The sequence below is a fragment of the Saimiri boliviensis genome, chromosome 5, assembly GCF_048565385.1.
Source record: "Saimiri boliviensis isolate mSaiBol1 chromosome 5, mSaiBol1.pri, whole genome shotgun sequence".
NCBI classification, from domain to species: domain Eukaryota; kingdom Metazoa; phylum Chordata; class Mammalia; order Primates; family Cebidae; genus Saimiri; species Saimiri boliviensis.
The window spans coordinates 60096606-60673321 of NC_133453.1; the positions used below are offsets into that span (position 1 = coordinate 60096606).

The following is a 576716-nucleotide window of genomic DNA, read 5'->3' on the forward strand; positions in this document are numbered from 1 at the left end:
CTATTTGCTATGGGTAAATAAGCTAAGCATTTCAATGGAAGCAAAAGCAAAAAAAAATTTTTTTCAATCCCAGTCAAAGTACATGTTAAATACATTGGAAAGGAGAAAATAGTATCAAACAAATCTATGGCTTGGAAACTGGATTGGCATCAACATAGCTGGAAAATTCAGGCCAAGTTTGAGATATGCTAAAAACCAAATTTCCTAAAGGGCTGGGAGACTTTGGCATGCAGTATTAAGCAGTTAAATTCTGGAGCTGTTTCATTTGTGCCAGGGACTTACCATCAGCGGCATCAAACATGCATAACTATATTGCAGTTTTACTACTCAAAATAAACTTTTCTTGGCCTGAAAATATGCAGAAGGTAAATGGCAAGAAGATGTCAAAACTACTGTGAAAAAAGCTTAAGGGAAACATTCATAGGATGAAGGCTGAGCATAAAGAACGCCTCAAAGACATCTGGCAGAACAATTTTCCTGTAAGAGGTAGCCATTACCTGGTTTGAAACCACAAACCAAGCAAACTTCATGTGAGGCCTTCCAAAATGACAACTAGCAAGAAGGATTTCCCAGAGATCATAAAGTAAAAAATGATGGTCATCAATAGCAAACAGGGAGACATTTAATTCCTGTTGTCTGATATGAAAAGACTGCTTTAAATACAATGCTTGGAGTAGGTGCTTTTATGCTCCATGTATACACCCTGTTCTGGGCAAAGGTGCTCTTTCTCTCAGCTATCTAGGTCACGGGCTGCTGACAACTCAGAGCTAATTCCCTCACCCTCTATTGAAAAGGGCTGCCTTGTCCATGGTTATGTCCCCTCCACAGCCCATATCCAGTGACTGGTACAAAGGCTTCCTCTCTCCTTGTCTTGATTCAGGACAACTCTCAAGGGCCATCCCACCTTCATATTTTCCCTGCAATACTGTGGAGGCCTCTGTTGCAACTGCTTGGAACTTGGATAATAATCCTGCTTTTCTCATGCTCAAAAGGTGTTGTTGCTGAGAGCTAACATTATAAACCACTCGCAGGCAAATCTCTGTCTCAGCATCTCTTTCCCCAGAACTTGATCTAAGACAATGTTAATTGGATACTAACACTGTGTGATGGGACAGAAATGGTCAATGTACCATTGTTTCCAGCCTTCCTTTTCTCTACTCCTCTAAAGAGGAGTCATTCTTTGCCTGTTTCATTTCTTCCCCTGAGCCACCTTCTAGGAGCAGCATACTGCATTGCAGAGTTTTTATAAAAGGGGAAAGGTGGTAGGGAGAAAGATTAAAGTGCTGCTGGGATGAGATGTAGGAGAAGTTTTGGCGAATAATAAACGTATTTGGGATTAAAAGAAGATTTTATAAGAAATATCATTGTGCACAACATGATGAATTTTTGGGGAAATTAATTTTTGTGGCTTGACTGCTATTCCATTCTGAGGTTGGATTACATGGGTCACAATTTTTAAGCTGTATATTTTAATATAAGTAACTTCAGCTTTGGGTGTGAATAATTACACCAGCAAAGGCATTATTTTAGGTGTTTAAAAATAGGGCAGAATTGTATATAGTCTGATCTATATTCTTTTTATTCTATGGATTTAAATCAACAAAAAATAGATTTATAGGGTCCAGGATTTTAATCAACAGGGTTCATAATAAGATAAAAATAATTAAATAATGTTTTCAACCCTAATAATGACAGACATCTAAACCACTATTAAAACATCCAAGTGTCAGCCATACACATATGGGAGCTTGAATGCTAGTATAATGGTCTATGGGAATTTAGGGACAGGAGGGTAAAGACACTCTAGAAATCAGCACTTTAGATACTCAGTAAGTTACAGTTATTCTAATGTCCAATACCAATGGCACATAAGTATAATTGATCAGAAATCTGTTCAGGATGGAGTAAAATGCAAGAGCATGCAAAGCTAAGTAGAAGTCCCTTTTCTATTAGACTCACAGCCCAGGGACCACGTCCTTATCGGACTCTCTTGAATTGGTTTTGAGTTGGTTGTGAGTCATAGAATCCTGAGTTACGAGATGGATCTTTTTTTTTTTCTATTAAAATAGGGGTAGTTAAGAATTATTAGCCAATTTTTCTCAAGATTAAACATTTCTCAAGAGTATTTCTTAAAAATATACATGAGTATCTTTGGTGTTACACATAGGACAAGTATTCTAAGTATTTCTAATTTCAGGGAACTGATAATCATCATGAGCTTTGAGTAAATCTACCAGATGCTTCAATTTGTCATCCTTCAACTTGTTCTTTCAAGGCCTAATAGACAAGCTTTCGTCTTAAAGATCTCTGGCTCTTTGATTCAGTTGCAAAGACTCCAAATTCAGGGTTGCAGAGCTTACTGGAGAAACTTAGAACAAGAAAATTAAACATCTTTTCCAGAGGAAAGGATAGAGAGTGGTGGGTTGCTTATGTCCCATGTATCTTTAAACCCACACAGACATCTATTAGACTATTCTTGAAACTGGTCCCATTTATGTCCTATGCTCATGCCCCTGGCCACCTGTGAAGTTGACCTCAGAAATCAATATCTGTAACTTTTAATTTTATCTAAAAAATTTATTTTGGAATCCAAAATTTTAAAAATTGTATCAGAAACATTGACATATACTTTTTATAACATTATTTAGTACATAATATGTGTTTATGATTCAGAACAGAAATATATAGAGGGTTAATCCTTTGAATCTTACCATTCTTTTAAAAAAGTTTATGGTGAGGTACAGCATATGTAACCACAAATAAGTACTTTATAAGTGTATAATGCAAGGAATCTTCGCACAAGAAACACACCTGGTTAAAGAAGCAGAACATTATCAGCACCCGGAGGCCTCTGTCCCTCCTTCTAGTCACTGCCCTGCACCAAAGATACTGCTATCCTGGCTTTCACTCCTTAGGTTGGTTTCGAGTGTTTTTTTGTTTTTGTTTTTCTTCTTGCATTGCATATAATTGGATGCAAAAAAGATGTGTGCCTGGTTTCTTTTTTCACTACATATTACTGTATTTTTAAGACTTATTCTTATTGCTGCATGTTGCTATAGATCATTCATTCTTATTGCAAGTATTCCATTGTATGAGAATGCAACATATTGATACCTTCTTCTAGAAACATTGTCCCTATAACCAGCCACAAAAATCTAATTTCCTACGTATAGATATAGAGTGGACTAATAGATATGGAAGGGTGAGACAGTGGGAGTGAGAGAATGAGAAATTAATTAATGGGTACAATGTACATTATTTGGATGATGACTTCACTAAAAGCCCAGACTCCACCACTAGGCAATATATCCACATAACAAACCTGCGCTTGTATCCTTTAAATTTATGCAAAGTTTTAAAAAATCTAATTCTCATTGTTTTGTCTGAATCTCTGGAGCTACTCAATGCTCTGGGATGGGGTGGGGGCATGAATCTTCCTCAGGCTTTTTACCCCTTTATGACCAAAAGCCATTTCAGCCCACTTTGTAAACCTAGAGTTGCATTTTCAAAACAGTAGTCCCTACTCATATGTGACTATTGAGCACTTAAAGGCGGGGGCTATCATTATACTACAATTTCAGATGTGCTGCATATGTAAAATACACACTGGATTTCAAAGATGTGCTATGAAAAATAGTCAATATAGTCAATAATTTTTATATTGATTACTTGTTGAAATAATGATTTGGCTATGTTAGAATAAATAAAATATATTCTAGCATTAATTTCACATGTTTTTAATTTTAAAATGTGGCTACTTGAAAATTTAAAATGAGATAGATGATACTCATTATTTTTTGTGGAGGATTGTGTTGATCTACATCACTATCTTACATAGGTGGCTTAGTTATTATTATTACTATTATTTTGCTAAAGCTAGAATGTTAGACCAGATGATCTCCCAAGTTTTTTGTTCAAAAATTATCTGAAGGTCCACGTGTCACTAGAGCAAATGCACATAATGCTCAATTACCACTTGGCGCAATTTGAAGTTGATCCAAGTGAGAGCCAATACATACCTGCGTAGGATGTGGGTGCTGCACATATGCCTCAGGTTGCCAATGAGCATGGGTAATTACATTAAGCACTCATAGCACTTTAATTAAAACTCTGAAAAGAGATGTTGATTACAAAAGTATATGAGGCTAAAATTCATGAGAGACTTCACATTTTGAGCATCCATAGGGAAACCAGTTTTCGCTTCACTTAGCACTGTTTATAGCTGCTGTTGGTTTATATGGAACACGTAGCAGCTAAAGTTCAAACAATTTACATATAGCAATATAATTTATATGGAGTCATTTTGCAGGCCAGCTGAATAATGAAAGTGTCAATTAATTTTAAAGTTTTTAGACACGTGTTTAGGTTTTATCATTCACAGTCTGCATCTCAGATCAATTCCAAACATTCAAATTAAGGTAGTCTCACAAGTCCTACTGCCATAAAGAAATTAAGATAATCCTAGTGAAATAGGAATATATATGTAAGAATTTTTTAAAGTGAAGATATGATTCCTAACAATGTGGCTGAATTCCATATTCCACTCGTAGGAGAGGTTTTCTTCTGTTATATTGCTTTTAATCTGGTAGAATTGAGGACTGTTGAGAGTTTCACCAAGCAAGTGAATTTTTTAATCTTCGGGTACATCTGAGTTTTTATATTTTTTAGTCACATTCACATTCTTCTCTAGTGTCGTTACTTATTGCTGACAAATACATACATATGCCTCTTATCTTTAAAGTCAAAAGGCCTTTAAATTATTAACAGCCTATAGAAATATGGCTTCTTCATTGTGCATTATATTATGTTTCAGATCCCCCATTGCCCTAGTCCTTTAATTAAAACTGGTGCAATTTAAGTAATTGCAATGATGTTCTCATGATTCTATATTCTAATTGCATTTAAATGATGAATATTTGATGCCATATATTTGTCAGACAAATAGGAATTAGTATCCTAGTTCCCCAAACACAGTTACCACAAGTTAAACTAGGGAGGCGCTGATTAAAAGAATTGGGAAATTAGGCAAAACATGTTAATGTGTCCAAGGGGCAAATTCAAGGACTTCATTATAAATACCTTTGTGGGAAAAAGGAAAAACATGCTGATTTCAGAAAGGATTAAAAATTGAACAGGCCTTGTGTTTTCATCAGGAAATGATCTGGTTTTAGAATCTCCATTATTTTTTAAGCTACTTTGGGGACTGTTTTAGAGACAGCCTCAGCTTCTGGAGAATGAACCTCTAAGTAAAGCACTGACTAGAATTTGTTTTTCTATCATTAGATCTTCACATAAAATCAGCCCATTAAAGTCCTTCTTGTCATCTTGAGGAGGAATAGAAAGCATTACTTTAAAGCAAGAATGGAATCAGAGAAATGGATGCCCTGGGTACTCCTTTGTCCCTGTCCTTGACACACACAGAGCAGCCTGCCATACCAGTGAGGTTCTCACAAGGCCACTGAAGACAGGAAGCAGAGGACGCAGTCATTTGGCATTCTTCTGCAGGCACCAAATGATTGTCTACACAGAATCCAGAAGTGGTACAGTGGGAAAGACCCTAGAAGTCATCGGATCCAACTCCTCTCCTTATGAGGATGCTGAGGTAACACTCTCATTACTGGCAAAGCATGATCTGCTTGTAAAGTACACAAAGTCACAGGCAGTGAAATGCACAAACACACTCCACACACACATGTGAGCACTTCCACCCCCCTCACTCCCACCCCTGTCCCCTGTTGTCAGTAAATTCTCCCAGGGTGGTATGTAGAGAAGAGGAGAGGGAACTCCTTACATGGACCTGGGCCTGTCCTTTGAAAAATAACATCTGTGAAATCCTGAGGAAATTTTTCAGACCCAGTGCTGCAGTCTTGAGGGGCGGGAGACAGCTCATCTATCTCAAGCCCATAGTTGTCGATAATGTGTTTTATGAAAAAGGATGTGTAACTTTTTTTATCAGCGTTGTCTGCGACACAAAGGACCCACGTTTTATTCATTTGTAATTTATATACTGCCTACTTCCAGACAGGTCACGTGTTTGGGTTTGTGCTGCCCTTCTATTTGGTACCCACATAGGCACGGGAAAGACTCACCTGGAGAGCGCAGTCGTTAACTTTCAGCAGCCCTAGGAGACGACTCCAATTTTCAGCAGCAAATTGATACTATCGTCTGTTTCAGGAATGAAATTTTCAATCAAAAATATCCCCACCCTATTTTGAGATCACTTGAGCCTTTGAGGTTTGATTGAAAAGGCCAAACGTTTGGGCCACCCCTACAGCACTCTGCTGTATATTGCTCTCCCACTTCTGTTTTTCTCATTTCCCAAGTCTACACCCCCTCGTTCCCTCTAACACAGGATTTCTCAGCCTCTGTGCTGTTGGGGCTGGATAATTCTTTTTTTGTGGGAGATGTCCCCTGCAATGCGGGATGTTTAGCCACAACCCTAGCCTCTACCCACCGGATTTCAGTAGCACCCCCGCCTCCGGTCATAATAACAAAAAATGTCGTAGTGGCACATGCCTGCAATCCCAGCACTTTGGGAGGCCGATGCGCGCGGATCACGAGGTCAAGAGATTGAGACCAGCCTGACCAACATGGTGAAACCCTGTCTGCTTTAGCCAGGTGTGGTGGCACATGCCTGTAGCCCCCGCTACTCAGGAGGCTGAGGCTCAGGAGAATTTCTTGAACCCGGGAGACGGAGGTTGCAGTGAGCCGAGAGGGCGCCATGGCACTTCACTCTGGTGACAGAGCGAGACTCCGTCTCAAAAAAAAAAAAAAAAAAAAGTCTCCAAGCATTGCTCTCACTCAGAGCCACTGCTCACTGTGTGGGGAGGGGCTGACTGTGTGGGGAGGGGCTGACTGCTCCATAGGTATAACCTGTGCAGTACCTGCACCACACCTCACAGACTCTCTAGGGATGTCCAGTAAGAAATTTACCGGCCGGGCGCGGTGGCTCAAGCCTGTAATCCCAGCACTTTGGGAGGCCGAGGCGGGTGGATCACGAGGTCGAGAGATCGAGACCATCCTGGTCAACATGGTGAAACCCCGTCTCTACTAAAAATACAAAAAAATAGCTGGGCATGGTGGCACGTGCCTGTAATCCCAGCTACTCAGGAGGCTGAGGCAGGAGGATTGCCTGAACCCAGGAGGCGGAGGTTTCGGTGAGCCGAGATCGCGCCATTGCACTCCAGCCTGGGTAACAAGAGCAAAACTCCGTCTCAAAAAAAAAAAAAAAAAAAAAAAAGAAAGAAATTTACCAAGTTCCTTTCCTGGTCTCTATGGCAGTGGTGCTTTTGTGTAGCATGCTAAGAATTTCTCTGATGAGGCTGTCCTCATTAAGAACAAGAAGGATCTCCAGAGAGCTGTAGATTATTAAAGAAACTGGAGCATGGGTACCTTTATCAGAGGATTCCCCCTCCTTTCTGCCAGTGACGGAGCACATCTTAAGCCAGCTGAGCCCTGAGTTGCATCAGAGAAGAGGAAGACTGCTTAGTACCTAGGGGCCTAGTTCTTGGTTCCAGGGGCTGACCCACTTCCCTGATGGTAACTCAGCTCACTCTTAAAGGCATTGGGGATATATTTGTTGGGGGAAAAAAACTGTTCACCCTCTAATACCATGGATTGCAAATATTTCACATGCCAATGAGTAGAAGCTACGAGTTGCTTTTGTCAAACCAACTGTTGATTTCTATCATCCTAAACAAATTGTCATTTCCTTCCTAGCTAACTCCTTTGGTGAGAACAAGGAGTTCACAAACCAGTGCAGCTAGAGAAGAGGGTGTGTGGAACAGGAAAAGCGTGGGAGAAGCATTTTGCAGTTTATTAAAATATCAGCACTTGTTTTTTTTTTTTGATACAAAAACAAAAAACAATGCATATATGCATATTTAAACTCTTCTGTCTTCTGGACCATTTCCCAGTAGTGAAGATTTATATTTTATGAGCATTTATATATATGTAAATCTATATTATATATAAAAATATATGTAAATATATATATATTTCAGTGTTTAAGCTCAAATTCAAAGGGCTCTTGGTAGATTAGCTGGTACACAGATGAGAAAAATATTAGCAGGCAGAATCATTTTCTTCCTACTCCCCTTAATTTTCTCCTTTACGTGCTGGAACAGAGCGTCAGTGCTTACAAAGCGATTTTAGAGGCCATTCCAGGTGAGTGCAATGAATAAATGGTAGGACAGAAGAACACCCACTGATACAAGGAGGGGGAAAAAAGCACCTTTTTTAAAATGGCTAGATCTGTTTGCATAACTTAGCGTTTCTCCTCCTGGGGCCAGGGCTCCTAGCAGGGTCACAGAGCTGCTGGCGAAGGGTCATGGAGACTGTGCCCAAGGGGGACCTCCTGCAGCTGTTTGATGGTAACATCTCCAAAGGCAGAGAGTCTGAACTGAATTCTGTCACGAGTTCCTTTCCCCAGCTCTAGCCTTCCGCTTACTCTGATGTCAGGAGGGATATTAGAGTCTGATTATTGAATTGTAAACTATAGTATGTTTATAGTAAATGGAGACAGTAAAGCTGTACCTCTGAAGTCTGAAAAGATGTTAACAAATCTAAATATGAGAAGTTTTTAGCCCTTTTGAAAAAGAAGGAAATTTTTCTTTTAAAGTAGATATTATGAATCCCAACTCCATGGAGCCATCCAGTTTCATGGGATTATATAACCCCCTTGAAATTCAAAACATGCGCTTTCCTGAACCAGGTACTGTATCTTTTATTCAGTTTTCTAAAGGGTCTGTAATTGTTGAAAGGTTGAGAACCACTGCCTCAGAGGCAGCTATGATGTTGCTGTGTTTTGTCTAGGATTTTGGCTTGTTTCTTATCGTGTGTGTGTGTGTGTGTGTGTGTCCGTGTGTGCACATATGTGTGTTTGGTTTTGTTTTCTTAGAGTTTCACTGGTGTTTCTCTATGAGATGTTTTCTTTTTTTGTTGTTGGTTTTTGGCTTTTCTTTTTTTTATTGCATTTTAGGTTTGGGGGTACATGTAAAGAACATGCAAGATTGTTGCATAGGTACACACGTGGCAGTGTGATTTGCGGCCTTCCTTCCCCTCACCTATATCTGTCATTTCTCCCCATGCTATCTCTTCCCACCTCCCCACCCCCCGTCCCTCCCATTTCCCCCCAATGGACCCCAGTGTGTAGTGCTCCCCTCCCCGTGTCCATGTGTTCTCATTGTTCAACACCCACCTATGAGTGAGAACATGCGGTGTTTGATTTTCTGTTCTTGTGTCAGTTTGCTGAGAATGATGGTTTCCAGGTTCATCCATGTCCCTACAAAGGACACAAACTCATCGTTTTTGATGGCTGCGTAATATTCCATGTTGTATATGTACCACATTTTTCCTGTCCAGTCTATCATCGATGGGCATTTGGGTTGGTTCCAGGTCTTTGCTATTATAAACAGTGCTGCAATGAACATTTGTGTACATGTGTCCTTATAGTAGAATGATGTACAATCCTTTGGATATATACCCAGTAATGGGATTGCTGGGTCAAATGGGATTTCTATTTTTAGGTCATTGAGGAATCGCCACACTGTCTTCCACAATGGTTGAACTAATTTACACTCCCACCAACAGTGTAAAAGTGTTCCTATTTCTCCACATCCTCTCCAGCATCTGTTGTCTCCAGATTTTTTAGTGATCGCCATTCTAACTGATGTGAGATGGTATCCTCTATGAGATGTTTTCTAAGATGATGAGCCAATTTGATGTTAAAGGTCCCTGGGGACTGAATTCTTAACTTTTATTGTTTTAGGTCTTGTAGAAAGTTTTTCCTTTGAAATTCAACTGTGACTTCCTGTGCAAGACAATGTTGGACTGAGAAAGAATCTTGGGTGGTGGGGAAAGAGCTGGAAAACTAAATATACAGGGTGTGCGATCACTTTTGTATCTTTCTTTATATGTGCCTGAGATAACTGATTTTCATCTGGTTTTCTGTTAAGATTGCTGCCTTCATGGAAGAGGTATGTACATTAAATGTGATACCCAGAGTAAGGAATTGAGACTGAAGATGACCAACTGAGGCCAGGCCTGTGAAACAGGGCTTTGCCTTCCCACACTGCTGTCCTTGATCACAGCATCTCTACTCCCTTGGATGTTGAAGTACTGAAACTGAATAGGGAAAGGAATCAATCTCCTCTTCTTTAAGAGGAGATTGATTTTTCACCAGCTCATTCTCTGAAGCCAAAGGCCTCACTCTGTTTTTACACCCTGGGCACTGGTTTGCTATGGGGCCTCTTGCACTTGTTCCCTTTGTCTGGAACACTTTTCCCTCAGAAAGTGGCACAGCTCATTCACATCTTTCAAATTATGACACGGAAGTCACTTGCTGAGGGAGTTCTTTCCTGGATGTCTTAGTATGTTGAAGTTTCTCTTCTATTTTATATTTCTCTTCCCTGATTTATTTTTTCTTTAGCACATATCATTATTTTCTCTATTTTATATTTTACTTATTCATGTGTCATCTAGTAGAACTTTGGCTCCACTAGAATGTAAACTCCATGAAAGCATGAATGTTTTGTTCAATCCTAAAATAATGGCACATAGAACACTGTCTGGTTCATTGTAGGTAATCAATTGATAGTCTTTGAATGACTAATACCAAGAGATCTGGGGATAAAACTTGCTTGTAAAAAGAGTACTATATGACCTTTAAATCCTATGATTCTGTGATCAGGGAATCAGATTAATCAGGCAGACTGGTGTAAATGGTCCCATAGCCCCTCTGTCTATATTTATCAAAGCACCTGTTACCCACGTACCATAATCTTTAGGCTGGCTGTTTGCTTTACCAAGTTAAATTCTGCCAAAGAATGAGGATTATGTCTTTAACTCTGAGAAGAAGCCCTCAGCATACAGTTATATAGCAGATTCTCAGTAAATATGAAAAAGATGAGTGAATGAAAAAAATACAAAACACGCTAAGAACAGCCATTGAGGCAGATGTGAATATTCCATCAAAGGATAGAGAAATCCTTGGTAAAATACATCCTCATTTGTTTTGATTTAAGAAATTCCTTGGAGAGATGCTATTCAGAGTAGGGACAAAACTGTGATCTCTGAAGAAATATCTGGAAGCGAAATTAGGCAGGACAGACAAATAACCTTGGTTCAGGCTCAGAAGGAAGTGCTCAGGGTGCAGAATGAAGTTGGCGGCCATGAGAGGAGCCAGAGTGAGAGGTGGAAATAAAAGTTCAGGTGATTTGATGGGTGTAAACCATCTTGGAGCAGTTTTCTGAGCAGTGGTAAGTAAGAAGGGTTAGAATATTAAGAAAAACAGTGGGGGTGATTCCAGGGTGGTTTCCCGGCAGGTCCTGGTTTCCACAGTGGCTTTAACCTTTAACATAAAGGTTTCAATATTCCATCTTTCACATCCACAAAGTGCTCATAACCCTGGTGGTATATAACTCCCAGATCTGAATCCACTGCTTTGGGCTAAGAAGACATACAGACAAGAGACCTGTGAAGGTGAATTTTTCAGATTTTTCAGTCTCATCTCCATTAGACCTTGAGCCCTGATACATCATGGTTGGTACATTTACTCAAACTTGTGGATTCTGAAGCCTTAGCCATCATGTAACCCAGCATTACAAACAGTCTTGCAAAAGTGGTATATTTAACCAAAATTTCATGGTGATTTTATTATAAAAGTACACCCACAATTAGCACATCTACTTTCCCCCAGTCTCTCTGGCATTATTATTTATATCTTTGCAAATGGCATTTCCTTTAGAAAATATGAAGCTATCCATCACTTTCCTTCTCTAAAATTGTCACTTGTGTTTAAAAAACCTAACACCTTTTATCCTGCTCTCTTGGAAAGAAAATATTCACATAACCAGAGCGATCAAGATTTAGAAATCAGAAGCGAGGCACATCAATCAAGAAGTTTCTGACCCAATGCAGAAGGGTTTGTGTTTCTTTTCCTTCATTGTTTTCTTCTAAGCATTCTCTTTTCATTAAATCACAATGCGAGACAAAGTCAGGGGCATGCTGTGCCTGTTTTTGTGGCTTACAGATCAAACGAAAGCTAGTACTAATCATCTTGCTTGATTTTGGAACCTATTAATTTCTAAGAACAGAATCCCAGTGACACAAGTCTTTTATTCTGTGATCTTATGCAGTGTCATTTCCCTTTCTTCTCTTAGAGTAGACCTTAGAAAATGTTAGTTACGTAAAACCATTTTAAAGTCAACCATTATATTTTCACTGGCCAATTAGATGTAAGTTTGGTTTAAGAAAACTGTACCTTGCTTCTATTTTCATCAGGAATCCTTAAAAAACACTTGTTACTCCAGGTCTAGGCCTACACCGAGAGGTAAACATCAGTCCATTTTTTCCTTTTTATAAAGGATTTTATGAAGAATAAACAAAGATCTGTTCTCAAGTCTGGAGTTAACAATCTTCTGGTAAGATTTTTTTTTTCAAAGTTCTTCATGATCTTCATGATCTTGAAGTTATGAAAAGAAAGTGATACAGAACATAAAATCCCTGAGATACTAAAGTTCTTAGGAGAACTTCTATACATAGTAGACCCTCAATAAATAGTGTTCAGTGAATCAGTGAAGCTGAGAATGGGGCATACTCTACATCCTTGGGCTTTTCCTGGAGTAAAGAGGATGGTGTAGGAACTGGGGAATGCTACCTGATATGGCCTCACTATCTTCTGATTGGAACCACTGTGTAGGTAGATTAATACTGGGTCCTTCAGTTAAAGCTTTATTTCTGGGTAGCATATTGTCAGTGTATTCTTCAGTAATGAAATCTGTACCCTTTTACTTGGTTCCAGATAACATTGTTAAATTAAATATCGAATCACTCTGGGACACATTTAAAGTAGTGTCTGGAGGAAAATATATAGCAATAAATGCCCACATGAGAAGCAAGGAAAGATCTAAAATTGACACCCTATTGTCAAAACTGAAAGAGCTAGAGGAGCAAGATCAGAAAAACTCAAAACCTAGCAGAAGACAAGAAATAACTAAGATTAGAGCAGAACTGAAGGCGATAGAGACACAAAAACACTTCAAAAATCAATAAATCCAGGAGCTGGTTTTTTGAAAAGATCAACAAAATAGACAGACCACTAGCCAGATTAATAAAAAAGAAAAGAGAGAATAATCAAATAGATGCAATAAAAACGATAAAGGGGATATCACCACAGATTCCACAAAAATTCAAACCATCATCAGAGATTATTACAAACAGCTCTATGCACATAAACTACTAAACCTGGAAGAAATGGATAAATTCCTGGACACTTGCATCCTCCCAAGCTTAAACCAGGAAGAAGTCAAAACCCTGAATAGACCAATAATAAGGGCAGAAGTTGAGGCAGCAATTACGAGCCTACCACCCAAAAAAAGCCCAGGTCCAGATGGGTTCATAGTCAAATTCTACCAGACATACAAAGAGGAGCTGGTACCACTCCTTCTGAAACTATTCCAGACAATTCAAAAAGAGGAAATCCTTCCCAAATCATTTTATGAAACCAACATCATCCTGATACGAAAACCTGGCAGATTCAGCAAAAAAAGAAAACTTCAGGCCAATATCCATGATAAACATAGATGCACAAATCTTCAATAAAATACTGGGAAACCGATTGCAACAGCACATCAAAAAGCTTATCTGCCGTGTTCAAGAAGGCTTCATCCCAGGGATGCAAGGCTGGTTCAACATACACAAGTCCATAAACATAATTCACCACATAAACAGAACCAAAGACAAAAACCACATGATTATCTCAATTGATGCAGAGAAGGCCTTTGACAAAATTCAACAGCCCTTTATGCTAAACACCCTCAATAAACTAGGTATTGATGGAATGTATCTCAAAACAATAAAAGCTATTTACAACAAACCCACAGCAAATATCATACTGAATGGGCAAAAACTGGAAGCATTCCCTTTGAAATCTGGCACTAGACAAGGATGCCCTCTCTCACCACTTCTATTCAATATAATATTGGGAGTTCTAGCCGGAGCAATCAGGCAAGAAAAAGAAATAAAGGGTATTCAAATAGGAAAGGAGGAAGTCAAATTGTCTCTATTTGCAGATGACATGATTGTATATCTAGAAGACCCCATCGTCTCAGCCCAAAATCTCCTGAAACTGATAAGGAACTTCAGCAAAGTCTCAGGATACAAAATCAATGTGCAAAAATCACAAGCATTCCTATACACCAATAACAGACTTAAAGAGAGCCAAATCAAGAACAAACTGCCATTCACAATTGCTACAAAGAGGGTAAAATACCTAGGAATACAACAAACAAGGAATGTAAAGGACCTCTTCAAGGAGAACAAACTACTGCTCAATGAAATAAGAGAGGACACAAACAGATGGAGAAACATTCCATGTTCATGGTTAGGAAGAATTAATATCGTGAAAATGGCCATACTGCCCAAAGTAATTTACAGATTCAGTGCTATCCCCATCAAGCTACCAATGACCTTCTTCACAGAACTGGAAAAAACCACCTTAAACTTTATATGGAACCAAAAGAGAGCCCGCAGAGCCAAGTTATTTCTAAGCAAAAAGAACAAAGTGGGAGGCATCACACTACCTGACCTCAAACTATACTACAAGACTACAGTAATCAAAACAGCATGGTACTGGTACCAAAACAGAGATATAGATCAATGGAACAGAACAGAGGCCTCAAAGGCAACACCACACATCTACAACCACCTGATCTTTGACAAACCTGACAAAAACAAGCAATGGGGAAAGGAGTCCCTGTTTAATAAATGGTGTTGGGAAAACTGGCTAGCCATGTGCAGAAAGCAGAAACTAGACCCCTTCCTGACATCTTACACTAAAATTAACTACAGATGGATTAAAGACTTAAATATAAGACCTAACACCGTAAAAACCCTAGAAGAAAACCTAGACAAAACCATTCAAAACATAGGCGTAGACAAGGACTTCATGACCAAAACACCAAAAGCTTTGGCAACAAAAGCCAAAATAGGTAAATGAGACCTAATCAAACTCCACAGCTTCTGCACACAAAAGAATCAGTCATTAGAGTGAATTAGCAACCAACAGAATGGGAAAAACATTTTGCAATCTACCCATCTGACAAAGGGCTGATATCCAGAATGTACAAAGAACTAAAACAGACTTACAAGAAAAAAAACAAACAAGCCCATTCAAAAGTGGGCAAAGGATATGAACAGACACTTTACAAAAGAAGACATACATGAGTCCAACAAACATATGAAAAAATGCTCATCATCACTGGTCATTAGAGAAATGCAAATCAAAACTACATTGAGATACCATCTCATACCAGTTAGAATGGCAATCATTAAAAAATCTGGAGACAACAGATGTTGGAGAGGATGTGGAGAAATAGGAACACTATTACTCTGTTGGTGGGAATGTAAATTAGTTCAACTATTGTGGAAGACAGTGTAGAGATTCCTCAAGGACCTAGAAATAGAAATTCCATTTGACCCAGCAATCCCATTACTGAATATACATCCAAAGGATTAGAAATCATTCTACTATAAGGACACATGCACATGAATGTTCATTGCCGCACTGTTTACAATAGCAAAGACCTGGAAGCAACCAAAATGCCCACTGATGATAGACTGGGCAGGGAAAATGTGGCACATATACACCATGGAATATTATGCAGCCATCAAAAACAATGAGTTCGTGTCCTTTGTAGGGACATGGATGAACCTGGAAACCATCATTCTCAGCAAACTGACACAAGAGCAGAAAATCAAACACCGCATGTTCTCACTCATAGGTGGGTGGTGAACAATGAGAACACATGGACACAGGGAGGGGAGCATCACACACTGGAGTCTATTGGGGGGAAATAGGGGAGGGACAGCAAGGAGTGGGGAGTTGGGGAGAGATAGCATGGGGAGAAATGCCAGATATAGGTGAAGGGGAGAAAGGCAGCAAATCACACTGCCATGTGTGTACCTATGCAACGATCTTGCATGTTCTTCACATGTACCCCAAAACCTAAAATGCAATTTAAAAAAGTAAAAAAGAAAATATGACTCAATTTTTTTTATTATGAGGTTAATAGAAATCTTAGGTTATAACCAAAACTAAATAAGGACTGAAAAAGAGATCAGATGTTTTCAACTAGGGTTTTAAGCCTAAGAGCAATCTCTGTGCATATGATATGTAAATTCCAATTTATGAAAGAGTTAATTTCTCTTTCAGAGTTATCTCTGAAAAAAAAATAGCTTTGACTTCACTGCAAGTTTATTGTTTGTTGAGGTAAGCAAGTGGTAGAAGGACAACATTAATCTTACTATGCAGTTGGTTTTCACTTCAACTTTTCTCTGCCTCTTCGTTTACTGTTATGTTTAATACTAGGTTCTGTTTTTAGCCTGTGGGAGGGGGGAGAAGTATAAAAGATACTTATAACATCTGTAGCAATGGACAGAAGAATGAATAATAATAGGAAATGTCTACAACATACCGTCTGGTTTAAACACAGATGTGTATTTTCTTTAAATATAAGAATTGTGTGCCCGAAAAAGAGAAGATTTACAATTCTCTACAGAAAGTCAAAAGCCCATTCTTGAGTGGTTCTTAATTAACAAGAAGCAATTCTCCCTGTTAGTTGCCTATTTATTTATAGAACTACAGTGGTAGGTATTTCTCATTTCTCCTATAATTTATGAATGTAGAGGTCAAAGTGCTCTCCAAGAACAAAGGAGATACTGGAAGAATTCTTTCATATCAAGTATTACATATTTTATACCTAGTACAGTAAATTCAAAATTAGGATATTCTGTGTTTCCTCCAAAATCTTGTCATGGCATTTGAAATCTTCAAAGAAAGTTTAATAAAGAATAAATGATGGACATTAGGCACATTTTATAAAGTCATAGTTTTAATCCTTAACTACACAATAATCTCTACATAATAAGAGAAGACTATCTGTAAAACCAACAAATAACTCCTAGAGAAAAATTATCTTTTTTGTAAGCATTTATATATTTAGCCCCAATAATGAATTTACCAAACTTGCTTAGTTTGTGAAGAATAATTCAATTCATGTTTTCTTATTAGGCAACCCACACTTCTTAAATTCAGAGAGATCCATCGTGCATCTTACCACATCTTTTTTTTTTTAAATTGCATTTTAGGTTTTGGGGTACATGTGAAGAACATGCAAGATTGTTGCATAGGTACACACATGGCAGTGTGATGTGCTGCCTTCCTACCCTTCACCTATATCTGGCATTTCTCCCCATGCTATCTCTCCCCCAACCTACCACATCTTTGAAAGGAGATTGCAATCCAAATTAAATTATTGCAGAGATGAAAATGGAGATATTATTGTGAATATTGGTATGTTGAGACTATCTCAAGGACAATCTGGAGGACATTCATGGGCCACTCTGAAAATCACAGTATGATGAAATATTTCACGAGCATGGAAAACAATAAAAAAAGAATTATGAACTACCTTCTGTTATGACTGTTCATAAGCTCTACTTAGAAAAGGAAAGAAAAGGCTTGATATTTTATTAATAGAATATAGGCTTAGGAAGATGCCTATTTTTTAATCACCTCAAAACTTTACCTTTCAGTATAATACGATGCATTTGGCTTGTTTGTCCAGAATAAATTTAATGTTATTTTCAGGGTCTCCTTATTTTCTACTTCTCTTTCTATAAAAATAAATAATAAAATTGCAAAGCACCTTCTAATTACTCAAGTATATTAGCTTTTCTTAGGAGCCGTTATCCCATGTACTGTTTGCTTCTGCCACTCTCCCCTGTAACTGACAACAGCCGTAATTGGTGATTCATGTTCTGCTCCCCACCTACAGGAGCAGTTTCCTGCTCCCATGGGCACACATGACGTCTGGTGGTTCAGAGAGTTCTCACTGAAGTTAGAGATACCCAGCAATGTAACCATCAGGCACTAGGCCTCTAACTTATTGGCTTCCTGCTTTTTGTTGGCTCTGTGTTCCAACTCTGTCTTGAAGGTTGTGCCTCATTTGACAGATACCCGCTAACTATGTGCTCATTTGAAAGATTCAGGATTGATCTGTAAAACTGACTTTATGTAGGTTCTTGAATTGTCTTGTTTTGCTCGCAGTAATAGTTTTTAAAAGATGCTGAAAAAAAAAAAAAAAAATCCAGCACAGTTGGGCTTCATACATAGAATCCATTTCTCCTGTTTCTGCAAAGATTTGTTTTTCATTCTTCCAATAACTTTTGACAAGCACTGGAGTAAAAGTGCTGACAATTTCAACTTTATTAGTTCAAATGTTTTCTCAATTTTGAAAACTTACAAAGCTTATCTAGAAAAGAAATGATGCAAGACAGTTGTTACAGAATAATTACAGATTTACTCTTAAAGGATAGCAAAATTGCTTATGCACTAGGTTTAATGAATATAAGCTCCTTCTACATAATATAGTTTAAATAAACCATACACTTCCTGGAAATGACAGGATGAGATACACTGTTGCCTATAGGGCTCATCATGACACTGCTCTGCTAGAGGAAATGACAGAACAGGCAGGGATAACAGGATCCCCACATTGTTGCCGAAGAGGGTTGTTCTAACTTGAGTAGGCAGAATACAGACTTAAAAGGATGGGACAACAACTTTTGAACGGATGGAGGAGCTATAAATATTTGGGAAGCCACAAGCAGAAACTCCCAGCTTTGCAAATAGCTATAAGAAATGGGGGAAGTTGTTTTAAACAAAGATTGTTGGCTGACTGCAAATCTGAAATGGCAAGGCAACAGAATATAAGCCTATCAGAGAGTGACTACAGCCTGGCCTTCGGGCCTTATCACTGTGCGTGTACAGCACAGAAAGGAGGGGAGGTTCCTGTTCCAGCCTCCTCTTGGGCTGGCCATGCAGACCCTTTTGTTTCTTAGTTTACTGTGGCTTTCAAACATGTGGGACCAATTGACAGTAAGAAATACAGTTTCTATTACAGTCCAGCACACACCTGCAAATATGAAACCATAAAAGTAACCACAATTAAAGTTTAATAAACTGGCACTTATTTCTTATTTTTAGTATATGCCAGGCAGGCACCTTATTTTCTACTCTGTAAAACTATCTTCAATTTCTATAACAATAGGTAATAATTAAATCTGTAATATATATGTCTATACATTTCAGGTAAAATTAAATAAATACACATATTATATATTTATCTATATAGACGCATACAGATAATATGATATTATCTATTTAAATCAGTGTTAATCATGACTTTCCAATGGGCTGTGACCACAGTTTGATGAAGAAAATTAGAAGCCATGAGGACTCCTTCACCAGGATGAGAAAGCTCTCACAGGAGCTCCATTGCCCTTCACCTTCCAGAGGGGCACCTGGTGCCTTGCCCACATTCTCTCAGTACCCATATGTGCAGTTTGTGCTGGCTTAATTTACACTTACTACTCTAAGTGTTCTGACATTTTCTCTTTTGTTCATTCTGTATTCTCAGCTTGAGTGAAAATTAGAACAACAGCGGCCATTCCGGTTTGACTCGTGTATCTTCTTTTATAGCTTCTCCCAGGATCTAGCACAGTGTGTCCCTTCCACTGGACTGTTGATAAATGCCATTGACCATTAATGAAATTGCATGGCAATGCATAAGAAGTATAATTTGATTAACTGCAAGGACTTATAAATGCAGACTTTTTTTTCTTAACTAAAAACTTTTTTTTTTCTTTTTTTTTAAGATGGAGTCTCACTCTGTCACCCAGGCTGGAGTGCAGTGCTGCAATCTCGGCTCACTGCAACCTCCACCTCCCAGGTTCAAGCAATTCTGCTGCCTTAGCCTCCCTAGTAGCTGGGATTATAGGAGTGCACCAACATGCCTGGCTAGTTTTTGTATTTTTAGTAGAGACAGGGTTTCACCATGCTGGCCAGGTTGATCTCCAACTCCTGACCTCAGTTGATCCACCCGCCTTGGCCTCCCAAAGTGCTGGGATTAGAGGCATGAACCACCATGCCTGTCCAAGAATTTTTACTCTGTCCACGATACTTTCTGCTATTTCATTGTTCATTTATTTATTCATTTGTGCCTCAAATATTTATTTAGTGGTTAGGATTTGCTAGACATTGCTTTAGAAAGTAGGTATACATAGTCCATGCTCTCAAGTAATGTGGGCTATAAGACAGGCAATAGGTTTTTCTCAGAATTACGGTTTATTCAAATGAATTGTCGATGTGTCTAATTTTGATTTGGCTGGTGCAGATTTCTTGTGTTTACTTTGTTTCCCTTATTGCCATTATATAATGTAAAATATGACCTGGCTTTTTAAAAAATGCTTAGCTGACCAAAGATGCACTCAGTAAATCCCCTTTACTCCCCATCCACTGTAGTCTTTGCACCTCAAGTATATAGAATTAGATTTATTATAATCATGAGTTTATGAATATTATCATCATACATTCATTCAAAAGTCATCCATCTACCTACCTATCATATCCAAATTGATCTATAAATTTAATATTGTACCAAACATAACAATATATTATAAAGCTATTATAATTAAGGTGGTACTTAATAGTGTCAATGGTCAGGGACATTACTTTATAAACTGACCAGTGGAACAGAACAGAGGACCTGAGGTAAATTTGTGGGACCATTTTCTTTACATCAGATGGGGTATTGTAGATCACTAAGGCAAGGAGAGACCATTGAGTAAGCTGAGCTAGGAAAAACTGTGGATCACCAACATTGACTACAGATGGATTAAGAACTTAAATGTTGAAAGATAAAATGTTTAGAAGACTACAGGTGAATACCTTTCTAAGCTTAGGTACAGAAGGATTTCTTAAACATAATACAAAATTACCAATTTTAAGATTAATAAATTTGACTACTCTAAAATTAAAAACTTGTGCTCATCAAGTCCTGTTAAAAAAACAAAAAGACAAGCCAGAAACTTGGGGAAAATGTTTGCATCACACCTAACTGACAAGAATCAGAACTGAACTACATAAAGAATTGCCACAAATTAGAAATGATAAATACCGGTTTTTTCTTCTATTCTCACCTATTTTCCCCTGCTCTTTTATTTTTGACTCTGATTCTCTTATCCAGCCAGCAACAAATTGGATATTGTCCAAACAAGTTACTTTCTGCTACATCTGTGCCATTTCCTTTAGTTAGAATACTTCTGCCACCACCAGCTGGACCACTGACATTCCATATACTTCTCTTATCATTCCCAAGAACTGTCCTTGATGAATTCAACTCATCACTGCTTATTCCTTCAGAGTTCATAGAGCATCAATTTAAATTTGGTTGCTATGTTCTCCTCTTCCTCCTTCTTCTCCTCCTCTTCCCTCTCCTCCTCCTCCTCCTGCTCCTCCTCCTCCTCCTCCTCCTCCTCCTCCTCCTCCTCCTCCTCCTCCTTCTCCTCTTCCTCTTTGTACAGGTTGGTCTTGAATGCCTGGGCTCAAGCCATCCTCCTGCCTCAGCCTCCTGAGTAGCTGGGACTATAAGCTTTCACCACCATGCCTGGCTTTACATATTCTTCTTGAACTGATTTTTTTAGACATCCTGTATATTCTGCTACATTTCAATTTTTCCTAAATATAAGAACTCTTGTGTTACATTCTGTTTTCATGATTTTCCTTCTGCCTGGATTTTTTATCCCATAGCTTAGCACAATGTTGTGCACGTGTTGGGTATGTAGTCAGTGAAAGTTTCTTTTATGGACTAACTGATTGCAAACATAAAGATTTTACTGAGTTTAATCATAAACTCTTTAAAAGTAGAACAAAATGAAGGTGAATTTATCCAAGGAAGTAAAAAGAAAGAAAAAGGCAGCAGTTCACACAAATAAATACTTAACAGAGATCTCAGACAAGTTATGTAGACATATGGAAGAAATTTAAATATATCCATTTACGAAGAAATTGTGAAGTAGAAAGAAAGCTATGTAAATAAGCCAAATTAAGGAAAAATTACATATTAGAGTAGAGAAAGACAATAAGCAATGTTTCTGAAAACATTTCAAATGGCAGTAAAATGTTCAAATAGGCTGGCAACAAATGAAAGTAAATGACTGGACTAATTAGGGTTATAAGCAAGAGATTGTTTGAAGATAAAAACCCAGATGTGCATATGCCTTTTTAGCAAAAGCAGGTGGAGAGCTACCTTTTTAAGACAACAATTTTCCTGAAACAACAGATGTAGACAGTTAAAAAAAAAAAGTTACCTGCAAGTAAGTTAGACAAGGCAGCAATTTCAGATAACCTGAGTTCATGATTTTTACAGGAAAGGAAGAAGCATCACTGATTTAGACATTTAGATGATACAAGTCATAAGGGTTTCAAAAAGATGAGACTATAACATGATAGGAATTGATCCATCAATTAAAGGTTATGTAAGTTGAGCAGTGAATTTAGTCTGGGCATTTAAGGCTCTCCAGTTTCTTTGGTTACTCAAAAGATATTTGAATGAAGGTAACTATCTGTAAATTAGTACTTCACTGAAACATTACCCTTTAATAGTGAAATACAATAAAATAAGGTTTTATCTGTTCTTCATATTAAAGCTGTTGAGTTACTCAGGCACCAAATGATCTAATTATAAAGCTGGTTCACATGGAAGGTATGTTCATGACAGGAATCCTGAGGACAGGATTTCAGCACAAGGTTCCATCAGCACCACTCAGGTGCCTAACATCAGCCATGTATTATGTTGCAACCTCAGCAGCAACATTTGCTAGATAGCAAAGCCATACCTAGGGTTGCATGAAGTTCTGTCAGATTAGGTCATAGAAAGAATAATGTTTTCAAAGATTCTGCATTCTGTATGCATGCATGATGGATATAGATGCATCCAGTCATTCGTTTGGTCAGCCATGGAAGGCGCCTGGGGTAAAGTAAGAAGTGTGGTGGCTTTGGAGTCTGAAAATATGGGAACAAGTCCAGGCTCTGCTATGCACTTGCTGGGTGACCTTGGGCAAATTGAGAGTCTCTCTGAGCCTCATCAATAAATGAAGTTGGGGAATTCGGGTTGTGGTGGAATATCTCTTCTACAGGGTTATTATGAGGATTAATTTCCATCATACCTATGAAAACACTTTTTCAATCGTTGGCAATCTCTAAAGGAAGAAAGGCCAAAAAGGATGAGAACTGAGAAGTCTTGGGTTTTAGAATCAATATATCCTTGATGGTGTTGGAAGTGGAAATTTGATTGAGGATATGATGGATTTGATTGAAGAGAAGGTGAGAAAGTGCAGACAGCAAGTGGAGGCAGTTTTTTCCCCCCAGGAAGTTTCTTGTTTCTAAAAATAGGTTAAACTTTTAAACCAGAGATTATGTCTTACATATTTTATATATGTCTTGTTCCACTCTAGCTACATAGAAGAGTATTATGTGCACACAGGCTCTTAAAATATTGCTGAAATAAGTGTTGATGACAAAGGAAAGAGCAAAAGAAGACAACAGCTTTAGGTGAAGAAAATTTAAGGACGTTTTTGTTTCATGGCTTTTCTCATTTTAAGAATAGGCTGCTGAACGTATTAATTGTAGGAGGTCAGAGTGAATAATGTAAGGAAGATGGAAGGTTTGCAGAGATGCAGTCATTATCTCAAATGATGGAGCCAGGCAAGAGGAAGTAGGATCAAGAATACTATGGAGGAATGCTGTACTGAATGCAGCAAAAGAAATTGGCATTAAGACCACATAGAGGAGGTCTTACCTTGGACAGCAAAAGAAATTCTGAGGTGTTTCTTGTCATGAGGAAGAAAGTTGATGATGCTCCAGTCAGATGGGTTCTACCTTCCAGGAATGCAAGAGTTAAGTTTTTCCTGCTGCATAGGAGCATGGGTTGGGGGTTCTGACGTGTTTGAATGTTCCATAAGAAGTTAATACGAGATAAGAAATAGATAGTTGAAAAGGACCTGGGGTAGGGATATCAGGATATCAGGAGTGATGAAAAGAGGAGACTGATTGAGAAGAGGAGACAGGTTAAGAATGGTGGAGTGGGAGGGCTTATGGGCTAGATACTTATTTATTTTTAAGTGAGTGCAGGGCAAGAAAGGTATGCTGATGCTCGGCCAAATTTTCACCTCAGACCACCTGACCTTATGGTATACTTTTTCTTCTTTCAATGGAAGAAGATAAGCCGGGAACCTGGCTTACAACTTGAAAATTGTTTACAAGAAATAAACTTTTGAAATAGAGGTGAAGAAAACCATTATGGAAAATTTGGAATTACTGTGAAAAAGAAACATTTGTAATTGAAATTGTCCAGAGGTGGCACAGGTTGTCTTGAGAAACACAAATTCCCAGTAATAGGGAAGCTCATCTAGGCCAGGGTATATAATAATTGATTGCAATGAAAACAAATGAAATTTAATTCCATGATTTTTTGGATAAGCTTAAGTGGCATTTTACCACTAACCTAGCTAGGATGTGCCTCTTTCTGTGTCCAAATGTGTTTTAATATTTATTAGTTTTTATTAAATAAAATAAATACATAGATAAGAACAGAAGAAATTTAGGTTTCAAAAACCCTAGGGTTTCAGCAGGTATTTGAACTAGCTTGAGCATCACAAGTCTGCTAAAGCCAATAGTGCATACTACTCATCTCTGCCAATGGCTTTTTGAAAAATCCTTAATACTTTGATAACAAAAGTTAATACGTGAATATATTCTGCTTATAAAAAGTTTAGTGAATGTACAGTAGGATAATTTATTTGTATTATTCCTTTGTTGGGCACTTAATTGGTTCCATTGTTCTTATTCAAGCAATGATATAATAAACAGCTTTGTACATTCTGCTTTGCTTAGGTCTGTTACTGTGTCTCTAGAATAGTGGGATTGCTGTGTTAAAGCACATCCTCATCAATAAGGTAACTTCCTGAGAGGCTGTATCAATTTACAGACCCATCAACAATGCATGAGAGAATCCCGGATTGTTTAATAGTCTCGTATAACATATAATTACATCCTTAATATGATGAAGAAAATAAAATGTAAACTCCTGTCTTTCTAGATTTTTAAATCAGGAAAACCTAACATATGTGAAAGAAATAGCTGATGGTATATGCCACAAAATACAATCGTGTTCATGTACATACCATGTGAGTTATGCAGTGTGCTTGAAATGTTGTTAGTCAAAATGTTTTTAAATTGATTTATATGGATATGTTTCACATTTCTTTCAGTCTTTTCAGGCATTAATTTATTTTGCTTTGTTGTGATCATGCCATGTTCCAGTTACCTTCTTCTTTTCTTTATACATTATCAGTAATAATTTTTCATGTTACTACAGAGGTCTAACGAACATCATGTATGAGAATAGCTACATAACATTTTTTTTAATGAGACGTGTCGAACTCTTCCCTTTAAAGTGTGTTCAGTTTTTACTATTATTAGTAAAGCTATGATAAATCTTTTTGGTGGGCCCTTTTCCCCCACATTTAACATTAATTCTAGAACATATAGTCTTAGATTGAAATTGCCAGCTGAGTCAACAGGAATAATTATTATAAGAGTTTGATAAATAGGGTAAACTGCTGTTAGGAAAAGCAGTTGAGCCAATGAATATCAATTCTGCTAGAATTGTTACCTTAATAACTTTTTTAAAGTGTGCTAATTTGATGCTATCTCATTCTATTTTAAATCAATGTTTATTTTTAGCAGGCATGAACACTGCATATATCTGTCCTTTGTCTATAGAAAATTATCCTTTTAATTCATTTCTCAACCTTGGCTATTAATGGACAATTATTTGCTGTGGGAAGCTGTTCTGTGTGTTCACATTATTTGGCAGCATTCTGCCCTTTACAGCATCCCTGACTTGCAACAACCAAAAAATGTCTTCACATACTTTGCCAGTTATCCCACAGGGGACAAATCAGACCTTCCGAAGAATTTTTTTAAGCAAATACGTTTTTAAAATGTAGTAAACTATCTATTTGGTTGTTCTATTTAGAAAGTTTAGATGTTTGTATCAAAAGTGAGAAACCTTCATTCATGAAATAGCTGCAAGTGAAGACAGGCCAAAATGTGAAGAGGCTCATAGAGGTAAACTCAGAAAGTGTCATGATAGTGCCAAAGCTAAACAATAGGGAAACAGAGGCTCAGGAAATTTAGTTCAAATGCCCAAGATCACTGTCCAAGAAGATGAGACTAGCACTTTTGTCCTCCAGGCTTCAGATTTTTTCATAACCCCATCCTATGACTCATGCCACCCCAGTTCCCCATTATAATTCAGCTGGGTCTATCTCCTTTAAGAAACCTTTTGCAGAAAATCCACCTGAGCTACAATGATTTCTACCAGTCCCATAGACCATGCTTATATTAGCATGGAGTTGTTCAAGTAATGTTTGATGTTTAAACAATTGATACTTATACTATAAGCTTGATCCTAATGGCTTGAAAACTCTTGGAAGGTGCTTGGATAAAGGGCTCTGACCACCAAGGACATTCATAAAATGCTATCAATTAGGTCAGCTTCAATAACATTTTGAGGTTTTTGTTGTTGTTGTTGTTGTTGTTAGGATTTTGATGGCTCCTTAAATTGGCCAAGTAATGCTAGCCCCTTATGAAAAGGGGGAAATGAATTTTGACCTGTAGTTAAAAACTGGGAAATATCAGCAAAAACTATTTTCAAATTGAAAGGGTTCTTAGTATATTATCTTTAATAAAAATGAGAGATGGGAAAAGGGATTGCTGGATTAGAAAATGAAGGAAGGCGCAGGGACCTGACAAGCAAAGTGAAAATGTAACATACTAAAGGGAAGACAACAGGGAGATAAGTACTGGATAATAGGAAAAGCAGCAACCATTGTTTGGTCGATAGTAAAACCATTATTATTTCTACTGCTTGTAAATTATAAACTCCATGTTGTTTACCATTGTATCCTTGGTGCTTAGTGGAAAGACTTGTATATTAAATACAGAATAATTATTAAAATGATTGAATTATTGCCTGGACCTGGCTTCTTGAAAGTCACTTCTTTTGTCGCAGCAGGGAATCAGGTCCTGTCCTTTACTTGAGTGTGCATAAGAATGGAAAATTTGGCCTGGCGCATTGGCTTACACCTGTAATCTCGCACTTTGGGAGGCTGAGGTGGGTGGATTATGAGGTCAAGAGATCAAGACCATCCTGGCCAATAGGGTGAAACCCTGTCTCTACTAAAAATACAAAAATTAGCTGGACGTGGTGGCACGTGCCTGTAGTCCCAGCTACTTGGGAGGCTGAGGCAGGAGAGTCACTTGAACCCAGGAGACGGAAGTTGCAGTGAGCCAAGATCACACCACTACACTCCAGCCTGGCCTCAGAGCAAGACTCTGTCAAAAAAAAAAAAAAAAAAAAAAAAAAAAAAGAGAGAGAGAGAGAGAGAGAAGGAAAAGTTCCTAGGGGCATTTAAGCTTGCATTGAAAATCTACAGCTGGTTTAGTAATCCTAGGCACTGAAGGAAGTACATGAATGCAAACAAAATATAAGAAATAGTTCCTAGCTTTAAGGATCTGACAATCTTATTGAAAAGATGAAATAGGAAGCAGCTACTATCTTTAAGGAGTTGTTTAAGGAGGTCATCTGGTCAATAATCAAAAAAATATAAGAGGCCAAAAGTTACAATGTATTCATAATTTGTCAATAAATAGGGATCTTTCTCCTCAGTCTTCTCAGCTCCTTTCAGGCAGCCCTGCACTAAGGAAACTAGGTTGAGAATGGCTTCAAAAGCTATGGTGACAGTAGTTGTACACGGGACAAACAGAAAATGTAAAATCACTTACTATGCAAATGGATACTGAGCTGCTCTTTTGCACTATATATGAAGTTTTATAAAAGACAAAAGAACAAATAGGATATAATTTCTACCTTCAGTGGAACTTATATTCTAATCAATCCTTTAACCTCAAGAAGTAGCATACAAAGAGCTTTTCACAGCTGAGATAAACCTAGGTTAGAATTGCGGCTCTGCCAGTTTGTGACCTTGAGTATATCACAAACTTACAGATTCTCACTTTCCCCATCTGTAAAATGATATTAACAATTTATCCTTCATAGGCTCCTCATAACAATAAAATGAGACAATGCACGTATACAGTGTCTGGACACAGCATTTTTAAATAAGGGCTAAGTGTTGGCTATTTAGACACTAAAGCTTTTTGAAAGTTATTCAACATGGTAAATTCAACATTAGTAGTTTATCTGAAACTATGGTATTGGTTAAAATGGAAAACTATTTAAAAATACAATTTGAAATCAAAAGATGCTAGTCATCAGGGAGCTTCCACTGCTACTAGGCAGTTATGAGTTATCTGCCCAAGGGAAAGAATTGAAAAACTGAGCCTAGAAAATAATGCAGCATTTTTGAAAGGAGTGTTACTATGTTCAGATTTATAAAAGGTAGAGGAAAAATCAAAATTGTAAATGCAGTTAAAAGAAGATTAATTGTTTTGTATTTATCTTAGAGCAAAGAGCCAAACTGGGGAGTGTTAACCACGGTAATCACCTTGCAATCTAATCAGGAAAGGATTTGGGGTATTGTAAAATCAGTGCAGTGTTCATCTTGGGGCCCAAGGCAGTGCTGGATTAGGTTTCAAAGGGACAGATGCCTAACAAGAAGCAGTGTTATTACTGCAAAGCCATGGTTAGAGTCTAGAAGGAATACTTTTACAATATTAATCACCTCTGGACACAAAAGGTATTACTGCCCCAGAGAAGGGCACGATGTCACAGCAAAGCACCAATTCGACTAGATCTCAAGAAAATAAATTTATAGGAGGAAAGAGTGAAAACAAACAGCTCAGTCACACTTGGGAAAATATTTAAATAATTAATCTAAAAATATCGAGATAAATCATAATGTATTCAATATAAAAAAGGAAGACACATTAGTGAGCAAGGAATTTAAATACATGGCCCTTCTCTGCTAAGAGTATTCAAATAAAAAAGGAAGATGAAAGGGAACCCAATTTCCAGTTAAAAAATAATTATAGGCCAAGATGACAATTCCTTTTCAAAGAATACTAATGATTCACATAAAAACAATCTCCCAAGACAGAGACAGAAAAAAATAATAGCATAGTTACTCGAGTAAGCTTGAGATGTAAGGAGTTTTGTATCCTTTCACCTTCCAAATACATAAGCTATGGTTAGATTTAAAACAGATTTAAATATGAGACAAATGTAAAACACAAATTGACAACTCAGAAACAACTTTAAGATTTATTGTTAAAATAAACTATACTTTTTCATACATTTTTAGAGATACAGGTCTAGGTCAAATTTGAAACTTCTACCTAAAATCATCTCATTAGCCTCAAAGATCTATCAATTCCATTATTTTTTTCAAACATAGAAGGAAATGATACTGAAAATTAACTGATCAATAAAACCCCAATTTTTTGTTACAATTCATTTTTATTTATCTTGAGAGGGCAGATCTCCTTAAGACAATTACTATAAGTGCCTTTGAAGAAATACTTTTTGTTTTTAACTGAGCCTGAGTTAGGACTGCTAAGAACAAATGTGATAAAGCATCTATCCCATTAATTTCTCACAACATGTGAAAGTTGAAATAAAATAGAGAATTTTCTGACATACGCAAGATATTCATGCACCGTTGTAAACAAATATAATTTAGTAGCCTATTATGAAATGTCAATATTATCTTTCTTCCAGTTGTATGTTGCTTTACAAGTCTCAGACTTTTTAAAAAATTTTTAACCTTATTGCCAAATATTGGCGATAAACCGCCTATTTGCTTCCAAGTAGTTGTTAACTAAATTCTAATTGGCATTTGTTAGGTGTTTTACAGTTTGCAAAATAATCCCCATTTGCTTTGGTCCAAGGGATAATCCTATGAAGAAGGATTATTTCTTTTTCGATATCAAAGGAGAAAAACTGAAGTTTAGAAGGAATGAAAAGTATCAGGTAGCTAGTAAGTAAATGCAAAGTCAGAACTCAAGCCCTGCTCACCCAGCACAGGAATTGTATTTCCCATTACTTGACACTGGAGCCATCCAAAAGTAGAGTTGTCAGAAAGGGTTTCCAGTGAAGATGACTGAAAAACCAAATAAGATTAATAAGACACTTTTAATGAATGTTTGCAGAAAACTGCAAAAGCAACGGAGGAAAAGATAAATATTAGAAAGACAACCATAACCACTGGTATTGTGTGTTCCTGTACAGTCTCCAAAGTGTTTTCTATACATTATGTCTCCTGAATATTACTGTATTCTATGGAGACAAGGCTGATTTAGTCTTGTCTTACAGGACTGAATTCTAGGCTTGAAAGCGACAGCTGAAGTTTAACTTTGGGTTTTCTGCAGTCAAATGCTCTACCACTGTGCTATAGTCCCAGACTTTGGGTTTTCTAATCCTATCTAGTCTAGTTTTCTTCCATTGCAGGAGCGTTTTCAAAATATGGCCCCTGCCTGGTGACCAAAGTCTCACTGATGGCTGCAAAGGGATTCAAAATGTCTGTAGGCCCCTGTTTTACAATATGACGTCTTTAAAAAAAAATTCCATAGGTTTTTGGGGGACAGGTAGTATTTGGTTATGTAAGTTTTTTAGTGGTGATCTGTAAGGTTTTGCTGCACCCATCACTCAAGTAGTATACATCTTATGTATGAACTCATTTCCATTTCTCATACAGTAAAACTAAGGGAAATATGAGGGCTCCAAATTTGTTGGTGTTCCTTGTTATCACCAAGTTATTTATCCACTGGAAAGTGTAAACTTGTGAATGCAGTTAAAAGGAGTTTGTCTAGCTAAGGTCTTCAATATTTAGGAATCAATGCACCACATACTTCACAAACACAAAAAGTAGGAAAAACAAACTTAAATTAGTCCTTTTCTGTTATGTTCCTTCTTGATACTTGGGATCTTTTCTTAATGAGCTAGCCTTCCAGTGTTGCTGCTATCCTGACCACTCTCCTAATGCCCCAAGCCTAGGGCTATAGTTCTCTAAGTTGGTTTACTCCATTATTGCCAGGAATGAACCATAATGGTTCCAGGAAAGCTGTGCTTGGAGGCTTTGAGGACAGGAGAATCCCCTATGTCAGGTAACACTGGAAAGGCATGGTCAATGACAAGTTATACAATAATAATACATTTGCAATCAGAAAATCTAGACAGAAGCTGTTTTTTCTCTATGTATTTAAATATTGTGTTTTTAAATTTAACATTGTTTCCATATTGAAGCGCATTTAGAAAGGAGGCACTGCAATTGTTTCAATGCTTGCGGCTCGCTCCAGAGGCCTTAATCCTGTCTTGGCTAGGGACCTGAAGGACAGGATTCTTAGTCAGTTATGTCACAGGTGAAAAACTGGGAGCTGTCTGCATGTATTTTATGCTTCTTTCAGCTGTTAGGAAATGCAACCCTCAAATTATTCGCTGCCTAAGTCTTAGCTATAGGTGATTAAAAATAGACAGGGAGGAGGGAAGGATATAGTTGCAGTTTGCAGGACGTAAAAAATGCACATGCTGCTAAATTGTGCAAGCCACGGAGAACACTTCTCACAGGTGTTCCACTCTGCAGAGGTTACTCCTTTGCCTCCAAGTGCAATCCAAGGTGTTGACTGGAGACTTTAAGGGGCCCTCACCCTTTCTCTGATTCTTAGATTTCTGGAGACACCAATACTTACCTGAGCTCAGAGGCAACCCTGACACATCACACTGTTCCCAACTCTGAAGTGCAGGGCACTGAAAGCTGGGTGTTTTTCTCAAGGAAGGTTTTTGCCTCTGGAATTTCCTGCTTTTCGAAGCCTGCCAGAGCTCTGCCTTACTGACCTTCAGGGACTTATGAAAGACTTGTTTTCAACATACCCTTTACTGATGAGAAGAGATCTTAAGATCATAATTTTGTGAAAAAGATTTTAAGCAATTATCATAGCTCATGTTCTTTTGGGTTAAAATGATTGAATTTTGGTGCTGTCGTTCTGTAGCAACTTTAAATAAGGTACAGTTTTAAGAATAAACACACCAAAAAGCGTCTGTCCTTAGTATTGAGACTGCCGACCTAGATGTGAAGATATTTGGATTCTAAAAATAGAGAAACTATAAGTCAGATTTATGTCCTTTCTCACGCTGGTACCTCAGATGTGCTGGTGCTTGCATTAACCCTACATTCCAAGGTGGGTTATAAACACAACCTGCTCCTTTAGAAAGCTCTAGGATGTTGTGTCTGTGTGTTTGTCACATCTCAAGCCCACCCTGGGAGAACAACATTGGCTTTGGCTGGACGTTAAGATATTTATTCTAGACGATTACGCCAAGGCATTAACAGCTGCAGGATTAATTATTTACGGAGTGAGTGTCAACCATCTGAGAGAAGAACCAAAGAAAAATATTTTAAGATCATCTGGTTAAAAAAAAAAATCTCTGCTATACAATACAGTTCTCTGGTCATTTATGACTCTTGAACTTCTTCCTAAAGAAGTAATCTCAGAAAACTGCTCTTTAAAATTATTTCCCCTTTCTTAAGTGTTCTAAGTGCTTTCCCTTTCAGAACCAAGTACGTTGGCCATGTTTGCACCAATTTTCAGACGATGCCCTCCTCAGGGTAACCGATGACAGGTTTTAGTTTTGAAAACTTAAACACGGAAAAGAAATCCGGAGGAAAATGAGCCCCCCGCCCACCAGACTTTCAAATCCGCGGCGAGGCGGCGATGCCTTCTGCGCCGCGGGCCTCCCCGGCTCCGCCAAATATGCCGAGGCTGCTCGCCGTGGTCTGCGAGCCAAGGGCTGGTCAAAGAGGAAAAACAAATAGTTGGTCTGAGGATCTGCAAAAAGAGAGTTTCACTCTGGCTTGACTAATATCGGAAGCAACTGCCCCACCGCGCGGCTTGGCATCTCGGCTTTAGGACCCCTACCGTTGCCAAGGACCTCTTCAGGACGCGAGCCCCGGGGCTGAGGACCGCGGGGACCCCTGGTCGGGACGGAGCCTCCTCTGGCTCGCGGTGCGCGCACGCCTGGAAAGGCGGGATTTAAGGCAGCGATGCTGCGGGAGGCTCTGCAGTGTCAACGAGCCCCCGAGCGGTCCCGCCTCATTCCCTTTCGTGTGTGTGCCTCGCAAGTCTCTGCTTGGTAAACCGTCACAGCTTCGGCGCGCGAGAGTGGCGTTGGCACGGCCAAACCCCGGGGTCCTCGGCCAGGCCAGGGGGGCTGGCGGGCGGCGGCGCCGGGCCGGGCGCGCCCCGCGGGCTCCAGGCACACGCCCCTCACCTGGGCGAGGCCGGGCGCGCAGGCGCTCAGCGCGGGGACAGCGGCCGGGCGCCTGAGCCCCGCGCCGGCCAGAGTTGGACAGTTCCGGGGCCGCGCCGAGCCGAACTGTCGCCGGCGCCACCTCCACCTCCGCCGCCGCCGCCGCCCGGGCTGCAGCAGACCGCGGGAGAACGTCTGCGCGAAGCCCGGGTGCAGCCGTGGCGGGACCGCAGCCGCTACCGGAGCGTGAGCAACAGCTTCCCGGCTGGAGGAGCCACTGCCCCACGCGCCCGCGGCCCGCGCGCCGAGGTAAGCTCCGGGCGCCCAGCCCAGCCCGGCACCCCCGGAATAGGCGCCCTCTGCTTGCCCGGCCCCCGCCCGCCTCCGCGCAGCGAGCCTGCACCTGGGCGCGCCGCCCGAGGTAACGGCCGGGAGGCCCCCTCCGGATAGAGTTTGCACTTTGTCCTGCAGTCCCACTTGTAGAAGAGGGCGCCCAGGCGCCTGTGGCTTCCACGACCTAATCCTAACTCCTGCGAGTCCCTGGAGTTAGGATTAGGTCGTGGAAGCCACAGGAGCAGACTCGGCTGTTCCCCAGGGTAGGCTCCAATTCCCAAGGACGGATGGAGAGGGGAGAGGACGAGGAGAGTGCTCCGCTGTGGTTAGCCGCAGCCCCAGGTCACCTGGGCTGGAAGTTTGGGGCTTTGCTTTCTCTCTGGAAACGGGTCGTTAATTAGGGGACGGAGGTGTGGCAGGAGGGTAGCAGTCGAAGCTTGGGGTCGCGGGTGAGCTCCGCAGCAGAACCCAGATGAGATGGGGCGGAGGGGCACCTAGAAGGTCCCCAAAGTTTGCACTTGTTGGGAGCCCTGAGGGGCGGCCTCGGCCACTAATCTCTGGTGAAGGTGTCCGCGCAGGGTGGGAGGACACTGTGGGACTGCGGAAGGGACTAGGAGAAGGGAAGGGGGAGGACCATCTGTTTCGCTACTGTTTTGTGCGGGGGCCCGTGGGGAGAAGGGAGAGCTGGCAGGACGATGCTTCCCTAGACTCTGGAGGACAAACAGTTTTTATGGTGAACCTGAATAGGGAGTGCTGTTCTTCAGGGGAAATAAATTGCCAAGAAGTATCCCCCGTTTCCCCACGCCCAAGAATACAAAATATACGCGGCTTTGGAATGCTCTGAAAAGTTCTTGGGTTGGGAAACGTCTTCTTTCATTGTCATACAGAGATGAGGTTTGCAGTTCTCTTTGGTTTTTGCTTTGCTGAGGTATACACACCAAGGGGAATGTAAACTTTGTCAAGATGTAGTAGCAAAAAGACCTTCCTATAGAAGGAACAAAACATTTGTGTTATAGGGCCCAGCCTAAAGCGTGGAAACTGGCACCTTCCACACAGTTCATGAAACTGTGGGAAATGCATTTATCTAATTAAAAGAAGGCTTTTCATAAAGTCAATAAGCTACGTCTTAGATAAGTTAAAGGCTTTGGCTTGAAAGAACTCCCTTAAATGTTCCAGGGCCTGATTTCACCGGTTTTCAGCATCCTTTAGTCTTATTTTGATGTCATATGTGCATTGAGTATGTGCTGCCCCCTTCCCTGTAATAGATAAATGCCTTTAGAATGGAAAATACAACATTGAAAGTTCTGTTACTTGAGGTTTTTAAGATTAAAAAAAAATGGTTATTTGATCAAAGTGTTGGTTGTTTTTCAGATTCTATATTCCCAGAAATTAAATATTTGTGGCGTTATAATTTACACTCTTACCTATTTCCAAAAGTGATTTGAGGAAGCTTGGGATGAAAACCACAAATCAAATAGCTATTCTTGTAGATCTCCTTGACCTCTCTTGAATGCATTTGTAGTAAAATGCTTTGGGGAAGGTGAATTCTCCTAATAAAGGAAAAATTACCGTCCATTCTGGAATCATCCTGGGGATTTTAATGTTTTGCAGCATAATTTCTTATGTGCTTTGTTTGCAGTATATTATTTTACATTACATAAGTAATTATCTCTTTATAGAAGTTTAATAACCACTAAGTATCATCTATATTGAAAAAAATGATGTTGATATCTCACAGCATTTTAACAGTATACAGATTCACAAAGCAAAAATAAAACAATAAATTTAATGTATTTTTCTTCAACGGAGGTAGACAGGAAAACAATGGAGGTGTCTCCTTTACAGTCTAACCAGAGAAGGAACTGTCATTAGTATTTGTCACCCAAATGTGGCCAATTAGTGAGACCTGTCAACAGTTGGAGGATAACTTTAAAAAGTGTAGCTATTAAATGAGGATCGATCAAAGTATATCAGGTGCTTTCAGCATTCTTTTTCTCAGGTAAGTGACCTGATTCAAAAAAAAAAAAAAATCTTTCAAAACAATTCTGAAAGGTGAAATGTCTATACAGACTAATGCCATGTGGAGTTGGGCACCATGAAAAAGACAAGGATCTTAAGTCTTTGGACTGGCCACCCTGCCTCCCCTGTCCCTAGACTTTTTCTCCCAGTTGAATTTGAAGATATCATTGCTTGATTTTTAACAGCAAGAATTTATATTTAAAAAATGAGCAATTAGCTAACTTCTTACAGGAGTGAGTCTTTGTTCCCAGAAATAAAGAGCAAAATTGCTTTCTGCTGTTCCCGTAATACCCTATCCTATATGTCTTCAAAGACCTAGAGAACAGGGAGTGTGTGTCTGTCCCAGTTTCCCATTGCTTTTTATGTGCCTCTGGTTTTTATTATAACCCCTCCATACCATTTCACTATTTCTATTTTGCCACCCCCAACCCCCAATTCCTGTCTCTGTCCCCACTGTGTCTCAATGCTATTTTTTTTTTTTTTACCTTTTTCTTTCTTTCTTGTTTTTAAAAAAATTCTGGGGATTTCTCTTGAACTCTATTGCTTTATAGATTATAGGTTGTCTCCTTTTTGCTCTTTTGTATGTTACTTTTTATTCAGTTGTTTCTTTTTATTAGTGCTAGATTATTTCTTCCTGAAGTGACATCCTAGCTCTACTCTCCCTCCTAAATTTTGCATTTACATTTTGAACCACCTAAGAGATAACTTTATATTGCTCTCAGGTGCCTCAACTCTACCAGGTCTAAGTAAGCTCTAATTAACATCTTTCTCCTAAGTGAACAAGGATGACTTTGTGTCAATTTTAATATTTCTCCTAGTCACTGATGACCCTCCCAGTATCTTTGCCTTTCACATAAAATTCACAAACAAGTCCGACAGAGTTCATCTCCATGATGTTTTATGATGCCTGCTTCTTCATCTTTCTATTCCCATGGTGGCTATTTTTTTCAACCTTCTTATCTCTTTCTAGAGACTACCATAATGGCTTCCTGACTCATTTCCCATTTCCATTCTCTCCCAATTTATTTCACACTTGGTTTTGCAGAATAAGCTTCCCAAAGAGAACCAAGCTTAATCACTGGCTAGTAAACTTTTCCTTAGTGTCCTACCAAGTGACATATGAAGCCCTCCTCAAACAGTGAAGAACTTCTGTGGTCCAGCCCCAAAATAGCTCTGCATTTTTTACTTTGATCTCATTGGTTGATAGATCCAGTCATTAATTTATTAATTTCTCCAGTGAATATTTGAGTGCCTACTACATGACCAGCGTGGCACTAGGTAATAATTTTAAAAGCACCATGTGTATTGGCTCCATGAATACATTTAAAATATTATTTTTCAATGTTGAACTCTATTAAAATATAATCTTAAGTGGTTAGAATGGAGTCCCGGAGATCCTACTAACTTCCCCTCCCTGCTTTTACTAGTCTTGAGACATCATCATAGAGTCCCAAGTCTCCTTGATGCAATTTGAGACTTCTCTAGGCTGAAGGTAGTATCTCCTTAACACAGCAGGTTGTCTAACTCTGTGTCATTGCTTATGCTGTTCCCTCTGCTAGGAAGGGGCCCTCTTACTCCCTACAATCATTGACACTTGTCAGAGAGTCAGTGCAATTGCTACATGCTTCCTGATCTCCCTCTGCACTCCAGCTTTTGCTCCAGCAAACCCGGTTATATTTTGCCTAACCTCTTCCCTGTGGTCTACGAGTCAGAGTCTTCCTAATATATACGTGCTCTGTGTATTCTCCCCTAAGGGCACTGCACCAACCTTGCTTAACATGGGACCTTCATTTCCTGAAATACCCAGCCCAGAGCCTGCCATATCATAGGACATCCACAAAAAATTTAACTAGTTGGACTGAATTCTACGTAGTTCTGTAGTCCTAATTTATGTAATAACTATTTTATTAACACCTCAACAGGGTTCTTATAGTAGAACGAGTGCTTCTTAAACTTTAGTGTGCATATAAATCATTACAAAAATCTTACTAAAATGCAGATTCTGGTTGAACAGGTCTAGGATGAAGCCCAAGATTATGCCTTTCTCACAAGCTCCCAGGTAATTTTGAAATAGGTGATCCTTGAACCGTGTTTTGAGAAGCAAAGCAGTAGATGATGCGTGACAAATTTGGGGTTTTCTAGCAGTCCGCACCTCTCTGCCTGGAGATTTTCCTACAGTTTTTTTCTGTTTCAATATTTTCTATTCTGACAGTACGGTGGGCTTGGATGTGCTTTCTGAAACTGAGTGGAAGGTTTGTTTATTCCCTGGTATTTTTACCTCATTTTACTGATACATGATTGCAGTTGCTAGTTCTCCTGACCACATTTTTCTCTGGCCAGTTGCATTGCTTTGTTAAATATTCCTTCTCATTTCCCTATCTTATGCAGATCGCAGATTGTGAGATTGTGGCTGTTCTCCTTTCCCACTCTGGTTTGACTTTTTCTTTTTGTCTCTGCTCTCTTGGTTTCTTAAAATTCTCTTCAGGTGTCTTGGCTGACTTTATGCCCCACCTGTTTTCTTACCGCTTCCAAAATTTTTAAGTGAAAGGAGCACTGAAATAGGGCACAGGAGACTCAAGCTCTCTTTATTGCTAGGGTGAGATGTTGGGCACAGCTGTTTCTTTTCTGGGCTCCTGTATCACTTGTAGATGAAGGGCGTGGGTTACTTCCTGGGTCTACTTTAGCACTAAAATACCATGTGGGATCTGCACGTGGGGCAGAAGGAGCAGGTTGAGGAAAGGAAACAAAAATCTTCTGATGATGCTGGTGCTGATGTATGCCCCCGTCTGGTGTTCCTGTTTCAGGTTCCTGTTCTAGATAAACAACTTGAACTTTAGTTGTTATTCTAGCTCTAATTGAAGAAATATTCCTATTTCTTAAGAAAATGAATATTCCTTGGTATCTTTGAATCCGGTTGTTCTCACCCCAGGATTCACACTGTAATCGCTTTGGGAGCTTTAGAAAAACAGTGATGCTCTTAGCCATCTCTATGGGGTGCTTTCATATGCCAGTATTTTTAAAAATCTCCTTTCCAGACAGGATGGAGAACTACAGTACCTGGTCTGTAAAGGCAGTGTAGTGTGGTATTTAGGAACACAGCATTTTGTTAAATCATGGCTTGGCCACCCACCACCAGCTTTGATAGCTTGCAGGTATGGGGGTTACTTAACTTCTTTGGCCCTCAATTTCTTCATCTGTGAAATGGGCTGACTTGGTTGTAAGATAGTATCTTTGGAGCCAGCAGTAGATACCGTGCACACTGTGGTTGTTCAAGAAATGGTAGTAGCTGTTTATCACCATATTATTAAAGCTTACACTCAGTAATTGGTTAAGGGTTATCTTGCCTTTGCCAAGTTAACACTTTTCTTGACCCCTGGTCAGTTTCAGGATATTCAGCACCATGTGATCAGTCTGAAAAGAAATTTATGAGCATATTTTTTGGAAGTCAGAAAAATACGGAAGAAAGCATCTATACTAACATGAAACAGTCGCCCTTTTTTGATCTATTTGGTGCCACATCAACTCTATGATCTCATAAATAGCAAAGATGGATGAAAATACATGTAAACTGATACAAAAGATGACCAGGCTTTCATACCTACTTTATGAAAAATGACTTAGTCTTTTAATAAAGACAGTTCTATCATCAACAAATAAAGATTGAAATTCATGGACCTAAGAGAGCATTTTATTTTGGAAATAAATATGAATGTACAAAGCAGACCTAAGAGAGCATTTTATTTTGGAAATAAATATGAATGTACAAAGCATTTACATTTCTGAGTTTAAAATGGGAAATGGAATTTAAAAATAAAGAAGAAAAGCACACACAGAGAGATATCCTGTGCTATGCAGGCTAAAGCTAATCAACTTTTTCTTTTCTTTTTGGCTGAGATTCTGAAATAGCCATTATGTTATTATGTTATCATTATATCAGCAAAACGAAGATTAGATAAATGGACATAAACAATATTAACCCAGGGCCCATATTCCCATTTTCTGTTTTTTCTGTACACATCTGAAAATAAATAACAGAGGTGCTCTGTGATTCCAGAGGGCTTGGCAGAGCTGCTCAATCATGATTATCGGGGATTGTTATGCTGATACCCTTCATATGTGAAAGAACTGTAGATGAGTACTGTTTTTCATTGTTTTCTCTTGGAATAAAAAGTTTTATTTCTGTATTATTTACTTTAGGATCAAGGAGAATATTTTCTGTTAAATCTTCACTAACAGCCTACTGTTTATTTTCCATACTGTGATGCAATGTGTACTTTTTTATAACACAATTAAGAAGATGTGATGAAATTTTTAAAAGTACTTTAAGCTACCCTAAGAAAATACCCATTGTGAGAGATAATGAGTGAATTCTTCTAAATCTTTGCTTCAGTATACCAGTGTTAAAACTGTGTAAAATTCTACAGAGAGCTGTGATTTTTGGTGTGTGTTAGTTAAAGAGGCTCATCTGACAGATAGTGTAGTAAATAAGGTTTTCATCGTCTAGAGGCCTGGACGCCTAGCGGTTAGCTTATAATGATTTCAAGCCAGGGTTCAGTTTCAGATTCCTCTTAGGCTTAACAGATTCTTATTCCAGTGAAATAGGTTGGTGCAAAAGTAATTACAGTTTTTGCCTTTATTTTTTAAATGGAGACCTAGTAATAGGTAAAGATAAGGAAATGACTACCATTCATTCAAAGGCAGTCATTAAATCAGTGTCGGTGTATGTTTAGAGTTAAAAGAGATCTTTGTACAAAATCCTCACTGATAAATTAGAAAAATGGGACTCCGAGAATTTAGAATATTTAAAATTTGAGCCTAGGGAAATTAAACATTATGAGTAAGGGTAGAAAACTTCTGGCATTAACACTAGCATTTAAACTTCACAGAGAAATTGTGTGGACCCTGTGATTTCCTTAGATTTGTTACTTTGGAGGTGAAAGCACTTTTTCTCACAGGCTGAGGGAGAAGTTTTACCTTGCATGGTATGAAAACTCTAATTCTTAAATACAAGCACAAAAATGTCATTGTTTGCCTACAAATACACATACTTCAGACATTTCAATTTTATACACATGGAATTTTCTGTTTTTAAATAAGTTAGCCATTGCACATATTCTTAGACATCTGGAAACGATGATGACAAAACACATCTCATTTCCTCCATGTGATGCACTATTGAAGATGGGAAATAGCAAAGCCTAATGTCGAGTTTGGCTCTGGAGTCATACTTTGTATATGCAAATTTCAGTTCTTCCGATTATTAGCTTTGTGACTTTCACTAAGTTACTTAACCTCTCTGTGCTTTAGTTTACCAAGTCTGAAAGAAATTTTCTTGGGATTTTCGTCAGATAAAATTACATAATGCACATAGCATACTTCACAAAGTCCTTGGCACCTACCATACTCATATATGGGATATACTGCTTCCCTAGGTGTCACCCCCCTCACCACCCCGAAGTTCTGCCACAGCATTGAGGGTGCTCCAAAGATACAGACTATTATATGTACTAACCTTAGAAAATTCATCTCTCTCTTCCATTCTTTCATATCTTCCTGCTTACCTTCCCAAAGGTCTCTGCTGCTCCTACCTCCCAGGATAGTATCCCCTCAAGGGGCCTCTAGCACACCAAAGCCATTTTTCTTTTAGAATGGACAATTTCTCCTTCCTCTCTGCAACACAACTCTCCCCTGATGCAAAGGGAGCACATAATTGTAGCCATAATTGTACATTATATAATTATTAATATTAAATACCTATAGGTACACTGATTTCTTTGCCAAGCTAACTTCTGCTACTCTGACTTTTAAACCTTCAGTTTGAAACTTACTAGGTATTTTTCAGTTAAATATTTTGTTTTCTCATCTGCCTTTCCTTGTTTAAAAGAACCATGAAATGAAGGAGAGAATAGTGGTGTGGAAGTCTAAGCATTACGAGGACTTTTGAATATTTATAACCATGTGAAACACAGGTAGACTTGGGTTCTGGGACTTTTGGAGGACCAAGTAGCTGAACACATAGCTTCTACATGAATATGCTTTCTGAACTTGGTATACCTGTATAATCCTGGAATGTTTGGAAATGACCCAAGTGAGGGAGTGATCCAGGTAGAGAAGCCAACTTATGTAAACAGGGTCTATATAACTAGGACTCATTTATAGGATGGTCTTTTTTTTTTTCAGGTACTAGAATCGTATTAATTGTTGGATAGTCACCTCTCCTGGGTTTATAGGCATTTGTTTTCACATCCAAATTTGATTTTCTAAATTGGAATATAGAAAGAAAAATAATTTGTTAAGAGAAAGGTATCATTGTCAAACTGTGTGCAGGATTACCAAAGAGCTGAAGTCCATATGTACCTCATCACTACATGTGTGGTTCTTGAGTCAAACTCACTTTCATAGGAATAAAATCTTGGACTCAGAATGAGGAAGGCTGAGATCTTAGTCTTGTTCCTCTTTTGCATAGTTGTCTTTTTCCCATGCTTGTGTTCATCAAGCTTGTTCAAAGCCATCTCTAATGCAGTCATTATTGGACTTTAGCATGCGAAAGAAGACCTGGAAGTTGGCTAAAGATACAGAGCCATGGAATTAACCCTTGAAATCTCTGACTCACCAGGTCTGAGGTAGGACCCAGTAATCTAAGTAATTTACAAGTATTCCAGGTGATTGACAGACCACACTTGGAGATTAGCACTAGTTCTCAACTGGGGATATATATCAAAATTACCAGTGGTTCTTAGTAAAAGTCCAGCAAACTATGCCAAGCTCAATTCTCTATGCTCAGTACCACAGAACACTCCTACCTTAAGTTGCTTTGAGAAATCATCCACATGGAGCCTGTCATGTATGAATTCTGGAGAACAAGTCTGTGCTCTCTCATTGGGTATTCACTGACTTTTATCTACAGGTTTTAGTCCACCATGGTTTTCCATCCCAGCATGAACCTCTGGACACCTGCCACAGTATCCATGTGAACTCACGTACATTATATGGATTCCAAGGCCCAAACCCTACAAAATCTAAAAGAGGTGATAGGAAGTGAGGTCCTAGAGCTGGCATTTTTGGCTTCCAATATAATAATTATGACTACATAGAGTTTCACCTTTGCCTCCATGACTCACAGTTTTTCTGTAACCACACTGATGGCAGTGACCAGATGGATAGTATTGAGATTACTATGACTATTGAATGTCTACAGGCTGCTTTTGCCTTCTCTGCATCCTGGAAAAAGCCATGTCTCCTGTCCTTGTGGTTTCATGGTGAGAAATAGGCTCCTTTCTCTATGGTCCCTTCCTGCCTTCCCTTCTCCATAGCTGCCAAGTGGAGACTCAGATGACTGTGCCAAATGTACAGATGTGATGGTGCACATTCTAACTGCTGTTGTCCTGGCAGAGATGTCCTCTTTCAGCCCTTGCAAATCCTTGAAGTCTTTCTTTTCTCACTGTGCATAGCTTACATAAGCAAGGTTTAAATTTGTCGAGAATTTCACAGGTTCTCAGATCTGTTTTCTCTCTTTTATATTGCATTGGAAAATGAACAGCATAATGTACTCTTAGCTGGCATGGGTCAAAGGTAGTCTGAGCTTTAGGAAAATTTGATTGTTGAAATCACATTTCTGAATTATTAAGAAATTATCAAGAATTATAGAAAGAAAAACTGTTTACTATATATGCATGACAATGTTTCTGAGTATTCTGTGTGTACTTCTATAGATCCATTTACAGTTGTAAACTGTAGAATTTTTTAATGTTGCTATATGTAATGAACAAAAATGACATTAAACATTTTGAAGCACTTTGTCATGAGTAGCTCTAACTCTGATTATTGATTATTTTGAAATCCAGCAATAGAATTCTATCCTGTGAAGGAATGCTTTGTTATCTATAAAACCTCAGAGAGTGATTGAGAGGAGGGTGGCATAAAGCGACAGTTTAGCATCTTCTTGTTGTAGGGCCATGTTATGATTGAACCCTACGTTTAGTCTGATTCAGTCCTCATAGATGTCAACTTCCTTTTCTTTTTATTTTTTAAAAGACAGGGTCTTGCTCTGTCACCCAGACTGGAGCGCAGTGTTGCACTCCTATTTCACTGTAGCCTCCAACTCCTGGACTCAAGTGACCCTCCCACCTCAGCCTACAAATTAGCTAGGACTACAGGTGTGTACCACTATGGCCAGCTAATTAAAAAAGTATTTTATAAGTGATGTCTTGCTGTGTTTCACAGGCTGGTCTTGAGTTCCTGGCCTCAAGCAGTCCTCCCGCCTTGTCCTCCGAAAGTATTGGGATTTCAGGTTTAAGCCACTGTGTCTGGCCTCAACTTCTTTCTTTAGCTATAAGGAAGGGCTTGATGGTGTTGGAAGACATTGGTGAAGGGGGTGATTGGCAAAAAGGTTGACCTACTCAGAAAATGATAAAACCAACCAAATTAAATGTGAGAAGGGACAGGGGACTTTGCAAACAGGAGATGTCAGAATTTACAGATCTTCTCAAGAGACAAATTGCTGGGTCACATGGCAAGTTTTATCTTCTAACATTAAGAAAAAAATGCAAAAGGCAACATCTGAACTGATGCATAAGGCTAATTCTGGTGGTAATTTGAGGAGCCCTCCATGGGATGGATTTTTAATAGTCCGCAGGGTTTGTGTTTAATTGGAAAGGTCATACCACACTAAGAATCTCTCGGTCAAGCCCACTTTTTCTTCTCTCTCAAGCCTTATTATAACCACAAGAAAGTATGCATTAGGATTATAATTTCAGCACTGGTTGAAGCCACTCTAAGCAACCTAACATGATGGAAGACACAAAGCAGAATCTGTGTGAGTCTCCCCCACCTCCCTGGCTGTTGTTTCTTAACCTCCTTTAGCAAGAGGATAGACAAAGCATGTGCCTCCCCATCTGGTTCTGAATAAGAAGGCTTTGAACAGATATGGTAGTTGCCTGCAAACACTTGAAGGGATGACATGTGGACAAGGAAGTAGATTCATTTTCTGAAGTTCCAGCAGGCACAACCAGATTCAGTGGGTGGGATGCAGGTTTCAACTCAGTATAAGAAAGAACTTTCTAATGATTCATGCTGTCCAGTAATGGTAGTTACTTGAAGTTTCATGTTCTTTCTAACTGAAATTATGTGATAGATGAGAGGATCAGCCACCAGACATAGCATAGAAGAAATTCCTGCATTGAGTGGAAGCCCAATTGAGCTGATTGCTATAATCTGTCTCATTATTGGCATTATTGATAAAATAATTTGAGGAGTGACTATAGGGGAAGGGGTTATGTAAAAAGAAAGGAAGTGGGAGAAGTGTTCCTGAACTCCTTAAAAGATGATAGAACAATTACTTCATTTCTTTCTCCCAGCTTTTTATTATTTTTCCAGCTTTTGAGCACACTGCACTTATTGAACACCTACTATATGCTACAGCATTATCTCATTTAACAGCAAAAAGCACAGATTCCAATGTCTTCCCTCTTAGCCAGAATTCTGCAATTGTTTGCTGCCCTTCACCCAAGGGTCAGGCTTGGTGACTTCTCACAGGTTGTGCTGCATACCCATCACAGCTGAGCTAAACTCCTTGGTAATCTTTTCATGTTTCCATATCACTTTTTCTGTGTTTCTGGTATGGTGCTTGCAATATTAGATTGTAATAATATGTTTGTGTTGATTTTTCTCACTAGACTGTAAGCTACTTGAGGGTAGACCCCCTTGACTTACTTATCAGGTTAATGACTATACAAGTGTCTAACAAATAGTAAATGCTAATGTTCATTGACTCAATATTTTATTGCTTCTCTCATCACATGCTTCCCTCAAAAGAAATACCCATGATGACTTTTATCTTCAATATTTGAAACTAAAAGAAAAAACACTGGAATATTCTTTCTCTTCTGCACCCCACCTTCCTGATACTAATCACATCCTAGTTACTTATCCCATCCATTCCATTTCAGGGATGGAGGGAAAGAATGATGCCAAAAATAAATCCCCAAAATTAGGGAAGGGAAAACCAGTTATTATGCAACTCCTTCATCTCCCCAAATAGGTGTGTTAGCTTTGGTATCACTAGTGAAGGATGAGGAGGAAATCCTTCTCCCACTTCTAACTAGCTGTGTGACCTGGAACTAGTCCTGTGACCACCTAATTGTTTCATTCATGATGACTTGGGGGCTCATTCAGTCTTAAATTCTGTAATTCATAATCTCGTTTCCCTTCAAAGGTTTTCTGAAGTCCCGTTGTCCTTTTCCTCTGCATGGTATTCTCCTGAATAACCACGAAGCCAGAATCATGCTGGCAAGGGAAGAAGTGTTGGGCTTAGAATCCTGTTTGGAAGACGGCATTGGGATAAGACTATATTCTTTGTGATCGGACCCCTCCAGATTGAGTTCCTACCATATGACCTTAGGCAAATTATAAACATATTTAAACTGAGGATTCTTTTCATAATGGGCATAATATATATCTCATAGGATTGCAAGGACTCAATGAGATAATGTATATGAAGTGTTTTTCCTGTGCTGGAAACATGATAAGCCCTTAGAAATGATAGCTGCTGTTATTTGGAAATAGTCCCCTCTCTTTTTTTTTCTTTCTCTTTTCTGTAACACCTGAAAGAGACCAGCACCCAAGTCCTGAAGAAGTTTCCTTGGCACGGGTTTTGTTGTGCTCTTGAACATCATTTCTTCACGTTGCAGACTTAGTAGAGGACGGTCAAGGTTCCTTCCTGCTGAGGCATTCTGCTCCCCCATGTTCAGTGGCCAAAAGAGCAGCCCATTCACAGTGGTTGAGATTATATTTATTTTAACATTTGCATAGAAGACACAAATGTTACTGAGGAGACGCTAGAAATGGACGTAGGGTCGTATATCTTAATATCACATAATGTATCTTACCCAAATCAAAATTCTTTCATTTGAAAAGGCTTTGACTGAGCAGTGGTGGCACAACAGCTCCTGAGCCTGGCAATAAATAGACACCTTATAAAAATTTATGAACTTCAGGTTGTAAAGAACAAACTGCACATACCGAGTAGTAGCATTCTTATTAAAATAATTTCATCTTTAAGTCCATTGTCTCTGTATCACCTGTAATAGAAGCTTGTGCTATGGCTAGACACCTCAACAGCCTGTAAACTTTTATATGGGCTTCTGGAAAGGGATGATTGGTTTACAATATATGATTTTCTCATCTCACCATATTAGATTATTAGAGATAGCGTCCCTGGATGTAAAATTTCAATCCTGTGTAAACCTATACCTCTGAGACTGTGCAGCCTGCTAGCAGAGTGGAAATGGAGCATAATAAATCTGCCCTGAGCCCATTTCTTTCCACACAGCTCCATAACTCATTCTTTGCTTGGTACCCATGACTGTTTTTTTACAGCAAATCAGTCTTCATCCGGACTGGCTCCTCTCATGTGCAGCACCACCTCCTCGCTCCAGACCTCACCTCTTGGCATGCTAGACTCCTCTAGGGCTTCTTTCTAGAGCTGTGTGCCACCATGGACCCTCTATCCAAGCTATGTATCATATGGCAAGCAGTTATCCTAGTTATAGGCTTCTTTGTTGAAGTAGACTTTTAAAAAGATACTCTGTTTAAAGTGGATTTAAACAAACAATGGCATCTGTGGAGCACATCGATATGTGCAATGAATATTTCACTTATTCTTTCCTGAGGCTCCTCTGAGGGGGCAGAGAAGGGGTAACCTGATACTAGTACCACACACTTCTTTATTCCAGTCCCTTCCACAGTGTCCATCTGTGCTGCCCTGCAGCTCCCATGGCTTCTGTCCCTCTCCTCTGGTTCATTGTTGCTTTGGTCCAATGGCATTGCCACTATCTGCTACTACTAAACCAAAAGTGTCTGCAGGGAACTTAGGAAAAAAGAAGCGTTTAGGAAAACTTTCTCCAAGGAGGAGTGGAGACAGCCATATGAAATTGGGAATTAAATACATGGTTTCTGGCCCTGTATCCACTCTTAATTATTGTGGTGAGATTGAGCGGGGAATTTATCTTTAGTGGACCTCAGTTTTGACATGTGTGAAACAAGTAAGTAGGAATAGGTAAATTTTAAGAAAAAAATTTGTTAAGTACGAACTTGGAAAATTGACCTCTCTTTTTTCTTATAATTCAATAATTAGGTGTCTTGAGAATAAGCTGGTAGAATCTGGGGCTTTGGAAGAAGAGGTATCAAGATTATTGTGCTACCCTGCAGGGTATAGTGTGGGGACTGCTCAATAGTAATTTTGTGTAGAAGGTTATCAGCTATACTCTGGTAAGAGGGCAGGCACCTAGCACAGCAGTTTGATGAAGAATATAAGAATGGGGTCCTTAGCAGACAAGAAGCAGTGGCACCCAACTTGTCAGTTTTAGGGGAAGAATATATTAGTGTTCTCCAGTGATTTTAAACACTGTTAACTAAGTAGTTTGTTACACTCTTAAAGAGTGTTTTCACCTGCATTTATTCATTCACATTTTCTTCAACTCCTTGAATTTGGTAAAAGCTTTTGTTTCTTACCACCCTGTGTCTGCAAATTTCCATTTGAAAATATGCAAATGTAGCAGAACAAGCCAGTAACATACCTGATTAAACATCTGAGTTATTAGAACAATTTAAATTAAATCTTGTACCTGTGTGTCTAAAATGACTTCAGATCTTGAGACTGTTGAACCACATTCTGTTGGTTTGTGGTTTCAAATTCTGAAAATAGCCATTATAGATGTTTTATAAGACTGTGAGTCTGAAATATAAGTGTAAAAATAACTGAATAGCACCAAATTTGGTACATAAAAATGCTGTAATTACTATTTTGATAGCAGAAGTCTCTGCCAAGGAGATGACTTTCTATAGCCAATCAAAAGTATGTATTCAGTCACTATCATGTGTAAGTATGCCAGTGAAGAGAATGTAGTCTAAGAATCTCTGAAACTTCCCCTTTATCTTTCATCATCTTGCAAAAAAATAAGTTGGCTTTGAAAGTCTTGCTAGCCACATGACATGACAACTCTTAATAGTGTCCAGATAATTAAATGGGATGGACAATAGCGACACGTTCTGTCCTACCCTTAAACATACTTTGGATTCTAGGGCATCTAATATATCAAGTTGTAAATATGGGATAATGGATGATTGAGTTCTTGAATTCCTTAGGAGGTCTCTAGATCTCCCAAATAGTGAAACTCTTGCCAGTTTCCCACTGTGACCATCTGAAAGGATCATGTGTGCACATGTTGCATTGCACATACAAGCCCAGAAAATGGAACAAGGGCTGCAAATCTTCACAAATGAGTTTTGAATAATATGATGTATGTGATCCATATATTTCTTTTGTATGAGATGCAAGTGTGACATCCCCTTTGGATGATGACTTTATCCTTGATCCTTGTCCCCATCAATTTTGGTGGTACTTGCTCTCAGATTTACAGGTAGAATGACATTTCTGTACTGGCTGAGTACCCTGGGTCAAACTGCCTCCACTAACCACAGCCCATCTACTGTCGAGATTTTTCATCTTTTTAGACGGGCATTATTTTATACCACATTGTACATCACTGGTTCTTTAATATTTTCTCTTACCTGTCTTTATATCCCCTCACCCTTCTTCAATTTATTGTATTGTGCCCAATCAGATCATATGACTCACTAAATAATTGAACTGGGAAAAGGCTGAATATTTGAGTAAATCTGTGGCAATAATTTCCTGGCAGAACATATATTTATATGGAGAAAATATTCTATGATGGACATCTAGTTTGTTCTTCTGATTATCTTAAAGCATTTCTACCTTCAGGGCTATTTAGAGTGGTTTCTGAATTGAGATAATCAATTAGATTGGAGCATCAGTCTTGTATGGTGTTTGGGTAGTAATCATTATGTTCCTGACATATGGAAGAAAATAATATCCCTGGTATATGGATACTGTACATGTCACCAAGACAAAGTTACAAAGAAAGACAATGGGATAAGTAAGTCTTGAACATGGTTCTTCAAGTTTAGTAGTTTATAGATATTATCACAAATGAGAGAGTTAAGATTTTACCCAATGCTGTTTGTATTTGGAGGACCCTTTGTTATTGGATTTTTAAGTTCTGAGAGTGATAGAGCTTGATATGAATAGCGTTACCTTCTTTTATAAGACTACAATTAAACATCCTGCACATTTTTACATGCCTGGAGAGTCATATTGATTATATCTTCTCTCTCCTGAACATTTAGTAGTATCAATGAATCAAATGGTTTAATTTTTTAATTCAGATCATTTTTTTTTTTTGCTGAACAATTATGATGTTTTTACCTTGGTTTCCTTTTCTTTTCTTCTTTCCTTCTTTTTCTTTAATTTTATATCTTGCTGAAATAGAAATAACACTAGTGATGGCAACAAGAGACTCTGGGGTCTTGACTGTGTGTGATAGTGTTTTAAGCCCAGAACATGTATTATATCTCTTAACAACAAGGTAGACACTATCATAGTCCCCATTTTGAAACTGATGCTTAGAAAGCTGAGAAATCTTTTTAAGTCATAAGACCATAGTAACTGATGGTTATGATTGTGAACCCAGGCGTCATTGACTCTAGAACCCACTTTTATTGTGAAAACCATACTGCAAGAGCAGAAAGGAAATGTAAAAATTATTTATTCCAAACGATTCTTTTTACAGATGAAGAAATAGTCAAGAGAGGTTAAATACTTTACCCAAACAAGAAAATAGAGGAGGCAGTTTCAACTAATGTTCATTTTCAAAGAGGTTATGCAGGCATTTTCTGCTCTATCTAATTGGCCAACCTAGATCGCATATCATCTCTGGACCAATCTGCTAATACAAGGAGTTTGGGTTCATTGTACAGAATTGTTCAAAATGGCTGCTACCTCACTCCTTTCTTTCTCTGGGTTAAGAGGAAGGAATTCTTGTAGCTGGGCAGACAGTACAAAAGCTGTCCACTGAAGAGGGTTGCTATCTCCCAGGGCTGAAGGCCCAGTTCTAGGCAGACTCCTGCAAAGGAAATTTTCCATGTTATTAGAATGCCTTTTCCCCTCAAAGTTTTTGAAATTCAGGGTGAAACCAACCTGACTTCATTGTTCTTTACTCAGTCCACTCTCCAGGCCCTGCCTCTATGTTGAAGGTAGATTGAGTTTGACAGATGGAAAAACAGCAGCAGTCCTGACACTGGCTGCCAAATGGGACAGAGGAGGAGGTGATCTGATGGGTTGTGGCATTGAACTGAAAGGGCATAGATACCAGTGCACAAATGAAGACAATGAATGGTGACCCTCCTGAGGAAGTAGCATTTTCCATCACTGATTTAACTGCATTGAAGGTTTGGAAAAGAGAGAGGCAGTTACTGTGCAAGGTACTGCTTTTTGTATATATCTATGTCACAAGTATATGGATAATATATAACTCAGTTAATATTTACCTTGCATAGTAATGCTTTGATATAGATGTGTGTCTTGATTGGAGTTAAAAAGCATTGTTTTTCTGTTTACAAAATGAATATCTGAACTTATTCAGAGAAAGTACGAATAAAGAAGTTGCAATTCACTGAGATACATAAGCAGATGGAAGGGTGATTTGGTTGTGTTTTTTACTCTAGATGTTCACTTCTTTTCCCTTTCCAAATAGGTAGTCTGTTCCCCTGTGCTCCCTTTGCATCAGGGGAGAGTTGTGTTGCAGAGAGGAAGGAGAAATTGTCCATTCTAAAAGAAAAATAGCTTTGGTGTGCTAGAGGCCCCTTGAGGGGATACTATCCTGGGAGGTAGGAGCAGCAGAGACCTTTGGGAAGGTAAGCAGGAAGATATGAAAGAATGGAAGAGAGAGATGAATTTTCTAAGGTTAGTACATATAATAGTCTGCATCTTTGGAGCACCCTCAATGATGTGGCAGAACTTTGGGGTGGTGAGGGGCGTGACACCTAGGGAAGCAGTATATCCCTCACTTTGGCAAAGAATCCCGCAGCACCTGAGGGAGGCCCACTCCACACCAAAGTCTGGAGAGGCCTTTAGTCCATCAGTTTCCTATTAAAATGCAAATCCAAGCATGATTCCCATGACTTCTTATATGCAGAAATAGAGAAAGGTATTTTAAGCAGAAGAAATAGCGTGTGCAAAACTATGAGGCTGACAGCACATGGACTCTACCGGTGACTCTTCATCTGGATCACAGGGGCTGTGTTGAACAGCTGGAGGGAGGGGTGAGGGCTGCTCATGGTGGCCTCGACTGCCATCTGGTGGGGTCTCTGTGGGCCAGTGACATTTTGTTGGAACACATGTAATTTTTCAAATAAAATCTTAACAAGGAAACTCAATCTATGAAGGAGTTAATCATGGAGAAGCACACCAGAGACTCTCATGCCATGCCTTCCCCATACACCCTGAGTTCTTGAGACATCTCTGTGGGACCATGGCTGTGTATAATGGGAAACTCATATCGGATCTAATTTGAAATTTTATAAGATGACCACAATGATGGTATGAAGATATATTAAGGGACAAAGACAGGAATTTTTTTTTATTGCATTTTAGGTTTGGGGGTACATGTGAAGAACATGCAAGATTGTTGCATAGGTACACACATGGCAGTGTGATTTGCTGCCTTCCTACCCTTCACCTATATCTGGCATTTCTCCCCATGCTATCTCTCCCCACCTCCCCACCCCCCATCCCTCCCCCATTTCCCCCCAACAGACCCCAGTGTGCAGTGCTCCCCTCCCTGTGTCCATGTGTTCTCATTGTTCAACACCCGCCTATGAGTGAGAACATGCGGTGTTCAATTTTCTGCTCTTCTGAAAGACAGGGAATTTTAGACTGTAGGTGAAGAAACCAATGAATGAGGAGAAATTATGAACACAAACTGGTTATATAAAAAGAACTTTATTTTTCTGTGAGTTTCAGTTTCATAGAATAGTGTGAAGCTATTTGATTTGATGGCAGAAGTTTAGTTACATTAATAATTCAGGGTCACATTCTCCTTCTCTGACTTGGAACTAATCCCAGGGATATTTATATACATAGTAAAAACCACCATTTACTCAAAATGTAATTAAATAAAGAGCAGGTACTTCACCAAAGTTAACTCATTTAATTACCATTGTAACCCTATGTGGTATATACTGTCATTATCTCCATCTCACAGATATGAAGAAACAGAGGCCTAGAAAGTTGAGTGATTCCTGGGATTTAAAGGTAGGCAGCCTGGCTTCCAGTATGCTCTAGTATCTAGGTTCTTAACTAATTTAGCTGCGATATGGAGGTATTTGTGGGAGTGTGACAGTTGGTTCTTGAGAGTGATCAATCCTTTCTGGCATCCATTGCCATTGGGGTTTTTTGCTTTTAATCTCATCTGGTTCTAGGACATCATCCAAGTATGTTGCTCTGGATCTTCCCAAATGATTCTTTCTGCTACTCATGACCTGCATTAGGTTAGGAAGAAACTCTTTGTAGGGCTTGACCTAAACGAGTGGCTCTCAATAGAGATTTTGCACCCAGGAGACATTTGGTAATGTCTAGAAGCATTTTTAGTAGTGACAACTAGGAATGCAGAGTATGTTACCAGCATTTAGAGGGCAGAGGACAGGGATGCTGCTAAATATCCTACAGTCCACATGAGGATCCCACAGCAAAGAATTATCCAGACCAAAATATCAGTAGTGCTGAGGTTGAGAATCCCCAACACAGACATGAATTACATTTCAGCAATTTTATTTGCAAAGTCTTGCTTTCTTCCCACAGCTCTGTCTTGCTGGGTAGGCACAGGTTCCCTTTGTTCTTAGATCTCACCAAACCATCCTGAGGTTTCTGATTCCTTTTCCTCCATCAGGGCTCAGTGCAGGGCTGGTGAGTGTGTTGGGACCTGGGCCTTCTTAAACTGTTGTATCAAAACTCTGCAGTTAATCTCAACTATTTTTCCTTTTTCTTCCTTTTATCTAGTTTGAATATAGAAAGCTTTGCTCTTGCTGATCTTAGTCTTTCAAATCTATGGCCCATGAATTATTGTTCTCTTAACTTTTAAAATCCAAACTTTAAGAATGGATTACCTTTTTCTCTGCCTTATACTATGTGATCCCTTTTCTGCAGGAAAGTCAGCAGACTGACTGGAAGACACACAGAAGTCAGTAGACTGAAAGAAGTTTTGTAGAAATGTAGGGAAAACTTATTTGTCCATGTCAGCAATTTACAGTCTATATTCTGAGGACCACTGGAGATGTCAGTAGGGTTTCTATGAAAGGGGAATGTCTCTCTAGGAATTCCCAAGTCATAAAAGCATTCCTTAAAGCTCAGAAAAGCCAACTATTTAAGTGTGTTTATTCCAGGACTTTGCAAAAGTTTTTGAACAGAAAACTTTCCTTTTTTTAATGGAATCCCCAAGAACAGTTTGTGCATAGTTGAGAAATGTTAGTCTATGTGATAAATGTGGCCTTTATCAACACATTGGCAGAGAGAAGAGAACAGATTCTCGAGATATTAACAGTTAGACTTAGTAGTACTTGATGAATGATTGGTTATGAGAGGTAAGAAAGCAACAGAAATCAATGGAAAATAAATATAGAAACTTCAAAATTGAAGGAACAAATTTTGTATCATTCCTTATATATCACCAAGTGTTAGGCACCAGGGGTTTTTAAAAGTGTAAACCACAAATGATGGTACTGAATTTATCTTTCTCCTGGATTATTGTAATAGCCTTCTAAATGGTCTCCTAGCTTTCATTCACTTCCTCTTCTAATTTCAACTGCACAAGGTCACCGAGAAAATATTTCTAAACAAAGACATATGACATTGCTCTTATCACAGAACTTTGATGGTTAAATTTTGCACAGACAATCCAAGCTCCTTTGCATAGTGCCCAGAGGTCCTTGTCAATGCCTTCTTGAATATGGATATTTACAACTTAGCATAGCAAGAAATGAGTGACTCTTACTCAGCAAGGCCTCACTGTGTACTGCCAGTGCTTATGTGCCTTTACGGGACTTTGGTGGACAAGGCAGGCTGTGCTGGGGATCACGCGTCTGTTCCTGCCCTGTCTGAATGCCTTGATTCCATATACTTTACAAGTATATCTGTCATGTGACCTAATCATAGAATGGAGGTGTGTGTGGTCTGTCTCTGCCTGTGCGGGATCTTCCATTTGTCCTTCCAGATCCACTCTCACCCTTGTCTACTCTGTGCTCTGGAAAGCTGACTTCTTTGTATTCCTCTGCCCTCTGTCTTAAAATGGGTTTTGCTAATGAGAAATGTTGGCAGGAGATGGGAGAGAGGGAAGAGATTGAGATCAGGGCGTTTATTCCCCAGATCCCTCCCTGGAAGGGCACAACATCATGGCTGTGTCCTGTGATGGCCTCTGCTCCTCTCAAGGTGGCCTCTCCCACCATCTTTTCTCTTCTTCAGGTTTGGGTAACTACCTTCTCTTCTTCTCCCCTTGGGAGTAGGGGTTATAACACACCCCTTCCTCAGCCCTTGGTTCCTGCAGTCTCCTTGTGGTTCCTCTACGTTCTGACTGTATGCTTGTAAGTAATTCTTTAAAAATAACCCTTCTTCAAACTGCCCCAACTTGAATGTTCTATTTCCTTCCCATTGGGACCCTAACTTATGCAGGTGGCCATCTGAAACACTGAGGTTTTCGAGTGCCTATGAGTGGTAAAGATTTAAATGATAAAGAACTGGACTAAACAGATATATCATGAAATGTCCATTGTAATGTTTATCTCATTTCAAATATCATAAAATTATGACATGAAATAGTAAGTTTGAAAATGACTTTGAATAAGGATAATTTGCTTTTTCTGGCCCAGAAAGACCATTTCTTTTGTGATCCACTGACTAATACAAATTAATGGAAGAGAGCTCCAAGTTGGTGTGAGTGGTAGGGAAGACTCCAACTGCTCACAGTTCTTCTCTCTGGTAGGGTCCTCAAGGTTAGTTATGGTGGGAGGTTAATTGGAATGTGAAGACCCAGGAATCATTGAACGGCTCATTGGCTACAGCTTTTGCAGCCAGTTTTTAATGAATGACAAATAAGCTTTCAAGGATAGGTGAGAGACTGTCAGCTGACTACAGCTGAGCAGTTCTCTTCTGGATTCAGGTGTCAATCTTCTTCAGAAGAATTCTCCAGAAAGAATTCAGGTTGAAAGCCAACTCTAGATATTTTCCCTCATTCAGACTGTTTATAGGATTCCTTGTTTTTTTAATTAGGACAGAATATATAGCACCAGGGCTAAAAGGACGACACTTTTGTAAGGAGCAGCAAATGCGCACCCCGCCTCCCCCCCCGCCACCAACTTTTTTTGGTTTACAATAACAACTGATATTTAGCTTTTAGTTTAATTATTATTGGTTCCTACTTTTAAGCAAAACTTGTATTTCAAAAGTAATTTTGTATGAATTAATTTCACCTTTCATGATTCTAGTCATGAAAAAATTACAAATTGCTGATGATTTTTCAGAGAAGAGTCAATAGTGCTTGAATATGACAGACTAGAGATATCATGAAGCTTCCAGTATTCCTGTTAACTATTTTTTGCTTATGGATCTAGCCATATAGATATTTATATATCTATGTATATATAGCTTTACATCCCATAGAAGCATGTGCTTTCCTTTCCCGAGGAATCTTGTTTTGGAAATGGCAACATAACAAGCATTTCCTTTGGAGCTGCAGTAGGGAAGGAGCTGTATGTATTATAAGAACGATACTGGATGATGTGGAGCAAAGGGTAACCCTGCTTTCCATGGTTTTAGAAGTCAGGCACTCCACGTGCATGAAGATTGTTGTGTGAGGGGTAAAAAGACAAATCTATTGTATAAGCAGCATTTGCTATGCAGACTTTCTTGTTTTGTACAAATTGAAGTACTGGCATTGTAATCAGTGGTTCGTGCTTGGGACATGTGATTAGGGAAGATCCAAGTAATCTTTTGAATATGTAGTTCTCAGGCTGTGGTTTCTCTTAGCCTCCCATAGTTATTTGATCATGGAGAGAAATGTTTATCATTTTATTTGAAAAAACAGGCACAGCATTGGAACCTTGATCTGTATAACTCAATAATTCTTATTTTATTCACCTCCGTATTCTAGAGTGAAAGGCTTTTTTTCTACGTTCGACCTTGAATAGGAAATATCAGAGATTTATGTTTTTAAAGATGTAACAAATGAATTGTACGTATATTGTGCACTTAAAATTTTAGTTTCTTTGAGCTATGATTCTGAAGTAGTATTGAAGTTAATAAGAGATAAAATTTCAATTGTAATGCAACAGCTCTGAAAAGGCACCTTATTTTTTGGTTATTAAATTATAGTGATGACAGAATATTATAACCTTTCTTCTTTTAAATAACCTAACTCAGTGTTTATATCTAACTCTACTGTTCTCTGTGTGTCAGATTACAAGCCGCCTTTTTTAGCTGTAAAGAGCTTTAAAAGGAAAATAGTCTCAATATTTATTATTGTATCTAAATAAGATAATGAATGTTTTTTTAAAAACCACGCAAGCTCTTTGTTGTGAGGAGTGCAAATGTAAAATGCGTAAACTCGAATACCCTGAAAATACCTTTTAGATGAAGCAGTGTGTTTAGAGGGGAAACCACGGTGAGTCAGCTGTCTCTTCAGGCTTTGCTTTCTGAACAGTTACTGACTTGTTTAGTGACCTTGGCCATGTTGGTCTTATTCCATTTTCATTTTCCTCTTGACAAGTGAATTTCTTTCTACTAACGTGCTTTTCCTGAATTTGCTTTAGAAATGAGATGCCATATAAATACTAATTAACAATAATACCTTCTATATCAGGAACGAATTTCAATCTGAAATGAGGACACAATTTGTCCATATTTCTTTTGACCTTGTAATCCTTACTGAACATAAAAAAAAAATAAAATCCAAGCACATCTTCATGAAATATGCTAGGGCAAATGACTGAAAGTTCATTGTCATGTAAATGCTATATTCCACATAGTTTCCTTTAAATATTGTCAGCTGGAAATCTGGCTTAGCAAGTTGGCAGCTTGAAGAAACCTGCTTTATTAGTTAGCAAATGATTCTGAGTTTTATCACATTCTATTGTCAATTTCAGTTTTTAGGTGCCTAGGAATTAAAAATTATAGGCTCAGCTGACCCTTTAATTAGCTTTCATTCTGTCTTACATGATTTATAGTCTGGTGGCTTACATGTAAAAATGATATATGATTTAATGAACTGGAAAGGCAGGATAGGTTCCCACCTCCAATTGTTTAATGCTTTTCTCTGGCTGGTGACTGGAGGGCTGGGGGCAAGTGAAGCAGCAATTGGACCCCCTCCTTCATTTATTGTTACAAGGACAGGAAGGTCCAGTTTGCTGAGATTTTGCAAATATACTTTTGTTTTACTAGAAAACACAAGCGCTTTGATTCAGATATCTTTAAAAATGATTCAGAAATCTCTTTTTAAAAGAAATAGGAGAGAGGCTATTGACTCAAATTCTCTTATTTTGCATTTTTATTTTATTGCTCTAAATGCAAATATTGCAGGGAAAGCAATACAGAGTTTAAACTGCAGAGTCTGGCAGTATTTTAACACTGTGGGGTTTATGAAGTCCATAGGTGTTTATGAAATACATTAGACACTGATTGAGGTTTGGGTTTAGAGCAGTGGATAAGAGAGGCAAGATTCCTTTATCAGAGGACAGACAACAAATGATATGTAAATGCATAGACATGAAAATTTCCCACAGTATCATGTACTGAGTATGACAAAAAACAACTTTATGAAATGATTATTTTGGAAACCTCACATAGATGGAATCATGCAGTATTTGTCTTTTGGTGACTGACTCATTTTACTTAGCTTAATGTCCTCAAAGTTCATCCATATTGTTGAGTATTGCACATTTCCTTCTTTTTTAAGGCGAAATAGTATTCCATTGTATGTAGGTATCACATTTTATTTATCCATTCACTTATAGTCAGTAGTATGTATTATACATTTAACGATTTGTGAAGAGGGCAGAGCTCATGTGAAGTATTCTTACTATAATAACAATAATAATATTTATAACAACAACTTTAAACCAGGTGCTCTGAGACATATGCCAAAAGTGAGGAGCTACGTAGAATTGGTGTCAGAGAAGGCCTACCAAGGGAGTGACACCCCAGCCAGAACCCACATGATATGAAGGGTCTGGAGGCAGAAATTCCCAAGCACAGGGCACAGAGAACACCAGCTCCATGGAAGAACAAGCTTAACAATAATGACAAACAGAGGAAAGCGGGTATGGGGACTAATGCATAAGGGTGAGGAGAGGCAGGACTTGAGAACTGACAGGGGCAGATAGTTTAGTGCTTGGATGGCCACAGTAAGGAAGTGTCAGCAAGCGTCGTATTCCTTAGACCTTTGCCGCAGCTCTCCTCGTCCCCACCCCGCCAACAAACACGTGGTAAGCGTGTTTTTAGCTTATGAGTATTCCATTAAGTCTAGGCCCCACCTGAATAATATGGACTAGAGAGTTCTAGGGCAGAACGTACAAAAAGTGACCCATTACCTCAAGGATTCCACCTTCCCTCCTGCCCAATGTTTTGTTTTGAAAAATTACAAATAGATGGAAAAGTTGCTTAAAACCCTTCACATAGGTTCACCAGCTGGAAACACTGCCACTTTCGCTTTATCTCTTTTCTTTCGGTATACACATTTGGTTTTGGTTTTGTTTTGTTTTGCTAAGGCATTTCAAAGTTAGTTGTAGACATCACGACATTTCACCCTTAAATACTTCAGTGTGTATCTGGTCATTTCCAGGAAAATTAACAATATAATACTTTTATCTACTATACAGCCTATATTTACATTTTCCAAATTGTCCTAATTTTGTTCTTTATAGCTCATTGTTCTATTGTCGTATTTCTTTAGTCTCCACTAATTCAGAATAGTCCCCCAGCCCTTCTTTGTTCCTTATGACATTGACATTTTTGAAGAGACAAGCCAACTGTTCTGCAGAATATCTCTCAATTTGGACATGCCTGATGTTTTCTTCTGAGTAGATTTTGCCTAAATGTATTTGGCAGGCATGCTTCATGGGTGATGTTGTGTCCTTCATAGTGATAATATCAGGAGGCTTATAATGGTAGTTTGTTGATGATATTAAACTTGATTATTTGGTAAAGGTGTATTTGCCAGATTTCCCCATTGTAAAGATATCTTTTTCTCTTTTGCAACCCATAACTAATCTGTGGGAAGATACTATAAGATTCTGAATATCTTGTTTCATAATAGCCTTTCACCTAATGACATTAGCACCCAGAGGTGCATCTTTCTAGAATCAGTTGTTACCATGGAGGTTGTAAAAATGATGACTCTCCATTTCTCTTGTTCCCTTTGCACTCATTAGTTGACTTACCTTTGTAAAGAAAAACTTTCCTCCCTGTCTTTCCTTTTAAAATATCAATATGGACTCAGTAATTTAAAAAAATTCATTATCTTATCATCCATTCCTGTTATAGTACATTCTGATGTTGTAATTGTCTCAAATTTGACTAGCAAGAACCCCTCCAGGCTGACATTTTTAATTAGTTACTGAGCACTCCTCCTACTCCCACCTTTTTTTGGTCTAGCTTAGAAGGAGGTTCAGGCTCACTTTGCACTTTTTCTGCTCAAGACCAGCAATCATTGATTTCTCCAAAAGATTCTGGCTTCTTCTAGTGGGGATTGGTATTTAGAAACCAAAATCTGGGAACTAGCTATGTTTATTACTACTGGGATGTTATTGCTTCAAGGATGGGGGTATCATTGCTTTTAGTACTATTCAGCACATACACATACATATATGGGTATGAGTACTTACTGATACCTCTTAATTCTAATCCCATACCATAGCATTCTTTTTCTCTTTCTCTCATTCTATAGCTGTATCTCCTCCCACAGAGAAAAACCATGATTCCAATAACATGAATATATTAATATTTACTTGTTTGTGGCTACAATAACTCTCTCCCTAATTTTAGAATTTCTACACCAATATCCAGTACCAACAGCAAACTCACTGAGTTCAAGATCTCTGTAGTTTTTTTTAATCCTCAGAATGTATTTTCTTGATATAAAGTCAAACGCTGTGTTCAAAAGTTACCTGTATTCTTTTTCCATTTTATCTGTATGGTTATATTATTTATTGGATATAGAATTAGGTTTATTTGTTTCTGAATGAGTTCAATTTTAGTTTCTCCCATACTTTCTTCTTTAAATTTAATTTTATAATATGTAAAACATTAACCTAACTCAAAAGTCAAAAATGTGTAAAAAGACATATTCAGTACTGCCAAGTGTTTAAAAAAATTAGTCATTTTTAGCTTTAAAATCTAATAAGGCAACAGTGTGTATAGTAACCACCAGTGAATAGGGCAATTTTATTAACTGACATAAGGGGTATCAGTATATTTTTAGAACTCTAAAGGGCCATGTAAATAATAATTCTTCTTGGTTTGAGTCTGTATTATTAATTTCTTCTTTAATTGTAAATCTTTTAAATTTATACCTGAGAGTTGTATACTAATTTTTAGCAGAATACTGTGTGTATGTTTTCATTGTTTTTTTTAGGTATACATCATCTATAGAGCAGTGTTTTTCTATGTATCACATGTTATTTGTGAGATCTGAAATAGTTTCAAGGAAAATTAAAAGAACATTTTATTTGTACTTTTTTTGTGTGTATTTTCCTGGAATAGTCAAAATATGGGCACATTTAGGGGGGAATAACTGAAAATTGTGAAAATTGGAAAATGTAGTCAAATATTCAATTGTGTCTAAATAAAATTACACCAAGTATTTGTTTTAATATATATACACATACATACATATGCATACATTTATACATATATACACACACATGTACATACACACACGTTTTCTCTGGATGTTTTGTCTCTGTATAATAAAGGCTATATTAAAAAGTGATATACTTAGAGAAATGTGAAATAATGAGTTGTGCCGATTTTAAAGGAGCTATAAATTTAGTCTGAAAAATATTTTATGTAACATTGTTATTTTCACCCCAAAGCAGAGGAATTTCAAATGAATATAACATTTCTTGCTGAAGGTAATGTCAGCAAAATCACTTCAATTCAGCATAGTTCATTTACTCATGTAAGAAAAATTAATTCCATAATGTGTATTTGGTTAGGTCTTGAATATTTTTTCTAAGCATGTCTTATTTTAATTCTAGGATGCTTTGATTTAGTGTAGAATATGATGATTATTATAAAATGTATACTTGGACTTTTAAGTAGTCTATTTAAATCATTAGCCTGAAGATCATGCATACCCTTGAAACTCGAAGGGTGGCTACAGTGTGGATTTGTAAGCTTTTAGAAATGTGGTAGTGGTTGTTTGACATCTGGTTTTGCTTTCTGTCTTGGTAGGCTAATGCAAGATGCCTAGAATAGTGCCCTTTCCTTTACTAAACCTAATAATTTTTTTTTGAAAAGTCCACAAAACTTGCTTTTATCTAAATTCTACTTTTGAAAGGTTTATATATTAACATTTTTACATGCAAATACTGACCCTGGAAGTGTTAAGCTCCTTTCAGTCATTTATACTGTAGTTTGATGCATTTTAATCTGATAACTTTCCTTCTAAATCCTAGAAGAGCTGTAGTGAGACTGCATTTTTAAAGGGAGAGGTGAATCTTTTGTAGCACATGGGGAACTTCAAGGATCATCCTGAAATGGATGCCTAATGTAACAGGAGACTGAAGTGGGAGGAGGGAGAGAGGGTGTGGTAGGAGAAGGAAGATTCCTTTGTAAATATAGCAAAAGGCCAGATTTTTCCAATTTTTTAGTTTTGCAGAGCAACTTGGTTATCCAGAATCACCTGAGACACCAAATTCCTGGATCCTTCTTAGGATCTTCCTTCCTCCAGAGCTCATCTTCCTAATCCTAACACAGTTTAATTAATCTGACTGCAGTTCTTGGTACTCTGAGACTCGTCTACAGAAGGAGGCTCTGTCACAGATCCTTGGATCCACAGCTGGATGTTATATGAGGGCAGTCTTGCCTAAATGGAAATGAAATTCCACACCCTATCATAATTTGTTTATGCCTTATGCCTGAACTATTTCTTTATGTCACAAGAATTAATAATCTTCAAGGTTCCAAATGCATGAATCAGAGAAACAGCAGGGAGTCAGAGATTTTCTCTGTCAGTCTCTTTATGAGTCCATGAATTGAGATCTCAAGAGACAGATGTGCTTAGCACAGGAGTGGCAGAGCTTTGACTACAGTAATTGTCTTCCCATTTCTGATCCAGGGCTTGGACCCTTTGCCCAAATACCCAGTACTTGCTACTACTAAACTGACTTTCCTTTTTTCTCTTGGAAGGAGCATTTAAGCAAACTTCTGGGCCCATGAGAGCATTGGTATCTGCTTGCAAGAAAGTTTACTTCTGGAAAATTAGAGATTATATTTTCATGTGATGCAAGTATTTCCAAGTATATGCACTTCTAAAGAAATTTTAATTTAGATGATAAGCTCATTTTTGTCTTTTTTTTTTTTTTTTTTTTTCAAAGCAGCCTGATCCGGTAAGTTTTGGCATCTTAAATGGAAATGTTTATATAGTTTTGCTGGATCTTCGCTATGGCAGTAAAATGCAATACAGCAATACGGCGCTGCAGTTAAATAAAAGTCTCAGAATTTTATTCATAGCTATTATAGTAGCTATGTAGTGTTATCTCTTTGTTGTTTTCATTTGCATTTCCCCACTGACATGACACTGAGTCTTTCAATATGCCTGTCATCTGTATATCTTCTTTGGTGAAGTGTCTATGCAGATCATTTTGCTCTTTTTCAGTTGAGCTCCTTTGTTGAATGTTTAAGAGTTTTTGTGTATTTTGGATACAAGTTCTTTATCAGATATATGTTTTGCAGATATTTTCTCCCAATCTGTGGCTTATCTATGCATTCTCTTAACAATATCTTCTCAGAGCCAAAGTTTTTAATCTCACTAGTTTCATCTATCATTATTTTTCTTTCATGGATTGTGCTTTTGGTGTTGCATCTAAAAAGTCATCTCCAAACCCAAGGTTACCTAGATTTTCCCCCATGTTATCTTCTAGAAGTTTTATGGTTTCTTGATTTACATTTAGTTCTATTATCAATTTTGAGTTATTTTTTGTTAAAGGTACAAGGTCAATGTCCAGATTATTAATATGTGTGCATGTGTTTGTACAGTTCATTTAGTTTTCACTCTGGTGAGTGAATTAACATTATTCTTGGATATATTTATAGGAAGATATTTTAATCACTGAATACCTAGGAGAATATTGTTTTTCAGCTAACAGTCTCTAACTATGAAGAGAAATATTATCAGAACATAAAATTGTTTTCTCAGTGAAGTATTTTGACATTTGGTCTTTCACCATATTTTAGAATGATTTGGAAAGACTAGAACTGTGTGTATGATTTGGAGCTGGTTGTATTCCTTCATTAAATGTTTGGTACTGCTCTTGTTTAAGTAGTTGTGTTCTTTTAAAACTTTTTTTTTTTAACCCATTTCATCCTCCGAGTTACTGGTTTGGAAGATTGTTACAATGCACTTGGCTGGCTTCCTTTCTTTTCTTTTTCTCTTTTCTTTCTTTCTTTCTTTCTTTCTTTCTTTCTTTCTTTCTTTCTTTCTTCTTCTCTCTCTCTTCCTTTCTTTCCTTCTTTCTTTCTTTCTTTCTTTCTTTCCTTTCTTTCTTTCTTTCTTTTTCTTTCTTTCTTTCTTTCTTTCTTCTTTTCTTTCTTTCTTTCCCACTGTACTTGGCTAACAAACCTTAACATCTGCTGACATTGTTGATCCTAGGAATAAAAACATGAGATGATCTCTGGAAATATTTCTAGGCACAGAACCCAGACAATCCATAAAACCCATATATTTCAAATTATACCAGTTTTGTGAAATATTTTCAGAAATACATTTGCCAGTGAATTTGTTACATAGGCCTGTTTAAAGAAAAGATTTTAAAGTTCTTGAGGTGATTTGTAATTTTCATGAAAACTAGGAGACTTTTCATATCCAAATCTTTCCTTTTAGATTGTCTTGGTATTCTTTTTTGCAATAATGTAGCCACTCACATTATAATGGTTTGCTTAGTGTTGAACCAAATAATCTGAAACAAAAAGTGAATAAAGGATTTATTTTTTAAAACAATATTTTACTTAAGCTACAAAGCAGAAATGAGGTAATATTTTACTTTTAATAAGGAGTTTTCAAATACAGGTCATTATTGCTAAATGTTGTGTGTAATATGGTGGGATCGTGGTGAAGGAATTAATGGACAATTTAATACTTGCCATTTGGATTTTGTTTAGCTGTCCTTTGTATGATATATTTTTACCTCCTATCCTATATCGTTATCTCACACTTGCTATCTGTTTAAAACGATTGGCATGACAAAAAATAAATAATGTAGATCTAGCAATTCTACGGCATATGTACCCATGTTTCACCAAACACAAGAATGTTCATAGCACCATCATTTATAACACCCTCAACTGAAAAATACTCAAATATCAGTTGATAGTAGTCTAGATAAATAAATGATATATTCATAAAATATTCATGAAATAATATATGCATAAAATATAATACTTTTTACATACATGAAAACAAATAGTTTACAGTTATATCCAACAACGTGGATGAAACTCACAAAAGAATAAATTCTACTTAATTGCATTTATAGGAACTTTATAAACAGGCAAATGTAACCCATGGTATCAAAAGTCAGGGTAGTGGTTACCTTTGAGTCACATAGTGATTATAAGGGGGCATGAGAAGGCATCTGAGGTTTTGGTAATCTTCTTGATCTTGATGTTGGTTACATGGGACGTGTTCACTTTGTTACAATTCATAGGCTCTATGATGTTTGCTTGTATGCACACATGTAATATTTTAACAGCATGCTGTAAGAAAGGCAATGTTTGCAACAACGTAGGCCCCAGTGAAGGCAGTATTTAATAGGGAGCAGTTAATAAGAGGAAGCTAGGAAATGTGGGCAGTTCTGGTTGTAAGAGATGTGTGAGGTTTATTTTTTAAAGATTATTTAACATTTAAATTATTATTTACATTTAAATTATTGTACACATTTTGCATTTGAGAATTATATTTTTTAAAATAAATAATTAAGTCTATTTACATAAATATAAAACAGATTTCTCACTGCAGGAAATACATAATCATTTTCTTAAAATGGCATTTGTGTTGTTATGAAATCAGATATTGGAATTAATGGAAGAGAGATCCTTGCTTAAACGTCTTTCATGTCTTATCATTGCTCACAGGACAGAATTCTGATTTCCTGGGGAAGCATAGAAGGGCCCATGTGATCTAGACTCTCTCCAAGTCTGTTTACCCCTTCTTCCCCAAACCTCCCTATCACACTGTCTCCAAAATTCCCAGCTTCTTGCAGCTCCTTGGGCACTGGTTTTTCCACACTGACTAGACTTTGCTTTGGCTACTCCTTCTCCTCTGCATGCCTATTATATTTACATATTTCTGACTACTGTATTTCTAGGGCTTAACGCAGTATCTGACCCTTGATGGGATGTCAGTTAATTAAAGACAGCTTGAAGACTTTATAAAGTATACTGTATCATCATCTTAAATTCTTAGATAATTTTGTGTCTCTTTTTTAGATTTTAGGACATTCAGTGTAGTGTGAGTTTCTTGTTTATCTTTATTCTACTGTAGTATTTAGACCATGCCAAGAACTTAAGTGTGGAATGGACAAAAGATTTGAAGTTTTGAATTGATACAGAAACCAAAGTCAACTAGATTTGTCTTTGATGTATGCTTTATAAATTTTTTAGCTTCAAATTTACCTTTTCTTATTGCATGATTTATAGATGCAAAAGCTGTTGGTATTTATTTTTAGTATATGTTTTGTGGGTAGGTGCGAGGCAGTGAGAGAAATCCAAGCAAGTAAAAGAATTTTTTTCTGAATAATTTATAAAACAAATAAAAAATAAATAAAACAAAACCTACCTGTTCATTTTAGGTTCATTTAGATCTATTGTGTTTATTATGGAGAAGCATCTTGCTGCTGAACCCCTGCTTTAAGGGAGAGTGGGGCATACTTTAAAGGTACCTATCAGGAATATTTTTCCTTCTCTGCAGGGCTATCAATAGCGCTCTTTGCTTCATAGAGATGGATGGGGCTGGGGTAAGTGGTGTCTGAGTATCCTAAAAGGAATGAAATCAGTCATCAAGTGAGAGTTAAAAATGGTGTCTTTTTATTGTTAATAAGCCAGCCTTCTACCTCTGTCCCTGAAGAAAACCCATGAGTGATCAAAGCTCTTGCACGTTTTGTTGTTGTTTTATTTGGGGCTTTATAGAGTTGTACCAAGAAACAGAGCCGATCAGTCTTTTTTAAAATACTCTTTCCCTTCCTGATACCTTTTGAAAAATTTCTTCCTTATCTATTTAAACATTGAACTCCATTCTTGTTTGACAATTCCAAACTCTAAACTCTATTGCATGTGAGGTGGGTAGCTGCATTTTGGACAGCTGTTTTTCATACTTCGGTAACTTGTTTATGTATCTATTCTCTTCAAATTTAAGGCTCTCATTTGCTGGTCAGGTGGCTCACAGAGGTGATGTGAAAAGGAGGATAAAGACGTGTTAAAAAGTAGGATACTCAAAATTTAGTGTCAATAAAGCTGCCGAGCTGAGGGAGGGGATGGCATCAGAATACTGACAGTGAATCCTAGAGTCATGGGAGGACAGAGATGGTGGGGCAATCCTGAGGTGGTAAACAGGAAGAAAGTTGGGGTTCACAGATAGTGGAAGCCATGAGTTAAGGAAGGGAGGGATCATTGTCATCAATGGTATTTTACTCCCTCACTTCCTTGAAAATGGCATCTTATTTCAGACTCATAGTGAAGCAGGACTTGACAACAGTGTAATGAAATCGCAAGGGGCAGAAAGGTCCATTCCCAAATGGCTTGATGAGTCATCTTGCGGGGACTTCTGCTTTAAAACCTCATTACTCCTTAACTGATAAAGCCTAGGCTCAGCTAACTAATCTGAGCTTCCAGATAGCCTCTCAAGTAATTTAGAAAAGAGGAAATGAGATGCTTTCTTTTAAAGCTCATCTTTAAACTGTTAGAATAGTAGGGGGTGGTTATTTTGTTAATCTTTATACTTTGGAAGAAGAAGAATTGTGTTTTTGTAGTAATACATTTTAGACTATCAAAAAAGAAGTACTTTGACCACAGCTCAAAACCACCAAATATTTATTTTTAGACAAAGTTTAGACTGAGTGAATTTAAAATTTATTTTGATATCTATCACTTGAAAATTAAACAAAACAAAACAGGAAAGGGTGAATAGATAGCCACTGGGAACTGGACTGGTTTTGCTTTTGTAAATGGGGGATTAGGATTGTCTGTCCTATAAAGGACACACAGCATTTAGATTAGACATAATCTGATTGCATTGTAATGCAAAGGCCATTCAAGTCAGTTCAGCGTCCAGGGTCTATAAACACCATATGACCACTTATTGGTCCAGGGAAGAGTATTAACAGAAAGATAATAATGAGTTTTAATCCAAATCCTTAAAGCACAACAGCTGTGGCTTCAAATGAATTTTCTTTCAGATGTTAGAAGCAGTGCTGTGTTTCTTACAACATGATAAATTGAACTATTTCTTTCTTTACTCGCATAAAGAGTATGCCTATTTAACTTCACTTTTATTTGATTAAGTATTTCCCTTGTCTCACATTTCTTTTAGTATATAATATACATGTTGTCAAAATGTTTGTATATTTTTTAAAAAATCAGACTACCTATATAAGAGCAGAGCATACACCAGGCATTTCCTCGGCAAACTAGCATATACGGCCACCCTATTTACAAGTTGTGTTTTTAACTTTAAAAAAATTATCCAATAAAATGATGAAGACACACTTAAGATATTAGGGAACCATATGTCCTTTCCATATGTGTTCAAAATATATGGTGCTTTGGAAATGAAAAAACAAAAACAAAATTAACAAACACAGACCTATGTTCACAATGAGTATGTAAAATGCCAAGTTTATTTAAATATGATTCAAAAATTTTTTCTTCTTTTCATTTTGAAATTATTTGAATTTAGCAAGCATTTGTTCTCTATGTTTTTATGTTTTACTAATGTCATTATTCATATTGAATCTACTGTATAGTGAATGCCATGCTGTTCTGTGTAGGATATAATAAAACATAAAAAGTACAGAAGAGTCACAATCTGATAAATGTAAAGGATTGACTTTTGTAGTTAACATTTATTGGCTGACTCTCAAGCATCCTTTCCCTTTCCAAAATACAGTGCCCCTAATTTTCTGACCAATTTGGGTAACCTAGACTTACCTTTCAGCTCCAAAAGGGCTCTCATTGGTTTGTGCATCAGTGCTTTCCCTCTCTTTAGCCACAGTGACATCTTTTAAGTGATGGTCACATGGACCAGACATGCACAAGTGGACTAGATACTAGCATTTTTATAGAGCTGCTATAGAAACAGACTCTGACTTTCCTACTGGAAGTAGTTGAACTCGTACCCTTGGGAAGTAGGGCAGACCATCTAAAGATTTTTAAAAAGCCTTATATTAAATACAACATCTAAGATCTTCATACTAAAGTATGAAGATAGTCTTGGTGACACTGCTCAGCTGGATCAAGCCAAACCCTGTCACTGGAGTTTTTCATTTCATAAACTAGTAAACTCCTTTTATTGCTCAAGCCTTTTGAGTTTCAGTTACTTGCAACCAAAAAAAAAAAAAAAAAAAAAACGAACTGAAACAGACTGAAAAATAACTGCATACCATTGTGTTTGCAAATATTTGGAAACTATTATATTTGAAAAGAGGAATGACATGCTATTTCAATGACTGAGAGAGGAAGCTCTTAGAGTTGGATGTTGGGTCATGGAGGTAGAAAAGGATGAACAGTAAAATATAAGTAAAGTTGCTAAGAATGCTTCTGTACTAAGAGAAACAATGGGAACAAGTAAAAATGTGTATGAAGGAAAATGTTACTTGGTAGTGAACCAAATTTTGACAAAAGGCATAGGAGGATTTAAAAGTGAGCTCAGCTTTGTGGTCTTGGATAGCCCAGAAAGGAAAACTATGTCTAAAATTAAACTTGTCTAGACATAGCAAGCATCTTCATCTTTTTATCTAGAATTAAACTCACCTGCTTGTGAAACTTGTGCTGCAGCTTTGTAGTACAGCATAGCAGTTTCATGTGGTATTTTATGGTAACTGAAGAATTTGATATGTGGGGATAAGACCCAGGCAGAAGAGTAGGTCTTACTTCTGTCACCTCAACGACTTTATCTCACTCATGGAATAAAGGTTAGTGAATTGGAATATTTCTTCGGCTAGAACTTTATGACCAGTGCAAAGTTATCTTTGATTTAGCATGAATTTTAAGCTCTTGAACACTGTATTGTTTTTCTCCCCTCCCAAAAGAAGAGAACACATCTTTAGATAAAAATTTTCAAACAAATCCTGAAACCTTTGTATGCTTCACAACTGTCAAAGTTATATAACCACTAACAGAACTTTGACATCTTCATAGATGTTTTTATAGAAACTCTCTACAAAAAGTCCAGGACTGGTATGCCTTGTATGTAATGGATGGCTCCCATAAGCATAGAATTGCTATTGTTATGTGTTTATTTTTGTGTGCAAAGAATAATTCTTTAGACTGGAAAAAAGATATTCCAATTACTTCATTTTTTAAGGCTTAATGACCTGGGCTCTTTGTCCTTTCACTTACAGGGGAGATGTGTAGGTTTGCTACCTCTATACCCAAATGGTAATCACATGCCAGTCTCAGTTATAAATTAAAATTCAGAAGTCTAGGGAAGGGTCTTTAGGTTCATGATGTGGGGATGACATTCACAGTGCAAATGCCCTCCATAGCTTAGGAGTGGCACTTTCTGTGAGTATAGGACTCCATCAGACTCTCTTGACCACCAAGGTCTATATTGCTGCTGTTGCTGCAGATAATTAGGAATATGTTGAATTAGAGAGAATATGATAATTTTCATCATTATTACCACCATTAAATTATAGTATTTATTTTTGAATGTTAAAATTCTTTAGCAAAACAAATTGTTTTTACACATTAGTATATTGCCTTTTATAGCAGCTAGTTTTGGGTGAAGTAATATATTAAGCTCCACTAATTTGAGAACCTAAATGGTGAAATGACCTCGCACTTGGGAAATGTGTGGTTAGTAGGATGACAGGCAATATTCCTTTAAGGGAAGGCTAAGAAACGTGGAAAAGGACAAAAGCTTGTGCTCAGTGGACTTTTATGTAACTTATTGCCTTAATAAAATTTATATTTTAGGAATCCATTGTGTAGGAATTTTCTTTTTCTGTGGAGAAACAATAATACAAACTATTTAAATAAAAGTTCTGTTGCCTTCTTTCAAGGTGATTGTTTTCTTCAAAAAGAGGAACATAGCGTGTTTCTTGCTGTTACTTTTTTACAGAAAACCTTGCACTATGCAGCAGAACATAGTGAATTTTAAGCATATGCTCTTGCTAATGAATTATCTCAGCTTTGTCTCTTTGGACACTAGGAGTACTTTTTTTCTTGCATCCTATTTTTGTCACTGCAGTCAGATTAATGAATTATGAACTGTACCATTTCATTCGGATAATCAGAATTAAGAGATGGTGTTTTCCTTGGGGACTTCTGCTTGGATATATCATTAATCATGTTTTGCAAACTATAGTCAAGGCAGAACTGAGAATGCTAGTTTATGTGACATGTACTAAGGGGGGAAACAGGTTGTCATTTATTCTATCTTGGGTAAAGCACATCTTGGTAAAATGGCTAGATAAGGAATGACATCTTAAAATTGCTTCTTATTTTGATCTCTGTCATAGGCCTGAAGAATCTCCTGGGAAACTGTGAAGTGTTCTCACCAAAAGTAAAAGTCATTACTCAAGAGTATTGTTTTTAGTTTCATGTATGGCTTTTAAACCAAGGGGTATGGCATAAAATGTAAAATAACTGAACTCTCATTTGGAGGCTTTATTTTCTCTGCAGCTCCTACCCTGTTCTCAGCCTAGTGAACTCCCCACTGTATCCTTTGTTGGAAGAAATCCAAGTCTCTGAGAGGACATTTTTAATGGGTAATATAAGCATTTCTGATATTAAATGACTTTAAAGAAATTTACTCACGAAGATCTTTTAATTGCCCCCAAATGACTCCATTTATCATGACTACTTAAAAAGTGGTATAGATAGTTGGAAAGAGAGGAGGACATGGCAACGGGAGAGAGAACACCCTGTGCCCTGACACTTGGGAGTTTGTGCCCATTGGTCAGCTGTAGGAAGATTCGAGAACTACCTGTAGAGATCGGCAGTTTTTCTTTAATATGTACTATACGTAGAAAAAAGAAAAAAAGTATTCATTGAAAACTTTTGCTAGAAGTTCCATTCAAATTCTATTAGTTTTGGTAGGTTGTTCTGAAGTGCACAAATAGGAAATTTTGCCCTTATTTCTAGAATAGGAATATGAAAAATAAATGCAGCCTAGTCAGTGTAGACTTATCAATAGCTAGTAATATCATTAAGGTTTTAACTTCTTAGCTAGAATCTCCATTCACAAAAGTCCTTTTTCAGACTTAGAATATTTACAAGAAAAAGCAAACATCCACCATCCATGCTGTCTTGTAAAACCCTGAAAATATATTACTATAACAAAATTCCTTATAGACAGTGAGGAAATAAAAAAACACAATTACAGCCTTTTAAGAAAATAACCAAAGAGATAAGTTTCATGTCAAAGTTATGCTTGGCAGACAAATCCATATTTATAGAAAAGTTCACAACCCTAAGATATTTTATTATTTAAAAATAAAATTTGAAAATGAGTGAAACATTAAATTCTAGACAACTGGGAGAAAAAAAATCCTGAAAAAAAGTAACATCAATAAATAAAACTTAGGCACATAAGAATATATTAAGAGTAAGACAAAACACAGAATTTAATGTTAGAAGATGGACCAACAGTAGAATTGATTAAGACTGGTTTAAAATCAAACAATGAAATAAATGTTTGGTAAACTAAATTTTAAAAAGAGGAGAAAGAGAAAATAAAAATAAACAAATTTAGAAATGAGAAAAGGGCTATAGTCAGAGTTAAAGAAGATTATAAATTATGCAAATACCTATGTAACTTTATGCAAATATACTGAAAAATGAAGTAATGAAAATTTCTGCATGTTGTTCCTCATTAACAAAACCAAACGTACATAGTAAACTGGAAAAGAGATTTTGAGGTAGATGTTATAAAAATTATCAAACTTTTATTTTAAAAAGGTCTTACCACTTAAGAAAACACATCAATGAAAAAATTTGAGCAATACACACACACACACACACACACACAGAGAGACATAGACACACATACATGTATGTGTATATACACACACATACACATATTCACATACATATATACATGTACATATATACACATTCTAAGGGTGCTTGAAAGTCTGGAAACATAAGGTAAACTTATTTTTGACAGTGTGCTAGTGACATTTTCAAAAAATGTGCTGTGATTTCTATCAACCTCCAGATACCTTGTTAGGGGAAGTACCTGGTAAAATATGTCTAATTGTTAATATGAAGAATGTATAATACAATCATATGCTACAGTGTGTCCAGAAAGTCTGTAAACCAAGGCAAAAATAGTGTAAGAATGGAATTTAACAACATGGCTGCTGCTGACAAAAATGTACCTTTCCCCTATCCTCCCAGAAAGGAGAGGGCAAAAGACCTTTGAGCTGTCCTTGAGGTTTGGATACCATCATCTCAATGGTGACTATGGCAAACTGAAAGCCAAAGCCCATCCTCAAGTTTCTGAGACCCTGAGCACCTCACAGTGTTCTACTCACCTTTCCTAAGGGGAAAAGTAAAAGTGTCTGTGTTTATCCTCTGGGAGAGCATTAAATTAGATTGGACAAGAAGGAATGAAGTTTCAAGGCTTGGAAGGGATGGAAAGGTCCCACCCAGAGTTATGGGTTATGAAGCACAGTGCCGGGTGGCAGGTCGACTCTGAGTCCTGGGGGGCATCTCAGGAATTGATAGGGCCTGTGGGTGGTAGATGGATGATGTGGTGGAGTGGGTGGTGATGTCATGAGGGAGGCCACTGTGTTCCAGGCATTTAAAGATTCCAAGGTCTGCACTGGCTTGGAAGTAGAGCCACCCACCTGTCCTTGGGGTTTGAACACCAGCATCTCAATGGTGACCATAACAGCCTGAAAACCATAAGCCCCTTTTTGCTGAATTTCCTGGTGATCGCACAGGGCCAGAGCAGGAAAGGGTATGAAATACTGAATAATACTGTTGGCATATGGATACTCGGAGCCCTGCTTTATTTGAATTAGAAAAATAAAGCAAAGTGACATTAAGTTCTGTTTTGTGGAGTAAATTGTTTGTGTGTTTATTTATAAACATACACATATTTATACATATGTATCTATGAAGTATTGGTAAAAACACCAAAATAATAGCTGAATTCCATTAAGAAAGCCTACCTTAGTTACTTTGTACCCAGTGAAGAGGCCATTAGAACCGGCACTCTGGGGAAGAGCACTTCTTCTGGACTAGTTTGATGTTTTTCCAGGTTTATCGTGGGGTTTATAAAATCTGATGAGCATTAGGGCCAACACTGAGGATGAGAACCTTTCTATCCTTTCCACTGAGTAGAGAGTGAGTCACCGGTTTGATGTGTCTCCGGCCGAACGAACTGACCAGAAGCGTGTCTTGGGAATCAAAAATGAAATTATAGTCTGGCATACTGTGTCAGCGCTTTGTGGTACTTAGTTTTGAAATCTGAAACGTTTCTGGCAAGGTTGTATTTTATGTTTATGTGTAATATTAACACACTAGCAAGGGATTAATCATGATTGTTCAGAAATTATCTTTTAAATCTTAATTTAAAATAAAGTGATGTTTAATCAAGAGCCATCAATTGTAATACTGATTTAAAGAGCCATTTAGTGAAGGAAAAGTCAGTTAATTATATCAGGTTATTTTAAACTGAAAGAAAAATAGCATTCTGCTAACTTATAAAGGGGTAATGTTTAAATTGACTGAATTCTGCATGCTCTGCTGATAGATCATTTTAGGGTATTTTTCACACCTAATATCTACTGAGGTTAATTAACACACTTGGAGGGACCTGTCATTATGTAGGAAAGGCAAATTTTAATAAACTGCACTTTTAAGATTGTTTAGAACTCTCTGCTACCACATAGCATGCAGGGAAATCGTCTCTCTAGTTCTTTCTCCCAGAAATATGCTGACATACACTCCCCCACACACGCACACACTCACTTGGGCTGACACACACAACATACTACACATACACTCACACACATTCAGTCTGCCACAAACAGTCTTCTCCCTTCTCCCTACACGTGCTTGCTTATTCAAGCTGACACATACACAAACACACACACTCTTGCTCAGGCTGACACACATACACAACATAAAAACTGTATAGCCAACAATGTTCTACCCACTTTTCCAAGGAGAAAAGTGCATATGCGCATGAACTTCCTGTTTCTCGGATTGACTCTTATAAACCCACACTGTCTCCTGCAGGGCAACACACACACACACACACACACACACACACACACACGCTCCAGCTGACATGCACGCATACCTATGCAGACACACAGCCAGTCATGTGAACATAACCACATAGACCCATTCAGATTGACACATGCACCCAAACAGAGGGTTACACACACAGTAATGCCTACTCACACACAGTTGAGCATTGGCTTTCTTTTATTCCCCAGTGTTTGTTGCTGATCTCTGACTTTTCTGCCTTTGGTTTACATTCTCTGGGTCTTTGACTTAGAGGTGGTGACAAAGACCAATTATTTCATGTGATTACATTTGGAGTGAAATTAGTGGTTTTGATACTCGCTCACACATTGCTCACTTTTATTATTTGCGTGTAGTTTAAGAAAACTTCATGGGCTTATTCTACTTTAATATGTGAAAGTGAAAGTTGAGAGATTATATAAGTAGATAAGAAAATGGCATTTTAATATATACTTGTTGAGTCTACAGGATCAGATGAGAAATTGGTAAGGATTATATCATGAAATTCAAAAAACAATTCTCTATTTTGCCAAATTAAAGATCAATGTTCTTATGTCACTTTGTGCTACTTTCTGTTACTTGCTTTTGCTGATTATAATAATAAACACTATGCAAAAGAACTAAGAATGTTACAACTTAGTATTTCGATAGGAGACAATAAAAAGGTGGGCAGTTGAGTTGCCTTTCTGAAATTGAGAGCTTTCTGTTTGTGAATATATAAGGACAGATATTTGTCATTCCTCCATTTTCAACAGAACATCAAAAATGTCCAGTGTTCACAACGAAGCTTTCACACAATGTATAAAAGATTGGAAAGCAGCATTTGGGACACACCAGATGTTTGTTTCTTGAAGAGAATCTGGAAATCACAAATCTGGGATTTTGTTACTAATGAAGAAGAAAAAGGGAAAAAAAATCTTTCATAAACCACATTCGTCCATTGGTGCATTTCTTTTGAAAAATGAAATAAAAGAATGGCAATTAGAGTATATACATTATATTTGGAAAGGAACCACTAATATTTCTGAGATTTCATGTTGAAAAATATGAGCTTTTATTTAAATATTTATTTATTATTTTATTCACTCAATTTCTTAGTCTTGCTAGTTGGATAAGAAAACTTTAGAAAACTGTACCAAGGACAAACATTGAACTTCTATTTGAGGAAGCCCCACTAGCTATAATGTTCAGAGAAATTGTCTCCCATGTGGAATCCTAGGTGGAAAATCCTCTTGCTCTCTGCCCTCCTCCCAGGAAGCCTGATCAGGTAAGGCCTTAAGGCCTTCATAAGGACTTTGACTTTGACTATAAGTGAAATAGGAAGTCATTAGAGACTTGTGAGCAAAAGAGTGACATAATCTAACTTGTGTTTGGTTTTAAGCAATGATTTCCATTACAATGGGAGACTGCTGGGGGATAAGAGATAAAGAGGGTCCCTTCAAGGCATTCCAGAGGAAAAATGACTGTGGCTTAAACTAGAGTAAAAGTAGAGAGAAGTGGTTAGATTCCGGTATATTTTAAGAATAGAGTAATTAGAATTTGCAGCTTTATTTGAAGTGGGCAAAAAGAAATGGAGACCTGTTGATGATTCTAAGGTTTTTAGCTTGAACAACTTGATGAAAGAAGTTTCTGTTTGGTTAAATGTATAATTTGGGGATGAGGGGAAGTTGGGGTGGGGATTGCTTCTTGGCGGTTTGATAGACATTCAAGTAGGGTAGGAAGTTCTGTCTGAGTTTGAAGTTTAGGTAAGAGATTGAATCTGGAGGAGTGTGTGTGTGTGTGTGTGTGTGTGATATGTAAGTTGTCAATGTACAAACATATTTAAAGATAGGAGCCTGAATGAGATGACCTTATGAATAAATAGATGTAAGAGGCACAAAGTTTGAGCCTTGGAGCATTTTAACATTTATCATCAAATAGATGAAGGGGTACCAGCAAAGGCATCTAAGAAGAGTTAATAGTACAGTGTGGTGGTGTCTTAGAGACCAATACATTACAATTTTCAAGAAGGAAGGATTCCTAAATGTGTCCCGTAATACATAACAAATGTCAAATAACATGAGGACCGTGAATTGACCACTGAATTTGCAAATGTGGAGGGCATTAGCGACCTGGTTAAACACTAGAGTATTGTTGAATGAATAAAAGAATCTGAATCAATGAATCAAAGAATCAACCAAGATATGGCATAGATACGTTAAAAGAATTGTTCCCTGGTAAAGAGGATAGTAACTGCATTTGGTTCCTGAAACAAAATGATTTCATGATCCTGACACGTATTTAGGTAAATAGAAATACCAGTATAGTTCTTTTCCCTATTTTTGGTTAGCTCCCTCTCCCATTCAGTTTTCATAATCTTTATCATTCTTCTCAAGTTCTATTTCAGTCTCAGCCGATGAGCTTGCTGCATGCTTGACTTAGGTAATAAAAGTGAACATCTGTGAATTGAGTGAATGTTCTGCTCCCATTACCTGCATATACATCTATCTGTATTTGTACCTCTCCAGTACTTCCTTCTCAAAGATGTCAAAGGAAAGATGTCCCTCCCAGGCAAGTCTCTCCACCTATTCTCTTGATGCCTCTTTTCTTCAGGATCCTGGTAACACTCATGGCTCCTTTCTTTTAAGCCTTTGTCCTCTCCCTCTCTATATGGCTTCTCCCAGCTCATAGATTTGTTTGCTTATAGCTTTTCTCATCTTGAAAACACAGGCCTTTCCCCAATTTGTATTCCCATCTAACTAGACAAAAACAGTAGAGACATATTGTGAAGTATTTTAGAAATAAGGAAATGAAGAATGAGGAAAATCGTAATCACCCATAATCCCATTCTCAGAGATCATTATGTGTTTACTTAAGTTTTTCCTATATGCATTTTTACCAACTGTGATGCAACTATATACATACACTTTAAAAATCTTCCTTTCAGGCCGGGCGCGGTGGCTCAAGCCTGTAATCCCAGCACTTTGGGAGGCCGAGGCGGGTGGATCACGAGGTCAAGAGATCGAGACCATCCTGGTCAACACGGTGAAACCCCGTCTCTACTAAAAATACAAAAAATTAGCTGGGCATGGTGGCGCATGCCTGTAATCCCAGCTACTCAGGAGGCTGAGGCAGGAGAATTGCCTGAACCCAGGAGGCGGAGGTTGCGGTGAGCCGAGATCGCGCCATTGCACTCCAGCCTGGGTAACAAGAGCGAAACTCCATCTCAAAAAAGAAAAAAAAAAAAAAAATCTTCCTTTCAGGTAACATCATTAATACTATTTTTCTTCATGTGTTTGTTTATTTCAGCTAGTTAAGGCCATGTAATAAATTGTATCTCAGAAGTCCTCCAGCCCTGGAGCTTCATGTACTTTTCTAAAGGTTTGAAATAGTTGAAAAGGTTTCCACATGAAAAGGCCTCCACATTTATCCATACAGCCTGAGGGCACCTCAGTATCTGTACTTCATGGAGTAGTTTTTGAGGGCATGACCAGGTTGCCTCCATTGAAGGCCCTACGGTCCATGATCCCTCTAATGTCCCCCATCTCCTGCTTGTCCTCCATTGCCCAGTTAATCTTGTTGCCAGTCCCCAAGACAATCATGATGTGCTTGTTCCTGAAGAAAGACATGATAGTGCATGGATCATATAACTCATACATTTTGTTGAAGTCAGATACTTTGGTGATATACATAAGAAAAATAACTGCAGAATATTTAACCTTCTCAATGATGCTGTACAAGACCTTGTCCATTTTCATGCATGCGGGGTCCCAGTCATTGCAGAAGCAAATGACAACCATGTGGTCCTCCTCTGAGAGGATGGCCTGGTCCACCTGCCAACTGCTGTGGAGGTGCAGGAGTGTGCGTGACATAGTGGCCCACACACTCACCGCTGCCCGAGGCCGAGTGCCAAAGAGGGCCCCGTGTGGTGAGCACAGTCCCTCACTCTCAGCCCCTGTAATCCCCAAAGACCCTCAGGGCCTGCCCACAACCCCCCCCCCCATCAACATTGGGCCTGCTCCATTCATATAACATTGTAACACTTTCCACATGCTGTTAAACAGGTTTGTAAATAACTATTATAGTAGCCAGAGTATTTGATACTGTGTTTATGCTATGATTTATACATTCATTATTTTACTGGATTTTTCAAACCTACTATTTTTGATTTAAATAAAACTAAGGTGAATATCTTTGTATACAAATCTTTTACTACATGTCTTTACACATTATTTTCTAGGCTGGAGTCTGAACGAAATTGCTGAGTCAAAGGATGTATACTGTTTTATGACTCTTGTTAGCTACTGCCAGATTGTTTTAAAATATCAGTCTGCCAATTTATATGCCTACTGGGAAGTGTAAGAATGGCTTTCTCCCCAGATTCTTAACTTTGAAGGCTTTTTAAAAGTTACTTTATGAGACAGTTCTTGCTAATTGGACAGTTTAATAAGTGTTGTCTGATACTGAAACATATTCATTCGACTACTACAGAGTGAATATCACTTTACCATGCTTACAGTAGTCATTTATTTTTCTTTTATGATTTTTCTCCACTTATCCTTTGCCCATCTTCCACATTCTCCCGTGATGTTTTGGTAGTTTTTTGTTGACTTGTATGATTTATCATACTGACGTTGTCAGCCATTTGTCTGTGATAGTGGCTCTAATAATTTTTTTCCAGTTTTCTGCCTTTTACTTTCATGCATTTATTAACTTAAAAGTTTTAGTTAATCAAATGACTAATTTATAATTAAATTGAGCATAGAATTGGAAGCCCCAGAACAGACCCAAGTAAATGTAATAAATTGGCATATGTTTAAGGTATCCAAATTCTGGGGCAAATGCTGTTAGAATTCTTTCTCATATGTCATACCAAAATAAATTTGAAGTAAACTAAAGATTCAAATGTTAAAATACCAAAAAGATATACGAGCATGTGAAAGAATGTAAGTAGATATTTATATAATCATGAGATAGTGATGATCTTTCCCAGCATGTCAATAAGGGTAGAAACCATTAAAGTAAATATTTTTAAATGTGACTAATTTGAAACCTTCCACACAATAAAAATTAGCAAAGATAAAATACAAATGACAAGCAGGAAAAATTATTTATAAAAAGATGGAAACTAGACCGGGTGTGGTGGCTCACGCCTATAATCCCAGCACTTTGGGAGGCCGAGACGGGTGGATCACGAGGTCAAGAGATCAAGACCATTGTGGTCAACATGGTGAAACCCTTTCTCTACTAAAAATACAAAAATTAGCTGGGTGTGGTGGAACAGCCTGTAGTCTCAGCTACTCAGGAGGGTGAAGTAGAAGAATTGCTTGAACCCAGGAGGTGGAGGTTGCGGTGAGCCGAGATCGTGCCATTGCACTCCAGCCTGGGTAATAAGAGTGAAACTCCATCTCAAAAAAAAAAAAAAAAAAAGATGGAAACTATTAATTTTATAACTATTATATGAGAGCTCTCTTACAAATCAATTTTTAAAATTCCAGTAGAACATTGATCAAAGAACATGATGGAATAACTTAGAAAACCAGAAATACCAATGACTAAGAAACATTAAAAAAATCAAACTTTACTAACTTTCAAAGAAAGTAAGATACATACATAGAGATCATCTTTGGAAATATATAAATGTGCTTTCTTTTTGATACTTTCTACTACGTGAATGACCTTACTGAGTCATTCAGTACTGGAGTCATTCAGTAAGGTCATTAGGTACCAAGCATGGTACCCAATAATTAGTCAACCCTTTTCCCTTTCTCTCCCTCTGCTCTGGTGGGTGCCAGTTTTTATTGTTGCTATCTTTATTTCCATGAGTACCTAATGTTTAACTCCCACTTAGAAGTGAGGACATGCAATATTTGGTTTTCAGTTCCTCTGTTACTTCACTTAGATTAATGATCTCCAGCCGCATCTGTATTGTGGCAAAGCACATGATTTCATTCCTTTTTTGTGGCCACATAGTATTCCATGATGTTTGTGTACCACATTTCTTTATCCAATCCACCATTGAAGGGCACATAGTTTGATTTCACATCTTTGCTATTGTGAATAGTGCTACAATGAACATGTGAGTACATCAGTGTTTTTGGTAGAAAAATTTATTTTCTTCTGGCTAGATACCCAGTAATGGGATTGCTGGGTTAAATGGTAGTTTTGTTTTAGGTTCTTTGCAAAACCTCCAAACTGCTTTCCACAACTGCTGAATGAATTTATGTTCCTTCCAATAGTGTATAAGCATTCCCTTTTCTCTGAAACCTTGCCTGTAGCTGTTGGTTTTTTAACTTTATTTAATAATAGCCATTCTGATTGGTGTGACATTGTGTCTCATTGTGTTTTTAATTTGCACTTATCTGTTGATTAGGGATATTGAGCATTTTTCATATGTTTATTGGCCACTTGTATGTCTTCTTTTGAAAAATGTCCATTCATGTCTTTTGCCCATTTTTAAATGGGTTGTTATTGGCTCGTTCAGTTAAGTTCCCTATAGACTGGATATTAGACATTTGTCAGATACACAGTTTATAAATAATTTCCTCCCTTCTGTAGGTCGTCTATTTACTCTTTTGATAGTTTCTTTTGCTGTACGGAAGGTCTTTATTTTAATTAGGTCCCACTTGTCAATTTTTGTTGTTGTTGTCGCAATTGCTTTTGAGGATTTAGTCATAAATTATTTCCCAAGGCCAATGTCCAGAATGGTATTTCCTAGGTTTTTTTCTAGGATTCTTATAGTTTGAGATCTTATATTTAAATTTCTAATCCATGTTGTGTTAATTTTTGTATATGTTAAAATGTAGAGGTCCAGTTTTATTCTTCTTCCTATGGCTAACCAGCTATCCCAGCACCGTTTACTGAATAGGGAGTCCTTTCTCCATTGCTTATTTTTGTCAACTTTATCAAAGATTAAAAGGCTGTAGGTGTGCAGCTTTATTTCTGGGTTTTCTATTCTGTTACATTGATCTGTGTATCTGTTTTTGTACAATACTATTTTGGTTATTGCAGCCTTATAGTTTAATTTGAAGTTAGGTAATGCAATATCTATGGCTTTGTTCTTTTTGCTTAGGATTGCTTTCAATATTTGGGTTCTTTTTTGTTCCATATGAATCTTATAATAGTTCTTTTTAGTTCTGTAAAAAATGGTGCTGGTAGTGGAATAGAAATAATCTTGAACCTATAGATTGCCTTGGGTGGTATGGCTATTTTAACAATATTAATTCTTCTAATCCATCATCATGGAATATTTTTCCATTTGTGCCATCTCTGATTTCTTTCTGCAGTGTTTTGAAGTTATCCCTATGAAAATCTTTTGCATCCGTGGTTAGATGTATTACTGGGTATTTTATTGTTTTTGTGTGTATGTGGCTATTGTAAATGAGATTGCATTCTTGATTTGCCTCTCAGCTTGAACATTATTGGTGTATAGAAATGCTACTGATTTTTGTACATTGATTTTGTGTCTGAAACTTTACTGAAGCCATTTATCAGTTCTGGAAATCTTTTGGTGGAGTCTGTAGGGTTTTCTAGGTGTAAAATCCTATCTTCAGTGAGGAGAGACAGTTTGACTTCTTATTTTAAAGCTAACACAGTTAATCTTTATGCACTATCTTGCTATTTCCAAAATGCTGAGGCATGCTAAAAGCCTCTATTCCACCATCTTGGAAAAGAAAACAACCGAAATGGACTTTTACACCAGTGGATGAAAGAGAAGATTGGTTTTATTTGTGTTTACTTCCAGGAGTTTTCTTTTATAGAATAAGATATTTTGTTGCCATTGGAAATGATAATGTCAATGTATATCCATATTTATTTACATGGAAAGATCTCCTTAATTTAGAAATTAAAAACTTTAAATTACAAGGCAACTACAATTCCATTCACAAATAAGAAAAATAAAACCATATATATGTGTATAAATATATATACACACATACTAAAAAATAAAGAATATATTCTGAAATATAGCAATATTTTCTCTTGTGGGGAAAATCAATAGTTTTTTGTTTATTTTTTCATGCATTTTAAGATTTCAGAATTTCTCACAAATTACTTTTATAATTATAAAAGTAAATGTGTTTGCATTTTGAAATTGTCTGTTTTTCTTTTCTTCTTTTTTAAAGTCATTTTTTTCTCTATGCTTAACGTCCTTTCATTGTAAAATAGCCACTTTTTAAAAAAAGTTCTTTCTGTCTGCAATTTATTTGATATATAGTTTCAGGTGAGATTATAAATACCCCTAAAAAGACAATATTCAAAATAGTTGACCAAGTGTTTTAGTAACATTTATTAGATAATAAATGGCTGTTTTGTGGTATTACCTCACTCCTTTCATTATTATCTCATAACACTATGTCTTAAAACTGATAAGACAAATGTTATTTTTTTCAGAATATGCTTAAATATTTGTTTTTCTGGATGAATATTAGAATCAGTGGCTTAAAGTCATTTCCTCACACTTTTTAAGGTATACTGAATAAATATAATTTATTTTTTTCTAGATAATTCAGTGTCATGATTAATTATGAATCATAAGTACTATAGCATTTTTGTGAGTTATTTAGGTATGATGGCTTTTTTGCCAATGTTTCACATGACTCTTGATCATTAGGTTTTTCAAAATTTCTGAAATAAATTTGTATTTTTCCCATGTTTCTTTAGTGATACTTCCAGATGTCATACTTATCCCTTTTTAAACAACTTTCATTTGTAGTTGAATCTATGATTCAAAATTTTTAGCACTGTCTACAACATAAGACTCAACAATAGAACTCTGTGCCTTGTATTTTGATTGTTCTTGGGCTTTATATGTGTATTTCTTTGGCCATGTTTCATGTAATTTAGATTGCCGTTTTAATGACTGGCTAAGTGTGGCGTTACTATGTTTGCATGTGAGTATGAAGATATACAAGTTAGAATAAGCTATAAAGGTAATAGAGCATAACTCAATGGCAAGAAATGCAAAGATAGAAGAGAGAGAGTTTAACTGAAACTCTTCATAAGCTCTCTTCATGATGCAAAGTTGTTTACATGCCATACTCTTGATCTTTTCTTCCATATAACTGAATCTCAAATTAGATTACTTTTTTCTGAAACTTAGATGGTGTAATATAAATGAACAGAGTAAGGGGCCAGTAAACTAATATGTGGATACTAAGTGATTTTTTTCTTTGTCCCTGAGCTTTTACATTTTTGTGTTCTAGAGGCAGTAATCATAGCTTGACTGTTATCAACCTGATTCAAAATTATTAATCCTCAGTGTTTTCTCTTCTGCATGGTGGAGAAACTACCAATTCTCTATTCAATGGTAGTTAAAGAATATTTCATTTATCTATTTCACCTGTTGTTATCTGTCTGTCCTATGGCATATTTTTCCAGGACAAAGACATTGGTGATATTTTTATAAACATATTGCCACTGACTTTATTTTCCTGTTAATCATATGTGTTTGTTGATTTCTGCAAAACTATAATGTTATTGCTGTAGTAGAAACAATTTATTTTGTTAAAGCTCTAAAGGGAGGTGTGACCCATCAAACTTAAGGGCCTAGACACAGTAACAGATGCTCCTGTAAAGCAATGTTTCTCAAAAAAGGTCTAAGTTGAAATATATGTAAATCTCCTCTTTGTCATTTATTTTTGGAATGTTCTCTGTTTTACCACACTTCATTTGATTTTATATTTTTATTATGAAATACTTTAAATATAGAGACAAGTATACACACTAGCTTACCACCATGCACCTGCCACCCAATTTTATTCAACCTCAACATATTTGCCTTAGTTATTTTTTGTAGGCCAGCACTACATTGTAGCTACAGCTGAGGTTCCTGTGTGCCTTTGCCTTATCCCTTTCTCTCCACAGGTAATCATAGCATTGGATTTACTGTTTCTCTTCTCCACTCTTGAATGTGCACTTTACTTTGCATACATGTGTCGTTTAAGAATTATATACAGTATTATTAATGGTATTTGTCATATTGTCTAACTTCATATAAATGGTAGCCTGCTGTATGCTTTCTTTCTTTCTTTTTTTCTTTTTTTTTTTTTTTTTTGAGATGAAGTCACTCTGTCACCCAGGCTGGAGTGCAGTGGCAAGATTTCGGGTCACTGCAGCCTCTGCTTCCTGGGTTCAAGTGATTCTCCAGCCTCACCCTCCTCAGTAGCTGGGATTATAGGCACACGGCACTGTGCCTGGCTGATTTTTGTATTTTTAGTAGAAACAGGGTTTCATCATGTTGGCCAGGCTGGCCTCGAACTCCTGACCTCAGGTGATCTGCCCACCTCGGCCTTCCAAAGTGCTGGAATTATAGGCGTGAGCCACCACATCTGGCCGTATTCTTTAATTTACTTTTTAATTTGACATAATTTTAAAATTTATTTATGATAAAGTTAGTAGTTTCGATTTATTTGATTCAGCTGTTGAATAGCCTTCCATTGTGTGACTATGCCAAATTTATCTAGTCTTTCACTTATATACATATATATATATATATATATATAATATTTATATATTTCATACATATTTATCTATACAAACATGGTGGAAACAGACATTTCTCTCCTTATTTCCTTGGCAAGTATTTTCTTAACCATATACTTAGAAGTGAAACTGCTTCGTGATTAAGAATACACATCTTCCTAATGCCTCCAGATAATATTTGTACCAATTTATACGCCCTCTAGAAAATGTATGGATTGCCGTTGCTCACAGAACTCATTGTTAGACTTTTAAATGTTCTGTCATTCTATATGTGGTGTGAAATGGAATTTTGCAATTTTGTATTTCCCTGATTACTAGTGAGATTGAGCCTCTTCTCATATGTCCTATGTTTGGAGGCAATAATAGTACAGGGTTAAGAGCTGGATGTTAAAGCCAGATAATTTGGTTTAAAATCCTGACTTTTCTGGGTGACCTTGGGCTTGCCACCACTTTGTGGCTTATTGGCAAATTAGGAAAAATAATCACACCTACATTATGGGTATTTTCTGAGTTAATATTTAGGAATGTCTTAGAACTGCGTTGAGCCTTAAGTAAGATGTCCTCGTTATAAAACATTACCAAAATGTGATAAGTTGGGTGCAAAAATTTAATGATATAAAATATCAGATTACATTATTGAAAGGTTAATGGCTCTAATCAGCCTTATCTAGAAAGACTGGGATGGAAAAATTCTGGGGACTGGGGGAGCTTAGGCTTCGCTTCAGTACCTCCCTGCCTCACCAACCTCTCCCTCTTGTTATTCAAAAGATAACTTTAGCTGAGCGTCCAGGCAGAAGACAAGAAGCCAATTAAGAAGCATGAAATACCCTCTTATTTAAAATTAAGGGGCATGTTATCTTAGGATTTTATTATGTTATTAACTGGTTTTTCATTATGCAAATAGCTCGTTTAACATCTTGTGCATTTTGTATTGGGTTATTTGCTTTCTGTTAGTGATTTGAATTAGTTCTTTATATATTTTGGACACGAATCTTGATAAATTTATTTTCCCAGTTTCTGGCTTATCTTTTAACATTGTTTATGGCATTTTTTGTCTGTTTGTTGGCACAAAATTTAAAATTTTTAGTATGGTTAAATTTAACGATCTTCCTTAATGACTTCTGCTTTTACATCAGGTTTAAGATTTTTTTCCCCTGTAAGCCAAGCTATTAAAGACACTCTCCCATATTTTCCTCTAAATGTTATGAAGTTTTTCCTCTAAATGTCATAAAGCAAAATTCTCTCTGGAATTTATTTTTTATATCTAGCATAATACATTAGAGAGCTAATTGTCCAAGCCCTATTTACTGCCTGGTTCCAGTGTCCTCTTTGTCTGTCCATGATATAAAATGATGCTGCATTTGTTACTATGTCTTTATAATAGCAGGAGGAGGAGGAACAGCCACAGTAACAGCAACCCTTATATAGGTCTTACTGAATGCCAGGCACCATTCTATGTGTTTTACATATTCATTTAATCCTTAACTGGATCCTGTGAAGTAGGAACTCTCATTATTTCCATTTTATAAATAAGGAAGCTGAGGCACAGACCAGTTAGATAATTTGCCACATAAAGCTATAGCTAGGATTCAAACCCACGCTGTGAAGGTGAGTAGAAATCCAGACTGTCTGGCTTCAGAGTCCACATTTAAAACTACTCTGTTACTAGCCTCCCCAAAGCCATACTGGCTAGTAAACCAAGTCCCCTCTCCTTCTTCTTAAAAACAAAACAAAACAAAAAACAAAAACAAAAAAAGCATCAACAATATGGGTTAACCCTGGCAATCTTTTCTCTTTCATTTGTTTTTATCCTCTCTTTCTCATCAGAAAAGGGCTCTGGTATTATAGTAAACAGGGTGCTAAATATAGATATTAAGTCATTTAATCATCATTTTGGGGTGACAAGCCTTACCGTTTCTATAACTTAATTAAAATCTTCAAAGAATTAGTTTGTCAAAATGATAGGCTGGGAGTAACTTCAGAATTTTTCTACTTTATTATACCTTTATTCTAGCCATTGTATATTCTGTTACTTCTCCTAGGATTAATTCTAAAAAGCTTTTTTTCCCCTGAAGTTCATGGTTACTAGCCTTGAAATTCTCAGGAGAAGACACAGACATAAAAAGAAATAATTAGAATAATATAGTTTGTTAAGTTGCAGATTAGAATTATGAGAGCTTAATTTAAGAAATACTTACCCTGTCCAGGAGTTTCATGACTGATGTTTTGGTTTCATATTGGTATAACAACCTAAAACATAGTGGCTTGAAACCACAATCATTTTATTATGCTGTATACTTCTATGGGCTAAAATCTACTGAGTATGTGATGGTGCCTAGGGTTGCATTCATTTGCGGCTGGGCTGGACTGGACCGTCCAAGATGTTTCATTCACATGCCTGGGGGTTGGCCCTGGCATAGGCTGGGAGTTAATCTGGAGTGTTTAACCAGTACGCCTTGGTTCCCCCCATATAAACTCTCCATATGGCATGGTTTTTTCCTAGTATGGTGGCCGGGTTCCAAGAACAGAAAGTGAAGACTGAATCCTCTCATGGCGTAGGCTTGAGAGTCCCAGAATGTCCCTTTCACCTCATTCTATAGTCCAAACCAGTCCCAAGGCAAGATTCAACATGAGGAAATGGAATTGCCCACCTCTTGATGAGAAGGGTTTCATGAGCATATTGCACTGGAGGAATTGTCAGAAGCCCTTCTGGAAATTAACAATCACTGAGGGCGTTGCTCGAAAAGGAAATTGGTTCTGAACTTTGAGCAATGAGAAGGGCTTCATTAGAAAGTACTAGGGGAAGAAGATCCAGGCGGCAGGTAAGAACAGAAGCGCAAAGGAGCATAATATGTTTGGATACTTTTTTACTGTGGAGTCACAGGGATGGAATTGATAAGGTGTGTTTGAAATAGTAAGAAAATAATAGCTGAAATTCATCATGTGCTCATTGTGTGCCCCGCACATCTTGCCCTTTGAATGATTTATTTCTTTTATCCTCATAACAATCCTGTGAAGGAGATTACTGTTACCTAAATTGTCTAGACAAAGAAACTGAGGTACAGCTAGGTTGAATAACTTGCACATGGTCACATACCTTGTAAGCATCAGAGTTAAATTTGAACACAGGCAATATGCCTTTAGAGTACCTTCTCCCACACTGCTCCATTCAGGCTCCTGTAGATAATAAAAACGTGTATGCCATATTATATCTTGCATCCCACAGACTGTGTATGTCATGTTATGGAAATCGGGCTCTGAGTAAGAAACTGGAGCAATCCCACTGGCATTCTAATTGCTGTATTCTTAACACTGGTCCAGATTTCTTTGGAGCAATTGAATCTTTGAGTTCCTCAGATATTGCTAGTGACTCCATGGTTTCAGGAAGTCTAGGTCAAGTGAAGTCTTCCCTCTGCATGAATACATCTTCTGGTAATGCTGAAGGTGGTATTTGTGAGAAACCTCAGCCCAGCAAAAATGGTAGTAGCTAACTTGACAATAAGATCCCTTCTCTGAGCATCTTTGAATGGGATACACAGAGAGAGGGAAGCAGTTGAAAACAAAAACAGAGACCCAGTATTGGAGAGAAGCAAAGATGATGATAAGCAGAGCAGGAATAAGCAGAGTTGTGTTGGTGACATAGTTGCCAGGGCTGCTTTGGATCCCAAATGACCTTCCAATCTTGAACCCGTTTCTGTCTCTCTAAGCTTGAGTGGAATCCTTGGGTACTCTGTAAACTCCTGTCTTTCTTCTTTCCAGATGCAGACTTATCATCAGTCTCCATTATGTGGCATAACCTGAGTGAATTTGTACTCTTATAATCCAAAGATCCCAAATAAGTTGGAATTTAGCTCTTATCAGATGCTCTCTCTCTCTCTCTCTCTCTCTCTCTCTCTCTCTATATATATATATATATATATATATATATATATATTTTTTTTTTTTTTTAAGAAAGAGGCTGAGCCTCTGTACATGAGAATTATCTTTCTTTGATCCTTTATAGAATCTAGTCCAGAGCTTTGCACTCAGTAAATGCTACTGATTTTTGCTGATTGATTGTTCTGTCCATTGAGATTTATAACATGTATGTTGGTCATAGTCAAATAATGATAATATGCAAAATGTCATGCACAGTTTATAAATCTTATTTTATAAGATTGTGCTTCTACCTCTGAGCTGTTCCATTAATTAGACAAGAGAATTTGTCTAAACATTATTTGAGTGTTTAAAATAATTTTAAATAAACAGCTGATGTTTATATGAAGATTTTTTTTTAGATTTAAAAACATTTTTGTTCCAAGTCAGACATATATAGTCATGCACTAGTAAAAATTGCTCTCAGCAGTTTATTGCTTCCCATGAATGCCACATTAATACCATGTTGATTATTTTTTCTGTTTTTTGTTAAGTATAATGAAACATTATTGTGGAAATGTTTATATTTACTAAAAATGTGTTACCTTAGAAGACATATGCCGTGTGTCACAAAGATGAATCTCCTGAACTATCTGTAGTATAATAAAGGTCATGATGAACAACACTGACTCTGAAACCAGACTCTCTGTGGGCAAGCTACTTAAACTCTCTGGCCTCAGTTTCTTCATGGTAATGTGAAAATGATAAAAATGTTTCTCTCACAGCAGTATTCTAAAGATTGAATGCATCAACTGTTGATGAGTTAATTTACTGTTAAAGTATGTGACATGTAGTCAGTGTTATATAAATAAGGCTTAGCTATTTCATTTTTGTTATTTACTCTTAGTTTCTAAGGCTAGCAAAGACATTTTATTTTAAGTTCCATTTTACTGGTAGTTTTATCTGCCAAACCTTTTGGGTAGCTGTAAAAGAAAGCAGAACAGCAAACCTTATAACAAGCAGCATAGTATCATGGAGAACACTCCTTCCCTGGGACCAGTCACTTCACCTCCCAGTAATTTCCCCCAGTTTTATAAGTTGTAAGCATGGTTGTTTGAATCGCTGTCATTCAGCCTCAAAACAGCTGTACCATTCTAAAGTATCTGAGAGTGACATAATGGTAGAACATGGAACACTTGTAGAAATACTTGAGGAATGAGTCTGTGAGGTTTAATTTGTGCTAAAAATTCATCAACACATCTAGAGCAAGGCAAATCTTCCCAAGACAGATGGAGACTGTTTTAAGGTTGGTTTCATGATTCTGATTGGGACTGTTTTAATTTTATCATTGGATACTTCAAACGAAGGGATGAAATGTAGGGTAAATTATTATCTAAAATAGCCTTCTGTTAAGATGTAGAGAGCAGAATGTGAATTTAATGTAGTAAATGGAACTGGAGACATTAACAGAAAGGACTTAGAAAGAGGTGAAGCTAAGGAATGTAGCATTTTAAATGGATGATTTAAAATGATGAATTACATAAAGGAATATTACCAACAGGATGCATAAGGAAGAGTGTGAAGAGCGCTGTCTATTTTAAAGATTGGAAGAAGCAGTACATATTTGGAGGGTCTCAGAGTATATAAAGAGATCTGGTTAGCGTGGCAGCCAGCTGCTCACCTCTCATGATGGAATAAGAAGAAATGTGCTTATGCTGAAGTGTAAAGGATTTGGGGTAGGCTTTTTAAACAATAAAGATTGTTAAGCATTGATTGAAATGCATTATTTCAGCCCTGGTAATACTGAGAAATAGCTAATTAACTTAACTGCTAATCAACCAGTGATGTTCCCATGCAAAGATGAAGTGATGGATCCATGACATTTTAACTACAATGTGGTTTGCTTTATATTTGAGTATTTCATAGCAATTTCTTACTTGAAAGTATAAATTTTTCTCAGACTCTTTCCTTCTGCCACCCTTTGTTTCTGTCAGATGTTCTGAAATTTTGTATATAGCCACTTTCCATTTCTTAGTTCCTCCAGAGTGCTATGATTTTGTGTAAATGCATTAGAAGACCTCCTTTCACATAAATTGCCTGCCTCTTAAAACATACCCTAAAAGTATGATGTGTAATTGTTCCATTTCATTTTATTTTTTATTATACAAATTTTTATATGGCAGATGTCGGAATAAGTCCTAGAGGTTCAAAATTGAATTTGATATAATTTCTCTACTGTTGGGATTTACTGTGTAATGGGTTGAAGATAGACATGACTACAATAAAATGCCAGAAGTGATGTCATTGAAATGTGACATGGCATCTTAGCACAGAGAAGAGTAGGAACTTTGTCTTGGGAGGATGTGTATAGCAACAAATATGACCACAGACCACTTTTCAGGGATTACATCTACGTAAGGGGAAGTTACTGGGGACATTTGTCATTGGAGCCTATCTCTAGCCTAGGACAGGAGAAACTTGGTCTAAAGTACTGGAAAATGCTTTAGATCAACCTTGATTGTTGTGGTTCATATAACCACTCCTTGGCAAGACCTTGGTGAGCAGCTACTTTCTAGCAACAACTCCATATCATGAAGGAGAAAACAAAAGTTTTGGTAGAAAAGTGCCTGTATTTGCCACATTACCTTCTGATCATATTTTGAGATTAGGTAATAAATTCAAAAGCACCTAGCAAGAAATAGACATTGAAGAAATATGTATTGAAAGAAAGGAAGGGCTACCAAATGGAACGTGTAGGCTTTGTTTGGATTCTAACTTGAACATAACTCTGAGGTGACTATTTTGAAGAAATTAGAAAACTTTGCTAATGAATTGGGTAACAGATGAAATCAAGGAACCACTGGCAGCTTTAGAATGGTTGAAATAACATTGCAGTTATGTAAGAAATCATCTATCCTTTTAAGAGATATGTGCTGAAGTGTGTCTGAAGTCTGAGCTTTGCTTTAAAAGGCTTCAGCAAAACAGCGAAGAAGAGATGATGTAAATGCGGCAAATTCTTTATATTGTTAAATCTGAGTGATGGATATGTGGAGGCTCACTGACCTATTCTCTCTGCTTCTGAATGTGTTTGAAAATTTTCATAGCTAAACTCCTCTGCTCTTCCTCCCCCAGTGAGTGTTCATAACTAGATTGGTAGCATAGACATGTAACTATTGGCAGCATGCAAGATTTAATTGGAAAGAAGAAAATAATAGGCAACTGCAAAATTCAGAACTAAAAAATCTATATACAGTGTATATTTTTATTTTTACATGTGAGCTTAGATCTACTCCTTCAATGTGCAGTCCCTAAAGCAGATATCAATTTAAAAGCAGAAAGGCAGATTTTCTCAGCTTTGATTTCAAACAGAGATCATGTTCAGAGTTCATAGTCAAGAAGGAACAATTTTAATGGGTATGATTTGTAGTGTCCAAAAAAAGCAACTATAAATGAATCTCTTATTTATTCCCATTGCTTTATTATTTGCAGAATCACATTCTAAGTTTATGTCATGTATAATTCTTTCTTTAAAAAAGTTTATGCTTGTGTAAAATATTTTTTAAGTGATTAATTTTAGAGTTTTATTTTCCCTTAACATAAAATATAGATAAATTTTATCTCCAACTTGGACTGTGTAAAAAGCTTTCTGGATGAATTTTCAGAAATGGATTTTTATCTGAAGATTTATTTTCTATATTGAATAATCAGAGTTGGAATTAAAAGTCACTTGAGATTAGCAGGTTGCTTTTTTTTTGAAAATGTTTTATCTGCTTTCAGAGTTTCAGCTCTTGGATGTCAGATTAAAATTCTGAAGCATGTTCGATTCATTTCAGAATTGAATGTCAAATCCAAAGACAGATATTTATAACTGAGTTCTGTTCAGGCAAAAACTCAGTTTCTGGACTGCAGTTTGGATGATTGCAAAGCTCTCATTCACAGTTGATGTTGCTATCATTTTAAACAAACAAATTAAAACTTTGAGATTGGATTTTAGCAAACTAGCCATTTAATTCCCTGCTTATTATGCTTTATGTTTGCAGAATGCTTTGGGGTCTATATATTGCTTTCAAATAATTTTTTTCCCCACAATAGTACTCTGGCATTAGTAGTATTATTTTCACTTGACTATAAGAAACCTGAAGTTCTAAGAAGTGAAATGACTTGCCTAATGTCATTCAGCTACTTAGCAGTTTAGCTAAGATTTCCATCCAGTTCTTCTATGAATTTTTCCATTTTAATATTTCTCTATTATAAATTTCTACAAGAAACTGGTAAAAAGAAAAATAACTTATATGTTTTTTATATACCAGTATTTCAAATTTTAATTAATGGGATATTTGTTCCTGCAGATGCCTGAAGAGGAGATGACAATTCATATACTAATTTTCAGTAGATTTTAATATAAATGAATACAACACTGACTAGCAGAAATAGTCGGCTTTTAAAAGGAATAGATTATGATTATTACCTTTTAATACTGACACCTTAAATGAAAGTCTGAGGTATGCTTTTAAAACTAATCATTGATAGCTATTTCACCATGAAGCAGGGCACCTTTTTCATTAGACTACATTGCTGAATCAGTATAATAATTATATAGTTATATATAATTATGTAATTGTATAATTAACAATAGAATTCAATATAAATGAGAAAAGTTGTACAATGCAGGAACTATTGAGTAAAATAAGCATGACAAATAAATGTATGTGTAGTGTACTACTCTCACCGATCATCTGATATGGGAATGTGTTGATTAGATTAAAATCAAATATCTAAATATCACCAAATGACTAAAATAGGATGGATAAACAGTTAATATAAAATATTATTCTTATAGGGAAAAAGAGACAAGTAGCCAGGTTAGAATTCCCTGAATAAAACCTTTTATGTAGATAAAATTTTGGAACAACATAAATGTTTTAAATAATTATAAAACGATATTAAATGTACAAAGCCATCCCTAAAAGTCAAAAGTAAAGTGAAACAAGCAGCCTAACTATGTAACAAGTACGTGGTATACCACATGGAAAAGAGCTTTTTAAAGCTTTAAACCACAGTAATTTGACTGTAGTTACCAAAGAGTAGATACCATAAGAACAAAATAAAAGGTAAAAAGAATTTAAATTATTTACAATGAGTGTATTATTGGGGTTAGTAATCATTCTGTGATCCTGACACTAGTATTGTGAGATAAGGCAGATGAGTAATTATGTTGGTGTCCTTGTGTACTGGAATTTTGAACATTAGAGAAGGAAGATAAAGATGAAGATCAGTGAAGATGAATGAGGTTAATAGAAAACTTGTAGTCTTGAATTTGAATTACAGTATCAGTATTAACTTGTGATGTATTTTATTTAAAAACATATTTTGTAGCTCTGTCCACTAAATGACCTGTAAACAATGATTGTATAACAATGAGCACTCCTAGCCACCAGACTTGTGGTATCTAAAAGACATGCCCCACTATGAGGAATGGGTGGGGGGCTTGGAGAAATGGTTGATTCTAGGTCTAGGGCAGGAAATAAAGAAGAGAAAGAAGGCAAGGAGACTATAAAGGCTACTAGGTTTGTGACAGAAGCAGTCAGTCCATTTGAACAGGCTCTTACTAACCAAAGAACAGTTTGATTCTAAATTCAAATAATATCAGTAATAGATTGAAACATATGAAGTATGTTAGAATCCACAAGTTTGTAATGATATGTACAAAAAGATCCCTCCATAGCCACCTGTGGAAGATTCTAGTGGCTCAACTCAGTATTTTGAAATAAACACAGGGAAAAATATGAAGCAATATTCCTCTTTTCTATATGAACTGTATCTCAGGATAAGCAAGAATTGATGAAGGGGTTTTCTTTTTGCAGGAGTATATTAGCTAATAAATGAAGTATGAATGGTGAATTAGAGTATTACTGTTATACAAAAACAGATTGAGGTAATGACCACTAAGCAGCTGGTCATGTCACAAAAAGAGAGACGTGAAGGCATCATGTGCCTCCTGAAGTCCTATAACTTAATGGTGACAAAGATTAGATTTCAATTTGATCAAGCCTTTAGATCTATCAGTTTTCAGAAAGAAAAGAAAAGTGAAAGAATGCATTACAAGATACCTTAGGGATACAATCAGCAAAATCTAACCCACGGAAAACTCTGATGTACCAATAATCTGGTTTCTTCCACAAATAAATTGCAAGAAGAAAAATGTGAAGAGAAACTATAGGCTAAAATAATCTTAAAAGACATATCAACCAATTGACTATTGGACCTTATTCAGATCCTGATTCAGTAAATAGCTGGGGAAAAACATGCAGATGAAAATTGGGGAAACTTAAACACTGACTGGATATTTAATACTGTGATGGAATTTTTATTAATTTTAAAAGTGTGATGACATATGATTTTTTAAAAATTCACAACTTTGAGAAACATACTAAAATATTTATAGGTAAAATGATGTCATTCTGGGTTTGCTTCAAAATAATATAGGGAGAGGAAAAGTGGCAGGGAGTATATATGAAACACAAGATGTTAATTTGTCAAAACTGGGAGTGAACTATGCTATTTTTACTACTTTTGTGTATGCTTTAAATTTTCTACAGTAAGGTTTTAAATAGGAGTGTACTTAAGACGGACCTCTGAGGTCATGTATGGGGATAAGTAATTGTTTCTGTGAAGCAGTTATTATATTAAGAAGAATCTCTGGTTAGGGTTTTTTTTTAACGCCATTCCCAAAAGTACGTTTGTAATAAGATATAGTTAACATTTCTTAAATATCAAGTATGTGCCAGACAGTTGCTCTAGTCACTTTACATGTATTATCTTGCTTAAAATTTACCAGAATCCTGTGAAGAAATTCTACTGTCTTCACTTTTCAGATAATTCTGAGAGATTAAATATCTTGAATCAAGACACAGCTAGTAGAGGGTACAGTCTCACAATGCTGCCCTTGGCTTTCAGTGCTGGGGTGCTCAAGCCTACTCTCTTCGGCCTGAACAGTCCACAGGAGTAGAGACTTTGAGTGACCGTGTCTGCTGTTACACCTTTTACATTTTCTTCAACAGCACCCTTTGCCCAGACTCAAGACTTTTTGGAGAGATCATAATTCGCATTTCGGCTAAATAAAAGACTCCAAAACTAGTCAGCCTGCTGCAAGGCAGTACTAGCCACTATCTGAATCTTTAATGAAGCAAGCTGTTTCCCTTCCCCACAGGATGGCGGGGGGTAGGAGGGATAGCAGGGGGAAGAAAGCACAATTTTAGTTTTCACGTTCTTCCTGATCAATTGTTCCAAGGTTGTTTTCCTTAGCATAGTGTATTCAAATGGAGTGCTGTCTTTAGGCAGTGCTAGGATGGTGCATTGGAATATGCGAACTTCTCCTTATGCACGTGCACACAGGATGGGGGAAATCTAGTAAGAAACAGCATTTTCAGTACAAAGAAATGAAAACAGCCCTTGGGTAAAACTCTGATGTTGCCCCAGGGGGATAGCTCCCTCATCTCAGATCTAGGGGAACTTATAATATCTCTCGAAAGGTGAATATTCAAGTTGTCTGTGGACTGTCAGAACATTTTGCGTAAGTCATCTCAAGCTGAGTAAATTAAAAACCTTAATCTAGTAAAATCTTCTGTAAAGTGATCCTCTCTTGTGAAGTTGTTGCTTCTTGCTACAAATTTTCTTAAGACTGGTATAAGAGTGTATATTTTTCAATCTTAAAATTAGTTATTTTCTGCCCTTTTTTGTGGGTGGATTTTTCTATACTCTAAGCAAGGATAATCAACTTAAACCCTCCATAGTTTCTGTTTCATGGAAAAAAGAGGGAAGTAAATTGACATGGTTTAGAATAGTCCATTTTTTGGTTTCAATAGAAAAATTACCTTTATGACTAGAGATACTTCTCACTGTGTGTAAGTGTTGAATGGCTTCCAGATATATGGATGTTCAAAAGAGATTCAATTAAACTGGAGATTACTTTGTAATTTAAAATATGATTGCTTCTAACAAGAATTTAATGTCAGCTCACTGATATTAATTATTGTAAAATTTGTGTCTTACTGAAGTCAGCCAACCCAAGTCACTGAGACCACTGCTTATTTCAAAACACTGTGCAATAACAACTGAAATTAGCAAAAGTAAATTCTTAATTGTTGGTTAACATAGAAAAAAAATGTAAGAGAATGAAAACTGACATTTCTTTCTCAATTGTTAAATATATCTAGACTTTATATTATTTACACTTTATGAGGGAGAAGCTTATGATTATCTTTGTATCAAATTTATAATCTCATTATATAAAAGTGATTTGTAATGCACATCCACAGTACACCTATAGATGTTGAAGATAGAACTGACAACCTATAAAACTCCCCACCATGGTTAACCAGGTTATTTTCATATACCTCCACCCGGTTTTTGCCTTCAAGGGATGATATCACCTCCACAAAATGAAAATGATAAAATCCTTCTAGGGTGAGTTCCTTTCAATAACTCTAACTTTTCCCAACAGTTACCTGCATCCATATTTCTCCCCCCCTTTTTTTCCTGAAAGCTTTTTCTTCTCTCTAAAGCTTTCTTACCTACTATGTTTGACATCCCTTGCCTACCTCCTCCTTCTGGGAACTTGCTACCATAGTTACCCCTCTTTTGTTTTTAGCTTCCTTAATTTCATTATTAAGATATAATGCTCTTTGCATTATATCTTCGAAATCACTCAAGTTTCTTTTCTCTAGAAAACATTTTTCAGTAGCTCCCACTGGCCTCTTCATTTCTTAGCCAGAATTCTTTGATGCAAGACCTATTACTGTTCTCTCCTCTTCCTTATTTTCTCATTCATTTTATTAAATTCCCCTCCACACATACTCTTCCCGTTATACACTGACTTCAGATCCTATCTTCAGGCTGATAACACCCCCAGATGTATCTCCGCCCATAACCCCTCTCTGTGTTTAAGGACCAATTTATTCTCTTTTATACCAAATCAGACCCTGCTCCGCTGTGTCCCCATCTCATCCAAGATGACTCCTGAAGTCACACTGATCCCTCTTTTCTCTGTTATGATTGCAGATTCAAGGTAACTGGGCCTAAAGTTACAGAACAGTGTCTGCTGGTTCCTATTTCCCCAGTGAGATTTTAAGTTTCTCAAGACCATATATTTTGTTTATCTTCCCTATCCTGACTCCAAATCAGATCTAGAGAAATAGCAAGAATCAAACAGTTATTAATATTATGAGGCAATAAATGTATTCATTCTTTGGGGAAAGAAACCCCCACTTACATGACAAGTGATAGAATTTCAGAGTCATTGACCTATAAAATTGTGACTAAACTGTTTACAAATTTAGCTGCAATATAGATGCTCTTGTAAACCAAACAAGACAGGTATAGGTGCATAAATAATAAATATTCTCTATGTACACACATGGAGGTTGGGTGGGCATAATGGTAAGGTGTCAAGTAGAAGCTGATATTGAGTTAACCAGAGTGATTTCCCAGAGGCACATGGATTTCTGCAGATTCTGGTTTAAGATTGTAAAAGTAGAAGACTGGCCTCATAAGAACAGCTTGAGTTAAGGATCAAAGATAGAACGCAGTCATTGGAGTCAACACAGAAAGGCAGAATGGAGAGATGTGGGTTTAAACTAGAAAACAGGCTCACTCCAAAATGTTGTTCTTTCCTCTTCAAACTAAATTATTGCCAAAACTAAAAATATGTCATTTGTTCATGTAAAAGCTAATATTGGCATAATGGTTGCACATCTCATTTTGAATCTTAAACTGTAAAGTAAAACCATTGCATGTGCAAAACATTACTTTCCTACTACCTCCTGAATTGTTCTGCTTCCTCTCCTCCCCACCAACTCCAGCACTTCTTTTATCTTTTCTTTTTACCTGTACATACCACTAACATCTGCCCCCAGCCACCTGGCATGGCAGCTGTTGCTCACTGTATTAGTCCATTTTCATACTACTATAAAGAACTCCCAGAGACTGGGTGATTTATAAAGAAGAGATGTTTGATTGACTCACAGTTTCTCATGGCTGAAGAGGCCTCAGGAAGCTTACAGTTATGGTAGAAGTGAAAGCAGGCATGTCTTACATGACAGTAAGTGAGAGAGAATATGTGTGTGAAGCTAAAGGGGAAGAGCCCCTTATAAAACCGTCAGATGTCATGAGAACTCACTATCAGGAGAATAGCATGGGGGAAACTACCCCCATAATCCAATCACCTACCACCAGGTCTCTCCCTCACGACCTGGGGATTACAACTTTATAGATTTCGATGGGGAGAAAAAGCCTAATCGTATCACCCACTAACACTTTAGCCACAGCTCGATTCCTTGAGACAGTCTTGTGTCCCTGCTGAGTGGTAGTGCTCACTGAACAAATACATCTCTTTCTTATGCAAGTCACAGAGTACAGTGGGAAGAGCCTGAGATTTGGAGTCAGACAGATCTGGGTTCGTGTCTGATTTTTCTAATTATTCAACATGTGAGTTTGCAATTTCCTTATTGTCTTGGAATTTTTCTCCTCATGTGTAAAGAAAGGAGCCATCAATTCTTACTTTAAGGTTATTGAGGGGGATTAGGAGAGTGTGTTTCAGTTGATAGCACAGTCTCTGCCAGAATGAATGCTTTCCCTCAAAGTTTCTCAGTGTGTGATCCCTAGATACTTGCATCAGAATCACTTAAAATGAAGACATTGGCTATTACCCTCAGCTTGTTTAATTTAAAAATGCAGGTGTCTGTATTTTAAGCAAATTTACCAGTTAAGTCTTATGCAAACAAAGTTCAAAAATCTCTAGGATATGTACTCATGTTCCTCCCTGTCTTTCTCCTTTCTTTCTCTCTTTTCTTTTTCTCTTTGCCTTCAACAACAAGAAAATATACACAAAGTATAAGAATTTTAAGGTGCTAACTGCATTGTTTTTCATCAAGTTATTGTCACATTTCGAAGTTTCATTTTTCTCTTATGTAAAAAGGAAATGGGCTGGGCACGGTGGCTACACCTGCAATTCCAGCACTTTGGGAGGCTGAGGTGAGCGGATCACCTGAAGCCAAGAGTTCAAGACCAGCCCAGTCAACATGGTGAAACCCTGTCACTACTAAAATTACAAAAAATTAGCCAGGTGTGGTGTCACATGGCTGTGATCCCAGCTACTCAGGAGGCTGAGACAGGAGAATCACTTGAACCGAGGATGTGGAGGTTGCAGTAAATCAGTGAGTTGAGATGGTGCCACTGCACTCCAGCCTAGGCCACAAGAGCAAAACTCTGTCTCAAAAAAAGAAAAAAAGAAAGAAAAAGAAAATGGCCTACTTCTTCAGTCCCTGCTTGGAATAAATTATTAAAGTGGTATCAATCACTCAGAAAAGGCATACACACAAAAGATAACTATAACAAAAATAATTAGAGTTGTAGGGGTCCCTCTTTATTCAGAATAAGCATCAGTAAGGTTCATATATGGCTTATAACAGAATATAGTGTTATCCTAGTGCTGCGATGAAGGTGAGTTGAAAAAGGCACCTGTCTTGAGTGCAGACTTTAGGGGATGTGAAAAACTCAGTAATCAGGATAAATAATTTTTTTTGATATTTTAGAAAATAAAAAGTGAAGCCAGGCATGGTGGCTCATGCCTGTAATCCCAGCACTTTGGAAGGCCGTGACTGGTGAATCTCTAAAGGATAATAAATCATTCTACTATAAGGACACATGCACACAAATGTTCATTGTAGCACTGTTTACAATAACAAAGACCTGGAAGCAACCCAAATGTCCATCGATGATAGACTGGATAGGGAAAATGTGGTACATATGCACCATGGAATATTACGCAGCCATCAAAAACGATGAGTTTACATCCTTTGTAGGGACATGGATGAACCTGGAAACCATCATTCTCAGCAAACTGACACAAGAGCAGAAAATCAAACACCACATGTTCTCACTCATAGGCGGGTGTTGAACAATGAGAACACATGGACACAGGGAGGGGAGCACTACACACTGGGGTCCGTTGGGGGGAAATCGGGGAGGGATGGGGGGGTGGGGAGGTGGGAAGAGATAGCATGGGGAGAAATGACAGATACAGGTGAGGGGAAGGAAGGCAGCAAACCACACTGCCATATGTGTACCTATGCAACAATCTTGCATGTTCTTCACATATACCCCAAAGCCTAAAATGCAATTAAAAAAAAAAAAGAAATAAAAAAAAAAGAGTTTGAGACCAGCTTGACCAACATGGTGAAATCCTGTCTCTATTAAAAATACAAAAAAATAAAATAAAATTATCTGGGCATGGTGGTGGGTACTGTATTTCTAGCTACTCAGGAGGCTGAGGCAGGAGAATTGCTTGAACCTGGAAGGTGGAAGCTGCAGTGAGGTGAGATCACACCATTACACTCCAGCCTGGGAGACAGAGCAAAGACTCTGTCTCCAAAAAAGAAAAAGAAAAAGTAATGCGAAAAACTCATTATGAACAAAAAAATCAAATTTTTTTTAAAAGGCAGGCTCAGTATTATTTTTCATTTTTTCAGTTCTCCAATGGCTTGCCATGGCACTGTTAGTTTCAAAATGCTGCATTAAAATATTGCTTATCTTGGTAGCTAAGATTTTAAAATTTCATACCTAAGACAAGTGCCTCACCTGTCTTACTAGCCTGGCTTTGGTTTATCTTCATGCTGAATCATTTCATGTTTAATTAGCTAAAACCAAGTGGTTCATTTTCATGCACTTTCTGGGAGAATCTCCACTTAAACTTTCAAGTGACATTTGTAAAAATATTCTACTTTTGATACAAATATTGGAAAATATCCACATTTTGAGAATGTCAGTATGGCTATCAGGGATTCAGATAGGCTCCAAAAGATACATGATTTTTCAAATGACAGTGTCACTAAAAGACTGTATTAGGTAGAGAAGTAGCAAGACTGTAAATCTAAGGGCTTGCTACTGTTTGTTTGTTTGGGGTTCGTTTCTGATTGTTTGCAATAAAAACTGGAAAACTGGGAGTCAACAAAAAAGGAAAAAATGTTCATGTAGATTAGAATCATCCTGGCAAGAGAAGTGATCACGGAAGGAGATTTTTGTATAATTAAATGTCAGTTTGCATTTTGAAATATTGCCTGCTGCCTCCCACTCAATCCCAAGTGAGATGAGAAGGACTATTCTCTATGCAAACCCAGAACTGACAGCAGCACTTGTTGGGTTCGCTGTGAAGGATGAGCCATAGATCAGAAGGATCAGAGCAAATCATTTTCCCAAAGCAATAAAATGCAGCTGATAAATTATAGCATAAATAGGGGGACATTATAATTTTCCCCTATAAGAAAAGCAAATAGCAAACAAAGCTGTGTAAACTTTTGGAATTTTACAACAGGAAGGGATTTTAGAGGTCATCTGGTTCATTCTCCTCCCTTTACAGAAGAGGAATTTGATGCCCAGACAGATGCCTGGTTTCTCAAGATTACTCCACTGTCAAGTGACTGACAGAGCTGTCACTTTCTTCCACATGGTCATGGGAGTATTTGTTAGGTTGTGGAGCAGGTGAGTGGTACCATAGGGAATGGTACTGGTCTCCTGTTCCAACTAGGAGAATGACTTAGAAGTCTTTACATTGGATGTAGTGGGACTGGGAAGTAGGGAGACACTATTGGATAACTACTCAGAAGCATCTGAACACACAAGTTTCTTGGCATTTCAATAAGTACTTTTATTTCTTTCTGCCCCATTCCATCAACTACACAAATGCCAAATTTACTGAATCAAAGACTGTAGGCCTGGACATACGGATTTTGGTAAAAGTTCCCTGAGTGTTTCTGATGTGTATTTGCATTAAACATAGCTGCACTGGAGAGTCATTTCTTTCCAACAAATATGTCTCTGTCAGTCAATAACAACAATGTGAATTAATTCAGAGGTGAGCTTGAGTGGGAATGCAGGGTGAAGCATAAGAGCATTAGGGAAGAAATATATGAAAAGGCAAAAGAGGAAAAATCTTTCAAAGCAAATATTTCTCTTTTCAATTTTGTTTTGTCAGTGTAAGAATGGAAGGAACTGAGATCCATAGTTAGCAACCTCTTAGGGAGTTTCCTTCCTTGGTCATCTCATAACCAGACCAAGCTCCTTAATGCCCTGCTCGGAGCTAACCGAGAATCATACATGGGCCAGTTGTCATGGAATATAATACTACAATATCCGTCATAAAGGAATGATTTCAAAGGAAAAGTTGTTTTTAATCTTTTTTTTTCTAACCTCCAATGTAGAGAACTGAGTTAATTACGCTCCTCAAATCATCACATTATTACTCATTACTGGTTCATGAGAGGCTCCTTTCTTGTATTTATTTATTTCCTTATATTTCCATTTTCCCCCTCCCATCCCCAAGTAGGCAAACTTCTGTTATGTTTGGCATGAGTCCTTTTAAACTTATCCCAACATGCTATAAGTGCATTTAGTATTTTAGTGTGTTTTATGCTTCTCATCTGGGTCATTGAGGTAGGAAGAGAGAGGAAAGAAGGAGCTTCACAGATGCTTAAGTCTGCGTTCAGGCAGGCATTCGGATGCTCCGTTTCAAAATGCTTTACAGTCCTCTCAATTTTTCTTGGTGGTATAATACTATATAAAGTTTGCTTGTTGATATGAACATGGTATCCCCAGAATTCAAAATAATAAATTCAGTCCAGCTCATTCTTGCCTGTCATCTTCTCCATGGTCTCTAAGCAATTTGATGGCTGATTGCCAGCTGCCTGTATATTGGAAATAACTTGTACCCATTTATACATTTGAAAATCACGAAATTGATCTACAGTCTAACATAGTCACCAGTACATATTAATATTTGTTTCAGAGCTTAACAAATTTTATACATGCCGTTCTTCCTCAAAGTTTTTTCTGAGTGTAAGTCACAGTGATTATAACAACTTCAAAACTTTGAATTTAAGAACCTATCTAAAAATAGTGGGGAATGTGCTTTATAAACATTTTAGAGTAAATTTAACAATTGCACTTACGGGCAACAAGTAAGTTTGTTTTTCACTATTTTCCAGGTTTTTTTTTATTTTATTTTTTTATTTTATTTTTTATTTTTTCTGTAATAGAATTAAGTCAAAGTCGACCACTTCTTTTATGGGAAAAGTGAGAACATAAAGATCTTAAATGTCATCAAATGTAACATTAGAGGCAGTGAAGATATTTGCAAGGAAACCCTTTAAAGATCAATTATGAAAGGACAAAAGACTAAAAGAAAATCAATATGGAAAGAATAGGTAACAGGAGGGACAATAAATTAAAAGTTCAAGCAAAATCAGCTTGTCATCAGGCTCTTGTCCCACACATCCTCTTTCTGGGCAGCCTTCTCTATTTCACATCAACTCCAACTTGCAGTGGGGTGATGACAAAATGAACAGGTCACAGGAACATCCTCTTTTGTTTGCAGCCTGGAGAGTTGCTCATGCCCCAGCGCTATCATAACACTGATGTTCAACAAGGCATTTTCTTCTTTTCTCTTCTGAACGGTTTCTGATTTTGATTCTTACAATCAAATGTCTGACTATCTCCATTGCTCTGATATTGAGTCTTTGTGGCCTGTTCTCATCATTGTCTTTCATATACCTGACCTTCTTCTCAGTAATTGGGTCATCTTCTGACTGTAGTGCCTTTGAGAATAATTTCTCCAGCAAAGTTTGCGGAGTCATTTCCTGACAGCCATATCATACCCACCGAAGCTGCTCACTTTGAATCTTGACCTGGTGTTCTGAACTCTCAAGGGAGCCTCAGGAATTGCTATTTTCTTCTCATGTTACTCTTGAGTATGTTACATTTACTATGTGTTTTGACCCAATAGAACAAAGTCCCTTGTCTAAATCTATCTTCGTTTCTCATTAGTCGCTGTAGCTTTTAATAAGGTAACTATAAGGGGAAGATAAGAACCTGCAAAAGGACCAGAAAAAATTGCTCACGGGAGGTACTAACTTCAAACTCACTGATGTTTCCATATTAACTGTTACCTAATTGTGTGTGTGTGTGTGTGTATGTGTGTGTGTGTGTGTGTGTGTGTGTGTATGTATGTATATCCAACATTGTATTTTCAATTCTTCCAGACCATGTTTTAAAATATAAGAGAGGAAAAGAATGAAAATCACATTAGTGTCAAAAGTTATACTTTTTGACCTGAAAAAGCTGATCAGAAAACTTATATTCTCTTTGTGTTTAACTACAGATAAAACCTTGCATCTACTGCACAATTAATATAACTTCTGGGACTTTCTTTAAGAGAACAAGTGATAAATGATACCTAAGATTTGTTTCAGTGAATTAATTATAGAGCCAGTCCTTTACCTGAAAGTTGCTGTGTTTCACAATTTATCTTTTAGCTTTCAGAGCAGTGAAATAGGCAAACCCCTAGTGTCCAGAGCTTGCAGGTGAAGTAAGGAGAGAAGTATATTGGGAAAGTTGGACAGATGGTACTTATTGAACATACGTTCAACTCCTTTAGAGTCAGAGCCCTAGAATGGAAACTGAGTAGCCCTGTTCTGCGTCTGGTAAGATTACACTGGAATGGTCTCCAACATACAGCCTAGTCCCTTTCAAGGCGTTAAAGAGGAGAACAGTTTATCACCACATCCTTTAGAAAGAAATATTTTCCTGGTGTCTAACAAGAAGCTTTCCTGCTATTATCTTTCCCCTTCCTGATTGGCTTTCAATGTAAATGCCCAATAGTGGCCACAGCCATTTACACAGTAGTCCAAGATGCCGTATGTCCTTACCAATATTAAGAGATATTGTATTGGTTTTCAGGCTTCTATACTTCTATACGTTTTCTACTATGTATCATATTTAAAACTATAATGACAAATACAAAATTATTTTAAATATTAAGAATTTCTATAACAGAGCAGGGAACAATATTTCTAAGCTAACGACATTTTCAAAAATGAAAAGGTGAATAGATTTGATTACATTGAAATAAAAAGTTAAGTACATCCAAAAATCATTATGAACAAAATTAAAGATAAGCTAAATGGGAAAATATTTGTAAGTATTTGAGAGACAGAGTTTATGTGTTAAATATACCAAAAAAAATCCCTTATAATAATCAAACATAAGTTCCAATGGGAAAAAAAACAAAGGTCATAAACAGGAAATTCACAAATAAAAGCTATAATACATGGTTAATATGCATATGAAAAACTGCTCAATTATCCTAGTAAATAAATACATTTGAAAATACACTGTGCTTTTCAGATTGAGTTCTTTAACCAGCTTTCTCAGTGCTGTGAGTGTAGAAAATAAACATTCTCCTACACTGCTGATAAAAGTATAAATTGGTATAGCTAATCTAGAGATCAAATTGGCAATAAAGTGGACCTAGTAATTCTACTTCCAAAAATGTAACCTAAAGGAATAATCATGGATATACATGAAGACACAAATGCAAAACAAAACAAAACAAAAAGCAACAACAACCAAAGAAAAAACTTTTCTAAATATCTTTAAACTAGTCAAAAATGAAAATAAAAAGAAAAAAAGCAAAGAAAAGGGCCAGGTGCTGTGGCTCACACCTGTAATCCCAGCACTTTGGGAAGCTGACGTGGATGGATCATGAGGGCAGTAGTTCGAGACCAGCCTGGCCAAGATGGTGAAACCCCATTTCTAATGAAAAATACAAAAATTAACCGGGCGTGGTGGCATGTGCCTGTAATCCTAGCTACTCGGGAGGTTGAGGCAGGAGAATCGATGGACCCAAAAGGTGAAGGTTGCAGTGAACTGAGATCGCGCCATTGCACTCTAGCCTGGGTCACAGAGTGAGATGCTATGGAAAAGTGAAGAAAAGAGAAAAGGGAAGGGGAGGGGGGAGGAGGGCACAGGAGGGGAAAGGAGGGGAGAGGAAGGGAGAGGAGAGGAACCTTCCTGTCATATCACTGTCTTCAGGCTCCAGGGACAATGAAGTGGTTTTTAGGCAGTCCCTAAGCCTCTTACATCTGAAGGTATTTGGAGCAAGTGGCTACCAATGCCTTAGGGGGGTTTCCTAAGATTCTCTAGCCTTGCCCATGTTCTCTCCCTCTAGGTTCCCCATAACCCATGAATGAGACCTCAGTTTGGCTCAATTATCTCTATATGTGGATATTTTGCTGTTATTAGGAGTGATGTTGAAGATGAATGTTTAATGCATGGAAAGATATTCATAATTGAAAAAGCAGAAAACAAAATCACATACAGAGCAATCAGATTTTTGTAAATATATAATTACACTTTTAAAACTAGAAAAATTGTACTCTAAAAATATAGGCCTACCTCAGACATATCATGGGTTGGATTCTAGAGCCCACAATAGAACAACTATCCCAATAAAGCAAGCCATATTAAGTTTTTGATTTCTCAGCACATGTCAAAGTTATGTTTATACTGTAATTTAATGAGTATATAATATCATATCTAAAAAATGTACATACCTTGACTAATGATCATCTGAGCCTTCAGAGTGTCATAACGTTTTTGCTGGTGGGGAGTTTTGCTTCAGTGTTGATGGCTGCTGACTTATCAGAGTGGTGATTGCTGAAGGTTGGGGTGGCAGAGGCAGTTTCTTAAACCACAGCAGTGAAGTTTTACACATCGATGTAGTCTTTCTTTCACAAAAGATTTCTCTGTAGCATGCAGCACTGTTTGATAACAATTTATCCACATTAGAACTTCTTTCAAAATTGCAATCAATTTTCTCAAAACCTGCTGCTGCTTTATCAACTGTTTATGAAATATTCTAAATTATTTGATGTCATTTCAACAATGTTCACAGCATCTCTACCAAGACTCCATCTCAAGAAACCACTTTCTTTATTCATGCATAAGAAGCAACTCCTCATTCATTAAAGTTTTGTCATGAGATTATAGCAGTTCAGTCACATTTTCAGCCTCCACTTACAATTCTAGTTCTCTTGCTACTTCCATCACATCTGCAGTTACATCCTCCACTTAAGTGTTTCTTGAATCCCTTAAAGTCGTCCATGAGGGTTAGAATTAACTTCTAAATTCCTGTGAATGTTGATATTTTGAGCTCCTCCTATGAATCACAAATGTTCTTAATGGCATCAAAATGGCAAATCCTTTCCAGAATATTTATTTTGTTCGGATTCACCAGAGGACTCACTGTTGACGGCAGCTATAACCTTTCAAAATGCATTTCTTAAATAATAAATTTTCTTTGTGAACATAGAACTTTAAAAAATTTCATTGAATTATAGTATACATTCAGAAATGTATACCTATTATAAATGTAAAGATCAATGGATTTCTCCAAATTGAGTACACCTCAATTTGAACATTTATCAGTCTGCTTAGTGCTTACTTTAAGTCATTACCCATCCCTTAGTATCTTCACCTTTTCCAAGCTAATGGCTAGCCTGACTTCTAAGAGCATTGACTTGCTTTACATGTTTTCGTGCTCTATGTAAATAGATGAAATTGTATAATTTGTAAACTTCTGGAGTGGCTTCTTTTGCTTAATATTAATCTTGAGATTCTGTGAATGGGTAAATACATTAGATTATATCTGGGTACTTTTGAGTTTGGAATTATTGTGAGTAGTGCTTCTATGAACATTATAGTGAATATATATCCATTTGGTGAACATATATACATATTTCTGTTAGATATAGTATATGTAAGAATAGAATTGCTGGGTCTTAGATGATGCATATGCTTAGCTTAGTAGACATTGCCAATTTCCAAAATGGCTGTCCCACTTTATACTTCCACTGGCGTTTACAAGTTTTAGTTGCATGTCTTCATGAAACACATATTTTCTGTCATTTTAATTTTAACCATTCTGGTGAAGATAATGATATTACAATGTGACTTTAATTTACATTTCTCTAATGACAAATGAAGTTGAGTTCCTTTTCATATGTTTATTTGCCATTGGGATGTCTTTTCTGAATTCAAAGTTTTTGTTCATTTTTTCTACTGAGTTTTCTGCTTGTTGATTTAAAGGAGTTTTCATATGAGAGTAATTTGTTGTATATATGTATTGCAAATATCTTTTTCCACTCTGGGAGTTGCCTCTTAAATATCTTAATGGTGTATTTAGATGAAGCAACATTTTTTTTTCTTTTTTTTATCTTGTATTTTGGGTTCGGGGATACATGTGAAGGTGTGTTACACAGGTAAACACGTGAACAGGGCTTTGTTGTACAGATTATTTCACCTCCCAAGTATTAAGCCCAGTACCCAATAGTTGTCTTTTCTGCTGCTCTCTCTCTTCCCATTCTCACCCCAAAGTAGGCCCCATTGTCTGTTATTTCCTTCTTTGTGTTCACAAGTTCTTATCTCACTTATAAGTGAGAACATGCAATATTCAGTTTCTGTTCTTGCAATACTTTGCTAAGGATTATAGCCTCCAGCTCCATCCATATTCCCACAAAAGACATGACCTCATCCTTTTTTATGGCTGCATAATATTCCATGGTGTACATGTACTACATTTTCTTTATCCAATCTGTCATTAATGGGCATTTAGGTTCATTCCATGTCTTTACTATTGTGAACAGTGCTGCAGTGAATATTCATGTGCATTTATCTCTATGATAGAGTGATTTATATTCCTTTTGGTATATCCCCAGTAATGGGATTGCTGGGTCAAATGGTAGTCCTGCTTTTAGCTCTTTCTAAAATTCCCAAACTGCTTTCCACAATGGTTGAACTAATTTGCACTCCCAGCAACAGTGTATAAGTGTTCCCCTTTCTCTGAAACCTCACCAGTATCTGTTATTTCTTGACATTTAAATAATTGCCATTCTGACCGGTATGGGATGGTATCTTAGAGTAGTTTTGATTTGCATTTCTCTAATGATCAGTAATATTGAGTTTTTTCTCATATACTTACTGGCCGCATGTATGTCTTCTTTTGAGAAATGTCTTTCATGGTCTTTGCCCATTTTTTAATAAAGTTGTTTTTCTCCTGTAATTTTTTTTAAAATTCCTTAAAGATTCTGGATATTAGACCTTTGCCAGATGCATAGTTTGCAGATATTTTCTCCCGTACTGTAGGTTGTCTGTTTATTCTGTTGATAGTTTCTCTTGCTGTGCAGAAGCTCTTCAGCTTAATTATATTCCACTTGGCAATTTTTGCTTTTGTTGTAATTGCTTTGGGTGTCTTTGCCATGAAATCTTTGCCAGTTCCTGTGTCCAGGATCTTATCCCCTAGGTTGTCTTCCAGGGTTTTTATAGACTTGGGTTTTATATTCATGCCTTTAATCCACCTTGAGTTGATTTTTGTATATGGTATAGGGAAGGGGTCCAGCTTCAATCTTCCGCACATGGCTAGCCAGTTATCACAGCACATTTTGTCAAATAGGGAGTCTATTCCCCATTGCTTGTTTTTGTCAGCTTTGTCAAAGATTAGATGGTTGTAGATGTATGTCCTTATTTCTGGGCTCTCTCTTCTGTTCCATTGGTATAAACACCTGTTTTTGTACCAGTATTATGCTGTGTTGGTTACTAGTCCTGTAGTATAATTTGAAATTGGGTAAAATGATGCTTCCAGCTTTGTTCTTTTTACTTAAGATTGCCTCAGCTATTTGGGCTATTTTTTGGTTCCATATGAATTTTAAAAGAGTTTTTCCTCGTTCTGTGAAAAATGTCCTTGGTAGTTTGATAGGAATCGCAACGAATCTTAAATTGCTTTGGGTGGTGTAGCCATTTTAATAGTATTGATTCTTCCTATCCACGAGCATGGGATGTGTTTCCATTAGTTTGTGTCTTCTCTGATTTCTTTGAGCAGTGTTTTGTAATTCTCATCACAGAGATCTTTCACCTTCTTGGTTAGTGGCATTCCTAGGTATTTTCATTGTTTTTGTGGCAATTGTAAATGGGACTGCCTGTCTGATTTGGCTCTCAGTATGGCTATTATTGATGTATAAGAATGCTAGTGATTTTTGTACATTGATTTTTATATTCTGAAACTTTGCAAAGTTGTTTATCAACTGAAGCAGCTTTTGGGCTGAGACTATGGGGTTTTCTAGATATAGAACATGTCATCTGCAAACAGATAGTTTGACTTACTCTCTTCCTATTTGGATCTTCTTAATTTTGTTCCCCTGTCTGATTGCTCTGGCTAGGACTTCCAATATTATGTTGAATAGAAATGGTGATGGCGGGCATCCTTGTCTTGAGCTGGTTTTTAAGGAGAATCCTTCCAGCTCTTGCACACTCAGTATAATGTTTGCTGTGGGTTTATCATAGATGGTTCTTATTATTTGGAGATATATTCCTTCAATACCTAGTTTATTGCAGGTTTTTAACATGAAGGGGTGTTGAAGTATATCAAAAGCCTTTTCTGTGTCTATTGAGATAATCATGTGTTTTTGTCTTTAGTTCTGTTTATGTGATGAATACCATTTATTGATTTCCATATGTTGTACCAACCTTACATCCCAGGGATAAAGCCTACTTTATCATGGTGGTTTTACTCTTTGCTGTGTTACTGGATTCAGTTTGCAAGCCTCTTGTTGAGGATGTTTGCATAAATGTTCACCAAGGATATTGTCCTGAAGGTTTCCGGGTGCGTGTGTGTGTGTGTGTGTGTGTGTGTCTTCATGTGCCTGTGCCAGGTTTTGGTATAAAGATGATTCTGGCCTCATAGAATGAGTTGGGGAGGAGTGCCTCTCCTCAATTTTTTGGAATAGTTTTTATAGGAATGGTACCAGCTCTTCTTTATACATCTGGTAGAATTTGGCTATGAATCCATCAGGTCCTGGGCTTCTTTTTTGATTGATATGCTATTTATAACTGATTCAATTTCAGAGCTTGTATTGGTCTGTTCAGGGAATCAATATCTTGGCTCAGTATTGGCAGGGTGAATGTGTCCATGAATTTATCCATCCCTTCTAGGCTTTCTACTTTGTGTGTATAGAGGTGTTTATAGTAGTTTCTGATGGTGGTTTTTCTTTGAAGAAACCATTTTAATTTTAGTGTATCCTAATTTATAGTTTTTCTCTTATAGTTAATACTTTCTATGTCCTTGCCTACTCCAAAGGCATGATGATGTTCTCTTTTCCTTTAAAGACCTTATTATTTTTTCTTTAACATCTAGATTTGCAATCCTCTGGGATTTCTTTTCCAATATGTATACTCAAGCAACTTACTCCATTCATTGAAATTATTATCTTTTTATCACTATGTCATAAGTTACCTGTGTCAGTATTGTCATGAATCAGTGAATATATGTATATGTGGGTGCATGTATGTGTCTGAACTCTTCCTTCTGTTCCATTGGTCAGCTTGTTTTTCGTTGGGCCAAAACCAGACTGTCTTAGCTAATAGAGCCTTATAGTACACTGTGACATCTCTTAGTGTAAGTCCTGCATCTTCATTGTTCTTCAGAATTGCCATAGCTATTCTTGGTTCCTTTACCTTTTATATACATTTCAGAATCATGTTGTCAGTTTCCAAAAAGTAAACCTTCTGGGATTTTGGTTAAGACTACACTGAATTTATAGATTAATTGGGGAGAATAAATAAATTAGTTTTGTAATAAGAAAATGTAAAGTAATTTTAAGCATAGGGTGACCACATGCTCCATTTTACATGGGCCAGTCCCAGTTTAATCTGTTGATTGGACGTTTTGTTCAATTTGCCATTTCCCTGGGCAGAAGTGCTCTTACGTGTCTGATTAGTCATTTAACTGTATATATGTTTGATTATTTTTATTAGAAATAGAGTATCAATTTATTGCCTAAGAAAGCAGTCATCTTTGGGAATAAGTTATCCTAATTTAAAATTTCTCAAATATTTCTAAATGTTATTTTAGAAAAATTAGCTTTACGTAAATTGATTTTCCAAATACATATTGTCAACAAACCTTTCAGGATGAGTTAGGAAGAATATCCTATTGTGATGTTTGGAATAAAAAGTTTTCTTGAATGGGAGAGAAGAGAGTTAGTAGGGAAGTTGCCTGTAGTTAACGATTAGATCCAAACAAGGTCATGGCACATTTAATTCAGTTCCAGGTATGTGTTGGGAGCCAAGTGAAAATTACTCCAAGGAGGCAGAATGCAAGTGTGGGAACCAGAATATTGAAGGAAGCAGAGAGGCGGTGTAATATTTACTCAAAAAAATTCAGCAAATTAGAGAATCAGAGCTGGGCTCAGCTCCTGAGAGTTTTATATGGAATTCTAGCTTTCCAGCCATGATGTGGGTCAGGAGGCCCCATCCTGCTAGTCCTCCGGGACACCTGTGCCTTAGAGATGAGAAGGAAGCATCCATGATCTGAGAAGAAGGTTCTGGGACAAACAGCCTGGAGCTTGAGTCTTTTCTAGGGGCAAACGAGACCCTGGAAGTATTGCTGTTTATTCTCTAACGTGAATCAATCAAATTTTCTTTCCACATATCGCTGGTGGCAGGGTAAAGTCTGCTGGTGACTGCCCAGTAGGGTCTCAGACTAGGGAAGAACCTACTTGCAAATAGTGGCAATCTTTAGAGCAGTGGTTCTCAATATTGGCTGTCTATTAGAATCACCTGGGGAGGTTTATACTACTAGGCCCAGCCACCCCACCCACTTACCCCCTCTCTTCCCGCCCCAGCAGTAAAACAAAATTAATGAAAATCTCTAGAGATGGCACTCTGACATCAATCATTTAAAAAACAATACTAGGGACTTAATTATTTCTTTAATGAATAAAAATATATATACACGTCATGTTTTAATATATGGGTACAGTGTGGAATGGCTAAATTAAGGTAAGTAATATGTTCATTACCTCACATACTCATCATTTTTTTGTGCCCAGGTACTTTCAAGACCCAGTCAGGGTTTAGAACCGTGGAGTCATTCTTGACACTAGTCTCCCCTTCTGGCCCCAGGCACACTTACTTAATCCACCACCAAGACATGTGGATGGGATGTTTCTTCTCCAAGTGTTTGGAATCCATATACTTTATCCATTGCTGTCACCATCACCCTGCAGGTCCAGGTGCCACCTTCTCTTGCCTGAAAAATTGTAATATTCTTGCAGTCGTCCACATTCACATGACACCCTCTCTACTCTGCACCCTATTTTTAATCCAGTTGTGATTTTTTTTTCACAGCTCAAATATAATCATATCAGGCCCCCACTTTAAGGCATTTCTTCACCTTCCCTAGACTGACAGCTCACGTTGGCCTGCAAAGGCCTGCATGACTGGCCAGGCCCTGCTCTGCTATGCAGCTTTATTTCATATCTCGTTCTGCCCTGCTCTCTCCACTCTAGATGGATTAGGCTGCTTTCAGTTTGTCACACCTGCCATCTTTCATCTCACTTCTGGACCTTTGCACACAGGATCTCCTTTGCCTGCAGTGTTCTGCCCTCTACTGCTCTTCACCCTTTAACTCTTAGTTTCCCCATCATCACATCCTGTCTGACTCTCTTGACCGAGACAGCCCCTGTCACAGCACTGTGTCTTCTAGAATACTGGTTACAGTTGCATTTGATCCATATCAGAGGAAAAAAATAATCAACTTCTTGTTAATGAAATTCTAGGTAAATATAATCAATTTAAGAGCTCGACCCTAATACATTTATATATATGAACTCTTAGCAAGTACATGTTGCCTAACCAGAACTCTGTGAAAGTAATATGCACATTTAAAAGGCTATAAATAAATATGAATAATTATCGTGTATCAATTATAAATGAAAAAGACTGGAAGTAAACATGTATTTTTTGTGGTTCACTTTTTTTGTTATCCACATGTAACAAACTGTGGTTCACTTTGGTAGGAATATGGAAGATTTTTCTCCAATATTTTTTCTGTTCTTTGTATTTTCAAAATTTCTCGAATGATACGAATTACTTTTATAATGAATAAAAATGCAGTAACTGTAAAATGTATCTAGATGGACTATATAGCAATTATGACTGGAAATAAAGCTAGTCTATATAATGTGTTCTCTTTAATGGACTATACATATACTTTCCTATACAGCAAAATCCAGAGAATACCATTCTTGTTTGTAAACTTGTAAAGATGACCTGAGAATTCAATGAACTGAAAATATTACTTCCTTGATGGATGGGTCTGTCTTGTGGGGAGCCATCCGTTCAATTGCCTGTATTCCCTTCCACCCCTAGAAGGTTCCGTAGCAGGTAGGAGAGCTCAGTCCCGCCTCCCAGGAAGACTCAGCTGGCTCAGTCCCACCTCCCAGGAAGACTCAGCTGTTGACTTGCTGGAGTGCTTCCAAGACCCGCTTAGGAAAGTGTTTATAGTTGTACTCCAGCCCTGGCAATCATGGTGGAAAGAACAGAGCTGTGAGATGTGCCCTTTCTCAGGTTTTATGTTGGTTGTGTTTTGCAGTTTGCTGTCCTGTGCTCTGCTGCTGTTTCATACTGCACAGCAGTGCCATGCAGGGCAGAGAGAGAACAGAATCTAGGCTTCCTCATATGAAGAAGACTAGGGAGCCCAGTCAATAAGGATTGTTCTTTCTCATAGCTAGATATATACTGTATACACATTTTGGTTGAATACCAAAAGCTAAGTGTTAAAATCAATATTTGACTACGAATAAAGCCCAATTCTATGATTAAAAATAACTCTTTACTCTTAGGGAGACTGAGGCAGGTGGATCACTTGAGGTCAGATGTTTTAGACAAGCCCAGCCAACATGGTGAAACCCCATCTCTACTAAAAATACAAAAATTAGCCAAACATGTTGGCCCATTCCTGTAATTCCAGCTACTTGGGAGGCTGAAGCGGGAGAATTGCTTGAACCTGGGAGGCAGAGGTTGCTGTATGCCGAGATTGTGCCCCTGCCCACCATCCTGGGCAATGGAACAAGCATCCATCTCAAAAAGAAAAAAAAAACCTCTTGATAAAAGGAAGTAAAAATTGTATTATGAGTTATGTATTAATTATCTCCTGGAAGTAATACTCTATTTAGAAGTAGCAAAGCTGGTCTTTTGCGTTTAATTCATCCTGAAAAGATGAGAATAGTTCTCAAATGGATTTCTTTTTCCTAGAAAGGTTCATACCCTCATGAAATTAAATAAATAAAAATATAGTGCTTAAGTATTTATCTAATATCATTACAAAGATTAGAATTATAGTATAATCTAATTTCCATCCTAATAATATTTGTTTGTAGATATGTGTATTTCAAAGTAAGTATAAATTTTATTCATAGTTATTTAGCTAGTGCTAGATTTGGCTGTCAATTTATTTTTCTATTTAACTAATTGAGAATTATTGTCATTGTTTTTCATGAAATTAATAGCTTTCATGTTAATTACTGTGACTTTTATGCTTATGAGAAATATTTTTCCTTCTACTCATAGAGTATCAATGTCATAAGCATAAAATACTTTCAATTCCAGTTTTATCAGAAATACACATACACAATTGATATCTTGTGTTAAAAATAAAATACCTTTATTGTTCTCATTATTGACATCATGATGTTATTTGTACATGACTGACCATAACTCAAAATACTTAGAAGATCAAGTACACCAGAAAAGATACTGATTTACGTAGTCATTGAACAGTTGGGCCTTCTGAAGGCCAGAAACAAATTAACTATCAGCTTTTGGCTGAAGCTGAACTGTAGCTGAATTTATCATAACACTTATTTATTTTGTTAAAGATTTACAGAGAATCTTACAAGTGCTAGATATCTGATTGGCTTTGGATCTATAATAATAAAAGAGAATAAAGTAACCTTATTTTCTTTACATTTAGGTAACATATATATCCCAGCCTATTTGCCTATCATATTACCTAATTTAAAAAATAGTTCAAATGTCTCTCCTACTAGTTGCAAGAATTCCAGTTAGTTAGTTTTGTTAGTTTTCCCATCCTGCACATTTTTTGAGCCCCTGACATATCCCAAGCCAGTTGTTGTTCAACATCTTAACCAGCTGCGTGGTTTCGGGCCACTGCCCTCCTTGTCATTGGTCACCAGCATCCCTCAGACTATTGCTCCTACTCTTCCACATATGGCTTTCACCCCAGGTTCCATCCCAGACTCTTGCACAGTTCCCCACAGTAATAGGAATATCAACTGTGCTTTTTGCATGACTTCACTGATGGTTTGGAGATTGTTTAAAAGGTGTGGGACGTTATACAAGAAGATAATTCAACAATTGTAACTAGATATATGAGTTCCCTGAGTTCATGGACCAAAACCCTCCTTGAGTGTTTTGTATTGTGCAAAGCCTTCTCTGCCCGGTCTCAGGCCTGTCACCCCATTTCAGGGCTCAGCTTACCTTTCCGCAGCAGGAATACCTGAAACAAGATTCCCATGTCTAGATCCTAAGCCTCCTGTTCCCCCAGGCCCAGAGACAGTCATAAGCTCACACTCAGTGTCCATTTCCTGTCCCCTATCAATCTTCTGGCATGACTGAGGGTGAAGACCTTTCTTCCTTCTCGCACCCATCCACGGAGGTGTGATCTTTCTCTTTACTTCTCAGGATAATTCAGAGCAACATCAGTGCTTTCTCCAAAGTTGTGTTTTTTTCAATCAGGAATGATCCCAAATATGGGGTTTATGCAATATAGTCCAGTTTGCGCTTCAGTAATTCTAGGCTGTTCTTTTGGAGGTAAAATATGTTCATGTTCTTCTTGCAGCTTCCTGTCTTCACTGATCTCCTACTTGAACATATTCATTTCCCAGTATATAACAAAAACTTTCAGGGACAATACAATTATTACTATTTTGAGATGGAGTCTTGCTCTGTCACCCAGGCTGGAATGCAGTGGTGCAATCTTGGCTCACTGCAACCTCTGTCTCCTGGGTTCAAGCAATTCTCTGCCTCAGCCTCCTGAATAGCTGGGATTGCAGGCACCTTCCAGCACTCCTGGCTAATTTCTTTTGTATTTTTTTCATAGAGATGGGGTTTCATCATCTTGACCAGGCTGGTCTTGAAATACTGACCTCGTGATCCACCCAGCTTAGCCTCCCAAAGTGCTGGAACTACAGGCGTAAGCCACCAGGCCTGGCCAATAATACAATTTAAAACTACTTACAAGAAAGAAGTATTTTATGAAAGAAAAGATAATGTGCAGAGATGCAGCTGTGTCACAGTGAAGACAACCTTTTATATTACTGTGGAAAGCAGATCAAGTTCCTTGAAGCCATATTATCTCCAGAGTCTCCATTACAGAAGCATCTGTGCTTTACCTTCACATACTAGGAAGATCTTCTAAGATGTTTTTCCCAAAATAAAGAAGTAGTGTGCCTCCAAAGCTGAGTTGAAAATTTTTCCCCAAGGGAAGCAAACTGCTAGAAACATTTAAATGTCAGTTTTTCTGACTCAGCCATTGATGTTAAATAATCGCAATTTCTTGGGATTCACACTAGATCAGAGCACCCCAGTAAAGTCTATTTCACTAGTACTCAAGCAAGTGCCAGTAAGTACTTGGGGAAAAAATTGAGACAGATGAACTGTCTAGTGAAATCAATTGCTAAGCAATAATTTCATTTCAATGCAGTAAGTTCAAAGTATTTTGGGGACTGTTACACAAAGAGTTCTCTGCAGTCACTCTCCTAAACAATGAGAAGCAGAATGATTTCCTCTTCTAGTTTATTATAAGCATTTTATTTTTTAAGTTTCTTAATTATATACATTTATTTAGCTACCATAGGGCCAAGTACAGCATATTGTCTATAATCAGTGTTTAGTAAATGATTGGTTGAATTTGATCAAATATAGCCTCTGATATCTGAATCCTACTATGAAATAAATACTGAAACATTCAATAAAATGAACATTCTCTACTGACCTCTTAATTTTCTCCAAAATTCTATTTTGGGGAAAAGAATTGTTTGTAATCTGGTACTCAGAACTCAACTTTTTGCCTCCCTTTGCAGTAGAAGTTCAGGAGGCAGTACCAGCCATTTTCAACATAAATGGGTAAAAATCAATGCCAGAGCGCCTAGCTTCTCTATCTTTGTGTTTTAATCTTCACAAAGTATTGCCCAAACTTTCCCATGATACCCAGTGTTCCGGTGCCTGAGTAAGGTGGTTACAGGAAAGAGCTATTGTCATATGGATGCTGACATAATATACCCATGTTCTATCAGAATTTGAACTTTAATTACAGGATGAAAGACTTTGTCCTAAACAGTTAGTTTACAGATGAGTTATTGTATTTTTCCTTGGGGAGCACACCGTTATTACCATTCCTAATCTCAAAATCCGAACAGCTGTCTGCTTAGCCCATATACAAGCTAAAATAATTAGAAAACATTGACCTTGGTTACTGTGTTCACAACCAATGCTACACACACATACACCCCAGACCCACACCACACACAGCACATATACCACATGCACACTCTCCACCATACCCTCATACCCCCTATACTCCCCATACATCCCACACACATACCACATATGCTACATACCACACACACACCACACACATACACATCACACACCCACATATACCATACACAATCCACACACATATCACACACACACTCCACACCTTTACACTCCCACACGTACCACACACACAAACCCCACACACACTACACATCACATATACCACAGACCACAAACATAAAACACATATGCACACCATCACACTTATCTCCCACCCTGCTAACTTCACACCATCCCACACAAATACAGTGCTTTCAGTCAATATTTGTTAAGTGCCTATTTTATAAAAAACACAATCTTAGATGCTAAGGATACAAAGATTAATAAAACATAGTTTTTATACTCAAGGAGCTTGAAATCTAGCAAGGGAGGAAAATGTAGATCTTTTCAAAGTTTTGATGGTACTTTGTTATAACTTCTTGTTTTCTCCTCTGTATTTCTCATTGGATTGTTGGGTCCCCTCAGACATCTTGACCTTGCTCACTCTTTTCTTCCTGGTATCCTGCCCTCTGCCTACCTAGTTTTTATCAATATCCTGAAATGAGTCAATGAATAAGTAAAACATGTATGCCATAAAACTATATGAATAATTAAACCAGTAATATAAGAATTGTGTATTGTGCTAACTTTATGAACACAACGCCTCAGGAGTGCAGAGGTGGGAAGAGACCCTGGCGAGGGAGCATCACGAGGACATCAGGAAAAGTGGTAAGCAAGGAAACGGCCATCTTGGATTTGGCAATTAGCAGTGTTGATAGTCAGTTTGCAAAGACAAACACTACTGTGGAAAGGAGTTACAAGCCAAGTTAGGGGTTAAGGAATGAACAGGAAGTGGGGAAGTGGATAAAACTGATTGACTTGAGTTGAGGGATGAGCCTTTTGACACTTACATAGAAGGAAGGCTGTCTCTTAACTTATTCTCCATCTGATGTGACCACTCTGAGTCAAATAATGTATTGCTGTACATGTGCAACAGAGATGTCTTTACTTCCGGATCAGTTTCCTGTCTTTTTTTTTTTTTTCAAATTATTATAAAAAACAATTGGATAACATGGGGAGAAATGCCAGATGTAGGTAACGGGGGATGGAGGCAGCAAACCACATTGCCATGTGCGTACCTATGCAACAATCCTGCATGATCTGCACATGTACTCCAGAACCTAAAGTACAATAAAAAATAAATAAATTATGATGAATTCAACAAAAAAAAAGAAAAGAAAACAATTGGATAACAACGCAGTTCAGTGCCAGTCCTAGGGAATGTTGTAACACTGGAAAAGTTTCCTGATGGATTTCTTCCTGGTGATTTAAAGTCACTCCTTAGGCTATTCCCTGACTGTCCAGTTTGAATTCATAAGCTCTTTTCTCCAAAAGCAACTCAAGGACCAACCTTTTCTCATTCTTTCACCTGTACTAAAATATCTTATTCTCTTATGAATGTTAAGTTATCGGTCATCTAATTTTGTAAAATAATACAAAAATAAAAGCATAGAGTATTTGGTTCAGTTGTCCTGACTTTTCTTACACTAATTCCTGGCAATCCAAAGTACAGTGCTGCCCACTACTCTGTTTAAAATCAGACACCCCCAAAGGTCCTTCTCTTCCATGCAAGTGAAACATGTAATTAAGATAATCTGATGAAAAACTTTAAAATAGACAGTGAGATTTTTCTCTCTTCTTCCTTTTAAACTCAATGTTACTTTCCCCTTAGTGAGAAAGCTGACATTATAAATGTTGTCACATTCACACATATTATAAGCCTAGAAATTATATCATCTCAGGCCAAAAGTGGATGCTGAGACTCTGATATCTTGCCTCTCTGCCACCTCTAGGTCTTTTTCCCAAGACTTCTGCAGCTAAATATACTTTGGTTGCAAGTGGCTGTTAACAGAAGCTGGCCTTATTTTTCCCCTGAGAGGAAGGAAAGTGTGAAGCCAAAACTAGGACTAATAAATTGGGATTTGGTGAGCAGAGTGCACACCCCACTCCCAGGCATTTGATCTTTTCTAGAGTGGCCCATGAATGTGGTGTTGGAGGTTTGGGCAATCACTTGTGAGAGTAACCTTAGAGAAGATAAAATAGGGTTGATACTGGTACTCTGAAGAGATTACAGAATTCTGGAAGAGTCGTTTATTTTATGTGAAAGATTTCTTTCTTCCTACTTAAAATATGTATGTTTAAATAAATCAAAAGTAGAATAATTTCCAGGATAAATGGCAATCATGAAAGCACAGGGAATGTGGCTTTTTTATAAGATAATGCAAACAAAAAAGTCACAGGAACATTATGATATATGTCTTGTGTCTGTGAAATACCATGTGTTAATTTGCAATATGGACAAGCCTGAGTACCTCCAAAGGTTAAATTTTCAGATGAAAGTGTCAACAGTTCTCAGCTGAGTCAAGGATCTTGCTGGCTTGAGTTGAAATATAAACTTAGGTTTCAATGATTGAGTACGATGGTGCGTGGCCTCATTCTGCGAGGTTAAACATTATTGGCTTTTCTTACGTTTCACAGTGGATGAGTTTTCTAGAAAGGGCAAACTGTTAGTAATGAGCTCATTTTAAAAATCATTTACTTATTTCAACCAATTCTTATGTTTTAATATTTTAAGAGAAGATATAGATATTTGAACATAACTAATATGGCACTGATATTTCCTTAAGTTTCGTGAGAAAAGTGGCTTTGTGATAACCTAAGATAATATCTTAGGTTTAAGGAATAAAAGCAAACATATTTATGTGCAGTTCAAATCCCATTTCAATTATAGCTGAATTATTTGCTGTAGCTTAGCTACAGGAACTGCTTAAACCTCGTTTCTGCATAGTTTGAGCAGACTTTAAGGCAGGAGCTGAAAGGAATAGATTGACTTGAAAAATCTGTGTAAGAGGGTGCCTTAAAATGGCATCATCAGGGTAAAGTATTAAAAGGGACAAGTAAGTTTTGCACATCAAAATTAATAATGTCTAAACAACCTTCACAATTGGGTGTATGGGTATAAACAAGGAGATTTTTGGGGGGCCTAGTATACATTAGAATGATTATCTGGTTTTCTGGTCAAACCTTTTCTGAGTTTTAAACATCCAGCTTGTGAACACTCCAAATATGGACTTGTCTCTAGTAGCACCTTTGCTTAGAGCTCTGAGCCAACTTGGATCAAAAGAACTGTTGAAAGCCAATACCTCACATCCCCTGAGTTTGTTCTATAAGCAGAAGTCCCTTATAAGCCATAATCCTTCCTTCATATAAACTCTTCATCTCTTATGGCACAACACTGCCACCTCAGACATTCTTTCTAACGTGCACCTTTTTCTCTAAATTTTCGCCAAATTGCCCTCTCCTTTCTTTTTGGGAAGCATCTTTTTATTTATTCAAATTGTAAACCAAAACATTGTTATAATCCCACTGATAATTTTGAAAATTCTCATATTCCTGGTATCAACTAAAATGAAAAATTACATGAAATGGCACCAGACAAAATAAAATGTCAAGGCAATCTTCATCAATCAAAAGTCTCAAGGTTCAGAAAATCCCTTTAGAATCTTTCCTTAGTTTATAATCTACCTCTGTACTCTTATCTAAACAAATGATGAAAGCATCAACACTTTAAAATATGCAAAATCATGTCTTATTCTATTTTACTCCTTTTGAATTAGCAGTTTACTAAAATATTATTTTGTGTTTCAGATGTTCTACATTTCAATTCCATCAAATATTAAATCGACGTTTATGGGCTAAACTGGAAACTTAAAAACAATTTGTTTCACTACAAGGATAAGAAAATATGTCCAAATTCCTGTCGGCTGACTTATAAAGAGACTTTTAGAACACAACCCAATGTAAGTTCCAGACATACAGTGTTTTGCTCTTCATTACCTCCCCTTTGGTTAAGGCATGTATCTGTTTGTACGGGCCCAGGTGTATGCAGATTGTATATACATTTGTGTCTATACATGAACATTTTCACAATTCTGGGTTCATAACATCATTTATTCCTTCCTTCAATAAAATTTGAATGCCTATTATGTAAAATGTGTGGTTGTAGGCCTAAGGGATATCCAGAGTTGAAGTGACTGTCCTCATAGAGCTCATACTTTAATGTGGAGACAGACATAAGCCAAGTAATTGCACAAATACCTAAGAAATGCACACTCTAGCCGGGCGCAGTGGCTCAAGCCTCTAATCCCAGCACTTTGGGAGGCCGAGGCGGGTGGATCACGAGGTCAAGAGATCGAGACCAACCTGGTCAACATGGTGAAACCCTGTCTCTACTAAAAATACAAAAAATTAGCTGGACATGGTGGTGCGTGCCTGTAATCCCAGCTACTCAGGAGGCTGAGGCAGGAGAATTGCCTGAACCCGGGAGGCAGAGTTTGCGGTGAGCCGAGATCGCGCCATTGCACTCCAGCCTGGGTAACAAGAGCGAAACTCCGTCTCAAAAAAAAAAAAAATGCACACTCTGATAGGTGCTGTGAAGATAGGTCACATAACACAATATCTGAGCATATAACCACATCTTGTGTTCACGGTCAAAAAGAGTTTCATGAAGAAGGTGATTTGGCAGCTGAGATCTCATGGGCAGGCAGAAGTTAAGAGAGTAAAGAGGGTAGAAGGTGATGGGAAGAGGGGAAAGGATGGATGTAAGGTGCTCCAGGCAAAAGGAACTTCTGTTCAAAAACCCCAAGGCACAGGGAACTCATGTTCAAAGACTGTACTTGCTTATTTAGGTACTTTTGATGATTTTTTTCTAGGAGTAACCACTGAGTAGCTGGGCAACTTTTAGCTTAAACAAACCATTAAAGATTCATTGTAATGATACTAGGAAATAAGAAGACACATATAATTTCAGGAGCACTTGTACGTGTTTTGTTTTTCAGGCATGAGGTACTCCTTAAGCCCTGACAACCATCTTGAAGATGGAATCATGAATATGGCAAATTTTCTACGGGGCTTTGAAGAAAAGGGGATAAAGAGTGACAGGCCTGAGGACCAGTTGAGCAAAGAGAAAAAGAAAATTCTGTTCTCCTTCTGTGAAGTGTGCAACATCCAGCTGAACTCCGCAGCCCAGGCTCAGGTGCATTCCAATGGCAAATCCCACCGCAAACGAGTGAAGCAACTGAGTGATGGGCAGCCCCCACCACCCACACAGGCCAGCCCCAGCAGCAACAGCAGCACAGGTAGGAGGCAGTGTCCTGGGCTCCATGGACACGTGCTATGGGGAGAGATGGTCCTGGTCTAGAAAATGAAGGATTTAGAACAAGACTTAATATTTACCTTAAAACTGGGCCGCCCTGATAACATGTACTCTTTCTCCTACAGGTAAAACCCATGAGCTGTTTGTCACCTCTCGAAATATTTGTTACATCCACTGACATATGCACTGGCACACACATGTGTACACACACACGCACAATTTGTATATTGGGCCAGAGACTTCCTGTATCCCTACAATGTATGAACACTTCTGAATGTATTTTGAAATGTGCTTTAAAATGGATCAGTGATGTCATTTCTCCCCTCTCTCAAAATTAGCTTTCTTGGGTTTCCTTTATCTAGTTTCTATTGGGTGGCATACCATTTGATAGTATATAAAAAGCTACAGCTTTATTTATAACATCCTATGATGCAGGAGAGGAGCATTAATCTTGCATGTTAAATTTGTCATATTCTTTTAGAGAGTTGCCAGCAGTGTGCTGGGTGTTCTAACAATAGGAACAGGCACTGCCAAAACCAACAAGGCTTCCCTCTGATCCAGCACCATCATCCATTGCTTTCACTTGCCTCTCACCATTTCCTTGTGGGCTGGATAGTGGCAGAAGCTCAGGAATTTTTGCATTTCTGCCTCTGCCCTGAATTCTAAACAATCTTTCAAATCCTTTATCTTATCCTTGGGCAGCACCTCTTCCTCCGCATTGCTGGTTATTGAGTGTCTTCGCTGTGACAGAATTAAAGAAAAATGTGATATTTATCGTTATCTGTGGTGAAGATTTCTACAAAAGGCAGGCTTCTTCCCAAGGTTTGAGGTGGGAGGCCAAGAGAAGCCTCCTCCCAAATGTGGGGGAAGAGCTCCAAATTCTCCTCTAGCAAGGGTTTGCTCTGTAATGAGGCCTCAGCTTGAAGTGAGAGGATGCCGAGAAAACATGTGTTGGAATTTCACTCAGTGCCGTTACATGGTTCTTGGTGTGTTGTAAATAAATAATTTTTATATTTCAAGCCAAACCTAACTACTTTTTACTCAGTTGATGGTTTAATTTCATTAAACTGTTTTTTTCAGTCAGTACTTAACATGCTGTGAAAGAAAGTAAAGGAGCTTACAGGATATAAGATATATACTTATAATGGTAGAAAAATTATTTTTCCATTTTCTATTATGATAATTTTAGTAATTATTTCAAGGTGTATTAATTTACCTATAGTTACGTATTAAAAATATAGTTAGTGTTACAGCCGGGCCCACTGGCTCACACCTGTAATCTCAGTACTTTGGGAGGCTGAGGCAGGCAGATTGCTTGAGGCCAGGAGTTCAAGACCAGCCTGGGCAACATGGTGAAACCCTGTATCTACTAAAATTAGAAAAATTAGACGGGTGTGATGGCACACACCCGTAATCCAAGCTACTCAGGAAGCTGAGGCAGGAGAATCGATTGAACCCAGGAGGTGGAGGTTGCAGTGAGTCAAGATTGCACAATTGCATTCCAGCCTGGGCAACAGAGTGAAACTCTTTCTCAACAAAAAGTATATATATGTATATGTGTGTGTGTGTGTGTGTGTGTGTGTGTGTGTGTGTGTGTGTATGTATATGTGTATATATGTATATGTATGTGTGTGTATATGTATGTGTATGTGTATATATATATATATGTGTGTGTTGGGTTCAAAATGATACCTAAGTTAGAGCACAAATAGCCTGAGTAAAGGTTTAAATTACATCTGTTAGAATGTAAATGTCTATAAATACCATATTCATTAAAATTATATTAATGACTATATATATTATATAAAAAAATTATATTTCTGAAGAATACCTTATGATAAGGGAAATTGTCCATGATATAATGCTAAGTGAAACAGCAGATGGAATAGACCTAGTGCTATTATGTGTCCATGTGGAGACTATTTAGAGTCTCCCCTTAATGAGGTTCAAGCCTCACATCATTTCATTTTTATTTTGGTCACTTTCCTCAGTTTTGATCTATCAAATTTGTATTTCCTGCTGGGTACCAGCTCCCTTAACACCATCTCAATTCTTAACTTCTCACTTTCGTATATTCAGAAAGATTCTTTGATTTAGTAGATTCAGTTCTATTTATAAAAACAATTATATTGCCTAATTAAGATTTGTCTACATGGACTCTAGAAGTTAGAGTGGAGGGCTGGGCACCCCGCCCCTGCCTCAGCCTGCTTTTCAGCCTAGTGGTGGGAAACCATAGAAGGATGGAAAGGTGGAGGTTAGCCTTACCTTATAGCCTCCAAAGGTGGCAATGCCGTTGTTCTTCATTGATGCTTACTATTTGGGCTGTCTCTGTGGGTCATACATGCTCCTAACAGACACTGTGGATGAAAGGAATCCCCCCAGGTGGTTTCTTAGGCATTGAGAGTCCTTTGTGAGATAGCTGCATCTTCCAGCTTACTCATAGTTATTAGCAAAAGGCTTAATTCCTTGACTGTATGTGCCTCTTCCACACTGTGGCAGTCCTGGTAAGATTGTGTCCTCTGTTTTCATATACATCAATGCCTGGGGCTTGAGGTCATGTGCAGAATGCATCTGAGAATGAACATTCCTCTTGAAAACCTGGAACTGCTGGGGCCCAGGCAGGTACAGGTGGAGTGGACTGTGGGGGGCTTTTCTTTCCTGCTCAGGTAGTACTGGGGAGGCTGGAAAGCCCACTGACAAAGCAGGCACCTAAACAAGAAACAAAATGCCAGTCTTCCTTTTTTACTGTCACTTGGCTTCAGTGAATATTATGGGTTGAATTGTGTTTCTCCACCAAAAAAGAAGATGTATTGGAGTTCTAGTCTCTATTACCTCAGAATAAGACCTTATTTAGAGCTAGGTTCTTTACAGAGGTACTTAAGTTAAAATGAAGTCATTAGGGTGAGCTCTAATCCAATATGACTGATATCCTTACAAAAAATAAAAGGAAATTCAGACACAGAAACAGATACACACACAGAGGGAAGATGATATGAGAAGAGCTATGGGGAATAGGCAGCCATCTACAAGCCAACGAGAGAGTCCTGGAACAGATCCTTCCCTTACAGCCCTCAGAAGGAACCAACCCAACTAACACATTGATTTTTGACTACTATCCTCCAGAACTATAAGATCGTAAATTTCTGTTGTGTAAGCCACTTAGTTTGTGGTACTTTTTTCACAACAGCCCCAGAAAACAAACACTGGGAAGAAAATCAAAGCCATTTCACTCCCATAGGGAAAAAAAAATGTCGTAGATATTCTTTCCAAGAAACCGTTGTTTTAAGAGGTGACTTCTCCTCTTCTGGGTCAGCTTTATAGTGTTGGAGGTGACATGGATGGGAATTGGGTCCGCAGGGTGATGATTGAGACTTGTTTCTGGGAATAAAAGGTAGGTGACCCCCTAACCACTGGAAGTTCCTCTGCCAAACTTAGTATTCAGGGTATTTATACAACTTTTACATCTGAGCTTTAGAACAATAGAAATATCCTTTTTTTTTTTTTTTTTTTTTTTTTTTTTTTTAGAGAGAGAAAGAGAGAAACAGGAGAAGGAGAGAGAAAAAAACAGCTAACTCTCACACAGAGTGAGAGAAAGAAAAGACGGAATCTAGGAGGGGGAAGTAGCTTCCACACTGAATGGAAGGGAATGGGGGGGATGGAGTTTAGGAGGGGAAGACAGGCTTCCATGAAGGGAGTGTTTGTGGAAGGGGACCCAAATATGGAATTCTGAAATATTCGTAGAGTGTACCTGAAACTAGTCTGCTCTGTGTGTGTGTGTGTGTGTGTGTTTGTGTGTGTGTGTAATCAGTGTACCAAAGTGACTTATGATAGGTAGCAGCAAAATCCTTTTTCCAGCACTATCTCCCTAGCCACATGTTTTATGAATACTCTGGGCTATGAAGGAGAGAATCAAATGGGAAAGCAAAGAGAGCTGAGGTAACTTAGTCTGCATGTAGAAGATCCCTAATGCTTTCCCCATCCAGTTCCAAGGGGTAAGTGGAAATAACAGAAACTGCAGATGGGTCTTGGCTTCTGGACAAAGTAGTTGCATGTTTCTGTTCCTCATAAGGTCCACAAATACAGTTCGACCTTGGTATTCCTGGCCCCTAGTAAGGATGGGCTGAAGGACCTGAGGCAGTCTCATAATTCCTGTGGGCTTAGTAAGTGCAGAAGCTGCTGGTTGACCCTGAGAACCACAGGGAAGTAGTCTTCTGTTGGACTGGGACAGTGGCAGGATAATGTTTCCCATGTACCACAGCAAAGAAATAGCTCACAGTTCCTGCATGAACTAATGACTAAATATCAGACAGAAATAAAAATGCCTCAGCAGATATCCATGTGCAGAAGTGACACCGAGGTCATAAACACTCTTGCTTGAGTCCTGGCACCATGTAAGCCTATAACTATCCTCCTCAACCCACCCCAAATCTAGATGCAACTTGGATAAGTCACAATTGCCTGAAATTAAATAACCATCATCACATGAGATGGAACTTGTACTAGGCAGCACAATTTTTCATTGGCAGGTTTGTCCTTAAATATTGGCTAAAGGAAATTTTTCGACTAGAAAGGAAATGATGAAAGAATGAATCTTGGGCCTTTGAGAAGGAGAGAAGAAAGAACAATGGAAAGAATAGACATATGGTACATAGTAAACTACCTGTAGTAAGGTTCTCCAGAGAAGCAGAACCAGTAGGAGAAAGGAATTAGCTCACACAATTATGGAGATCTCCAGTTCTCAAGATCAGTAGGAAATCTGGAGACCCAGGAGGGCCAATGGTGTCATTCTTATCCAAGTCCAAAAAACTTGAGAATCAGAAGATTTGATGTGTAGCTCTAATCTGGGGACTGGCTAATTCAGGACCCAAGAAGAGCTGATGTTTCAATTTGAGTCTGAAGGCAGGAAAAAAAACTAATGTCACAGGTAGAAGGCAGTCAGGCAGGAAGAAATACCGAAAGTCATGTGTTACCAAATATCTGAACATCCAGTGACCCAGTCAAGTTGACAAATAAAATTAATCATTATGTTATCATTTACTTCATAAATTTTATAAATCATATTTGATGACTGAAATAAATTATAATCATCCGATGCTAAAAACAATGATATTTAAAAGTAGGGAAGTTAAATGCTGATACCAGTAAATTGTCTGCCATAAGTCACATATGTATATCATTATAATATTAGTGGCAACCACTATGAAAACTATACAAAGAGATACAACCAAAAATAATGTAAATAAATCAAGATGGAGTCCTAAAAAGTATTTAAGTAAGCCACAGAACAGAAAGAAAAGAGAAACAGAGGACAAAGAACCAAAGGAAAAAACAGAAAGCAAATAATGAAATATTAAACTTCAATGCTAACATCAATAATTAGTTTAAATGTAAATAGCCTAAATAATCAAAAGAAAGAGTGCATTTAAAAAAAATGGCCCACCTATATGCTGCTTACAAGAAACTCACTTCGAAATCAATAAGAGATACATTGAAAGTAAAAGAATGGAAAAGAAATATGCAAACAGCAATTTAAAAAATAAAAGCAGGGGTAACTATATTAATAGCTGATGAAGTAGAAAGCAAAGAAATTTACTAGAGACAGACTATGTACTGATAAAATGGTCAACTCACCAGGAAGACATAATGTTACCAAATGTTCATGCCTCAGACAACAGAGCCTCAAAATACATGAAGCAAAAACTCATAGAGCAGAAAAAAGAAATGGATAAATGTACACTTGCATTTGGGGACCCACTCTCAGCAACTGATGGAATTAGTAAACAGAAAATCAGGAAGAATATAAAAGATCTGAACAATATAATCAGCTAACAAGATCTAATTAATTTATATAGAACTCTACTCAATAATAGTAGAACACTTTTTTCTAAATGTCAATACAACTATTCACAAAGGTAGCATATATTGGACCATAACACAAATCTTAATGCATTTGAAAGAACTGTAATCATACACAGCATTTTCTTTGACCATAATAAAATCGAGTAGAAATTAATAGTAGAAAAACAACAGGAAAATTAAACAATATGTCTCTTAAATAATCTATGAACCAAAGAAGTCTCAAAGGAAAAACTAGATGGCAATGAAAGCACAACATAGTAAAATATGTGGGATGAAGCTAAAGCAGTACTGAGCTAGAAATTTATAGCCTTAAATGCTTATATTTGAAATGAGAAAAGTTCTCAAAGAAATAAGTTTCCAATCAAGAAGCTAGAAAAAAATAGAAAAACCAAGCCACAAGCAAACAGAAGGAAGAAAGTAATAAAGACCTAGACCAAAAATATATGAACTTGAAAATAGGAAAGCAATAGAGGAAAAGTCAATAAAACAAAAATCTCATTCTTTAAAAAACAATCAATCAAATGTATAAGCTATTAGCAAGACTGATGAGGACAAGAAGAAAGAAGATACCAATGAGATACATGATATTATGAGAGAACTTGCAGCAATTAAAAATATAATAAATTTGAAAAACTTGTATTTATAAATTTGACAAGTTAGAAGGATGAACCAGTCCTTCAGAAACCATAAATAACTAAAATTCAACTAAAATCAAAATAGACCATCTGGGCCAGGTGCAGTGGCTCATGCCTGTAATCCCAACACTTTGGGAGGCTGAGGTGGGTGGACCACCTGAGGTCAGGTGCTCAGAACACCCTGGACAACATGGTGAAACCTCATATCTACTAAAAATACAAAAATTAGCTGGGTATGGTGACACATGCCTGTAATTCTAGCTACTCTGGAGGATGAAAGAGGAGAATCACTTAAACCCAGGGGGCATAGCTTGCAGTGAGCTGAGATTGTGCCATTGAACTCCAGCCTGGGAGACAGAGCAAGACTCTGTCTCAAAAATAAAAATAAGTTCAAAAGTAGATGATCTGAATAGGCCTAGCCATCAAATAAGCTGAATTTATAATTACAAAGCACTTAAAAAACAACTTCTGGATTCACAGGGTTTCAGTGGAGAATTCCACCAAGGATTTTTAAAATTGACACCAATTTTAAACAATTGCTTTCAGAAAACAGAGGAAGAGGAAATACTTCCCAACTTATTTTATTAGGCTAGTGTTATCCTAATACCAAAATCAGACAAAGATGATATTTTTAAAAACCCACAGAATAGTATCTCATAAACTTAGACTAAAAAATTCTCAGTAAAATATAAGCAAATTGAATCCAGCAATTTATGAAAAGAATTATATACCATAACTAAGTGAGATTTATTCCAGGTATGCAAAACTGGCTCATCATTTAAAAATTAATAATCTACCAAGTGGGCACAGTGGCTCACACCTGTAATTCCAGCACTTTGGGAGGCTGAGGCAGGCAGATCACCTGAGGTCAGCCATTCAAGACTAGCCTGGCCAACATGGTGAAACCCCATCTTTACTAAAAACACAAAAAAATTAACCAGGCATGGTGGTGTGTGCCTGTAATCACAGCTACCCAGGAGGCTGAGGCAGGAGAATCACTTGAACCTGGAAGGTAGAGGTTGCAGTGAGCTGAGATCATGCCACTGCACTCCAGCCTGGGTAACAGATTGGGACTCCATCTCAAATAATAACAATTATAATAATCTACCATATCAACAAGCTAAAGAAAAGAATTCATATGATCATATCCATTAATGCAGTAAAAGCATTTGAGAAAACCCAATACACATTTTCAGCAAGCTAGGAATAGAGGGAAATTACCTTAATTTAATAGAAGCATCTAAACAAAGCTTACAGGCAACATCATACTTAATGGTGAAAGACTTAATGTTTTTCTCCTAAGACCAAAAAGAGGGGAGGGATGTCCACTCTCAATTGTCTTATTCAACATGGTTCTGGAAGTTCTAGCCCTATAATAAGGCAAGAAAAACAAAATAAGTAAAAGCCTGTAATCTCAGTACTTTGGGAGACTGAGGAAGGAGGATCACTTGAGCCTAGGAGTTCAAGACCAGCCTGGGTAACACAGTGAGATCCTGTCTCGCTGCCCCCCCTCCCCCGCTCCAAAAAATAGAAAAAGTTAGCCGGGCATGGTGGCGCACACCTGTAATCCCAGCTACTCAGGAGGCTGTGGTGGGAGGATTGCTTGGGCACAGGAGGTTGAGGCTGCAGTGAGCTGCAGTCACACCACTGTGCTCCAGACTGGGTGACAGAGTGAGACCCTGTCTCAAAAAAAAAAAAAAAAAAAAAAATCACATATTATATTTTATACTAAAAATGAACATATGGAAATCAAAATTTTAAAATGCAATACTATTTGTAATCACTTCCAATAAAGTGAAATACTTAGATATATACTTAAAAAAATATGTGTAGGATCTGTGTGCTGAAAATTAGAAAATGCTGAGAAAAGAAATCGGAGATCTAAATAAATGGGGAGACATACCATGTGTTTGGAAATCAGGACTGGAAAACCCAACAAGATTAAGATGGAAATTCTCCTTAAACTGATCTATAGTTTTCATGAAATTTCTGTCAAAATCCCAGCAAGGTGTTTTTGTAGACATAGACAAGCTTATGCTAAAATTTATATGAAAAAGCACAGACCAGTTAGCTAGTTTAGCTACTAAGACTTGACAAAGAAGAAAAAAGGAGGGAATCTCTCTACCCAATATTGAGGCTTACTATATATTAAAGTATTCAAGACAGTGGCTTTATTGTAAAGAGAGAAAGGGGGTGGGGGAAGATTAGAGAACCCAGACATAGACCCACACACATATACTCAATTAATTTTTTGATAAAGTACAAAAGCAAGTCAGTGGAGGAAGAATACCTTTTCAACAAATGGTCCTGGACTAATTGAACAGCTATAGGCAAACAAACAAACGAATGACTTAGGCTTAAATCTCACACCATATGAAAAGATTAACTCAAAATGAATTATAGATTTAAATGTAACAACATAAAAATTGAAAACTTTTCATGGCTGCCCCTGAATTCCTGGGCTGTGGGGACATCACTCCAGTTTCTGCTTCCGTTTTCAGAGCATTTTCTGCTCTGTATGTCTGTGTCTTGTCTTCTGTCTCAAGTCTCCTTTCTCCTTATTTCATAAGGATGCTAGCCATTGGGTTTAGAGCTCACCTGTATGATCTTGGGTTATTTCCTAATCTCTATTTTAAGTATCAAGAGAAGATAAATATTTACATAAGTGAATTGCAATATGCTATGCTAAGAACAATGACAGATCTCCATGTAAGGTAAATACAGCACAGAAAAAGGAATGATTAACTTTATGGAGGTCAGAAGGCTTTCCAGAGGAGGTGATCTTTGAGATGAGTATTCGAAGATGAGTTTCAAATTATTTAGGAAAAAAACATTCCAGGTTTAGGGAGCAGCAATGCAGATGCATATAGGAACAAACTATAAATAGTTTCTTATTATTGGAGTGAAGTATAATTTGGGGAAAAAGGAATATCCCTTTGTAAAGGTATAAAGGAATTAGAACAGGAAGAAGGGTCTTCTGGTCCTGTGGAAACAGAGGTATAGGAAAAAGAGCTGCAAATACATAGATAAGAAAGTCAGAGGCAGCTGCTGGAATTCAGGGCTAAGTTGTCCTGAGTTCTCTCTCTCTTTCAATCTGGTTTATGTCAACTTGGAGCCTCTGCATCAATTCCAGACATCTCACTTAGGTATTGCTTCCCCAGCATACCACACGATTGCAAGCTTATTTTCTATGATCTATTTACAGCATCCCAAGTCCAGATAAAACTGACCATATTAGTTCTCTATGTAGGGTGGCTAGTGACTAACATCCTGCCCTATGGTATCCATTCTCATTTAAGACTGAAATTTTAAAACTAAAAAAAGAAAGAAAGAAAGAAAGAAAAAAGTCAAGCAAAGAGAATGGAGAAAAGTGACCCAAAGGGAATGAGGAGAATGCTCAAAATCTCAACCTGAGGAAAAACTTGGTGTGTCTACAAAGCTGAGATGTGGCTGAACTGAGTAAGACAATTATTAATAGAAGGAAACACAAGAGAAGTGTGGAAAGGTATGCAGAAGCTTTCAGAAAAAAAAAATTTAAAACAATGTTTTATTTTAATCATGATTCTGTGGGTCTGAAATGTGGGCTGTGGTCAGCAATGTGGCTCTTGTGTTGGACTCACTGCAGGACACCCATGCTGGCTGTAGTCTGGATAATTCTCTCCGGTAGATTAGACCAGGCTCTGCTCTGGTACCCAGCAGTCACAGAGCAGTTCTGCAAGTCAGCAAGAACAGAAGCTGCAACTTACTGTCTTCTTTTGGTCAGAGCTAGCCACAAGGTGCTACGGTTTGAATGTTTGTGTCTGTCTGAAATTTATACATTAGAACTTAAACCCCAATGGATGATAGTATTAAGAGGTGGTACCTTTGAGAGGTGATTAGGCCATGAGGACTCTACCATTATGAAGAGACTAGTGCTCTTATAAAAGAGGCTTCAAGAGCTGCCTGCTCCTTCTGCTTTTCCACCAAGTGAGGATACAGCATTGGTTTCTCCTAGAGGATTCCACAGCAAGGCATTATCTTGGAAGGAGAGAGCAAGTACTCACCAGACACCAAATCTGCTGATACCTTGATCTTGAACTTCTTAGCCTTCAGAATGGTGAGAAATAAATTTCTGTTATTTAAAAATCACCTCAGTCTGTGGTATTCTGTTATAGCAGCAGGAATGGCCTGAGACACAATGCCAGTTCAAATTCAGGGGGTGAAAAAATAGGATCTGCCTCTTGATTCAGCAAGTGGCATATTTTATTTTGCCTTAGAAATTTTAAACTGAGCTTGAGTAGATTTTAAAGTGAGGACATTTGGAGTGGGGGAGAAGATAGGGATGATAAAACCTGGGTATTTTACAGCAGGAAGCAGAGTAGTAGTTTGGATGTGGGAATGGAGCACAGGATTGGAAAATGGGTTGTCAGTTGGAGTGTTATATATAATTTTACTTATTTTTTGCTGGTATAGTCTGTGGTGTTCTTTTATGCCCCAGGATCTTCAGGGATCCCTTAATATTTCTTAATTTCATTCCTATTCTGCATTCAAGAAACAGTTGTTGGTATTAAATGACTTCTGGGGTCAGGACACTAATGATAGATATTATGACTCCCAAAATATCTGGGGATGGTTTTAAGTACATAGGCCAGATTTATAATATTGCATCTCATGCATATTTAGAACGTTAACTTTATCCTCAAATGTGTTTTCCCAGACATTTTTGGAGAACTTTAAAAATTAAACTTGAAAAACGCAATACCATAGAATTACCACAAGATGGTGCCATGAGTATATTGAAAGTATGATAGTTTCCTCATTCCCTTGCCCACATCAACATTCTGATGGAACCTATTAATGAGTATGGAAAGAAAAGAAATAGCACACCAAGCATGTGCGTACATGCCTGTGTGGGTAGGAGCATGCTCATCTGATAGACTTTCTGAGCACCTTGTACGTGTTAGGCAGAATCTATAGGGAAGACCTGGCAGGGGTTGGGGAGGCTGGATGTTTTGGAATTGCAGGAGAGATCTTTCTCTAGTTTTCAGGAATAAAAATCACTACTTAAATATATTAATATTGCTCCATGTCTGGAAAAATCTCCATTTTAAGAGATATTAGAAAGGAACATAAATGTTGAATGATGCATCCTTAGGTTTGTATGACAGATTTAGAGATAAGGCTAGAATTCATCAGTATGATAATGTATTTTACCTTTTCAGTGGAAACACATAGTTTTAAATGCTTGCTTTGACTTAATTTTGATTAATCAACTTGACATTTGTTATTCAACCAAGAAATATGACTTTTGCAAAATACAATCACCATGGTGAATGTATAACAAATCATTGAGTTTCTACCAGTAAATGCACTATGTAAGTAAATCATTTCAGTGTGAGGCAGGTAGATTAAATTATTTATAATATACTTATTTATTTAAACCTCTTAATTAATAAGTTCAGAAAACTCCTTTCATAGAATAATTATACAATCCATGTATTGGATAGAGCCCATATTACTTATGGTTTTTAATGATTGGACAGGCTTAGCAGGGGAAAAGGCCTTGGTCAAAATATGTCAAATTACACCTTTGAAAAGAGGGCATCTGCTTTTCTTTGTATAAACCCCAAGTCCTTTTAAGAGCACTCGGAATTGTCTCTTACTTGTAGTTCTTCAGACCCAATGATGATACATATAGCAGAAGGAATATTGATATAGTTTTCTGATTCATTGTCTTACTCAGAATTGAGCACTTTTTAGTGTCTAAGTATTTTACAAAATCCTGACTCTATTCTTCAAGGATAAGAGTTGGTTCCCTTTATCTGTTCTCCCCAGATAAATTTAATTGAGACTGATACTATAGGGATTATTGAGATTGAAGTTCCTTGGGAATGAGAGTAGAGAAATTTGGAAATAGGGTGAAGTCTCAAGTTACAACTCTATCCACCCCCTGCCACACAAATGCTTTCAATTTGAGACAGAGCTCCAGCCGTCTTCAGTGGTGTCAGAAATCTAAAACCACACCTGACAACGACTTGAAAAAGTCATTGTAGAACAACTCCCTACTCGGTACCTGTGGTTAAAAACTGTGCAAAGGGCCGGGCGTGGTGGCTCAAGCCTGTAATCCCAGCACTTTGGGAGGCCGAGGTGGGTGGATCACAAGGTCAAGAGATCGAGACCATCCTAGTCAACATGGTGAAACCCTGTCTCTACTAAAAATACAAAAAATTAGCTGGGCACGGTGGCGCGTGCCTGTAATCCCAGCTACTCAGGAGGCTGAGACAGGAGAATTGCCTGAACCCAGGAGGCGGAGGTTGCAGTGAGCCGAGATCGTACCATTGCACTCCAGCCTGGGTAACAAGAGCGAAACTCCGTCTCAAACAAACAAACAAACAAACAAACAAACAAAAAAACTGTGCAAAGGATGTGGATTATACAAGGGTGTAGATTAAGTACAGAACTGTAAGGGATTGATACATGAAAGAGTTTGAATGGAACATTGATAAAATGATTACAAGGAGTGGCTGGCCCTCTTTTTAGTGAAGGATGGATTGTCTTTTTCTTTAAGAATGCTTTGGAATATAAACTTTTACATATTATATGTATTAAAAGATCAGAATTGCTTAACATCAAGTCTTGGGTTTTAGATTTTGAAAACCAAATACTGGTACCTTTCAATGTGGAAACTGAGTCTCAGATGATCATAGCAAGTGTTTGTGTGACTGAGTGATTTAAATTATCAAAGGCATATTTGAAATCCTCTTGTCTGTCTGGAATAAAAGTGTTACCCATTTTAAACTAATCTAGGGAGAAGGATTTTCAGTAGTGGGTCCAGTGGTAATTAGAGTTCAGTTTCCACTGGGAGTTGAGTGTATTTTCACCTGGACTGACCAACTTTCTTCACACAGGCATTTGACTTTACATCTTAACAGTGTCACAGCCAAGGAGGCTGTTGGACAGTGTTCTGGGTTAGACAGCCCTGTGGAATGCTACAGCTGACCATGTGGTTGGTATATGTCCTTGGCACTTAACAGTTTTTCTTGAGCTTGTTTTTGGGCCAGCTGTGAAACACGTTTGTTCTTCTGATTACATGGAGTTTGGAGGAGGTGGAAGCGCTGGATATTTTACTTTTTAATGGGCTGAGTGTGCTGGTATTCACATAATGTTAACCAGCTTCATTTCAAGAGCTTGCTTTCTGGTGAACCTGCGCTGCAATCCAGAGACTCTTGTCCTATTCACTGAGTAATTATCTATCATTTTATAGACTTGACATAAAAGGTATGGGGAGCTTTTTTTTTTTTTTTTTTTTTTTTTTTTTTTTTTTTTTTAATCATAGCCCTGAAGTGTTACTCATCTTATAGGATAGTCAGTTACTTTTCGAATCTGCTGTAACTCCATAAAACCATTGGGGCACCATTTTGGTTGCTAAGAAAAGAATTCACCAAATTATGTTGTATTGTCAAAAAAATAAATGCAGTTTCCTTCTTCACATAGAAAATGACTTTTTTTTTTTGTTGTATTCCATATACTAAGAGCCACATATTCTAGTATAGTTTGTTCAGTGATTAGAAGGACTACTCTCCACATAAATGCCTCCTGGACACTTCCCCAGTGCACGTTAAGGCCCCAAAATACACTCAGGAAATGCTCTATGAAGACAGTAACTGTTCTATAGACCCAAAGTCTTAGTGCAGTGTCAATGCTCTGCTATATTAACGTTTTTTAATGTACTTAAAGAAACGTATTTATTTGTGTAATTTCATAGGAAAGACACCAAGAAAATACAACACATTATTCTTGTTTTTTGGGGAACATATGTTTTTAAAATGGCTTTAAAAATTGAACAGTTGACTCTTGATGGCAGAAAATATTACTATTTTTTTCTAAAATGGATTCTAAAGAACCTCTATAGCAAGTAGTATATAGTATATACAAATAAACATAAATCTTTACTTCATAAGGCAAAACTTATTTTTTTGTTTGTTTCTGAGAGTGTCACATGCACTGTTTAACATTAAGGATATTTTGCTTTTCGGTACAATGAGAAGAGGGTGAGATAACCCAATGTTTTTTGCCTCACTCTGAAGATACACCCTTCCTTTTAAAATTTCCTTTTAAAAATTAAGGTAGGTTGCTGAAAAAAAAAATTATGTCCAGTGCCTTTCACACTAGTGGGTATAAAGTTTAAGTAATCAATAAGTACTATTATTATTATGTTTTGCGGGTTTTTTTGGTTCAGTAATTTCGAGTGGCTTCTTCTGCCTTTCTTTTCCATGTCCTAGTTTTGTCATTGTGCATTATGCCACATTTCTGCTCTGCTTTGTCTTTCAGTCTTAGTAGCACCTTTCCTCATATTTTTGCCCATCCATTAAAGTAACACTACCCTCCAAATTTCTTGCCTAGGCAAGAGAACGCCTGCTTAGGTACCATTTCCCAATCCATAACTTTATAGCAGTTTAGGTAAATGTTAAGACGGTCCACAGTCTCTTACTTGCAATTCCTGAAATTCTGGAAGATTTTGTAATTCATATCGATGGGAAAACGTGACCTGAACTAATGTGAGCTAAAATTATAGCATTTATTTATCCCAACGAGTATGAATAAGCACGTGTTTTGCTATAGAATGTTAATGTATCTGATTATAGAGTTGTTGCCCCAGACCCCAATGTGGCATTATATAACATCCGCCAATGGAGGCATTATGTAATTCCTGGCATATGTAGCATATTACCTTTCTAAAATCTGCAAACATTTGAATTCTGAAATGCATCAAGCACTAAGGGTTTTAGATAAGGGATTGACCTATAATCAAATATCCTGGTTTTAATTTTAAACTTTTATTACTAGGGAGCTTCATGTGCAGTAATGATAAAAATGTTTTTAGGCACACAATCTCTCATGAACTATTTATATGACTATCTTCTAAGGAAAGTTTACGTGTGTGTTGGACGGGGCAGAGAGGACAGAAGAGAGAGAGGACACTGAACAATTGCAAAGTCAGTGATGCCCAGTGCTATTTCTCATAATACATTCAAATATTGCCCTAGGGGCTTCAGGAGACACAAAACAAATGGAATTCAGGTGGCCAAAGTGACTGTGAGGGTAAGTGTTCAATGATGTAGGTATATGTGTGCACACATGCTTGTGTGCATGTCCAATTGTGTGTCTAATCTGTCTCCAAGCAAGGGCATCTAACCAACAGCAGTGAGGAGTCAACTTTACGTATGTAGACATAGTGAGAATATCCATGGGAGTGCTGTGTTTAATGTTGCTCCAGAATGCTGTGTTATGTAAATGAGTGCTGCTTATTTTTACACAGATGTTTCATATTGTAGACACTTCTAAATGTGTCACCTCAGAGTTAGTAGGATTACTAGAACTGAACGCAATCATTTATAGAAGATCCTCAAATCAGGAATTGCCTTTATTGGATTCTAATTTGCTCTGCCCTCAGAGTCCCAATGAGAACCTAAAACTCTTTCTAAAACTTGGAATAGAACTTAAATGTGTTCTTTGTCAATGTTGCCTGCTAGGAATTTCTTCTGGTTTATTTCTGTGGCTTCTAATAAACGTTTTATTTCTTTTTTGCTTTGCAGTTTGCATGCACATGTCAAAGCTGTGTATTTTGTGATCTCAAATCACAGCTTCTGCTTTCTGGGGGTATAGCTACCTGTGTCTTCTAAAAACGATGTCCAGTAGCTCTTGCGTCTTATATCTTAGTAACAAAAGAGGAAGGATGATAAAAAGCAAAGGTATAAATTTGGGGATAGTTGGATAAAAATACATGGGTTTAATGATTTTTTAAAATAATGAGCAAAGATGATAGTGTTAAAAATATCTGTCTTGCATGTTTATTTTCTTGTTGAACAGAATAGATTTAAATATTGCTTATGAAATTGTCTTAGAGTAAAACTGATAGTATTTTATCCTGGTGCTAGCATTGTACATTTTTAACTATCACCATTATTTTAATTTAGAGACGGGCATTTAGGAGTTAAAGGGTGTTTGATTTGCCCTTTAATGGACATCTGTGTCAAGTATATGGAATTATTTTTGTTATAATTGTAATAGTCTCCAGTGATTTTACTTGTCTATAGAGAAGTCCCAGGAACCTACAGCTATTTTGGTTTATGCAGCCTTTATAAGTCCTTATAATATAGACTGCTGATTTCTTCCCTGTATCCTGCTCATTGTTGAAAAGCCAGAGCTATTTTTAACATTTACACTATTTCAATAGATGATTCTTTATTCCACAAGGTTTAGTGCTAAATCTGTGGAGACTTTCATAATCATATCCTTTTTGTGGTTTTCTTGAATTTGATCACAGTAGCTGATTTCATGCATTGATAATGAAGGCTTATGTTGCCTGTTTCTCAGCATAAATCCACCTCAGACTTGTACGTTGACAGTGCTTCTGGTTTCAGCACGCATGGAGATATAGAATTGAAATTGCTCTGCTTTCTTTACAAATGACTCAGAGTGTGCTTGTCCTTCCCTAAAATGTTGCCAGCGTGTAAAGGATTTTCAATGAGCAGTGCAATAAGCCAGCAACTGGGAAGGCTTGGAGCGGCACTGATATAACGTGGTGCTGTCACACAGATAATCAGGGCTGGAGCCAAGTCTCGGTAGCGCTGTGCATTACCCTGGTCACATACTGGAAGTTTTGTTTATCTAACTTGGTTGCTCTTGAAGCTGGTGAAAGCCCTGCCAGGATGTGGAGTGGACTTCCTAGCAGAGGTGAGCATTTTTATTTAAAACTTGGTTGCTGGGGTCTGGGATGTCAGTAACAGATTCTTTCGTACGTTGAACCGAATCCTGTGGAGTCATCAATTGTGTTTATCGTGTCGTGCTGACACATCCAAAGGAGCAAAACTGAAGAGCAAAATATATGATTTTAAAATTTTGTTGGGAAGTAACTCCTTACATGGGTGTGATATGCATCCCTTTCTTTCTGTGCTAGCTGTTTGCCGAGGACATCTTACCAGTAGGTGACTTCCTTTGCATTTTAAACATTCCAAACAAGTCAGTGATATGCAATTTGCTATCGTTACTGAAAGTAGGTAATTAGCAGTAATGTTATGTGTTTCAGATGTATTAAAAAGGCTATAAACTAAGTGTACTTTGTGGAATCTTTGACGTGAAAAACAAATAGGAGGAGACAAATCTTGTTTCAAGATAACTAAGAAAGTAAGTGATATGGATTACATACTGGAGTTGACACCTGGTTAAGCTCGACATTATTAATAATGAAAAGTTATGACCGGTCGTGCACTGGACAACCAACAGTAATTGATTTCTAGTGATGGTGTGCAGAATGAGAACAAGAGGAAATTAGCAGTATTTCTTCATGAAGTGTGTTTTTTTAATAGCTGAGATCCTTTTAATGTAGCAGATTTTATCATTTAAATATACATAAAGTACATGCACTCACCTGGAGGGGTTAAATTACTAGATCATCATGCTTGGAAAGGTTTGAGGTAGCCTTGTAAGTATATGGTATTTGAAAGCCAACTAGATAAAGGCAGACTCAAAGTTAGCCTCCAAGTAGATGGAGTGGTATTGCTTAGGCTTGGCTAAACTCTAATTCCTATGTTTCTAAGCATGAACGAAGTGTGAGGATTATAATGTATTAAATAGCAGTATGTTTATTAAGTGTCTGTTTAGTATATTAGGTTGGCAAGGGAATCTATTTTTATTTGACTGGAAACAGCTAACATGGCACATGGAGTGTGTGTGTATATATGTGCATGTGTTTTTCCTGCTATATTTATTTGAGGCAGCTGTTTTCAGCTTTAAAGTTATAGCTAAGTGTGTATTTGTTTGACAGAAGACTCGAGAACCTCTTTTACTGCCAGTACACGTAAAGCTTGGCTAAGCAGACACATCAGGAGCAAACCATTTGTGTTCGCCAATCTGTCTCAGCAAGTCCCAGGGCCACTATCTTGCTAGAAGCCACTGTGTGCTTTTGAAAGCATGAAATTAGTTTTATACTGAGCACATGGTTTCTCATTTAGCAGCTCTTTTTATGGTAATGGTCAATTTATGGTTCACTGCCAGGATTTCAGTGTACTGTCAAAACTGATAGCTTCTGGTAAGGCGTCTCTATAAAGATTTTTTGTTAAAAAAAAAGTAGAGAGATGGGAAGAACCTAATTAGACCCTCAAGAATAGACTCTTACCTTCAACCTCATCTACTCTCTAGATGCTTTGTCATTTCTCCAAAGTTCCTTTATATTGTTTAATCCAGAACCTACAGATTTAAAGTTGCTAATGTCTGCCACTTTGTCCTTTGCTAACATGTGACATCCAAATAGCTATGTTCTGAAATGTGAAGTATTTGTTTATTTTTTTGCAATACATTTGTAGAAAACCTCTCTATTTTTGGCCATATTGTGCAATTCATCATATCTATCTGCTTGTCTCGTAATGCATCCCAGAGCACTGCTGGAAAGAGTGAAAGGCTTTAATACACCTTACATTTGCTATAAGCTATTCATACTTAGTTGTACATGTACGTGCTATGAGTAGGGTGAGTTAAATAATAAAATTAAAACAGCCTGTAGATACATTAGAAATTTGACCCAGAAATGCCTCCTTTAATGCAATGGTCTCACTTAGAAAAGCAGAAGCCCTCAAATGCTAAAACTATATTAATATTAAATACAGCTTTTATTTGTTTTCATAGAATAAAAATAAAATGCACTCATCAATGTGCTAAGAATGCTTTCCTTAGCCTTTTAAATTCGATCAGAAAATAACCCTAGTTGAAAGATGTGCTGGTCATAATGCATTTTGAAATAGAGGTGATCAAAATTACTAGGACATTTAGTGGAATATTTATTTTTGTGTTAATTCTTTGCATGGTGGTAAAGGATATGCAGATGGAATAGAGTACATATTGGAGTGATGCTAATATACTTTTTCTCTCATGTGGTCTTGACAATGGAACTGAAAACACTTCATAAATCCTGAATTTCCTGATTTTTTTTTCTTGTTAATTATTAGATCTTTGCCTAGGTTAAGTGGTTACACACGTAATGACTCAAGATAAAATGTTATTATTATAATAAGGGTGTAATATGTACCATTATAATTAGAAAACAATTTTGTGTTTTTAGATGAAGCAAAATGTGATACTTTTTTTTTCTTCTATTCTTTTGGGAACGTTATTCCCCAAGTCATCATCAGACTGTCAAGGGGACTTGGTTTTAGATTTTGACTTACAAATAAATATTCCATGTTTATTAGTTCCCCAAAGACCATGAGACAAATTGGCTTTGTGGGTTGAGAATTAGAAAGTTAGAGAACATTGACATTTTCTCTTTGAAATTCCTGATGATGTAACATGTTTAGTAAATGGAAACCTTTTTAAAAAAAATTTTTAGAATGTCAGAATTGCCTTAGAATCTTGAAATTTGTCATATTACATAGAACATAGAAAATTCACTCAGAGGAAAGAAGAGATTAATTTGGCATATCTGCCTGAAGTCTTAGTAGCAATTTCTCCTTCGTAAGTAGTAGGATTTAGGAAATCATGAGGATATAAATCTCAGTGATTTGCCTGCATCTTTTTGCTTTTGTATTAAGGAATAGCATCTTGAGTTGTTCTTCAGCACATCTTAAAAATGGCTAGTTACAAACAAATAGCAGACATAACCCTCTTTTAATTGAGAAATATGATTGCAGAATGAAATTACTGTCCAAATTTGGCTTTCCTGATTGTATACATCCAATAGTAGTGTGGACAATTTATAGAGGTTGTAGTTTCTTTTGAGGTGTGTTGCTAAGACAATTATACTTTAGTGTGAAAGTGGCTTCTTACCTTAAAGCTTCATTTACCTTCAGTTTTTTACTTACTTTTTTTTTTCTACTTCCCATTAATAAAGTTGGGAACATCAAGTTTTAGGGTTTCCAGATTTAGCACATAACAATATAGAACTCTGCACTAAATGTCAATTTTAGCTAAAACAGTAAATAATACTATATATGTGTATATCCCATACAATATTTTGAATATACTTAATACTGAAGATTTTTAGTTGTTTAGCCAAAATTCAACTTGGACCTGGTGTCCTGTATTTAATCTGGAAACTCCACATACTTTCTAAATAGGAAAGTGAGTCTCCAGTAATGGCCTAGAAAACTGGTTTTACCGGTGCCAAAATGGAGACTCCACATTCCTGTAAAAGTGATCAGTTTTAACTGTTAGGGTTTGTGCTTGACAACTCCTAGGGAAAGAAAGTTACCATCTGAGAAACTTAAAATGGTGTCAAGAAATAAAGGACTGATGGAATCGAAATCACGAATAATAAATGGAAGCCTCCTATAATTACTAATCTAATAAAGGCAGTACATTAAATAACATGTGCCAGTAACATTTTGAATAAATAATGAGTATTATACAATTAATTTCAATTGCAATCCCTTATCAATTATAGCATTTTCAGGATTTTCCTTCCTTAGCAGGTTAGAGATATTTATAGATTCGTTTTTTTTGTAGTTAAGATGCAAAATGAGAGGTTACTCTCTCAGTTCCTTCTCCCCGTCCCCCCACCATTCTTCTGGCCTTTATTTAGATATTAGTTACCCTCTTCAGTTTAGGACTTCATTCTGACTACCACCCTCTAGATTTCTCAGAGAGGCAGAATAACTTGGAAACTTGACTTAGAAGAAAATCTATGGGATCCTTCAATTATTCAACTCAGTATAGTTGAATAAAATAGAATAGATACAATATTTATTATGTACCTACTGTGTACCTCATATGATGTTAAAATATTTATAAGTAGGCTTTTATTGAATTCTCATAACAACTTTGTAACATATTAATTAATTGTATGTATGCTAAGCTGTTTACCAAAACTCTGTTCCCAGACACTAGCCACCCCAATTTTAACCACACTGGAACAGAGCAGAATGTTCTGTCCTAGATCTGAACGTTCTTCTTACATATCGGGCAACTTCACTGTGGAATAAAGGGGTCCTGTTCTGATAATCTTCATCTCATTCCAGACTGCATTGCAAAATCCCCTTTGCCAACTCAGACTCTGTATTACTTTTCTTCTCTTTTCTCACTTCCTAATATTCACCCTTCCTTTTCGTTGATATCCTTAACAGGTGAAACTAGACATTAGTGTATAATTTCATTCCCAAAATGAGAAAAAAAAATCACAGGCGTGAACCACATATAGCAGAATTTGGTGTTAGGAGAACCTACAGTTGATTAATAAATAATATGAACAACCTGTTTGGAGTAATTTCTTTAACCTAACCTTTTGTTTCTAAAATGCCACCTCAATTCTCTATCAGTTATGCAACATTCAAACCCAGAACCTATTTTGAGCCTGAATTGATCAGTTGAATATGAGCGTTGTTAACCCAAGTTTTGGAAATGAATTCAGTCTACCATCCCAAGAAAGTACTTCTTACTAAACCATATCTTCTTTGAATTAAATGTTACACCCACCAAATGATCTAGTTCATTTTTCGGTGTCTGTTGCCCTAGAGGACAAATTCCTATTTTCTTCCCTTTTTTTTTTTTCATGTCTGTTAACACTATACCCTTATTTCAGTCTGATGATTTTAAATCTCCCAAGATCTCTTTTGCCTCCACTCATCAATCTGTTTCCCACTTTTGACTAATCATAAACGTTATTGTGTTATGTGTTACTTCTTCCACTAGTTTAAACTGATACTGGTGACCTTTTCTTGTATTTAAACTATGCTCTGTAGGAAAAGATTCTGATTCCTTTTTACCTTGAATACTCTACTCCAGCCCCCATGTTGGCTCCAGTGTCCTCCTACTTACTCCAGTACTATCCGGTTGTATGGTGTGTGTGTGATGCCAAAGTACCACTGTGAATCCATAATCTAAACTTCAATCCCTAAAAGTCTTCCAACAACATTTGTCCTCAAATTTTTGGAAAAGGTGCTGAGGGTAAGCTGAAGTTCCTAATTTGAAGGACTGTATTTCTTTTAATTTCTTAAACAGTGATATTGCTCAGTAGCTATCTTTTCTTGGCAAATGGCAATTGAATGATAAAAAGATACCTCCATCAGGGAACACCTGGCCAGCCAGAGATGAGGAGCCCTCTGTCTCTAGTTTTTCCAGGGATTCTGCGATGCCACTGGGACATTTAGTAAATCATCTTTTTGCTCACATTTCAAATTTCGTGTGTGAATTTCACTTGGAGATCTGTGGTATAGCTGTTTCATTTTTCTCTGATTCATTTTTCATCAGTGGTGGTTCTTTAGAAGAAATGACTTTACATCTAGAACTCTCCCTTCCTTCCAGCAAGTTAAAGGGAGATTTCTTTACCCAGGATTCTTGGAGTTGGGGGTGCTGGGAGAGGGCAGGCTACATTCTGAAGAAATTTTTAAAATATCCAAGAGTAAGTAGTTACAGAAATGAATCTGCAATGACTTCTTTTTCTGACATTTTCCCATACTTTCTGTATTTTCATTATTGCCCAATGGGTAATAGTATAGTTATAATAAATTAGTTAACTCTTAATCTAAGAGCTTTTGATCTTGTGTAATTTAAGTACATAGCCAGTTTGTGTGATTTACTAAGGTGAGTAAGCAATGAATATCCCTCCTGCAGTAGTTAGAAATCCTGTAATGGGCTGTGAATCATGCTTTAATTGGGGTAAGAAGAAAATGGGTATGGCTTTGAAATGATTTCTGATGCTTATTGCTTGATTCAGCTACAACTGATTTAACCAGCAACAAATGAAAGTTTGACTAAGCTATGCTAATATACTCCAGGGTTGGTAAATTTCGTGCCAGCCACTGTGGTCATACGATTAACCTAAACGAATAAAATCCAGTGAAAAGTGTGTTTCAGGGAAACCTGCAATAAAGCTGAGCTCCATCTAAACTGTGAAAAGCGTCAGCTGAAGTAAAAATAAACAACAAAAGTGACTTTAACACCCTGAAAACACAATAGCTGAGACCCAGACTGGGATTAGATACCCCACTATGCTTAGTCCTAAACCCAAATAGTTCAACCAACAAAACCATCCACCAGAGCACTACAAGCAACAGCTTAAGACTCAAAAGACTTGGCAGTGCTTTGTATCTTTCTCGAGAAGCCTGTTCTATAATCGATAAGCCCCGATGTACCTCACCATCTCTCACTACTCAGCCTGTATAATGCATCAGATCAGCTCTCCAGCAGCAAATATTATCATTGTCCTTCTCAAATGGAGTGGATGCAATAAATGGTGCATAATGAGACTTAATAATAACAGGAATGGTAGTCGACTTTCAAACTAACCATATGCAAGACATTGTATATGTATAAACTTGTTTAATCTTTACAAAAATCCCATATGTAAGCATTAGGGAAACAAGTACAGAGAAGTTGAGGTACATGCCCAAAGTCATCTAGCTATGTAGTAGAGTATAGTTATAATACTGAGGTGAGATTTGAATTTGCAGTGGGCATGGAATCCATGCTTTTAACCAGTGTTATCAAACTGGGATAATACATATATAGGAAGACACAATTGATGTAAGTCCTGAGCCACCTCCAATACTAAATAAATTAGAAGTTCTGTGGCTGCTATCTAGGAAACAATATTTTTAAAGCTCCCAGTGGGATCCTAATGTACAGCCTCAGTTAAAACCACTATTCTAGAAAAGTGGCCCAACTGCATCATGATCAGTTTCAACTAACAGTAAATTGAAGAAGGAGTGAAAAATGATGTAGGAATATTGATGAAATGTAAACTCATAATATGAGTCAAAAGCATGATATGATTACATCACACAATCTTAATGGTATCTTAGATGGGAGTTGAAGAAATAGAGCATCTGTAACAATGAAGGTTGGAGTCCTGCTCTTTACTCAGCTGGGCAGAGCATGCTTGTAGTTTGGGTGTAATGCAGAGGAGGGCTTTGGGTGTTTTTATGTGAGGGTGACCAGCCTGGTCCAGGTGCACTGAGTACCTTATCAAGGCGAAGAGATTGTCAGTGGATTTATTTTGTGTAACATTTGAATTATAGTTTTTTCAGTGAAGCTTTTGGGTAAAATTAATGTCAGTAGACAGAGTTTTTAAGAAAGATTTTTGCTTAATATAAAGAACTTCCCAATAGAGCAGTCTGAAGATGAAGGGATTACTTTTTTTTTGGACATGATACAAATCCCTCATTGGTGTTACTGAAACAAAAGACAGATTGTGACTTAGGCATAAGATAAAGGAAGTTTAAAGGTTGGATAGATCATTAAGGTAGATGATTTTCTAACTTCAGTCTCTATGATTATATGAGCATGTTAAATTTCAAAGGTAATGCATGAGTGACTATTTACTCATTACGTTAGTTCTGCATTCAGGAGAAGCAGTGGAGCAGTGGGGTTATGGAACAGTTTCTCAGGCATTCAGAGCACAGCTCCACCGCAATTTAGCTGGTGACCATGGACAAATTACTTCGCTTTCCAAGTCTCAGTTTCCTTATCTGTAAAACAAGAATAATAATAGACTCAATTTTATTTGTTGCCAAGATTAAGTGAGAATAGTATATATAAATGTTTTTGCGAAGCAAGTGGAGAGAACATGGGAGGAATATGATGTTATCAGAAATTATCCTAGTAAAAGCTGTGGGATTGCAAAATGAATTTATGATTTGGCATGTGGTAAGGGCTCAATAAATTCAGCTGTTATTATTTTCAGATTTTTTTGATTATAGCTGTCTTAATACAAATTAGGGTCTGAAACATAAAACCTAAAACAGGTAAATATTGATGGGAGATATGGAGCTGGATTACAGGAGACACAAGTTAGATGGCACAGCATGTGAGACTTTGAGTAGGTGGAGGCCACATAAATAATGGGCCTGGGTAGGAAAAAAAAGTTTCGGAAAGAAAATTGAAGAACTTTATTGCTTTTTACTCTTTACCCATTTCCAATTATTATATCATTTGAGCCTCACTATAACCCTGAGAAGTAGAGACAAGTAACATTTTTTCATTATACTGATAATAAACGTCATCAAAAAGGTAAGTGACTTGCTGAAGACAGCAGAACTAGAAGTTAAACCTAGACCTTTTGAACGCCACACCCCCACTCAACAGCTTTTGTACTCCACACTAACTTCTGCCGGTTCTGTGTGCAACCCAGCTTGAATGTATTTGAATGACAGCTTAACAGTAGAGACTGTAAACACTGTGATGAAGTTTGGAAATGAAGGTAAGACCTGAAAAAATAATAGGGTTAGTGATTTGCATTTACTCCCTGTATAAAGTTTTAAACCATTTCTATTCATTGGAAGTCAGCCTTTAAAGAAGGCTGGGATGATGATTACAAGCTCAAGAAGAAGCCTTACTTCTTAAGTAGCCTTAATTCAATTATGTTAATGTTATTATCACATTTTATCATATCTGACTACTGAAAGGGCTTTCTGTGTAATATAATTAACTATCCTTGACACATCTCATGCTAAAGGGCAAACTTCTTTAGCATGGCATAACAAATCCAATAGTTAATAAGAATCACCATATAATACAAGTTTAATGGTCCAATAATTGAGGGAGGACCAAGGACAGGGACTAAAGTTTGTGCTTTGATGTGTCAACCAAAATAAGAGCTAAAAAATATCTGCAAAGTTGATAGAGGAAAAAATATGCTATTTTTCTTACTTAGCAGGTGGATAAGATGAAACCATATGGTAACGCAGTGAGCTGCCTCGGGTGTGGGCATGGGGCAATCTCATACATGATTGTATGGAGTATAAATTGATTCTTTTAATATTTGTAGGGAAATATGGTAATAACTATTAAAACTTACAAGGTTCATGTCTTTGACCCAGCAATTTCACTACCAGATTTAGTTAACAGATACCTTGCATATACAAAGACACATAAAATAAATTTCCTTGCATGTGTATATATACGTATACGTGAAGATTTTATTGCAAATTTATTTATAGTAGAAAAATATAGGATGAAATATTCAGCAATAGATGATAACAATTATGGTTCATCCATGCCATGTGGTATTATGCAGTAATTTAAAATAATAAGATACATCTGTAAAACTGATATGGAATAACATGCAAAATATAAGAAAAATTAGCAATATGTGGACCAAAGTTTGTATGTGTGTATGTACATGTATACATACATATGGGGAAAGGAGGAGAGGATCAGGAAAAAGAGGAAGAGAATGAATTTATTTCATGGGAGACTGGGGACTGGGTTGAAGGTATAATTAAACTGTGTACTCTGTGCTGTTTGAAGTAGACTTACGTTAAACTATTATATTCTTGTACTTTTAAATTTTTTAACATACACATGGCTTACTTTGAGAATAGCAATATATTTGCACTAAAACGAGTATAAAAGATGAAAGAAGTGGAGGGAAAAATGGAAGGAATGTGATGTGACCAAAAGTTATCACAGAAAAAGCTTGTAGAGTTGCTAGATGATGACTTTATGGTTTCTAGTCAGAGTTAATGGATGGGAAAAGAGAGAGAGAATAAGGCATCCTACTGGGTAACTGGGTGATGATCCAGCCTGCTGCTCTTGTCCTCCCAAGTGTATGTTGCCTAGAAGTTCAAGGCGAAAGCTGGTATTTAAGTCCTGAGCAGGAGTTGCATTGACCCTCTCTGATCGTTTCTGGTACCCAGCCTTAGCCTGCCTGGTAATGCGTGTTTACCTTCCGTAATTCCTGGAAATAACTCTGCAAGAATTCATGATTGTACATAGTCATCTGAGTGTCACTCCCTTAAAACGTCTACTTTTCTTACTCTTGAGTGTCCATGTAAAACATTAAGGGCCTTGGGGAACTTCAGCTTGTATTGCAAATGAAAATTTTCAAGGTAGCTCAAGGCAAGTCACACCACCATATAAAAAATAGAGGAAAAATTGCCAAAGCCACATTAAAATAATAATAAAGCATACCTTAAATCTGCAAATACAACAGCATTCCGTGCAGCACTGAGCTCACCCTGTTGTTTTTTAATCTCATACATTTAGTTCTCTGTTTGAGAAACTCATAACACTGGGTGATCTTACCTTTGGAGTTGTAATACAGAATCATGATGAGATGATGGACATTTTATGATGAACTCTCTTGCTTCTAGGGGTTTAATGCTGAGTTAGAATATTAATTTAACTCATTCTTTTTGTTTAATAAGTTCAAAATCCCAGCTGAGCCAAAATGGGAGTGATTTTATCGTATATTCAACATCAGCTTGCAGAACGGAAGCATGAAATGTTTGATTAATATTATGATCAGCTGACTATTGATTAACTAGCTATTTTCCTTCTGTCTTGTAATTGGTCCAAATTGGCTAGACTGCTGCTCTTTGAAATATGTTATTCTTTGCATTTGAAGATGATGCTATTGGATTTTCACCAAGTCTTACATACCCTTTTCCTATTATGATCAGCTGCATAATTGCTGGCATTTATGCATTTCCTACACAGGATTAAGTGTAAAGCTAGTGTTTGTGAATCCATAAAGAGCCAACTGGACAACAGAAATGCCATGGTATTAGTCTCAGCACCATGCTCTAAATTGGCTGAGCTAATGGGACACAATCAGTTGACCTAATGCTAAAATTCTATGAATTTCCATCTTTCTTTGCCTCATGAAAAATGACAGCAGAAACAGAGCAGGGAAAGATGCCTCATTAAACTCCTACTGTGAGACAGTTTTAATAGGTTCAGAGAGGTGTACAAGGATCAGCAAAAGGAATATAACCTCAAAGTACAAAGGCTGAACATTTGTGCAAAAAAGAGATAGATCTTAATCCAAATAAGTTTCTTTCCTTTGCAAGGCCTTGCTTCTTTATGTACAGATTAGTGCCAAATGGTGGTCTGTTTTTGTCATGTCTAGAGGGTATGGTGGCTGTCAGGGACTGTCAAGAAACAAGAGGTGGCAAAACAGCAAGCTTGTTGCAGAGGGCCTGGTATGCACATTTCCAGTAGTCTTCCCAGCTCTGGCTACATGTTAGAATCAGTTGGGAAACTTTTATTTGTTTGTTTATTTTAGAAACATGGTCTTGCTATGTTGCCCAGGTGGGAGTGCAGTGGCACAATCACAGCTCACTGCCTCCTTGAGCTCCTGGGCTCAAATCGTCCTTTCACTCCAGCCTCCTGAATAGCTGGGAGTACAGGTGTCAGGAACCACTTCTGGCAGGAGAATTTTAAACAATACCATGCCTACACTCCACCCTGATCAGTTAAATCAGAATTGTTGGCATGGGTGTTATTAAGAACTCCTCAGTTTGTTCTAAAGCTACCTTTGAGAATCACTGGTTGAAGGGGTTGGTTTGTGCTCTGCAGTGCAGGTGTTGGAGAGTTTTTGAAATAAGCACCACAAACAAATTGATTGTAAAGAAACGATTAAGAATGAATTAAGAAAGTACAAATGGCAAAGATTTTATGATTTAGTATATCAGGCAGCTGCAGGTTTGAACCCTGACCAGATTGAGCAAGAATCAGGTTATATTTAGATTTAACAATTTAGAATTAACAACTAAAGCAATCCTTGCCTGGGGATACTATGGTATATTATTCTGTTTTTGCACTGCTATAAAGACATTCTTGAGACTGGATAATTTATAAAGAAAAGAGATTTAATTGACTCACAGTTCCACGTGGCTGGAGAGGCCTCAGGAGACTTACAATCATGGCAGAAGGGGAAGAAGGCACATCTTAAATGGTGGCAGGGAAGAGAGAGCGTGTAAAGAAGGAACTGTCAAACACTTATAAAACCATCAAATCTCATGACAGCATGGGGGAACCACCAGCATGATCCAGTCACCTCCCACCAGGTGCCTCTCTTGACATGCAGGGATTATGGGGATTACAATTTGAGATGAGATTTGTGTGGGGACACAGAGCCCAACCATATCATATTATATTTAATCTTCTGCCTTCCTGAGAACTAATCGTAATGTGACCCTTGGAATATTTAGAAAATTGGAGAGTATGAGTACTTCATATAAGCATTATGCAACTTGAAATATAAGAACAAGACGAGGCAAGAAGCTACAAGTTAATAATACATCTCTAAACAAAAATGCAAGGGTTATCCTTTGGTTTTCACTCTGATTTTGTCCCTGTGGTCTTGAAACTTCTAAGAGGTTTATGTCTGTTTACAAATTCCATTTTCTAAGACCATTTTGCACTCATAAGATTCTGTTTCCTTGGAATTTACTACTAGATTGGGTCCACCTCCAGCTGTCTCAAATTGTGTTTAATCACCAGGAAAGTTCTGTTGATTGTCAATGATGTTTGCTTGATTAATTCAGCTCTAGCTGTGTTTCCTTTTTACCTGTGTCTTTCAGCATGTCCTAGAAAATTAAATGTTTCCTTTTGGGATTTTCAGGGAACTTGAACTGAAAAGGAAGTTAATTTCCTTGGTTTTTTTTTAGAATAGAAGAATATTTTCATTAGTTTTCTTTAATTCAGTTTTGACTTCAGACCAAATATTTTATGTGAACTAAATTTTCTTTGAAGTCATGCTTTTACTTCACTATGTTATTAGAATTTGGCCTATTCTTTGGCTAATACTCTAAAGCATAAGCTACTTGAATCTTTTTAAAAGCCATTACTTTGGGAGTTGGATTTAAGAAAAATTTGAAAAGTACTTGTGCTACCCGAGTTTCTAATAATTTTTAATAGTTTTCTGACTTGATCTTTTATCAACGATTCATAATGGGCTTCAAAGTTATAAATATATAAAATAAAATGGCTGTTTTTGAAGAATATTTTCCCATCGATTTCTATTACTCATTTGTTGTTTTCTTTCTGTCCCAAAGTCTTCCCTAAAGATTACAGTTTGCTAACCAGTATTAAAGATTTTTGTTGACATCAGTTCTTTGGAAAGAAAAAGTGCAATATATTGAAACCAGCTAATAGCAAATTTAAACTCAAAAGTTTAAAAAATGTATCTCACATATTATAATGCTATTATATTTTAGACTAAAAAGAGTTATGAGAAACATAAATTTTCAAGACCTAAGATCCACAAATGTGTGTTTTTCACACTCACTACTCTCTTCCATATGAAAGAGGTCATGGTATGGTGGAAAGAACACCAAATGAGAGCTGGGTTTTCTGGATTCTCATCTTGAGGCTGCTACCAATAGATCTTGAGACCTTGAGTAAGTCACATAGCTATGTGGGTTTTAAAGTTCTCATCTCCAAAACAAGAAATTAAGATTAATTTTTTTAGTACTCTTTAAGAACCACTTAAGGTAGAAAATTCTAAGGAAACTTTTTTTTGTGACTTCATAGATGCTTGAAGTTTGACTGCATTAGGAGTTTTTTAAAAAAGAAAATGGATAATGTTTTTTATTTTCTCCAGAATTAGCTGTTCTGAGAACACAAAAGATTAAATGGAGATTATTATGGAAATAATTACCTTTGGAGGGTTCAGTCATATGCATTTCATTCAGACAACTTTCCCATTTATTTTTGCCTAAAAGAGTGAAACCTGACAAAAAGGCACTTGCTCTCTGGGAATGGGAATACGCCGCATTTGTTTCAAGATTCTGGGCACTTTTTGTGATTATGATGCTCTACAGAAACATCTTGAAGTGCCCATATTGTTTGTTGCTATCAATATTCATGTGTTATACTATTAAACATTCTTTTTATAGACTTCACAAAAATGCCCCAGTGATATGATTTGTCACCCAGTGAAAACCTGCTGCCTCCAAGCTAGTCTGGGCATCTGCTCACAAATAAGCTTTCCTCAATGTTCAGAATAAATCTTTTTAGTCACTTTATGGTAGCTTCTGATGCACTCCATCTGGCTTAAATACATAGAATTTAGGTGTGACATGATGTTTTTCCTATGGTGGTTATTCAAATTAGTTTTTATTTGGTCATATTTATTGGTTACATTTTAAATCATGTAATTCACAGTTTATTCTTATTTTGTATATAATTCTAAGTTTATAAAAATATGTGCAGAATGACTATACTTCTATGGTCTACTTAAGTAGATTATAAATATTTTGAGGTGGCAAATACTGTTACTGTTTTCCATTGTTAATCTTTAGAAAGGCAGAAGTAGCCATTTATAGCTGTAGCATCATATATTTTTCAGATGTGATTTTTCTTATTTTATAGGACTTTACAAGTATGTCATTATAAGATAGCTCATGCTGTAGAATCCTAAGATTGCTTAGATAGCACACCTCCCTTTGAAAATTCTGTGGACAGGAAATTAAATCAGTGGTATTTTATATTGTTTGGAGATTAATTTTTGGAAAGCTAAAATGATAGATTTTCAGAAGTGTGATAATTGAAGCGAGAATCTATTTTAATATATCTTAAATTTATGAAAATAATAAAGTCATAAAATTGAGTGGTTATCAGATAAAATACCTTGCTTCTGATTCAATCAACCTACCTTTAAAGGCAGCTGAGATCTCTTTTTAATGTTGGGTATCTGTTCATCTCACCCAAACTCATCACTATAGTCTGGTTGCTCCATGAGACACACACATGGAACTCTACTTGCACCACAAGATGACTACTTCAAGACAAAGTGATATACTCATTTAATTCATACATTGTGGTTAAAGTACTTGGGTTAAAGTAATGTGGGTTCTGATCTCCATTCTTCATTAACTAGCTCAATGTCCAGTTGTACTACTTACTTAACATCTCTGTGGTTTAATTTTCTTATGCTTCAAATAAGAAAAATGTTATATGTCTATAAAACTTATAGATATACTAAGTATATTACATAAGATGGTATCTATAGATATATGTAAAGCACAAATGCAGTGATACTACTATATTTTCTCCTCCTCATCAACATCACAAGTTACTTATTAAACAGAAGTAGTGCATAATTTTTTGACTACTGGCCTTTGTCAACGTGAAATGATGTAGAAAGCCTATAACAGCAGCACTAAGAGGTGACTTGTAGTAAAAACACTAGGCTACCACCACCACAGTGTATTGAAGTCTTACCCTGTGCCAGCCACTATGTTAAGTGCTTTATGTATAACCACATTTACTGTATAAAAAAATTGCTTCAATGTAGTACTGAAACTCCCATATCCTAATGAGCAACAGAGGCCCAGAAAGTAACAGCCCCTAAGTCTTAAACTAGTAAGTCAAAGAGTGAGACATGTGATTCCAAACTTATATAATTATATTGTTAAAACAATATCTGGAATTTGAATGGGCTGGAGAGATAGAAGGAAATACATAAAGGATATGGAGAAGTGCAAGACATGCATTAAGAAGATAAAAAGAGGCACAAAGCAGTCTCTTAACTCTGAGCTCCCAAATAATGGTAACTGGTTTGTTAGGACAATAAATAGATGAGATTTTAATGAAGCGAAAGATACAGAATACCAAAGGTGAACCTACCACACTACTCCTTTTCTTAACTGGTATTTCATACTTGTTGTAAAGTACATTTAAAAGGTTGCTGTGGAGAGAAAGTTTGAAATAACAGTTGTACACAAGAATGCAAAACTAGGAGCTATCACTTTATGGAGATAGATTACTCTCATTTTATATATGTAGATATATATGTGTGTACACATCTAGATGTGTATATATATATATATATATATATATATATATATATATATAAATGATGTGTGTGTGTATGTATATAGGGTCATATATTTAAAAGAATCTGGGTTTCTTTGAAACATCTTATCAATTGGAACAGTCATTGCTATCGAATCTTATTTTTTAACCTTTCTCATACAATTTGCATAGTAATTTTTTTGTTAACTTTCTATGCTTTCAGTTGTCGGTTTGCACCATTTCTTGTCAATTTCACACTGTAAAGCAATGTGAAACTGACAGAGCTAGAGAAATACAGAACATTTTGAACACATGCCAAAAATATACTGTAAAAAAGCCAACACTTAATTTATAGAATCCAAAGAAAATGTCTAAAAATTAATCTCATATATAAAATATATATATATATGATTTATACACATATATTTATCTTAGAAGAAAAGGGAAACTTTGTATTTATATATACACATATAGACATACACATGCATGTGTGTGTTTTTATATACACGTGATGAGCAATTTTAAGGTAACTGAATCTTGTTTTTATTATTGACTATACAAAGAATGTTATAGGGAAGTGTAGTTAGAGCAGTATTTCATTTATAACTAATCTTTTCATTGAAAATCTACAACTCTCCTAGGCTGGAATAATTTCACTTGACATTTCTGAATACTTAGGTGTTTAGAAATTAGATTATTTGATTGGACAGTGTACACTGAACCTTTAATCACACAAGCCTCTTTTCTTCCTGTGTTTTGAAAAATGTCTGTGACTCCCGATCGGATAGGTGAAATTAAATATATATTATATAAGTTTAATTAATATTATTACTGTTACATAGTTACACATAGATTACAGTAGTGATATTTATTGCAATGCTTGTTTATGTGAATTATACCATTTTTCTCAAGTTAAATATTAATATTTACAGATGCCTACCAACAGTGACTTAGATTTAGAATTCACTTTCAAAATAAGCTAATTTCATAGCAAAATGGTTTAAATTGTAAAAATCTTACATTAATAATTTTCTGTAAAAATAATTCATGTATATGTACAGACACTGTTCTATGCATCAAGGATGACAGATACATTTCCATCCTCCCTAGCTTCCCAGCTTACTGTATAGAGAACAATTATTTATTAGAATTTGGCTTAAAGGGTCAGAATAATTATTGACTCTAAAAAGGAGCTTCCATTTCAATATTTCTATCCTGCAAACTATAACCTTAGCTTCATGTGCTCCTCTTAAACTGAAATTTTGTTTGAATAATGTGCACTAAATATGGTTTGTAACATTGTAACTGCTCTGCTGAATCAGCCCATATGAATGGCTTTCCATGATATAAACTTTTACACATTATTTTCTAACATGTTTGTTAGTAAAAAAAATTTTTTTGATGGAGTCTTACACTGTCACCCAGTCTGGAGTGCAGTGGTGTGATCTCAGCTTGCTACCACCTCCGCCTCCACATTCAAGTGATTCTCCTGCCTCAGCCTCCCAAGTAGTTGGGATTACATGTGCCCACAACCTCGCCTGGCTAATTTTTTGTATTAGTAGAGATGGCATTTCACTGTCTTGTCTTGGTTGGTCTTGAACTCCTGATCTCATGACCCACCCACCTCGCCTGGCATCCCAAAGTGCTGGGATTACAGGCATGAGCCTCCGCACCCAGCTGAGGTTTAATTCTTAAGAGAACAAATTACAGAGTGATTCTACCTTGACCGACATGTCTTTGAAAGAATTTACATAACTAAAATATTTTTGAGAACCAATTTAATTGAGCCTTTAGACAGTTTCTTTCAATACTACATGTTTTTTCTTGATAGCCACATGCTATCACAAAGCTTTCGTTTAGTTTTCTGATGCCTTTCTTTATTAATTATTATTATTATTTTACTCAGATGGAGTCTTGCCCTGTTGCCCAAGCTGGAGTGCAGTGGCACAATCTTGGCTTCCTGCAACATTCACTTTCCAGACTTAAGAGATTCTCCTGCCTTGGCCTCCTGAGTAGCTGGGATTACAGGTGCCCGTCATCATACTGGGTGAATTTTTTGATTTTTAGTAGAGATGGGGTTTCACCATATTGGTCAGGCTGGTCTCAAACTCCTGACCTTGTGATCCACCTGCCTTGGCCTCCCAACATGTTGTGATTACAGGCATGTGCCAACATGCCCCGCCTGATACCTTTAAATTACTTCTTTTAATTTTCGCTAATACAAGATTATACTAATTGAGAATACTAGAATATACTAGTTTTTATATGATGTATGAGCAGTGACATTTATGAGTCCTTGATTTAAGTACTTTACTGTTTTGGTCCCAATTGATAAGCTAGCAAAGAAACTTAGCCTACTTAGTGCATTCAGAATGTAGAACATTTTTAAATGAAAAATATTTTCAAAAAGTCTATAAAACCTCATGTAGCTTTGAAAAATGTAGGCACCAATGTATCTACCCCCTTATTCAAAAATAAAACCTTACCTCAGATATCCCTTGCTTCTTCCTTCATGCCCAGAAGTAATTCCTGTCTGGAATTGTGTGTTAATTTTTCTGTTGCTTTTCTTTAGTTTTTATCACTAAATATGTGTGTTGCTAAATATATTTAGTTTTTGCCTACTATCACATACTAATTCATAATATAATTTTAAAGATTTGTACTTTTTGATGTGTAGCTATATTTCATGAATGAAATACTTCTTTATTATGGCAAACACTGCAATTACTTTTGCATCAAGCTAATATATTCTTTTATAGCCTACATTTCAATTTATTTATATGTCCTACTAATAATCCACATTTTGGTTATTACCTTTCTTAATTAGAAGCAGTGCTGGTTTGAACATTCACATACATGCATATGTACAGCTTTCTCTGGGTTATGTAACGATACTCTGAGGTCATATCTCCAAGAGGTGAATTTAAGCTTTAAGAGATCTGCATGTTCAACTTGAAATGGTATTATTTTTTCTGTTTTGTTCATGCTGTAGCCCCAGAATACTATCAAATGCATTGTAAATAGTCGATTATTATATATTAAGTGAATGAATGAATGCCAAAGCATTTTCCTAAGTTGTAGTATCAATTCACACTCTGACCAGCAGCAGATGATCATTCTATTGTGTCACATCCTCTGCAACACTTGAGACTGTCTGACTTTTTAAAATTATTGACAATCTGATGGCTGTGAAATGCTGTCTCATTGGGGATTTAATTTGCATATCCCTGGTAACTAATGAGACTGAGCATCTTTTCATGTTTATTGGCCATTTGTGTTTCCTTTTTGGTGAAATTCTTATTCATAGCCGGTGACCATTTTAATACAATCACTAATTTAAAAAAATTATTTGTAGTAGTTATATAGTAAACCATTTTTCAGTTTTTTTTATGTTGCAGATAGATTCTCACATAGAATGGCTTGAGTTTTTATTTTTGGTGAATCTTGGTAAAATTAATCCTTAATTTTAATATCAAATATTTTTACTGATTATGAATTGTGCTTTTTGATATTCCATTTAAGAAGTGTTTCTCTACCTTGAGATGATGCAGATCTCAACTATATTAATCTACAATTGTTGTAATTTAGCTTTGAATCTTGAACTTACCTGCAACTGTTTTTATGCAATAAATTTTATGCATTTTTCTTTCTTCTACATAAAACCAGTTGTTCCAGAGTCATTAAGTGAATAGTTTCTTCTTCCCCACTGGCTTTCAATATTCGTTGTGTCGAAAATTAAGTTTCTGTGTATGTACCAGTTTCTTTTTATATCCTATTCCATTCCATTGAATTGCTTATCTTTACACCAATGTCATAATGTCTCAATATCTGTGAATGTATAAAATGTCTTCATAGCTGATTGATCAAAGCACTCCACGTTGTTTTCCTTCTTTAGGAATGGTATCTCTCTTGGCCATTTGCTTTTCCATACAAATGCTGAGTTTTTTGTCTAAGTGCATGGCTTACCTCGCTATAAATTTATGTCTTCTTTAAAATCTTCATATAAGTTTTATAATTTTCTTAAAAAATAGCTCACACATCTCGTTATATATATGTCTAGGTATTTTACATGTTCTGCTGCTATTTTAAGTGATATCTTAATTTATAACATATGTTTACTAATTGATCATTGTTAATACATAGAAATGCAGTTGATTTTGTATTTTTATTTGTATTTGTCTTGTTAAAGTGTCCAATAATTCTTATATTTATCTTTAGATTGTTTTATATTGTATATAAATATAAATCATATAATCTACAAATGTTTCTTTGTTTCATCTTCTCTATTTCTTAGACCTTGTGTGTGTGTATGTGTGCGTGCATGTGTTTTGTCTTATTTCACTAACTAGAACTTCTAGCAACTTAAATAGAAATGGTCAAAGTATGCATCATTGCCTTTATTCCTTGTTTTATGGGAAATACTTTCAAATTTCATCAATAGGTATGAGTTTTTTAAATAGTTATCCTTTAAATATTATGAATTTTTTTTATATTACTAGTATGCTAACAATTTTTGTTATAAATAATATTGTATTTTATTACTTTTTCTCTCTTTATTGAAATAATTGTATGGTTTTACATTTATATATGTGTATGTAGTGAATTACATGAATTGATCTTCTGAGTAAACCAATTGTGATTTCCGGATAATTTCATTTAGTTCATAGTATTTAATTTTTAATCCATTGCTGAATTCAGTGTGCTGATGATTTTGTTTAGCCTGTCTTCATGAGGAAGAATGAACTGATTTCTTGTATTTTGCTAATATGGTTTTGTTATAATATTTAATAGCCTGAAAAATAAGTTAAGAAATATGTCTTCCTTTTTCATTCTTCGGATGAAAATTTGTGAGATTGAATTTCTCTATTACTTAAAAGATTAGAAAAGCTTGCCTTTATAACAAATCTTACATGAATGATTTGAATTTTCTAGTTCTTCTTGAGTCAATTTTGGTTAAGTTGTTATTTTCTTTTTTCTTTTCTTTCTTTCTTTTTTCTTTTTCTTTTTTCTTTTTTTTTTTTTTTTTTTTTTTTTTGAGACAGAGTTTCGCTCTTGTTACCCAGGCTGGAGTGCAATGGCACGATCTTGGTTCACCACAACCTCCGCCTCCTGGGTTCAGGCAATTCTCCTGCCTCAGCCTCCTGAGTAGCTGGGATTACAGGCACATGCCACCATGCCCAGCTAAGTTTTTTTTTTTTTGTATTTTTAGTAGAGACAGGGTTTTACCATGTTGACCAGGATGGTCTTGATCTCTTGACCTAGTGTATTTTCCTAGGAATGTTTTCATTTATGTTTTCCACATTGTGTTATAAATTTATTAATTATAGCCCTTAACCAATTTAAAATTTTGAAATCTCTAATTATGTTTTTCTTTTCTTTCCTAACATTGTTCATTTGTGTATTCCTTTGTGATATATTGAAACTTCATCATTTTTAACCTAATGTTTATTTTGAATTGAATCCAAACAGTTGAGTCCTTCTATGCTTATAGAGATAATTGATGTTCTTGGATTTCTACCATCTTATGTGCTTTCTTTCTTTTTTCTTTTTCTTTTTCTTTTTCTTTTTTTTTTTTTTGAGATGGAGTTTCACTCTCTTTGCCCAAGCTGGAGTGCAATGGTGCAATCTTGGCTCACTGCAACCTCCGCCTCCCAGGTTCAAGCGATTCTCCTGCCTCAGCCTCCTGAGTAGCTGGGATTACAGGCGTGTACCACCACACTTGGCTAATTTTGTATTTTTAATAGAGATGGGGTTTCTCCATGTTGGTCAGGCTGGTCTTGAACTCCTGACCTCAAGTGATCCACCCGCCTCGGCTTCCCAAAGTGCTGGGATTACAGGCATGAGCCCCCACGCCTGGCCTGTGTTTTCTCTTTCCCTTTTTTCCTTCCTCCCTCCTCTCATTCCCCTCCTTCTCTCCCCTCTTTCCCTGCTCTCCTTTTCTCTCCCCTGCTCCCCTTTCTTCTCCTTTTTCACGCATTTGGATGAACTACGCTTTGTTCTTAAATTTTCGTTTTAACTTTCTATATGTCTAGAAGTTTTTATTGTACATATATTCTTTTAATACTTACTCTAGCTATTTTAATTTTATGCTATTTCTCCCCAAAATTAGGCATTATTATCACTATTTTAAATTGTTGATATGTTTTTAGATTTACCCTTTGAGAGAAGGCATTATCGAGCCTAAATCTGTTTTGCATGACCTTTGCTTTACCCTCTCCCAGTGTTGTTTCCTTAGGAACATACTTATTTAAGATAAATGTGGAACATTAGTTCTGTTCAATATTGTTTACTGTGATAACTCCTGATTTGGACTAAGAGAACTGTTAATTAACATACTGACCTGGGGGCTCATCTGATTACAAATATATGAAAATCTGTTGAAGAAAATGTAATCTTAGCTTCCTTGGATGATTCCCTCTTAACTGAGTGTGTATACCTTATAGGGACTTGAAAAATATGTTCACAGGTAATTAGCAGATGTGGTCCCCTTCATGTATGAAGCTTCCTTGTATCAGAGTAGCCTGCATGCATTTCTGAGATCTCATTTCTTACAACTCAGCTGAGCATACTTTTATAGAATCAGGAAAGCAATAGCTAGGCTGCTGCAAGAACATCTATTGAAGATGTATTTGATGCTATCATGTTAACATGCTGTTCTCACTGCTGTATCTTTATTAGTAAACCTGGTGGCAGTTTAAATTATTTTCTGTGTGAAAGTTAGTCTGAACCCAAACCACGGCTGGTCATTCCAAGTGGGCACTGCAGTTCATATATTTATCAATAGCTTTGGTCATCCCTTCTTGAAGCTCAGATGTTAGTAAGATAGTATTTCCTTGTACTTCATCTGCCATTATAGCCTCTGGGAAAAACACAGCACAGTGTCACCTTACAAAGAGGGAGCATAATGTATTTGTAATGGATATACAATGAAAGAGAAGGTGGAGAAACTACCCCTTTCACTTGGGTGAGGTGAGCACTGCAAGAGACAGGTAAAGGTGGCGAGGGATTCATAGGTATTGTGATTACCTCCTCTCCAGCTTGGTCAACTCATCCAGTAGGAGTGGTCATCTTAACTAGGTTAATAGGAAAGCCAGAAAACAAGGGATATTTACCCTTGATGCCCTTTGAAACCCAGAGTGGGCTCATAGGTGGAGGCAGGAAGCAGAGACCTACTAGACGAGGTTGTCCATTGGCAACATATAGAAACTTCGGAGAGCAGAAATGGTGGCGTGGTGTGGTTAGGAGGGAGAGACATGCAGAAGTTCCCAGAAGCTCATGATAAGCTGGCTTGTGAGGAGGAGTCCTGAGGAATATCAGATTAATTGTAGAAAATACACACACTCACACACACACACACACACACACACGCACACACAGTTTTAAAGTGTGAGTAAATTTGTAATCTTCACATCATCTCCCACTTATGTTGTCTGCTTCTATGAGTAATTACCTTTAAAATTTAAATAGAAATTTGGCTTTTTGTTTTATTATTAGAGTCAGGATCTCACTATGTTGACCAGGCTAACCTTGAACTCCGGGCCTAAGTGAACCTCTCATCTCGGCCTACCAAAATGCTGTAATTACAGGCATGAGGCACCATACCTGGCTAAAAACAGAAATTTGTAAAGAATCAATCTATAAAGAAGGAGTCATTTAAAAGCCAGGTATTCATAATTCTCAATGTTTATTTTGATGATTTAGTGTGTAATGAACTGTAAAAGTAGTACATTTAAGTATAGCTCAAAGTACAGATATTAGAATCATCCTATACTGGAAGAAAATATATATATATATATATATATATATATATATATATATGTATATAATATGTATATACTTTTTGATCATAAAGTAAGGAAAACACTTTTAAGACCCAGTATTTAAAACATGTGGAGCTAAAATTCTCATTACTGATGTGTCAACATGCATGTGGATAAATAAAATCTTAGATAAATGCTTTCTATATTAAAGAACAATACCCTTTGTAATAGTAAAGATTATTCTTTAGAAAGACTGATGTTTCATATCATATTCTATTTAAAATATTGGTAGAATAGCAAAGTTTCATTAATTCAGGATTTACTAAATGAGGTATTATGAATATCAGTGGCTCAGCATAGCCATAAACATTAGGCTACCTAATGAGAAACCTGTTTGCCATGAAATTGAGTAGCAAAAATGCCTTCAGATGAGTGTTAATCTGTGTAAGGAAAAGTTACTTTCAAGGATTCTGATACATTTATGCAAGTATTAAGAGCTAATAACAAATAACATATGATGTAATAACAATTACATATGATACAATAATAACTATAATATACAATGTAGTAACAAATAATTACATGTGCTATAATAATACATAACATACTATGTAATAACAAATAACTATATACGATATCCTACGCTTTTCCCTTTCCGCATCCTCATAGTTGTTTTTGTGAGTGTAATGAGAGGTAGGAAACAACTCAGCAAGAGTTGAAACTATCATAAGAAGGTTTTGGTTGTTTATTTGTTTGGGACAGGGCCTCACTCTGTTAGCCAGGCAGGAGGGCCCTGGCATGACTGCAACCTCAAGCTCCCAGGCTCAGGTGATCCTCCACTTCAGCCTCCTGAATAGCTGGGACTACAGGTGTGTACCACCATGCCTGGCTAGCTTCTAAAAAATAATTTGTAGAAATAGGATCTCACTATGTTGCCCAGGCTCATCTCAAACTCTGGGGCTTAAGCAATCCTCCCACCTTGTCATCCCAAAATGTTAGGATTATAGGCATGAGCCACTGTGCCCAGCCATACTTTCTTATTCTGTCTTTCTCTGCCTCCCAGCCTCTTTCCCTCCATCTATCCCTCTATCTTGGCAGAACAAGGTAGAAGTGATGCCTATTAGGCAAGGGAAAATATTTACATAAAATCTAAAGAAAACTTGGGTTTATCTCCTTAAAAGTTTAAGCTTCAGAATGTATGTATTTGTTTGACTTTGTTCACTTTTATGGAAGCCAAAATGGAAACTGTCTTGCTATGAGAAAATAAGCAATCACTTGGAAATAATTTTTTATTTCTTATTTTATATGAACATTCCTACTTTTGATGTAATTTTTTTAAATATTCATTTTGAGGGCCTAAAACTTTAAATGGTTTGTTCCTAATTACCATTGCTACATAGCAGATTACCCCAAAACCTTGTAGCTTAATGTGCAGCAGTCATTTAATTATATCTCAGAGTATCTGTAGGTCAGCAATTCAAGAAAAATTCAGCTGGGCAGTTCAGACCCAGAGGCTAACATGGTTACAGGCAAGCAGTAGCTGGAGCTGGAACAACTGAAGACAAGCTGAGCATCTCTGTGTCTTCGCCCAGTTGGTCTCAGCCTTGTGGTCTCTCCATACAGGCTAATGTGAGCTTTTTCTCACATTGGTGGCCTTAGGAGAATCTGATAGTTAATACAGTAGATCAAGAGTCCAAGCCAGAGTGTTTCAGCTCATATCTGTTTCATCACCTCTAATGATCTAGCCTCAGAAAGACATTTACTGCCACTTTCACCACATTCTGTTGGTTAAAAGCAATTTGCTAATTCACCCAGAATAAAAAGGAGAGGAATTAGACTACCTTTTAGAATTGAAGGTTCTAGAAGCGACTGGGGGATAAGAGGGACAAGACAGCTTTAGAATATACTGTTTGCTATGTAATTTTTAAGTAAATCAGATACATAATTGGTATGAAACATTTTTATGTAGTGACCATAATTTAACTCAAGATTTTTTTTTAGTGCCATTGAAGCATTTTCTTAAGAAAATGTGGAAACTGTCTAGATTAGGCTGTAATAGAGCTGCAACATAAAATGGAAAATAGATCAGGGATTACACATAGTTTTATAAGCACGTGAGATTTATTAAAGAGATATTTCTTCACAAGTGAGATGTTAAAAATGAAAAAACCGTGACCTATTCTATTATGAAAACCATTATTTAAGCCAAAATGACAATTTCACGATGACTGTCCTCTCACTTACACCTTTTCTCTGGGTTTGTTTGTCACTAGAGCACTGACTGGTGCAGCTCTTTAGATGAATTTGGTAAGGATTAAAAAAATAGCAACCAATGTCTCCAAATGCAACCCCTCTAAAGCAAGAAGATAAACACAACCCTTTGAACTTAACAAAATCATGTGTTTGTTAGAACTGATGGGGTGTTAAAATGTTTGAGGTGGTTCTTATTATGCCTTGCATTCCATTATGTAGCTATTATGGGCTGTGGAATTCAGTGATATCCAAAAATAGCCAAAATATAGGCATACATTATTTAAATGGGCATACCACTCCCACATTTTTAATGAAAGCAAGAATAAAAGCAAAATTTAATAATGTATATTTATTTATGATGGGTATTTATCATTACTTTATAATGGGTAAATAATGAATAGTCATCATTTACCCATAATAAAGTAAAACTTAATATTTATTTAACATTATTTAATAATTTAATATTTACTTATGATGAGTATTTATCACTATTTTATGATGGGTAAATATTTATTCATCATAAAGTAAAAGGGTATTTTGCATATATCAAACTTAATTTAGTATTTCATCGCACAGGGCAAAGAAGTTGCATTTATATGTCCTAGATTTTATTACATGATGACTGTAATAGACTTTGAACTGATTATTTTATAAAGTTTTAGGTGTGGGGCATTCATTAGCATACATTCTGAACTCATAGAAACAGCTGTAAATGTGATTTTTGGTCCCAGTGCTTTCTCAGTAAATTTCTTTTCCTGGAGCTACCTACAATCTTCATGCAAACACACTTTTAAATCTTTTAATTGTGAAGAAATCTGTGATTTGTGGTTGTTTACTCTGTATGTGACATCTTAGACATTTAGACCACAAATATCTAGAAGTTAGGAAGTCAGAGGTGGAGTATGGATTCTGGAAGTATCAGTGGTTCCAAGTGAGATGTGAATTTGGAAGTTATCACCTACAGTGGTGGGACATGGCCAGTTTAGGGAAGGGATCAAGTGATACCAAGAAGTACAGGATTTTGCATGAGCTGTTATCACATAAAGTTATCCTTATTTTTTTGAGAGTTAGAATTAGGTTATTTGTGAGTGAGAGAGGTTATTCGTCTTAATGGCTTGCATGTGCATACATGTGTTTAACTTTGTCTGCGGTAACTGATGACTTTTGATGTGCATGGTTTGGGGGTAGGTATAAACAGGAAAATTTTGACACATGTGAGAGATAAAACCACCTGCATTAGAACAGTTCTACATTCAGAAACTCTTATTTTATTTTATTTTTTAAAGAAAATCTTGCTTTGTTACCTGTTGTTACCCAGGCTGGAGCACAGTGGTGCTGCTCAGCCCACGGCAAAATTCGCCTCCTGGGCACAAATGATTCTTGTGCCTAAGCCTCCCGAGTTGCTGGGATTACAGGCATGTGCCACCACACCTGGCTAATTTTTTTTTTTGTAGTTTTTAGAAGAGATAGGTTTTTACCATGTTTTCCAGGCTAGTCTCTAACTCCTGACCTTAGGTGGTCCTCCTGCCTCTTCCTCACAAAGTGCAACACCAAGGTGTTGGTAGCATAAGCTACCAACCACACCTCACCAGGAAATTCTTTTTTTCTTTTTTTTTTGAGACAGAGTCTTGCTCTGTAGCCCAGGCTAGAGTACAGTGGCATGATCTTGGCTCACTGCAACCTCAGCCTCTTGGGTTCAAGAGATTCTCCTGCCTCAGCCTCCCAAGTAGCTGGGATTACAGGAACCCACCACTGTACCCGCCTAATTTTTGTATTTTTAGTAGAGACAAGGTTTCACCATCTTGGCCAGGCTGGTCTCGAACTCCTGACCTTGTGATCCACCCACTTTGGCCTCCCAAAGTGCTGGGATTACAGGCATGAGCCACCATGCCCGGCCCAAAATTCTTTTCAAAAGCAAGATTTAAGGTTTCAGAAGAATCATAGATGTGGTCCTAAATTTTAACCTTCTTAAGGGTGATACTTCTGGGTGTTACCCTCACTCTTTAACAGCCATAGCTTTAGACCCCATAGCCTTTTAGTTGTGTATAATACAACACTTGCCCAAATCTGCCTTTCCTAACCTATCTCCTTTGTTAAGAAGGCATTGCATGGTTGAAAATAAGGCTGACTGCTGGGTTTAAATCCTAGCTCTACCACCCACTTATGGGATATTCTCCGGTAAGTAACTTAAGAGCTCTTTGCCTCAGTTGCCTTGTATATAAAATGGGAATAACAATAGTGCTTGTTTATGAAGGTATCATGGAATTAATTGAGTTAATGTTGCTGGAATAGCAGACGTTGGCATATGTACTCAGTAAATATTGACTATGGTCATTGTTATTGTTATTATTTGTAGTAGCAGTATTCTGGCCCCTTAATTCTTCCATGGTCCTTTCTATTCCTCCTCCTATGCTTTATAGTTTCTAAGTAGCTCAGTTCTTCACAAGTTTGTCTGACTGGGCATGGCTCTCTGCATGGCAGAGTGAACTGACTTGGCATTTTGCTTGACTTTCCAACATTCATGTTTACTTACCACTGTACCCATTTTGCTTAGAACCTTTCCTGGCATGATAAGTATTTATCAAGGAATACTATTTTATGATGTCTATTCTCGAGGCTAGATTATTAAGAAAATTAGTATGTCCTAAGCTTACATAGGGCAAGAATAGGGGACTGGAAGTGTAGAAGAAAATTCTTACACTGTGAGTGGACCAGTATAAAGATTCATGAGTTAAGCAAGGAACACACAGCTCAGTGTTTTAGATAACATTTGGGGTTCATTTAATCCCACTCCTTACCCAACTAGAGGCATTTCTTTTATAACATGCATTCATTCAGCCAGTCATTAATATGTACTGAGAATCTATTCTGTGTCAAGCCTATGTTAGGCACTGAAGATACTTGGTAAGTAAAGCAGATTTGGACCATGCCCTCATGGAGCTTACAGTGAAATGGGTGCAACCAGTGTTAATAAAATAATCATGCACTTAATGTGATAGGTACTGTGAAGGAAGCAGCTAGACAAAAATTAGAGAAAATTGCAGGGAGAATGAGTATAGGTTGCAGGAGAGAGGGAGTAGTTATAGTATCAGAGAAAATTAGCTGAGATTGGAGATTAAATAGGAGCTAACTAGTTGGAAAAAGAAATGTCAATTCTAAGCAAAAGAAGAAAGTGTGATGATGTTTTTGAAGAACTAAAGAAGGCCATCATGGCTGCAGCCAAGAGAGAGAGGAACAGGAGTCAGAAATGATGTCAGAGAGGTAAATATAGGTAAGAACTAATTCCATTCCATCCAACGCATTTATCCTGTTTTCCACTCTTGAAAATATAAATGCTCCTTGATTTAAAATGAGGTTGCATCCCTATAAACCCATCTTCAGTTGAAAATATTATAAGTTGAAAATGCATTTAATACACCTAACCTACTGAGCATCATAGCTTAGCCTAGGCTACCTTAAAAGTGCTCAGAACACTTTTATTAGCCTACAGTTGGGTAAAATCATCTGATGACACAGTCCAATGTGGAGACTGGGTTGTTTACCCTTCTGATCACATGGTTGACTGTATGCTGTGGCTCACTGCTGTTGCCCAGCCTCATGAGAGAGTATCATGCTGCATGTTACTAGCCCAGGAAAAGATCAAAAGTCAAAATTTGAAGTGTGGGTTTTATTGACTGCAATTCACTTTTAAACCATAATAAAGTCAAAATATTGTATTAACAAGCAAAACCATTGTAAGTTGGGAACTGTCTACACAATGGATTGAAGAGAGGGCAAGAAAAGTTTGTAGGAGATTAGTAGGAGAGATGCTTTTCAAACTGTAGTGTTTCTTTGTTCTTCTAAAGCATCTGGGCATCTTGTTAAAGTGCAAATTCTGATTTAGTACATCAGTTATGGAGCCTGATAATCTGCCTTTCTAATGAGCCCTCAGTGATGCTGGCTCTTCTTGTCCTGAGATCTCACTCTGAGCAGTGAGTATCTAGATGAAACTACAGTAATGGTGGTAGAAATGGAAAAGGACGGATTCAAGACAGATTAGAGAAACAAAAGCAAAAGAGCATAGTGAAGAAGAAGATGAAAGGCAAGGTGAAAAGAGAAGATATCAAGAATGATGTCTGTGTTTCGGGTTTATGTAGCATGTTGTGGATAGTGCTACTTACTCTAGAATGTTTGGAGAGTTTTAACATATTCTGTTTGTGTATAAACAAGGAGGCTAGTAGTAGGGTAGAATTCTTTAGAAAAGTGGAAAAGGTTTGAAGTTGCTACCAGGGAGTGTTGAAGAGAACATGGATTAAGAACATGTAGAACGTTTACTATGAAATTTTGAAGGCTGGGGATTGGAGACTAGAAATCATAGTGTTATCAGTGGGAGAAGGAATAATTTTCTCAAACAAAATGTAGCAACCCAGAGTAGAGAATGTAAATAGTTGAATTTGTCTAAGATTTGAATTTTTCTGGGACTCTTGACCAAAGATAGTGTATCAATAGAGTTATCCATGTTGATGAGTGTCGTGTCGGACTCCTATTGACTTCAGCAGGGATGGCATCATGTTTGAGATGCCAAAGAAGGGACCCAAAGCCAGCAAACAAAACATAGAGTTTATCAAGGGGACTTACATATGTGGCACTCCAGTGGCAGTATGCTGAAGAGAACTGTACCATTTGTAAAACAACAACAACAAAAAAAAAACTTGCAGTTTATGTAGCATTTTTGCAGTAGGAAACAGAACTGCTACCACTTGGAAAAGGTACAATTTATACAGCATTTTCACTTGTCATCCTCCCCCTAGCAACCTCTAACTAGCAACCTTCATTTAACCCAAAATGAAGGACCTTGATCCCATGGGATGGACCAGGGTTCAGAAGTTCCTGATAAATAAGGAATGAATCTCTGGGTTGGCCACTCCCAGATTCTTTAGCATGGATTCTGAACACACATTCTTTTATACCATAGAGTCATTCTCAGCATATGCTTAAGTTAAACTCTTGCCACCAGGTACATCTGCCATACATACATTCCACCCCAGCATAACCTCAAATGGGCTTCACAATCTTGTCATATTATTCTTCCACTATTTCCCTGGGGCCAGGTATATACAGAAAAGCATTGCAGTCAGACACTGCAGCAGCAATACAAACTACAACAACAGAAAAAAAAAAACATATATAGTAACAGTCATAGAAAGTTTTGCCAAGTGTTGGCGAATTGATTAAACTACATGGGTTTGTGGATGGTGATAAAGATGGTGAACCCAACACCAACATCTTAGAAACAAACAAATGTTTGCTAAGTCTTTGGAAACCAGAAACAAGGAAGGATGGAAGAAGATATGGCCTGTTAACATAAACTGTGTTTACAGATATGGAGTGAGAGCTAGTGGTCCTAAGGTGGAGCAAGGAGGACAAGAAGGAGCAAGGAGGGCAGAAATTGAGAAGAAATTGAGGACAGAAATTGAGGAGCAAGGAAGACAGGAATCCACTCCTAGCCCAGAGATGAGTGGTACTCATGAAGAGGGACCCAGTAGAGCAAGGCCTTCAGAGATCTAGGTTTCATTTGGAGCAGAAAGTAAAGGAAGACTTCAGGGCAGAGATGGAGAATAGTGGGGGATTTTTTTGTTTTATTTTCTATGGAATGAGAATTCTGGAACAAAAAATAGAAATATTTGTGAATGAGATACTTTCTGTGGGTTTAGACCAGGGGGAAAATGGGGCAGAGCAGCATAGGAATGAGAATACGGGGAAGGAATAGATAGCAGGATGTGCTTCTGTGTGGAGGTGACCAAGTTTTAGGTAGCTGCAAGTATTCTAAGGAATTGGCATCAAGGATTGTCTGGTGGACACAGAGGAATAGTCTGGTTTTATAAAAATACTGTACTTAAAAATGCTTGGAGGGATTGTACCATATGTTCATCCCAGCCAGCTGAGCAGTCAGGCCATGGTATTAGTTAATTCCTAAGATTCTACGTAGGTGTTACAAATTGACAACAGATCCTGGTGGAGAAAAAGCTTTAGCCTCTTCAGAGTACCTTTGGCCCAGCCATCTGCTCATTAGTCAATAACTCTGCCAACCACATGGCTGCTCAAGCTGGAAATCTCACAATCACCTGTACCTCCATTCTACCTTCTTCATTTCTTTCTATTCTGTCTTCACATTCTCACTTGATTCACTGTTACTGTGTCTTAGGAGGCCTTCATTCTTTAGCCTAATTTCCCAAAGGTGTTTCCTTTTGCTACCCTCCAAAGTGAAAAGCACTATTTTTTTTTTAATTATCAAAGCCATACATGCTTCTTGTAAAACCAACTCAGATAACACAGAAACTATAATAAAGAATGCAAAATTGTCTGAAATCCTACATCCTAGAGTTACTACTATTAACATTTTTCTATGTGTTTATAGACTTTATGTGAATACGTTGTTTTAATGTAGTGGAACCATATTATATGCACTTTCTTAAAATTTATTTTCTAACAATAGATTATGGAACTCTTAATAAATATTTATATCATTTTTAAATCCAACAGTATTCTATTATAGGGATTTGTCATGATTTATTATACAATTCCATATAACTGAATTTGGTTTATATTTATTTTCTATGATACATAACAATGTAATGAACATTCTTATACTAATGACTTTTATAAAACAAAAATCTGATCATGTTACATAGTTTCTTGCTTGAAATTCATCAGTGGCTCTCTAACCTGTGACTTTTGGGATTAAATTTAATTACTTAGCATGACAGAAAAGATCATTTATCATCTGACTTGGTCTGTTCCAGCCTGATTTCTCAATACACTTCCACACCTGCTACTCTGGTCATGACCTCTGCTTAAGTGCCCCATTAATACCTCCATCATGAGGCATTATCAATGTGTATTTACATCTTCCCAGCTGCACTGTAAACTCTTTAAGGGACTATGTATTTTGCCTCTGAGAATAGTTACGTGGGGTCACTCAGTATTTGTTTGGTTGCAAGAAAGACAATAAATGCATGTACACATGTATATATATTTTTTTCCTTATTTCTCATTCTCCCTCACTGGAGGTATTTTGATAAGTTCTTTTTTGTTATAGGTTATGTTTTCTTATAATCTTCAATTTACTCATTCTTTAGTTCATTACCTTTAACAAAAGCGGATTGAGCACCTACTATATGCCAGACATTGTTACAGGTATTGGAAAGTAGTGAACAAAACCTCCTTGACCTGACATTTTAATGAGGAGACAGACAAAATATAAGGTAAATAAATGACATGTATACTATGTTAAAGAGTGAGGAGAACTGAGGAAAGATAATACAATAAGGAAGAAGGTTTTGAAGTTTGTGTATGTTCAAAGAGTGAGGTTGATAGTTTAGATAGGCTGGGAAGGCAAGTTGTTTCCTTAAGGGTGGAAGCTAGTTATGCAGTTTCTGGGGAAGTGCATTCTCAACTGAGAAAAGAGTAAGTACTATGATCTTGAGGCAGGTGCATGTCAGATAAGTTGGAGGAGGAAGGAGGCTAGTGTTGCTGCTACAGAGAAAACTTGAGAGAGAGTAGATGAAGTAAGAGTGGAGTTAGCAAGCCAAATGGCTATAGCATTGTCAGAACTTTGGCTTTTGCCCTGGCTAAAGAGAAGAGCCAAGGTTATAATAGAGTGCAGTGGCATGACCTGGGCATACTGGAACCGCTGCCTCCTGGGTTCAAGCAATTCTGCCTTAGCCTCCTGAGTAGCTGGGACTACAGGCCCACATGACCACACCCTGCTAATTTATTACTTTTAGTTGAGACAGGATTTCACCATGTTAGCCAGGATGGTCTCAATCTCCTGACTTCATGATCCACCTGCCTCAGCCTCCCAAAGTGCTGGGATTACAGGTGTGAGCCACTGTTCCCAGCCATGACTTTGTTTTTAACAGAATATTCCTGGATATTGTATTGAAAACAGGCTGAAGGTGGCCAGTTAGGTGGCTATTACAATCATTCAGGCAGAAGTTTTGTTATCAGAACCAGGATGGTGGCAGTGAGAGTGACAGTGAATGACTGAATTGTGGATTTCTTTTGAAGATGTTTGTTTGTGGTACAGACATGGGATGTGAGAGAAAGAGCAGAATCACAGATAACACCAAGATTCTCCATCCCTCAAAACAAAAATACAGTAAGAATTCTATTTATCCAGAAATTACTTATTTTGTCCCATTAGCCTAATTTCAGACTCACACTTAACCCATCTTAACCATATTTAATGGAAATTGTCCCATACATAACTCTATTTTTGAATACATTTGTTTCTGATTATGTGGTGTCAGTATAACCTAAGGAGACTAGTTTGTATATTTGTGTCTTAATGAAGAACCAGTTTCATTATTCGATAAACAACTCGCATACAGTACCCAAATCCAGTTTTGATATTTGTCGTAAAATGTCTTGGACCATGGTGCTCTAGTAATAAAATTTTCCTGAATGTGGTAAGTGCGTTTGTTTAGCACCTGGATCACTTTTCAATAAATGAGTCCAGATGACTCTAAATGAATTTATAGATAAAGCAAGCCTGCCTTTTACTCACAAATTTTCTATTGACTATATTAATAATATTAATAGCTATAAATTGAAATAAAGTACTTACAAAAATAGGATTGTTTTCTATTTTGATTAAATTATTTTAAAGTCATAGAATCGCAAGTCTTAAAATACAGAGTAATATTAATAGATTTGCACTAGCATGTATTTTTAAATAATTTGGATATGATTTATTTAGAAATACAATGATCAAAAATCATCTTAATTCAAGGACTGTCACTTTTAAAAAATGAAAATGTGAAAAGTCTCTTGAAGCATCAATCTGGCCTCTTTGGGCACCACTAAATACAGTGGGTATTTGTCTCCTTTCACTCACAATAAATAACTGAGGTTTCATCTCTGGGAGGCTGAGGATGGAACAAACAGTTTATACTTGGATGGAGGCCTATTCCTTTCCATGGGATACCTTTATATGTGGAATAGCTAGAGATGTACCTATTTTCTAGGTATGATAGAATGGCTACCTTCTGTTTTTCCAGTGGATTTTCAAATTTTGCCTTTAAACCCTGAGGAGTCATTTAGGCAGGACTGTGACTATCAACTGTACAAGCTAAGTGACCCTTTTATGAGGTTCAGTAGTGAATTGCTTATAAAATATGCTCAAAACATTGTTGAGATGCTAGTTACTGAATTGAAATGTTCAAGGTACCCAGTGAAGGCACCTGAGATGGCAGAAATCTCAGGCATGACTAACAATTGCCAGGCATTTCTGAGAAACAATATGCATGCCATTCAATTCTCTAACATCTTTAAAAAAGGGTAAAACTAAAAAATGAAAACAACTTACATGTAGAAAATAATATTGACATTTAAAACTAGTGATTAAAAGTGTGATCTGGCATTTCCATTGACTTTGAACAATGTCTGGGTGACCTTGGGTAAGTTTCTTAATACCGTTTTTGCTTTGTTTATACTGTATATTAAATGTAAATAATAATTGTTTCTACTACACAGGATTGTGAAGATAAATAGCTTATTGTCAAAAAAAAAAAAAAACACCTAGTAGGACGGTTTCTAGCACACTATAAATTCTCAATAGTCATTAGTTACTATTGTCTAAGAATGAAATGGAACTCTTGAGCTTACATATAAATTACGTCTTAAGAATAAAGTGTAGAAAGTGATAAAAAAAGATAAGCATAGAAAGAAAATAGTTCCAGGGAATCCGTACCCTGGCTATTTTTAAGGGGTTGTTTTGTATTCGTCATTGGGTAGTATTCTTGCCAGAAGCCAGGTAGGGAGGATTTCTAACCTGCATGTGAGACTTTCAAAGTGTATTACCTATAAAATTTTCTATCAATATTAATAAAATATTAGAAAATTAATAGAGGTGGTTGGTATTATAACAATTTTTAATTCTGAAAAAATAAACAGGATACAGATGATACCAATAAGCTTTATTGTAAAAATAGCACTCATGATTTACTCTGAAAATTGGGACACATTGTCTCTGCTTTATCATTTCCACCATTCTTCAAACTGAATTTATTCAGCATCCCACAAAGATGAATCATGTCTTTCTTTGCTATAGCGCTGTACTCTCTACCATCATCTCTGAGCATCTCCATGTTCTGTAGGCAGAGATGTGCAATATGAAGATCAAAAGATGACATTAAAGAAAGCAACATTTGCATAAGGCCAGGGAGTCCCTGGCACATGGCATATTGAAGTGGTAGTTTGGATTTGAGAATAAGGTTGTAAAACCTAGGGTGAATAAATATGGTATACTCAGGCATTGGAAAAGTTCAGTGGAAAGGGTCCCATGTCATACAAGCAATGGAATGCAGATCCAGTGGAATAGATGTGACCTGTGAGGACTCAGTCAGCAATTTGTTCATAATACAAGGGTACATTTTGGAGTCATGGGCTGCAGAACTTGAGGAGTGAGTACAAACAGAGAAGGATCATTCAAGACAGATTCCATCTATTCCATTCAGGGAAAGTACTTTGGATAATGTGCTTTTTTGGAGGCTTTTTTGATGAAAATGGTAAGTTTTTTTTTGGCAAGACCTGTTTTTTTTTTTCTTTTTTCTCAATGGCATTTATGAGCAACTCTTTCTTCCTCATTTATTTTGTAAGTTACTTTTCACTGCCACTTATTGAATTTCCCTATGCCTACACCATTTTTTGTATTTATCTACTCACAAATGTATGCTATCAACCACCGACAGAGACTATATTATATGAAAGTATAGATGAACGCTTAGGGAAATTACACAAGAAACCTCCCTGCTCAAGTGGGTCAGGTTTGCCATGTGGCTGTAGAAATGGCAACATACTGTTTCTAGCTACACCTCCTACATATATTCTACATTTTTTGTTGAAAGCAGAAATTACTTAGTCATATAAGAAATTATTATTCTTTAATATTTACATATTTAATAATTATGTAGTCAAAACCCAAAATATATGCTCTGTAACATCCACAATTATGTCTAAAAATGACGTGTCACTAGTGCCAGCAATATTTCAAACAATGACTATGTTAAATCATTGTTGCTAAAGTGCAAAACAGAAATACTAGAGCCCTTTGAGGATTTCTGCTTGAGTGTTTATTCCAGCTTATGAGTGTATGTTTGAAAAACGTGTTATTTAAATTTTATCCTCAGAGAGGAGAGAAGGGAATGGGGAATTATTGTTTAATGGAGTGAGTTCCACCTTGAGAAATAGAGTGAGTTTCAGCTTGAGAAAATGAAAAAGTTCTGGAGGTGAATGGTGGTGATGATTGTATAACAATATGAATATACTTAATGCCTTTGCACTGCACATTTAAAAATAGTTAAAATGGTACATTTTATGTATGTATATTTTACCACAAATTTTTAAATTGTCTCCTCTAAATCTAAAGAGCTTTCCAGCATATTTACAACATTATTTGATAATATCATTTTCCTTGAAATGACTTTAAATCCAATATAAATATGCACGTAAAAATGTATTAACATAAAACATTTGTCAAACTTCAGTAATGAAATTATTTAGATAAACTGGTCTTGGTGTTGAGAAGAAAAACACTAACACATTAGTTAGTAGGGATCAGAGGATGACCTCTTGATTTTATTCTTATCTTCATGACCTTGTAGTTTAATGTAATTGTTCCTAGCTTGACTGCTAAGTTTAGAGATGACTTTTTATTGACTTTAGTCAAAGAAGGAGATTATTCAATAAAAACCATAAACATTAAACTTCTGATATCTGGAAGTTGTATTAGATTGAATTTCAGGTATTATGTGCAGAATAAAGTGCTTTTATTATGATCACTTCTCTTTTCAACTCTATATATTTCTAGTTTAATGGCATAATAATAGTATGACTGGGATTTACCAGCCAGAGTTATAAATATGTAACATTCATTTCTATGTAATATATTACACAGATCTTTTGTGAAGAAGTAGTTGCCCTTGATTTAAAAATGGATATTTGATTTGAATAAATGGTGCTGGAATTTATGTGATACTCAAGTTTTTCTGCCCTTTCAGATGCTGAAATGCTTTTTTGAAATGTCAGAGTTGGATAAATAATAATTGCCTTCTAGAATCTTCAGTATATATTATGGTTATTTTAAAACCCGATTTCAAACCTTCATTATAGAAATAATTTTTACCATAGCTATTGCTTTAGCCGTGGAAGATAGCTGTATATTCTTATATCGAACTATGTTTTCTTATTAGAGGACTCACTGAAAACTACCTTTTATATATGTAGATGGTTATCTGGTTAGCATGTTCTTTTTAATTATTTCATTTCTTATAGAATTGAGGTGTACAGTTTCCATATTTACAGATTTTGTTTCCATTTACCAAAAAAGGAAAAGAGCACATCCATTCTTTTGATTAGGATCATCTTAAAACAGTTAGGGATCAGATAACACAGGTAGGGATCTTCCATTTTAATCTCCATTTGGACTGTAGAGAAAGCCAAAAGGCTTAGCTTACTGTAGTAGTCCATTCTCACACTGCTATAAGAACTGCCCAAGACTGTGTAATTTATAAAGCAAAGAGGTTTAATTGACTCACAGTTCAATTAATCTGGGGAGACCTCAGGAAACTTACAATTATGGTGGAAGGCTAAGGGGAAGCAAGGCACCTTCTTTGCAAGGCGGCAGGAAGGAGAAGTGTACGATAGCACAGTAAAAACTACCATTTATAAAACCATCAGATCTCACAAGAATTCACTCACTATCATGAGAATAGTAATGGGGAGACAGCCCCTATAATCTAATCACTTCTGAACATCAGGTTCTTCCCTTAATACCTGGGGAATACAATTCAAGATAGGATTTGGGTGGGAACACAAAACTAAACTATATCTCTTACAGTCATAGTGAGATGGACATGGGTAGTGGACTGAGTATGAGTTTTACTGTACAAAATCAGTTGTCCAAAACAAAAAAATGCTTACTTTCATAAGCAAAATTAAATCAGACTTCAAGGGGATGAGGACATTTAATCCTAGTTAACTGGAAGCTCCCATACCCCGAAGGTCTCTGGAAAATACTAGTCTTACCCTGAGAGAAACTAGGGAATGGGAATGTTATTATGGTGTTTATCACTGGTCCTTCCTGTGACCCTTCTGTCTGTGCCTGTGCCAAGCTTCAGCATTGTTGTTTGACTATCATTGTCCCTTTCCTACTTTCCAGGGCTGAATTAAGAATGGTAGATGATCCCAGCATTGAGAATATTATAATTAAAATAAGAGTCATACTAAGCTTTCCAAATCTGTTGAAAATGTTGAGTTCTGTTGGATTTCAGGTAGTGATGTGTAATACATATGTAGATATGAAAATAGCTTCTTTCTATAGTTTTTTAAATGCAAAGTTCTTGAAAAGTTCATTAAAACCAAACCTGGATTTGTGTGTATTCAAAGCACATGCTTAAGCTACGTGTTAGGTGGGCCAGTGCTGCTCATAGGCGTATTGAAAGTAGCCCAGGGGCTACTGTGCATGGGAGCATCACTAAATGTCTCATTTGTAGACATTTTCCTAGCCACTTCATTAGGATATATTGTTTTACTTGTACTTTCAAAACAATATTGGTATAGCCATTAGTATTGGTCAGGCTTTGTCACTACCAGTCCTTCACCAGAAGAGTGGAAAGTAGTTGGTCAGACTCTTGGGTGACGTTGGAGGTGGGTCAAAATGCATCCAAATTTGTCTAGGATAGTCCTAGTTGGTACCTAGTAACCCAATATCATTTACTTTCTCTTTAAACAGATTTAGTGAAATATAGTTTACATGACATACAATTCAGTATATTCGTAGATACTTGCAACCATAACCACAGTAACTTTTAGAATATTATCATAACCTCAAAAAGAAACCCTGTATCTTTTAGCTACTACCTGCTTATTCCCATGTCTACATTTCCCACAATACCTTCAGTGCTAAGGAATCACTGATCTACTTCCTGTCTCTATAGATTTTCCTATTCTGGACTTTCATATAAATGGATTAATACAGTGTCTGGTCTTTTGTGACTGACTTATTTCATTTAGCATAAGGTTTTTAAGGCCTAGCCATATTGTGGCATATATCCACACACCATTCCTTTTTATGGCTGAATAATATTCCATTGTGTACATATACCACATTTTGTTTATTGTCTGTTGATTGACATTTGGGTTGTTTCTACATTTTGGCTGTTATGAATAATGCTGCTATAAACAACTGTGTACAAGATTTGGTGTGTTTCTATGGCTATATCATTTTGCATTCACAGTAGCATGCATGAGGATTTCAATTCTCTATGTTCTCGTGAATACTTATTATTTGACTTATTAATTCTGGCCATCTTAGTTGGTGTAAAGTGATATCTCATTGTGGTTTTGACTTCCATTTCCCTGATGACTAATCAGGTCAAGTATTTTTAAAATGTTCTTATTGTCCTTTTATATATTGTCCTTGGGGAAATATCTATTTAAATCTGTCTCCTATTTTCTAATTGTACTTTTTTTAAATTCTTGAGTTGTAATAAATATATCTTTATTCTAGATACAAGTTTCTTTCAGTTATATAATTTAAAAATATTTTTTCCCATTCTGTGAGTTGTCTTTTCACTTTCTTGATGGTGTCATTGAGGCACAAAATTTAGTTTTAATGAAGTCCAGTTTATCTATTTCTTTCTTTGGTTGCTAATATTTTTGGTATCATATCTAAAAATCCTTTACCAAATTTGAACATTCACGAAAAGGTACCCCTATGTTTTCTTATAATAGTCTTGTAGTTTTAGTTCTTACATTTAGGTTTTTTTTTTGTTAATGCAACCTCTGCCTCCCAGGTTCAAGCAATTCTCCTGCCTCAGCTTCCCAAGTAGCGGGGATTACAGGCACCCACCACCATGCCCAGCTAATTTTTGTATTTTTAGTAGAGACGGGGTTCTGTTATGTTAACTAAGCTGGTCTCAAACTCCTGACTTCAGGCAATCCACTGTCTGGGCCTCCCAAAGTGCTGGGATTACAGTCATGAGCCACTGCGCCCAGCCTGAAGTTTTTAAAAGGGGCAGTTTTTTTCTGTGCTTGTACTTCACTTCTTTCACCTGCCATCATGTAATACATGCCTGCTTCCTCTTCTGCCATGATTGTAAGTTCCTGAGGCCTCCCTAGCCGTGTAGAACTGAGTAAATTAAACCTCTTTTCTTTATAAATTACCCAGTCTTGGGGATAACCTTTTTCTTTTATTATTAGGGAATAAAGAGCTAAATAAACACTAAAATGAAAAAGATGCAAGAAGGCTGATGCACAAAAGAGTAGATTTTATCTATTGTTTTCCTCATCCTGGAAATAACTCACTTCACTTGTAATTTTATTTATTTTTTTTTTTGAGAAAAAGAATAAAGAAGAGGAAGAAAGAGAAAGAGGAAGAGGGAGAGAGAATGGGGGTATTGCTTTGTTGGCCGGGCTAGAATGCAGTCTAAATATGGGTATGCCTATAATTGTCCTTAATGATGGAGACATGAAAGAAAATGAGGGAAGAGAGTAACAAACAGGGAGCCAACCAACGTTTCGTTTAAACTTCTAAGTTGATATGATGTGGTACTAATAAGAGTGTATATTTTGTGTAAAGTGGAGAGTTCTATAAATGTTAATTACGTTTACTTGTTCCAGATCTGAGTTCAAGTCCTGGATATCGTTGTTAATTTTCTGTCTCATTGATCTGTCTAATATTAATGTTGAAGTCTCCCACTATTATTGTGTGGGAGTCTAAGTCTCTTTATAAGTCTTGTATGTCTGGGTATTCCTGTATTGGGTGCGTGTATATTTAGGACCTTTAACTCTTCTTGTTGTTGCATTGATTCTTTTATCATTATATAATGTCCTTCTTTGCTTCTTTTGATCTTTGTTGCTTTAAATACTATTTTATCAGAGGCAAAAATTGTAATTTCTGCTTTTTATTTATTTGTTTTTGCTCTCTGGTTGGTTGGTAAGTCTCTCTCCATCCCTTGTTTTGAGTCTTTATGTATCCTTGAATGTGAGATGGGTCTGGATGCAGCATACAGTTTTAGTTTTTTGTCCAAATTGCCTGTCTTTGAATTGAGGAATTTAGTCAATTTAAATTTAGAATTAATAATGATATATGTGAGTTTAATACTGTCATTTAATATTAGCTGGCTATTTTGCCCATTAGTTGATGTAAATTCTTCATTATATTGATGTTCTTTACTTTTTGGTATTTTTTAGAAAGGCTGATACTGTTTGTTCCTTTCTATGTGTAGTGGTTATTTCAGAAGCTCTTGTAAAGCAGGCCCGGTGGTGATGAATTCTCTGAGTGCTTGCTTGTTCACAAAAAACTTTATTTTTCCTTCACTTATGAAGCTTAGTTTGGCTGGATGTGAAATTCTTGGTTGAAAGTTCTTTTCTTTAAGGATGTTGAATATTGGTCCCCACTCTCTTCTGGCTTGTAGGGTTTCTGCTGAGAGATCTGCTGTAAGTCTGATAGGCTTCCCTTTGTGGGTAACCTGACCTTTCTCTCTGGCTGCCCTTAGTATTTTCTCCTTCATTTCAACCCTGGTGAATCTGACGATTATGTGCCTTGGAGTTGCTCTTCTTGAGGAATATCTTTGTGGTGTTCTCTGTATTACCTGGAGTTGAATATTATCCTGCCTTACTAAGTTGGGAAAATTTTCCTGAATAATATCCTGAAGCATATTTTCCAGCTTGGATTCATTCTCTTCGTCACATTCAGGTACACCTATCAAGCGTAGATTAGGTCTTTTCACATAGTCCCATATTTCTTGGAGACTTTGCTCATTCCTTTTTATCCTTTTTTCTCTAATCTTGTCTTCTTGTTTTATTTCATTGAGTTGGTCTTCGACCTCTGATATCCTTTCTTCTGCTTGATCAATTCGGCTGTTAAAACTTGTGCATACTTCACGTAGTTCTCGTATTGTGTTTTTCAGTTCCATCAATTCACTTATTTTCCTCTCTAAATTTTTTCTTGTTGACATTTCGTCAAACCCTTTTTCAAAGTTCTTAGTTTCTTTAGATTGTGTTAGAACAAGTTCTTTTAATTCACAGAAGTTTCTTATTATCCACGTTTTGAAGCCTGCTTCTGTAATTGGAACACACTCGTTCTCCATCAAGCCTTGTTTCCTTGCTGATGAGGAACTGGGATTCCCTGCTGAGGAAGAGGCGTTTTGATCTTGGGTATTCTCAGCCTTTTTTAACTGTTTTCTTCCCTTCGTTGTAGATTTATCCATCTGTGGTCTTTATAATTACCGTCTTTGTAATAGGGTTTCTGAGTGGACGTCCAACTTATTGATTCTCAACGCCGAAATCTGAGCAACCCACTGCGCTGACCAAATCAGCGGCGTTAAGATTGATGGTGCTTTTCTGACTCTGCACCAAGAACCGACGCTCTGAGGCGCCGGCAAAACCGCCTCGCCGGTCACAAGAGTCGCGCTGGCGACCCGTGGGGCTCCTCCGCTGGGAATCTCCTGGTGCGTGAGCAACAAGAATTCATGTGAAGGTGTGGCGTCCTCTCGTTCTTTGCGTTTTCAGTGGGAGCTACAATCCCGAGCTGCTAGTGATCAGCCATCTTGGATCTCTCTCCACATTTAGGTTTTTGTTCCATTTTGAGTTAATTTTTAAATATGACTTAAGTAGGTATAATTATTAATAGCATTTCTTCCTACTACTTAAAATGTCCCTGGTTGTTTGATAAATTATATGGTCACCGTAATTAGCAGTACAGTCAATGAAGTACAGTTAAACTCCCTGATCTATGACAGTATCGTAACTGTAGTTGTAATCTCAAGAGCATCATATTCTAACACAGTTTACCAACCCAAATTCACCACATGTAAGTATGACACTAAGGAAATATAGAGAAAACCATTTTTATAAGATAGAATGCATTAGAGGGTAAGGGGAGAAACCAAAGCTCACAGATGTCTTCTCTTGTTTTGTTTTTTTTTTTTTTTTTTTTTTTATTGTTATTGTTCAGATGGAGTCTTACTCTGTCACCCAGGTTGGAGTGCAGGGGTGCGATCTCAGCTCACTGCTGCTTCCACCTCCCAGGTTCAAGAGATTCTCCTGCCTCAGCCTCCGGAGTAGCTGGGGCTACAGGCCCACACCATCACACCAGTTAATTTTTGTATTTTTTAGTAGAGACAGGGTTTTTCTGTGTTGGCCAGGCTGGTCTTGAACTCCTGACCTCAAATGATCTGCCCACTTTGACCTCCCAAAGTGCTGGGATTACAAGTATGAGCCACTTTGCCCTGCCCAGATGTCTTCTTTCAAAAGCCTACGACTATATTTTAAAGCCTCAAAGTCCAATCCCTTTTCATTCCTAAAATATTATATTCAATTTCTGCTGTTGAACAGTGTGGCTGTATGTCAACATGCTCAGTAGGGTGTCTATTAACTTTAAAATGTCAGTTTATAGGCAATTTTGTATTTTCTCTTAAATAATTTAAGTATATTTTGCAAGTAGATTTCATAATTTTCTGGAATTAGTGGCTAATAGTTACACAGATAGCTAAGTTCAGTGATATAAAACCACAGTGGAAAAAAAAATGTTAATGCAGCTAAGCTGAGGGCTATTCCAAATTCTGCATGTGTCATCTCTCTACTAGTTCTAAGAATATCAGTTTCATTGTCCTAACTGTATAGCGAATGAATTACAGTATTGAAGATATACCTGATAAACAATCTACATGGCTATGAATTTGTTATCAGGTAAATTTAGTTATGAGTTAGCAATGATATGTGGTGTACTCCTGTTTAGAATTTAATAACAATAATAAATTTAAATCTTTAAGAAATGTTTCCCCATTTCTAACATGTAGTCAAAAACAAAGTTCTATATTTGAAGATAAATGAGTCTATTAATTATATATTAGTATTTTCAGGTTTCATATACAATTGGGTAGCATACTTTTGATGACATTGCTCTGACTGTAAGAAAAAATGTGTTTTTATTTTTGACTCTGCAAACTTGAGTTATTTAAAGATTTAGTCTAGAGCAGAACTGTTTTTCTATCTTTTTGTATAATATCCAAAGATTAATATTACAATCAGACAAACACCTGATTATTTCGCATTTGCTCGACTTTGTCCCCTGGGTCTGAAGGAGATGGAGGGACCAAATGTCTAATTTACCAAGACAGGAAATTATTGCTTTCTTGATTCTGTCAATCTGTTTGTACCTGTGATTATTTCATAAAAAGTATTTTGAATGAGGTTACATGTTTATTGGTTTCAGGAACAGCTCTGTGGGGCAGAAAACAAATGCAAAAAAGAAAAAACACAGCCAATGAAACTCTGGATGGTTTTTATTAGTTATCAAGCTCTGAGAACTTTGAAATAAGTGTTTTTAAGTTATTATTTAAACATTTTGTGTCAGAAATAATTTTTTATTGCCTTATTCTCTCCATTTTTATATTGGGTCAATTTATTTGGCCCTATCAGATAGCCAGTAAGGAATAGAAGATCATAATTCATATTTCCCTATTCATACATGTAGAGCATCGTGTTGTAGATATTGAGACATGGCGGCCATGTTTCTGCCCCCTTCTCCCTGCAGTCCTTCAACATCCTCCCTGATACTAAAAGAGTATGACTCACAAAAGGAACATATGTGGTGGATTGGATGAGAATTGCTAACATAAGTGAGCCTTTCTTCTGTAAGTGAGTATGCATTATCCTGCTAGTTGGTGGAAACAAGGTTAGGAACCATTTCTCCTGGGATAGTCTAATAAATGTAGACCAAATGGTATACTTCTGATCTCTTAGAAAAATATGAAAAAATTGTACCCAACTAAAAGTGTTGTGAGTCAGTGCTTCTCAAACTTAAAAAGGCAAGCTCTGATTTACAGTTATTGAGTGAAGTCCAAGACTGTATTTTGTAACAAGCTTCCAGGAGATGGACACGGCTGGGGCAGGGACCACATCAAATAGCCAGGGTCTATGAGGTCCCCCAGGTTGCAGTGGGCTGGTGCCTCAGGGTACTGGAGTTGGAAGATGAAATGACAGGGCCTGTCCCAAGAGGAGGCAAGTACTTGCTCCTGTGAACAGAATAGTCTAGGAGGAAACTCCAGCAAGCACTAAGGGAGAGGCGCTAATCATGGAAGAGTACTGAGTCTGGATACCTGCAAAATCTTCACCAATGAGAGCAGACTTGTTTTAATTGAGAGAAGATCAATCTCTCAGAAGGTTGCTAATATTTGGAGAGGCAGATGAGAAACATTATTTACACAATGGCATGAAAGATAACTTTAGCAACCAGCTGCTGAGTGAAATAGAGGAAATTGGCATATCAAAGTAGAGTAATACATGTGAAAGCACTTTGTGAATGTAAAGTGCTACTCAAATATAGGTCATTTATCATTAATCTAATAGCCTTGGGCAAATCAACTGACATGGGGTCATGGGGTTGGGGAAGTCACAGCAAGATTATCTATAAGGGATACTGAGGAAAGAAGAGATTAAAGCAGTGATGAACAGCCAGTTTTAAAGTCCACATAGGGAATGGAGGAGAGAGAAGGATGTGGTGACAAGATACTTTGCTTGGGGAGGAGCTGGGACGAAGGAGCTGTAAGACACCTTAAATGTCTCTTGAGCCAGATCCTTCACTTTATATATGAGCAAACTGAGGTCCAGGAAAGCTAAATTATGTGTACAAAGTGACTCAGCAAGTGGGGAGCAGAACAGTGACCCCTTTAGCATTGGAGATACCAGAATGATGGGTCACCAGAGGCCAGGAAGAGAGGGGTAAGAAGGGGATATGGTGAGTTCATACACAAATAGAATTAGAGAGAAGGAATAAGATATAGTGTTATGGTAGTACAATATGGTGACTACGGTTAACAATAATTTATTGCATATTTCAAAATACCTAAAAGAGTAGAATTGGAATGTTCCTAACACAAAGAAACAATGAATGCTTCAGGTGATGAATACCCAAGTTAGCCTGATTAGATCATTATATATTGTATGCTTGTATTGAAATATCACATGTACCCCATAAGTATGTACAACTATTAAGTATTCATAAATTTTAAATATTTAAAAAATAAATTTTAAAAACAATAAGATATCCAGTTAAATTTGAATTTCAGATAAAGAAAAATAAATTTTAGTTTAAATGTGTCAAATGAATACCTCTTAGAAGGTCCAATATATATGATATACTGAAAAATTGTTTTTGCTCTGAAATTCACATTTAGTTGGACATTCTATATTTTATCTGGCAACACTAGACTCATTGAAATTTCATCACTTTTTGGTAAGTAGAGATATGAGATGAGGAAAATAAATTCCTTGAGCTGCTATTCATCTTGTATTTAGGATGCAAGCTTCATCAGGATGTGAGTTTCTATGTGTGTTTGTTCTCAGAATTTCCCCAGAATCTAGATCACTCATAATGAGATAATGAAATGGTAATGGTAACAATGGTAAAAACATTGTGGCATACAGGGTGCTTAACCTAATGAAGAACAGAACTGGCATTTAGATAGTCTCTGTGGCTTATATTTGATTTTTTAGCAGAGCAGATCTAGAGCAAATTTCTCAAGAATGTTCACTATAACAAATGATTATAAGGATAGATACGATTTTGAAAATGAACTTTTGAGTGATATTAGGGTTTGAAAGTTCTGGATGACTAGTTTATTAGAATTACAAGATTAATTCTTAGGACTTTAATTGATTAATAACTTAGAGATTTAAGATGTGGCATGTAGCACAAATTGATGTGATTTGGAATATATTTCCAAAAAGAAAAAACACCTCAGAACTCATTTTTTACCTCAGGGAAACATGACAGAGGTGCTGATTTCTGGAGCCTTCCCCATGCCTCCCTGCCAGCAAGATAGGTACAGGTGGAGTTGATCAGAGTCATCTTCACCTTCCTCTAGATCAGGCGTCCCCAAACTATGGCCCTCAGGCCGCATGTGGCCCCCTCAGGCCATTTATCCAGCCCCCTGCCGTACTTCAGGAAGGGGCACCTCTTTCATTGGTGGTCAGGAGGAGGAGGAACACAGTATGTGGCGGCCCTCCAACGGGCCCTCTGAGGGGCAGTGAACTGGCCCCCTGTGTAAAAAGTTTGGGGATGCCTGCTCTAGATCTAAGTCAGTGCTCAGGAAACAGAGTTCACCCAGATTCAAGCACCTTTGATAAAACCACAGTCTTGTAAGAATTCTTAAACCGAGACTCGTGGCAGAAAAGGATTTGATGAAGTGCAAGAATAACAATTAAAACTCATTTCTTAAGGACGTACTGTAAGCAAGAATTATTTCATTTAATTTCATAAGAATCTTATGCAGAAGGTGTGATCCCATCTTTCAGATGAGAAAATCTAGGCATAGAAAAATGAAGTGACTTGATATACTAAGTGGTGAAAGTGGAATTTGAACCTAAATTTTTTTCTATTGTATGACACTGCATATCAACTCATTCTTAGAATAATACAGTCCTGCAGAATACTGCCTTATTTTTTAAAAATCAGCAGTTGAACATAATTACAATTGACCCTTGAACAGCATGATTTTGAACTGCACAGTCCACTTGTACATGGTTTTTTCCAACCAAATGCAGATCAAAATACAGTGTTAATGGGATACAAAACCTGCATATGAGGAGGACCAACTTTCTTTATACACGGCTTGTTTTTTTTTTTACATATACACTCTTGTTTTTTTTACATATGCACTCTTGTTTTCCATGTTTCCTTCCTTTTCTCTCCCAAGTTCTTCTTGCTCCTGAAGTTGGCCCTCCATGCCCTGTTCTGCATGAGGGCCATCAGTGCTCTGTCCTTCACTTAAGTGATGTTACCCTGGTGCTGGGCTCAGTGTCTGCAAAGCTTCAGGCTCTTTCCAGCTCCATTCTTAAGTCCATATAGAGATTCGTATCATGTGGCAGTTCTCACTAGGAGCCTCCTCCATCATCACCTGCTCCTTGGTTTACAGCTGTTACCTGAAAAGCCTTTCTTCCTTTTCATAACCATGGGCAGACTGTTTATCTGCCTCACCATGCCCGGAGTGTTAGAGTCCTAAAGGTGTTTCCCTCCAATAGCCACACTCCTAGGAATTAAGTGGACTCTGTTCCCATGGCAGTCCGGATTTCCTAGAACATTTCATTTTTAAATTATATTTAGTTTATCGTGCACTGAAGTATAATTATTAACATATCATCCTCTAAGTACAGATCTAACTGAGGTTGCAGGCAATGTCATACACATCTCCTCATCACCAAAAGCCCAGGAAGAGTTCCCTTCACAGACTAATGTTCAACATACCTCTTTAGGTTAATGGTTACAACAAATGCAAGAATTCAGACTGATAAAATAATACATTTTTAAAATCTAGTTTTTTTAAAAAAATTGACAGATAAATTGTATGTATTTACCATGGTTACCAGGGGCTAGGGCAATTGGTAGGGAGTAGGGAAGATGTTGATCAAAGGATACAAAATTTCAGTTATAGAGGAGGAAGAAATTCAAGAGACCTATTGTACGACATAGTGACTATAATTAATAACAATGTATTGTATTCTCAAAAAATGCTGGAGAGTCCATGTTAAGTGTCCTGTGACATTTCTGTGCCATGAACACTGGAAGTCTCTCTGCCTTTGACACTTATTGCCCAGTAGCATCCAGGACACATTTGGCACAGCCTCAGAGCATTGGCACTCGAAGAACATAGTTCAACAATGAAATGCTTGTCTTTCTTCTTTCTTTTTTTTTTTTTTTTTTTTTTGGTGGCGGGGACAGAATGGGGTTAGGGAGTAATCTCACTATGTTGCCCAGGCTGGTATTGAACTCCTGGGCTCAAGGGATCCTCTCACCTCAGCCTCCTGAGTAGCTGGGATTTTGGATAGGCACCACCGAGCCTGGAAGCTCTTTTTTAAAGTAAAGGTTTTTACTTGCTTTCCTTGAATATTCTGAAAGGGATCCATAACACCCTTCCCCCAACTTTGTACTTCCCTTAACTTCTGTGTACATCCCTTAACTCCTCAGCCCTCTTTTCTCTCATCATCCCCAAGCCCCTCCCCACCTCTAACTCATATACCTCTTTTCTTTCTACTCTTCCCTCTTTCTTTCATCTCTAGACCACAGAAGTCGTAGAAAACTTGCCAGGCAATAAAACTCTCCTTGGGGGCAGAAAAGGGACAGAAACTGAGCTGGCAGAGTCAGGGTCTCTCTTCATAGCTAGAGGATTAGAAAGACCTTCCTGATGTTCAAACCAAATTTATGGGGTAGGTGGTACCAGCTCCAGCTTATAAATGAAGTTGAATGACAGAGCCATGATTTGAACTAACTATGACTCTAGTATGTGCCTTTCTCATGAATAATAGCAATGTACTAGCTTCTAGCAATCGAACAAATGTTTTTACTAGTCCTGTGCTATCATGCATGTTTCATTTTAAATTTTCCCATAAACCGAATGAGATGGTAGTATTGTTACCACTACTTTTTGCATGAAGATACTAAGGTTTGGAAAATTTTTGGCACTTTGTTGGCCACACAGCTAGTGTGCTTCAGAGCCACAACTTGAACTAAGGTCTGTCATACTCCAGATCTGACTCTAAGTCCCTGCTCAATGTTCCCATGCTACCTGCTTTATGATGTTATGTACTAGGAGCATAGGGATAGTATAGTAGCTCCTTATTCATCCCCTGGATAATTCTAGATAATTCACCAGGGTTGGGGGACATTGGTAAGAGATAAGAAAGAATTCATGTGGCAGGAGCTACTGAGATACAGCTTGATGTAATACAGGCCAGATAGTCAAACAACAAAGTTCATGCTCACTGTTTTAAAATAGAGAAATTTGGCATTTATGACATGAATGAAGAGAATTAGAAATAGCAGATGACTCTGTGGACCTGGAACCAAAAGACAAATTACAAAATGTAGATTCCTCAAATTGATGTTTATCAGTTAGCCCATTCTCAGATTTGGAAGAGATTGAAGATTCACAGTATTCCTTTAAAGATCACCTAGTAATCATCATCTTCCCCCTGGGGAGTTTCCCAATTGCATGGATCATGTCCTCCATGTTTGACTCCCAGTTAGTAATAGACTGCACTCAAGCACCCATGGTTATTCTTGACAGCTCTTAGTCATGCCCAATAATATCAGAGTAGAGGGTAAGGAAGTGTACTGCATTGAGTCGAAAATATGGCTGTGATAATTTTGTGAAAGATAAGTCCTGACACTGAAATTAGCCTACCAATTCTGAAGTAAATAAAATATGAAGATATTTTGGAAAAAAAAAAAAAAACAGTACACATTTTGGCTAGTCAGTTGCCTCCAGAGAATTGACACACACACAAAAGCTATGAAATAATTATCCGGAGCTCACAGACAAACTGTGCTGCAGAGGTCAGGTAATTTTCTAAGATACGTATTTCTAAACAAAATTTTCATTTTTTTAGTTGAAATGTATTCAGTTTTTAGTAAATTAAGATAACTTTAAGTGTTAAAATATAAATATATATTTTTAGCTGATTTTTCACAAGATTTATAGGGCATTCAGGTTTTCTCTCCTGATTTTAGGAGCAAGGAGGTTAAGCGAGCCATGCTTTTGGAATCATGGAAATGTAGACTAAATCATAAACTCAAACCATTGTCCTACCTGCTGGACAGTCATTCACATTGTTTACCCTTCTGCCTGTCCCAACACCTAACTTTACAGGTGAAGGAGGTGAGACCCAGGAACATAGTGTGTAAAAGAGCACATGTAGAACCCAGATCTCCTTCAGCCTTCCTTTCCCCAAACCAATTTCTAATGTAAATCCTCCCTTTTCCAGGATAATGTCTCTTTTCAGTGTCAATTTCACCACATTTTTATAACATCATAAGCACTGTGCCAAGCACTTGGCACAGAGACTACGGAGTACTCCAGAGCTCACAATATGGAGCAGGTTAGTTGCTGTTGTGGGTTTTTTGTTTGTTTTGAGATGGAGTCTCACACTGTCACCTAGGCTGGAGTGCAGTGGCATGATCTTGATTCACTGCAACCTCCACCTCCCAGGTTCAAGCAATTCTGCCTCAGCCTCCCAAGGAGCTGGATTACAGGTGTCTGCCACCTTACCCAGCTAATATTTTGTATTTCTAGTAGAGACAGGGTTTCACTATGTTGGCGAGGCTGGACTCAAACTCCTGACCTGTCATCCACCTGCCTCAGCTTCCTAAAGCACTGGAATTTCATCCTGTTGTTGTTTTTAAGAACAACCCAAAGACCACAGCTCAGTGACACTGGAGCTGCTTATGGAGGCCTGTGGAATCAGCACCTATGGACAGACTGGCCCTCACTACAGCTGTTAAAGAGGACACAGCAACTTGAACAATTGATGGTTAGTGCTCAGGTAAAGGGAATACAATATGTTTATGTAAATGGATTCGTCAACTCACCCTGTCATGTTAAATAAAGGTTTTTCATGACCTTTGATTCAATTGGGAAAATGAAAGAGAGCATGTGTCTGAAAAGAACAGTGGTGCTGAAAGGAAAGAAAGGAAAATAGAGAGGAGGTGGCCTCCACTCCCTTCTCAATTAATAGAAGGCAGCTGGCTCAGAGTCTTCCACATCATCTTTACATTGGGTCATATTGGCCTCTGATGCCAGCTAATGTGGAACATATATGTGTTAGTGTGTGTAGTCCATCCTGGTTATCAACGTTTTGTTTGGAATCTACCAGACCTATTTTTGCTAAATATGGTTTGCTTTTCAAAATCATGTCATGTTTAGCATCAGAGGTGACTGACTTAAGTTTTAGATACACAGGCTAAGCCTAGCAAAGCAGAAGAGGGAACTGATTTTTTTTAATTTTTTTTTTTTTTTAGCATTTTGTGTGTCAGACCCTGTGCTGGGCACTTAAAATGTAGCATTTATTAATAGGTAGTAAAAAATTGTGCTGTCGGTAGAGTCAGGATGATAGCAGTTACTATACTCCATCTATAGGCCATGCATTGGTGTTGACTACCATTTCTCCTTCCTAATGATTATATAACTATTGCACTTTTAATTAGGAGGGCAATGATGCTGATACCAAGAAATTCAATTCAATGAACTTTTTATTATTAGAGATAAAAATTAATCTTCAAATCCTTTGGCCTTTTAATTGTTAACTATGGAATCAGTCAAATGTGGAGGCTGAAGAAGCATCAAGGGATAATGTAATTGCAACTCTTCAAACAATTGTATCTGTCTGGAGAATGAAGATTGATGGTCTGGAAAATAGATCTCATTGTTTCAGTAGTAGAATTATGGGCTTTGCCAGTGGCTATTAAGAGAGCTTCTCTAAGAAACTTTTTACCAAAAGAAAAAAAAGTGATACTTGTTAGATGAAGAAAATCTAATTCAGCCACTTTTCATTAGCAAGGCCAGAAACTCTAATTCCCAAGTTCATAGTTGATGAAAGGCCCCAAAGCAGTAATTACCCATTTTTCAAATTTCTTGATAGAAAGCTCTTCAATTAGATATAGACAAGGGGAAATTATAGTATAAGGCAGAGTATTTTGTCCTTTCTAAAGAGCACTAGGAAAATACAGACAATATAACAATGTTAAGACATAATTATTTTAAATGAGTTAAGCACTTTAAATTATCTTAAAAGATGTTAAATTACTTTCAGTATTGCTATTTCACATAATGTGCCTAAAATTTTAGCTCAGAAAGTAAACTTGCATTCAGTGTTCATGTATGTTTCCTAAATCCTTGAGGAGGGTAAGTTGCCTTGGGCATCTTTGGACATCCCTTGGGGAATAGGTTATTGTGGCTGAACTAAGTAGTGTTTTCTGTTCAAAGTCCCAATGAATGTTGGAAATGTGATTCAGCATGTCATGATGTTAGGAAGATTGATTAGTTGTCTCACTTGTTGCTTCTAATGTCATTTGACAAGCATCATTTGCACAACCATTATTTTTTTCTACCTTCCTCATTCATAAATAAGGTAGATGTGGGTGTAAATTATTGACTCGGTATAAGGCTATGGACAATCATGGATTAATATAAGTAAGAGGAAATGCCCTCCTCTTTGTTGAACCACATAATGGTAGCACATGAATATTTTATTTTATCTTTTTGAAGTGGAACAAGTTTAGAAGGTGAGTTTAAGTAACCTAAGGCTTTCTTGTTTTGTTCAGGAGATAGTGTTTCTTGTTATTTGCTACTAACCAGAGAATGAAGATGTAACTGTTTACCTCAACAGGATAAAATGAAAATCACTCCAACTGTGGTTCACCAACAAGCTAAACTCTGAGTACAAATATGTCCAGGAATTATTTCTCATGTGAACACAAAGACAATTCAGAACACACACTAAGAATGGTTAGAAGTAGTCACTGATATCTTTATGATTTTGATATGCTAATCGAGGTTCCTGATAACAGATTGCAAATGTAAATGGGAGATTTCCAGAATCACAGTCTTGAAAACTAAATTGTATTTGCTCATTATTATTAGAAGGCTCCAAGGTCCATCCTCTGGAAATGAAAAAAAACCTATGTTTCCCTAAATTTATAACATTTCTCATTTTAAAGTAAAAAAAAATTAATATTAGAATAGCACTAAAAGATGATAAAACTGGGGAATCAGGAAAAATTGAAAACAGAGGAAAACAAACTTAGGCCCTTAACACAGTTTATTCAGGGCATTTTAGATAAAGTTGCCAATGTTGTGGTTAGAAAAAAAATGAACATGGCTGTTTTCTAATGATAAAGATAATGCAGGTTTGTTGTTGTAAAACATTTCAAGGCCAGGCGTGGTGGCAGTGGAATCAGTTTTTTTAATATGTGTGTGTGTGTGTGTGTGTACTTATATATCACATACATACATAAGAGGATTGGAGACCCCAATCCTTGGAGTAGGGTAGTGGGTTTATTTTCTTCTTGGATTCAGGAGGAATAAAAAACTCAGTGAAACTATCACAAACCCAGTGACTAGGAAGGAGATTACATAGGACTGTGCCATAATCATTCTAAATTCTGTTACATAAATTTGTTCAGAGACAGAGTTAAACCACAGTGAAAAGGCAAAGGCATCTGAATGTGGTAAGTGAACAAGGAAATGATGGCTGAGATTTTGGAATCAGAACATAAAGAAGCAGAAAGAAGGGATAAAAGAGATCAGTTTAAAAAAAAAAACATATTTACTTTGCAGTTATAACAGGAGCAGTAGGAAATAGAAAGAAGCTGGGAGGACATACAGATCCAGAAAACCCTGTTTGCCCTGCATGTGGAAATAGCGGGAAAGATCATCAAATGAAACAGAGCATAAATTCAAAAATTGCATTCTGGATCTGCTGAAAGGGAATAGGGTCACAGAAGGGGAAGGGGAGGGAAGAGGAACACTATAATAAGTAGAAGAAGGTCCTACTGACGCAGGACAAAGGTGTCAGCAAGAACAGCTTCTGCTGTCATGTATTGAAAATTATGGAAGTCTTAGCATAATGTTTTCCTTTGCTTGACCCTGGCATGTGTGCACATATGACCTTCGGTAGCATCACAAGTGAACAGTGACTGGTTGAGGACATGATTTGAATATTATTGGTTTGCCCAACCAAATGCTATCTCTTTACTATTATCAATTATGCTGCAGCAAATATCCTCATATGTAAATCTTATAAGATTTTGGGTGTATAATTTGTTGTTTACCTTTAATAATTCCTATAAATTGAGTTACAGGGCCATAAAGAATGCCCATTTTCAACAGTTAATACTTCTGGCCAAACATTCTTCTGTACAGTTTATGCCAGTACATACTACCATCGACAATGGAATAGCAAGCATTTTCCATAGTCAAAGATGAGACTGCTAACACATGATCAGTTTAGAAATCTCTGAATTATTTTTTCTAATAATGTAGAAGATGTCAGTTAAGTTACATAAACTCTTTTTCCTGATACCCATTGTGATAAAAAATATGCAATTTAAAAATACCGTGAGGAGGTCAGAATTGTATTCTACAGTGATTGAAGATTATTTAAGCTATGCAAAGGGATCACAGTCATGAAACTATTTGTTACCAAGATATTTCAATCTATTTCTGTAACCATACTGTGAAGCCCTTCTTTTTCTTTCATACTTCTTATTGTGTAGCCACTATAAAGGAAAGTAACAATTCTTTCTTTCCCTAAGACTAGAAAAATGAAGTAAAGAATTTCAGAACATAAAGTCTCTGAAAAGTTTGGTTATGCTAACATGATTTAGTTTTTAAAAAGCATCCAAAACACAATTCTACCCACATTTGAAATTTTTTACTGTATCTAAGAAAGTGTGAAACATTGTTTATGAGCATTATTTAATGTGAAAAAAAATAAATGGAAAATGTCCCTTTTTGTTGACCTTGAAAAATTTATGCATTTTAAAAAACAAAGAGGTTTAGGAGAAAATATCAATGCCAGTTTTGAAGACTCACAGTGAGTCTAGTTAGAGTCAAAAGTTTAAAAAAAAAAGGCAGTTGTTTAAGTCACAGATAATTTATTCTGTTCTCACATTATTTTAAACAGCTGCATGTATGGTAGAAAGATCCAGGGATCAAGAATTGAAGTGTGAGACTGAATTCTGCCACATTCTAGATGTGTGAACTTGGGGAGCAAAATTTGACCATCTCTAAGTCTCAGTTCTTACATCTATATTTAGAAAACAATTTTCAGTGCTTCTTATTTCTCACAGGGTGGTTCTGAATATTGAGATAAAGGACTGATAATTTGTGAACTGCTTTACACCTGTAACATTACTTATGACTTTTCATAATTAGAGTAACATATTTTCTCTCAAGATAACAAATTCTTAGATTTTAAATATTTAACATTCTAAAGTTAAAACCAGTAAAGGTGAGAGGAAATTGAAGGAAAGTCAAAAAAGAAGAATATTTTAAGTAAGCTTTATATTTAAGTATAACATAGCTGAGAAGAGTTTATAAATCCTAAGTGTTTGCCCTAATTAATTATAAAAAAGTTAACAAACATAAGTAACTACTAGCCAGGTCAAGAAATAGAACATTACCAGCAACCAGAAGGTCTCTGTATGCTCTGTTATAAACCAATAATTACTACCCTTTTTTCTGAAGATAACTACTCTCCTGACTTCTAACTTTTAATGTAAGGTTGCCTTTTCTTAACTTTCATGTAAATGGAATTATACAATATGTATTTTAAAAATCAACCTTCTTTAGAGATGTTATAGATACCTATAGTTGAGTCATCTTTATTACTATATACTATTTCATATTTCAAATATACCATAATTTATTCAGAAATACTTTTTCAAATTAAGGAAGTTTCATTTTATTTAGAGTTTAGTAAGTTTTTTTGTCATGAGTGGAAGTTTTACTTTTTAAAATGCTTTTACTACATTTCTTGAGATGATCACATGATTTTTCTCCTTTCTGTTGAAATAGTAAGAATTAGATTGATTTTAGAATGTTTTACCAATCTTGTATTCCTAAAATAAACCCAACTTCATTATCCAAGTAAATGATACAAATTTATAATTATTTCAAAGTAAAAAGCTTATTTTTTAAAAGAAGGAAAATGAGAAAGGTGGTGGAGCCATTTATTAGCCAGGTTTAGTTGTAGTCAAAACTAACATACAGTCACTTTAAAGTCATGAGTATCACTCAAAGTTAAGGCAAAATAGATACCAGGGATCAGGTTTAGACTGATGGGATAGTCAAAAGCATAAATAAGAAGTTTAAAACTGTTAAAACTCAGAATTTCAGAATCAGTTGATAAACTGTGAACAGTACATTGAGAGGCATAACTGGCTGGGAATCTTTGGGGGTGGGAGGTGATTCACCTGACAGTAACTCCACATGGGTCAAAAGCATAGGAGTCTCCACAAACAATTCTGCTTTAATTCTTTGCTATAATAATAATAACAACAACAATAATAACTTTTAATAAGAAATAAAATGAGAGAAGCCATAGAAATTTAATGGAAGCTCAGAATGATTACCATTTAAATTGTCTTCTTAGTCCAAGAAAAGCAAGAAACCAGATTCAGTGATACATCTATAGGCCAGGGTCAGTTTAGGACAGTTTCTCACTGGTGCTGACAGAAATTAAGAAACTCAGTCTTCTCACTTAATTTGCCAGAATAGAAGTATTTTTCAGTTGCTTGAAACAAAATTACAGTCATGCATCGCCTAATGATGGGGATGCATTCTGTGAAATATGTCATTAGGTGATTTCACAGTGGGAACATCATAGAGTATACTTACATAAACCAAAATGGTATAGCCTACTACACAGAAATAGGTATAGCCTATTTTTTTCCAGTCTGTGAGCTATACAGCATGTTACTATACTGAATACTGTAGGCACTTATAACACAATGGTAAGTATTTATGTATCTAGAAGTTTCTAAACATGTAAAAGGTACTATAAAAATATTATAATCTTTTTGGACCACTGAGTTGTTGATCACCATCTGCGGAGGTCTGTCCTGCAGACCCTGATTCAGCAACAGATGAATGAAATACACTCTCACACTCAGTATAGTGATTTGAGTGAGTTGGGGTTGGTCAGTGGCTGCTCTCAGAGGGTGATTGCAGCTAACCGATGACTTCTCCCTGTTCCTCTTTGAATCTAATAGATTTAGTAACAGAGGTTCTAAGTCAACATTCTTGTGGATAATTAACATGGTTGAAAGAGTGCTTTTACAAATGATAAAAGTTTTTTGTTCTGGAGCCCAGAATAAACACCATTAACTGGTAATTCCCCTTCGACCTCCACCTGAGAGGACCATCCAGCACAAAGTTTACATGAGTAAACAAATTGGAGTAGGGACAAAGGACTTTGAGGTAAACAGACTTAGCTGGGGAAGCTTTTATTATTCCTAATCTTTACCCTATGACTTAATACTCTAACATACAAACTGGTTCAGCACATTCTCATTAAAACCTTTCGGCCTTCCAAAAGGATTGAGACTATAATCTCAATCTTAAGAAGATCTCTTAATTCCAAGAGTTCAAGGCTGCAGTGAGCTACGATGATACCACTGCACTCCATCCCGTGTGACAGAGCCAGAATCTCTTTCTCTACAAAAAACAAACAAAAACCTACTAAGAGGATAGATCTCATGGTAAGTGTTCTTGCCACAAGGAAAAAAAAATTTAAAAACCAGAAAGAAAGTACAGTTGGCCTGTATTCTCTGGTTGAACCAGCTTACAATGCCATCTGCAGATTCAGTGGACTGTAAATAGAAAGTATTTTCGAGAGAATAAAAATAACAATACAACAACAAAAAGTAAGACAAATTTAAAAACAATACAACGTAAAACAACTATTTGCAAGCACTTGCATTGTATTAGGTATTAAGTAATGTAGAAATGACTTAAAGTATACAGGGAGATGTGCATAGGTTGTATATAAATACTATTTCATTTTATATCAGGGACTTGTGCAGCCATAGATGTTGGTACCCTCTGTAGGGTCCTGGAGTACTGTGTAAATTGGTTGCAAAACCAAGAAAAACTGAAAGACATTTTGTTTGTATTGATACATTTAGAGTCGTTTTTCTATTTATTTACATAATATCTCTTTGAATTCATGCCAGTGAGACTGAAGTAATCCAATAGTTAGTGAATTTACCTAACTTGGACAAAAGTTTATTTAAAATAGATACACTTTTTCTTCTAAAAAGGGATGAGCTATTTTGGCCAATGTATATGCAAATATTAAAAGAAAATTGGGTCCAGGCATGGTGGCTCACACCTGTAATCCCAGCACTTTGGGAGGTCGAGGCAGATGGATCATCTGGGATCAAGAGTTAGAGACCAGCTTGGCCAACATGATAAAACCTCTTCTCTACTAAAAATACAAAAAAAAATTTAGCAGAGCATAGTGGTGCATGCCTGAAACTGCAGCTACTCAGGAGGCTGAGGCAGGAGAATCGCTTGAACTAGAGAGGTGGAGGCTGCAGCCAGTAGGCATCATGCCATTGCAATCCAGCCTGGGTGAGAGAGCAAGACTCTGTCTCAAAAAAAAAAAAAAAGAAAAAAAAATATTTTTGATATTTGACTGAATTATTTGGAAGCTTTTAAATATATTTAGAACACTTTGGTTATATGAATCTATTTTTAATGGTTAATTTTATAAAATGCAAATACAAATTTAGTATTTCTGTTGAAAATTTGGTGTTCAAATTGAGATGTCCTGTAAGTGTAAAATAGCCACCAGATTTTGGAGGCTTAATATGAAAGAAAGAATGTAAACTATCTTATTGATTGATTTCTTATGTTTGATTATATGTTGAAATAAGATTTTGGATATGTTGGGTTAAATAAAATCTTTAAAGTAATTTTTCTTGTTTTTTCTTAACTTTTTAATGTAGCTACTAGACAACTAGATAATTCAACGTTATGTATGTGGCTTCCATTATTCACTCCTCTGTTACACTCTTAAGATACTTGTGCATGAAACTTCTTCATGAAAGTCGTGATCATCTTTGTTCTTTAATTTTCTTCTCTACTGCTGAATTCTTGCTTAGCACATAGCAGGCACTCAGTAAATGTTTTTTAAATGAGTGAAAAAGTTGGGGGTGTTTAATTTTTTTTTGTGATCATGGATATTTTTCTGTCACCAACATCTTTGCACAAGTTGATGTATGAGTGTATTAAAACTAGTCTAGAAATGGCTTAAAGTATACAGGAGGATGGGTATATATTGTTCTCTCAGAACCAATTCCAAAATAGTTGTATACAAGGGCATGGACCATTTTATTGCTGTTAAACATTGCCAAGTTAATCTCAGAAAAGACTGAATCAATTAACAATGCCGTCAACACTGTAGATTGGTCCAGAGTATCAGTCTCCCAATGCCAACTTTTAAAGCAATGTAGAGTGATTAGCAATGTGACACTGGGCAAGTGAACTTAGCTTTCAGAAACTCAATTTCTTTAAACTATAAAATAGAGATAGTAACATTAGGCTGAAAATTAAGTGAGAAAATGCATAGGCAAATACCCAGTACTTGCAAAAAAAAAAAAAAAAAAAAAAGAAGAGACTATAATCTTATAACTTTCCCTAATATTTTGCCAGCTACCCCCAGTGAATCCCAACAGACCACCATTTAAAATGGGATCTGTCATTGACTGATGTCATTGAACTGCAGTTCGGTCATTGAAATGTCATTATGTGCTACATGACTGTAGTTCCTTCTATATATTGGACTACTGACAGTTACATGAGCATCTAACACTTGCAAAGCATTGCAAATACAAAGTGTTCTTTGTATTCTAAGAAAGCACAATTTCAAACCTTAAGGAAGTTATAGTCCAGTGGTGGGAACATCAGTTAAATTCAAATTAATTTCATACACATTATTATTAAGGCTCAGCATTATATGGGAAGGTGTGGACAGCAAATCTTAGTTCGATGTAGAGAGAAATTTCTATGGGGTTAGGAGGTTGGATGAGTTCCCAAAGAGCATATGAACTCATACTGTTTAAAACTTAAAATCACAGAGAATATGGCAGAGGACACAGTGGGCTTGGAAAGTGGGCTTGAGAAGGCATTGTGTTTATTTGGATTAAGATCATCTATACTGACAGAAAACCCAAAATAGCAATGGCTTAAGCAAAATAGAAATACATTTCTTCTTTACCTAGTTTGTCAGTCATCTGTGTCTGGTATGATATTCCAAGGTGTCAGGAAACCAGGTTCCTACTTTCTTTTGCTCTTGTATGTTCAAGCACACAGTTTTACCTCAGTGTCCTATATGGCTTCTCAAGCACCAGTATTATATGCCAGGCACTAGGAGGAAAAAAAGTGCAGGCACTTCCATTTCCTTTAAGAAAATATAATATCTAGACGTCCTGCATGGCCTGAGCTTTGTTACATGGCCATACCTGCCTGAAAGAGATGCTGGGAAATATAGGCTTTATTTCAGGTAGCCATGCACCTAATTAAAGATTAGTGATCTATTTATAAAGTAGGGACAAACATATATTGAGAGAGTAAGAGAACTCTGCCAAAGTTATCAGCACAGGAGTGTAGGCGTGAGGAATGTTGGACAAGTGTGAGGAGACAGATTGACTGAAACAGATAATTTTTGTATCGCATATATCCAATACAAGAAAATAACTTGGTCATGAGTGAGGGAATCACAGAGAGTTCTCTTAAAGAAAAATCCACCCGTATTCAATCTGACTTTAACAATGAAGTCACTGTTTTTTTCTTTTTGGTTTGTGGCCCCTTGACAAAAAAAAAAAAAAAAAAGAGCTATTTATCATCCTTGCTAAGTGGGAGTAATTCTGCCCTGTCTCTCGGTTCATTCTTCTGTTGGTTTGTATCTGCTCACATTATTGCACAATGCAACAATTGGAAGTACTGAGAACTACACTAGAAGGAATGCATCTTGAACTAAAATTTCAGAAAATAAATCACAATTCTGTAAAAAAAATCTAAAACAGTATTTTAGAAGAAAGACCCAGTGAAGTGGACAGGGAAAAATTACATCTCTTCAGGTTAGTCTGGCTTTTGTTTGTATAGAAAAGAGATTAAACATACAAATGAAGGCATGAGGCACCATCTTCACCTTTTCCCATTGTCAGGCATAGGTTTGGCTCTGCCCTTCCAATCTCAACTTTTATCTAAATCACATGCTAGGCAACTAGTAGATCTTTTCAAATAAAAAATGTTTATTTGCCTTTCTAATTTACCATTGTAACACTAGAACTCAGAGAAAGCATTTTAACTTTTATAGTAAACAATAAAAAAGCCTCATAAAGCTGCTTGCAACAACTTCATTCATTTCAGAAGTTAAGTTATATTCCTTATGAATGCCAACATTGTGACATTTGTGTTGCCAATTATTTTCTCTAGAGTCATTCTTTTAACTTTACTTCCTGTTGTTTGGGAAGACTTTACAGAGAACATATTTTTAATAGGCTATAATCACACGGGCAACAGAGATCTTGGCAAGTAGCTATTAACAGTATAGACAGAAACTTGGAGTGTGATGGTTTTAGACTTCCTGTGCTTCATGATGCTATTTTAATGAACTAAGAGTATAAACTAAATTTAGATCCTGCTGACTGTTGCTGGAGCGAGTGCATGTGTCTTTTGCAGACAATGCTAGATTTAGTTTCTGTGTATTTTTGTCAAGATGGGACTGCAGTTTGAAGCTCCCAGCCCTTCTAAGCATTTTTATAGCTATACGTATGTATTTCATGACTGCTTTGATTTGCATCTGGTCACTTAAGTTTTGTTGTTCTTAAAGCAGTTACTGACACTTGTGTATTTCTTGTGTTCATTGCATTTTATTTTCATAAATCCTGGGGTTATACCTAAAAAAGTTAATTTCTGACAATAAACCCATGTTACTCCCTAAGTATTTCTCTATTTCACAGTTTTTCAACTTCAACGCCATTTGGCATTTGGGGTCAGAGAATTCTTTGTTATAGGGAGCTGTACTGTACTTTGTGGAATGTTTAGCAGCATCCTTGGCCTCTGCTCATTAGATACCAGTAAACACTTCTCTCCACCTCAGTGGTGACAACAAAAAATGTCTCAGACATTACCATTTGACCCTTGAGGGATAAAATCAGCCCCAGTGGAGGACCAATTTCCACTCTAACCTGCCCACTTCCCTCCAACTCCTTCACTACTGCCATGGACCAGGCTACTGTCATCTCTCAGCAGATGACCGCAACAGCTCTCTGTGGGGTTGTCCTGCCTGTCCCCCAACTGCACTCCAGGTCATTCTCCATATTGTCGCCAAAATGATCTTTTTGAAACCCAAATCTCATCATGTTACTCCCTTTAAAAATACCGTCAGTATTTTTCAATGACTTAGTACACAGCTACAACTCTTGAAAGTGGCCTACATTCATCCTAGTTGGACACAAAGCACTCCTTGACCTCACTTCAACCCGCTTTCTCGTGCCAGGTCAGGCCCTCACACCTCCCCTTCCCCTCCTGCTCTTGCCTTACTCCACCCCTCTCCACTCACCTGCGTGACTCACACTCACTCTTCAATTCTGGCTTCAGCCTCAAGCTGCCAGTATACTCTTTTCTGTCAATTCAGGAACAAGTAAGAAGGACATGGTGCTGCTAATTCTAGGTCAATTGGATTAGAGTCAATTATCCAAAAACCACTTTATCAAAAGACCCAATTATTGAACTAAGTCACCAAATACAGTTGACCCTTGACCAACATGGGATAGGATTGCATGGGTCGACTTACATGCAGACTTTCTTCCACCTCTGCCAGCCTGAGACAACAAGCCAGTGCCTCCTCTTTCTCCCCCTCCTTAGCCCACTCTACATGAGAATGACAAACATGAGGAGCTACACAATTATCCACTTCTACTTAATGAATAATACATTTTTTCTTCCTTATTTTCTTAATAAGATTTTCTTTCCTCTAGCTTACTTTATTGCAAGAATATAATGTATAAAACATCTGATATATAAAATATTTGTTAACCAAATGTGTTATCAGTAAGACTTCTGGTCAACAGTAGGCTATTAGCAGTTAGGTCTTTGGGAGCTGAAGTTACATGTGAATTTTTGACTGCATGGGAGTTGCTGCCCCTAACTCCCATATTATTCAAGGGTAACTGTATACAAATTTAACCAAATCTTGATTTTCTTTTTACTTTGTATAGTGTTTCCTACAGTGAGTTTTGCATGGGTTAGATGGGATTTCAGGTAGCTACGAGGGTTGTAACGAGTTAGTATTTGGGAATTTGGGGGTTAGAAGGCTGTCTGTATACCTGTGAGCCCTGTCCCTCTATTCGGTTTTCCCTTTTCTAGGATGAGACCACCCATGTGCTGACCTTTGTCTCCATCTAGCAGACAGCTGGAGTCAGAATCAAGTTTAAAATTCCTTAAAATGCAGTAATGATAACATAAGGAAAAGCAGAAATCTTCAAAATCTATTAAAATATTTTATATAATATGTATCACTTTACAGTTTGTAAGCAGATTAAAATAATTTTCTAAATTGTTGAAGCTAATAAATTCAGCAATATGTGTTTTGGAATTATAAGGAAAGGATCCTGAAAATTCTAAAATATTGGCAAGATTGTTAATGACTTTAAAAGGATTCAGTAGAAATCAGTATCAGGTGAAGGTTTCCCATGTGACATTTGGGTTATATTTATAAGAATGAATTCATTCATAAGACTAAACTACCCATTGCCTCCTAACTTTTGACAAATTAAATACTCTTTTAAAAAAGTCATGAAGCCAATGTATTTTTTACTACAGTCAAGAAAAATATTTCATAGTTACACAATTGCAATTCTACATTTACTTGATTAGTAATAATCTGTCTCCTTCACTACATTAAAAGCTTCATGAGAGCAGGAATTGTGACCATTTTTTGCCCATTAATTATCCACAGAGCATATTTTAGTACCAGGCATAAAGCAGATGTTCATCTAAATCATATTGAATAAATATTTTCTTTAAAAGGAATGCAATATTAGACTTTTAATATACAATAATGGCATTGCAAGTAGTCCCTGGCCTTGAGAAAGCTATTCATAATTTAAGATATAATTCTTTAAAAACAATGATATACAATAACATATATAGTAATTGTGTTTCTAAGATCCATACATTTAACTTAATCTTTTGATAGTTATATCAAACAACATTTCATTTTCAGATAAAAGCCTGATTTTATGTTGCATAAAAAGGTTTATAAATCTTTTTCACTACTGTAAATGAAATAATGCAGTTCTTTATCAAGTTTAAGACATATTTCATTGTGAGAGTATTTTAAAACATTATAAAATAATATCTTCAAATAAAAAATGAGAACATGAGTATTGTCTTTAGATTAGATAGATTCCAGTTATTGTTGGCAGTGATGCTTCTGTAGCTTGAGTTGATCTTATTCCGAGATAAGTCAGAATGCGTATGAATATACTAGGCTTTCCAAAGGTGCTGGAGAAGAGGAAAGTCAAGTGAAAGAGGCAGAAGGAAGGGGGGCAACAGGGTAGGTCTGAGAAAAAAATTACCTTTTAAATTTTATTTGGGGTCTTAATTGAAAACTGCCATAATTCCAACACATGTTCTCATTTTTTCTTCTAAATTCTTATTCCATATAAAACATATAAATACCAGTTATTTAATCTTTTAATGACCATTATGGGGTCTACAATCCATAATTCTTTAATTGTTTCATATTTTGTATTCTATAGTTTATAACTCCAGTTGAGAGATTTGTGAACATGTATGATGTTTTCTGTTTCTGTCTTTTGCTCATGGTGGCTCATAATTTTTAATGGTGAGCTCATGTTTCACTGGGCTTTCTCTGTGGGAACTTCAAGGCATGGGATGAGAATGCACTTCTCTAGAAAGAATCACTTTAGTTACTTCCAGGTGCTCTAGGATGCACCCAATCCTGGACCATATATGTTACTTAGCTTGGCTTGGGGTTTCTTGGACCAGGAAGGTAGTGAATATCTAAATCCTGAACCATGTAAGGGTAGGACTATGGTTATAAATTCTCAGAAAGCCACACTCTCCCCTCAATATCTAACCAAAACAGATGGCTTTTCTTGCCATCTCCCTTTGCTGTGAGTAGATTTTCTCTGCAGAGGATTTGGGCTTGAGCTTCATTTTTAATTCTCCACCTTTCAGAGGAGCAAAGCCTTGATTTTTATTTCCATTTCAGCTGTCAAACCTAAGACTCTAGGATACCCATAGTGGCAAATGGCCTCAGGAGACCCATGGCAGTAGTGCTTGGTTCATTTTGACTGCTATAAAAAATATCTTAAACTGGGTGGCTTATAAACAACAGAAATTTATTTCTCATCGTTCTGAGGCTAGGAAGTCCAAGATCAAGGGGCTAGCAGATTCTGTGTCTGTTAAGGACCCGCTTCATCATAGATGCTTCTTTTTCTCTGAATCTTCACTTGGTGGAAGAGATAAGGAGTCTCTTGGGCATCTTTTATAAGGGCACTAATTCCATTCATAGGGCCTCGACTCCCATGACCTACTTATCTCCCAAAGGCCTCATTTCCTAATACCATCAACTTGGGAGTTAGGATTTCAACATAAAATTGGTGGGGGGTAGAGGGGGCACAGACATTCAGACCATAGTATTCTACCCCTTACACCTCCCCCAAAATTCATGTCTTTCTTGTATACAAAATACATTCATCCCATCCCAAGAGAACCAAATTCTTGTTTCAGCATCAACTCAAAAATCTAAAGTCAAAAGTCTCAGTAAATATCATCAAAATCAGATATGGGTGAGACTTAAGGTATGATTTATTTTGAGGCAAATTCGCTTTCAGCTGTGAGCCTGTAAAATCAAAGTTTTGTGCTTCTAAAATACAGTGGTGGGGTAGGCGCTGGACAAACATTCCCATTCAAAAGAGAGAAATGGAAAAGAAGAAAGAAGTGATAAATCCTGAGCAACGACAAAATCTTAAGGCTCAAGAATAATCTTTAATTCAAAGCTCTGCCTTCCAGGCCCCCTAGGGCTGTGGTCCCACCTTCAGGACACACTGGGGCAGAGGTTGGGTCTGCAGATTTCCAGACAGCCCTGTCCCCACTGCTTTGCAGGGCATAGCCCATGTCTCAAGAGCATAAGTTTGGCACCTGCAGTTCTCTCGAGCTGGAATCTTACCCAGGTGTCTCTACCATCCTAGGGTCTCAGGAGAAGCCATTTGGTCCCAGTTCTGCTGGGCATTGCCTTAGTTGGGGCTCTGTGCAGTGGTGCTATCCTGGCGACAGTCCTCTTCCTGGACCCCACAGTTCTCCAGGGCATTCAAATCTAGGTGGAAGCAGCCACACCCCCACTGCTTTGCTGGTTGTAGTGCATGCTACATCTGGGGCAGCCAGGGAATGTGGGATGGAGTTCAGAGTGGAGGCAGCAGAGCTTTCAGACAGAGGGGCTGGGGGAACAAGGATATAATTAAGTTTCCTGTGTGTCTGAAGTCCCTTCTCAGAAATTGTTCCACCTACCTCCCTTCTACTGTGGGCCTATGATGAGGGTGGCAGCCCTGATGATTTCTGAATTGCTTTTGGAGTCATTTTTTTAATCATCTTAGAGAATAATAGGTCCTGCATTTTGTTTAGGCAGCTGACGAATCTTCTCAGATCATCGTCATTTGGCTACACCCTTTGTGTTCTGTCCTGAACATGCTTTCCAATATGATAGGCTGTGAATTTCCCAACTGTTTAAGTTCTGCTTCCCTTTTATTAATAATTTCATCTTTAAATTAGTTCTCTTTTCTCACATTTTACTAAAATCCCTCAAGAAGGACCAGATTGCATCCATGATATAGGCTAATCAGAAAAAGAGAATATTTTTGAGCTGAACCCAAAATGATGTGCAGGAATTCAATATTTCAAGCAGGAGGAGCATATAAAAAGCCAAAGATTCTCTTGAAAGTTCTTAGTGTGTTGGGGAACACTTAAGTAGCTGACAGTGGCCAGAACCATCTCAAATAGACAAAGTTTATATACTTGAAGGCACTTTGATACGATAGTGGTAGCTAGCATTCATCAAGCATTTGCTGTGTGCCAGGCACTGTTGCAAGTGCTTCACATGTAATAACTCATTTAATTCTTCCACAATTCTGTGAGGTGGGTACCATGATCACATTCCGTAGTTGGAGAAACTTTGGATAAGTGACTTTTCCATGGTCCTAGAGTTACAGATGGGCAAGCTAGGAATAAGTTCAGTTATTCTCACCCAGAGCCCACACTCTTAGCCTTTATCCCCCACTACTTACAGTGAAGGCTGGATTTGCACTGAAGGATTTAAGCAAAAGTTCTCATTTTTGAGAAATCTTAATTAGTGAAGAAAGTCTGTCTCCTCTTTAGACTTCATATGCCCCCAAAATTCACTCATTCTTTTTCAGATTAGTTAATTAAAATGTCCTTCTCCAAGAAAACTCTGTGATTAAATGGATGCCTTTTCAGTGGTGTGTTGGACAAGCTCACAAGAACCAGCCACTAGATTTTCAGGAATTTTGCCAATTTTTAGATACAGCTGTTGTTAAAATTATATAAATGTATATTGTATGAATTGCATTTCAAAGTAAATAATAAATATTCAAAACCTATTCCTACTTTTTTTTTTTACATCTTACATCCATGCTCTTGAGTTTTTTATAACTCTTGTATCTGTGTGGTGGAAATACTATAGAGTAGTATGTTACTGCATATCTCCTCCCAGTTCCACACTCAATAATGTCATGTTGTTAGCTCTCAGTTGGCAATGGTGAGCATATTAACACCATGATTTTGTAAACACTGCTAATCAGGGATTTTCCCTCACCTCCAGAGAGCTGGTTGCTCAACATTTACCACCACATCACCACCATTATCCCTTCTTTAAAATATCTCACCCTAAGTTGATTCTCAGAAGAGCTCTGTATTATATAGAGGGTTTAACTTGTATAGCAGAGACCTCTGGTGTCTAAACTGTATTAGTGCTTCAGTATCTAAAAGAAGTTTGGAAATGTTCATCAATTTCTCATTAACACAATTATTTGAGAAAATTGAGAATCCATCTTAGCTTTAATAACCTCCAAAGAAACCCCATGATCCCCAGTGAACAAAGGCTTCTTGGTTTAAGAAATTCAGATTTACTACTCCAGAGCGAAAATGCATTTCTTCATTTTCCCCCTCAATTTGCTCAAGTTGGGAGCCACTATCATGCAGAGGAAAAGGTCAAAATACCTAAAGGCTGCTGGCTAGGTCACTAAACAGGCAGGTGATCTGGGCTTAGCGGTCTCTTTGTACTTTAGAATCATCTGGAGACTTTAAAAATATATTAGGAATTTTAAATATGCTGATGACAGGCCCCACCTAAGCTCATTAAGTTAGAGGCTTTGGGAGTTGGAACCTATGTGTTGGTATACTTTGAAGTGAAGTGCTCCTGAGATGGTTTTAATGTGCAACCACTTGAGAACTACTGTTCAAGATATTTACAGAGGATGGACAGTCTGTGATTAAAGGGTCCAACTGCAGGGCCAAAGCTCCTGCTGTCAAATCCCTACTCTCCAGCTTCCCCTAGCTATGTAACCTCAGGTAAGTTATTTACAGTCTTTGGGTTTCAGTTTCCTCATGTGTAAAACTAGAATCATCGTAATATATTAGTCAATACAGATAGAACATTCAAAGCAGGGTTTTTGCCAGTATTACTATTAAATATGCTCTCTTTGTAGTTCTGTGTTGTCTGTATGCTTTGTAACTTACAGCCATTTACATACTTGAAGCTGTATCTTGATATTCTTTTTACTGAACTTTTTAAACTTCCTTCTGTTTTCCAGACTTTTAATTATATTAACATTTCCCCCTTTAACTGTTCAAAATTTTTTATTTTTCTTTTAGTTGGAAAACCCCAAAGTAAAGTTTTTCAGATGGCTCCAAGCCACCATTGCTGAACAATATCTACTATATCGTTTTAATAAATCTTTAGAATTAAAAATTTGCATTGGCTGAAAATGATGTTTCCTTTACATTACAAAGAATTAAAATTATCCTTCTTTTTCCACTAGCTTATGAGGTAGTAGCAATAAATTTTTATAGACCCTCCTCTCAGCAGAAACAAATCAAATATAGAAAGTTAAAAAAAAAGAGAGAAGTATTGGCTCCAGGAACTGTTTGATAAGATGAACTTGTAGGGTAAAACACTTTAACCACATCTTTGCATGCAAAATAAAAATAGAGAAAATGACTGCTTCCGTCCATTTAGCTTGAGGAGGTCTAATGACTAATGAAATGGAAATAAAAGGAGAAACCCATCATGAATATAGTATTTTATGAGCAAAATTCACTGGAAGAAGTAGCTGAAAAGTAGATTGATAAAGGAGAATATTAGGGCATGGCAATTCAAAAGGACAGACTACTGTATACTGTGGTCTCTTCAGATGACTGTTTTTCAGTGCCTTTGATAGACAAAAGGGAAAAAATTAAGGTAACTATATGAGTATTACCAACAAATATTTCGATGTTGAAAATTGGAAAGGATTAGTTCAGTCCTATGGCCTTCTGTGACCCTCATAATTTTATATATAGAAGATTGTAGAAATTATTAAATATGATGTCATTAATATTGAGGCATAGTAATCAGTACCCTAAATTCCACTTATGAATAGGGTGATCCTTCAGAGACTTAAGAGGAATTGAGTACCATCACTCGTGATTAACTTTTGCTCTTTTCTTGTGGTGAAAACTAACTCTAGATACATGAAAGGCCATTTCTCTTGATCAGGATTTGTTTGGTTGCAAGGAATAGACAGGCTCAGGCTAACTTAAGGAGGAGGAAGTTTGTTTTGAGACTACAATAGTGAATCTCAGGAAATCTAAGGTCAGTGATTACAGCTGTCTGGGGCTTTACTATAACTGATGTTCATTACCTGGAAAACCATAGGCAATCATCTTTTCCCTCAGTCGGTCTATACCTCTCTTACGACATCTTGTCATCTTTGCACTATATATTGTATTCTCCTCTCTCTAGGGACCTTTCCTTCTTCCCCATAAACTCTGACTTAAACATAGCTCCCAGTGAAGCTGGTCAGAACTTGGTACTCTCCAGCATTTACTCCACTGTTCCACATCTTCCAAGTTCTTGAGGGATGGATTAGCACATTGTTTTGAACCAGGCCACCAGTCACATAGTCTCTGGTTAGCTGCCTAAATCTGTGATCCATACCTGGTCCAATCAGCTATGGTTGGATTGGGTCATGTGGTACCAAAAGGGGTTAGATTATATAGAAGAGGCTAGGGGCTGGCAAGCACTGGATACATTTCTTGTATTCTGCCTTAATTACTAAATGTTGGCGGGCGGGGGTGGGGGCAGAGTCTAAGATTTTTCCAGCTAAAAGTTGTAGCACATGCATAGTACATGATTTCTGCAGAATATTAGTGGCAAAAACTCAGAAGTCTTCCTGATTTACTGCTGTATTTGCAGACTGTTTTAATCTCATTTGACATTATATGGCTATTTAAAAAAAATATTTGCTTGAGTATAACCATATAATGACTACTGAATGTTAATGCAGGTACTAAGATCAAGTTGGGGGGAAAAAAATCACAGAAATAACAAATCAATATCTCTTGAATTTTATAATCTTTCCCTTTTGGTGGGGGTGGGGATGGAGCAGAGATGAGAATCTAAAATCTTTCCAATTGTACTATGCTGCCAAACCAAAAAATGTTAATTAATATAAGAAACATAATACACATTTTATTATGCAAGTTGTTAATTGAAAGACACATAAAGATCTGGGAGTTTTCATCTTAATATGGATAAATGTGATAATCTTCAAGAAAACAACCATGATAAATAAATCTAGGTAAAACAAAAAACAACAACAGCCACAGGTATTTTTATCAGCTGTTGGAGCCTGTTCATACATTTTATAGATTAGCCCTTTGGCGAGAGAAATATGTGAGCAAATGAAAAGAGCTCTGTGATCATAATCAGGAAACATTAGTCTAACATAAATTCCATGAGAGCAGGAGCTCCTGTAGCCTCAGTACTCAGAGCAGCAGGGCCTGACCCAGAGTGGAAACTCAATCAAGATTAAAAGAATGAATAAACGTTCTTATGATTTTTCACTGAATCAGCTAAGTGACAAAAAACAAGGTAATTTTTCTCTCTGGGTCTCAGTTTCTTCATTAATAAAATGCCATGGTTTTGGAGTCATTTTAAGAATTAAGATTCTATGATTATATAACATATATTCAAAATTTTAAAACATCTATATGTTAAATCTTTTCTTAAAATGATATTCTTCATTTGAAAGCATGTAATTCCCCTGGACAAAGCAATTCTTTATCTTTTCATTAGTAAGATGGTTTGGAATTTATATGTGTGAATTATCTTGGAAAACAGTACTGCTGTTAAAAATATTTTATAGCTAATTTAACAATGTTAAATCACATGAGGGCAAGCTATTGCCATATGCCTGTCAGATGATATTTCAGCAGTTTTGACTTCAGCTAACTCAACTCTTACAAAATACCTGATTTTCAGTCTCATAGGCAAACATCTATTGTAACCAATTGTTGAAATAAAACAAAAGCTTGTGGTGATTTCCTTAATGAATTTTGTTTTAGATTTTATGTTAATAGGGAGCAAATCTCAAAATTTTGGCGGGTTTTCATCTCCCAATGTCAGATGTATCTTAACATTTTTGTTTGCAGAATATCATCTCACTACAAAATTGTCTGACCTTACAAAGTTTTATGGTCTCGTCCATCTCCCTTCAAATACATGCTTTGGGCAAACTAGGGAAAACACATTCCTCCCAGCTGGAAATCACTCACCCAGGATAAACAGTCAGAGCATTTTGCTGCCCTAGGCAAACTCTGCTTGAGAGGACCAGCTGGCTTTGCATAAAAATAAGAAAGGTAGAGTGGGTGCACACTGAGCAGGTAGAGATTTTTTTTTTTTTAATGAAAAGAAAAAAAAAGATTGCAGTTCTAATTTAACCCTGTTGAAAAACTTGACACATCTGAGCATCTATTTTAAGAAAACCTACATTGCGTTATTTGAACATCTGCTATCCAGTGTAGGAAAGGAGCTGGTGCTCTGTCTGGTGGCATCGCTGATGACATAGTAATGCAGTTCTTTTGATGTGTTCCGTTGTGCAGAGATGTGACTTATTCAAACTATGTTAATTATACAGCATGATGTTGTCATGGAAATCTGACGACACTGAGAGAGAATAAATAGTTTAATGAGGGCCAGGTTATAAAGGTTTCTGGGGAGTCACAGCTTCCCAGCATATAAATTATTGCCTTTGTCCAAGTTAAATGCTTGGGTAGAAATGGCAGTGTCATCTTAGTGGTTAAAAAGATTTAATGCCTTGAAAAAATTCATACATGTAAGCCAGTCTCTAAGCTGGATTCCCGTCATCACCTCTCTGGCCAGCTTCTGATGCTCATCTGTATGGATGCAGAGATGCAGATACTACAGGTGAAAAGATTAAGTCACTAAGGAGTTGTGGGAATTGATATTTGTAGCTCACTATAAATATCGTGTCACCATGATCCTCATTTCCTTTATGTTGTTTGTTTCACACCACTCACTGTACATTAGCATTGTGACAGTGATCAGTGTGAGCCTCCTGTGTGTCTTTAGTACACGTGCTTGCACAGGCCTAGCATCTTACTCCTATAGAATCAGAGGATCAGTAGGGCCCAGAAGAAACCTGAGAACTTGTCTAGTTCTCAACATTTACCTGTTATAAGTTTTTTAAATGAGATTATATGAATTAGTTAATTCTGTATTCAGGATTTTATAAACTGTGTAGTTATTTTTTAATAGTCAAACCCCTCCCCCTATAATTTTTTAAAGGAGGGTTTTTTAAATTTAGTGAAAAAAAAATCTTCAGAATCCTGCCATGTTAACATATTTTGGAGTACTTCCTTTCAAACATGTTTCTGTAAATGTGCACAAACATTTACATCAATGTATGGCATGTATATTTTTACATAATTGACTTCTATTATATATCCAGCTCTACATTATTTTCCCCACTGGTTATATAGTGCACATTTCTTATGTAACTCAGTATATTTCATAATACAAGACACATCCAATCTTCTGGACATTTAGGATGTCTTCATATATTTGTGGTTATACATAATGTAATGAACATTTTCACTCATACAACACTTTTTTCTTTTTGTTTCTCTCTTCTGGATTCTCAAACTCAGAACTCATGTAACTCCCTAAATGTTCAATCTATTCAAATAAACAGTAGCCTAGTTAATAGCAATTATCTGTAGCTACAGAGAACTGTACTTACTTGTGAAAAATTGAAAAACTATGATTAGGCTACAATTTTTCCTCAGTTAAGCATAATCTCAACAGAAATAATAGTAGTTAATGCCTTTAGATAGATGGTCTTAAGTGAAGCCTAAGTATTAAAAATGAGTGCAAGTGAACTATTTCACACATATTTTAGACACTAAATATGAAATATCCATGGATAACTAATTCATGAACTTAACACTTAGCATGATAAAAACATGTGAAATATTGGTGTGGTTTAAACAATCTACTCTTAGATAGTTTCATTCTACCCTGAAGAGGGTAATACAAGAAAAAAAACTCCCCGAAAAAAAAAATCAAACAAAAAGAACCTCTTGCTTTTTTTAAAAAAGTTCTTTTTACTTAAAACTATTAATAATTTCAAAAAGATACAAATTTTTACATTTTCTGGAAATCATTACAGAAAAACTTTAGTAACTGCTGCCTCAAATCTCTGGATTATATGAGGAGGAAGCTTGGTAGGACCACCGGCTTTGAAGATTTATGACCCTGGACAATTTGCTTATGCTATCTTGGTCTTACTGGCTTAATCTGTACAATAAGTGTTATAAGAATTGAATGTAAATTCCCCAGAAGAGTACCTGATACATAACTGGCACTTAGTTCCTTCTGTTCTTCCTCTTAAATGATAATGAGAGATTATTTCATGACATAAATTTTTAAAATAATTTCTCTCTTTGATGAAAGACAGCAACTAAAACTGTGCTAGTAGGTGAATGGTTAATATATTTCCATAAAATCATAAACCTGTAGACAACTTGAGGGATGACTGATAATACACTAAACATAAATAAATAGCTAAAATTCAGTGAAGCAATTCTGATGTGTTCCTAAGGTACTCTGATTTTTTTAATATATAGCTGATTGATCAAAAAATAATGAAAACAATAACTTAAATATGTATGGCAATTTATGGTTTCAAGTACCATTATATTTAGTTGGTTTGATCCTCACAACATCAGTATTATGGAAGTTCATGCAAAGTGAGTAACTGGCCTTAAGCAAAAACAACTAATTAATATTAAAGACAGAATTGAAAGACATCTTGTTACTTCTCTCTCATTTAATTCTATTAACCATCAAGTAAGGAGAGAAGAGGAAAATCAAAACTAAAATGATGGAGTATCTAAAAGTTAATGGAAGGAAAATTTCTTATTAAAAATGGTACTCCTCAATGATTGTTAGTATTAAGAAAACAAAAATTGAAAATAAATGAGCCATGTATGCATCATAGAAACTAGAAAAAAGTTTATCCAAAAGTAAAAGAACTTGGAAGCAGACATTAATAAAGATAAAAGCAAATATTAGTGGAGGGGATCCACTTAAATAGACATCCATGGCCAACCTGATGAAGGAAGAATTAAGAATACAAATGGAAAACATCCCAGTTCCATCTAACCTTCCAAAAATAGATAATCCTACTAGCTATTCAAACTTTTTAGAGAAAGAGAGGGGTTCTCAGTTATCCAATTCCTTTTATGAAATTAGCATATACTTAATATTGAGCACCTGGTAAAGATGCTATGTTAGCTTGCTAAGGCTGTGGTAACAAAGTACCACAGACTGAATGACTTAAACAACAAAAATGTATTGTTTCACAATTCTAGAGGCAAGAAGTATCTCACTGCGCACGCACACACACACCCCACTCCCCATAAACTATAACAGAGACCTTTAAAAAAGTCCCTCTGAATCTATGAATTATTCACACCAGCTACTTATCGTTTTTTGATATTTCTATTTAGAAGGATTAGCCATTTCTTCTGCCTTCAGTTAGCTGCATTGCTGGGCCTGTGATAGGCAAATTTGTATATACCCAGCTTCCTTCACTGTGGTTACCTTTCTCCTGTCTTTTCATGCAATGGATTGCTACTTCACAAAACAATCTGAAACTGCTGTAATTCCTCCAGTAATGAACATCTGCTTCACTAATAACAAATCTATATCCCACACCTGTTTGTATGCTAGATTAGTATTTAATTATATTTATTTATAAAGCCAAATCACAGTGGTTTTTAATGTGACTTTAATGCCAAATTATAATACTTCTTTTTTTTAAGTGTGAGTTTTAAAAACCATTTTTTAAACAGCAATTAAACTCAACACATGATATGACTCAAAAGTGATGTCATTTATGTGACTCAAATATGATATCACTCAACCGAGGAGATAATATGAACAGCTAAACACAAGTTCATGCAGAAACTGATATCGACCACCACTTTTGTGAATACTTCCTTGTGGGTAGTTATTGTAAGATGCAAATAGTTACGGATGCACACTGATTCAGAGCTGTGAAAATGGGTTTAAAAAAGTCTTAGATTCTACATGATATGGTAATAACACGATTTGTAATGGAAACTATCCTCATCCTAGATGTTAGGGTAACCTAATAAGGTAGAGCAATGATTCTCAAAGAGTATTCCCAGGACAAGCAACATCAGCATCACCTGGTGTATTAGGCAGGGTTCTCCAGAGAGACAAAATCAGTAAGATATAGATGTAGATATCAGATATAGATATATGAGGGGAATTAAGGGAATTGGCTCACACAATTATGGAGGGTGAGAAGTCTATGACAGGGTGTTTGCCAGCTGGAGACCCAGGATACTGGTGGCATGGCTGAGTTCAAGTTCAAGCCTTAGAATCAGGAACTATACATACATTTGACATCTATTGGATATGCAAGAGACCTGCATTTCATAATGGCAAAAATAGGCCTTGGTCTCTTTTATAATTGACATCCTTAGCCATTTTTCTTTCTTTATCCCCTTTGCTCTAAGTTATCTTGTTTTCATAGCCCTTCCCCATTTTTCCTTTACAAAATTAGATTCATTTCCCTTTTACAGTTTTCTCAGACTTTCTCTCCCTCACTTTTCCTATTTTTAACTTTTTAACTTTGCTTTAACCAAAATAAAAGTAATCAGTCATATTAATATTGAATCTCCAAATTAAGGAATAGCGAAATACAGAAATATGAACAAGTATCTATAAAAATTAGGACTCTGGGAAGTTACACTGCTGTCCTCTGTCATTATAACAAGTAAAAGATAGTATCTATTAGATGATAATATAGAAAATTGCTAAAATATGTAATACTTGGACATGTCATTTATTTTCTATTTTAGAAAACATAGTCTCAAAAATCACACTCATCTCCCTGGCTTTAGTGCTGGCTTGCATGCTGCGTCTTCTTCATTTGGGTCCAGACATATTTTCTCTTTTAAAAATTGTTAATACACATGCAGTAGAAAAATAACAAGAGACGAGATGTTCCTCTGTTGTATGTTCACTGTAATCTCCTTATTGCTTAAAAACTGTAAGGCTTGTTCTTCTCTCAGGAGAAACCTCTTTCAGAAATAATTGTCTTTGTATTGAAGTCAAACAAATAATCCATCATGAAACTGAAATCTCACTGGACGTTCAAGCTCATAACACCAAATAATAAACATATCTGCATTTTCTGATCATTGGTGAGTAATATAATTTTAATACTCAATCTTCCTTTAAAACATGTGTAGTGTGCAGTTTCTTTTGTAGCAGAATTTCTTTTTAGTTTAGAGTAAAAGGTATTTCAAATTCTTAGACAAAAAACATTGGGGAAAAAGTAATTACATTAAAAATATTATTTAATAAACTTTTTTGCATACATGTAAATTTTTTCTTCGTGAATTGAGTAGAAAATTTTACTTGGGAATTTTAAAGAAACAGCATGATCAATTCAGAATTTATATCTCAAACTCCAGTTAAGTAACCTACTTTTCCACAATTTTTGTTGGCTCTGTAGGCTGAGGAGGCAACATGTACTGACAGTCACTGTATTGTTTGTTAGTTTCAAATGAGGTACACAGTGAGTGAGTGGAGTCAGGCCAGTACTCCAGCAGGCTTAGGATACAAGGAAGAGTTTGTGAAGGCTCACACTCAATCTGCAATAAAACTCGTGGCAGGTTAACGTACCTCTCAGCTCCTGACACATTTGTTATACAGAAATTACAGACTGACTGACTTGACTATTGCTAACAAAAATGCTTCTTGGTAAGTAACCTAATTGCAAATGTTGATTTGTTTTAAACTGATAGGAAATATATATATTTAGCTATATGTGGCTTTTGTTGTAATTTTTCAGAGTTGCACAGATTTCACACTGTGCCAGGCCATGTTGTGATTAGTATTATTTGTCCTACTAGATTTTTAGGTGGCAAGGTTTGGCAATTTAGAATCACCTTGGAAATGTGTATATAAGTTAAAGAAAGAGTCATGATCAGTATTTGATCTGTATTTTTTTCTTCCACTAAAATTGGCATAACATTTTTGGGTTTAATCAGCAGTTGTTAAAGACAATAGAGTTTTCATGATGTAAATGTTAGCATGACTTTTTGTTTAAAAATATTTTGGACTATATGATGTTAAACACTCCGATATGTATTCTAAAAAGGACTAGTTCTATGTGATTATTATAATACTTAAGATAAATTGAAATCCCTAGACTATCAGTTTTAAAATTAGTTTCAAGTAGTGGAATAATGAAAAGATAAAGTTTTAATATGCTTTATATCTTTAGTAATACTCATAATTATATCTTATGCAATATAAAATATTTTTAAATATAATATTTGCATGCCTTAGTCTTAATAGAAATCTGACAAACCTTTCAAAGAAAATGATATAGGAAGCTTTCTCATTTTATAAAAGAGCATAATTAAATAAGAATTTCATTGGAAAGTATATAAATGCTTTTAAAATGCTTCATTGATAGAATCCTTCTTTTACTCTCAAGTTAATATTGTAAAATATGGTGGAATTTTAGGGCTTGGATTATTTATTTGGAAAATAAACATTTTCCTAAAAGAATCTATTGGTAAACACACAATAAGTTGAGGAATTTTCCAGTTAAAAAAGGCTAAACAAATACCTGAAAGTGCCAGGAAATTTAGGTGAAAATATCTTTCATTGCAGTGATTATACTTTTACCAGTTGTAAACACTACCTCACGTGTGATAACAATTTAAGTTTTTATTTTGGAGGTATTAAGAATGTCACTATTTTGGCCAGCCATGGTGGCTCGTGCCTGTAATCCCAACTCTTTGAGAGCCCAAGGCAGGCAGATCACCTGAGGTCAGAAGTTCAAGGCCACCCTGGACAGTAGAGATGGTGAAACCCCATCTCTACTAAAAATAAAAAATTAAAAAAATTATCTAGATGCAGTGGTACATACCTGTAATCCCAGCTACTGAGGCAAAAGCAGGAGAATCACTTGAAGCAGGGAGTGGGAGGTTACAGTGAGCCGAGATCATGCCATTGCACTCCATCCTGGAAAACCAGAGCAAAACTCCATCTGAAACACACACACACACACACACACACACACACACACACACACACACACACAGAATGGAACTTTTTTAAGGAATGTTTGATAACCCATTTGGGATATAGTAAAGATAGCTATATTACTACCTTAAATGATACTTTTACTTTGTTGTCAATGCATTTAAATAACTTAACTATTAGGTCAATCTGCACAGAGAAAGCCTGTAATTTATTGTGTATTTGCAGATCAAGTTTTGCTATAATTTCAAGCCCATTATTCTACCTGGTAACAGTACTATAACTGAAGAAGAGTACTGATCAGGGAAATGGGAGACCTAGGTTTTCATTCCGGCTCCTCAAAACTTCTTCTAACCATTAGGTCACTTCCTGTATAAAATGATTTCTTAAAGTTTTTTTTTTTTTTTTTTTTTTTTTTTTTTTTTTTTTTTTTCTTTTTTGAGACGGAGTTTCGCTCTTGTTACCCAGGCTGGAGTGCAATGGCGCGATCTCGGCTCACCGCATCCTCTGCCTCCTGGGTTCAGGCAATTCTCCTGCCTCAGCCTCCTGAGTAGCTGGGATTACAGGCACACGCCACCATGCCCAGCTAATTTTTTGTATTTTTAGTAGAGACGGGGTTTCACCTTCTTAAAGTTTTACTCTATTTTTGCAATTCCACTCTGCCTTCTTGGCTTGCATGATCCTGTCATGTTAGAGACATTGTATATCTGTATGAAATGCACTGGATATTTTAAACAAGGTCAATCTATTCACATCGGAGCTCCCTTTGGGTCATGAGGTTCAGTGCCATTGATGGGGAAATAAGTGATGCTGGTGATTTAGGAGAATGATCCCAGCCTCTGGAAAGAGCACCTACACTTGTGTGAAATGGTCACCATTTTCTTATCATTTACCAAGGTCCTGACACATGCATGTTTCATGACCTTCAAAGAAAATTCTGACCAATACCCACCTTGGAGACATACATATTTCCAATATCCACCTTTAAGACATACATATTTTTAAAAGGCATACTGCAGTTGAAATCATCTGTGCAGTAGCCTTTCACATGCAGAATCATAAAATATTTTCATACCATACTCACGACCTCTTCATGTGCCCAAGATTCCCTCCATTTGATTGAAAATTGAAAGTTTGCAGACTTGAGTTTTCAATCATTTCACTGTAGTGAGGCGGCAAAGCATGAGCCTGAGATGATGGCAGTTCACACCCCTTCTCCTCCACTTCCAAGTGGTTTCAGGAAAACTGCTTGTCCTTTCTGCACTCATTTCCTTCATAAATGAGGGTACAAATATTAAAGATTACTGTAAAGATTAAATAGGTAATATTTATAAAGTGTCAAGTGTAATACTTTAACCAATAAATGGTAGGCAATTGTTGTCTTACTAAATTACTTTATCAACTGTCTTATTAAATTATTGACTGTTTCTATTTGGATTCACAATACTTTCTAGGATTGCTGAAATCGTTTTGGTTTTATGCAGTTATTCACTTCAGTGTTCCAGTAAGATGATTGAATTATTTTCCCGTGTGAGTTTAGAGTCAACCAGGTCTAACTCTAAATTATAGTTGTGAGCTATAATTACTTCAATGGTTAAGACCATTTTGGCCAGGAGGAGTAAAAAGTTATATTTTACAGTGCATGTGAAAGAAGTATTTGTGAATTCATCTCTGCCTTCTATTCATACCTTGGTTAAAATGAGCCACGGTGTTGAGCAATTTCTTTGGAACGTTACATAAACTTACTTATTCTTGGCCACAGCAGTTGGGAATACGCAAACAGGCCTGAAAGGAACCAAACAGCAAATTCTTTACAAGCAGGAAACCTAATATTTACACAATAATAGGGTGATGGCCACTAACGTGGCTTATGACTAAGTTTTCTTGTTCATCATGAATAGGAGCTAGCATCTTTTCTTCAAAGGTTTGTGTTAATATGTTCAACGGGACTAGACTGAAGCACAATTGTGACGCAGGCATTTCAACACCAGAGGCTCTCTGCTCTTCTCTTCCCCTGCCCCAATACAGAGTGCCCTCACATTCTCCTCCTTTCCCTTATCAAACTGCCTTTCTGATTTTCTATTTTACACCAGGATAGAAATGGCTTGTTGTCATTCATCAACATTTTCTATGTATTTGCATTTTAGCACACTGAACAATTTAAGCTAAGAATCTAAAGCTCTAAGCCCATACAATTGTAAGCAATGAGTGGCTTGAAAGCTTTTGGAGAAACATAGAGGTATAATCTCTAGATCATACATATTCATTGCCCCCAACGGGCAAAAAATTATTTCTGGGAGCAAAAAAACTTCTCTTTTTATGTATGAGCACAGATACACATATGGTACATAGATGCATGGTTTAGCCGTAGTATTAAAATTTCATGGGAGACACGTAAGAAAAATGTCTAAGAAGGCCCCGTAGGAGGGCAACAGTGAATAAAAAGGCTAACACTGCTGTAGATGAGGATATCAAAGGACTTTGTGAGATTGCAGTTTGAATTTTTGCTGAATTGTCTCTTAATGTTTTCAGTATGAAGGAACTGAGGCCTGATTTCGTACTTATATTTGATACCAGTATTTATGTTCTAACACATCAAATATGATCCGCTGCTGTGCCATTACTCTTTTTAGTTTTAGTAGGAAGTAAAGAGGAAAGACTTGAGGAAAAGATATACTTAATGTTGAATCCAGCTGTACCTCTTACATGTTCCGTGACCCTTGGCAAATCACTTACCCTCTTTAAGCTTCAGTTTTCTTCTATTTGGTTTACTTGGGAATCAAAATGTCCACCTGAGAGAATTCCAATATCATAAAGATTAATCATAATATACATAAAACTTTCTGCAAATTGCCTAGTGCATAATAAGTGCATGCCTGTGAGTAGCTATAATTTTATGTGTTGTGCCTTTTTACCTCAAATACTGGCTTTAAAACTTACTATAGAAAAATAAATCTAGATTTAGGAGGTAAAGGTATTGTCCATGAAGGGCAGAACTCCCTCTAAGACAAATGTTAATCTAGTCATAAAAAAGAAAGATAAACTTCTGATATTTCTTTTAAACCAGTAACCAAAGCTATTAACGTAAATGAAAAACAGAATAAAATCCAAATTAACATATCTAGACTAGTGTAATTTCTGTTAAATGTAGAATAATTATCCTGAACATTCTATTAAAATACATTTTCTTTAAATACTACATTGCACTTAGCTGTAAAGTAATTGTTTTATTCCCCTAGAACTGTGACTCAGTGTTATTCAGAATTCCCATCTGTTTGTGACATCACTTTTGCCTAGAATGTTATTCCCTTATCTCCTTACTGGGTAAATATATTTGCCTTTAGATATTCATGGCATGTAATTGTAGGATCGATAAATTAATTGAAAAGAAGTAGTTTTTCTTCCTGAGAATTCATGTGGAGTTAGTACTATTTAAGTATTAATGCAACTCTGTGGAAAATTTTGTTTCCTTAAAAGGAGTGTCCACAATTTACCCCACCTCTCTTTCTATTTTTCTCCAAGTACTTGTTCTGCTTCTGTGATTTGCTCTTAAAACCCTAACCTATTAACATTGTTTCCAGGTTTTTTTTTTTTTGCTTTCTTTTCTTTATAAGATTAATATTTAATACCTCTAGAGACAAAACTCCAATGGAGAAGGAGAAGTGCTTCAATTGTACCATTGTTTTGGTAAAGTAGAATAAATGGGCAACTCTGATATGTGTGATATATTTTCCATTGCCTTTTCTGCTTGTCTTCTTTTTTGATAATTTATCTCTTCAACAATGTTTTCCCTTTTCTGTACTAGCAATCATTAATAATAAGTAACTATAGAATAGTATTCTCCATGCCAAAGTGTGGCTTTGTTATTTTTGACTCACAGTAGAAAAGACAGGGTTTTGAGAAGCAGTATTAAGAGAATTCTACATGGAGGCAACACATTTATCCAGCAGAAGTAGCCCACAAGTAGCGGAATCCAAAACTATCCGTGATATAATTATTCAAAACCTTCCCTAGCTTTCCAGAGAGTTGAAAGGACAGAGTTTTCCAGGGTAGACAAATGTCATATTTCAAAAGCATGTGAGAAATCCAAGAGCCTCATTTGTAATAAAATATATTGGCTCAGATTCTGTCTTCATATGCCTTAAAATATCATACTCCAAAAGGACTATGGAAGTTTTGACTTTAAAAAGCCATTAGGCTGCAAGTTGGGCTAAGAACACATGCGTACTAAATGGCATCCTGGAAGTTTCAGTGCACTATTGGTAGTCTCTAATTTATGTAGTATTGTCATCGTTTACTTACTGCCATTTCAGTGAAAGAATCTGAGTTTTCAAGATAGTAAGAGGCACATATTTTAGCAGAGATTTGAAACAGAACTCCTTTGAGAACTTCCCAGTGAAATAATTTCCCCAAACCTGGAAATCTAAAAGTGACATACCCAAGAGGTTAGAATGATGTTCACGTACTTGAACTTGGAGCTACAGTATCATAAAGAATTAATATGGTATCCTCTATCCCTATTTATTTTAGTTAAGACAGGAAAGTGACTTAATCAAGATGTCTCATCTAGGAAAATTTGAATTAAAATACAATCTTCTTTCCAAACATTTATTCTGCTTCCCTCTGTTTCCACCTAGTAGGCTGGACAAGAGCCTTGGCCCACGTGACAGGCGCCTATCCTCCTGCCCTGGAAGTGGGTGGGGAGATAGGAAATAGGAGACCGAGGTTTTCATCCTGGCTCCTCAAGACTGCTTCTAACCATTGGGTCACTTCCTCTACAAAATGATTTCTTAAAGTTTTACTCTATTTTTGCGATTCTACTTCTCCCCTCTTGGCTTCCATTATCCTGTCATGTTGGAGACACTGTGTGCCTGTATAAAATACACAGGATATTTTAAACAAGGGCAGTCTTTTCATGTGGGAACTCCCTTTAGGTTAAGGTTCAGTGCCATTGGTGGGAAATAAGTGATGTTGGTGACTTAGGAAAATGATCCTAAATCCATCCGTTTATTCTGTTTGCACCTCTGTCAGCAAATCCAAGGTGCTTCCTCCTGTGAAATATACTAAAAAACTAATTGAGCCAGACCCATGACCCTTCTCTATTAAAACTATTTTTGTTTCTCCTCATTGTTGTGTATCTCTATGTCTTTCTCTGGAAATATTTCAAAAATAATTTGGAGAAACATTGTCAACTATTTTTCATTCCTTTACAAAGATTAAAGTGGCCTAGGCTAGCGCGGAGAAGGCGCTGACTGGTCTGCGTTTGTTCACTAGCTGAGGTATTGTTGAATGAGAGAGCACTCACCACTGCTGCTCATATGTTGTCTTTTTTTCTCCTTTACAACTCTCTTGGGTCTTTTAGGGTACTTCAGTGTGATAGGAGGAAATAGAGATGGCTTGATAATTGATTTTTTTTCCTGCTATATTGGTTCTATGTCTCTTACAAAGTAGCAGAGCCTGACTCTCTTCTATGTGGTATCAGAGTTCTGACAGAACGCTGAAGGCATAAATAGCTCAGATTTTCAATTAGGATTTCATTAAGGACCTACTTGCAGAGATGTGGGCAGGTTTAGAGTAGTGAGTAGCTGATGTTAAGGTACTTACTGACCCGCCATAAGTCTCTCCATTCCTGAAAGGGAAGGGGAGGTAATGGAGTTGCCTAAGTTTAGTAAGAGCTGAAATTGGAGACTGGATGGAAACTATTCAACAAGAGCTATTCTTCTAGAGAGAGGCCGTTGTCAGAATGCAGGCACAAACTGAACTCCAAAGAAATACCCTGACTTCTTTCTTTTTCTGTGTAGCTGTAGTGCATAGGGTCTTGTGAGGGAGATCTGTTGGCTCCTAAAAGAAATGGTCCCAACTTGTCCTTTTGCATTTTGACATGCTTTTTCAATATCTCCTGATGTGCTCTGTCTATAGCAGCTCCAGCTCCTAGTTCTAATTTAACTATTTTCATTCTTCTGTGCATTTAGAAAAGATATGATCATTACTTTAGCCAATTGCCTAACAAATTTTTATTGAGCATATATTATGGGCTAACTACAATGTTAGAAAGGCCCCAAGGATATCAAGGTAAATGAAGCAGAAAAGACCCCTGTCCGTAACCATCTTTTTCTTCCGTGCCTAAACTATGGCTTTAAGAACTCAGAGACTCTTCTAGAAATCCTCAATCTTCTGATGTTTTCTGGGGGGTGCTTTGCTCAATTCTAAACAATGGAGATGAGCAAATCAATAGGTAAAGTGTTTATAGTACTCAATTTTGCATCAGTCATTCATTCATGCAAAAATTTAGTTCTGAGCATCTGGTATTATTAGTATATGTAGAGACTGAGAAATCAGTAAGTTATCTTAGGGTTTGGGGTTCTGCTCATCTAGCTGAAGGCAGATATGCAAATAACTACAATGGCAAGGTGTCAAGAGCACGAGACTAGCAAATGATTCCATTGTTTTGGATGGAGGTGACTATGAGAGTTGTGATAGTAACCATAACACCCAATTTCCTGGCTGCTTGGATGAGCAGTTTAAACACTCACTGCTAGTAATGTGTGCTTCTATTTAATGGGAATCCTGTAAGTACTCACTTGTACAAAGCAGGGTTTCCCGGAATCCATTGGCACAAACTGTTCAACCCCTTGAAATACACACAGAACAATTCAGGCACAGTGTTAACACTGTTTGGGATAAACTATGTGACTCTGAATTAGGGAGCTCAGAAGAAACTATGTTTTTAGAGATCATTAGACATGTACTTTTTACTAGTCCCTACAGCCTATACTTCAGGACGATACTTATTGAAACTGTGAAAAATGAAACCACATCATGAAATGTTTTCCCTATAAATAGTTAGCATTATTTGTGTATTTTAACGGTTGTAACTATGGACTCTTTATAGCTATGTAGGAAATAGATCCTCTCATGTTTCCAAATCTACATCTTAAAATGCTTTGTCTAGACAAGAGTTTTCTGATCCTCTGCAATATTAAAAATGGAGCTCAGTTCTGTTTTTTAATCTGAGACTAAAAATTTTCTCTGGAATTATAGTTTTGGCCTACAGTTTGGTTCTTTCTATCTTCTCTAAGTGATAGAAAGAAACACTCCTATTTTTCATCACTTTCTGATTCTCTTTTCCATTTTTTTTCTGGAGAAAAGGTGTCCCTGATAATGATAAAGGAAATGAATCTTAGCCATTTTCCGTTAGCAGCATAGTCTTCTTCAGGTTCACCATGACATCCATAGAGACTGGATTCATACCTTTGCTCTGACTTTGTTAATAGCAGCTTATCACACAGATGGTTTAGCACTCAAACACCAAGGAGTAACATTCTGCATGGTAACATTCAGATTCTCCTTTATTCACGTGCAGATCCATATCTGGGGGTTCTCAAACTCAGTCTGGGGGACTATCTTACTGGAATTTGGGGTTTTGTTTTATTTTTTTATTTGTAGTGAAAGACATTGAGTATTTATATACTGTAGAATATACAGTGTATTCAAGGAACTGGAAACAGTATAAACTTATTTTTATATAGTATGTTGGTTATATTTTAAAATATTATGGTTGGTGTGTTTTGTCTCCAGACATCTTTTCCAGTGAAGGACCTTTAAATGTAAAGCCATTTGTCAAATAATTAATCTAAAAAAGTGAAACATCTTATTTTCCTGTTTCTGGACTTTTTGGACATTCTCAGTGTTTGCTACCAACTTTTTGTTTCAAATGAACCATTGGATGAGTGCACTGCTTTACATTTATTGATCCCTTACCTGAAGACATATTGAACATTTTCTTTCAAAATATAGCATATACAGTATAGAAAAATAAATGTATCCTGTGTCAGTTACCTAATTTGAAGACAACTTGTATAATTTTACCCTTTTGACACATTTTTGTACGTGATAAAAAAAAATCTTAGGAGAAAACATGTACTCCGAAGACATTAAAGTCAGAATTATTTAAACAAATCTATGTGTATCTTTTATATTATGCAGTTAAAGTAATGCATGCCCTTTCTTCTTTGAGTAATACAGGTTGCACAGGGAAATAAAAAGGCATTGTTTCCAAATGTTTGCCATTTTGATGCTGACGATAACTATTATGATATTTTGTCTTAATAAATTCTTACACTGTAATAGGGTATAACTGTATCAATTGTCTAGTGGATTTAATGCCTCTTAACTGGTCAGGCAGGGATAGGATTACTTATCAGTCAGCTAAGTCTTGTGCTGTGACACATTGAATCGAAGAAAATTCATAATGTCATATAGATAAACACAAAAGACTTTTGTGTCTTGGTTTCTCACCACCCTACCTTATTGATTTGCTTTTCTTCTACTTCTGATAAAAACAGTGAAATATCTGTCCTGTATGGAATAAATGTGAGTTACTGATGTGACTAAATGACTGCCAAAGGCACAGTGCCACTCTCCACATGACAGCTTGTTACAGGATTCCTCTTTCAATAATAAAACCCTACAGCCTTTGCACCAAGCGCAAGCATGAAGGATATCATGTTATCCTTTCAGCATTTCATAGTATCTTTTACTTGGGCTTTCATTTGTCTCCAAGTATCCCTTGTCTTGAATAATATATGTCACTTTCTCTCATACGTACCTATTTTTGTGATTTCCTCTGAATAAACCTTATTTATGAAGGAAACATTCTCCATGGACTAGTGTCCTAAACATGAAACTTTGATATAATGGAACTAAATGTTAATTCAAAATTATGTCCTTTTCTCATACTTCAAATACATGCATCCTTTCCCAAAATATATACATGCACCCAATATTTCCAGGTGAAATCTCTCATTTACTTGCTTAGTGTTCTAGAATCTCCTAGAGAAGAACTGTTTTGAGTGTAGTCCATATGTTACATACATGGCAGTAAGCACAGGTAGGTGCTTCAAAACTGTTGAAATCACCTATTCGTGAACTGGCTCTGTATATGAGATACTGGCTCATGCATTTGTTTAACCATATGTAAGTATTTCCCACCATGTGCCAGGCTCTGTGCTGAGCACCGGGTCTCTAGTCATGACATTTCTTTTCTCTTAGCAGGAAGAGGAAGGGTGCTAATACTGGGAAACATAAACAGGTCTTATGATTGGAATTATGTTCTTAAAATGTATTTTGTACTGAATGTACTTTATTAAGCTTAACACTACTTTTTTTTTTTCAAATGAAAGCAAAATGTAACATGGTAAAACTTAAGAATCTGGAAAGAAATGTAACAAAAAGCAAAACTTTCTTTACTTTTCCACAAACCTCCAATCTTAATATCCCCAAACATACTTTGCTAATGGATTTTGTGCTTTGTTTCAGAGTAAAAAAAAAATAAATCAAAACTGAAAACATACAGGCATGCAAACATATATACATATACACATTTTTATTATATGAAATATTCTACACCTTTTTATTTTTACTTAGTACTATATCTGGCGTATCATCTTGTAGTCTTTTCATTGGATGACGTATTTACCACATAAGATAATTTAAAATGTTGAAAGAATCTCAAAATTACAGAAAATCTGCAATATGGAAGTAAGAATGTTTTCTTTTCTAAGTGAGTTACCCTATCACCCTGGAGCATTGTGGTATGAACTTTTTATAAGCAAGACAATCTCCTATACAACAATACAGTCATCAAAATAGAGAAATCAACATAGATACATCCTATACCTAATCCTCAGACCCCGTTCAGGTTCTGGCATGTGTCCTAATAATATGTTTTGTAGTTATAGAATCCATTTCAAAATCACTGATTACATTTCACTGTCATGTGTGTTCAGTCTTCTTTAGTCTGGAAAATTCCTCAGCGCACATGCATGTGTGTTTAATTTTCATGATCTTGACTCTTGAAAATTGCTGAATAGTTTGTGTTTCCTGATATTTCCCCTTGATTGACTTCAGATTATGTATCTTTGGTAGGAATATCATGAAAATGATACTATATTCCTTTTACTGTATCCTATCATATTTCAGGTAATTTTATTTCTCTCATTATTGATTATGTTCACTTTGATCTCTTCTTAAAGGTGATATTTTCCAGGATTCTCTACCATGGAGTTACTCTTCTCATCCTTTATAATTAATAGCATTTTGTGCAGAAGTACTTGAAACCTTATAAATATCTCATTCTTTGTCAAACTTTCCATTTATTCATTTATTTCTATCCATATGGATGATGGTTTCCTGTTTTATTCGATGAGCTATAACCCTTTACTATCATCAATTATTTTGATGTACAAATTGTCCCGGATTGGTCCAGAGGGAGTTCCTTCAAGCTGCCTCCAGTGTACTTTTGACTCAGGGGACTTGTCATTTCTTGAGCACTTCCTTGCTATCTGTCACAGTAAGACATTTCAGACTCATTTTGTACTTTCCTTATCCCAGTCTTGATGTCAGCCTTTTCTCTAAGACGTCCTGGTTGTTTGCAATGGATAGTGGTATTTGGAAACCAAGATTTGGGTGCTTTTGGGCGGGGGGGTGTTGCTGCTCTCAAACCTTCTCAGTGGCCAGTGCTGGGAGCAAATGTATATATGTGCATGCACATACACAAACATATGCACATCTACCTCCATTTATATCTGCCAGTGTGTGTTGAAAACCATGACTTTATACTGATACCTCCAATCTGACACCACAGAATGTACTCTTATTTTCTCCCTTTCCCTATTTATAACTTACTTCTCCAAGAGTGGGAAGCTGGTTCTCATTATCCTAATATATTCACGGAATCGATCAACACCCCTATGTAACTGTCTTTTATTGCCACTGCCACCTTTCCTCTTTAGATGCCTCCTCCTCCCACCTGGGCTCTGACACATCACACGGGGCTGCCAAAACCCTACTCCCCACTCTCCCATGTGGAAGCCCTCCCTATTCCACCCATGCACCAATACCTCATGGCCAACTGAGTCCCACCCCCCAGCATGGACGTCCTCCTCATCCCGCTCGGGTTGTCCCCATGTGTGGACACCTTTATTGTCCACTGGAGGCCCTGACTCCTCATGCTGGGCACTCCTGCCACAGTCACCTTTCTCTTTCTGTTCTGATCCCCCATTCTGAGTCCCCGAGGATCCCCTACCCCACGTGATACAGACCATACCTTGTTCTGTTCCATCTAAAAACTTTAGAAGGGAATTACTCAAGAAAATTAAGGAGAGAGTGATTTCTTATAAGATCATTGTCTGCCAGTATTTTAATTTGAATAATGATAAAGGAGGAATAAAAAATAGAGAATCACTAAATGTTTTGATGACTAAAGTGGCTTAGACAACCTCATCTCTCTTTTCTGAGTCTCTTTCCCACCAGTGAGAGTAATCAGTCATTAGTGATGCTGTTAGTGTATGTTTTGCCTTTTTAATGTAGGTAGTCATTAACTTAGGAACCCTATAGGAACATTCTGTGTGCCTGAATGTCTTCTCCTCGTTTTCCTTATCCCTGGGAACTCCTAGCCATATACCTGTTCTTTTTATTGTTTCTGGTGTAGCTGCTATTGAAGTACCATAGTCACTAAGGCAGGAGATTGTGGTCTTTTATCACTTCTTTCTTATTTAGAGCTCAGTGATCTCCTGATCAGACTCAGGATCAAGACTCAGCAGTATGGTATATAGGCCTATGGCCAGGGTTGGGTAGGAGGGCTCTAGATAGCTCTAAGTATCAATAGGCCGGACACTTCAGGACATCCATAGCATAGCTTGATTTCATTCTATGCATGTAACAAAATATTCATCTACCACATAAATATTTACAAATATTATGTATCCAAAAAAGATTAAAGGAGCTTTAGGGCTCAGGGAATTTGAGAGTTCCAGGATAGTATGGGGACAACTTTAGCCACATTAAGGTTTGTTAGATTCTTTCATGCTAACTACAGAACATAGGCAATTGTCTCTGGGGGATGCTGCAGACTGCAGTAGAAGTTTGCAGCTGTTGTGTGCTGTATTCACATATAGATAAAACATGGTGTGGGAGGTTTGTGCTGCTGGGCGAGTTTGTGTCAGCCTGACCTGGAGGGCAGGCAGTCTGTTTCTGTCTAAAAGTCAAAGCTGTGACATCTGACACTGATAACCAAAGTAATGTTTGTATGAAATTTTAATTCCTAAAAGTTTGCTGCCCATGGGGTATAGCTTTATCTATGTCTCTGATTACATATTAAATAGTTCATAAATTTATTCATGCAGTAGATCTTGGAAAATTTTCCCCAAAAGAGGACACTGTTGCCATTTTAAACAAACTCAAAAAATCACATACCTACTGACCTGATTGTAATCTGTTTATCCATGACACTTAAACTACGAGCACATTTTTGGCTGGGCAAGGTGGCTCCTCCCTGTAATCCAGCACTTTGAGAGGCTGAGGTGGGTGGATCACGAAGTCAGGAGATCAAGACCATCCTAGCCAACATGGTGAAACCTCTTCTCTACTAAAATACAAAAAATTAGCTGGGTGTGGTGACGTGTGCCCGTAATCCCAGCTACTCAGGAGGCTGAGGCAGGGGAATCGCTTGAACCTCAGAGGCTGATGTTTCAGTGAGCTGAGATTGTGCCACTGCACTCTAGCCTGGCAACAGAACAAGACTCCATCAAAAAAAAAAAAACAAACAAACAAACTAGGAGCACATTTTTATAAATGTACTCACTTTTGCAAGTTGGAGGATATGATTTTATTTTGGCATGTTAAATTATCTTTCTTTCATTACACCAAATATGATGCCAAGCCCATAGGCTCAGAGAACTTGAAGATTTTACAAGCAGCAAGTCAGGAAGATTTGTTTTGGGTCCTGGGCTGAGGGCTCAAGTTGTCAGCAGGAGCTCATTTATTCATTCATTTATTCAGTGGATATTATTGAGCACCTCCTGTGCTAAACATACTGTTAAGTAGGTAACAGGATACAGTTAAGTACAACATCAGGTTTGGGTTTTTAAAAGATCACTCTGGCAGCACTGCGGAAGATAAAATACAGGCGAGGTAGACACAGGCAGGAGAGCCAGCCAGAGATAATTACAGCATTTGGGGGAAGAAGCTGGCTTGAGGTGGGAATGGCAACAGAAAGGAGGAGACAGATTAGACTCTATGTGGTTCTTAAACTTCCCCAGGGTTATGAGCCACTCATCAGCATATGAAAACCTGTGACCTCCACAGAGAGAAATGTGCATGTGGGCATGAATAAAAGTACAGTTTCACAAGGCCTGCCCTTCATCGTCCCCATCGGGAAAGGGGGCACAGGCCTGGATTCTAGAGGTCTCAACTGACATCCATCATTGAGCCCTGCCCTCCAGGACTTCCAGAGGGGAGAGCACACATCAGGCTGGGCTCATGAGAAAAGAATGCTCCACAGAGGAAGGGATGCAGGAGCTAGGACCTGAGATGAGGATTTGGAAAGCACTTCAGATGGCATAAGCAGTCTCCCGGCTTTTATCACTTTATGAGTCTTCATGAACTGTGTTGGGAGAACCATAAAGCTTGCGTCTTAAGAGTAATTGGTTCCCAGGAGCCACCTCAGAACTCTTCCTTGTTACATTATATAATAGTGCATATGAAACCTGTAGCATATGGCCTGTTAGGTAGACCTCAGTCAATATTAGTTATTTTATTACTAAGCACATCAAAATACATGTAAGATAGTATGTGATGTGTGGTTCTTTCTCCAGAGTGAGAGAGAATTATTTGATAGCAAAGGCTTAATTATATCAGCAGTCCCCAGTGTTACGAATAAAAAATGGGTTAAAAGCCCTGGAAAGTTTAGCATTTCTCAACCACATTGTCAGAAATTACAAAGTTCCGCTTTGTAAGGTTGGGTGTCACAATACATGACTTCTGGAAGTGACAGAATTTGTTCCAGCTGCCATGCTGAGCCACATTGCAGTTAGGCGCTTCGTACATTTGCTGTGAGTCTAATAAAGTGGTAATTTGGAGTGTACCTGTGGCATTTTAATGTTTTTCACAAACTTCTCTGCCATTAAAATTCTGACAACTCCTTCTCTGACAAGAATTCTACAGAAGGATGAAACTGCCTCCGCATGAAGCCATCTTCCTGCCAATAAATAGTAATGGGAAATTATAGTGTGTATATATGTTACATTTTTAAAACAGTTTATAACAAACGTTAAATAATGTGATCTATATGAGATGTAACAAAGTATATAAAGATGGGACTGTAAGAAAGGAAGTTTTACAAAGTGAAATCACCATTTCAAACACACTGTGGTCAGAGAGATGCTCAAAAGGTTACTTTTTTTATTATTATACTTTAAGTTCTGGAGTGCATGTGCAGAATGTGCAGGTTTGATACTTAGGTGTACATGTGCCATGGTGGTTTGCTGCCCCCATCAACCCATCGTCTACATTAGGTATTTCTCCTAATGCTATCCCTCCCCCAGGTCCAGCCCCCGACCCCACACCCGGCAGGTCCTGGTGTGTGCTGTTTCCCTCCTCAAAGGGACATTTTTTAGGAAAATAAGAAAAAGGAGACACAGTGAGTGATGGAGTCTGTGAGTAATGAGGATGTTTAATTGATCAGGTGATGGGCTGAGACTTTCTTCATGTTTTATTTTAGTCTAATGCCTGAACCCTACCACCTATAATTCAGGAAGTTATAGGAATAAAAAGTTTCCAAATTTATCTTTGGAATAGTTGGCAACTTGATTTGAACTTTCACAATGAGAGTGTCTTTCACTAGAAACTTTGAAATATTTCTCTCTCTTAAACTGAGTTTTAAGAGATTGGTGACTTATAGAAAATAAGACAAAAGGCAGCTTTTCTGCTACATCTATTTTTGGTAAATACCAACAAGTTTATAACTTCAATGCAAAGCATGTTTTGCACAGTGGCTGTGTGCATGCATTTTGTGGTCTGACTGCAGTCTAGCCATATGACCATAAAATTTGGTAGCCTAACTGGTAGGGTTGTTCTGAGGTTTAAATGAGATAATTGGGTATAAATTTTTGGCACAGGGGCTGAAGATAGCAATCATTCAAGGCAAGCAGGTGAACTGCTAACATTACCTTCATCGAATGTCAGCAGCACTAACAAAGAGAGCTTCAAAATATCTAGGACAGTGAGGGTAGAATGGATTATGTCTGCTTCCCTACGTAGTAGTTAGAAGCCAAACTGGAAGCAAACTCCAGGATTTCAGCTTCCATATTCTTTTTGCCAGACTAGCAGTTCTCAAATATGATTAAACTTGAGTATCATCAGGAAAAATAGTTGTAGATGGGGGGTGTTTGCTTATAAGTGTAGAATCTTCTCAGGTAATCAGATTAAGTAAGCACATTTGGAGTAGTGCTCAGGATTTTGAATGTTTTTAACATTTATAAACATAACGTTTATTGAAGTATCATCTGTAAGCTAACATTGTGCTATAGGATTTCTTTTCATTTTTTAATTAACAATAAAATTGACTTTTTTGAACTGGGAGTTTTAGCACATATATATAGATTCATGAAACTACCACTGCAATCAGAATTCAAATAGTTCCATCACTCTAAAAACTTACTTTGTGCTATACCCTTGTACTTACATTGTGTCTCCATCCCTAACCCTTGGCAACCACTATGCTGTTCCCCACCACCATAGTTTTACCTTTTCCAGAATGTAACATAAATGGATGCATACCATATACTACATTTTGAAACTGGCCTCTTTCACTCAGCGTAGTCTTTGAGATTCATCCTTGTTTTTGCATGTGTAAAAAATTCATTCCTTTTTTTTATCATTGAGCAGTATTTCATTCTGTTTGATACCACAGTAGAATTAGATGAGTAGTCCTTTCTTAAACCTCAGTAACAACCTGGAATCTGAAACTGTCTCATTGAATTTTCATATTTTGTTATATTAAATGCATTGGTCTATCTACATTTTGAATGGATCTTTTAACTATGTTTGATTCTGTAATTTCTTGCATTGATCATCTGAAGAATATTAGTTTTCTGAAACACACAGATCATCTAAATGTTGATACATTTCCTTATGTAATACTGAAAAAAATCACATTCATTGATATCATCATCAGTATCATCAGAAAAGTATTTAAGTATTGAGAGGTTGCCAGGCTCATTGTGGTGAATATTAGTTATTCAAAATCTTGTTGCTAGAAAGTCTGAATGTTGGCTGGGCATGGTGACTCACTCCTGTAATCCCAGCACTTTGGGAAGCCGAGGCAGGTGGATCACCTGAGGTTAGGAGATCAAGACCAACCTGGTTAATGTGGTGAAACTCTGTTTCTACTAAAAATATAAAAAATTAGCCGGGCATGGTGGTACCCACCTGTAATCCCAGCTACTTGGGAGGCTGAGGCAGGAAAATCACCTGAACCTGGGAGGCGGAGGTGCCAGTGAGCCGAGATTGCACCATTGTACTCCAGCTTGAGCAACAAGAGTGAAACTTCAACTCAAAAAACAAAACAAAACAAACAAAAAAAAACAGTCTGAATGTTGTAATTGACCAAAACAAAAGAAAGCTTCCCTTGAAGTGATCAATTCACTTCATTTATTTTTGAGAAAATGTCTGTCAAATATCCAAATCTTAATAGCCATAGTTTGTCTGTGAATCGCTGTTTTGAGTGAAAACTGCTCCATGAGAAAAGGAGCTGGGTCAGCTCACGACTGAAACAGTCATTCAGAAGCTTTTATTGAGACAATCATGATATTTCCATACACAGCAGAGATACTTTGTGCATACTTTCCATTTTTCCACACAGAATATTCAAAAGATGTTTACTGCGGGTTGAGATTTAATGAAATAAATCATTTTCACTAATTTATCCAGGGACATTCTTAAGATAAATTTCTTTTCTGTTTAAAATTCTAAGTATACAGTGGTGAAGGTGAGAACTAGTAGCTTGGCAGCTCTGCCTTTGCTCTTCCTGAGGTACCATCAGTTTTACACACTATTGGTTTTGTACCATCACCACAAATGGCAATACAGTGAAAAAGACGAAGAAAAAGTTTTATTGTGAAAATAGTTTTCACTTTGCAGACCTTCTGAGGGTATCTCAGAACACTTATTATTTTAAATACCTGAAGGTAGAAGTCAAGGCCAAATGATTCCATAATGTTCTAATATTAGGATTTTGTGGTACTAAGGATGTGTGGCTTTATAAGTATAGTTACGTTTGTTGTAGACATTTTTTTCTTTCAAACCAGTTTTCAATAGCTCTGAAAACGCAATTTCATTCTAAATCGGTCTTCGGTTTCATATGGTTTCTCAGAGCCCCTTGCAAGATGCTGTACTCAATAACTTGCAGGTTAGAATTGAATCAAACTTTGAGACAGACGATGCTGCTAAAGGAGCCACATGTTGTTCCCACCCATGCTAAGGAATAATGGGGGCAGATAAGCTAAATTATATTTTATATGTATAAAATGGTAATTTCCAAAAGTCCATTTCTGCTTCAAGCAAAGTCCTACAGTTTGTCCTTTGAACTAACAAGCTGACATACAGCTACAAACAAAAGTTATATTTCATTAGGGGAAAAAAAAAGCTGTCAAATTATCGAAGTCTGGGAAATGAAACTGTAAATGCACCTGAACTTCCATAGAGACTTGGAGAAATAAGTTTTTTTGCCTGCAGAAAAATATAGTTGCTTTTTAAAAATATATATATATTTTAAAATGTATATACTTAAAGAAAAATATAGTAGTTTTTTTTTAAGTCTGTATTTCAGTTGTTTTGCCTGTAGAAAAATGTAGCTCCATGGGGAAGGTGTGAGAAGGGCAATTAAAAGTGAGTGGGTGACATTGAAGTAGCAATAACCGGACGGATTAAAAAGATTAGGATGTTGTTCCTTTAGGCTGAGAAAACAAAGGAATATGATTGAAGACTAGAGAACTTTGTAGCATATGGCTAGGACCAAACACACCTGTTCATCAGATCTCTGAAAAGCAGCCCAAAGGAAAACCTATGGCGTTCTAAGTCAGAAAATAAAATATAACAAATAAAAATAATCTTTTTTATTCAGTGGTCACATTGTGGAAATCATGTAGATACAGACCTCTAAAAAAAGATTTTAAGAGGATTTAGGAAAATTTGTGCTTAATAGATGCATAATATAAGTTCAGGGAAAATGATCTTTTTCAGAGAGAAACTACATTCATAACTTTGAAACTGGAAATCAGAAAAAATAATTTTGGACCAAATGATCCATGTGTTTGACATAGGTGATGTTTATCATACCATTGTGTTCACAGATAAGAAACTAAACGTTGTTCAGGCTAACATTAAAATATGTTGGTTAAGATTTTTTTTCTAGTTTTGCTTTTTACTCCATTAACCAAATGTAACACCAAATGGGACCTCCTGAGTTCACTACTTTATTCCACTGCTCCCCATAAGCTGTTTCAAAGTGGTGGTTGTCTTTATTCTGCCATCACTCCCCAGCCATTTGTTCTTTCCACTTAGCAATTTGCTGATCATCCTTTTCAAACTGAATTTAAATGGCTCCCATTATAATTTCCTTTTTATTTTGATCAATTTCAAGCCATATCCTACTGCAAGAATAGTACAAAAAAATCCATATACTCCCTCATCTAACTCTATTAAATATTAATTTTTCCACACTTGCATTTATTCTCTTACTCTCTTGAACTCTATTGAATGTTGATTTATGTTTCATATACTTTTGTTCATACATTTACATATCATTCATATGCATATATACTCATGTTGAATCATTTGAGAGTTATTACAGATAACAAAACACTTCACTCCTAAAATCTTCAGCATGCGCATCCTGAGAACCAGAACATTCTCTGCAAAATACCTGGGAATATTGATAAAGTGGTAGTGGTAGAGTACTATTATATAGCACACAGTCTTGTCCTATTTCCTCAATTGCTACAATAATATCATTTAGGTAATTTTTTTCCAACTTGGGATCCAATCCAGGATTACGTACTACATTTAATGATCAGATCTTTGTGGTTTCCTTTAAATTAAACAGCTCTCCAACTTTTTTTGTTGTTGTTCTATATAACATTTGCATTTTCAAAAATCCAGGTTATTTGTTTTGCAAAATGTTCTTCCTTTTGGATTTGTTTGATTCTTTCCTCATGATTAGATTAAGATTAAGCATTTTTGGCAGGCTATCTGCACAGGTAACGCTGTGTCCTTCCCAGTGTCATTCTCAGAGTACGTAAGATGTCAATGTGTTTCATTGCTGGCAATGTTAAGATAAAGATAGTGTCTGCATGATTTCTTCATTGTAAAGAAACTTTTTAAAAATTCAAACATAATGTACACAGTGATACTTTGAGATTGTGTGAATATTCTGTCTCCCAGATTTTTCCCTAGTGGTTTTAGCATCCATTGATAACCATTGCCTGAACTGGCTATTACTGTGTGATAGTGAAATTCTATTTCTATCATGACTTTTACATTTATTAGTTCGTTTGCCTGGCTTTCCCTCCTTCCTCTACCCTTAACATTTTGGAATCACTGTGTACTTATGGATACACTTTTTCTTTTTTACTGTAATTTTTAACATGACAATTTTGTTTTTTCTCAGATTTATTAAGGTATAATTGACAAATGACTTTATGTATTTATAGTGTACAATGTTATATTTTGATGTCTGTATATATTGCAAAGTGATTTAATCAAACTAACACATTCATCAACTCACATACTTGTTTTTTGTGGTGAAAAGATTTAGAATCTACTCCTTCAGCAATTTTCAAGTATACAATACATTATTATTAACTACAGTCACCATGCTATATGATAGATCTCTGGGACTTCATCCTGTCTAACTAAACTAAACTTTCATACCCTTTGACCATTTTTGATTATCTCATTTTTTTCTTTTATTTCTCTCTCTCTCTCTCTCTCTCTCTCTCTCTCTCTCTCTCTCTCTCGTGTGTGTGTGTGTGTGTGTGTGTGTGTGTGTGTGTGTGTGTGTGAGAAAGACAGGATCTCACTCTGTCTGCAGACTGGAGTACAGTGGCACTATCTTGGCTCACTGCAGCCTTAACCTTCTGGACTCAGTTGATCTTCCCACCATAGCCTCCTAGGTAGCTGGGACTACAAGCACATGCCTCCATGCTCTAATAAAGTTTTGTATCTTTTGAAGAGATGAGATTTTGACATGTTGCCCAGACTGGTCTCAAATTCCTGAGTTCAAACAACCAGGCTGCCTCAGTCTCCCAAAGTGCTTGAATTATAGTCATGAGCCACTGACCCTGTCCTTTTCTCAATTCAATAGTATTATAATCTATTTCTTAATTTTTCACTTTGATACTCAAATTGTACCAGATGTGATCATCATCAAGAGCCTTCTGAGTTGGCTTATTTCTTTTTGACTTGTCCTCATCAGTTTGAGCACATCCTCCATGGTACATTCAGATGTACATAGAGCTACTTCAGGCCTAAGTTGGTCCTATCCCTGGTCCCTTTTAGTAGGGAGGGAATGGAATTCAGAAACCCCCAGATCTAGATAGTAGGTTTGCTTATTGCTTCTGGAGTGGCATTGCTTCTAGGTCCTTTCTGTGGCTATAGAAGGAGTGTACATATACACAGTAGTAATATAGCTGTATGGTATGATGTTGTTATACTCCTACCATCAGTTTCACTTCAGCACTGCTGGGTCCACATTTCATATTTGCATTTTCATTCTCCCAAGTAAGAAGGAACATATTTACTTACTTTCTCAGTCCTACAACACACAAAAAATAGTTTCAGATTTGCTACACCAGGACTGCTACCAACAACAAACTTACTGAGTCAGATTCAAAAATTCTTAAAATTTTTTTTGTCCTTAGTATATTTGTCTCTCTAGATATAGTCAGAATATTTTTAAAGACAAACGTAAATTAATTCTTCATTTTTCTTCTAAAGGGTTGATATAGGCTTAGGGGTTTTGTTGTCATTGTTGTTTTAATTTGATTTTGTTGTGATAAGAACAGTTAATGTGAGATCTACACTCACCACATTTTTAAGTGCACAATATAGTATTGTTAACTATAGGTATAATGTTGTACAGAAGACCTCTGTAATGTATTCGTCCGGCTTAATCAACCATTTTTTCTCATATTTGTTTTTTAATATAGTCTATTGAAGAATTTTTCCAACGTTGTTGATTTACTCTGTTTTGAATATGCAAATAAATGCTGGTTTTAAGTGATAGGAAAAATCTAAATGTTACATCGCCAGCTATATGAAAATCCAGTCCAAATTCTGTGTTGTCTTCGTGATCTATTTAGAAACTTGAGAAAGCATAAATGTTTTTCTTTCTTGTACTAACAAAGATTTTAATTTTTATTACATCTCCAACTTTAAGATCAAGAGTTTTTTCAAACATACTAATACCACAAGGCAATAGGGAGGAATGATTAACAATCTGTTTCTGGAATTAGATTGCCGAAAGGCAAAGTCTGGTCCCCACCCCGCCCCCGCCCCACACCCCCAACATTTGCTAGTTGCAACCAGGTCGAGTTTGCTACCCTTCACTGCCTTTTCCTCTTCATCTGTAAAATCAGTATATGGCAGACTTGAAATACCACAAAGCACTTGGTGCAATGCCTGATGAATAGTAAGTCCCAAATAAATGTTACCTATGATTTCAGGGGTGACATTGTTCAATTTGAAACTATTTTAGACATCCAGAGTTCCTAATACTAAATTTCGAGACCTTTTTTTTTTGTCTTGGTAACTGGGCTTTCTGTGGGTTGGGGTGTTGTTTTTCTTTCTCTGTCTCAGTACTTTGATGTATAAGGAAAAGTTAAAACTTAACTAGAAGTTTTGGCATTGGGAATGACCTTGTCCTTGTGTTGAAGTATCTGAAAAATAAAAATAAAAATTTCCCCTGTAAAATTCCAGTCAGTTGCTGTTGCTGGTCCTGGGACAGGCTGTCTCTGTCAGGATGCCGAGCATTACTGCATCTATAATCACTGAGGCATCTGCCAGAGATCTCATGGCTGAAAACTAGGTAGGAAAGTCTGTATTATATCTAATAATAGCTCTGGAAATTTTCCTGAAATACTTGCCGGCAATTCCCAGTGTTGACAGGCATAGCATAGTATAACTAAAGCAAGGACGTTATTTCTACTCTTGCTAGTGAGTATGCTACAGTACTAACCAAAATAATAGTTAGAAATTACTTGCCATGACTTCTTTATGTTTTTACTTGTAGTGGTCTTGGGTTTCAGCCAAGAGTGGCTAGATATATTTCTATAGATGTATTTTTAATTCACAGACAGCTTTTTATAAGCTATAGATTCATATTAGCTATTCATTCCACCAATGCAATAAGAAAAAATTATATTGACATGATTACTCTTCTATTCCACAAGACAGTGTAAAATTATTGTATGTTTGGCTTCTATGTGTGTGTAGTGAGGACCCCTGAGGATGGAGTCCAAGAGTCAAAGGTAATGCTAAAGGAATTGTAAAAAAGTTCTAGATAGGAAAGTCAAAATGCTTTGTTTAACCATTGGAAAAGATGGAACAGTGAGGTGATCATTCTCTCAAGACAGATGATTGCTGTGAAGCCAGTGAAGCTTAAACTTCAGGTCCCCTCACTTGTATGGGTTCTTCCAAGGCCCTAAGAGGGCCTGAGAAGTGTGTTCACATGGTTATATGATTTTGTAATATTTGCTAAAGTGAGGCATGTTAATCACAATTGGTTAAGACAACTGTTTTATTCCATTCCAACTTTTCCTTCATTTCACCTTTCCTTGTGTTGAGTGGTAATGGGGATAGCTTTGGGCAGAGGAGACTAAGGATTGGAGATACATTTACTCAGAGTTTAGTGGGATGTGCATAAGGTCTGTAGTCACTTCTGTGTATAATTAAGCTGTTGCCAGCCATGCCGGGGAAGGAATGTCTGGTGGCTTCTAGATTCTACCACACACTCAGCTCACTCTCCCAGCAAGGCTAGTGCCTATGTTGTGTTATGAATGTGCCCTATAGCACCCAGACCTACAAGTAGTTAGTAAAGGAGAAATGATGATTGCAATGCACAGAACCAGAAGCTATTCTGCGGAAAATTTTCAGTCACCAAACATGTAAACTTGTAGCTGGGTGGTTTTCTTCTAATTGATCTCTAGTGAAAATGTAGGTTCTCACCTATCAAAAATATAGTAGATAATATACTGGTATATACAATTATAAATACATCATACATTTTTTCTCTGGGGGGAGTTGCTTAAAATAGAATTTATAAATTTTATAGAAATTTATACGATTTTTTAAAAAATTATAGGATAAAATTTCTGAGTAAAGCACAAACCATAGGAGTCCTACAAATAAGAAATAAGAATATGTTTGTATAGGTCAAAATTTAAGTCTGGCTGATCGCACCAGAGGAAAGACTGAATTGTCTTTCGAGTATCACAAAATTATTATATGAAAAGGTGATCAAAGAGTAGGCAACCAAAAAATGCAGGAGTAATACAGAAGTATAACAGACAATACATTGATGAAAATATTATTTTTCATATTTTGTAATTTCTCTATTTTCTGGCTTTTTTATATTTAAATAACTTGCTATGATTTCTTTCCCTTAATCTACATAAATATTCACTTTCTTGCCTAATTTTGTGTTTGTGATTTTATGTTAATTTTCTAAAACAGTGTACCCCACAAATTGTTTAGATTTCAGGTCTCTGCAAATCTGAATTTGCCCAGTGCTCTATTCATGTGTAAAGGATGCATGTAGTGTAGTTTTGTAGACAGTCACTTATTCATATGCTTAAGGTTAATAATGATTAGGTTGTGAGTAGAGATTATATTGTATACTTTACCATGACAGATCCTGTAATAAATTGGCAACCTTTGCTCTAAGTAATAAAATTTCACATGCTGGCTGACAGTACTCTATATGTCATCTGTGTTCTGTGAGTGCTCAACCTGTTCTAGTTGAGAATCTCTCCTAAGATACAATCAGTTTCAATGGTGGGTGGAGCCACTTCCCATTATAAGAAATCAGCTTCCTTCTAACAATGTCTGGGTCTGAAAATACCTAAGAGCCTGAAATATACCTGAAAGCAAGAAAGCTATCAAAAAATACTGCAGTCATGTCAAAAAGACAGAAAATAATTTCCAAGAATCAAAAAAATAATGACTGCAATTTATTAAAAAAATCAAATATATTAACATCCATTAGTGCATAATAATAGCAAAAGGTTTTTTTTAAAAAAAGGAAGAAAATAAGCTTTCTGTTAACCTTGAAGGATGCAAGAGTGTAAATTCATTATGTAAACTAGTTAGTAAAGGGAAAGAAAACATTTATGCTGTTGTTCCTGTACAAACTGTAATTCAGGTTAACCAAATAGCTGATAAGTAAAATGTCTGCTCTACAGAAGAATTCCAGCCAATACATGAAGGAGGAATAAAAGACCTAAACCATCACTCTTTTGTTACCTTTACTGAAATAATGAATCTAGGAAATGATCATCAATTGCTGCCCATACAATTAGATGAAAGGTTGGTGGAGAATTTTTGTAAGATGACTTAGGATGAGAAGACAAAACCTCACTAATTAGCATAAGAAAGACAGCAGAAATTACTCACCTTCTGATGTGATGTAGAAGTAGAACCCCACTCATGAAATATACTTGCCAAAAAGTAAGACATGTATCTGATCAAACCTTTGGGTCTAACTACCAATTTTCAAGAAACTCAGAAGAAAGAGAAGCATGTCACATGATACCATGGAAACCAATCAGCAAAATCCAAAATGTAAGACATTCTACAGGACAAATGACTCAAATAAATGGCAAAAGAAAAAAGAGGGAGAGGACTATCAAAAAATTAATTAACAGATTAGAATAAATTAATACTTAAGAGACATTTCATCCAGATGCTCCAGATCTTGATTTGAACAAAGCGACTCTGTAAAAAAGAGCTTTGACGGAATCAGGGAAGGTTAAATATGGACCAATTATTAGATAACATTAAAGAATTACTGATAATTTTAACATGCTATAATAGTATTGTGATAATGTTTAAAATGAGCTTATCTCTTAAAAATACAAACTAATATATTGACAAATAAAATGATAAAATGTCTGAGATTTGCTTGAAAATAATCCAGTTGGAGAGAAAAAAACCATGTTTGATGTGTACAATGAAATAAGGTTGGCCATATGTTGATCATTATTAAATCCGGATAACGGAGGCATGGGGACTTATATTATTGTAACTACTTTTAGATAACTAAAAACTCTAAGTTTGTTTCATGATAGTCAAAGGTACATAGAAAGTAAATGTTGGAAGCAAATGCTGAAATATACTCTACCTAAACTTTCCTGCTACTATTTCTTTTTGAAAAAAAAAAAACTTGATCAATAGAAATACCCAATTTTTGACATTTGTGAAATGTTAAATACAAATATTATAAGCAGTAGTGTGCTAGCAAATAGTTCTCTGAAGAAGAAAGCCCTGATTTGTAGTATTTACCAGTTTTCAAGGTGTGAATACTCCTACTAAGGCTTATTTCAAGCTATTGGTGGATCTTCATGAACTGTGGAATTGGGAAGAGATGTGTGCTCTGAGCAGCTACCTCCAGTCTACATCTGGAAAAATGACAGAGAATCATTAGTTTCTGGAGTTAGATTATGATCTTGGATCAGATCCCAACTCTACAGTGAATGCTCTGTTTCCCTTTGTTCAGCTAAGTTTTTCTGAGCTTTTCCCCCTCTTAAAATAGGTATAATTCCTACTACATTAAGATAAGGATTAAATCAGATCTTGCATGTAATGGACCTAGTATGGTTCCAGTTGCACAGTGAGTGATCATTCATGCTAATATTGTTTCTTCTCTTTAAGTTAAAATAGAAGAGAGAACCCTTGGTCTGGGGCAATTTCAAAGTTTCAAAAGAGGGGAATGAAGCTGATCATCTTCTCAGAAGGCTTCCTGCCCAGAATTTCTATAATTAGTTAAAATTACAGGTTTCAGGAACAGTGTCACAAACCTGCCAGAAATTCACCAAGCTCTAATTTGGTTGGATATTAATTGGTAGGCTGAGAAGTGAATGTGATATGATTGTAGCTAGAATGGAACTATTTGTTAAAGGTAGGGGTTTCTGTCCAATGTGATCTGGAATTGCAAGTACACAGTAACAATTAAGTATTATCTTAGACTTGACAGGGTAAAGAGATTATAACTTTCTTAATCTTCTCCTGGGGAATGCTGAGGGCCAGATGAGATGTTTCTGGCATGAATTACCCTAGAGGTTATATTGGAACATTGGAAGTGTTTTTATTCACAATTTTGATCGTAATTCAACAGAATTATTAATAATAGCATTTTATTTTCCAAATTCTTTAAGTTGGGTGATTAACAGTGTCTCAATTCATGAAAGAGGGTTGGGTCTTTTTTTTTTTTTTTTTTTTTTTTGCTTTGCTTTGCTTTATTTGCTGAATAATTTATTTCTTCACTGAAGAAATCTAAGGTTAAGGTAATCACTGATTAGTCAGTAATAATACAGTTTTCAAGATTACTGAATTATATGCATATATACATGTTTTTCAGTTTATTATAATTCAGGCTAGAGAAAAGCTGAATTATAAGTTAAGCCCATTTTTACAATCTGCAGACACTAATACTAAAAGCATTTGAAATTTGATTTACTTATCTGGGTTGATGTGTTCCTACTGGGAATACAACTTAGGGATGTATTTTCCCCTCTGAGGGAGAGTCGCATGCATCATAAATCTACATATTTTGAATTTCTGAGCAAATACTTAGTAGATAAGCAGCAGTATGCTGTATCCTCCATCTGAGGCAGTGTGCTGTACCATCTAGCCCATCTCCTTTGATCTTTAAAAGAATAGTTTTTCCTTCAAAAAATTAAAACATTTGGCCCTTGGAAATTTGAACTTCCTGTTTTCCGAAAACAGTGCTATTTATAATAAATTGAATTAAGTGGCTCCTAAGAAGTATGTTTTAAGAAAGAAAATGGAACGAAATAGAAACCATTAGTGTGCCACACGTAGAAAAGATAGTTTTCTGTGAAACCTATGTTTCAGATGTGTATGCATGTCTATGTATATACATTACAAGTTGTGAAATAAAATTTATTTCTAAGGCATGTTAGAGCATTGATGCTTTAAAATGTACAATAAGAAAAGATACTGAAACAAAATAACAGTTATTCCTTTTATAATCCATACATTCTTGAAATTTTTTCAATAAAATCATCCTAGATTTAGAAGTGGGTAGGGTACTGCCTAGGCATTAAGAGACAGCAGAGAATGAGAGGGGAGTTGCACTCTTTGGGAGACACATGGTTGTGAAGATGCATCTTGTATCTGTTTTAGTTTTATCCTTTTAGGCAGGAAGGATCTTATTACATGACTTGTGCATCTATTTTATATTTATATAGATATATATGTTATATATATATGCACACATATACATAATTTAGTGTAATATAGTTTTGATATTGTATTCCTTGTACCAGCCCTATTATTGCAATTAGATTTCAAGACTTTTAAGGTCAGGGACTTTGTCTTGGGGATCTGGCATCTTTTCACTCATCGAGCACCTCACACATACACAGTAGTATATACTTACTAAGAAATTATTGTTAATAATGAAAATGGCTAAAGTCCTTGCAACATTATTTAGTCACCTTTATTCATCTGTTTATATATTTATGCATATATAAGGATTGCAGCAGTTTATTAAGGCATGAATAAGAAAATAATGACTGAATTGTCAATAAAAAAGAACCACATCTCAACATATATACATATGTAAATATATATGTATTAATATGTCATAAAATAAATAAGTAAGTAAGGTCAGAGGAAAAAATATAAATAGTTAGGCTCTAAGTTCTTTCATAGTTCTCTTTCTCTCAGTCTTATTCTTGCATCTGAACTTCCCAGTAGGCAATGTGAAAAGAAATATGTATCAGTTACATGAATTCTTTTTAAAGAAAATGACACTCTCAGGAAAAACAAAGATTTTTCTTGTATTTATGGCCAAAAATCATTTCTCACATGAAGTTTCATGGAGGAGACAGTGAGTCTGGACTGGAAAATATCTACATCACCCCTCCAGGTAATAGATTTTATTTCTCTGTTTCTTCTGCTCCTCCCTAAATGCTGAAGACTATGACAAAATCCAGCAATCTCTAAGAAGAAAGGAAATTATAGTCCAGTATAGAATCTTTTGCCCTAACAATATCGCTTAGAACATTTAGAAGAAATTGTTCAAACAGTTCTCCCCAGATACCACCTATCTCAACCAGAATTTAACTGAACTGGATGGTAGAGAGTATAAGATTACATTCTCTAGCAAGGGCCTTGATGATAGGCATTTATAATTGTTGGTTGATAACAAATTCATGTGCTGCAGAAAAAAATCATGACTAGGGGTTTAGATCAATATCCTTTGGAGGAAATTAGCAACTTTACCAACATCCCCATCAGAGTGATGGGATGAGCAATTCTACCTCCATACAAAGATGAGCCATTCTGCAACAAACGTTTTGAAGGCTTGAATCTACCGTATCATTTCAGAGCAGTTTCAAAGCACATGGGAATAATTTTTGCATATACTTTTCTTTGCCTCTTCTCTAGATTACTGCTAATCACCAGCTTTTGCTCACTCTAGTAGTACTATTCTTGTTTTCTCTGGCTTCATGTGTGTCAGGAGGTCCTATTACTTTTCCTACAACAGTCCACAATTGAGTTGGGAGTAAACTAGAAAGACAGAAGACCTAGTATTTGGAGCACCAAACAGAAATATTAGAATAATCAGGTGTTCATGAAATGTCAACTTTGTGCAGAGGTGGAAGAATCACTTCCACAACTTGAAAGTTTATGGTAAAGAACATGCTAGTAAAGATAAGCCACAAAATCCAGGTGATGGTGGGGAGTTCCAGATCCTTCTGGGAGGAATCAGTATAAGAAACTATGGATTAAGCACAAGTGATAGGGTACAAGGCATTCTGGGGCCTTGAAAAGATAGCACATACCTAGAGAAAATAAATAAAGGTATGTAGGAAAGACCTGGTAAATGTTACTGCTAATTGAAATGCAAGCAGACCCTTAAAAATGAGAGTTGGGAAAGTAAGGAAGAGATGATGAGTTGTCCTTGGGCTGGTTCTTGTGAACCTAAGAAGTGATCTTCAGAAAAGCATAGAAACAACTACCAGGCAGCCACTTTATTTAAAAAATATGATTGCAGAGGAAAACCTCCTTAGAAGGAAACATAAGATATTTGTCTTACTTTTTAGAGTCAAACAACTCTTTTGAGAAAGAAAATGTTTGGCTATAATTTATTTATATAATCAGAAGGTTTAGTTGTTAGCCAAGAAACTGGTTGTTTGCAGCAGAAAAGAAATTTGTTGAAAAGTCATCGGGGAGCTCACGGCAACAGCTGAAGTCTGCAGAACCAGGTTCAGGACATTGGAGAAAGCAAAGGGAAGAAGGGAAGTAGAACCAGAGCTTGGATTCATGCCATGAAACCCATCTGGTAAGAGTAGGGCTGCTTCTGCCACTAAGCGCTGTCTACCACAGTTGCACCCTCCACCGGACCACACTCCTGCCCACCACCCTCTTCTGGAGATTGGATACATCTGCTGCTACTGTGCAGTCTCCAAAATGGCATCTCCCCTGTTCCTGCCTCTTGATATCACTAGTTCAGGATTTATTGGGTGGAGGACTAGGAAAGGGAGATAAAATATGTCTGATTGGCTGAGTATAAGTCATGTACTCACATCTTAGCCTCAAGAATCACTGAGAAAGTGAGAGTTTAGCCATTTGTGCTCCTATAATGGGAAGTGGACTTTGTCTTATCTCAAAAGTCATTAAGGTGCAGAATTCCTCAGAGAGACATAGGTTTAGATTCTGGGAATCCAGGAAAAAAAAAGACAAATGTCCACTAGAATTTCCGCTCAAGCTTTCATTTATTTCATTATTCCGCTCAAGAGTTCTTGGTTGCTTTTTGGAGCTAAATTCTCAGGATATTCTAGAAAAGGGAATCCAGTGAATTGATTTTCTGGTCTAGTTTAAATAATGCAATTCAAACATGCCTCGACCCATTGCAGAGATTCATGCCAGACCACACTCCAATGTGGTAGTTGTACAGGTGGGGACATGGAAGGATTATCAAAGTGGTTGTGATTAAAAATTTTTATTCCTATATGTGTGGCTTGATATAACACAAGATTCTGAAAATGCAGTGTAGGAACCTAAATAACTCCTATAACATTCTAAAATTCATAGTCGGAACCTAAGTAACTTCTATAACCCTTCCTGGGAGGCTTTCCTCCCGAGTCATTCTAGCTTAAACTTAGAAAATAAGGTTTATTTTTTAACTTTGGTACCTCCCTGAGTTATTCCCGGAAGGTTTTTCTTAGGGATTTTCCAGTGTCATTAAATGCCACAGACAGAGTATATGTTGCACAAAGCCAGATTTTGTCTTCATTATCCTTGAAGATAAATCCAGGAAACTCCATGAGCTTACTGTTTATACCAGCCCAAACTAGGCTAAAAGATGTCAGGGTGATGATACCACTGAGAGTGATGGCTCTGAATGAGTTTCAGGGCTGGGTTGTTACACTACATTTTTATTAATAGTTGCACGTCTTGCGATCTGATTCATTTCTAGCCACAGGCCTTTGAGCCTTACTAATTTGCATAAGGGCTCAGAGCCATGCTAATTTTTTCTTTTTATTTTGGTATATTTTGTGTTAAGGGAAAACAAGCAAATAGATTTTTGGTAAGAAAATGGTGGCCAGGCTGAGGAGCTGTAACTTGTAGCTAAAATGTTACAGCTTAGTATATAGCGGAAGAGATAAAAATCTTGGTAAATTGGTGACTTCTGTGTTTCCCATGTATATTTTATAGCTTTTGCAAGATTCAGAGATGCTAAACTCTCATCATGTTGTCAAATTGAAGGTAACATTTAATATGAAGCAAATCTTTCTACCATTTTCATCAGTGGCCTAAAAGAAGATAGTAGGTTTTCATTTTCTTTCCGAAGTCATTTTCGGACTTTCAGTTTGCACTGAAAAATAAGATCAAAGGTGTGAAATGGAGGTGACTCACTGTCCCCAAAACACAATCCCAAAGGAGCTACTGAGGCACAGAATTACATGTGAAATGTTGTTTCTTTCTTTCTTCTTTTTTTTTTTTTTTTTTTTTTTTTTGAGACTGAGACTCATTCTTGTCGCCCAGGCTGGGGTGCAGTGGTACAATCTCTGCTCACCACAACCTCTGCCTACCAGGTTCAAGTCCCTTACAGGTAGCTGGGACTACAGGCCCATGCCACCACACCCAGCTAATTTTTTGTATGTTTAATAGAGATGGGGTTTCATTGTGTTAGCCAGGATGGTATTGATCTCCTGACTTTGTGATCTGCCTGTCTCGGCCTCCCAAAGTTCTGGGATTACAGGTGTGAGCCACCATGCCCAGCCGAAACCTTGTTTCTTATGTGCCCTCTCACCTAAACCTGATATAACAGGAAGGAAGTAAAGAAAGAAAGAAACAGGCCGGGCGCGGTGGCTCAAGCCTGTAGTCCCAGCACTTTGGGAGGCCGAGGCGGGTGGATCACGATGTCAAGAGATCGAGACCATCCTGGTCAACATGGTGAAACTCTGTCTCTATTAAAAATACAAAAAATTAGCTGAGCATGGTGGCACACGCCTGTAATCCCAGCTACTCAGGAGGCTGAGGCAGGAGAATTGCCTGAACCCAGGAGGCAGAGGTTGCGGTGAGCCGAGACCATGCCATTGCACTCCAGCCTGGGTCACAAGAGCGAAATTCCATCTCAAAAAAAAAAAAAAAGAAGAAGAAGAAGGAATTTGCAGGATGGAATTTGCAGTGATGGAAGCAGCTCTCTCACTGGCTTGGGGGAACCAACGGCATGCATTTCTTTGCAAACTTACTTAAGTGACATGTTGATAGTTTAAAATCAGCCATGGTGGGAATGATTTACACTGTAATGATTGGCAGTACTACAAATCAGAGCTCCCTCTTCCCAAAGACTTTGTTGTTAACATTTATTAGCATTCTGCTGGTGACCTGCTATTGAAAGAAACATTGTGTATCACAACCTTGACATTATTACCACTACCTGATTCTGATTTTTCAAGGTATGTAAAATTTCAAAAGACCTAGACTATAGTCTTTCCTTCTTATACCTTTGTGTACTAAAGATATTCAAGGTTGGAAGATTTCATTCTCTATTTAAAAATTATCCAGTATGCGTTTGTTTCCTGTGCTATTTTAACTTGCTAGATTTCTTCAATCGCATAGTTATCTTTTTGCCCCCTCCCTTTTTTTCTGCCCCATTCTTAGTTATCCTCTCATAATTCCTTGGTCTTCAGTGCAGACCCTGATATATTATGAAGTATTAATATTCATACTGCCTAGTTAGTATGATACAAGACATCAAGTAGTATTATAGATTCTTCATTTCAGCAAACACTAACTCAGTATCTCCTTTGCCTAAGATGCTGTACCAGAGAAAATAAAGGACAGTATCTAGTCCTCAAACAACTTGAAATCTGGGGAAAACATAAGACGTGTATGATTAAGACTAATGCAGAGCATAGTGTGAAAGATGATTTCTTAAAAAGTACCAAGAAAATGCAGACTGAAGCACAGAGAATAGAGATTATTTTTGACTGCCGAAATTAGAGAAGGCCTCATGAATACAGAGCCATCTCAACGAAGTCTTAAATAATTGGTATGCTTATTGAAGACAAAGTTTTTAGTTTTATATAAATATATAAGACTCAAATAAAAGTAGTTTGTAAATCAATTCATATTGTTTACTGATCTGCCAAAATTAGCTTATTGTCATCGGAGTTAGGAAAACAGCAACAATAACATTTTAAAGTCCTAAATATATGGAACTGATACTAGATTCAGAAGATGCCAATGTAGAGAATGCATTTTTCTCATCTTTTGTGCCTTCCATAGGTTATTCTGAGAACACTGTTTATAGAAGGTCTGTAATAAAAGTTTATAATTACCTATGACTAATTATGTCAGGCACTTTTACATATATTATATTGTCAAAGACTAAAACCAGAAAAGTTCATCTTTTTCAGGATATTACAATAAGGAGGGTGTCCTAGAGCCGAAGACCAGGGTGTCTCTGCAGAGTGGTGCTGTGTTAGACTTTTATAGGTAGGAGTCAAGAAGTTACAAGTGAGAGGATCCACAGTAGGAATTTTGCAATCAGGGGAAGTCTCACTCAGCTCGATGAACAGGAAAGGTTCATCTCTGTGTCTAGCTAGTTTCTGGGGAAAAGAAATCATAATCTTAGCTAATCACTCAAGAGACAAACAACAGGAAGTTGACTAGGGGCAAAATGAGAAGGGTCTGTGTCTCGCCTTGTTATCAGGTTTAGGCAAAAGGAGAAAGGCCTGTGATTCTGTCGATATTTAACCCACTTAGTTACTCTGAAATATATTATCACCAAAAGTCAGAAATTGACATTCAGAGAAGCTGAGAGACTTGCTAAGATCACAAAGCTAGTGAATGACAATATGTCATCCTGTATCTTTCTAGTTTTCTTTTTTTATGATGTCACATTACTCACATTGTGTTTAATGGATGCTTAAATAGTAATTTTATGGTTAATGTGAGTTTTATTTATTTTCTGTGTATTTATACACATATTACCTAGTTTGGAAATAATGGTCTTCAGGGAACCAGGTCTTAATATTTAGAAATGACAGGTATCTGTTCACAAGTAGGTTTATAATAAGAGTGTCCCTCCTTCCTTATAAGAAAATCTACCTTTTGAGTGACTGCATAGGGAGGAATATGGGATTATAGTATCTTAATATTTAGAGTGATTACTTTTCCTATTAATCAATAAGCTGTATTCTGATAGGAAGTATCAATGCTTCTTTTTCAGCTCTGCTCTGTGGAACACTAGAGGTTTTACAGGAGGTACTTTGAGATCCTCACAGAAGTTTTTGGCTGGATGGGGGAACAGGACAGGATTCAGGCAGGGCTTGGTTACCCAGCTTCTGCCTAAGCTATTGCATATACATGCTGAATATGAAAGTTTAAAAAGGCTCACTAAAGAAGGTAATAAAAACATGAAAGCTATTAATCTGACAGAATCAGTTATTTTAATAAAACAAATGCTGTATATGTATATTTCTTTTGGAAGCCTTAAGTCCATGAGTGTATTGGCTATTACCAGCTTCATGGAAACCCTTGCTGTGTTTTTGATATTCACAGCCATGCAATGTTGTGACGCCCCCAAAACGTTCATCGACACAGCAGGGGAATCTAACCTGTCTGGCCTGAATCGTTTGGCATCTATTCCTTCCTCAAAGTTTTCTGGTAATTATGAGTGTGAAGTGGTAATTTGTGGGTGAGTTTTGTCCTCTGGTCCAGTCATTTAATTCTTTTTGTAAAATCATGTTTTAAAATTTTATGTTAGTAAACAGACCAGGTGTTGTTTCATAGTAACTGCATTATATTCTCTGAACACTGAATCAGAAATTGAAGCAAAACAAAAGCCACTACACTTCTGGCTGTGCCACCTTCCTAACCATAGTAACTGTCTATTCCAAGTAGAAGAGAAGAATGAGCAGTTTAAGCTTAGGATGTGGGGTTGCTGAAGCCAGGAACTCTTGAAGTACCTTGTCACTACTGGCAGCAGGAACATGGGATTTTTAACTTAGAGGCAAGCAGAGTACAGTTTAGTGCCTTCCTGATTCTTCTTGTTCTCCTGCGCAGGGATAACCTGGCTGCCCCTCCTCCATGCGTCATATACCAAGAAGTTCAGGCAGTGACAGGAGATGCTATTGTTAGCTTTTATTCTCTCTGTAACCTCTTGATTTTAAATAGGAGTGCTATGGTTAGAGGAAGATGGCAAAATGAAAAATAAGAAGACATCAGCCAAAAGATACCAGAAAATAGAAGAAAATGAGATAAGGGACTATGAACTGGAAGGCAGAACAAGTGAATTACTTGTGGTGGTCTGAGTGTCTAGACATTTTGGAGAAACTGAATCTTAGAACACTGTTTTGAAAGGAGTTAAAAACATGGATAAACAGGAAAGAGTGACATTTAAGGCAGGGGACTGCAGGTGCAAAGGCTTATAGTGGGAATGAACCATAGATACTGACCATGGAAAGGTATGTAGGGCTGAGGAATAAGCAGGCCAGAATACAGAGGCTGGCATCAGTAGACCGAAATTTTACACTTTGCTACTAAAATTATAATCTTTAGTAAACTGATAATCTTTCTAAGATAAGGGATAAAAGTTTTTTTAATCTTCTTTGATAAGGTTTGGGAATTTAATGAGCATAGGAGTGATCACTTTCTTGGTCTCTGAAACAGGGAGGAAAAATTAGTATTATAAATAGCTAGACTAGGATCCTGTTAATCATATGTTTCTTTTGCTCCCTCTTTCTCAGGCTACAATTGTCAGACCTGAATAATAATAAGCAGGAAGAAGAAGAGACAGAGAGCACAAGAGAAATGTGTTATTAGAAGGCTCCTAGCATAGCTAATGCTAACTTTCTTCCCTATTTAGGGGGATCAAGTTCTCAAGATTCTTATGGGTACATTCTTTAAAAGAGTAATTATCTCTAGAAGGGTTGAAAATTACCTCCTTGGGGTATAATATCCAATATTTGGATAATGGATACGCTAGAAGCCCAACCCCCACCATTATGCAGGTAATACTCATGTAACAAACAAGCATATGTACCCTCTGGATCTAATTTTTTTTTAAAGAGTAGTTCTCAAATTGAGGTCCCTGAACTGGCAGCCTCAGTACTACATGAGAACTTGTAAGAAATGCTGGTTTTCAGTCCTCCTCCTAGGCGGACAGAAGTATAAACTCTGAGGTGGAACCCACCAAGCTGTTTTAAAAAGCCTTCAAGGTGATTATCATGCACACTAAAATCTGAAAAACACTGCCTTAAAGTTTTTTTTTCCAATATAAAAGTACTCCAGAAAATCGGAAGTTGATGCATTTTTCTTCCAAACTCCTTTTCTCTATGCTTTACAATTTTCTGATTAAATCTAGGAGAAATAAAAAGAACCCAGTCAGGTGGTGCTAGGCTTTCAACACACACGTTTTTCCCTTTGAAAAAGAAAAGTGTAGCTGTGCTCCAGACCTACAAACAGCAACTGCAAGAGCACCCGACTGGGGTGCATCATACAGCATCAGTCCCTGCCTTGGATGTACAAACCCAGGAAGGGTATTTTTTAAATCAATTATTAACCTGAGACTCAGAAGTGTTCTATTTGACAGAGCTTCAGAAACTGAATCATTAATGATATCCAAGACAAACATATAGCTGGTAATGCAGAATTTTGAGAGAATTTAGCAGCTCTTTATTAAATGCCAAGAGTTAATTGGTAATTGCAACTTTGGGGATCAAATAAAAATGGCAAAGATAACAGACACCACACTAAGATAACAGGGGACAAGTGGAACTATGAAGGCTGTGGTCACTAAATATAAGGAGAACTGAGATGCAGCTTTTTGTCAAAAGGAGGGAGACTGGAGTAAGAGTCACAGCAAGGAACTAGAGGCAGATGAGAGGAGTGGGAGTCTAATTACAATAAAAGCTGATTGATTGGACAGGTGCGGTGGCTCACACCTATAATCCCAGCATTTGGGGAGGCTAAGGCAGGAGGATTTCTGGGCCCAGGAGTTCAAGATGAGCCTGAGCAACGTAGTGAGACCCTGTCTCTCCAACAAATAAAAAAATTGAGGCATGCAACTGTGATACCAGCTACTCAGGAGGCTGAAGTGAAGAGATCATTTGATCCCAAGAGTTGAAGACTGCAGTGAGCTATGATCACACCACTGCACTCCAGCCTCAGTGACAGAGTGAGACACCATCTGAAAAAAAAAAAAACCTAATTGATTCATGTCCTTTACAGAAAGCCCTGTCTCTGCTAAAAATACAAATAATTAGCCAGGCATGGTGGCATGCACCTGTAGTCTCAGTTACTTGGGAGGCTGAGGCAGGAGAATCACTTGAACCTGGGAGCTGGAGGTTGTAGTGAGCCAAGATCGTGCCATTGCACTCCAGCCTGGGTGACAGAGCAAGACTCTGTCTCAAATAAAAAGAGAAAGGAGGGTAAGACTAACTATAAAATATACTCTCATAAGGAACCATTAAACATAGATATTCTTGTATTATTAGTAATTAACATTTTGGGTTCTCATTATGTGCCAAGCACTGTACTAAGTGCTCTCACTTGATTCTCACAATAGCCCTGTGAAATAGATGCTATTATTACTACCTCTGCTTAAGAGATGAGGAAACTGAGGCTCTTAGAAGGAAAGTTACACAGCTAGTATGTAAACCTCTAGGATTTGAACCAGGCAGTCCTCCTCCAGAATCTGAGCTCTTCACATATAAACTTCTCAATTTATCAGATCTCCAAAATGATTAAATACTATTTCATATGCTATCATCCTTTTAAAATAATTCTTATAGTTATTTTCTGATTACAAAATGAATATATGATCATTGCATTTAACTCAGAAAATTCAGAAAGTGTTTGTAAAATAAAGATCATTCTTGGTCCCATCACCCAGAGAGTATGATGGTAACATATGCTGTACTTTATTTTTATGCTTGGTGCCTCACAACCATCTAGGGTGCCCTTTAGCAGGAAATCAGCTCCAGCCCAGACACTCTGATTCACAAGGTCTGGGTAAGGTCAAGGCTTGTGTATTTTCAATAACTACTTATTCTGTAAAGCCATAGTTCAAGCCCAGTTCTAAAAACACCATTCTATAACTTAAGAGTTTCAAATATTTCTGTGCAGAACATCCTGTATTTTGTTTGTCTCTAGATTCTAGAATGCCTTGATTTTTCTCATCAAAGCTATTTTGTTTTAGAACCAGGAAAATATCTAATACAGAAGTACTTTCAAACATTAGTTCGCATCAGAATTACCTAGAGCACTTGTTTAAACATGGACTACAGACTTTCTGATTTGTTAGGTCTGGGATGGAGCCCAATAACATGCAGTTTTAACAAGTTCTGGGATATTGCTTCTTCTGCTAACACAGGGACCACACTTTAAGAACCACTGTAACAGAGACTACTTCCAAATGAGAGTTCCTGGTAGAAACTCTTCTTATGATCTTTGGAAATCCCTTAAGATTCAAGTACAAGAGCCTGACCTTGATACCATCACTTAGAAACAAATTCAGTGACATATACTAGCATGATTAACATCATTCCTTCCTCAGGAATTCCATATGTGAAAACTCTATTCAGCTGTTTCATGTCTCTATGACAACAGTAAAAGTGTAACAAGGAAAGGATAGCTGCTGACGTTGTCAGCTAAAAAAATCTTAAATGTCCAGATGACTGTTGGTAGTGATGGAAGGGACAGCATGACAAGGTCAGTTGCACCCAGTAACAGGCATAACACCTATCACAGAAGTCTAATATGTGACATTTCTTAAGGAGGACAAATACCAGAGGAGGATGTTGATGCTACTGGCAATTTTTATGAATTATACATGATGCACTATTTTAAAATTCAGCAGAAAACTGTCATTTACCCTCTATAATAAAAGAAATTGTATGAAAAATGAAGTGCTAGGTGTGTAAATATGAGAGGCTACCAATATAATGGATCTTAAGCACATTTCTCTTTGCTATCTAGCCCGAGACAGAGACTAAGCTTTTAAAAGTAGGGTTGACCTTTGGAAATCCAGCAGAAGCATTCATGAACTAGATACCTCAGTACTGTCAATCTGTGCTTCCACACAGCAACCAATTTCTAAATGTAACTCTATCATTTTATTGGCTTTTGGCTTTAACTCTTTGATACTGGAGTAATACAAGTGTATAGCTATATTTAGCATTTGACGTTTACTTGTCAATCAGTAGAAACAAAGAAGAACCCCTTTCAGACAATATAATTTACCCTAGAAGTTTAAATGTTTAAATGTTAAAATTAGAGATGTTCATTATGACTACAGACTGGTAAAAGTCATCTAGGAAAATTCATTCATTTATGATTCAGTCAACAAATATCTACTGAGCATTATTCCAAGCCTTATTGTACATCCAGGGGATAGAGCAGTGAAATTATTGTATTTCACTGTTAAAAATACAAGTTATTAATATTCTATGTTCCAAGCATTATTGTAGATTCAGGGGATAGAACAGTGAAACACACCCACACACACACACACACAGAAGTGGAGCAGGATGACCGATTAGAAGCCTTCATCAATTGTACTCCCTACAGAATACCAAGTATTCACACACACAAAAAAGCACCTTCATAAGAACAAAAAATCAGGTGAGTGATCACAGTACCTGATTTTAACTTCATATCACTGAAAGAGGCACTGAAGAAGGTAGGAAAGATAGTCTTGAGTAGCCAGCACCACCCCTCCTCCATCCCACCGCAGCAGCCTTGTGGCACAGAAAGAGAATCTGTGCATTTGGGAAAGGGAGACCATAGTGCTTGTAGAACTTTGCATTGGAACTCAGTGCTGCCCCCTGACAACAGAAAGCAAGGCCAGTCAGAACTCAGCTGGTGCTCAGGAGGGAGCATTTAGCCCAGCCCTAGCCAGAGAGCAATCACACATCGCTGCAGTCAGAACCTGAGTTCTGGCAAGCCTTGCCACCACAGAATAAAGTGTTCTGGGGATCTAAATAAACTTAAAAGGAAGTCTAGGCTACAAAGACTGCAATTCTTGGGCAAGTCCTGGTGCTAGTGAGAAATGAGCTGGGTTAGCCAAGGAAGTGCTTGCACCGCCCTCGCCCAATCACAGATAGTGCAGCTTGCAATTCTGGAGTGACTCCTTCCTCCACTTGAGGAAAGAAGAGTAAAGAGGACTTTCTTTTGCAACTTGGATACCAACTCCACCGTAGTAGGACAGGGCACCAAGAAGAGTCCTAAGGCTCCCATTCTAGTCCTTAGCTTCTGCATGACATTTCTAGACACACCCTGGTTCAGAAGGGAACCCACTGCCTTGAAGGGAAGGACCCAGTCCTGGGAGGATGCATCACCTGCTGACTAAACAGCTGTTGGACTCTGATCAGCAGTGACCCAGGTAGTACTTACCATGGGCCTTGGGTGAGACTCAGAGACATGCTTCAGGTGTGAGCCATTACATTCCCAGCTGTAGTTGCTATAGGGAGACACCCATGCTTGAGAAAAGGAGAGGGCCAAGTCCAAAACTGAAGACATCAGAGCAGAAAAAAAAAAGAGGGAAGAGTAAAGGAGATTTTGTCCTGGAGCTTAGACACCAGCTTGACAACAGTTGGTAGAACACCAAGCAGGCTCTTAGGTCTTCAGTTCCAGGCTTTGCTCTGGAAAAGCATTTCTGGACATTTCCTGGGCCAGAGGGAAGCAAGAAGGGAGAGTCCCAGGCCTCGCAGTATTAACCACGGGAACACTGAAGAGCCCTTGGGATTTGAGTGAACACTGACAGTAGCAAGGCAGTGCTTGTTGTGGGTCTAAGACAGTAGTGGCCACAGGGAGAGACTCCTCTGCTTGTGCAAAGGGAAAGGAAGAATGGGAAAGGTTTTCATCTTGTGGCTTGGCTTTCAGCACAGCCACAGTAGAATAGAATACCAAGTAGATTCCTAAGGTTTCCGACTTTAGGTCCTGGCTCTTGGATGGCATCTCTAGACCTTCCCAGGGTTTCAGGGAACTCACTACTCTGAAGGGAAGGACATAAGCTTTGCCACCAGCCCACCCGGGTGATTGTAGAGCCCCAGGGCATGGAGCAAACATAGATGATAACCAGACAGTAGTTACTGCAGGCCTTGGGTGAGACCCAGCACCATGCTGGCTTCAGGTCTGACACAGTGCAGTCCCAGTACTGGGGCTTGCGTCACTCATCTCCCAACTCCACATAGCTCAGCACAAAGAGGGAGAAACTCCATTAGTTTGTGAAAGTAAGGGAAGAGAACAAGAGTGTCTGCCTGATAATCCAGAGAATTCTTCTACATCTTACCCAAGACCACCAAGGGAGTACCCCTACAAGTCTGCAACAGCTACAGTATTACTGGGCTTGAAGAGCCCCCTAATTCAGACATGGCTGCAGAGACCAAAAACTTAGAATACAAAACCCAAGGTTCTTCAAATACTTGGAAAGCCTTTCCAAGAAGGATGCATACAAACAAAGGCAGACTGTGAGGACTACAATAAATACTTAACTCTTAAATGCCAGACAATGGCAAACATCCAAAAGCATCAGGGCCATCCAGGAAAACATTACTTCACCAAACAAAGTAAATAAGGCATCAAGGTCTAATCCTGGGGAAACAGAGATATGTGACCTTTCAGACAGAGAATTCAAAATAGCCATTTTGAGGAAACTCAATGAAACTTAAGATAACACAAAGAAGGAATTCAGAATCCTAGGAGATAAATTTAAAAATAAGTTGAAATAATTAAGAATCAGAAATTCTGGAATTTAGAAATGCAATGGACATATTGCAGAATTTATCAGAATCTCTCACCAGTCTAAACAAAAGAAGAAGAGAAGGAGGAGGAATGGATGGGGGAGAAGGGGGAAAATAAGGAGGGAGAGGAGGGAGAGGAGGAGGAAGAGACCCAAATAAATAAAATTAGAGGTGAAAAAGGAGACATTACAATCAATACCACGGAAATTCAAAGGATCATTAGAGGCTACTATGAGCAACTATATACCAATAAATTGGAAAGCTTAGAAGAAATCAGTAAATTCCTAGACACATACAACCTACCAAGATTGAACCATGAAGAAATTCAAAACCTGAACAGACCAGTAACAAGTAATGAGATCAAAGCCATAATAAAGTCTCCCAGAAAAGGAAAGCCTGGGACCACTGATGAACTTCACTAAACATTTAAAGAAGAGCTAATACCAATCTATACAAACTATTCAGAAAAAAATATGAGGAGGAAATACTTCCAAACTCATTCCATGAGGCCAGTATTACCCTGATACTAAAACCAGACAAAGACACATCAATAACAAAGAACTACAAGCCAATATTCTTGATGAATGTGGATGCAAAAATCCTCAACAAAATATTAGCCAACTGAATTCAACGACATATTAAAAATATCATCCATCATGGCCAAGTGGGGTTTATCCCAGGGATTCAAGGATGACTTAATGTATGCAAATCAATATGATACATCAAGAGAATGAATGACAAAAACTATATGAGCATGTCAACTGATGATGAAAAAGCATATGATAACATTCACTATCTCTTCATGATAGAACACTTCAAAAAACTGGTTATGAAAGGAATATACTTCAACAAAAATAAAAGCCATATATGACAGACCCACAGCTAGTATCATAATGAATGGGGAAAAACTGAAAGTCTTTTCTCTAAAATATGGAACATGACAAGGATGCTTACTTTCACCACTGTAATTCATCATAGTACTAGAAGCCCTAGCTAGAACAACCAGAGAGAATGAAAGAAAGAGCATCCAAACTGGAAAGGAAGAAGTCAAATTATCCTTGTTTACAGATGATATGATCTTATATTTGGAAAATCCTAAATATTCCACCAAAAAACTAGTAGAAGTGATAAAGAAATTCAGTAAAGTTGCAGGATGCAAAATCAACATATAAAAATCAGTAGCACTTCCATATGCCAACAGATTAATCTAAATATGAAATCAAGAAAATAATCTCCTTTACAATGACTACAAATAAATACCTTGGGAATAACCAAAGAAGCGAAAGATCTCTACAGTGAAAACTGTACAACATTGATGAAAAAAAAATGAAGACACACACACACACACACACACACACAGTTCTGACCCTTCGGGAACTTACACTGTTATGGTGATGAGGTCAGTGTTATTCATTCTCATCTTTGAGAACTTTGCTGTGTAAAGAACCAATGATGAGTCGTCTCTTAGGAGCCCGTTAAAAATGCAGAATCTCAGGTCCAGATGTCCTGAAACAGAATCTGTATGTTATTTTATGGTATCCCCCAAGTGATTTGAATCCACATTAAAATCTGAGAATCACTGTTCTAGAAAAGAGCCTGAGGTAAAGACTGAAATTCTGACTTTATTTGAAAGCACAAGCCCAGTAGAGTAAAAATAGGGGAAAAGAGAAACGAGGAGAAGGAAGCTGTAAACAATGAAATACTGCGGTGGCTACGGCTTCAGCGTGAGTCTGAAAGGGCACAGCACGTCACTCAGTAGGGAAGTTTGTTCTGTATGTGACTTCTGCACACAGTTGGCAGGGAAGATTCACATCAAACTTTCTCCTGAATCCTGCTTTCTACAGATTGAAGTTCATACCCCTGCGTGGTTTCTGCACCCCTTCTATTCTGGGTTGCTAAGTCCAGCTATGAAAGTGGAGGAGTGGGTGCAGACCAATAAAACAGAAAATAAGGGAGCAGTTAAGAGTTTCTGAGATGGGCAGGGCACAGTGCCTCATGCCTGTAACCCTAGCATTTTGGGAGGCCAAGGTGGGCAGATCAGCTGAGGCCAGGAGTTCAAGACCAGCCTGGCCAAGGTGGTGAAACTCTGTCTGTACTAAAAATATAAAAATTAGTTGGGCATGGTGTTGCATGCCTGTAATCCCAGCTACTTGGAGGCTGAGGCAGTAGAATCGCTTGAACCTAGGAGACAGAGGTTGCAGTGAGCTGAGATTACACCATTCCACTTCAGCCTGGGTGACAAGAGCAAAACTCCATCTCAAAAAATAAAAATAAAACTTTCTAAGACAAAGTTTGTGTTTCAAAATAGTGCATACGGGAAATTCTATCCCGATATGTTTGAAGTAAATCGAAATAGCATTTATTTGTTAGTCAGCAGAAATACAGAAAACCCTCTCTGCCAGACAAGGTAATTCACCATATAATTGTGAATGTTGTGTTAGAAATTATCATCATGACTAGGAATTACTGTTTTTTCTTGACATTCATGAGTACTCCCTGACTCCCTGAGTATGACCTACTGTTCCTTCGAGATCACTCAGGATTTCCACATAACCATTATTAGCTCCTCCTCTATCTCCAGGTTTCTAGTTGTATTAGTCCATTTTCACACTGCTGTAAAGAACTACCTGAGACTAGGAAATTTATAAAGAAAAGAGGTTTAATTGACTCACAGTTCCACATGGCTGGAGAGGCCTCATGAAACTTACAATCATGGTAGAAGGTGAAGGGGAAGCAAAGCACATCTTACATGCTGGCAGGATAGAGAGTGAGGAAGGAGGTATCATGGTTTTAAACCATCAGATCTCTTGAAAACTCACTAACTATCATGAGAACAGCATGGGAAAAATCTATCCCCATGATCCAATCACCTCCCAGCAGGTCCCTCTCCTAACACATGGGAATTACAATTCAAGATGGGATTTGGGTGAGGACACAGAGCCAAACCATATCACTCGCCCTGCTTCCCCATGTTTATTGATCTCTGTGGTGCATTTGTGAATCTTGAATACTCAGGCCCATTTTTATTCATCTTGTTTACTGATTCAAACCACACCCCACACATGTCTGTTTTGATATCATCATGCTGACATCCTCCTTGGATAAGCCAAAAATCAGGTTCAGAAATAATCAAATAATCTGAATTAGTAAATCCAGATAAGCAAATTGGAGGAGATATCAAAAGAGAAGCCACAGATCCCAGAGTGGGGCAGATCCGAGACCCAGGAGATAAATAGCACTCACTCACCAAAGTGCGTGCCCTCCCGGAGAGCTCCCACTATGAGAAATTCTCATCCAGACCATCCAGATTTGACTTGGTCTAGAATCTGTGAAAATTACAAAAATGCGACCAATACCTAAATGTAAGGAGTGGTTATCCGTAGCAATGAGAATATAGATTTTTCCCTTTCATTTTTATCATTTCCTATGCTTTTCAAAATTTCTGTGATGAAGTTGTACTGCTTTTATAATGAGAATCTCTTTCATTATTTTTGTGAAACAATATATTTTGGCAAGGAGATTTTTTTAAAAACAGAATAAGGAAAAACCAGAATGACATGTGGCTATTAAAGTTTAAATTATTTGAACATACATAGATAGTAAATCTCCTGAAACTTTACAGTTTAGGAAACTCTAAATTTCCACAGCTCCCACAACCTAAAGGAAAAAAAATCTTTTCCTCAGAGCAAAAGAGGGTAAATATGTGAAGAGTTAGAAAGCAGAAATTGTGCTTTCTGAAGGCAATACTGTACTGCCAAATGTCTAATGAGACATTTCAAGAAAGTCTGTAACTCCCTTGTACTGGTGAAACACAGGCAACTACTGTCCAGCCCTAAAGTAATGAGAAGGGCCTTCAGAAATATTGACGCATGATGTTGGTCAGCCCTAAACTCTAGATACCTTTTAAAGAAATGCTTAGTGTACTTTTCAATTCTACTTCAAATTCCAGCCTTAACCTATATACTGCACAACTAGCACAATGTTTTCTGCTAGTTGATCATTTGATCAACTCTAATCAGATATCAGAGTTAGTTTTGTATTAATATAAACAGATATGGTTAGTTTATTTCTACAGATTTTTTGACTGCCATCTACTACTTATACTTCCTATGCTATTACAAAAATATAACCTCTACTCAGATTTACAAGATAATGGATACTTATCTTCCAAAAGTAGTTTCTAAAACAGTTCAGAATTCACTGGTGCTGCAAAGCCCTTCTCACCTAGATATTAATGTTCACCTTAAATTTCTTAAATCTCATGTTACTATCTCTGTGAAAAGGGAGGAAAGTTGGCTTTCTCATTGTGTCTGCTGCCTTGATTTGGGACCCTAGAGGTTTCCAGCCTCTAAAACCATTAATCTTTGATAGTGAAAACTGGTTAATTTACTTGAGAATACCATACTTAGGAACATGAATTAGTAATGGCCATTTGGCCTGCCTGTAATTATTATGCTTACATGATAATTCATAAAAATAAATGTATCTTCAGAGAAAATGATTTCTGACCATTCAGTTTTCATACTGAACCAAATCACTTAGTAAATACAGCCACTCAGAGCCTGCCACTGCACGCATATTATAGCCATTAGGACCTGCTGCTACTCTTGTTTGTTAAACAGTGAGCTACGGTATTCATTTAGATGACTCAATATGAAAGAGTTTTTAGACCCCACCTTCATAAATGACTAGCATAAATACACTCAAACTCATGTCTTGGTCTCTCATTTTTTAAAAAAGTGCCTATTAACTATTGATGATTCTAATGAAATTTTCAGGTTTTTTCACATTTAGAAAGTGACACTTCAAGTTTGTAGGTATTTTAGTTAGTTTATAAACCAGAGCATATGACATAAATGAAATAGCACAGGAAGCAGTGTGTCTTACTGTCCTATTTTAATCAGAAAGTAAACATCATAGAAAAATCATGTTTCTAGTCAACCTAAGAGTAGTAGGTAAAGTGACATCTGGTAAAATTGAAATACTTCTAAAAAAAATCTGTTATTAACATTTAACATGTCCAAATACATCGCTGTGCATTTTGAAAAATCATAATGTGTGTTTTAAACATGCCTCTATTAGGCATCCAAAATCCTTGAGATAAAGGAGACAGACTTTATTATGTTGAAGATACAGGATATGCTTTCAATAAACATGGAGCCAGAAATAAACAACATCATATGAATACTTCTTAAAATATGCAATGTGGGAAACAAATTACTTGTCAGTTACGCACCTTGCTTGAAAAGAAAACACTTATTACTCTCTTGTGCTACTGAAAATAATATGTTCTTGGATTCAGTTAAAAGTATTTGTAGACACAGTGACATTTCACAATTTTAAATGTTATAATACTCTGAGGAAATATAGTTTGAGACATTCCCTACAGAAACTAATTTGATAAGGGTAGTATTTATAAGCAGGCAAGAAAGTTTGCTCAAAAACAGTCTCACCATTTTACTTTGCAACAAATTAATGTCTATATAAGTCCTGTAATATAGTTTACAAATATTTTTAATATACAAAATATTTACTTTGGAAAAGCTGTCTCTGGACAGCAAGACCTACTTATAGATTATTTGCATTTTAATTTATGTGATAAACAGGATTCAAAAAAGATTACCAACATAATTTGTTTTAAATCGTAGCAATGATTGATGGAAATTCTGGGTTCCAACTAGTTATCTTTTGGCAGTTAATTCCAAGTTCTAGATAATAGAACATTCTTTTATTGTGCCAGAATTATTTTTGTATTTTTTTTACTTATTTCCCTTCTTAAAATTGCTCCTTTTTCTAACAACCATCATTACCCCCTTCTTTTGCAATCCATTTAAAAGATACAGGTGAGGGGACGGAAGACAGCAAACCACACTGCCATGTGTGTACCTATGCAACAATCTTGCATGTTCTTCACATGTACCCCAAAACCTAAAATAAAAAAAGAAAAAAATAATTTGTCTTAATTTTTTAACAGTCCTATACCTTCACTTTTTAAAAAATTTTTGTTTTACTTTTTCCAGTCAGCTTTTACACTTACTGAGAGCAGAGTCTCTACAACTTTGCTTTTATTTCTCCCACTGGGTCAAGTGTTGTGCCAATCCTTAGAGAAGCCTTTTGATAAAAGTGTTCAGAATGGACTTGGCTTTAAAACTGGTCACAAATTACTACAAAAGCACTTTCTGAATGGAGGCTTGGATTTCACTTCTAGTAAATTGTCTGCAATAGAAGAAACATTGGTGAAAAATGCAGCATTCTTTTTAATATAAGCTCACTAATATAGTCTGATGTTATCTGCACCTTTTATTAGTAGGCACGTCTGTGTATTGTATAAATATTTTTGAAAATCCTAATATATCATACTATAGTTATTTTTTTCTTTCTCATAGAATCTACTGCAAAGAGACACTTTATTTTATTTTATGCATTCCTGTTTACTCTCCCATAAATATAGAATTATTGTAGTTCATTTGAAGAGTAAGTATATGGAGGAATTACTGGCCTAAGATGAAGTACCCAATCTAGTCCTATCTTCATCAGTGACTAACTCTGTGAGATTTTTCAAGTAACTAACTACTGTCAATCTGTTTTTATCAAGGGTTAACTGGAGACACTATTTTCTTTACCTTTCTCGGAGAATTGATACTACAATCACATGACATAATATATGGGCTAGCACTCTGAATACTATAAAGAACCATACAAATGTATGCTGTGATTATACCAATCTCCACCATGATACACTGAAGGTTATAAAACAAAATTGCTGTTTTAAGATCCTAAGCCATTGTCTCGGTTTTGGGATGGAAAACAATTTCTGTTGAAAAATAAGATTCTAAAAAAACACTATTTTAAAAGAGCAGAGCTTTGCCATTGTTTATATACTGTACCAGACCCTACCACAGCCAAAGTAATCTGGGCTGCCTTGGAAGATTGTACTAACACTCACTAACATATATTGAATGTGTGCACTCTGCTAAGCCCTGTGTGGCTTTAAATGAGACACTCATTGCCTCTCTCATTTAATCAATACAGCCCTATAAAGATGGGTAATACTGTTACCCTTACTTTATAGGTGAAGAAATTGTGGCTTAGATTGACTGATGTGCTGATGTGTCTAGGCACCCTCCCCCATCCAACGACCAGAGATAACAGATGAGAGCCAAACTTGAATCCACATTTGTCTTACTTCAGCACCAGTGTGCTCCCCATCTTTTCTCTCCTGGCAATACTGTTACAAAAGGCCCAGTCAATTTTAGAGAAATCCAAATCCATGAAGAAGAAAATTAAATAGTAAGAATCACATTGTTTAATTTCAAATTGGTGTGGAAATACTTGTCGAATTATATTGCTCTTTGGAGGTATTTAAGGAAAATTTTAGTATCATTACACATAAATAGCTTTTAAAATATGAATCAACAATGAAAAATAAATACCAAAAAGTACTGCTTTAATGAGTTATTGCTTGAATAAGACATACCTGTGGCAATGCATATACTTTCCAACTATGTAATGTTTGTTACTATGTCAAGAGTTTGTTCTCTAACGTAACATCTGAATTATCACAACTTCTATTAAAAAATAAAATTACACTATTAGAAAATCATTCTGGTTTCCCAGACTCTCATTTGTTGCCAGTATATATGATTTTTCTCTTGAAGAATTACAGGATAGTTACCACTGTAGAAGGCAAAAACGTTTGAGTCATTTATAGTCATTTATATGGGCTAGTAGAAAAACAAACCCTTACATATGAAAAAAAAAATGTAATTTCAATTAGCAGTCTTAGGTGATTTATGCTAAGTAGAATGTTCATAATTATTGTAACTTTTAAAAAAAGAAAGCATGCATGTTGTATTTTGGTTAATGAGACTGAATATGTAATTGTACAGTGTCTTTAAGCTCATACAAATAGTCTAATTCGAATTGCACTTTTTCTTAGTGGATAGTTCTGAGTATTGCAATATATATGTTTGAGATCCTGATATAACATACCATGTTTATATTTTTTTTTCTTGTAGAATATACTATGAAGAGACATTTAATGTTATTGATGCAATAATCTCCCATCAATGCAATGAGAATTGTAGGTTAGTTACTAAGTAGTAAAAACAGAATCATTTTAATCTTGCTTCTAAAATCTTTTTCTTGTTTACTCTCAGAGCTTGTCAAAGTAAAAAGCATAGCAGATCACAGCTTTAACAGGAGAAATTCAGATAATCCTCATGGCATATTTGGGGCAAAAGATGTTTAAGAACTGAAACTTTTTCTTTGATCATGACATTTCAGTGTAATAATATTGCTGGCTCTCTTGATTCTTTTAAGGGACCTTGTAGTTATTGACCTCACGGAATATTTGCAATGGGTATATTGCAATTAATACAAAATTTCAAGTAATTCATATATATAAAAGTAAACATATAATTGTTTAAATTGTGTCCCAAATTCAAGTGGTGAATATAATTTGAAAAAATCCTTATTCTTCAAATCACTGGGGCACAAAGCAAGATTAGTTTTTATATTAGGTTCTATTTTATACATAATGCCAGAGCTATGAAAAAATAGAACTAGCAAAATCAAACTGCAAACTGTTATCATACTTAGATTTAGAAACTTTACAGTCTAGTCACTATTATGTTAAAAGTCAGAAAAAATGTTTACTCTATAGCTGTTATATAGTTTCATCAGGCACAAAAATGATAATCCTAGATTATAACTGAGAATTTTATACATAAAATGAATATTTTATTATTGCTTTGAGATATTTTCAGAATTTGCCGAGTGAACTTCAAAATCTCATTCTTGCTTCACCCAGCCCAAAACCCGTACTCCTCCTCCCTCAGCCTAAAGCTATCAAATAAGCTGACAGCATCCCAAACCTAAATGCAGCTTCCAGATGTTGCTTTAGAAATATACCAAGGTCTCTAATGTATATATTTCAAAGATTTGTAACAATATGCATTTTTATCTTTTATATACAAGAAAATGATGCTGACTGGGATACCCACCTGGGTTATATACATTCATTCATCCAAGAATTAAATGGGCCTATGTGTTTATAATGTCACTTTCACTTTGTTCTCTTTTCTATCCACATATATTTATAAAACTTTTGAGAAAGTCATCTGTACTACACCATTTCCTTCAGTGGGAGTATAAATACTGCTATTATGTGGGAAAGTCAGAGTTGGAAATGTTTTTTTTTTAAACTGTAACGTGGTCCTTCTACTAGAGTGATAGAATTCTGGGAGCTTTCTTTAGGCACTCTGTAATGGAGAAGAAAAGCAAATAACACAGGGTTGGTCCTTGCCTTCAAGGAGCCCACAATGAAGTAGTTAAAACTGACAAACAGAATCATACGAAACAATAAATGCAAGACTATTACTTTAGTTCTGTTAAGCAACTTAAATGGCAATGCACCTGTAGGACCAAAAATAAGATATGACATTAATTACTCTTTCAGTATAAAGGAATCTACATGTGCAGAGATTTGAGAGATAAATTATGTGACTTAAAAGATATAGAAATTGATACGTGATAACTTACCTTGACTTATCTATCCAGAGAAATATTTTCTCATTTGGAGTAGCCACCTTAGGAAGCTATGCACCTGTTCATTAATTAGAATATTATTAGATTTCCTCTAGTTGACTTGCCTGCAGAAGTAATTCACTTTATTGTCAAACTTGTCAGCATCCAACTTATATTTGTAGTTTTTTAAGTCATGATACTAAACCTCCTTCTTTAATTGCATGTTGAAATGATATTTTAAAGAAATGTCAAGTGTTTTTAAGTGATGTCTTTAGTTCTCAACATGTTGGAGTTATTTTCTTTATTGATCCCATTGTTGCAATTCAGATTATATCTTTCATTGTATAACTCTTATGTTTGCAGACATTCTCTAAGCAATGATATGGCCTTAGGCTAAGCCAGACCATTAAATCTGCTCTGGGCTGGAAGACTGGCACAAATGAGGAATCAGACATCATTTAAAGTTGTTTTCATTTAGGTATACTAATGAGCCAATAAACAAATGAGAGATCACAATACAAGTTAGTGGATGCAGTTCATGATGACTTCTTTCTTCTACGTGTTCATAGTGGCATATTCAAAATAGTTAATGCAATCCATGTACCATGAAGCATCCACCTGGACAGAGCAGTCCAGAGCCAGCAGCTTTGCCTCATGGCCCAATAGGCTGGGTAAAGGGTGTTTACCCGTCATTACAGAAGAAATTTCTTCCTGAATCACTGATAGATACTTCCATATTCTATTTTTACTAAGTCATCAAACCTATCTACCATTGGTCTTCAGAATGTTGTTTGAATTTTCAAGAGACTGACTGGTTCTCTTATTTCTCTTCTTTACAATCACTGGTTTGATCTACTTACTACTGGTATACTTGGTGGTGGTTTAAGGAATGCCTAGGATCTGCTTTTGTCTTTCAGCATGCTTATTGGGTACCTACGTTAGGAAAAACACGGCCTCAGTGTGTAATGCCATGACATTTAAATAACTTAATGGAGATATTTTAGCAGAAAACTTGGGGATAAAATAGTTCCACATAAAACTATAAAAGCATTCTTATTCTTATTTTGGGGAAATATTAACTAAGCAAGATTAAAGCATTTCTCTAAGTTTTCTCCCATTAATTCTGTTGTGACTGATAAATTTTGGCAATTAGTTGAAACTAAACATTTGTTTATCAAAAGTTATTACTTTGTTCCCATTACTTTTTAACTGTTTTAAATAATTTCCATCTACATGAACTTGACATTAAGTCATAAAAGTAGTAAGTTGCATAGCCTTGTGATTTTTGGAATCGGAAGATCTGGATCTGATATGCTGATCATAAAACTCAAAATACATAGTTTTGAGCAAGTTCCTTAATCTTCTTGGACCTCTGTTTCTAAATCCAGAAAATTTGATGTAGCTAAGCATCAAAAATGTACCGTAAAATGGTCTTAAGGGACCATTGTATATGCAATATATCATTGATGGAGTCATCATCATGCAGCTCATGACTGTGTATATATTAAATCATGATTCCTCACATATTTTCGAATTCTTCACAATAAGTGTCTTTAATTAGGGATCATTTTCTTCTTTTTTTGCTGTAACCATCTAAAGCACTTAATAGAAAAATCTGTTGCATATAGCAAAGTATCTCACTAATTTATATAAAGAATCAGTATAACAAATCCTTTTTATTTTCAAAATAAAATTCCTGAACCATAAGAATTAGTTAACTCTTTTTACAAGGGTGAACACTGAAGTTAAGGCTAATTTTTCTGTGTACCAAATATCCAGGTATAAGATGTCACAATTTCAAAAGCTGTTATGCAGGCAATGCCTTAGTTTCATGGAATTTATTTTGGCATTTATTACAATTTTATGGAATTTTCAGAATCCAAATTCTAATATATGATTCATGCTTTTGATGTATCATGTGCATAGTCTCACCACCACCTCATACATAGAGATCATTTTTAATAAATACATACCAGAATATTACAGGATATATATATATATATATATATATATATATATATACACATATATATATGTGTGTGTGTATATATATATATATATATATACACATATATAATGAATATTTCAGGATATATATTATGAATAGACAATATTTGACATATTCAAATATATCACATGATTTACTCATCAAAAAAATCTGTAGCATATTGAACACTTAAGACTAAAGCACATTAGGATAATGCCATGTTGAGGAGGATATAAAACAAGGAAACTTCTGTAGAAAGCCCCATAATACAACAACAATTAGCATAAATCACAGAAAAACACAGTCCATACTCCATTCAAGATAGTATCTCTCATCACGGTAGAGAAGGGTGCAGACTAGAAAACACGTGATCTAGAGCACCACAAACACACACAGCAGAAGAGGCAGTTGAAGAGTTCTCAGGAATATTAAGAAAACAAGCTCGTTTTAATGGGTTTCAGTTTGGGCTGTAGAGGCGATACCTTTCTTAAAGCATGTCACAATTTACTAATATTATTTTTTAGTTTTCAAATGTTTGTATTCCCCGAGTAGGTCTTCAGCCTAAAGAAGGTGATATTGAAGCACTTTACTAACCACAAACTAGTTCATAACAGGGCATATTGTAATTACTGTGGCAATTATATTATACATCATTTTTTTTCTTGCTGACTTGGAATTACTTCAAGATTTTTTCTTTGGACTGATATTTTCAAATCTTGAGCTCTAGTGAAAATGATTTTTACTTACATTGTAAAAAGTTGAATCAATCTTTTCAGAGAGTTCTGTGTATGGTTAATTTTTGGTATTGGGACACTTCAACTTAGAATTTGAACGTCAAGGAAAAAAAGACTTATAAGACAATAATATCATTAATCTTTCTTTTTCTGACTGTAAGACATGAACATAATATATATTTCAAGTCAACCTGATAAAACATTCCAATGTTCCTAGGCCACATTAAAATGCAAAATAAGATGGTATTATATAGCTTGTATCAATAAGACTCATGAATAATTGGCACAAAGATATCTGTGCATATGTCACGTGATAAGCTCAGATGGAGTGACTATAAGAAAGACAGATGGAAGGAACATGAAAAACTAAAGGAATAATAATTTTAAAAGTAAAGCTACTGGTTGTGAAGGATACAGATTAACTTTGTATAGACAGTCATTGACGTATTAAGTTATGCCTATATCCAAACTTAGGTGTCGATGTAGTACATTTTATAAGAAAAGAAAACAGTCAAAGTAATATATACATCAGAGACTTGGGCTACCACTCAACTGTGTTAAAGTGTTGCTGTACCTTTTAAGATAAATTGGCACAGTAAACTCACCATAAAAATATGAAACCTGAATTTGTGGCTGTGAAAAAAACTACCAAGGAAAGTAGAACTTTACTGAAGATATAAATTAGATACCTGAAGTGGGGTGCTGCTGTAACAAATAACTAAAAATGTAAGCGTGGCTTTGGAATCAGAAAGTGGATAGAGGCTGGAACAATTTAGAGGATCATGATAGAAACGTTTTGATTGCTTTGAACAGACTTTTAGTAGAAATATGGACACTAAAGTCTCTGCTGGTAGAGCTCAGTAAGATGTGGGAAACAAAGTATTGGGAATTGAAAGAATGGAGATAGATCCTTGTTATGTAGTGGTAAAACAAACAAACAAACAAACAAACAAACAAAAAAACCTTAGTAGAATTGTCTCTTCTGTGGAAAAGATAACCTGAGAAAGATAAACTAGGATATATAGCTAAAGAAATTTTCAAGCAAAGTATTGAAAACGTGGCCTGATGAGAGTTTACTCTTTTACTACCATTTTACTCTTGCAGCTTAGAGAAAAATGTCAGAGGAGAGAAATAAATTGAGGTAAACTATTAAACAAAAGGAAACTCAGGCTTGATGCTTTGAGAAATTATCAGTCTGTTCAGATGGCAAAAGGTGCTAAAAGTAAGAGATTTCTTCTGAAAGTGTGGCATAGGAAAAAAAAATGCAGCGGTGTGGTTGTACAACTCTTCGTTGAAACCTTTGAAAGATCAAAAGATTAGAGTGTTTGGTACTAAGACATTAAAGTTGTGCCTAATAGATCTCAAATTAGAGGGCTTCAGTGAACCTTAAGAGTGTTGCCCTCAGCCATCTCAACAGAAGCCAAAGATAGAGGGCTTCTCAAAAAGATTTGTAGATGTGGTCTCAGTCTGATGGAGATCATCTCTATGTTATCCACAAGGGACTCACAAAGTTTTTGAGAAAATTATATCAGGGAGACTACAAAGTGAAAGGAGGCTGTTAGACACCAAGATTCTACTTGCGGAAAGCAGGCTGGTAAAACTACGTAGTTTCAAACTGCTGTTCAAAAAGGATGAATGACTAAGCAGGCAGAACCAGTAGTCCAGAGGGAAGAACCGAGAGCCTGTACGTAAGAGTCTGTCCTGTTCAATGCCTGGTGAGACCCTAAACAGAGAATCCAGTCATGCCTACTCAGACTTCTAACCTCAGAACTGTGAGGTAACAAATGGATATTGTTCCAAGCCACTGATTTTCTCCTTGAGTAATTTGTTATGCAGGAATAGAAACCTATTAGAGATATTGAAAGTCAATCCACTAGGAGAATTTAAAGAATTTTGTACAGAAAATAGTAGTTCCTTGAAATTTTTTATGTATACCCACTCCTAAATTGTTTACAAAATGCTTGCTCTGAAAACAGTTTTTAATGCTGTATTCTGTAGATGGTTTCTATGAAGTTATAAATGCACATATTCCTGAATTCAGGAACTCACCAGTTTCTCTTTCTCTCTCTTTCTCTCTCTCTCTCCCCCCCCCCCCCGCCCTTGACAGGGTCTTGCTCTGTTGCTCAGGCTGGAGTGCAGAGCACAGTGGTGCGATAACGTACTTAATGTGCTTATTTATGGTTCCAGCTACATGGGGGCCAGGAGAGTGGGTAGAGTGGGCGGGGCTTAGGTATGAGGATCACTGGAGCCCAGGAAGTCAAGATTTCAGTGAGCCGTGATCACACCACTTCACTCCAGCCTGGGTGACAGACTGAGACCTGGTCTCCAAGAAAAACAAAATAAAACCAAAAGAATACCTGGAATAAAGGCTGAAAAGCAACCTTTAGCTTGAGTTTCTAGATATGACTTCTGAAGCCTTGTCACAGAACTGGGCTGCTCAAAGAGCTGCAGCTGCTGCGACCATTAGGAAGCATCACCCCCCTGCACCTCCACCACAGCCCACGGCATTACAGCCAGATGCCGTAGCCTCCAGTCTCTTCATGTGACCTAATTGAGCATTGCTGAATGATGGAACCTAAGTCATACCTGGGAGAGCATACAGGAAATGTAGTTTTTAAGCTTTACAGGAATAAATATTGGAAAAAATTTGGCACAATTATTGAATAACCCGTAAGTATCTCCCATAGGGGCCTAATGATTTAAGTAAGAAGGCCTTAGAAAGCCATTTCATTTAGGAAGACAAAATTCTTCATTTTGGAGGAAGTAATAAAAAGATCAGATACCCGGTGGATGATTTTTTTTCCCTTGAATCTTCCTAGTCTCAGATTTTCATTAACTCTTTTAAGTGATAGTTTTCTTTTTTTTTCAGTATAAATTCCCTACTGATTAATAGTAAAGTCAAAAGCCAGACTATTTTTTATCAGCATTTATCTTATGCCTACATAAAATTTGCTTTATCATATTATCACAAGTCTATAAAATCTTTTTTTAGTCATTTCTAATTTAAGTTCACTAGATGCGTGTGGGGACATGTGTCTGTACCCAGTTACTCAGGAGGCTGAGGTGGGAGGATTTGCCTAAGCCCAGGAGGTTGAGATTGCAGCAAACCGTGATTGGACCACAGCACTCCAGCTGGGGTGACAGAATGAGACCCTGTCTTTAAAAAAAAAATAAAGCCAAGAAAAGAGTTTCCCTGTATCTACTGAGACAATGGCTTCGTATCATGGTTTGAATAAAATACTGTTGTCCTGAGATGAGAGTCCTACTTACTTACAAGCATATTTTGGCATTGAGCCTCCTCTTTATCTGAACTGGCTTCAAAAATACTAGTGTCAAAAATAACATCAGCTTATAATGGGCTTACAGCAGTGATGGTAGTTTTAGTAACTGAGTCAACCTTAGGCCAAGTGCCATTAGCTGGCTCAAGTCATATGTTAGGGTATTATTTTCTATGACTTACAGTCAGAAGATTGGGGCTTAGATGTAGGTAGTCACAAAGAAGACTAGAACTCAGTAGGGGTGAACAGTCTCTTCCTTGCTGTAACATACGCAAACAAGTAGGTATATTATAAAGTATATGATGATGAGTTGACCGTGACTAAATTAGCATACTGCCATTTGAGAGCTCTGGACCATTTTCAATAGCTTTGAGTACTGCTCATTAATGAAAGCTGTTGGAATTAACCACTTCTTATTCTAATGTTTATTTAGATTTATTTGTGTGACTGCCAAATTAAGTTGAAGTTACAGCTGCTTTTTAACAATAACAAATTACTAATCTAAACAAACTACCAATCTACACTACTAGACTAAGAACTAAAAGGAAAGCAAAAGCAAGCTCAAAACAAAGAACTGGGGGAGTGAAGTGAGTTTTTTTTTAACTTCTGCCCTTCCTTAGTCACTGTTTTCTTTGATCTTCTGTTCCTTTTTGCCTGCTTTTCTTTTACAAAGTTGAAAGAAGACTGCCTGATTGTTTTTCTCCTCCCCCATTTCCTTTCTCATCTTGACTTAGATGCCCTGGAAATGAAAATTGTAATTGGGAAAAGGGGTCTATTGCATGTGTGTGCTCTTAACAGGAAAAAAGATGATGAAGGAGGATGGCTATAACTAAGGTAACCATTTAGCTCAATTTTCTTGGAAACTTCTTGGCCTATGCCTATTAATAGCATCCCCTTTCATTCTCTAAACTGTCCTGGTTTGGATAACAAATACATTGTCACCCTAGTTATAACTTTGATGAGTTAAAGGACGGTATAGACAAGTGTAAGAACTTCCTCTAAAAATGTTGACAGTAGTTGACATTTTGGTAGACACTGTTTTAGTTAGCCTCTTATTAAAAGAATTGCCTTTCTTGATACTTGAGTATCTGTGTACTCTTCAGAACTATGTTATCTTTTGGAGGTGTTTTCAAATATTTAAGTAATTGTTCTCATATATATGCACAAAAATTGAACTGCTCAGTATTCTTGTACATTTATAATAAATGAGAAGATATGTTCAATTTAGTAATTTAAGAAAAATAATCCTAGTGAGAATTCTTATTTGAAATTGTATTTCAGAAACATAAATGGAGATTTAATCAAATGTATTCCTCATGGATTTTTAAAAACTAAGTTGTTCAAGAATACCATTGTTGCTAATCATTTTTGGTAAGGAAAAATTATTGAAATGGAAAATTGAATATTTGGAATGCTCAGCAAACAATAAAACTTATTAATGTCTTTTTCAGATACTTTAATATTTTTTATTTATAATTTCTTAATGTTATTTTTTGTTATGTTTCAGTGTGTATTATAGTTTTTAAAAAGTTTCCTCCCTCAAACTAGGTTTTCATTCCCATTGATAGCAAGTAATCCATTTTTATCATAATTGAAAGCAATATTAATATTTGGGGAGAATTTAATTCAATCCTGGGGAAGTTATTTCCTTGTCTTCCCTTTGAATAGTAACTTTTTATGGTGGGTTGAATAGATAAAGCTTACTTTATCTAAATCTTAGGTTTTAAAGTCCCAAGTAGGTTGTAAGAGACAGTATTCTCCTATGAAAATTGATAATGTTCCCTTATATTGTATTTAATATAAGGTTGTAGAGACTTTTGAGAATCCATTAGGGCCTGCTCTCAATAACAAAAAAGACACAGATGATTAGAGTTGCCGAAAACCTTCCAGGAGCAGTTTAGATATACGGCCTTCAATTAGAATTAACATACTTCAGTTTAATTCTTTTAATCCTGTTAATAATTAACATAATGCAACAATCCCATCTGGACCATGAAACAATAGAACATAATTCCAAAGGAGTTTTCATAGTATGTTCTTTTCTGTGAAGAATATTGTCCAAAGACCTTACAGTATACTTTTCTGCAGTGTTCTTCCCAATTACTAAGTATTAGCACTTTTCTAGGGTGGAATTGCTGTGAGTTTCTGCTGTGGTAAAGGTGACATGGAGTTAATCACAATGTCATGCTTTCATTCTCAGTTTTTTAGTGAGGTATACTTATTACCAAAAGAAAGCCTTCTACAAAAATAGTAGAGCCCATGTTATGATTGAATTGTATATTTTAGCCATCCAACTAACTGAGGCTATTAAATTACAGTGGTCAGTGCCATACTTCTGAGTTATAAAAATGGCATTTAAGTTATTTAAAGAAACAGATTTTTTCCAAATAGACTTTATATTTGCCTGCATGAATAACCAGATGAAGAGTGTGTAGGGAGGGAGGTCTTAACTGCACTACTGCCAAGAGCAACGTGTTTTCTGGAAGACATTGTAAAGGGGAGGAAGAATAGGGAAAGCGAATCTGCCAGTTTTGAGATTTGTCTGTTTTTAGAGTATTCGTAGCTGTTTGTTCTTCATAAATGGAGCATGTTCAGGTTTCGGTGGTATAAGGATTGAAAATATATTGTTCCTGCCCAATTTGTAATCACAAGATATCTTATCATATTGCTGTTAACAACACTTCATTTTCATTCTATGGACTATATAGGGCATGCTCTGGGCCTGTTTTTCACTGAGGAAAAAGAAAATAAGCTGCTACTTAAGTTCACTGGGGCAGAAGGAACCCTACAGTCCAGCTGATCCTATAGAATGGCCCTGGGGGGAAACTCAGGATTCAGCCTACAGCTCTGACACTTGATAAATCACAGAAAGGTTTTATCTGAGCTTAAGGTTATCTATTGATGAGGACAATCCACATGTTCCATCATATCCAGTTTATGGGGGAAAAAGAGAGAATCTATGTGAACTCTCAAGGAGGAACAGGTCTTAATGTTAGCTAAGCAGAGCAAAGTATAAACCAAGCAGAGAGAAAAAGTTCAGTGGCTTTACTCTCTACCCTGAAGCCTCACCAGGTGCTGAGGTCACCATTTGGACTGAACAGTTTTGAGGTGCTTTTAAATTAGCCCTGCTTAAAAAAGATTAAGTTAAAGTTTCATTAGCAAAGAGCAGCTTTCTAGAGATGAACATTAAGCAGTCATTTAAGAAAAGCAGTATTAGCCAGGCCAACCCCTGCCTCCCACTGGGTTCTGTAATACTGCTTGAGAGTCATACGCCCAAAGCCCTTTAATTGCTGTCTGTATTTCCCTAGTCTATAAAGTATATATTCTACTCAAAGTAAGACACACCCTAATATAAATATTCCCATTTCTCCTTAATCTAAGAACTACTGGAAAGCTGAAAAAAATTTGTTTTGAAACTTCACCATTCACATAATGTAGAAAGGACAGAGGGAACACTTATATGAAATGAATAGGAAATATACAATTAAAAGAAATTTTAAAATAACGTAAAATAATTTCCTATTATTATAAGGAAACTCTCTAAGAGTTTGAATAAGTATGTGTGTTGGGGGCGGTGACGAGGTTGGGGGGGGCATTCATTCTCTCATATATACATGTTCCTTGGAGAGAATGAACCAATCTGGGACTAAGACTTTATCTTTGTAATAGGTAGTAAATAATTAGAAAATCCCTAGCATTCCATTAAAACTTAACTTTCTAGGACTGTTGGCACTATAGTCATTATAAGTAATTGTGGGTCAGTGTTATTAGTCCGTTGTCACAATGCTATAAAGATACTACCTGAGACTGGATAATTATAAAGGAAAGAGGTTTAATTGACTCAGTTCCTCATGGTGAGGGAAGTCTCAGGAGACTTACAATCATAGCAGAGGGTGAAGGGGATGTAAAGGACATCTTGCATGGCAACGAGAAAGAGTGCAAAAGAAACCCACTTTTAAGCCATCAGATCTCCTGAGAACTCCCTGTCATGAAAACAGCATGGGGAAAACCACCCCCATGATCCAATCACCTCCCACAAGGTCCTTCCCTTGACAAGTAGGGATTGCAATTTAAGATGAGATTTGGGTGGGGATACAGAGCCGAACTGCATCAGTCAAGTAAAACATTTATCTCAAGGGAAAACTGAAATAGTTAAATGATATTTATGTAGCATTAAACATATAAAATTCTCTGGAGTACAGAAAAATAATCTAAAATGGAGAAATAAAGCCACAAATTCGTGAACAGTAATACTATATTCTGGATGGTAAAATACTGGTAACAACAGTCAAGGTAAAATAGGCAAAATGGCACAGGTAAAAGTACCCGTTGCCAGGCATTGAGATTGAACCCCATGTCTGCATTGCCTCATTTAATCCCATGAAACAAATTCTAACATAACGCATCTCTTACAAATGAGAGATCAGAGACACAAAGAGGTTCACTTCCTTGCCTAACCTGTCTGAAGTTGGGGTACATTAGTTCAAGTCCCAGTGGTCTGACTCCAGGGTCTGTGCCCTCTCTTGCTCAATCCTAATAACCCTGTAAGATGAGCACTACCCACTGACGTAAACAATGGTTTCCCCATTACAAGGAGTGGCAGCAGAAGATCAGAGAAGTTAGGTAACGTCTCCAGGGTCACACACAGACCTCACACAATAGCAGGGATGTTAATCTAGGCCTTTTTAAACATGTGCTTTCTGCTATGCCATGCTAAATTCTCTCCCATTGTCATTTTTGTCATTTTAGTGATGGTTTAATGAATACAGAATTGGATATCTGACTATAATTAGATCTGCCTCACAAAAGAAAAATAAGCAGATCAACACTAGGTTTCAGACTAGCAATAAGCATTCACATCACAATAGCATCCTCTTTTCAAAATGGCTCAGTACATAGCTCTCCATAAGGCATGCATAGTGGGACTTTTCACAAACCTGCTTGTATCCAGTGACAAAACTGATGGTGTCCCATTGACATTTTTCCTTTTAATCATGGAGCTAGTGAGATAAAGTGAGTCTTGGCTAATTATTTCTAAATTCTAGGACCCTCTAATATATTCACGTATCAGGCTGAGCATCAATGGGTATATACAAGTAGGAAATAGGCATGTAATCTAGGCTTTTACTGGGGAGAGAGAGAGCCACCATTATTTCTCCCTCTCTGGGAGATAGACAAGAGCTGTGAATTAAAGAAATGCTCATGCTACTTCCCAACTAGCCTGCTTTAAAATAAATTCATGCTCTCCCTTTTCTAAGCCTTCTTTTGTTCTCCTCTCTGGTGTTCTTCTTTCCCTATGGAAATGTTGTCTAGGCATCCCTACCCAGTTCGGACTTGATGGGATAATGGATAGGAAGCTGGATCATTCAGTCCCTGGCTCTCTGCTGATACAAGCAGAAATTGAGCCAGTTAGACCAGAGTTAAGCCTCCTATTCATTTCATGTATGCCATTGAGCAGCTAGAGAGTAATGATGATTTTTATTCCCTTCTGGCATTAAGCCTGAGAGGCAAACTGACAAGTAACAAGAAAATCCAAAATTAAAGCTGACATACCTTCCTTAATTCTTCCCAAGGTGCTTGGGTACGATGTTTATTTAATGCTTCTTTGTCACTAAAAAGATATGGGATATGAGTTAACACATGAAACTGTTTCAGGTAATAGAAATTGGCTTGAAAACTAAGACCAAAATGTGAAAAATACCACAGAGGCAGGAGGTTTAAGTCAAGTAGAAGCAGGTTTCTGAAATCTTAACATGTAGACTGATGCAGAGCTCTCTCTACAGTGCTGGGTAGCATTTCGCAAGAGTTCTTGTTTTTCTGTGACATTTTCCTTGTGTGTATAGCTGCTAAAGCTCAGCCATATTGTACCATCACGTTTTCCTTTTCAGATTCACCACCATTGGTGGGTCAGAAACATCATCCATGTACACAAAGGACAGTGCATTGTAACATTTGAAGATGGAAAAGAAAAGAATCTTCAGTCACTAGGCAGGCTGACCTCAGGGCTGTCAAGCAAATTATGCCAGTTCAGGATGTCTGCTCAGAGGATCACTGTGGTGTGGCATATGATAAATGAGTGGTTTTCATGGCCTCGGGCTCCTTCCCAGGAGAAAGAGTCTAAGTTGGAAAACGATTTTAGCAATCATGGTGGGGAACTGTGACAGAACTCAAATACCACCCCCTGTCTCCCTGCTTGCATGAGGAATGGCAGGACTGGGTCTTAACTTCTAGCATGTTCAATAAAAGATGAGAAAAATAATCTTCCCTATTCATTCCCCCTCTTTGAGATAAAAATTTGCTCAAGCATAATAACATTTTTTTGTTGTTGAGACGGAGTCTTGCTCTGTCACCAGGCTGGAGTGCAGTGGTATGATCTCAGGTCACTGCAGCCTCTGCATCCCAAGTTCAAGTGATTCTCCTTTCGCAGCCTCCTGAGTACCTGGGACTACAGGTGCGCACCACCACACCCAGCTAATATTTATATTTTTAGTAGAGACAGACTTTTACCATGTTGGCCAGGATGGTCTTGATCTCTTGACCTCATGTCCACCTGTCTTGGCCTCCCAAAGTGCTGTGATTACAGGTCTGAGCCACTGCACCAGCCAGAATATCATTTTTTAAATATCAGACATTTTGCTCATTAAGAGAGAAGGGCCTGCCAAATGCTTGTCTTTCCAACAGAGGTTAGAAACTGGCGTCGACAAAATGGCACTCAGTTTTTCACCTCAGTATGGAAAGTCTTTGTGTTCAAGTGCCATCAACACCTAAAGGAATATGAAAAACCGCTTTATCTTTTGAGAGACTCTAAACATGGGACAAGTTTGTTTTATTCGCAGATATAAGAATGGGCTTTAGTATTAGGAGAAAATAGAAGTTGAATATTTATAGTACTCTTGACCTTCTTATGTACAGAAGACTTGAAGCAAGCCTGGGCTTGGAGGAAATTTTTTAAATCTTCTCTTTTCCTGTGCTTTGGGAGTCATGTTAAATTCTGCCATCTGTAGGACATGTGCATTTTAAACCTCTTTTACTTAAAGCTTCAGCTTTTTGGGTAAGTTTTTGTTTTTGTTTATGGTACCTAAACAACAGAAATTAGCCTCCATCTCAGATAGTCTTTGCATTATTAAAATTCAGTTTGTTGTACAGTGCTTTAATGGGCTCTTTAGGGCCTTTACTTAGTAATGTTACATACCAGAAACTATTAAAACATTCCAAATAAAACAGATTCACCAGCTAAGTGCTCTGTTTTACTGTGGTCATGAATGAAAAGGAGAAACTAGTTATCGTCACTTAAAAAATGTAATCCATTCCAAAGGTAGTTTTCTCATATTAAGTAACTTAGTCACATAATTCTGGGAAAGTCCTAGAGAGTTTATTTCCCTCTCTTTCTTATTCATATGTTTTAGAAGCCAAACTAATTAAAACAATTTAACCTATTATAGGTTATTTTATAAAATGTTTAGAGTAATTTCTTAATCTGAGACAAGTATTTCTTCTGCCAACAAGAATGTGGCACGATATTACTGTCTTCAGCTGGTGTGTATTTAAAGATTTTGAACACCTTTAAAAATACCTAAGTGCTAATTGGTAAGGTCAACCAGATGGAAGGGAGTGGAGAATAGGGAGGAAGGTGAATATACTGTAAAATAATACATCATTTTAAAATGATTTAGCTCACTTTTTCTTGCAACCAAAAAAGAGTGATAGCTCCTCATCAAATATTTACTTAAGTATTTGATATTCTAACCTTGAACCAAGCTGGCAACCTACAGAGCTGGGTCCTGGGTGCCCTCGTTTTATGTCAGTGGGGTGGCAGCCCAGTATAGCACGAGAGCTATATAAGTCAGGCAAGAGCTACAGCTTCTATTCTTCACTCTGCCATTCATTAGATGAGTGACCTTGATTTAACTTCTTTGGGGCCTTGTTTCCTTATTAGTAATAATAAGGCTTAGACTAGATTCCTTTAACAGATTCTACAGGGCTGCTGATATGCTATGTATTGGTGAGACATAAAAAGCAGCCCCTGTCTTCAAGGAAGTGAGAGCTTAGTAGGAAAGACATCTATAAAAACAAATGTATGCAAAAAAGTGGTTTTGAGACTATTACAGAAATTTGTACTATGTACATTGGGCGCGCCACAAGAAAAGTTGTCAATCCTATCTGGGTTTCAGTAAGAGAGATAAAATTCACTTAACAGATGAAATGATTGAACTGAGTTTGAATGACACTAACCAGGTGAACATGGGGATGGAAAGTATAAGAGCACATAGGGGTGAATTAGCATAAAGCCTCAGGACCTAATGGGGGTCCTTTATGACTGGAATGTGAGTATAAGATAAAATATGCAAAGGATCATTGGAACAAATGGAAAAGCCTTTCTACAACATAAGGATTCCAGAATTTGTGAGATGCTACAACAGGGTTCTAAGTAGAATTTTGTGAACTGTTCTACAAAGTTCATTCTTGCAAAGCATGGCAAAGGCTTGGCAAAGGTGAGCAAGGAAACCATTTAGGAGGCTACGGCAGACGTGCATGGAAGAGATGATAAAGGTCACCGTAGTAGCCATTGAGTAGAAGGAACAGAACTATACGATGTGAGGAAAGTAATTTCTATCAAATCACTGATTAAATGAGGGTTGAGGATAGAGGAGGAAAGCCTGTAACACCGTTTCAGCTTTCATCTCCCGTGTCCGGTGAGTCAATTATTCCAGGACTGTTAGATTACACACTGAAACCTCTCGGTTCAAGGAAGGTTTTTCATAAACACACTTAATGGAAATATATTTTTAGATCTTGATAGATATAATGGCATATTGCTTTGAATTTGTTGCTTTTCAACTATTGGAGTCATTCTCTTTTTAAAGGGAGCCCTATAATGGTAGTGCAGAATGAGTCAGGTATTTAAGTTAATTTGTCATTTAGAAGACATGCCGTAGGCAATTAAATAGGTACTATAAAAACACCTTGAGTCATGTGGTGCTCTGTTAAAGGGCAAAAAAAAAAAAAATTTGTTTTTAAATTCAGAAATTCCATGAGGTAGGTCAATATAAATACCCACAAGACTCTGAGAGCCAGAAACAAGAGCAGCCTATAAACAGTATCCACATAACCTGAAGACAGAATTCATGCTAATTTTTTCCTTTTTAACTCTGGGTACATTTGTTACTTATCCTACCATGAGTGCTGTCTTTATATCATTCCATTACTTCTGCCAAATGTCTTGAAAGTATCTCTCTTTTATCCCATCTTATTCAATCAAGCCCACTGTAAGCTGGCTGCCACCCAGAACACACCAATAAGGTACCTCTGGCAAAGGTTACCAGTGTCTTCCTAATTTCCAAATCCAGTCGATGTGTGTCACTCCTCATCTTACTTGACCTTTATGCTATGTTATGAAACTCTCCTCATTTGCCCTCTGTGTGTGACATCAGGACTGCCCTGATTTTCCCTCACCTCTGTGTCCTTTGTCGCTGTCAGGTCCATGGGCTCCTCTTTCAAACCCTACACTTTCCCTGCGTCATTTCATTTATACATATGGCATCTCTGTATAGGTGATGTTCATTCTTCTGGCCTGAATCATGCCTCTATGTTTGAGAAATGAAAATCTAACTTTCTTTTGGACATCTACACCTGGGTGTCCCTCAAGCAACTCAAATTGAACACATCCAAAATTGAACTCCTTCTTTCTTCTTCTCCTGCATTCCTCAGTATGTATATGTAGCTTTTCCTGTTTCCCTCATGCATACTTCCCCACTGCATGCCTTCTGAGCCACCTTTGATCCTCCAGATATGTTGTAATCACTATAAACTCTGAGTCTTTGCACATGCTCCGAAGCCTTCCTGATATACATATGAAACATATATTTTCTTCATCTGGCTGAATTTTATGGGACTTTCAGGGCTTTATGAAGATATTACCTCCTTCAGAAAACTTTCCTGTCCCTAGACTCATGTTGTTCGATACCTGTCTTTCTTTTGTCATTTTATGGTACTTTATACTGCATTGTAGCAGTCCTCACTGGCTTAGGGGGTGAGAGGACAGGTGGCAGGAGGATGATTTTGCTCCCATCCCTAGGGAAATTTGACAATGTCTGGAGACATTTTTGGTTATAGCAAGGGGTTGCTACTTGTATCTAGTGGGTAGAGGCTGGGGATGCTACCTATATCCCTGTAATATTCTACAGTGCATAGCACCCCCACAACACTGAATTATTCAGTTCAAAATGTCATTAATACCAAGGTTGAAAAACTCGGCTCTGATGTAATTACCTACTTATTTTTCTGTTTCTCCCACTAGACGATAAGCTTTTGGAGACAGGGACTATGTCTTCTTCAACAATGTGTACACAAGAAGTAGCATGTTGTTTGGCATATGGTAGATGCTCAGTAAATATGAATGTATAAACTGAGTTGGTATGTTGATGGATGGTTTGAATGGTTTTTCAATCTGGCCCAGAGAGAAAACATATAATTATATGTAGACTGAGGGCAGTAAGATCTGTGGTTTCACTCCTGAAATGGCCCTGATGCCAATTCTACTGTTTGAGGTGCTGATCATGGGGAGAAGTAGGACTCAAACTATGGATGTTTGTTTCCGTTTTGTTGTCTGTTTAAGTATATATAATTGTATTTATTTAGATATTTACCTATATTACTTGTTGAGGGAGGTGTAACAATGCACATGTTTGTATCCATGCTGGTAACCAACAGTAGGTCTAAGTACCTGTTATATGCAAGATATTTTAGCATGCTGTTATGGGAAAACAAAGTTTGGCTTAACTTCTGGATTAGTTTCGAAGTGTAACTAAGCAAGAATCATAGCCTCACTAATCTTCAGTATTCTCAACTAATAAGCAGAGAGTTTTGATGATTACATAAATGAAAATATACAAAGTACTTGATATATAGCAAGTCCTCAATTAATGTTACTTCCTTCTGCCTCTTTTCCAAACTCTCTATATTAGTTAGAAATTGCATTTGACACAGAAACAGAGCCCTGATAACAATGGCTTAAATTGATAGTTTATTTTTCTTCCATGTAAAAGAAGTCTGGAGGTCTGAAATACATGATTGGTTTGACGACTCCTCAGAGTCATTAAGAAATCCCATCCCTTTTTAACCTCAACATTTTGCTATGCCTAAAGTGTGGCCCTTTTACTCAATATGCCTGTCACTTCTATGTGCCAAGCAGCAGACTGTAGGACAGGGTGAAGAAGGTCATGCCTTCTGTCTTTGAAAGAACTATCCAGAAGCATTTCTGCTACAGTAAGTATTCTTCTATGTAAATTCCTTAAGACCTAGCATCTCAAATATAAAGAAACAAATGTTGTTGTAGTATTTAAATAATTCATTTTACTATTACATACCAAACATTATTTTATGGCCTCTAAGTGAGTGAGTGTATGCATGTGTGTGTATGTGTGTACATATTCCCAATATTTAAATACAGACTTATAGTAATGGAGCTCATTATTTCTAACACAAAAAAATTATTTAATTTTAAAAATCATATTTCCCACTGACAGGGCCTGGAAATAGTGATATCCCAGTAGCAAGGAGCACACCCAATGCCCAGATCTGGGTTTCTAAATACCCGTTCTCTAATAAAAGGAACCAGAAAGCCTTGAAGGTCATGATTAACATCACAGTGATAAATCATATTGCCATCATCCAACACTTTACTATTGTGATGAAAAGGGCACTTTATGTCTGTGGTATTCATTCAAAAAACCCAACATGCTAATTCAATTATGAGAAAAACATTAGACAAACCTAAACTGAGGGACATTTACAAAACACCTGATCAGTATGCCTCAAACTATTCAAGGTCATAATAAAAAAGGAATGAATGAGAAGATGCATGATGGAAAGAGAAAGATCATTAGTAAAAAGAAAAACTAGTGAAATATAAATAAAGTCTGAAATTTAGTTAGTAGAAATATAACAATATTAGTTTATCTTGTTTTAATTTTAGTCATTCCACAATGTATACATACATCAAAATGTTACATTACATGCCATAAATGTATATAATTTTTATTTGTCAATTTAAAAGCAATATTGATAGACCATCCTGGCCAACATGGTGAAACCTTGTCTCTACTAAAAATACAAAAGTTATCCGGGCATGGTGGAGCACACCTGTAATCCCAGCTACTCTGGAGGCTGAGGCAAGAGAATTGCTTGAACCTGGGATGCAGAGGTTGCAGTGAGCCGAAACCACACGATTGCACTCCAGCCTGGGCAATAAGAGTGAAACTCCATCTAAAACAAAAACGAACAAAACAATACCAAAAAAAATTGATTTCTTAATGACAAAATTACCATAGTAACATAAGACGTTAACATTAGCAAAAATGAAGCAAGCAGTGTATGATAAATCTCTGTATTATCTTTGTAATTTTTCTATAAATTTAAAATTATTCCAAATTATAATTTTTATTTTAAAAATGCAAAAAACTGGCATAACCAGTTCTCAAACCAGTTAATTTTATAGAGCATTGTGTATACTGGATGCATTTGAGTATAATTTTCATGTATGTAGGGACTTTGTCTAACTTGTTCCTTCATGTCTCCTCAAGAACTAAAAAAGTACCTAAGGATAATACCAGGGAAGAAAGCACACACTCAGAAAACCCCTCTAATCAGTTTCTGAGTTACGGTGAGTGCTTAGCATATTATTCTGTAAATTGTTATAGCATCCTGACTAACAGCTCTCCATTTCATAGTCCAGGAGAATCAACATACTTTTTTCTCCATAATTTTCCTAATGGAAGATTTTATAAAATGTAGGTCCTGGAGGAGTTGGTAACCAACTGCTAGACACTTTATTAGAAAAATAAGGGTTTGTAGCACTAATTCTAATCCAAGGAAATTGAAGCCTTTTTATAATCCTGTGAGATTAATAGATCAGGGGTTGAAAACTGCACAGTTCTAATTTTGTATAAATTAGTCATTTTCTATTAGTTTAAAAAAGATCTAACAGGAAAGGTACTTGATTAAAAAACCAGCCTCACCACTTGCTATTGAAGTGGTTGTGAGGAAGTTTTAAAATCTCTCTAATCCTAAATTTGCTAGTAAAATTGAAGTAGTGAGACCTTGCAAGGTATCTATCTGTACAGTCCTCTATTAATGAAAATACAGGGTAATTTACTACAACAAGAGCTCAATAATAACATGGTTTCCATAGATGGAGGCTTCTTTCTGTCTCACCTAACAATTCGGAAATGGTATTACAGCTTACTGGGAGCCCAGTCTACTCCATCTTGTTGCTTACATACTTCTGGTGTGTAATCATTTTTTGCAGGCTTAACTCATTACCACTTACACATTCAAGATTAACAAAACACAGAATGAAAAAAGAAGGAAATACAGCTTTCTTTCTAAGGGTATGATCCGGAAGTTATCACTTCTACTCATATCCCATCGGCTGGAGCTCAGTCATTATAGCCCCAGCTAGCTGCAAGGAATGCTGGGAAATGCTTTCTTTAGCTAGGAAGCTATTTGCAGAGCTCTTACTTCTGGTATTATGCAGATTGGAAAGACAACTAACAGTGCCTACCATAACTACCTGGAGTAGTGCCTTACATGGAATAAATGCTCAGCAAATGACTTTCTCATTAAATCATCTGGATGATAATTAGTGTGAAAAGAATAGGTAAGGAGAATTGTTTTACCAACTATGACTTTTAAATCACTCAGAATTAAGGACAGACCTTCCTTGGAAGCTATGTGTGCATTTGAAAATTTGTTCATCTTCTTGTAAATTAAAACACAGCTTTCCAAAAATAAGATCTTCTATTCATCTTAAGGAAAATAAGCTGCAGGAGTAATTTTTTAAAGTGTTCTTGTTTTTGAAATTAACCGCTAGTTTCCCTTCCAGCTCAGGAAACTCAATAGATTTAGAAGGGACCGTGCTTGGTGAAAAAGGAAAGATACAAAGTAAACTGTTACTTATTTTTAATGTAGAAATTCTTTTGTTGCACAGTTGTAAATTCTGTAATCATAATTTTTCTCCTGTCTACTCTTTCCATGGATTCAGTTTCAAGTTTTTAGCCATAATTTGTATTTACATACATGGGATGGCACTTTTATTGATCTGTTTTCAACTTTCTTGGTTTGGTTTGTTTCCTGAGGATTTTTACAGTAACATGCTGAACTCGGACAGTTGCATTCCAGGGAAAGTAGTTTATACTGAGCCCCATTCATGATAACCTTGCCTAGGACATTCTTACATTTCATAGACCACAACTCCAGGTTGTCAGTCCCTCGTGTGATTTGTCAGACCACACTGCTACCCAGCTGGCAGCTCGACAGGGTTCAGTTGGCTCTGATCTTTGCAACATGATGGGTGAACATGATACCAAGCTATATTAGTTTGCCTGGGCAGCCATAACGAAATACCACAGACTTGCTTAACAAATTTCTCATAGTTCTGAAGACTGAGAAGTCCAAGAACAAGTCTTCAGCCAATTCAGTTTCTGGCAATGGCTCTTGGCTTGCAGATGCCCCCTTCTCACTGTATCCTCTGATGTTAAGAAGAGAGAGCTCTAATGTCTCTTTCTCTCCTTATAAGGGAACTAGCCCTATTAGATTAGAGCCCACCTTTACTGCTTCATTTGATCTTTATCACCTCCTCACCTGGCTTCCTGGCCTCACTACAAATACAGTCACATTGGTGGTTAGGACTTTAAAATTTATATTTTGGAGGTAAGCAGGACATAAATAATCAGCCTGTAACACTGGTCTTTCTTTTATTTATTACTCACAAAGAGTGAATATTTTTTCTATTATTTTCCCTCTGCCATTCTGGGCAACCTGCCAAAATTTCCTGTGATGGAAGATTGTGCCAGAGGCTTCCTAAACTCTCTTTTTCTAATGAGACCTCTGGTTTAATGTCAGTGTTTGGACCACAGAATACCTTGGAAGTTATAAAATGTTAAGAAAATAAAATGATATTTGTAGAGCACTTTACACTTTTCTTGCTTACATTATTTATTTAATCATATGGTCATTTGATGAGAACGATTGGGATATTGCATTGGCTCTATTTTATATATTAGAAAATTGAAGTTTGGAATGTTCACTGATTTCTCTAAGGTCTCAGGACTAATAGTTGATCAACACTGAGACTCCATTCCAGGCCTTCAAATTTCTAAATCACATTTGACCAAATATGAGCTGAATTTGGCTCTAGAGTCACTAAAAATTTGGTTTCACTCCAACTTCTGTCACTTATTAACAGTAAGTGGGAAAGTTACTTAACTCACTAAAATCCTCAATCTTCTCTGTGAGATGCAAATAATAAGTCCACCTTATAGTGTTCTAATGAAAATCAAATTATATAATGTATAGAAATAACTTAGCAAAGCATCTGCTACATAGAAAATTGTTCAAAATTGTTGATTATTATTTTCAAGCAAATATCAAATCCTCTTCATTGACTTTAACTCTGAATTTATGTTTTATTAGACTTTAGAATAAAGTGTTATTTAAATTATATGAGCTATGGACAGATCTCCAAATGCTTTACAAATTTATAACTGTTATAAAATTCATAATATGGATTTTATTGAGATATGAGCATCTTAATTGTCAACATCTGTCTCTTGGTATATATTTATTTATATATTTATTCAGGTATATATTCATGCCTGGTCAAGCAACAGATTAAAGCAGTTAACAATTAGCAGATATGGTAAACAGCTTATATTTTAAGCTATATTTTCAGTTATATTTTAAGCAAGCCAGTGGGATTTTTTAGTGTTCTAACTTTGATATGGTCATTTCATTATCTAGCTTTAGATTGAGGTCATTTTGTTCTCATTAATAAAAGAAACTGAGGTTGGTATTCTTAGTTTTTATCTCACACCAGCAAGCCAACAACATTCAGTATATGCTAACAATTATGATGAAAAAATATTAAGCAAGCAAAGATTAAGCTACTTTAAATTTTGTGTACTGAAAAGCCTAATTAATACAATTTTCGGTTTTTCTCCACATTAGCCAGGATTTAATCTCCATCAAAATACATATTTTTCTATTAGTCTAATTCTACAAACCCAACATAAGAGGTCATTGAGTGGAAGGTACTCTCCTGATGTGCCCATATTTGTCAGGTAATTTAATGTGTATATCAGGATAAAGTAATAACAAATATTTTAATTTGTTTTGCACTTCATTCCTGATTCTCATATGTATATAATTAGGAAACTTTATACACTTCTAGATTTAATACGTGTATATGTTTATGGATATGCAAGTAAGAGAATGTTCTTATTCAGATAATTAGTTTTACAGAGGAGGTCAAATAAGCTTTTCTCAGGTAGAAGAAACTATACCAAACCAAGAGTTAACGCACTTGATGCGAAGTTTATTAGCAATGTAAATGTCATTACCTCTGATTTGTGATCAGCTGAACAAACAGTGAAGGGCCACTGTGACTTTCAAGCTTTAGGAACAGAATCTAATGACCTTAGAAAGCAAAAGAACTGTTTCCCATTAGGTATGGAAGTTATTCAGTTCTGACCATCATCATGATTGGCAATTAATAATACAAATGACTTGTGTTGATCCAAAATGGTTCTCAGCATCTGGGCAGTGCAACTATGACTGTGTATATGAGACAGGTAGATTGTAACAAAATCGTTTTCATTCTATGCCTCATAGTCTCAGAGTGACTGTACACACATGGACAGGTACCACATCCATTCTCTAATGGTCTTGATTTGGGAGGGCAAGATGAATATTCCTACTACATTAGTTTGCTTTTGTGTATAATTGCTATAGTTTTAAGATATGGCTTAAATTGTAATGTATACTCAGAAAGGAGAGTTACTTATTACCTTGTACATAACTCACTCATTGCCCTTGTAATATATTTGTTTTCTTTTCCCAACTGCCTTCTTAAAAACAGGGACCCTGTCTTAGCTAGGATGAACACAGGCACTGGTTCATAGCAGATGCTTAAGAAATATTTGAATGAATGTATAAATGGGTTAGAGCTTCTGAATGGAAGCCTGTAGTACCTAAATGTACAACATATATAAATATAAACATTGTCTGAAGAATCTCTCAATGTGTATATGGATGCACAAACACACATATACTATATCCCATGTCCATTAGTTAATGAAAGTGATTAATGTCCAAGGTGTCTGGCCAACATGAATAGCATATGATTATGTAATTAAGTAATATGTAATTGTGAAGGAAGGAAAAACCATTTAGAAGTTTATTGATTGCTTAATATGAAAAATGGATATATGTTAGCTTATAAACATTATGAGAGTAAAATATTTCAGCCTAAGGAAACTTACAGAAATGCAAACACATTGACATTTATTCATAGCCGCACTTTTGGATTTGTTTGTTTGTTTTTAGTAAAGATGGCACAAACCACTAACAGTTAGTTTATCCATTGTTTTCCTTAGTGCGGCCATAACTAGTATTTGTATTAGTAATTTATTAAAAATACTGATACATAATTATCCAAACTTTTGTAAAAAGCAATTATAGTTTTTTTCTGATAAGAATAAGCAATTTTGCAATCTATAAGGTTTTAATAAACCCTTAAATTAACTTTATTTTTTCCCCAAGATTAGTAATTATAAAGAGGCATAGGTCCAGTTTTCACATTTTCTACCAGAAATACGCTGGCATGCACGGGCAATGTTTCTCTTTAAAGTAGATATTGGTACTACATAAATAGAGAATTACAATAATAGGTCTTATAGAAGGAAAGGAACTATATTCATGTACTTTTTGGCATATGCTTTTAGAGCAACTTTATGTTTCAGTGTGAGATTTATATATCTGATACATAATCAACTTTATATCAAGTACTCTCATTAGAACTGGAAGTAGCTTTAAATGGAAAAAATATTATTTCACCATCTTAGAAAATAGTTTGGGCTTATTCCTCATTAATTTTGACCTTAAAAAATAAGATCCCTTAAGTACACCTGGGCCTGGGTGCCCTGCTTATTGTCTCATAGAGGGTTCTAAAGCTTCATGGAGTCTTTAACTCTATTAGTCCAATGTTATAGGGCTCTTCTCCATGCATAAAGATTCATTTGCAGATAATGATACTTTCTACTGCCTCAATATATTTTCATATCCAGTTTTCTCCTAGATTCCTTATATATCATCTGAGGAATGCTTAAAGCCATCTGTTATGAGATTTTCTTCAAACCTTCTCTAGCAAAAGGACTGGTTTTTATCATAACACACTTAGTTAATTAACACCTTGACCAAGGAGGCAAACAGTGCAGCAGAGATTCCCGGAACAGAAAGATCAATTGGACTTACCCTGTGTTTGTTGAACTGCCTGAATTTTATAATCCCATGTGGATATGGGTTTAAAGCTGAGATCCAAACACCTCCTGCTTCCTGGTCTCTTCCCTGAATTATGTTTCTATATTATCAGTATCTCCTTGCTACCAGTTTTCTCTGAAGTCATTATAGACTATGTTGAATCTATGAATCATGTTCACATTTGTTAGTCATTGAATAAATATTTGTCCAAAACTGGGTGTATGACTGTGCTCTTATATAAAGATGCTCACAATATAATGCAGTAATAGTGATATGAATATAGGTATTACAGAAACAAAGTGGAGGAATACTTCATCCAACCTTAGTGAGTCTAAAAGATACTTCCTCTCTTAAAGATGTATAGAAACAGCCAGATTTATGACCATGTAGGCTATGTTAGTGTAAATGACATGATGAAGGTAAAGCTCCATGGGCGTGGACACCCCAGCTGTCTAGATTAGGCCACATTCCCAACATCATGCATTAGATATGGCTCAGAGGCCCTAGCCCTTAGCAAATCTATGTCAAATGAATAAATGGAAATAAAAGTATTTTAAGCAGGAGAGTGATGTGGTTCACTTTTGATTTTTAGATATGTTGTTCTGGCAGTGGCGTGGGAAATGGATCTAAAGAGACTGAAACTGGAGTGAAGGAGTCCAATAATGATGGGAGGAGATGAGGGTCTGAACTAGGGCAGAAGGCAGCCACAGAGATGGATTTGAGACATACTGAAAATCTAAGACCTGGTGACTTGTGCTGTAGAAGTATGGGGCAAGTGTTATGGCAGAGTTGCCATCATCTAACTTAAAGAATACAAGGAGAGGAGTTATCTAAAGGAAGAAACAAGTTAAAATTTTTATGCAACATATTACAATTTAAATGTGTTCCAACTTTTACTTTTGAAACAAACCCATGAGGAAATTCTAATAGATTTTTAATGAATATCTTGTAGCACTTTAAAATTTTTAAATATCCCATGGGCATTATACCAGCACTGTATCAAGAATATAAACTAAAAACATGGGTATCTCACTTTAAAAAAATAAAACAAAGAAAGGCTTTTAAGACTATCAAAACACGTGGACATAACTACCACTTATTCTTCATGCAGAAATCTTGGTAGAGAGAAAATTGTATTAATTCTTTCCTCCCTTTGCTTTCTTTTTTTTCTTGATATTCTTCTCCTGGGTCTGGCATTCTGCAGTAAAGTAGACAGAATCAGCTACCACTCCCAGACAAGTGGCCTTTGAAAGCTTCTCCTGTAGGAAGAAAAGCTTTCCAAGGAAAGGAGCAATGCTTTCAGGCCAAGAAGAATTCCAAATAAATAGCATTTCTACTTCTGCTTCTCAATCTGGCTTTAACATTTGGTGAGGGGCAAAACAACCCAACCAAAGAAAGCTATTGTTCATTTGAACTTAAAGTTCAAATAATGTTACATTTAATTTGTAATCAGATCATTATAACTATAGTTGAAATATCTAATTCTGGTATAGTGAAGATTTGTAAGAAATCTTGTTTAATTTTTTTCTCACTTTTTAGCATTGATTGCTGTCTTCCTCTTCTACATGTATGTTTTAGTATCACAGAATGAGTGATTTTATTGCCACATCGCAGAGCAAATTCTCTCAGCCCAAATAAATTTGGCTTTTGGCATGGTTATGGGGCATCCAGTTGGCAATACCCAGCAGGTATCTGGATATACAGAGCTGAGGACTGGGGCAGAGGCCTGGGCTCTCAGAAGCAGTCATTGGCAGAGAGATGATACCATGAGAGGCAAGGAGATCATCCAGAGTGGGTAGAGGGTCACCAGCAGAATACTGATGTTGGTACATGAACAGTATCAACATACACAGAATCGAAAGAAGAAAGGCAGTTCTGAAAAGAGAAAGCAATTTGACTAGAGAGACTAGAGGAGGGCCTGGAGAGAGAAATATCCTAGAAGGCAAAGCTTCAAGAACTTAAAGAAGGAAGGAGTAAGAGAGCAAGTGAAGCAAGCAGCTTCTCTCCTTAAGTAAAGCCCTGACTTCCTAACATCTCTCCTTCCTTCCCCAACTCCTCAGAACCTTAAGAGAAGACAGTAGTTAGTTGTTGTGTCCGTCCTTATAAATGTTCACAATCTATGCTATATGAAGGCTATAATTTCTTCATCGTACAAGTATGACTTCAGATGAACTTTCTTAGTATTGCTTCTATCTACTTTGTTTATAGGCTTTGTGGTTTTTAATGGTCTTTTCCTGTAAGTAGCTATAGTTGATCTGACTGTAATACAAGTTCTTCAATATTCATTATTTTAGTGGTTACCCAGCAGATTTTATCATTGTTTACTCAGAAATGTTTTTTAGCCCACTCTGCTCCTTATTTGGGATAAAGCAGATAAATACCTTGCTCAGAGCCAAACAGGAATGCTTTACATTCTGCTTCCTTAGACTTTCTACTTTATTTGCACTGACTCCTAAAAATATTGAAAATGATAAATAGAAAAGTTCATTTAATTGTCTGAGTTCATTTATTGTTCTGAGCAAGAACAATACTCCCTATCTGATCAGTATCACTTCTGATTCATATTTTATCCACAGAAAGGTACAGTTTTGTTTTTCCCCAAATAGACTGTGGTTTAATCTGTATTTGCCCTACTATAAAATGTAGTTTGTGTGCAAAATTCAAACCCCTTAATCCAGGTCTGAGTCATACTTCTATTAAAATACCCTGAAATAGTTAATTTTTATTTGCTCATTCCTCATGGGTAAAGATTTTGTTATGGATCTTAAACAGCATTACGGTAAAGGAGTGATTTTAAAAGTCATCTCTCTTGGTTCACAAGGATACAGTTCTGTGTAAAGAGAAAATGAAATAGATATTATAATAATGCTATACTTTTTATCAACTGTATGTCAGATCTCCTTATTAACCTTATTTTTATGGCATTTTGGTGAGTTTGCTTTTATTCTAGTTCTCATATTCACAGAGACCAGAATGTAAAAAAATTAAGACTTTTATCCAAAGCCACATAGGCATTAGATCTGAGTAACTTTGGCATTGCTGACACACTACTTGTCTTTTTCCTCCAAGCTTACTTAAAATATTTATGAAGCCCTTGAAAGCCTTCTTATCCGTTTTTTATTTTTCCCTTAGAGTATTGATTTCTATTTTTTTAACTTCAAAAATTCACATTGCACAATTGTTAAAACGTTTGAAAATACCTTTCTTAAATTTAGCTTTTAATCTAAATTTTTTATTTTTTAAAAGACCTAATTTTATAGCACATGATATAGCTAATAAAACAAATATTCATCAACATTGAGCAAAATGATAAATTTTACTTTTGAAAGTTTGTTTTTAAGAAAAACTGAACCTATCCTTTTGCTTTTTTTCTTGGTTTTTCTTTTTTTCCTGGTAGCTGCTGGCCTCACAAAGTGTCATTAGCATATCAGTTTGGTGTTTTGGCGAAATAAAAATTATACTAATTCTTTCATCCAAGTCTAACTGCTATTGCTTAAAATTTTTCTTCTGGAATTTTTCATGTGAAGTTCTTGGAGATTGAGAAAAGATGATAATTCAGATCTATTGATAAAGATTAATTTCTACAAGAGATATACTTTGAAGTGCACATGCCAAGTCTGAGAAGAAATTGAGAAGATAGAGAAGATATGAAGTAGCCATTCCTTAGTCACTTTCTTCATTTTTAAAGTATCAACATTTATTAGGTTAACATCAAATACTTGAAAGAGGATTCTTGAAATCATTGACCAAATCTGAATTCTTGCTCTAAGATTTGAAATGCCTGAAAATCAAATGTAATTGTGGAAATTCAGATACTTTCTTATTTATTAAATGGTCCTGGTAATTTTAATGATAGCCACATATTTTAAACAAATGATTATCTTGGAGATAGGAATTATAAATGAGAGCCTAATTCAAGAATTCCCTTTTCTCATGGCTGTTGTTTGTCCTTCTTTTTGGTGGTACTGAAAAAAAAAATAGGGTTTAATTGGAAGGGGAGGCCTGCAGAGTCTAGCACACAAGCCTTACACCCTTAGTCTGGGTGGTAGTATGGGAAGGTAAAAACCAAAATCCCTGAGTTGGAGGGATTTTTAAGTCAACGCTTAGACATGACAGTTCCCTCCAAGCTGAGCTCTCCTTCTGTGTTCTTTCTCTGTGATAGGCCCCTCCATCTATCTAAGCTGGGAGTCTTGGTGAATAGTACATTGGATATTAGCCCCATCTCTAATCGGTTATCATGTCCTATTGAGTCTATCACTTTTGTCTGCATTGTTTTCTCATTACAGCCTAACCCTGAGTTTAAATTGTCTCTCAATAGATTACTATAATGCCTTCTACTTGAACTCCTTAGCTCTATCAGCCTCTTTTTTTCTCACCCAGCCTTCACCATAAGCTCCTCTTACACATAGACATAATTTATTCTCCAACCACTGATGTTCCCAACATGAAGGCCTCATCATGGCATGCCCTTGTTTAAAATCTGTCTTTGACTCTTCACTGCCTTTAGGACAATTCTAAACACATTAAACTGACTTGTAGGACTTGAATTGGTCTGATCCCAGCTTACCTCTCCAAGAACATTTCTTACCCCAGAGAAAACTTTAGTCAATACTGAAAATCTTTCATTTCAGGACACCATTCTTATTCTGGCTCCAGGTCTGACTTTATGTGTAGTTTTCTCAAAACATACCTCGATCAGTTCTTCTTCTTCTATCATATTCCCTTTTGCCTAGGTAAATTCTACTCTTCAAGTTTTCAGTTTAGATTTTACTTTTTCAAGAAAGGCTTACTGGACACCTGTGAAAGAATTACGTACCCTTAGCCTATCAGTATTTTTCCTATTGCCATATTATCACTCTGTATCTTAAATGCCTGTACGTTCAAGTGAACCCTTTACAAGACAGTTAGCTCCATGAAGGCATAGTCTCAAGGTTTCTGGTCCATCATTATTTCCTGACCACCTAGTAAAGTATGTGGCTTTTAGCCATCATGAAAAGTCAGTTGGATATTTGAATAGATGGATTTTTTTATTCATAAACATCTGAGAAGGCCAAGTATCCTTTTAGAATTGCTAGATACCTCAAAGTTTTGTGCCAGAATATGGAAACGTAAAGAGGCTCCTGGCCCACCTCTTGTCCTGTTGAACAAGAAGGTGGACACCTAGTTCTGACTGCCCACCTCCAACTACATTTCCTGAAAATAGCCATTTTGAGGCTACTCCCAGGCCCACACAGGTGTTGTCAGAAAAGGAAGGGATATGGAAAAGAGACCTGCACAGGACTTGGAAGTAGTCCCAGGACCATTAGGGCATGGACTTATAGAATCCCAGGAACTCAGGATGTGGTCTAGAAGGAGTCGGGGGGAAGGCATAGACAAAGTGGGTTGATCCTTTTGGCCTACGGACTGGGTAGGAGTATGGCCAGAGAGGGTTGTGTCTACGAGCCGTACTCCAAGCAGGAGATGATCTGGATTTGTTCTAGAGTTTGTACTCCTAGTGTATATTTGTGAAAGTATAGCATTAAAAACAACTGTCTAATATTATATTTGTAAAACCCCATCTGAAAATATGAATAGAAATTAAAGGTTGTAACTAACCTTTTAATTATTTGTATTTCAAGACCACATGACTCTCTGTTCTGTTGTGTTCTGGGAAGCAGTTTCAAGTACTGTTTAAGAACAGTGTTTAAAGCCAAAACAGGGGTATGAGTTGTGAGCTTGTTTTTGTTCTGAATTGTTCCTTTGCTGGCTATGAAGCCCTTGGCAGAGAGCTTCATCTGCTGAATAGAGGTAATCTTCCTTCAGGCTTGTAGTGAAAGTACGTGAGGTTAGAGTCTTTAAAAGGCTTAGCTCAAGTGAATGCTCAATAGATCACAGGGCTGTCATCATCATCATAATCGCTGTCATTATTTTTACAGCTGTTATTTCTCATTGTCCATAACCGTTGTGATGACCTTGGGCAAGTCACATAGCCTCTCAGAACCTCAATTTCTTCCTCCATAAAATGAGATGTTTGGAGCAGAGAATAACAAAGATTTTGTCCAGTTAAAAATAAAGACCTTCAGGAGTTCTTTCTCTTTCAGTTTACACTGAACTTGAACTTGACCCCACAAGCTGTGTTTAAATTGTTAATGGAAGTTAGCTACTATGCATGTAGTATCACTATATATTCTACTTTTATCAAACTTGGTATGCAATAACTGAAGAAACCTGGATTAAATATGTAGTTTATGAAACAAGAATGTATGGAATAAGTATTTGCTTTATAGAAAGATTCACTATAGAGTCCCTTTTACTTGCAGGCTCTTCTAGTACATTAAAAATAAAATTTGATTTTAAAAAAGATATTTGGTTTGCCTGAAACTTTTCAGAAACATATGCAGACATTTTTAATCCCTTGAATCACAGAATCCTTTGTGAATTGATTAACTCTGATTCCTCTCTCTGAGTAATGAGCATGGTTGCAAATATTTGCATACAATTCCTGGAGAGGGGGTGGTCCATGTATACTAATTTAAGAATCCCTGGCATAAAGCCAATATAAAGAGAATGCCAATAAAAACGGAATGTGCTGAGGATATTGTAGAAATTTCTAAATGCCAGTCCCCAAACACCTGGCTCTCTTCAGAATCATAGAAACAAAGAGAGAACTAATATTTATTGAGCTCACCCTGTGCCGGACACTGTGTTAAGCACTGTGTTAAGTGTCCTTCTCCTTCCAAATCTAAGGAAGACAGGTATTATTTCTGATGAGAAAACTGAGGCTCACAGAATAAGCACTTCTCCAAAGTCTTTTGACTATTAAATGGTAAAAGCAAAATTTGAACTGGGGTCTAGGTCTAAGGCTACATACACTATGATAAAAGACCCTAAATTCCTTCCCATTTATTCCCAAGCTCCCAAGTCTTTGTTAAAGAATAGATCACAGAAATGTATAGACTTTTCTTCTTACTGAACTCACAAAGGAATTCCCAAAATCAGCTTTCTGCTGAGAGCCAGGCCTTTCCCTCTCCCGAGTTCTGTGCCATCAGAGCTGGGAGAACTTGCAGGAGTGATATGTTGGTGTTGGGATAGGGTGGGGCAGCAGAGAGCTGAGGGATGAGGGACTCTCTTGGCTGGACATGATTCAAAAGTTCTGATCCTCTACGTGCCCCAGTAAAGTTTTCCGGCTGGCATCTGTGTTAAAGAGTTGTCAGCTGGAAGCAGAGAAGTGGCCAGTCAGCTTCAGAAAACCTCATTTGCCAAGTCTCACATGAGAATAGTGAAGACAGGCTCCATTTGGAAAAGACCTGCTTCTAGAAAGATTTATTACATAGGGGTCATGTTGCATAACATGGGCTATGTTCAGGATACTCAGCTCCTCCTTAATTCATTCACATTTCATGAGACAGCTAGTTAATCTCTTCAAAAAGGAGGGACTAAATGGGGAAATAAATGAAGGGTCTGATATGAATGACAGAACAACCTAAGTCTTATTGGAATTCTTTCTTGGACTATGTCTGTAGCCTTGGTGCTATAAGCCAATATTGAGCTTTCGTCATAAACAGCATGACCCAATGCTGTGCAAAAAGCACTGTGCTTTGCACACTAAAAGACCTTATATATTAAGGTAAGTTCTGTTGTCCTCGTGTTCTAGCCTGTCCAAACAGAACATTCATGGTGATTTGGGAATATACCCACAAATGCATTTTTGACTTCAAGTCATTTTAAGATATGCTATCTTATCACCTCAGCTTTCACGTGTCCTAGAAAATTATGCTGTTTTCACAGTGATATTAAAGGCACTGTGAGATCCGGTATTTGATTTAGATTTTCCTCATGATTTCCCATGTGATGCATAACTGCTTCATAAAGTTACTTGCTGTGAAGTATTTCAGACCTTTATTTGGCAGTAATGAGGAAGATACTACTTAAAAATGTTTAAGAGTAAAATATGCATATTTAGGAGTAACTGACATCTGACATGCATTTTTTTCTCACATGCTATGGATGGTGCAAAACATATTTACTAGTGTAAAGATGATACCTCCTTATATCAGCAAGGCAGCATAACATAGTGATAAAAGCCAAACTATGTGTGTTTGAGCCCCAGCTCTGATGCTTGCCTGCTTCAGGACCTTGGGCAAGATATTGTGTCTTTGTGTGCCCTGTTTCCTCATCTAGAGAATGCAGATAATAGCAAGTTCTTTCTTTATTATGTTAATTTGAAAATTGGATGGATTCATATGTATAAGTGCTTACAACAGTGTTGATGCATAATAAATGTTATGTAAGTGTTAGACATTGTTTTACAAATGTGTAAAGATGACTAATAGCCGGGCACAGTGGCTCAAGCCTGTAATCCCAGCACTTCGGGAGGCCGAGGCGGGTGGGTCACGAGGTCAAGAGATCGAGACCATCCTGGTCAACATGGTGAAACCCCGTCTCTACTAAAAATACAAAAAATTAGCTGGATATGGTGGCATGTGCCTGTACTACTCAGGAGGCCGAGGCAGGAGAATTGCATGAACCCAGGAGGCAGAGGTTGCGGTGAGCCGAGATCGCGCCATTGCACTCCAGCCTGGGTAACAAGAGCAAAACTCCATCTCAAAAAAAAAAAAAAAAAAAAGATGACTAATAAATTCTAGGTGTTAGATGGTTTAAAAAATACCAGTTTATCCTCAGTTTAAGCTCTAACTAGGACCTCTGCCATTCTGTCTTCTTATAGCAAATCTGCATATCAATTAATGGCTTCACTGGCATCTGTGGGCTGAGGATCCTCATGTACCTTTAAATGGAAATGTGTACCAAGTTTGATAGATTTCAGTTTGACAGATTGAATAAACACCATTTCTCACACATACCCAACATATTTTTGCCAAATGTATGTCAGCCCTACTGCGATAATGAAATACCACGGTACCATAAATGTTGCTAACTTCATAACAGCTTTGAATATGATCAGTGAATACTGAGGGAAAAAATAACACGAATACTATGTGAGAAGTCCTTGCAACCATTTGATGCTGAAATAGCATCTTCACATTTGAAAGTGCTGGAAACACGTGGTCATTCATTCACTCAAAGTATGTATTGAGTACCTACTATGGGCCTGGCACTGCTCTAGAAACTGGGAATATAGTCATTGCCTTTGTGGAGATTATATTTTAGTAAGAGGAGGTAATGAACAAGTAAACAAGTAAAAGATGGTCATTTTAGAGACAAGTAAGTGCCATGAAGTAAAGAAAACAGAGCAGTATAATAGAGGGAGGGGCTCACTGAGGAGGTGGTAACTGAGCTGAGGCACAACTGAATAGGAGCAGGGAGTTTTACGCTGAGGGAACAGCAAAGGCAAAAGCCTGAGATAGAGTGAATGTGATGTGTTTGGGAAAGAGGGAGGAAGGAAGCTCAGATCTTGGGGGCTGGGTAGGAGAGGCAGTACTTGGTGAGGTTTTGGAAGCAGGCAGGGGCTTAATTAAATGCATGGTGACTGTAAGCCATGGCAAGGGGGCTGATTTTAATCCAGGTGCTGTGGGAAGCTGTTGCACTGGAGTGACATGATCAGATTTGTATCTTTCAACAGTTTGCTTGGCTGCTGTGTCAGAACCAAATGAGCATTAAGGGGTCCCAGAAAGATCCCTTAACAGCCATAAACTGTAATACAGACAAATGCTGGTGTCTCAGACTAGTATCTGACAGTGACATGGAAGGAAATGGGAAGATTTGCAGTCTATGTTGGAGGCGGAAACAATAGGTCTTGCCAGTAGTCTAAATGTAGGTGGGAGCTAAAGGAAGAGTCAAAGAATCCCATATTTTAAGGTGTTGTTCAAGTCTTGCCTTCAGAGTGAAACTTTCCCCACCTCTTCTAACCCATTTTTGTCTCTCCTTTGATCACAGTGGTTGGTGAGCTGACAATATGTGCAAGGCATTGTTCCTGGTGCTTAGAATACATTAGTGAATGAAACAAAGCTCTCTGCTCTGTGAATGTTATGTTCTGTTCTGTACCACTTCTATATCTGTGCCTCTAATTTACACTAAATTTTATGTGTCTTTGTTTAGTCTCTAATTGTATTGGATATATTATTTTTGTTCTCGAAATAGACAAGCACCTTTAGGACCAGTGACCCCACTTTTCAATTTACCATAACATCTAGCTCAGTGATGGTGGAAGCAAAAGTAACAGTTTAAATATGTTCTTTTCATCCCCACAGATAGCTTGTTTATAGGTTTGCCTGCTGCTTTAAATAAATAAACTCCTGAAAATCCAAAATTGGAATTCAGATGATTAGAAGGGCCATAATTTTTTCATTGAAAAAGATTGTGGGTTGGGTTCAGTGGCTTATGCCTGTAATCCCAGCACTTTGGGACCAAGGCAGGTGGATCACTTGAGGTCAGGAGTTTGAGACCAACCTGGCCAACATGGCAAAAGTACTTCTCTACGAAAAATATAAAATTAGCCTGGTGTGGTGGTGGGCACCTGTAATCCAAGCTACTCAGGAGGCTGAGGCAGGAGAATCGCTTGAACCCAGGAGGTGGAGGTTGCAGTGAGCCAGAGATCATGCCACTGCACTCCAGCCTGGGTGACAGAGCGAGATGACGTCTAAAAAAAAAAAAAAAAAAAAAAAATTATGTGCCCACTCAAGAGTTACTCTAAAATAACAGCTGCCCTCCCCCAATGAATGTAATTAAAAATTTGTAAGGAAGTCATTATGCATTTGTCAGGGAGATTTGGATGAAGGAACTGAAGCTGAGGAATCAGAGGTGATAGTCCATTTTAAATTAATCCAAAATGAAAGCATGGAAACTATAATTTAAAATTGTAAAAAAAAATTTCTGATTTCTAAAAATTCAAATATATCCACTTTATACAGGACTTCCATTTTCTACATTTACAATTTATAATCGACAGTTATAAATCCTTTAACCGGGTCACGTTCATCCTGGCAATGAAAAGTAATGATTCAAATACACGACTAAGTTGACTTTCTGAGTATGTCTTAAAATACTAACAAGAAAACAAAAGTCATGCTTTTATATTTTGCAAGGAAGACAGTATCTTCACAAACACTCACAGGCTATTGACTCCTTTTCAAGACCCCTTATAGTAGGATTGGCGTTGAAGTGCTATTGCTAATGCAACGCTGTGTCTTACACAGCTGTCTCGCAGGTTAATTAGGCTTTTGAGGACTATCCCTGGAATTATTATTTCCATGAAAAATGCTTCTGGATTCTAGAATACTGACTTTAAACCAAAATTAGGAACATACTTCATTTATAAGAGGTCTTCTTCAACTTGTTTCTGTAATTCTCATAATCCATGTACTCTTTGAAAATCATCATAATGATCATGAGCAATAAAACCTTTAATCAGGTAGTACGCAGCAGCGCAGTTCTTATGTTAAAAACACAGATGCTGTCCCCTTACCTCTTTCATTCACTCAATACATTCATTAAGTGCCTTCTCTGGGCAGTGCCCTAGACAAACAGCAGTAAATAAAGCCTGGTGTCTAAGCCGGAAGAGCTTAGGGCTCTTTGGGGAAGAAGACATATGCACAAGTAATACACAGTGAACAATCTTAAGTTCTGTAGTGAAGATGAAAATAAAATGCATTCAGGTTCAGAGGAAAGCAAAATGCTTTCTTCCGAAAAAAGAGGGAAGGCTTCCTAGAAGAGATGGCATTTAAAGTGCCACTTGAAAATGGAGAGAATTTTAAAGGAGACAAGAGAAAAGCATCCTGGAAGGCATGACAGCATGAAAAAAGTGGTAGAACTCAGAAAGTGTGTGTGTACAAGAACCAGCTAGTGCTTCGTGCAGGCAACATTTCTGGAGCAACTACCAAGTGTAAGGCACTGCCTATGAGGCCAGAGAAGTAAAGAAAAATAAGATGTGGGCCCTGACCTGAGGGAGAATTTGGTTTAATAAATCTTATAAAGTGTGAGAAAACAGTTTCCACTTAAGTTTGAGGATGGTGGTGGATGCTGAACTGCAGCATTGGAATTGGATTCTGTGGTAATGTTGATAATAATCCTCATCATTCACTAAATCCTTCAGTGCTCTAGGCACCATGGTAAGAACTTACATGCATTATTTCCTTCAGAGCTCCTCATGAGATATGGTTGCTGTTTTATTCCTACTTGTCAGCTGAGAAAATTGGGGTTAAGTCAAGTAATTTATGTAGTGTTTCCCAGCTGGTAAGTAGCAGAGTAGAGATTTAAACTCGTGTATAGTATTACAGAGCCTGTAACTCACTGAGGGGAGCCATAGGAGACGTTTGAGTAGGGTAATGACTGATTTGAGCTGTTCTTGTTAAGAATTCATTTGACTACAAGGGGTCTACAAGTCCTTAATCATTATTAAGGACTTATGTAGTGAACAGCTAATGAGGACCTAAAGAAGGTAATGATAATTGGTATGAAAAAGGAAAGGAGGTGACAGATGTCATAAAGATTACTAACTGGATTCAGGGACAAGGAAGAGGGAGAAATCAAATACAGCTTCAAGTTTTAGAGTCTACCTGTGAGGAAGTAAAGACCAGCAGAGAAGAAATATCCTTTAGGGAGTGAGGTGAGGGGACGGGGGCAGGGAGGCTGGGATAAGTAGTTTAATTTTGTGCAAGTTGAACTTGAGGTGCCAGTGGGATACACATGGGAGGGAAAATGCAAAAGTTGAGGTTAGAAATACAAAAGTTGATCTTGGAAAAGAGGTGATTTAGAAAGACTGTATTCTACCAATGGTAGAGAGGTTGAGGGGGACTGATAGAGGCCTTCAGAACCCTAGTTTTATTTTGCTAGAGAAATCATAAGCCAAATTACAGTGTTTATGAAGGGAGGGGATAGTAAAAAATAAAACAAAGGAAATACAGGCTACTCTAAAAGAAGTTAAATGGTAAGAGCAAGTAGTTGGTAGACTAAGAGGCTAACAAGAACGCAGCAAGTTTTGTTTCCTTAAGAATGGGCTGACCAAAGAAAGATGGTGTTTGATAGGGTAAGGTTTTATTCAGAGAGTGGGGCTGCATTAACTAACTCAAGGTGATGACTTAGCTGGGTGATGCCTGGTGTCTACTTTGGATCCATACAAACTCTTCTCATCTTTTAGATAACCACTTAAATATCGCCTCTGTGCAGAGCTTTTGACTCTCCTGTAGTTTTTCCCATATAGGCTTAAGTGTTTCTTATCCAATTATCTCACAGCTCTTAGTACATACCTGCACTATGGACCAGTGGTTCTCAAACATCAGCATGTTTCAGGTCATTTGGGGGGCTGGCTAAAACACAGATTCCTGGGCCCCATCCCCAGCATTTAGGATTCTGCAGATCTGGAGTGAGGCCTCAGAATTTGCTTTTATAACAAGTTATCAGGTGATGCTGATGCTGCTGGTCTGAAGACCACACTTTGTGTACTACTGAACTAAACTAAAAATATATGAGAGGTACAAATAAAGAGCTTGAGAGTTCAAGGATGCACTAGTAGTCCAGACTTAGAAATGTTCTAGAAAAATACTCCAAGAAATCAGTCATGATTTAACAGCAGGCAAGAAAGAATAAAATACTTCGCTTAGCTTCATGAAATAAAAATACTTTGAAGAGGTCATCAGCATAATCTCTGCAGAGCAGAGGTTTCTTAGGGGAGAGCTATCATAGATAAAGCTTTTTTTTTTTTTTTTAATGAAAACCACAGCCATGACTATAATTTTACTGTAATCATGAGGAATGCCCAATTGTTATTTGAGGGGAAATAAGTATATAGCCAGCATACTATTTTTCATTTAGAATAGTATTTTGTTATTATTCATAACTGAGATCATTGAGACTGGAAAAATGTACCATTTCTAAGAGCTGGTTTTATAATTACCATTTTGTTTGCTGCATCTAATTGTTCATGAAAGTTTACCTGTCCTTGATAGTTACTGTGCAAATCTGACATAAGCAGATATACTAAATCTCAGAATTCGGGTAAGTATAATTTTTTCTGTACATCACTAAAGTGTTGGCTGTGGTTTGCAAATGTGCTAAGTTGCACAACCAAAGGTCCAAAATTCTTCCTGACATTTGCAAGTATCAGTCATTTCAAGTTTCTTTTATTCATTCAAATGCCAACTAAGCTAACTCCTCAGTGTCTGTGACAATCAGCTTAGCATAAGCAAAACAACCATTCAGTCATAGCCACACTGTGTAACATGGATATATCAGATGCTTTATTCTGATAATATAGTCAGATGCCACTAGATGCAAAGTTAAATTAATTAGATATGAGAGTAAATAATAAATCATTTTTGTTCCAAGCCTGTATAACTTTAATTTTACCATGATAATACCCCATATAACTGAAATTAGGTTTTTGAGTTGAGAGGCATAAACCTCTCTATTAATTTTATGAATATCAAATTGACATCTACTTTAGTCTTTTTGAATATATGAATCTTTATTTAAAACCTAAAAATCCATGGGAAAGGAAACAAATTCTTCAGTCCTAATAGTATGCAAATAAATTGTTCTTGTCTAACAGAACATAAATAAAGTTTGTCATGGGAACATATTCCTTTTTGAAATAAAAAGCAATTTTAAAAGATTTAGTTGCCCACCTAAGGGGGGATAATCCCTTGACATATAAGTGATACTGAAAATTCCAAATTGTTATGATAAGTAGATATTTTGAAATAATTGAATTGCTTTGTTAGAAGGGAAATGTGGTGTCAGTTTTCTTCATTTCTATTTTACCGTGATAGAGTGGTAGTTTTTGAGTTGCTGGGAGATACTTAGAAAAATTACGTGAAAGAAAGCCACTTGTCAGTCTTTTAGGATATATTTGGTTCTCTGTCATCAGAAGGTAGTCTGCCCTCTCCCTGGAATCAAGTTGCAAACACTATCCTCAATAGTAATTAGAGCTAAGCGGCAATTACAGGACATATGATTTGTTCAGAGACACTGCCTGCCGGCGGTTTCCCAGCACCACATTTCACAGGAGCACCAGGTTGAAATGATGGAATTATTTACCTTTAAATATAATACCTCGTACAATGCTCAAATGCAGAAGTGAACGTGGACTTTAACCTTAAAAACAAAGGTAAGCACTGCTAATTAACCCGCATTTACACCTTAAGAAACTTTCTTATGAAGTATGTGACAAAAATATAAAACAGTTCAAATGAACTTCAGAAAAAGAGAACAGTATCAGAGTTAAGACAAATAGAATTTGCTAGTTGTGCAACTCGTTTGTCTAATACTATGTTGATTTTCCTAGCCTGTTTGTATTTCAGTTGCACTTTTGAGCCACTGTGCTAACTATAATGACAAGGTGACTGATTTCCCATATTTCTTTAATCTTTATGAGCTACTGTTCCCTTTTCTTTCAAAGTTTGTGTCAGAATAACTACTAGGTAAAAATGAGATTCATGTCAATCCAAGTATGTTAGAACACTCTCTCCTTTTTATCTTCTCTTCAGAAAGTATGTTTAAGCTGATGATGATACATGTACAAGAATCCACATTCAGATTGACAGAATAGTGGCTGGTAGCCTGTAATCAAATTGAGTGACGTGGGTGATTTGTGCTCTTGTCACATGATTTTTATGATAGGCACCATTTCAAGTGTTAATGTTCCATCTAGTTCACATCAAAGCTCAATGGTTTCATGTTTGTTTAGACCCTTGGGCATAGAAATCTCTCTGGAAACCAGGTAAGTTTAGCTCCTCAAGAGGGAGTATTGTCTGTTATAAGAGTAGGTACAATTTGTATGTATACAATAGGTATTTGTGAAGTTCTTATTTCTGTTTTAATGTTATCAATGTTATCACTTTATTTCCCCTTTTTTATTTTCCCCAAGAAATCCTTTTTTTTTTTTTTTTTCAATTTTTCCATTTGTAAATCATGAATAAATGCATTACTAGGAAAGGACTTAGGAACTCTGGGCACCAGGAAGATGTTTTTATCTCACAGTCTCCCGTGGGATTTCAGGTGGTTTGGAAAATATTGAAAGAGCATTGACTTCGTTTATTCTGTCTTATTCATCAGTTAGAGGCATAAACACTGAGAGTTCAAGGGACTTGCAAAAAATGAATAGGTTAAGCGAAAGTGCATTAATTTTTCCGAGGTCCTTGAGACACTGATTTGTGACCTCTTTGCAGATAATGTTGCTCAGTATAGTTATTACATACCTGATTTAGGGAGAATTTTTTTGTAGTGCTAGATTCATCATTGCCTTCATTTTCTATGTTTGATTTTCATAGAATTATTTATCCCTAAGCATCATTTTCTTCATCAGAAAAACATGGGATGATCATAAGCCATGTAAAGTTTAGACAAGGACTTACTGCGGTATGTATAAAATACATGTAAAGAGCTACTTAATATATGTAAAAGCACCTTGTGCTCACCAATAAAATGGTATAGTATTTGTAGAAAGCAGGACACAATGATGAATTTCTGTAAAAATATACCATAAAATTCTATGGTGCACTTAAGATTCTAACTTGTCCCACTCCTTCACATGTATGACAGATACCCTCGTGGGAGCACGTAATGAAAACAATCCTCGGTTGTTACAACTAGCATGACTACTGGAGACACAACTAGAGATATGACCTAATTTAATTGTTAAATCTTGTCACAGGGACAAACCTGTCCTGATCCTAGAATAATCTTGCTATTAACCTTTTGATTTATAGAAGCAAATATTAAAAATAAAACTAATATAGTATAGTTGCAACATAAAGCAAATGACAAATTTTCTGAATGCTTCGCAGTTCCCTGGAAGTATTACAGTGGGAGCCAGAGACAAAGGAGACACACAGACAGGCACACACATGTACAGAAACAGAGACAGAGACAGAGATGTCAATACATGAGGCTCAAGAGATGAGAGAGGCAGGAAAGACAGGTGAGAAAGTAGGAGACTACAGAAACAGTTATTAGGAGAGGTAGAGAAAGAGGGTGTCAGAGAAAAAGAGACAGATACAAGTCAAAGTTTGGAAAGTTGTAGAGATTGTGCAATTTTGGAACTTTGGGTTTTGCATTTCTATTAGCAGGAATCATACTTTCTCAAGTTAAATGCATTGAATACCAGGTCCATTTTTGAGAATTGTTTACTTTCCTTGGTGTCTTTTAAAGCAAAAGGAGCTTAACAGTGTTTGAAGTTGAGAAGAGACCAAGAGTTAAAACAAATGTTTATGAAGAAAATTTTCCATTCCTTTGCTGCCTCATAAAGCAAATCATTGAAAAGGAAAATAATGAGTGCTGTGATGAAATGCTCTGCTTTCAATGGTACTCCTTATGAAAAAGTTATTATGGCTTTGACTTTTGGTATTCATTGCTGGAATAGGAGGGAATCATTTAGGAAGCCAAAATGAAATTCCATATAAAGAATATTATTCAGGTTTAAAAAGAAGATCCTACCATTTGCAACAACATGATTGAGACTGGAAGACTTCATGTTAAATGAAATAAGCCAGGCAAATAACACTGCATGATCTCTCTTATATAGAGAAATTTTTTTAACATCAAATACATAGAAACAGAGAATAGAATAGTGGCTATCAGAGTGTGGAGAAGAGGGGAACATAAGGAGATGTAGGCCAATATAGGCAAAGGATAGAAAGTTGTAATTATACAGAATGACTATATCTAGAGATCTAAGGTACAGCATGAGGACTGTAGTTAATATTGTTTTGTATATTAGAAAATTTCTAAGAGTGGATTTTAGGTACTCTTACCACACACACAAATCACCATGTGACGTAATGGATATATGTTAAATTGCTTTACCATAGTAATCATTTCACTATATATATATGTGCATCATAATATCACATCGCATACGGTAAATTTTATATGATATTTAAAAAAAGAACCTGACAGTCAAATCATAAAGTAAAAGTGTCGTTGACTATGTTAAAAAAGAAGAAAAAGAAATTTCACATAAGAAAGTCTGGTACAAAATCAGTATAATAGCACAAGAGTAGCATGATGCAGTGGGACGGGGTGGTCATTTATGATAAGTCCCTTCATGTGCAGAAAATGCTTGGGTGTTCATTGGAGATGTTCTGCACATGGTTAGTGCCCCAGAAGCTGCCTACCTGACTGAAGCAAGTAGCATCAGTTTCTAGTATGTCAGGATAATGGCAGAGTTTCAAGAAGCCAGGCCAACTATTGACCCAATCTGTTAAATACCCACTGGAGACCTTTTAGAGTGCAAGCATCCCCTGGGTCACAGGACATGTCATGTGAGCTCACATTGTCTTCCTGTCACCCACAGGACTGTTTGAAGGAGTTAGATGCCCTGCTTAACTAGATTGTTCCTGCTCATGCAGCTTTGCTCTACTCTACTTCATTTACACAGATTTTTGTCATACAATTAGGAGGAGAAAGGGAATAACATCATTTTAGGAGTAAGATATTAAGAAATTTTAAATAAGGAATTGGTACTAATTCTGGTCCACTTTGCAAAACTAAGCAAAATTCACTGTTCTTTCTTCCCTCTCCAGATCATTCTTCACCATTTTTCCCATTGTAGCTCCAATTTTACCCTATGCTCACAGTCTCTGCTCAGTCTGTCCTGGCATGGCCAAATCAGGCACCCCATACCAGGTTTCCATAGGGATGGAACAGGGGCTTTCATGCTGCTTGCTTACCCACTTCTCTGCCGCTTCTGGGTGAGAATGGCTAATTTACTGATGGAGGACCAAGAGTGGCCTTTTCTATGATGGCCACCATGACTATCATAGGTTACTAGAATTATTTATGAACACTCTATATGCATTATAATTCTGATGGTCTTGTGATACATGTGCAAAAAGGGTTTAGAGCAGTTTTTACTGTTTCTATTTATTCCCAAGTTGTGCCTTCTGGGATTTTATTACCTTTTGTTGTTATTGTTAATATGGGCAACTGGTTTTGAATAGCTATGAAGTGTTTGGTTAATATTTAAGCTAAAGAGACCATTTTTCTCTGCCAAGGTGGGAGTGGAGAGCACAAGCAGAGCAAATATTAACTCTGTTTTCTCAAATTGAACAAGCTTGGGGTGGGGGAAATATCCTTTCAAAATGGATGATTTATATAAACCAGCATTCTTTCCTTTTCCCTCCTTTTGGTTCTTAAATGCCACAGCCTAGACATTGAAAGCACAAACTGAAATTCTCTGAAACTAGGGGAAAAAACATTTTGTGCCCTCGAGCTAGAATTTATAGGAGCAGCTGGGTGTGCTGACCTCCAGAGTTGCTGTATCCAGATCCCTTTAGCCGGGCTCTTAGTGTGAACTGCAGAGGAGAGGCCTAAAGACAGAGCCAGAGGTCTGAATAGCCCTGCTGCATTGATCTCAAATGGAAGGTCAGTTACCATTGCTTGAAAAAAAGTATCTTTTCAGACAGCATTTTTGTTGTGATTCTGATAGTATTTCAGTATAAAAAACCACCAATACAAATGCGAGTGTGCCTCCTACCATGAGGCTGTTTAAGTTAGTTATTTGGATCCAAACAGTATGGTTAAAGCGTAGTTGTAATGAACTTTGTTGTTCTCTTTTCTTTGCCATTGGGAATATTAAAAGAAGTATTCAAAATGAGGTGTTATACTGGGGATTCCAAAAGCAGGGAGGAAGTGAGGGAGACAAGGGTTGAAAGCCTACCTGTGAAGTACTATGTTCATTACTTGGGCAGCCCAAACCTCAGCATCATACAGTATACTCATTAAATAAACCTGCACATGTACCCTATGAATCTAAAATGCATATATAGTACATGTTTTATATATATAATAAAATAAAATGAACTGTTATAATCAATCTTGTGCTGTTTTTCAAACTGGAAAGAAATGTTGGCTTTTGGCCACACTGGCTTTTCTTGCACTGAATTTCTCTCATTAATCATGTTGATAAAACAGTAAAATTAAAAATCTCATTTAACAAATGAATACTCTCTTTAAAATTTCAGTCAAAGTTAAAAAAGAAAACAGACCAAATACTAACCTTAAATTTTTAAAGAAGGTAATGATGACAATGTATGATTCTTATACATCTTTGGTTGTATAGACTTAAATATTCAAAAGTGTTCACGGGCACTGAGCTTTACGTTTGGTTCTATCATCATGCAGGTACCATGTTAGATTCAACTCTCTAAATCCCATTTTTGTTATACAAAATGAAGGGTAGATTTCTAAATTATGCTTACCTCTAAAATTTTATTAAATATGATTTTTCTAGAACTATTTGGTGACTTGAGAAACACAGTTGTGCTTTTCCTGGGAAAGTTGTATTTTTAGGGAGGTTTCCAAAATAAATGGTCATTCTACACTGCTATTAGGTCTCTAGCATGCTGTAAAGGGATAGCAAATAGTTCCTCTGTTTGTAATAGAAAGAGGCTTCAGACTTCAAGAAAAGGTCTTAATGCCATTGAGGAGAGTCACCAGGCAAATGTAGCTCAGGACCATCTCCCTAGGTTGTTTTGCCAGAAAATTTCATCAGGCGCTGTGACCTCCCAATCCATTCTCGACCTCAGACAATTTTAGTAAAGCCCTGTCTGGAGATAATTTTGGCTTCTCCAAAGACTTAGTAATTTAGAAACAGCACAGGACATTCCCTTTTGATAAGTCAGGTGTTTAAAAACTATTGCAAAAAACTTGAGAACGCATTTGTTAGAATACTGTTTTTTCTTTTTCAAATTTCCTTTTTTGCATGATCATGCTTAATACTATTGAGTTATAAGTTGAGAAACTATGATAAAGTGAAACATTTTAAATTCAGTCATAATCCTCTAAATTTATTTAAGTTCTTAAATTCTCATACTTTTCAATGCTGCTTGAAAAAGGATTGCAGCCAATGAAGTATGTCACATATTTGATCAAACTATAGTTTGTACTATATAGCAAATAAATCGTATCCACTTTTTAGCGACACTTAAATATAAGAAATTTAGTCTGTGGGCAAGATATTCAGGTATAAATGAATCACCACTTGGCTGTACATGTTCTATTGCCACAGTATCTGAAAAGCCATATGTTGCATGTTGGTGAAAGATTCATCGTTTTGTGTAAAAGCTGGCGTATTACTACTAAACCCAAAGGACATTGTGGCTTTAAATCCCTCATGATGTGGCTGCTCTGATGTTTTTTGATGCAGCACTTCATTATTGCTTATCAACTTTCGTGCAGTCCTCAAAAGGATTTATTTTTAAATGTAACATTCTGCCAGTCTACTGCCGTGGTGGCTGCCGTCGGAGCTCTTTAAGGGGGAACCCTGAGCTTCCCCAAGGGAAATTTAGGCACGTAACTGCCAATTGTTAGATTTCATAGGCTCAGAGTTCTAGATACACATTTTTCTCTTTGGCATCACTAGAGTCTGTGTTATTCTTCTCTATTCACTTCCTAAATTCAGCAAGGAAGCATCAGCATTAAAGAGAAATTTTGTTTGCTCACAAATCGTTTTGAGCAAAATCAAGCTAGCGGTGGAAAAAAAGAACTCAGAAGGCATCCTTGTCATCCCAAAACTATACCAACTTGACAGTATTTGAAGATATTCTTCTTATTGGGAAATTTTGCCTGTATTTGTCAAAACATTTTATTAAAATTAGCATTGAGTACATTTTTAAAAATTTAATTTATAACACACAGAAAAGTGCACATAAGTGTGTAGTTGAATGAATGTACACAAATACAGTGTATATGTGTTGCTGGCCCCCAGATCAAGGAAAGAACATTTCTGGTACCCTGGAAGACACTCTAATGCTCTGTTCTAGTCATCTCACCCACCACCTCATCCCACCCTTTCTACAAGGAGAGCCACTGTCCTAACAATAAGTTACTTTGCCTGGTTTTGTACTTTATTTAAATGGTATCATACAGCATGTACTCCTTTATTTTAGTTCTTTTTTTAATGTTACGCTTGCAAGGTCTATTTGTTGCTGCATGTAAGTATATGCCATTTGTTCTCATTGCTATATTTTATTGCATGAATGTTTCATTGTCTGAAGATACAAAAATTATTCTTTTTATTGTTGATGGATTAACTGACTTCCAATTTGAGGCTATTATGAAGAATATCGCTATGAGCATTCTAGTTCATACCATTTCTGTTAGGTATATACCTAGAAGTGAAATTTCTGGGCCATAGGATATGTATATATTCAGCTTAAATAGATATTACCAAGTAGTTTTCAAAGTAGCTGTGACAATTTACACTTTAATATAGAGTTCTAGTTGCTCTGTATTCTTGTCGACACATAATCATCTTTATCTTTCTTCATCAAATTGAAGCTTTCTTGTGGATATGTAGTGATATTTCATTGTGGTTGTAATTCATATTCCTAATTACTAATGAGGTTAAGCACCTTTTTTATAAGTTTATTGGCCATTTTAACATATGCTTTTATGAAGTGTCCAAGTCTTTTGCCCATTTATCAGTGTTGTAGTTTTCTTATTGATCTGTAAGAGTTCTATATTTAGATTCAGGTCCTTTGTCAAAACGTATTTATTGTGAATATCATCACCTACCCTGTGGATTATCTTTTCACTTTCTTGATGATGTCTTATTCCTACATTCTTACTAATGGAATATATTCATCAATATTTTTTCTTTTATGATTAGCATCTTTTTTTTTTTTTCCTGTTTAAGAGATCTTTGCTTACACCAAGGCCACAAAGATACTCAGTTTTTCTGTTTTTGGTTTTACCATTAAATCAAAAAACCCTAAGAATACCTTGAGAGCCTGAAAAAAAATTAACTTCAATATATTCAGTTTTCTCTCTGCTTTCTGTTTATATAGTTCCCTCCACCATTCTTTCATATATACCTTTCAAAACAAAAGCCACTCCTCAAAGTTTATCTTAAGAGATATTTCATCTGTGGAAACATTTATGAACTAGATGCAATTTTTTTCTCTCTTTAACTTACTTAACATTATTTTTATATAATATATGACCCCTGTCATTTATGGTAAGTATTAATAGATTTGATTATTTATGCTATCCTGTGATATGGTATAATATCATATTAGTAACCATAGCAACTGAAACTTACACAGGTTATATATAAGGCACAGGTTTAGGCACTTTGTGTAGAAAAAAATCTTAGTTTTCCCACCTGTTCTATGATATAGCTACTCTTATTTTTCTCAATTACAGAAAAGAAAATAGAGGTATAAATAAATAAAACTACTTGTCCAAGGTTGCACAAGAAAGTAGTGGACCTAGGAATCTTGAGCTTTCTAACATGTCTGTCTCCTGGGTTGGTGCTTTTAACAGGGATAGAACAGTGTTGCCTGTGTCATTTTAATTTAAAAAAAAAATTAAGGTTTGATTCCATGCTCAAAAATTTGAATGAAGAAATTTTTTCTGCCTAGATGTTCACAGTGCCTGTTAGTATGTTAAAAACTCTGACATGTGCTGCAAAAAAGAACCACTTTAAGCTTTGTTGAAGCAAAATGTTCTAAATGTATTTGATGACAGAGTCTGTTTCATATAACAACTTTACATATAATCTACTTTAGGAAATGATGACAGTGCTTTAAAGTCAGATGAACAGGAGTTTGGACCCAGGCTTTACCACATAATACTGAGTGATCTTAGTCACTCTAAACCTCACCTTTCTCATCTCTAAAATCGAGTAATAATATAAATATAATAGAGTTGCATTATAATTTAATAAGAATAAGGGGTACAAATGACGTAGCATGTTATCTGGCATGCAGTAAAATCTCATTTAATGGTAGCAGTTATTATTTTCTTACCTTAAAAAGTAAAATAAGTTCTGACTCAGTTCATAATCCCTGTAGTCATTAGCACTGTGCCTTGTTAGCCCCTCATAAGTATTTGTTGAATCAAATAATACTATTATTTGGGGAAGAGTCTTTTTAGATAAATGTATTCATTATATATCTTAGTTATTTCAGTATCAGATACTACACTAAGGTCAAATAAGTTTCAACTAATTCCCAATTGAATACTATACCTATTTGGAGATCCAGTATTTTAGATATCTTAGGTTTATGGTAAAATGCTTCTCCCTCAGTATCTATATGACTGGAGTGTTTTCACCTGCACAATTTGGTGATCATAGCATGGTAGTGAAAAGCAAAATTCAGAAGTCAAATAGCCTACATTCCAATTCTGGCTCCTCTACATACAAACTATATGAATTTGGGCTTAATCTCTCTGTGCCTCAGTTTCTCATCTGTAAAATGGGGCTAGTACCTTGTTTATCAGATTGCAAAGATTAAATAAATATATGTATAAGTATATATATGAGTATATATACCTACATATGTAATGAGCTTAGAAGAGTGCCTGCTACATCATATATGCTATAAAAATATTATCACTCTTACTGCTATTATGAGACCTTTTCAAAAACAAAATCCTTTATCAGTCACCTCCCCTATTCATATAGTCACCTCTTAATGGCCATGGTTTGATAGTCTCTTGGTAAATTATTTTCTTCACCTAGCAGATTAATGAAAGAATGGAAATGCTGAGAGAAGTATAGGAGATGCTGTGTTGGTAATTATCCTGGCGAGAGGAAAAAAATATCCAGTATTAGGTGCAACAAAGCTGGGAAAGCCGTAAAAAAAAAAGAGAGAGAGAGAGAGAAAACAGTTTGGCAGAACATCTGAAATGCCACTCATTTAAATTTCTTTAAAGAAATCTGAAGTTCTACAATTGGCATTGCCTACCCTAATAGGTTTTTGTAATATATTAAGATTTTAATTTCAGTACTCACTGAAGGGAACATAGGTAATAATGGCATATGAAGAAACTACTCCTGCAGGATATCAAATAGATACAGATTTGATCTCATTCTGTAAATGCTTCTTTATGCATATTTTTTGACTCTGGCATACTCTTTCAAAGAATGAGGTGTTTTGTTTGCTTCTGTTTTGGTGTATAAAGAGCCACTAGGAAGTCTCAAAGTTATAATCTAAATTGGCTTTTAAGATTATATATCTAAAGGTCAAAGACTAAGGCAATAATTTCAGGTGTCATCTGTCCTCAAGTTAGGTTGTATTGTGATGTATTATGACATAATCCATTAACATAATAAGGTACCTGTTATGTTACAGAGGCAGTTGGCTGAAATAATAGTTTTCTTATGATCATATTAGGAAACTGTCTTTTACATATTATTGGTTTCGTGGCTATGGATGAATACAACTTGTATTTTACCATCAAAATGAAACGTATGGAAGAAAGTTAATTGCAGTCTAATGGGAATGTATATGAATACATGGAATTTCCATGATAAGAGTGAAACTGGTGGGCAAGAGGAGATCCCCAAACGCCAGTGAGACCCCAACTCTTATCTGGTGTCCAGGCTTTGGGTGCTGTTGTGAGAAGGAATTCAAGGACAAATTGGAATACAGTAAAAGTACAGATTTATTGCAAAGTGAAAAGTATACACTCAAGAAAGGGGATTGTGGGCATACTCAAGAGAAACAAGTCATACCACAGGGTTTGGAGTTGCTATCTTTATGGGTTTCTTTAATCAAGTTGTGGGATATTCATGAAGATTCCTGGAAAGATGTGAAGATTTCTTGGAACTGTATGCTACTCGTTTCACACCCAGTATGGGTGGTCTCAGAACTGTCATTGCACTGGTGGGTGTGTGATTTACTATGTTAATGAGAGTATAATGAGGTCCTAGGTAAAACCTAGGTCAAATTCAGCTCCATGTTGGTCTTAGTCAGCTTGGTTTTTCAGGGTTTTATCAGCCCCTACCTTATGCAGCTATTTCAACAGTTTTCTACTGCTAAATATGTGAAACTGCTGCCTAGAATTTTCTATTGTCCTGTGATCACCTTGTATTATTCCTGTCTCAAGAGTGTTAAATTATTCCTGTTAAACCTCTGGAGTATGCATGCTTATATGTGTCAGTGCAGGAAGTTTGATAAATATACGCACTCAGTGATAGAAAAAGTTTTATTATCAAATAGGGTGGCACCCTTATGATATATACCAGATTATATACTATGCTCTGAAACAGAACTGCAAATAGGAGATGTCTTATGTAATGTTGCCAGATAGTTTATGCAAAAGTCAAAGGTTGGTTCTGTCCCATGAGAATGGCAATGTAATGGGTATATTATGCCACCTTTTGTATTGAAATCCCTGCTTATTTTCAGCGTTTTTTCTCAGCAAGTCCTTGACTTTTGGAGAAATTAAGCATTTTCTTGCAGAGTGCAATGCATTTTGGCCAAATTTCTGCTTGTAACTCCTGCTGACTTACAGGCACCCGGAGGTGAGGAGAAAGGGTTCTTAGCAGCAGCAGCAAAATCTGAAATAAGAAGACAGAGAGATCAAAGCATGAAATACCTTGCGCAAAAAAAATACACTTTGTCCCTATTTATTTACCATCTGCAAAAGCAGGCAATAAGTCCTGGCGAAGCAGTATTAAAAAGTAGGTTTTAAAAGTGAAAACAGCAAGGTTGAGGTGAGGATTGATCAAAGTATAGTTTATATTTATTCAGAAAATCTGCCAGTACTTTAAAACAATCTGTGTTTAACATGGCAAATTGTCTGTCATTAAAATGCTAATGAAATGGTAAATAGCTGCTAAGTTTTTTATGCTAATGAGTAGTGTCACCTAAGTAGTTCTCAAGCCTAGTCTTTATTAGCATAGAGATTTGATTGGGTAAGGGGGATCATTGTGCATGCCAGCCTTTGTTGATGGAGTAATCTGTTTGTGAAGTTCCCTGCTGCATTCTATTTGATTTGGATTTTTTAATATAAAGTGACTCTCACCAGGCCCTCAGGTACCAGGTACACAGTATTACCAGAGCCACCATTGTGGGCTTAGAGAAAGAACTTTGCTTCCCTTCAGGAGACCCACAATGGCAAAATAATTACACATTTGTTTATTGTTCAGCTTTAAGTAGAATGAGTCTATACACTTACTTTAGACATTTAATGACTATAGTAATAATAAATTAAGATAGGCCACTGGTATAAGAAATATTTCTCTTTTTAAATTTAGCTAAGAGTTTAAAGCAAAGCTTTTAAGATAAAGATTTTAATAAGGGTTTCTGCAACATTTGATATATTTATATAATACATCATTGTAGATCTATAAGTATGGAAGTTAACATTACCTAATTTGAAGAGTAATGTGTAATTAAATATAGGGTGGTTATGTGAATGACAGGCTGAGATCAGAGTATTTACTTGAGCATCAGAAAAAAAACATTACTCTCAATCTATACTTTGGCTGTTTCTATTTTTGCTGAGTGCTACTCTGTCTTCCCTAATGGATGGGGCTGACCTCAAGACTTGCCATTACAGATAAATGCTTTAAACACCCTTCTCTCTTTTTTCTCTTCTGTTTTTAGGATCAATATAAATGAAGTATGACAGTCCATTAAACACTATTGCCAATAATGTTCTGGAACAATTTGAAATATGATACAGAGTTTATTAAGAAAATTCATTACCAAAAAAAGATCATTGAAATAGAAATTTTAATGAGTCTGGGACACTGTGTAAAAGATTGGTGGAAATTTTAATAGCTGGAGCATTATCTCATACTGTTCATTTCTCCTTGAAGTCAATAGGAGATGTTAGGCATATAATTATTATGTGGTCCTATATAGGCAGGCCAGGAAAAATTTGAACCCTCATACACTGATAGTAATCACATAAAATGTTTCAGACCCTTTGGAAAACAGCCTGGCACTACTTCAAAATACTAAGCCATCTAGTTACCAGATGACCCAACAATTTCCAAAATTTGACTCCCAGGTATAGACCTGAGAGAACAGAAAACATATATCCACATAAGAACTTGTATATGAATATTCATAGTAGCATTGTTTATAATAGCAAAAAAGCAGGAGTAATTCAAGTGCCCATTAACTGATGAATGGATAAGCAAAATTTGGGACATCCATGCAATAGACTATTATTAAGCCTTAAAAAGGAATGAAATTCTGATACGTGCTACAAAATAAACTTCAAAAACATTATGTCAAATGAAAGAAGTGAGTCACAAAAGACTACATGACATATATGATTTCATTTAAATGAAATGTCCAGAATAGTGAAATCTAGAGATAAAGAAAATAGACTAGTGGTTGCCAGGAGCTAGGGATATTAGGAGGAAATGGGGAGTGACTGCTAATGGATAAGAGTTTCTTTTAGATGTCATAAAAATGTTCTAAAATTGATTATGATAATGATTGATTTGGAATTCAAAATAGCCCAAATGTTATCTTGAATTGTAGCTCCCATAATCCCCACATCATGGGAGGGAGCTGGTGAGAGGTAATTGAATCATATGAGCAGGTTTTTCCCATGCTGTTCTTGTGATAGTGTGTAAGTCTCATGAGATCTGATAGTGTCATAAAAGGGAGTTCCCCTGCACACCCTCTCTTACCTGCCACCATGTAAGGCATCCTTTTGCTCCTCCTTCACCTTCCATCATGATTGTGAGGCCTCCCCAGCCATGTAGAACTGTGAGTTCATTACATCTCTTTTTCTTTATAAATTACTCAGTCTCAGGTATTTGTTCATAGTAGTATGAAAATAGAATAATACAAGAACTCTGTTAATATGCTAAAAACAGTTGAATTCTGCAATTCAGAAGAATTGTCTGGTATATGAGTTATATCTCAATAAAGGTGTTATATTTAAAAAAAAAATTGACATGCCGGAGCCTGTCTCCCAGAGAGCCACCTGTACCAGCTATTACTTAGCTATACTACATGAAAGTTATAGGCTAAAGAATTATTATTTGAGAGGAGCATTATAAATCTTTTACTTATTCATTAAGCCAAATATCTAAAGAGTTGACAGAAGACAAGAGAAAGAAATAAAAGGCATCCAAATTGGAAAGGAAAATGTCAAATTATCATTATTTGCAGATGGTATGATCTTATATTTGGAAAAAACTGAAGATTTCACCAAAAATCTAGTAGAACTGAAATTTGCAGGATACAAAATCAGGATTAAAAAATTAGTAGCATTCCTACATACCAACAGCAAACAATCCGAAAAAGAAATCAAGAAGGTAATCCCATTCACAATAGCTATAACTAAAATTAAATGCCTAGGAATTCATTTAACCAAAGAAGTAAAAAATCTCAACAAAAAGAACTATGAAACATTGATGAAAGAAATTGAAGAGGACACACACACACACACACACACACACACACACACAAATGGAAGAATATTCCACGTTCATGGATTGGAAGGATCAGTATTGTTAAAATGTCCATACTACCCAAAGCAATCTGCAGATTCAGTGTAATCCCTATCAAAATACCAATGACAGCATTTTTCACAGGCATAGAACAGACTACCCTAAAATGTATATGGAAGCACAAAAGATCCAGAATAGCCAAAGTTATCCTGAGCAAAAAGAACAAAAGTGGAGGAATCACATTACCTGACTTCAAATTATTCTGCAGAAATGTAGTAACCAAAACACTGTGGTACTTGCATAAAAACAGACACATAGACCAATGGAACAGAATAGAGAACCCAGAAATAAATCTGTACATCCACAGTGAAATCAGTTTTGACAAAGGTGCCAAAAATATGCATAGTGGAAAGGACAGTCTCTTCAATAAATTGTGGTCGAAAAGCTGAATGTCTATATTTAGAAGAATGAAACTAGACCCCTATCTGTCACCATATACAAAAATAAAATCAAAATGTATTAAAGATGTAAATCTATGACCTCAAACTTTAAAACTACTACATGAAAACATTGGAGAACCTCCAGGATATTGGAGTAGTAAAAAAAAAAAAAAATCTTGAGCAATACCCTCCAGGCACAGTCAAGGAAAGCAAAAATGGATGAATGACATTACAAGTTACAAAGCTTCTGCACAGCAACAAAAACAACCAACAAAGTAAAGAGGCAACCCATAGAACAGGAGAAAATATTTGCAAACTATCCATCTGATACAGGATTATAACCAGACTAGATAAGGAGCTCAACCAAGTCTATTTTTAAAATCTGAATAAAAAATAGGCAAAAGATCTGAAAAAACATTTCTCAAAAGAAGACACATCATTGATCTTCAAAAACTGGCAAATCAAAACCATGATGAGATATTATCTCACCCCAGTTAAAGTGGCTTTTATTCAAAAGACAGATGATAACAAATGCTGGCAAGGATGTGGAGAAAAGGGGACCCTCCTACACTGTTGGTGGAAATGTAAATTAATACAGCTGCTAAGGAAAACAGTTCAGCAGTTCCCAAAAAACTAAAATTTGAGCTACCATGTGACCCAACAATCCCACTGCTAGGTATATACCCCAAAGAAAGAAAATCAGTATATTGAAGACATAACTGCACTCCCATGTTTATAGCGAAACTATTCACAATAGCCAAGATTTGAAACCAACCTAAGTGTCCATCAACAGAAGAATGGAAAAAGAAAATGTGGTACTTAATACACAATAGAGTACTATTCAGCCATAGAAAGAACGAGATCCTGTCATTTGCAACAACATGGATGAAACTGGAGGACATTATGTTAAGTGAAATAACCCAGGCACAGAAAGACAAACTTCACATGTTCCCACTTATTTGTGGAGCTAAAAATTAAAAAATTGAACTGGAGACAGAGAATAGAATGATGGTTACTAGAGACTGGGAAGGGGGGAAGGGAGTGGGAATGGCCAATAGGTACAAAAATATAGTTAGAGGCTGGCTGTGGTGGCTCACACCTGTAATCCCAGCACTTTGGGAGTTCAAGACTGATGGGTTGCTTGAACCTAGGAGTTCAAGACCAGCATGGGCAATGTGGCAAAAACTCCATCTCTACAAAAAAATACAAAAATTAGTCAGGTGTGGTGGCATGTACCTGTGCTCCCAGCTACTTGGGAGACTGAAGTTGGTGGATCACCAGAGCCCAGGCAGGTCAGGGCTTCAGTGAAAGATGGTCACATCACTGCACTCCAGCCTGGATGACAGAGTGGGACCCTGTCTTGAAAAATAGTAATAATAAAATTAAATTTAAATTAAAAAAATAAAAATATAGTTAGAATGGATAAGATCTAGTATTTGATAGCACAATAGTCTGACTGTAGTCAAAATAACTTATTGTACATTTCAAAATAACTAAAAGAGTTTAACTGGATTGTTTGTAATGCAGAGAAAGGTTAAATGCTTGATGGGATGGATACTCCATTTACCATGATGTGATTATTATGCATTCTGTGCCTGTATCAAAATATCTTTTGTACTTCATAAATGTATGTACCTATTATGTACCCACAAAAGTTAAACAATTTTTAAAAATAGTCAACCAGGAAAAAATAGAGGTGACAGCAAATTTAACTGCTAAAAGGGATATTTGCTACAATTATACAAAACTCATTAGAAATAAAAGTCGAAGATAAAAATTTGAATCCCTCTCCTAACTACTACCTGTCCCTGAATACTGTCTGCAGCCAAGCCATAATAAACCCTTTTAGTCTTTAACTATCCAATGTCTAGACTACCCATTCACCTCAAAGTAAGAACAACTTTCAGAAATTTTTCTTTTTTAAGAGAACAAGTTGAATCATACTTTGAGAGCAGACAGTAACTATACACGTTCAAGTCGTCTTTTTCTAGTAAAAACCCTGTACTTATATGTGATTTGCATAAAACCTGTCTACTAGCCATTCGGTAATTCTGAATAGCAAAGAGTGTCTGGCTTCAAGATGCTCTTCCCTGCTTCTCTCCTGCACTGTTGGCTAGTCAGAAGCAAAGAGTTGGCCAAGAGGACATTCTCATTCGGCCTGACCCACCTGCCAGTAGGGTCTGTCTACGAGGTGTCCTGGCTGAGTCTGAGCATTTCTCAGCCCTTCCCCATAGAGAAGCGTTGTGCATCACTGTCTTGGATTATGAGGAGGAAGATCCTTTTTATTGTGTTTACTACTCCTGTGCCATTTGCTTACTTCCAGCATAACTCTCAACAGATTTGTTCTTGCACTGCAGGTTTGGGAGGGAGATGGATGTAAGCCAGAAATTGAATTCATTTTTGTTTTGTTCTTGGCAGGTAGTACATGCCACACTACTACCCTTCCTGCTCTTGTGCGCACACCTACCCTGATGATGCAGCCTTCACTGGATATCAAACCATTTATGTCTTTTCCAGTGGACAGTAGTTCTGCTGTTGGGCTCTTTCCAAATTTTAACACAGTGAGTAAATTCATTTCTATTTTATTTCTGTCCTCCTCCATTGCTTTCATTACATTTGTGAATAGTCAATGGATACAGCCTGTTTCCAAAATATGTAATTTTAGACCATATGTTGGTTATGCTGCTCAGTTGTTATATGAAAGATGATTCTTCACCCATGGGAGTATCCCAAACAATAGCCAGCATGTTTATTATACAGATATTTCCATAGAAAACTTTACACCTGTTGTGTTGTACAATTTTGATAAAAATTTTCAGTGGCTTTGGAACATATGTCACATCTGGGATGTTATTCACATGCTCAGGAACATAATTTAGAGATACCAAGGCACATTGATTTTTCCCTTCTCTTAGAAAGAAAAAGAAAATGAATGTAGGCCATGTCTCTCTGGCTGCATTTTTATTTGGGAGATATTTTAGATAAAATGTGACTCACACAAAATTTATATTTGAGAGCTATTGTAGATTATGTGAATTTGACTCTATTAAGGAAAAGAAAAACACTCAAATCTGCATATTAGTTATCTGCAAGATATTTTGATATTTTAAAATCTATGATAAACGTTAGTAAATTACCTATAATTACTAATGTTCTTCAGGTCTGCTGACTTTCTTTTATTTGAATGGAAAACATTTTGTAGGTGTGTCAAGTGGAGCATGAAATATTTCAACAATAGAATTTAGCATAAAATCAATCTGTAGCCAGATTCTAAACCTTATATCAAAAGAAAAGGTTCAACAGTTCAGGTGAATGCATAAGTTGTCAGCTTGGTTGATAAATACAGTCAGTTGGGGCAAGATGGTCTACATGAATGATACAGCATTCTAAATGCTGCTATAATAAAAAAATAATTGCATTATCTACACCACGAGACAGCAAGCATCTGAAGTATTGCCAAATGTTTCATTTTGCAAACGTATTTTCTCTATGAAGTGAAAACAGCAAGAGAATTTTTCCTTAAGGATTTTCAATAAAATCTGCTGACAGGCCCTCTGTCATGACTTAGAGTTGTAAGGTAATTAGCGGGTAGGGCATCAGCCAACTTTTTATAGAGCACTGACCTTGACTTAGTGAGTAAACAGTTGAATGTTTTTGTCTTAGAGTTTTTCAGAGACAAGTCAAACAGTTAATGAAAGAAAAGCTGTAAAAGGGGAGCACTGTTCCTTGAGTAGTGGAGTGGGTCCGTAGGGTAAATCATGCCTGCCTTGGTTCCATCAATCCACCTCCTCCCAGAGCACCACATTACGCCATTTCAGAGAACATGAACTTGATGATGCCAATGGTATCCTCTGTTCAAACATTTGTGACATATTCCATACATAACTGAACGAAGCTATACTTCATAAAACATTTATGAGGTCTTTGGAAGTTAGCATTTATAGCCATTGCAGAAACCTAGCTGCTGCCAGGAAGTAGCATTCATGGTGCAAGTAGTCACAAATGGCTTACTGTGGCACATCTCTCTTTATTTATTTTATTTTACTTTTTACATTATTTATTTATTTATTTATTCAAGACAGCCTTGCTCTGTTGCCTAGGCTGGAGTGCAATGGCATGATCTCAGCTCACTGCAGCCTCCACCTCCCAGGTTCAGGTGATTCTCGTGCCTCAGCCTCCTGGGTAGCTGGGATTACAAGCGCACGCCACCATGCCTGGCTAATTTTGGTATTTTTGATAGAGACAGGGTTTCGCCATGTTGGCCAGGCTAGTCTCAAACTCCTGGCCTCAAGTGTTTGCCTGCCTCCACCTCCTAAAGTCCTGGGGTTATATGTGTGAGCCATTGCGCTGGCCTCTTTGTTTTTTTAAACAGAAATAATACATGAATACTTATTCCAAAAATTCAAATAAAACCAGTATTCAAGGTAAAATTAGAAAGTCACATTCCCTACCCCTACACACACTTTTATTTCCTTCTCTAGAGGAAGGTGGTCAGCAGCTGGTATCGATCCTTCCAATCCCCTTCTGGAACTATGTTATGCATATACCTAAAGGGTATCTCGTCACAGTTTTGTTTTTTCACAACTGCAATCATATAATTAGCACTACTCTGTTAGTCACATTTTTGATTATCAAAATGTCTTACATCTGCCTCTGTGTTTTGAAGAGCTGTAAAACAAAAATTGAGAGAATATTTCCATGAAGGATTTTTAAAGATAAAATTACAATTTCATAATGGTTTGTTAATGTTGCATAGAGGGTATAGATACACTAACATGTCTTTTTGTTTGTTTGATTAATTGTACACAGCAGTTAATCTTATTATATATTTGAGAAAACCCAAAGAATAATTATATTAATAGAAGTTGATTTTTTTTCCTTCTTGGAAGAAAATTAACATAATTTTTAAATAAAAATACTATTTGGTGAAGGTGAAGAATACCACAAAGAATTACATGAAATAATTATTTTACTCTCCCTATATTATATGCATGGCATTTATTAAACAGAGAGCTATTCTAGTAGTGTATTAAATATTAAGTCATTATAAGTGGAACCCTTATCATCTTGTAAGAACTGAATTTATGTGATCATTGGGTGACCTATGATTTTTCACTGTGAGTTGCAATTTAAATTACTCTAATCCTTTTCCTATAGACTTTTCCATTCTATTATCCAACTCACCCAACAGAATACCTAAGGGAACGTCATGAAAGTCATTGTCCACATTTTCCTAGGAAAATGCTATTATATCACCGTTTATAAGTACACTGGATTATTGTATTTGTGATTTTTCCATCTCTCAAAGTACTTAGACCTCAAAACGTTTTAGTAGGCCGTGATTATTACTCCTATTGTCTAGAGGAAGAAAGAGAGTTATTGAAGGAAGAACTGAGACTTGAATTAAAATCTTTTTAACTTCAAAACTCATGTTTGGGCCCTATGTCCTTGAGTCTTTTGGCCCATATCACCTCCCACCTCATTCACTGTGAACAAAGCTCAATCAGAAATCTTTTGTACTCTTTTCTGAACTGTGGTAGGCAATTTTCAATAGAATCCTTAAATAGAGGAAATGGTTTTTTTTTGAATGTGTATAATAGACCTCTACAAACAATACGAAGCTGAATATATTTGAAAAACAGCTATAATTTCTTGTTGGCAAATTTTTTAAGTATATTGTACTCAATAGTCCACCTGTTCTTTGAAAACTAGGTGAAATTTACCATATCTCTTTATTATTAACCAAGGTTAATATTAGTAAATATAAGAAATGAGGCCAATTTTCATCCTACAATTATCAGAAGAATGAAAACACTATGCTGGGTCACCATAGCTGAAAGTTTTGAAGGTTTGATGTTTTGTTATTCTCTTTAAGTAGATTTTTAAAAACATATAATGTTTTCCTCTACTGAGACCAGCTCAGCCATAGAGACCCCCACCCAGAGGCGCTGAAGGCATTAAGAAGCAGACACCCAGACAGAATAGCAAAGTGGGACTATTTGGGGGCCAACAGTCTTCTGAGCAGAGACTTTCAGGGGGCTGACAGCATTCTGGGCTGAGGGCCTCGAGCAGATTCTGACCTACGTATTTATTCTCTCTGAACAATGATTATTATTAACAACAGGTGTTCTGCTTTCTCACCGAACCAAGACAGACTAGGTAGGCAGCTGGTGCCTACTTACCACTGATCAAAGACAAACTAGAAAGTATCCTCCACGAGGGAGCCACGAGGGCAGGGTCACATATCCTGTGCTTAAAGAATTGTTTTAACCAGTGTATGATACACATATGCTGTTTTGCTTCTTTAGAATTCCCTAAGCAGTTTTCCCCTTAGCAGGGAGTGGCTAGGTTTTTTTTTTTGCCATCACTCTTCTTAGCAAACAATATAATTTTATCATACACTCAGCATTTCTCAGCATTCCTCTTTCTTATAGTGAAGTATAATATTATCTGATAAACAAAGAAAGAATGAAATGAGATATGTTGTATTCCAATATAGAATAAATGCCTGCTCTATGCCAAGTTGTACCCAATGAAGAAATATCGGGTTCTTTTAGTGGTTGCCTTGCCTTATCCACCACAACTGACAGAATCTCTCTCAATGCTTATGTATGAAAAAATAAGCAAATAATTTTAGTCTTTGTATAAGCAGAGTTTAAAGAGACATGATAAGGAAGATGAAGTTTGGATCATTGATAGTTTGTGATGGAGTACACGCCAATGACACATGACTGGAGGATGATGATGTTAACTCTGTGCTTCAGTAGTGTACTTTACAGAGGGGATGTTTTGAGTCATTTATAGGTAAAAGCCTGTGTGGACCAAAACATAAAAGTTTAAAAGATTTTGATCCTGGCCAGGCGCGGTGGCTCAAGCCTGTAATCCCAGCACTTTGGGAGGCCGAGGCAGGTGGATCACGAGGTCAAGAGATTGAGACCATCCTGGTCAACATGATGAAACCCTGTCTCTACTAAAAATACAAAAAATTAGCTGGGCATGGTGGTGCGTGCCTGTAATCCCAGCTACTCAGGAGGCTGAGGCAGGAGAATTGCCTGAACCCAGGAGGCAGAGGCTGCAGTGAGCCAAGACCGCGCCATTGCACTCCAGCCTGGGTAACAAGAGCGAAATTCCGTCTCTCAAAAAAAAAAAAAAAAAAAAGATCTTGATCCTAATATTCCAAAGTCTGTGCCTGGCTACCCACTAAAGCTCATTTCCACCATTGCTACCCTACCTTCAACTATGTGTCATTCAAAGTTCAACTTAGATATCACCTCCTTCCCAGAAAGTCTTCTGTGACTCTTCAAGTCTGAATTAAGTCCCATCCTCTGTGTTACAAAGTAGCCCCAGATTACATCAATTATAGCAGTCATCACATCATAGTCTAATTACCTGCTAATCTTTCTTCTTCGCTAGAACATCAGATCCTCGATGACGGAGGTGCTATCTTATTCATCTTAGTATGTTGGGTGTCATACTAAGATGAATACAGGTGCTCAACAAAATTTTTTGGAAGAGAGGAAAAGTCAGAAGGAAGGGCCCCAGTTCCTTGGTTTTCAATGTTCACACTCCCCAATCTAGTAAAAGGAATATTAACATTTATGAGTCCCTTCTAAGACCAGGTGATAAGCTCAAGTGCTTAACTTTATTTTTATTTTCCTGATAACTATCATTGTTTTCTAGTCTAAAGACAGTCGTTAACAAACTCTATTCCAGCTGTAGTGCCCAGTGCTCTCTGTTTGGCTGGTGTATGAATATTGGGAGTTTACTGCATTCCTTGTCCCAGAACCCAGCTTTAAGAGTATTTAAAAACAAAATTGTTAGTTACTGGATTTTATGGAAAATATGTGTAGTAAAGAGTACCAGGTTTGGGGAGAAGATAAGCAAATTAAATAAAACAAAAATACCCTTGTGCCCAATAAACTTAAAAGAAAAAAAATGGAGTAAATAAACTTGAAAAAACAAAGGGAAAACAGTTACTGAAGTTTATAGTGTTCAAGAAACAACATAAAAAATATTTTTTTCTTAGTAGAGATGTTTTCATTTTTCATTATTAATTTTTCATTAGATTTGCCAATTTCTCCATGGTCATTCTTCAGTGGCTGTGTGTCCTGTTTTGGGAGCTGCCAAAATACACACAACTGCTTCTTACATTAGAATTAGGATCTCCCATTTCCTTTACTGTGGATTAAATTTTCATCTTTGTTCACAAACAACTGGGATAATACTTGGTGTTTACTTGCCCTTAAGAAGAGACTTATTCTTAATTGAAATAAATTGAATACTTACCAAGATGGATATTAGCTTAATATGATAAAGTAAGTACATTTATAAGACACATTTATATAGAGAGAGACTGCTATGAACTGAATGTTTGTGTCCCCTCAAAATTCATATGTTCAAGTCATAATCCCCAATTTGAGAGTGATGGTATTTGGAGGTAGAGCCTTTGAAGGTAATTTGTGTTAGTTGAGGTCATGAAGTGGGCCTTCATGATGGGATTAGTGCTCTATACGAAGAGACAGAGAGAGCTTTTCCTCTTCTTTGCCATGGGAGGACATAGTAAGAAGGCAGCCAGCTGCAAGCCCAGGAAGACAGCTCTCACCCAGAACCCTACCATGCTGGCACCTCAGCCTCCAGAACTATGAGAAAATAAATTACTGTTTTTTTCACCCAGTCTATGGTATTTGGTTATGGCAGCCTGAGCAAACTGAGACACATACCTAACTTACATGATGTGACAATACATAAGTAAAGTTTCTTTTTAGCAGCCACACATTGTGTACATGCAGATGTATTTGTGTAACTGTTCAGAGCAATAGCTATAATCAAGAGCTGCCTTGGGACTGCAGTTACCTGTCAATTTCTCTGCCAATTGGCAGGTGTTTTACATGCCTATTTATTTGAAATGTTTTTCTGAGTCCTGCCATGTTTTTACAACTGCTCTAGGAAAGTACAAGTACAATGGCAGTCACTGCTGCTTTATTGTAAGAGTCTCAACAATCTTAATTTTGTGAAAAATAATCTGATTTTTACTGCCTACCTTGAAATTATTTTTTTTCCTGAGACATAGGCAAATATGTGGGACAGAATAAAGATGATTTCTAAGTTTAAAGTTCCAAACCACCGTATGATTCTTTGAATCATCCATGACAAGCTGTGAAATGATCTACATGATTACCATTTATCTTATCATTGTAGAACCTCTGAGATTCTGACTCATTCATGGTTTGGCAATATTGATGAATATTTAAAAAATTTTTTCTTGTAGTAGAAGTAAAAATATATTCATCAGAGGGATTCTAAATAAAGAAATTGGGAATCAAATTCACATTTGCTTTGCTTTTAATTCATGCCATGTTTCCCATGAGGTGTTATTGTAAGGAAACCCGAAGCTAGGACATTTAATTTTTTAACTTGTCTTTAATATCTTTATCTGTTTAGTGATGTCTTTATTTAAACATTTGAATATGTATTTTTATCTTATTTGATTATTTTAAATTTAAGTAGAATACTTTTGCAACCCAAATGTGAACTTTTGCCCTTTGAGTCTTGTCACTCTGCTAGTGCTTGCTGTCATTAAAGAGTTATGTATTCCATATTTCTTAGGATACTAGTATGTCCAACTGACAGCTTGTACTGACACGTGCATCACAGTCAAGTAAAAGAAAATATGGTTGAAATTTTTTGTGACATGCTTTAAAATATATTGAAGGATTATCTTGTTTTATGTGTTCTAAAGGAGTGTATAGAACTAAAATATGCCAACAAAAATTTTCCATGCTTACTCAAAATCACTTGAAGAGGGAAGAGGTTGATACCTATTACTAGGCTTAGATAACACAACAGCAACATTCCCCAGATCATTAGAAAAAAAACAGTCATAGGAAATCTTTGAAATGTGGTATAAAGCTAACAAAGATTTTGTACAAATATTTAAGCATTGGTTTATATGGCTAGAAAAATTTATATTTCTATTAATTTTTTTTTGAGACAGAGTTTGGCTCTGTTGCCCAGGCTGAAGTGCAGTAGAGCAATCTCAGCTCACTGCAGCCTCCACCTCCTCATTCAAGTGATTCTTCTGCCGCAACCTCCTAATAGCTGAAACTACAGGTGCACACTACCACGCCTAGCTAATTTTTGTATTTTTTGGTAGAGATGGGGTTTTGCTATGTTGCCAAGGCTGGTCTCAAACTCCTGAGCTCAGGTAACTTGCCTGCCTCAGCCTTCCAAAGTACTGGGATTACAGGTGTTAGCCACCATTCCTGGCCCATTTCTATTAAATTTGACAGGGAGAAAAAGTATGTAAACATACCACAGGTAGGAAAAAAAACACATAGTGACCATCTGCACTATTGTGTCTCTCACCCTTTCAAACCACAATATGTGCTTTTACAATTTGACTCATGTCCCTTGCCTTACTCAAAAGCCTCAAGATTTATCTTACTAAGGACTTTGTCTTCAACTCTCCCTCTTCTGTATTCTTGAAAATGCTTTAGAATATGCAGATATTATTTATATGGTATGTATGTATGTATTGTATGTTTGTATAATGTGTAGCAACATTTTTTTCTCTCTAATAAATTGCTTGTTTAGGGCATCTAGAAAAAGTCGCTCATTCACAACCATTTACTGCATGTCTACAAGTCCACGGCATTGTGCTAAGGAGACAGTTTATTGTGATGAATTAGAAGTTGCTCAGTAGAAACTGCTTCCTCTTGTATAATTCACTATCACATAACAGAGGATTGTGCTCATAGTGAACAGTCAATTCACTTCATAAAAGCTGCCTAAACATATGAGATTGAGGCTTTGATAGACTTTATGAGGTAAAGGAATATAAAATTTCAGGAGCCTATGAAAAGAGGCATCTGTAGATCCACCATGCTGTGTCCTCTTACATGTCCCTTTCTTTATTCTGGTCTCAATGTCACATGGCTCTGGGGCCTCATCTTCAGTGCTAGAGTTTCAAGGATTATGTGTACTTGGAGGGGACATCAGATTTTCTGGCAAGACAGGTCTTTAGTCTTGGCGCTGTCCCAGGTCAGCATTTTTCAAGAGTAATGTCAACTTGGAAAAAGTGTCTATGTTGGTCCCTCTTCTGAAAAATTTTTATCTTATTCTACACTAATATTCTTAACAAATATCCATATAATTAAAAAGGAAGAAGAGGAAACAGGAAAACTTAAAGAGGAAAATTCTTAGCTTCTCTCAGTGACCAAAACTTTATGTCTCTGTGGTAAAATAGGCAAGCCTAATAAATACAAAAAAGTAGCAAAATATTATTGTACAAAACATTTCCTCCAGTCCAGAAAAGGCATTTCTAAATTAGTTAGTTGCTCTATAAACTTTAATCAATGATGGTGGCCCTTGAAAAACTTTTATCAACAGCTTGGGAACCCATTCAACAACACAGTTCTGTTTTTTCTTCCACCTTCTAGATTTTTGTGTTCAGAATTAAGTCTCACATCCCTTAGGGGTTGGAGAGACATGCTTTGGAATATTCTGGTTCCTTTACTTTTATAGATGCTTTTTGAGGGTGCTATAGATGAATTGGAGTGCTGTTTAGCAACCTGTGAAGTTTCAACATCTTTGCAGAGCTCAGTAGGAATCTCGAAAAAACACTTTTTACAGATTTGCTTTCAATTCAGGTTTTCTTACCTTCCTTTTTATGTTCTGATACTTGAAATTTTTGAAAGACACAAATCGCATAAATAATACCTTTTTTCATGGAATTCTAGCATCAGAAGGATTTAGCATATTTCAAAGACATTTTACATTAATTCTTTTAATGTACCCATATATGAAATACGTTACATGTGTCATTGTTGTGCCCTTTTTGCAAAGCAGAAGATTGAAGAATAGAATCCAGTCTTCTCATTTATTCTGATAGAGAGCCCTACCACTGAAAAGAAAAAACATAAAATCCAAATATCAGAAAAGCAAAAGCTGGTCTCCACCATACTATATCCTGAACTTAAATGTGTGCACTTCTCTCAGGTTATTCATGTGCGAAATATTTTTTTAAGCACCCAATAAATCCTGTGGCTTCTAAAGTCAAGTTGAAAATTCTCCTTTGCAATGTATTTGATTCAGGAGATAGATTCATCTTGTCAGCTTATACTTGTTTTATCTTATTGTGAATACAGTTTTTAGAGCCAACCAAAGAACTGAGTGGTAATAGAGAAAATATACCTGCTTTTTTTCACAGGCTGATGATTTACAAATAATTAGCGGTACACAGAAAGAAATTCTCTAACAATTAAAAACACATGTCTGGGCCCACTTAATTTCTGTGTTCCCCAGGTAGACCCAAACTGAGGAACCCATAAATATCTACATTTCCCAAAATGAGCTGAAGCTGTTAGATGCTAAAATGATTACAAATGACTGCTATCACATGGTACATTTTTGGAGCACTTACCTTTCTAAAGAAGTGGTGGCATTTATTTATTTAGTCAGTCACTCATTCATCAACTATTTCCTACTTCCTCCAAAAAGCCATTTGGAGAGTTCTTTCAGACCTCAGAAAAATAACTCTACTTTTTTGTTCTAAAGTAAACTTCTAACCATCCTACCTGGCCTTGCCTCTGCTTCCTGCCTTCCAGGGAAACAGAACCCAGAATAAAGGGGAGAACAAGATAAGGTGATTCACTTGATTATATAAGGAAAAAACAACATAGTAGGAATTAGAAGACCCATGTCTAGACTCATAGTCTTTGATCTCAAGAAAGTCACTTTGTGCCTCTTTTCCTCATTTTCATGATGTAATACCTTCCGATTTTTACATTATAGAGATTTGAATTTTTTATCTTTATGAGGAATTGAGGGTATATGACTGAATATTTAGAAAAATTTTGGAGTTTAATGAGAGGCTGTGAAAGAATCGTAACTATATAACATATCACCATACTATTTCTAATAACTTAAAATACCTATAAATATCAAATGAGATGATGTTTATGAAAGGAAACTTAAAACAGCAAAGCTCTATTCTTACAATATTGATATTTTAATTACTATTTCTATCCCTTTGATCCCTTCTTCCTAATTACTTCAAATAAACCAAGTTTTATGTTTGTCACTAGGGCTGGCTGTGTACATTAGAGCAATCCTAATTAACATAGATGCTAAAGATATGGCTAAGACCTTGAGTTTAAGAACTTAACACTCCAGTTTAAAATAGTTATTCCTGGTACTTAGCAGGTGCTCACTTGATGTTATCTGAATGAGATAATGCTAGAGCATACTTAAAGATCACAGTAAACTGGCTGCCTGGAAACCATACAGAGGTGCTGCAGCTGAATTTGGAGCAGAGATCAGAAGAGAATATATTAAGTGGAGGTTGGGAATAAGCAAAACCAGTTTGAATGGATTCTATTTTTCCCTGTTTACTTTCAGTGATATTTAGGCTTTAAGGGCTACATGCCATTTTAAACCTGAGAGCTGTGTACCTATGATACATTGTCATAGAGTACTAAGACATAATGTATTTTGCTATATTTTTAAAATACTGTTGACATCCAAATATAGAACCTTAATCCCCACATTATTCATTAATCAAATTGCAACTAGGTTAGAATGGCCATTTAAAACACATTTTAAACTAAGTCGTGATAATCAATATATCAAATTATCCTTCATGCATTGATAATGGATATTTATTCCAAAAAAATCCCTTGAACTTTGACTGTTGTACATCTCCCTTTACCCTACCAACTCTTCCCTGCTCCCACACACCTGTTTTCCTGTATTTAAATTGCCAATCCTATGAAAAGGACTCCCTTAACCTGTGCTCTGAGCATGGCATCTAACTGTAAGTTCGTTGCCTACTCAAAAAAGATTAGTAGTTTTATATTCTATCCAAAAGTATTATGTAGCCTTTAAGGATATGTACATATGCATAAAAAATATTTTTTTTCTCAGAATGCAAATATCCACCTAAATAAAAAATTTTTAACTTACACAAGCTAAGACATTCAGAGCTGTTAGAACAGCAGAGAAATCTACCAGTCTTTAGACTTCTGAAGTGGTGGGGGGAGTAAAACGGATGCATCTTACATCAGTTCCCTCAGAAAAGATCTATCTAGGAAGAGAGCCTGTAGCATAGAGCTCATCACTCCTATGCAATCAGACCCTCCATTGTCTTCAGAGATTGCTGCTGCCTTACAGGCCTGGCCCCTTTAATGAATGAGTACCTTCTGAAGAAGCATTGTGACACCCAGATGTAGAGTTCTTTGAAGCTACGCATCTGGGGAACCTTCATTTCGTTGCAGTGCAAGGGTAATGTCAGAATTTCCTGGAGTCGGTCATCACAGGAAATTGTCAGCAATTCATAGACTCCCTCTTACGTTTGCTTCAGCCTCTAGGGTAATCACAAAAGATTATAGTCTCCATTTCAGCTCTCATATCACTGAAATATCCTCTGCTGAGAGCATGATTGATTTCCAGGGGCCAGCTTTTAACCTCAGCTTTGGGAGGGCCAGTGGAACTGTAGTGGTTTGATAACTGTCAACAACTGATATTGTGATATTGTTCTATTGTGAGGCAGCAATCTGCTGATTCTTGACTAATTATACAAAATCTTTTTACTCAAGTGGCATATCAACTTTTCATGTTGTTAGTTATAGGTATTTGTCTGATTTTAATTAGTATTACAGGTTGCAGGGAGGCAGAAGGGTGAATAAAAATTTCAGATGAGTTTCATGAAGACTTTGAAGGGCCAAGCATCCTGATAGACTGAATTTCAGGAAAGAAAGCAAAATAATTTAGAAGCACTTCTGAAAATCTTTATAAAGAGTGCATACATTGTAAATACAAATGATTTTTGCCTCTTAACAGCCTTTTTCTGAATGTTACTGGGAGACTTGACATCTTTCATGACAATTTGCTATGTGGTTCATGTAGGTTTTTCTTCACTGTTTGATTAGGAATTCTTGGTGCCCTATCCATGGCCAAGATATAAGCAAACTGGATGTGTTTTTAACTGGATGTGATTTCATTCATTGTATTTGTTTTTCTCTTACATATGTGTTACTCTATTCAGAACATATAGAGGCAGAAAGGGCTTGGCATGTGTTCGAAATAAATTTGGTAAATGTGATAGTTTTGCCTGGCAATAACTATGTTTCTTTACAAATTCAGAAGAAAAGACAGTTCAATTTAAACTACTTTTGTTTGAACCAGAGTCTCCTTGCAATCACGTGACAATAATGGTAAATCAAATGGACAAATGTTGAATGTCAAGCTGTACCATTAACAGAGCCTTATTCAATAAAGCAATTATCACTGCAGAAAGCAGAGTGAAGGACTCTATTAAAGGTCTTTATTTTACTTTACAACTATTGTATGTTTTGTATACTATAAATGCAGAGACAAATTTAAACCAAAAATGTTTTCCACTAAGAAGAGCTAATATGTGTGTACCTGCCTGTTTATAGAGAAGGGCAATAGCAAGATGAACAGATGACATAAAATATTTTTGCTGTCAACTTTCCACAAAACCACTCAGGGACCACTTTCCTAGTTAAAACCCTAAAATGTTAATGGCAACAAGGCAAGCCTGTGAGGAAGAGGACCAGTAGAATCAACCCTGATATAGCTGTGACATCCTTGGGTGGGAATCAGGGAAGGGGAAACAGATAAAATATAGGATACCCAGTTAAAGAGAATATGTATGTATGTATGTATGTATGTATGTATATTTTTGAGGTAGACTCTCACTCTGTCACCCAGGCTGGAGTGCAGTGACATGATCTTGGCTCACTGTGCTTGAACCTCCCAAGTTCAAGCGATTCTCCTGCCTTAGCCTCCCAAGTAGCTGGAATTACAGACACCCACCAACACTCCCAGCTGATTTTTGTATTTTTAGTAGAGATGGGGTTTTGCCATGTTGGCCAAGCTGATCTCAAACTCCTGACCTCAGATAATCCACCCACCTCGGTGTCTCAAAGTGCTGGTATTACAGGTGTAAGCCACTGTGCCCAGCCTAAAGAGGAGTTTTAGATAAACTGCAAACAAATAATTTTTAATGTCAGTATGTGCCATGCAATGTTTGGCACATACTTTTAAAAATTATTTGTTGTTTACCCCTAAAATTCCACTTTAACTAGACAGCTTATATTTTTATTTGCTAAATCTGGTAACCATAGAAGGAGATCTGGATTCACCTGTTACCTGACGAGGCTCAAACAAGTCACTCAAATTCTCCAAATCTTTCTTCATTTTCAAGCAAGAAACACTAAACTCAGGCTGGTAGTTCTGGGGCCTGACTTTTCTGCTTCAGTATTCAGCATTTTATTCTATTGAGTTTCCAGTTAGGATTTTTGTTTGGGTGGGTGAGGAGGTTCTGGGGCTCATACAAAAACAATTTTTTTTTAAGTTTGAAAGTGTAGATTATCCCTAACATTTTACCACTGCATAATGGGCATGTGGCATGGGAAATTAAGAGCCCAAAATACTTAGAACATTGCATATTTGTTACTTTGTCTACAGCTTTGCTAGTCCTCAATTGTCATGTTTCTTCTTAGTGAAAGGGCAAGAAATGTGTTGTCCCCCATTTGGGGGGAAAATGCTTCATTTCCACTTAGCTTTGCAAAATGAAGAAATATGTTCAAACAGAAATATATTCAAAGTTTCAGGTTTCTCTTTTGCACTTCTTCCTGTCTTGTGGAGTTTTCTTTTCATCTTACACGTTTTTAATTTGTGTCATGGACCTCAGCATCAGATTGTATCTGATTAGTAACCGAATAGCCTTTCAAACTTAACTTTGGCAGAGTGGTTTCGAAAGGATGTCAGTTAATGCATGTGGCTGTTCAGGAGATGTATTGATTTTTAAATCAAGAAAGTTTATTACTTCTCTAGTCTCTTAGAAAGCCCTTGTAACATATTTTTGAGCCCGTTTACCAGAAAACAAGCAATTGTATCCTTACTTGGATTTGGAGATTTAGCATCACTGTTTTTTTAAACTGCATCTGTAAGTATCAGCAAGTATTCTTCAGTTACTTGTATACCTTTTTTTCTCTCCTAAAAATGAATCCTATTTTATAAAAAGGTATCTTCAGAGATATTTTTGCTGCTGAATTTTATGTTATGGAAATTTAATCTTGAGGACAATTTGGGGGATTGTTTTCAAGTCAGTATTTAAAAAGAAGACAAAAGTCCAAAAACTGATTACTGTCTTTTAGCTCACATATTTGGCCTGTCCTTCCAAATTTCAGGATGGATCTCTCTTCAAATGTGCTGTGGAATAATCATTTCTCATGACCTATCCTCAAATGAATCTCTATTTTATTTCATAGTTTATACATCTACTGAAAAATTATTCTTTAGTCTGTCTCCAGAAATGATATATGTCTCATTTTATTTTACCCCAAGAAGATACAATACTACATAAGGAAACACCCAACCATTTTATTTAGATTCTCTTGGTGAATCTACTTTCCGTTCCTATCACTCAGAACGGTATAGTACAAACAGTTTTGTTGGTATTTATCTTTGGGTGGTAGAGTTTATTCTCAGCTATATAAGTCTTGAGCTATTCATTGTTGCTGTTTAAATATGAATATATCTCATCAAGAAGAATAAAGTATAAGTACTTTGAGGACAGTAACTTCTCCACATACAAAACATATGATAATTTTTATTTTATTTCTTCTTCTGGGATACTAAAATTCACAAGACGTAAATTCTTATTAATTCCCCTAAAAGATTCCAGGTAGTTTTTCGTTTTGCTTAAAACATCTGTAATTTTTCTCATATTTTTTCAAAAGGCCATCTACTTATATCATGTGAACTGTTATGCATGATTTTTGGAAGATGTTATAGATCTTTAAAATATTCTGTATACTTTGACCAAAAATTATTTTAGTTATAGGAACATCAAATCTTGAAAATAAAATGAAAACCCTATCAGGAATTTTCTTTGATTCCTGATGGAAAAATACCTGTATTCCCTAATGATTTCCAGTCACATCTAAGTATTTGCTTATTCAAGAATGGAAACAAAGAAAAGCACAGAGTTTCCTTAGAAGACATAATTCAGCTCATTACCTTAATGCTTTTTCCCTACATTGAAAACAGCAGTTGTAATTGGGGTTGAGGATGCTTTGAGCTTCTTTAATAAATCACATTAACCAACCAGACCTCTCAGTATTCATTTAAAAACCTGAATATGAATTCCTATGCAAGAGAATTTCAGTTATTTAGTTTACTCGTTTAAAACTCAAATAGGAATATCAACGCCAAAAATATTGCTGGGTATTGTGTGTTAGTGACTATGAGGTAAAAGTAAAGATTTAATTACGTCCCATACCCATTTCAGAAATAAATTGAAAGTCTTATTTGTTAAGCTGAACTTTTTGAAAAGCTCTTTCATGTGGCTTCTTAAATTACCCAGCAGCATAACTACAGCTTTGCTGCATCACTCTTGATCCCAGGCAGCATGGAAAATCACCAGGCATGTGGAGCTAGCCAGGAAAATGGAACATTTTACATTTGGACTGACCATATTTGTTACATACAAGGATCTACTGTGAGAGTTAGACATTCAGCTTCAGTCAGGTATCCAGGTCTAACCTTATGACATCTCCTATTAACAAAATAACTATGGTCTGAAAATAAGAATTACTTTTCCTACACAGAGAAGTTTAAAATTATTGTCAAAAGCATTACTAGGTTTCCACTAAAGAGAAAGAGATGGTGAAATCACCCATTCATTTGCTTTTAGCTTTATTATTTTTACCATTTAGTAACTCTTTAAGGTTCAAAAAGTGTAAAAGGTGAAAAACATTATATTGTTGTAATATCCTCAGAAACAACTGTTAGAGCTTAGATAACAAATATATATATATATTTAAGACGAAAGAAGTAACTCATGATCATTTTGCTATTCACTCACCAAGTTCCAGACCAACCACACTGTATAGAAACCTATTAGAAAGGTCTCCAGAGGAGAGGAGTCTAGTACTTAGCATTCATCCTCAGAGAACTTTCAAATTGTAGATTACTTTAGCTTCCCTTTATTCTTGGGATTATGATAATGGTGGTGGCTCTGAGATCAGTTGTTGTCTTGCTAGTTGGTAGTTGGAAAAAAATCCTCTGCAGATATCTCAGAGACGGTGTTGGAAGCTGAGGAGCATGCCTTTTAGTCTACAAGTTTTAACAATTATATGAGTTTGTATTCTGTATGAACTTCTCTAAATCATAGAAGAGATTTTTTTTTTTTTTGCATATTTGGTATGGCTTTACATGTAAAAGTATCTGAATTACAGTGGGTATCAAGGCAACAAAAATGTGTTTTTAGGAATTCTTCATGGTAAAATGTTTCTTTTCTTCTATTTTATTTTTTTCGTGCTACTGACCACCATCTGAAAATACCTTATTTATCACTTTAGAGATTTAGGTTTCGGACTCCCCAGCTAAAATGCTGGATTTTTGAAAGCCTATTCTCCACTGTATGTCCAACTCCTAAAACTATGTATGATAGGTACTTAATAAACTTTTATCATATAAATAAAATTTCAAGAAACATATGGTAAATATATAAACAAATTGGAAATCATACATTTATAAAAGAGTAATATGTTCAACAAAAATTCCTAAGGACAGAAATGAGTATTTAAAGTTGATATGAAACTCTTACCTCTGAAAGAGTTGCGCCTTTTACTACTAGAGTCATCTAGAAAAAGGACATTATTTTGTGACAGAAACCCCAAAATAGAATGAAGATGAAATTTCTCCAGAATAAATGACCAGAAGATACAGAGTTTAGAGTTTAGTTTTCTTTTCTTTCTTTCTTTCTTTTTTTTTTTTTTTTTGAGACGGAGTCTCCCTCTGTTGCCCAGGCTGGAGTGCAGTGGCATGATCTTGGCTCACTGCAACCTCTGCCTCAAGGGATCAAGCAATTCTCCTGCCTCAGCCTCTCAAGTAGCTGAGATCACAAATGTCTGCTATCTCACCAAGCTAATTATTGTATTTTTAGTAGACACAGGATTTCACCATTTGGCCAGGCTGGTCTTGAACTCCTGGCCTCGTGATCCACCCGCCTTGGCCTCCCAAAGTGCTGGGATTGCAGGCATGAGCCACCATACCCGGCCAGTCTTCTTTTCAAAACAGATCTTCAAGATACATCACAGGATTTTTTTTCTTGACTTTAGTCATCCTTTCTGTCAATGGAATATACAACTCTTGTTTGGTAATTCCCAGAGTTTCTCAAAAGAGCCCTGACAATATGGAATTGGAGTGAAATATATCAAGCTTTCTAAATTCATATTTGAGAAAAAAGGGAAAACATGAAATACTATACTGTACTTTACTCTGATAGACCGCCTCATCTCTGGGCTGACTCCCTTGTGTTTTCTATAAGGAATATATACTTCCATTAAGGAGGCTCTACAAAAGTGGAAAAAACTGAAATCCTGGGGTTTCACCTAATTTTGGCAGCTATCAGATGTTGCCAGTAGTCAACTAGCCTCAAAATACTTAAAAGCCTACAACATTTTAATAATATAGTAGTAGTAGCAGCAATAATAATAAAGCTTTGCTGGATCTGGTACTTAGATATAATGTAATCTGCTAGTTTCTGAAGTATGTGTTGTGTTGTTATTGCCTTTATAACAGCTCTGAAAGAATGGTTAACTTTCTGGTTGGGTAATTGTATTCCGGTGAAAGAGGGGCCCAGTTAATGTTGTTGCTTGCAAGCCACAACCCATATATGGTTTCAGCAAAGAACTGAGGATTCTTGAGGAAACCACGTTCCCAAACACTTGACCCTTGGTTTAATAAACAGTTTGTGGAGAGAGTGACGTGCCATTCGTCTTCCTTTCAGCAGCACTGATCACATGGGTGAACCCTTTTCAGGGTGTTCTGGGTAGGAGGAGCAGTGTCAGCAAGGCAAGCCTCGGCTTTTACACACTCCAGATGCAAATGTGCAGCTCCCATGGTAGCATGCCCTCCCTGTGTAATGTTCCATGCAGTGTATTTTTTTTTTTTTTTTTTTTTTTTTTTTGAGACAGAGTGTCGCTCTTGTTACCCAGGCTGGAGTGCAATGGCGCGATCTCGGCTCACCGCAACCTCCGCCTCCTGGGTTCAAGCAATTCTCCTGCCTCAGCCTCCTGAGTAGCTGGGACTACAGGCACGCACCACCATGCCCAGCTAATGTTTTGTATTTTTAGTAGAGACGGGGTTTCACCACGTTGACCAGGATGGTCTCGATCTCTCGACCTCGTGATCCACCCGCCTCGGCCTCCCAAAGTGCTGGGATTACAGGCTTGAGCCACCGCGCCCGGCCCATGCAGTGTATTTTTAATGAAGCTTCTGAATTGAAATTCAAAACAGCACAAAGTTCTATGGTTCCAGTCTGGGCAATATGGTGAGACCCCATCTCTACAAAAAATTAGCCAAGCTTGGTGGTACATACCTGGAATCCCAGCTACCCAGAAGGCTGAGGTGAAAGAATTATTTGAGCCTGAAAGGCAGAGGTTGCAGTGACCCAGATTGAGCCACTGCACTCCATCCTGAGTGACAGAGAGAGACGCTGTGTCAAAGAAAAAAGTTATATGGTTAAACTAGTGTTGCCAAGAATATACAATCCTTTGTATTTTTTGATTTTTAAGATAAAAAAATTGTATTTGTTATAGCTGTGCCTGTTTTCTTTCTATTCAAGTTTTCAAGGATTTTTGAAAAGCAAAACATCAACATAGACATATGGTCAGTCTTTAAACATAAAAGACAAAACCCATTTTAAAGTAACTTTAGAGGAATATTGCTCTTCAGTGACACAGCTATCACCTAAACATGTTGTTTCATGAATGTTTGAAGTTCTATTGAGACCCAATTGTCACATCTTTTTCCTGTAAGTCTGATATTGAAAAAGGAAGTGATAAAAAAATAGCTATTCTTTTTGTACTGCAGTAATTCCATAATATCACAGTTTAAAAAGCCAAACTTCCAGAAGGCCCAAAGTCATAAGGATTTAGTAGCTGAGGTCTGCTTAGCAGCACATCGAGGACAGGTGCTTTGCAGCAAATGGAGGACACGTGCAAATGTTGACTGCCACTTGCAAACACGTAGTCTCTAAATATTCCCAGGACTTCTTTTTGTGTGTGAAAACCCAACTGTTATCATGAAGAAAGAGGACAGGGCAGCCCAAATTTTTATTTATGGTTTTCCTGAAGTTACACAAGAATAAGTGGGCCTACCGTTAAGAATATCAGAAATGAGTCAGAAAGAGAAAACCTAGACTTCTTTCTCCAGGAGAACTTTCCTTAAGCACCTTAGGTTTGTGGAGACAGCTACCTTCCAGGATGCAGAAGTTTCAGGAATGCTTGTCTATTCTTCTCCAAACGCATATCCTTTAGCAGTGCAGTGCAATACACTCAGGGCTCCTGCAGTGTTCCTTTAGCAGGGAACAATGTGAAGAGAGGCTCCTACCTGTGTTTGAATGCTGACCTACAAACTTGAGGGTGATTCATTATTGAACCTCTCAAAGCCTTGAATTCTTCATTAGTAAAAGGAGGATAATAATCATGTCTGCCTCATGTGATGATGGAGACTACAGAAGGTATTTCCTTAGTATAGTTCCTGGCAATCTCAGTCAATCAAAGCTGCTATTATAATGATGTTTATTATTGTTATTACACAGCTAGAAAAAAGAAAAAGAAAATGGCCCTGGGAGAATAACACACGGATGTCATCATCAAAAGGAAAAAAAATATCAAAGTAGGGGTGGTGGCAGTGGGGACAGATATTTTTGTGCCTCTAATGCCACATTGTTTTGCTTAATGGCAACTTATTTTCCCAACCTCCAATTGCATAGAGTTTGTACTACCTTTTGCACTTTTTAACTTTTACAATTATGCCCTTTTTTGTGTTTTACTCATTTCCCTATCCAGTCTGAGACAGCATCTAAAACATTTTGGAACTGTAGAAATATTTGCTCAATGGCTGATTTGAAATTTTAAAAGTAAAAAACCTGGTTTCTATTTCTGTTTACTAGAACTACCAGGGGCTGCTATACTGTATAAGTAATAAATGCTTAACAAATGCTTTTTAGAAGCATTGATTAAAATAGATCATTAAGTGTAAGGTGAGATTTTCTCATCTTTACAAATAGTATGGGCTGGGCAAGTTGGCTCACATCTGTAATATCAGCATTCTGGAAAGCTAAGTCAGGAGGATTACATGAGGCCAGAAGTTCAAGACCAGCCTGGGCAACATAGCAAGACCCTGTCTCTACCATAAATAAATAATTTTTAAAAAAAATTTAGCTGGGTGGCCAGGCGCGGTGGCTCACGCCTGTAATCCCAGCACTTTGGGAGGCCGAGGTGGGCAGATCACGAGGTCAAGAGATCAAGACCATCCTGACTAACATGGTGAAACCCCATCTCTACTAAAAGTACAAAAATTAGCCCAGTGTGGTGGCATGCACCTGTAGTCACAGCTACTCGGGAGGCTGAGGCGGAAGAATCGCTTGAACCCCAGAGGCGAAGGTTGCAGTGAGCCAAGATTGCACCACTGCACTCCAGCCTGGCAACAGAGCAAGACTCCATCTCAAAAAAAAAAAAAAAAAATTAGCTGGGCACAGTGTCACATGCCTGTACTCCTAGCTACTCAGGAGGCTGAATTGGGAGGATCCTATGAGTTTAAGGCTTCAGTCACACCACTGCCCTCCAGACAGAGACTCTGTCTCTGAGAATTAAATAAATAATATGGATAAAAGAAAGTCCTGTACAATTCTTCAGTGGTCTTTTTGTTTTGTAATGAGGGTGATACCCAAGTTCCCACCCCAGTGCTATCTGATGGCTAGTTAAATCCTTTTGACTCTTGCAAGAATAGACTCAAATGTCATGACTCTTGAAAAGTACTGGGATAGCTGAATAAGTTTATAATTCCATTTTCTATGCCTAAAGTGCCAGATAGCAAAATTTTCTAGAGTCTATATATAATCTAGTATTTGTCAAGTCATTTGAGCACGCAGCCCCCATCTTAGATGCATCCTACCTTTAGTGAAGGTCTGCAGTGTGTTTATTTTCCCTGTGTCTAGGTTTCACTTGCAGCTGCATATTTTTATATGACTTTTTACACTGTGCAGATGTAAATTACTTTTTGGTATACCAAGAGAAAGTAATGCTCTTAAAAAAAAAAACAAAAAAAAAACTCACATAGAGTTGTAGTCCCTGCAATCTCAAATACACCAAAAAAAAAAAAAAAGTTTGTTCTTATTTTGATGTTGAAAATATGATAGATGGTCTGATAAGGCCAACTTCATTAATGCATTTTATAAGTACTACAATATAATTGTTAATTTGTCCCTACATAGCCTCCAATTACCTCCTCAATTCCTGGTAACAGCCGCAACCTCATCTTTTATTTTTATTACCTACCAGTTAATTGCACTTATAGGTCTTGCTTTTCATTTCTGCATGATTTTCACTAGAAAAAGTGGCAAGTGTTAACTTTTGCTGCTTTTCAGTTAGTGTTTCAGGCTTTTTACTCAGAGAAAAGCAAGGAAAATGGGCTTTTCAATTTTTCATGGAGTTGTGCTTCCTAGTCTCAAAATTCCAGATGACTGCTTCTAATTTTTACTTTTTTAGAAAAGAAGAGGCTTATTTGGGACCAATAAATTTTGCCAGGTAAGGAATATTGGTAGCTAGATCTATGTGGTAGGGTATTTTTTTAAAAGCTTCTTTAATATTATTTCCTAATGAATTATAGTTTTTTCAATCCATAGACAGCTTTTTTTTCTTGCACGATTTGAACTAACATGAACTAATTTAGTAAGACTGCTTAATAAGACATTTGTTAATTTAAAAGATATATTGCAAACATTTAAGAAATATTTTTGAAAGTACTTGTTCATTTTTAACAATGTCTATGAATTGCCAACTGAATCTTTAACAATGAGAATTTGTTATATAATTGCAATACCTCCAATAATTTTTGAGTAGTCTGTACATGAAATCATTATGATATAAAACAGTTTTGACTATACTAAACTGAGTTATTTGCATTGATCACATTTTAAGATTTATGATAATGGTTTTATTCATCCTGAATGTTTTATTCATCCTGAAACTTCATAACTGAATAAAAGAAATTATCATCGATTTAGTTACATGCATCTCATTATGACTACAGAGAACTGGCATTACACTAGCAGAGGAAAAAAATGTTGGTTACCATAAGTTAATATCATAGCTATTTTATCTAGCTTTTAGAGCATTGTACTATTGCTAAGAACAAAAATTGAGAATTGTACCACTTTATGCTTTTTATTTAAAAAGTATCTGAAAGCCCTCTTCATTACTGTCACATTTGGATCACATTGAAATAACTCAAGTATTTGTAGTTATTGCATCAGAGGGCAGATACTCAAAACATTAGTTTGGCAGTGTCTGTTTCAAAATCAGATACATTGTCAAATGGGGCATTCTTTTTTGTTCCATTTAAAGTCTCTTTTCAACTAAATCATGTGCCCCAGAGTGACATTTAAATGTGAAAATATAACTATAGAATTTTGTGATAAACAGCAGAAGAAAAGAGATTTAGACTAGAAGAAAAAGTGAATCTTTTCCAGAAACCTATAAGGAAATACAGAATTAAGAGAAAAATAAAGAAAATCTATTCCAAGTGAGACAGATGGGGCTGCAATCTTGATATAATTAGTGATAAGTTACCCAAAGGATGAAAAGGCAGCAAGAGTTTATGACAAGTAGAAAAGAAGGGGTAGAAAGGCTGTGTTTATTTAGTTGATTTTATGCAAAAAATTAAGATTACATATAGAAACTGGAGGAGCCGATTCTGGGGAGAGTTTCATGAACTCCACAGAGAGTTTTAGAGAACAGATGGATGGAAACTTTCCTACCTTTCTATTTGGAGTGCTCAACCACAACTCACCTTTCAGGATGGAGCGCTCTCAGCCTTGGAGACACAAAGGCATATTTTCAGGCCAGTGTGGTGCAAATGTGAAATTTGAGCAGAATAAAACTATTAGGGGCTGGGCATGGTGGCTCACACCTGTAATCTCAGCACTTTGGGAGTCCAAGGCAGGCAGATCACCTGAGGTCAGGAGCTCAAGACCAGTCTGGCCAACCTGGTGAAACTCCATCTCTCCTAAAAATACAAACAAATAAACAAACAAATAGCCAGGTGTACTGGTGGGCACCTGTAATCCCAACTACTTGGGAGGCTGAGGCAGGAAATCTCTTGAACATGGGAGACAGTGGTTGCAGTGAGCCAAGATCGTGCCACTGCACTCCATCCTGGGCCACAAAGCAAGACTTTGCCTCAAAAAACAACAACAACAACAACAACAAAAACTATATTAGGAGTTATGTGAAAAATTATTTAGGCAGCTAACAATTTTTAAAACTTAATGAGAATATTTATATTCGGAGATCTTGTTGGAGCTGTCAATAAATATAATAGTCAACTAAAAACTTGAAACTAGATATTCATAAATGTATCTTTTGTCTTTCTATGTTGTGGCATGAAAACAGGTACGATACATGCATTCACTTTGAGGAAAGTTTTAATGTTGATGTTAATTTCAATATATGTTTTGAAAGGAGTAATAGGAAAGTGTACATTAACTATGATTTATTGTTTAAGTCTATCTTAATTTGATTTAAAGAAAAAATAGTAGTGTATGGATATGGCAAAAAAAAAACGAAAATAGCATGCAGAAAACTGGTATTTAGGAAATATTCATATTGTTTAATCTCTTGTAGTTCACATGTCACTAGATGGGAAGTATTTTCCAGAGTCTGAGAACAGAAACTATCTCAATAAAATTCTCTTGTTTTTTAACTTTGCAAAACAGTGGGATTTTTCATCCTGCCAAGATAAGTTAGTTAGTTTCATTTTTAAGCCTGTCTAAACTGATTTGCCATGTTTGGTAACTGTCAGAAAGTATAGTTTCATATTTTGCAAATAGGTAGATGAGACTTAACTATTTGTGTTTGTGAATAAAATAAGCAAGTAAACTAGGGTTTTATTTTCTGGCCTTTTGACATTTTCTTTGTCCCATGGAGAATTTTTAAAATTATTATTCTCATTAAATAAAATTTGATACAATCAATTATGACCTTCAAAAGTATGAATCCCTAGATTTTCCAGTAATGATATGATAGATTTAGTAGTTAAACAGAATACTCTTAAGAAGTTTTTTTTATTTATTAATTTATCACATATAAAATTGATTTTCTGAGGGGGAAAGTTCTATGAATTTTAACATATGTATAGATTTGTGTGACCATTACATTATAATTAGGCTATAGAACAGTTCTATCTCTCCAGAAAACTTCCCTCTTAGCATTTTTTAAAAGATGGAGACAATGTCTTGCTATGTGCCCAGGCTAGTCTCAAACTCCTGGGCTCAATTGATCCTCCTGCCTCAGCCTCCCAAAGTACTGGGATTATAGGCATAATACTTTGTGCCTGACACCCTCTTAGAATTTTTAAGTGTCTCAAACCACCATAACTGTTCTTTACTGTGGGAATTCATTGCCCTGTTATCTCTCTTGAATTTGTAACCAGAAAATAGGTTAATTTATTATTCAATAACTCTTCAATCCACTTGCCTTTCTAATGTGCTTAACTTCTAATTGCCAATTTTGCATTTTGTTGATTTATAATCATGATCAAAGCTAGTAGTCATTTCTTTCTCTCTCAAATATCAACTAATCCAGTCTTAATCTCTAACCTCAGGAGATTTCCTAGACAATGGTATCAATGCATCTGTCCTCATTGATGTTACATCTGTTTATGAGTAATGTTTTGTTCATCATCTGCATTGCTTTTTAAACTGCCAGTTGTCTGATGTAAATGCTGGAGATTATTATCTGGAGTAAACGAGAGAGTCACTGCTGTGTCTCTTTTCTAGGCTCTACAGACCTAGGTGTTTCTTTCCCTGAGTGTTTTAATGACTTTGTGCCATACATTTTCTGTTTGAGTACTTGTATCACTGTGTATCTCTCTAAATATATGATATGTGCAAATCAAAAGGGGAAAATCACAAGCTATAAATCAAAACTTTACTTGATTAATATTTAAACAAGACTTGCATATTAGCCAAACTGTTTTAGGATTTAAGTGTACAGTTGTGACATGCATTTTCAGTAGAATAAATTTCAGTTGATAGCACATGAAAGTTAATAAATTATTTTAAACATATATTCAATCAGTACTTTCTGTGCTCTGCTAAGAGCCTGTCATTTATGACTTTACCATAAATCAAAAATTAAGAAGCACATATATATTTGTAATAATTGTCATTAACATCATTTGAAGCCATCTTAAGTATTGTTATCTTACACAGGGAAAACATTAACATTTTTAGCTGGGCATAGTGTGGCACAAGCCTGTAGTCCCAGCTACTAGGGAGGCTGAAGCAAGAGGATCACTTGAGCCTAGAGGTTGAGGGTGCAGTGAACCATGATCACACCTGTGCATTCCAGCCTGGGCAATGGACCAAGATCCTGTTTCAATGGAAAAAAAATTAATTTTAACCCTGACCTTTAGATCTTAAGTTTTCTTGTTTTATGAATATTCTAAGGTTTTCCAAGGCTCCCTCTATAGAGATAAGGTTTCTTGGAATATGGTGATTCTCTTGTTGTCTTTTTTGTGTTATGTTTTCAAAGCCATTTTTTGTTTTCATTTATGTCATTTTAAAAAAATTTTTGGTGAAAAATATATTACTATTGAATGAGATTCTTTATTATTCTTGTTTAGAAACTACAAGTTAAAACTTTATGCAGTATTATAGCTACTCCTATTTGCTTGCACTATTGTCTTTTCTTTGAAGTTACAAATTGACTATTTTCTCATTTATTCTTCAGATGGATCCTGTGCAAAAGGCAGTTATTAACCATACATTTGGAGTATCCATTCCCCCAAAGAAGAAACAAGTTATTTCTTGTAATGTGTGTCAGCTTCGCTTTAACTCTGATGTGAGTATCACCTTTTCATTATTTTCTGTAGTTTTTCAGAGCTGAAAGTCTGATCTGAATATATACATTTCTTCCTATTTACATACTCTTTAAAAGCCACTCATATTGGTAGCCCACTTATTTCAGGATGCCAGATTTTCAAAGGATATGGGTTCAGTGCCTTAAACTTGAACAATAGAGTATAGTTGGCCCTCTGCATCCACAGGCTCCATATCCATGGATTCAACCTAGCTCACATTGACAGCATCTTTTAGAATAACAATACAACAATAAAAAATAATACGGAATTTGAAACCAGTAGAGGATTACAGACAATAGTCCATATGTGGCTAATATCAAAAATTAAGAATTTATCTATGCAGTCTCAACTATATCATTTTACACTTAAGTTCACTAATTATATTTACTTGTCAAAACTACTTGAATAGCAGAAAATATGAAAAAAGTTTTAAAATGCAATGAAGATACTTTAAAAATTAAAATGCAATAAATGCTGAAGAAAACTTTTTACTATTTGATATCAAGTGCCACATTTCATGTTTGTGTCAAATTTTGTTAAATACAGAAGAGAATTATTAATTTCCTATATTATTTACATTTTTCCAGAATATAAAACACAGAGAAAGTTTCATAAATTATTTTATCTGGCTAGCATAACCATCCCGCTAAAAAAAGATAAGAAAATGGAACAAATGAATCTCTTTTATGAAAATGAGTTTCTAAATTTATAAACAAAATAACAGGAAGGCAAAATAAGCAATATTACAATATTTGCAATATCCAACTACCAAGTAAAGCCAATGACCAAAGTAAATCAGAATCTGAAGTCTTCATATAATATGTGGTAATTCCTGAATTACTTGACCCCAGAAGCCACTTTGAAAAGAGCTTGTTACCGAATTAATGTTGTTTAGAAATACTAAAATAATAATTACTTTTGTTTGCATATACTATTAAATTATGTTTTAATAATTTACATGGGAAGCTAATAAAAATTACAGTCTTTGGAAAGGAGATTTTTGTCATGATTTATAAAATTATATTTAATATAATTTTAATCAAAAGTCCAATGATTTTTTTAGTACATGATAAAACTGCATGTTCAAGAATCAAAATGTATCTAAATAAACTGGAAAATATACAGTATTAATTCATTTGAAGTCTTAATATTGTTAAGATGTCAGTTCTCCCCCTAGTTGATCTGTAGATGCAGCACAATCTTGATGAAAATCCCAAAATGCTTTTTTAGTGTAGAAAATGGCAAGCTGTTTCTTAAACATACATAGAAAAGAAAAGCCCTAGAATAGCCAAATCATTTTCTTGAAGAACAAATTTTGAAGACTTAACACTTCCTGATTTTAATACTTTCTCTAAAATCTACAATAATAAAGACTGTGAAATTGGTAAAAGAATTGTAGACACATGGATCAATGGAACAGAATAGAGTCCAGAAATATGACTCACACCAACATAGTCAATTGATTTTCAACAAAGTTGCAGAGTGAATTCAATAAAGAAAGGCTAATCTTTTCAACAAATAGTGCTAGAAAAATTGCATATTCATCTGTAAATTAAAAAAACACCTTGACTGCTACCTGATACAAAGCATAAAAATTAATTCAATAGGAGCATTCATAAAATAAAAAATTTTTAAAAAGTATTAAACTTCTAGATGAAAACAGTAGAAAATCTATTTGGCTTTGCATTAGGCAAAAATTTCTTGAAAATAAAAACTGTGAACTATATGAATTTTTATATATTGGACTTTATCAAAATTTAAAACTTCTACTCTAGAAGACACTGTTACACTGTTAAAATGAAAAAAAAAAGCTATAGACTGGGATAAAAATATTTGTATCTGCTTAAGATCTTCCATACAAAATATATAAATAACTTATAATTCAATAATAAATGATAAAATGGGAAAACTATTTGAATAGGCACTTTACCAAGGAAGAAATATGAATGAAAAATAAGCACATAAAAAGATGCTCAGCACGTTTAATGATTAAGGAAATACAAATTAATACCACAATCAGATACCACTATACCTATTAGAATGATGAAAATTAAGCAAATTGATAAGATCTAATGGCTAGGATGTTGAGCAACTGGACCTCTCATACACTGTTAGTGAGAATGCAAAGTGGTACAGCCATTTTGGAAAACAATTTAGCAGTTATTATTAAGAAACTTTATAAAGTTATACATACATTTCCCATATGGTCCAGCAATCCCACTTCTAAGTATATACCCTAGGCAAATGAAAACATATATTTATCCATATGTGCTGCTTAAAGTAATTTTATTCATAATTTCCCAAAACTGGAATTGACCCAAATGTCCATCAATTGTTAAATAAACAAACTATGTTAAAGCCATGCAATGGAAATGAAGAAATAAAAGTAAATAGAAATAAAGAAAAAGAAAAAGAAAGTACTGATACATGCTACAACATGGATGAATTTCAAAGGCAGTATGCTAAATGAGAGAAGTAAGACACAAAGACTATATACTGTATGATTGCACTTTGATAACTTTCTGCAAAAGATGAAACTATGGGGATAGTCAGATAAGTGGTTAACAGGGGCTGAGCGTTAAGTTAGGGGTTCGACCACAAAGGAGAATGCAGAAACCTTTTTGGATGATGAAAATATTCTGTAACTTTATTGCAGTGATGTTTACCTAACAGTCTTTGTTTTTCAAAATTCATTAAGCTGAATACCTAAAAAAGAATTTTACTATATTTAGAGTATACTTGAGTAAACCTAACTAGAAAAAATTAGTGATATGAGCCACAAAATATCTTATAAATAGAAGACTAGCTTATGTTAGAGACATAACTACTAAATATATTAAACTACAATATTACTACTAGATTAAAAGTATAATAAAAGACTTTCGTAAGAATAAACACAATAATTAATATTGAAATAGATTCAAGTAAATTTAACAGTATTGCTCAGTTATTATTCAAATTTTTAGAGTTATACTGAGAAATTAAAGTTTATTGTTATATAAATATGACATGAAAATGTTTACTACTTACCTGACCACTTATAAAATGAATGCCCAACTAAAGACATGCTGCATCTTTAACACTGGCATTCCTGCTGCCACAAGGCCAGACACTTGAAAACATCTCACAGTACAATGCAAACAATAGATTTCAGAATGAAATCGCAAACATTATACAAAAAATGCATACTTTTTTGAAGTTTGCTAATGTAACGTTAGAGAACTGCTTGGTTCAAAGCCACTGAAAAATGAGGATTTGTCTAGTAGAAGAGTTGATTTACAAAGAGTAAAATAACAAGGTTGATGATGGATAGATTCTTCAAAAGAAAAGACGTTGAATACTGACTGAATAATAGGAGCTCAGAGACAATTATGAATTCCTCAAATTAAAAAAATAACATATTTATAGTTCAAAACTGTAATAATATTAAAAAAACATATTGAGGGTGAGTGCAATGACTCATGCCTGTAATCCCAGCACTTTGGGAGGCTGCGGCAGGTGGATCTCTTGAGGTCAGGAGTTCAAGGCCAGCCTGACCAACATGGTGAAAGCCCATCTCTACCAAAAATACAAAATCAGCCAAGCGGGGTGGCACACACCTGTAATCCCAGCTACTTGGGAGGCTGAGGCAGAAGAATTGCTTGAACCCGGGTGGCAGAGGTTACAATAAGCTGAGATTGCTCTGTTGCACTCCAGCCTGGGCAACAAGAGCAAAACTCCATCTCAACACAGACACACATACACACAGAAAAAACTATCCCTTTCCCCTTCTTTCCAACGTTTGTGTCATTCCCTGTTTGTAACCACTTTAATATTGTAATATTTTTTGCCTATCTTTCCAGGGTTTGCTTATGCAAATATAACTAAGTATAAATCCATATTCTTATTTCCTTCCTTTTCTACGTAAATGGTAGCATACTACTGACACTCTTCTTTGCCTTGCATTTTTTATGTTACAATATATTCTGGAGAATATTTTCTATCAGAATATAGAGAGCTCCCTTACTCTATTTATAGATGTGGTAGGCAAAGATGCCCATATCCTAATTTCTGGAACTTGTCAATATATCTTACATAGCAAAGGGGAATTAAGGTAGTGGATGGAATTAAGGGAGCTAATATTCTGACCTCATGATAAAAGGATTACCCTGGATCATCCTGTGGTCCCATTGTAATCAGTAGGTCTTTAAAAGTGGAAGAGGGAGGCAGAAGAGGCAGTCAGAGTGAGGCTATCTGACAAGGAGTCCACCGGCCATCGCTGGCTTTGCAGGGGAAGGAAGAAGCTGCAAGCCAAGTAATGTGGGCAACCTCCAGAAGCTGGAAAGACAAATAAATGGATTTTCCCTTAGAGCCTCCAGAACGAATGCAGCCCTGCCAGCACCTTGGTGTTAGCCCAGTGAGACCCATACCAGATTTCTGACACCCAGAACTGTAAGATAATAAACCACTAAGTTTATCAAAAATTTGCTATGAAAGCAACAGAAAACGAATTCAGTAGTTTATTTGTAGATGTTTCATAGTTTAACTCATCCCTTACAGGGGGACACTTAGATTATTCCTATCTTTTAGTATTTCCTAGATTTTTAGTCTATAAATGGCAGAGCTAGGACGTAAGTCTGGATCTCTTGCCTCTAAATCTATAGCTCTTATTTTGTTGCCTAACATAACTTTACTCATTTCCTGAGCATTTACTGAACTCTTCCTGTGTGATAAACACTTTGTTAATCTCTACAATATGGCCTGAAGTGGACCACATGATCTTTAGGAGGAGTATTCAAGTTCTATAAATCATTTCCATGGTATCTGTCAGGAGCACAGGATATAAACACCTCCATCTTAAAGTCAACAGCTAAACCCCAGAAAAAATGACTATGAATTTTTTTTTATTTGTGTTGTGGGCTGAATTGGGGGAGGCCTAAGAATTTCATTCAAACCCCAGAATTATTCCATGAGTAGTTCTACCTTTGTCTTGAGCTCCATTTGATGTCAGCCATTTTCTTTGTACTTACTAACAGGGACATGGACACGTGCACACATAAGCACATGACCATCAGCCTTCTTGCTCTAGCTCCAAAGTTCCATTGATTATAAAGAAATTAAATTTCTGAGTCATTCTTAGATGCTGGGCAGTAAAGCCACAAAATCTGGATGGCAGATTCACAAATGTGACATATACATGTTCTCAGTGTTTAGTAATGGTGCTAAAATCTGCATAACCAAGTTCTGAAACAGCATTCTTTATTTGGGGGAGGAGTTTATTATTTTATAATTACCCTATTTATATTTTAATGTAAGAATTAAGAAGATGCTTATCCTTGTATTTTAATAACATTTCTAAATCAGCCTGAGACTAAATTGGCTTCACTCTTCAGTATAGAAAATGTTTATTGAAAAATCTGGAAAGCAGATGCACAGTAGACAGATTGCATTTTGCAGTTCTTCATTATCGATATAAAATGTATCAGAGTTGGCTTCCTGCATTAAAATTCAATATGACCTAATTTAAGCGTTCTATATCCCTCTTCATCCAGCTCTTATCATCTTGGTAGAACTACCCTGTTGAAATGCAAAATGCTACAGCTTTATTTGCACAATACACAGTTATGTAAATGAGCGAGTATTAATCACAAATATTTCCCAAATGAACCTTTACAAATTAACACCATTAACTTTGCCAGGGAGCTGGCATTGCAGTCCAGGAATAATATGCTTTCCAACTGAGTTCCAGACATTTACCCAAATGTTTGTATCACCTCAAGTCCTACTTTCTTCTTGACCACCTTTTTTCTAACATGGGGGGCCTTAGCTGAATGAGGCTGCCTAACCCTGAACGTTTCTTTATTCTCCGGTAACTGAGTACCCTACAACTGTAGTATGGTCATAAATTGATAAGCCTAAGTCTGAATCTTTATCATTTAGCTGGAAAATGCCATTTCCAGAGTTAAGCTTTGCCAGCGAATTGAGCTAACATACACTTCAGAAAATTTTGTGATACTAACATTTATCTCATTTTGGCTAAGTTGAAATGGGCAGATCCCAAATAATTTCTAATTTACATATTAGTTTCAATTTCTTGGCGGATAGTAGCAGAAGGATGAAAGAAAGTGATTCTTACACAAAATCAAATCTTTATACAAAATTGAATCAAAATCAAATTCTTAAGCAGATTCTTACACAAAGCAGGGCAACTTGATTCTCTTAAATGTTTAAAAACAGAGATTGTATTATTATTATTAATCTTAGAACACAGTTTATTATAAATACCCTTAATGTATTTCTGAGTCTTGTATGCCTTATAGGCAAATCAAAATGAAAGCCTGGTAATCTTTTTAATCAAATTTTATATACTCTAAGTCAGGAATTAACCCTGAAATTTTGGTACTCAGCATTAATACCACAAGTAATTAAGCATGAGATACATCGTCCCTAAATGTTGACACCATAGGCTTTTATTACTCATTTGGAGCTAGCCCATTTGATTTTTCAAATTTACATTATTATCTTTGAATAATATCATAGACATTGCATCACTTATAGTTTATATTTTATTTTTATGGTACCTGTAGGTTTGTGATCTGTTGGATGTTTTTTATTTTGTTTCTGATTTTAGGTTATCCAGTATCCCTCTCTCTCATTTTAGCCTTCGGTTCTTTTGGCTGTGCTCTATTTTTTCATGTCTGAAGACATAAAGTGACAACCTCATGCCATTTCATTGATTTACATTAGAATGATTAAGTAAAAATGGACAGGAAATTAAGGGTTTGCTTAGGAGTTTAAATGGTAGGGTGACCAACCGCTTCTGTAAACATTTCTGTGGATGACCTAACTGTCCCACTCTTTAGTATAAAGCTCTCTGAAATTTCAGAAAATGCAGTCACTCAATGACTTCCCTCAATTTTCATGGGACTACAGTTAGTGTGCAATTGGTACATCCATAATACCACCTCACTATGCATCTGTATCTTTGTCATCTTAGCAGTTTTCATTTGGATAAGGCCAGTTAGGTTATGCCCTCCTGGGTCTTTCTGCCTATATGTCTTTTTTTGGTTTTAATTTTATTCCAATTTCCTGGTTTCTTTAGCAGTTAATATAATACAATACAAACTTGTATTTGTTTTGCATAAACAAACTTCCCCATCTACCATCTGCCATTTAGAAGGCCTTAGTGCTGCCTCTGCTGGAGGCCCTGGCATTCTCTTTCACCCAGCAGAGACCTCAGCAGTCAAGAGATTAGGAAGGAAGCCACAATTCTGAGTTTCACATAACTCCCTTTCTACATGAAATTGACTGATTTTGCATCTCCCTTGGCCACCAGACCTAACTCTACCTCTCTCCACCAGCTGCCACGAGGCTGCAAGTCCCTGCAGCAGCTGTGTTTTTTTTCTCTGAGAAATCCGATCAACTGGGAACAAGAACCCCATTAGACATTATGTTTGAAGATGTCCCTTGCAGCAAAAGCTGAAGAGTCACACAACTACAAGGGTGCCCACTTGGGTTCTCTGAAGGATCAAGCTTTTAATTTGTCATTATGTAACATTCTCCTAGGGTATTCCACATTTTGCTATTGACTGCCTGGTGCTTGCTTTTAACTCTAGACATTCGATCTGCATGTTCTATGTTTCTCTTTCCCTGCGTTTTCTTCTAAACTAATACATTTCTTCTTCCTTCCTTCTCTACTCAATTTTCTCTTTTCTCTCTCCTCCAACTCTTCTCCTTTATCCTCTCTTCCTCTTTTTCTGGCACAAAAGTACAACAAATGAAATTTTTCCTGTCTTTCTTGGACATTTGTCGTTTATTAAGCTTTTTTAGCTTAACAACTGGATTTTACATCTAGAGATATTTTACTTAAAAAGTCTTTTAGAAGGTTAAAAAATATATTAAGCTTGTTATTTGAAACTCAAACCAACATATTATTTAAAAAATAAATTCACCTTCTATTTTCTGAATATTCAGCTACTCTGTAGTTGATGGTACGTTACCCTAATGGGTTTGTCAGAAAAAACTTTGAACATTCACATTCATGTATATATACATTAACCTATATATATGTATAGTCACATATATGAACATTACCTATACACACACACACACACACACACATCACTGTGTATATATACACACCTATATACACATTCACTGCCTGCCACACATACACATCTACTCATTTCTCTTGAAAGCCCTTAAGATTGATAGCAGCTTCACATATATGAACAGATAAGATAGCACATTCACATATATATACACACGTACACACACACACTTATACACCCTCACTGCAGCCATACATACACATCAACTGCATTTCTTGTGAAAGCTCTTAAGATAGATAGCAGCTTCTTTAATGTATAAACTTGTAGCATATTTATATAATTCTAGATTGTATATACACAATTTCATATAAGCAGTGTGTTAGTGTGTGTGTGTGTGTGTGTGTGTGTGTGTGTGTGTGCGTGTCCAAGAATACTAGTTCGTAGGCTATCATATTTCACCTATACAAATAGTGGCCTCCCATGCAAAACCTAATTAAGCCATGGAAGTTAACCCTCACAGAAAAGCAACTTTATGATAAGGGGGTTTGAAGAAAGTCACATATAAACTGAAGTCTGCAGCAGATGATTAAATAAAGAGATAACCACAGTAGTGATAATCTTATTGTTGGGTTGGGAACCAAAAAGCTAGTTGCAAAGTCTACATCTGCTTTTCAGCAGTACAAATTGTTGAATAAATGAATAACATTGTAAGTTTGAAAAAAACAACTGATTCTGTCAAGAGAAACGGTACTGAAAATAGAAGGAATCGATAGCATCAAATGGAAATCTAGAAAATGATAGCCTGCTTTTGTCAAACATTTTACATTTTTGCCATAAATAAGACTATTTATATTGATTCTTAGGTTTGAAGAGTAGTGAAGCAGATAGGACGTAATTAAAAGTATAAATCTCAGGAGCTTGGGAAGGTAATTCTCTGCTTTGCAGACAGAACTGACAAAATGATGAACATTTTTTTGCTTCAATATGACAGAAATATAGCATGATTACAGGGAGCAGGGACATGTCATGCTCAAAGTTTCATTCAATAGCTGCTTCATAACAAAGTTCAGTCATGTTTTCTGAAGCATATAGTAGTCACTTATTAAATACAAACTTGTTTCCAAAGTAGCACTAAAATGTTATTTAAAAAGTCACAACCTTTCTCAGCATTACCGTGTTTTAAATGGGTATTTGGATAATTTAAGATTGATTTTAAATTTATCACTGAAGAAAAAGAAAAGACAAGGTTAAATGCAAAGTTTAAAAACATGATTATGATGACCCATAAATGTTCATCAAATCCTATATTTAACTAATGGGGAAATTATGCAATATACACCACTCAGTATTTTTTCTGGCTTTTTAAAAAATATATAGATGTCTAACATGACATGTTATTTTAACTATTCATATGTGTTCAATGATATTCAAAGTTTGATGATCAGCCCAATATGATGTTATGAAGCAAAGAAAATATGAACATTACTAGGAGAGTACCAATACTCACCTTCACTTATCATAATACATTCTCATCAGAAAACCATTACGTGTCCACGATTCACTGTCAAAACTGCAAGCTTTTATACATTTCCATTAAATCATAGTTTGCTGATTAAACATTAATAACACCTTTAAAAATACTATGGGTTTTCTTTTTTCCTTTGCAAAATTTCTGTGTTAATAACTCTTTTAGTCAAAAGGAAAAGATTCCCGGAAGGATTCTGAAGTCATTTTGTCAGTAATCTTTCTCATGCAAAGTTGTCCTGCCACTTGGGAGTTGGAAAAAAACTGTTGAGGCTTTGTGTATTTTCCTTCTTCACTTGGTATGGATTTCTTTAGTAAAGATTGGTTGCAGAATCCTTAACAATAAGATGTTTCATTCGATATTTGTGGTTTGGGATTCTTCAGCCGAAAATTTATTCAACATACAATTAAGAACAGGTAGAGTTGCTAGACTGAATACCTGCAGCCTTCCAAAATGATTAGTTGCTGGTTTTAAGTTTAAATTCAGGCTTTATTTAAGATGTACTTGGTTTTCTGTAGCTTATCTTTTATTCAGTATGCTTGAGTGGGCAATTGGCTGTAATTTTCACAATTTATGTAACACAAAAACAAAAGTGAAGCTGAATGGAACAAAAAAAGTAAGTTTACTCCACTGCTTTCAAGTAACAGACTGATTTAATATCAGTTAGAACATTCTGCAGAAGAGTTACCCTTTAGGTACTTTCATTTCTCAAGCAGCTCTTTAAATGAAGTGGAAGCATTTTGCCTTGGAAGCCAGAGAACTTTAGATGTGGTGGGTCAGCATAAAGAGCAGTTTTTTGGGTAAGTCTGACTTGACTGACTGTGAAGAACTTTATGATGTGTGGCTTGGGGGTGGATGCAGGTGGAGATAGCATATGAGGAAGTATTACCTTAGCCAATTTTAAAATTTCAAGCGAAGAAGATTTTGTTGGCAAAATACTGTAGCTGGTTGGCATGATTTATTTAAGGAGAGTAAAAAAGGAGTCAACTTAGCCAGAGAGTTAGGAGAAGAGAGTCAAAGTAGTTCCTGCCTGGAAAGGAAGATCTGAGAAATATACTCTCCAACATGTGGTTATCTAGTGAGGGAAAGAAAACTAATACAATTATAAACACCGCTGAAATTTATGATATTAACATGGTAATATAAATTTAATTATAAATTTAGGAATGGAGACAGTACATGGGATAGAAAAAGGTGAAAAGCTATCATTTGATTAAATCCTCCTCTTCTGTCAGGCCCTGTACTGGGTGTTCTACACATGACCTCTTTGTATTTGCACAAAGTTCCTGGGGGAGGTAAACTGAGAAAGACCTTGAGACATGGTCAAGACCGTCTCTATGTAACATTTTGGGTGTCTGCGTATCTCAAACCCTGATTACTATGACATGTGACTGAATCGTCCCTTCTCACAGGATGAATGTTCCACAGCTTCCTTTGGCAACATGTTCTAGGATTTCATCACTTTTAGTTCTTAATACTCCATCTTACCTAAATCTTAAAAAAAAAAAAAAAAAAAAAAACCGCAAAGAAACCTTTGAACCTTTGCCCATATTTTCCTCACATTAGTTCTGCTTTCCTAGGGCTCATAGAGAGCAAATGTTGGGTTCACAACTTCAAAAGATCAAAGACAAAGACCCTTGAGAATATATGACCCTGTTAAGGCTCCTACTTTGGGGACTGAGAATGTGATTCACCTCATTAATTTGTGCTTCCTTCAAATTAGAAAATGTATTTTAGTTCTAATAAATAATAATTTCATTACTTTCTCAGTGGGACACCTAACATATCTGACATTCCCATTGCAGGCCATTTTTATACTCCCTCCTCTCTAGTAAAAAGGCATTTTCATAAATAATTGTGAAATTACATGACTAATAGCAATAGCCATAAAGAAATTCATAAACTTTTTTAAATTAAAGTTTGAATATAGCACTATGCCACTAGATGTTACCAGTTCACAAAAGGGAAAAAGGCAAATGGTTAATCTTTGTGTTACATTAATGTGTTTTATAACTGGGGAAAAACTTATGTATTAGTCCATCACAGTAATGGACAACACCATTATAGTAACAAGTGAATTTTAATAAAATTAAAATTTTACAATATAGAGTTTAGGTACCCACTAAATTATACCACTAATGTAATAACATTTTAATTTCATTTGTTTCTTATTTTTAAAGCACATGATAACTAAAAGAAGCATACATTTCCATTTTAATGCTACTAGCCAAAATCAGTAAAATATTGCATTATGAGCTACAATTTATATTTGCCAAACAAATTAATACACCTCACATTTGCCACTGTCTCACTTAAATCTAAAACACAAACATTCCAAGTAATCACAAAATGAAAGGATTGAAATTCTGAGGTTTTGTTTCTTTGCCTGTAAATTTACTATGCTATCATTATTGACTTCAAATCGACTATTAAATGCAGGAATCTGAGTGGCACAAGGTTTGCAAACTGGAACTGCATCTGAAACAAGCTTGAAGGATTCCTCACCATTTAGGAACTTACCTCTTATACTGAATGGGTATAGAGGAGTCACTGTGAATTGGAAATTCCATTGTGTAACCTCAAGTTCTCTCTATTGACTGCCATGTAGTCAATTTAAAAATTTGAAAAAGCCCTCATTTTAAGCTTACATATATATTATTAAAACTCAACTGCAACCACAGCAATTGTTTATTTAAAACTTAGACAAACAAAAAAACTGTTTTTCAGAGAAGAGTATTTTGTTATTCATTACACATTACCAGTATGTTATGGTGATAAAAAGTAGGCTGATTTTTTGTCAGTTTTATTATTTTTTTTAAACAAATTGAAACCCTATTTCCTGTACCTGAAGTGAACAGTCCCATAGCCCTACCTTCAGTATACCACTGATATTTGTCATTCAATTAATAGGAATTCTAGTTCTGCTTTAAATACATGTTACATTTAGCACAGGAGATATGTAGGGCTAACTTGTAATCACCAAAAGTTTCCTTTTTGTTTTCAATAATTCTCACTGAATGTTCTCTGAAAAGTAATTTTCATTATCTCTCAACTATGAGCTTAAAGTGATTACCCAGTTTTTCCCTGGAAAGAAATAACATTCTATTATATGGGGGACAGCTATAGAACCCTTTTATGTGATGATTTATTTTTAAATGTTGTGAATTTTAGTGGCCTTTTCTTATATCATTTAAGAGGAATGGAAAAGGCTAGATTCACTAAAGGAATAGTTAGGTTGTTACTGTTTTGTAATTTAAATTGTTTAAGCCAACAACATGTCCTGTATACACTGCTACACTAAAAATACTAATAATTTCTTTTTAAGACTTATACATTTACATAGATAATTATAGAAGGGGATATTCATTAATATCTGTAAATGCTAAGAAAATGATGAATGTCTGTATTTGTAAAATAGAATAGAATTACTGAATTTGCAGATGTAGATATACAAATATAAAATTTGAATATGTGAAAGACATTCTTGGTATGCTAGCTTTCTAGAGATTTAGACATTGAATAATTGTCTTTGGATACGTTTTCATTTTCATAAATGCAGTAAATTCTTATTAAATTGGACTACGTTAATTAAGGATTTGTGATCATTCCCGTATAAGCAAATTGTACTTTTGTTGGTCCAAATTCTTTCTTCAAAGATAATGCAAATGATTGTCACAAAGGAGGTTGAAGCATAGAGATTAGAACACAAGTAGAACCACTCTTTCAATCATACGTAAGCACTTAGGGCCACTAATTAAAACACAAGCAATGATAATGATACAAAATAATTCTTACCAGGCACGGTGGCTCATGCCTGTCTTCCCAACACTTTGGGAAGCTGAGATAGGCAGAACACCTGAGTCCAGGAGTTCCAGACCAGCCTGGGCAACATGCCAAAACCCCATCTCTATAAAAAATACAAAAATTAGCAAAGCCTATTGGCATATACCTGTAGTCCCAGCTACTTGGGAAGCTGAAGTGGGAAGAGTACTTTGAGCCCAGGAGGTCAAGGCAGCAGTGAGCCATGATTGCACCACTGCACTGCAGCCTGGGTGACAGAGCAAGACTCTATCTCAAAATAAAAATAAATAAAATAAATAAATTATATATATATATATATATTTATTTATATATATATCACACCCACATATATACACACATATTTTAACAAACCATTTAAAAATTCTTGGTAACAGTTATCGACTAACAGCATTTCTGCAAAAATGTTCTACTTTTTAAACTTTATTGTTTTACCATTTCATTATGCCCTTTATCTAGATTAGTCCACATGAATGCACCTTTTCTGAAATTATGATCATTCAATAATATCTAATACTATTGCCTTTTTGAAAAAAAAAAAAAAGAATATTTTTGTTACTTTGTTAACATTCTCTTTCAGGTCAAGTGTTTAACCTAGATAATTAGATTCACGTTCCAAGCCAAGCAAATACGGTCTTGAGGTCTGAGTTAACGAATTTAGTTACTTACACTGATCAAATTAGCTGAATGATCAATAAATCCCTGGTTATGTGTTCTGACCTATTATGTGTCTATTTTGATGAATGAGTGATTGATCCATTATATATAAGAATTATTTTCCAGATAATTGAGCTATTGGTCCATTGTAAATCTGATCATTCTGTACTAAGACTGGTCAAGCAGCCAGATCCAGAAATTTATGCCAATCAGTGACTCTTGCTTTACTTCTCTGCTTCCAGTAATAGTTGTAGAGCCTATGTGATTAATTTGTACATGTGGCTATTTTTTATGGTGTGTGTGTGTGTGTGTGTGTGTGTGTGTGTGTGTGTGAACTAGGCAGAAATAACTCAGAAATCTAAGTAGGAGTAAGAGTACTAAAAGATGCTCACTTGGTTGTGGCCACTCTTAATACCAAAATTTTCACTGTTAGTCACCTAGCATCCTGGAAATCCCGGTTCCTAACCAGCCATGCCCTTCTCTAGGCTGCTGCCTCATTGCTTGCCATGCTTCAGCCACAAGGGCTTTTATTTCCATAAATCTGCCAAGCTACTTTTGCCCCTTCCAGTTTGGGCCTAGTTCAAAATTCCTCTTTCAGGTCTCACCTTCAATGTCCCTTCTTCAGAGGAGATTTTCTAGATTCCATAGTCCAAATTAGCTCTACCCCCGAAAATAATTTGATAACGTTCTGTAAACTCTATGACATACATCAAAATTAGTAAAGGTATCTCTATGTAGCTGTTATTTAATACCTGTTCCCTACACACACACGATTGTTTTTGGTTCTATTAGAACACAGACTGGGTCTGTTGTCCATTGCTAACTACCTGGTGCCTAGCATAATGCATATTACTTGAATAAATAAATGATTCTAAGAGGGATCTTTAACTTATGACAACCTAAGGATTCATTGAGAATTACTGGATGTTTTCTACAGTGAAAATTACACATTATATGGGTCACAGAAGGTCATATTCCCAAATCTGTTTTCATCTCCAGACCATCCACTGTAAGGAAATGAAGATCACCTTTTACCAGAGTATCTAACAGGGAAGAGTCTATTCTGTTTTGGATCCTCCACTGTACAGGCTGTTAGGACCTGGGTTTCTCTCTTGTTTGGGGACCCTATGGTGCAGTGGTTAAGAGCCCAATCCTTTAATTCTGGATTTGAATCCAAGATCTTTCATTTCTGGTAGTGTGATACTGACCAATTACTTTATTCTGGAGTATCTCTAAACTGAGGCTAATAATATTTGCCTCATATAATTTTATAAGAGTTAACTGTAGTATTGCATGTGAAGTGCTTAGCACTGTGCCTGGTACATGGCAAATAATAAATGATAGCTGTTTGTCACTATTTTATTATTGAAGTTAGAGTAATTTTTGTAATCTGACATTTTTTTGCACCCCTTTTGGATGCCATGTTCTTTCTATGGCTCTGTACTCTTCAACTCTTTGAGGCTATGGGCAAGGTGCTATAATGTCCCTTGAAGCAATAGTCCAAACAAGCTCTTTATTTTATACAAACTTGGCTACTTCTACATTTCTGATGCAGCATTATCAAACATTCTTCCAGGCCATGAGGACCTCATCTTGTTTCCCAATAATTTCACGAGGGTTGCCTTGAAATTTTAGAAGAGTATTTTAGCACACTGAAGGTGTTGTATGTCCATTAAGACCACTTTCTCTTTAATAGTTCTGTGTATTTTTAAATTATTTTTCTTTTGAAATATTTTCTTCCCTTGTCCTCTGTGTCTTATTACCCTCTTGTTTATCCAGCTTATCTGGTAGCCCCTTTTCTGTATTCTGCATTGACTTAAAATCTTCATGCTACCTATTAAATATGGCCGTTTCTCAAGATTCTTTTCTCAAATAGACTTTCTCTTCTCGCTACTTAATTCCTCAGAAATCTTGTCTATTTCCAAAGCTTCATCTATCATCCATCATCTTAGCAGATGGTTTCCTAGTGGTTGTCTCCAGCCTTGGCCAGTTTTCTCAACTACCACTTTTATTTTCAATCATTTGTGGAACCCCTCCACTAAGTTTCTCATTAGTAGCTTAAAAGCCCAAACTAAGTCCTCATCTTTCACTGCAAAATTTCCCCCAACCACCATAAATGCACCTTTCTGATATTTGTTTTGGATCTTCCCTGCCATTTGGGTCTGAAGATTTAAAGTCAACTCTAATTACTTTCTCTTTCTCAATTTAATTGTGTTGCAAATAATAAAGGTTATCTCTCCGCTCACTTACTCATTCATCCATGTAATCAGTATTTAACAAACGGCTACAATACTTCAGTCAGTGTGCTAAATGCAAGAAATAGAGTGAAGAACAAAAATCTTACAGGTACAAGTATTAATGGGGGTTATTTTCTGGTGGGAGAAGACAGACGTTAATCACATTATCATATAAATTAATAATTAGCTTACATTTTGAGAAATGCTATGAAGAGAAGAACCCAAGAGTTTGGATGTGACCCAGTCTGGAGGGTCATGGAAGGGTTCCCAATGTTTGAACCGCATTCTGAAGGAAGAATTGGAATTAAGTAGAGAAAGAGAAAAGGGATCATATTCTAGGCATGTGCAGAAGGAGAGCACTATACTTATAATACAGACACAGTGTCTTTCAGTTCTTCAGAGAACAACAAATAGAAACAAAACAAAACTTGAGGTATGTAAGGAGTAAGCCATACAAGTCTTGAATGTAATGATTTTAGATTTTAAACTAAAAACAGTGAAAAGGTATTGCGGATTTTTTTGCAGCATAATGGCGTGATTATGTTTGTTTCGAAAATATCACTGTGGCGTCCAGGTGGAGAACAGATTGTGAGAGAGCAAGAGGGGCCTTTGCATGGTCACTAAGGGGGCTTTGCAAGAGTTTAGATGAAAAATGATGGCAGTTTGAACCAAAATTGTAGTGGTAGAGATCTAAAGAATCAATCTGAGTAGAGAAGTATTTGGGAGGTAAAATCTATAGGACTTGGTGATGGATTGAATGTGGGGTAAAGGTAGGATGTGTCAATGGAAGCACTCCCTGGATTTGGTTCTTTAAACAGATTCAGTGTCAGGCTGCTGTAAAGACATACCTGAGACTGGGTAACTTATGAAGAAAAGAGGATTAATCAGCTAATGGTTCTGCAGGCTATACAGGCTTCTGCTTCTGTGAAGGCCTCAGGAAACTTACAATCATGGCAAAAGGCAAAGGGAAAGCAAGCATATCTTCACATGAATGGGAAGATTGTTTCTGAGATAGACTCTCACGCTGTCACCCAGGCTGGAGTGCAGTGGTGTGATCTCAGCTCACCACAACCTCAGCCTTTCAGGTTCAAGCAATTCTTGTGCCTCTGCCTGTCAAGTAGCTAGGATTACAGACATGCACCACCACACCCAGCTAATTTTTGTGTTTTCAGTAGAGACAGGGTTTTGTCATGTTGGCCAGGCTGGTCTCAAACACCTGGCCTCAAGTGATTTATCTACCTCAGCATCTTGAAGTACTGAGATTACAGGTATGAGCCACCACTCCTGGCCTCTCCTTCATGTTTGAAGGATGTTTTTGTCAGATACACTATTCTATGGTAAAAGGCTTTTTCCTTGAGTACTATAAATATGTCATATCACTCTTTCCTGGCCTTTCAGGTTTTCACTGAAAAGTCTGCTGGAAGATGTATTGTAGCTCCATTGTATGTGATCTGTTTATTTTCTCTTGCTGCTTTTAGGATCCTTTCTTTATTTTTGGTCTTTGGGACTTTGATGATTAAATGTCTTGAGGTAGTCTTTTTTGGGTTAAATCTACTTGGTGTTCTAAACTTTCTTGTACTTGGATATTGATGTCTTTCCCTATATTTGGGAAGTTCTCTGTTATTATGTCTCTGAATAAACTTTCTATCTCTATCTCTTTTTCAATTTTTACCTCCTCTTTAAGGACAATACTTCTTAGATTTGCCCTTTTGAGGCTATTTTCTAGATCCTATAGGCACACTTCAGTGTTTCTTATTCTTTTTTCTTTTTGTCTCCTCTCTCCACATATTTCCAAATAGCCTGTTTTCAAGCTCACTAATTTTTTCTTCTGCTTCATCAACTCTGCTATTAAAGAACTCTGATGAATTCTTCAGTATGCCAGTTGCATTTTTCAGCTCCAGAATTTCTGCTTGATTCTTTTTAATTATTTCAATCTCTGTTAAATTTGTCTAATATAATTCTGAATTTTTTTCTCTGTGTTATCTTGAATTTCTTTATGTTTCCTCAACACAGTTATTTTGAATTCTGTGTCTGAAACTGTTTTTCTAAAATTGATGCCTGGTGTCTTGTTTATTCATTTGGTGAACTCATGTTTTCCTGGATAGCGTTGATGCTAGTAGTTGTTTTTTGGGTATTGAAGAGTTAGGTATTTAGGTAGTCTTCACTATCTGGGCTTATTGTAGCTGTCTTTTGTGGGAAGGCTTTGCAGATATTTGAAAGCACTTGAGTATTATGATCTAAGCTGTATCTGTTTTAGGGATACCCCAACCCCTATAATGCTTCAGTATTTGCAGGCTCATAGAGGTACTGCCTTGATGGTCTTGGACAAGATCTGGGAAAATTCTCTGAATTACCAAGCAGAGACTTGTTCTTTTCCCTTAATTTCTCCCAAGCATATAGGGTCTCTATCCCTTTGAAGCCACCTAAAGCTGGGGGTAGAGTGACAAGCACCCCTGTGGCCACTACCACTATGACTGTGCTGGATGAGACCTGAAGCCAGCATAGCACTGGGTCTCACACCAGGCCTGTTGTAACTACTCCATGACTACTGCCTATGTTCACTCAAGGCCCTGGGACTTTACAATCAGCAGGTGGCAAAGCCAACCAGGCCTGTTTTCTTCCCTTTATGGTGGTGAGGTCCCTAAGTCCCCAGGTGGGTATGGAAGTGCCATCCATCAGTCCAGTACTAGAGTCAAAAACCTTAGAAGTCTACCTGGTATTCCATTGTATTGAGGCTGAGCTGGCACTCAAACCACAAGATATAGTCCTTCCCATTCTTCCTTCCCTTTTCCAAAAGCAGAGGAGCCTCACCTCATAGCCACCACCACCTCAGACCATGAAGATTACTGCCAGACTTCTGTCAGTGTTTCCTTAAGGCCCAAGGTCTCTTAAGTTAGCTTGTCATGAATGCTGCCTAGCCTGGGACTCACCCTTAAAGACAGTGGGCTCCCCCTCTGGCCCAAGGTAGGTCCAGAAATGCTATCCAAGAGTCCAGGCCTGGAACTGGGGACCCTGAGAGTACACTCGGTGCTCTACCCCTCTGTGGTCATGCTGATACCTAAGGTGCAAAACAAAGTCCCCTTTACTTTTCCCTCTGCTTTTCTCAACCAGGAGTTTTTCCCTGTAGGTATCACACAACAATGAAATAAATATATACAACCATTTAAAAATAACAAAACTTTACTCATATGAAATATCTCTAAAACCTATTGCTAAATAGAAAAGGCAAAGTGCAGAATAGCATATGTAGTATGTAGGTACTTGTCTAGAAATAAAAGAAAGAAAAACTACACATATATGTATACATTGGCTTGATAGGCACGTAAATAATCCCTGGCAGGATACACAAGAAAGTGAGAACTCATTGCTGAATCTGAGAGGTAAATTTTCTCTGCTTATTTTTTTATACTTTTAACTGTGTGGTTCTTTTGCCTAGATATATAAATTTAAAAGAAACAAAAGTAATTGTTAGCTAACTGAACATAAATGAAATTCCATCGAAATTATGGATGATTTATGTCCAAAACTTGCAGATATGTGAAAAATTATAACTATTGGTTAAGAAAACCTTGTTTTTGAAGCCTTTCTGATTGGTCAGTGGGATTTGATTTTGAACCCTTTTCAACTCTTTCCTGGTTGAGCCTCCTCTTCTACTTTGCCTCACCCCCAGCCTCTCCACTGTGCACACACAGCTGGTTCTTCATACAGCAACCAAAGTAATCCTTTAATAAATAGAAGTCAAACAAGGCTGCTCTTCTGATTTAAAACACTGCTGGGATTCTGCATGTACTCAGAATACAAGTCAAAATTCTTACAGTGGTTATTTGGTGTTTCCTGAACCTGAAGTACTCTTCTCCAGGTATCCACCTAGTTAACTCCCTTACTTCATTCAGGTCTTGATGAAAATGCCCTCTCAACAGAGTTTCCTTGATACTTAAAATGGCACGTTACACTATCGTCTACCCCTTACACGTCTTCATTTTTTATAGCACTATGTAACATATTCATAGGTATATCTCTTATCAGTGAATGCTATCTAAAATATATATATATATAAATTTATAATTTCTTATCTATATCCCCATATTAGGACTCAAGTTTCAATAGATCTGTATCCCACAACACTTATAGTAATGCCTAGAATATAAAATGTATTCAATAGATATTTGTTGTATTAAAGAATGGATGGACTCTCAGTGTTATGTTCCTGCTTTTAGAATGTTTTTCTCCCTCTGCTATACACATACACACACACACACACACACACACGTATACATATATATACATATCTATGTTCTCCCTCTGCTATATATATACACAAATATATTTACACACATATATACACACACACAAACATATATATATACATGCTATTTGCATGCCATATGTACACTATACATGCCATATAAATATATATGGTATTCAATTTGTTATCCTCTACACAAGATTATAAGCTTCTAGAAGCCACAAACCATGTCTTCTGAAACACCTATTACATGATACATAATGAAACATTGCTAAACAGAGTTGAATTAAAATAATTCAACATGAATGATATCATATATTATATGAACAACCTTTGTTATGACTACTATTGGTGAGTAGAACTTTTAGACAATATCACACAGAATCAGAAAGTGGAAACCCACTAGCGTCTTCTGATTCTATTAAATCATTTTAGATTTTATTGAAGAATCAAAGTAATAAATATTATTATTTTTGTTTTGCCTCCAACAGACCCATATCTTATATGTGAGGAAGGTTGACCCAATTAATTTTGAATGAAAACTTATAGTTTAATCTGGTACTTTATTATAAAACGGTCTTAGCATGACTCAGATGGGCTAAGCGACTACTGAAGGTGTGTTTTCATTATTTTCTCTCAGTTATATCTCAGTTATATTGCAGGTATCTGTTATTAATCTTCACATTTACATATTCCACTTAATTTTGAATTATAAGATCCCTTCTAGGTTTTAATAATTGGTTTAGGGTTTTGAAGTATTAATTTTACAAAGACCTATTTTGTTAAACAGGTTTTCAAATGAGTATTGATGGGTAAATAATATATTAAACATATATAAAATATTACTAATGCTATTCTTCAACCAATTCTCTGAGCATTAAACTTTCAAAGTTACTTTGCTACTTTAAGGATATTGTTTATCAAACAAAAGGAGACACAATGCAATTTCTAATTTTAGATTTATTTTGTATGATTTATGCAAATTTTCTTGTGTGGAACTCAAAGTCAATGTAATACCTTCTGGATTGATTAAAAATTAATGTGTGGACACCTGGAAGCCTAATTTAAGAGACCATCAGAAGCCTTAAATCAATTAGCTATAGAGTCACAGCTTTAATGTGTAAACTTGAATTATATTGCATTACTTATCATTGGGTAACAAAAGTTGTTTTTATGAAGCATACAAGAGCATTCTGTTTTCCCACTGAAAGACAGCAGCACTCTCAAGCACATTAATAACTTGGGATATAACTGTAAAAACACTATAAACTCTGAATATCCTCCTTTATATTTCAAGGTAGTTGAGAATTATCAACTAAGATTTCCCAGTTTAATATAAGATGTGAAGTTAATTTGAGGGAAATGGGTGATTTATACTTTTAAATACTTTTAGGAGAATCATAAAATAAATAATTCAAAAATAGTAAGCAGTTATTAATAAATTATAATATTTTGTGTCATATTATAAAATAAAAGATGGACCGGCATGGTGTTGCATGCCTGAAATCTCAGCACTTTGGGAAAGCAAGGCAGTAGGATCACTTGAGACCAGGAGTTTAAGACCAGCCTGAGCAATATAGCAAGACCTTACCTCTCCGAAAAATTTTTAAAAAAATAGTGAGGCATGGTGGCATGTACCTGTAGTCCCAGCTACTTGGGAGGCTAAAGCAGAAGGACAGTGTGAGCCCAGGAGTTTGAGTTTGCAGCAAGCTATGATGGCCCCTCAACTTCAACCTGGGTGATAGAGTAAGACCCTGTCTCTAAAATAAATGAATAAATAAATGAAAAATAAAAGATAATATTCACGTGTTTTATTAAATCTGTAAAGTTTAGAACTTCTAAGAGGTGAGGTCTCTATATACATAATTCTTTGAGAAAATTAGATATTTTTATAAATTATGATGGTTAACATTATTTCATATTTAAGATTATGTTAGTAGACAGAGATCTCATTTTCTTACTCTGGCATAACAGAGAATATAATTTATCAAGTGCATTCTTCATGAAGTTTGTGATTTTTCCTCTCTTATGATTTGAGAGAGTGGCTAAAGGCATGCTTCGCCAGATTTCATTTACTTCATCTTGCCTACCTTAAACTCTAGTGCATATACTAAGAATTTACACATATATTTATCATTAAATTGACTCAGATATTGATCCCAATCCAGAAGGCAAAGTAAATATACCTTTCAGAAATTCTAAAATTGTAATATAATGTAAATGGAGAGTTAAGCAGTCTTGTTTTCTTAAGATAAGCATTTCAGATACTTCTTGCTGAATTCTTAAATAAATTATGATGTTAAATTGTAACAGTAAAAAAAATCGTTCTGTTACTCATATCCTATGTTGAAAAATTCATATAAACCTACTTCCATTAGGTTAATAGGGGAAAAATCTATTTCAAAATAAAATCTCTATAATGTACAGTATTCATTCATATAATTAAGGAACCAATCATCTGAGATTAGCTTTACCTTGGCACATATATAATAAACTTTTTTATAAAAGAAGATAATCTTTAAGTATGGCCTGATTTGAAATACAGAAGAGAACTGGAGGCGAGAGAGCATAAACAGAATTGAACAAATGAAGAGATTGGTGTTCGGATCAAGTTGATACAGCCAAGCTTCAACAACTGGCTTGCATACGCCCTGTGCTACTCCACCCTAAACTGGTAACATAGAGTGCCAGTGAATCTCTAGGCAAAGAAATGTAGATTGCTGGGAATCATCTAAAATTAATAATCTGCCTTCTAGTAATTGAAAGGGAAATGTAACACTCGCTGGGAGAATGAGGCAAAATTTTATTTTCTTGAAACTCCATTGTAAGAAATGATTTTTTAAACAATTTTTTTACTATATTCCAGCTGACGTTTTACTCAAACTACAGCATCTTTCTAATTCATCATGTAAATTCTGTCATACTTATTTGATCCATTTATAGCTTCTTTATGTTTCTGTGTGTAATTAATTCCATCAGTGAATCATGGGCAAGAAACATGAGCTTCCAGACCCTTAGCTGATGAATAAACATATTTGAAAAATTAATTTGAAGCCCACTAAAGATCTTAGCATTTTAAGAAGCAAATTATTTGCCTACATTGAAGTTTTTTGATAATGTGATTGAATATATATATGTATGTATGTATAATGTTCCTATATTCAAATAGTGGTATTTTAAAGCAGCTCTAACCCAAGAACTCTCCTTCTATCTTAGATTAATTGATAGACTCTAATTGGGCCCAAAGAGAATTAGCAGTATAGAGTACACATCGTTTTCTTCTTTGAAAGCCACCACTTTCACTTTAGTAACATAGAAATATAGAAATATTTGGAGTTGATGGGGTTTTATATATATATATATATTATAAAGCCAGTAAATACAGAATGTCATAGGCACAACTCTGGCCTGGTACAATCCAGAAGATACTACTAATACTGAAATATATGTGAATAGTGCTCTGCAGAGTCATGCAATGTGATGGCCCTAGACAGGCCATAGCAACTGATAGTGTTTCTCTAGCTGTAAATTATCAATTAGCAAAGACATTGTCTTTTTAAGGTAAAAAGCTCATAATAGCTCTTATTTTGTCTGGAATTTTTTTCAACAGATCCCAATAGATGAGGATTAAATGAAGTGAATATCAAAACCAGTAATATGTCATTACTGATATTTCATGCCTTACAATTGGAAATATCAGCAGAAAAACTTACTAGCAATCTTTGGATAAGTAAGCCTTTTGGTTGGGTATGGCTTATACTTCCTATATTGTAGCTTTGTCTCTGAGAGTGTGTGATCTTATGAATGCAACAAGTGTATGCTAAAAGCATTGTAATAGTAAAAAAGTTTTATCTTGAAACAAGGATTCAAGTAGTTATTTAATTATTACTCAGTAAACTTTAGTCTGTTTCTTAGTATATTTAACTATAGCATTTTAAGTGCCTTGCTTTTATCTCAAACAATTATTAAAGGCTCAATACAAATAACTTAATATAGGATTATAGTTTGGAGCGGAGGATAAAATCTGTAATGTAAAAGCAGTATCTTACATCATAATCATTTTCTTTCTTTTTTTTTCTTTTTTTTTTTTTTTTGAGACAGAGTTTTGCTCTGTCACCAGGCTGAAGTACAGTGGCACAATCTCGGCTCACTGCAACCTCCGCCTCCCAGGTTCAAGTGGTTCTCTTGCCCGAGCCTCCTGAGCAGCTGGGGCTACAGACACATGCCACCAGGCCCAGCTAATTTTTGTATTTTTAGTAGAGATGGGGTTTCACCATGTTGGCCGGGATGATCTCGATCTCTTGATCCTGTGATCTGCCCGCCTCGGCCTCCCAAAATGCCTACAAATAGAATATTTGATGTTTAAATTGAAAACACTGTTTCTGTGACACAAGGACCATCATTTTCAAGGTAGTGCAATGTAGAAACCCTTCCCTGCTATTCCCTTTATGTCTGTATTCTAGTGAAGCTGAAAAGCATACGTGCCCAAGAAACACTGCAGTGCACAGGACTCAGTGCCTTGGTACATGTTCTTCCCTTTGCCCATAATACCTCCCTCTCCATCTGCCACTTCAGATCCCTACCTTTGCAGCAGAACACAGCACTGAGAGCTTCTTTTCATGGAGCTTCCTTGATTTCCTTCAATCTGAAGAGATTTACCTCTCCTCTGACTCTCATATTCTTTGTTTCTTGGTACCTTCCATTTTATAATTCCACCTTCTGCTTTGGATTATAACTATTTGTATGCTTGTCTTTTCTTCCAGCCACCATTCTTGCAAATAGGGGTCTTTGTTTTTAATCTTTTACAATACCTAGCCCATGGCAGGTACTAAATGATTCTTTGCAAAATAAATCATCAGGTTTCCCCTTTGTTAGTTTAGCCTGTTTTATGGTAGTTCATTTGACATATGTTGTTTTTGGCATTTTAGTATATTGGGTTTTTCTGAAAATTAGCGGCCTCTGCTATTTCCCTTATAACACTACTCAACATGTTGAAATCTAAGGTCTTAGGAAAAAAAGATGCCAGTAGTTTTAGCTATGCACTTTCTTTAATTAAGGGAGCAGTTCTAACTACTTTTTAAAATGCAAAAAAGATTGGTTCAATTGGTGAATGAATAGGTAAATACTTTTGCCAGAGCCATTACCTTTCCCCAGTCACTTTGTGAATTTGTGCTTAGACTGTTTTTTCTATACAAAGTGAGCACAGTTTAATGTCCTCAATCAAGATCTTAGCCATATCTCTGAAGTCCAAATTAGGACAATAAGGTAAAAATCAGTCCAAGCACAGTGGCTCATGCCTGTAATCCCAGCACTTTGGGAGGCCGAGGGGGGTGGGTCATGAGGTCAGGAGATAGAGACCAGCCTGGCCAACATGGTGAAACCCCATCTCTACTAAAATACAAAACATTAGCCATATATGGTAGCAGGCACCTGTAGTCCCAGCTACTTGGGAAGTTGAGGCAGGGGAATTGCTTGAACCAGGAGGTAGAGGTTGCAGTGAGCTGAGATCACATCACTGAATTCCAGCCTGGTGACAGAGCAAGTTTGTCAAAAAAAAAAAAAAAAAGAAACAAAAAAGAAGAAGACAATTAAAAAATAAGGTAAAAATCAATCAGAAATGAGAGCACAGTGGATTTTAGAAGTTTTTGGGTTAGTTTTTTGTTTTGTTTTGTTTCGTTTTTGCACTAAGATATCTCATTCTTTATCTTTTTTTTTGTTTGGACCAGTGGGGTTCTAAGAGATGTAAAGGATTTGAGAAAGTGAAGACCTTTAGCAACAAAGGTTATTAATGGAAGAAAACATTCCAAGTTGTCATTTCCTGTCAAAGCTATTCCTCTATCAGTGGGTGGTCAGGTAACTACCAGAATGGCCTTAAGAGAAGAACCTGTATGCTGATGAACTTTTACATGAAGGTCAGTGTGGTAGTTTGGCCAACTCTTTCTAATTCTGGCAATTCTTGTAAAGAGGTTTCTTTGGTCACTGCCAGTTAGGGGCACACAGCACTTTAGGAGGGGAAGCAGAATGCAAGCCATCAGTGCTAGACAAGTGTATGTCTGCTAATTACTCACTAGGTGTAAAGTACATCAGTTCGGCCAACCAAGTCTCTTAGAAGTGACACAAGAGCCATTGTTGATGGGCTTGATGTGTGTTGCCTAGTTTATGGGTTTTCTGGCTCCTGTCCTTGTTTCTTTCACTCCTCAATTAAGAAAATTCCTAGATAATGAAGTCAGGTTAATCTTTTGCTGCTTAACAGTGTCTCAGTTTCACTTGAAGATTTGCCCGGCATTTAGAAGCTGTTGACACTGCCTCAGACACAGTACAAGGGATAGCAAAGTGCCACTACTAAGAATACCACAGGAGAACTGGAAAGATGCCAGATATAAGGAAGTGGCATTTGCCATTCTGTCTTTATTCCGTAGTCTTCCACCCCATTTTTCCCAAACAATAGTCAGTAGAAGCTAAAAAGCCTTGTTGCACTTCTCCGTCTGGTCCTGAACTCAAAGCAGAAGTGGATCATGACTATGGAAAGAGAGTTTTTTCCATCTTGGCCAGTGAAGTGTCACTTAGTTGGATCTTTACCCCAAGTGTTAATTGATGCTGTTAACTTTCAGCACTGATGCCAAGAAATAGTAATGAGGAAATGACACTCTGTTTATCTTGTACTTGGAGGTTTTATTTAGAGAACCATATGTTTCTTTAACCAAAGGGCACTAAAGTAACACTGCACTATTTAGTGTACTTGGAAAGATGAGTTTTTAGCAGGTCTCCTGATACCTTGCAGAAATTGTTATATACCTAAGAAGTAGAAGGTTTTTGTTTTTTTGTTTTTTTGTTTTTGTTTTTGTTTTTGTTTTTGAGACAGAGTCTTAGTCTGTTGCCCAGGCCAGAATACAGTGGCACAATCAGGGCTGACAGCAGCCTCCACTTCCCAGGCTCAAGTGATCCTCCTGCCTCCTCCTCTCAAGAAGCTGATACTACAGGCATGTGCCACCATACTCAGCTAATTTTTTTGAATTTTAGTAGAATTAAGGTCTCACGACATTGCCCACATTGGTCTCAAACTCCTGAGCTCAAGTGATACTCCCTCCGGGGCCTCTGAAAGTGCTGCGTTTACCAGCACTGCACCTGGCCTAAAAGTGGAATTTGCTTTACTCAACAGAAGGATCAGAATCCTGGTGTTTTATACTAGCATATTTCCAATGAATGAAGTATGTATTTCCTACTCATAGCAATTTCTATACGATTAAGCTATGAGTCTTCCCTGAGTCATTAAAAGCAGCATGCTTTGTGTATATGTTTTTTACTTCTAATAAAATTATAATATTAACTTAATGTAGGTATTTATATCTATAATGTGGATATATAATTAAATAGGGGCATGCATGTAAGCATTTTATATTTACCATGGCTTTTCCACCCACATGTGTAGCTTTTAATAAGTTATGTAATTTCTCTATGCTCAGTTTCCCATTTGTAACGTGCTGGCCAATAATACCTATTGCATAGGATATTATATGGATTCAATGAGCTAAAACATGTAATGCATTTAGAATTGTGCCTGGAACAGTGCTCAGTAATATTAATCATTATCGATGACACGGGTGAGGTGGATCCAAGATGGCTGAATTGGAACAGCTCTAGAGTGCAGTTCCCAGCGAGAACAATGCAGAAGGTGAGAGATCACTGCATTGCCAAACGAGTTATTACTGCCACAGACCAGGAGATTCCTAGGCTGAAAAGCAACACTAGTTTCCAACACGGCTGTTTTAGCCAGCGCAGCAGGTCTCCCCACACAAACTCACACAAATCTGAGCCGCCATTTCAACGGGTGCCTGGAACGCTTGGGAGACACAGCCACCCATTCAACTGAAAAACAAGGGGGCTGAAACAGGGAGCCAGGTGATCTGGCTCAGCAGGTCCCACCCCCACAAAGACCAACAATCTGAAATGCTATGGATTGAGAGTTTCACAGCAAATGCAGCTGGACCCAGGACAGTCCAGCTCTGTGAGGGGAAGGGTGTCCACCACTGCTGAGGCAGTCTGCCATTACTGAGGCAGACTGCCATTACTGAGGCAGTTCTAACTATACCGCTATTAAAACAAAAAAAAAAAAAACAAAAAAAAAAAAAAAAAAGAAAGTTCACACAGCAGATACACAGAGCCCATGGCAGCTCAGCAACACTTCTGCTGGCAGATTGTGACTAGGCTACCTCCTAGCGGGGCAGGGCATCTCCGAAAAAAGGCAGCAGCACATCAGGAACTTATAAATAAAGCGCCACCTTCCCAGGACAGAGTACCTGGAAAAAAAGGCGGTTATGAGTTCTGCTGCAGCAGACTTAAACGTACCTGCCTAGCAGCTCTGAATAAAACAACAGAGCTCACAGCTCAGCACTTGAGCTCTTATAAGGGATAGACTGTCTCCTCAAGCAGTTCCCTGACCTACATATATCCAAAGAGATACCTCATAAAGGAGCACTCAGGCTGACATCTGGCGGGTATCCTTCTGGGACAAAAATAACAGAGGAAGAAACGCAGCAACCATTACTGCTCTGCAGCCACCGCAGGTGACCCCCAGGCAAGCAGGGTCTGGAGTGGACCTCCAGCAGTCCTACAGCAGAGGGACCTGACTGTTAGAAGGAAAACTGAAAAATGAAATGAACACAGAAATAAAGAAGTTCTTTGAAACCAGTGAGAACAAAGACACAACATACCAGAATCTCTGGGGCACATTTAAAGCACTGTCTAGAGGAAAATTTATAGCAATAAATGCCCACATGAGGATGAAGTAAAGATCTAAAATTGACACCCTATCATCAGAATTGAAAGAGCTAGAGGAGCAAGATTAAAAAAAAAACTCAAAAGCTAGCAGAAGACAAGAAATAACTAAGATTAAAGCAGAACTGAAGGAGATAGAGACACAAAAAACCCTTCAAAAAATCAATAAATCCAGGAGCTGGCTTTTTGGAAAGATCAACAAAATAGACAGACCGTTAGCCAGATTTATAAAAAAGAACAGAGAGAAGAGTCAAAAAGATGCAATAAAAAATGATAAAAGCAATATTACCACCGATTCCATAGACATATAAAGTACCATCAGAAATTGCTACAAACTCTATGCACATAAACCAGTAAACCTGGAAGAAATGCATAAATTCCTGGACACTTGAACCTCCCAAGCCTAAACCAGGAAGAAGTCGAAACCCTGAATAGATCAATAACAAGGGCTGAAGTTAAGGCAGCAATTAATAGCCTACCAACCAAAAAAGACCAGGTCCAGACAGGTTCACAGGCAAATTCTACCAGACATACAAAGAGGAGCTGGTACCACTCCTTCTGAAACTATTCCAAACAATCCCAAAAGAGGAAATCCTTCCCAAATCATTTTATGAGACTAACATCATCCTGATACCAAAACCCAGCAGAGACTCAGCAAGAAAAGAAAAATTCAGGCCAATATCCATGATGAACATAGATGCAAAAATCTTCAATAAAATACTGGCAAACTGACTGCAACAGCACATCAGAAAGCTTATACATCACCATCAGGTAGGCATCATCCCAGGGATGCAAGGCTGGTTCAACATATGCAAGTCTGTAAATGTAATCCACCACATAAACAGAACCAAAGACAAAAACCACATGATCATCTCAATAGATGCAGAGAAGGCCTTCAACAAAATTCAACAATCCTTTATGCTAAAAACTCTCAATAAACTAGATATCGATGGAAAGTATCTCAAAATAATAAAAGCTGTTTACGACAAACAAACAGCCAATATCATATTGAATGGGCAAAAACTGGAAGCATTCCCTCAGAAATCTGAAACTAGGATGCCCTCTCTCACCACTCTTATTCAATATAGTATTGGAATTTCTAGCCAGAGCAATCAGGCAAGAAAAATAAATAAAGGGTATTCAATTAGGAAAGGAGGAAGTCACATTGTCTCTATTTGCAGATGACACGATTGTATATTTAGAAGACCCCATTGTCTCAGCCTAAAATCTCCTGAAACTGATAAGCAACTTCGGAAAAGTCTCAGGATACAAAATCAATGTGCAGAAATCAGAAGCATTCCTATACACCAATAACAGACTTAGAGCCAAATGAAGAATGAACTGCCATTCACAATTGCTACAAGGAGAATAAAATACCTAACAATACAACTAACAAAGGATGTAAAGGACTTCTTCAAGGAGAACTACAAGCCACTGCTCAAGGAAATGAGAGGACACAAACAGAGGGAAAAACATTCCATGCTCATGGTTAGGAAAAATCAATATTGTGAAAATGGCCATACTGCCCAAAGTAATTTATAGATTCAGCACTATCCCCATCAAGCCACCCATGATCCTCTTCACAGAACTGGAAGAAAAACCACCTTAAACTTCATAGAGAATCAAATAAGAGCCCACGTAGCCAGGACAATCACAAGCAAAAAGAACAAAACTGGATACATCATGCTACCTGACTTCAAACTATACTCCTAGGCTACAGTAATCAAAACAGCATAGTACTGGTACCAAAACAGACAAATAGACCAATGAAACCGAACAGAGACCTCAGAGGCAACACCACACATCTACAACCATCTGATCTTTGAAATAACTGACAAAAACAAGCAATGGGGAAAGGATTTCCTGTTTAATAAATGGTGTTGGGAAAACTGGCTTGCCATGTGCAAGAAAGCAGAAACTGAACCCCTTCCTGACACCTTACACTAAAATTAACTCCAGGTGGATTAAAGACTTAAATATAGACCTCACCCCATAAAAACCCTAGAAGAAAACCTAGGCAAAACCATTGAGGACATAGGCATAGGCAAGGACTTCATGACTAAAACACCAAAAGCATTGGCAACAAAAGACAAAACAGACAAATGGGATCCAATTAAACACCAGAGTTTCTGCACAGCAAAAGAAACAATCATGAGAGTGAACCAGCAACCAACATAATGGAAAAAATTTTTGCATGCTACCCATCTGACAAAGGGCTAATATCTAGAATCTACAAAGAACTAAAACAGATTTACAAGAAAAACAAACCCATTCAAAAGTGGGCAAAGGATATGAACAGACGCTTTTCAAAAGAAGATATATGAGGCCAACAAACATATAAAAAAATGCTTATCATCACTAGCCATTAGGGAAATGCAAATCAAAACAACATTGAGATACTATCTCACTCCAGTTAGAATGATGATCATTAAAAAATCTGAAGACAGATGCTGGAGAGGATGTGGAGAAATAGGAACACTTTTACACTGTTGGTGGGAGTGTAAATTAGTTCAACCATTGTGGAAGAAAGTGTGGCAGTTCCTCAAGGACCTAGAAATAGAAATTCCATATGACCCAGAAATCCCATTACTGGGTATATATTCAAAGGATTACAAATTGTTCTAATATAAAGACACATGCACATATATGTTCATTGTGGCACTGTTTACAATAGCAAAGACCTGGAATCAACCCAAATGCCCATCGATGATAGACTGGACAAGGAAAATGTGGCCCATTATATACTGTGGAATACTATGCAGCCTTGAAAAACAACGACTTTGTGTCCTTTGTAGGAACATGAATGAATCTGGAAACCATCATTCTCAGCAAACTGACACAAGAACAGAAAATCAAACACTGCATGTTCTCACTCATAGGTGGGTGTTGAACAATAAGAACACATGGACACAGGGAGTGGAGCATCACACACTAGGGTCTGTTGGGGGGGAATAGGAGAGGAACAGTAGGGAGGTTGGAGAGGGATAACATGGGGAAAAATGCCAGATATAGGTGACAGGAGGATGGAGGCAGCAAATCACCTTGCCATGAATGTACCTATGCAACAATCCTGCATGTTCTGCACATGTACCCCAGAACCTAAAGGACAATATTATATATATAGTTATATATAAAGATTTTTTTATGACACTCATTTTACAGTATGACAGCCAGAACAAGAAGGCAGAACATGGTCTTGTTTGACCTCACTGGGATAACTCAAATTTTGGGTTCAGTGGGGCACACCAGGAGATTCCAATTTTTCACTGTGCTGTGCAAGTCCAAAATGTAGACCATAAGAACACCATGAGTATAATTTTAGTGTTACAAATAAATATTAGCAAATAGGCAAATTCTCAAATACACAATCCATAAATAAAGATCAACTGTATCTGTAAAAAAATTAATCATTATTATAGTATTAGATTACATTATCAAATTTTAATTTTTATTTGCATATTTTCTTAATGTATAACTACCAAACTGTATTAGATGGATTTAAACATTCTTGGTTGGTAATAAATAAAGGCTGTAAAATAATGTTATACTTTTCTCCCCGCATGGTATTTCTTCCCCAACTTGACAGAGAACAACATGAGAAGTCCTTGAGGAAACCAAGTAAGAGCAATGTAGTGTCAATGAAGATCTAAAAAGATATTATTCAGGGAGTTAGGGACCATATATATTCAGCACAAGGCTATATACCTTGGGTGATCTGGGTTATATGCTAGGGAAATCACTAGTATGTCCAAAACGTATCCTTGATTACACTACTACCAAAGCAATATTTTTTTTCACCAACCACCTCCCACTCTACAAGAAATAACACAGCAGAATCAAAGTACATTGAAAAACAGACTGTGACATGAATCTGTCATCAAGTTTCCACTCAAATGGGACAGCAAATCCATGGATATGATGTTTAACTCACTTCATGACCCTTAACACTTGTGATTGTATGATCCATTATGTTTGACATGAACAAATTCAACATCATCATTTATGAGCTTAGGATAAAGTAGACTTATTCCCAACCAAGATCTGGAAGTAATGCTGGCATTTAAATGCTGCTCACCATCACCAGTTCTGCTGAACTAGCTATCGCTGGATGTCTGAAGATAGCAAAGCAACATGTCCTGGTGAGCTAGAGTGAAACAAGCAGGAAAGCCAGAAGAAACACTTCCAACAACACACAAAAATCAACCTTAGATGGCTTAGTCTAATCATGACATGTCAGAATAGTGCTTCATCTCTAGTAGTAGTGAAATGGTTCCACTTAAGCAAAGGGCATAAGCAGGACTGATAATACCTAAGGCTTCAAGAAATCAATGATATTATAACAGGGACTATATTCTATTCATACTCTCCATTAGTGATTTTACCAGAAGAATCATATATTCTGTCTGCTGCCTTCCTTTCTGTGTCATCTCTTTTCTCTCATATTCAATCCAACAAACATATAATAAATAGATAGATGCTGCAGAAATCTTCCCCATTTGGAATTTGTGTGTATCATCATGCCTCTGCTTGAGAATCTCACCTCAGGGGTGACCTCCTCTACATAACTGCACATCTAGTTTCCTTGACCTCACGTTGTTGATGTTCCACCAGGAGGCCTATCTAAGGCCCTCTCCAGCCATGGCCCTCACTGTTCCGGCACTCTAGCGTCAGTCCTTTCCTTAGACCAGCATCCTCCAACCAGAAGCATACTCTTCTCTACTAGTGTATAGGGATCCCTTTCCTCAAATCTCAAAAGTTACATGAATGGAAAGGTTCATATAATCCTCTTCAAACACATACAAGTATATAAAGAAAACGGATGTTTTTTAAAGTTATTATTTCTTTAGAAATCCCCTAACAAGAGTTCAACTTGCTTTACATAAGATTTATCGTTCATTTCACTTTTATAACTAAGCTAATATGCCATATATGTTTAGTTTTGTTTCTTTTCACCAAATGCATGTTTATACTTTTTCAGTCTTTTCAAAATATAATTCAAGTGAATATACTTAGATTCTTTTTTTTTTTTTTTTTTTTTTTTTTTTTTGAGACGGAGTTTCACTCTTGTTACCCAGGCTGGAGTGCAATGGCGCGATCTCGGCTCACCGCAACCTCCGCCTCCTGGTTTCAGGCAATTCTCCTGCCTCAGCCTCCTGTGTAGCTGGGATTACAGGCACGCGCCACCATGCCCATTCTTTTGTTAATGTGTATATTAATACTAGATGCCAGTAAGATAAAAGTCTTGTTGTTTAGGCAGAGAGAAATTTACCAAATGTCGGTAAGTTGACTACATGTTTTCAAGGCTTGTTGTAATTTGTTTTTGTGTTTTGTCTTGCTCTTTTTCCTTTTGATCTAGTACTGAAGTTACAGTTCTATATATGCTTTGCATATAAATGAATTTAACACTATTCACTCTGACTTCATAATCACATTTGAGATCAGAAACAAGAGTTTGTTTCTACCTCCTTTGTGACTTATATTATCTCTTCTTGTAACTGGAATCATCAAAATGATGCATGAAGTGCATGTAGATCTCTCCAAAAACTTCCATGTCATTTTTCCCTCAACGTCACCTATTAACCTGTTGTTTTGTCACACCAGTTGTTCTCAAAGCAGAGCCCAGAAGAAAGTAGACACATGGCAAACAGGATTTTAGCTGAAGGAAAATGACTGTGGAAGGTCATACCCACATGCATGAGTAGGACACTCAAAGCTGCTGCTGCCAGTCAGGGTTTGAAAAGTAGCCCCAATCGGCACTGGTGGGAGGGCACTGATGACAAAGCTCGCCTTCATCACAGTTTTGCCCTAATCCCTTTTTCCATTCATATAATGACTGGTTTTTTAAAGATGCAGGTCCTTTGTATTGTATAGGAGGTTTCGATATGCTATACCCTCTTAGGAACTGGTCTGCCATTTCGCGAAATGCCAAAAACAGTCAGGTACTGAGTTGTAAATGTCTGTGGTGCCTATGATCGAATGTATTTTTTTCCTGCATGATCATCCATTGTGGTGTTTGTAATTAGCAAAAAATGAGCCTGATTTGTTCTCCTTTGTAGAGCCAGGCCGAGGCCCACTACAAAGGAAGTAAACATGCCAAGAAGGTCAAAGCACTAGAGGCAACGAAAAATAAACCCAAAATGGTTTCTTCCAAGGACAGCGCAAAGGCTAATCCCAGCTGCTCCATCACTCCAATCACAGGCAACAACTCTGACAAATCAGGTCAATGACACTTTTTGTTCTTTACATTCTTTGTGTTTCTCCTGTTCCCCTGCCCTGACCCCATTTTCCTGATGCCCTCAGTTGTTGCATGTTACTCTCCATGATTTGTTTTCATGATATTAACATGTTTCCTTCATGGGAAGGATTGTATGTTTGCATGGAATCTAAGCATTTGATATGTTGCCATTCCATGTTGTTAAATATATACGTTTAAGTATATATGTGTGTATGTAAGTATATATATTTAAGTATATATGCATGAAAACGAGTAGCGACTACTTGATCACAATGTGTTTAGACTAAAATCTGGAAATGAATCTAAAATACTGAGTTTATTACTTCTTTCTATTTATTTTATGGTTTTTTTTGCTATAGACTTGATTAGTGAAGGACTTCTTAAACTTGTTTACTAATAGATATTTTTATGTTCTCTTACCCCAATAAAAAGGCGTTGAGGAGCAAAAGGGGAAACTTTCTGAGAGAGTGGCGTTACTAAGTGAATCTGGAAATATGCTTAGTAATAGAAGATACTGTTTTTTGAAGGTCTTCAGAGTTCATCTCAGAGTTACAAATGCACTTACATATTTTAAGGGAATTATGTCCAAAGAAATGAACTGATTAACAGAAGACCTTTATATGTAAATGGAAATGGGTGACTAGGTGAAAGGCCTCTGAAGAAGAGTCTATATTTCATAGTACCAGTGAATGGGTAGAATTTCTGAGTAGGTTCATTCAGTGGAAAGATAAAAAATTCATTTTTGTAGCATGGATACCATGAAACTGGATATTTAATAGGCTTCCACACTCTCACATCTGCCCCTCAGGGCCTGCGACAGATATGCCATTTTGTTTCAGTGACTCATTGAGGAATAGTGTCTGTTAAAGGAGACTAAGAAAAGATGTCTCTTTCGCTTATGTTTGATGCTCTCTTTAGGGGCCTCCCTCTTGCAGGAAACACATTTCTGATTCTCTTCTGCTTCTGAAATCATTGGAGAATCTTAGAAGGAGACTTAAGAATGCTTTCCTGTGGCTTTTGGAGAAAATCAAATCCATTACTCTAAGAGGAAGGTTCAGAAAACCTGTTCAAACAAGGAGACTATGGGAAAAGGGGCCATTATTAATTAGGCTCCGTAGATGCTGGCTCCAAAAATTCTTCAGCCTAGAAGGAGTGAGCTAAGCTAAATTTGGTAATAAAGACTTCTTGTTCTTTGTACAATAAGATCACTAAATCATATTATCTGATGAACAGATACAGTCAAAAATGCCAGATTATGTCTCCTTCTCTAAAGAACAAAGCCTTTTTACATATATTATCTAATTAGTCTTCAATCAATATCAGTTATAACATCAAATAATGTCTCTACTTTGCAAAACTCTAAACTGTGGTGAGGTACACAGTGTGTCAGTTATTTGCTGGAGGCTACCCAGTGTTTGGAAGAGCAGGAACCATCACCTGCTGACTTCCTGCCTGGTTTTATTAATGCAGGATATCACTGCCTCTATGAAATAATACTCTGAAATACTCTGCAAAAGTTTTTGTTATCTAAATTATGCTCCTTAACTTCCAGCAAAACTTATGAGTAAAATGATAAAACAATGGAGGTTAGTTTCACTTTATTCTTTCAGATAATAGAACAGTTGGTAGGTACTATACATATTACAGTGTTGCTACTGAGTAAGCTCAGGGTTCCACTTAAGTATAGTATTATTTGAAAATTGGGTTAGCTCTAAGTATTAAGCAGAAAAAAAGTGTCAAAATCAGAAATAGAGATGGAACAATCAGAGAAGGATCTATTTTTTTAAAAAACAGTGTGGAAGAAGAGAAATGAAAATAGAAAAAAAAAAAAAAGGTCACAGATTAGGAGACAAAACCAAGGAACAAGGGATACAGAAATAGAAAATCCAAAGAAAAGGTCCTGGATTATAGTTACAGCATGCCTTACACCTATGAGATGCCCAATTTCAATGACCATATGTTGAAATACAGTTTAGGGATTCAAGGCTTTTATTCCAGTACTCAAATGATAGCGGGTGCACAGTAAAACAAAAACACTTCCTAAGCAGTTGTGCTTGCCTACAGAGCATTTCTGAAACACCAGGATAAAAGCATAGCAGTGGTGTGAACAAGAAACGAGAATTAAGCTCTGAAACCCAGGGGAGAGGAAAACAAATCTCAACCACAAAATCTCTTCTTTAGTACATACATGTTGGTCTTTCTTCCTGCATTCTCTGCTTGCTCTGCCACTTTCTTAACCACCTCCTAGTACCTGTAGTCTAACAGTATTGATGTCACTCACTGTGTGACTATCCAGATTTCGACTAGAAGTAATAGAAACCACCTACATTTGGAGGTTATCTCATTTTTCATGTTTCCTTACTCAAAAATCTGTGTAAATTATTTGGTAACTCATTTGCTGGGCCATTACATTTTTGTTCCTCCGTGTTTGGTGTAAGTATTAATACTCATATTTTATTTGTTCTGTTATATTTATAAAAGCTACACAAAGTCATTGAAAGATGGCACTATTTTTTAAAACAAAAATGTGTATTTACTAAATAGATATATGTTCTTTTGTCACCGTCAACCATATGTCAGCTTCTAAGCAAGAATTCCCACATGGGTTTTATAGAATTTTCAAGTTGGAAAATTAGAAGCTTTGCCCAGATGGGAAATCTGATCCAAACAATGTAATACCTAATGTATTGTTAACTGCCTGTTTCTAAATCCTTGGAAAGCTCCCACGGCTTTGTCAGAATCATAGATTTTTGTTGATATCTGGCTTTCATTTCATTTAAAATCCCGTTTTAGAAAAACGCAAGACACAAAAATCAGTGCTTCACAAAAGGTCCAGGTACAATGTAGGGAGAAAGAGGGTGGGAATAGGAATGATGGCTGTAATAATTGATTGAAATATTTTATTTCATACAATGTTGCTTTAAGGAGTCAGCCAAAAATTAGACTAAAAGTCACTGTGAAAATTCATGACTGACTGGCAAATCTCATGAGACTGAAATTCCCCAACATTGGTCTTTTTCTTCTAAATGAAGAGTTCCTGTCAAGTGGGCTTAAGTAGTATCTGTGAATCTCAGATACTTAAATGAAAAGTGAAAACGTTACTCACTTGATGTATCAGCTGCCAGATTTCAAATATGCAGGCACTCACAGCATCCATAGGGTTGACTAATTCAATTTCCAGTCTCATGTTTTAGCAACAATAGCTTAGCAACAGAGTGTTGTTCAATGAGAGCAAATTTTGAGAGAGAGGGAATAAACAGGTGTTAATGGAGGGAGCTTGTAGGAGAGCAGCATTCTGGAAACATCCATAAAGACCAGGTGTGATTTCAAGGTATCTGACAAGAAACTTGGGACCCATAGGTTTACTCTTCTTTTTGAGACAGAGTCTCGCTCTGTCGCCTAGGCTGGAATGTAGTGGTGCCATGTCAGCTCACTGCAACTGCCACCTCCCATGTTCAAGCGATTCTCGTGCCTCAGTGTTCAAGTAGCTGGGATTACAGGAGCCAAACACCAGGCCTGGCTAATTTTTGTATTTTTAGTAGAGAAGGGGTTTCACCATGTTGGCCAGGCTGGTCTTGAACTCCTGACCTCAAGTGATCCACCTGCCTTGGCCTCCCAAAATGCTGAAATTACAGGTGTGCACCACTGTGCCCAGCTGGTGAACACTTCTGCTTCTCGAGAGCGCATATTGTGTATTCTAAGAAGTGATCTAAAAGTCTTCTAAGTGCTAGGGAAGCCCTCTTAGCTACTATTTTGGCACTTGGGACAACAATTTTTCTCTTTGATGTTACATTCGAAGACATAATTTGGTTCATGTTATATCCAGATCTGTATAAGGCAAAGAGATTTGTTATAACGGAGCTATCATGTATACAATTTTGGGATATCATGACTAGCTTTCTTTTTTTCTCTCAGGTCAGTAAACAAAATGGGTTTAAACTACAATAGCATGAATTGAATTTATTATAATAAGTTCTAACTACATGATTTGAAAAATTAGATATATTTCATTCAAGCTATTCTTCAGTTATATGAGAATAGTTGTTCATTTGCTTTTTGTAAGTTGAGGTAGAATTACATGTGAAATCCAAAGAAACAGCTTTATAGTCTCTTAGGATCTGTCCCAACTTTTAATAATGCATCAGAGGAAGTTGGAAACATAATGGGAGGGAGGAAAAATGTGCTTTGGGAGAATTGGGGTCAAAACACAGCAAGCATTAGGCAGCCTCAGGAAGATGGCTAGAACATATTGGCCAGCCACTCTACACAAATTTCCCCCTGGAGTTCAAGTGTCATAATGCCATATGATAATACACTTCCCTGTGATCATATGCCCAATACATCAAATTGAAGGCTCTCTTGTGACAGCATTTAACAACTCATACCAGGTTAAGAAAAATACAGAGCTTTCAAAAAATCCTGTTTCTTAAAAATAATAAAATATTATGATAGTCAACCTAATGATAAAATATTGTGATAGTCAACCTAATAGTTCATATGTCTGGGCTGTAGCACGGAATTTGTTTTAAAAAATTAATTAGATATCAAGATGGGGAAAAGATATTTCTAGTTTAAAGTATTTAAAGCTACTTAGAGCTAAACAGTCTTTAATTAGTTGGTGTCTAAACAGATGAAAGCATATGGAATGATTCAAAATGCTATAGATGTATTTATAAATGCAGTTAAGAGCAAAGATAATTGAGCCAGCTTCTTTGGTTGAAATATAACAGTAGGAACACCTTAAATTTGTTCATCTTACAAGATGTAGTTAGACATCCGTTTTTACTTGACTGTCATAATCCTTTGATAGATAGTGTTGAAATTATTATCCATTGTTTATTCATTCATGCAACAAAATTGGTATCCATTTATTCACTCAACAAATATTGATTATCTATACTAAATAACATAATGCCTATGGGTGCAACAGTGAACAGAAGGACATTTGTTGCCCTCAAAAAGTTCCAACCTAGTGGTGTTTTTTAATTGCCATTGTTAGATATTAGGGATTTAAAGAGAAATAATATATAGTCATCACCTTCAAGCTGCTCCCCAAAATTCAGTAACAATGAAGAACGTGGGTCATGAGAAGGTTAAGTGGTTCACATCAGGTTGCACAACTCAAATCCCAATAGAGTCAGGATGGAAACTCGGGGTTTCTTGTTCCATCCTTATATCATTATTTCAATTACTTCTAAACTTCTGTGTCTTGGAGGAGTAAATGCAGGTATTCCAATGGGCAAAGGCAGAAACCACTAACCACTTTCTAAAGAATTGATAAGTAGGATCACATATTACTTTTACATTGCTTGCTGACTGTTTTTGGTATAAGCTGTGGCAGTGAAGGGATCATCAAGCCTTTGTTTCATTGAGAATCCTTCGTTTCTATGCAGGATATAATCTGTAGTGTTTTAGTGTAATAGAACAAAAGTTTTAGAAGTTAAAAATCTTTTCAAGGACAAATTTGAATAAAAGCACTCATTTTAGGTAAATGGCAAATGAAAAATGTGTTCTCAAAGCTCCTGCTTGACAATTATAGACTTTACACGTCTAGAGTCAAATGTACTCACTGAAATAGAGGCTAACACTGAGACGGAGCATTGCAGAATGGCAGAAAGCTTGCCCTGCCTCCAAAAGGGTACAGTTGAGTTCTCTTCAACACGCTGCAGATTTTCAATAGCATTTTGAATTGTTCTACCTGAAATATTTCCCCTGAGGACAAGGAGATAGTTTTATTTATTCCACACCCATGCCCAAGGGAGACCGTGAGGTAACAGTGTTAGAAAAAAAACATGAGAAGGAGAAAAAGGATAGGACATCTTGAAACAGCTCGTTTTCATTTTCGGCATGTTGTGCTTTTGCATGGTGGCAGTTCCTCAGGTGTAAACCTAGAGTAGTTATTAATGAGCAGATCAGTATGATTTGCCTCAAAAGTGGCAGTTTAGCTTTTTATGGTCATCCTGTTGCCATACGAAAGTGCATTTTCAATTTTGTTGAAGGTTTTTCTGCCGTAGATACAAATGGAGACCCTTGCCTCATCATTTTTATGAGTTCTCCTGTGTACTTCACAGTTTTTATGTGTTGTTACAAACGGGGCCAAGTTTTCTAATTGACAGCTTCTCATTTCTGTTCACTGCCACAAGACTCCATCAATTAGCCAGCAAGGTCTTCCTAGCTGCCTCTTCACCCGTATCTGTCTCTGTAACAGGACCTTGTGATGTTGAATGGAAGAAAAATAGTTTTCTGCTTTGGCAGCATCTGTCACTTATAGACAAGCAGCCTCATAAATTTGGCATACATCTATCCAAATCCAGGAGTCAAAAATTTCATATCCTTCATAAAATAATAGATTAACAATATTTATGACAAACATCTTAAGTCTGAAGTTCTGGGGTACAATCATGTAGAACATAAATGAGTCTCGCCTGTCTAAAGAGAACAGACCATTATACTAAGGCTCATATTTTCATGAAATATACATATATCATTATGACTTTCAAAGTCAACTTAAAAAATAGAATTGCCTCCATCTTTACCTATGCACCTCGAATTTGACAATAGCATCCTTCCAGGTAAGGCTGAAGATTTGTAGTAGTTAAATGTTTGTCATCCTCTGGGAACTAACTTCTGAAATTTTATATTGCTTTCAAATAATGCTGAACATTTATTGTCAGTTTCTACACTTTTGATAGCTATTTTCTAGTGCTGCTCTAAGAAAAGTGAACCAAAAGTTGAGGCTGATTTATGATTTACTGAGTGTCTGTTAACTTGTGATTTACTGAGGATATATTATAAACCACTCCAAAAAGCAAAACCTTGAATTCCTCCTTATTAAAGCTTATATCACTATTAAAAACTTTTTTCATCTTCATTCATATTTATTTTAACTAGTATTTATCTCTTTTGATTACATTTACAAACAACTTTCTTACATTAAAAAGATATTGGAATATAAAAGGATTTTATATGTACATCGAATAATTCTGTAAATGTATAATCATAAATGCCCTTGAGATTTCAACAGAAGTTATTACTTACATTTTTATGACATTCTACTTATTTGCTTCAGGAAGAATTCTCTTACAGTGACTTGTTTTTCTGACATGGGTGGATGATCAAATAGAACTCCTCAATAAATATTTGTATATTCTGTGTGTGAGGCATTTGTGGTAAGCATTTTGGAAGATTCTGAGTCCACTTTTTTTTTTTTTTTGAGACAGAGTCTCACTCTGTTGCCCAGGCTGGAGTGCAGTGACACGATCTTGACTCACTGCAACCTCCGCCTCCCTGGTTCAAGTGATTCTCCTGCCTCTGCGCCTTAGTAGCTGGGATTACAAGTGTGTGCCACCATGCCCAGCTATTTGTTGTATTTTTAGTAGAAACAGGGTTTTTCCATGTTAGCCAGGCTGGTCTCAAACCCCTAACCTCAAGTGATCTGTCCTCTGCCTCCTAAAGTGCTGGGATTATAGGCATGAACCACCATGCCCAGCCTGTGTTTACTTCTAAGGATGCTTGTGGTCTAGTGCCACACAAAGGTACCCCTATAGGATAATGCTTTCGGTGTTTTTTCACTGAAACATGTCTAAAGTCTGTTCCTCTTTCCTGACTCTTTCCTTGAAGCTCAGGTTCACTGCTGTGAACACCAGGCATAATAGTTGCAGTAATGGATTGGTGCCCTCATTTCTGTAGACAAGCACTGCCTAATAAAACACTGTGTGATAATGGAAATGGTCTATAATCTGTGTTGTCCAACATAACTGTGGCTAACAACATGTGACTTTTCAGCACTTGAAATGTGCCTTCTGTTACTGAAAAAGTCAATATTTCATTTTATTTAATTTCAATTAATTCTAAGTCACCCCACAAGGCTAGTGGCTACTGTATTGGACATTATATCACTACCCTGTGATACTCCTTGCTCTTTTAGCTAGCTGTGATTCCAGGGAAGTTACTTAATTCTGTGAACCTCTCTTTTCCAGTCTGTAAAGTAGAAATAATTCCCTCCATATTAAACGACAGTGTTGTACGGATCAAATGAAATGATTCTAAAAGAGCTTTACAAAATATAGACTATAACAGAAATGCCTGTTAATGATGTTCTTGCAGATTTTTTTTCTTCCTTCTCCTGTGGTACTTATTTTAGCCACCCTTCTTTCTGCTTTTTGTGAAAGATGATGGCGGCACCTTGTAGGAGCCAGCTATCATCATCTTCCATTATGCTGCACCTAGTATCCTAAAGTCTAGAAAAATAGATCCAAGTTTGTTAGACTTACATGCAAAAAATAATTTTAATAGCAATACTAATAACATGTAACTGAATGAGCATTATGTGCTTTATAGCATGCTAAATATTTTATATGCACTATCTTATTTAATGATTATAATAGTATTCTGATGGATATTAGAAAGTGACACCCAGAGAGGAGAAACAATGGCCCAGAGTTTTTCAGATAGAAAGTATCAGGTTAGTGCAAAAGTAATCACAGTTTTTGCCATGAAAAGTAATGTTAAGTAACATACTAATTATGTTACTGCTATATCAGGATAGTAATTTTTGCCATTAAAAGTAATGGTTAAAACCGTAATTCCTTTTGAACCAACCTAATATTTTCAATGCCAGAATCTCACATGGGCTGTCCATCAAACCTACTATCATTATACATATGCTCACTACATCTGGGTGAATGTCTGTGAATTTATACTTACTGCTTATGCTTTCTGAAGGCTGTTTGAGATTTATTTACTAGATGACTCTTTGAGAAGTCCGACATCTCAGAAATGTGTGTTGTTTCTTTCCCCACCATATTTTACAACTGTTTTTTAAAAATCAAGTTGTGAGAGACCTTACATAAGGACATATTAACGAAGGTATGATTCCTGAGTGCCATGTAGCTACTTTATATCCATAGCATAGTAGAATGAGCATGAGCTTGAAGTCAGACAGATTAGCTCTGCCTCTCTCTGAACTCATTTAACCTTGACCAAGTCATACTCATAGAGCTTCTGTTTCCTCATGTTTAAAATGGGAGTGCTACATATACTCCATGGAGTACTATGCAGCCATAAAAAAGAATGAATTCATGTCCTTTGCAGGGATATGGATGAAGCTGGAAACCATCATTCTCAGCAAACTAATACAGAAACAGAAAACCAAATACCACATGTTCTTACTCATAAGTGGGAGTTGAACAATAAGAACACACGGACATAGGGAGGGAAACATCATACACCAAAGCCTGTCAGGGGTCGGGGGGAAGAGGAAGGATAGCATTAGGAGAAATACCCAATGTAGATGATGGGTTGCTGGGTGCAGCCAACCACCATGGCACATGTATGCCTATGTAACAAGCCTGCACCTTCTGCACATGTATCCCGGAACTTAAAGTATATATTTTAAAAAAAAAAATGGGAGTGCTAATACCTATGTCCTAGGATTGCTGTAAGGATTAATGAACTAATACATGTAAGGTGCCTGGCTCAGTGCCTATCATGCAGCAGACACTCAGTAAATGGTAGTCATAAAAAGTAACCATTTGTTCAAAGAAATTTGCAGGCTCTGTCTTTATTTTGACTCTATGATAATTTCATAAAATGCTGGCGTGTACCAGTGACCTGTACGTATATTCCTCTTTATGTACTTATTTTATTGGTTCATAGTAATTATTTTCATTCCAGGACATTAAGGTGTCATGAGCCTGACTTTCAATGAGACATTTAAAGATGTGGAAGGGCCTTCTTGGTCTTTTATATGAAATGGTGAAAATGTCTTTCTACCCATCTTTCCACTGGTTAATGTGTTTCATCTGTTATGTTCCCTGCAGCCCCTGATACTCTATCCATACACAGTAGTGACATAATTCGTACATATTAAGTGAATATCATTAAGTGGCATTCAAAAAGGAAGATCTGGTGCCTTCCCTAGAATGTGGACAAGGCAAGAAGGTGCTGTCTTAGCTCTTTTTCCTTGTTTTCATTAAGATGGTTGCCCACCTCACAGGTTGACAGTTGCTGTATGTACAGCCACAGTACTGAAAGAATGACCTAACACATCCCCATCTGTGGAAAGAGAAAATTGGATGCTACATGTAGGGAAGTAGCCCTGCCTGGAGCCAGGGTTCCTGAGATCAAAAGATTGGGGAGGAGCGTGTGATCCAGATGAGAAGCACACCCCTGCCTGAAAAGTCCTGCTGCATTTATGTCAGTAAAAAAGCAGAAACTTGTTAGCCCATAAATTTCATGTCCAGATTTTGCAAAAAAAAATTTCTCGATATATAATTTTTGATATTCCTTATACACTATTAATTATTTACCCTTAGAACATACATGCTTGTTTTCTTCATATATAAAATAACAAATACTAGACGTCCTTATCACAGAAGAGATTATTTTATTCCTTGCTTTGAAATGTTTGAACTTCTATCAGTGTCATGATTTTTGCCCATTTAACAAACAAAATGGCCATATCGACATTAAAAATAATTTGTCTTCCCTAGCACAATATCATTGTTATTAGTTCCTCATTAAGAAAGATAATTTTACTCAATGTGGAAATTAATTCATATACTGCATTTTTAGTTTAGGAAAAATTATTTGCTTATTTCTTTTCAACCAAAATTTTGCTCAGTCCTTTGACTAACCCATAGGACATATGATTAATATTCAACAGAAGTTTTGTAAGTACTTTTAAAAATCATTAGCAGCTGTCCTGCTAATATTACTTACAGTATTTTAAATTGAAAGAATCCTTTTGAAAGGCAACTTCATAGAATAAATCGAGAACCATAGTGATGTTTATTCCATTAGACCAGTTAATTCCTCTTCCTGGATTCTATACCAAGGCAATAATCCTAAATACAAAGCAAGAAAAATAAAATAGTATGCATTAAGATGTCTAATGTAGTATTTGTATGAATGAAAAATGGAAATAAGATTATTGGTACTAGGGAAATTACTTAAATAAAGTACTTGTATTATGCAGCTTTAAAGTAAATAAAAGTAGCAACATAGAAAAGGTGAGTAATATATCAAGGCAGAATGAGATGATGGGCAGAGACATAGAGGTTCTTAAGCTCTTTTTGTGCCATGGATGCTGGTGGCTGGCTAGTGAAGCCTATTCTCAAACTGATATTTTTGAATCTATAAAATGGAATTGAGAGTTTTTCAAAGAAAACCAATTACATTAAAATGCAATTGTCAATTTTTAGTTATGATATAGTAATATAACAATAATGCATTAAATAAGATCTAGCGGTGGGTCTAATATCTACCATAATTTTGAAGTGGTGAAGAGTATAAATAATATTTCAAGCATTTTATGACAACCACAATGTCTGATGAGAATATCTGATTTCCATTGGTGACAAAGTTACAGGTACTGCTAGGACTACTATGGTTTGTCAACTTCAATTATAATTGAAGAAAGTACTAAGTTTCCATTGAGAAAAAATGAAAATAAAAATGTGTTTTTTGCCCTCCAAGTTATTGGATCCCTTGAATTCATGGGCTTCTCACAAGTCCACAAAGCCCAGTTTGAAAACTCCTGTTTAGTGTGACAGGATTATGAGTTATGTTCTCTATTCTCCATGTGAAGTTATTTTTATAATAACTTCTAATGTCTTGATGAGGTATATATATCATGGGGCACAGGTAGGATGGGCAGGAAACTCTTAGCCATTTATTTTATATTATTGTGAGTTTCATAATTTGCAATGCAACATCATATCTATTTCTTGCTCAATTCTGTTATGGTCACAATTGCACAGTCATTAATTTCCATATGCTAATGTTCCTAAGAGACCTAGCATGATAAGAAACCCCCAAACTACTTTGAGGAATCAGGCCTCTTAGAATAATATCACGTTAAGGCTTTTAACTGCTCAAGATATTTTTTAGAGCTATGTATGACATGAACTCCAAAATTCCTGTCCTCTGGATGGCAAAGACCAAGAGAAAATACTACCACATGGTTACAAGATGAAGCTCCCAAGGACATAAAGCAAGAGGAGAGGGAAACCTAATCCAGTTTTTTTTTGTTTGCTTCAGGGACATGCAGCCACATTTATAACTGACCAGCTTGCTGGGCTGGCTTCAACAGCAGGTTTATAGGGGTCCTAGACCCACATTTTATCCAAAGGTACCCCTTTTTATGACAGAACAAAGCAGAAAGGTAAATTAATTAGGTAAAGCACATCAAACTTGCCACAGGCTAACACTAGCTTCACAAATCCTTTTTTCCATTAAAACTTTACAAGAGACAAACAGTGATTTTTAACATTCCTTCAACCATTTTGCACAGAGAGAGAGGCCAGAAGGCTGACTGGTAAGAAATTCTTACCTTTCACCAGCGTGCTTGGTTTCTGGGTTCCTTCTCTCTGAGCAGCCCTAGCAACCCTACTTCTTACACCATAGCCCTGGGGGCCAAACCACATCACAAAGAAAAATCATCATTTTCAGTTTCATGGGACCATAGTAAAAAAAAAAAAAAAGCCTCTCAATTTTGCAAGATGCAGTCCAACAGGCTGCATGGAGGAAGTGGATTAACATTTTCCATTCCAGCCAAAGCAAAATATGCATGACAAAACATAGACATTAGCCACTCCACTTAGCACCCAATATCAAACTGGCAAGGTTGAAACTTGCCCCTGGTTGATGCCTGTCATCGTTAATCCATTCAAAACGGGGTGGAATGACCTCCAGCCAGGAGTTTCAACATGTGGTCTCTGGACAAGATGGAAGAACAGACAGTAGCCCCAAGTAACAGAAAAGATAAAATACAGTGAGGAGAGAAAGCGAGAGACAAAAGCATGGCCTGTGATGGGGTGGGGAAGGCAAGGAATTCAGGGAGGCCAGGGAAACACCCACAGATCCCAGCAACACTGAGTCAAAGTTCAGGTGACCACTTGTCAGTTACAAAGGAATCTCTTCCAGCAGTCCCATCAGCTCTCAAGTTTCCCCCATTACAGTGAAAAAACTCTCCATGTCTTATGATTCTGCACATGCCTAATCCAGTCACCCACAGCTGACAGCAAAGAGCATGAGGCAGATTAAAGAGAATAATGGTTAACAACTTATGGTGCCAAATCTATTTTTAACCAAAGAGGGACTTTACTTAGGTGCACATTTAACCCCCTAACATTTTGGAAAAGACTCTAACCTTCCTACATTGGGCCTCAACCCCAAGTTCAGTCAACCATCCTTGCCTTTTACTAAGAAGGGTCTTTAACCTTCTCTGTATTAGGAGGGATTCTAACTCTCCTAAATTGGACTTCTAACCCAATCCCATCCTTTATGCAGGTAAAATGTACCCCACCACTTACCCAAAGTTGGCCAATTGGTGCTGTACTGATGATGTTCCTCTGGGTCAGGGACCTCTTTAGTGTAGTCCCTTCATGGTTTGCCAGGAAGATGTTACCAGAAAGGGGTCCTGATCCAGACTCCAAGAGAGGGTCCTTGGACCTCACACAAGAAAGAACTCGGGGCAAGTCAATAGAACAAGCTTGTCCAACCCACAGCCCACAGTCCACATGTAGCGGAGGACTTTGAATGCAATACAACACAAATTTGTAAACTTTCTTAAAACATTATGAGATTTTTTTTGTGATTTAATTTTTTTACTTTATCAGCTATCATTAGTGTTAGTATAATTTATGTGTGGCCAAAGACAATCTTCTTCTTTCAATGAAAGCAAGTTTATTAAGAAAGAAACAAAAAGAATGCCTACTCCATAGGCAAAACAGCCTAATATCACTTTTTAAAGGAGACTTCCTATGGCCAGCAGACTTTCTCCTATAACCTCTAGGTCTTAAATACAAAGCCAGCTTTAACAACATTGTCATAAAGCTGCAGATTGAATTTAAATGTATTAGAATATTTTTATGATTGGCTTTTAGAAATATATCTGTAAAGGATTAGTATCTTTCCAGTACCTGGGAAGTCCACCCCTGAATGTCCACATAGTCTCCTTTGAGCAGGCAGTACCTAGTCAGGTCCATGAAAAGTAAGAGCCTGGTACCTGTGTCCCTGAAGCAGCCTGAGGCAAAAAGCTTGTCTCCTGGCAATAATTATTTTTCCCTGACTAGATGAAGAAAGACCCAGTTTCCTCAGTAGCTCTCAGGCTGACCTTTCCATTGTAAGTGTTCACTTCATCCTGCCTAAAGTATCAAAGCTAAAACCCTTTGCTGATCTCTGCATCTAGAGAGCAAGGAGGGTGAGGGGAGCTGAATCAAATGTTTTACTTGTACCTTGTCAATCTGTTTCCTCTGTAAAGAGCCATTCATTTCAAAGAAAAAGAACCTTTTCTCATTTCACATAGAAAATTAGTTTTTAATCATACTCCCAGCTTTTGAATTTCTACTAGACTTACTCCCTGAGGAATTTGATTTGAGCGACATGAGTTACTTATTCTATTTTCCATAATAAAGCTGCCTTAGAAATAACTGTTTCACATCTCTTGGTGACAAATCAGAAAGGGGCAGTTTTTCAACCTGGAGAAGTTGAAATATGATTTCTCTATTGTATAAGTCAAATGGCTGGAAAAACTACACAAAATAAGAGAAAGCTGTTCATTAGATTCAAACTCTAGCAAACAAGCTCTCTTTTATGCTCACTCAGAAAAGCTGACAAATTCACTGACATCGGTGCCAGTTCACTGATACGGAAGGTAGGCTGCCAGATTTCAACATGGAGATAGTTGGAGGTGCCATTTTTTTTTATCTGAGTGTGAGGCTGGCAGCTTGTGCTTCCTAAGTGGCACAAGGGACAACAGGTCAGTTGTCATATGATGCTTAGACAAGGAAGGCAAAGGCTGACATTTTATTGAACCACAGAATCTCTGCAGGCCATGAACCGATGGGTCAGAACCTGATTGATGGAGGCTTTCAAATGGAAAGAGCAGTGACATCCTCAGTCAGGATTGTAGCCTGGCAGAGAATTGCTGGAAGATGTGAGTATGACACAGGGCTGGTTTTGGACTTTTGAAGTTCACCACCTAACTTTTATGGGTCCTAAGTTACTTAAGATGAATAATGAATAAGCTTTTTATTTTTTTTCCTAAAGATAAGGACATGTAGATTCTGATTCAGTGAAGAGTCACTTTAATTTATAGACAATTTTCCCTGCTTTGGGGATTAGTCTAAAAGTCAAGATATGAAAATTAGACATAAACATAGCTAATTAGGATTTAGCAAGATTCACAGTCATCAACCATGCTTGAAGAGACAGGGTTTCTGCAATTTAGCTACAGGCATGGTAACGCAGCAGTGGATGAGAAGGGCCTGACTGCCTTAGATTGACCCAATGTATATTACAGTGCTCAGAGAATTTCAAAAACTAGCTTCTGGTTCCGTGTTTGCCCTTGGCTACTCAGTACTTCCAGGCTTATGACTTAAATACTGTTTTGTTTTCCACTCCTGCAAAATGTCATTTGCCAGATAGAAAATGTTTTCTGTTTCCAAAGGTGGTTCAGCAGTTCACCCTCAAGTGAAAAATTGAAATTAGACATTTCCAACAGGAAATCCTATGACTAATAAAGCAAGTCATCTTACCAGTAGATGTTATAAGCTAAACCAGCCTATACTATACTATGATAGGAAACCCTTGGGGACATTTGGAATTAGATCAAGTTTAAATGAGGCATCTAGTTGGAAGAAGCCTAAATGGATGACTGAAGGATTCCCAATGTACTTTGGAGTCAGTCTTGGGCCACCAGATGTAAAATTATGTGCCTTGAGGATATGGGTTAATCACGAGAGATACTATCACTAAGATATAAAGTCTTTGTAATGACACATTTAGTAATGGACATCTATTATCTAAAGAGTAGAGAGTAGGAGAAATTAAATAATGCCATAGGACATTGTATGTGGAATGTCTTTCTTTTTATTTCTTTCTTTTTTTTTTTTTTTCAAGACAGACTCTCCGTTGCCCAGACTGGAGTGCAGTGGCACAATCTCGGCTCACTGCAACCTCCACCTCCTAGGTTCAAGCAATTCTCCTGCCTCATCCTCCCAAGTAGCTGGGATTACAGATGCGTGCCATTATGCCTGGCTAATTTTTATATTTTTAGTGTAAACTGGGTTTCAGCATGTTGGCCACGCTAGTCTTGAACTCCTAACCTCAAATGATCTGCCCACCTCAGCCTCCCATAGTGCTGGGATTACAGGTGTGAGCCACCATGCCTGGTGGAATTTCTTAAAGAGTATTGTTATACAAGTATATCAACCATGTAATTGTTGATAACACAAGTGAATATTGTATAGTATAATTTAATATTGACTACATAGACCATTGCAGAGGTGGGCTGTTGGGCTAGAAACCTCTGATGAATTTCCAAACAGAATACCTATAATTTCATGAGAAATCTTACCAAAGAACAGAACATGAATTTAATTGCAAAGAGGAATGGCTATGTTTTGGTGATTCTTTTTTTCATATGTGCTTCAGAATTTCTGGCAGAGGTCAATGCCTTACCTATATTGTTATTGGAGGTACATTGTTTATTTATATGTATGTTTGTATAGGATTTGTAGCAAAGGAGATAATCACAGATTTGTTCATTTCATCAAACATCAAAATATTGGACCTGGCACAAAGGAATGTGTTTGTGGTTATGATCTTGTCTAGGACATCTCAAGGAGAGCCACTCAAGAAAATTGTTCCAACCTCAAGGAACATTAAATATATATTGCAAATATATAGACTTGACAACAATGATATGAGTAATTTACATAGTCAACAGCTAAAATACATTTATGTGTCTGTTCTATGTATATTTGTTTTACTAGTTATGATTTAGCTGTTAACAGTAAATTTTTCTTACATTTTTACTTGTGAGGCTAAAGAGCACTGCCTTGAATTGGACATTCCTTATTTCAGCAAACCTATTGCTCACCTATGGCTTTCTGTACCTTGGGCATAAAGATAAATCAAGACATGATTCCAGGACTAAAGAATCTCTCTATCCTGGTAATAATTTTGAAGTGCAAAAAAAAAATTATAATTAATGGAAAATCATAATATAATTATTTAAAGAGGATTATAAAAGCATGGCGTAGGGAAGAAGGGAAAACATGGGCTCAGAGACTAGAAGGGTCAAGATCAGCAAAGACATTTCATGGTAACCCAGGGAGAATAGATTAGGGCCTGAAATGAGGCAGTGGCACATAATTAATACTAAATAAATGTCTGCTAATTTAAAGGGTGAATAAGGCTGATAGATGAGGAAATTAGTTAAATGCAGAATATAAGAGAGAGAATTTAAGAGTCATTGCTGACAGTTCTAATACATAACTGACAATGCCATCAATTGATGTGGGAACTACTTGGAAAGGCCCCCATGTGGACTAGCTTATCCAGTCAGTATCAGGCATGTTGAGCTTGAAATGCCCATGAAGTATCTAAAAACAGATATCCTATAGAGTATTGGTGGAAAAAGGTCTTGATCTTGAGAGAAAAGTAGTTGACTTACCTGTGGATTTAGGAATCTATGTCAATGTGATAGAAGAAGTCATTGAATTGAATTAGATCACGTAATGCCCAAGAAGAAGACAAGAGTATGACCTTGAGGAATGCCAACATTTAGCAGCAGGCAGAAGAATAGGAGATGGTGAAGGGGGTCTAGAACAAGCTGTTGTAGAAGCTAAAGGAGGACCAGTCAGGGGAAGCATCATGGACATCAAGGGTGAAAAATACTGTGGACACTGAAGGGAAAAAGTTTCCAGAAGAGATTCGTGTCTAGTGCAAGAGAAGACAAGAGATGTCTTTGGTTTTTACAGAAGGTTAAAGATCGATAGGAAGAGAGGGAGCAGAAAGGGCTACTTCACACGCCAACTTCTAGCTCAGCACCAGAGAGAAGATCGGTGGGAAGCCCTAGGAGTAAACTAAGTCAAGGAATGACTTTTAGAATATAGAGCTTTCAGCATTTTGTAGACAGAAAAAAAAATCAACTGGAAAGAAAGTAATTGAAGCTATAAGAAAGAGGTTTAGAAACAGGCCAAGTAGAAGCATATACCTTTTCCTCAGAGATGTGAAGAAAATGGGTGCAGATGGAAGAAATCGTAATACTGGAGTGATCTCATCCAGCCCCATTTCTCTAAGAAATAGGAGACCAGACATGAAATATTTGGAACATTGGTAGGGAACTTTAGAACAAGGATAAAACATGGGGATAAAACAAGGATAGCACAGGGAGAAATGCCAGATATAGGTGAAGGGGAGGAAGGCAGCAAATCACGCTGCCATATGTGTACCTATGCAACGAAAAAAAAAAAGAACAAGGATACAACTTCCATGCAGAAGTTTTATCTTTACATAATCATTTTTATATAAATGATTTTTATGATTTACATAAAATGGTAATCATTTATATAATCATTTTTCCCTCTTTTATTTATTGACCTCTTATGAGACATGTATTTTTTTATTATATATGTTCCTAATTTAAGCAAATCTAATTCATATATAGAATTTTAAAATAATTTTGCATGATTACTGCACTCCTACGAAAGCTCTATTTTCATACACACACAATCTTTTAAATAGTGCATTCAAATGATTACTAAATTTTCCCAGATCTTTCTGCACATCACCTTTCAGGAAAATATCTAGTAAATAAAGTAAGGCAACTTGAGAGTTGTATCTGATCGTTATCTGCAATACCAGCCTTTTCTTCCTGCTCCTTTAGATAGGTGTAGTCCCATTACAATACAAATGAATACTCCTTTTTTTGTGCATCCAGCAATAATAATGATGATGCTCTACCATCTTTACATCTCTTACAACATTTTATTTTGCAGAGAACTCCAAGGTACTGAATTCATTTGTTCACCTTGCAGCCTGTGTGCTTTTTTTAAAAAATCCATTAACTATCTTAATGGAATTATACCTTAAACTTTAAAAATATCTGTCATCAGTTGGTGGCCTCTGTCAGTTGTATTGTGTCAAATGTATAGATAAGGAGGAGACAAAACAAGGCAAAGGCTTAAGTCTTCTGCAGCACACCAATTTACATACATACATGTTTGCAGTGTTGTTTTCTTTTTCCTTTTGTCTGGTGTGGAGCCCCCTGATCTTTTCAGCTTCATTTCTCCCAAGACTGCACAGTTGGAAGAAAGTTGGTATTCTGACTGATGCCCATTAATTTCTTATTATTTAGAAAGTGGAAAGATAAAGCAGAGGAGAATGATTTTAGAATTCCTTATCAAAGCAAGCTAACTTGATTTAATGAGTGTCAAACAGTAACATGGGCATTGCTTTGTTTTTTGGAATAATAATGAGATGTTGGACAAGGTGCTTGTGAATACAGGAAAGAATATGACCAGCAGTCCTTTCACTGCATGCTTCTGTTTAGTACAATATTATGTATAAAAAGGAAAAATTCATTGTATTATTTGACAAGCAGTATTCTTTAGAGACCTCAGAAAGCATAAAGTGCAATTCTGTTGAAATTGTGGCCTTGGTGATCTGTGAAATTTTTTCAAGTTTTGGGCCTTCTTTGCTATTCTGGAAGGCTTATTTCAGAAGATGTCAATAGGTATCAATGCGCCCAATGAGTCTTCAGTGATAAATGGCATGATTTAGAAATTCACGGGTCCTGGGGAGTGTGGAATAGAATTAAAGACCCTGGCCTCATTATCTGAGGTTACATTTTCCACCTGAAGCCCTCACCTCACTTGTATAGTCTTCTTGGTTCTTAAAGCCAATAAGAAAAGAGTAGCATTTTGCACATGTAAGCATTAAGCTCTCAATCACGTAAATCACTTTCTCAAGATGAATCAGTCAGTGAAAAATGGAATTAGGAATAGCCAAGTTTTACTGGCTGAGAGGCCAGGAAGTTTTGTTAGCATCCTAAATACTATTATCTCAAATATTAGTAAATGACACCACCCACCATTTATCAAGTGCCCATGCTGAAACCATGATAGTGAGACTTGATTCCTCTCTTTCTCTAATGTCTCACACCTAATCCACGAATAAGCCTAGCTGGTTCTACATACAAATATACTCTGAAACCACTGCTCAGTTCTCTATCACTACCACCTTGGTCTAAGCAACCACCAGCTCTCTCATGGACAACTAAAGTCATTTCTTGACTGATCTCCTCATGTTTATCCTTTCACAGTCTATTCTCTACACAGGAGGCAAAATGATCTTATGAAGACAGGGATGAGATCATCTCTCTCCCCTAGTCAGTAACTAAACTTATGTTACATTCAAATTTTTCTCATGCTCTACCAGGCTGTATGTGATCTGTTCCATCCAACTCCTCCACCTCACATCCTGCAGTCACACACCAGTCTTACTGACTTTCTTGTCCTTACATGTTCTCGCCTCAAGGTTTTTAGACTTGCTATGCTTTCTTCCTGGAACACTCTTTCTTCCAGAATTTCTGTTCATTTACGTATCTGTCAGATATTGTAATTGCCTGACAGGTTCATCTTGCTTGCTGCAGAGATAAAACCAATCCACTGAGACAGCAGTATTGTGGTAGGAAAAGTTTAATAGTTACAGGGCTAGACAAGTGAGAGGATGGGAGTAACTACTCATATCACCTGCCCTCAAAGCTTGGAGGTTAGAGTTTTTCAAGGATAGTTTATGGCAGGGATTAGGAAATGGGAAATGCTGATTGTTTGGGAATGAAATCATAGAGGTGTGGAAAACAGTCCTTGTGTGCTGAATCAGCTTCTGAGTCAGGACCACAGGACTGGTTGAGTCATGAGTCATGGGTCTGAGTGGAGTCAGTCAGTTGAAAAGTCTGAAAAATATCTCAAAAGATTAATCTTAGGATCTACAACAGTGATGTTCTCTATAAGAACATTGGGAAAGTCACAGATGTTGTGACTTCTGGCCACAGGTCTCCTGAGCAGTAAGGGATTGTAGAAAAGCAAGCTAGGGAAAAATGGCTGGTAACTGTTTAACTACACCTATATCTTGGCAGAATTCAGGCCCCTTCCATACTCTGAATCTTATCACCTTTCAGTAGACTTACAAAACAAGGCAGGGAGTGTGAGTTTTAGGGAGGAACTGCTATCATCCTTGCTTCAAAGTTAAACTGTAAACTAAAAACATTTTAAATGTCCCTCAGTAGCAAAATAGATAAATAAACTGTGGCATACTCATACAATGGAATACTACCCAGCAGTGAAAAAATAACCTTCTATCTGTAATAATATGGATAAATCTTACAGACATAATGTTGATTGAGAGAAGCCAGACACAAAATAAATGTATTGTGTGATTTCCTTATATGAAGCTTAAAAATAGATAAAACTGATCTAGGTTAATAGAAGTGGTTATCTTTGGGGGAAATCTCAACTGGTAGGAATTCAAGGGAGCCTCTAGGGTGGTAAAAACACTTTATGTCATCGGGTGTATTGTATTTACATGAATGTGTACATACATTAAAATGTATTAAATTTATGTATTTTACAGTACATGCTATACCTCAAAAGAAAAAAAAGTTTAAAAGTACAGAGAGTAACATTTTCTATCTCATTATAGTGTTTGAAGAATAAATTAGATAATGACTATAAGTTCTTAAAATAGTGCTTGGTCTACAGTAAGTGCTCAATTACTGTGAGTGGTTGATTTGTGATTATTATTGTTATGTTTACCATTATTGTAAATTGAGGCTAACATTTTTGCTCTGGGCAAAGCAAATTTTCAAATAATGATTGCACTGCTGATTTCAGATTTCCAGAACAATGCTCCAACGAACTTAACCTTACTAGGTTTGTATAAAAGGATGTTTATTATTATTATTATTTTTATTTTTACTTTAGTGTACAATTTTTAACTCCTAAAACTGCATTTAAGATTTTTGTTTTCTTTCAGAGTAATAAGAATTTTTAAAATTACCCTAAGGTACAAATCATCATTAATCTTATGAAACAATATTCATCTGTTTTAGTAATAAAATAAATACCAATCAAATTAACAACACGATACCATATTATGTCTGCTGGATTGGTAAAAGCAATGGATGATTAGACTGGTAAAGGTACAGGGAACCCATGATATTTTATGACACTCCAGTGAGCATGACCATTCTGGAGGGCAATTTGGTATGTGCATCAAAAGCTCAGAAATGTACACGATCTTTGTCCCAGCAATTTATCTTGAAAGTTTATGTCCTGAGGAAATTATCAGATGAGTTTTTAGAGATGTCCACATATAATGCTCTTTATATAACTGGTTTATTGCATATATGAATTCAATGAGGTACAAACATGATAGCCTATACAGCCACGTGTTGCTTAACAATGCAGATACATTCCAGGACATGTATTTTTAGGCACTTTTGTCATTGTGCAAACATCATTCAGTGTATTGTACTCACACAGATCTAGGTGGTATAGCCTACTACGTGCTTAAGCTTTATAGTTTACCCTAGTATTAGTTCCTTCTCACACTGCTAATAAAGACATACCCAAGACTGAGTAATTTTTTTTTTTTTTGAGATGCAGTCTCACTCTGTCACCCAGGCTGGAGTGCAGCAGTGCAATCTCAGCTCACTGTAACCTCTGCCTCCTGGGTTCAAGCAATCCTCCTGCCTCAGCCTCTCAAGAAGCTGGGATTACAGGCACATGCCACCATGCCTGGCTAAATTCTTTTGTTTTTGTTTTTGTATTTTTAGTAGAGACAAGGTTTCGTCGTGTTGGCCAGGCTGGTCTCGAACTCCTGGCCACAAGTGATCTGCCTGCTCAGCCTCCCAAAGTGCTGGGATTACAGGATTGAGGCGCTGCGCCTGGCCAAGACTAGGTAAATTATAAAGGAAAGAGGTTTATTTGAGTCACAGCTCAGCATGGCTAGAGAAGGCTCAGGAAACTTAAAATCATGGTGGAAGGGGAAACAAAACACCTTCTTCACATGGTGGCAGCAAGGAGAGCTGCCAAGCAAAAGGGGGAAAAGCCCCTTATAAAACCATCAGACCTCATGAGAACTCACTATCATTAGAACCAGCAACATGGAAGTAACTGCCCCTATGATTCAATTACCTCTCACTGGCTCCCTCCCATGACATATGGAGATTATGAGAACTACAAATTCAAGATGATATCTGGGTGAGGACACAGCCGAACCATATACCTGTTTAGCTCCTAGGCTACACACCTGTATAGCAGGTTACTGTACTAAATACTGTAGGCAATAGCAACACAATAGCAAGCATTTGTGTATCTAAATATAAGAAAGGTATCTTAAAAATACTGTATAAAATAAAAAATGGTATACCTGTATAGAGCATTTACCATGAATGGAACTTGTCGAGGTGGGGGTTGTTCTGGGTGAGCCAGTGAGTGAGTGGCGAGTGAATGTGAAGGCCTAGGATATTAGTATACACTTACTAGGATATTACTGTAGACTTTATAAGCACTATATACTTAGGTGACACAATTTCTTTTCTAAAATTTTCTTTCTTCGGTAATTAATTAACCTCAGTTTAATGTAACCTTTTTACTTTATAAACTTTCAAAATTTTTTTAAACTTTTGACTTTTTTGCAAGAACACGCAAAACATAAACCACTGTACAGTGCTACAAAAATTCTTTATATTCTTATTCTGTAAGCTCTTTCCTATCTTTAAATTTTTTTAACTTTTTTAACTTTTTGACTAAAAACTATGACACAAACACACAGATTAGCCTAGGCCTACCCAGGGTCAGGATCATGAATATCACTGTCTTCCACTTCCACATCTTAACCCACTGGAAGGTCTTCAGGCACAATTACACATGTGGAGCTGTCATAAAAGATAAAATGCCTCCTTCTAGAATACCTCTAGAAGAACCTGCCTGAGGCTGTCTCACAGATAACTTTAATTTTTTTTACAAATGGAAGGAGTACACTCTAAAATAATTATTATCAAAAGCACAGTATAGTAAATATGTAAACCAGTAACATAGTAATTTATTATCATTATCAAGTATTATTTACCTTACATAGTTGTGTGTCCAATACTTTTATACAACTGGTAGCACAGCAGGTCTGTTTACATAGAATCAGCAGAAGCACTTGAGTAATGTGTTACACTACAGCATCATGACAGCTACCACATCTGTAGGCAATAGGAATTTTTCAACTCCATTATAATCTTATGGGACCACCATTGTAGATGCAGTCCATCATTGACTGAAATGTCATTATGTGACACATGACTGTACCCTCTATTGAATCTCCGTTTCTCATTCCTCAAAGACATTGTCAGATATCAGAAAGCCTGGTCCTATTTGAAACCTTTGGCTTTTATCCAGTTGAATACTCCCTTTTTTTCTGGCTCAGGTTGAATCATGGAAAGGGGCATATTCTGTTCTTTCTTCCATGTCGCATGCTTTCTGATTCTTTTTCTTTCTATTGTTAGAGATAAAAGGAGGAATTAGAGGAGAAAATGGGGCAAATGCTTTTGTACTTAATGACAATCATGGTTGTTCCCTGAATGACAGATGTCCAGATGCTGTCTGGCGCCCTCAGGGACAATATGTGAATTCTTCATAAGGTTGGTTCCCCAGCCTTTTACAACCCTTCCTTAGCTTGTGCCACTAAAGGTCCACACTTCAGCCTCTTGCTGCCAAGGTCCTAGTGATTAGACTTCTTGTGTTGGGCACTAACAACATGATTGAGTCAGGCCACTTTTCAAAGCATCTTATTGGCCCAAAGAAATCTTATTCAACCCTGACATGCCAAACTGAGATTATAGATTCTTCTTCTTCATACCTTTCTTGTTCCAACCCCATTTCCCTCCAACCTTTCTTTCCCCTACTTCACTTGATGTGAGGAACAGATTGCCAAGACCTGCAGTCGTCTAACTAGGGAATGAAATCACAGTGTCCTCTTCTTATATGCACTTCTAGCTTTATTAGTTTGGGATTCAAAAGCTCCCAACCAGACCAGAAATTCATGACTCCAGTGAGTCCTCCAATCTTCAGACTACTTTATATATCCTGGACAGGTGAGTGATAGGACAGCTGGTAGCTGGATCAGTTCTACTAAATCTTATAAATCCTGCAGGACTGTGTCGGGGGTTTCCGAGGAACTTTCTCCAATATGCTGCAATATTAAATAACAATTGCTTTCAATTCTCAGCGTGTCCTTCACTGAGGCAACAGAAGTCTCATCTGGTATCCTTTCAACATTAACAAAAGTGCAAACCAGAAATAACCCAGATAGCAAAAAAAGATTGCCAAACACAGTACATTCATATAAATAAATATCACTTGGTGTTAGAAATCTTAATCCAGTTCTGCATTTATTGACATGGAAAGATGTTCCTTATTTATTCCTAAGTGAAAAATATTAGTTACAGAAAAGTATGTTTCTGTATATTCATACTTGCTATTGTGTAAAAAATAGTATGCAGTAATACATACCAAAGCATCATCATTCTAAGTCAAAACTATTGTGTGTGAGCCAAATATTGACTGCCATCTATTTTTGTAAGTAAAATTTTATTGGATCACAGCCATGCCAGTGGCTGCTTTCCTACTACAAAGCAGAGTTGAGTAGCTGCAACAGAGACATTATAGCCACAAAGCTTAATGTGTCTTCTGGAGCTCTATAGAAAAAAGTTTACCTACTTATATTCTAAGTGATAGAATCATGAGTAATTTTAATTTTTTAAAATTTTTGTCTGACTTCATTTTTAAAATTTTCTGCAATGAGTATAAATTTATTGTATAAAATATGTATCTATTATTAAACCACTGAATCCTGGTTAGAAAATCTTACTACGTTAAGAAAATTAAACCAGTCAAATAATAAAAATTTGATTATAGTTTTCAAAGTTCTAATTCAAAATATAAGACCTACGTTGTAGGTAGTATATTAATTTTTCATTTTTAAAATTAAGACCTATGTGTGGACATGACTCTTCCATGTGTCAACAGGATTGGTTTCTCAAAACTTCCTCTTAGAACTTCTGGTATGATCTTTTTATCTTATGTCGTAGCATATTAGCCTTCTGAGGCTGTGTTTGCATAATACAATGCTAAGTTTGATGAATAAGGTGGGTTAATTTGAGTAAAGATTTTGGAGTAAGAAATAAGGGTGACACACATTTTGAAGACTGATTTTCTGTACTTGGCTTATAAACTGGACATAAAAGGAGTATCAAAGAAAAGAGTTTTCAAGTGTTTGGAGATTTGGAAAATAAATGAATTAGTATGGAACTTCCCAAGAACACTACTTTGAAAAAATAAATTCACTTGAATGCATAAATTATGGATATTTGTTACAACAGACAATTCTGATGTAGCTAAGCAAATTTTGCTTCAAAATCCTGTAGGATAAAACCTTATAAAACGTGTTTGAGTAATCAGGAAATAATTAGGACAGCCAGAAGACCTGCTAATTAACATTAGGTGAGGGAATACTTGAAAATAGAATTCATCTTAACCAGAAGTTCCAGATGACATGCATCTTTATTAAAAGAAACAGAAGTAAACAGTACTTTAATTAAACTTTCAAATACACAAAGAGGCTTTTAAAATACCAGTAAGGAATGAGAAATAACACAATGGATTTTCATGAAAATATGAAGCAATTAAGATGAGAAATAATAAATTTATGCTTTGAATTTATATATTTGCATATTGAGAAAGAATGCCACTATTCAAATATATAAATATATCAGTGACATTTTAAATTTTAAGATCTGTTTTATTGACTAGAGAGTATCTATCCAATAACAGAATTTTCTGATAAGGTAAAATCATTTACATGTTTCCAAAGTCAACATGTTTCCTTAATATTCTCAAAGATTAAGACTCTGACCTATCTGAGAAAAAAAAAAATTTATCTGAACATTCATCTCAATATATTTTAAAAGGAAGGTGTCTGCCATTAGTATATATTTTAATAGTTTTAAGATATTCTCTGCCTTCTGGCTCAATTGATCTCTATAATAATACCTCCCATTACATTTGTTGCCAGTTTTATACTCAACTACTAGGTATTCACCAAGAAAACCCCAAGATTTCTAACACCTAAGTATATCCTCATGTTTCTGCTGCTAACCATTCACTTCCCACTCATTTTCGACCCTATTCTGTGCTTATCTAAATCTGACCTTCAAAACCTTCAAAATGCCACTTCGTTAATGAAAAATGTCTTTCTCTTCTTAAGCAGAAGTAATCATTTTCTGCTCTATGCTCTCATGCCTCTTACCAGGTTCTGTTGTAAATTAGAGATCTTTGAATGACTGTCTCATTTCCTCCTGCTATGTTTTAATTTTCTTATAGTCCATACTTACTTTATTTACTATTCTCTTCAGTGTCTAACACATTGTCAGCAATTAACGTATTGTTAATATGTACTTGTTAATTCACAAATTACCTCTTTGAAAAGGAGATGTAAAAGGAAATCTTTTTCTTAAAGAAATAGGAACATAGAGAAAATATATAACTTTATACATCTTCTCAATATAACCTAAATCAGAGGTGCTGATTTTACTACTAGATAGATATTTTCACTTAAGCCAAATAAATATACTTTAAAAACTAAACTACAATTGTAAAACAAAGCAACCGCTATTTCACATCTAGGCAACTGTTATATACTTTTATATCATGAGTGATATATTAAGTCCTCCTTTTGTGCAGAAATATTAGTGTACCACAGACTAATCATTTAGAGAAAACATGCTCATTTATGCCACTTACTAATTTGTGGGACATTATTTAATTTTGAAAAGGCTCAGTTTCCTCATCTTTAAAATGGGAATAATTATTTTGAGCCTTACCTATTTTACAAGTTTTCTATGAAAGCTAATAAGACAATGTAAGTGATAGCACTTTGTAAACTGTAAAGTTCTACATAAATGTAGAGGTTTATGAGGGACATTAATATAAGGGATATTATTAGTAATATGAGAGAATGAGTGAGTCAGTGGCTGAAACAAGTCAGATTCTTTTAGATCAAATTCATATTAAATATCTTATGAAATGCTTGAAGCAAGGAAAGATTTTGGTATGTAAAAACTTTAATTTTCATCACAAGAAACTGAGTAATTCCAAATACTAAGATTACTGAATTACTTTGGTGCTTTATGAGTTATATGAGATTGCAAATTCAATCTGAGGGATCCTTACAGATGAGAGGGTTCCAGGCCTAAAATATTCTCCAATCTAATTTAGTGACTATTACCAATTAGGAAGAATGATTTTATGTCCTTCTCTCACACTATAGAGGTCAGTTTAATGAAACTCTAAGACCTTTTCCATCATATTTCATGTAATCCTGAAGTTTTAGTACACTCACTTAAAGGGAATATGGAATGTCCAGCCTAAGGATGAAAAAGGATCTCAGCATTCATTCATTCTAAGTAACACCTGGATCTGGATGTTACCAGATATGTTACATCTATGGCACCCTGGATGTCTCTACTCTCTCAACTTGAATGGAATCAACTGCTTATTCCTAAGTCAATTAGGCTTTTTCTTATATAATATCTTAGTAAAATATGATCTCCCATCATTTGCAATGTGTCCTAAAAGCTTAGGTTTACCCATGTACAGAACCTTGTAACATACACATGGAAACACATACCACATTGCTGTTGCCTAGTCTCTCCTTCCCTCTTAGTCTTCTAGGCCAATGGTATATAATTCCAAATTAGCTAGGGCAGTTAGCAAATCTATTCTCAGGTTTAATTCCCTTTCTCTTTTATGAGAGTTAATCAGCATATCTATAGACATTTTCTAAGAGTACCAGCTCTACTAGGATTAAATGTGTGATGGATTTTGCTGTTGCTTACAGAGCCCCAGTTTCTTTCCCAAAGGAGTCACTGAACAGAGCCTGTCTTGAATAACAAATGAACTTCAATGAGTTAAATTCTGTTAAAGTCACTCTGACTCTCATAGCCTGCACATGGGCCTTGAGGATTATAAGTATTTAGTAGCTACATGATCAAACTGCCAAAATGTCTTTAAATGACTTGGCTAATCTTCATATTGTGCTTATAGTTAATGTCATTATTTAAAACTTTTGATTTAGACTGGCAGTAATTAATAAGCATAATGCATGGAATCCTTGTCTCTTACATTTTGAATAAATTGCACTGCCGTCCACAGAGCAGCAAAAACTTAACTAATCATAACCAAAATTAACCATGTTTCTTCTATTCCACAATCCAAAGTAAAAATTTTTATTTGGCATAAAAATTAAAGTTTAACTTATCTCTGTCATAATTAAACATAGTCAAATGAAACTAACATGGCCTAATGGTTTATTTCATGTTACCTTCATGTGATGTAATTGTATCAGAGGGTAGGTGATTTTATTTAATAATAAAGATTTTCTTGTAGCATAATTTACAACTCAAGGATATCAGACAGAAAGTTACCTGCTCCAAGTGGGAGAACAAAGTCGTTTTTCATAAGTCATCCTTATCTTAGGATGACTTAATATGGAAACTGATGGAATGGTGTTCTGTTTGATTTAAACACAGAGGTTGACTTAACCTCTATAAACTAAAATCTGTGCTGAAATAAAAACTTCACATAAAAATCAAATTTCTATTTTTGATTCCTCTATGGTGATTTATCTTTGTTTATATGATATATGAGGCTTCAATAAGATTTCTCTGTGTTTCTCTTAGAAGATAAAGGGAAGTTAAAAGCCAACAGTTCCAGTCAGCCGTCAAGCTCTGAAAGTGGCTCATTTCTCCTCAAATCTGGCACAACACCCCTGCCACCTGGAGTAGCCACTTCTCCCTCCAAGAGCACAAATGGAGCTCCCAGTACTGTTGCTGAATCAGAAGAAGAAAAAGCCAAAAAATTACTTTATTGTTCACTATGCAAAGTGGCTGTGAACTCCCTGTCACAGCTAGAGGCACACAACACAGGTTAGCAGCTATCTTTTGCATTTAAATAATGTTTATAACAAAACCCAACTTTTTCCATCAGAATACCATCTCTTTTGCTTGTTCAGACCTTAGGTTTGTTCGATGCTTCTCTACTTTTTTGATTCAAAGGAGTGATTTTAGAAAAGTGTGATCATGTGACTTTGAAAATAGTGAGGCAAAAGCAGCTTGGAGATCAAACTTGTCCTATTCTTTATTTCCTTAAAAACATCTAATACTGTCCAAAACTCATTTTGATGAAGTGACAGAGATGAAGATAAATATTTATGCACAATGATCACTGCAACACACTTATAAGAGAATAAAAAGGGAAACAACCTAAAAGCCCACCAGTAGGGAATTACTGAATAAATTATAGTAACTCAATATGATACATGTTAAACAGCCATTAAAACATAATGATCAGAAAATATTTACGTGATTTGCTATGTGAAATTTTCAGGATAATTAGTATGATCCCAATTTTGAATTTTTTTTTAGTACACTAAAAACCTGACAAGAAATACAGTGTTTACCTCTGAGTAGTGAAAGTATGGGTAATCTTTATTTTCTTATGTTTCTCTATTTTTTTTATTTTATTCTCTTACATTTTTCCATTTTTTACAATAAAATGTGTTAAATTTATAATCAGCATTAAAATGGTCATTTTAAAAAAGCATTGGGAATTTTAGCCTGCAAATAAATTTCTCAAGGATAAATTTATATAAACAAAGAGCTTTATATAGTTCTTGGATAGCTGTTTAATATGTCTCTTTCTGTCTTAGGATCTAAACACAAGACCATGGTTGAAGCTCGTAATGGGGCTGGTCCAATTAAATCCTATCCTAGACCTGGATCAAGATTAAAGGTGCAGAATGGCAGTAAGGGATCAGGACTACAGAACAAGACATTTCATTGTGAAATCTGTGATGTTCATGTTAATTCAGAAATTCAACTCAAACAGGTAACATGTCCTGAATTAGTCAACGTTGTTTGGGGTCACCACTTGACTGTGTTTCTTCTCATCTACAGAATGGTTCTTACCATACTCACAGTTAAATTGACTAACTTTTGTAGAATGCATACAATATGCAACATATGGGTGCTATGTGGCAGAAAAAGTATGAAATATTTGAGCATCTACTGTTACTATATGTCAGGTTCCAGGCTAGATGTTGGAGAAATGGTAACAGTAGTCACTGGAGCCTACAGGTGAGCAGGAGCTTCTGGTAAGGTGAGATGTTAAGCCTGTCTTCCAAAGGCTCAAAATCAGATTAGAGAGAGAGACTCACCAATAACAGTGGTAATACCAGGCAAAATCCGATAAGGGCTATAGAGAACAGGAGAGGGACACAGGGGCATTACAATTGGGGAATAAGTCTTCATTTAGAAATCATAATGATTTTACCCACACCGTCGTGGAACTATGGACCTAGAGTTGGCAGTGGAGTAAACTGCTACCTAGAAATACATTTTACATGGAATGAGACTCACATTCAATTCAGCTAATGCATCAAACTTTTTTCAGCACATTTCTAGCCGAAGGCATAAAGATCGAGTTGCAGGGAAACCACTGAAGCCAAAATACAGCCCTTACAACAAACTCCAACGGAGCCCAAGTATTCTAGCAGTAAGTTTACCTCACCTGCTTACCTGTTTAGTGGGGCAGCCTTGCTGGGTTGGGCAGCCACTGTGGCTAAGGAGGGCATAGAGCCTAATGGGCATGAAAGGGTTTGAATTTAAATAGCCTCATAGAAATTTTAGAATGAACTGCTTAGTTCCTGCTATAGAGCAACTTACTTAGAAAACAGAAACTGAACTTCTTCAAGAGCTAATACTTTACTCTTCATCAGGTTGTTTTCAAAAGACTACCCTCTTTTGCATATAAAGATAAGTAAAGGCTCAAGAACAAGGATAAGTGATGCCTAAGGAATCCTGGGGTGTTGAACCTGGAAAGAGGGATTTCTTTCATAAAACAAAAATCCATCAATTTAGTATCCTCATACTTTCTGGTTGTTGTTGTTTTTTTTTTTTTTTTAAAGTCAGTATGAGAAGGTAAAGTGGTGTCTCTATCGTGTGCTCTCTCCATTCTAGCAGGCATGTTGGTAAATAGCCTGTTTTACCTGCTCTCAATATGTGCTATCTTTAGTGTCTTTCCAAAAACACCTAAGGACTCCAGCAGTAAGTGTCATATAAATACCAAGATGGATGGATTTCACAGTCTCCCTGGGATTGAGCCCAGTGCAGTGTTCGGTCTGAAGAGGAAGCTGAGCTTGTCCAGCTGGAGGCAATCCTGAGATTACCTTCCAGCTTCTCCAAAGCCTCTGTCTGATGCTGCAAGCAGGTGTTACCTGCATTAAGCAAATCCAGTTTGCAATGCTCCTCCTGATTGCAAGAGCAAGAAGTTAAGGATTAATTTCTTCTCAGGAGGATTCTATCCTGGCATTCCATTAAATAGAGAGTTTTGAGCCCACTTACAGTCATTCTCAACAATAGAAATTTGATTTAGCTGTGATTTTGCAAGGAACACTCACTAAGTAGCCAGTGAGAGAGGTGTGAACTGACTGTTTTCTTGCTCTTCAGGGTCCCTAATGTCCTGAACTCATTACCTAACCTCAATGCAGCTTATCTAAGAGAAGGGAAGGACCACACACATCCTCAAAAAACAAAATAAAACTCTCTAGGCCTCATCATGGGTTAATACAAGCGTGCATTTTGAGTTGAGCTTCATCAACAAAGCAGGAAACTTCCGGGCACTTTTTCTTTTCCTGCTGAGCAGCAGCACAAAAAAAGCTTTAGCATTTATTCCGAGGCCCTTCCCTGTGCCCTAGCACACAGGAGGAAAGATCACCAAATAAAAGTAAGGAAAGCTATGCCATGAGCTCCTGAAACCAGCATTGTGAAAATTATCATTTCTCAACTTCTGAGAGTAAAGACTTTCAGCATTTAAGACTTCTTAATGTTGGTGTTTTACTTATGGAAAGATGTCGATGTCTGCAGTAGTTTTATACAAAAAACATCATCTCCACCCCATTCCTGATTTTCCCCCTCCATTAGGCAAAACTTGCATTCCAGAAAGATATGATGAAGCCTCTGGCCCCAGCCTTCCTGTCCTCACCTCTTGCGGCGGCGGCGGCCGTGTCCTCGGCGCTGTCACTCCCGCCTCGGCCTTCTGCCTCGCTCTTCCAGGCTCCAGCCATTCCTCCAGCTCTTCTGAGGCCGGGGCACGGGCCCATCCGCGCCACTCCTGCCTCCATCCTCTTCGCTCCGTACTAATGTCTGCAAAACCCGAGACGTTTGAGGCCAGTAGGAAGTTGAGAAGAAAAGCCACAAGGATTCAGCAATTTAAGCAGTTTGTATTGCAGTACCCCCATTCACCCGCAAAATGCAGCCTACCCACCCCAAGCCCCAATTCCAAAGAGAAACACATCACTAGATTCAAGAGGGCTTTTAGAGACCCCTCCTGTAATTTAGGGATCTGAGCAGCACAGGCTTTATCTCCCCATTTCCTCCCTGACCCTACCACGTTCAATTTGTGTATCTCGGACATTTGGTTTCTTGCACATGTATTGCTCAGAAAGAAAAAGAAAGAAAATCATTCTCTATTCTTTCCATGGGTATGATCAGGCTTAAAACCATATGGAATATTTTCCTGACAGACTTGAAAACTAGGGTCTTCCTCAGATGTCTGTAAATAACTCTGGTATCCAACTGGGTGTATTCTAGTGTGGAACAAAAATCAGTGAACACGAGTGCTTACTTGTGGATGCCACCTTACCAACGGATCACAAAGTTCTCTTTTTGGTGTACTGTTGACACGGATTGTGTACTGTTTCGACCTAAGTACTGTTGTATCCTGTGTAGTACTAGCTTTGTATCTCTTGTCTGAATTAAACATTTTTAGTTGCTGTGTAAATGTTAGGAAGCAACGTAGCTTTGAATTTTCTCTTTAAGAGAACAAAAGATAAAGTAATGTATTTTCTTTGTTTCACATTTTATTTGGAGATATTTAAATGAAATAGAAAGCCATATAACATAGCTATAATTACTACCTGTTTGCTATTTTTGTTTAATTTATTTTGTAGCTTCCTCACTGGTTTGTGTTGCTAAGCAAATGTATACAAACAGAAAAAGAGCTTCCTAAATTGCACATTTTTGCATCTCTTGTGCATTCTGCAAGAAGACAATGAATCCATGTATTTCTATATAATTACCTTCTTCATTTTTAACCTGTTTTCATTTGTAATGATGCTACATAATTTTGTGGCTCTTTAATGCAATAATGTACAGAAGATTAAAAAAATTTATAATTGAAGAATTTGTTTTTCTGTTCACTGAATATGTTGCAGGTCATGCTCCCATGCCCCCCTCTCTAAGCCAATATCAGCAAGACTGGAATGTTTGTGATATCAGGGGTGAGTTATCATAAAACAACAAAATAGAGTAAACTCTTTTAGAGCATCTGTATCTGCAACCTGTAAATGGTAAAATGTCTGTGTATTTTTTTAAATGTACCTTTTCAATAAAAGTACAAAATGTAAAACCTGTTTGTATTTTCAATGTTTTTTTTTCTCCTGAGACACCTCCAATTTGAAATCATCTGATGAAAGATTTTTAATAGGTACAGAGATTGCTTCTGACATAGCATTTTTAGCTCTTGTTTGCAGCATATTTGTTTGTCATGTTTATTCATTACTGTTCACAGCATCTGCATGAGGTGAAATTTTACTGCTGTTTTCTCTGTGAATCTCTAAAATGTTGGGCCAAAGGTGTTGAGTTACCCAAAATCACAGTAGCAGCCTGCAAAAAACTTTGGACTCAGATTTTTTTAACTGACTGTGGGTCCTCTAAATCTCTAGTTTAACTTTTATCGGTGTCCATGGCATTTATGATCTCCCTTAAGAGAATCTTACTCCGTTTCTCCTCCTTTGCCTTCTCCAATCAGCATATCCTTTTTTTCTTCCACCTCATTCTGTTGCTTTTAAGTATAAATATCAATACATCACTGTTTATTCTGGTGAATTATTGCTACTTACAAGACTGCTCTGAAACTTAGTAGCTTAAAATAATAATTTGATGGCTAGTTGTATCATAATTTCATGGGTGAAGAATTCCATCAGGATTTGGCTGGGTTGTTCTTCTCTACCCGGTGGCATCAACAGAGTGCCATTGGTAGTGTTCAGCTCTCAGGTGCGCTGGGCTGGAGGGCCCAGGATAACTTCCCTCATATGTCTGCCCAGTCAGAAATGGCTGGAAGCTTGAGCCTTACTGGAACCATCTACCAGGGGCCTCCTTGTGGCCTCCCTAGCATCCTCCTTGTTGTCTCAGATAGTTACATAGTAGCAGACAGAACATTTTGAGAGTCCCTGGTGAAAATCAAAGCCTTCTTAAGAAATAGTGTTGAAACTCCCAGCACATCTTATGCTACATTCCATTGATCATGCAAGTTGCTAAGACCAATCTAGATTCAAGGGGAAGAAAATTAGTCATCACTTCTCAATATGAAGAAGAGAAAGAATTTGCCACCGTCTTTAATCTACCACACTGCTATAGAAACTGGAGGGGAGTGGCTACGAAACCATTACAGATCCTGTTTCTCGCTACTGACATGTTAACCCTGTCAGTTTTTTAAAATGAGAATTAGGGTGGGACTGAGATTCTCATTTCTAAAAATTTAAGGCCAGTAGGTGGCAGTGTAGCTGTGATGCGTGGCGACAGACTCTGAGTTTATCCAACTGAAAATTGTTAAATATTTTAGTCTTATAATCAAGTTTCTTTCAGATTCTAGTAAGATTCCAGTTTAATATTCAGAATTTGTCATTTTTTTAAAAATAAGGCTCATTTGAAGTCTAACAATACTGGTTACACTTAACCTTGGTTGTATCTTCCACATGATTTATAGATAGTATGTCCTGATGGATTTGTGTTTCCATTGAACACTTTAGAGTACTTTTTATTTTTATTTTTAAAGACTTCAATGGCCATGATATTTGGTTTATCTTTCATTATCCTAAATTTCATTAAAGCTTTCTGCAATACTCAAAAATTTGTAAATGTCAGTATTTAAACAGACTCAGGAATTTACTGGTTAGATTTGTAGAGTTAAGATTTGTTAAAAGTTACCTCAAGGAAGAAGTCCAAAAGAATACCAGTTAATTAAAATGAATGCTTTCAAAAGAAGCCAAGAGTAGCTTTAAGCAATTATTTATAAAATAATATTAAACACATATATTTCATGATTCACCCTGATTCTGAGGTGCTAGTGTGGGTCAACCCTGAAAAGGATACATGTATCTGAACTAACACCCCTTTCTATGCGATTTCTAATGAGAAAAGAGTGCCACTCTACTTCACTTACTGTGAAAGTTATAAAGCATACTGCTTCCTCTGACACAGTCTCTGGTCTCTGTAGAATCAGAAAACTGGTCTCAGGTATGGTTGCCAGATAAAATATAAAATACCCAGTCACATTTGAATTTCAGGTAAACCATAATTGTTTGGTGTAAGAGTTTACTTTTAGTATGATATTGTACATAGCAGAAGTTTGTTTCATAAATACACATGCAATATTTGGGACCTACTTATACTAGAAGATTATTTGTTGTTTATCTGAAACTCAAATTTAAATGGACATCCTATATTTTTATTTGTTAAATGTGGCCACCCTTTTCTCAGGAGCATTTCTCCTCATCTCCGGAATTGTGATGCTTCAGGAGAAAAACAACCTCTTGAATATTAAAAACAAAATAATGAGTTTTTAAAAGGCACATCGTAATATATACTCACCAATAGGCAGAAGAAGGAACTTGCATGAAGTAACCATCAATGATATATTGACTTTGCATAGGACCAGCAAGAGGAGAAATGTAACTGCAGATGCCTCTTACTTAAAGCTATAGTGATACCTGTTTATCAAAATTATTGTAAAAGGGTAAAACAAAATTTTAATTTGTGTTATACACCAACCACAGAACCCTTGATTTTCGTCTTCGCTCTAAAAGAATTCTGGCTTTTCAGAGCAGAAATAGATATGGTCATGTCAAATTTTTCTCTCAGATGGTGTTTAGAAAAAGAAACTGTACTACATTTAATGTCATTGGGAAAGAGAAGGAAGAAAATTCCCACTGAAAAAATGAACAAACAAAGGAGAACAGGTAGAAATCCTGTTCTGCAAAGACTCCCAAAGGGAGCCTAAGGAGACTGACCAAGGAGATTGAATTTGGGAATCTTTTGTAAAATGGGCACCCACTGCCTGGGGTGCCATCAGGGAGAAGAAATGTGGGGAGGAGAGAGATGGCCAGGAGCTGTTTGACAGATAAAGATTAAGTTAGCATGAAGACATAGACACCCTAGATAACCACAGGCATCTTCAGGTGACAGGGTGAAGGATTTCATTCCACCTCTGCAGATCTTTGTGGATTCTGGCCTTTCTTTACAGTGTTTCTTCCATCAGATCCTTGTTTTGTTAATATGATGGCCTAAATGTCAGAGGTGACACGTCTCTTTGGAAAAAATAGTTTCTGGTACCACAGTGGGTTGAGGAGAAGCTATGCAGGGCAAGAGCAAATTCCGCAGGGGATGCTATGTTTGCCTCCTTCCCTCCTCCAAGTAATTAGCTCCATAGGGGAATTCATCAAGGACATGTCCTTGCAGGTTCTCAGCAGCTGTGGAGTGTGACTTGGTAATTGCCTTTATGTCTTTGGCTAAAATTTCTAAAGCCAGATTGACTCATGTATTCTACTCCTAGCTAAGTGCTCAAAATGTATAAACGCTCTGGTCATCAGATAGAATTCCTTCTGTAGGTGCACTGAAAATATCTTCATGTCATACTTTTCATTTTAAGAAGTCACTTATCTACAGATAATTGAAAAAACTTGCCATTAAGTATCTGCTGTCTATTTTTATCATAGTGAAAAAGTGAAATTAGGATATAGCAGAACTAAACAAGAAAAATACATAATTTGCACTCAAAGACCTGAATCCAAATCCTGATCATGTCATATACACATTAGTTATATGATCTCATGTCAGAAAATTATTGTATGTAATATCCCCAAAGCCTTGGTTTTTCACATATATAAAACAGATATAATAGTATTCAACTCACAGGGTGATTCTGAGAAGCCGATATAGTTAAACATGTTGGTACATTATCACATGCTATGTAAATTTGCATAGTAGATGGATAAATCAAATCAATAATTATTCTCATTTTAAATTTCTAAATTGTAAGATTCTCTCAAATTAGCCAACTTTTTGCTACCTTGTATTTATATTTTATTATAGATTCAGTAGGTTTGTTACCTAGGTATACTATTCATAGATACATAACATGATGGTGGGGTTTGAGCTTCTAAGGAACATAGTACCCAATAGACAGTTTTTCAACTTGCCGGCTCCTTCTTCCCTGAGTCCCCAGAGCCTGCTGTTTCTATCTTTATGTCCATGTGCACTCATTGTTTAGTTCCCAAGTTAAAATATGCAGAATTTGATATTCTGTTTCTGTGTTGTTTCACTTAGGATAATGCCCTCCAGCTGCACTGATGTAGCTGCAAAGAACATGATTTCATTCTTTTTTTATGTCAAATTAGCCAATTTTAAGTCTTTAGGGGTGACCTAGACTCAGAGAAAAAATTTATCTGTAAAGAAGAAATAGCAAATTCATTAACTGCATATTTATGCTCCTAGTCTCAAAGGTATAATCCAAATTGAAGTAATAATAAGATAACAGAGCTAAAGGAAATACAAAATGTTTGCTTATCAAAAGAATGTTTGAATTCTATATTATTTCCACATTAGAAAAAGAGAATCTTAAGTTTTAAAAAATAAAAAACTTCCTTACATTGTAAAAATAAAATCACAACTCTTGTTATGAAAAATAATACTCATCTCTGATGTAAAAAAACAAAATACTATAAAGAGTATTTAAACATACAAAATACAATAGAAAAAACACTTACAATCCTTATGACATATAAGGTTCATATTCTTATTATACAGAGAACTTGTAAAATGGAGAAGGATAATGCTTTCAAAATAGAAAACTAGACAAAAAGGCAAACCAAAAGAGATAAAATATACACAAAAGCCTAATAGGAAAAGATATTTCTCCTTACTGAGGTAATATGAATGAAATCAACATATTTTTGATCTAGCATACTAACAAATTTTCTAAATTTTTTAAACCTGGTATTAAGGAGGGTAGGGAAATAGACATATCCATACATTGTTAGTAGTAATGAAAATTACTTCAACTTTTCTGGAAGGATGGTTGGTTATATATCAATCATCATGTTAGTTATCCATAACTTTTGGCCCAGAAATTTCAGGTCCAAGATTTTACTCTAAGAAAATAACCATGTAAATTTAAAAAGATTTATGCACAAGTATGTTTTGAAATAGAAAAAAAAAAGTTTATGCATACAACAGGAGGGAAAAAAAACTAGGGAATTGACATGCCGTGGGATACAACAAGGCCATTAAACTTGACAGCATGCTTCTCAATTATTGACATGAAAAGATATCAGTGATACGTGTCTAAGTGGAGAAAATAAGTGGTTATAGAATGCATCCTGAGTGTGATCACACTCACGTTAATTTTTTTTTCTTTTCAAGACGGAGCTTTGCTCTTGTCACCCAGGTTGGAGAGCAGTGGCGCAATCTCTGCTCACTGCAACCTCCGCCTCCATGACAGGCTAATTTTTGTATTTTTAACACAGATGGGGTTTCACCATGTTAGGCAGGCTGGTCTTGAACTCCTGACCTCAGGTGATTGGCCTGCCTTGGCCTCCCAAAGTGCTGAGATTACAGGCGTGAGCCACCTCGCCCTGCCTAAATTTTAAAACTATACCTGTGTGTTTGTATTTATGCATGGAAAGATGTCTGATAAAAAGTGGTTAATCCTCATTGATAAAAGAAGTTGCCCTCGGGTTGTAGATTTATCTATGGCCTTATATTTTGATTATAATTTTTGGTACAGTTTGAATTTTTTACAATGAATGTCACTGTTTCAGAATCATGCAAACATAATCAGTTGTCCCATTATAATAAAAACATATACTTTTCACTTACAATGTCAGAGCGACAATTTCAAAGGACTCTAAGAAATTATAATTAGAAAATAAACATATAATAAATGTTAAATAAGAATGGTTGATTATAAATATAAAAAGCAAGTTAAGACTTTTAGTGTTACTTCAAATTTTTTTTCTGCCTTGAGAGATACTGTTTTCCTTACATGTTGAGAAACTGTAATAAGGTTACTTTGAAAGAGGAAATAACCACTTTGCTTAAATACTGTAAATGGCCTCTTGAGGCCTATGATTCTCAATGCCACTCACAGGGACTTTTCCCAACTTTCTCATAGGTTCTGGGCTCTCCTCTTGCCCCAACAACGCCATGTTTTTTATAACTAAGCACCAGTTTTTTGGGAATTGCATAACCAGTACATAGATTCATATGGCTCTATTTTTAAAAACTGAGAGGCCGGGCGCCCTGGCTCACACCAGTTATCCCAACACTTTGGGAGGCCGAGACGGGTGGATCATAAGATCAGGAGATCAAGACCACCCTGGCCAACATAGTGAAACCCCATCTCCACTAAAATACAAAAAATTAGCCAGGTGTGGTGGCTCACACCCATAGTCCTAGCTACTCAGGAGGCTGAGGCAGGGGAATTGCTTGAACCCGCAAGGCAGAGATTGCAGTGAGCCGAGATCACACCACTGCACTCCAGCCTGGGCAACAGAGCCCCCTCCATCTCAAAAAAAAAAAAAAAAAAAAAGGAGAACTTATGTCTATTTATGCTAGTAATCACAGTATTACTAGAATAAAATACATTTTTCTTTTACTGTTGACTGGAAGTGCATTTGTACTATAAAATATATAGTTTGGTGAACAAACCACTAACTGAAAAAAAAGGCAGCCTTTCTCTTTCCTCTTTGAGATGACCAACAGCTTAGGCTTATTTGTCTGACATTAAAAGAGAACAGACCAGATAAGTGCAAATAGCTGGTAAAATCTCCTTGAAGAGCAACTGACAACATTTAACCTACAAGACCCAAAAGGTTCAAATGATAAAAGGATACTGTAAAACACAAGCTCTCTTTCCTTCAAAGAGTCGGAATTCCATTTGGACGCTCTCCCTAAGAAAATTCGTTATTTGGATCCCACTGATTGTTTCACTTTCCACTAAATATAAACACATGGCACGTTTGAGACTGAATGTTAAAATCAAAGCTTGCATGACAAATAGGAAAACCCTCTAGTGAAGAAACGCTGCATTTTGATTTCTAGCTCTTCAGGATAAAGATCGGTACACGCTTCCTAGTAGCTCCTGGTAATGAGTCTCTCCTGAGATGCAGTATCATCATGGATAGCTGGTAGCCAAGCTCATCCCTTTGTTAAAACAAAAGGCTAGCTTTAACTCTCACTCTTAGAATTCCCAACATAACTGAGCCCATTTTAAAATCAATATAGTGGGCGGCTAAGCGCTGAAATTAGTTTGGAAGCAGAACACCAAGAGTGGAAAAGTTCCACTCTCAGGCCAGAGAGCAAGAACTTTTCTATAGGGTGGTTGTTTGCTTTGTCTACAGGCAAAAAATATAAAGTGACCCAGTATTCACTGAGGTGCAAAATACAACCTGGACCACAGATTCTCAAAGATAGTGCGTAGAACAACCACCTGGAAAGATTATCAAAATGCAGATGCCAGAGACCCACCCCAGAGAGTATTATTCGGGAAGGTATAAGTTGCTCCCAGAAATGTGCATCAGAGTGGGTGCCCCCTAGCGTAACCAAGAGAAGACAGAACAGTCTAGCTCATAAGATTAAAGAAAGCTTTATTGGTGCTTTCACTGTGCTGCATGTTAAGACCCAGATTAAAGCAAAAAACATTTCCAAAGATTATACTGAGTAGACCCAACTTCAGACTAAGCCTCCAAGGAGGCCCATCTCAAACAGAATCTTACATATAGCCCTTACTTTCAAAAAAACAAAAAAAAATATTTTGTAATACTGAAGAGGATGTAGTGAGTCAAGACAAAGAAACCTCTAATTTAAAGATAGAAATAACCTCTAATTTAAAAATAGAAATAGAAAAGTGGTTTTAGGTATTTACATACGATTTAGACTACTTCTTAGGTAGCAGTTCTAGAAAACTAAGAGGAGGATTACTGAAGATGGCTTCAGTGCAAGGTCTCTAAAATTTGCCCATTGTTATTGTGGAGTAGACAAAGCATGACTGTCTAGAGATAGAACAATTCATAATTGAGAACACAACTGAAGGAACCACTCTGTGTCCTATGGTCCTAATTTCTTAATAAATCTACTGCAATATTACTAAAATTTGGCTACAATAATACTTGATTTGTAACTCAGGGGATAAAGTCAGGTGTTCAATGTAAGTTTATCTTTTATATATATGAATCTTAGTCCCTTCAGAACTACATTTCTCTTGGTTTTATTTAAACTTTTGGCTGGAACACTTTCTAAAAGTGATTACCTATGGTCTTGCCTGTGCAGTATATTACAGCAAATATATCATTTGCAACATGATATATTGGCTATAATCTTTTCTTGATGAGTCAAGTTCATCATTCAAACCATCATTTGTGGCACATATGTGGATGTCATATAATCATGGAAAAGCAATGAACTAAAAATCAGAATTTCTGCATTTTTGTCAGCAAAGACTATACTTACTGGGCATGTTACCTTAAGCCGGTTTGAGACTCCATGTCTTCCTCTATAAAATGGGAATAATATTACTTGCCTTACCTTTGCCAAAATGTATTGTGGAGATGAAATAAAAAATAATCACAGTAAATGCTCAATACATTTTTAGCTCTTCTATCTTTGGCATGTCAGGCACTGAACGAATCCAAAAAACAGACAAGGAATCAAGCTCACAGAGACTAACAGTGACAAATTGATCCCAGGCAGCTCATGCCATCTCCAATGCTCCCCACGACTTTGCCATATCACTATCTGAGCATCATATTCCACGGCTAAATCCTGGAAACCACTTGTAGAAACACAGAGCTTGTGAACTACTTACGGAGGTTCCTGCTGCGACATGACATCTGAGTTACAAAAATGGGAAAATGAATGGAAAAGAGCTTTTAGTTTAGTCCCATTCAATGGTCATTTGCATCAGACACCGAAAAGATGATAAACAGATGATTCCCACCTTCCAGTTTCTTAAAATGCTGGGAAGTGAAAAGGAAGAAGGGTAGTGGAGAGGAGGAAGTGACCATGCAGATAAACACATATGAACATTATTTCGATGTGTGGTAAGATCAAAGGGAAGATAACTAGCCTAACTAAGGGAATGGCATGTATGTGTGGCTTGAGCAGGTGCCGAGGAAAACTTTCCCAGAGATTCAGGTAGCTAAAAGGGCTAGATGAAAAGGCTTCCAATGAGAAAGCATGACATGAAGATAGTGCAGTGTATGGAGGGAACTAGAGCATTTCACAGAGCCTGAAATGAGAAGCAAGAGGGGTACAAGGAGGCTGGGAGATAAATATGGATCAGTCATAAAGAGCCTTATACAGTGGTCTGTGCTAAATCCTGTAGCCTGTGGGGATTACTAAAGGTTTCTAATTGGTACTAATATGATGGGATTTGCATTTAGGGAGACGTTTCTGGAAACCATATAAAGGAGGGATTGGAAGAGATTACATGGATCAGAGAAAGAGTTATGAGGCCATAAGAATGGCCTGAACTAGGGCCTCAGTTGTAAAAACTATGAAATGTTTTGGACAACAAAAACCAAGCAGCAGTAGCAGCAGTGACGACAGCGTAATGTTCATAATGTTGCTACACTTTAAGCATCTCCAGAGCAAGAACACTGGGACCTGGAACCAGGCAGGAGCTCACTTGATACTCATTGAAAGAGTTTAGTTTTACAGTCTCCATGTATCCAGCATGATTGTAATACTCTCTGAATTCCACTATTTACTTTTTTAATGCATGATTTTTTTAGTGTCAAATTGCAAAGCAGTCATTCCTTACCCTCTTTAGTTTCTATGAATGGAGAAATCAGAGAAGCAAGACTGTTAGAACTGTGTGTAAAAAAGGAACAGAGCTCCCAGAGCAGCCCGAGGGATGCTCCCAGAAGTAAAGTATACTAGAATCATCCTAGTCTTTTTGACATCTATTTCAGCTGCTGAACAGCATTTTTTTTCTTACTTTTAGGTGTTCCATAGTGTTTGTAAGTTGAGGATGTCATATAAATGATTTCTGGAAATTTATTATGAATCACTACTATAACATGAAAATAAATCATGATCTTGTTAATTCATTCTATAAACTAAAATGTGCCAAGTGCTGTGTTAAGGATACTGAAATAAATGAGACTCCCACCTGGGTATGAAGGAAACTATTAAGACTCCCAAAGAAAAGTAAAGTCAATTACTGGGGTAATAGTCTCCTTTTACCTGCATTTACCTGTTTGTTTTAACTTGAAATAACTTACTCTGTTTCTGATAATGCTGAGATGAGTTTAATCTAGGGGCTATCAACCTAGCTGAGAATTACCTGTGAAGGTTCCAAAAAATATCAAAGCCATGGTCTCATCATCAGATCAACTAAATCAGAATCTAAAATGACAAGCCCCTGGCATTGACATGAAAAGAAAGAGACTCCCCAGGTGACCTTCATGAGCAGACCTAACAGTCATCAAAAGGCTTGAAACCCTCTGTTATTCAGAGCTGAGGAAGGACGACAGGTATGAAGCCCAGAGGCATTTGGTGCCTCAGGTCACTTCTATTTGAGAGCAAAATATGTCTCCCAAGCTAAGGGAAAAAATAAACAAACCAGCTAAGTAGGTGTATGAGTGGTAGAAGAGAACAGTATATTCTGATTAAATTATGTCTTGCTTTTCTTAATCAGATTATCTTCCAATTTCACCAACATGTGGGCTTCCAGACCATTCTCATCTGGCATTGTGTCCATGAGTACTTGGAAAGAATAACATTTTTATTAAGTACTAAACTTCTGATGGAAAATAATAAACTCTAGAAGCTAGTCTGCTAAAATGATTTATCTAAATATAAAATTCCTGAAGTGGTACAGTGTAATCTGTTCCGCCACTGATGTCAGTACAACAACAAAAATTAATTAACTCCCCATAATTGACACATTTTTGTATGGTTGGCCCCAAAAATAACCAGAGGAATTTTTAAGAATATCTTATTGTAAGTTAACAATTTATAATTGTTTAAATTTATGGGGTACAAAGTGATTTCATGATTTATAAATCCAATGTAGAATAAGTAAGTCAAGCTAGTTAACATATTTATCACCTCAAATAAGTAACATTTTTTATGGTTAGAACATTTAAAATTTACTCTCTCAGCAATTTTGAAATGTTCACTACTCTTATTAACTATATTCACCACACTGTTCAAGAAAGCTCAAAAAAAAAAACAAACCAATATTCTTTCTGAGATTTTGTACCCTTTGGACATCATCTCCCCATTCCTTCCACTCCCCCGCCTCTGTAACCACCATTCTGTTGGAAAATTGCATGTCTTAAATTCACGAAAATCGTGAATTGGTTTTCATGAAATAGCTTCCTGATCACATAGCAGTATTTTGATACACTAGACACATTTGCTTTATCTTTATGAGGATGAATGTAGAGAAAGACGATCCCATATATTTAATAAATAATGACTGCAGACACTAATGCTAAAAAGTCACGGCTATTTCTGAACTGCGATGTCCATTGATGTCTCAAACAGGTTCAAAATCATCTCTATCTGCTTTGAGTGTGAATTTTGCCTCCATGGGGTGATGTCGTCTGTTTCCTTTCTGAGACCTCATGCCATTATCAGATTCTATAAAGTGAGCCACAGGGGGAACTTCACACAGAGCATGACAACAGCAGGACTGCAACCATATTTTATAAGAGAGATTCTCTCCCTCCTTTCTCTTTCCTTCTTTGAAGTTTTGCTAGCCAAATGCAAATCCTCAGCAAAGGGCTTTCTCATTTAGGGACATCCCCGATAACTCTACTATGTTGTGCTCTGGCCATGATTCTCAGAGAAATGTAGGGTGACTCCCTTTTCTGCATCCCTTAGAACATTTTCTAAAACAAGCTGGAAACATGCATCACAGACAGAAATGCAATCCTGTTCACCAAGAACTCCATGCCTGGACTCCCATTACAGAGCCCCCGGGCAAATTAAGCACTGAAGAGAGAAACCAACAGGTAATGGAAAGATGCCCTGCACCTGTTTGCACTCCTTCACACCCAGAAGGGGTGTTACGACCCATCATCTCTGAGTGCCGGGACCTGGAGGAGGAGAGCAGGTTTTCAGCCAACTAATAAAGCCAGTGGATGTAAGCTGCTTGGCATCCCCAAACAGGTGGAACTGCTGTGGGTGCCCGCGTGAGCTGGGAGGTGGGGGTGGGGGCTGACTTGCTAGTGATTGAAGCGGGCGGCAGTCATCAGCAGGTTTCTCAGTCGGTGTTGAATCCACGCAACCCGCTTACCTACTCTCACTGTCCGGAGACATAGGTAAAAATTGTGTTCATTAAAAGCAAACACAGGCAGTGTAAGCTATTAGGCAATGCTGGATCTTGATAACTTAGGATAAGTCAAAACCCTTACAGGCAAGACCAATTTGGCATTTAGGAAGATCAGGAGTCATTTTCTAGGAGCAGGGGGTGCACTGCTTTAGCTGCTAGAGCTTTGAGGCTGGTAAGCTTGACTTCCCAGCACAGATCCCTCCTAAGGGCAGTTCAGTCTATAAAGGGACCCGTCTGGAGCAATTGCAAATGCGCTTGGCTCTAATCTCGGTAATCAGTGTGAAACCTTGATCCAGCATGTGTTGAATGCAATGCAGTTTTCTTTTTCTTTTCTAGGAAGCAGATGGGAACCGTTACAGCAAAAAGAGCCAAAGGAAGAAGAAAGCCTGTGGTTTTGCTGCCCCTACAAAGAAGTGGGAAGCAGTTTCCTGCTTTCTCCAGAGATGCTTGGAAGAAAATAGGATGTTCTAGGACATAAGTCTGAAAAGGTAAACAAGCCATTTAATTAACAGAATCACTTCAGAGCAAAAAAAAAAAAAAAAAAAAAAAAAAAAAAAAAAAAAGCCGGGAAAGGATGGAATTAAGTACAAATCAATACAAACTATAGAAATATGAGATTCTTATGGACATAATGTTTCCCCCAAACTTTTACTGACCCCTAACCCCTTCCATGACCAATGACCCCAACATGAGGGTGCCCTTTCCCAGTCAGGAGCCATTTTATTGCTTTAAACCAGTGTGCAGAATCCCTTTAGACTTTGGTTTCAGAGGGCCCATGGCAGGTGTGCCTCTGAATCCCGGGACCTCAAAACCTTGTTAGTATTCTCTGAACTGTGCCTTGCACAGAGGCTTCCACAATTTAGTAAGTTCCTTCTGACTTGATCGTGGGGATCATGAAGATGAACTGCTACCATTTTATTTATTTTATCTGTTCCCAGGAGATGCAGATAGGCAGTAAAATTAATTAAATCAACATTCTCCATTACCACTCCTGCTATTTCCCCAGAATAAGTTGTCACTCTAAGAAAAAGAATTTTTTTCCCCAAGGCTGTTTTAAAATGATAATACAATCTCTGCTGCAAATGCAGGAGGGCTGGCAATAAGTTGTGCAAACCTCCCTTTCTCAATTTAATTAAACTCATGTAGCAAGGATGTCTTTTGGAGCCATAGTTTTCTATTGGGTTCAGACATATTTAGGCATATCTGGGGAATTTGCAGGGAGGAATCGCTTTGCAGAGCAGAGCAAATGGCCTTCTCTCAGTCAGTTCCCTCAAAAAGGAGGAGCCCAAAGAGCCCTTGGCAAGTAAGGAAAGGGCTATGGGTTGAGGAACTTAACCTGATAGCAAAGCCTTGGAGGAGGAGACATTTCTTAATCTTTTTGTCTCATACACCCCTTTGAGAACCTGCTGAAAGTATTGGTATTGGACCCTGTCCAATACCGCAGAAAATATTTATGTATGCATTTACAACACTCAATTTCTTACACCATACCAGATGCATTCTCATATTCCAGGAAACCTATCTGTGGATCACCACTGATGGTTCTGTGGACTCAGGGAAACACTTTCCGTAGAATTTCTGCTTTTCAAGAATTGACTAGAAATAGCTCAGCATCCCTACCCTGTCTCCAGCCCAGTTCCCTGGATGCAGGTCTGGTCCTAGACAGAAAGGAGGCCACTGTTCTCAATTCAGTAACACACTGGCCTCCAAGTAACACTGCTTTGGCCTCCTGTGTCTGGATCCATTCCAAGGGGAATAATTGTGCCCCCCCTCCGACTTCACCACAGGCACTCGTTGGACAGCCACCAGACCTGGATATCTGTGTCCAGCAGAGATGTGGGACAGTGCAGCCGCTATGGGGGTGCCACACATGTGGAACACTTCTGGGAGAACCCACTGAGGCCTGGGGAACTGGGGACTCACCCAGGTAAGGGCACCTGCACCAAACCAGCCAAATGTGAATATAAATGGAACGGTGATCTCAGTTGTACCTGCAGGTTGGTGAGGCCCAGGAACATTCACGTTATACCTGATAATTACCTCCTTTACATCATTATTTGGGATTTGGTACTAGACAATCTTAGTCTAAGATACAGGGGCATTTCTGGAGTAAAATTCTTTACTCTCAGCCTGTGAAACATAGGAAGACCATCTCTACAGAAAATTTTAACATCAGCCAGTTGTGAGTGAGCATACCTATAGTCCCAGCTACTCAGGAGATGGGATGGGAGGATTACTTGAGTCCAGGAGGTCAAGGATGCGGTGAGTCATGATTGTGTCACTGCACTCTAGCCTTGGCAACAGAGAAAGACTGTGTTTCAGAAAAAAAATAGTACTATGGATATAACCAAGATCATAATACCTTGATTTGGTACAGATTTTTGATATTCACAAAGCATTTTTTTCCTTTAATGTAGCTTATTTAGTGGTTGAGAACACAGGTTCTGAAGGCAGACTGAGTTCGATTTCTAGCTCCACCATTTACCTACTGTGTGACTTACAGCAAAGTATTAACCTCTCTGTGCCTTGGTTTCCTCATCTGTAAGTGACAATAGTAATTCCTTCCTCATAGGATTGATATGAGGATTAAATGAATTGTCACATACAATTAGCTAGAACAATGTTTAATATATCACAACTGCTCAATAAATATAAATAATTGTATTTATTTAAAAATTTAATTCATACATGAGTTGGTGCCTTCTTTTAATTTTCCATTTGATTTACCTCTTGTTATTTTCTTATGTACATCTTACTCCATTTAATCTCTTGTGAAATAATTTAATATGGTTAATAAGTTTGAATTTGTGATGGCCAACTTAAGGGCATCCTTTAATTGTGTGCTGAGAGATACTGCTTGAAGATGATACTGAGATGTCATTTGAAACTATTCTTTTCTCCCATTGGCACCTGTCATATGTCTACAAGTTTCTTAAGTAGTTTATTTTGCTCATAAATAGAATCCATCTGAAAGTTCAACTTATTTATGGAACCAAGCAACTTTTCCATCAAGGTAAGATGGCTAAACACCTATGAAGTGACATTTAAGGGTCACTAAGAACTCTCCTGTTTCAAATAGGTCCCACTAATCCAGGCGTCCCCAAACTGCGGCCCCCTGAGGCCATTTATCCAGCCCCCTGCTGCACTTCAGGAAGGGGCACCTCTTTCATTAGTGGTCAGTGAGAGGAGCACAGTATGTGGCAGCCCTCCAACGGTCTGAGGGACAGTGAACTGGCCCCCTGTGTAAAAAGTTTGGGGATGCCTGCAATCCCTGCATCCTTCTATTGACATCAGGGTTTCCTTCTCTTCCTGTGTGGTCTGAAAAAAACACTGTGACTGCTTTGCTGACTAGGGTATAACTCATTGCTTTGAGGCACTAGGGAAGGTACTGCTTCTAGAACGTACAAGCACTGTACACACAATGTTTACTTTTCAAGGCATTTTAATGTGATTATTCTCATATACAACTTCCAATGCACCTGAAGGACCAGGTAATCTTCTCACAATCTGCAGGTGAGGAAACAGAGAGGCTGAGAGGTGGCCAAAATTACAAACATACTCGTAGATTTTCCGAGCAATTAATAAGTGCTCAGCTTGGTCTCCTTTGAGGGCTTAAAATAGAAGACCTATATTTAGAGGAATGTAGAATTTAGCTTTGTTTCTTTTTTAGTCTTGGAGGTTAGGAATTGTGTTTAAAATTTCTAGATTTCTATATTAACTGTTGCTGTGAAAAACAACCTACCACAGAGAACAAGAAACCAAAAACAGCGGAGTTTCAGAGCAGAGGTGAAATGGAAGAGGATATCAGTACGTGATTTAAATGCTTGAAACAGCCAACAGTGATGGTCTTTAGTGATGCAGAACTAAGATGAAAATGGGCCCTGACTGCAGGGTTAGATTCCCAATAATTCACTGAAAACAAGTAAAACCAACAGTGGCTGGGCGCGGTGGCTCAAGCCTGTAATCCCAGCACTTTGGGAGGTCGAGGCGGGTGGATCACGAGGTCAAGAGATCGAGACCATCCTAGTTAACATGGTGAAACCTCATCTCTACTAAAAATACAAAAAATTAGCTGGGCATGGTGGTGAGTGCCTGTAATCCCAGCTACTCAGGAGGCTAAGGCAGGAGAATTGCCTGAACCCAGGAGGTGGAGGTTGCTGTGAGCCGAGATCGCGCCATTGCACTCCAGCCTGGGTAACAAGAGCGAAACTCTGTCTCAAAAAAAAAAAAAAAAAAAAAAAACCAGTGGTCAGTTTGTGATGGGACCAGTCCTGGATGTCACACAGCCCATGATATTATAAATGTAAGGATCTCCAGGTGCTGAATTACACATAGCAACTGGAGCTTCCTCACTGAGTGGAGGGTCAGATGAGGCCTATTCATCATCAGGAAAACTGCTCTCTGATAGTCTCATAAAGTCGTGTGAGGTTTATTTTTTATTTTTATTTTTTACAGTTTCAGGGCTTGAAAAGCTATGATGACTTTTTAGTTCCATTCTCTTTCAAAGATTAGCAATCGATATTGTATCCTTATTTGCCATTTGATTTATTTTCTCTGCCTTTCCTGCCTCATCTTGCTTCAGTTGCTCTTGAGCACCTGCCTCACATCACACATTGTTTCTCAAGAATATCTTGTTGAGTGCATGTCCTGCCTAGCATTCATTCCCCCTAATTACTAATGCTAGTAATTAGCACCTGGCTGTCACCAGAGACCTCCATCTCCCTATCAGCATAATGTGGGTATGCCTGAACCACCCCTGGCTACATTGGGTATGTGATCCAAGTTCATGCTGCTAAACTGGAGCTTGAGAAATGGAGAGAATTAGGGATCCTTCACTGGGCAATGATGTCCTGAAAGCATTGCCCACTAGTTGTTATCTCTAGATCCCTGAAACTCTTCCTCCCAAGACCCAGCCAGTCATCTTTTCTTTGATTCTGTGAGTAGTTCTGTCTCCTCCTACCAATAAATTTCCATTTACGTTTGTGCTAACCAGGATCAATTTCTCTAGCTTGCATCCAAGAATTCATAACTGATACAGTGCTTCAGACACAGCAGAGTAAAGAAATTGCTTTCTCTGTAACCATCAAGCTTAAATACGTTGAAAAATCCAAGACCTTTTGCTATGTTAAGAGGCAATATGTCATATATTGAGAAAAAACCATGTGTCCTTCCTGGTTTGAATCCAAGCTTCATCACTCACTGTGAGTTGAGGGACCATAACCTCTCTGGGCCTCAGTTTTTCTCTCTGAAAATAATAGCTTCTACCTCATTGGAAGTCTCAAAGGTCTGAATGAGCTAATACAGATCTTTCCATGTATTTTGTACAGCTAGTATAAAATTTAAAACTTAATAATCTCTTGAGAAGAGTATCCATTATATTTCTTGCTCTCCATGTCCAATGAGTTCATATTAAATCAGAATGAACACGCTAAGTGTTCATAATTTGAATAATTCCCTTTCAGGCCACCACACCAACATATTGTGTGATTTCTGTGGTACCTCCATCTTTTGCTGTAAAATGGAGTAAAACAGATGGGTTGTGAGTTAATGAGTGTATAAAGCACTGTGAAATCCTTACATAAAAGGGGCCCCTGAGCATCATTATCACATGACAAGAAATTGACTGTTACTTTAGGTCAGGTTTCATATTTTTTATATACTTTAAACACATTTCTGACTCAACATGTGAGATGAGGAAAACAAGTAGTGTTTGAACAGAAGCTCATGAACAGTGGTATAATTACTTCTTGGCCTGCACTGCCTTGTTATAGTCAACTCACTGCACAAAGAGTTTAAAAGACAAAAAAATCCTAATTTTTCTGAGTTTTACAATTTCTGAGACCTTGTTCTGATAAACAAGGCATGCCAACTCTACTTCTGTCACTTGGATGAGCTCAAACACTTGTAAGTAAATCATAGAACATTCAGCTATTCATTTTTTAATAAACATCAAGCCAGAATCAGCATCCTTTCTCAATAGAGCTGTTTTTAGAGTATCTCAACATTCCTTAATACTTCCAAGGACACCAACGTCATCTAATTTTTGAATTGTAAAGATCATCTCCCTTTCAGTCATTATGGGGAATACAATAAAAATAACCATAATTATGCCCAGTGAATAACAAACAATTCCATGGGTAGCGTGGTTTTGAATTGAACCTGGATTTTAGTTGTCTCTGGCACTCATTAGCTATGTGACTTTGACAAATTACTTACATTATTTTTTTTTTAGTTAAACAAGATAACACAATTTATAAGCTACTGGGTGAAGCATCTAACCCAATATCTAGCATATAATAAATATTTCTTCTCCTTAGGGCCCTGAGATAGAAAATTCTATAACCTTGGTGAAATTCTAGAGCCCTCAGGTTTTCAGGTCATTCTCCTGAGGGTTAAATTGAGTTTACAAGAACATAGGAGGAGTGATAATTTTGCTCTCCGCTCCTCAGATCTCCCAACAGAATTAACAGGAACTACTGAAACTGTTTTCTTTCTCAAATTCCCCATATCAGAAGTCTATATAGTAATGAGAAATAATGGGACTGAAAACAGGACCCCGGTAACCTTCTATTCCTAAACCTGCTATCAACATCTGCAGGCAAGGATGCAAGCAAACTCACAGCTTTCTGGTGCCCCCTGGAGGCTACCGACACTGTGCCTCATAATGCAAGGAACTTCTCTCCAAGGGCAAAAAAGGGAAATTCAGTCTTGCTCCTACACACATTAAAGTTAAAAATTATCTCAAGCTTCTGTAGTCTGATACTAAATTCATTTTTATTTTCTCATATAGAGTAGTTATCTTTATTTCTATTCTTATTAATGTTCTATGTCTGAATCCTTTAGAAGAAATAATGACAAATATTGGAGACAAGGTAATGAAAATGATATTCCAGAGAAATGCAAATTAAAACCACAATGAGATACCACTTCAAATGCATCAGTGTGGCTAATATTAAACAAAAGAGCAGAAAACAACAAGTGTTGGTGAGGATGTGAAGAAATTGGAACCCTTATGCACTGCTGGTGAGAAATTACATACTTTCTACGAAAAACAATTTGTCAGTTTCTCAAAAATTTAAAAATAGAAATACCATATGATCTAGCAATTCCATTTCCTGGTATATATCCAAAATAATTTAAAACAGGAACACAAATATATACATATATACATATGCATAGCAACAATATTCACAATAGCCAAAAGGTGAAAGCAACCCATGTCCATTGATGGATGAATGGACAAACAAAATGTGGTTTGTGTATACAAATGAATACACACATACATACACACTCAGAAATATTATTCATCCTTGCAAATTAAGGAAATTCTAACACATGCTACAACATGCATAAACCTTAAAGGCATTGTGCTAAGTGAAATAATCCAGTCACAAAAAACAAATACTATATTATTCCTCAAGTAAAGGTACTTGGAATAGTCAAATTCATGGAGAAAGTAGAATGTTAGTCACCCACGTTTGGACCCAGAGAAGAATGGAGAGTTATTGTATAAAGGATACCCAGTTTCAATTTTATAGGATGAAAACTTCTGGAGAGAGATGTTAATGAATGTGAATATATTTAAGGCCTCTGAACTACACATTTAAAAATGATTAGAACAGTAAACTTTGTTATATATTTGACCATAATATTTTTAAATAAATTAATTAAGAAGACTATTTGTTATCTTTTAAGTTCAAGGATACATGTGCAGGTTTGTTATATAGATAAACTTGAATCATGGGAGTTTGTTGTACAGATTATTCCATCACCCATGTATTTAGCCTAGTACCCTTTAGGTTTTTTTTTTTTTTTTTTTTTTACTGATCCTCTCCTTCTTTCCACCCTCCACCTTCTGATAGAACCCAGTGTCTGTTGTTCCCCTTTGTGTCTATGCACCCTCATCATTTAGCTCTCACTTATAAGCAAGAAAATGGGAAATTTGGTTTTCTGTTCCTACATTAGTTTGTTAAGGATAATGGCCTCCATCTTCATCCATGTCCCTGAAAAAGCTGCAGAGTATTCCACGGTGTGTATGTGTATATATACATGTGTGTGTGTATATATATATATATATACACACATGTATATCAATGATAGGCAGGATGAATAAAATGTGGTAAATATATACACACATGTATATACATGTGTGTATATATTTACCACATTTTATTCATCCTGCCTATCATTGATGGATATTAGGTTGATTCCATGTCTTTGCTATTGTCAGTAGCACTTCAGTGGACATATGTGTTCATGTATCTTTATAACAGAACAATTTATATTCCTTTGGGTATATCCTAGCAATGGGATTGCTGAGCCAAATGGCATTTCTGTCTTTATGTCTTTGACGAATTGCCACACTGTCTTCCACCATGGCTGAACTAATTTACACTCCCACTAACAGTGTATAAGTGTTCCTTTTTCTCCACAACCTCACCGGCATCTGTTATTTTTTGCCTTTTTAATAATAGCCATTCTGACCCTTAGATAGTATTTCATTGCGCTTTTGATTTGCATTTCTCTAATGGTAAGTGATGTTGTGACTAATGCTGCAATAAACATAGGAGTACAGATATCACTTCAATATACCGATTTCATATTCTTTGAATATATACCCAGCAATGAGATTGTTAGATAATATGATAGCTCTATTTTTAATTAAGGAATCCTTATACTATTTTCTATATTGGCTATGCTAATTTACATTTCCACCAACAGTATGCAAGGGTTCCCTTTTCCCCACATCCTTCCCAATACTTTTTATCTTTTGTCTTTTTCATTTGTCTGTTTTTAAGAGGTAAGGTCTCATTCTGTGGCCCAGGCTGGAGTACAGTGGCATGATTATGGCTCACTGCAGGCTTGAATTCCTAGGCTCAAATAATCCTCCTGCCTCAGTCTCCCAAGTAGCTGGGACTACAGGCACATGCCACAATGCCTAGATAATTCTTCTGTCTTTCTGATAATAGCTATTCTAACAGATATGATATAGTATCTCATTGTTTTAATTTGCTTTTCCCTGATGATTAGTAATGTTGAACACTTTTTTTCACATACTTGTTGGTCTTTCACATGTCTTTCTTTGAGAAGTTTCTATTCAGGTCGTTAGCCCATCTTTTAATTGGGTTTTTTGTTTTCTTGTTATTGAGCTGTTTGAGTTCCTTATATGTTTTGGATGTTATCCCTTTAATGAATTTATGGTTTATAAATATTTTTCCCATTTCATAAGTTCTCTCTTTATTGATTGTTTTCTTTGCTTCCCAGAAGTATTTTTGATTTGAGGCAACCCCCAGCAGTCGATTTTTGCTTTTGTTACCTGTGAAAACATGTTACATGTTAGGGATCATGTCCAAAAAAATTTGTCCAGACCAAGGTCATGAAGCTTTTTCCCTATGTTTATTTCTAATAGCCTTACAATTTCAGGTCTTAAATTCAAATCCTTAATCAGTTTTCAGCTGATTTTTGCATATGGTGTGAGATAAGGATCTAGTTTCATTCTTCTGCATGTGGATATCAAGTTTTTCTAGGACTGTTTATTGAATAAATTTTTTTACCATTGTGTGTTCTTGGCATCATTGTCAAAAATCAACTGACCATAAATGCAAGGATTTACTTCTGGGCTCTCTATTCAGTTCCATTAGTCTGTGTCTGCTTTTATGTCAGTACCGTACTGTGTTAATTATTACAACTTTTATTATCTATTATTGTGAAACAGAATCTTATAGTTTAAACCCACGGTGATTTGCTATTTCTCATGATCCTATGAATCAGGAATTTGCATGGCTCACCTGTCTTGTTCTGCATCACATGATGTCAGCTACTGAACCCTCATTTATCTGGGATCCGGACTGGGGCTGACATTTGAAATGCCCTTCCATCCCGATGGTTTTTCTCCTTACTAGTCATGTATTAGTCCAGTCTATGCTTCCTTATAGCATGGTGGCAGGGATCCAAAGGAAAAAAGAAGCAGAGGTTGCCAGAACTCTTAAGAATTTGTCTTAGAAGTCCCAGAGTATTATTATTTTCACCACATCTTACTTCTAAGACTCAAGGGGAGAAAAAGTAGACTCAGCTTCTTGATGTGAGGGGCAATAAACAAGAGTGGGGGAATTGCTAAAATATTTTTTTTATTTTAGATTGAGGGGCTACTTGTGTAGATTTGGTACATGGGTATATGGTGTGATGCTGAGGTTTGGGCTCCTAATGATCTCATTGCCCAAGCAATGAACATAATACCTGATAGAGAGTTTTTCAAGCCTTTCTTCCCTCTCCTTTTCCCCTTCTGGGATACCCAGTGTCTATTGTTTGCACCTTTGTGTCCATGTACACCCAATGTTTAGCTCCCACTTAGAAGTGAAAATATGTAGTATTTGGTTTTCTGTTTCTGCATTAATTTACTCAGAATAACTGCCTCCAGCTGTATTCCTGTTGCTGCAAAGGACATGACTTTGTTCTTTTTTATGGCCGAATAGTATTACATGGTATTATATGTACCACATTTTCTTTATCCAATTCATTATTGATGTGCATCTGAGTTGATTCTATGTCTTTGTTGTTGTGAATAGTGCTGTGATAAACACACAAATACATGTGTCTTTTTGATAGAACAATTTATTATCTTTAGGTATATACCAAGTAATGGGATTGCTGAGTCAAATGGTAATTCTATTTTGATTTCTTTGAGAAATCTCTAAACTATTTTCCACAGGGGCTGAACTAATTTACATTCCTACCAATGGTGTATAAGTGTTCCCTTTTCTCTGCAACTTTGCCAACACCTGTTTTTTTTTTTCTTTTTTACTTTTTAATAAAAGCCATTCTGACTGGTGTGAGATAGTATTTCATTGTGGGTTTGATTTGCATCTCTCTCATGATTAATTATGGTGTGCCATTTTTATTATGTTTCTTGGCCACTTATATGTCTCCTTTTGAGAAGTATCTGATTGTGTCTTTTGCCCATTTTTTAATGGAGTTATTTGTTTGTTTCTTGTTGATTTGTTTCAGTTTCTTATAGATTCTGGATATTAGACCTTTTTTTTTTTTTTGGAAACTGAGTCTCACTCTGTCACCTAGGCTGAAGTGCAGTAGCACAATCTCAGCTCACGGCAACCTCCACCTCCAGGATTCAAGCGATACACCTGCCTCAGCCTCCCAAGTAGCTGGAATTACAGGCACATGCCAGCACACCTGGGTAATTTTTTTGTATTTTGAGTAGAGACAGGGTTTCACCATTTTGGCCAGTCTGATCTCAAATTCCTGATCTCAGGTGATCTGCCTGCCTCAGCCTCCCAGAGTTCTGGGAATCACTGATGTGAGTCAGCATGCCCAGCCTTGGATATTAGACTTTGTTGGGTGCATAGTTTGTAAATATTTTTTCTAATTCTGTAGATTGTCTGTCTATGCTATTGATAATTCCATTTACTGTGCAGAAACTCTTGAGTTTAATTAGATCCCAATTGCCAATTTTTGTTTTCGTTGCATTGGCTTTTGAGAACTTAGTCAAGAATTATTTGCCTAGGCCAGTGTCTAAAAGAGTATTTCCTACTTTTTTCTAGAATTTTTACAGTTTTAGGTTTTATATTTAAATGTTTAATCCAGCTTGGGTTAATTTTTTTTATACAGTGATAGGTAGGGGTTCAGTTTTATTCTTCTCCTTATAGTTAGCTGGTTTTCCCAGCATCATTCACTGAATAGAATGTCCTTTCCCCATTGTTTTTGTCAACTTTGTCAAAGATCAGTTCGTTGTAGGTATGCAGCTTTATTTCAGTGATCTCTACTCTGTTCCATTATTCTATGTGTCTATTTGTGTGCCAGTGCCAGGCCGTTTTGGTTACTGTAACCTTGTAGTATGGTTTGAAGTCAGGTAGAGTGATACTTCCAGCTTTGTTATGTTTGTTTAGGATTGCCTTGGCTATTTGGGCTCTTTTGGGGTTCCATATGAATATTAGAATGGTTTTTTTCTAAAAATAACTTTGGAAATATGATGAAGATAGCACCAAATTCATAAATTGCTTTGGGTAGTATGGACACTAAAAAATATTGATTCTTCTAATCCATGAGCATAGGATGTTTTCCATTTGTGAACTATATAGAAATCTTTCACCTCCTCAGTTAGATGTATTCCTGGGTATTTTATTTTTTGTAAATTGGAATTGCAATTTTTATTTGGCTCTTGGCTGGAATGTCATTGATAGACAGAAATGCTACTGATTTTTGTATGTTGATTTTTGTAGTCTACGACTTTACTGAAGTCATTTATCAGGTCTAGGAGTCTTTTGGTGAAATCTTTCAGATTTTCTAGGTGTGGAATTATATCATCAGCAAAGAGATCATTTAACTCCCTATTTTACTATTTGAATGCTTTTCATTTCTTTCTCTTGCCTGATTGCTCTGGCTAGGACTTCCAGTATTATATTCAACAGAAGTGAGAATGGATATTTGTCTTGTTCTTAGGTGGAATACTTCCAGATTTTGCTTGTTCAGTATAATGTTGGCTATGGGTTTGTTATAGATGGCTTTTAGTATTTTGAGATATGTTTTATCAGTGTTCAGTTTGAGGGTTTTTATCCTGAGAGGATGTTGGATTTTACTAAATGCTTTTTCTGCATCTATTGAAATGATCATGTGGTTTTTGGTTTTTATTCTGTTTATGTGGTTTATTATATGTATTGATTTGCAAATGTTGACCTCTCCTTGCATCCCAAGATTAAAACTCACTTTATCATGGTGAATTAATTTTTGATGTGTGAGAGCTGGATTCAGTTTAGCAGCACTTTGTTAAGGAGTTTTGCATCTGTGTTTGTCAGGGATATTGGCCTGAAATGTTCTTTTTGTTATTGTTGTATCTTCACAAGATTTTGGTATTTTGATATTGGTTTTGTTGAATGAATTAAAGAGGAGTCTCATTCTTGATTTTTGAAATAGTTTAAGTAGGATTCGTACTAACTCTTTTTGTACATCTAGTAAAATTTGGCTGTGAATCCATCTTGTCCAGGGTTTTTTGTACTTGGTAGTTTTTTAAATCACTGATTAAATTTCATTACTCATTATTGGTCTACTTAGGATTTTTGTTTCTTCCTGACTCAATCTTGGGAGATTGTTGATTTCCAGTGTATTTTCAGGTATTTATTCCATTTCCTCTAGATTTTCTAGTGTGTATGCATAGAGGCGTTCACAATACTCTCTGAGGATCTTTTGTATTTCTGTGGGATTGGTGTGATGTCACCTTTGTCATTTCTGATTGTGCTTATTTGAATTATCCCTCTTTTTTAATAATCTAGCTAGTGATCTATCAATCTGGTTTATCTTTTCAAAAAACCAACTTTCAATTTGTTGATCCTTTGTATTTTTTTTGGGGGGGGGTTCTCAATTTCATTTTGTTTTGCTTCGATTTTTAGTTATTTTTTTCTGCTAACTTTAAATTTAGTTTGTTCTTGTTTTTCTAATTTCCTTAGGGGCAAGGTTAAGTTGTTAATTTGAGGTTGTTATATTGGATACTCATGGACACAAAGATGGAAACAATAAACAATGGGCGTTCCAGAAGGGGCAAAGAAGTGAGGGAGTAGGGAAAGGGTTGAAAAACTTACCAGGTGCTATGTTTTTACTTGGGTGATAGGATCATTGGAAGCCCAAACCTGAGCATCAGGCAAAAAAGAAAAAGGGAGGGGGTGGTAAATGGTATAAACACACAATTCAGAGAAAATAATACTTGAGTGGCCAATAAGCATATGAAAATATGGTATATATTTCTTCATAATCAGGAATATAATTAACACGACAATAATATACTGTTACTGAACTCGCATCCATTCTGGGTTTACCAGAACTCATGCTTATTCTATATGAACAGACCTAAGACTCTAGGAGTAAGTGGGGAATCTGAGAGTCCATGCTATTAATTTAAACCAGAACTTGCTTCAAAGAAAGTAATCCAAATAACTAAAGTAATCTAAAAAATACAAATATCCAAAGAGTGCTATCATTTTCTTTCTTATTCACATTACTTCCCTGTATTAACTAAAATTTACGCTAAAAATATTTTTTAAAGGGAAAGATAGGACAACCTAAAGTTTCTTTTTCTTTGAGATTTTTCTTATTCATCAATAAATCAAAGACAGAGTGTTGGCAGAATATGTGTATAACAAGAAGTGAATAGAACAATTTTTTGTGTATTTCAATTGTTCAGGCAGGAATTAAACACATATGCATACACGAACTACAAAATACCGGTAATTCTGCAAATGAGTTGAAGATGCTTATTAAAACTGGCACTGCATTATATTAAGATGAATAGTTAAATTTATGCTAATAAAGTTTTTCTTTATTTAAAATGATGATTATCCCAATTGGATATCATAATTAATAAAATTACTTCAAAAGAAAAAGCTTTGTATATTAGTATTTTCAATAGAACTCTTTCCTGCTTTTGAACAAGAAGACCACATGTTAATGTTGCTGTGAGCCCCTGATATATATTATTTTAACAAGCTAGGCTTGTTAAAAATCTTAACTATTCTAACTGTGACGAATGTTTATTTTCTTATTTATTCAACCAACCTAGAGCTTTTTTATCTTTCCACAAGCACCAAGTTTCAGCTGTTACTGGACTGGAGAAGGGAGAGGGGAAGCAACGAAGGGAGATGAGTAAGCAGTGGAACACAAAATTAATGCTGAAAGGCTGAAGTCATCGACCTGTTTAAGAGTAGGTTAAATGCATTCATTTACATCTTAGGGTTATTGTAACAAGGATGTGAACACACCCTTTGATCTCATACCCACTACACCCCAGTGGGTGTGTAGTGAGATACTCATGGCACTTCCGTTGCTATACACGAGGACACCCCTTTTTTCCCATCTATATCTTCCTGTCCTGTATCATACATGGTGGGCTGGCGGGGGCGGGGAGGGGGGGTTAACAGAGAACCAAACCTTACTCCCAGCCTAAAACTCTAACATCCAGGGAATTAAATACTTTGTGTTTCAGGACGAGTGCAGTGGTTCACACCTATAATCTCAGTACTTTGGGAGGCCAAGGCAGGTGTATCATTTGAGGTCAGGAGTTCAAGACCACCCTGGCCAAAATGGTGAAACCCTGCCTCTACTAAAAATACAAAAAATTAGCTGGGCATGGTGGCATACACCTGTAATCCTAGCTACTAGGGAGGCTGAGGCAGGAGAATCACTTGAACCCAGGAGGTGGAAGTTGCAGTGAGCCCAGGTTGTGCCACTGCACTCCAGCCTGGGCAACAGAGCAAGACTCCATCCTAAAATAAAAAAAATACTCTGTGTTTCAGTTACATCTGTCTGTTCAGAGAGGGAAATTTGCTACATCTGTTCATGTTCCTCTCCTATTTTCCCTTCTACTTAGTGAGCAGGTCTCTTCTCAGGTATGACTAACCCATCACAAACTTGGAAGCTGGGAGAAAAGGGACTTCCCAGGGAGCAAATATAAGGATCTAATTCTGGCCCCTTACAAGTCCTGTCTAGAAAGTGACTCCATGTTTTCTTTAAGTCATATCACTCTTCACCACAATTGAGACAAACTTGGGACTGTTTCCCACCTCTAAAGTTCTGTGCAGCTCAAGAGTGATTACTGAAGCTGTTCCAACCAAAGAAGAGTTTGAAAAATGCCTAATGAGTGGTGGAGAAACTTAAGATTCCCCTGTGACACAGCCTGCCCCACTGTCAGCCTGGTCAGTGTTGAGACTCCTACTTGGGAGCCCCACTTTAATAGGAGAGGAAGAATACCAGCCTTGCTTGCTGTGCTCCAAGGTGGCTCTGTTGCCTGGATCCCAAAATCACTGTTCAGCATTAGCATTCAAGAGTTTCTGGGCTCCAAGCACCATGCTATTGCCCCCTGGTGGATGATACAGTGAACTAGCTTTTTCAGGCTGAACACCCAGATGGAATATTTCTCCAAGTTTGGTTATTAATTTGATATGTGAATCCCAGTAACTGCCTACCCTAACCTATGCTCTCTCTAGAATTGCAAAGTACTTTGCCATAGGCCAGGCAGGTTAGACCTTAATTAAACTGGCTGTATTTCTCAATCATCAGCAGTTTCCACAACTGTATCATTTATTGGTGTTTCTACTGTCCACTGTAAGTCTACTTCTCCAGTCCCTGGCATGCTACTTTTTGAAAAAAAAAAAAAAAAAAAAAAATCCCAAATAGCAATTACTGAATACCCCAAGAGCCACTAAGTATCTAAGGGATCCAGTACACAGCAGTGGGCTGGCCAGAAACTTCTAATTGTAAGAGCAGTTAAGTCACCAACCTCTTCCCTTTCATGAATGATACTCATTTCTTCAGAACTAGGTGAGTGTGGAGTTTGGGTAAAAAAAAATGAATGTTCAAGCTTTCTCACTAACTAGATAAATCTAAAATCTCCTTCTGCTAGAAAACAACCAGATAGTAGAAAATTCATGTAAAAAATATGCTTCCTCATCTGACAAAGTGTATCTACCAAAAACGACTCAATAGCATTCTTTTTTTTTTTTTTTTTTTTTTTTTTTTTTTTTGTGATGGAGTTTCGCTCTTGTTACCCAGGCTGGAGTGCAATGGCGCGATCTTGGCTCACCGCAACCTCCGCCTTCTGGGTTCAGGCAATTCTCCTGCCTCAGCCTCCTGAGTAGCTCGGATTACAGGCATGTGCCACCACGCCCAGCTACTTTTTTGTATTTTTAGTAGAGACGGGGTTTCACCATGTTGACCAGGATGGTCTTGATCTCTTGACCTCGTGATCCACCCGCCTCGGCCTCCCAAAGTGCTGGGATTACAGGCTTGAGCCACCGCACCTGGCCTCAATAGCATTCTTAATGGAGAAATTTTATAAATTTTTCCCTTAAAAATCAATATTGAGAAAAAAGATAACTACTATAAACACTTCTATTCAACATAATGCTTGGGTTCTTGCACGTTGGGATACTCCATCCTAGCCCACCTATATTTTCTTCTTTTAGCACAATAAGGAAAGAAAATAAATAAAAACAAATAAGGATTGGAAATGAAAAAAATTAATTGTTTATTCACAGATGATATTAAGATATAAATATTTTTAAAGAAATTATTTGAATTAATAAAAGTATAGCAAAGTGCCTGGATATAAAATCAATATTTAAAAATCAATTGTACTTCTGTACACCAGCAAAACCCAAAAAGTTAGAAAGCCTGCCTTTGAGAAGATGCTACTTTCTCTAGCAACAAAACATTAAATATCTAGAAATTAATCTTATAAAATATGTTTAAAATTTTGGGGGAAAAATGACAAATTGTTATCGCAAGCCATTAAAGAGCATCTAAATAAATAAAGATGATACCTTAGTGGATAGGAAAACTCAAATCTTAAAAGTTCCAACTCTTTCCAAATTAATGTATAGATTCTATGCCTTACAATCAAATTTTCTTAAGGGTTTTTCTAGGAATTTGACAAACATTAAAATTTCTATGGAAAGGCAAAGCCAAGGGATTGCCAACATTCTAAAGAGAGGAGAATTGGGAGAGAGGTAGGTGGTAAAAGAAGAAGAATTCTATCAAAATTTACTAAGAAGCCAAAGAGCCGTTGGCAAATTGGCAATGGAACAAGGAAGGGAGCTCAGCAACAGGTGTACGGCGTATCTGAAAACAGCGTGACTGACAGAGGTAGTGTTACAAATGACGGGAAAAAGAATAAACCATTCAGTATATGGTACTGGGACGACTGGGTATTCATTCTAAAATTTTAAAAGTTATCTCTACCTCACAGTGCATAAAATAATCCATTTAAATGGATTGAAGATTTAAATGTGAAAGGTAATTAAAATAGACATAGTAAAAATGTTATTCTTGGTTTGGGACTAGATAATTAATCCAAAGGGTAGCCTTAAGTCCAAAATTTTAGATGACAGCTTTTTAATTAATTATTTATTTAATTATTTTTTGAGACAGAACCTCTGTCACCCAGTCTGGAGTGCAGTGACGCAATCTTGGCTCACTGCAGCCTCCACCACCAGAGCTCAAACGATCCTCCCACCTCAGCCTCCTGAGTTGCTGGGATTACAGGCACATGCTATCATGCCTGGCTAATTTTTGTGTTATTTGTAGAAACAGAGTTTTGCCATGTTTCCCAGGCTAATAGATGAGAGCTTTTTAAATGTACATGTAAACCAAGGAGTTCATTGAAAAGCAGCCATGATGTAACATTTTATTAAGCAATTACAGTAAGCAAATAAACAGTAATCAAACCTTATCTTCATTAAATCTGTAAAAATACACCAATGTGGAGAGGAATTCTTAGGTGTGTACAGGCTTAGGTATCTTATAAGTTCTTGTGAAAACATTCATTTTATCACTAAAAATAGCCCTCTTTACCCTATTGAAGCTTTTTGTCTTAAACTCTACTTAGTGTGATATTAACATTATTGTCTTTCTTTTCATGAGAATTTGACACGTCTTTTTCCACATGTTTACTTTCAATTTCTATGTTTTATGTTGCCTCAGATATGTCTCCTATAGGAGAATATAGCTAAAATTTAAAACTAAACAATGATCTCCATTGCTGTAAAGATATGTTTTACATGTGTTGCATAACAGCTATATTTGAACCTACTTTTATCATCTCTTTTTCCTGTTAATTATGTGTTTTCTTCACCACTTTCATTCTCCTTTGCTTCCTTCTAGTGAATTGACAGAGTGCTCTTCATTTTATTTTTTCCTTTACTGACTTGGAAGGAACACATTTGATGTTTGTGCATTTTTGTTCTTGTTGTTAACAAAGTCCAAAGTTAATCAAAATCTCTGTCTTCCTTCCAAATAGTATAAAGACTCTGGAACACTGCAATACTACTTCCCTCCACATTATTGTAATCTGCTATTTTAGTCCAAATTATTCTTTGCTATTAATTGCTAGTTGAAGGGCCTTAGACGTTTTACTTTATTTGCTGACCATTTTTTTTATACACTCCTTCCTTTGTGGCTTAATTTCTTTCTTCTTGAAATACATACTCTATCTTTGAAAGTATCTTTATTTATGTATCTATCTTGGATAGTGGTCAGTTAAGTATAGAATGTTAGACTGACAAAAAAATTTTTCTTAGAAGTTTGAAAACACCGTTTTACTTTCTTTTAACATTTTTTGGTGCTGATGAGAAGCCTGTTGTCTGTCAAGTTTTCATCCCATTATAAACAACTTGTGTTCTCTCTCTGGTTAATTTTCTCTTTGTATTTTATAGTTTTATCAAGATATATTTAGGTGAATTTGTTCTGTTTACCCTGGTGACATCTTAGGTTTCTTTAGTCTGAGAATTCCTGTTCTTCATCAATTCAGGGAAATGCTCACTATTCACTATATATTGTACTTTTTAATTGTATTCTCTATTTCTCTTACCCACCATTTAGTATTTTTTCTCTTGAGTTCTTCATAGTGTACTTAAATAATCTGTTTGCTTTTTCTCTCAAGATACGTCTAATCTGCTGTTCAACCTTTAATTTCAAGGTTTTCATTTTTAAGGTTATATTATTTTTACTTCTAGGTCTTTAATTTGGTTCTTTAAAACAAACAAACAAACAAACAAACAAAAAAAAACAAAAAAAATCAGGTTGGGCGGGACGCAGTGGCTCACACCTGTAATCCCAGTATTTGAGGAGGCTCAGGCGGGCAGATTACGAGGTCAGGAGATCAAGACCATCCTGGAAAATACAGTGAAACTCTGGCTCTACTAAAAATGTAAAAGTTAGCCAGGCGTGGCAGTGTGCACCTGTAATCACAGCAATTCGGGAGGCTGAGGCAGGAGAATTGCCTGGACCCTGGAGGCAGAGGTTGCAGTGAGCTGAGATCGCACACTGCACTCCAGCCCTGGGCGACAGAGCAAGACTCTGCATTAAAAAGAAAAAATCAGGCCGGGGTGGTGGCTCGCGCCTATAATCCCAGCACTTTGAGAGGCTGAAGCAGGCAGATTGCCTGAGCTCAGGTGTTGGAAACCAGCCTGGGCAACATGGTAAAATTTCATCTCTGCAAAAAGTGTAGTAGCACATACCTGTAGTCTCAGCTACTTGGCAGGCTGAGGTGGGAGGATCACTTGAGCCCGGGGGGCAGAAGTTGCAGCGAGACAAGATGGCATCACTGCACTCCAGCCTGGGCAGCAGAGCTAGACCCTGTCACCAAAAAAAAAAAAGAAAAAAAATCAATCTCTTCTCTTTTCATAGTGTCCTTTTTCGCAATAGTTCCTATTCCTTTTTTAACTCTAAGTATTTTGAAGATCTTATTTTAATTCTTTTTAGATTATTCTATTATTGGCAATTCTTAAGGTCCTAATTATCTTGTTTGCTGCATTTGCTGATGCTCAGCTAATTTATTTTGTGTGTCATTTGTATTTTTTATTGTGAGATAATATCCAGAAGAAATTATTATATTGTTGAACTGTTTTGTTATGAAAATGTCTTACAGAATAGTTTTTTACTTGTTTCTCCTGGAACCCAAAAGATTTCAAAGATTCTAGTTTTTCTGTTATGTTCTCTGCCGTGAGTTCCCGAATCATGAAGTACTACAGATGTATACTTTATATGTAAGTGTGGTACAAGCTTGAGGTTATAATTTCTAATACATGACTTCTTTTCTACTGAAAGCATGGTACAAATAAAAACATTTCCACTCTTTTTCCCAGTCAAGCTCAGAGTGTGTCTGGCCCCCTTTTAACAAATAGGGCAGTACACCCAAGATCCGACATTTATCCAGCAGTGTCACTTCCATTTTCTATATCTTCTCAGGAATGAGGCCATATCACCTCCTCTAAGAAAGCATTAGAATCCCAGCAGAAGCTTCAGCCTGGTTTCACTCTGTGCTCATTGCTTTAGTTTTTATTTTTCTCTTTTCATCTGGCACACAGATTTCTCTATTTTGAGCTTGATTATACATTCACAAATTTTTCAAGTGTATCTTTTATCCAACCTTTTTATGAGTTATATTATGAAGACTTCATCTCTGTGAATGTCGTCCACTGTGTTGATAAAAGTTTCATCAATGAATTATTTTCTTTTTTAGATACATTTTTAATTCTCATTCAGTCTTTTGAGTGCTAGTTTGCCTTTAGTTTTAATGTTTTAAATCTTTCTTATAAAGTAATTAAGACATATATATATCAGAACAAAGAATAATGCAACAAACACAAATGTACCCATTACCCATCTTAAGAAAAAAGTGCTAATAGAGGTTATGTCACTGAGTACCTACCTCAGATGGGATACCCTTCTCTCCTTCCCAACAATAACACTTTTCATGATGTTGGTGTTGATTATTCCCATACATTTCTTTCTTCTTTTGCTACATGCTTAAATAGGCTTAATGGCATGGTTATACATATTTTAACACATCTATAACATATGTGCACATATATGCGCACATCTATAACATATATATCCACATATGTTAAAGATGTGTTAAAATATGTGTGTTCCTTTTTATGACCATTTCACAATTATTTATCTGTTCTCATAGGCTATGGTTTGAATGTGTCCTCCAAAGTTTATATACTAGAAACTCAATCCCCAATGCAACAGAGAAGTAGAATCTTTCAGAGGTGATGAACAGATGCCCTCAGGAATGGATTAACGTTGTTATCATGTGAATGGGTTAGTTATCATGGGAGTGGTTCCTGATAAAAGAATGAGTTTGGGTCCCTCCCTCCTTCTCTCTCTCTCTCACACATGCTGTGTCACCAAGCAATGTCTTCTGCCATCTTACAATGCAGAGAAAGTCCTTACCAGAAGCAGATCCTTTATCTTGGACTTGCCAGCCTTCAGAATTGTGAGACAAATAAATTTCTATTATTTGTAAATTACCTAGTCTATGATAGTCTGTTATATTAACACAAAGCACTAAGATATCACATCAATAGATATCTATGGTGTTTCCAATATTTTACTACTGCTGACAGTGCTGCTATGAACATTTTTGTGTATATGTACATGAATTCTATAGGAGTGAATATACTAACTTGTAGAACACTTGCATTTTTAGCTTTACTAAAACAAATTTATGTAAAGTTGTTATATAAATGTTACATTTAGTGCCTCCTCTATGTATAGTAAACATCTTACAAATTCTCCTTCCCTTTTGCGTCTCTCTCAATAGCTTCCACATGGATTGCAGACACTTCACCAAACTATTCTCAAGTCCCAACTCGCCAATCTCTGCATGTTCTTATCAACGTTCTGCAGGTCTTTTACTCTCACAGGCTAAAACTCTGTAGGAGAGCAGGAGTACTTGGTTGGCTTCACCTCCTTCTGTTTGCCCTTGACCCAGTGAAGGTAAAGGCAAACATCCCAGCCACCTAATAAGTAAAGATTTTTTCCTCCTTTTCTAACATTTTCATATAGGAAATTCTGTCATGAATAAAATTATTTAAATTCTTTCAGAAGTGACTTCCCAAGTTAAATTAATACATGAATTTATGTGTTCTCTTAGGTATCGTTTTACATGTTCATTTCAACACATATTCTAAAGGAAATATTCATTCCTTTGTTTGCTATATAAAGGGACTTACTCTGATACAAAAATTCTGGGCTTCATAGCTGACCTTCAAGGGGAGAACACAAAACTCCTGAAATTATATACGCTATGTGCGTGTGTGTGCATTATGTACATTTTGCTTGAGGGAAAGTCTGTAACTGTCACTAGATTTTCAAAGAAGCCATGACCTCATAAAAATGTATAATTAACTTTCTACCTATGGAATTAATTTCAGGTGCATATGGATGAGGTCAGCCCCACCAGAGCCTAATGGGTACATCTGGTCTCTTGGAACCTTTCCCTCATTATCAGTAGCCCGTTTGCATAGTCTGGGTCTATTTCTTCAGGGAAACTATAGACTATGGATTACAATTAAATTATCTTTCCGGTCTATAATTTTATATTGTATACTAAAAATCAATAATGATGTCTACCTTTGTAAATGTTTCCAGTTTAAAGCCACAGATACAAAAAACTTGTAAATATACACTTCTGTATATTTGTTCTAATCAACTGAAATAATTGGAAATGGCAAAACATTCCTTTATATATAGTTAATATTCTAGAGGCTTTTAAAAACATTAATTTAATACATGTCTTTATGGGGCTTCTAGGACATTGTTTACTATTATGAAAAAGAAGAAAGAATAGGCAGAATACAGAGAATGATTAGAGCAGTGAAACTACTCAGTATGATAATGTAATGGCAGATACATGTCGTTATGTGTTTGTCCAAACCCATAGAGTGCACAACACCAAGAGCGAACCCAATGAAACTATGGACTTTGGGTGGTTATAACGGATCAATGTACATTTATCAATCGTAACAAAAGTACCACTCTGGTTAGGGAATGTTGGTAATAGGGAAGGCTATGTATGTGTGAGGGTAGAGGATATATGGGAAGTTTTGTCCCTTTTGTTTAATTTTTCTGTGAACCTAAAGCTGCTCTAGAAAATAACGTCTATTTTCCAAAAATGATGAAAGAATTTTTTTCTCCACTTCAGCTGATTACTAAGGATATGCCTTTCTCAATTTACTCTAGAGAATGCATTTATAAAGGTCCTGCTAATATATTCTTAAAATAAGAGGCATGTGGCCACCCAAATTCATGGCTAAATTTCTGAATTGATAGAGTAAAATAGCTAACAACAGAAATGCTTGTATTGACCAAGCACTGTGATTTGATTAAGTTTGTTCATTTATTTTATAAATTTGCCGTAAAGCTCTTAGAAGAGTTTTATTACTCAAATTATGAGGTTAAGCCAGAGCGGCCTTTTAAATCTATGAATTAATTAGATCTCTATTTCTAGAGCACTGAAAATATCGACCCCTTTCTTTCAATGAATATGCTTTTTCTCTATTACAAATAGATTGTTATTTAGTTCATAATTTGCATAGTTTGCAATCATTCATATGTATAGTACTTGGACAGATCAGTAAATATAAATTTACTTCTCTGTCCACTTCTGGGTAAATGAGAGAAGCTTATATATGCATGTTATGTAAGAAATTACTCAATGTTCATTAAGTCATTTTCTACATTCAATATATTAAACGCATGCCTAAGCAAGGATGTAGTTCTCACCTATTTGTATTCTCCATGCAAAATTCTTTTTGCTTTCTTTATAACTTCCATGTGGGAGTTACCTCAGTCCAGCATTTCTGCTTTCTCCTGTTTTTTAAATTTTGGCCACCACTTTGTTCTTTCTACTGCTTATCATCACTTTCTTATCCTTTCTATAAGGCATTTAACAGTTCATTCTTGATAAGTTTTTTCCCATCTCTAATCTTCATATGCCAGGTTTGATTGTTTTTTCTAACTCCATTCAGAACCAAATCTGACTGTGTCCATGTCATTGATCAGGGCTTACTCCACCACCTTCACTCATCAGTCACAGCAGTTGGTCCAGGAATAGGTACAAGATCATGGCTGAATTAATCTGGAAAAAGAGAGTTTTCTTTCTTTCAGGGTTTCTAGCTGGTAGTATTTAAGATTGAAGCTCATAGAAGCCGCCTTGCCACACAGGAAGAGATTGTCTGAGGATGATACCACCACATAAAAGAGAACAGAGCAAAGAGAGTAAGAGAGGTAGATTCTAAAGACATTTTTCAATATCTAGATCCAGTTATGCTTGATCAATTCCTTGACTTTTCCTTTATATGAAAGCAATGATGTGCTTTGACCAGTTTAAGTCACGTTTGTTTCATATGAAGCATTCCAATACCTTATTTTGTTTTAGAAAATTTTATTTTCATTCAATAAAAGTAAGATATTCCTAACAAAATCCCACATACGGTTCCATTAGAACAACATAGCATTAGTTAAGATACATCAGATTGCTGGAAATGCAAACCAATTTCAATCTTGTATATTTTGAACTAGGTATTTGTTTGCTCATTTCTTCCTTTCTTTTTTTTTTTTTTTTTTTTTGAGACGGAGTTTTGCTCTTGTTGCCCAGGCTGGAGTGCAATGGCACGATCTCGGCTCACCGCAACCTCCGCCTCCTGGGTTCAGGCAATTCTCCTGTCTCAGCCTCCTGAGTAGCTGGGATTACAGGCACACGCCACCATGCCCAGCTAATTTTTAGTATTTTTAGTAGAGACGGGGTTTCACCATGTTGACCAGGATGGTCTCGATCTCTTGACCTCGTGATCCACCCGCCTCGGCCTCCCAAAGTGCTGGGATTACAGGCTTGAGCCACCGCGCCCGGCCTTTCTTTCTTTTTTTTTTTTTGTACTTTGGGTTCTGGGGTACATGTGCAGATCATGCAGGACTGTTGCAGAGGTACATACCTGACAAGGTGGTTTGCTGTCTCCATTCACCCGTCACCTATATCTGGCATTTCTCCCCATGTTATCTCTCCCCAACCTCCCCACCCCCTGCTGTCCCTCCCCTAGCCCCCTATAACAGACCCCAGTGTGTGACGCTCCCCTCCCTGTGTCATGTGTTCTCATTGTTCAATATCTGCCTATGAGTAAGAATATGCATTGTTTGATTTTCTGTTCTTGTGTCAATTTACTGAGAATGATGGTTTCCAGATTTATTCATGTCCCTACAAAGAACACAAACTCATCATTTTTTTATGGCTGCATAATATTCCATGGTGTATATGTGCCACATTTTCCTTGTTCAGTCCATGGGCATTTGGGTTGGTTCCAGGTCTTTGCTATTGTAAACAGTGTCACAATGAACATACGTGTGCATGTGTCTTTATAATAGAATGATTTATAATCCAAGTAATGGGATTGCTGGGTCAAATGAAATTTCTATTTCTAGATCCTTGATAAATTGCCACACTGTCTACCACAATGGCTGAACTAATTTAGACTCCCACCAACAGTGTAAAAATGTTCATATATCTCCACGTCCTCTCCAGCATCTGTTGTCTCCAGATTTTTTAATGATCGTCATTCTAACTGGCATGAGATAATATCTTAATGTAGTTTTGATTTTCATTTCTCTAATGACCAGTGATGATGAGCATTTTTTTCATATGTTTGTTGGCCTCATATATATCTTCTTTTGAAAAGTGTCTGTTCATATCCTTGGCCACTTTTGAGTGAGTTTATTTGTTTTTCTGTTTGTTTGTTTGTTTGGTTTTGTAAATCTGTTTTAGTTCTTTGTAGATTCTGGATATTAGCCCTTTGTCAAACGGGTAGATTGCAAAAACTTTTCCCATTCTGTTGGTTGCCAGTACACTCTAATGATCGTTTCGTTTGCTGTACTGAAGCTCTGGAGTTTAATTAGATCCCATTTGTCTAATTTGGCTTTCATTGCCAATGATTTTGGTGTTTTAGTCATGAAGTCTTTGCCTATGTCTATCTCTTGAATGGTTTTGCCTAGGTTTTCTTCAGGATTTTTTTGGTGTTAGGTCTTATATTTAAGTCTCTAATGCATCTGGAGTTAATTTTAGTGTAAGGGGTCAGGAAGGGGTCCAGTTTCTGCTTTCTGCAAATGGCAAGCCAGTTTTCCCAACACCATTTATTAAACAGGAAATCCTTTCCCCACTGCTTGTTTTTGTCAGGTTTGTCAAAGATCAGATGGTTGTAGGTGTGTAGCGTGGCCTCTGAGCCCTCTGTTCTGTTACATTGGTCTATATCTCTGTTTTGATACCTATACCATGCTGTTTTGATTACTGTAGCATTGTATTATAGTTTGAAGTCAGGTAGCATGATGCCTCCAGCTTTGTTCTTTTTGCTTATGATTGACTTGGCTATGTGGACTCTCCTTTGGTTCCATGTGAAGTTTAAGGTGGCTTTTCCAGTTCTGTAAAGAAGGTCATTGGTAGCTTGATAGGGATAGCATTGAATCTATAAATTACTTTGGGCAGTATGGCCATTTTCACAATATTGATTCTTCCTAACCATGAGCATGGAATGTTTTTCCATCTGTTTGTCCTCTCTTATTTCCTTGAGCAGTGGTTTATAGTTCTCCTTGAAGAGGTTCTTTACATCCTTTGTTAGTTATATTCCTAGGTATTTTATTCTGTTTGTAGTGTGAATGGGAGTTTGCTCTTGATTTGGTTCTCTGTTAGTCTGTTATTGGTGTATAGGAATGCTTATGATTTCTGAACCTTGATTTTGTATCCTGACACTTTGCTAAAGTTTCTTATCAGTTTCAGGAGACTTTGGGCTGAGACAATGGGTTCTTCTAAATATACAATCATGTCATCTGCATATAGAGACAATTTGCCCTCCTACTTTCCTAATTGAATACGCTTTATTTCTTTTTCTTGCCTGATTGTTCTGGCTAGAACTTCTATATTGAATAGGAGTGGTGAGAGAGGGCATCTTGTTTTGTGCCAGATTTCAAAGGGAATGCTTCCAGTTTTTGCCTTTTCAGTATGATATTGGCTGTGGGTTTGTCGTAAATAGCTTTTATTATTTTGAGATATGTTCCATCGATACCTAGTTTGAGAGTTTTTAGCATAAAGAGCTGATGAATTTTGTTGAAGGCCTTCTCTGCATCTATTGAAATAATCATGTGGTTTTTGTCTTTGGTTCAGTTTATGTGATGGATTAGGTTTATAGAATTGTGTATGTTGAACCAGCCTTGCATCCCTGGGATGAAGCCTGCTTGATGGTGATGTATAAGCTTTTTGATGTGCTGTTGCAATCAGTTTGCCAGTATTTTATTGAAGATTTTTGCATCTATGTTCATCATGGGTATTGGCCTGAAGTTTTCTTTCTTTTCCTTTCTTTTCTTTTCTTTTCTTTTCTTTTCTTTTTTTTTTTTTTTTTTTTTTTTTTTTTTTTGTGTGTGTGTGTGTGTGTGTGTGTCTGCCAGGTTTTGGTATCAGGATGATGTTGGTCTCATAAAATGATTTGGGAAGGATTCCCTCTTTTTGGATTGTTTGGAATAGTTTCAGAAGGAGTGGTACCAGCTCCTCTTTGTATGTCTGGTAGAACTCAGCTGTGAACCTGTCTGGACCTGGGCTTTTTTTGGTTGGTAGGCTATTAATTGCTGCCTCAACTTCAGCCCTTGTTATTTGTCTATTCAGGGTTTCAACTTTTTCCTGGTTTAGGCTTGGGAGGGTTCAAGTGTCCAGGAATTTATCTATTTCTTCCAGGTTTACTGGTTTATATGCATACAGTTGTTTGTAGTAATCTCTGATGGTAGTTTGTATTTCTGTGGAATCGGTAGTGATATCCCCTTTATTGTTTTTTATCGCATCTGTTTGATTCCTCTCTCTCTTCTTTTTTATTAATCTGGCTAGCACTCTGTCTATTTTGTTGATCTTTTCAAAAACCAGCTCCTGGATTTATCGATTTTTTGAAGGGCTTTTTGTGTCTCTATCTCCTTCAGTTCTGCTCTGATCTTAGTTATTTCTTGTCTTCTGCTAGCTTTTGGGTTTTTTTGTTTTGTTTTGTTTTGTTTTGTTTTGTTTTGTTTTTTTATCTTGCTCCTCTAGCTCTTTCAATTCTGATGATAGGGTGTCAATTATAGATCTTTCCTCATGTGGGCATTTATTGCTGTGAATTTCCCTCTAGACTCTGTAAATTTCCCTCTAGACACTGCTTTAAATGTGTCCTGGGGATTCTGGTAAGTTGTGTCTTTGTACTCATTGGTTTTGAAGAACATCTTTATTTCTGCCTTTCTTTCATTGTTTATCCAGTGTACATTCAGGAGCCAGTTGTTCAATTTCCATGAAGTTGTGCAATTCTGAGTTGCTTTCTTATCCTGAATTCTAATTTGATTGCACTGTGATCCCAGAGACTGTTATGATTTCCATTTATTGCATTTGCTGAGGGGTGATTTACTTCCAATTATGTGGTCAGTTTTAGAGTAGATGCAACGTGGTGCTGAGAAGAGTGTATATTCTGTGGATTTGGTGTGGAGAGTTCTGTAGATGTCTATTAGGTCCACTTGCTCCAGATCTGAGTTGAAGTCCTGGATATCCCTGTTAATTTTCTGTCTCATTCATCTGTCTAATATTGACAGTGGAGTGTTAACGTCTCCCACTATTATTGTGTGAGAGACTAAGTCTCTTGGTAGGTCATTAAGTACTTGCTTTATGTATGTAGGTGCTCCTGTATTGGGTGCGTATATATTTAGGATCATTAACTCTTCTTGTTGCATTGATCCTTTTACCATTATGTAATGCCCTTCTTTGTCTCTTTTGATCTTGGTTAGTTTAAAGTCCATTTTATCAGAGACTAGGATTGCAACTCCTGCTTTTTCTTTCTCTCCATTTGCTTCGTAAATCTTCCTTCATCCCTTTATTTTGAGCCTATGTGTGCCCTTGCATGTGAGATGGGTTTCCTAAATAAAGCATGCCGATGGGTTTTGACTGTTTATCCAATTTGCCAGTCTGTGTCTTTTGATTGGGGCATTTAGCTCATTTACATTTAAGGTTAATATTATTATGTGTGAATTTGATCCTGCCATTTTGATGCTAGCTGGTTGTTTTTCCCATGAGTTGACACAGTTTCTTCATTGTGTGGATGGTCTTTATCATTTGGTAGGTTTTTGGAGTGGCTGGTACCAGTTGTTCCTTTCCAGGTTTAGTGCTTCTTTCAGGAGCTCTTGTGAGGCAGGCCTGGTGGTGTTGAAATCTCTCAGCAATTGCTTGTTCATAAAGGATTTTATTTCTCCTTCGTTATGAAGCTTAGTTTGGCTGAATATGAAATTCTAGGTTGAAAGTTCTTTTCTTTAAGGATATTGAATATTGTCCCCCACTCTCTTCTGGCTTGTAGAGTTTCTGCCAAGAGATCCGCTATGAGTCTGATGGGCTTCCCTTTATGAGTAACCTGACCTCTCTCTCTGGCTGCCCTTAGCATTTTCTCCTTCATTTCAACCCTGGTAAATCTCACGATTATGTGCCTTGAGGTTGCTCTTCTTGAGGAATATCTTTGTGGTGTTCTCTGTATTTCCTGGACTTGAATATTGGCCTGTCTTGCTAGGTTGGAGAAGTTCTCCTGAATAATATCCTGAAGAGTGTTTTCCAGCTTGGATTCATTCTTCTGTCACATTCAGGTACACCTATCAAACATAGATTAGGTCTTTTCACATATTCTCATATCTCTTGGAGACTTTGTTTATTTCTTTTTACATTTTTTCCTCTAATCTTGCCTTCACGTTTTATTTCATTGAGGTGATCTTCAATCTCTGATATCCTTTCTTCTGCTTGGTTGATTTGGCTATTGAAATTTGTGTATGCTTCGCTAAGTTCTTGTGCTATGTTTTTCAGCTCCATTGAGTCATTTATATTCTTCTCTAAGTTGGTTATTCTAGTTAGCATTTCATCAAACATTTTTTCAAGGTTCTTAGATTCATTGCATTGGGTTAGAACATGTTCTTTTAGCTCAGAGAAGGTTGTTATTACCCACCTAATGAAGCCTGCTTCTGTCAATTCATCAGACTTATTTCCCATCCAGCTTTGTTCCCTTGCTGCTTAGGAGTTGTGATCCCTTCAAGGAGGAGAGGCATTCTGGCTTTTGGTGTTTTCGTCCTTTTTGCACTGTTTATTCCCGTCTTCGTGGATTTATCTACCTGTGTTCTTTGTAGTTGGTGCCTTTTGGATGGAGTCTCTGAATGGACATCCTTTTTGTTGATTTTGAAGCTATTTCTTTCCATTTTTTAGTTTTCCTTCTAACACTCAGGCCCCTCTGCTGCAAGCCCTTCTGCTGCCCCTCTTTTTGGAGGTCCACTCCAGACCCTGCTAGCCTGGGAATCACCCATGGGGGCTGTAGAACAGTAAGGGTTGCTGCCGGTTTCTTTTTCTGTTATCTTTGTCCAGAAAAGTACCCACAGATGTCAGCTAGAGCTCTCCTTTATGAGGTATCTCTTTGGATCTACAGGGTTCGAGGAGCCCCTTGAGGAAACAGTCTGTCCCTCATCAGAGCCCAAGTGCTGTTCTGGAAGCTCTGTTGTTCTGTTTGGAGCTGCTGGGCAGGTAAGTTTAAGTCTGCTGCAGCAGAATTCATAATCACCTCTCTTACCAGGTGCTCTGTACTGGGAAGGTGGGGCTTTATTTATAAGTTCCTGTCATGCTGCTGCCTTTTTTCAGAGATGCCCTGCCCAGCAAGGAGGTAGTCTAAGCACAGTCTGCCGGCAGAGGCATTGCTGAGCTTCCTTGGGCTCTGTCCAGTTGCTGTGTAAACTTAGAATGGTCTGCCTCATACCCTACAAGCCAGTCAGTAATGATGGTTTGCCTCAGTAATGATGGTTTGCCTCAGTATTGGTGGTCTGCCTCAGTAATGGCAGACTGCCTCAGTAATTGTGGACTGCCTCAGTAATGGCAGATTGCCTCAGTAATGGTGGACTGCCTTGATAATGGTGGATTGCCTCAGTAGTGGTGGACTGCCTTGGTAATGGCAGATGCCATTCCCCCGACAGAACTGGACCATCCTGGGTCCAGCTGCACTTGCTGTGAAACTCTGAATCCAGAGATTTTCAGATTGCTGGTCTTTGTGGGGGTGGGACCCGCTGAGCCAGATCACCTGTCTCCCTGCTTTCAGCGGCCTATTTTACAGTTGAATGGGTGGTTCTGTCTCCCAGGCGTTCCAAGCACCAGTTGAAACAGCCACCTGGATTTGTGTGAGTTTTTGTGCAGAAACCCACGGTGCCAGCTGAAACAGCTGTGCTAGAAACTCCTGGTGCTTTTTGGTCTGGGAATCTCCTGGTCTGTAGGCACTAAAATCTGTAGGAAAAGCAGCTATATCTGAACCGGAGTGCTGGAGTGAATGGAAAAGCCCCCAGTGGCCTCTGTTGTGTAGGGACAGAAGTCATCCGGGGATTGCACTTTCCAGGTGAGACAGCGTCCTACCCTGCCTTGGCTTGCCTTTCTTGGGCTACACCCACTGTGCAAACAGTCCCATTAAGATGCACCTGGTACTTCGTTTGTAAATGCCATGATAACTTACCCTCTGTGTTGCTCTCACTGGGAACTGTACTCCAGAGCTGTTTTTTTTTCGGCCATCTTGGATCTGCCCCTGTTTGCTCATTTCTGTAGTTTCAGAGGTAAGCAAGGCTCAGGCATGACTGAGTTCCAGAACTTCAATACTAGTTTTCCATATTTTAGTTCTCCACCAATCCCTCTTTTCAACTTGACATCATTCTCTCAGCTTGACAAATTTTCTCCCTGTGGAGAAAACGTGACCACTGGGATCTCCAGAACGGCATACCAACCACATTTTTATTATCTTTAGATAAAAGGTTATGCTTTCTCCAGCTCCAAGTACTCTGATTATACCATTATAACTACACCTCAAAAAAAAAAAAAATCATGTGGAAAACATATAGAGTCTATCACTGACTAGCCCTGAATTATATGCCCACCTCTGTGGTCAGAAGGCAGCCTCTTGCAATTGATGATCCCAGTAGAACCCCATGAAACTGGAACAGATGGAAGAGATAGGGAAGCAATTTCCCAAGTAGAAACGCAAGAGGTGTAAGATTTCTGTGAAACACATCAAGTTTCCCACTCATGTTTATCTCTTGTTCTTATCTAAATGCCACTAAAATGAGGGAATAAACTGATTTTTAAAAACTTATGGGTTTGAAGAAAATAATATTCGTGGGTGAGAGAGCGCGTAACACAATTTTGGAAGGCAAAAAACTAATAGAAGAACAAAACCAACCGTCTTGTTGGAAGATGTCAAAGCCTAAGGAGTGGTCAGAGAGCAGTATCTGAAAGGATTTTACATCACCTGTTATGGCTGTGGGTGAGGATAAAGTGAGGAGCTGTAAAAGAAGATACGAGTTAAAGTTGTGTGAAGTGGTCAAACCCTCCTGACTGCTCATCAGCAGAATTTCAGAAATCTTTAATTCGCATGCAGCAGGTACCTTCAATAATGCATACTCACAAGACTGGGGTTCTTTCTCTATAGAATTTGAATGAAAAACATTAAAGTCTCACAATCAGACTGGCAGAAGAATGGGTAGGATATGGGGTTGGTAATAGAAAATTAATTTACAAGCTGCACATAGCTCCCCAAGCCCCATCCTCATTACATCTTTGTGCAGTGTACTGACTGAACTAGTTATGTGGCTATGTCTAGAACTATAAAATCTTGGTTAACTAGAATCTTTGTCTGCATTCTTCTTTTAGGAAAATTAGGTAAAAGGAAAACAATAAGCTTATGATATCAGAGATTTATTTAAAACAAGAAACTGTAGTTCATTCCAGTTTTTTGCCTCTAACAAAGCTGCACAGAAATTATGAATATTCTAGGAGATGCCCAGGCATCACATGATCCTAATCATCAAAACAACATTGAATTGTGTTTTGGCATTTTATATTTACTGAACCAGGAAAGTGAAGTGGTTCCATTTAGAAAAGTTTTCTAAACTAATAGTTAAAACAAAGAGTTTTCTTATAAATAGTAAATTAACCAGGAATTTGGAACATTCTGGTTAATTGTGATTTTGCTATATATTGATATTTTATAGCTCCCTTTGATTCAGGAGCTGCCTCCCTATCATTGAATTGATGAGTTATATTTAGTAATGTTTGGTGTTTGGATTCATTCAGCAATAACACTTGGAAATTTCTTACCAGCTATTTTTAAAGTCTTAATTTGTTTTTTGTTTTTGTTTCTGTTTTTTTCACTAGCTCTTTAGGATAAGAGAATGTTTACATCTTAATATAAAAAAATGAAAACAGGCATAAATAATGGTTTATGTATAGAAATGCTTTCTTCCATTACTTGGTGTCTACGTCTCTAAGTGTTTACATAGCTTCTCTGCCTGTATGATGTTGCTAAGGAAACTATGAATTAGGAAGGAGAAAAAAAAAAGTTGAATAGTCCCAAGAAAGAGAGAGGTGGTTTCTATAAAAAATTTATGTGTATATGTGTATATACATATCTATGTATGTATATGTATGTATATATCTATGTATATGCATATGTGTATATATCTACATACATAGATATGTATGTATATTAATATATCCATGTATATGTTTATATGAATATGTTTGTATACGTGTGTATTTATATATGTGTATACGTATATATGTATGTGTATGCACACACATGCACACCCACGCATTCTCTTGTCATCATTGTCAAAAATCAGTTGATCATAGACAACTGCATATATGTCTTGTGTGTATATATATAACTGTACAAAAAAAGTGTGCAAAAAACAAAAAAAGAACTTTTTAAAAAAAACCTATAATTAGAATCATCGAAGAGATAAGAAAATAATGCATGCATAAAATAAGATAAAGTATATAAAATAAGAAAGATAAGGGTTATTAGAAATTAAAAATGTTATTATCAAAATGAGAAGTTTAATAAAAGAGTTGGAATATACAGTCATGGAAAACTCTCACACAGTAAAACAAAGAAACTGTTTTTTTTTTTTTTTTTTTTAAGAGACGAATAAAGCAATAAAGCCCAGAGGAATTCCTACATTCAACCAAGATGAGTTCCAGAAAAAAAAAGACCATAGGAAATGGAAGAAAAGAAATGTTCAAAGAAATAATGATAAAATTTCCTGCAACAGAAGGATATGTCTCCAAGTTGTAAGAGGCCACTAAGTAATTCATACTTAGTAATGAATTTAACAAAAGAAGTGCAAAACATATTTTCAAAACTACAAAATATTATTGAAGGAAATTAAAGAAGATAAAAACGTAAGATGGCTGTACTCCCCGTATTAGTCTACAGATTCAACATCATCCTTGTCAGACTTTGGGCTGCTTCTTTGTAGACATTGACAAGCTGAATCTAAAATTCACATTGAACTTCAAGGAACCCAGAAGGGCCAAATCAATCTTAAAATAGAATAACAAAGTAGGAGGATTTATCCTTTCTAATTTCATAGCTTACCACAAAGCAACAGTAATCAAAATAGAGTGTTACTGGTACTAGAATAAGCATACTAATCAATGACATAGAATTGTGTGTTCACAAATAGACCTATGTGTCTGTGGTCAACTGATTTTTGACAATGATGCCAAGAGTATTCATGTAGAAAATAATAGTCTCTTCAACAGTTGGTGCCAGTGCCATTCAATAGCTACATGCAGAAGTATGAAGTTAGACCCTTACTTCAAATCTTAAAAAAAATAGTAATCCAAATGGATCAAGGACTTAAACATAAGAGCTGAAACTCCTAGAAGTAAACATATGCATAAATTTTTATGGCCTTTTATTTAACAATGATTTCTTATATATGACACCAAAAGTACAAACAATGAAAGAGAAAAAAGATAAGTTTGAATTCCTAAAAATTAAAACTTCTGTATATCAAAGTACACTACCAAGAAAGTGAAAACACAATCTCCAGAATTGAAAAAAAGTTTGCAAATTCTATGTCTAATAAGGATGTAGTACCAATAATATATATTTTGAAATCTCTTATAACTCAACAAAAAAGAAACAATGGACAAAAGATAAAAATAGATATCTTTTCAAGGAGGATATGTAAATGTCCAGTGAGCACATAAAAGCATACTCATTATTATTAGGAAAATGCAAATCAAAACCATAATAAGACACCATTTCACATCCATTAGGATAGCTATAATAATTTTAAAACAAAAAAAAAGTGTTAGTAAGGATATGGTGAAATTGGAACCCTTATATTTGCTGATGAGAATTTGAATGATGCAGCCATTCTGAGCTACAATTCGACAGTTCCTCAATTAATTAAACATTGAATTACCATAGGACCCAGCAATTAAACTCAGGTTTATACACAAAGTACTTGAAAGCAGATGTTCAAACAAAAATGTATAGACAGGTGTTCAAAGAAGTGCGATGCACAGTAGCCAAAAGGTGGAAACAACTCAAATGACCCTTAAGTTGAGTGGATAGACAAAATAGGGTAGATTGAGCTCCCTGCATGCACTGTGCAGTGCTAGAGAGGTCAACCAGAATCAAGATGTCTGGCACTGAGGAAGCAATTTTTGAAAGGTGTGACAGCCACCCTGCTGCTCATGGCAGCTTGATATGCTTTAGATAGTTCCAGTACACACCAGAAGAGTACCAGTTCATCCAGAAGGCCCTGAGGCAGAGGCCAGGCCCAGAATACCTAAGTAGCTAGTGCATGACCAGAGGAGGCCAGAAGATGTGTTACACTGAGGGTCATTGGACAATTAATCTGGCCAATGAGATGTTTGGTTACAATGGCGGGGCACACTCCATCAAGCAGCAGAATGTGGATTTTGTTGACCTCAACAATGGCAAGTTCTACGTGGGAGTCGGTGCATTTGTGAGGGTCCAGTTGAAGGACAGCTCAAATCATGAAGTTGTGGGTTGTGATGTTATGGCCTCAAGTCCAAGACCTCATCTTTGTAGAAGGCAAGGAAGGAGGCAGTGACAGATGGATTGAAGCAAGCCCTCAGGAGTTTTGAGAATGCACTTGGAAAATGTATTCTGGACAGACTACCTGAGGTCACTGAATAAGCTTCCATGCCAGTTACCTCTTGAAGTGGATTTAAGTAAAGCAAAGAGACAAGATTTTGAACCATCTGTGGATACAACAGCTGCTAACCAAACACGACCCTGGGACATCCACAACTATAAGAGGTGACCTCTCCTTGCAGACAAAGCTACATTGTGATTCAGGGGAACAAGGAGTGCAGCTCCCGACTTGCGAGCTCATCCGCCGTGAAGAGAGAGGCCGTGTGCCAGCAGAAACTCCAGCAAAAGCAGCTGTAGCAGCAGTTCCAGGAGCAGATGGAGAAACACCTTTGCCCTGTCAGTTGAGAAGAGTAGGGAGACTCTTGGAGACAACCCTGAAATGTGGAATGTGACTCTAGATGCAGGGGATGGAGTGGTCAAGCCTTGTCTAGAGCAGAACCACCCCAGACCTCTAACACACCAGCCTTGAACAACCAGGTGGTGACCCAGAACAGGACTCAACACAGCCTTTGCTACCCAAAACCACAAGCAAAATCTGGACCCTGAGACCCCCAAACTTAGAGCACTGACCAATACATAACAAGAAGCTGGGAATCTCATAGGAAGGGCCAGGACATGAATGAAGAAAAGGAAATTGGATCCTTCTTAACTGAGGCTCAGGTCACATCACTGGACTCCATCACAAAGGGTCTTTGGAAAACTAATTTTTGGTCACGAAATTGTTCATCACTCCTGGAGGATGAACTTCATTACTAGGGATTTATCTTGCTTCATTTTGAACCTTGTCAATAAGATCTGACTGAGATCCCGCTGCAGATAGAGCAGAGCACTTTTAAAAAGCTTGTCCCCCGCTTTAGTTGGGAGAGGCTCTGGACAGATGAAATACCTTTTCTTTGGCTTGTGAGGCTTCCCGCTATTTATTCCTAAACTATTATGTTAATACAGATGGAATCACCAATGGCTGCTTGCCCACAAATAATATAGGCCAGACTTAGTACTAAGTACCTGCCTTAGCAATTGCCTACATTCAATTATTTTGCATAACCTCTGCCTCCTTTCCTTTAGCACAGCATGCCTTTAATGTTGTCCACATTAAGCACTGTGGATCACGACAGGAAAAAGGTTGGAGTAGTGCTTTTTACTATTTTGTATCAATCCAGGCTACAACCTTCATTTAGCATAAATAAGCTCACTTATGGGTTTATGATATTTAGAAAATAGGGTGTATTTATTTAATGTAATATTATTTTACCCTAAGAAAATAAGTCATATTATGCTTATATATGCTTATATTATGCTGACATATGCTACAACATGGAAGAACTTAAAAACATGAAAGAAGCCACAAAATATCACAAATTATATGACTTCTTTTACATGACATGTCTCAAATAGACAAAATTATAGGAACATAAAGTAGATTTGTAATTACTTAAGGATTAGAAGGATAGAGAATAGGGTTTGAGAGCTAAAGAGTATGGGGGTTCTCTGTGTTGATAAAAATATTATAAATTTGTCTTTGGTGGTGGTTGCAGATAGCTGCGGGTATACTTAAAAATGATTTAATTGTAGTCTTTAAAGGAGTGAATTGTGAGCTGTGTTAATTATATCTTAGTGAAACTATTTTTAAAACTTTTAAAGGAAAAAAATCAGAGGGCATCAAATGCACATTGACTAGAAAAAGCCCCACATCAGTGCACATCAATGGAAACAGAGAAAACACTACAATCTCCAGGCAAAAACCCTTAGCTCACATTAAAAAGATCGTAGGCTGAGAATGGCATCAACTTATAAAAGAGAGAGCTTTGTAAGTTAAAAGACAATGGAGTAACACATACAAAATAATTGATGAGGCAAAACAATTTTCAGTCTCACATTTTTATTGAGAACAGAATGAAGACATATTCATAAATGTAGAGGATATTTTACTTTTCATGCACCCTTTCAGATGGAACCACCCTTTCACTGGAGAATAGACTCCAGTAAAGTCAGGAAGTAAAACAAAAAGAGGAGCCAACTCAATAGCACAGCCAAGAGGAGCCCCAGGTCACTGACTCTGCAGCCCACGGTGGAGTGAGAGGACAGAGAGACCTCAACTGGATATCTTTATGGAGAAGCTGTTCAGTAAAATAGTGAATATTATGAAGCATTTTGGAGCACTCCTTGGGCAGTGTGGGGAGAATACATGGATAGCAAGTATTACATGTGCAAAAATTTGATAAGGTAAAAAAAAAACTGCTGATAGCTGAAAAGAGGGGAAATTTTGTGTGTGTGTGTGTGTGTGTGTGTGTGTGTGTGTATATCTATCTTAGTATATATATGATTTTGCCCCATAATAGTATGTTCATAGTTATAATTAATTTATACAATGTATAAATTTAATTAATACTGACATAATAGGCAATGGTAGGAGGAGGGGTAAGAAAATAAGTATGTTTGTCATTTAGAAAAAAGGACAAGAATAGAAGAAACCACTAAAAAAGTCAAAAGATTGTCTTTGGGTAGAAGAAGGACATGAGGGATCCGGGACTTATTTTTCATTTTATATTTATGGTACTTTTTAATTTTTCTACCTTCTCCATGTATGATTGACTTTTATTTCATAAATATTTCAAAAACAACAAAATTGAAAAGGTAATATACAAATCTTTTGATATCTATTTCACTAACCTGAGCTTTATATTAGAGCTATGAAGACAAGCTATGTTGACAGAATCCTTTGGTTAGTGTCTACACAGACAAAATTCTAAGCACTTAAGAACAAAATGCTTTTGTTGATGCCAGCATTATAATTTCATTGAGTATATATGGTTAAAGTCTTATTTAATGTCACCAGTTCCTTTTCTGTGTTTCTCTAAGATTCTGTGAATCTTAGACAAGATTCTAATTTAATATTTGTATAATTGCTGGCTCTGCTAGCAAAGAACCTGGACACTCTGTATTTAAGGAGGGCACTAAGAATTTGTTAGCTCTCTTGAAATCTTGTGGACTTTTAGACACACAAATCCTACTTTTAAGAAATCATCAGAGTAATCCTCAATAGACCAGGAATTCAGGTCAGAAAATACTCTTAATCCCTCAGACAGAAAAAGCTATAAATCCTTTAGGTTACTTTGGAGGATCTAAAGTGGGATGATACGTTTAAGTCTGTGAATTATGTGGCGAAATTAGAGTCACTTGGCAAATTCTTGCCATGATGCTACACTCTAGGGAGAGAAATCCATGCATGCTACATTATATTCTGAGGAAAACACAAAAAAATAATGATTTCTTTCCATTACCTTGGTTCCTTCAACATCCTGATCCCCAGAAACCTCTGTAAAAATAAACAGTTGCCCTCTGGATAAATGACCAGACCAAAACGATTTGGCCAAAAAGTTTTGAAATCTATACTTCTCATCTTTTCACCTCTAACTCCTTAGCTCTTTTAAGCTATCTCAACCCAACTGTTCTCAAACAAGAACTTTTCTTGAATCGGACACTGATTTTGTTGCTGTTATTATATATGACTGAGTTTTTTCCAATTCAACTTAATTGGCTATCTGATTATAGAAAGTAAAACAACTGATTGATTTGGTTACCTGCTTACCTAATCTCTGTGTAAGAAATTTTAATGGATTTTAAGCGATTCTCCTGTCTCAACCTCCCGAGTGGTTGGGATTACAGGCCCCTACCACCACTCCCAGCTAATTTTTGTATTTTTTCAGTAGACATGCGGTTTCACCACGTTGGTCAGGCTGGTCTCAAACTCTTCACCTCAGGTGATCCATCTGCTTCAACCTCCCAAAGTGCTAGGATTACAGGCATGAGCTACTGTGCCCAGCTGTCATTCATTTCTTAAAATTATTTTTTTATTTAAGAAATAATCCATGTATACACACAATTTCAAAGGATGTACCCTGGATTCTAGCTGAACTAACAATTTAAAAATTTTTGTGCTCATAAAATACGTATTTTTCCATCTGTATTCCAAAAGGGCCTATCCTGCCCATCTTCCTTCCCTACATCCTTGCCCAGGTCTCTCCCTCCTACTAGATGGAGACACATGAATGATCCCTCTGTAACTTCTGCCATCTAAATGTCTCATGCTGGAGACCCCCCCCCCAGTTCCTTCCATGACCTTACTCTCAGTTTCATTAAGGACTGAAAAAGAAAAGGAAAGCCAAAGCAATAAAAGGTAGCTAAGAAAAGTTTGCTTAGTCTCCTTTGTTGTGTCTGCCCAATTTTAACTTGGCAACAATTTGTAGGGAACAGATAAAGTCAGAGCCAGTCTTTCCTTGATAATGATAAGGAAACAAAAAGTACTGATCCTGAAGTTCAAAGTCCTGGGATGCTGTCTTTACTCTGAACTGGCAACTTCCATGTCTTTGGGCAAGCCACTTAACCCCTCTGATTTTATTTATGATAAAATAATCATATCATAATTGTTATTTTTATTTTTTTAACTTTTAGTTTCAGGGGATTATGTGCAGGCTTGTTATATAAGTGAATTGCATACCAAAAGGGTTTAATGTACAGATTATTGCATGACACAGGAAATAAGTATATTATACAATATGTACTTTTTTGATCCTCACACCCCTCCCAGCTTCCACCCTCTAGTAGGCTCCAGTGTCGTATTTTTTTTCTCTTTGTGTCCATATATACCCAATGTTTAGCTCCCACTTATAAGTCAGAATATGCAGTATTTAGTTTTCTGGTCCTGTGTTAGTTCACTTAGGATAGTGGCCTGCAGCCCTATGCACATTGCTGCAAAGGATACGATCTACATAGTATTTCGTGGTATATATGTACTCCACTTTTGTTATCCAGTCTAGCAAAATCTAGCATTTTAGGCTGATTCCATGTCTCTGCTACTGTGAATAATGCTGCAATGAATATACATGTGCATGTGTTTTATGATAGAGCAACATATATTTTTAGATATATATCTAGTAATGGGATATGTACCCAAATGATAGTTTCGTTTTAAGTTCTTTGAGAAATCAAAGTGCTTTCCACAGTGGCTGAAGTAATTTGCATTCCCACCAATACTGTATAAGCATTCCTTCCCTTTCTTCACAACCTTACCAACATCTATTATTTTTTGACTTTTTCATACAGCCAGTCTGACTAACGTGAGATGGCATCCCATTATGGTTTTGATTTGAATTTCTTTAGGGATTAATAATGTTGAGGATTTTTCATATGCTTATTAGCCATTTGTATGTCTTCTTTTGAAAAATGTCTGTTCACATCCTTTGCCTACTTTTTAGTAGGGCTGCTTGGTTTTTGCTTATTAATTAAAGTTTCTTACAGATTTTGGATATTATACCTTTCTCAGATGCATAATTTAAACATATTTTCTCTCATTCTATGGGTTGTTTACTCTGTTGATAGTTTCTTTTGCTGTGTAGAAGGTCTTTAGTTTAATTAGGTACCACTTGTCAATTTTTGTTTTTGTTGCAATTGCTCTTGACATCTTTGTCATAAAAATCGTTGCCAGAGCCTATGTTCAGAATGGTATTTCCTAGGTTTTATTCAAGGATTTTTATAGTTTCAGGTTATACACTAAAGGCTTTAATCCATCTTGAATTGATTTTTGTATGTAATGTAAAAAAGGGGGCCAGTTTCAGTCTTCTGTATATGACTAGGCAGTTAGTACCAATTATTGAATAAGAAGTCTTTTCCTATTGATTTTGTTGATTTTGTCAAAGATCAGATGGTTTTATGTTTACGGATTTATTTCTAGGCTCTCTATGCTGTTCTATTGGTCTGTGTGTCTGTTTCTGTACCAGTGACATGCTGTTTTGGTTACTGTAGCATTATAGTACAATTTGAAGTCAGGTAATGTTATATTCCAGCCTTGATCTTTTTGCTTAGGATTGCTTTGGCTATTTGGGCTTTTTTTGCTGTTGTTGTTTCATATGAATTTTAGGATAGCATTTTCTAATTCCGAGAAGAATATCATTGATAGTTTGATAGGAATCGCATTGAATCTGTAGATTGCCTTGGGCCGTATGGCAATTTTAACAATATTGTTTCTTCCTATCCGTGAGCATGGATTGTTTTTCCATTTGTTTGTGTCATTCCTGATTCAGCAGTGCTTTGTAATTTTTGTTGTAGAGATCCTTCACCTCCCTGGTTATCTGTGTTCTTAGGTATTGTATTTGTGTGTGTGTGGCTATTGTGAATGAGATTGCATTTTTGGTTTGGCTCTTGGCTTGGCCATTGTTGGTGTATAGAATGCTTATTTTTGTGCATTGATTTTGTATGCCAAAACTTTGCTAAAGTTCATCAGCTTACGAATCTTGTGGGCAGAGACTATGGGATTTCATAGTTATACAATCATACCACTTGCAAAGAAAGATAGTTTGACTTTCTTTCTTCCTATTTGAATGTCTTTAATTGTTTTCCCTTTCCTGATTGCTCTGGCTAGGACTTACAGTACTACGTTGAAGAGGAGTGGTGAGAGTGGACATCCTTGTCTTCTTCTGGTTCTAAATAGGAGTGCTTCTAGCTTTTGCCTGTTCACTATGATGTTGGCTGTGGGTTTGTCATAGATGGCTCTTATTATTTTGCAGTATATTCCTTTAATGCTTAATTTCTTGAGAGTTTTTTTTAACATGAAAGGATGTTATATTTTATTAAAAGCCTTATCTGCATTGTTGAGATTATCGTGTGGTTTTTGTTTTTAGTTATCTTTATGTGATGCATCACATTTATTGATTTGCATATATTGAACCAACCTTGCATCCCAGGGATAAAGCCTATTTGATCATGGTGAATTAGCTATTTTGGTGTGCTGCTGCATTAATTTTCCTAGCATTTTGTTGAGAATGTTTGCATCTATCTTCATAAAGATATTAGCCTGAAGTTTTCAGATATATATATATATATATATATATATATATATATATACATATATATATATATATATATATATATATATATATATATATATGTCTTCCAGGTTTTGGTATCAGAATGATGCTGGGCTCATAGAATGAATTAGGTCCCTCCCACCACACATGGGGATTATGTATATTACAATTCAAGATGAGACTTGGGTGGGACACAGCCAAATCATATCAGCTAGTATCCCCAGCTAAAGACAGATCACATCGCAGAACTCTCTACAGACACTCCCCAGTATAAGCCTGGAGTCTGGTAGCTCCACTGGGTGGCTAGATTCGGAAGAGAAATAACAATCACTGCAGTTCAGCTACCAGGAAGCCCCATCCCTAGAGGAATAGTGAGAGCACTACATCAAGGGAGCACTCTATAAGACAAAAGAATCTAAACAGAAGCACTTGAGTCCCAGATCTTCCCTCTGACATAGTATACCCAAATGAGAAGGAACCAGAAAAACAATTCTGATAATATGACAAAAAAAGGTTTTTTAACACCCCCGAAAAATCACACTAGCTTACCAGCAATGGATCTAAACCAAGACAAAATCTCTGAATTGCCAGAAAAAAAATTCAGAAGGCCGACTATTATGCCAATCAAGGAGGCGCCAGAGAAAAATTAAGTCCACCCTACAGGAAAAAAAAAAATGATACACGATGTAAATAGAAAAAATCTCAAGTGAAATAGATAGTGTAAATAAAAAATAATCACAACTTCTAGAAATGAAGGCCACACTTAGAGAATTGCAAAATGCCCTGGAAAACCTCAGCAATAGAATCAAATAAGTAGAAGATACAACTTCAGAGCTTGAAGCCAAGGCTTTCGAATTAACCCAATCCAACAAAGACAAAAATTTTCTTTTTTTAATGAATGAAACTAAGAAGTTTGAGATTATATTAAACACACAAACCTAAGAATAATTGGTGTTTCTGAGGAAGAAGACAAATCTAAAAATTTAGAAAACACATTTGAGAGAATAATTGAGGTAAACATCCACAGCCTTGCTGGAGATTGAGACATCCAAATTCAAGAAGCTCAAAGGAAACCTGGGAAATTAATCACAATAAGATCATCACCTAGGCACATAGTCATCAGGTCATCTAAAGTCAAGAAAAAGGAAAGAAATTTAAGAGCTGTGAGGTAAAAATATCAGGTAACCTATAAAGGAAAATCTACAGATTAACAGCAGATTTCTCAACAGAAATCCTGCAAGCTAGAAGGAATTGAAGTCCTATCTTTAGCCTCCTTAAACAAAAGAATTATCAGTCAATAATTTTTTATGTGGTGAAACTAAGCTTCATAAATGAAGGAAAGATACAGTCTTTTTCAGGCAAACAAAGGCTGACAAAATTTGACACTACTAAGCCAACACTACAAGAACAGCTAAAAGAAGCTCTAAATATTAAAACAAATCCTTGAAATAAACAAAAATAGTAGGTTGAGTTGATGCAAAAGTAATTGCAGTTTTGTCATTATATTTAATTGTGGCAAACAGTAATTACTTTTGCACCAACCTAATAGAATCTCCTTAAAGTGTAAGTCTCACAGAAACTGTAAAGTAATAACACAATGAAAACAAACTAAGGTATTCAAGAAACAAATAGCATGATGAATAGAGTAGTACCTTATATCTCAATACTAAAATTGATTTTATATGGCCTAAATGCTCCGCTTAGATGATACAGAATGGCAGAATGGATAAGAATTCACCAACCAAGTATCTGCTGTCTTCAAGAGACACTATGGACACATAGGGACTCACATAAACTTAAGGTAAAGAAGTGGAAAAAGATAGTTCATTCAAATGGACATCAAAAGTGAGCAGGAGTAGCTATTCTTACATAAGACAAAACAAACTTTAAAGTAATAGCAGCTTAAAAAGTCAAAGAGGGACATTATATAATGATAAAAGAACTAGTGCAAGAGAAAAATATCACTACTCTAATTATACATGAACCTAACACTGAAGCTCTCAAATTTATAAAACAATTACTACTAAACCTAAGAACTGAGATAGATAGCAACACAATTATATTGGGTAATTTCAATACTCTCCTGACAGTACTAGACTGGTCATCAAGACATAAAGTCAACAAACAAACAATGGTTTTAAACTATATCCTAGAATAAATGGACTTAACATATATTTAGAGAACATGCTACCCAACAACTGCAGAATATGTATTCTTTTCATCAATTCTTGAAACATTCTCTAAGATAGACCATATGATAGGCAAGTCTCAACAAATTTAAGAAAATCAAAATTATAGCAAGTACTTTCTCAGACCACAGTGGAATAAAATTGGAAGCATTCCAAAAGGAATGCTGTAATCCATGCAAACACTTGAAAATTAGATAATCTGCTCCTGAATGATTGCTGGGTCAACAATGAAATAAAGATGAAAGTTAAAAACCTCATTTATTAAGTCATCACCCTCTTGGGCTATTATATCAAGTTATATATAATATAAACTAAGCCTGGATTACCAATAGGACCCACATGACTTTAAACTATTTACTCATTTATTCATTCAACAATGAACAATTCACTGAGTAAATATATATTAATCACATATTATATGATAGGTACTTGGGATAGAGCAAAAAAATAAGGTAGTCTTTGTTCCAGTGTTAGTCAATATTTAAATAAGGAGATACACAGAAAAATCAAGAAACAAATAATTTTAAGTCTCATGAAGAAAACAAAACAGCATCTAGAGAAAGTGTTATGGAGAAAAGGGTGTTCTAGCTTACCTAACTCCTTAATGGAGTTTTCTCTGAAGACCTGGCATTGAGTTTAGACTTGAATAAAGCAAAGAAGAAATGATATGATAGTGTGAGATGGGGTAAGGAGGTAAGGAGACATTCCAAGCCAAGGAAATAGCAAATGCAAATACACCAAGAAGAGATAGAGTTTTCTGCAATTTTGTGTTATATAAAAGATCAGAATGGTTGCAGAGTAGAGAAGGTGAAAGACTGGTATGGGATGTGGTCTAAGAGTTAACAGGAACCCCATTATGTAGGCCTTGTTGGCCACAGCAAGCCACTTGGAATTTCAATGGGAAGCTAGCAGAGTTTTGTGCAATAAAATGTTATGATAAGATTTCTGCTTTGAAAAGATAATTGTTCCTGCTGTGTAGGATGCATGGGTCTGAGTAAGATGTGACGGAAGTTTGAACTAGAATTATAGCAGTTGAGTTGATGAGAAGTGATCATGCTTGGAATATTGAATTGGCAGTGCTTAATAAAGATGGATTGTGGAGTACGAAGGAAAGCAAGGAATCAAAAATGTTTGTAGCCTGAGATACTTGCATGGTGGATATAGCATTTCCTTAAAGGAGAAAATCTGGTGGATGAGCAGATTTTTGAAAGTTGTCTGATGTCTGAGTGAATATGTCAGTCTGGCAGTCAGATACACAAATCTGGAACTGAAGAGAGTGGCCAACCAGCTCACTACAAGATTACCTAGTGAGTAATAACTTAGGACAAGACCTAAGTCATTTGAATTTAGAAATCAAGTAGTGTTTTCTAGTGCTGTGAAAAATGATATTGATAGTTTGATAGGAATAGCATTGAATCTATAGATTACATTGGGTAGTATGAACATTTTAACAGTGTTGATTCTTTCAATCCAGGAGCATGGAATGTTTTTCCATTTGTTTGTGTCATCTATGATTTTTTTTCAGCAGTGTTTTGCAATTTGTCTTTGTAAAGATCTTTCACCTCCCTGGTTAGATATATTCTTAGGTATTTTATTTTTTGTGTGTGGCTATTTTAAATAGGATTATATTCTTAATTTGGCTCTTATGTAGAACCAAAAAAAGAGCCCAGGTCAGGCACGGGGACTCACGACTGTAAAACTGGCACATTGGGAGGCTGAGATAGGTAGATGGCTTGAGGCCAGGAGTTCGAGACCAGTCTGGGCAACATGGTGAAACTCCATCTCTAAAAAAAAAAAGAAAAGAAAAGAAAAGAGAAAGAAAAAGAAAAAATTTGCTAGACATGGTGGCATGTGTCTGTAGTTCCACCTACTCAGGGAGGCTGAGGTCAAGGTTGCAGTGAGCCAGGAGGTTAAGGCTGCAGTGAGCCATGATCATGTCACTGTACTCTGGCAGGGGTGATAGAGGAAGACTCTGTCTCAAATAATAATTTTTTAAAAGCCCAAATTACCAAAGCAATCCTAAGAAGAAGAATAAAGCAAGAGGCATCACATTACCCAACTTCAAACTATACTATAAGACTGCAGTAACAAAAACAGCATGGCACTGGCACAAAAACAGACACAGAGACCAACGGAATAGAATAGAATAGAATAGAATAGAATAGAATAGAATAGAATAGAATAGAATAGAGTAGAGTAGAGTAGAGTAGAGTAGAGTAGAGTAGAGTAGAGTAGAGTAGAGTAGAATAGAATAGAATAGAATAGGAGAGAACCCAGAAAGAAAGGCACATACCTACAGCCATCAGATCTTCAACAATAAGCAATGGGGAAAGGACTCCCTATTTAATAAATGGTGCTAGCATAGCTGGATAGCCATATTGATAAGAAACTAAACTGTATCCCCATATTTCACTGTATAAAAAAATCAATTCAAGATGTATTAAAGATTTAAATGTAAAACCTCAAGTATAAGAATCTTACAAGAAAACCTAGAAAACACCTTTGGATATTGGCCTCTGAAAAGAATTTATGATTAAGCCCTCAGAAGGATTTGCAACAACAACAACAACAACAACAACAACAACAACAACAACAACAACAATTGACAAATGAGACCTAAGAAAACGAAAGAATGCCTGTACAGCCAAAGAAACTATCAGCAGAGTAAACAGACAACCAACACAATGGGACGAAATATTTGCAAACTATGCATCTGACAAAAGTCTGATATTCAAAATCTATAAGAAATTTAAATAATTAAGCAGAAAACCCATTTAAAAATGGGCAAGTGACATGAATAGACACTTCTCAAAGAAGACATACAACTGGCCCACAAACACAGGAAAAAATCCTCCACATCACTGATCATCAGAGAAATGTAAATCAAATCTACAATGAGATACCATCTCACACTAGTCAGAATGGTTTTACTAAAAAGTCAAAAATAACAGATGCTGTTGAGGCTGTGGAGAAAAGAGAATGTTTATACACTGTTGATGGGAATTTAAGTTAGTTCAGTCACTGTGGAAAGCAATTTGTTGTTTTTTTTTTTCTTCTTTTTTTTTATTTTTTATTTTTTATTTTATTTTATTTTATTTTATTGCATTTTAGGTTTCGGGGTACATGTGATGAACATGCGAGATTGTTGCATAGGTACACACATGGCAGTGTGGTTTGCTGCCTTCCGTCCCCTCACCTGTATCTGTCATTTCTCCCCATGCTATCTCTTCCCACCTCCCCACCCCCCATCCCTCCCCCATTTCCCCCCAACGGACCCCAGTGTGTAGTGCTCCCCTCCCTGTGTCCTTGTGTTCTCATTGTTCAACACCCGCCTATGAGTGAGAATATACGGTGTTTGATTTTCTGCTCTTGTGTCAGTTTGCTGAGAATGATGGTTTCCAGGTTCATCCATGTTCCTACAAAGGACGTGAACTCATCGTTTTTGATGGCTGCGTAATATTCCATGGTGTATATGTACCACATTTTCCCTATCCAGTCTATCATCGTTGGGCATTTGGGTTGGTTCCAGGTCTTTGCTATTGTAAACAGTGCTGCAATGAACATTCGTGTGCACGTGTCCTTGTAGTAGAATGATTTATAATCCTTTGGATATATACCCAGTAATGGGATTGCTGGGTCAAATGGGATTTCTATTTTTAGGTCCTTGAGGAATCGCCACACTGTCTTCCACAATGGTTGAATTAATTTACATTCCCACCAACAGTGTAGAAGTGTTCCTATTTCTCCACATCCTCTCCAGCATCTGTTGTTTCCCGATTTTTTAATGATCGCCATTCTAACTGGTGTGAGATGGTATCTCAGTGTGGTTTTGATTTGCATTTCTCTGATGACCAGTGATGATGAGCATTTTTTCATATGTTTGTTGGCCTCCTGTATGTCTTCTTTTGTAAAGTATCTGTTCATGTCCTTTGCCCATTTTTGAATGGGCTTGTTTGTTTTTTTCTTGTAGATCTGCTTTAGTTCTTTGTAGATTCTGGATATCAGCCCCTTGTCAGATGGGTAGGCTGCAAAAATTTTTTCCCATTCTGTTGGTTGCCGATTCACTCTACTGACTGTTTCTTTTGCCGTGCAGAAGCTGTGGAGTTTGATTAGGTCCCATTTGTCTATTTTGGCTTTTGTTGCCATTGCTTTTGGCATTTTGGTCATGAAGTCCTTGCCTACACCTATGTCCTGAATGGTTTTGCCTAGATTTTCCTCTAAGGTTTTTATGGTGTTAGGTCTGATGTTTAAGTCTTTAATCCATCTGGAGTTAATTTTGGTGTAAGGTGTCAGGAAGGGGTCCTGTTTCTGCTTTCTGCACATGGCTAGCCAGTTTTCCCAACACCATTTATTAAACAGGGAGTCCTTTCCCCATTGCTTGTTTTTGTCAGGTTTGTCGAAGATCAGATGGTTGTGGGTATGTTGTATTTCCTGTGAGGCCTCTGTTCTGTTCCATTGGTCTACATCTCTGTTTTGGTACCAGTACCATGCTGTTTTGATTACTGTAGCCTTGTAGTATAGTTTGAAGTCCGGTAGTGTGATGCCTCCTGCTTTGTTCTTTTTGCTTAGAGTTGACTTGGCTATGCGGGCTCTCTTTTGGTTCCATATGAAGTTTAAGGTGTTTTTTTCCAGTTCTGTGAAGAAGGTCATTGGTAGCTTGATGGGAATAGCGTTGAATCTGTAAATTACTTTGGGCAGTATGGCCATTTTCACAATGTTGATTCTTCCTAACCATGAACATGGAATGTTTCTCCATCTGTTTGTATCCTCTCTTATTTCATTGAGCAATGGCTTGTAGTTCTCCTTGAAGAGGTCCTTTACGTTCCTTGTTAGTTGTATTCCTAGGTACTTTATTCTCTTTGTAGCAATTGTGAATGGCAGTTCGTTCTTGATTTGGCTCTCTTGAAGTCTATTACTGGTGTACAGGAATGCTTGTGATTTTTGCACGTTGATTTTGTATCCTGAGACTTTGCTGAAGTTGTTTATCAGTTTCAGGAAATTTTGGGCTGAGATGATGGGGTCTTCCAGATATACAATCATGTCATCTGCAAATAGAGACAATTTGATTTCCTCCATTCCAATTTGAATACCCTTTATTTCTTTTTCTTGCCTGATTGCTCTGGCTAGAACTTCCAGTACTATATTGAATAGGAGTGGTGAGAGAGGGCATCCTTGTCTAGTGCCAGATTTCAAAGGGAATGCTTCCAGTTTTTGCCCATTCAGTATAATATTGGCTGTTGGTTTGTCGTAAATAGCTTTTATTGTTTTGAGATACGTTCCGTCAATACCTAGTTTATTGAGGGTTTTTAGCATAAAGGGTTGTTGAATTTTGTCAAAAGCCTTCTCTGCATCAATTGAGATAATCATGTGGTTTTTGTTTTTGGTTCTGTTTATGCGGTGAATTACGTTTATGGACTTGCGTATGTTGAACCAGCCTTGCATCCCCGGGATGAATCCTACTTGATCATGGTGGATGAGCTTTTTGATATGCTGTTGCAATCGGTTTGCCAGTATTTTATTGAAGATTTTTGCATCTATGTTCATCATGGATATTGGCCTGAAATTTTCTTTTCTTGTTGAGTCTCTGCCGGGTTTTGGTATCAGGATGATGTTTGTCTCGTAAAATGATTTGGGAAGGATTCCCTCTTTTTGGATTGTCTGAAATAGTTTCAGAAGGAATGGTATCAGCTCCTCTTTGTATGTCTGGTAGAATTCAGCTGTGAACCCATCTGGACCTGGGCTTTTTTTGGGTGGTAGGCTCTTTATTGCTGCCTCGACTTCAGACCATGTTATTGGTCTATTCAGGGTTTCGGCTTCCTCCAGGTTTAGGCTTGGGAGGATGCAGGTGTCCAGGAATTTATCCATTTCTTCCAGGTTTACTAATTTATGTGCATAGAGTTGTTTGTAATAATCTCTGATGATGGTTTGGATTTCTGTGGAATCTGTGGTGATATCCCCTTTATCGTTTTTTATTGCATCAATTTGGTTATTCTCTCTTTTCTTTTTTATTAATCTGGCTAGTGGTCTGTCTATTTTGTTGATCTTTTCAAAAAACCAGCTCCTGGATTTATTGATTTTTTGAAGAGTTTTTTGTGTCTCTATTTCCTTCAGTTCTGCTCTGATCTTAGATATTTCCTGTCTTCTGCTAGGTTTTGAGTTTTTTTGATCTTGCTCCTCTAGCTCTTTCAATTTTGATGATAGGGTGTCAATTTTCGACCTCTCCTTTCTTCTCATGTGGGCACTCATTGCTATATATTTTCCTCTAGAGACTGCTTTAAATGTGTCCCACAGATTCTGATATGTTGTGTCTTCATTCTCATTGGTTTCTAAGAACATCTTTATTTCTGCCTTCATTTCATTGTTTATCCAGTCAACATTCAAGAGCAAGTTGTTCAGTTTCCATGAAGCTGTGTGATTCTGAGTTAGTTTCTGCATTCTGAGTTCTAACTCGATTGCACTGTGGTCTGATAGACTGTTTGTTATGATTTCTGTTCTTTTGCATTTGCTGAGGAGTGATTTATTGCCAATTATGTGGTCAATTTTAGAGTAGGTGTGATGTGGTGCTGAGAAGAATGTATATTCTGTGGATTTGGAGTGGAGAGTTCTGTAAATGTCTATTAGGTTTGCTTGTTCCAGGTCTGTATTCAGGTCCTGGATATCCTTGTTGATTTTCTGTCTGGATGATCTGTCTAATATTGACAGTGGGGTGTTAAAGTCTCCCACTATTATTGTGTGGGAGTCTAAGTCTCTTTGTAGGTCATTAAGAACTTGCCTTATGTATCTGGGTGCTCCTGTATTGGGTGCGTATATATTTAGGATCGTTAGCTCTTCTTGTTGCAGTGATCCTTTTACCATTATGTAATGTCCTTCTTTGTCTCTCTTGATCTTTGTTGCTTTAAAGTCTATTTTATCAGCGATGAGAATTGCAACTCCTGCCTTTTTTTGCTCTCCATTTGCTTGGTAGATCTTCCTCCATCCCTTTATTTTGAGCCTTTGTGTATCCTTGCATGTAAGATGGGTTTCCTGGATACAGCACACTGATGGGTTTTGGCTTTTTATCCAGTTTGCCAGTCTGTGTCTTTTGATTGGGGCATTTAGTCCATTGACATTTAGGGATATTATTGTTATGTGTGATTTTGATACTGTCATTTTGATGCTACCTGGCTGTTTTGTTGGTTAGTTGATGCAGATTCTTGATTGTGATGATGCTCTTTTACCATTTGGTGTGTTTTTGGAGTGGCTGGTACTGGTTGTTCCTTTATAAGTGTAGAGCCTCTTTCAGGAGTTCTTGTAGAGCAGGTTTGGTGGTGATGAAATCTCTGAGCGCTTGCTTGTTCACAAAGGATTTTATTTTTCCTTCGCTTATAAAGCTTAGTTTGGCTGGATAGGAGATTCTGGGTTGAAAGTTCTTTTCTTTAAGGATGTTGAATATTGGCCCCCAATCTCTTCTGGCTTGTAGGGTTTCTGCTGAGAGATCTGCTGTGAGTCTAATGGGCTTCCCTTTGTGGGTAACCCGACCTTTCTCTCTGGCTGCCCTTAGCATTTTCTCTTTCATTTCAACCTTGGTGAATCTGACGATTATGTGCCTTGGGGTTGCTCTTCTTGCGGAATATCTTTGCGGTGTTCTCTGTATTTCCTGGATTTGAATATTGGTCTGTCTTGCTAGGTTGGGGAAGTTTTCCTGGATAATATCCTGAAGAGTATTTTCCAGCTTGGATTCATTCTCTTCATCACATTCAGGTACACCTATCAGACGTAGATTAGGTCTTTTCACATAGTCCCACATTTCTTGAAGATTTTGTTCATTCCTTTTTGCGCTTTTGGAAAGCAATTTGGATAGTTCCCAAACCACTTGGAACTACCATTCAACCCAGCAAACCCATTATGGGTATATATCCAAATGAAAACAAATTGTTGTACCAAAAATACACATGCACTCACATGTTCATTGCAAGACTATTCACCATAGCAAGGACATGGAGTCAACCTAGGTGCCAATTAATGGTGAACATTAATAGATAAAGAAAATATGATGCATATACACCATGGAGTACTACAGAGCCATAAAAAATGAAATTTTGTCTTTTACAGCAATGTAAATGCAGCTGGAGACCATTATTCTAAGCAAATTAACACATGAACAAAAAACCAACAAACACTGCATGTTCTCATTTATGAATGAGAGTTAAATATTGGGTACACATGGATATAAAAATGCCAACAATAGAAACTGGGGACCACTGATAGGGGAGGGAGGAAGGAGGTTAAGGATTTGAAAAACTATTCAGTACTATGCTCAGTGCCTGGGTGATGACATCATTCATACCCCAAACCTTAGCATCACACAATGTAACTTTGTATATTGTATACACATGAACCCACTGAATCTAAAGTAATAGTTACAAACGAATGAATGAATATTTTTTAAAAAATTATAGGAAAGGTCAGGCCACCAAAGCATACTCAGAAACACCAGCAGATGAAATAGAAAGAAAAAAAGAAAAAGAAAAACCGTAACTACGAGAACAAAGTGTTTCTAGAAAGAAAGAGTATTTATGATAAAAACTGCTGAGAAGCCAAATACAATGAGATTGAATAACGACTAGACTTGGCAAGATGGAAGTCATTTGTGATTTTGATATGAGCTACTCATTGGAGTAGTGGAAAATTAAGTCCAAGAAGAATGGAAGGGTGAGAAAGCAGAAACAGTAAGGATAGGAATCCTGTGCTTATAGTATCTGTATTCCTGTATGTGAGGATATAGTCATATGTACATTTTGTGTTTTAAATAAAGTCTCCTCAAGAAAGTTAAATTAGGCTTGTCCCAACCAAGTTCTTTTTCATGCTACTCTGTGCAACCTCTTCGATATGTGTTAAGCTGGAGAAGATTCTAACTTAGAAAACAGATATGCAAGGTTTTAGAACTGACCTGAATCATTTTGCTCTTCCAAATGCCCTTCATTCAATGCACTATGATATTTTTCCAAAAGAACTTATTTTATTATTATCTTATATTTTATTATGTAATGTTTAATATATACAAAAGGTTATATAATATGAATGATAATAAGTTATGGGGGAAATAATACTCTAACTTAAGAACTATTTAATTATTAATACTATTTTGCATCTCACTGTGAGATCCTTCCCTCTCTCTTTCTTCTGACTCTAGCTCTCGTCAAGGGTAACAACTACCCTAAGTTTAATTTTCTCCTAGATTAAAAAAAAATTATAATATAGTATATATTCCTAAACACTATACTATTTATTTGTTAGTCAATCTTCACAGCATATGTGTTACAAGCTTTTTTTCTTTGTAGAAATAGAAACTTAAGTGATTCTATATGATTTACCAAAGGCCAAGAAACCAACTAAAACCAGAACCAGATTTAGTTACTCCTTCTTGGTTCAGATCATAACTCATGCTAATACTCACAAGAGCTAATATTGGAACATAAAGTCACTACAGAATAGGCAGTCTTCCCAGCTTAACCAAAACACAACCTCAAATCCCATATAACAACACAAGCAGTTACTACCAATAGCTTGGCTCTTTTAAACACATGAACTGGATTTAATTAGAAAGCCCTGATGGTTGAATAACATGGAATACAATTATTATTCCAGTGCTTTTTCTCAAGGGTGACAAGATTTCTTTCTCATTTTAATGTTGAAAATGCTATTTAATAACCTCCACAGTTTGATGTTAGAAAACATACGTTGACAAACACTAGGAATAATTTATTTTTCCAATTTGAAAATCAATAGTAACACTTCACATTTTTGTAACAGGAACTTATACACCAGGAGCATTTCACTAATGAAAGCACTATTTTAATATTATGCTGTAATAGAATTATAGGATCTTAATACTAAGTGTACAAATGTATTCTCTCTACCTTGATATTATCTTCTTTTCATTGATGAGATTATCTGACTACAGTTAGTAGTTCAGTTAGTAGCAGACTTCACCAAATGCAATATTCTTTGACCAATCCGTCCTTAGTCAGAGATTTAGGCCTTCATTTAATAGCTCAGCTGACACATCCATCTTGAAGCAAGTCCTTTATTTTGTATATAAACAAAGTGTTTCCAGAAAGAAGGAGTGTTTATGATAAAAGCTGTAAAAGCTGCTGAGAAGTCAAACACAATCAGATCAGACAACCACTAGACTTGGCATGATGAAGGTCATTTGTGACTTCCATCAAATGTGATATTGAGTTTCTGCATTATTCTTGGAATTAAGCTGCCATTTTATAACCTAAATATAATATGTGCATCCTTGTCTTGCATAGAGAATCATCTTCTTCTGATAATAATACCCCACTTTCCTATAAATAACCCATTTCATATGATTTAGGTAGAGCACATAACCAGCCATGGTCAGTAAGAGAGCCTCTTGCCCCAAGCCAGAGTGATTAGTTCTAAAGCGGCTATGTGATCCAAGCCTGGCCAACCTGATCTAACATGAAGACTTTGCTTTGGGGAGGTTTAAACTCGTAAGACATATGTCTTGAATTAGTTAACTGCTTGTCCTGTAGTGCCAACGGCAATCTTGCCCAACATTTGAGAGTATATTTTTAAGAAATAGTGACATAGAATCTTCATAATATATTTGAACACACATCCCCCGCAACACACACAAACACACACACACACACACACACACACACACACACTCTTATCCATACATAAAACAATTTCTATTAAATGGACTAACAGAAATTATTAGTCCCAGACTTTTAGTTAAATGAACTAAAAATAATTTTCCCCTAGGCAGGCTACAGTGGCTCATGCCTGTAATCCCAGCACTTTGGGAGGCCAAGGCGAGCAGATCACTTGATGTCAGGAGTTTGAGACCAGCCTCCCCAAAATGGTGAAACCCCATCTCTACTAAAAATACAAAACCCAAAAAACAAAAATAAGGAACTAGGCATGGTACCAGATGCCTTTAATCCCAGCTACTTAGGAGGCTAAGGCAAGAGAATCTCTTGAACCTCGGAGGCGGATATTGCAGTGAACAGAGATCCGCCACTGCACTCCAGCCTGGGCAACAGAGCGTCTCCAATAATTATAATAATAAAATCATAATAATAACTTTCCCTTAAGTCATTTGAGTAGAATTTTTAAGCTTTCAACTCAAAGAGCCACAGCTAACACATAAACAAGTATACAAAAATGGGATATGGCAAGCAATAGACCTTAAAATGAGGTGTAGTCTGAGTCCAGGTAGAATTTATGTGGTCATGAAACAGCTGATTAAACTATGTGTATTGTGTTTCAGGATACGAATCGTGTACTTACTCAGACTGTAGCTTTAGTAACTTAGTAAAAAGATATTCAGAGACGTCTGCTTTCAACCAAGATGGTGCAACAGAGACAAGAATTACCCTCCTGCCACAAGCAACTAAATAATAGGAAAAAATATATTAAACAGTGATTTTCAGATTTTGGATGGCAGGCATCACAGGACACTGATACATGAAAAAGAAAATTAATGAGGTGAACTCTGGAAACTGCCTGGGAACAGTTTCTAGGATACAGTGCAAAGAGAATGAACCCAGCAGTCTCCTGAGTTGGAAAGGCAGAATTAAGGGATTGCAGAGGCCAAGAAAACTAGAATTTGGGTGAAGAACCAGAGAGGAGAGAACTGATCAAGAGAGTTCCAGAAATCTTCAGAGGTCCCCTTTCCCTCATCATCTCTTCACCTGAGTCCTAATCGTTGCATGTATATGAGAAAACAATCCTAGGCATGGAAAGAACCACCTGAAAGGGACAGATAGAACAATCCCTGGGGATCTCACAGGGTCAGTAATAGTTACTGTTTCCTTTTTTCAGATTTGAAAAATGGCATTATACATAGGACATTAGGAGTACTCTGAAGGGTACTGACTCACTAGTGGACAAAATTAGCCCTAGACTAAAGGCTAATCTGGTCCCACCTAACAAAAATCTGTTTTGTTAAACTGTTATAAAGTAACTTAACTATGTCCTAGAATAAAGCTCTAGAATATTGTTTAATATACATGAATATGCAGCAGCAAAGTAAAATTATATCTGGCATGTAATAAAATATTATCAGGCCTTCAAAGAAGCAGGAAAATAAGACCCTTAGTCAGTAGAAAAATCAGTCAAAATAGAAACAGATGCTAGAACTGGTAAACATAAACATGTGAGAAATTATAACTTATTCCATATGTTCCCAAATGTAGACGAGAATATGAGCATGATGAGAAAAGACATAAAAGATGTAAAAATGATCCAGATTGGTCATCCAGATGTGAACAAGACAATGTCAGAGATTTAAAATACACCAAAACAAACTGCAACCCAGAGGGACCTGACAAATAATGCCTTTGTTTAGAATCAAATTCTATTGTTCTAAGTGACCCAACTGAGCTCCATTTCCTCATTTGTGAAATGGGGATAATGATAGTATCCATCATATTGGGATATTACAAGGATTAAATGAGCTTACAAGTGCAATTCAGAACAGACCTTGGAACATAAAGAGAATTCATTAATTTAGCTAATAATATTAGTAATATATCTTATTTACATATTTCAGCCAGTTGCTCTGCCGTGCTCCAACTCCCTCTTGGTTTCCCAGCTGTTAACTATCTGCTTAGAAGAACCAATTATCACTACTTTTGCCAACACATCCAGTTTGACTGAACTTTCTTTTGCCATATTTTGTTGACTATGATCCCTCCCCAGGGCCAGCCTAGTTTCTGCTTCTTTTCCCACTTGGTTTAGTCTGTCCTGCTGTTTATCAAATTCGCTATTCTCTTTCTGACAACAGGGAACCTTGAAAGTCATCCAGTCCAATCACTAAAACTCCAACAGTGATAGATATTATAAAGAGTTTATTTTATTTTCCTAGGAGAAAAGTTTATTTCAGACAAGACATAGTATACACAAACCAGTTTTGCAAAGTTTGTATTACTGAAATAATGAGTTTGACTAAATCTTATTATATAAACGATTCTATTTTAGTTTATATTATATAATATATAGAGAATATTATATACCATCAACACGTAAAATAATAGTGTATTATATAATGTAACATTGCATAGTATTCTACCCTGTATTTATAAATGCAATTTCGATATAAATGAAAAGTAGCTAATTGCATTAATTATAGCTATAATTCATTTTAGCAATTTTTGTGTCAAGGAAAGTTTTTATATACTATCTCATTTCCTTTCACCACAACTCTGTAGGGTACTTAGTATTGATATTCCTACTTTAAAAATGAAAAAATTGAACTTCAGAAAGGTTAAGTGACAGAAAATTGGTGATACTGGATTCTATTCTATGTCTTTCTGAGTTAAAAACCTAAGTTCTTAACTATTCTGCTATACTGGATAACAATGAGATAAGTGCCTTGAATAGATCTAGCATTTGTTGTTCTACTTCAAATAGCATGTTACTAAAGTACAAAACAGGAAGATTCATAATATTAATGCTGAGGAGGCTCTGGAAATCTACAGACAGAAATAATTCCTGGAGAGAGAGGACAACCATACCATACTATACCTTGAATCTCCCCTGAAGTCAAAACAAGCATGATATCTAGCTGTAGTCAGAAATCATTTTTCTTTCTAGTTTTTCATAGCTTCTCTTTCCCCACTCTTTATCCCAATCTGCTTTCCTACTGTGACTTATTTCCAGTAATGTATAGTCTCGATCACAGCATCTGCACACCTGGTGGACTGTATATAGCTATCCATGCTGTGAATGCCAAGGATTGTAGGAAACTGGGGAAGTACGATATAAGCTCTCATAACTCCAAAATGAAGACGTGAGTTCTGCAGACGGTGGGAACTGGCCAGAGACAATAGCATCAAAACCATAGATGAGCACTCTCACATGAAAAAGCAAAACTCACTCAGAAGCCACATAACAGAGCATTTTGATAAAAAAAAATAACATGTTTTATTAAGTCAGTTTCATCTATTTGTTGAACTGTATGCCTTTTGTCATAAAATACACATGCATTAACATGTCCTGTAAACAGTATTCATTATTTGGTCAGGCACTATGCTTAGTATAGTGAGTACAAAAAAAAAAAAAAAAAAGAAAACAAAAGTCCCAGATGTCAAAGTCTTCACAGTCGGGTAAAAAAATCAAATCTATAAATAAGTTGATGCCTACCAGCCAAACACCACCAGAAATATACCTGTATTCAAAGCTGGGTTTATTATTTGCTGCAACAAGGGAGACCCCAGGCCATGAGGAACAAAGAGGAGTCTCAGAGGGTTATAGCGAGGACTTGTTATAGGGTTTGAGTTTGGGCTTGCATTAGGTAATTTAAGGGAAGGTACAAGGAAGCAGTGGTTTTTGTCCACATCAGGTGCTGTCAGAAAGTAGGAGAAATTCTATGATTGTCTATCATAATTTTTGAGGAGGAGGAAAGAATAAAATATGATTAAACCTGCAATTTGTAAGGCAGCAGGAGCTAGTAAATGGGAACAGGGCATATGTGGCCATTATTACGGTTAGCACCATTTTCTTGTTTTTGTCTGGGCTCTGATGTAATTATAGAGGGTCCCTGTGGTTTATGCACAGAGTAACATTATATGATTTTGTTTTTCTGTAATACGTACGTTCAGCTATGTTCAGCAGGATAACTATGGCTTGCCTGGGAGAAAAGTTTTTTTTTCCTCAGTTGTGAGCTACACTATACCTACACAATACCTTGATATGTGCTAAACTGCAAGAATACACACGTTTGAAAGGCTGATAAATTCTGCTTATGAATAGGTGTCCTTTAGAAAAAGCATTTATGTGAACAGTATACTGAAGAAACAGAATTTATTGGGCTCAGGAGAGGTGAGAGGACATTTCCAAGCAAAAGCAAAACTTGTAAGCACGCACAGCATGATGGGGAACTTCAAGTGGAACAGCACTGCTAGAATCAATGAGGGAGCTGAGTTGGCAGGTCATGGTCAAGTCATGAAGGAGTTTGGACTTTCTTCAGCTGGTAAATGTTAATCCATCAAAAATAATTTGAATCAGAGGCCAGGCATGGTGGCTCACACCTGTAATTCCAGCACTTTGGGCAGACCACTTGAGATCAGGAGTTCAAGATAAGCCTGACCAACATGGTAAAACCCCATTTCCACTAAAAATACAAAAATTAACTGGGCATGGTGGTACACACCTGTAATCCCAGCTACTCAGGAGAATCTCTTAAGCCTGGGAAGTGGAGGTTGCAGTGACCAAGATCATGCCATTGCACACTGCACTCCAGACTGGGCAACACAGTCAGACTCCATCTGAAAAAAAAAATAGAGTAACATAATCAAATCAACGTTTTAGAAAGCAGACGTTGGCAGTAATGTGGAGAACAAACTAGTCTGAGGAGACTTTTTAAAAAGAGACTAGTTAGTAAATTACTTTAGTCAAGAGACAATTCATGTTTAAACTGAATCAGTAAAGGTAAGGATGGATGACAGAGGGGTGTAAGAGATCTCACTGGTATGCAATTAACCAGAGTTGGAGATTATATCCTACACTAAAATGTAAGATGCATTGGGGTGAAATCAGGTGCCTTTGCCTACACTGTACCCGTAACAAGTACAGAGTCTGGAGTGTGGCAGTTGCTCAATGAATTTTGTTAAATTAAGAAATGAATTGTGAGGGATGGGTTGGAGAAAAATGTGAATGAAGGAGAAATGGTATATGTTTCTAGGTTATGGTGCTGGGTGAATGGTGACTAAATAAACTGAGATAAGGGAGCATATTTGTGGAGGAAGAAGTTAGTTTGATTGTGGATAAAGCCACAAAAGAAAATACATATTTTTGGTTTTATATATTTAAAATCTTTCAGGGGATATTTTTTAAATGAAAATATGACAACGACCTGAAGTGTGTTATAAAAACTCAGAGTCCCAAAAATTATTAACATACGTTAAAAGAGGTTAATAAGTTCCTTCAATGCTGAAAACTATCCTGTGGTAGATAAAAGGCCTAGACTTACTAATTGTATTTGTTGTCTAAAGAGACAGAGCTAAAAACTAAAGTTCTGGAAAATATAATTGGCATGTGAACTGAAAATTTTTCGTTGCCATAAATTATTCAGCTTTATTGAGGTATAATCAACATACAATAAATTGTACATATTTAAAATATGATTTAAAACATAAAATACGTACTTGCACACCTCTGAAATAGTCACCACAATCAAGGTAATGAATATATCCATCAACTCTAAAAGTTTCCTTATGGCTCTTTGAGATCCCTTTCTCCTTCCCTTCCTTTATCACTCTATCTCCCAGCCCCATTCCCAAGCAACCACTGATCTGGGTTCTGTATGCATAGATTAATATGCAGTTATATAATTTTATATAAACAAAATCCTACAGTATGTCTTCTTTTTTGTCTGACTTCTTTCATTTGGCATAATTGTTTTGAGAATCATCCATGTTATTGCATGTATCAAAACTTTATTCCTTTTTAGTATTCCCTTGTATGGACATGCAAGCAATTCCTTTATGGATTATTTTATTGATAGACATTTAGGTTGTGTGACAGTTTCAAAATATGTTCAAAAATATTATTTTGATACTTCTTGAAACTACTCCCTTTAAGAAATAGAGTACAATTTCCCTCTCCTTTCCAGTATGGACTGGCTTAGCAACTCATTTCCAATGAATGGAATAAAGCAGAAGTGATAATATACAACTTCTGAAACTAAGTCATATAAAGATTTTGGACTTCTTCCCTGCTCTTTTGGGTCATCCACTCTGGGGGAGGCCAACTGCCATGCTGTGAGGAAACTGAAGAAGACATGGAGAAGGCCTTCTCCATGGGACTGCTTGAGTTTCCTCGCAGCATTTTCCCTGTCAGCAGTCATGTGAGTGAGCCAGGCTGAAAGCAGATCTTCCAACATCAGTCCAGGCATCAGATGGCCACAGCCCCTTTACAGCTTGACTGCAACCTCATGGGAGACCCAGAGCCAAAACCACCTGACTAAGCTGTCATTTGCTGTTTTGTCACTAAATCTTGGGTTCAAGTATTACGCAGCAATAGAAAACTATTATAGGTTATTTCAGATTCAGAGTTATTATAAATAAAGCTGATATTAACATCTGTATACAAATCTTTTTATGAATATATGCTTTCATTTATTTGGGCTTACTACATATTTTGACTAAATGTTTATTTTGCCTTATTTTTTTTCCATTCAAGTGTCAAGTTGACCCAACAAGGTTATACACTCGAGGTACTTAATATTCCACACAATACTCAGCCCCATACTAATTGACTAGTAGATGATCAATATTTTGAATTGAGATAAATTGAGAACAATAATAAGTAGCCAAATGACTTTCAGTAGGCAGCAGGGAGAAGAGAGAAGGTGGTTCAGTGTTGCTTGTGGACATGCTGACTGACTTCCCTGAGCCCTATCCTTTGAAAAACAATTTGATTTGCTTTAGGTTCAGGAGAGCAATGTAGTGTGGAGTTCATAAAGAAAGTTTTATCCCCAGGTGATGTGAGTTCTCATTTGAACACCACACATAAATGGGTAGAGTTAATCCAGCTCCATCCTGGTGAAAACCTGAAGTGACATGCTTCTCAAAATAGAAATAATATGTATTTGATCACATTGCCAGACTCTGTCCTCTCTCTTTCAGCTGCTTTTTAACCAATTTAAGCTGTGCTTAGGGGAACAAACTATGGCACTGAGAATTTGAGTGAGATTTCTCTTTCGGCTCTCAGATGTGATTGGAGAGAACAGGTAGAGAGCATACAGACTGCTTTGCTCAAAGGGTTTCTACTGATTTAGTTCCTTTATCTGGCATGGGGGACACTGAGCTTTCTAAAGGGGTGAACTATATTAAATAAATATTCTGAGCAAAGGCAGTTTACCAAACTGATCCGCAATGTACTGAATTTATGGTAGATATAATTATAACTATTAGTGGGAGATAGGAATCACTCCATAGCAGTTCTTGAAAGGTAGTAATAACATGGAATTTTCTACAATATTAAGGAAATTTTCTGTTTTACATTTTCGTATACTAATCTTCCTTCTATTCTACAAGAAAATTGGCCTGGAGAGATTTAGAATTGTTAAAACAAGAATGTAAAGAGGGAAAAAAAACAGTGTTAATATTCAGCTCTTGCTATCTGAAATTCACCAACCTGTTTTAGAAAAAGAGAAGGATTTTCTAGACTCTTTCATTGCTTCCTTTAGAGAGTCAACATTGATAATCTTAGTTATAATTTTTTTTTTATGTAAGGGAGATCCCATCCATATAGGAAGACTGAGCAAACAAATTCATTCTCAGCCTGGTGAGAGGAAGTGAAGAAGGCAGAGTAGAAGGGAGCAGAGGCAGTGAGTAGAGGAAACATCAAGGCTGTTGATCCCTTTTATGCCTCCAGTGCCCAATGTAAAAGCACACAGGGGCTTTAGAAATATCCTAATAAATATATTGTCACCTGAGAACCTTGGCGCTATTGGTATCCATCCCTCACTGCAAGCCTAGGAGAAGGCCTGTACCCGACCACTTTTCAATGTAGAAAAGAGCGAAATACTGGAGGAGGGTGGAGGCAGAAAGCAAGTAGACATGGGAGCCTGAATGTTCATGTCGGAAATCCTCAGAAAACCCTCCACATCCTGATAAAGGTATGGAGAGGCAGTGAGAATACTGCCGGACCAACATAGAGCTTCAGGTCCAGAGCAAATGGCCAAGACCATAGAGGCCAGTGGGAGAGATACCACAAATAATCCCCAAGAGGCTAGTGAGATCTGTGGGATCCCAACAGTGACCAGATTCAGCAGGAGACTACTGGTCTGACTACTGACCAGGTAAGTGCAGCGTTATACACCCTCTTCTGCCCTCTTTAAGATGGGGTGTGAAGTTAAGGAAAGGATTGAATCTTACAGAGTTCTAAGTGGTTAGAACAGTACTTGTAACATATAGTATCTTCTGGATCATTTTATGTGTTTGTTTGCTTGCTTGCTTGCTTGTTTGAGAAGGAGTCCTGCTCTGTCACCCAGGCTGGAGTGCAGTGGTGCAATCTCGGCTTACTGCAACCTCCGCCTCCCAGGTTCAAGTGATTCTTTTGCCTCAGCCTCCCGAGTAGCTGGGATTATAAACACACACCACCATCCCCGGCTAACTTTATGTTTATTTTTATTTTATTTTTAGTAGAGTCTGGGTTTTGCCGTGTTGGCCAGGCTGGTCTGGAACTCCTTACCTCAGGTGATCCACCGCCTTGGCATCCCAAAGTACTGGGATTACAGGCATGGGCCATCACACCTAGCCATCTTCTGGATCATTTTAGAGTGACTGGACAATCAGAAAAATACAGGAGCTATTGTTAATTTCTGCATGACGGTTGTGATGACAATACATTTTTAAATGTGCTATACCAGTTTGTAATTGCATTAGTTTGCTAGGGCTGCTATAACAAAGTAACAGAGACTGGATAGCTTAAATAACAGAAATTAATTTTCTCACAGTTCTGCAGGCTGGAAGTCCACGATCAAAGTGTTGGCAGTGTTAATTTCTTCTGAGGCTTCTCTCTTTGGTTTACAGAGGGCCATTTTCTTCCTGTTTTTACATGTCTTTTTGCCTGTATTTACTGTTATCTCCTGTTCTTATAAAGATACCAGTCATATTAAATTAGGACCTATCCCCATGACCTCATTTGACTTTAATTATTTTAATTACCCTTTTAAAGGCCCTATCTCAAATAAAGTCACATTCTGAGGTGCTGGGGTTAGGACTTCAACATATGAATTTGGTAGAGAAGTAAGGGACACAATTCAGCCCATAATAGTAAGCAATCAGAAATTAGTGACTAAGGGACAGGCGTGGTGGCTCACATCTGTAATCCCAGCACTTTAGGAGGCCGAGGTGGGTGGATCATCTGAGGTCAGGAGTTCAAGACCAGCCTGGCCAGCGTAGTGAAACCCCATCTCTACTAAAAATACAAAAAAAATTAGTTGGGCATGGTGGTGGATGCCTGTAATCCCAGCTACCTGGGAGACTGAGGCAGGAGAATTGCTTGAACCCAAAATGCAGAGATTGCGGTGAGCTGAGATCATGCCACTGCACTCTAGCCTGGGCAACAAGAGCAAAACCCTGTCTCAAAAAAAAGGAAATTAGTGACTATGAGCCATGACTCATGCCTGTAATCCAACACTTCCTGGAAGCCTAGATGGGAGGATAGCTTGAGGCCAGGAGTTTGAGAGAAGCCTGGGCAACATGGTGAGACCCTGTCTCTACAAATGAAAAGTAAAAAAACTAGCTGACCATGGTGGCACATGCCTGTAGTCCTACCTAACTACTCAGGAGAGTATGGTGGGAAGATGGCTTGAGCTCAGGAATTTGAAGCTGCAGTGAGTTATGATCACACCCTTGCACTCTAGCCTGGATGATAAGAGTGAGACTATGTCTAAAAAGAAATACACATAAAAGTTAAAATGTTGTAATTCTTTTCTAATCCAAACAGTCAAGCATATAATTTTAGAGTTTAATAACTCTGCTTCAGATGTTTTTTATGCATAAAAAATTTTATTCTTTATGTTGCCCTGGTTTATTTTGTATTACCTCCAGCTGGAGAACCCTTAAAAAAAAATTCCAAATCCCATCCCAGACCTACTGAGTCTGCTCTCTGTGTGGTGGGATTCTCTGTGGCACCAAATAGCAGGAGTTATTCACTGGCCACTATAGGGAATATATGCTATTTTTTGCTACCCCAGTCTCTATTTTCTTTATGTCCTTTGGGAAATTACTGCCTCCATTGTGTGCAATTCTGGACCTAAAAACTCCCTAGCTCAGGGGTGGACCAGAGACCAAAGATGGCTAATTGGGGTTTCTTTCTAGACTTTGAACTTTAAGTGGAAGAAAGGAGAAGAATGTTGAAATAGTATCCTGAAATGACTGTGGTATACTCATTACTATCTAGATTCCTGAAGACAGCTGTTGCTGTTATTTTTTAAGCCTGGTTCTCTACCTTCTTACTATTATCTTTCTATAGATTCCTTTTCTGTTTTTGTTAGCCAAAGTTGATACCTCTTGCTTGGACCTCAAGACCTGCAACTAATATAAACACTTGGAAAGTAAGAGGAATAGCTACTTGGAATAGACAAGGAGTTAGGTACAGTCCAGCTTCAAATAAATTATGATAATTTCTAATTAATATCCCTTAGTAACTTTTAACAAATTTCTTAGATATACAATATAATAACTGGTAAGACATTAACTACCGTTTACTAAGAGACTTAACCCTAGGGAATCTTGTATGAATTAACAGATCATCTGCCAGAGAAACATTTCCCTTTCTCTAGAAATATGGGAGAAAGCTGTGAAATCCAGTTACCAGAATTCTGACCATTCCCAGTGTTCTAGTTCTCAAAGCCCACATCTAGATATGAAGACTATATTTAGTCTTGAAATGTTAGAGCTTTAACCTGAGAATCTAAAAATTTATGGAAATACGCAAAATGTCTTTGAGGAAGCTAATAAATAGGATGTACCTGGATGCTGACTTAGTAACTACAGTCAATCTATAGACAACAGCAAGACATAGACACCATAGATACCTCAGAAGAGAGATGGAAATTAAATAGATGAGAAATACACCAGAATCAGAGTCTATATGTATCCTCCCTCTTCTAGAGGATACAATATGAGAGGTCAGCAGTCTGTAATCAATACTTGCAATATTCCCACATTCCTACTCTGATTTGGAGCCATATCAGTGTCAAGAACTGTGAAGGGTTAAAATTTTACCTTACTTGCAAACTGATGAATTAACCTTCCACAGTTTCACAGATACTGGCAGAATACACCAAACTCCTGGGTCAAAAACCAAAGGATTTTATTAATCATAGCAATAGCAGTAGCCAGAGGGTCAGCATCTGCCTAACTTCTTCAAGCCTGAATTCCCACCGGGTGGTATAAAGAAAGTTACCTTCCTCCTTTTACATAGCTGATTACATTGGAAGAGAGAAACTGAGCTGAGGGAACCTGAATCTTTTATGATGAACAGTGAGCCTACCTGACCTTTGTTCCAGAGGCAGACATTGTCTTATTACCGTGTTCAGAAAACAAATGTGCTTTTGGTCCCAAAGAGAGTCAGTATCTTCCAAGTATTTCACTATATACTCAACCTTGAAAAGATAGTCTGGAACAAAGGCATTCAGGACTCTGTTTACAAGATGTACAAAAACATGAGACCCATAGAGGATTGTGTTCCAACAATCAATACCTACTAAAAACCTTCAAGGCAGGTATTTTACTCACTTTTTAGAAAAGGAAAATGAGGCCCACTGTGGGGCCTCATATTAGGCCCCACAGTGATGCAGCTGGAATTTATAACCAAAACTTTGTTTTTCCATGGCCTCTCCCCACTAAACCACTCCCAAGACCCATTCATGTTTATGGTATATGTTTATCATAAGCCAAAAATCATGACAGATACTTCTAGGAGGAAAATTTCTGTTAGCTTATGATGCCCCCCAGGGTGACAAATACTATTTCCTGTAAGACATCCTAGAAAAACTAAAAGAAAACTTTGTAAATGAGCTTAGCATGCCTTCTGCAAAATGAGATTTGTCTACAGTAAACCACCAACTTCTAATTGTCAACAAAAGGGGGAGGGGAGAGAAGGAACTATTGTTCAAAGTGAAGGAATAGCCCAGGAACCTGAATAGAGCAGCTGTCCTCTTTTGTCCATTTCCAGAAATTGGGCTTCCAGAAACCTGGGAGGAGTGGCGAAATCCTGGGAGGAGTGGCGAAATCCACCCTAAGAGGGTGGAAAAGAAGAGATAGAATCTTGTTTAAACCTAGGCAGATCTGGTAGCTTGTTTCCAAGATGGCCACCACCAATTTTCTCCCTCTCCCTATGTACATTTAATCCTCTGAAGAGAGGTAGGGTCTAATCCTCTCCCTCCACCTCCCACCCCCCTCACTCCTTGAATCTAAGCTGGATTTGGTAAATTTCTTAAATAACCAAATGCAACAGAAGCACACTTTAAGTCATAAGAAGCCTTGCAGATTCTGTTCAAGTCTCTTGAAATGCTTCGTCTGGGAAAGAGTATAAAAAGTCTGACTACTAAAACTGCCATGCTGTGAGGAAGCACAAGCTAGTCATATGAAAAAAGATGAATGTCCAACAACCCCACACTTCCAGCCATCTCAGCAATGCACCAGTCATATAAGCTAAGGAGCCATATTGGACATTCCCGTACCAGCAGATGCCACATGAAAAACAACAGTAACAGCAACAAAAAGCCAAGAAACTCAACCCACAGGGAGAACAAAGGCCCCATACATATAGCTCAGTTGAGCTTCCCTAGGATAACTGCAGCCACCTCTGCTATGCGTTGTCCAAATTTCTGACTCACAAAACCATGTATGTAACAAAATTGTTGTTCTATGCCACTAAGTTTTGAGGTGGTTTGTAAAGAAGCAATAGCTAAGAGCAAAAATAAGAATAATTAAAATGCATGTTGGAGAGCGATTAAAAAATAAGACTGAGGCAACTATTAAATAGAAATTGTAAATTCACATTGTGAGCTGATTAGAAGTTTAAAATGGCAATTACAACTTAAAAATAAATGTTTCACAGAGTTAACAGAATAAGATTTTTAAATGATGTTTGAAACCTCTTTCAGATACTGACTGATCCCAAATTGCAAATGTTATTCTGGAGTAGTATATCTCAACCAAGAGCAAGTTTGTCCTCCAAGGTACATTTGGTAATGTCCAGAGACATATTTGGTTGCCAGTAGCTCCCCCTACATGTTTGGGGTAGGGGAGCTACTGGTATATATTGGATGCTGCTAAATGTCTTATAATACAGGGAGCAGCCCTCCCACAACTAAAAAAATCCAGTCCAAATTGTCAGTAGTGCCAAGGTTGGGAAACCCTATCCTAGGGTATCAGAGGCAACTATGTTAAAGGGATTTGACAAAGTCGTAACTTCTTACATTTGGAGAGAAGCTTTTGTTGTTCAAACCTTCTTTTCCATAATAAAATGTTAAATATTTATGTGGGTCATAACATGTGGGTTTCAGTCTAATATATATAGAAACATTTCTTGAGGTACTTATTTGGTATTTTATTAGCAATAGGCAATTCACTGGCATTGTAGATTTCGCAAGTTTCCTGACTTCTGTGATCTGTTATGTAATGCAGAGATTGACATGTCAATGATCATAGTACTGTGGGATAATAGCAATACTAGAGGTTGGGAAATAGGACAAAGAATGCTAAAGTAGGCAGGGGATTTTCAGGAAAGGGAAGAGGACTGATTCAAAACTATGTGAATAAGTAGAAATGTTTCAGACTGGAGGCTACAGAAAAATAGACTTGACTGGTATGTAAGCCCAATTAGTTTTATAAAATAAATTGTGCTTTTCTTTAATAGTATATGAAGCAATTAGGAGTTAAATCAGGTATAGAATCATTGGAGACTTCTGAAAATTTGATTGGAAAAAGTACAATGGCTGATCATTTAAATCTCCAAGGGAAAAGTCAGGAAAACTAAAGTTCTCAGAATCTAACTTCTTCATGGTCCAAAGATTAAAAATATAAAACACATGAAACACAAAAACAAGTTTGGCCATGGCTAAGAATAAGATTTGAAGCTGATAACAGCTTTTTAAGTCTCCAAGGCCAGCATTAAATGTACGGATAAAGAATAAAGAGGCTTTATCACCAGCATATAGAAAGCATTAGATGAAAAAACACAAGTTAAACTTTGGAAAATAAGTTTTGCCTTTGTTGTTTTCTAAAATCTTTTTCAGACTGAAACCATCATTTTTTGAAATTCCAGGGGATCCTTATGATAAACAACTGAAAGTCTCTTATGCTATCACATGCATTAGATTCTCCTGCATTTTCCCTGTAAAGACACAAAAAAAATCCCTGTGGGCTTCAGAATATCTTAAGTACCTTAGTCACACAATGATTAATTTGAACTGGTATCACTTGTAAGCTTTTATGATTCAAAAATCATATAGTATGACATTTTTAAATAGCCCAAAGACTACCATGGCATTTCTATAATCATTTGCCACAGTCATGTATTCTACCACTCAAGAAAACGTACCTAATTTCTAAAGACATTTCCCGTGACAAAACTGCCGTTTCAAAATGGAGCAAAGCTTCTTGCTTCATAGAATATTCTGAAAACACAGAACATCATTAAAGCAATGTATGTTAAAGGAATGTTTGGACTAAAGGGAAACGTACACCGGAATCCCACCGTGCTAGGCCGACCTGGTTATGCTTAACTAGGGGCCAGGCTCTCTCCCTGGACAGTGGGTAACTGGTTTCTAAAAATCAGTTCTTACGTAATTGTTTCAAAGTAGGTAAGCGGGACTTAGGCTAGCATAACTAGCGCATGAGTGCGCAAATATAAAGTGCATGATGTGATGATTCCTATGCAAAAAGCAAAACCCAGATCATCCTCAGGGGAGGTTGTTCAGATCGTTTTCATCCATACATAGCACTTTTCTCAAAATTTAGTTCTTAGACCACTTGCATCAACATAATCTGGGGTGTTTACTATAGAGTCAGTTTCCTGTATCCCCTTAGACCAATAGTGCATAAGAATGTTTAGTTTGATTTTTAAGCATGCTACAATTTATAAACTGTGTCTTTAAGAGTCAAGCAAAATTTTGCACAAGAAAATTACTTATTTTGTGTGGAATTCTCTCCAGTATATAAAACCATACTGAAAATATAGCTTTTAATTTCTTTACCTAATGGTTTTGAGTGTTTCTAGCCTATTTCTACATGAAGGGATATCAACATTTGGCGGGGAGGGGATATCAACTATTGATTCCTTGCTTAAGAAATAAAATATTTCATCGCAACATCTGTCAAAGTCAGTGAGCCATCATAGTAAGTGTTGAAACTGTTTCCTCTGTTCCCACTTTAGAAAGATTTGATGGGGTTCTTTCTCCAAATAGAGGAGCCTGACTTCACGGAGTAAATTTCTCTGCAAAAAAAAAATATATATATATTTTTTAAGTTTTAAAGTATGAATGCCGCCTAGCCCAGGGAAAGAGAGTTGATTTAACTTGAGAGCCCAAAAAACCTTTCTAATGATTAGCATCAAAAAGAATAAAGTGATTGTACTGAAAGGGCATTTTTCTTTTGTATTATATGTCATGTAAACACATCTATTTTTAAATCATGCATTCTTATAGGTCTTTAGTCTGCCCCACAACCCCTAGCAAAGTGTTACTAATACTTTGGGATGGAGGCTTGGGCAAAGGAAGAGGTTGACCTACTCATGACTGAATGAATGAAGTGCTCTTTTCCTCCATTCAGTGTTCTAGGGTGCCAACAGCTCATTCTTTCTGAAGTGCGTTTTCAGAGGAGCTTATCTGTTGATTAGCCAGAGACCTCAGACTTCATGAAAATGTATAAGCTAGGACAGATTCCTCTTACTGCCATTTTGTGGTCATGAGAATGAGCCACAGGAGAGTAGAAACAGGACAGAGACAGATAAGAGATCACGAAGCCTCTGAAAGATTGAGTTTGGTCTTCCAGGCCTAGTTGACATAAGACTCACCTAAATGCCATTAGGTGTCCTTACAGTTGGCAAGACTTCCAAACACCTATAATGGCCTTCATTTCCTTTGATTGGGCTAATTTTAGTGGCCCTCTGTTCTTGCAGTCTTGAAACGTAGAGTTTCTAAAATGATTAATAATCATGTGAATTTCCATACAAAGCATTTATAATGGGGATCTGCCTTCTCACTTGGTTTCATCAATAGCCTGGCCTTTCTGAAATAGCTTCTGGATCTTTTGTCAGCATTTTAGTGCATAGTGAGTGGATAAGAACTGGACAGAGAAGAAGGTAGACTCATCTCATCCTGTCTTGACTTGGGTAAACATGTTCCTTAATCAGCTGAATTCCCTTCTAGTGATTAAAAACTAACATTTATTAAAAGACTTGCACAGGCAAAGATGTTTATGGTCATTAGCCCTTTAATCTTCACAACTTCATAAGGTTCACCCTCAGAGAGGTTGATTAACCTGTTCAATGATCAGAGCTAGAAAATAATAATGCTTATACCATAATCCAGGCCTCTACTTAGTTCGGAAGTCTTCCTACTAGGCCAGCATCTCTCAAAATATAGTACACATATCAAATGTGGTACCAAAGAGTATTTTAAATAGATTATGAAAAGAATGTTTAAAGTTACACACTTATTTAATATACTGGAAATATCATTAAATCCAATTTTATTTTGTGACTATATATAGTAAATAATAGTAGAGATGGTATATTGATATGGTAAAAATATTGAAAATAAATTATCAAAGCTTAAAAAACCCTTACCACACCAAATATACAACTTGACAGTATGTTCAAAAGTGATCCAGTGGCCATATTAAGTTTAAAATTTGGATGTAGATAAGACATTTTTAGGGAAGAATATACATGTAATACTTGATCTTCATATTATTTTGAAATTATTTATGTGCAGAAGGCATTATTACATTTTAAAATAGTCCTATTAACATCAATAGTCAATATAAAAATAATTACATTGAAATCAATATCAATATAAAAGTATAATATTTTTCTAATTCAATACATGTATATTAAAATTGCTGAGTAACAATATAGATAAACTCTTTTGTTTTGTTTTGTTTTGTGTTTTTGTTTTGTTTCCTGAACTAAGGTCTCCCTCTGTCACTCAGGCTAGAGTGCAGCGGCGTGATCTCCACTCACTGCAACATCCACCCACCAAGCTCAGGCAATTCTCCCATCTCAGCCTCCCAAGTAGCTGGGACCACAGGTGGGCACAAACATGCCTGATATGCTTTGGCTCTATGTCCCTAACCAAAATCTCATCTTGAATTGTAATAATCCCCATGTATCAAGAGGGACCAGGTGGAGATAACTGAATCATGTTCTCATGATAGTGAGTGAATTCTCTCAAGATGTGAGGGTTTTCTATGAGCCTCCCCCTTCACTTGGTGCTCATTCTCTCTCCCGCTGCCCTGTGAAGAGGTGCTTTCCACCATGATTGTAAGTTTCCTGAGGCCTCCTCAGACATGCTGAGCTATGATCAATTAAACCTCTCTGCTTTATAAGTTACCCAGTCTTCATTAGCAGCATGAGAACAGACTAATACAACACCCAACTACTTTTTTTTTGTATTTTTAGTACACTCAGTGTCTCACCGTGTTGCCCAGGCTGGTCTTGAACTCAGCTCGTGATCTGCCCACCCTGGTCCCCAAAGTTCTGAGATTACAGGCATGAGCCACTGCATCTTGACCAACTCAGTAAACTACTCTAATGCTTTAACAAATACTAAAAAGGTTTAGGTTTAGGCATGCACTTGGCAACTTTGTACATCTTGAAAAAGTTTTCCAGGTAATCAAAATAAGACAGGGTAATGTTAGAATGCAGGCCAAGAGACTTCAACCACTGAAGAAATAGAATGAGCCTTTAGTAATGTACTGCCTGGAATGTCATACCCATATGATAAAATGGACCTGAGAAATGAAAATGGCCAAGAAATCAAAACTAGGCATGACTGGACACTTTGGGCATAAGTACCAGAACACTCACAGCCAAATTAAAAAAATAATAATAATCCTTCTCATATTAACTCTGAGTTTCTTTAAGAGAGATGTAAATGTGCAATTTAGGGGATTTCTGACACTGAGTCATCTCTGTTGCATGGGAGCCTGAGAATAGCAGCGGTAAGACTAGATTAGGAAGGAGTCCAGAGTTTTCTTCTCCCAGCTCTGTCCTCTACTAACTGGGAAATTTAGGGAAGGCTTTTTATTGCTCCAAGTCTCTGTTTCCTCCCTCAGAAAATATGAATAAAAATACCTACCTGAGTAGATTAAAAGAATATTATAAAGGAATATCATAAATTGCTAGGTACTCTGTACCTGTTAAGCAGTATTATGCTTAGAAAAATAGTTAAGAAAGGGATTAATTTTTTTCTCCTTATCATGAGATGTGCTTGCCTTATTTTCTCCTACAGTGCAAAGCTTGGTGTGTTTCTTTTAAGAAGCATAATTTTTCTGTAATATAATACAGAATAATATTTGAAATTTAAAAGTTGGACACATGTTTATAGTGGAACATGGGAGAAATCCTATATTAAAGAAAGATTTTTTTTCACCAAGAAACATTACAATAGATTTGGTAGTGTATTAAATGAGATGCTCCAGTTTAAATAAACACAAAACTGCTCTTTTTAGAATTGGAAGGAAGGAGGAATGTGTTCACTCTTCACAACATGAGATCTACTAGTCTGCAGATATATCTGAAGTAAAGAATTCATGCCCTCTTCATCTGACTCACGCCAATGTCACTGGTGATTTGAAAATGTCTCTTTTTCTTTATTGCCAACCTGGATCTTACTGAGGTTCTAAAATCCTATGTCATCCTTTTGTTTCCTAAGACCTCATTGAGTTTGACTTTTCAGAGTAAAATCACTCTAGAAGCAGCTTTAATCAACATGCTTAAGGAGGGAGATGGTTGCAGAGTTCCATGTATGTAAAAAAGGCTTATTTTTTGTTTGTTCAATTACTTTAGAAACATTTCTGTATTCCTTAATAAATTCACTTTACTTTTACCTAAGACACACATTGATTGAAAATCACTTGATACCTTTTACCTTGGCTAGATGTCAAATATGTTGACCATTTCTAAAAGCCATTTCTCTTTCAGATCACCTACTGATGTTGTTTCAAGTACTGTGATTCTATATTGTCTTTTATTTCTTGGTAATATTCTTCTGCTCAAATATCTGAAAGAAAGGTTGCTTATTGTACCCTCTAGTGGTGATTGTAACATTCTCTTAGAAATATATATTTATGTCAATTTTTGGCCTTTTACTGTAAATTTAATGTATAGTGTGAAAGAATTTCATCAATCTTCAAGAAAATACAAATGATGAAATTACACTGTGATGATGTTTGTAATTGCATCACAATTTTTCTCAATTATTTTCCTCAAAATTTGTTAACTCAAATTTTATTCAATTAAAAACAAAATGTTCAAATTCTTTCTTTCATTTTAGAATATTGTCAGTGCTCAGTTATTCACACTCCTGAAGGAAGTATATATAGCACTCTTCATGTCCCAAAATATCATTTATATTTGAATTTACAGGACCTTTTCATTCATGTTGAGTCATAGTACATTTCACTTTCTAAGAATTCACAACATTGGAAATAAAACAAAGAGGCCACATATGGACGTTCTGACTCTACCAGAACTAAGAACTTACTCACATGGTCCCTCATCCGGTATTCTGCCATTCTTTCCTTTCTCTGCCTTCCCTGCTCTCCATCTTTTCCCCACCCCAAGGTGGATCAAGGCAAGTCTTTAAAATGAGAGAAAGAATGTTCTTTGGAGGAGCTGCTGCCAGAAGTATAGCTTTTGCTCTGTGTCCTTTTTTCTCAGGTAGAAATTTAATTAGATATTTTTATTCCAAAGTTCTTGCTTTCAAACTCTAATGAGTTATAGTTCATAACAGAGGATGAGAGTAAAAGCAGTTAAGAAAAACAAAGGATATAATCAAGCTGAACAGGTGGTTCTCAACAAAAACTTGAAATTAAGATTTGTCTTCTACTGAGAATAATCAAGAGACAACCGTAAATTAAAATGACTTTAACAAATAGATAAAATGTCTTGTTCCTGGATTAAAAGACTCCATATTTTAAGTTGTCATTTTTCCTAAATTAATCTGTAAATTCAATGGCATCCTAATGGAATTTTAATAAACTTCAACAAATGTTTCTAAAGTTTATCTGAGAGAATTTCCAAGTGAAAAGAGCCAAGAACAACAACAAAAATTTTAATAAGAGTCATTGAAAGAAGAATTAGATTTAACAGATGTTTAAAGATGTTACCAAGCCACAATAAATAAAATGGCAGGTTCTTAGTTCAGTAAAAGAGACATATTCCAAAGGAACAGGAAAAAGAAACCAAAAAGTAATATATGGTATCTTGTTTTATTTATTTTTAGAGAAAGGATCTTGCTCTGTTGCCTAAGCTAGAGTGCAGTGGTGCTATCATAGCTCATTGTAACCTTCAACTCCTGGACTCAAGCAATCCTCCTCCCTCAGCCTCCTGAGTAGCTAGAACTATAGGCACACACCATCACACCTAGCTAACTGTTTTATTTTTTGTACAGACAGGGTCTCATTATGTTGACCAGGCTAGTCTTGAACACCTGGCCTCAAACTATTCTCCCCCCTTGACCTCCCAAAGTGCTGGGATTACAAGCGTGAGCCACTGTTCCCAACACTATCCTACAGAAATGCTTTACGTAAGTGTACAGAGATTGATAAATAGACAGACAGGCAGACAGACGGACAGGTAGGTAGGTAGTTAAATAGATAGATAGATAGATAGATAGATAGATAGATAGATAGATAGACATAAAGCTACTTTTACATTATTAGAAATGACCCAAATGCTACTATGGAAAATAATATAGCTCAAACAAATATTCGTACACCTACATTCATAGTGGCATTATGCACAATAGTCAAAAGCAATCCAAGTTCCATCAACAAATAAATAAACAAAATGAGGTATATACATATAGTGAAATATGTATATTCACTATATGTATATACCTTAGAAAGGAAAGAAATTATGATGCATGCTTGCACCATCAGCGGACCTTGAAGAAATCATATGCTAAGTAAAATAAGCCAGTCACATAAGGAAAAATACTGTATGACTCCACTTATATGAGGTACCTAGAGGAGTCAAGTTCTCTGAGACAGAAAATAGAAGGGTGGTTGCCAGGGGCTGCAATGAAGTGGGAAAGCAGATTTAGTCTTTTAGGGATGCAGAGTTTCAGTTGGGAAAGATGAAAAAGTCCTGAAGATGAATGGTAGTGATTGTTGCACACAGTGTGAATGTACTTAATACCTCAAAACTATACACTTTAAAATGGTTAAAATCATAAATTTTATGTTATATATATCTAACCACAATTTAAAAAGTGTTAGATGGTAAATGTTAGTTTCAGGGGCACGTCTGCCAGGAACTCTTGTCCAGCAAGAGGGTTCCAACCTGGATAGGGGGATGCGCGGAAGGAAAGAATGATAGAAAGACGGGGTCTGGAGGACTGAGAAGACTATGTTTCACCAGCAAGTTTATTGTGCTCAGGGTCGACTTATATATACTTTTTTGGGCACTTGCTTAAATCAGCTAAATGCATAGTTTCGTGAGATAAGGGGAACAGAAAGTCTTAAAGTAGAAAAACAAGTTACAACATCATCAAAGGGGCACAATGGAAAGATCAGATATACAATGGAACTGAGTAGGTGGGTCTCATTATCTTATACAATGAAAAGGTCAACTAGACAATCAAACTAAGCAGGTGACTGGATATCTTAACAAGAAGTTAGTCATTACTTTCTTAGGAGATTAGTAAAAGTAATCACATGTTTACTGAGAAGAAACTAAGTTAAAAGACACAACGCATCTTCTGACTGCATGACCATCTGGCGATTGTCCGTAAATGCTTATCTTTAGCTCAGATCCTCTTTCTGTTCCTGCTTTCCCATAGCTCAACTCCCCTCAACTGGAGACTCCGTGTTGGGGCTCAAGCCCACCATATCGTGTAGCCCAATTTACGAGGGGCTTCACATGGGAGTGTTCCCCACATGTTGGGATACTCACTAGACTGAAATAAATACTTGGGGCAGTATTTGTTTAAACAACCAAAGTATTCATCAACAAACTATAATATAATCGTGCAACTATGGAATAGCATGCAACTATTAAACAGCATAAAGTTGACATATATGGAATGATGTACAAAGTGTATTAAGTGAAAGAGGAAATGGAAAATTATAGTTACTGTATATATTTCTTTTGTAAAAACAATATTACATCAAGTTACCCAAGGGTAAGGCCATCTAACCCACATGGCAGAAAAAGCATCATCTTTGTTATTTTCTTCTTGAGATCACAGCCAGTCTCATTCTTTTATATAGTAGTCGGCTTTCACTGTAACACTGTCCGTCATACTAGGAAGATACTCATCCTGGGACAGAAAATGAGGACTTAGTGAGTAGGAATTAGTCTGAGGTGAGGAGAACATTTTTCTTTTTCCTCTGGGTTTGAGAGTCAGTGACTGTGAGGAGCCCGGTGTCCTGACCTGTGCCTGACTACGTAGAGAAAAGCAGATGACAAGTCAGGACAGTGGCTGGGCCCGCAGGTGACCTAGGGCAAACTGGACCTGAACTGCAGAAGCATGTATCTTTCGTGTTGGACTCTCCTTCCATTAGTCCTTGTTCTTCTGTAAGAGGAAATTATGGTAGAGCCTGCGTCCACATTGGTGGGCAGCAGTCACTGCCAGAGAGCAGCCATGTCCTCTGGAGTAGAGATGGTGAGAGTCATCACTGGAACAAGAGGAATAGTGACTTGAAGAGGTGACCACAGGAGAGGAATCCCAGGGATGTACTCCTTAGCACATGTTAGGTGCCAAAATCCATTAGAAATATTTGAGACACATTCTTTGGAGGAAATTGCATCTTAATCAGTAAGACTGTTCCCATAGGAAAAGCTCATTCACACCAAGCATTCTGTAGATATAAAAGTCTTTACTAAGGCATTAGGGGAGGCATGGCACTGCCTGCTGCACTGCTAATGCCATGTTCCCCCCATGAGAGATTGCTGGACTCCAAACGTTTCCTGGGCACCCCAGCATTCTTCTCTTCACTCCTCTTCTGTGCAGCTCCCAGCCTCACAGCCTCCTCTGGTTCCCCTTCCCTCCATCTCTTTTACTTCTCCCTGGATTATTTTTTCTCTACTCTTCTCTCTGCCCTTTGTTGGAAGGAAAAAAATAAAAGAGGACTCCTCCTTTTCTCATGCAGAGCAATTCTACCCTGTCCTCTGACGTTTATGCATCAATCAATATCTTTTCAACATCTTTAAGGTTTTTCTTTTAACTTGATCATTTATTAGCTTTCCAAACAAAACTGCCCTCAATCTATGATGAATTTTCAGACCAGTGGTTGAGACAACAAAAAGTATTTTCACCTTGATATCCGATATAGATAGATAAATGAAAGAAAGAGATTAACCCCCAAAAGAAATTTGGCTTAGTAAATCAAGTGCTGATTTACTAAAGAGTCAGCAATAAGCAAGCTCTAAGGGAGTGGATCGAATTATTTTCATTTTCTTCATTGAGTATTTTCTATTATTTTTGAATTTTTACAATACATATATCATTTTCCACTGGAACATCAAAGGTAAGACAGGTACAGCCCCACACCTGGAGCACTCCTAGTGAAGTACACGCAGCCCAGGTATCAAGCCTGGTATGGTATAGTTGGTCAGTATGGCTTGTCCCTGGCCATCCAAAGAAGTGAAACATCTAATTGCATTATCATTGTCTGTACTTTGTGGAACTCATTTTATATTGTTTTAAAACATTTTCTAAGTGTCAATAGACCCAGTTTCTGTCTCCCAGAACCATAAAGTGCCATAAGTTGCTGGTTTTAATGTGTTTCCCTAAAGATTTCCTTCTAATAAAATCTGCATTTGATTTTTCCTGTCATTCACATAGCCATTTATCTTTTGTCAGATTTTAATTGAAAACATCCAAATAATTCCTCTGGAGCTCAAATACCAAGGAGCCAGATTAGGCATACTTTTCTGCTCATCCTGATAAGAAAACCAGAGAATTCTAATTCTACCAGTTTTTTTTTTTTCTAGGCTTAGAATTTAAATTATTTCAATATATTTATGAAATGAAACAAGTTTTTAGCAAAAGCAGTAATCAGTAATTGGAAAGTCAGTTACCTTTTATCTCTTGGTTAAAAAGAGAAATTAGGTCAGTTCCTTGTTAATATTATTAGCAAATACTATTTATAGCATGATATAAATTACCGAGAAAAGGCATCCTCATTTTCACTTTTAAGTAGAAGGCAATAGTTAACTCATTCTTATTCTTAAATGTATTAAGGATGCAGTGGACTAATTTTTCAGGAGGAGAGGGTTTGTCCTTGCTACCTCAGGAACAACAACTAGCTCACTAAGACATTTTCACTACTCATATCATGTATCTGCTGGAAAGATTTGTCACACATGCACATTTCAGCCACATATCACAGGTCTATGTGACAAAGAGGAAAATATGAACTTGAGAATAAAATATTTATGATGTGGAGTTACTCATGCCCCTTTATTTATAGACTTTTCTGTGTGTATTTATATCTCAATTGTAAAACTAAAATTCTGGTAGATCACTTTGCATTTGAATCCTCTGGTAAGGAGATTAAATTGCCCAACCACTAAATTGGGTGCATATGAAATAAATCATGAGGTATTTATTAAGTACCATCATTTCAAAGGCAAAAAAGTTATATTTATGCATTTGGCTTATTACTAAACTGAGAATAAGGTTGTCTTGGAGGCAACAAGATTATCAAACAGCCTCTGTTTGCACATATCAGAATAAATGGCAATCTGGACATAGAATACAAAAGCAATATTTCTCAAGAAGAACCATGATTTGCTGCTTTTCATCTAAGTCTGAGTGAAATCATTACCAAATATCTACTTTTCTGCCTGGCTCCTAAATGACTTGGAAGTATGGTGACATCATCCCTTTGATTCTTAGAAAAGAAAGGAACTATATTTTAACTAGAAAGGATAGAAATATTAAAACTCCTCAGACTGGAAATTTTTGCATCTGACGACACCAAAAGCCGTTGGGACAAATGTGCTCTCAAGGGCTGTCCTACTTTCAGTTTCCTCTCCTTTCTAAAGATTCTTCAGTTCTCAGCTCTGCTTCTGGAGGGATGCTGGCCAGAGTTCCAGGATAAATGATTCCCTGAGAAATGTTTCATGTTGAAGTCCCACACAAGGCCAGGGAGCTGTGATGAATGGCAGCTCCAGGGGAAGTCGGAAATGTAATCACAGGAGGAGCCTTTGGATCTCTCATGCTCATCGACTTCACAGGATTAGTTTTGAGCCTGTAGACTGCGGATTAAAGTGGGAAGACTAGAGCTTGTGTCCCTGCCTGGTATCACTTGCAAAATTTAAAACAATCTTCAAAGACGCCGAGAACTGAGATCTGAATTATAATTTTGTCAGTTGTTCTTTGCTTGCCACTTTCCCATTTAGTGTCTCTTCAAGATCTGCAAATCCATGGATAATTTTGCTGACTTGAATCATGATTCTCTGCTTGGTGTTTGGGAAGAATGACCATGAACAGGCTAATCCATCTACCTTCTAAGGGTTTTTGTTCTTAGTTATCGGTGATGGGTTGGGTTTCCATTGCCCTGAATCCCAAGTCTTATATATTCCTGAGGTATTTGAGTTCTTTATATGCTCTGTTTTTGGAGCACTTATTTTCTTCAGCCAATTAACTCTACAGGTACATATCAGCTTATTATTGTAGTTTTGAAGACTAGAAAAGAAAACATTTTCTTCATGATTTCCCTTTTTAACTGTGAAACCATTTTGGGGTCACATTAGAAGTTCAGTTTTGTTCTCTGATTTTTATCAAGGCAGTGAGGTCCCTTCAAATTTAGCCTCTGAAATGCTACCATGCATGTCTTTTAAAATGTCCATGTAATGCTCAAGAATATGATGGACATCTCCGAACTCATGAAAAAAGTGCTTGAGGCTGGGTGTAATGGTTCATGCCTATAATCCCATCACTTTGGGAGGCTGAGGCGGGTGAATGACTTGAGCTCAGGAGTTTGAGACCAGCCTGACCAACGTGATGAAACCCCATCTCTACTAAAAATACAAAAATTAGCTGGGCACAGTAGGATGCACCTGTAATCCCAGCTATTCGAGAGGCTGAGGCAGGAAAATCGCTTGAACCTGGAAGGCGGATGTTGCAGTGAGCCAAGATCATGCCACTGCAGTCTAGCCTGGGCCACACGGCAAGACTCCATCTCAAAGAAAAAAAAAAGAACTGCTTGATGAAGAGGCAGACCATTTGAATGGTAGAATTTGAGAGAGTGGCCCTGAAGTATTCTCTATTATCTAATCTAGGTTTTTCCCCCACATCTACCTCCTTCACCAGCTGCTATGGCTCTCACCGAGAGCTTACATTGGGCACACATAATTTTGATGCTATTGTGGACTATACAAAAGTTAGAACTACTATGAATCTTGTCTTTCTTGGTAAAGTAATTTTTCTCCAAAGCACAAAATAAAACTTACTTTGGATCACATTATGAATTGCAGTATGTCATCCCCGCTGCCCCCAAATTCATTCATACATCAAAGTCCTGTGAGCGTGACCTTACTAGGAGATAGAGTCTTGGCAGAGATAATCAAGTTAAAATGAAGTCATTAGGGGAAGATCTTCATCTACCACAAATGGCGTCCTTATGAAAAAAGAAATTTGGACACAGACACACATAGCAGGATGATGATGTAAAGAGACACAGGGAGAAGGTAGCCATCTACAACCAAAGAGAGAGACCTGGAACAGATTCTTTTCTTAGGACCCCCAGACGAAACCAACCCTGCAGACACATTTTGCATTTTGGACTTCCATCCTCCAGAACTATGAGACCATCCATTTCTGTTGTGAAAGACAACCATTTTGTGGTCCTTTGTTACAACAATTCTGGCAAACTAGTACAGACCCCAGTCGTTGTTATTGTTTAAATAGAAATGGAGTTTCCTTATGTTGACCAGGTTGGTCTCATACTCCCAGCCTTGAGCAATCCTTCTACTTCAGCCTCCCAAAGCACTGGGATTACAGGTATGAGCCACCACCTCACAACCAGTGAGAAACCAGCCCCAGTTATATTTAATTGCTTTCCTCTTCACCTTTCATCCAGTATCTTTGTTTTTGCTACTGAGGTGTTCATTGTGATAGCCCCGTCCTTTCCTCTTCCCTGAAGCTTGATTGTGAGATGATAACTCTCTTAGAAGCAGGCTGCAGTGCTTGGGCTCTGGAACTCAAGATCTAAATTTGGGTTGTTGACTGCACAAACTCTGGATTGACACCCCTGGAATATAACTACGACAACAGCTATCATGTAGTACGCCTTTTGTATGTGGTAGCTCTTTCACAAACATCACTTGTCACAAAAACTCTAGGAGATAGGCACCAATATAATCCCTACTGGAAAGCAGAAGAAACTGATAATCAGCAAGATTAAGTAACTTTCCCAAGGCCACACAAGAGTTTAACAGATTTGAACCCAAGCAGTCTGACTGCAGAGACTCTATATCTTTGCAGAAACCAAGTGAGGTAATGCCCTAACCAGAATGTCAACAAAAAAAATGAAATGCCCCAAATAGTGAAGTACCTAAATAAGTTACGATTTACGCATGCAATGAAATATAAAATATAGCATATAAACAACATAAACAAATCAACATATAACAAATATAAATCTATGACTATAAACTTATATATTTTTCATATATTTAATGATATGGAAAATGTTTATTGAAATGAAATGAAATATTAAATGAAACAAAGTATATAAAGGCTGTCTGCATAGTAAAACCCCAATTTTGTAGTTAAAAATTGGAAAATGCTAATACTGATTGTCTCCAGTGACTGGATAAAAAGGTGATTTTAATTTTTTTCTTTATGTCTCTATTTTCATTTCTATGGCTATATTCCACCTTAAAAATCCAAAAATTAAGGAATAGTAATGCATAAAAATTCCTGATGTGAATGCTCTCTAATTTCTATCATTGAAGAAAAAGGAGTCTGTTTTGTTTTTATTTTTTCTGCAACAATCACAGCCACCTCTATCTAAAGGTAAAGTGGCCTCCCATCCTGGCCTTGTCTGGTTTCAATTTCTTAGTTTTCATAAGGAAATGTCAATTCTACCACCAGCTCAAATGAGTGTGTCCTTAATTAACATCATAGATTATCTATACTTGAGCAGCTCTCCAGAGACGATAACCTTGAACTCAGCTACTTAAAAGAGTTAAAAAGCTTCTTGTAAAAAAAAAAAAAAGAAAGAAAGAAAGAAAGAAAGAAAGAAAGAAAGAAAGAAAGAAAGATCAAGTAAAATTCCCAGATACCCATACAGTAAATCTGTTTCTATGGAACTTGACATTTTACCACAAATCTTACAGCTGTATCCTACAACCCTACAACCACATTGTTGAGTTCCTGGCAGGATTATCTTTACTGACCTAAATTTGACCATGAAACTATCAGCTTGCATTGCCAGACCTTATTAGTAACAACCCTATGAAACCCATTATTGCATTGTATGTGCAGTGCTACTGAACAGTTGTCCACCACGTTATTACACTTTAGGAGAACATTTCTCTCAGGTCAAAAACTGTTATGATTCTTCTAAAAAACAGGTTTGTCTTCTTCTCATGGACACTTCAATTGTATTATCCATTTACAAATTAGAGATCTTCCACATACATCTGTCTTAGCTGCTGCAAAGCTCTGGACCAAATATGAGACGCTCCTCTAGCAAATGTCCAGGTGTGCACATGGTATGCGAGGCCCAGGTTTCCCCTAGCACTCATTTCATCCTTTTTAAAATGCTACTATGCTCCTTCAAAGCCATTGTAGAACAAGAAGCATGGAGGAAATGGATGAATTAATGAAGAAAGAAATTTGTGATGGGAACTTATGGTTATGACTTCAAGTTAACACAATATGAAGGAGAGTTTGATTGCTTCGTCTGTGTTTCTAGACAATCTACAGCGATTCAGTAGGAGCTGCCCTTAGGAAAACATGACAAATGGAAGATTTTTCTCCACTACTTGGCTTCAAGAAAAATGACAAGTCCCAAGTACACATACAGCTCTGACAAGATGCACTGTGACCACAGAAACTACCTACAACAGACTATTTTCTTAGGAAATAGGCCAAGTGCATTAGGTCCAAGTGGACAAATGAGAGAGGCAGTGAAGAGTGATTTTTCCTTTGCTCTTTTGCAATATTCTAAGTTAAAATTCTTGATTGCATCTTTACACACAAACTTTCAAGTTCAGAAAACTGAGGATAAAGCAGGTCTCAGAACAAGGGAGAGTAGGCTCTCCCTACCACCAACAGCAGTGTGATCAACTTGGTTAGGGCCTCTTTGCTCATGGATGCTGAGAGATTTACACACTTACGGCTTTTCAGGACCTGTCCTGTTCATTCCTAAGAGAACGTCTGCTGTTCCCTTCTTTACCTTGCCTCATTGGGTTTTCATCATCTGTTGGTCAGTTTTTTTGTTGTTGTTGTTGTCATCATTGCTTTTTCCATTTAGCATTTAAGTTTGGTGTTTCAGCTTTCCCTGCAGGCCGGATTTGATCTTTTCCTTTCCTGTAAGCAGCAGTGTGGTCTGCCCTAACATTCCCTCCAGAACAATTTTTCTCTGTAAGGTGCTGAGTCACCGAAGAGAGCTACAGACACTCTGTGGGCAGCCATAGCCAGCTGAGAAAACAGACTCATTTTCCAGGATTTAAAAGGTTACTTTCAAGAGTGAGCAAACTCAGGAGTATCAGGAAAGTGGGCGAGAAGTTCACGCAGGGTAAAAAGCACAAAGTCCATTTCAGAATTTGAGGAAGATCGTATTTCATAAATGAAAATGGTATGAATGGAGAATTCCCTATTTAGCAACAAGGAGGTCGCTCGTCAGCCTTGGGCTGGGACTGCAGAGAGTGCTGTTTAGTTCTTATCCTTTCCTACTGGTCTCCACCTTTGAGTTTTTCACCACTTAAATGGGAAGATGACTTTTGCTCCTCCTGTAATATAAGGGTATTGAAAGGATTGATGTGTGAAGTTCTGAGCTTCTGAATGCCTTGATTTAGCTCTTGATCTTTAAATATCTGTTGCTTCAAAACCAAAGTCTGGGATTCAAGCTTTCCATTTTAACTTTCTCAAAGGTCAATGAATTAAAAGTAAACTTTTTAAATAAAAGAATAAAGCAGGCTGGACACAGGGGTTCATGCCGGTAATCCCAGCACTTTGGGAGGCCAAGACAGAAGAATCAACAGAGCCCAAGAGTTCAAGACCAGCCTGGGCAACATAGTGTTGAGGTAGGAAAATCGGGTCTGGAGACAGTGAACAGAAGACCAATTCACACTTCAGCTATAACAGGAAATATCCTCTCCATAGGGCATATACCATGAATCATGTTGTAACTTTACTTCATCCTCTTCATTTACATAGGGCATACCCCAAGCAGAGGGTATTTAAACTCACAAAACCTCTGTAACAGGGGGCCTTTGAGTCCCTATACTCAGGCCTACTCCAGCACTGTGCAGTGTACTTTCATTTTTAATAAGTCCCTTCATTCCTTCCTTGCTTTGTTTGTGGGTTTTGTACAATTATTTGCTCAAGAAGCCAAGAACCTGGACACCCACCACTGTTAACAGTGAAACTTTGTCTCTACAAAATAGTTTAAAATTAGCCAGGTGTGGTGGTGCATGCCTATAGTCCCAGCTACCCAGGAGGATAAGGTGGGAGGATTGCTTGAGCCCAGGAGGTAGAGGCTATGTGAGGTCAAGTAGTGAGCTATGATCACACCACTGCACTCCAGCCTGGGCAACAAAGCAAGACTCTGTCTCTAAAAAAAAAAAGAGGAAGAAGAAGAAGTATGGCAAAATATGCAGTAAAAGTTTGATACTATAAGCCTTTAAAACTTGGTATTGGTGAAAACTTCTTGTGAATTAACAATATTTCAAAATAAAAAAGGTTTAAAAAATGAGTATTCATCCCACTTAAACACAGGGAGCCTTCCCATAAAATAATATATGACTGTGAGATTATGACAAGACCCTCCCAAATCCTTCTTGTATTGCAGTAATCATACCATGTATCATTCCAATACAGTGGTCTCATTATAAATATATAGTCTTACCTATGCTGGCAAGAACCATGTGAGGTAAGTATAATTATCTTGTGGTTTTTTGTTTTGTTTTGTTTTGTTTTGTTTTGAGATGGAGTCTCACTCTGTTGCCCAAGCTGGATTGCAGTGGCACAATCTCGGCTCACTGCAACCTCCCTCCCAGGTTCAAGCGATTCTCCTGCCTCAGCCTCTCAAGTAGCTGGGATTATAGGCACCCGCCACCATGCCCAGATAATTTTTGTATTTTTAGTACAGACAGGGTTTCACCATGTTGGCCAGATTGATGTCAAATTCCTGACCTTGAGTGATCCTTCCACCTTGGCCTCCCAAAGTGCTGGGGTTACAGGTGTGAACCACCTTGCTAGTCTAATTATATCATATTTTAAATAAGAAAACTGAGATTCAGAGAAATTAGGTAATTAGTCTTATACTACAGTAAGAAGCAAACACTCGGTCTGTCTGAACACAGAGACACTCTACTCACACTTTTTAACTGATCAATCTGCTACACTGACTTCTATTGAACTTCCTGCTCCCAGCTACTCTATGGAAAAGGCATAAAATTTAGAATCACACTTCTGCTCACTCACCAGAAAATTAGGCAGGTACACATCTGTCTGAGCCTGAATTTCCTTAGCTCTAAAATTGAAATAACAATGTCCACCAACTGTGTTGGAGCATATATGAGATAATATAGGTAAACCATGGGGTAGAGTGCCTGGCTTATACTGGGTGTTTAATGAGTATCAGAACATAACCATACCATTCTTACATACACTGAAATGCACTGATATTTAACTTTTTAAAAGTGTGTTACGGTTCTCCCAACTAGATTGAAAATCTTTTTTTTGTATCCTTGTATCTGTTAGAATGCTATTGATTACATGTTCTGGAAACCAGACTTAGCTGGATTAAACAGAAATTAAATCAATCACCTCACATAGGAGGATGACCGGAGCAGGCTTGAGGAGTGATCTGTTCAGCAATCAACAATGCCATTAAGGACCTAGACTTCCTCTCTGCTCCACCCCCTCCAGGCTCTGCTTCACCCTAAGGCTTGTTACTCTCCAAGGTAAAGGAGGGCGATGGTCACCTGCAATAACTAGCAGCCATCACACTTCATTCATGTCTGAGAGGAGAGGAAGGCTGCCTCCCTGTGTTCTAAGGATAAGAAAGTTTATTTCCCACACAGCTATTCAGTCTCTCCTTGTGTTTCATTGTTCCACACTAACTTTAGCTTGCACATCCTAAACCACTCACTGGTAAAGGGAGATAGATATTCATGATTAATTTGATTAACCATCTGAAGAGAAGCAGAATTTATCCACTACCCTGCTCAAAGCTTTATATGTTAAGGCTTAATTTCTACTCCTTGAATGGCTGAATTGATGAGACTAAGCTTGTTTATGACTACAGATGGAAATTGTTGTAACATCCAGAAAGTTAACAGTAAATTGGCATAGAAATAAACCCAGTTTGTCCAGTTTCTGAGTGTGCAGCGCCTCATGTCCACTGGTTATGCAGAAAGGGGTGGTTAAGAGTACCCACACGTATACACACTTCACCTTAGAACAATCCTGTTGTGACATTAACTAACTTGGACCTATAAATACAATTCTTAAGTGTATACAGATGACATGAATGTGCAGAAGGAAAATGAGACCCTTAACAAGTTATCTACAGCAGGTTCCTCAAGAAATAATTTAGAGGCTGCATATTCCCTGCCTTAACTGACATTGAATTACGTAGGAGTTAATCTCTGTTCAGCCCCTTTTCAGTCCTCGTGATACTACAGAAATGAAAGCCAATTTACCGCTGAGTCTTTACTACTCTCTCACACTTGTTAATCTCCCTTTGGAGCTTTGAAGAGCATTTATCTGGACGTTTAAACATTGTTTTGCTTTCCTTCAATTATTTTTACAGTTATCTTGTATTTGTGATAAGCAATATTGGTCTTGCCATTTGAAATAGTGATACAAAGTTTCCTTTGAAAACATTTATCTAAGAAAAAGAAAGCCAATTAAAATAATTAGAGAAGAGATTGTACAGGGATATGTTAAAAATTATGATGGTAATGTGTAGTGATACATGAATATGGCAAAAATATGAAAGAGTATTATGAGAATACTAACGTTTGAAAAGCATTTAACTGGAATAATTAGAGAATGCTTACAGATATTTAAGGATAAAATGCTAACACATAGGGCAATTATTTCAGGAGCCACATGAGGGCAGTGTATCAGCAACTATAAAGACAATTTGGGCCGCACCAGGTCTTCTTAATACCATTGTTGCTCAAAATGTAGTCCACAGACCAGGAGCGTAAGTGTCACCTACGAGCTTGTTAGAAAGGCAGCGTGGCTGGCCCACCCCAGAGCTACTGAATCAGAATCTGCATTCCAGCAAGACCTCCGAAGCAATTCTCGTGCACATTAAACTTCGAAAGGTGCTGACTTGGGCTCACATCTTCGGGGTCCTCTTCCCCTAATCTTCCCTCTTTGAGAACAAGCTGACATATTTATAATTCTGAAGAAGTATATTTGCCCATGAATTCTACAGTCACACTGCTTGGGTTTGAATCCCAGCTCTTCCTGTAACAGCATGACTTGGGCAAAAACTGAATTTCCAACACTTACAGCATTGCCTTGATAAACAGATATTCAGAGAAAAGACAGACAAATGAATCAATTATTTGGACACAGAGATGCTATATTTCCTTAGTGTTTCTATGTTTCTGCCACCCTTTATTTTGGTGGCTTGATGGAAGAAGATGTATTTGTACTTTTCATTATCAACTGCTTTAAATCTTTTTGAAACAAGACAAGAAATTCCGCTTATAGACATAGACATTAAAATATTCTTGCCACGCAAGTGAGCTTTCCCAGAGCCTTCTCCCACATTATGGTGTCTGCTCCTGCTAGTATAAGACCCAGGGGGCCCCAGGTGTGTACAAGTACAGACAAGTACACCAAACAAGAATGGTCTCGCATCCTAATCATTTCATTGGTTTCAGAATATCTGGGACTCAGGGAAACCAAAGTAAAAAAACAAAACACACTTGTGTTCTCTGGCCTAAAAGTCATTAGGTTATTCTAGTCAAATATTAAAAATGACTTGTATACTTCAAGAAGCAAAGTTAACACCCGAAAGAAAACTCTATTAATATTTCCTCTCTTAATAGGTACAAGTGCAGGAGAGAGAAAACAGCGGAATGCACCAAAAAGTATAAACTATGAGGCCTCCTGCCTCCATAAGCTTTGTGTGTGTTCCAGTCGTTCACCACTTCAAATCAATTTTAACAATTGAGTGGTTTCCTCATTAGTTCTGGTGCCAGAATGTACTGAGAAGAAACGCCTAATTAATGGGTTATTCCTGGGCTGGGGTGAAGCTCTCTTGAGTCTACCCTTGAAATGTTACAGTGACTGTCCTGTAACTCCAAAAGGTGGCAATGGAGGAAAAAGAGGTTCTCAAAAGACCAGACAAAAAAATCAGTTCGTAAAGCTTTTCCTATCATTCACTCTGGATGGTGGGGTACCACTTCCACCATTCTAAGATGGACATTTCATAATTTTTCACATCTTGATTTTATGTCCACCTACATTCATTCATTCATTCAATCACTCGTTTTCCTTCACTTATTCAGCAATTTTTAAAAATTAATTTTAAATAATTTTTAAATTTTTTAAAAACAATTTTAAAAAGTATTATTTTTAATAGAGACAGGGTCTCAATCTGTTGCCCAGGCTGGAATGCAGGGGTACAATCAGCTCACTGTGGCCTTGAACTCCTAGGTTCAAGTGCTCCTTCTGCCTCAGCCTGCTGAGTAGCTGGGATTACAGGGCATGCACCACAACACATGGCTTCATTCAACCAATATTTTCACACATCCTCTAAACCAGGCGTCCCCAAACTTTTTACACAGGGGGCCAGTTCACTGTCCCTCAGACCCTTGGAGGGCCGCCACATACTGTGCTCCTCTCATTGACCGCCAATGAGAGAGGTGCCCCTTCCTGAAGTGCGGCGGTGGGGGGGGCTGGATAAATGGCCTCAGGGGGCCGCATGTGGCCCACGGGCCATAGTGTGGGGACGCCTGCTCTAAATGCTAGGGATATAGAAGGAACAAGACAAACAAGGTCTCTGCTCTGGGGGAAGTGACTTCTAGAATGTGAGAGAAGAGACAAGAACAAAAAGACAAAACAGAATAATATGGTTGCAAGTGTGGAAAGTGAACAGTCTTAGAGCAAGTCAACAGGCAAAGGCTCTCTGAGAATGAGACACTTGCTCCAAGACCTGAGAATGTGACATTTGCTCCAAACCTTCCAGGAAGAAACTTCCAATCAGAGGACAGCTAACAAAAAGACCCCAAGACAAGATCAACTTTGGCATGCTTCAGGAACAAAAAGAATCTGAGCACCTATATAAAGCTAATCAAAGTAGTGACTCCTATGTATAAAACTATGTTGGCAAAAACTCGGTGAATGCATGTATTTCTGTGTGGTACAGGTTAAGGTGATGCAAGAGCCTTATGTAATGAGCCCAGAGACTCCAAGCTCCACTGTGATATTTGTACATATTCATACTGCCTGGAGTTAATTAATGGTTGTAGGCAAAGAGAAATACTTTGCATATTGGGGCTGGGTTGACTTGAGATTTCTGTGGATGCTCAGAAATGGACCGATTTGAATGCTTTTTGTCACGGACAGAAATGTATCTGATGCCATCACTTTATGTTGTACATTACACATTGAGTTATTTTGGAATGCTTTATCACATTGGCTCTGGAAGAGATAATTACAAGGCAGAAATCAAACCCACTCATGAAAAAGTCCTGGATATTAAAAAATTTAGACCTATCAGTAACTTTTATAATAACCTTCTGTTGAGAATCTATTTTTTCCAAAGCATCATTACTCTTCATAATTAGTTCTATAATTTCCCCAAAGAATATGATTCATTTCATTTGAAGTGCCAAAACCAAGCACTCGCAGTTGATCACTGTCTGTCTGTAATTTTTGCATTGCTCTTTATCCGGGAAAATATTAGTTCTTATTAGCCAGATAGAGATCTATTATGAATGTCAATGTAACTTAATTAAAGCATAATATTAATCATAATACTATCTTTCAGACTCAAATACTTCCTCGGTGATGTTCACGGATGTAGACTTTCACCGATGAAGTACAAAAATAAATCAGATGAAGGCATTTTTGATGAGTAGAGAGATTTAACCAAAGCCTTTCTTAATGAAAAAGTAATGTACTAGAAAGTATAGAAAGAATTGTATCTGCTACTCATATTCAGAACAGGATCCCAATAAAATAAAAAAATTATTTTACCAACTTTATACCTAAGCATTAAGTTACATTTTTAAAATTTCTGAGTGTTCCGTGCACTGTGTTATAAATATTAGCCAATGAGTCAAGCGTATAACCTCCACCGGTTTTCCCAAATTTTATTTATTACTATTTAAAATGCACAATAAAATTTTAGGCCTTAGAAAAAGCTTAGCCACAATCACAGTTTTCTTATCTAGTATCTACATATATAATAACACTGAAAACCAAAGTGTCTTCTGCATTAATGAGAATGACAATTCCTTTGGGGAAAGTTGCTCATTATTTTGGAAAAATGTTCCAATAAATTGTTGGTTAGGCAAGATAAGGCCCAAAACTTGGCACTGAAATAGTGTTTGGGGATGGTGGGGCAGTGGGAGGTAAGTATTGAGTCAATGTGATGTTAAGCCACTCTCCAAAAATGGCTGTCTTCCTCAGATGTAGAGAATGTTGCCGTAACTTGTTTGGAACTCTCTGGTTGGGGTTGTAGTTGCCCCAGAAACAGCTGGGTTGTCACACAGGAGCTAAAGAGGAAAAGAGAATGAGAACTTAGATCTGTGCAAGAGTGGTCCTAGCCACAAGAGAAAAGAGAAACAAAAATCCCTCCCTAGCGAGTCTGAGGACTTGGAACAAGCACACAGTACTTCTGGCAGTCTCTTGGGATAAGGCCTTGAATTATGGCACTAAAAGAAAAGAGTTATCCCAAGAAGCTGGGGAAATTGATAGATATTCAGTTTGTACTTTAATTATTCAGTGGAAATTCTTTGGGATGCAAGTAGCAAAAAGGTAGCCTGATTGGATAAAACAATAAATGAGAATTTTTAGCTCTGTAGATTAAAAAGTCCAAACAGTTTTATGGGACTTGAGTTGAGGTTTGGTCAGGTACAGTTAGCTCCTTTGAGACACAGTTCTTTGAATCTTCTGCCCATCATGCATCAGCTTTGCCCTCAGGCTATCTTCACAAGGTGACCACAGCATCTACCGAGGCCACCTGCACCTGAGACACATCCAAAAGAAGAGGCTGGATTCCTCCAACTAATGAAAAAGGGAAATGTCATGTGTTGATTACTAGGCCTATGTTATCTGAACTAATAAAGATGTTAAGGGGACTGGGTTACCTTGAGTGGTTTTGATATGTCAGAGCTAAGGACTGCCATGGAAATGTAGTCAAGCATTATGAGGGAAGAAGGGAGGATGCTTGGAAGACAATTTTGATGTCCTTTTTAAAAAAAATCTTACTATTGGCCAGGCATGGTGGCTCACACCTGTAATTCCAACACTTTGGGAGGCCAAGGCAGGCAAATTACCTGAGCTCAGGAGTTCAAGGCCAACCTGGGCAACATGATGAAGCCCCATCTCTATTAAAAATGCAAAAATTAGTCAGGCGCGGTGGCAGGCGCCTATAATCCCCACTATTCAGGAGGATGAGGCAGGAGAATCACTTGAACCCAGGAGGCAGATATTGCAGTGAGGTGAGATAGCACCTCTGTACTCCAGCCTGGGAGACAGAGTGAGACTCTGTCAAAAAAAAAAAAATCTATCTTGCTGAACTTTTACATCGGAAAGAGTTTTAGGAATAAGTTTATGGTCCACTGAAATTTCAGTTAACTGGTCAAGAAACTTCTAATTTAATTCTCTTTCCATAGCTGCTACATAATAAAATTACCTTAAATTTAGCAATGCTATTTTCTCAGAGTTAGCCAAAACCCATTTAATCTATAATATTTTTAGTAAAACTTACCGTACTCAGAACTGAACATTTTAATAAACTGATAGCAGTTTGAAAGGTTTAAAGAATCAAGCAAGTCAAGACTTCTCATGAAGGCAGAAGCTGGATGTTGGAGGAACTTGGAGGTCTTGAGACGGCAGAGGAGGACTGGCCTCTGCAACCCCCCAGGCAGAAGCTGAAGCATGCTGCCCAAATATAATGCCAACTGTGCAGCCTGAAAAAGGAGCCCAGCTGTGAGGCTCAAAAGGATTTTTAGGACTCCCTCTGGGCATCCTTGCACCAGCATATGGGGGCTCTCCCAATAAATACCAAAAGTCTGAGTAGCAGGAATTCCTGCCAGCAGCCACACAGTTGGAGTGACGCTTTAAGCAGCAAACAATATTTTCCAGATGTACAGACTCAGTGTGCTGGGAGACAAGCTAGGGGAAGACAGGCTAGATGTTTGTCCCTGCTGACTGAAGAGGGTGTGTGACTGGTGCCCTTCTGGACATGAATTAAAGAATTCGGTGGTATTTGTTTTACTACAGTGAAGAAAGGACTAAAGAATAATGAAGGTGATGGTTCTAGGAATCAGGATACCCCGGGGCTCAGCTGCAGGCTGAAGTTTAGGGTACCTCCCTCACTTCCAAGGATTTGTCCATTGCTTATTCATACTTTGCCAGTATGCAACTGTCGAATATCAGTATGGCACTTTCAAAGATCCCGCAGTACTCTGAAGATATGGGAGTCATTTCCTGTTTGATCTCTTTTTGACTCACACTAAATTTGTCTGGCAAATGCTCTCCTTTTAAATGCTTTCATGAACTTCACCTGGTAGAACTTATTTATTGTCTGTTTAGCAAGGTCTTTAAAGATTAAAAACAAGAATATTTGCATTTTAAAGAATATTAACTCTCTTGATTATGAACCCAGCCAGGAAAACAGAACAAAGTTGGATGGCAAATGTATTATTTATGTGAGAGTTTTTAATTAGTTGATTTGAATAATTTTCATCATGCTGGTTTGGATTGACAGATAATGTACGCTGTTCTGCAGCTGCTTCAGTCTGTGTTAGCCTCTTCTAAAGGATGGCAGTTTTTTATCTGGGCACACTGACCTTGAACAGAAGAACAGATTGTGTGCTGTAAACCCATCTCAGCTGCTACAAAGATTCTCTACTTCAAAAATATCTTTCAAAAATAGCTGCCTTGCAGGTGCTGAAATCCCTAGCCCTGTACTCTATAGCTTGGAAGAAGGCATTTCCAGAAGCCCCCTCTTAAAATGTAAATATTACTTGGAAAAGTCATGCATTTTGCCAACTCACATCTGGTTTATATAGAATGTCTCCTTGAATTTATAATTCTTTTTCTTGTGCATTCCAGTTAGGGGTGGTACCTAACATTTTCTTCCATACTATCTAAATTCTTTTTATTTGAATTATTCTTTATTCCTGTAGGCTTGACTATGAAATTATTACAATACACACACACACACACACACACACACACACACACACCACCTGCTTATGTAACCAGTCCCCTGAAGCATGCGCCACAAAACACCATCATACCCTGATGTTGCTATGAATGTAATTCTAACCTCATTGATAAGCCATGTATTTCACCCCTCCTGAGCTCAGCATTGTATCCTGTTCTTACTATCCTATTTGCCATTTTCTAACAACAGTAAAAGCTACTATGTTGCTAAGTAACCTCAGCAATATTGCACGTAGCCCCCTACTTTCTATGTTCTTCTGGATTCCTTCTCGTGGTCTAATTATAATTGTTTTTCTTCTGAAGTCTCTCTTCCCATCCGTGGTTGCCATTGTCATCGGATAGCTGTCGATGTGTTATTGTCACTCTTGAATTCACTGATGATAAGCTACAATTTGCTCATCCTTCACAGAACAGAAAACTGACACATTCTTATGATGCATCTGCATACTTTCAGAGAAATAGTCCCTCTCTTAGAGGTTACATTCCCAAGGAAGGTTTTCAATATGTGGCCACCCTCTCCATCTCATTTGCCTCACCTTTCCAACCCCTATAGTAATACCTTTCCTTCAGAAAGCAGGCTTGTATCTTGATTATAGTAATGATTTTTGGGCAGTGATAAAATTCTGACAGAAAGTAAAGGATAAACAATGCTCAGCCTATGAACTAGTAAACACCAACAGCCATAAAAATGACAATAACTACATTTAGCTGTGAACATTTTGTGTGCCAGGCACTGCTAGGTGATTTACACACATTACCTCATTTGATCTTGATAAATTCTATGAGGTACCACCACTCCAATTTTGTAAATGAAGAAGCTGAGGTGAGAGACCCAGAGAGTCCAGATTATATGAGTGAGTAGCAGAACCAAGATTTCTTCATTTATGATGTCATTGATTATAAAAAGTGTTATCATCTTAATAACAGCTTTACATTAATGTTAATTGTAAGATAAAGCTTGAATTCTGAAATATTAAAATAAGGAAAACCAGGTACCTTAGAAACAAAAAAAAAGTACTGTATGTTTATAACCTACTACCATTCTCTTGGTTATTGTTCTCTAACATATTTCTGGTAAATAACGTCATTGGATCGATGTCTTCTAATTCCATTGTTTTCCGCCTCCACACCCCAACTTCTGTCTTGTCACTACCATTTAATGAGGTTCTTTCCAATGCAGAAATGGCTGAGTATTTTGTAAGTTATGAAAAGGTGCCTTTGAAATCAGAAAGCCTAGAGTCAATGCCTACCTCTGCCACTTACCAGATAAATCATCTGGAGCAAAATGATTCTTTGACTTGACTTCTCTGGTCATACTTTGTTTACTTTTATTACATTTTTTGACGGACAGACAGATTTATAAAAATACCTAAGTCCTGGCCAGACACGGTGGTTCACGCTTATAATCCCAGCACTTTGGAAGGCTGAGGCAGGCGGATCACCTGAAGTCAGGAATTTAAGACCAGCCTGACCAACTTGGCAAAACATTGTCTCTAGAAAAATACAAAAATTACCTGGGCATAGTAGTGTGTGCCTGTAATTCCAGCTATTTGGGAGGACGAAGCAGGAGAATCACTTGAACCCAAGAGGCAGAGGTTGCAGTGAGCTGAGATCGCACCATTGCACATTGCACTCCAGCCTGGGCAACAGCGTGAGACTCCACCTCAAGAAAAAAAAAAAAAACCTAAGTCCTCCAGCCTGTGACTAACCTGTGACTGACTTCTTTGTTAGTAAAATTGGTCTTTTGTTTATGCTAATATTTCTCTATGGTACTTATAATACCTTACACATACTAAGGTACGTATTCACTAAGTATCTCTTTAATCACATTTGTTAATTGTTAATATATATTTTTTTCCAAATAGCTACAGTGTACTTTTATTATTAGAACCAATAAAGTAATTTGGGGAGACCTCCTTTACATCTCTTCCTTAGGAAATATTATCTTAGAGTTGTGCTTTTACCTACTCCTTGGTGCTTTGCTTAAAGAGGCTAAGATACTACTCTTTCCACAAGAATGGAACTTCTCAAATATTTAATATGTGCCTTCTTCTTTGAAGAAGAAAGAACTTCCTATTCAGGTGTACAGGTTTCTTCAAGGAAGAAGGCACGAATGAATGGCAGGGAGAAAGGTGAACGCAGAGTTAATTTTACTAGGCTTTAATACAGAATGAATAGAAAAATTTTGGCCCTAGAGATTATTTGAAACTTACTTCAATATGTATGGCATAATGTGCATGTACTTTTATCATCTCTCCCACTTGAGAAAATAGCCAGTTTCGGTGCAGAAATTAAGCCAGAAAACATTGTAAGAACATCTATTTTCTAAACACTTTTACTTGGCTAGCTGTGAAATAAATAGATTAAGCTTAATTGTGGTGCTATTGTGTTGCAAAGCACACTGAACTCTTCATAAATGCATAAATAACCAAATGGAAGAAGAGTAGAGACAGAAGATAAGCCTTAATTTAATTGGGTGATTAGTCATTTAATTTTCTTTGTCTTTTCTATCTTTCCTGTTACACTTCATCTCAGAAGTGTTTTATAAAAGAAACTAAATTGGAAAGAGAGAGGGAGAAAAAGATCCTGATTGGTGAGTTGGTGAAAAGCTCTACTTGGAATCAGCGTAGAAACAAAAGAGAAAATGGAAAAGAAGTCTGAACATTAGACACTTGTTTAAACATTGGGCTTATATTGTTTTCTCATTCAAGATTTTGAACCTTGGATTTAATGAAAGTAATCCAGGTCGTTTGGGTTGCATATCTCTGAATAATAACAATGTGAACTTTTCCTGGTTTTTAAAATGTTATTTTGTTTTGTTTATTTATTTATTTATTATTTTGAGAGGGGGTCTCACTAATGTTCTCCAGTCTGGTCTTGAACTCCTAGGCTCAAGGGATCCTCCTGCTTCAGCCTTCCAGGTATTTGGGATTATAGGTATGCACCACCATGCCTGGCAACCTTCTTTCCCTCTTTTGATTTATAGATTTTTCATTACTTATTTGATAATAAGCCTCTTGTATCATCTGTTTCAACTATATCAAAGTCCACAAATTCCAAATAATACTAGGGTATAGAATTTGTTTCAAGTGCTATTAATTACCTCTTTTGAGAACATATTTTATCTTTTATCTAGTTAATGCTTCGTATATTTTGTGGAAATCATGAGATTGATATTTCCTTTCATGTTTAAAACTCATGTTTCTTTCTTATTCTCTTGATGCTTTTTCAGCATTACAATCACACAGTCACACTCAGGTCAGCAAATACACCGTGTGAGGGCTATCATTCCCCAATTCTACGCCCAAGGCAAGTATTACTCATTGGTCTTTCCTGTTTATTCTGTGGTTGTACTTGGAATCCTTCTCAATGTGACACACGAGACATCCATTACTAATCAATTTCAGCATAAAAGCTTTTTGCCAAACTATGCCAAAGATTCATTCATCCTCTTCACTTAATTATTATAACTGAATTGTTTCAGGATCCTTTTCTACCTGATTGGATGTTCTCCTACCTTAACAGATTTTTCTGGTGAATTAATTAGAAAGTGATATTCATTCACTGTGACAAGGATTCCTTTATAGAGGAAAAAGCTCTCCCAATTGGAATTCTAGTCCTGAGGTTTATTTTACACTTTGACAAAAATGGACAAAAGTTTAATCTAGTCACTTTCTGAGCGAAGACATGGCATCAAAATCACAAGATAAACATGCAGTCTTAGATCTTTATATCTTTGTATGCACCTGCCTCATACATTCTTATTTTTAAACCAATCAAATCCAAAGTACAGTGTTGTTATCTTTGATGTCCAGAATTCCAGAATATATGCTTTCTCTCCCATGTTGCTTAAAATACATTCAGCTGGTCAGAAGTGATCCGCTTCCAGACCCAAATATGAATTTTGGAATTTTTTTCGTTTTCTTTTTCTTTTTCTTGAGATGGAGCCTTGCTCTGTCACCCAGACTGGAGTGCAGTGGCACAATCTTGGCTCATAGCAACCTCCACCTCCTGGGTTCAAGTGATTCTCCTGCTTCAGCCTCCCAAGTAGATTGGACTATAGGCACGAACCACCATGCCCAGCTAATTTTACATTTTTAGTAGAGATGAGGTTTCACCATGTTGGCCAGGATGGTCTCAATCTCTTGACCTGGGGATCCACCTGCCTCGGCCTCCCAAAGCGCTGGGATTACAGGCATGAGCCACCGCGCCCGGCCTTTAATTTTGGATTCAGTTTACAAGAGAATGGCATTGTCCCTCTGATATATTTCTCTAATGGGTTTATTTGCCTCAGGTTGAAATGTGGAAACTTCTTCAGCATTTGTTCATTTAGACCACATCAATTCACGCATACTAAATTCCAGTGATAAAAGGATATTTTTCTTTCTTTCTTTCTTTCTCTTTCTTTCTTGCTTGCTTGCTTTCTTGCTTTACATTTTTCATTTCTTTCTGTCATGTGTGTGTCTCTCTCTCTCTCTCTCTCTGTGTGTGTGTGTGTGTGTGTGTGTGTGTGTGTGTGTTTTGGACAAGGTCTCACTACGTTGCCCAGGCAGGTTTCAACCTCTTGGGCAACTTACACAAACCTCCCCTCTCCGCCTCCCAAGTAAGTAGGATTACAAGTCACACACCACCACACCTAGTTTAGAACATACATTTCTAACATTTAATTAGAAATCACATGTGAATATGCTATTTTTCTTCAGATTCATTTCACCAAAGTTCTAATTTTATTAGTTTCAGCAAAGTCAAATAGACCTTACAGTTATTAGAAGCAGAGGATAAAAGATTTAGCACAATGCCTTAACAGTGGTAGATTCTTTGCTGCTTTGTTTTATTTTGTTTCATTTTCATTTTCATTTTATTTTTCCATTTTTATTTTAGATTTAGGAGGTACATATACAGGTTTGTTATCTGAATATGTGATTTGATGCTGAAGCTTAGGGTATAAATAATCTCATTACCCAGGCACCAAGCATAGTTCCCAAAATATTTTCAACCCTTGACCCCTCCCTCTCTCTCCTCTCCAGTAGTCCCCAGTGTCTATTGTTGCCATCTTTATGTCCATGAGTACCCAATGTTCCCACTTGCAAATTAGATCATGAGGTATTTGGTTATCTGATAATGGCCTCCCACTGCATCCAGTTGCAAAGGACATAATTTTCTTCTTTTTAATGGCTGTATAGTACTCTGTGGTGCATATGTACTGTATTTTGTAATCCAATCCACCGTTGATGGGTCCCTAGGTTGAGTCTATGTCTTTGCTATTGCGATAGTGCTGTGATGCACATGCAAGTGCATGTGTCCTTTTAGTAGAACAATTTGGTTTTTTTGGATACATACCCAGTAATGGGATTGTTGAGTCAAATGTTAATTCTACTTTAAGTTCTTTAAGAAATCTCCAAACTGCTTTCCACAGTGGCTGAATGAATTTACATTCTAACAACAGTGTGTAAGTATTCCCTTTCTTCACAGCCTCATCAGCATCTATTTTTATTTTATTTTTTAATAATAGACATTCTGACTGGTGTGAGATGGTATCTCACTGTGGTTTTGATTTACATTTTTCTGATGATTAGAGACATGAAACATTTTTTCATGTGTTTTTTTTTTTGCCACTCGAATGTCTCCTTTTGAGAAATGTCTGCTCATGCCCTTTTGTTCATTATTATTATTTTTTTATTGCATTTTAGGTTTTGGGGTACATGTGATGAACATGCAAGATTGTTGCATAGGTACACCATAGCAGTGTGGTTTGCTGCCTTCCGTCCCCTCACCTGTATCTGTCATTTCTCCCCATGCTATTTATTCCCACCTCCCCAACCCCCGCCCCTCCCCCATTTCCCCCCAACGGACCCCAGTGTGTAGTGCTCCCCTCCCTGTGTCCATGTGTTCTCATTGTTCAACACCCGCCTATGAGTGAGAATATACGGTGTTTGATTTTCTGCTCTTGTGTCAGTTTGCTGAGAATGATGGTTTCCAGGTTCATCCATGTCCCTACAAAGGACGTGAACTCATCGTTTTTGATGGCTGCGTAATATTCCATGGTGTATATGTACCACATTTTCCCTATCCAGTCTATCATCATTGGGCATTTGGGTTGGTTCCAGGTCTTTGCTATTGTAAACAGTGCTGCAATGAACATTCGTGTGCACGTGTCCTTGTAGTAGAATGATTTATAATCCTTTGGATATATACTCAGTAATGGGATTGCTGGGTCAAATGAGATTTCTATTTTTAGGTCCTTGAGGAATCGCCACACTGTCTTCCACAATGGTTGAATTAATTTACATTCCCACCAACAGTGTAAAAGTGTTCCTATTTCTCCACATCCTCTCCAGCATCTGTTGTTTCCCGATTTTTTAATGATCGCCATTCTAACTGGTGTGAGATGGTGTCTCAATGTGGTTTTGATTTGCATTTCTCTGATGACCAGTGATGATGAGCATTTTTTCATATGTTTGTTGGCCTCCGGTATGTCTTCTTTTGTAAAGTATCTGTTCATATCCTTCGCCCATTTTTGAATGGGCTTGTTTGTTTTTTTCTTGTAGATCTGCTTTAGTTCTTTGTAAATTCTGGATATCAGCCCCTTGTCAGATGGGTAGGCTGCAAAAATTTTTTCCCATTCTGTTGGTTGCCGATTCACTCTACTGACTGTTTCTTTTGCTGTGCAGAAGCTGTGGAGTTTGATTAGGTCCCATTTGTCTATTTTGGCTTTTGTTGCCATTGCTTTTGGCATTTTGGTCATGAAGTCCTTGCCTACACCTATGTCCTGAATGGTTTTGCCTAGAATTTCTTCTAAGGTTTTTATGGTATTAGGTCTGATGTTTAAGTCTTTAATCCATCTGGAGTTAATTTTGGTGTAAGGTGTCAGGAAGGGGTCCTGTTTCTGCTTTCTGCACATGGCTAGCCAGTTTTCCCAACACCATTTATTAAACAGGGAGTCCTTTCCCCATTGCTTGCATTATTTGTCTTTTGCTTATTAAATTGCTTAAATTGTTTATAGATTCTGGATAGTAGACCTACGTTGAATGCATAGTTTCTGAATATTTTCTCCCATTCTGTAGGTGGTCTGTTTAGTGTGTTGATAGTTGCTTTTGCTGTGCAGAAGTTCTTTAGTTTAATTAGGTCTCATTTGTCAATTTTTGTTTATGTTGCAGTTGAGAACTTAGTAAAAAATTATTTGCCAAGGTTGATGTCCAGAATGGTATTAAGTCCTTTTTCTTCTAGGAGTTTTATAGTTGTGAGTCTTACATTTACATCCTTAATCCATGTTGAGTTATTTTATTTTTTATATAAGGTGATGGTGAAAGGTAGGGGTTTGGTTTTATTCTTCTGTACATGGCTAGCCAGTTATCCCAGCACCATTTATTGAGTACGAAGTATTTTCCTTATTGCTTGTTTTGTCAAAGATCAGGTGGTTGTAGGTGTGCAGCTTCATTTTAGGAGCCTCTATTCTGTCCATTAATCTTTGTGTCTGTTTCTATACCAGTACCATGCTGCTTTGGTTACTGCAGCCTTATAATATAGTTTGAAGTTGGGTAATGTGATGCCTCTGGCTTTATTCTTTTGGTTAGGATTGCTTTGACTATTTGGGTTCTTTTTTGGTTCCATATGGATTTTAGAATAGTTTATTCTAATTCTGTAAAAAATGACATTGATAGTTTGATAGGAAAAGCATTGATTTGTAGATTTCTTTGCAGAGTATGGCCATTTTAACAATGTTGAGTCTTCTAGATCATGAATATGAAATATGTTTTCATTTGTTTTTGTCATCTGCAACTTCTTCTAGCAGTGTTTTATAGTTCTCCTTGTTGAGATCTTTCATTTTCTTGGTTATGTGTATTTTGTTTGTCTCATAGCTATTTTAAATGGGATTTCATTTTTCTTCATTTGGCTCCCAGTTTAAATGTTATTGGTGTATAGAGATGTTACTAATTTTTGTATCCTGAAACTTTACTGAAGTTTTTTGTTGTTGCTGTTATTTGTTTTCATTTTTTTGTTGTTGTTGTTTAGAGAAGGAAGCAAGTACAGTGTGAGGAAAGTTAGAAAAACCAAGGCAGGTTCTCAGCCTCCATGTATTATTCTGAATAGTCTGGCTCTTCGCCCAAAATTGCATTCCCCAATCAGCAAAACAAAAGCCTAGAATTAAATAATCCATCCTCCTAGAATGTAGTTTAGCCTGTCAGCTGTCACCCATCACATTACAAACATTACCATCTTATATGGTACTCTCCTTAAGGCAAAGTGTGTAAGTATAATTTTTGATACACATAACTTCTCCAACAGAGGTAGCTTCTTCATCCCTATCTGCTAATGCATTTGATGGCAGTGATTGAAAACTGATGTCTGCAGGCAAAACTTGGTGAGGTGCGGTATGAAAATAGTGCTCTGTCTACCCCATCACCATGTAGTAAGCAGATCTCTCTAGTCACCAGATCTAGTTGGAAACATAAATATGAGGGTCAGATAAAGTATGCAAGCTGAAGATATAGTAGTTTCACATCCCTACTCGATGTATGGATCATACCTACAGGTGTTGTGCAAAGATATAGAATTAATGGGGTTTCCCAAAGAAAAAGGATTAAACATTAGAAAAGGCCTAGGATGAAACTCCAGAGTGAAACACATTTTAAGTAATAGATAAGCTCAGTGAAGGAGTCAGAGAGGTACAAAGAAAACCAGGACGTAATAGTGATAGAGAACTCAAAAGAAAACATAGTTCCAAGAAGGAAGAACAGGTCTACTCATTCAACTTGTCTTTTTTTTTTTTTTTTTTAAATAAAATTTAATTTAACAGGGCATGGTGGCTTAAGTCTGTAATCCCAGAACTTCGAGAAGTCAAGCTGGGAGAATCACTTGAAGGTAGGAGTTCTGGACCAGCTTGGGCAACAAAGCAAGACCATATTGCTACAGAAAATTTAGAAACTGGCCAGGCAGAGTGGCGTACACCTGTAGTTCTAGCTGGGCTGAGGTGTGATCACTTGAAGCTAGGAGTTCTAGACCAGCCTGAGCAACAAAGCAAGACACTGTCTCTACAAAAACTTTAAAAATTAGCCAGGCATGTTGGTGTGCATCTGTAGTTTCAGCTGGGCTGAGGCAGAAGGGCCATTTTATCCCAGAAGTTTGAGGCTGCAGTGAGCCATAATCATACCATTGCACCCAAGTGTGAGCAACTGAGTGAGACTTTAATAAACATAAAATTTTAGAAAGTTTTACTTCATAGTAGATTTCAATTGAGATAACAGAAGAGGAAAATATAAAGCAGGTGAAGGAAAGTTTGGAGATAGGATGGTGGGAAGTTAAGGAACTATTTACTAGATGACCTGTTTCCTTGGCAAGTTGAAGATAAATTTATTCAATAAATATAAATGTAGTGAGTTATAAAAGTTTGGGCAGCTGCTGAGCAGAATGGAAAAGAGAGGCAACTAAGAAAAAGCAAAGATATTTTGGAGGGCTTGAAAACCCAGGTGAAGCCGGAAGATACACACTGTAATGGTGCCAATTTATGTCACTACTTAAGTTCCTCCAGCAGCCCAGGAACAACTGGAAACGGGAAGATTAGAACGAATTCATTCTTAGCCGTAACACAATGACTACAAAAGATGCATCAGAAACCAATGACAGCAAAAATCAGACCTGATCTGATTCAAAAATCTCAAAGTAGTGTGGAGTATATTTTAAAACTTGAACTGAGAGTCCAGTGATCTGGGTTACATCTCTGGCTCTGCCCCTAACTAGCTATGTAACTAGATTAAGTGACCAGTTTACCTGTTTTCACTTTTCTGAAATTTAGCCCATTTAAATTATTTCTCAGACAGGGAAACCCAAGTGAGAAACAGCTTTCCTAGTGATGGTGGTAAAGGATTGTCTCCAGCATCCTCTTTAGATATGTTGAGTTCAATATGGTTATTGACATCCAAGGGAAGATAGCAGGTGTGCAGTGAACACTACACATCTGGAACTTGAGGCATAGAGATACATATTTGGAAGTCATCTTCACATAAATGCTTTTTAAAGCCTCAGAGCAAATGAGATCAAGAGACAAGAGAGTAGTGTAGCTAGGAAAGAGAAGACTGAATTTTATCACATTACTATATTGAGAGAACAGGCACAGGAGGAGGAACCAGGGGCAGGAACTGCAAAGAGTATTCAGAGGTAGGCAGAAATCAGGAAAGTTGTGCTAAAGAGTACAAAAAGAGAAGAGAGAGGGTTGTTGAGTGTGTCATTCCTGCTGAGAGGAGGACAAAGGAGTAATCGCTGAATTTGGGGACGTGGGGATTGCTGGTAACTTAAAAAGAGCGGCTTTAGTGGAGTAAAAGGTCAAAAACCCAATGGCAGTGAGATTATGGAGCTAGCAAGTCAGGCATGTTTTTTAGTATATTTGCTATGACTCTGAAACAAATAAATGAGTTTGAGGCAGGAAAAGATTATGTAGTCAAAAGAGTTTTATTTCATTAAGGTGCATGCTCTACAAACTCAACTCAGGCATGCTCCAGTTAAGCTGTTATGAATTGTTATTAATGTTTCTGTCCAGCTCCCAGTCCTTGGACTTTTACATTGATTTCCAAAGCTCACTCTGAAAAAGAGGCTTCATCTGGAAAATGAAAACTGAGTCCTTTTAAATAGTGAATGGCATAATGAACCTTTCCAACATCCATCAGAAATGTCATTTTAAATAGAAGATAAAGGGGAAAAAGTTAAATTCCAATTAGAGAGTATACTTAAAGGGCTATTTTATGTTTTAAGGTTAAAAATGAAAATTGAATATAAAAACTATAAAAGGAAAAAAAGTGTTATTTCTAATAATATTTCTTGGAGTACTTTATAATGTCCAAAGAAATTTGACTCAACCATAAGAACTCATTAAGAACTATTTAACTCAAAAGTAGTTTAAGGTGATTTGTAAAATCTAAGCTGAGAAGCAGCTCAAAAGGATAAGAAAAATATTATAATTCAGGGAATCCAGAATTTCCTGACAGTTTTTAGACAAGTTACTCAATTTGCCCAGGGCATTTTTCATATCTGTAAAGTTATTTGCCAGTAAGGACTTTAATAACAGCAAGCCTTATTATCAGATAAAGTGCTTGATGGAAAACTGTAGAAATCTGGAATTTGAAAACCTAATGTTCCTTTAGAAAGTAAACTAATATGTCACTTGAGACTATGTGAGTTTCATGTTAGCATAATTAAGTTATAGCTATATGCCAGAAATAAAGAAGTAAAAGGGTCAGTCTCAACAGAGCAAACACAAAATATCTCATTAAAAATGCTTCCAATTAGAATATTGAGATTTATGAAGCTTGAGATTTTTTTCAGCAGTCAAAGCCTGCCACATTAAGATATGTGGCAGGCTTTGACTCCAGAAACACCAAGTCACACCTACTGGATCCTCTACCACATAGAAACAAGTGGAAACTGGCCCAAATTCAGACTAGTCACTTCACACTCAAACTTGATGTGTGTAGGAGTTTCTACTTTACAATTCACATTAAAAACATAAAGCAAGAGCAAAGATTTTACCACCACTGAGAAAGCATCTAGTTCCTAGCAAGCACCAACATATGGCATCAAGCAACTGCAGCAATCCTTCTGTTTCCAAAGGCAAAGGGAGCCGATCCGTGGCTAGAAGTTCAGTCCCGTCCCTGGTTGTAGTTCGACCCATGCTCTAAAGGCTTTAAGCCAAACAGTGGCTGCGGCACAGTACAAAAGATAGGAAAGGCTGGTCAAAAAAGCAGACTTAGCAAGTGATGAGAGTAAAAGGATTTTCTAGCTTTTTGGAGTTTTCTAAATGTAAAAATTGTAGTATACAAATAAGCTATGCTTCATGTATACCAATGGCTTCTTTGATGCATGGAGAAAAATCTATGTAGGGTGACAGCTAGAGGCCTTCCAGGGCTCCACTGATCATTCTGAAATGAGAATGAGGTGATGCATTCATTGGGGGAAATTTTCATAGATATTTTTGTATCATTTTACAGTTCTTCACTATATTTGATAGATAAACTGTGGGAAAGCTGTGTGCAAGCCCAATTATATTTGAAATGCATTCATTGAGCTTGCTGAATAGAGAGATGCAAGTGTGTATTGCCTGATAAAGTCAGCAATCATCCTGCAGTCTCCTTTCTGTGTAAATCTAGACATTTATAATTGGGTTTGATGAAAGCCAGGTCACATGCCTTGTTAAATTCCATATTTATATAGTAATTTTATTTCTTATATGATGTAAAAATCACTAATTACTTCTTTAAATTCCCCTTTGAAGATGAAAGTGAAGCATTATTAATCCAATTTTATTTCTATGTATGATTAACTAAACCATTTTGACTCAAATGAAACTGAGTTATTATCTCTCTATCATTCTGATATACAGTATTGGAATATATAAATAAGTGAATTCAAAACTGTCAGAGGTTTACTTATGAAATTGTATTTCTGGCTACTACTAACACTGTAATGTTTATTCCTTACCAGTAAAAGTGGGTAGAAGTATCGTGTTGAAAATATTTATGGTATTTATGAATCTAGCATAGTACATGGATTGGCAAACCAGCCCAGAGATAAAATCCAGCCCACCATCTGTTTTTGTATGGCCCATGAATGTGGCTTTTACATTCTTAAATGGTTGAAAACATTCAAAAGAGGAAAAATATTTTGACACATAACAGTGTCCATAAATAAAGGTATATTGGAACATAACCACACATTCATTTACGTATTGTCTACTACTGTTTTCATGCTTTAAAGGCAGAGTTAAATACTTCAGACAGAAACTGTATCACCTGAAAAACCTAAAATATTTACTATCTGGCCCTTTACAGAAAATGTTTACTAATGCTTGATATATAATATATAAGGGAGTTTATATCCTCATAATAAATAGCCTAGCAATAAAGATCGGTATTCATATTTTATTAAAATGAAATACCAAAATATTATAAAGTTATCTGAGATTGAAATGATGTATAAATTATGTGGACACATAAGGTCTAATATTTGAAATGGAAGTTAGTCCTGTTGACGTGGTGAATATATGGGTGATTTTTTAATGAAGTGACATTATTCTTTCAATAAAAGAGAAAAAATAATTATAAAAAGATGTGGAAACAAATTTATATATCATTTGCATTTTGGAGTACTGTGGTGTATGATACAAAATTTCTTTTGGCTGTAACTCAAAAAAGTAAGAAACAGAAAAGAATGAGTAAAGCGGCTGGGCATGGTGGCTCATGCCTGTAATCCCAGCACTTTGAGGGGCTGAGGTGGGAGGATTGATTCAGTTTAGGATTTCAAGACCAGCCTGGGCAACAGGTGAGGTTTCATCTCAAAAAAAAAAAAAAAAAAAAGTAAAGAAAGAACTAAAATCAGATTATAGAGAGATAAATAATAACATAATTAGTAGCACAACTGAATTATAATTTTAAAAAATATGCTTGGTGAAGTTGTGAAACATTTCCTGAATCTCACACACCTGTACCATTTCCAATGGTTAGTTCTAGTTTGGAAATATGTCATTCCTTCTAATAGCAACTTCAGACAAAAGAAATAATTTTGTGTTATAGTAGTAAGTAGCGTATAGGTATTTTACAGATCACAGTGCTACCTGGATAATCAGCATGATTTATTAGCCTGTTTAATAATTCTGACGTTACACTGAAGCCAGACAAAGATACAGGCTTCTGAGGTAGTTTAGGCTTCTGAGACCTGGCTATGTGTTACTTTTGCAGAGACAGGATCTCACCATGTTGCCCAGGCTAGATGTTAGGGTCTTTTGCCATACTCAGGTTACCGCTAAGAATTTACAGTATGGTAAGATGTGGTGAAGAAAGCAGAATTCTCTTTTATGGAATGAGAATTTAACTGCAGATGAGCCTCAAGAACAAAAGAAAGAGGTTTAGAACTAGATCACTGGACAACTCTCAGCATAAGGCAACATTCACTAGCAAGACCAATTAGCAAGAGTCATTCTACTGGCCTGGCATGGTGGCTCACGCCTGTAATCCCAGCACTTTGAGAGGCCAAGGCGGGTGGATCACGAGGTCAAGAGATCGAGACCATCCTGGTCAACATGGTGAAACCCCGTCTCTATTAAAAATACAAAAAATTAGCTGGGCATGGTGGCATGTGCCTGTAATCCCAGCTACTCAGGAGGGTGAGGCAGGAGAATTGCCTGAACCCAGGAGGCGGAGGTTGTGGTGAGCCGAGACCGCGCCATTGCACTACAGACTGGGTAACAAGAGCAAAACTCCGTCTCAAAAAAAAAAAGAGTCATTCTACTTCCCACCTTGGTGGTGGCTTATTTCTCCCCATCATTGCTTCAGTGCTTCTTGCCATGACCTACTAAATTTCCAACAGATATTAATCTTCAGGAACAAAAAAAATAGAATTTCTAAAAATTCTCAGCCATTCCCAAAATCATAAGTAGTCTATATTTTTTGTAACACTTTCTGTGTTGTTAATTAAGAATACATTATGAGAGTAATAAGCAATAAATCATTTTTCTGTGATAGGTTTATAGTAAACCTCTCAGAATTTTTCTATTAAAATGTTATAATAATAAATTATGGTTTGTTATTATTAAGACACTAACATATTAGTATGTTATGTTACTATATGTAAAAATAATCTCTACCTGATAATTGTTTTAATCACTAAAAGAAGGCAAGAATGCACAAAATAATGTACAATAAAAATAATTTTAAAATTAAAAAAGAATACCATATCTATTTAATAATTAAAATCATCATTCTTAAAGTAAAACTTTAAAACATAACTAGAATGAATTGTCTTGTTCAATAGAAAATATTTTTTCCTTTTGCATTGACAGTCAGATTTTTAAGTAGGTCCAAAAGCATCCTCAAGTTGGGCACTGAGTACATGTAGCTTTTTATAAGTTTATGTCATTGTTTAATGATGAAAACATTTTGTCTGTTTGCCCTGATTTTGGTTTTGCAACTGAAATCAATATTGCTTTTGGTAATTCAGATTTTGGATCTGTTTCCCATTTTATACAGGGAGCATTCATATTTTTTCTCTCTGCTTTTCCTGTAACAGTATTTACAAAGATCTATAACCAACACTGAATATTTAAACACTGAAAATACCAGCAAACATTATTGGATAGATTTAAATAATTTCATTCAGATCTCCTAGCAAGGTTTATAGATTTTACTGATTTGGCAATTTAAGAACTTACTTTGCTTCCAAAACTTATTTCTTGGAACACCACTCATAAGATTTGTAAAAATTATACTAAGCGTATACATTTATTATTTTATTTTTGCAAGAATAACTCACCATTTAAAAGAGAGGGCCATGAAAACACACTCGTAACATGTCCACAGCTGCAAGCAAGACTAACTGACTGGACTGTGACCACCTGTCTTCCATGTGCTCTTTCACCTTCCTGGAAATGTCCACATTAACCTTTGACTCCACATGTCAGTGTTTCCTGTTCTTGCTTTAGACTTGACCTTGGTGGTTTCCATGGATCTAATAGTTTCTATGCTGATTGTTATGCTTGAATTTTCACAGGAGAATTTGAATACTTTCCCTGTTTTCTTGATTTCAACTGATTTTTCTAAAGATTCAGCATTCAGGAAAACATAAATTTCCTGAGAAATGGTGGGAAGGTATTTCCATGTGAAAATATCATAACCAACCAATCCTCTAATCCCTCTCTCTCTGCTGATGCCACTTTTACCTGTTGCTAAGGCTGGAGTGCAGTGGCATAATCATAGCTTACTGTAGCCCCAAACTCCTGGGCTCAAGTGATTCTCCCTCCTTGACCTTACAGATGTGTGCCACCACACCAGGCTAATTTTTTAATTTTTTCATGGAGACAGAGTCTCACTATGTTTCCCAGACTGGTATTATAGGTGTGAGCCACCACGCCCACCCTTGCGGATGTATCTTTATCGGGCCTTACAACTCTTCTCACTCACAGGTTTCTGCTTGCCTTCAGCATACGTTCTCCAGTTGGCCTAGTTCATCTCCATTATCATCTGTTTAGCCTGTACTGTTCTCTCCAGACAATTCTTTTTTTTTTTTCCTTTTTTTTTTTTATTGCATTTTAGGTTTGGGGGTACATGTGAAGAACATGCAAGATTGTTGCATAGGTACACACATGGCAGTATGGTTTGCTGCCTTCCGTCCCCTCACCTGTATCTGTCATTTCTCCCCATGCTATCTCTTCCCACCTTCCCACCCCACCGTCCCTCCCCCATTTCCCCCCAACAGACCCCAGTGTGTAGTGCTCCCCTCCCTGTGTCCATGTGTTCTCATTGTTCAACACCCGCCTATGAGTGAGAATATACGGTGTTTGATTTTCTGTTTTTGTGTCAGTTTGCTGAGAATGATGGTTTCCAGGTTCATCCATGTCCCTACAAAGGACGTGAACTCATCGTTTTTGATGGCTGCGTAATATTCCATGGTGTATATGTACCACATTTTCCCTATCCAAATGCCCAACGATCTCCAGACAATTCTTGCACCAGGTGCTTATCTCTGGTTCAACCAGCTGTGGCCTGGAGGAAATGTGGGTCAAAGATCTCTAGGCTGTTCCCTCAGGTCCAGGTTAAGGATAGGGCAGCCTTCCTCAAATGGAGTTCATGGGCAAGCTGGGCACAATGATTAACTAGTGTAATGCTTTCCCTGTGAGTTGCTAAAGCTTCCTCTCGGGGAAAATAATGCCCATAAGTGAAGGTAGCAAAATATTGCCATGTGAAGAGTGATTACCCCATAGGTCTTTTTGTTGTTGAGCACCTGTATACATATTGATCCCTAAGACAGGCAGAACCGCAAAAAGGGAGAAGGCATAGAAGGTTTGTGTATTTGTGGAAAGTAATCCAAAAGACAGGAGCTAGAGATGGTGAGGAAAATGTGAAGTGAAGAGGCCAGGGAAAAGGAACTCCTTTTGGTGGTACTTTAAAAACAACAAACATGAACAAAAGTACAAGTTGAGTGTCTTTCCTTTCAATGACATATCCTCTTTCACTGGTTTATTTCTTTCCTTTCTTTTCCCTCTTTGCTTTTTTACATAGTTGTAAAATGATGTTATGATGGAGACTTTAGCTGTTCCTTTAAATCCCTTCTCCCTTCTTCTTTGGTAATGGAGCCCCTGACTTTTGTCTGCACACAGGACCATCCAGATTAGAGACTGCTTTTTCTAGTTTGCAGCTAGGAGTGGCCACTTGACTGAATTCAGGCCAGAGGGCTCAGAGCAGAAGGTTCATGTGCCAACTTCTGAGAACCATCCTTCAGTGACAGCACATGGACACTTTGTCTTTATTCCTTCATCCTGTACTGCCTGGAACACAGAAATGCTTCCACCTTCAGCTTTGACGTTGAGTCCCTGCACAGTGAATCAACAAGGTTAATATATATGTGCTGTCCGCATCCCAGCCCTGGACTGCCAGATGAACTTTCATTGTAACAGGGAAATAAGCTTCTATCTACTTTAAGCCACTGTTATTTAGGGCTTTCTTTACATGTATGTTTTTCTTTATTATTTTATTTTTTTTTAGAGCCAAAGTCTCACTATGTTACCCAGGCTGTTCTTGAACTCTGACCTCAAGCAATCCTCCCACCTCAACCTCCCAAACTGTTAATTGTTGGAATTACAGTCATGAGCCACCACACCTGCCTGAACTAAATCTGAAATAAAACAGGTGCATGAATTTTGCTGAAGTCTATTATTTTAGCTTATTATAATAATTTCAATTGCCAAATGATCTTTGTAACAACAAGATTTAATGGCGGTTTATAGCTTGATCTCATAAATATGCCACAATTTACAAAAGCAATTCTCTGCTATTGAGTGTTTTTTAGTATTTATTTAATTAAATTCTCCCTGGTTTTAATATACCCATTCTTTCTAGAAAAACTACATCAAGATAATTATTTTTGTGTCAATTCAATTGCTATGACACTATTTATTCAATAACTCTTATTCCTTTTTGATTTGTGCTACTGCCTTTATCTGATTTTAAATTTTTACACAGTTAATTTCTGGGTTACTTATTATATTTCAGTAAACTATCAATTCTTAGGTCAATATTATATTTATTTTAAATTACCATACCTATAAAATTACCTAACTACAAATATATGATTTTAATTTTTTAACGTGGGTCAGTCTATTTTACTCATATATCTTATGATTTTAATTTTTTAATGTAGGTTAGTTTATTTTACTCATATATCTTATAACCACAGTTTCCTTTTTAGAGCTGGGTCTGTCGTTTGAAAACAATGTCAATAATAATGATACCTTGCTTTCTCCCTAAACAGTATTTATTTCATGGCTCCATCAACTGTATTATTTCATTTGAGTCCTAAATGGAACTATTATGACATTATTCAGATTAGCCCCATTCAACTACTCAGTCTTCCAAAATTTAAAACCAGAGAATTCTAAAAAGAAGTTACAATCAGGCTCTCTGAAATTGTTGTGAAATGCTCTTAAGAAGACAGCTGTCAACTCCTTTGGCTGCAGCCCCAGCATTTCCTTCAGATTATTGATGGAATTCTGCAGTCAGGTCAAAGCTGGTTAGCCTCTTGCTGACTTTGGTTGCAGCTGTCTGCAGTCATGTTGAGCATGAGAGGTCCAGTAGCACAGGGCATCAAAACACTGCTCTTCGCCTGTTTTAAAAATGAATCCCTATAAACTAGGACAAGTAATTTAAGCTTTGTAATTTTTCAGCTTAGGGCATCAACTCTGTTCTTAAGATGATGAAGCATTAGCAGATCTGTTTAGAAAAGAGGTGAGAAGCTGCTTGAATAATAAAACAGGAGAGAGACATTTTACAGATTTTCAGTTTGTGCCACTGATAGCAGAATGATATACCATTCTCGGTATTCAACTGGCTTCTCAGAATAGAATAGTATCTACTATGTGCAAAGGAATATGGAAAAGATATAGTCTTCTGTATTTTAAGTGTTTTAACTACCAATAAGGTATGGTTCAAAAGTGATAGGACAAAAATTCAAGCAATTCCTAAAATAATGTAATTTTTTTTAAGAAAAGCTTAAATGCCAACTAGATCAGCTGGAATTTTCTGCAATGATATATCTATACAAATGTTTTAAAATGTTATACAGAAAAAGTTATAGCTACTTTAACTGGTAGCAAGAAAGTGAAATGAAAGTCTTCTAAGGTGGTCTATAGATACCTTTAAGAAATTCCATACAAATTAACTTCGACATTAATGCAGACTAAGACAGAAAAATGGAATAGGTAGAGATCATAATCAGATCGGAACAGAATTATCGAGGGTACTTACCAAGCCATGAAACAGTCTTAACTTAGGTCAGCCTGCTTGTAGTACAAGGAACTTTTGTTGTTGTTGTTGTTTTTGTTGTTGTTGTTTTGAGATGAAGTCTTGCTTTGTCACCAGACTGGAATGCAATGGTGTGATCTCAGCTTACTGCAACCTCCACCTCCCAGGTTCAAGCAATTCTCCTGCCTCGCCTCCTGAGTAGCTGGGACTACAGGTATATGCCACCACGTCCAGCTAATTTTTGTATTTTTAGTAGAGATGGTGTTTCAGCATGTTGGTCAGGATGGCCTCAATCTCTTAACCTCATGATCCACCCACCTCAGCCTCCCAAATTGCTGGAATTACAGGCGTGAGTGAGCGACCACGCCCAGCCAGTACAAAGAACTTTAATGAAACAAAAAACTAAAAGGAACAGTAGAAAGGCTCCTGTAAATCAGCATTTCTCAAACTGGTACCAAAAAAAGAAATTGCCCCAGGATGTGAACATGTATGCCAAGAGAAAAGTGTTCCATGCTCACATTGGTTAGGGAAATGCTGGATTAAGCACATTTCTATACTGCAGGACTTCTCTGAGCCTTCTGTGGGCCAAAATAGATTGTGCACCTCCAAGAAAGGCAATCTTCCAAACTTACTTGACCTCTAATGTGGCATCCTATTGCTAGTTCCTGAACCACTGATTTAGAGACTACAGCTCAAAGTTAATATGTAATTATTTAGACTTTTTGGTTAAAGTCAGGGGTACCAATAGAACAAATTAATGTTTTGTTTTCTGATATCCTGAGAGCAGGAAGTTCAGGAGCTCTGCTTTGGTAGAATCCTAAGGTATTAAACTGGTTTTAGAAAACTGTGGTGTAGCTTTTTAACATCTGAAGACTATATAAAAATTAAATCTTAGAAGAATAGAATTCAGAGTTCTGTTATGAAGTTAATTTGTTCCATTTACGTATGGCTTGGCTCTGTGTCCCCACCCAAATCTCATCTCCAGCTATGATCCTCAGTGATGGAGGAGGGGCCTGGTGGGAGGTGATTGGTTCATGGGCGCAGACTTCCCCCTTGCTAGTCTCATGGCAGTGAGTATGTTTTCACAAGATCTGATTGTTTGGATGTGTGTAGCACCTTCCACTTCTCTCTCTCTCTCTCTCTCTCTCTCTCTCCCTCCCTCCCTCCCCCCAACCCCCACCTCTCCCCTGCTCTACCATGGTAAGATGTGCTTGCCTCCCCTTCACCTTCTGCCATGATTATAAGTTTCCCGAGGCCTCCCAGCCATGCTTCCTGTACAGCCTGTGGAACTGAGTCAATTAAACCTCTTTTCTTTATAAATTATCCAGTCTCAGGTAGTTCCTTATAGCAATGTGAGAATGGACAATACAATTTATAAAACAGCAGAATTTTAAACCTTGGAAAGATCTTAATAGAACTTCTATTTCACCAATTCTCTAACCTTATAGATGGAGAAAATGAGGCCCAAATCACGTAAGGGGTTTGTTCAGGGATTTTCAATTAGTTAGGAGCCTAATGAGCCCAGCTCTGATCATGCTCATAGCATACCCTCATAATTCCCATATAAAAGGCCAGTGTTTTTTATTTTTAAATTTTATTTTATTATTTTATCTTTTTTTTTTTTAGACATGGAGTTCTCCTATGTTGCCCAGGCTGGTTTTGAACTCCTGGCCTCCAGTGATCCTCTTGCCCCAGATTCCCAAAGTGCTGGCATTACAGGCATAAGCCACTGCACCTAGCCTCAGTTGTTTTTTTTTTCTTTCTTTTTTTTTTTTAATTAAACACATAAAGAGAAAAATGAAAATTCTTCCTTCACTCAATACTTTATCTCACGATTTTCTCCAGAGTTAACAGTTTTTACGTTGCATTTTTATTTTATGCTCAATATCTGTACCTCTCTAATTTTATTCAAAATTATATTATTCATCTATTAATTTATACAACAATCATTCAGTGAGCACTGCTTATGTGCCAGCCATACAAGATAATCTGAGTCTCTGCTCTAAAATTGCTCAATCTTGTGGGAGAGATAGCATATTCTGTGATAAGTGTTATGACAGAAGTTAGACAGGAAACTCAGAGGCCACATTTCTTGATTTGAGAGAAACTAAAGGAAGCTTTCCAGAAAGAATAGAACCTTAACTGACTCAGATGAATAATGGATTGAGGTCATGAGAACAGCATAGCAAAAGTGTAGAAGCGGAGAAGGTGTATAGTGTTGTGTGGCTTTGATAGGGAAGAAGGCAGGGAAATACATGGAGTCAGGGACACACCAGATCATGAAAGGACTTAAACGCAATGCTAAAGATTCTAGATCTCACACGTTAAAGAGACCCAACTGGCAGCAATATGGCAAAGGGATTAGAATGAAAGAAGACAAGAGGCTATGGTAGTGGTCCAAAGGACCCGAAATACGATATGGGAGATGGAAAGGGAGTCCTAGGGTCAAGAGCTCATAAGGAACAATAATAGAAGCAGGGAGCCTCCTCTCTGAATAGAGATAAATGCAACCTGGAACTAAAAGAGGAAAGTGAGGACGGAGAGTGGGTTGGTTTGAGATGTATTTTGAAAGTAATATCATAGGACTTGCTATTAGACTAGATAGTCTGGATATAGGCAGGGAGAGGCAGGAATTGAGCACAATGCCAGGTTTCTGGTTTAAACAGCTGGGCAGAAGATGGTACTCTTTTCTGGGCTTACAGAGCTAAAACAAGCAGGATTAGGAGAAAACGTATTTTGGACTTGTTAAGTGAGACATTCAAGAGAATGGCAAATCGGCAATTGGACATACAAGTGTTAAGTGCTGAGGAGAAGTTTGGGCTAGAAATATTAATCAGGAAATGCTCAGCATATAACACAGAAGCTGTGTTTAAAGTCAGAAGAAAAGGCTTATAACACAGACTATCAAGGGCAGGAAAAGAAGCAGCAGCTAACTAAGGAGAACCTGGAATGTCCAAGAGGTGGGAGTTAAGTAAGGTGAGAACTGAAATGTCTATCTAAGTTATCAGCTGCGAGGGCAGAAAACTGAGGGATTTTTTCCTTCTCCTTCAAAAACCCTTCTTCTCTCTATAAAATAGAAGCAAGTTGTTTTCTGAGACAAAGATGGAGGTAGCGTATTTCAGGGGACTTAATAAGGCTTGTGAAGATTTGTCAACAAATGCTGTGAAGAGTAAGTGAGAGATCCACCAACAGCAGATTCAGAATGACTGTTTCACGTCATCCACGCCCCAGCTACAACGGGCTCCAAGATGCTGAGGGGGTCTGTTCCATAATGTATGTATTTAAATAGAGTGCTAACTTTTATAGAGATCTGATAAGCTTCTGTCTTCTGTCTTAGCTCAGGCTGTCGTGACAAAGTACCACAGACTGGGTGGCTTACAAACGACAATGTATTTCTCACAGTTCTGAAAGCTAGGAAGTCCAAGGTCAGGATGCTGGCCTGGCTGTGTTTTAGTGAGGACCCTCTTCCAGATTGCAGACTCCCAACTTCTTGTATCTTCACATAGCAGAAAGAGAGCAAGTTAGCACTCTGGCCTCTTCTGGTAAGGGCACTAATCCCATTCATGAAGGTGGCCCTCATGACCTAATTACCTCCTCAAAGGCCTCATGTCAAAATCCTATCACCTTGGGTATTAGACTTCAACATATAAATTTTGGAGGATACAAACATTCAGTGCACAGCATATTCCTTTTGGGCAATCATTCGTACCTCAAATAAGCCTGTTCAGTAGAGTCAAGCAATTATAATTCAAAACACCACCATTCACCTAGTTCTTTTGACACCTAGATTGCAGTCAGGGTGCAGAGGAGGAAATAAATTATCCCAATCCTGCAAATCTAAAGATTAAATTTACCAAAGGGTCATAGTCTCAAGGTAATACATTTAATTGCCATGTGACTTTATCAGATTAAATGGCTGAGATTTTTTACCTTCCTTGCTGAATACCCTTAACCTAAAATTTACTCAAGGTGAATATTATCTTCTGATGTTTAAGAAAAGTTGCCGTTACTGTTTGTTTGTTTCTTAACTAAAACTGCCCTTCTAAATATAAAACGGAGACATCAAAGAATGTGCTAATGCTATTAGGCATGTCTGACTGCTTCTAGAGGAAAAAAATGTAATTCAGAATGAGAAAGCAAGTTAAGGGAGAAATTTGATACTAAGTAAAAGGAAATTTTAAAATAAGTTTAATTACATTCCCATTAAAATCAGAATGTATAATTTATTGTTTATTTACATAAACTATATATATGTTTATATATACTTCCTACTAAAACTTTGAGAATCTTAAAATTTTTTTTTTTTGAAACAGTCTCTGTCACTCAGGCTGGAGTACAGTGGTGCGCTCTCTGGTCACTGCAATCTTTGTCTCTTGGGCTCAAGTGATCCTCCAACCTTAGCCCCCTAACTGGGACTACAGGTGTGTACTACCATGCTTGGCTAATTTTTTCTTATAGAAACAGGGTTTCGCCATGTTGCCCAGGCTGGTCTCAAACTCCTGGGCTCAAGCGATTCTCTTGCCTGGTCTCCCAAAGTGCTAGGTTACGGACATGAACCACCACACCTGGCCTGAGAATCTTAAGAGTTGGGACTGGAGATTAACAGCACATGGGGCTATAATATACAGACTTGAAAATCAATAATGTCCCTCTACCAGGCAGCATAATACAGTGGTTATAAGCATAGGTTTTCAGATTGCCTGGGTTCAGATTCTGGTCCATCATTCCTAGCACAAGAACCTTGAACAAGTTATTAAAACTTTATATCATTTTGTTTTCCAATCTGTAAAATGGGAGTCATTTTAATAGTATATATCTCTTTTTAATTAGAATTAAATATTAAGTTAAATATTATATTTAGTATTTCAATATATAATTATAAAATTTTATATATAAAAATTTATCTATAAAAGTGATATTTCGTACATGCTGAATAAATGCTGGAATAGACCTTTGAGGTTTTTTTCCAATTTCTGGATTAAATAATACATGCATTACTATGTGAGAAGCCATGTATTTTGAAACAAAACAGACTGAATTAATATGAGAAACTGCATTGTGTTTATCAAAGAAAATATACTTTCAGTTTGGCACACAAGCAAGTATTCTTTTTCAGTTACTCATTCACTAGCCAATGAGTATTTATTGAGCAGCTACTACAAGCCAAACACTATTCCAGGTGATTGGCACAGAGAATACACCAGGGAACAAAAAAAGACAAAAATCTCTACCCTTGTGGAGTTCAAATTCTAGCAAGGGGAGAAAGATAATAAAAAATAAACAATAAATAAATAATTTTAGAGTGTGTTAGATGATGACAAACGCTGTTGGGAGAAAAGTTGACCACAGTAAAGGAACTGGGAGTAGAAGTTGTTGAGAATGCGGGAGGTTGTAATCTTAAGTAGGATAATCCTGGTAGTATGATTGAGAAGGTAACATTTTCGAAAACACGAAGGAGGTGAGGGAATGAGCGTTTGGGGTTGTATTAGTTTCCTAGGGCTGCTACAACAAAGCAAACATTTATTTTCTCGCAATTCTGGAGATCAAGGTGTCAGCAGGATTGATACTTCTGAGGCCCCTCTCTGGCTTGTATGTGGCCCTCTTCACCCTGTGTCTTTACCTGGTCTTTCCTCTGTGTCTGTGACCTGCTTTTCTGTTCTTTTTAAGGACACAATCACATTGGATTAGGACGTAATTTAATGATCTCATTTTAACTCAATACGTCTTTAAAGGCCCTATCTCCAACCAGTCACATTCTGAGGTACTGGGGGTTAGAACTTCAGCATATGAATTTTTGGGGAACACAATTCAGCCCATAGCAAGAATATTCCATGCAAAAGGAAAAACTAGTACAAAGGCTCTACAATGGGAACTGGGGGGCTGGAGAACAGCAGGGAGCTGGGTGGGGTCGAGTTAGCGGGACTGTGGAGAAAGGCAGATTACTAGAGCCTCCTGGGCCATTATAAGAACTTGGTTTGTTAGTGAGTAAAATGGAGAACAGTGTTTGTACGTTCAGGAGAGAGTAACACATTTGCCTTGTATTTTAAAAGATCCATTGGCTACTGTGCTGAGAATAGACTGCCAGGAAGAAGGGGAATAGGGAGACCAGTTAGGGGTCCCCCACCATGATCCAGGAGAGATAATGAGGCTCAGATACGAGCCACAACTGAGGATATCAACGGGTGGAAAATGTCAGGATGCATTCTGGTATTTACATATTCATCCATCAAGCAATTATTGAGTGCCTACTATTTACCAAGGCATGACTTCTAATGAGGGGGAAATGGAAATGTGAATAGATTCAAAGCAAAAATTAGGGATATAGACAAAAAAGGAAAATGAATGAATTGTTTTTCTTCAGAGAAAATAAGATAAAGGCTTACAAAGGTAGTGAAATGTAAAATCATTAAATGACTTAAAAGTCATTTAATTAGAAATCTGTTCACATGTTAAGAACTTTGTTTCTAAGGTGAGAAGGATGCCATCCTAATTTTTTTCAGGTCTGGTACCAATCTATTTCCCCTTAGCTTTCAGTTTCTCTCTATTTTTTCTATTTTGAATAAAATGTCATTTGTTCCCTTTTCATGCATTTAAAGGCATCTGGTTGTAGCATGTGGATCACTTCAGAAGCACTGGAAGAGAAAGAGCTGAAGTGAAGCAAAAGACAAAATACAAAGCAGGGAGAATGGATAAGGAGGGAAGAAGCAAGAAATGCTTGCTGAGGGTTCCAGGCAGATCAAATTCATCCAGCCCCCACGCCAAGGTCCACAAAACAAACACACAAAACACTTAAATAGCTTTTTAATCAGGGACTGAAAGATGACCCGGTCAATGACAGACCACATACACAAAGGTAGTCCCGTAAGATTATGATACCACACTGCTTGCTGTACCTCTTCTATGTTTAGATATATTTGTATGCACACATACTTACTGTTATGTTCCAGCTGCTGCAGTATCTGGTACAGTGACCTACTGTATGGGTGTGTGGCCTAGGAGCAACAGGCTAAAACATATACCTAGGTGTGCAGTAGGCTGTACGATCTAGGTGTGTGTAAGTACACTCTATGGCATTCATACAACCACAAAAAGGCTAACTACAAATTTCTCAGGATGTATCCCTGTGAGTAAGTAATGCATGACTGTACCACAAACTGGTGGCTGGAACAACAAAAATATATTTTCTTGCAGTTCTGGAGGCTGAAAGTTTGAGATCAGTGTGTTGGTAGCTGGTTTCTCCTGAAGCCTCTCTCCTTGGCTTACTTAGATGGGCAACTTCTCACTGCAGCCTCACATGGTCTTCTCTCTGTACTCAGTAATCCTGGGTGTCCAAATTTCTTTTCATATTATGACACCAGTCAGATTGGATTAGACCCTTCCTAATGATCTCATTTTGATTAACCACCTCTTTAACAGCCCAATCTCCAAATACAGTGACATTCAGGGGTACTGGAGGTTAGGGTTCAAAATTTTAATTTGGAGGTGGAGGAGGACACAGTTTAACCCTTAACAGTGGGTTTAACCAGTTTCATTTAATTTTTTTAAATTTTTTATATATTTCTAGACCTCGTGTTGGTGTTTAATTTATAGCTTCTATTAGTCCATTTTCACGCTGCTGTAAAGGCATATCCAAGACTGGGCAGTTTACAAAGGAGAGGTTTAATGGATTTACAGTTCCATGTGGCTCAGGAGGCCTCACAATCATGGCAGAAGGCAAGGGAAGGAGCAAGTTGTGTCTTACATGGATGGCAGCAGGCAAAAAGAGAGCTTGTGCAGGGAAACTCCTGTTTTTAAAACCATCAGATCTCATGAGACTCATTCACTGCCACGAGAACAGCACAGGAAAAACTCACTTCCATAATTCAGCCAGCTCCCACAGGTTCCTCCCGTGACACTCGGGAATTGTGAGAGTTGCAATCTGAGATGAGATTTGGGTGGGGACACATCCAAACCATATCTTAACTTTAATGAGAATGCAAGTTTATTAATTGAGCATGAAATAAAATACTTTATTTAGGAGAATTACTGTATGTGTTACAAATAAAGGCTTTTTCAGATCAAGTATTTAGATGAATTAGCTTCCTCTATCATTCTATACATAGAACAAAGATATGGAATCTATTTTAACTCAACCATATTGTGTGTGAATCTATGTATAAATCATGGGTAACTAGTACTAACTTCTGTCATGATCTGATGCATTTAATTAGGTTTCATTTATTATATTTTCCTTCCTGCCTTCCTTCCTTACTTACTTCCTTCTTCTCTCCCTCCCTCCCTCCCTCCTTCCTTCTCTCTTTTTCTTCCTTAATTTCTTTCCTTTCTTTCTTTCAACAGGGTCTAGGTCTGTCACCCAGGCTGGAGTGCAGTGACGTAGTCATGGCTCACAGCAGCCTCAAACTTCTGGGCTCAAATGATCCTCCCACTCAGCCTCCTGAGTGCTGGGACTACAGGCAGGTGCCACCACACATGGCTGATTTTTCTATTTTTTTGTCAGTACAAGGTTTTGCCATGTTACCCAAGCTGGTCTTGAACTCCTTGGCTCAAGTGATCCACCTGCCTCAGGCTCCCAAAGTGCTGGGATTATAGGTGTGTGCCACCATGTCTGGCCTACATTTCCTTAGAATAAAATATTTCAGAAATAAAATTAAAGAAAAATTTTCCACCTTCTTTGTTTTAAAAATTCTCCATGGTTGGACAATAATCATTTGTCTGTACTATGGGTTGACTGATAAAGGGATTTGAAGGTAGATTAATTCTCTCCTAAAACCCAAAGCAAAAAAGTTCATTTCAGATACTGTGAGAGATTATTTCATATTTATTATCATATTTTACTGTTTGTGGAGCACAGGAAACTATAGTTTGAGCTAAGTTCTTAGAGATAGGAGTCAAAGCATCTGTTACAATCTATGAAAATGAAAATGTGTGTTTGAATATCTATTTTATTTTCATAAAACTTTTCTTTCAATTGCAAATAAATAGCTATCTCTCCAAATGATACTTGTTTCCCTTTCTCTGCCCTTCTTATTCAAGAAAATATGGATCACTGAAGATAAAGCAAAATCTAATGCTTTGACTTCATAGCTGTTGAAAGTTCATTCTCACAGTTGTCCTGTGTTGCCATTTAAACATTTGCTTATAAAGATGGGTTTAGGATATGGCCACTACCGTGTATTAGTTTCACAATGCTGTCAGTCAATTCGATTGTCCCATTTTTTTCCAGCCTATTTTTTCAAGTTGCAAATTCTAAATAAGTAATTTCACATAATTTAAAAATAGCACATCATTACCATCAACCACCAAGTCGAATGATTTAATTTTAAAGTCTTTCTTCATTCCCTTACTGAAGAAATGGTTCTGTGATCAATTTGACCTTTTACCAGCATAACTGGCAAATAATTAACAATGATAGATGATTATGATGTGAAATATTTTTAGCTAGTCATTAAAGGACAACATATACTTCTTGAGAACAAGAAAGTATATATTTTCTACAAAATGTTAGATATACTCATTTATTTTATCCATTCAATACATACTATGTGCCAGAAACTCTAATCATGGAATTTACATTCCTAAAATAAAGAAAACAAATATATGATAACCTACATTAGAAGGTACTAATGGCACAGAAAAAAATCAAAGCAGGGAAAGGGAGTTGGAAGTCTGCATGTGAGGAAAAAGGGGTGCAGTTTTCAAAAGGATGGTCAAGGAAGATAACGTCTATGTCAGATGTGGGTATCTGGAGGAGGTGTAGGTGGCCAACCATCCTGGCTTATCTGGGGCTAAGGCGTTTCTTTGGTTGCCAGACTTTCAGTGCTAAAACCAGGGCAGTCCTGGCCCAAGTAAACCACCACAGTTGGTCACCTGACAGGTGTTCCAGATACAGGAAACAGGAAGAACAAAGGTTCTGAGGTGGGAGCGTGCCTGGCAGTTTCAAGAACTAGTAAACAGGGCAGTAAAGCTGTAGAGAGGATGAGGTCAGTGATATAAGGGGGTCACATCATTTAGGACTTTGTAGTGGATACAATGAAACTCCACCCAAATCCTCTCCTCAGGGCTGATGATCCTATCCTGTGTGTGGCCAGGCTTGCATTGTATCTTGCAATGGTACTTGCTCTTGACTTCAGGGAACTTCCTGCTCCAAGATAGCCTAGAAATATGGGGGAAAAAAATAAGAAAAACTTAGGTATGTCATGAGACATAAAATATAGGTAGGTCTATTAATATTTTATCATTTATTACCATAACATATACATAAATCTATTATAAAAAGTTAAAATGTATCAAAACCTACACAAGCATTTACAGACCATACATGGTGCCATGTGGGGTCAAGAGAAATGCAAGCAAACAGAAAGACGCTATTAAATCATAACTATTAAAATTGACTATAGTACATACTGCACAACTGTAATTATTTTATAGCTGCCTCCTGTTGCTATTGCAGCAAGTTCAAGTGTTGCAAGTATCCACTTATAGCACTGTATGAGGCTAATCAACTCTGCATAAGAAGTTCATCCCTCTAGTAAATTGCTTATTGCAGTAAAAAGTGATCTCTCCTGGTTCTCACGTATTTTTCATCACATGTAGTGCAATACTGTAAACCTTTAATAACACCGTGAGACCCACATGAAATGCCACTAGTGAGGCTGAAACTGCACCCAAGAAGCACAGAAGTCATGACATTACCAGAAAAAGTTGAATAGCTTGATATGTTCTGTGGATTGAGGTCTGCAGCTGTGGTTGCCAACCATGTCAGACAGATAATTTATCTTGTAAACAGATGATGCAAACTTACGGTATCAAGAAAGATAGTATAGTACTGTAAAGATATCTTTTCTTCCTTATGATTTTATCAATAACATTTTCTTTTCTCTAGGTTTCTTTATGTAATAATGCAGGATATAATACTGTTAACATACAAAACATGAGTAACTGACTACTTACATCATCATTAAGGCTTTTAGTCAACAGTAGGCTATTAGTAGTTAAGTATTTGCAGAGTTGGTGGCCCTAACCCCCACGCTGTCCAAGGGTCAGCTGTGCTCCACACCCCTCCTTTTCTGCACACACACATATAGTAAAATACAGATGTTTCTTAATTGCTCATTTCAGATTGTTTTTCTAAGCTTTGCTGCTACTATTTCATGGGTTGGGAGAACTGGGCTATAATCCAACTGGAAAACTTTAGGTCTGCTGAAGACTTGGCATTTCCCTTTGTATCTCCAAATGTGGGGAGGAGGTGGACTAACTCCAGCTAATTCAAGAAGTTCCTTTGTCTTGGATGGACATTGAATTCCATTGTGTTATTGGAAGTCCAGTTGTTTTAAATGAAGTAGGTACATCAAAGAGCAACAAGCAAAAGGGAAATTCTTGTCCTAAAGGGTATTATTCTACTTGTCTACGAGCCATTTTCCTGAAAATGTTCAATAATAAATGGCCTACTCAAGCATACCTCAAAACCTTAATTTTCAGCAGTGCTAGCATTTGTAGGCAGTGATAAGGAGGTTAAGAAAACGTCAAATGGACCGAGTAGGGTAGCTCACGCTTATAATCCTAGCACTTTGGGAGGTTCAGGCTGGCATATTGCCTAAGCTCAGGAGTTCGAGATCAGCCTGAGCAACATGGCAAAACTCCATCTCTACTAAAAATGCAGAAAAATTAGTCGGGCATGGAGGTGCGTGACTGTAATCTCAGCTACTTGGGATGCTGAGGCAGGAGAATCGCTTGAATCTGGGAGGTGGAAGTTGCAGTGAGCCAAGATCACGCCATTGCACTCCAGCCTGGGCGACAAAGCAAGACTGTCTAAAAAAAGAAGGAAAATATCAAATGGGAAAACAACTATCTACTTTCTAATCACACATACCAACCTAAATGTCCAGCTGCCCAGGAATTATACTGTTGCACTTAGTATGTCCAGTATTTTTATATTTCAGGCTTCATTGAAGAGTTACCAGGAAGACAGTGGACTCCAACTTCATATTCCTTAGGAAAATGATGAATAGGAAAATATTAAGTAGGTGGCAGCTCCACTCTTTATTATGTGCATGAAGAGGCTCTTTGTCCCTCATTTCTAAATCTTGTTTTTGTTTGTTTATTTTTTGAGACAGGGTCTCACTCTGTCACCCAGACTGCACTGTAGCAGTGCAATTTTGGCTCATTGCAGCCTCAACCTCCCAGGATCAAGGATCCTCCCACCTCAGCCTCTCGAGTAGCTGGGACTACTGGTGTGTACCACCAGGCCTGGCTAATTTTCTGCAGAAACAGGGTTTCACCATGTTGCCCAACATGGTGAACTGGTCTTGAACTCCTGGACTCAAGTGATACTCCCATCTCAGCCTCCCAAAGGGCTGGGATTACAAGCATGAGCTACCACAGCCATCCTAAATGTTTTTAGCAAAATCTTTCAGTATAAAAGTTTCACCAACATGTGAGTTTTTCTGAGTATATATGAATTTTTATATAATTAAAAACTGTTGTTTTTATTTACTTATTGAGGCAAGGTCTTGGTTTGTTTTCCAGGCTGGTGTACAGTGGTACAATCATAGCTCACTGCAGCATCCCAGACTCAAGTGATCCTCCCGCCTCAGCCTCCCAAGTACCTGGAACCACAGGTACATCCCACCATACCCAGCTAATTATTTTAATTTTTGTAGCAACAGAGTCTCACTATGTTGCCCAGGCTGTTCTTGAACTCCTGGGCTCAAACAATCCTCTCACCTCAGCCCCTCAAAATGCTGGGATTACAGATGTGGGCCACTCCACCTAGCCTTATTAAAATTTTTTAGAAATCAGTAAGGTGAGTTGTATTTATAGTCTACACTAGAACAATGTTAGCTATACAGTCAGAAATGGGATAAAAGGATCCTTTTGTTTTATAACATATTCATAAAGCTGCGGAAAGTACAGTGGTTTGAGAGTAAGCAGATCTGAATTTATTCCTGACTTTAAAATTGATTAACGTGTGGACTAGCATGATGAACCTTGGAAGGAATAAGTCCTATAACATAAGGTTCTAAAAGAGAAGCAAATTGTGGAAGTTTTTTCTACATAGACTTAATTCAGAAAATGCACAATGATGGGGAACCCACTCTGGGCTCCAGGGCTCACCGAATGGTTTCACAATCTTCAGTAAACCTCTTAATCTTCAGAGCATTGGCTTTTTTGTCTATTAGATGGAATTATACTTACTTTGTCTCAGAGAACTGGTTACATGCATGAATAGATGTGGGGGCCAGGCACAGTGGCTCACACCTGTAACTGCAACACTTTGGGAGACTGAGAAGGGAAAATCACTTGAGGCCAGGAGTTTGAGGCCAACCTCAGCAACATAGTGAGACCCTGTCTCTATTTAAAAAATCAAAAAGTTAGCCAGGTATGGTGGTACACACCTGTAGTCCTAGCTACTTGGAGGCTCAGGCAGGTGGATCCTTGGAACCCAGCTGTGATCACACCACTGTACTCCAGCCTGGGTGACAGAGTGAGACACTGTCTCCAAAATTAAATAAATAAAAAAGATGTGAGCATGATTTGAGAACTAAAAGGAAAAACAAGATACCGTTTTTAAATTTCTTTTGTTATTAACTGGAAGTAAAAGCTACATCTTGTCTCTGGACATTAGAACATAGTTTTGAAATTAATGCAGTATGTATGTAAAGTGCTTTTAGCTCTTTAGAAAACATTTTATATTCATATAAACCCAAATGCAAATACACATACACATAAATATATCAGCTAACAGAACCCTATAATGTACAGAGTCTAGCACATTTTGGGTACTTAATCAGTTTTCATTGAAGGAATGAATAAAGCTAAAAGCAATAGAGGATCAACTTCTATTATACTAAATTATGTTTTTAAAAATATATTAAAGCCAGTAATGTCTACAAATAATAACAAATTTTAAATTTCCATAATTATATTTACATTTCAAAGATTTATAGCTTTATAAACAAAAAAGAAACTTTTCATGAAGTTATTTCAATGAAATATATTAGTTACTATATAAATTATCAAATGATAATCTTTTAAAAAGGAATTAAAAGAATTACTAAATATTATAATTGCACATTACTTTAGCATTGTAAAAAAATACCCAGTTATGGAATCTGTCATTTTCCTTCTGTTTCAGAGATTGCATTTTATAGCTGTCCTTTTACCTACCTAAACCAGACAGGCCTCTGCCTGTGGCCTTCAAAATTGTGTCACAGTTTCCTCTTGCACCTGGGCCATTACTAGACAAGTTCCACTTTATCTTGATTATACATTTATTCAGTAAATATGTATCCAATAAATATTTCTCTATTTTATTGTCTTAAGTGTTTTAAGAAATAAAAAATTATATCAGAGTTGCTTAACATAATAATAGCTGTTAAAGAGCCTTACTATGTACCAGATACTAGTTCAAGAGCTTTATATGCAGTTAATTTAATCTCCACAACAATCCTATCAGATATGTATCATGATTATCCTCATGATAAGAACATGACATACAGAGAACTTTAAAATCTTGCCTAAGGTCACACAGCCAATTAGTGATAGAGCCAAGATCTGAACTGAGGCAGGCTGGCTCCAGAGCCAATGCTAAGCAATAGGCTTTATCGTTTCTCATCTAAAGGGCTTCATCTTATTTGAATGTGTTATTCTTCACTTGCTTGGAGCCCCACCCTACAAGGCTGGCATAAAAATCTCATTTTACCAAACACACATTTGGCAACATTATATACCAAAGGCTGGCAAACTTTTTCTGTAAAGGACCAGATAGTGAATATTTTCGGCTTTGCAGGCCACTAAGTGTGTGTTGCAAGCTCAAATGTAGTGTTTTGGCACAAATGTAGTCATAGGCAAAGTAAACAAATGAATGGCTTTATTCCAATTCAAACTTTATTTACAAAAGCAGGCCCTGGGTCAGACTTGTCCCATGGACCATAGTTTGCTAACTCCCATTCCACAGTCTTACTCTTTTTTTTAATTCATACAAGTTATTTGAAGCTGTTCTGTGCACAGCTTTAGTTTAGTAGGAAATGGCTCCTATTCCTACCTGCATGCACAGACAACTCTTAAAAGAATAATCTTTGGTATGTTACTTATTCTATAGCTTTTTCTTTGCCTTTCTACTCAATTCTCAGCCCTGATTTTAAATCTCCGGTGCCAATTCCCCATTCTTTTTAGCAAGATCAATACTTTTTTTGTTGTTATTGGAGCTTCTAAAAGAAATATTTAGATTTTAATCATATATTTTTGTTCTCCAAATGGGAAAGAATGCCATTTTACTGCCCTCAGTGTAATAATAATGATTTAGAAAATGATCATTAATTGGACATTAAACTCATCAGATAAAAAGATATTGGGAAAGAGGATATTTATTGGTCTTGGAGTATAACCCAGAAATGAATCTACTCACTACAAAGAGAAAATATACCTGTCAGTAGTGAGAGCTAGGGGATACCACTTTAATTCAGTGGTCAAAAGCAAAGTCATCAATAATGGAATAAATTGGAATTATGAACCTCCATTTGTAATGCAATGGGAAGGACATGACATTACCTATATAATATTTTGCCTGAAATCTTTAACCTAAATCTAATCATGAGGAAGTGATCTGACAAATTCAAATTATAGGACATTCTGTCAAATAATTGGACCTAGACTCTGAACAAAACAAAGAAACAAGGTAAAGACTGTTCTAGATTATAGGAGAAAAAAGATGTGACAGCGAAATGCAATCAATGAGCCTTAATTGGATCTTGGACCTAAAAAAATTAAAGACATCTTTGGAACTTGGAATATATAGTAGATAATATTATTGAATCAATATGAAATTTCTTTTGGAGATTGCAGAAAAGTTAATTGACTATTTCTGCCCTCAAAGAACTCTACCATTGGGGAAAAGCCGTCCAATGAGCAAAGACTTAAACTAGAACATCTTTGAGTTTCTCTCTCTAGATAACCATTATTTAAATTGATATACGAAAAACAGAGATTTCACACAGTTATTAGAATCCACAATAAGGCATGTAGTTCCGAAAACCGAAGTTTGGACCCAGCTACTACCCATATGAAATACACAGTGTAATAGGAAAGACAAGAAAAATACCAAAATCATACTCTGCCCTGAATTTTATTTAAATTCCATATGGAATTGGAAATGAAATACCAAGGAAATTCCTCCCTGTTACCAAAAATGAAGAGAGATAACACAGTAAGATAAAGCTTCAAGGAAGAAACAACATTTAGAAACAGATCTTGAAAAAGGAAAGAGGATTTCAATAGGCGAAGATGGGAGGAGACGAATTCCAAAAGCACAGAGGCAAGAAAGAGGAGGCCTATTCCTGAAAGCATGAGCCATGCAATTTTCTTGAGACACAAAAGACAGAAGAGTAGGTAAAAGCCACTTATGTGGAGGTCTTTGAATGCCAGGCTGAGAAGCAAACCTTCAATTCAATCAGCAACGTTTTTAAATGGAGTAATATTTTGAGTTATAAGTTTAAGATAATTAATATAGAAAAAGTATACTGATGGAAGCAGATAAAAACTAAAAACAGGGAGAAAGTGTTAGGTGGTGGTCTTTCTCCTGCTACCTTAACAAAATAACCCAGACTGGGCTGGGCATGGTGGTTCATGCCTGTAATCCCAGCAATTTGGGAGGCTGAGCTGGGCAGATCACTTGAGGTCAAAAGTTCAAGACCAGCTTGGCCAACATGGTGAAACCCCATGCATCTACTAAAAAAAATTACAGAAATTAGCCGGGTGTAGTGGCGTGAGCCTGCGATCCCAGCTACTCAGGAGGCTGAGGCAGGAGAATTGCTTGAACCTAGGAGACAAAAGTTGCAGTAAGCCAAGATTGCACCACTGCATTCCAGCCTGGGCAACAGAGCAAGACTCCATCTCAAAATAAAATAAAATAAAATAACCCAGACTGGGTGGTACAACAAGAGAAATTTGTTTTCTCAAAGTTTGGGAGCCTAGAAGTCTGAGATGAGGGTGCCAACATGGTTTGGGTTCTGGCAAGGGCTCTCTTCTTGGCTTACAGATGGTCATCTTCTGGCTGTTTCCTCATAGGGGGAAACAGAGAGCTTCTGGTCCTTTTCCTGTAAGGACACCAGTCCTATTGGATTAGGGTTCCATCCTTAAGACTTCATTTAACTTTAATTGCCCTCATCTCACTGAAGTCCCTACTTTCAACACAGTCACATAGGGGAGTAGAGGTTCAACATGTGAACTTTGAGGGGACATAATTTAGTCCATAGCAAGTTGTTACTTTTACTAAGTACTGCAGAGAAAATACGATTATCCAAATTTGGATGATAACAGTGGGCATAGAAAGAAAAGGGAGATGCTAGAGATAGATTTAAGCCATAGGAGCCATAGGACTTAGTAAATAGAAATGAGAGAAGAGGGTGGAACAGCAAGGAAAAGAAGAAAAAGCCAAAACCAACTTCAAAATTCTAAGTTAGCATGATCCTTTGCTACTAAAAACCGAGACAGAAGCAGGAAGAAAGTGAAGCTGGGTGTGTGGGGGGCTGGCCTCACAAGCATAAGACCTGTTCTGTCCAACCAGACCCTGCTCCCAGAAGGGAGCTGTGTGTGGTTTAATGCTCTGCTGTCACTGTCTTGAAATTCTTAATAATTTTTTCCTTGAACTTATGTTTTGTAAGGGAAGCTCAATGGGACAATGGAGCATGTGAATGGGCAGACAAGATATGTACAAATGTGTGCCTACTGTTCTTTGCTGCCCCATGTGTCCATGGCATTCACATGGCCATGAGAACAGAATTCTGGTGGACCTCACACATGTGAAGTTCAATAAGACTTAAAGCAAATAAAAGGCAAGCATATTATGTCTATGCTTAAGAGGAGAAGCTGACAGCTCTAAGAGGCCAAACCTTCCCTCTGAGCCAGACCTTTCTTCAAACCCAGAAAGAAGACAATGGCGTTCTAAGAAACATGAATGACCAAGGAATGCTATTATATCGTTTCTTATTAATGTTATTTTCCTTACTAGTCACCCACTTAAGCTGAAAATAAGAACATACAAGAAAAGGAGATTATAGAACATACTTTACAAAAACAAAAGAAAAAGAGAAAACAGTGGTCCATATTTCCTTTTCTTTTTAATCCTTCCCAACTAATCGGTAAGGCAAAGGCACACAGTGCTGGCAGTGTGTATGTGTATTAACAAGTGAAATCATCTGGGCCCAGTGGCTCACACCTGTAATCCCAGCACTTTGGGAGGCTGAGGCAAGTGGATCACTTGAAATTAGGAGTTCAAGACCAGCCTGGCCAACATCGCAAAACCCCTGTCTCTACTAAAAATACTAACGTTAGCTGGGCATGGTGGCATGCACCTGTAATTCCAGCTACTCAGGAGGCTGAGGCACAAGAATTGCTTGAACCCAGAAGCCAGGAGGTGGAGGTTGCAGTGAGCCAAGATTGTGCCACTACACTGCAGCCTAAGTGACAGAGTGAGACTCTGTCTCAAAAAAGAAAAAACAAGTGAAATCAAGATTCAGTTAGTTTTGTGTAATGTTCTCACTGTTCTGGTAATGACAAAGTACGTATGCATGTAAACAAAAATTGTGTAATTTCTGTGATTCTGCATACATTAAATGTTCTATTTGCATTTGAAACTGGCAATGCGCACATAAGTCAGTGGTAAAATGCCAATCATTAAACATTTTAATCTGTCTTTACCTAAAAGGACATTAAATATCAAATGAAAACACCATGACAAGTTGAAAGAGAGACCACGGAAAAAGGTAAATGCTTTTTATTTCAGTACCTTGATGGTACTTTTTCCTTGCAAGGATCTCCTCGCTTTTCATTGGCATGAGTCTCCACAAATTATGTACCTGGCCCTCAGTGTGTGTGTATGTCTATGTGACAGAGAAAAAGAGGAGCAGAAAAAGAAGGGTCATATGCCCGTGTTTCAACTCAAAAGACTTATCTAAACACACCACGTGCCAGGCATATGTCCCTATACCAGAAACTGGCATGATACAAAACTGAAAAAGACAGATTACACTTTGGCTAGTGGAGAATGATGAGTCAAATTTGGGACTTGCTGAGTTAAAAATAACAGCAGAACTTTCAGATGAGAAGATCTAAAACATCGTTGAACATGTGTATGTGGTACTTCTAAAAGAAATTTGAAAGTGAATTGTATAGAACTATAATGGTAAATATTTCAATAGCAACAAAAATATGAAAAACATGAGAATAAACTTTAAAATAAATATGCATCATTTATATGAGGAAAATGAAAAGCGCTTCTGAAGGACACAGAAGACGGCTTGAACAAATCAAAAGCATATTGCATTCTTAGACTGGAAGATTTAGCATCATAAGAATGTCAATTCTTCCTGAATTATTCTGTAAATTTAACCTGATCCCCATAAACATAACAATAACAATTTTTAAACTTTGAAAGTAGACAAGCTGATTCTAAAGTTCATATGTAAAAACATATAAATAACAATAACCATAAAAATTCAAAGGAGAGATTAGGGACTTCCTCTTCTATAACAGAAAGCTACAGTTATTAAAATAGTTTGGAGCATGTGCATTAGAAAACAGAATGTCCAGATAACGATTACAAAGCATACAAGGAGATAATACAAGTGCTACTTTTGCGGTGCTTCAAATTGAGGAAGAAGTAAAATTCAGCAAGTGCTATTCAGACAAGCCGAGAGCAAGCTGGAAAAAAAATTGGATACCTATCTTAAACTTTACATATAAATAAATTCCAGATGAATCAAAGATTTAGACACAAAAATGAATCCAAAGTACCAAAATAAAATAGGGAATAATTTTATATTAAATAATATCAGCATGGGAAGGGCTTTCTAAGGATGACATAAAATTCAAAGCTATTAGAGATTGGTAAATTAGACTAAATAATAATCACAGAAATTCCGCAGGCAAATTAGCCAAATAAAACCATCCTACATAAACTGAAAACTAAGAAATAACATATACACCATATACCAGAACCAAATTGCTATAATTTTACTTTTTTGAGACAGTCTTGCTCTTGTCGCCCAGGCTGGAGTGCAATGGCACGATCTCAGTTCACTGCAACCTCTGCCTCCCAGATTCAAGCCATTCTCCTGTCTCAGCTTCCCAAATAGCTGAAATTACAGGCACATACCACCACGCCTGGCTAATGTTTTGTATTTTTAGTAGAGATGGGGTTTCACCATGTTGGTCAAGCTTATCTCAAACTCCTGACCTCAGATGATCCACCCGCCTCAGCTTCCCAAAGTGCTGAGATTACAGGCATGAGCCACTGCGCCCAGCCTATAAATTATTTTTTAAAAGATCAACTATTCAATTTACAATAGGAATGAAGAGCTAAAGAATATCTTGAAAACAGTTTATTAAAAAGGAAGTAGAGGTGGCTTTTAAACATATGTTTATATAGAGATCTCAGTCTTCACTATTCCACACTGAGATGTTATCTTTCACCTCTCAGACTGGCAAAAACCAAAACATTTTATAACACAATAATCAAGTATTACTGGAGAAGCTATAAATTAGTACAACTTCAACAAAATGCAATTTCACAATAATCAATCAAAGTTACAAGTGCATATACTTTTTGAAGTAGTAATTCTAGTCCTAAGTACTTATGCTGTAAGTAAAAAATGATTGTTTATGATAGATTATAAGAGACTTGAAGCAGAGTAAATGTTTATCATTAGAAAAGTGGTTTAAAAATTATGACATGTTTAAACAATGAAATACAATACTAGTAGGAAAAGAGCTCCAAAATCCATTGCTTTTCTGGGGTGTTTGTTTTTGTTATTGTGCTTGCTTTAAAAAAAAAATTTTTTTTTTTAATTTTTGAGAAAGAATTTTGCTCTCTTGCCCAGGCTGAAGTGTACAGTGGCATGATCATGGCTCACTGCAACCTCAACCTCTTAGGCTCCAGCCATCCTACAACCTCACCTTCTCAAGCTGGGACTGCAAGCAGATGCCATCGCGTCTGACTAATTTGTTTTCATTTTTTGTAGAGACAAGGTCTCACTATGTTGCCCAGGCTGGTCTTGAACTCCTGGCCTCAAACGATTCTCCCACCAAAGTGCTGCGATTACAGTCATGAGCCACCATGCCCAGCCCAAAATCTATTGTTAAGTTAAAAAAAGTAACGTGTAGAACAGCACATAGTATGGTAATATTTGTGTGGGGAAATTATACACATATACATACATATGTATGTACTCAGATGTTTGTAAATGGATAGGGTATTCTTTTTTTGAAGATTTGATCTTTATTTTAAAATTGCCAGTCGGGGTAAAATATACAGACACAGAATTAAAAGAGAGAAAAACAAATTGCTTATATGATTGCCATAAAAATCAGAGAATGTTATCTACGGCCATTACCGTAATTTATTTCTAGATGTATCCTGCTTTTAAAATATTTCTAATTCTGTTGAATAATCCCATATCTTTTTCAGATGCCATTAACTGAGGATTTTGAGGATACAAATATTTTCATTTGACTTTGTAGCTCAATTCATACTTTCAGACTTGACAATTGAACACATTTTAAACTTAAAAATTTTTAAAAGAAGGGATTGACTAAATGTCAGTTTTTTTGTTGTTGTTCTTGTTTGTTTGTTTGTATGTTTTTGAGATGAAGTCTCACTCTGTCACCCAGGCTGGAGTACAATGGCATGATCTCTGCTTATTGCAATCTCTGCCTCCCAGGTTCAAGTGATCCTCCTGCCTCAGTCTCCTGAGTAGCTGGGATTACAGGCCTGCACTACCATGCTTGGCTAATTTTTGTATCTTTAGCAGAGATAGCATTTTGCCATGTTGGCCAGGCAGATCTGGAACTCCTGATCCCAAATGATCTGCCCACCTCAGCCTCCCAAAGTGCTGTGATTACAAGTGTGTGCCACTGTGCCCAGCCAATATCAATATTTTAATTTAAGGATTAACAAGGTAATAATAAACATTTTCCATTTTTGTTGGTAGATTCAATGTACTTCAGAATTTGTATTATAAAAATTACTTTAACTTTTATTTTAAGTTCAGGGATACATGTACAAGTTTGTTATACAGGTGAACTCGGGTCACGGGGGTTTCTTGTACAGATGATTTCATCATTTCGGTATTAAGTCTAATAGCAATTAGTTATTTATCCGGATTACTCTGATCCTCTCCCTACTCCCACCCTTAACCCTCCACTAGGCCCCAGTATCTGTTATTCCCCTGTATGTGTCCATGTGTTCTTAATATTTAGCTCCCACTTATAAGTGAAAACGCGGTATTTGGTTTTCTGTTTCTGCATTACTTTGCTAAGGATAAAGGCCTCCATGTTCCTTCAAAGGACAGAATCTTGTTCTTTTTCATGGCTACGTAGTATTCCATGGTGTGTATGTATTATATTTTCTTTATCCAGTCTACCACTGATAGACATTAGGTTGATTCCATGTCTTTGCTATTATGAATAGCTGTAAATGCATAGCTCATTCCTAGATGATTCTACGAAATACTTTATTAATAGTAGTGGTTGGCTCCTAGGAGAGAAACTGGATGGCCCAGGGTTAGGGGAAAAAAGAGACTTATTTTTCACTGTATATTATTTTGTGTTTTTGATTTAATATCATGTACGTACAGTGCTTAGAAAAAAATTAGATTAAGAGTCTCAGTATTTTAAAACACTGAAGGATTGAGATAGATTAGGTCTCTGAGAACAAGGATATTGGCAGTAAAGGGCCAAGGACTGACCAATGTCTCTATCTGAAGAAGGAAAAAATGTCAGCTAGATGCCATAGGGAAATAGACTGGGAAGTGGGAAACAGGGTAAAAGTGTCATGGACATCAAAAGAGAAGAGTTTGGAGAAGAAAATCAAGGATTCCAAAAGAAAAGATAAATACCTTTAGCTATAAAATAATCATAAAATTTATATATCAATATCTGCAAAAAAAGTATGGCAGAATAAAAAAACCTTCATATAACAAAAACTAATATAAATCAAGGGGGAAAAAATCCAACATTCTAATAGAAAAATTATCAAAGGGCATTAGAGGCAATTCACCAAGAAAATACAATTGTCAATAAACATATTATTTTATCGTGCAGGAAATGCAAATTTAAAAAGAGGAAATCTTTGCTTATATATTTAGAAAAAAAAATTGTAATGCCGTTCTCAATGCCAATGGGAATATCAACTGGGATAGTATATTTGGAAATTAGTTTTTCAGTATGTATCAAGAGACCTTATAATTTTTCTTTCTTAAATTTTTTTTTGTTTTTTGAGACAGAGTCTCACTCTGTCGCCCAGGCTTGAGTGCAGTGGCGCCATCTTAACTCCCTGGTAACCATTGCTGGCTGGGTTCAAGCGATTCTTGTGCCACAAACTCCCCAGTAGCTGGGATTACAGGCATGTACCAACGCACCTAGCTAATTTTTGTATTTTTAGTGGAAATGGGGTTTTTCCATGTTAACCAGTCTGATCTCAAACTCCTGGCCTCAAATCATCTACCCACTTTGACCTCCCAAAGTGCTGGGATCACAGATGTAAGCCACTGTGCCTGGCCTGATCTTTCTTAAATTTGACACTGTATTTTTATTTCCAGAAACTTGTACCAAGGAAATAATCAGAATTGTCTAATACGGTATTCAAAATGTTCATTATAGCATTATATCTGATAGCAAAACATAAGTCAATTGCAATGTTTGATAGGTTAAAAAAAGTGGTTTATTCATAGGCTAAAACACTGTAGAGTTATTAAAATTGTATATCCAAAGATTATCTTGTTATGCAGAACAGTACTCATGGTACAGATTAAATGTTAAAAGCAGGCTATTACATTCTATACAGGGTATGAAAAAATGTTCTAAAAATCTACGCATATGCATCACCTTTTTCTGGTTTTTGGTTTTAGAGTCAAAGGCTTGCTCTTTCACCAAGGCTGGAGTGCAGTTGTGTGATCTTTTCAAATATTCTAAAATGTCTGTATTATGAGTTCACTAGTGGTTTTCCTTTTCCTTACACTTTTCAGAATGTTTGAAATCATCTGCAATGAGAAGTATGTATTTTATAATGAGGAAAGTGATAAATATTCTAGAAACAAAAGGGCAGAAATACA

The 576716-nt window shown here is 36.8% G+C and overlaps 1 protein-coding gene and 2 pseudogenes across 10 annotated transcripts; 2 read left to right on the forward strand and 1 right to left on the reverse strand.

Annotated features, from left to right (window-relative positions):
- The first annotated feature begins 32602 nt into the window (after positions 1-32602).
- ZNF385B (zinc finger protein 385B) lies at positions 32603-425659 on the forward strand. Of its 10 annotated transcripts, XM_039470115.2 has the most exons (11): positions 32603-33482; positions 123481-123632; positions 124671-124970; positions 329215-329357; positions 351387-351425; positions 355632-355742; positions 391107-391269; positions 420870-421115; positions 421898-422076; positions 422641-422742; positions 424170-425659. In XM_039470115.2, the coding sequence occupies exons 3-11, from the start codon at positions 124673-124675 to the stop codon at positions 424386-424388; spliced, it is 1500 nt and encodes a 499-aa protein (XP_039326049.1). In that variant the 5' UTR covers positions 32603-33482; positions 123481-123632; positions 124671-124672; the 3' UTR covers positions 424389-425659. The 10 variants fall into 10 exon arrangements, with proteins under 10 accessions (XP_039326049.1, XP_039326050.1, XP_074255497.1 ...); XM_039470116.2 differs by lacking the exon at positions 351387-351425 and having other exon boundaries at positions 32614-33482; XM_074399396.1 differs by lacking the exons at positions 32603-33482; positions 123481-123632; positions 124671-124970 and adding an exon at positions 141987-142197.
- On the reverse strand, positions 78573-78980 carry LOC120364348 (thioredoxin-like protein 4A pseudogene; annotated as a pseudogene).
- Positions 425660-473069: 47410 nt separating the features above from the next.
- On the forward strand, positions 473070-474603 carry LOC101030373 (DNA repair protein RAD52 homolog pseudogene; annotated as a pseudogene).
- Positions 474604-576716: the final 102113 nt, after the last annotated feature.

Bases quoted from the DNA above. Each gene is read 5' to 3' on its own strand.
- ZNF385B (XM_039470115.2), top strand. From the start codon at position 124,673: ATGAGGTACTCCTTAAGCCCTGACAACCATCTTGAAGATGGAATCATG. The intron at 351,426-355,631 runs GTAAGGAATATT...TTTATTCTTCAG, and splicing joins GGACCAATAAATTTTGCCAG to ATGGATCCTGTGCAAAAGGC. The intron at 391,270-420,869 runs GTCAATGACACT...TGTTTCTCTTAG, and splicing joins CAACAACTCTGACAAATCAG to AAGATAAAGGGAAGTTAAAA.